Source organism: Staurois parvus, unplaced genomic scaffold (assembly GCF_062004578.1).
Source record: "Staurois parvus isolate SC_StPar_1 unplaced genomic scaffold, SC_StPar_1.0 ptg002686l, whole genome shotgun sequence".
Classification (NCBI taxonomy): Eukaryota; Metazoa; Chordata; class Amphibia; order Anura; family Ranidae; genus Staurois; species Staurois parvus.
In genome coordinates this window covers 201331-772744 of record NW_028320482.1, presented here as the reverse complement: position 1 = coordinate 772744, position 571414 = coordinate 201331, and the positions used below count along the sequence as shown (strand labels likewise).

At 46.4% G+C, this 571414-nt stretch overlaps 22 protein-coding genes, 1 long non-coding RNA gene and 2 pseudogenes across 25 annotated transcripts; 8 read left to right on the top strand and 17 right to left on the bottom strand.

Moving 5' to 3' along the window:
• Positions 1-12091: 12091 nt before the first annotated feature.
• Positions 12092-18307, bottom strand: LOC149429894 (uncharacterized). The gene is made up of 8 exons (XM_089666356.1): positions 17453-18307; positions 17137-17234; positions 16854-17057; positions 16543-16764; positions 16250-16453; positions 15964-16170; positions 15715-15853; positions 12092-13722 (listed from the first exon to the last, which is right to left on the bottom strand). Exons 1-8 carry the CDS (start codon positions 17535-17537, stop codon positions 12392-12394), a joined length of 2490 nt encoding a protein of 829 aa, XP_089522482.1. The 5' UTR covers positions 17538-18307; the 3' UTR covers positions 12092-12391.
• A 12466-nt stretch (positions 18308-30773) lies between these two features.
• On the top strand, positions 30774-31956 carry LOC149429893 (uncharacterized). The gene is made up of 3 exons (XM_089666330.1): positions 30774-30977; positions 31094-31293; positions 31417-31956. The coding sequence occupies exons 1-3, from the start codon at positions 30893-30895 to the stop codon at positions 31567-31569; spliced, it is 438 nt and encodes a 145-aa protein (XP_089522456.1). The 5' UTR covers positions 30774-30892; the 3' UTR covers positions 31570-31956.
• A 3380-nt stretch (positions 31957-35336) lies between these two features.
• LOC149429892 (uncharacterized) lies at positions 35337-36983 on the top strand. Its single transcript, XM_089666327.1, has one exon. The coding sequence runs from the start codon at positions 35559-35561 to the stop codon at positions 36504-36506; it is 948 nt and encodes a 315-aa protein (XP_089522453.1). The 5' UTR covers positions 35337-35558; the 3' UTR covers positions 36507-36983.
• A 25729-nt stretch (positions 36984-62712) lies between these two features.
• Positions 62713-65344, top strand: LOC149429891 (uncharacterized). The gene is made up of 3 exons (XR_016310078.1): positions 62713-62780; positions 64889-65017; positions 65219-65344. It is a non-coding gene; the product is annotated as an uncharacterized LOC149429891 (long non-coding RNA).
• Positions 65345-67517: 2173 nt separating this feature from the next.
• LOC149429890 (uncharacterized) lies at positions 67518-69084 on the top strand. The gene has a single exon (XM_089666329.1). The coding sequence runs from the start codon at positions 67522-67524 to the stop codon at positions 68416-68418; it is 897 nt and encodes a 298-aa protein (XP_089522455.1). The 5' UTR covers positions 67518-67521; the 3' UTR covers positions 68419-69084.
• Positions 69085-99219: 30135 nt separating this feature from the next.
• On the bottom strand, positions 99220-108559 carry LOC149429889 (uncharacterized). The gene is made up of 6 exons (XM_089666355.1): positions 108427-108559; positions 108217-108340; positions 107805-108100; positions 107507-107725; positions 107128-107256; positions 99220-100597 (listed from the first exon to the last, which is right to left on the bottom strand). The coding sequence occupies exons 2-6, from the start codon at positions 108299-108301 to the stop codon at positions 99527-99529; spliced, it is 1800 nt and encodes a 599-aa protein (XP_089522481.1). The 5' UTR covers positions 108302-108340; positions 108427-108559; the 3' UTR covers positions 99220-99526.
• Positions 108560-127818: 19259 nt separating this feature from the next.
• LOC149429888 (uncharacterized) lies at positions 127819-146643 on the bottom strand. 2 transcript variants are annotated; one of them, XM_089666319.1, is made up of 5 exons: positions 146605-146643; positions 139200-139328; positions 138868-139002; positions 138658-138781; positions 127819-132701 (listed from the first exon to the last, which is right to left on the bottom strand). In XM_089666319.1, exons 2-5 carry the CDS (start codon positions 139293-139295, stop codon positions 131707-131709), a joined length of 1350 nt encoding a protein of 449 aa, XP_089522445.1. In that variant the 5' UTR covers positions 139296-139328; positions 146605-146643; the 3' UTR covers positions 127819-131706. The 2 variants fall into 2 exon arrangements, with proteins under 2 accessions (XP_089522445.1, XP_089522444.1); XM_089666318.1 differs by lacking the exon at positions 146605-146643 and having other exon boundaries at positions 139200-139534.
• A 17014-nt stretch (positions 146644-163657) lies between these two features.
• LOC149429887 (uncharacterized) lies at positions 163658-164982 on the top strand. Its single transcript, XM_089666354.1, has 2 exons — positions 163658-163885; positions 164012-164982. Exons 1-2 carry the CDS (start codon positions 163658-163660, stop codon positions 164162-164164), a joined length of 381 nt encoding a protein of 126 aa, XP_089522480.1. The 3' UTR covers positions 164165-164982.
• Positions 164983-165057: 75 nt separating this feature from the next.
• Positions 165058-168768, top strand: LOC149429886 (uncharacterized). The gene has a single exon (XM_089666317.1). The coding sequence runs from the start codon at positions 165061-165063 to the stop codon at positions 166957-166959; it is 1899 nt and encodes a 632-aa protein (XP_089522443.1). The 5' UTR covers positions 165058-165060; the 3' UTR covers positions 166960-168768.
• A 9235-nt stretch (positions 168769-178003) lies between these two features.
• LOC149429885 (uncharacterized) lies at positions 178004-201061 on the top strand (annotated as a pseudogene). The gene is made up of 5 exons (XR_016310072.1): positions 178004-178083; positions 179714-179842; positions 189690-189824; positions 189911-190034; positions 191223-201061. The product of XR_016310072.1 is annotated as an uncharacterized LOC149429885 (transcript).
• Positions 200479-410784, bottom strand: LOC149429876 (uncharacterized). Its single transcript, XM_089666353.1, has 10 exons — positions 410738-410784; positions 397678-397792; positions 397273-397407; positions 397063-397186; positions 268192-268328; positions 267963-268104; positions 265592-266748; positions 260155-260763; positions 236621-237943; positions 200479-205330 (listed from the first exon to the last, which is right to left on the bottom strand). The coding sequence occupies exons 2-10, from the start codon at positions 397771-397773 to the stop codon at positions 203840-203842; spliced, it is 5214 nt and encodes a 1737-aa protein (XP_089522479.1). The 5' UTR covers positions 397774-397792; positions 410738-410784; the 3' UTR covers positions 200479-203839.
• On the bottom strand, positions 268377-270216 carry LOC149429884 (gastrula zinc finger protein XlCGF66.1-like). Its single transcript, XM_089666343.1, has 3 exons — positions 269130-270216; positions 268655-268789; positions 268377-268568 (listed from the first exon to the last, which is right to left on the bottom strand). Exons 1-3 carry the CDS (start codon positions 269223-269225, stop codon positions 268377-268379), a joined length of 423 nt encoding a protein of 140 aa, XP_089522469.1. The 5' UTR covers positions 269226-270216.
• LOC149429883 (uncharacterized) lies at positions 286298-287690 on the bottom strand. The gene has a single exon (XM_089666328.1). It carries the CDS (start codon positions 287678-287680, stop codon positions 286784-286786), a length of 897 nt encoding a protein of 298 aa, XP_089522454.1. The 5' UTR covers positions 287681-287690; the 3' UTR covers positions 286298-286783.
• On the bottom strand, positions 289035-291009 carry LOC149429882 (uncharacterized). The gene is made up of 4 exons (XM_089666342.1): positions 290932-291009; positions 289765-289899; positions 289449-289676; positions 289035-289335 (listed from the first exon to the last, which is right to left on the bottom strand). Exons 1-4 carry the CDS (start codon positions 291007-291009, stop codon positions 289186-289188), a joined length of 591 nt encoding a protein of 196 aa, XP_089522468.1. The 3' UTR covers positions 289035-289185.
• LOC149429881 (gastrula zinc finger protein XlCGF53.1-like) lies at positions 296335-298748 on the bottom strand. The gene is made up of 2 exons (XM_089666340.1): positions 297223-298748; positions 296335-296592 (listed from the first exon to the last, which is right to left on the bottom strand). Exons 1-2 carry the CDS (start codon positions 297283-297285, stop codon positions 296335-296337), a joined length of 321 nt encoding a protein of 106 aa, XP_089522466.1. The 5' UTR covers positions 297286-298748.
• LOC149429880 (uncharacterized) lies at positions 310096-344904 on the bottom strand. Its single transcript, XM_089666337.1, has 2 exons — positions 343958-344904; positions 310096-311820 (listed from the first exon to the last, which is right to left on the bottom strand). Exons 1-2 carry the CDS (start codon positions 344855-344857, stop codon positions 310390-310392), a joined length of 2331 nt encoding a protein of 776 aa, XP_089522463.1. The 5' UTR covers positions 344858-344904; the 3' UTR covers positions 310096-310389.
• LOC149429879 (gastrula zinc finger protein XlCGF53.1-like) lies at positions 362369-363225 on the bottom strand. The gene is made up of 2 exons (XM_089666334.1): positions 363158-363225; positions 362369-362738 (listed from the first exon to the last, which is right to left on the bottom strand). Exons 1-2 carry the CDS (start codon positions 363212-363214, stop codon positions 362508-362510), a joined length of 288 nt encoding a protein of 95 aa, XP_089522460.1. The 5' UTR covers positions 363215-363225; the 3' UTR covers positions 362369-362507.
• LOC149429878 (uncharacterized) lies at positions 382446-383755 on the bottom strand. The gene has a single exon (XM_089666326.1). The coding sequence runs from the start codon at positions 383722-383724 to the stop codon at positions 382831-382833; it is 894 nt and encodes a 297-aa protein (XP_089522452.1). The 5' UTR covers positions 383725-383755; the 3' UTR covers positions 382446-382830.
• Positions 385545-386997, bottom strand: LOC149429877 (uncharacterized). The gene is made up of 3 exons (XM_089666339.1): positions 386803-386997; positions 386098-386304; positions 385545-385974 (listed from the first exon to the last, which is right to left on the bottom strand). The coding sequence occupies exons 1-3, from the start codon at positions 386995-386997 to the stop codon at positions 385822-385824; spliced, it is 555 nt and encodes a 184-aa protein (XP_089522465.1). The 3' UTR covers positions 385545-385821.
• Positions 410785-426025: 15241 nt separating the features above from the next.
• LOC149429875 (U2 spliceosomal RNA) lies at positions 426026-426187 on the top strand (annotated as a pseudogene).
• A 13688-nt stretch (positions 426188-439875) lies between these two features.
• On the bottom strand, positions 439876-442766 carry LOC149429874 (uncharacterized). The gene is made up of 5 exons (XM_089666324.1): positions 442572-442766; positions 442279-442482; positions 441993-442199; positions 441596-441734; positions 439876-440835 (listed from the first exon to the last, which is right to left on the bottom strand). Exons 2-5 carry the CDS (start codon positions 442411-442413, stop codon positions 440177-440179), a joined length of 1140 nt encoding a protein of 379 aa, XP_089522450.1. The 5' UTR covers positions 442414-442482; positions 442572-442766; the 3' UTR covers positions 439876-440176.
• A 19862-nt stretch (positions 442767-462628) lies between these two features.
• On the bottom strand, positions 462629-479815 carry LOC149429873 (gastrula zinc finger protein XlCGF66.1-like). Its single transcript, XM_089666321.1, has 8 exons — positions 479760-479815; positions 478313-478441; positions 477978-478112; positions 477768-477891; positions 477554-477651; positions 477304-477474; positions 471002-471143; positions 462629-469503 (listed from the first exon to the last, which is right to left on the bottom strand). Exons 2-8 carry the CDS (start codon positions 478406-478408, stop codon positions 468845-468847), a joined length of 1425 nt encoding a protein of 474 aa, XP_089522447.1. The 5' UTR covers positions 478409-478441; positions 479760-479815; the 3' UTR covers positions 462629-468844.
• A 10097-nt stretch (positions 479816-489912) lies between these two features.
• Positions 489913-534503, bottom strand: LOC149429871 (uncharacterized). The gene is given in 9 exon segments (XM_089666352.1): positions 489913-491931; positions 525767-526723; positions 530278-530421; positions 530871-531077; positions 531157-531384; positions 531473-531672; positions 531789-531912; positions 531999-532135; positions 533736-534503. Coding segments are annotated over 9 exon segments (3216 nt in total). The 5' UTR covers positions 533776-534503; the 3' UTR covers positions 489913-490752.
• On the bottom strand, positions 505550-510434 carry LOC149429872 (uncharacterized). The gene is made up of 7 exons (XM_089666338.1): positions 510344-510434; positions 508279-508407; positions 508020-508154; positions 507810-507933; positions 507596-507693; positions 507325-507516; positions 505550-507201 (listed from the first exon to the last, which is right to left on the bottom strand). The coding sequence occupies exons 2-7, from the start codon at positions 508372-508374 to the stop codon at positions 507040-507042; spliced, it is 807 nt and encodes a 268-aa protein (XP_089522464.1). The 5' UTR covers positions 508375-508407; positions 510344-510434; the 3' UTR covers positions 505550-507039.
• Positions 534504-553288: 18785 nt separating the features above from the next.
• Positions 553289-565297, bottom strand: LOC149429870 (uncharacterized). The gene is made up of 4 exons (XM_089666322.1): positions 564966-565297; positions 564752-564849; positions 557068-557206; positions 553289-554598 (listed from the first exon to the last, which is right to left on the bottom strand). The coding sequence occupies exons 1-4, from the start codon at positions 565048-565050 to the stop codon at positions 553691-553693; spliced, it is 1230 nt and encodes a 409-aa protein (XP_089522448.1). The 5' UTR covers positions 565051-565297; the 3' UTR covers positions 553289-553690.
• Positions 565298-571414: the final 6117 nt, after the last annotated feature.

The window sequence follows — 571414 nt, the reverse complement described above, 5'->3', positions numbered from 1 at the left end:
AATAAACTGGAGGACCTCACTCCAATATCTACTGTATGTAGCACTGGGCAGCGCCAGAGCATGTGAATGAAACTCGCCTGCCCCACCAGTACAGTTGCACAGGAGTCCTATACGCCCGATGGAGAATAAACAATTGAGATCATTTCTGAGAAGAAAGAGAAATCACCGGAACAGATTCCAGGGCAGCATCCCAGACATCTCCAGCAAACGCTCCAATATCCCTTGCTTCATTGTGGGCTGGAGATGGAGACTTGGCTACTCCACTTTTGATTGTTCATTTGGTGTATCACTAACTTCTGGAGAGATCCCACCTTCAAATGATGGGACACAATTCCTCCCAATGACACCAACGATGGGACACAATTCCTCCCAATGACACCAACGTAGGGACACAATTCCTCCCAATGACACCAACGAAGGGACACAATTCCTCCCAATGACACCAACGATGGGACACAATTCCTCCCAATGACACCAACGATGGGACACAATTCCTCCCAATAACAACAATGGGACACAATTCCTCCCAATGACAGAAAACTATGGGACACAATATCCCCCACAGACAACGATGGGACACAATTTCTCCCAATGACACCAACGATGGGACACAATTCCTCCCAACGACGGGACACAATTCCTCCCAATGACACCAACGATGGGACACAATTCCTCCCAATGACACCAACGTAGGGACACAATTCCTCCCAATGACACCAACGAAGGGACACAATTCCTCCCAATGACACCAACGATGGGACACAATTCCTCCCAATGACACCAACGATGGGACACAATTCCTCCCAATAACAACAATGGGACACAATTCCTCCCAATGACAGAAAACTATGGGACACAATATCCCCCACAGACAACGATGGGACACAATTTCTCCCAATGACACCAACGATGGGACACAATTCCTCCCAACGACGGGACACAATTCCTCCCAATGACACCAATAATGGGACACAATTCCTCTCAGTGATACCAGTGATGGGACACAATTCCTCCCAATAACACCAATAATGGGACACAATTCCTCCCAATGACAGAAAACTATGGGACACAATTCCCCCCAGAGACAATGATGGGACACAATTTCTCCCAATGACACCAACGATGGGACACAATTCCTCCCAACGACGGGACACAATTCCTCCCAATGACACCAATAATGGGACACAATTCCTCTCAGTGATACCAGTGATGGGACACAATTCCTCCCAATGACACCAATGATGGGACACAATTCCTCCCAATGCCAGAAAACTATGGGACACAATTCCCCCCACAGACAACGATGGGACACAATTTCTCCCAATGACACCAACGATGGGACACAATTCCTCCCAACGACGGGACACAATTCCTCCCAACGACACCAATAATGGGACACAATTCCTCTCAGTGATGGGACACAATTCCTCCCAATGACACCAACGATAGGACACAATTCCTCCTAATGACCAAAAACTATGGGGCACAATTCCCCCCATTGGCAACAATGAGAAACAATTCCTCCCAACGACACCAACGATGGGACACAATTTCTCCCAACGACAGGACACAATTTCTCCCAATGGCAAAAGACTATGGGGCACAATTCCCCCCACTGACAACAATGGGACACAATTCCCCCCACTGACAACAATGGGACACAATTTCTCCCAACGACATCAACGATGGGACACATTTCCATCCAATGACAAAAATTATGGGGCGCATTTCCCCCCCACTGACACCCCCTGAATGATACCAAAGATGGTGTCAGTGTTTTTTTTCCCATTGACGTCAGAACCTTTTCTACTCCTACTGACCACAATCCGGCCCTTCTAAATTCTGAAGGACAGTAAACTGTCCCTTAGTTAAGAAAGTTTGGAGAGCCCTGGTTTAGAGGTTGGATGAAAGGTTTAGTGCCATAAAACACTTTTTGTTGGTAAACAGAACATTTCTATTGGTGGGGCACCGAAATGAAAATTCTTGGGACTGAAACCGAAAATTCCGGATGCGTTTGGCCGAAAACCAAAACGGACAGTTGTTAATGTTATATACATTTATACAGTGAAGGAAATGAGTATTTGATCCCCTGCTGATGTTGAATGTTTGCCCCTCACAAAGAAATGATCAGTCTAAAAATCGAATGTTTGGTGTATTGTAACACTGAGAGACAGAATAGCAACAACAAATTCAGCAGAAATGCGTCTAACAAATGATGACTGATTTGCATGTTCATGAGGGAAATAAGTATTTGATCCCCTATCATTCAGCAGGATTTCTGTCTACCAGGTGTCTTTCATACAGGTAACAAGCTGAGATTAGAAGCAGTCTCTTAAAGGGAGTGCTGCTAATCTCATTTTGTGACCTGTACAAAAGACACCTGTCCACAGGAGCAATCAAACAATCAGATTCCAAACTCTCCACCATGGCAAAGACCAAAGAGCTGTCCAAGGATGTCAGGGACAAGATTGTAGACCAACACAAGGCTGGACTGGGCTGCCAAACTATCTCCAAGCAGCTTGGTGAGAAGGTGACAACAGTTGGTGCAATCATTCACAAATGGAAGAAACACAAAACAAGTGTCAGTCTCCCTAGGTCTGGTGCACCATGCAAGATCTCACCTCGTGGAGTGTCAATGATCATGAGAACAGTGAGGAATCATCCCAGAATTACACATGAGGATCTTGTCAATGATCTCCAGGCAGCTGGGACCACAGTCACCAAGAAAACAATTGGTAACACACAACGCCAACAAGGACTGAAATCCTGCAGTGCCCGCAAGGTCCCTCTGCTCAAGAAAGCACATGTCCAGGCCGATAAAAAGTGGCCGATATGAATATGCCCTAGTGGTGGTGAATATGTTCTCTGGTTGGCTGGAAGCCTATGCTGTTACAAACATGACAGGCAATACCACGGCTAAGAAACTACGGAGTGAGGTAGTCTGTAGATTTGGGGTCACAGAGGTGATAGAGAGTGATCAGGGTCCAGCCTTCATAGCAACCCTTACAAAAGAGATTTGGACAGCACTGGGGGTCGAGTTGGCCCTACATACCCCATATCACCCTCAAAGCAGTGGGAAGGATGCTAAAGATGGCCCAAGAGACTAACATGAGTTGGCCAGACAGTTTGCCCATTGTTCAGTTTAGGGTCAGACACACCCCCTGGGGGAAACACTCCCTGTCCCCTTATGAGATTTTGTTTAGCTCAGCCCCCAGACTTGGTTGTTATTTTCCACAACAGTAGCAAATAAAATTTGATGTGTTAACTGATTATGTGACTGTATTATTACGTGAATTAACCCGTATCCATGTCCAAGTGTTTTCTCCATTCCAGATTCTGAGTCAGATACAGGAACTCACAGCCTATTACCCGGAGATTGGGTATTAGTAAAGACATTTATGAGGAAACATTCCCTTGAGCCAAGATATGATGATCCCTTCCAAGTTCTGCTGACCACAGCCCCTTCTGACAAGGTGGCCGGGAAGAACACTTGGATACACGCCTCCCACTGCAAGAAAGTCCCAACCCCTGAGGGAAAGGCGTCATCTACACCATGACAACTATGTTGTATATCCTTTTTCTAATGAGTCTGACAGAGGCTCAACAGGTGGATATCACCGAAATAGGTGACACCACTATATTTTGGTACAACTCATCCAACACTCATGTAGCTATTTACACCTTTGATTTCTGTAGTATAGATCCCATGTGGTGCTATGACCATAATCCATATGATCTTGACACAACTAGCATGTTCCGATAGCAGTGACCAGGTATACATATGTGTCATGGATGATTACTGGGGACCAAAAGATTAGAATCAGATTGGAAGGGATTTGGACTGGTGAGTATGCTCTTGCAAAGGCCATTATGCCTCTCCATATCCTAACAGAAGATACCCCTGACACATACACTGACTCAGCATCTAGGCACAGGAGGCAGCGGACAGCTCCCTCCGGAAGTTTTGACCCACATGTGTATATAGATGCCATTGGAGTCCCAAGGGGGGTGCCTAATGTATTCAAAGCCAGAGACCAAGTAAAAGCAGGTTTCGAATCCCTGATTCCCATGATAACTGTTAATAAAAATGTAGATTGGATAAATTACATATACTACAACCAACAGAGGTTTGTGAATTACACCAGAGATGCCCTCCAAGGAATCGTTGACCAGTTAGCCCCTACATCCTACATGACATTCCAGAATAGGATGGCTCTGGACATGATTTTAGCGGAAAAAGGAGGTGTCTGTAAAATGATAGAAGGAACCGGAACATGTTGTACATATATTCCTGACAATACTGGCCCGAATGGTAAGGTTACTCTGTCTATAAAGAAATTAGATCTGTCAGTGGAGCTGAAGAAGAACTCAGGTATCACAGGCCCGCGGGATCAATATTTTAGCTGGATGAGTGGGTGGCAAAAAGTGCTCGCCCAAATAGGGGTAACGGTATTAATAATTCTAGTTCTTTTAGCTCTGATTGTATGTTGTATTCTATCATTTGTAAAGAAGTTAATAAGCAAGGTTGTAGACAACAGCACACCTATATTTCTCCATCAACAAGAGGAGGACCCTTTTGTGATGGAAGAGGATAAACCTTTCACTCCTCTACGGTCCCTCCCCGTCAACAGCAATTTCACAATTTTGTAGGGATAGCATCTGACTTCCTTATGTACAAAGCCTGTGGCAAGGGGGGTGATGAAATAGTCATCACCTGTCTAACGTACAGCATAAAAGAGTTCCAAGGTACATAAGGACAGATGAGCGAGGTCGTATAGGGACAGAGGAAAATAGTCATTTTAAGGGGGGACTGTGATGGATTTGGTAAAATGTCTATTCTGTTTCCTGTTTAAAATATACATTTTATACATATTTACTTTTATACTTTTTCATATTTCTAAATATATGTGTTGTGCGTATATATATATATTTTTGTCTGCTGGGCATTGCAGTCCTCCTTAACTTGTTTTGCTCAGAGTGATGTTTTCAACCCCTCCCTTCGCACTGAGAGGACCTTATACTTAGGCTTGGAGTATGTGAGGGGGAGTGAAAAAGATAACGGGATGAGAAGCAAGCATCAAGTTTCTACATTTCTCCTATATTTCAGCCAAGCAAAATGTGCCTTTTAGAATGTGACTGTATTTACGTAATAATGACGTATACTCTATTGTTCTCTATGTATAAAAGGTTAAGCACCGCCCTGCAATAAACAGAGATGATGTGAAAATGGTTGTACTGGACAGTTGTCCGTGTAATTATTTTCCGGCGTGCACGCAATCCATATCTCAAAATTAGGAGCAGCAGCAGAAATCCTACCCTGAGCCCGATTGTGGTTCTCACAACCTTTTTAGTGACACCTCTCCACAATGAGGAGAATGTTCCGGCCCCGGAAGTGGGGGAATGTTGTGCCCCTGAAGGGGTTAATCTGGGTTCCCACACTATATATGTGTGTATCATCATCTGCTGGAGATAAAAGACATCACAGTGACTATGGAGGAAGAGGACGGACATGACTATGGAGGAAGAGGATGGACATGACTATGGAGGAAGAAGACGGACATGACTATGGAGGAAGAAGACGGACATGACTATGGAGGAAGAAGACGGACATGACAGGAGGGGGGGTTACTGTGTGTAAATAGAAAATAAATAATCTTATTACCTCCTCTGCTGCCACTTCCACCGTCTCCTCTCTACTTCCTCCCACCTCACCTCTCACCCAGAACTTCCTGTCTGTACCTGACATCACTTCCTGTCTGTCTTCCATAGAGACTTCCTGTCTGGGTAGAAGTGAGATCACCACCTTGTGGAGCTCAGAGGAACTGCAGCCCTGAGAAGCGTCTGGTAGTGTGACCCCGGCCTTGTGCTGTGTGTGTATGGACTGTAGATCCTTATAGAGGGGTCACCTCCACTCCCACCAAGGGGGACAGAGATATATGACTGCCTAGTCCAGCCAGGGTTCTTCCAAAGGTTTCTTGGGGTTCCTTGAGCAATGAACAATTTCTGTTTCTCAGTAACAACTGGCATCAATGATCTGTAAGGGGGGCAGTCTTCTCACTGTCCCAATGTAGGAATGTCCTCTCACTGACCACTAGACATGTACAGTTTGTTTTGTTCCAAATCGAAATCCGGACGAACTGTCCGTTATTCAGAAATTCGGATGTATCTGAATTTCAATAGTAATAAATCTGAAATAATGAAACAAAATTTGGACTGAACCCTATAATATCCTTTCTCTCAGAACCAGGCTGCAATAGCCAAGCTGACAAGACAGTGATGGTAGAGCAGGGCAGATCGGCCTTGGGAGAAAAGATCTGCTCCGAGGAGCACCTGCCAAGGAACAGCCAAAACCAACCATACCAAGCTCTCTGAGGCCACCAGAATGCCCTGCAACCCTCTATCCAGTGTGTAAGGTGAGTAAGCACTTAAGAGGCAGAAATGTATAAATGCACTGGTAATGGCACCACTAGCACAGCAGTCGCATCAGTCAAAGGGTCCCTCATGCTTGCCAGGAACCTAGACAACTCCCTATTGAAATACAAGGCCAACAAGTCTGGGGAGCTCCACTGCAGACAAAACTAAAGGAAACATGGCCGCATAGAGAACTTACCCTCATGGGTCCAGAGTTGATGACTGAAGTAGTCCACCAGCCAGTGAACAACAGAGAGCCAGCGTGTGGAGTTTTGCCTACCATAGAATAAGTGAGGTCTCCTGCACTACAGCTGAACTCCTCTTGCCACCCCAATGAACAACATAGGCTTCATTCATGACTTTGTCTGAATCCTTATGGGGCTCCCTTGGAGCAACTCCATGCAGTAAGGTACATAAAAGCCGATCACCCACCTCCACGATGTAGATAGGCAATCAAAACTGCTCTGGAAACCACTAGCCTGGGATCCAGAACAACTCCTCCCAGCCGGACAGGCTTCTGGCTGACACAACCTTCATCCAACGTAGAGGAAGAAAACAACTTCCCAGCCTGAAGAGCTGGAAATAATCCAACTGAAGGAGGGAGGTCCTGACCATCTGTCCTATATGGATCTTGCAGGAGACTTGTCCAGTTTGGATAGAATCTCCCTCTGCAGTACCCTGGTAGGGGACTGTGCATATGGGACCACTGAACAGTGTTACCATGAGGCCCTGGAACAGCAAAAGTAACACAGACTGGACTGCGGATATACTAAAGCTTGTCCAGAGGAACACCTTGGTCCGTGGTGAGCCAAGAATTAGCCCCCAATATTCCAGGCAGTTTATGGGCACCAGGGAGCCAAACCCCAACAAAGTGTGTGTCATGATCTCCATGTTGTTCGACAGCATCAAAAGAGATGTGGCAAATAGGTGGAGATTGTCCAGATATCTAAATGCAGGACTCCTGGTTCTCTCAGCAATGTCAAGATCAGGCTATCACTTGGTAAACACCTGGAGGGAGGTGGCCACCCCAAAGGAGAGCACCTAAATTACATAATGCACATTTCTGATCATAATGCAGGAGCGACACTGCTTGACAGAAAGTGGAATGCATGATTACGCATCCTAATTGGTATGAAAATCAGGAATCCCCGCACAGCTGGCTTCTTTTATGGGCACAATGAAACACAGCCTTGAGGTCCAGATCTGACCAGTCCCCTGCTGTCTTTAGCCGGTAACCAGGTTAGAGGAACTCCCACATCCCTCTCATTCTGATACTGGGATTATCACCCCTTAAAGAAGCAATTTCTGCACCGCCCTATAGAAAACCTGAAAAAGAGGAGGGGAGCCACAGAAAGGAGGGAAAGGGTTGGGCTGGCAGATAGGACAAAAATGCCATATGAAGCCTGACAGTACCAGTATGTGGACCTGCTGTCAGAAAACAGAGTGGTCCACAGGCTGTGAACCATCACGAGTGCACCCTCACTAGAGATGTCTGGTGAGGGAGCCTTCATGCTAAGGAAAGCTCATCCATGGACCCAGTGGGCTTGTGAGGCCAGGAGCAGCTTGTACCCCCCCAAGAGAACATGAAGGAATCAGAAACCTTGCTCCAACACTAAGGCTAGAGACCTTGCCAAAGAACCACAGTTGAGTCAAAATGCTGTTAGAGAAACAAGGCCACATCCAGAAGTGCATCAAACACACACTTTAGGCCCTAGCCAGTTGTGAGTCTGTGAAATAAAAAGCCAAGGACAATGCAAAACGTAGGACTGAATCTGAATTTTGGGCGGGTGGCTAAAACCTGAATTTTGGGCGGGTGGCTGATTCCATGTCCCATCCATGAGGACCTGGAAGGAGGAAGAAGTATCAGTATGTGGACCTGCTGTCAGAAAACAGAGTGGTCCACAGGCTGCGAACCATCAGGTGTGCACCCTCACTAGAGATGTCTGGTGTGGGAGCCTTCATGCTAAGGAAAGCTCATCCATGGACCCAGTGGGCTTGTGAGGCCAGGAGTAGCTTGTACCCCCCCAAGAGAACATGAAGGAATCAGAAACCTTGCTCCAACACTAAGGCTAGAGACCTTGCCAAAGAACCACAGTTGAGTAAAAATGCTGTTAGAGAAACAAGGCCACATCCAGAAGTGCATCAAACACTGTAGGCCCTTAGCCAGTTGGTTTATCATTTCTAAGTAGACTGGGAAGACCTGCTCCACACTCCGACCCAGCCGTGGAGTATTGCCCACAAAGTGAGTCTGTGAAACAAAAAGCCAAGGACAATACCGGATGAAGGCCTGAACCTGAATTTTGGGCGGGTGGCTGATTCCATGTCCCATCCATGAGGACCTGGAAGGAGGAAGATTCCTCTGCTGGTAATACGAATGCATTATGCAACCTAGAGATAGGAAGATTCATGCCAAGAGGGGAGGTCCACTTTTCCAACCAGACACGGCACTGAAGACCTGTGCGGAAATGAGACCGCATGACAGCTAACGAATGCTTGGGAGAATGGCCACATAAAACCAATCCTCACCTAGAAAGCCCTCAAACGTGATCTGGAGGGCAAAAACACAGGGTCCCGGTGACACGAGGCTCAGGCAAGATGCCTCATACCTATCTCATTCGTCCATGTGCCCCACAACAATCCGCACACACAGTTGAGATACACATTTTTCTTAAATACTATTAGCACAGAGAGGGGCGTATGGCCAACTGAGCAAGCAAGATGGCCGGGGACACTCAGAAGACTGACATCAACTCCCACATCCTTAACCGCATATCAGCAATGAAGCCACCCACTGTAGAGAGCCCCGCAACTGCTGCCAAGGCAGGGCCAGTAGGATGCTGGGTGGGACAGCAATAAATCACAATCAGCCCCCACTACCGTGCTGACCTAGGGGAACACCACAGCACAACACACCTCCATCCCCAGCCAGCAGGCAGAGCTCTAGAGGGAGTTTTTCTATTTTCTTTGTTTTATTAAATGGAAATCTAAAGGGGGCAGTGAGCTTCCACTGTGCACCCCCTTAGAACCAGGCTCCATCAGATGGCAGGAGGAGTCATGCAGAATACGCTAGCACTGAATGCAGTGATGTCAGATCCTGATCTGATAAGGTTCTGGCATCAGTTAACAGTTGTATATTACACCAAAGGCTTCCTGGGGGGGAAAAGAATTGAAAGGGACCACTACCGCTATTCACCAACTTGTGTTACAAACTGTCATGGCTGAATTCTGAACAACATGGTGTCCTTGACCTTTCACACAGCCTTGTGAGGGGCCCAGTATGGGTCTCCATTACAGAAGGTCCTTGAGATCATCCTGGAGACGTCAGGTAAACATACAGTAGAACTGATATTTTCATTTATGGTCCTGACCCCAAGAAATACCTCTGATTGTCTGCTGGTCCTCAGAAAAGCCATCTACCACATTGATCTATGTGTAGGGTTATTCCAAGCCCAGGTAATCAGGGAAGATTTCCTACTGGGGTCTCAGCAGTTCACAATACTAAATTCCTTTACTCTACAGGGGTACAAAGGTTGAGAAAAGTTGTTCTAGAAAATCCTTTCTAAGCCAGGGTTTTGTGGAGTCCTAGGGTTCCTCTAGAGCAGGGGTCTTGAATTTACATTTACGGAGGTCTGGTCAGCAAAATTTCCTTCCAGCAGAGCTCCGATTCTCGTTAGCGATATAACACATCACAGTCCTCCGGTACATTATGATCTTTAGCGTACTTTTCACACTGTAGTCCCCTCTACATCACACTCCCCTCTTTAAAGAAGTCCCACAGTGTCCTCTTTTCCTTTCACATCACTGATCCCTTTACATCACAGCGCCCCTTAACATAACACAGCACCCCTAACACAACACAGTGCCCTTAACAACACACCACATATATAGCAAAGACGGGATGTCTCTTTGCTGGATGGGGATGTCCCTTCTTGGACAAGGCTGTCTCTTTGCTGGATTAGGATGTCTCTTTGCTGAACCCAACTGGGCAAAGAGACAGCGCAGATTAGCAAAGAGACATCACCATCCAACAAAGAGACAACTCATCCAGCAAAGTGACAGCCATCCAGCAAAGAGACAGCTCATCCAGCAAAGAAACATCCCGTTCAGCAAAGAGACAGCCCGTCCAGCAGAGACAGCCCCATCCACCGTCACTGCAGACCTGTCACAGTGTGCCAGCGGGTGAAGAAGAGAGGCCGCCGTTGTCCCTTCAGTGCAGCAGCTGGCCGAGGAGGTGTCCGTGTCAGCGGCGCTTCCTGCCGCTCCTCCTGTCGGCCCTGCTTTAGGCATAGCCCCTCAGCGGGAGGTGAGCGGAGGCTGTGGTCTGTATTAGACCAACCCAGACCGCGGTCGCCGCTTACCTCCCGCTGTGCGGCCCAGTCATCTTAAGCCCGGCAGCCCTGAGGGCGGGCACCCGGTGGTGGCTTGGCTGCGGTCCGAACAGGACTGTCCCTCAGTCTGGTTCTGGACCGCAGTCCACCATTTAGCGACCACTGCTCTAGAGGTTCAGGGAGACTTGAAAATTATTTTGGTGGCACCTCTATTTTTTATTGTTTTTAAAAATTTTGAAGTTTTGTGGGGGGGGGAGGGTTGCAAGTAGCTGGTTTTGCCTAGGGTGCAAAATAGTCTAGCACCAGCCCTGCCACCAGGTATGGAACATTGTTCCCTCTCAGTCACAGCCTCAAAAGCACATGGAAGACACTTCAGTGTACATTTTGGATTGCCTGGCTGGGACTGGGAACCGCCTTGATAGGACCTTATAATTAGTTTCTATTAATTGGACATGAAGGAAGCTGCTTGTAGAGATTCCTGCTCTATGCATGGGGCAGGAATAGGTTCTTCACCAACATGTGATTGCTACTCTGCCTGAAACCACCCTCATGTCGCCCAGTCGGGGATCCAAAGGTATGGACCTGTGCTGGTGAAATGGACTTATGGACTAAAAGACCTTCTCACCTGTTAAAGGTATGACTACCCCATGGGGCAAAAGGGAGCACCAGGGGCACAGCTAAAGGGCACTTAGAGGACTTTGTAAAGGAACATGTATGGGGGACGTCAACATCAGTATCTAAAATGCCTGGGGAAGAAGAGGATTTAAGCTGGGATGGGGGATTTGTACTGGAAGAGGGGGAATCTTTGGGGAGAATTTTGGCTTTTTTTTCAGGGAGAAAATGAGGATTTTTGCTGACATACTTTTTTTTTTTTTTTTGGGGGGGAGGGGGGGGGGGGTGATTGGCATCTGCACCCTGGGCTCTAGCTGACCTGGTCCTGGCACTGCTCCTGAGCGCATGGGTATGGTCTCAGTTATTATTAGAAAACTATACCTGACTATGAAAACCAAAAGGACCTAGTTGTAGAAAATTTCTTCCATGACTGCGACAAGCATTCATCCAACCAGCACAAATTTTGGCCGTGATTTAATTAACATAGTGATTTCCTTTGATCCTCAGCTCCATCTAGTAGCCATAAGGTGGTATTTTTCCTCCATCTGGAAAACTATTGCAATACCGCATTTTGACCACTAGATGAAGCCAAAGATCATAGGAAATGACTGTATGAAATTAAATAAGACCGACATTCGTCACATCTGGGTGAATGCTGGTCACATTCGTTCTATGCATTGTTTATAAAACAGACCTCTAAGTGTTTGTAAAATCTTCCACCACAAAATGTACTCAGCCAATGAAAGGTGATGACTCCATTTTTATTCTTCTCCTGCTATCAATGGCCAACCCGGTCCCACACTTCATCCACATCTTTGGTGACCTCTGATCTCCTTATGGACTCTTTCTTCCATGAAGATCAGCCATGGAGTATATCTGAGGTGTATATCAGGGTGTGCTTCTTCCCCACATGAGAGTTGGGATGTCCAGCAGCATTCATCTAGAAGACATTTCCCGCACTCAAGGCACTAATACACCTCCAGGGTTGTGTGGGATCCCTGATGTACAGGAAGACAGGACATCAGGGAAGAACAATTCCCTCACTCAGGACAGGAAAGTGGCTTCTCTCCCATGTGTGATCTCTGATGTCTGTAAAGACTAGACTTCTGTGAAAAACATTTCCCGCACTCAGGACAGGAATACGGCTTTTCCCCCGTGTGAGATCTCTGATGTATGACAAGTAGTGATCTTTGTATAAAACATTTCCCACACTCAGGACAAGAATACAGCTTTTCCCCTGTGTGAAATCTCTGATGTATGACAAGTTCTGACTTTTGTACAAAAAACTTTCCGCACTCAGGACAGGAATATGGCTTCTCACCTGTGTGCCATCTCTGATGTGCACAAAGATGGGATTTCTGTGAAAAACATTTCCCGCACTCAGGACAGCAATATGGCTTTTCCCCTGTGTGAGATCTTTTATGTTTATAAAGACTTGAATGTCCTATAAAACATTTTCCACACTCAGAACAGGAATATGGCTTTTCCCCTGTGTGCGATCTCTGATGTCTGTAAAGATCAGACTTCTGTGAAAAACATTTCCCGCACTCAGGACAGGAATACGGCTTTTCCCCCGTGTGAGATCGCTGATGTATAACAAGCAGTGATTTTTGTATAAAACATTTCCCACACTCAGTACAGGAATACAGCTTTTCCCCTGTGTGAAACCTCTGATGTGCGACAAGTTCTGATTTTTGTACAAAGCATTTCCCGCACTCAGGACAGGAATATGGCTTCTCCCCTGTGTGCAATCTCTGATGTCTGTAAAGATGGGATTTCTGTACAAAACATTTCCCGCACTCAGGACAGCAATACGGTTTTTCCCCCGTGTGAGCCCTCCTATGTTTGTAAAGGCTGGAATGTCTCAAAAAACATTTTCCACACTCAAGACAGGAATACATCTTCTCCCCCTTATGAGACCTCTGGTGTGTGACAAGTTCTGATTTTTGTTCAAAACATTTCCCACATTCAGAACAGGAATATGACTTCTGCCCCGTGTGCAATTTCTGATGTTTGTAAAGAATTGATTTCTGTGAAAAACATTTCCCGCACTCAGCACAGGAATATGGCTTCTCACCCGTGTGAGATCGTTTATGAACACTAAGATTGAATTTAGAACGGAAACCCTTCCCGCACTCAGTACAGGAGAACTTCTTCTCTGTTGGAAGGCCGGCCCGGTCCCGCACAGTCTGAGGTTCCTCAGGATACGAGGAATCCGATGGTCCATCTACACTGGGTGGTGCCGGATGGACATTGGAGGGAGCCGGGTTTTCTCCTGGACTATACTGTGTGATGTCCTCATCTTCTACTTTCCAGTCTGGAGACAAAGTGAGACAATCCTCGGAGGTTTTCCTCATCTCCCGACCATGGACTAAAATACAAAGACAAAGAGGATTACTAGACAGGAGCTGATTGGTTCCCTCAAACCAGGACTCCGCCCACATCAGGCAGCTTGGGCTCTGAGGAGCTTACAATTCCACCCTCAAGGGAACTAGGAAATGGCTCCTCTGATCTCCTACCAGGTCATTTCTTTATTCATGGACCTTAGTCAGAGAGTGAGGAAACAACCAGAACTGTCTTTTATAGGAGGGACAGTGATGAGGGGATTATAGGACGAGGGTCCCCACCCCCTCTATCACTCATCGCCATCTTCCCAACACAAGAAGTACCACACTTCCTTATTTACTCCATGATTTAGTCATGAAGAACAGCGGGGCTGAGCCCCACCAGAGGTCACAGAGTGAGGATGGGGGGAGAACAACCATAGAAACATAGAAAAATTATGGCAGAAAAGACTGAGTGGTCCATCGAATCTGTCTTTTTGTATTTGTTAACTGTTTTATCTGAGTAGAGATCTATGTTTGTCCCAAGCATGTTTGAAGTCATTAACTAGTGACTAGCTCACTACCTCTTCTGGAAGTCTATTCCTGGCATCTACTACTCTTTCAGTAAAATAATACTTTCTGAGATTAGTTGTGAACTTTCCTCCAGTTAGTTGGAGGTCATGTCCTCGTGTTCTTGATTTTGGTTTCATGTTGAAAATTCTGCCCTCCTGAACCGTATTCACCCCCTTCATATATTTAAAGGTTTCAGTCATGTCTCCCCTTTCCCTTCTTTCCTCCAGACTGGACATGTTACGTTCCTGAAGTCTCTCCTGTTATGTTTTATCCCCCCCAGACCTTTCACTATTTTTGTTCCCCGTCTCTAGACTTGTTCAATCTTATCGATATCTTTTTGTGAGATCTCCAGAGCTGGACACAGTACTCTGAGATCCAACTAAAGATCTACAGTTGTGTTCAAAAGTTTGCCTCCCCTGACAGAAATGGTGACATTTTGGCATTTATATTGAAAATCTGACTGATCAAGCCAAAAGTAATGTCTTTTATTTAGGGGTAGTGATGATATAAAGCCATTTATTATCACATAGTTGTTTGGATCCTTTCTAAATCACGATAGCAGAAATCCCCGAAATGGCCCGCATCAAAAGTTTCCCCCCCTGGAATGTTTGGCCTTGGTACAGACACACAAGATGACACACACAGGGGGTTAAATGGCAATTAAAGGTTAATTTCCCACATCTGTGGCTTTTTTATACTGCAATTAATGTCTTTGTATAAATAGTCAGTGAGTTTGTTAGCTCTTTTACGTGGATGCACTGAGCAGGTTAGATACTGAGCCATGGGGAGCAGAAAAGAACTGTAAAAAAGCAAGGTTTCGCTGCTGGTTTCCCTTACTTAAGATGCTGGTGCTTGCACCTGAAGCCAACTGAAATTGCTGGATCCTTGGACCAGTAAGTGTCCTAATATTAAAAGGCAGCAGCTACAGAATTTGTAGCTGCTGACTTTTAATTCTTTTGGTGACACTGCAGCTCCTCTTTAAATGTTTACTGTAGACAGGTTGCAGAGATCCCACACCGCTGCCTCCCATCTCCTGAGACTGCACTCAGTGACTTGGGTCTGAGACTATACAGACATATCCCTCCACCCGGCACAGCCAGCAGACTACAGAGCAAGTAACCCTGGGAGAATTGTTCTGTCAGAGATCTTACTGGACCTGGGAATGGAGAAGGAGACCCAAGACACATGCTCCAGTTGTCTGGGTCTAGTAACACTTATGGTGTAAATCAACATTTTTCTGCCAGCTGAACCCCAGAACCTCCATAAATCCAGTCTAGATACATAAATTGTGTCTGCAGCACAGAGAAGGAAGATTATCCCAGAGAAATCCAGGAATACAGGACGGGGAACACAGCTCAGGAAAGTGACCAGGGGATTACAGGCTGATATCACCCAGTCCCCGCCCTACTCTGGACCAATCAGTGAGCAGTATGGGTGGAGGAATGGATTTAGTGTTCATGACCCACCTGTGCTGATCTCTGTAGGAGTGTCCTCCTCTATAAATGTCCCCGTTATTCCATCCTCCTCCATAGACTGCTGATCATCCCTCACATACGCCTCCTCTTCTTCTTTAACCTCAACTTTTATATCTATCAGATCTTTACCCTAAACCAAGAAAATGGGAGAAAATATCATCTGCAAAATATAAGTTCAATTAAAAAAAATCCACACATTGCCTCCACTAGTCCATGTTCTAGATTCTCCATCCCACCAACCTTGTGATGGTGAGGGATGGTGTGACCTTCCTGTGTGGAATCCCAGGAATACAGAGGACGGGGACATCTCTCTGGAGGGTTCCTGGTATTAGGTGGCTCCAACATATCCTTGTGTCCTTCTGAGAACTCCTCCATCACTCCATACTCCTCATCCTCCTCTTTATACTCTTCTTTAACATCAATATTATCATCCCCGAGGATTCCACTCTGAAAGATATAATAAAACATTCATTGTAACAAACATGCTGTGTATAAATCACAACTACCAATAATTGTCATCATCTACCTGATGATGGTGAGGGATGGTGTGACCTTCCTGTGTGGAATCCCAGGAATACAGAGGACGGGGACATCTCTCTGGAGGGTTCCTGGTATTAGGTGGCTCCAACATATCCTTGTGTCCTTCTGAGAACTCCTCCATCACTCCATACTCCTCATCCTCCTCTTTATACTCTTCTTTAACATCAATATTATCATCCCCGAGGATTCCACTCTGAAAGATATAATAAAACATTCATTGTAACAAACATGCTGTGTATAAATCACAACTACCAATAATTGTCAATCATCTACCTGATGATGGTGAGGGATGGTGTGACCTTCCTGTGTGGAATCCCGGGAATACAGAGGACGGGGACATCTCTCTGGTGGGTTCCTGTAGCTGGATGACTCCACCATGGTGTCCTGGTACAGATCTTTGTCTCCTTTAGAAAACTCTGACTCCTCCATCCCCCCATCTTCATCCTCCTCCTCTTTTATCTCTTCCTTAACCTCAGCTTTAGGATCTCTCAGGTTTCCATTCTGAATATATAATAAAAATGCCATCAATGGTAACAATGCAGATAATGTACAGATCCTAATGATACTATCAGTGATTGTTCCTCATCTACCTGATGATGGTGAGGGATGGTGTGACCTTCCTGTGTGGAATCCCAGGAATACAGAGGACGGGGACATCTCTCTGGTGGGTTCCTGGTATTAGGTGGCTCCATCATATCCTTGTGTCCTTCTGAAAACTCCTCCATCACTCCATACTCCTCATCCTCCTCTTTATACTCTTCTTTAACAATATTATCATCTCCGAGGATTCCACTCTGAATATATAATAAAACATTCATTGTAACAAACATGCTGTGTATAAATCACAACTACCAATACTTGTCAATCATCTACCTGATGATGGTGAGGGAAGGTGTGACTTTCCTGTGTGGAATCCCGGGAATACAGAGGACGGGGACATCTCTCTGGTGGGTTCCCATGACTGGATCCATCTACCTGATGATGGTGAGGGATGGTGTGACCTTCCTGTGTGGAATCCCGGGAATACAGAGGACGGGGACATCTCTCTGGTGGGTTCCCATGACTGGATCCATCTGTAGGAAACACACACACTGACTGAATCCATTGTTTCTATGTGTTTATCAGATGATGGGGGATCTAGGTGGATCCTCCGTACTGCTCTCTCCTTTACAATAAAGTCTCCTCTTACCCGGTGATGTGAGGGGCGGCTGATTGTCCATCATGACGTCCTTGTAGAGATCCTTGTGTCCTTCTAAATACTCCCACTCCTCCATGGAGAAATAGACAGTGACACCCTGACACCTTATAGGAACCTGACACACACAATGATACAGTCACCATCCAGACACATCCCTTGTCTGTTACTGGAGAATGTCCCAGAATTCCCGGCACCGCTCACCTCTCCTGTCAGCAGCTCAGTGATCTCTCTGGTGACTCTTCTTATTTATCTATAACAGGTGTCAAACTGGGGGCCCTCCAGCTGTTGCAAAACTACAAGTCCCATCATGCCTCTGCCTTTGGGAGTCATGCTTGTAACTGTCAATCTTGCAATGCCTCATGGGACTTGTAGTTTGGCAACAGCAGGAGGGCCGCCAGTTTGACATCTGTGATCTATACCAACAGGGAGGGAGGTGGTGGCAATGTGATGGTCATACATACCCACCATGGGGTGCGCTATCCCTTTTTAAATCTTTCAATACAAAAATAAACCCTAAGTGGTTACATATGTCTATTAATAAATACTAAAAAAGTCCATAATAGTGTGTATAGTCCATTTTCACAAATTCGGTGCTGTGCAAAGAAAAAACGTGCTGTCCCAGGAATAGGGTGGGGAGCATAGCAGAGCACCAAGCACTGATACTCCTTACAATGTGATGTCATATGATCTCCAGACTTCACAGGAGGAAAACTCTACATCTGAACACAAATAGTAACATCAAATTATATTCCCAGAATCCTCCTCACCTCTCCGGTCAGGTCTGTGTTTTATTAATAGAGATAAGAGTGATGTCATGTGACCTCCCAGAATCCTCCTCACCTCTCCGGTCAGGTCTGTGTTTTATTAATAGAGATAAGAGTGATGTCATGTGACCTCCCAGAATCCTCCTCACCTCTCCGGTCAGGTCTGTGTTTTATTAATAGAGATAAGAGTGATGTCATGTGACCTCCCAGAATCCTCCTCACCTCTCCGGTCAGGTCTGTGTTTTATTAATAGAGATAAGAGTGATGTCATGTGACCTCCCAGAATCCTCCTCACCTCTCCGGTCAGGTCTGTGTTTTATTAGTAGAGATAAGAGTGATGTCATGTGACCTCCCAGAATCCTCCTCACTTCACTGTTCAGGTCTGTGTTTTATTAATAGAGATATGAGTGATGTCATGTGACCTCCCAGAATCCTCCTCACCTCTCTGGTCAGGTCTGTTTTATTAATAGAGATAAGAGTGATGTCATGTGACCTCCCAGAATCCTCCTCACCTCTCCGGTCAGGTCTGTGTTTTATTAATAGAGTCAAGAGTGATGTCATGTGACCTCCCAGAATCCTCCTCACCTCTCCGGTCAGGTCTGTGTTTTATTAATAGAGTCAAGAGTGATGTCATGTGACCTCCCAGAATCCTCCTCACCTCTCCGGTCAGGTCTGTGTTTTATTAGTAGAGATAAGAGTGATGTCATGTGACCTCCCAGAATCCTCCTCACTTCACTGTTCAGGTCTGTGTTTTATTAATAGAGATATGAGTGATGTCATGTGACCTCCCAGAATCCTCCTCACCTCTCTGGTCAGGTCTGTTTTATTAATAGAGATAAGAGTGATGTCATGTGACCTCCCAGAATCCTCCTCACTTCACTGTTCAGGTCTCCAATTTATTAAAGCCCTACTTCAGGCTGAGGTAAAATGTACCCATTCAGAACCCCTCCCACAAATCTATGGGTTAAAAGAAGGCATTCTGACATCATTACATACAGTAACAGTCCTGCTTTCCAAATGAAGATGTCAAGGGTCTGCCCTCATCATAACTGCATTGGAAAAAAACATATGAGCCAGATGGAGGAACATTGGTAGGAGGAGCTGTGAGGTCAGTGTGATGTCATAGGATTCTCTGACTCTGGATGGAGGAACATTGGTAGGAGGAGCTGTGAGGTCAGTGTGATGTCATAGGATTCTCTGACTCTGGATGGAGGGACATTTGGAGGAGGAGCTGTGAGGTCAGTGTGATGTCATAGGATTCTCTGACTCTGGTTGGAGTGACATTGGGAGGAGGAGCTGTGAGGTCGGTGTGATGTCATAGGATTCTCTGACTCTGGATGGAGGGACATTGGGAGGAGGAGCTGTGAGGTCGGTGTGATGTCATAGGATTCTCTGACTTTGGATGGAGGGACATTGGGAGGAGGAGCTGTGAGGTCGGTGTGATGTCATAGGATTCTCTGACTTTAGATGGAGGGACATTGGAAGGAGGAGCTGAGAGGTCAGTGTGATGTCATAGGAGTCTGACTCTGAATGGAGGGACATTGGGAGGAGGAGCTGTGAGGTCAGTGTGATGTCATAGGATTATAAGACTGGTTGGAGGGACATTGGGAGGAGGAGCTGTGAGGTCAGTGTGATGTCACAGGATTCTCAGATTCCAGATGGAGGGACATTGGTAGGAGGAGCTGTGAGGTCGGTGTGATGTCAGGATTCTCTGACTCTGGTTGGAGGGACATTGGGAGGAGGAGCTGTACGGTCAGTGTGATGTCAGGATTCTCTGACTCTGGTTGGAGGGACTTTGGGAGGAGGAGCTGTGAGGTCAGTGTGATGTCATAGGATTCTCTGACTCTGGTTGGAGGACATTGGGAGGAGGAGCTGTGGGGGGCGCTCTGTGAGGTTTCTGTACACAGAATCATTTCTCCCGGGTGCGTCCCACCTCTCCTAAACTGAAAGATGAACGTTGTCTTTGGGCTTTGCCAGGACACATCCTATCCCTGTGATCTCCGTGTTCTCCAGAGACTTTACTGATCACATTTCAGGATGAATATCTGAGACTGGGATCATTATGGAGAAATACGTTTTCAGGACATTTCCTACAAATAAAAGTTTTCTCTCTTTCTTCATATTTTATAAAATAAAGACAAACATATTCCAATCCCCACTAAATAGCCCCCCCATCCCCCGCCACTGATAAAAGTGGTATAATCCATTAGTATAGACTGATGAGGTGAGAGGGTGACCCATCTCCACAATGAGGAGAATGTTCCGGCCCCGGAAGTGGGGGAATGTTCTGCCCCTGAAGGGGTTAATCTGGGTTCCCACACTATATATGTGTGTATCATCATCTGCTGGAGACAAAAGACGTCACAGTGACTATGGAGGAAGAGGACGGACATGACTATAGAGGACGGACGTGACTATGGAGGAAGAGGAAGGACGTGACTATGGAGGAAGAGGACAGACACGACTATGGAGGAAGAGGACGGACACAACTATGGAGGAAGAGGACGGACACAACTATGGAGGAAGAGGACGGACACGACTATGGAGGAAGAGGACGGACACGACTATGGAGGAAGAGGACGGACGTGACTATGGAGGAAGAGGACGGACGTGACTATGAAGGAAGAGGACGGACGTGACTTTGGAGGGAGAGGACGGACGTGGCTATGGAGGGAGAGGACGGACGTGGCTATGGAGGAAGAGGACAGACACGGCTATGGAGGAAGAGGACAGACACGGCTATGGAGGAAGAGGACAGACACGACTATGGAGGAAGAGGACAGACACGACTATGGAGGAAGAGGACAGACACGACTATGGAGGAAGAGGACGGACGTGACTATGGAGGAAGAGGACGGACGTGACTATGGAGGAAGAGGACGGACGTGACTATGGGGGAAGAGGACGGACGTGACTATGGAGGAAGAGGACGGACGTGACTATGGAGGAAGAGGACGGACGTGACTATGGGGGAAGAGGACGGACGTGACTATGGGGGAAGAGGATGGACGCGACTATGGGGGAAGAGGACGGACGCGGCTATGGAGGAAGAGGACGGACGCGGCTATGGAGGAAGAGGACGGACGTGACTATGGAGGAAGAGGACGGACGTGACAATGGAGGAAGAGGACGGACGTGACTATGGAGGAAGAGGACGGACGTGACAATGGAGGAAGAGGACGGACGTGACAATGGAGGAAGAGGACGGACAGGACTATGGAGGAAGAGGACGGACGTGACCATGGAGGAAGAGGACGGACGTGACCATGGAGGAAGAGGACGGACGTGACCATGGAGGAAGAGGACGGACGTGACCATGGAGGGAGAGGACGGACGTGACCATGGGGGAAGAGGACAGACAGACATGACGGGGGGGTTACTGGGTGTAAATAGGAAATAACATCTTATTACCTCCTCTGCTGCCACTTCCACCAATGTCTCCTCTCTACTTCCTCCCTCCTCACCTCTCACCCAGAACTTCCTGTCTGTCTTCCATAGAGACTTCCTGTCTGGGTAGAAGTGAGATCCCCACCTTGTGGAGCTCAGAGGAACTGCAGCCCCGAGAAGCATCTGGTAGTGTGACCCCGGCCTTGTGCTGTGTGAGTGCAGAAGTGAGCCTGATTTTGCACCCTTCGGCTTTAGTAAATAAACCCCATTATGTCATGTTTTGTGGACTTCTTCTGTAGGATAATTGACATGTAATTACAGCACACTAGCAATTTTTGGACATCATGCGATTTCTGCTCAGGATGTTTATATGTAAAACAGACAAATGTTTTTGTATATGAATAGTTTGCACAGTACTTAGTATTTTTTATTTATTTATTAAATTAGCGCAGTTGTTTTTTTTTACATTAGTTATATACTGTAAGTGCTGAATTGTTGAGAACATCAAAGCAACTGCTGGGAATATAGAGGTAGAAAGAGTTCACAGAAAAAAGCTCATTTGATTATCTACCAGGTATGTGATAGGATCATTACACTGACCACTGATATAAGGGGCTTCTTCTCCCATCAGTCACCAATGTAAGGGACCACTACACTGACCACTGATATAAGGGGGTCCTTCTCCCATCGGTCACCAATGTAAGGGACCACTACACTGATCACTGATATAAGGAGATCCTTCTCCCATTGGTCACCAATGTAAGGGAACACTACACTGACCACTGATATAAGGGGGTTCTTCTCCCATTGGTCACCAATGTAAGGGAGCACTACACTGACTACTGATATAAGGGTCCTTCTCCCATTGGTCACCAATGTAAGGGACCACTATACTGACCACTGATATAAGGGGGTTCTTCTCCCATTGGTCACCAATGTAAGGGAGCACTACACTGACTACTGATATAAGGGTCCTTCTCCCATTGGTCACCAATGTAAGGGACCACTATACTGACCACTTATATAAGGGGGTCCTTCTCTCATTGGTCACCAATGTAAGGGACCACTATACTGACCACTTATATAAGGGGGTCCTTCTCCCATTGGTCACCAATGTAAGGGACCACTATACTGACCACTGATATAAGGGGGTCCTTCTCCCATTGGTCAACAATGTAAGGAGCCACTACACTGACCACTGATATAAGGGGGTCCTTCTCCCATTGGTCACCAATGTAAGGGACCACTACACTAACCACTGATATAATGAGATCCTTCTCCCATTGGTCACCAATGTAAGGGACCACTATACTGACCACTGATATAAGGGGGTCCTCCCTTTGGTCACCAATGTAAGGAACCACTACACTGACCACTGATATAAGGGGGTCCTTCTCCCATTGGTCACCAATGTAAGGGACCTCTACACTGACCACTGATATAAGGGGGTCCTTCTCCCATTGGTCAACAATGTAAGGAGCCACTACACTGACCACCATGTGCTGCTGCCAGGAAGAGGCTTGGGAACGGAGCTGGGAAAGTGCAGAGTCTGGAGGAGGACCATGGGAGGGCTGAGGGAGTCTGCTGACTACTGTGACCAGGGGAGGTTGAAATGAGGGGGTGCTGTGGCTGCACAAAGAGGCACAAGATCTGTAGGAGAAGTTCTGTCTTCCTCTCCACTACCAATTGCTGAGATGGGGGGAGCAGAGTAAAGTCTCTCTGCAGCTGCCTGGAGAAACGTAGGATCTGGAAGAAGAGTTTTGTCCTCCTCTCTGCTACCAACAGACAAAGTGGGGGCTGAGACGAGGGGGCTGCCGCAGCTACAGGAGAGGTGCGAGGATCACATGAAATGACCTGGCAGATCACATTCGGCCCATGGGCCTTGTGTTTGGCACGTGTGGTTTAATGGCTTTGCAGACAGTGACTCGATCCAAATTGCATCGTGCAGATTGTAGAAAGCTTTAATCCAAAAAAAAAAAAACTTGTGCAGATCATGAGTTAGGTAAAAAATCAGTGTGTCTAACTGCAGCAGAATATAGAACATGTGATGAATGAAGACTAAATTATGAAGAAGTAGGGTGGGACTACCTACATCCCTTAGCTACAGAGTGAAGAAAGGACAAAATGATTCAAAAGTAAACAAACAACAATGCGTGTGTAACCTGATAGGTAGGCATTGTGATTGATGCTGCAATTACAATGAGGAGCATTTTGGGGAGATTTTAATAATTTTATAAAGGACCTATCAAGTCTTTTGATGTTTTTATTTCTAGGTGACTTTTTTTTGTGACAGAATAGTGATACTATGTACTCCATACTCATTCACATAGAAGTGGGGGTCATATCTAGGCACTTCCTTATTATTTAAGGGCTTCCAGGTCCCCATTCCACAGATACCCTCAACATCCAGGGAAGGATTGAAGGCATGTGACCTGGTATGGTTCAGGAGGGGAAGGAGCACACACTAATCCTATCTTTCATAGCCAGGTCTGGTATAGATTTCCTGGGGGACATCACACATTTAAAAGGTTCTGGTGTGAATTTTTTTCTTTCTTGCTGTAGGAGGTGCTACAACAAAAGTGACATTTACAACTAAAAAATGATGACACAGTTTAAACTGCCACCAAATAAAACTTAATTGCGATGTAGTCGCAATTTTGGCAAACCAGATAACTCCGGACACGGACTTGAGAAAAACAAATGATTTATTAAAAACATTTCTGTTTTGACTCAACAGATGGTTTGTGCTCTCATCTTCTAAGTGAGTTAAAGAAAACTTCTTACAAGCATATATACCAATGATTACAACACAAGGCATACCAGGGGAGGACTGACAACTCATGGGGCCCCCAGGCAATAGGGGATCATGGGGCACCTGTGTCCTTGCCCACACTCAAAGCACACCCAAAAAAAGCCTATAAAAAGTTACCAGGGGCATTTCTTGGGGCCCCCTACTGACCCAGGGCCCTTGGGCAGTGCCCGAATGCTCGAATGGTCAGTCCACCCCTGAGGCATACATTTCTTCTTTCACTTTCTATTACATTCAACAGGCTTTCTAAACTCTGAAGAATAACTTTGGACAGCAGCTGCAGATAAGAATCCCAGCTATGAGCTGGTACACATTATTCACAGGAAATAAGGGAGGGTGGAAGATGAGCCAAAAACCTTGCTATTACAAACACACGCTACTAGAAGTGTTAAAGTTTAAAGGGGAATGCTGCAATTTCTGGGTGCAACCACAGTGGCACACAGACCACCATTAGGGGTCTGCTGTTGTTTTTTTTCTGGGACCTTTGGGATCTGCTTGCCATTTTTTCTTTTAAAAAAAAAGAAGCCAGGAGGGAAAAGTCATGCCAGCAATTTAAAACTTTTTTCCAGGTATTTTTTTTTTTAATCTTTTCTGCATGGTCCATGTTCCCCAGGGCAGTGCCCACCCCTTGCCTATAAGCCCAGAAAATGGGCATTTGTAATTTGACAGATTCAGGGCCTATTGATTTCAATGGCTTAGGATTTAGCATCACACCAAACCCAGGGCAGTTCAGCTCATCGCTAGTTACTGTACCATGAATTAGAGTTCCAATATCTCCCCTGTTTTCTGCAGACAGATATACATTTCCAGAAACGTACAGATTCCTCATGTTCCCCGATACGAGCTCATACATTAGACTTTATTAACCACTTGAGCACCTGAGGATTTACCCCCCTTAATGACCACGCCTCTTTTTGCTACTTGGCGCTGCACTAATTCAACTGATAATTGCGCGGTCATGCAATGCTGCACCCAAACGAAATGTATGTCCTTTTTTTCACACAAATAGAGCTTTCTTTCGGTGGTATTTGATCACCTGTGCGCTTTTTATTTTTCACGCTATAAACATAAAAAGGCCAAACATTTTGAAAAAAAAACTATATTTTTTACTTTCAGCTATAAAAAATATATAGTAAACTCAAAGTTGGTTATAAATTTAGGCCAAAATGTATTCTGCTCCATGTTTTTGGTAAAAAAAAATCCCAGTAAGTGTATATTGATTGCTTTGTGTGAAGTTATAGCGTCTACAAACTATGGTATAGATACTGCAATTTACGCCATTCTTCTTCTATACAGCGCTGCGCTAGTTTAACGGACAATTGCGCGGTCATGCAATACGGTACATAAATGAAATTTACATACTTTTTTTCCCCACAAATTGAGCTTTCTTTTGGTGGTATTTGATCGCCTGTGCGGTTTTTATTTTTTGCGCTATAAAAAGAAAGGCTGACAATTTTGAGGAAAAAAAAACAATATTTTGGACTTTTTGCTATAAAACATGTCCAGTAAAAAAAAAATGCAAAAATCAAATTTAGTCATAAATTTCTGCCAAAATGCATTCTGCGACATGTCTTTGCTAAAAAAAAAACCAATACGTGTAAATTAATTGGTTTACGTAAAAGTTATAGCGTTTACAAATGGCGGGAAAGATACTGGGCTTTTTAATTTTTATTTATACTAATAATGGCGCCGATCAGCGACTTTTGGCAGCAATCAGCGACATATGGCGGCGACCAGCGACTTATGGCAGGACTGCGGGACAGCGGCGGACATTTTGACACTGGAGGGGGAACTGACTTGGGGTCACTGACATCCCCAGTGACACCAATACAGTGATCAGTGAAAAAAAAACACTGAAACTGTACTAATGTCACTGGGGAGGAAGGGGTTAACATTTTTAGAATTTGCAGTGTAAGGGGAGTGTTTTACTAGGGGCTGGGGGTGTGTACTGGAGGGGGGGGGGGAGGGCGGGGGGAGCTGATCGCAGGAGAGAAACTCTGCAGCTTCTCACAAGCTGTCAGAGAACTGACACAGAACAGGGCTGTGTGTAAACAATGCAGCCCTGCTCTGTGTCAGAGAACACCGGCAATCGCGGGAAAACGGCTGGTAAAAACCGGCCGTGGCCCGTCGGCTGACACCCGCTGCTGACACCCGCGGGACAGGTAGGGCGGCGGGCGCGCGCCTCGAGCGCGCCCCCTACATGTTTTGAAGGCAGCCGTTTTAAAACGTGCTTTTGCCTACGAGTGCCGCCCTGCCACCGCTTATATGTGGTGGCTGGGCGGCAAGTGGTTAACTTTCCAACCAGGAGTGAAGGAACTTGGCAAGATACTCTCCCCATGTTGAGGGTATGTGATCTGGTATTGTTTAGGAGGTGAGCATGCTCACTCCCCATCCCCCACCTATCCTGGGTGGCCAGGATGCATGCTCAGATGTGGGTCTGGCATGGATTTTGAGGGAGCACTTCAAACTTCCTAGTGTTTTTTTGTATAGAGCTCCCTCTTGACAACCATATCAGACATGAAGGGGCTCCCATCCAAATACTAACCAGGTCTGACGCTGTTTAGCTGCTGTGATCAGACAAGATGGGGCACATTCAGCCTATAGGATCTAGTATGAAAATTTTTGGGGGCCCCATGCACATATTTTTTATTTTGTTTACATACACCTGTCAGCCGGGAATTCCCAGTTGAAAACTGAATGGGCTGGGGGGATACGTCATCAGGTGTTAGGGTGCCTGCGGCAATTGACTCCCTATCAACCAGCTTGAGCGGTAAGCTGCCACATTTAGCAGCAATAGTAATAATGCAACTGAAAGTTTAATGTGGTTGAATACCCATTTAGTTCAGTTGTTCTCTGACCCCCCAAAACAAGCCAAATTCTGTCCAAATATGGGTGCAATCCAAACCCAGAGCTCATTACAAGTGCTCTATTTATTGGTCTCTAATTGGCGACCAATGGGAGAAGGATCCCTTTATATCAGTAGTCAGTGGAAGGACATTCTTACATCACCGTGCAATCATTGTACCTAAGAGACAGAAATTGTTCTTTACTCAAGGAACCCCTAGAAACCTTTGGAGGACCCCTGGCTGAGAAAGGCTGGACTAGGCAGTCATATATTTCTGTCCCCCTTGGTGGGAGTGGAGATGACCCATCTATAAGGGTCCTTTCACATGGGCGTTCTGTTTTTCTTCCTCAGTTAAGTCACGTTTTTTCTGAGAAAAAAGGGATGAGTTTACAACCATTTTTTCATCCATTTACATCCGTTTTTTCATCCTTTTACATCTGTTTTCATCGCTTTGGCCTGTTTACAACCGTTTTTCATCCATTTACATTGGTTTACATCTGTTTTTCATCCGTTTACATCCATTTTCATCTATTTGGGCCATTTACAACCGTTTTTCATCCATATACATCCATTTTCATCCATTTAGATCCATTTATATAAATTTTTCATCCATTTACATTGGTTTACATCTGTTTTTCACCCGTTTTTCATCCATTTTCATCTATTTTCATCCATTTAGATCCATTTACATCAAATTTTCATCCATTTTTGGTCCGTTTCCATTCGTTTACATCCGTTTTTTCGTCCGTTCTGTTGTTGTTACAAAGAATGCTAGCGGATGCGGACATTAACGGATGTAAAAAAGATGTTCATCCGTTTACATCTGCAAGTCCATAGAAATACATGGGGGTTCGGTTTTCATTCGTAAATGGACAGAGGAAAAATGGACAGATGGAACGCCCGTGTGAAAGGGACCTAAGGATATAGTCCATACACACACAGCACAAGGCCGGGGTCACACTACCAGATGGTTCTCTGGGCTGCAGTTCCTCTGAGCTCCACAAGGTGGGGATCTCACTTCTACCCAGAAAGGAAGTCTGTGTGGGAGACAGGAAATGATGTCGGGGACAGACAGGAAGTGCTGTCAGGTACAGACAGGAAGTAGAGAAGAGACGGTGGAAGTGGCAGCAGAGGAGGTAATAAGATGTTATTTCCTATTTACACCCAATAACCCCCCGTCATGTCCATCCTCTTCCTCCATAGTCACGTCCGTCCTCTTCCTCCATAGTCACGTCCGTCCTCTTCCTCCGTAGTCACGTCCGTCCTCTTCCTCCGTAGTCACGTCCGTCCTCTTCCTCCGTAGTCACGTCCGTCCTCTTCCTCCGCAGTCACGTCCGTCCTCTTCCTCCATAGTCATGTCCGCCCTCTTCCGTCATAGTCACTGTGACGTCTTTTATCTCCAGCAGATGATGATACACACATATATAGTGTGGGAACCCAGATTAACCCCTTCAGGGTCACAACATTCCCCCACTTCCGGGGCCGGAACATTCTCCTCATTGTGGAGATAAATTCTAGTAATATGGTCCTCTAAACAAACAGCACTGACAATAAACAAGACAAGGACCATCCTGACCATACATGGCCTACAAAGGGCAATGATTACACTACACAGGCAGCCAATGGGCAATCATTACAATATGCAGCTGACACAGCTAGGCGTACGTATATGTGTATGATTCAACTAAAGACAACACAAATGTAATAAATATCACCAGATAACAAATTATGACAAAGTCCCAAAAAAGTTAAGAATATTAAATGTGCAATAATTCCCCTTTTCAATTGTGGTCAAAGGTTCTCCACCTGAAGAAAGGCCCCACTGACCCCAAAAGGGCAAACACTTACCTCCACCAGTTAACCAGCACTAGTTTAACCATTGGGTTATGAACACCTTTTGGGTCAATCCCTAGAAAGTTGGCCCAAAAGGTGTTAGTGGGGAGAAGATAAATATGTGGGAGGGTCTGATTGGAACTCTCTCTCTATCCTGGGGTCTCCCACTGGCAAGCAGCCTGTGTGTTGCAGAAGAGCTGCTGCTGTTAGGCATCCGCATGTGCTTGGCTTGAGGGCTTGATAGAACTTGGAGTTAAAGACATTTCCTGGAGGACACTACCTTAGGAAGCTGGGTTGGTGAAGAACTCCTTTCACCGAAGAGTGTCGAAGGGAAGCTGGTTGGGGAGCTGTCTGTGGACATTGTGAGGAGGACCTTTTGCCTAAAGCTCCAAGGGTGCCAGTAATTTGAGGGTAAGGTGCCAGAGGTTACTACAAGGACAGTGACTGCTCATACAGAGTCCCAGACTAGGCTGTCCCCTATACCTCATACTTAAGATGGCTACTGCTAGAATTTGCTTGAGAGTTTGTCCTCCTATAACTGTGTGTACTTTAATAAATCAGAAAAAAGACACCCCTAGACTGATCCTGAGTTTTGTTGGTGTGTTCTGGAGCTTGTATCTGCCTCTGAACAGCTTAGAGATTATTTACTGCAGACCCTTCGGGGATAAGCATTTCATGATCAAAATCAGTTCAGAAACAAAACAAACCTAACAGAGGAAAGGGAATTTCTGATCCAGCAAGCCAAGACAGTTCTGGGTTTGTGAAAAACACTAAACAGTCCAGACTAAATGTGTTTCCATAGGTACAGCAGTTCTTCAATGTCCAGCTACCCTCCTATTCCCCCCTCACAGCCACATCCTATTATTGTGTGACCAATACCATCCAAATCATTCTTACTTTCATTTCCCAAAGTTATCCGTCTACAAGGAGACCTGTATAGATCACATGATGGCACCAATGAGGATGGAGGAGGACTGGAGTCACATGACAGAGAGGATACTAAACCTCACCCTGGAGATCATCTACCTGCTGACCGGAAAGGTGAGGAGGATTCTGGGAGGTTACATGACATCACTTTTATCCCTATTAATACAAGAGAGACCTGACCAGAGAGGTGAGGAGGATTCTGGGAGGTCACATGACATCACTCTTATCTCTATTAATAAAACACAGACCTGACCGGAGAGGTGAGGAGGATTCTGGGAGGTCACATGACATCACTCTCATCTCTATTAATAAAACACAGACCTGACCGGAGAGGTGAGGAGGATTCTGGGAGGTCACATGACATCACTCTTATCTCTATTAATAAAATACAGACCAGACCGGAGAGGTGAGGAGGATTCTGGGAGGTCACATGACATCACTCTCATCTCTATTAATAAAACACAGACCTGACCGGAGAGGTGAGGAGGATTCTGGGAGGTCACATGACATCACTCTTATCTCTATTAATAAAATACAGACCTGACCGGAGAGGTGAGGAGGATTCTGGGATTCTAACATGATATTCCTATTGGTTCCTCAATACAGAGATTTCCTCTTCTGAAGTCAGGTGATCATATGACCATCACAGTGCCTCCATGTGACTTCCTAAAACCTGAGAGACACAACATGCAGAAGATTCTAGAAGTCACCAAGAAGATGATGGAGCTGGTGACAGGAGAGGTGAGCGGTGCCGGGAATTCTGGGACATTCTCCAGTAACAGACAAGGGATGTGTCTGGATGGTGACTGTATCATTGTGTGTGTCAGGTTCCTATAAGGTGTCAGGGTGTCACTGTCTATTTCTCCATGGAGGAGTGGGAGTATTTAGAAGGACACAAGGATCTCTACAAGGACGTCATGATGGACAATCAGCCGCCCCTCACATCACCGGGTAAGAGGAGACTTTATTGTAAAGGAGAGAGCAGTACGGAGGATCCACCTAGATCCCCCATCATCTGATAAACACATAGAAACAATGGATTCAGTCAGTGTTTGTGTTTCCTACAGATGGATCCAGTCATGGGAACCCACCAGAGAGATGTCCCCATCCTCTGTATTCCCGGGATTCCACACAGGAAGGTCACACCATCCCTCACCATCATCAGGTAGATGGATCCAGTCATGGGAACCCACCAGAGAGATGTCCCCGTCCTCTGTATTCCCGGGATTCCACACAGGAAGATCACACCATCCCTCACCATTACAAGGTTGGTGGGACAAGGCATCTTGAACATGGACTCATGAACACAATGTGTGGATTCTTAAAGTGATGTCACAATTTTAATGCTTATATTTTATAGATGTTATTGTTGTTTCTTCTCTTGGTTTAGGGTGGAAATCTGATAGATATAAAAGTTGAGGTTAAATCAGAAGAAGAAGAGACGTATGTGAGGGATGATCAGCAGTCTATGGAGGAGGATGGAATAACGGGGACATTTATAGAGGAGGACACTCCTACAGAGATCAGCACAGGTGGGTCATGAACACTAAATCCATTCCTCCACCCATACTGCTCACTGATTGGTCCAGAGTAGGGCGGGGACTGGGTGATATCAGCCTGTAATCCCCTGGTCACTTTCCTGAGCTGTGTTCCCCGTCCTGTATTCCTGGATTTCTCTCGGATAATCTTCCTTCTCTGTGCTGCAGACACAATTTATGTATCTAGACTGGATTTATGGAGGTTCTGGGGTTCAGCTCGTAGTAAAATGTTGATTTTTCACTATAGGTATTACTAGACCTAGGCACCTGGGACATGTGATTTGGGTCTTCTTCCCCATGCCCGGGTCTAGCAAGATCTCTGACAGAACAATTCTCCGAGGGTTACTTGCTCTGTTGTTTGCTGGCTGTGCCAGGCGGAGGGATATGTCTATATAGCAGGATTGACAACTCTCCGTAAATTTACAGACAGTTTGTAAATATTGGCAGATTTACAAACTGTACATAAATGTCCGTTACGGATAGCGGACATCTGAAACAAATACAGTTGCAAGAAAAAGTATGTGAACCCCTTGGGATTATGTGGAGTTTTGCATGAATTGGGCATAAAATGTGCTCTGAACGTCAACTAAGTCACAACAATAGAAGAACACAGTCTGCTGAACATAATACTACACAAACATTAGATGTTGCCATGGTTTAATTGCACATAACATGTAAACATTCACAGTGCAGTGAGGAAAAAGTATGTGAGGCCCTAGCTTAATGACTTCTCCCAGAGCTAATTGGAGCCAGGAGTGAGCCAACCTTGACTCCAATCAGTGTGATGATATTGGATGTGTTGCTGACAGCTGTCCTGCCCTTAAATAACACACACCTGTTTTGGGTTTACTGGTTTCAAGAAGCACTGTCTGATGTGAACCATGCCTCGCAGAAAAGAGCTCTCAGAAGAACTACGATCAAGAATTGTTGACTTGCATGAAGCTGGAAAGGGTTACAAAAGTATCTCCTTGAGCCTTGATGTTCATGTGTCCACGGTAAGACAGACTGTCTACAAATGGAGAAAGTTTAGCACTGTTGCTACTCTCCCTAGGCGTGGTCGTCCTGTAAAAATGACTGCAAGAGCACAGCGCAGAATGCTGCATGAGGTAAAGAAGAATCCCAGAGTGTCAGCTAAAGACCTACAGAAATCTCTGGCACATGCTAACATTTTTGTTGACACATCTACAATAAGGAAAACATTAAACAAGAATGGAGTACATGGGAGGACACCACGGAGGAAGCCATTGCTGTCCAAACAGAATATTGCAGCACGTTTGAAGTTTGCAAAAGAGCGCCTGGATGTTCCACAGCACTACTGGCAAAATATACTGTGGACAGATGAAACCAAGATTGAGTTGTTTGGAAGAACACAACACTATGTGTGGAGAAAAAAAGGCACAGCATCCCAACATCAAAACCTCATCCCCACTGTGAAACATGGTGGAGGGAGCATCATGGTTTGGGGCTGCTTTGCTGCCTCAGGGCCTGGACGGATTGTTGTCATTGATGGGAAAATGAATTCCAGAGTTTATCAAGACATTTTGCAGGAAAACGTACGACCATCTGTCCGCCAACTGAAGCTCCGCAGAGGATGGGGGATGCAACAGGACAATGACCCAAAGCATACAAGTAATTCAACAAAACAATGGCTGCAACAGCACAGAATACGCCTTCTGGAGTGGCCCAGTCAGAGTCCTGACCTCAACCCGATTGAAATGCTGTGGCATGACCTTAAGAGAGCGATTCACACCAGACATCCCAAGAATATTGCTACACTGAAACAGTTTTGTGAAGAGGAGTGGTCCAAAATGACTCCAGATCGTTGTGCAGGTCTGATCTGCAACTACAGGAAACGTTTGGTTGAGGTTATTGCTGCCAAAGGAGGGTCAACCAGGTATTAAGTCCAAAGGTTCACATACTTTTTCCTCCCTGCACTGTGAATGTTTACATGTTATGTGCAATTAAACCATGGCAACATCTAATGTTTGTGTAGTATTATGTTCAGCAGACTGTGTTCTTCTATTGTTGTGACTTAGATGACGTTAAGAGCACATTTTATGCCCAATTCATGCAAAACTCCACGTAATCCCAAGGGGTTCACATACTTTTTCTTGCAACTGTATGACTCCGGGCAGTCACCCGAGCAAGCAAGCATTCTTATGGAGGATGTCAGTGTGACATTACTCCAGCCATGCCAGTCACCACACAGTCTTTGTGAATACACTAAGATAAGGGGAGACACTGACATAAAAGTTCCCTCTTATACCAGTACCCCCCCTTACCTTACTGTATTCACTCTGCAGAAGGTGGTCTGTGGTTACCAGAGTCCCCACCTCATTAGAGTTCCCGGCATTACCCCTAAATCAGTGTCCTCAGTGTTCCCTTTTACATCAGAATCTGCAGGTTTCCCCCTTACAGTGCAAAGGAGAACTCTGCTGAGCTTGATGTAGACAGAATCTCTGATGTAAAGGGGTACTCTGTGGACTCTAATGTAAGGGAGAACTCTGTGGACTGTGATGTACAGGGTTTCTCTGTGGACTCTTGTGTAAGGGGGCTCTGGTAACCAGTGTACAGCATTCCTCCTTACATCAGACCTCACAGATTTTTCCTTTAGTTTGGAGTCCATGGTGTTGCGTTTTACATCAGAGTCCGCAGAGTTCCCCTTTGCACTCTAAAGGGGAACCCTGCAAACTTTGATGTAAGGGGGAACTGTCTGGTGGATTATATTAACCTGACCTTCATGTAAAAAGAGAAATATGTTTTTTGCCTTTTGCTATAATTTAAGCTCATTGATAATCACACTATCTACTTGTCTGTAGCTTAAATATTGATATTTGAAAATAATTTTTTGGCTAACTTTTTACCTGTCAGTAAATTTCACTTTGGTAGGTTCGCCACCCTGCTGTATGGTCTCAGACCCAAGTCACTGAGTGCAGTCTCAGGAGATGGGAGGCAGCGGTGTGGGATCTCTGCAACTTGTCTACAGGAAACATTTAATCTTCCACTGATTACTGAATACCAATATTATGAGTCCTGACCCTTACACTGTATAAATGTATATTGTACATTACATACTCCTGACCCCTGCACTATATACTCTATGTTGTACATTACATACTCCTGACCCCTGCACTATATACTCTATGTTGTACATTACATACTCCTGACCCCTGCACTATATACTCCATGTTGTACATTCCATACTCCTGACCCCTGCACTATATACTGTATGTTGTACATTACATACTCCTGACCCCTGCACTATATACTCCATGTTGTACATTACATACTCCTGACCTCTGCAATATATACTATATTACTATGTTGTTCATTCCATAGTCCTGACTTCTGCTCTCCACCCTCCCCCCACTGCTATATATACACATAATATGGATTCTCTTTTGTTCCCCCCATTTCCTCCCAGCTGGACATTTTATATCGGATGATGTGATTGGAGCACAGACTTTTACATGGTGATAATAATGTGATAACATCCTCCAATTTTGGACCCTTAAACAGAAAGTGATAATGAGGGAGGAGTCAATACCCCAATGATGGTGGTCTTCAGGATCAGTCCAGTCTTCATCTTGGTTGTTCTCCCCCCATCCTCACTCTCTGACCTCTGGTGGGGCTCAGCCCCGCTGTTCTTCATGACTAAATCATGGAGTAAATAAGGAAGTGCAGTACTTCTTGTGTTGGGAAGATGGAGATGAGTGATAGAGGGGGTGGGGACCCTCGTCCTATAATCCCCTCATCACTGGCCCTCCTATAAAAGACACTTCTGGTTGTTTCCTCACTCTCTGACTAAGGTTCATGAATAAAGAATTGACCTGGTAGGAGATCAGAGGAGCCATTTCCTAGTTCCCTTGAGGGTGGAATTGTAGGCTCCTCAGAGACCAAGCTGCTTGATGTGGGCGGAGTCCTGGTTTGAGGGAACCAATCAGATCCTGTCTAGTTATCCTCTTTGTCTTGTATTTTAGTCCATGGCCGGGAGATGAGGAAAACCTCCGAGGATTGTCTCACTTTGTCTCCAGACTGGAAAGTAGAAGATGAGGACATCACACAGTATAGTCCAGGAGAAAACTCGGCTCCCTCCAATGTCCATCCGGCACCACCCAGTGTAGATGGACCATCGGATTCCTCGTATCCTGAGGAACCTCAGACTGTGCGGGACCGGGCCGGCCTTCCAACAGAGAAGAGCTTCTCCTGTACTGAGTGCGGGAAGGGTTTCTATTTTAAATCCCAACTTAATTTGCATATAAGAGCTCACACAGGTGAGAAGCCATATTCTTGTTCTGAGTGCGGGAAAAGTTTTTCAAAGAAGTCCAGTCTTCACATACATCAGAAATTGCACAGGGGGGAGAAGCCGTATTCCTGTCCTGAGTGCGGGAAATGTTTTCTGCAAAAATCACAACTTGAGAAACACCATAGGTCCCACACAGGGGAAAAGCCGTATTCCTGTACTGAGTGCGGGAAATGTTTTTCAGACATGTCCAATCTTTACAGACATAAGAGATTGCACACAGGGGAAAATCCATATTCCTGTCCTGAATGCGGGAATTCCAGTCTTTCTATTCATCAGAGATTGTACACGAGTGAGAAGCCATCGACCTGTTTTGAGTGCAGGAAATACTTTGTACAAAATTCACCTTTCAAACATCAAAGGTCTCACACACGGGGAAAGCCATATAACTGCCCTGAGTGCGGGAGGTGGTTTTCGGACAAGTACTCTCTTTATAGACATCAGAGATTGCACACAGGAGAGAAGCCGTATTCCTGTTCTGAGTGCGGGAAATGTTTTGTTCAAAAATCAGATCTTGTCACACATCAGAGATCTCATACGGGGGAAAAGCCATACTCTTGTCTGGAGTGCAGGAGATGTTTTTCACAGAAGTCACATCTGTACAGACATCAGAGATCTCACTTGAGGGAGAAGCCATAATCCTGTCCAGAGTGTTAGAAAAAGAAGTTCTATCTTTCCATACATCAGAGATCTCACACGGGGGAAAAGACGTATTCCTGTCCTGTGTGTGGGAAATGTTTTTCAGATAAATCAAGCCTTTCCATACATCAGAGATTGCACATGGGGGAGAAGCCACTTTCCTGTCCTGAGTGAGGGAAATGTTCCTCACTGAAGTCCTGTCTTCCTGTACATCAGGGGTCTCACACAACCCTGGAGGTGTATTGGTGCCTTGAGTGCGGAAAATGTCTTCTAGATGAATGTTGCTGGACATCCCAGCTCTCATGTGGGGAAGAAGCACACCCTGATATACACCTCAGATATACTCCATGGCTGATCTTCATCATGGAAGAAACAGTTCATAAGGAGATCAGAGGTCACCAAAGACATGGATGAAGTGTGGGACCGGGTTGGCCATTGATAGCAGGAGAAGAATAAAAATGGAGTCATCACCTTTCATTGGCTGAGTGCATTTTGTGGTGGAAGATTTCACACTTGAGAGGTGAGAAATCAGCTGAGATTATCAGGATATCAGCCTAACATACCCAAGTTTAAAAGATTAGTTGAATGAATACTGGCCATACTTTATTTCATGCAGTGATTTCCTATGATTATTAGCACCATCTAGTGGTAATAATGCAGCACTGCAATATTAAGATTGCAATAGAGCTAATAGATGAAGTCTATGATCATAGTAAATTACTGTTTATTTAAATACGAACAGAATTTGTCACAGCTGGACAAATTCTTGTCACCATTGTCCAACCAATATTTTACAAATAGATATTTTAGTTTCTTCCATCAAGCATGGTTTTGCATAAACAGCCGAAATCATACACATGCATTTAAAGTGTTACTAAACCCCGGACCCAGCATTCACTGTATCCGCTCTCCCCGGACCCTGCATTCACTATATCCGCTCTCCCCGGACCCCGCATTCACTATATCTGGTCTCCCCGGACCCTGCATTCACTATATCCGCTCTCCCCGGACCCTGCATTCACTATATCCGCTCTCCCCGGACCCTGCATTCACTATATCCGCTCTCCCCGGACCCTGCATTCACTATATCTGCTCTCCCCAGACCCCGCATCCACTATATCCACTCTCCCCGGACCCTGCATTCACTATATCCGCTCTCCCCGGACCCCGCATTCACTATATCTGGTCTCCCCGGACCCTGCATTCACTATATCTGGTCTCCCCGGACCCTGCATTCACTATATCCGCTCTCCCCGGACCCTGCATTCACTATATCCGCTCTCCCCGGACCCTGCATTCACTATATCCGCTCTCCCCGGACCCTGCATTCACTATATCTGCTCTCCCCAGACCCCGCATCCACTATATCCACTCTCCCCGGACCCTGCATTCACTATATCCGCTCTCCCCGGACCCCGCATTCACTATATCTGGTCTCCCCGGACCCTGCATTCACTATATCTGGTCTCCCCGGACCCCGCATTCACTATATCTGGTCTCCCCGGACCCTGCATTCACTATATCCGGTCACCCCGGACCCCGCATTCACTATATCCTCTCTCCCTGGATCCCGCATTCACTGTATCTGCTCTCCCTGGACCCCGCATTCACTATATCCGGTCTCCCCGGACCTCGCATTTACTATATCCGCTCTCCCTGGATCCCGCATTCACTGTATCTGCTCTCCCTGGACCCTGCATTCACTATATCCGGTCTCCCCAGACCCCGCATTTACTATATCCGCTCACCTCAGACCCCGCATTCACTATATCTGCTCTCCCCAGACCCCGCATTCACTATATCTGGTCTCCTCGGACCCTGCATGCACTATATCCGCTCTCCCCGGACCCTGCATTCACTATATCCGCTCTCCCCGGACCCTGCATTCACTATATCTGCTCTCCCCAGACCCCGCATTCACTATATCTGCTCTCCCCAGACCCCGCATTCACTATATCTGCTCTCCCCGGACCCCGCATCCACTATATCAGGTCTGCCCTGACCCCGCATTCACTATATCTGCTTTCCCCTGGACCCTGCATTCACTATATCCGCTCTCCCCGGACCCCACATTCACTATATCCGCTCTCCCCGGACCCCGCATTCACTGTATCCGCTCTCCTCGGACCCTGCATTCACTATATCTGGTCTCCCCAGACCCTGCATTCACTATATCCGCTCTCCCCAGACCCCGCATTCACTTAATCCGCTCTCCCTGGACCCCGCATTCACTATATCCGCTCTCCCCAGACCCCGCATTCACTATATCCGGTCTCCCCGGACCCTGCATTCACTGTATCCGCTCTCCCAGGACCCCACATTCACTGTATCCGCTCTCCCTGGACCCTGCATTCACTGTATCCGCTCACCCCGGACCCCACATTCACTATATCCGCTCTCCCCGGACCCCGCATTCACTGTATCCGCTCTCTTCGGACCCTGCATTCACTATATCTGGTCTCCCCGGACCCTGCATTCACTATATCCGCTCTCCCCAGACCCCGCATTCACTATATCCGCTCTCCCCGGACCCCGCACTCACTATATCCGCTCTCCCCAGACCCCGCATTCACTGTATCCGTTCACCCTGGACCCCGCATTCACTATATCTGCTCTCCCCGGACCCTGCATTTACTGTATCTGCTCTCCCAGGACCCCGCATTCACTATATCCGCTCTCCTCGGACCCTGCATTCACTATATCTGGTCTCCCCGGACCCTGCATTCACTATATCCGCTCTCCCCAGACCCCGCATACACTATATCCGCTCTCCCCGGACCCCGCACTCACTATATCCGCTCTCCCCAGACCCCGCATTCACTGTATCCGTTCACCCTGGACCCCGCATTCACTATATCTGCTCTCCCCGGACCCTGCATTTACTGTATCTGCTCTCCCAGGACCCCGCATTCACTATATCCGCTCTCCTCGGACCCCGCATTCACTATATCCGGTCTCCCCAGACCCTGCATTCACTATATCCGCTCTCCCCGGACCCCGCATTCACTATATCCGCTCTCCCCGGACCCCGCATTCACTATATCCGCTCTCCCCGGACCCCGCATTCACTATATCCGCTCTCCCCGGACCATGCATTCACTGTATCCGCTCTCCAAGGACCCCGCATTCACTATATCCGCTCTCCCCGGACCCCGCATTCACTATATCCGCTCTCCCCGGACCCCACACTCACTATATCTGCTCTCCCCGGACCCTGCATTTACTGTATCCGCACTCCCCAGACCCTGCATTCACTATATCCGCTCTCCCCGGACCCTGCATTTACTGTATCCGCTCTCCCCAGACCCCACATTCACTATATCTGCTCTCCCCGGACCCTGCATTTACTGTATCCGCTCTCCTCGGACCCTGCATTCACTATATCTGGTCTCCCCGGACCCCGCATTCACTACATCTGGTCTCCCCGGACCCTGCATTCACTATATCTGGTCTCCCATAGTACAGAGCATGGAAGTGCAATTAGTTTAGTAAACATAAATACCTTTTCTCATCAGCAGTATATAGAGTCTTGTGACTTCTATCAGTGTCCAGCCGAGCACATGTTAAAGCTTGTAGGAGGAGTTCTCTTTCTGCTCTAGGAGGATGCAGAACCCCTGACCACTTCTGAACATTTTTGATTGGCCCTATGCTGATCACATGCACTCTCTGGTTTCTGGTGGATCTTCTACAACAGAGATGTTAAGGCCAAAAAAGCTGCTTGAATCTCCAAGATATTGGAGACTACACCTTTCGTGGGAAAATTCCACTTCCCCTGGACTCCGCTCCTCCTTCTGACATCTCTATAACTCATGGCTAAGGCTTATTGCTGAAACGCGTAAACCATTTTATATGCACATTTTATTTTCTCAATAAAGTTTATTATTCTGGAAGACGATACCAATCTTCATTATTCCGTTGCATCTGCGCTGGGAAGACACACAGAGCCAGAGCACCGACATTGCGCCTCTGTGGGGGTTATCTCTGAGCGTAGCACCTACTTGTTCACATTTGTATAACTGTGGTCCAATTTAACCCCTTCAATACCGGGCACTGTCACCCCCTTCCTGCCCAGGCCAATTTTCAGCTTTCAGCGCTGTCACACTTTGACAATTGCGCGGTCGTGCAACACGGTACCCATATGAAATTTGTATCATTTTTTTCACACAAATAGAGCTTTCTTTTGGTGGTATGTAATCATCACTGAGTTTTTTTTATTTTTTTTACCAAATAAAACCGGGACCTTTTGAAAAAGAACACTCTTTTCTTTGTTTCTGTTATTAAATTTTGCAAATAAATAAAATTTCTTCATAAATTTAGATAAAAAATGTATTCTGCTACATTTCTTCTGTGAAAATAATAAAAATAATAATTTAATCTCCTAGATTGTAAGTAGAGATGAGCGAATTATTCAAAAATTCGATTCGGCCGATTCGCCGAATTTGCGGGAGAAATTCGATTCGATGCAAATTTATTCGCCGCGAATTTAACTTATTTAAAGGGTTTCTAGGCTTCAGAGAGCCTTTATATTAGTGCAGAACACTGTACCTTTAATTTAAATGCCCTTGGAGTCTGCTGGGGAAGAGAAATAATACTGACAGTCAGTATGACATGCAGATGAGTGCCGTCGATCTTAGAATCACCGCACACTTCACTCATGTGGGCAGTCACGGGGCACGACGAAGAAGAAGAAGAATGAAAAGAAGAAGAATGAAAAGAAGAAGAATGAAAAGAAGAAGAATGAAAAGAAGAAGAATGAAAAGAAGAATGAAAAGAAGAATGAAAAGAAGAATGAGAAGAAGAATGAGAAGAAGAATGAGAAGAAGAATGAGAAGAAGAATGAGAAGAAGAAGAAGAATGAAAAGAAGAATGACAAGAAGAATGAAAAGAAGAATGACAAGAAGAATGAAAAGAAGAATGACAAGAAGAATGAAAAGAAGAATGACAAGAAGAAGAAGAATGACAAGAAGAAGAAGAATGAAAAGAAGAAGAATGAAAAGAAGAATGAGAAGAAGAATGAAAAGAAGAATGAGAAGAAGAATGAGAAGAAGAATGAAAAGAAGAATGAAAAGAAGAAGAAGAGGAATGAAAAGAAGAAGAAGAAGAATGAAAAGAAGAGGAAGAAGAATGAAAAGAAGAAGAAGAAGAAGAAGAGGAATGAAAAGAAGAAGAAGAAGAAGAAGAATGAAAAGAAGAATGAAAAGAAGAAAAAGAAGAATGAAAAGAAGAAGAAGAAGAATGAAAAGAAGAATGACAAGAAGAATGAAAAGAAGAATGACAAGAAGAATGAAAAGAAGAATGACAAGAAGAAGAAGAATGACAAGAAGAAGAAGAATGAAAAGAAGAAGAATGAAAAGAAGAATGAGAAGAAGAATGAAAAGAAGAATGAGAAGAAGAATGAAAAGAAGAATGAAAAGAAGAAGAAGAAGAATGAAAAGAAGAAGAATAAGAATGAAAAGAAGAAGAAGAAGAAGAAGAAGAAGAATGAAAAGAAGAAGAAGAAGAAGAAGAGGAATGAAAAGAAGAATGAAAAGAAGAAGAATGAAAAGAAGAATGAAAAGAAGAAAAAGAAGAATGAAAAGAAGAAAAAGAAGAATGAAAAGAAGAAGAAGAAGAATGAAAAGAAGAAGAAGAAGAATGAAAAGAAGAAGAATGAAAAGAAGAATGAAAAGAAGAAGAAGAAGAATGAAAAGAAGAAGAAGAAGAATGAAAAGAAGAATGAAAAGAAGAAGAAGAAGAATGAAAAGAAGAAGAAGAAGAATGAAAAGAAGAAGAAGAAGAATGAAAAGAAGAATGAAAAGAAGAATGAGAAGAATGAAAAGAAGAATGAAAAGAAGAAGAAGAAGAATGAAAAGAAGAATGAAAAGAAGAAGAAGAAGAAGAATGAAAAGAAGAATGAAAAGAAGAAGAAGAAGAAGAATGAAAAGAAGAAGAAGAAGAATGAAAAGAAGAAGAAGAAGAAGAAGAATGAAAAGAAGAATGAAAAGAAGAAGAAGAAGAAGAATGAAAAGAAGAATGAAAAGAAGAAGAAGAAGAAGAATGAAAAGAAGAAGAAGAATGAAAAGAAGAATGAAAAGAAGAATGAAAAGAAGAAGAAGAAGAATGAAAAGAAGAAGAAGAAGAATGAAAAGAAGAAGAAGAAGAAGAAGAATGAAAAGAAGAAGAAGAAGAAGAAGAATGAAAAGAAGAAGAAGAATGAAAAGAAGAATGAAAAGAAGAAGAAGAAGAATGAAAAGAAGAAGAAGAAGAATGAAAAGAAGAAGAAGAAGAAGAAGAATGAAAAGAAGAAGAAGAAGAAGAGGAATGAAAAGAAGAAGAAGAAGAAGAGGAATGAAAAGAAGAAGAAGAAGAAGAATGAAAAGAAGAAGAAGAAGAAGAATGAAAAGAAGAAGAAGAAGAAGAATGAAAAGAAGAATGAAAAGAAGAAGAAGAATGAAAAGAAGAAGAATGAAAAGAAGAATGAAAAGAAGAAGAAGAATGAAAAGAAGAAGAAGAATGAAAAGAAGAATGAGAAGAATGAAAAGAAGAATGAAAAGAAGAAGAAGAATGAAAAGAAGAAGAAGAATGAAAAGAAGAATGAAAAGAAGAAGAATGAAAAGAAGAAGAAGAAGAAGAATGAAAAGAAGAATGAAAAGAAGAAGAAGAATGAAAAGAAGAAGAAGAAGAATGAAAAGAAGAATGAAAAGAAGAAGAAGGAGAATGAAAGGAAGAAGAAGAAGAAGAATGAAAAGAAGAAGAAGAAGAATGAAAAGAAGAATGAAAAGAAGAAGAAGAATGAAAAGAAGAATGAAAAGAAGAAGAAGAAGAAGAATGAAAAGAAGAAGAAGAATGAAAAGAAGAATGAAAAGAAGAATGAGAAGAATGAAAAGAAGAATGAAAAGAAGAAGAAGAAGAATGAAAAGAAGAAGAAGAATGAAAAGAAGAATGAAAAGAAGAAGAATGAAAAGAAGAAGAAGAATGAAAAGAAGAAGAAGAAGAATGAAAAGAAGAAGAAGAAGAATGAAAAGAAGAAGAAGAAGAATGAAAAGAAGAAGAAGAAGAATGAAAAGAAGAATGAAAAGAAGAAGAAGAAGAATGAAAAGAAGAAGAAGAATGAAAAGAAGAAGTATTCCAGTACAGCAAAAAGTGTATCTGCAGAGAGCTCCGCTATTTCTGACAGTTCTCTGACAGTTCCTTCACATTTACAGCGGTTGAAACATTGTATCTATTTATTTCCGAATAAAAACATCTGTATCCTAAATGGAAACAAATAGATACAATGTTTCAACCGCTGTAAATGAACTGTCAGAACTGTCAGAAATAGCGGAGCTCTCTGCAGTGACACTTTTGCCGGCTGATCGGGAAAAATTCGATTCGTGCACCCGAAGTTTGCTAAAATTCGGATTCGATGCGAATCGAATTTTTCCTGAAATTCGAAACGAATTCCACTTCGCCAGGTTCGATTCGCTCATCTCTAATTGTAAGCTCTGAGGAGCCGGGCCCTCTGTTTTCTCTTGTTTCAAATTGTATTGTAACTGTAATGTCTGCCTTCATTTTGTAAAGCGCTGAGCCAACTGTTGGCGCTATATAAATCCTGTATAATAATAATAATAATTTGTATTTTTTTTTTATTTTTTCTATTATTTTTTTATTTTTTATTTTATTTTTCAGTACACTGTGACCAAAGCAATACAATGTTACCGTAGTAACATAGAACTACTCTGGACAAGTGCTCAGGATTTTTCTTTTTTTTTTTTAACACATTATGATTGATAATACCAATGTATTTCATTGATATTTGCAATCATTGTTACTGAATGAAACTGATTCATTCAGTCTCTTGTTGTAATTAGCTGTGAGTGGGCAAAGCTGATCACATGATACAGATGGGCTGTGATTGGCCCTGTCTATTCCATGTGACTGCTTTGACCAATGACAGCTAACAACACAATTGTATACAATAGATATTTTGAGAAGATCCTTTGTTACTGGATGCTTTGAGAAGATCCTTTGTTACTAGACATTCTGAGAAGATCCTTTGTTACTGGACACTCTGAGAAGATCCTTTGACCAATGACAGCTAACAACACAATTGTATACAATGGACATTTTGAGAAGATCCTTTGTTACAAGACATTTTGAGAAGATCCTTTGTTACTGGACACTTTGAGAAGATCCTTTGTTACTGGACACTTTGAGAAGATCCTTTGTTACTGGACACTTTGAGAAGATCCTTTGTTACTGGACACTTTGAGAAGATCCTTTGTTGCTAGACACTGTGAGAAGATCCTTTGTTACTGGACACTTTGAGAAGATCCTTTGTTGCTGGACACTTTGAGAAGATCCTTTGTTGCTGGACACTTTGAGAAGATCCTTTGTTGCTGGACACTCTGAGAAGATCCTTTGTTGCTGGACACTCTGAGAAGATCCTTTGTTACTGGACACTCTGAGAAGATCCTTTGTTACTGGACACTCTGAGAAGATCCTTTGTTACTGGACACTCTGAGAAGATCCTTTGTTACTGGACACTCTGAGAAGATCCTTTGTTACTGGACACTCTGAGAAGATCCTTTGTTACTGGACACTTTGAGAAGATCCTTTGTTACTGGACACTTTGAGAAGATCCTTTGTTACTGGACACTCTGAGAAGATCCTTTGACCAATGACAGCTAACAACACAATTGTATACAATGGACATTTTGAGAAGATCCTTTGTTACAAGACATTTTGAGAAGATCCTTTGTTACAAGATATTTTGAGAAGATCCTTTGTTACTGGACACTCTGAGAAGATCCTTTGTTACTGGACACTCTGAGAAGATCCTTTGTTACTGGACACTTTGAGAAGATCCTTTATCACTGGACACTTTGAGAAGATCCTTTATCACTGGACACTTTGAGAAGATCCTTTATCACTGGACACTTTGAGAAGATCCTTTATTGCTGGACAATTTGAGAAGATCCTTTGTTACTGGACACTTTGAGAAGATCTTTTGTTACTGGACACTTTGGGAAGATCTTTAATGGGGGGGGGGGATTTCCTGCAGCATCTTCATTACTGCTTAAGGGGGCAGATGTCCCTGACACCACAGGGAGTGGTGTTACTGCAGGTGCTGGGTGAGCTAGGCTTCCAATCCTCTGTCTGAGCTCCTGGACTTTGTTTAGCAGAGCCAGGTCCTCAACTTTGGAAAAAAAAAAAGACTTTAGGTTGTTTGTTGAGTCTATTTTTTACTACATGCTTGGGTAGTCAGATTAGTCAGGATGTCTAACCCCCCCCCCCACTGTATTATACTATATATCTTATATATAAGATAGATCTTATCAAATAGTTGTCTTGTTGGATTACCCATTTCAAGGGCATTTCCTCTTCAGCATAAGGCAGCATGACCTCTTCAAGTATTCTGATGTATTCAAACTGATCCATGATCCCTGGTATGCAATAAACAGGCCCAACACCGTAGTATGAGAAACATCCCCATATCATGATGCTTGCACCACCATGCTTCACTGTCTTCACAGTGTACTGTGGCTTGAATTCAGTGTTTGGGGGTCGTCTGACAAACTGTCTCCGGCCACTAGACCCAAAAAGAACAACTTTACTCTCATCAGTCCACAAAATGTTGCGCCATTTCTCTTTAGGCCGGTCAATGTGCTCTTTGGCAAATTGTAACCTCTTCAGCACATGTCTTTTTTCCAACAGTGGGACTTTGCGGGGACTTCTTGCAGATAGCTTGGCTTCACATAGGTGTCTTCTAATTGTAACAGTCCTCACAGGGAACGTCACACCTTCTTTCATCTTCCTGGAGCTGATTGTTGGCTGAGTCCGCGCCATTTTGGCTATTCTTCTATCCATTCCAATGGTAGTTTTTCGCTTTCTTCCACGTCTTTCAGGTTTTTGTTGCCATTTTAAAGCATTTGCCATCATTTTAGCTGAGCAGCCGATCATTTTCTGCACTTCTTTATATGTTTTCCCCTCTCCAATCAACTTTTTAATCAAGGTACGCTGTTCTTCTGAACAATGTCTGGAACGACCCATTTTCCTCAGAATTTCAGAGAGAAATGCACTGTAACCAGCATGTACAACATTTGCTGCCTTCCTTCCTTAAATAAGGGCAATAATTGCCACCTGTTTTACAAAGAATGAATGACCTCACTAATAGAACTCCACACTGCTATTATTTTGAACACGCCCCTTTCAATGAGTGATTCAATTACAGTGATTCAATTTCAGAATCAGCAGCATGCATGTCATGACTGTTGGGTCTGTTGGATTTCTATTACTCTACTACACCTGCTAGGAAATTATTTGCCATGTAGAAATATCATTTCTACCAAAAACAGTGATTGATCCGGTTAGTGATGTCTGACTGCTATTATTTTGAACACAACTGTAGCTGGGCATTGCATCCAAGACTAGGCAACACTAGCTGGATGCAATGCCCTGCTATAATACCTCGGTCCTGTGTCCCAGTGGCGAGGAAGCGGTTCTCTGATGGAATCACCCAATCAGGGTTCCGTCTCATTTGGTGGCAAGCAGTGGGGCTGTTTTTGGCTGGAGTCCAGAGGGAAATCTGTTACTGATCCTGAACCCAGAGTTATACAGTTAGCTGCCTTCAGCTGTATAGAAGGCTTGAACAGTCAAGCTGGAATCAGCAGCCACCTTTCACTAAGTTATGTTTGTGTGAACTGTTACTCACTAATGTACTACTTAACTTCTTCCCTACTGTGCTGTAGCCAAAGGATGGCTACAGTGCGGTTGTCTAGTTCTGGGACAATGTCCATAGACGTCATTCCAGAACACACCCCCTGCACACCCCCAGCGCCGCCTCTGATCCTGGTGTCCTATTGACACAGCTGATCACAGGATACGGTAAATGGCCAATCACAGCAGCCGTTTACCACGTGATCAACTGTGTCCAATGATCTTGGTCTCAAGATCTTCTTTTTCAAGACAAAGGGGGGAGGGGTGTTTGTTACTGGACACTTTGAGAGGATCCTTTGTTACTGGACACTTTGAGAAGATCCTTTGTTACTGGACACTCTGAGAAGATCCTTTGTTACTGGACACTTTGAGAAGATCCTTTGTTACTGGACACTTTGAGAAGATCCTTTATCGCTGGACACTTTGAGAAGATCCTTTGTTACAAGACACTTTGAGAAGATCCTTTATCAATGGACACTTTGAGAAGATCCTTTGTTACAAGACACTTTGAGAAGATCCTTTATCAATGGACACTTTGAGAAGATCCTTTGTTACAAGACACTTTGAGAAGATCCTTTATCAATGGACACTTTGAGAAGATCCTTTGTTACAAGACACTTTGAGAAGATCCTTTATCAATGGACACTTTGAGAAGATCCTTTATCGCTGGACACTTTGAGAAGATCCTTTATCACTGGACACTTTGAGAAGATCCTTTATCACTGGACACTCTGAGAAGATCCTTTGTTACAAGACACTTTGAGAAGATCCTTTGTTACAAGACACTTTGAGAAGATCCTTTATCGCTGGACACTTTGAGAAGATCCTTTATCGCTGGACACTTTGAGAAGATCCTTTATCGCTGGACACTTTGAGAAGATCCTTTATCACTGGACACTTTGAGAAGATCTGTAAGGGACCGCCCGGCGGTACCACTAGCACTCCACTGATCGGATGTTCCCAGCGCACGGAGTCTAAGCCCCAGAGTACTTGTTCACCAGGGCCCCTGATGGTGGGGATGGACTTGGAGTACCCTGGGACCAGGTCGTGACTACTGAGGACACCCGTCAGTGGTAGGGGTATTCGCCAGGGGCTCCCACGGGAGAGAGCCAGGTATGAGGAGGTCTGGAGACCCCGTTGAGAGGGACAGATGGATGGATGGCTGAGCAAGTGCAAGGTCATACAAGCCGGGTCGGTAACTATGGGGACGGTGCGGTACCTAGCAGCGGGCAAAGAATAGTCGGGTCACACGCCAGGTCAGCAACAGCAGGTCAGATCCAATAGGGGGCATTCAGGAGAGAGGTCAGGCAAGCAAGGGTCAAGAACAGGAGAAACAGCAAGGTCAGGGCACAATCCGGGTCAGCAACTTACTTTGACAGGTTAACAGGCTCACAGGATTCAGAAAGACCAAAAGGCACTGAATGACAGCTCAGGGCCGTTTAAATATCCCGCCCTGCGCTGTCATTGGTGCCAGGCGTGCGCCCATGGTCTCTACTGCGCATGCGCGAACCTGGTTGCCGCGGTCGGCCAAGTCCCGGCGCCCGCGTACAGGGCGGTGTACTGCGCCTGCGCCGAGCCCAAAGGTGCGGCGATCTCCGACATTGCCCCCCCCTACGGGCAACCTCTGGATGCCCACCCGATCTCTCCACCACGGGTGATCACGAAGAAACTCCCGGACTAGTCTAGGTGCGTGGACATTATGAGCCGGTTCCCAGGAATTGTCCTCTGGACCATAGCCCTTCCACTTTATTAGGAATTGGGTCTGGCCCCCCCTTCTTCGGCACTTAAGGATTGTTTCCACCTCAAATTCCTCTTGTCCTTCGACCGTTATGGCCTCCGGGGGTCTGGATTCTCGTTCTGGGAAGGCATCTGGGATCAGTGGCTTCAGCAGGGATACATGGAAGACTGGTTGAATTCTGAACGTGTCCGGAAGGATAAGCTCATATGCTACTTCGTTGACCATCCGCTTTACCTGAAAAGGCCCCACAAATTTAGGTCCCAATTTTTTCGAGGGACAAAGCATCTTTAGGTTGGTTGTGGCCAACCACACCTTCTGCCCAGGCCGCAACACCAAATCTCCTCTTCGTTTCTTGTTAAACTCCTTCTTATTGTCCTCTTGGGCCCGAGCGATGGCTTCCTGGAGTATTTTGTTATTAGCGGAGAAGAAGGTCAACGCATCCTGCGTTGCTGGAACTGGGCATTCAGAGACCAAATCAGGGAGAAAGACAGGGTGAAACCCATAATTCCAAAAGAATGGGGACTGCCCCGTTGCAGAATGGCTTGCGTTGTTATAAGCGAACTCCGCCAGGGGTAAGAGTGACAACCAATCACCCTGCAGGAAAGACGTGTAGCAACGCAAGTATTGCTCCAGGGTCTGGTTCGTCCTCTCGGTCTAACCGTTGGTCTGAGGGTGGAACACAGAGGAGAGGGACAACTTGATGTCCAGGGCCTTGCACAGAGCCCTCCAAAACTTAGACGTAAATTGGACCCCTCGATCAGAGACAATGTCCTCAGGTACTCCATGAAGTCTAACGATCTCCCGGATAAATATTCGCGCCGTCTCGGCTGCTGACGGAGTCTTCCTTAGTGGCACGAAGTGAGCCATTTTGGATAGGCGATCAATGACCACCAGAATTGCTGTGTGGTCTTGCGACGGTGGGAGCTCGACTATGAAGTCCATCGCGATCCTCTGCCAAGGCCGTTCGGGAATCGGCAAAGGTCGCAACAGCCCCCAGGCTTTGGTCCTCGATGGTTTGCTCCTCTGGCAGATGGTACAGGATCTCACGTAGCGCTTGCAATCCTTAGCCATGTTTGGCCACCAAAAAGAGCGCCGGAGAAGCTCCAGAGTCTTGACTGGGCCAAAGTGTCCTGCCAGCGGGTGATCGTGGCAATGCCCCAAAACCAGGGTCCGGACTTCCTCAGGTACCATGATTGAATCTCCCTTCCACAGGAGTCCCCCCTTGTTCTGGAGGGATACCCCAACTGGGGTTGATGTGGCCGTAGATGCTTCTATTAGCTTGGAGCGAAGGTCCGTCTGGAGCGCCAAGAAGTTCCCTGAAGACAAGATAGTGTCGGGTACCAGTTCTTCTTCGGAGTCCTCATACATACGAGATAGCGCGTCGGGCTTCGTATTTTTAGATCCGGGCCTGTAAGTGATATGAAAATTAAATCTGGAAAAGAACAGGGCCCATCTTGCCTGCCGTGGGCGTAGACGCTTGGCAGTCCTCAGATACTCCAGATTCTTGTGGTCTGTGAAAATCAATATGGGGTGTGAGGCACCTTCCAGCAGGTACCTCCATTCCTCTAACGCTGCTTTGATAGCCAACAGCTCTCGATCACCGATATCGTAATTCTTCTCCGCTGAGGTGAGTTTCCTCGAGAAGAATGCTACGGGATGGAGTAATTCTTTGGTGCCTTTCCACTGAGACAGGATGGATCCTACCGCATTCTCCGATGCATCTACCTCCAAGATGTAGGGCAGGGCCGCGTCCGGGTGGCCCAGGATGGGTGCCGAGGTAAATAGCTTTTTCAGTGCATCGAAAGCTTCTTGAACCTCCGGTGTCCATTTGAACCGGGTTCCAAGTTTGGTTAGTTGAGTAATGGGGGAGACCAGACCCGAGAAGTTCTTGATGAACTTCCGATAAAAGTTTGCGAACCCTATAAACCGTTGGACGCCTTTTTTGTCCGTGGGTTCAGGCCAATCTAAAATTGCAGAGACCTTCTGGGGGTCCATCGCGACCCCCGCAGTGGAGATAATCAGGCCTAGAAATGTGATGCTAGATTGCTCGAAGCAACATTTCTCCGCCTTAGCATATAACCCATGCTGCCGCAACCGCCCCAATACCTTCGCCACATGCATCCTATGATCCTCCAGAGAGGGTGAAAAAATTAGTATGTCGTCCAAGTAGACGATAACGAAGACATCCAAAAAATCCCTGAAGATGTCGTTCACGAAATGTTGGAAGGTGGCTGGTGCATTGCAGAGCCCAAATGGCATGACCAGGTATTCAAAGTGGCCAAACCGGGTACAGAAAGCTGTTTTCCACTCTTCCCCCTCTCTTATGCGTACCAGGTTATAGGCCCCTCTTAAGTCAAGTTTTGTGAATATAACTGCAGCCTTTAGGCTCTGAAACAGTTCTGGTACCAATGGCAACGGGTAACGATTTTTGATCGTGACCCTGTTCAGCTTCCGGTAGTCGATACAAGGTCTCAGGGTTTTGTCTTTTTTCTCCACGAAGAAGATTCCCGCTCCTGCTGGAGAAGTGGAGGGGCGGATGAATCCCTTCTGGAGGCTGTCCTCAATATATTCCTTTAGGGCCCCCAATTCAAGCTCAGATAGGGGGAAAATTCGCCCAAAAGGGATTTCAGAGCCTGGTAACAGGTCGATTGGACAGTCATACGGGCGGTGGGGGGGCAGGGTATCGGCTCCCCGCTTACTGAACACGTCCAGGAACCCATGATAGGCTGCGGGAATAACCTGTTTCAAATCGGAGTCTCCTTCGGAGCATAAGAGAACTCAGGGCCCTGCGGGGCCCGAAGTGCGACAATGTTCCCGACAGTATGGGGAAGGGAATGAGATTGACCCGGTTTCCCAGTCAATCTGGGGGTTATGGGCCCGTAACCATGGGAGCCCCAGAATGACTGGGAAAAGAGGTGACGCAATAGCGTCCAGGCGGAGGAATTCCTGGTGCTGGTTGGCAATGGTAGTGGCAATGGGGGGAGTTTCCTGATTAACTACCCCCGATTTTATCTGGGAACCATCGGCCAAAAAGATGTTGAAGCCCTTCTGTCTGTGTTGGAGAGGGATACCCTGCTGGTGAGCAAACTCTAAATCCAGGAAACAGCTGCATGCCCCCGAATCAACTATGGCTGTCACCTCCAAGGTCCTTTCTGGAAGCTGAAAGGAGAGGGGCACTACTAAGTATTGAGAAGGACAGGTATTGCTAATAGACAAAGAAGAAAAACGGGTGCACTTACTCATTTCCTGAGGGCAGGATCGCACCATATGACCAGCTTCACCGCAGTAAAGGCAGAGGTTCTGTGCTCGTCTGCGCTGGCGTTCCTCCGGTGGTAATTTAGGCCACGCCAGGCCTAGCTGCATAGGTTCCGGAGCATCTCCTGGTGGTGGGTTCTGGATGCTTTGTCGGGTTGATTGGCTGACCCTGGCCGGACCTCTCGAGCCTGCGTTCCCGCAGTCTTCGGTCAATTTTAATTGTCAGGGCAATAAGGTCTTCTAGAGACTCGGGAACCTCCACCCGGGCCAGCTCATCTTTTAAGGGATCGGAGAGTCCCATACGGAACTGGTGCAATAGAGCAAACTCGTTCCAGCGTGTGTCCCCCATCCACCACCTGAAATCAGAGGCGTATTCCTCTGCCGCCTGCCGGCCCTGCCGGAGCGCATATAAGGTCGCTTCGGCAGAGGCTGCCCGCTGTGGGTCATCATACAAGATGTCTGCTTCATTGCTTCAAAAAAACTATTGACCGATCCCAGATGAGGATCATTGTTTCCCCTTAACCGGTGGGCCCAATCCTGGGGTTCACCCTGTAATAGTGAAATAATGAATCCTACCTTCACATTTTCGGTCAGAAAGGTACGGGGTTGTAGCTCAAAGAACAAGAGACAGGAATCACGGAATGACCGGAAGCGTGTGCGGTCCCCGTGAAAACGCTCTGGTAATGGTACTCGGGGTTCCGCCATAGGGAGCGGGGCGGAAGCCCCTGAGACTGGCTCCTGAGCTACCAGGGTCGGGGGTGCAGACACCGGGGCCTGTGGGGCAGGGTCAGAAATGGAGCAAGTCTGGAAGCGATTCTCCAGCTGCATGCATCTGTCCTGCAGGGCCGTTACGGCCTGCGTCAAATTAGCTAGGTGCCTGCAAATTTCCTCTAGCGGGGAGGGCCCTCCTCTAGGCTCAGTCATGGCCTTTTGGTACTGTAAGGGACCGCCCGGCGGTACCACTAGCACTCCACTGATCGGATGTTCCCAGCGCACAGAGTCTAAGCCCCAGAGTACTTGTTCACCAGGGCCCCTGATGGTGGGGATGGACTTGGAGTACCCTGGGACCAGGTCGTGACTACTGAGGACACCCGTCAGTGGTAGGGGTATTCACCAGGGGCTCCCACGGGAGAGAGCCAGGTATGAGGAGGTCTGGAGACCCCGTTGAGAGGGACGGATGGATGGCTGAGCAAGTGCAAGGTCATACAAGCCGGGTCGGTAACTATGGGGACGGTGCAGTACAGAGCAGCGGGCAAAGAATAGTCGGGTCACACGCCAGGTCAGCAACAGCAGGTCAGATCCAATAGGGGGCATTCAGGAGAGAGGTCAGGCAAGCAAGGGTCAAGAACAGGAGAAACAGCAAGGTCAGGGCACAATCCAGGTCAGCAACTTACTTTGACAGGTTAACAGGTTCACAGGATTCAGAAAGACCAAAAGGCACTGAATGACAGCTCAGGGCCGTTTAAATATCCCGCCCTGCGCTGTCATTGGTGCCAGGCGCGCACCCGTGGTCTCTACTGCGCATGCGCGAACCTGGTTGCCGCGGTCGGCCAAGTCCCGGCGCCCGCGTACAGGGCGGTGTACTGCGCCTGCGCTGAGCCCAGCGGCGCGGCGATCTCCGACAAGATCCTTTATCACTGGACACTTTGAGAAGATCCTTTATCACTGGACACTTTGAGAAGATCCTTTGTTACTGGACACTTTGAGAAGATCCTTTGTTACTGGACACTCTGAGAAGATCCTTTGTTACAAGACACTTTGAGAAGATTCTTTATCACTGAACACTTTGAGAAGATCCTTTATCACTGGACACTTTGAGAAGATCCTTTGTCACTGGACACTTTGAGAAGATCCTTTGTTACTGGACACTCTGAGAAGATCCTTTGTTACAAGACACTTTGAGAAGATTCTTTATCACTGGACACTTTGAGAAGATCCTTTATCACTGGACACTTTGAGAAGATCCTTTGTTACTGGACACTTTGAGAAGATCCTTTGTTACTGGACACTCTGAGAAGATCCTTTGTTACAAGACACTTTGAGAAGATTCTTTATCACTGAACACTTTGAGAAGATCCTTTATCACTGGACACTTTGAGAAGATCCTTTGTCACTGGACACTTTGAGAAGATCCTTTGTTACTGGACACTCTGAGAAGATCCTTTGTTACAAGACACTTTGAGAAGATTCTTTATCACTGGACACTTTGAGAAGATCCTTTATCACTGGACACTTTGAGAAGATCCTTTGTCACTGGACACTTTGAGAAGATCCTTTGTTACTGGACACTCTGAGAAGATCCTTTGTTACTGGACACTCTGAGAAGATCCTTTGTTACAAGACACTTTGAGAAGATTCTTTATCACTGGACACTTTGAGAAGATCCTTTATCACTGGACACTTTGAGAAGATCCTTTATCACTGGACACTTTGAGAAGATCCTTTATCACTGGACACTTTGAGAAGATCCTTTATCACTGGACACTTTGAGAAGATCCTTTGTTACTGGACACTTTGGGAAGATCTTTAATGGGGGGGGGGGGGGGATTTCCTGCAGCATCTTCATTACTGCTTAAGGGGGCAGATGTCCCTGACACCACAGGGAGTGGTGTTACTGCAGATGCTGGGTGAGCTAGGCTTCCAATCCTCTGTCTGAGCCCCTGGACTTTATTTAGCAGAGCCAGGTCCTCAACTTTGGAAAAACAAAAAGACTTTAGGTTGTTTGTTGAGTCTATTTTTTACTACATGCTTGGGTAGTCAGATTAGTCAGGATGTCTACCCCCCCCCCACTGTATTATACTATATATTCCTGCACAATGCTTTAGGTTAGGTTAGGATATAGCTAGGTTTGTGATTGTCTGTTTCACCCCCACCAAATATTTACATTTTTGGCAGGGGTTGCAATTGTTAGGGCTTTATCATATACTGTACTTGTACCTGTGTATATACAGTGGATATAAAAGTCTACACACCCCTGTTAAAATGTCAGGTTTCTGTGCTGTAAAACAATGAGACAAAGATAAATCAATTCAGAACTTTTTCTACCTTTAATGTGACCTAAAAACTGTACAACTTAATTGAAAAACAAACTGAAATCTATTTTTTTTGGGGGGGAGTAAACATAAAATAATGTGGTTGCATAAGTGTGCACACCCTCTTATAACTGGGGATGTAGCTGTGTTCAGAATCACATTCAAAATCATGATAAAAAGGAGTCAGTACACACCTGCTACCATTTAAAGTGCCTCTGATTAACCCCAAATTAAGTTCAGCTGCGCTAGTAGGTCTTTCCTGACTTTTTTTAGTCGCATCCTACAGCAAAAGCTTTGGTCCACAGAGAGCTACCAAAGCATTAGAGGGATCTCATTGTTAAAAGGTATCAGTCAGGAGAAGGGTACAAAAGAATTTCAAAGGCATTAGATGTACCATGGAACACAGTGAAGACAGGCATCATCAAGTGGAGAAAATATGACTCAACAGTGACATCAAGAACTGGACATCCCTCCAAAATTGATGAAAAGACAAGAAGAAAACTGGTCTGGGAGGCTGCCAAGAGGCCTACAGCAACATGAAAGGAGCTGCAGGAATATCTGGCAAGTCCTGGCTGTGTGGTCCATGTGACAACAATCTCACATATTCTTCATATGTCTGGGCTATGGGGTAGAGTGGCAAGACGGAAGCCTTTTCTAACGAAGAAAAACATCCAAGCCCGGCTAAATTTTGCAAAAACACATCTGAAGTCTCCCAAAAGCATGTGAGAAAATGTGTTCTGGTCTGCACATCACCAAAAGAACACCATACACACAGTGAAGCATGGTGGTGGCAGCATCATGCTTTGGGGCTGTTTTTCTTTAGCTGGAACTGGGGCCTTAGTCAAGGTCGAGGGAATTATGAACAGTTCCAAATACTAGTCAATATCGGCACAAAACCTTCAGGCTTCTGCTTGAAAGCTGAACATGAAGAGGAACTTCATCTTTCAGCATGACAACGACCCAAAGCATACATCCAAATCAACAAAGGAATGGCTTCACCAGAAGAAGATTAAAGTTTTGGAATGGCCCAACCAGAGCCCAGACCTGAATCCGATCAGAAATCTGTGGGGTGATCTGAAGAGGGCTGTGCACAGGAAATGCCCTCACAATCTGACAGATTTGGAGTGTTTTTGCAAGGAAGAGCGGGCAAATATTGCAAGTCAGAATGTGTCTTGCTGATTGTGACGGGAGTCACTTTGGGTGGGGGGCCCATGGAACCCAGCTCACTTTGGAGAGGTGGGGAGACCCCTGTCTCAGCTCCCCATATCCCTCTTATGTGTAAGTCACCCTGTGCCTTTTAGGGGTACAGGGTGATCTGTCCTAATATTGTGTGGGGGTTGTAGATTGTTTAATGCCATGTGGTTGCATCCCATTGTTCTATTGTGTGTCTTGCTTGGGAGCAAACTATTATGGGATGTATGTGTTTATGTGTTATGGCTTCTTGGGGGTGTGTCTCCAACAGCCCTCCCTCCTGATGGGACTGTCTGTTGGTGTGTCTCTTGTTACTAAATGCAGATTACCCCACCCTGTGTCATTATGCAGGGAGGGGGGATTGTTCCATTGAGTGTATATATCTTGTATCTGTGTTAAAGTAAACTAGTCTACTTTCTGGATTACTTCAAGATTGGTGTCATATACTCTTGTTGGTCGGCTGTGGTGTCTATGGTCGGTGTTCGGACGGGGAAGCGGTATTCTAATGGAAATACCCAAGTGCAGTATGGGGTCGGTTCACACTGATAGACTCATACCCAAAAAGACTGAGTGCTGGAATCACATCAAAAGGAGCTTCAACAAAGTATTAGTTTAGGGGGGTGCACACTTATGCAACCATATTATTTTAGTTTTTTATTTTTACTTCCCTCCACCTAAAAGATTTCAGTTTGTTGTACAGTTTATAGGTCACATTAAAGGTGGAAAAAGTTCTGAAATTATTTATCTTTGTCTCATTTTTTACATTAGAGAAACTTGACATTTTAACAGGGGTATGTAGACTTTTTATATCCACTGTATCTGTACAGCCAATTTATTGCACCACTAATTTATTTGCATTTACTGGCCACATTGGTCCTGTACATGTATTAGTTCCCTTTTCCCCCTCCAAGTTTGTGGGATACTCTGCTTACGCTTTTTGTAAAAAGTTTTATAGGGGACTATGTCCAGGCCAGTGAGGACATGGCCTATTTTTGGCAGGGGGTGAATGTAGCTGCCTCCTAGATAGGTGCTAGGATATGTAGATTATAGTTGGTTCCTCTGTGCTTAACAGAACTGTTAGGAAAATCTACCTAGTCATTCTGCAATTGTTTATACCCTGCAAGGGGTATAATTGACTCAGATGGTTCAGTGAATACCTTCTCCCTGTCTTCTGCTACTCCTGAGTAATCAAAATTATTTATTTACTCCATAAAGGGGAAAAAAACATCACTTTTGAAGAAAAGTGAAACAACTAGACTTTTTTTGGGAGATCAAATTGCTCCTTACCAATAGATTGTTTAACTGCCTGAAATTACAGGTGCACAAACACAAAACTAAATCCTAACTACTCTGATTCCTCACCATCTAATGAAGAATGGTCATAATCTTCCATTGGCTCTTAAATGGGAGGAAGAATCAAAGCCAGAGAATGTCCAATGGAAGAAAGTGAGGCCCAGCTGATCTGCTTGAGGTACTTCCTGGCAGAGGCCTGAGAGGGATCCTGCCTTGGGAGAGCTACAGCAAACACTGAGATGGAGTCCCTCATCACCTGCTTGATGATACGTGGACTCTCCTGCTCCTTGGAGGAATCAAAGCCAGAGGATGAGCAATGGAAAAAAGTGAGGCCCAGCTGATCTGCTTGAGGTACCTCCTGGCAGAGGCCTGAGGGGGATCCTGCTTTGGGAGAGCTACAGCAAACTCTGAGATGGAGTCCCTCATCACCTGCTTGATGATACGTGGACTCTCCTGCTCCTTGGATAATCAAAGCCAGAGGATGAGCAATGGAAGAAAGTGAGGCCCAGCTGATCTGCTTGAGGTACCTCCTGGCAGAGGCCTGAGAGGGATCCTGCCTTGGGAGAGCTACAGCAAACTCTGAGTTGGAGTCCCTCATCACCTGCTTGATGATACGTGGACTCGCCTGCTCCTTGGAGGAATCAAAGCCAGAGGATGAGCAATGGAAGAAAGTGAGGCCCAGCTGATCTGCTTGAGGTACCTCCTGGCAGAGGCCTGAGAAGGATCCTGCCTTGAGAGAGCTGCAACAAACTCTTAGATGGAGTCTTGCATCACCTGCTTGATGCTACCTGGACTCTCCTGCTCCTTGTCAGCCCAAAATAATCACCCAGGCAGTCTATACAGACTAAATTGTTGGGCATTGCCACTTGGTCGATAGGAATGTTCGGAAGACAAGGAAGAGTGATGCCTCTTCCTGGATCTTTTCCTCGATCAGCAAAGGTGGCTGGATTGATGCCTAGAAGCTTTCAAGGAAGGGCTGTCCTCATTTGGTTGTGTATAAAGCTTTTCAGACCTCTTAGATCAAGGTTGTCAAACTCCATTTCACCGCAGGCCATATCAGTATTATGATTGCCCTCAAATGGCCGGTTGCATCTGTAAGACTAGATGTCCAGAGCACCCCCCATTACATCAGATGTAGATGTCAGGAATTGCCCACCCTCCCTAACATCACCGTGCACGCCATTTGGGGGCAGAGCTGGAAAGCAGAAAGTGCAGGGTCTGGAGGAGGATCAGAGGAGGAGTGGAGTCAGTTACCAGAGTCTGCTGAATGCTGAGACCAGAGAAGGCAGAGATGAGGGGGTGCTGCAGCAGCACTGAGAGGTACAGGATTTGGCGGAGGAGTTCTGTTCTCCTCTCTGCTACTGACTGCTGAGACAAGGTGGGGACTGAGGCAAGGGGGTACCTGCAGGAGAGGTGCAAGGGCCACATGAAATGGCCTGGAGGGCCGGATTCGGCTCGCAGGCCTTGTGTTTGACACCTGTGTCTTAGATGTTTATGGAGTGTGAAGGAGCAGGACTGAAAAAGATCTGAGTGACCAATGTCAAAAGCACGCTTTTAACCACCATTAGGGGTCTGCTACATATTTTCGGGGACCCTTTGGTCTGTTTGCCCTTTTTTCCTTAAAAAATGAAGCTGGGAGGGAAATATCATTTACCCACAATTTAAAACTCTTTTATCCTTTGTAAATGTCAGTGCTAAAAAAATTACTGCTCCTGTCCACATGGAATTTGTAAAGTATTTGCATTGGTACATGTTCCCCAGGGTAGTGCCCACCTCCCCTCCCAAAGTTGTTTTTTTTTACATCCACTTGTCTATTAGCTCAGAAAACGGACATTTGTAATTTGACAGATTTAGCTCCCATTGATTTCAATAGGGTCCGGCATCAAACCAAACCCAGAGCAGTTTGCCTCATAACTAGTCAACATTGACTAGAGGTCCAATCTCACTCCCTTTTTGTGCAGACCGATAAAAAGTTGCTGATGCCATATGTTGTACAGATTCCAGGATACATGTATTGTACTTTTCCAACCAGTAGTGAATGAACTTGGCTGGATACTCTCCCTATGTTGAGGACATGTGGTCTGGCATGGTTCAGGAGGGGGCACCCTCACTCTCCACCCTTTCTTGGGTATCCAGGCTCCATGCACAGATGAGGGTCTGGTATGTATTTTTGGTACCTCACCCTTTTTTCTTTTTGCATAGGGTTCCCTCTTAACACCCGTACCAGTCCTGAAGAGTCTAGTATGAATTTGTTGGGGGCCACATGCAATTTTTTTTTACATTCATCTGTCAGCCCCAGTTGACAACTGAATGGGTTGGGGGGTAAATCACTAGGTGTACCGGTGCCTGCAGCCACTGACGCCCTATCAACCAGCTTGAGCAAGAAGCTGCAGTAGTAATACTGCAACTGGAGGTTCAACTTTGTTGAATACCCATTTAGTTCAATTGTTCACTGACTTCCCCAAACAAGCCAAATTCTGTATAATCAAAGAATAAATGGGGAGCGCAAGACAAAACAGGAAAAAGTCAAGCAGCTAGCACAACGTGGCAAACCCTCTGTCTCCACCAAAACAAAACACTATAATATCAATGTGCAGTGCTAACAAAAATGTGTGTTATAATCAATGATGACCCGTGTAATCGTAAAAGAGAAAGGAAACATCATAAAAAAGAAAATGGGAATTGTGAATACTCCAATGAAGAAACAAAATGGAAGGTATAACAAATGAAAATATGTAAGTCCTCTAAATATCATAATAGTCCCAAAAATAGAGATGTGATCAAATCAACAAAATGTAGTGACTTCTGTGACTTCCGCACTGCACCTTCAGGTGGATCCCTTTGAGAACGCGCGTGCGCACGAAACGCATCAGAAGGAGCCTATGTGCTGACGTCACGCCGCTGTGTCCACGAGATGGTCTGGCGGCCATCTTTCTAAGTGCTTTTTATCCATTGATTTTATGCTCCATGTGGTTGCTATCTTTTTAATAAAGAAACATCATGGACGGTATAACAAATGAAAATATATAAGTCCTCTAAATATCATAATAGTCCCAAAAATAGAGATGTGATAAAATCAACAAAATGTAGTGACTTCTGTGACTTCCTGTTAGGGATCCGGGTATGACCAGAAATGTGTGGACTGACACAGGGAAGTAGCAGGCTTCAGGAACACAGGCGTAGTCAGGGCTGGAGAGGTGGAATGATCAGGCGGGCCGTAAGTTACTGTCAGGCACCGCCCGGCGGGATCTCTAGTGACCCACAGAACAGGATTCCCCAGGGTGCGGAGTCTAAGCCCCAGTCTGCCTTTTCAACAGAGCCCCTGATGGTGGGGATGGACTTGGCGCAGGACTGAGACCAGGTCGTGGCCCCTGAGTGCACCCAACTGTGGTAGAGGGGTCCGCCGAGGGTATGTACCGGGGGAAAGCCTGATGTGAAGGGGCTGGCAGGTTTGGACAGTAGTGACTGGAATTGTGCGGGATGGATGGATCGTCTGGGTAGCGTCAGGCATAGTCAGGCAGGCCAGGTCAGCAACGTGCGGGCAGTGAGGTACCGGAGGAGCAGGCAGAGAATAGTCAGGGTCACAAGCCGGGTTCAGTAACTCACGGGCAGCGCGGTACAGAGGATCAGGCAGAAGGATGGTCAGGCAAGCCAGGGGTTCAACAGGAGACGGTCAGCAGAGGTCAGGATCAAAGCAGGGTCAGCAACTAGGCAGATAGGCAGGAACACAGGATACCAGGTACAGGGGCTCATGGGAAACATACACCAAGGCACTGACTGCAGGTCTGGCCATTCCTTAAATACACCTCCTGCAATCAGCCCCAGGTGTTGACCGATTGCAGGAGTGAGCTTCTGGCTGCTGAGAGCACCCGCTGGTCAGCCCTGGTACTGCAGCCCACACGGCAGGTGAGTCCCACCACCAGTGCTGAGTCCATTCCTGACACTTCCGCACTGCACCTACACCATAATGCACTCACCAGAAGTAAGTAGCAAGCAAGCCCAGAGCGGGATGACACAAAGGGGTGTTCCTGCTTGTTCCTCCTGCCGGTGACACGGTTGAAGGTGGGATCTCTCCAGAAGCCGGTGATACACCAAATCAACAATCAAATATGGAGTAGCCAAGTCTCCATTTCCAGCCCACGGTGAACCACGGAAAGGGATTCCTCCTAGAGGGCAAGCTCATAGACCAAGCCCGGAGACAATATCATATAGTGTAGTATGTTTTATTAAAAAGATAGCAACCACGTGGAGCATAAAATCATCAATGGATAAAAAGCACTTACAAAGATGGCCGCCAGACCATCCTGTGGACGAGGCGGCGTGACGTCAGCAAGTAGGCTCCTGCTGATGCATTTTGTGCGCACGCATGTTCTAAAAGGGATCCACCTAGTCAAGGTAAATTCTGTTCAAACATAGGTTCAGTCCAAACTTGGAGCTCATTCCACGTGGTCTGTTTATTGGTCACCAATGAGAGAAGGATCCCTTATATCAGTAGTCAGTAGGAGAAGGACATTCTTTCATTGCCATGAAATTGTTACTGAGAGACAAAAATAGTTCAGTGCACAAGGAACCCCTAGAAACCTTTGGAGGACCCCTGGCTGAGAAAGGCTGGACTAGGCAGTCATATATTTCTGTCCCCCTTGGTGGGAGTGGAGGTGACCCCTCTATAAGGATCTACAGTTCATACACCCAGCACAAGGCCGGGGTCACACAATGGGGTTGATTTACTAAAACTGGAGAATGCAAAAATCTGGTACAGATGTGCATGGTATCCAATCAGCTTCTATCTTCAACTTGTTCACTTAAGCCTTGGCAAAAAATACTGGAAGCTGACTGGTTTCTATGCAGAGCCGCACCAGATTTTGCACCCTACAGTCTTATTAAATCGACCTCTACGAGACGTATCTTTGGGGTACAGTTCCTCTGAGCTCCACAAGGCGGTGATCTTACTGCTACCCAGGCAGGAAATATCTATGGAATACAGACAGGAAGTGATGTCAGGTACACACAGGAAGTGATGTCAGGTACACTCAGGAAGTTCCATACATAGGTAGAGAGAAGACGTTGTTGGAAGTGGCAGCAGAGGAGGTAATAAGAGTTTATTTCCTATTTACAGCCAGTAACCCCCCGTCATGTCCGTCCTCTTCCTCCATAGTCACGTCCGTCCTCTTCCCCCATAGTCACGTCCGTCCTCTCCCTCCATAGTCACGTCCGTCCTCTTCCCCCATAGTCACGTCCGTCCTCTTCCCCCATAGTCACGTCCGTCCTCTTCCCCCATAGTCACGTCCGTCCTCTTCCCCCATAGTCACGTCCGTCCTCTTCCCCCATAGTCACGTCCGTCCTCTTCCCCCATAGTCACGTCCGTCCTCTTCCTCCATAGTCACGTCCGTCCTCTTCCCCCATAGTCACGTCCGTCCTCTTCCTCCATAGTCACGTCTGTCCTCTTCCCCCATGGTCACGTCCGTCCTCTTCCCCCATAGTCACGTCCGTCCTCTTCCTCCATGGTCACGTCCGTCTTCTTCCTCCATGGTCACGTCCGTCCTCTTCCTCCATAGTCACGTCCATCCTCTTCCTCCATAGTCACTGTGACGTCTTTTATCTCCAGCAGATGATGATACACACATATATAGTGTGGGAACCCAGATTAACCCCTTCAGGGGCACAACATTCCCCCACTTCCGGGGACGGAACATTCTCCTCATTGTGGAGATAAATTCTAGTAATATGGTCTACTAAACCAGGGGTCTCCAAACTATGGCCCTCCAGCTGTTGAAGACTACAAGTCCCATCATGCCTCTGCAAGCCTTGCCTGTGGCTGTCAGAGTCTTGCAAGGCATCATGGGACTTGTAGTTTCTATTTTTTAGGATTTTTTTTTCATATTTCACTATGTCCAAAGTAGTACAATGTTACCATAGTACTACTTTGGGGAAGTGATCAGTATTTTTTTTTTTTACACAATTTGTTTATAGCAAAGAATTACTTTGCTATAAGCAAGCATTTACCTGAATGAAATCGATTCAATCAGGGTTTTTTTTGTTTTTTTTTGTGCTTAGCTGTGATTTGGCCACAGCTAATCACATGACATGTGCATGTGATCGCTGTGACCATTCACAGCTAGACACTAGTATACAATGGATGGCATGAATGAAGCCATCCATTGTATACAACTGTCATGTGACCTGCTGTGATTGGTCACAGCAGGTCACATGGTACCGGCAACGGGGGCCGGTACTCAGATCTGTCATCGGTCGGTGACAGATCGCACTGCTGCGCGGCTCTGCAAGCGTGTGAACTGCGCATGTGCGGGAGGACGCCATATGGTGACCTCCTGGAAAGCTAATACATTTTTACGGACGCCATTCGGCCATAGGCCGGGCGTCAAATGGTTAATTAAAACCATTTAGAATCACTTTAATATACAGTATGTGGCCGGGTGTTAGGAAGTATGGATGTGTTAAATGTGCATTTCGATTCATTCATTTCATTAATGGACACAGAAACGAATGGCAATGAATCCAAAAAGAACAAATGAATTTGTTTAATTCAGATGAAGTCACATGATGCGATAGTAGTTTGGGCCTATGGGGGAAATTAATTCAATTTTCAAATTTGTTCGATAATTTGGATTCAGAAAATGAATGGATCCAAAACTTGTTGCATTCGTTACTTTGGATGCACATTACACCAGTTTATATTGTCCAATTAACTCACGCCTTTTCTATTGGGGTTGGACTGGCATCCAACAATATCGAATCCATCCAACTCAATAATATATAGAATATATAGCAATCTTTTGGAAAAAATGCTAAATATTTTAATCCACTCTGACCAACGTATACACAAAACGAATGCTGAAGTTATGAAATGAATGAGTTATGAATTCCAAAAACAAATCTGTTCAACGTAACAAATATGATGAAACAAAGTTCTTCAATGAACAAATGCATCCCAAATGAAAAAAAAATTGCATCATGCACATGTGTATTATGTGTGATTGTATTGGGAACTGCTTTTTTTTCTATAAATATATATATCCAATAACAATAAAGTATTATCTTATCCATAGACTAAATGTGTTCCCATGGGGGGAGTAGTTCTAAAATGTCCAGCAACCCTCCTATTCCCCCCTCACATCCACATCCTATTATTGTGTGACCAATACCATCCAAATCATTCTTACTTTCATTTCCCAAAGTTATCCGTCTACAAGGAGACCTGTATAGATCACATGATGGCACCAATGAGGATGGAGGAGGACCGGAGTCACATGACTGAGAAGATACTAAACCTCAGCCTGGAGATCATCTACCTGCTGACCGGAGAGGTGAGGAGGATTCTGGGAGGTCACATGACATCACTCTCATCTCTATTAATAAAACACAGACCTGACCCGGAGAGGTGAGGAGGATTCTGGGAGGTCACATGACATCACTCTTATCTCTATTAATAAAACACAGACCTGACCGGAGAGGTGAGGAGGATTCTGGGATTCTAACATGATATTCCTATTGGTTCCTCTATACAGAGATTTCCTCTTCTGAAGTCAGGTGATCATATGACCATCACAGTGCCTCCATGTGACTCCCTAAAACCTGAGAGACACAACATGCAGAAGATTCTAGAAGTCACCAAGAAGATGATGGAGCTGCTGACAGGAGAGGTGAGCGGTGCCGGGAATTCTGGGACATTCTCCAGTAACAGACAAGGGATGTGTCTGGATGGTGACTGTATCATTGTGTGTGTCAGGTTCCTATAAGGTGTCAGGGTGTCACTGTCTATTTCTCCATGGAGGAGTGGGAGTATTTAGAAGGACACAAGGATCTCTACAAGGACGTCATGATGGACAATCAGCCGCCCCTCACATCACCGGGTAAGAGGAGACTTTATTGTAAAGGAGAGAGCAGTACGGAGGATCCACCTAGATCCCCCATCATCTGATAAACACATAGAAACAATGGATTCAGTCAGTGTGTGTGTTTCCTACAGATGGATCCAGTCATGGGAACCCACCAGAGAGATGTCCCCGTCCTCTGTATTCCCGGGATTCCACACAGGAAGGTCACACCATCCCTCACCATCATCAGGTAGATGGATCCAGTCATGGGAACCCACCAGAGAGATGTCCCTGTCCTCTGTATTCCCGGGATTCCACACAGGAAGGTCACACCATCCCTCACCATCATCAGGTAGATGGATCCAGTCATGGGAACCCACCAGAGAGATGTCCCCGTCCTCTGTATTCCCGGGATTCCACACAGGAAGGTCACACCATCCCTCACCATCATCAGGTAGATGAGGAACAATCACTGATAGTATCATTAGGATCTGTACATTATCTGCATTGTTACCATTTATGTCAATTTATTATATATTCAGAGTGGAAACCTGAGAGACCCTAAAGTTGATGTTAAGGAAGAGATATTTTATATATGATATTTCTCTCTCTTTCTTGGTTTAGGGTAAAGATCTGATAGATATAAAAGTTGAGGTTAAAACAGAAGAAGAAGAGACGTATGTGAGGGATGATCAGCAGTCTATGGAGGAGGATGGAATGATGAGGACATTCAAAGAGGAGGACACTCCTACAGAGATCAGCACAGGTGGGTCATGAACACTAAATCCATTCCTCCACCCATACTGCTCACTGATTGGTCCAGAGTAGGGCGGGGACTGGGTGATATCAGCCTGTAATCCCCTGGTCACTTTCCTGAGCTGTGTTCCCCGTCCTGTATTCCTGGATTTCTCTCGGATAATCTTCCTTCTCTGTGCTGCAGACACAATTTATGTATCTAGACTGGATTGATGGAGATTCTGGGGTTCAGCTGGCAGCAAAATGTTGCTCAACCTAGGCACCTGGGGTATGTGTTGGGTCTTTTCCCCATGCCCGGGTCTAGCAGGATCTCTGACAGAACAATTCTCCCAGGGTTCCTTGCTCTGTTATCTGCTGGCTGTGCCGGGTGGAGGGATATGTCTGTATAGTCTCAGACCCAAGTCACTGAGTGCAGTCTCAGGAGATGGGAGGCAGCGGTGTGGGATCTCTGCAACTTGTCTACAGGAAACATTTTGCTACCAAAGATTACCAAATACAAATAGTCCTGACTCCTAACACTATATGATATACATTTCACAATATGTAGTCCTAAGCCTACACATTATGCTAAATATTCCATAGTCCTGACTTCTGCTCTCCCCCCTCCCCCCACTGCTATATATACACATAATATGGATTCTCTTTTGTTACACCCATTTCCTACCAGCTGGACATTTTATATCGGATGATGTGATTGGAGCACAGACTTTTACATGGTGATAATAATGTGATAACATCCTCCTACTTTGGACCCTTAAACAGAAAGTGATAATGAGGGAGGAGTCAATACCGCAATGATGGTGGTCTTCAGGATCAGTCCAGTCTTTATCTTGGTTGTTCTCCCCCCATCCTCACTCTCTGACCTCTGGTGGGGCTCAGCCCCGCTGTTCTTCATGACTAAATCATGGACTAAATAAGGAAGTGCAGTACTTCTTGTGTTGGGAAGATGGCGATGAGTGATAGAGGGGGAGGGGACCCTCGTCCTATAATCCCCTCATCACTGTCCCTCCTATAAAAGACAGTTCTGGTTGTTTCCTCACTCTCTGACTAAGGTCCATGAATAAAGAAATGACCTGGTAGGAGATCAGAGGAGCCATTTCCTAGTTCCCTTGAGGGTGGAATTGTAAGCTCCTCAGAGACCAAGCTGCCTGGTGTGGGCGGAGTCCTGGTTTGGGGGAACCAATCAGCTCCTGTCTAGTAATCCTCTTTGTCTTTGTATTTTAGTCCATGGCCGGGAGATGAGGAAAACCTCCGAGGATTGTCTCACTTTGTCTCCAGACTGGAAAGTAGAAGATGAGGACATCACACAGTATAGTCCAGGAGAAAACCCGGCTCCCTCCAATGTCCATCCGGCACCACCCAGTGTAGATGGACCATCGGATTCTTCGTATCCTGAGGAACCTCAGACTGTGCGGGACCGGGCCGGCCTTCCAACAGAGAAAAGGCTCTCCTGTACTGAGTGTGGGAAAGGTTTCAATTTTAAATCCCGCCTTAATGATCATATAAGATCTCACACAGGTGAGAAGCCATATTCTTGTCCTAAGTGCGGAAAATGTTTTTCAAAGAAGTCCAGTCTTCAAAAACATCAGAGATTGCACACGGGTGAGAAGCCGTATTCCTGTTCTGAGTGCGGGAAATGTTTTGTTCAAAAATCAGATCTTGTCATACATAAGAGGTCTCACACGGGGGAAAAACCATACTCTTGTCAGGAGTGCGGGAAATGTTTTTCAGGGAAGTCGGGTCTTCAAAAACATGAGAGACTGCACACGGGTGAGAAGCCGTATTCCTGTCCTGAGTGCGGGAAATGTTTTCCACAAAAATCACAACTTATGAAACATGAAAGGTCTCACACAGGGGAAAAGCCATATTCCTGTTCTGAGTGCGGGAAATGTTTTGTTCAAAAATCAGATCTTGTCATACATAAGAGGTCTCACACGGGGGAAAAACCATACTCTTGTCCGGTGTGCGGGAAATGTTTTTCAGGGAAGTCCAATCTTTACAGTCATCAAAGATTGCACACGGGGGAGAAACCGTATTCCTGTCCCGAGTGCGGGAAATGTTTTTCAGACAAGTCTACTTTTTACAGACACCAGAATTTGCACATGGGGGAGAAGTCACTTTCCTGTCCTGAGTGAGGGAAATGTTCCTCACTGAAGTCCTGCCTTCCTGTACATGAGGGGTCCCACACCACCCTGGAGGTGTATTAGTGCCTTGAGTGCGGGAAATGTCTTCTAGATGAATGTTGCTGCACATCCCAGCTCTCATGTGGGGAAGAAGCAGACCCTGATATACACCTCAGATATACTCCATGGCTGATCTTCATCATGGAAGAAACAGTTCATAAGGAGATCAGAGGTCACCAAAGACATGGATGAAGTGTGGGACCGGGTTGGCCATTGATGGCAGGAGAAGAATAAAAATGGAGTCATCACCTTTCATTGGCTGAGTACATTTTGTGGTGGGAGATTTCACACTTAGAGGTCTATTTTTAACCAGTTGACCTCCAGAAGGTTTTACCCCCTTCATGACCAGAACATTTTTTTGCTATTCAGCACCGCACCACTTTAACTGGCAATTGCACGGTCATGCAACGCTGCACCCAAATTAAATTTATATAATTTTTTTCGCACAAATAGAGCTTTCTTTTGGTGGTATTTGATCACCATTGTGTTTTTTATCTTTTAATATATATAAACGAAAAAGACCAAAAAATGTTGGGAAAAAAATACAATATTTTCTGCTGTTATAAAACATATCTAATAAAAAAAAAATTATTTCTTCATAAATTTAGGTAAAAAATATACAGTAGTCTGCTACAAGTCTTTGGGAAAAAAAATCCCAATAAGTGTATATTGACTGGTTTGTGTGAAAGTTCTAGTCTCTGCAACCTATGGGATATTGTATATTTGAAAATCGATCAATCCTGATGTACTGGGGGACCATCTCATTTCTTGAGGCCCTTAAAATGCCAGGACAGTACAAATCCCCCCAGTTTAGTTAGTAAGAGGCAGGGTGAGGTTTTTTTTCTTTTTGTAAAATCTTTATTTTGTTTTCCAAACGTACAGGTAATGAAAAACAACAGAAAACAATGCTCTGGATGAAAATTAAAATACAGAAATACAGTACGGTTCAGTACAGGAATGCTGAATAAAGGGAAGTTCGCCACCTTCAGATAGGATAATCTGTATAGATAACTACAGTCCCTTGAAAAAGCCTTCTTCCCCATTGAAATGTTCCACATTTTGTCATGTTGCAACAAAAACATCAATGTCTTTTATTGGGATCGGATGTGATTGACCAACACAAAGTGGCACATAATTGTGAAGTGGAAGGAAAATGAAAAATGGTTTTTAAATTTTTTTTTACAAATCTGTGAAAAGTGTGGCATGCATTTGTATTCAGCCCCCTTTACTCTGATACCCCTAACTAAAATCTAGTGGAGCCAATTACCTTCAGAAGTCACCTAATTAGTAAACAGATTCCCCCTGCGTGTCATGTAATCTCAGTATACAGTTGCAAGAAAAAGTATGTGAACCCCTTGGGATTACGTGGAGTTTTGCATGAATTGGGCATAAAATGTGCTCTGAACGTCATCTTTGTCACAACAATAGAAGAACACAGTCTGCTGAACATAATACTACACAAACATTAGATGTTGCCATGGTTTAATTGCACATAACATGTAAACATTCACAGTGCAGGGAGGAAAAAGTATGTGAACCTTTGGACTTAATAACTGGTTGACCCTCCTTTGGCAGCAATAACCTCAAGCAAACGTTTCCTGTAGTTGCAGATCAGACCTGCACAACGATCTGGAGTCATTTTGGACCGCTCCTCTTCACAAAACTGTTTCAGTGTAGCAATATTCTTGGGATGTCTGGTGTGAATCGCTCTCTTAAGGTCATGCCACAGCATTTCAATCGGGTTGAGGTCAGGACTCTGACTGGGCCACTCCAGAAGGCGTATTCTGTGCTGTTGCAGCCATTGTTTTGTTGAATTACTTGTATGCTTTGGGTCATTGTCCTGTTGCATCACCCATCCTCTGCGGAGCTTCAGTTGGCGGACAGACGGTCATACGTTTTCCTGCAAAATGTCTTGATAAACTCTGGAATTCATTTTCCCATCAATGACAACAATCCGTCCAGGCCCTGAGGCAGCAAAGCAGCCCTAAACCATGATGCTCCCTCCGCCATGTTTCACAGTGGGGATGAGGTTTTGATGTTGGTGTGCTGTGCCTTTTTTCTCCACACATAGTGTTGTGTGTTCTTCCCAAACAACTCAATCTTGGTTTCATCTGTCCACAGTATATTTTGCCAGTAGTGCTGTGGAACATCCAGATGCTCTTCTGCAAACTTCAAACGTGCTGCAATATTCTTTTTGGACAGCAATGGCTTCCTCCGTGGTGTCCTCCCATGTACTCCATTCTTGTTTAATGTTTTCCTTATTGTAGATGTGTCAACAAAAATGTTAGCATGTGCCAGAGATTTCTGTAGGTCTTTAGCTGACACTCTGGGATTCTTCTTTACCTCATGCAGCATTCTGCGCTGTGCTCTTGCAGTCATTTTTACAGGACGACCGCGCCTAGGGAGAGTAGCAACAGTGCTAAACTTTCTCCATTTGTAGACAGTCTGTCTTACCGTGGACACATGAACATCAAGGCTTTTGGAGATACTTTTGTAACCGTTTCCAGCTTCATGCAAGTCAACAATTCTTGATCGTAGGTCTTCTGAGAGCTCTTTTCTGCGAGGCATGGTTCACATCAGATAGTGCTTCTTGAAACCAGTAAACCCAAAACAGGTGTGTGTTTTTTAAGGGCAGGACAGCTGTCAGCAACACATCCAATATCATCACACTGATTGGAGTCAAGGTTGGCTCACTCCTGGCTCCAATTAGCTCTGGGAGAAGTCATTAAGCTAGGGCCTCACATACTTTTTCCTCCCTGCACTGTGAATTTTTACATGTTATGTGCAATTAAACCATGGCTACATTTAATGTTTGTGTAGTATTATGTTCAGCAGACTGTGTTCTTCTATTGTTGTGACTTAGATGACGTTCAGAGCACATTTTATGCCCAATTCATGCAAAACTCCACGTAATCCCAAGGGGTTCACATACTTTTTCCTGCAACTGTAAATATAGCTGTTCTGTGAAGCCCTCAGAGGTTTGTTAGAAAACATTAGTGAACAAACAGCATCATGAAGGCCAAGGAACACACCACACAGGTCAAGGATAAATTTGTGGAGAAGTTTAAAGCAGGGTTAGGTTATAAACAAATATCCCAAGCTTTGACCATCTCACAGAGCACTGCTCAATCCATCATCCGAAAATGGGAAGAGTATGGCACAACTGCAAACCTACCAAGACATGGCCGTCCACCTAAACTGACAGGCTGGGCAAGGAGAGCATTAATCAGAGAAGCAGCCAAGAGGCCCATGGGAACTCTGGAGGAGCTGCAGAGATCCACAGCTCAGGTGGGAGAATCTGTCCACAGGACAACTATTAGTCGTGCACTCCACACATCTGGCCTTTATGGAAGAGTGGCAAGAAGAAAGCCATTGTTGGAAGAAAGCCATAAGAAGTCCTGTTTGAAGTTTGTGAGAAGCCATATGGGGGGCACAGCAAACGTGTGGAAGAAGGGGCTCTGGTCAGATGAGACCAAAATGGAACTTCTTGACTTAATAGCAAAATGACATGTGTGCCAATTCTCTCTCTAAACAGTAAGCCAGATCACAAGATCTTAGCCAATATCTTAATGTCCAAGTTTAGTAGGGAGATTGGGTGGTAGCTCTGGCAAAGTGCCGGGTTTTAACCTTCCTTGGGCAGTACTGTGATATGTGCCCACAGGGTTTTGGGTGGGATGTGGCCATTTTTAGTCAGTAAGTCAAGGCATGATGTCAAACGTGGCAAGAGAAGGTCCAACTTTTAGCAAATAAGTAAGGCCATCCAGCCTTGGGCTCTTTCCGAAGGGCATGCTTTTAGTTGTTTGGAGTACCTCCTGTGTGCTATGCTACTCCCTGTCCAGGGAGGACTGGGGAGACAGGCATGGACAATTAACCTCTTCCACATATGCCTCTATCTGGGCACCTTGTCACCCCCTGGCTTCCTCCTATTCTTCTCACAGATTATAGAGAGTGGTAAAAATCACAGAAACAATTGGCAATCTGAGAAGGAAAATGCAATTTTTCACCTGTCCGTGGGGATGCAGATTTTCGTGTAAGGGCTCTAGCAACAAAACACAGTTTCCTTTGAGTATGAGCATCTAGGAGAGATGCAACTGTTTTCACAGGGCCTACAGTATAATTGGTTGCCTGTTTCTGGGTCTCTGCCCTGCTTATGTCAAAGGGACAGGTCAGCTATTTGTGACAATAAATTTTGGATATCAGAATTATGCTTTTTCTTCCTGGAATTACTGCTGTAAAGTGGTACAAACCATACCTGCCATGGCTACATCATCCAGAAGGTTCTCATTAAGGCGCCACATCCATGGCCTGTGCTCATGGCACAAGGGTGCAATAATCAGTTCCAAAGGAGCGTGGTCCAAGAGCATAATAGGGTTGTGGAGAATATTCTAAGAAGTCTTGGTCCCCCAAGAACAGATCCAGGCGGCAATGCAACTGGTGGACTTGCGAAAAGTAGGAGTAAAATGTGCCATCAGTTCACCAATCATAGTCCCTGAAAGTATTTGAGAGGTTCTTCTTAGCTGCTGTGGTCAGGGTGGCCCTATTGGAAGAAGAGTCCATACTGGGATCCATACAGAGATTGAAATCCCCACCCATAATCAAGAAACCAGTGAACAACTCCTGTACTTTACTAAGGCCACCTGACTGGAGTTAGGAACATAAACATTGACCGGATTAAGTGGGCTGCCATGTAAAGACCCTTTAACCATTATAAATATTTCATCCAGGTCTTCTACATGCTCTTCAGATCTTTTGAATGACAGTAGTTATCTTTTTTGCCTGTTTGATTGGAGAGGGGCTCTGAAACCAGTGGTGGTAAAGATTTATAGGTAATTTGGGCACTGACCCTGCAGTAAAATGGGTCTCCTGAAACTTTAATATGTGAGGTTTCAGGGTGTTCATCTCCCACCAAACCCGGCTACACGTAAAAGGCGAATTTTAAGCACTGCTCTGAGAAGCTGTTATCACCAATAGCTCTTCTGTCCACTTAGTCTTTGTCACTGCAGAAATTGCCGCATAAAAACACCACCACCCTTCAAAACCTTCCCCACCCAAATAAACACGCGACTCTCTTTCTGGTGTAAAAACCGGCCATAGCAGCCATTTATTTACCATAACTCAATATAACATTTCTTACAGTAAACGTAGTTGATACCTGACAGTATGATCCCAAACCGGGTCCAAGATCTTCGAAGGCACCATTACTCCCATCACAAACGCGGCTGTATCTAATACCCAATGAAAGGCCCCCAGCCGCTACTACACCGCCTCGGGGACAATACTACAGTTACATAGTCCCAGATACAGCCAATGAACTCCCACATTACCAACATGACCTTATAATTGGGAAGGGACACCCATACCTACGATGGGCCCAACCCATAATTCACCAACTTGTCACTCCAACACCGCCTTTAAAGACCCATCGACCCCTGTAGCTATAAGACTGATGGAGAGGTAAGGTTGATATGTCTTCCGGTTGAAAAGGAGACAAACTTCTCCCGAATACTTGCATTAATGGTATTAGTAGAGGTTTTTCATGCGTTCAACAAAGTTGAGATCACTTGAGAAGAACAGCCTAGGCTTTCCAATCTCCCCATTTCAATAGCCAAGCTCAAATATCCAGCCTATTTGGGCTCTAATGTATGAGCCTTCCTTGTGACAGAAGATATGGAAAAGCAAGAAGAGGAACTGCTGCATGCTTGCCGAGATCAGCTGCTAGGGGAAACCACGGCCTGTACAGTCAGCGGAGCAGAATGGCTAAGACTGAGATGTGTCTCATCAGGAATCTCGTTATGAGCAGCAGTGGAGAGAAGGCATAAACTAGGCTGCAGTTCCATAGTGAGAACAGGGCATTCAACCCCCTTTGGCCTGTGGTATGGAAATTGGGACAGAAACCTTGGTAGTTTGTGACTGCTTAGATATGCAAAAAGGTCCATTTGGGAAAGGCCCCACGTGCAAACTGAGGGTGTAGGGACCACTTGTGATCTGTTGCAGGATAGTTGGTTCATCTGCATATTCAGCCTGCCTGGTAGGTACACTGCCCTCAGATCTAACAGGTGTAGTTCTGACCAGGTCATGATGGGATTGACCTGTTGCCTGTACTGCCCTGTCATTGAATGTAGCCTACAGCCACTCTGTAACATGACTGGTTTCCCATTGACCTTGTACAACAGAGATGTTAGGGCAAAAAAAGTCTTTTAAAATCACCAAGACATTGGAGACTACACCTTTCATGTGAAACGTTTACGTTCTCCGAACACTGACATCTTCACAATGGATCCCTTTGTGCTCAATAATGACTCCTTCCTTAACCACCACCAGACTCTTCTTCATGTAGGGAGAGACCCCGATTAACTGCCTAAGGTGATGCTTCCTCCCCTGAGTCAGAATACCTGTTTGAAATTGTGCAAGCATCAGTGTGCCCAAGGAATCATCGAGGCACAGGATGACATTTTACCAAACAGGCTGATAGGAGAGGTAGCCACCCTAAGAACTCAGTCCCTGATAGATTTTATCTTCTGGGGGGGGGGGAACCAAATCATTGGCAGTATTGAAAAGGTCCTCCAAGTGTACATTTTGTTGCACTGGAGACATTTGATTTTTGCTGAGGTTGATAATCCAACTGAAACTCTGGAGTGTATTCATTGTTTGTCTTTTGTATTTCAATGGTTTTTATTAATTTTAATTTTAAACAGTATAAAACAGAGGCAACAAAACACGCCCACACAGGGGCTATCAATTGCACTGATTAAAAAAAAAAAGCATAATAGAGAAAACAGTGCTCTAACTCCAACAAGGCAAAAGGTACGCCCACGCAGGGGCTATCAATGGCACATAAGTTACAATAACATTAATGCAACTCTGACTATAACAACTAAAGGCAGCTGTCCACTGTCACACCAAAAACTAACAGAAAAAGAGAAAAAAAACAAAAAAAACAAAGCAGGGGTCCAAGAGCGCCAACAACGAACGCCAATGCCAAACGCCATTATATCCCCATACTAGCCGGGGGGAGTGAGGGAAAGGCATATTGAAACCACGGCTCCCATATTTTCAAAAATTTACGTTGGGAGTCGTTGCATACACTCAACATCTGTTCGTTGAGCATCATAGTGGTCATACGATCCCGCACCCCCTGAAGAAGGACAAACGGGCTCTTCCAGGCCTGAGTAATTGTTCTAGTGGCCGATAAAAACAAATAGGAAGCTAACTTCTGTTGATGAGCCAAGAGGCCTGGTATGGGGCAATGAAGCAAAGCATACCGAGCATCCCGGCATATGGAGAGATGGAAAAAAGTGAAAAGGAGGCCAAACACATGAGACCAAAAACGAACCAGTCTCGGGCATGACCACCAGATATGCAATACATCGCCACGATGGCCACAACCCCGAAAACATTGATCACTACAGGCAGGGTTAGCCCGGGCCAAACGAGCTGGAACTCAATACCAACGAAACAATACCTTATAGGCTGCCTAAAGCGTGGTCGTATTCAATGAGCATTTAGCTATGAGTGATTAGACCTTATTCCAGTCCTCAGGATCCACATCCACTCCCAGGTCGCGCTCCCACTGAACAACATATGAAAGAGAAGTATGTGACAAGCGTCTGTTCAGAGCTGCATAAAGAAGGGAGATAAGGCCCGGGGCGCCCGGACGCTGCTGGCAAAGCTGTTCAAAGGCAGATTTCTGGTATGGGAAAGCAGAAGTGCCCCGCAGCGAGAACAGCTAGTACCACAATCGAAGGTATCAAAAAAATTCCACCGGGGGAACATCCCAGGACTCCCGAAGAAAATTCCAGGTGGGGAAGGACCGAAAAACCAAAAAGTGTCGCACCTGCAGAAAACCATTAGCTACCCACCAAGAAAACACCCTTGGGTGATCTAAACCCAGTGGGAAAAGAGGGTTGTTAACAATTGGGAGCAAAGGCAGAAAGGGTGACATCAGGCCACTGGAGTAACGTACAGAGTCCCAGACTTGTAAGCCATGGAGCAAGATTGGACTCAGCGCCATAGGGCGCAGGGCAGGGGGAAGCCATAGAAGCGTTGATGGTGCGATAGGGGCACAATTAGGTAGTTCCAGCAGGACCCAGAGAGGAACGTCAGAGGAAGCGTGCAACATAGACAGCGGGGCAGTCTGGCTCGCCTGATAATATTTAGTTACATTAGACACCCCAAGACCGCCCTGGAGTCTATGAGCAAAGAGCGTATTTCTGGATACTCTGAGGTGCTTATTGGCCCAGAAAAAACGCATAAACTTCACCTGAAGCAACCGAAGAAAATGAGGGGGAACCCGCACTGAGAGAGTGCAAAAATAATATAACAATTTCGGCAGGATGGTCATTTTCACCGAATGAACCCGTCCTATCCAAGACAGGTGCGGAAATTGCCAGGAATGCATAAGAGAAGATAGAGAGCTAAGCAATGGATAATAATTTGCAGCAAAGAGGGAGTCATAGGTGGGGGTCAAGCGAATGCCCAAGTATTCAAGAGAAAAGGGAGCCCACCTGTAAGGGAAGTGGGATTGTAGGCGCGAAACCAAATCTGAATCCAAAGTAATATTGAGAGCGACAGTCTTATCCAAGTTAATACGGAGACCCAAAATCAAGGAGAAGTGCTCAAGAACCTGTTGCAAATTTGGAAGCGTCATCAGAGGATCAGTAAGAGTCAAGAGGGCATCGTCCGCAAAAAGGTTCAGCTTAAACTCCTGTCCCGTGTATGGAACCCCAATACATTGCAATCAGTCCGGAGCGCTAAAGCCAGCGGCTCAAGCACCAGGACAAAGAGCGCCAGGGACAGGGGGAAACCCTGTCTCGTCCCTCGCCCAATAGGAAAGGGATCTGAAAAATACCCAGCGTATTTAACGGAGGCCGAAGGCGAAGAATACAAGGCTTGAATCCAAGAAAGAATAGAGTCCCCAAAACCCCAACGAGACAGCACAAACCGCAGATATTCCCAGGATAGAGAATCAAAGGCTTTATATATGTCTAAGGACAGTAAGAATCCCGGGATTTTCCACTGTTAAAGAAAATGTATAAGATGGACCACCTTACAAACGTTATCACCCGCCTGCCTCCCAGGAACAAGCCCCACTTGGTTCCTGTGGACCAGACTACGTAAATATTTATTGATGTGAAAACTATGGATCTTGCCCAATATCTTCAGGTCTTCATTAAGAAGAGAAATGGACCGGAAGGCTTGCGGTTCCTGTACATCATCGGTCATCTTAGGAATCATAGAGATATGCGCTCTAAGCGCGTCCGAACAGGGCAAGGAGCCCCGTCGTAACTCATTGAAATAGTCAGCCAAAAAGGGCGCCAACAGGGCTGAGAATGTCTTATAATAGAGACCGGAGAAGCCGTCGGGACCTGGGGCCGTGGTGGACCGTAAAGATTTGATAGCTTGGAGCACTTCCGGTACGGTAACACCAGCGTTGAGGGCCACCTGTGCTGCCTTGGATTATCCAGGAAGATGGAGATCTTGAAAGAATGCCTCTGCTTGAGCCACAGGGAAGGGATCTGGTTTAGCGTAGAGGCGCAAAAGGAAGTCCAAGAATCAGGAAACAATCTGCTGGGGATTAGAAGTACATCTACCTGTGGGAAGTCGCAGTCGGATCGGTTTATGGGGTTTCCCCACAGAATTGAGTTTCCTGGCCAGCATTGGACCTGGCTTATTAGCGCAGGAATAAAATTTGTGTTTGGTCCAACGCAGGGCTCGTTCTGCCTCCGAAGAGGCAAGTAGGTCCAACTCTGTCACCAGAGCGTCCCGAGCGCATTTATGGGCCGCGGATGGAGATGACTTCCAACGCGCATCCACAGAGGCAAGGAGAGAATGAAGCTCCAAAAGTCGGCGCTCCCGCCTCTGGACTGCCGCCAGCTGTATTACATGACCCCGCACCGTGGCCTTATGCGCCTCCCATAGGGGCACTGCCGAAGAGACCGATCCTGAGTTTTTCGTGAAGTATGTTCGTAAAAAAAATTCTATTTGTTGGCAGGTAGTCTGAGTGGTCAATAAAGAGTCGTTGATGTGCCAATGAAAAGGGCGCTGTTCTGACCCAGAGAGGGCAAAGAGGAGTACCAAGGGATCATGGTCCGACCAGGGTGAGGAGGGAATAGTTATCCGCCGGACCAAGGGAAGCTGCTGAACCTGCATGAATATATGGTCAATTCTACAAAAACTGTCATGAGGATTGGAATAGAATGTAAAGTCGCATTCAGTTTGGCGAAATTCCCTCCAGACGTCCGCTAGCCCCGCCGTCCGCAAGAGAGAGCGCATACGTTCCTCCAGCACCAAGTCATGGGAAGGGGCCGCCCCCCGTGCGTAGCGCCTATCCAATGTGGAATCCAAAGTAACATTTGAATCCCCCAAAACAAGAAGAAGACCCTTGGAGTTTCGTGAAACAATGGTGCAAAGATGAGAAAAGAATTTATGCTGAAAACGATTAGGCGCGTAGTAAGAGACAAAAGTAACCTCCTGGTCCCAGAGGGTGCCTTGCAGAAGCAAATACCTGCCCATGGGGTCCGCTATATTCCGAGCACAGACAAAAGGGAGATTGCGTTTAAAAGCTATCAGCACACCCCGATGCTGCTCAGGAGCCGAGGCCGTGTAAAAGGTGGGATAGTGAGGTGAAAGATAACGCGGAGCGGAGGACTGAGAAACCTGGTCTCTTGTAAACATACCACGTCAATTTGTTGCGATTTGAGGTAATGAAAAACTTTAGCCCACTTCCGAGGCGAATTGAAGCCTTGAACATTTTGTGAATGTATTTTCAAAAGGGGCGAGGCCATGGCGGCATCAGCGCAACACGCTCAGCAGAAAAAAGCATAAAGCAGCCAGCAATTTCCACTCCCAATGGCAATCGGACCGTGGCGTCCCAGAACCCTGCATAAAACAAGAACAAAAAAAAACAAAAGAAAAAAAAAACAAAGAAAGGAAAAAGACACAAAAAGTATATACAACAGTGCAATCGTGTCACGCCAATGGTGACGTGCATCCTACACGTGAAGGATACCAGTTAGGGGTGGCTCTACCACCAGACACATGGCTGCAAATGGAAACATCAAAAACATAAGCCCTCTGGGGGCAAAAAGGCAATGAACATAATATAACGGGGTACCAAAATAATAAAACTAAAAGTCCCAGGAGCGAGGACCTCCGTGATGACCTCCCCATAAAAACCCGGAGAACCATGGGGGCCAACCCCATCCCATCCAACCGAGCCTACCAGGTCAACCTCCCACCCCGGAGCCCGAGGGAACCATCACCCCATGCCACCATTGGAGACCCGAATACCATCACCCGGACCCAAAATAGGCTGCGGCAGCAGAAAGTCATAATTCTTAAGTCCAGGAGGAGACCCCCCCCCCCCCCAACCAGGGATGGAACCCAAGGGAGCAAGCCAGATCAGTCCCAACCCGGAATGCTAACAAACTGGGGAAGCCCTAAGGGCCAAACTCACGGTCCCGTCAGAGAAGTCCATCGGTGAGACGATGCATGGGAGGTGCAAGACGCAGCTTCAGCCCGGAGAAGAACAGGAAGGACTTGATCATGGAGGGGTCTGAGGGAGGGCCCTCCTCCTATTGGACGACCGCTCCCAGATGCAGCCCGGAGGAAGCAGCCTCGCCGGGGATCCAGATGAAGGAGCTGGGCTCCGATCAGCAGCTTCCGGCGAAAGAAGGTGTAAAGATTCCAGGAGAGAATAGGCCTCCTCTGGCGTAGCCACAGAGTGACTGCGGCCCTGGTAAGTGAAGGTGAGGCGGAAGGGAAAGCCCCAGGCGTATTTAATACTGTGTTTCACCAGGTCTGAAGAGGAGGGCTTCAACTGGCGGCGCTTCTGAAGAGTGGTCTGGGAGAGGTCCGCGAAGAGCTGGTAGCAATGCCCCTGGAAGCTGAGATCAGGGTTGTTTCTGGCTGCCAAGAGGATAGTTTCCTTAGTGTGGTAATAAGTAAACTTGATGATAATGTCCCTCGGGGGCCCATCCAGTCATGCGGTCAAATTCAAGCCAGTCAATGGGAATAGCGGGTGTCAGCTCCTGAAACAGAGCAGTAGCGGTGGAAGTAAGATCCGCGTCCGTTTCCAGGATACCCCTTAACCGCAAATTGCCACGGCGGGAACGATTTTTGAAATCCTCAAGCCGTAGCAGCGCGTCCACCAATTCTTTCTTGAGGTCGCACAAATCCTGTTCGTGATTTTCAATGACTGTGGCTGCAGCGTCCATTTTATCTTCGAGATCGTTCGTCCGGTTGCCCAACTCCCGAATTTCCCGCGAAAGACGGTTGGCCAGCTTGGAGGACAATTCCGACTGCAGCATGAAGTTGAAGCAGTGCAGGAGCTCAGCATCCCGCAAGGATGGAATGGGAGAGTGCCGGGATGGCTCTGATGCCAGGTCTTCCATACTGCCAGGATCCGTCCCACCCGCAGATAGCAACGCCAGGGGACCCGAAATCGCAGCTGGGGCTTCATCTGCGGTCTCCGGCGGGAGCCGCGAACCTGCGGCCAGGGTCCTGCAAGCTTCCGGAGGCCGGCCCAAAATCGAGGCCGTGGCTTCAGCCGCGACCTCCGGCGGGTAGGCCGCAAATTCCGTCGCGGCCCGCCGGGTGCTGGAGGCGCAAGCGGCCGGGGTTTTTTTGCCCATCGAGGTACTGGAGGAACAAGGGGCCAGAGAGAAAGCAGGGGGACCCCCCCTGAGGATCAGAAATTGGCCGATGTGTCCGGCGGCCGAGGCACAGATTTAAAAGGCAGCCATCCTGGCTGCTGCTCACGAGCGCCCCCCCATTGTTTGTCTTTTGAACCAGAAAGAGCGTTGAGTAAAACCCTATGAACATTTGAAGAGGGAACTGGCACCACCACCCTTTGGACCTGTAGCGTGTGAAAATATTGTGCTAAGACCTCTGCCTTTTGAGTAAACTCTGGGATCCTTGTGGGTGTGAAAGAATTGGAGGGCAGAGGATGTATGAATGTTCAAAAATGACCATGTAGGATAGCTGATATTACCAACAAATCAGTGTAATGTTTTGTCTAGATCCCCATGAAATGGGATCGCCTGATTCCAAAGGCAAGTGTCTGGACTTTTGAGCTGTCAAAAAGACTTAGAGGGATCTTGAGGGACACCTAAAGTCTTCTGCCTTTGTGATTTCAAAATGGTCTCTTGGGTGCCTCTCCAACCCTTTCTAGTATCACAAAACTGGCAGAAATACCTGGAATCTCCTGACCTTGGGGGTTGAAAACGATTTTGAATGCTTCAGTTTTTTGTCCTGGGGAAGAAGACCTAATTTTGCACCCCTCATTCTCAATACGGTTGTTTTCCTGAAGAGAGACTTTCTATTGAAAGGAATTTTGCACCAATTCTGAGGCTATATTCAACACCAAAGGGCCCTTTTGGCAATGACCAAAGGAGCATTGCTTGGCCCCAAACACCTGATGGTATTTATTGTCGCTTTTCCAGGTAAATGTGCCTATATCTTCAATTTATCCAAGGCTTGGACAATGTATTCTCACAGCGCATCTTCATTAATTTTGTTCTCAATGGGTCTAGGTCTAAAATTTTATTGGATTTGTCCCACCTGCCATCTGATTTGTTTTCCCTGTCCATTGCATCAGTCAATTCACCTGTCAATTATATTCTTGAAAGAGGCTTCCATTGGAAGGGTGACATTTATTGCAAGGCGTATGTTACGGATCCGCCAGGTGGTGCCTCTGGCAGCCCACTGGACAGGAATACCCAGAGCATGGAGTCTAATGCAGGCCATAGATGGGTCAAAAATCGGCTGATTTTTCGGCCGAAAATAAAATCGGCCGAATTGCGGATCGTTAGTGGGCTAATTGTTCGGCCGTTTTTTGGTATTTTGGCAGATTTTTTTTATGGGTAAAGTTGGAAAAAATCGGCCGATTTTGCAGATCGGCCGATTTTCGCGGCAATGATGGGCAAATCGGCCGATTTTTTTACCGATAAAAAAAATCTGCGCATGAGCAGTGACCTGCAAGAGGAAGACAAAAAGAAGAAGAGGATGAAGAAGAAGAAGAGGATGAAGAAGAACTGGAAGAAGAAGAAGAAGAAGAGGAGGAAGAGGATGAAGAAGAAGAAGAGGAAGAGGATGAAGAAGAAGAGGATGAAGAAGAAGAAGAGGATGATGAAGAAGAAGAAGAAGAGGATGAAGAAGAAGATGAAGAAGAAGAAGAGGATGAAGAAGAAGAAGAGGATGAAGAAGAAGAAGAGGATGAAGAAGAGGAAGAGGATGAAGAAGAAGAAGAGGATGAAGAAGAAGAGGAAGAAGAAGAGGATGAAGAAGAGGAAGAAGAAGAAGAGGAAGAAGAAGAAGAGGATGAAGAAGAGGAAGAAGAAGAAGAGGAAGAAGAAGAGGAAGAAGAGGAAGAAGAAGAAGAAGAAGAAGAGGATGAAGAAGAAGAGGATGAAGAAAAGAAGAGGATGAAAAAGAAGAGGAATTCCAGTCCGGCAAAAAGTGTCCCTGCAGAGAGCTCCACTATTTCTTTGACAGTTCCTTGACATTTATAGTGGTTGCAACAATGTATCTATTTCCAAATAAAAACATCTGTATCCTAAATGGATACAAATATATACATTGTTGCAACCGCTATTAATGTCAAGGAACTGTCAAAGAAATAGCGGAGCTCTCTGCAGGGACACTTTTTGCTGGCTGTAGATGGGATGAAAATCGGCCGATTTTTTTTACCATTGCTGGTAACGTCGGCCGCTTGAACGACTGATTTTTTTTTTTTTTGTGGCAGAGGGAACCGCCGGGGATGGATACAGGAGGAGAGCCAGATGTGAGGAGGCCGGCAGGCCCAGGCAGGATGGATGGATCATGGTCAAACTAGCCAGTTGTCACCGTGGGGCAGTGAGGTACAGAATCGGATGGCGAAGAGTAGTCAGGTCACACACAGGGTCAGTATAGGAAATGTCTGTCCGCAGAGGGGTTAAACAAGCCGGGGGTCAGGACAGGAGAAGGCAACGTAGTCAGAACAATCCGGGTCAAAAGCAGGAGAAGGCAGCGTAGTCAGGGCAATCCAGGTCAAATAACAATACTCACAGGGATACAGGAACTCAGGTAACAGGATAGACCTTGTGGCGATTTGTGACAGCACAGGGTATCTTTAAATACCGCGCCCTGCGCTGTCATTGGCCGCCCAGTGGCACCTACTGCACATGCGCGAGTCTCCCTCAGCCGGGGCCGGCCGGGACCTAGTGCCCGTATCCCGGAGCGAGCCGCCGAGACTGCGCATGCGCCGGACGAGATGCCGCGGTGGACCCTGACATTGCCCCTCCCTTATGGGCACCCTCCGGGAGCCCCACTGATCTCTCCACCGCGGGTGGTCACGAAAAAACGCTCGGATGAGTCTGCGATCATGAATATTTTGAACAGGTTCCCATGAGTTTTCCTTAGGACCATAACCTTTCCATTTGATCAGAAACTGCGTCTGGCCCCCCCTCTTTCAGCAATTGAGGATTGCTTCTACTTCGAACTCTTCTTGCTCGCCAATGGTGACTGCCTCTGGAGGTCTGGATGCTCGATCCAGAAAGGGATCTGGTCAGGCTGGTTTCAGAAGTGACACATGGAACACCGGGTGAATCTTGAAGGTTTCCGGAAGCTCAAGTTCATAAGTTCAAGTTCAAGTTGATTACTCGCTTAATCCGAAACGGGCCAATAAACTTCAGTCCCAGTTTTCTCGATGGGCACAGCATCTTCAAGTTGGTTGTTGCCAGCCAAACCTGATCCCCGGGTTGTAGCAACAGCTCCCCTCTTCTCTTCTTATCAAAAGCCCTTTTGTTGTCTTCCTGGGCCTTTGCAATGGCCTCCTGAAGTGCCTTGTTATTGACGGAAAAAAAATTCAAAGTACTTTGAGACGCCGGTACCGTACTTTCGGGCATCAGATCGGGAAGAAATGTAGGATGAAATCCGTAATTAGCAAAAAACGGGGATTGCCCCGTAGCTGAGTGGTTCGAGTTGTTATACGCGAATTCCGCTGACGGTAACAGCGTCAGCCAGTCGTCCTGTAGGTAGGATGTGTAACATCTTAGGTACTGCTCCAATGTTTGGTTGGTCCTTTCCGTTTGCCCATTTGTCTGGGGATGGTAAGCGGACGAGAGTGACAATTTGATTCCAAATGCCTCACACAAAGCCTTCCAAAATCTTGACGTGAACTGGGCCCCACGATCAGACACAATATCTTCGGGAACCCCATGTAACCTCACCACTTCTTTGATCTGTGCAGTTTCTGGCGCTGATGGTGTATTCTTTAGAGGTACGAAGTGGGCCATCTTAGAAAAGCGATCCACGATCACGAATATTGCTGTGTAGCCTTAAGATGGTGGGAGTTCGACAATAAAGTCCATGGCAATCATTTGCCAGGCCTGATTGGGTATTGGCAATGGGTGCAATAATCCCCAAGCCTTGTTTCTGGAAGGTTTATTTCTTTGGCAGGTAGCACAAGGCTGGACGTAGAGCTCACAGTCTTTGATCATGTGTGGCCACCAAAACGAGCGCTGCAGTAGCTCCAGAGTTTTCGTTATTCCGAAATGGCCCGCCATCGGATGGTCATGGCAGTGGCCCAGGACCAAAGTTCGGACCCCTTCCGGTACTACGATCCGTCCTTCCTTCCAAAACAAGCCCTCGCGGCTCAGGAGGGACGTCTCAGGCGGAGCTGGCATCCCCACGGATGCGTCATGAAGCTTGGAGCGCAACTCCGTCTGAAGAACGAGAAAATTTCCAGAGGGTAATATTGTGTCTGGTTTTGGCGTGTCTTCGGGGTCTTCAAACATGCGAGACAGGGCGTCTGGTTTCGTGTTCTTAGAGCCAGGTCGGTAAGTAATATGAAAAGAAAAATCGGGAAAAGAAGAGTGCCCATCTCGCCTGGCGTGGTCTCAGTCGTTTTGCTGTTCTCAAGTACTCGAGGTTCTTGTGGTCGGTAAATATTAGGATTGGGTGTGTGGCTCCTTCCAGCAGATACCTCCATTCTTCTAGAGCGGTCTTTATAGCCAGGAGCTCCCGATCTCCAATGTCGTAATTTTGTTCCGCAGGTGTCAGTTTCCTAGAGAAGAACGCTACAGGATGCAGGAGCTCCTTGGTACCTTTCCTTTGGGACAGAACCGCTCCTACCGCGTTTTCGGAGGCATCCACTTCCAAGACATATGGAAGAGATGAATCAGGGTGGCTTAGAATAGGAGTGGAGGTGAAGAGACTTTTGAGGGTCTCAAAAGCAGCTTGTGCGTCAGGAGTCCCCTGTTTAGTCAATTGCGTGATTGGGGAGACCAGACCAGAGAAGTTTCTGATAAATTTTCTGTAGAAGTTCAAAAATCCGATAAAACGCTGTACGCCCTTCTTATCGTCGGGTATCGGCCAATCTAAAATTGCCGTGACCTTCTGAGGGTCCATTACGACCCCCGCAGGAGAGATGACCAGTCCCAGGAATGTGATACTATGCTGTTCAAAACAGCATTTGTCAGCCTTAGCATACAGCCCATGTTGGCGTAAGCGTTCCAACACCCTCATCACATGATCCCGATGAACCTCGAGTGAGGGGGAGAAAATTAAGATGTCGTCCAAATAGACGACCACAAAAACATCAAGGAAATCACGAAAGACATCATTAATAAAATGCTGGAAGGTGGCTGGGGCGTTTCAGAGCCCGTACGGCATAACCAAATATTCGAAGTGACCGAATCGCGTACGAAAAGCCGTTTTCCATTCGTCACCTTGCCTGATACGAACCAGATTGTAGGCCCCCCGCAAATCTAACTTAGTAAAAAGCCCCGCGTATTTTAATCTCTGGAGGAGTTCGGGAACCAGGGGTAACGGATAGCGATTTTTTATTGTGATCCTATTCAGATCACGGTAATCAATGCAGGGCCGCAACGACTTGTCTTTCTTTTCTACAAAGAATAACCCGGCCCCGGCTGGGGACGTGGAAGGGCGAATAAACCCCTTCTGGAGATTTTCGTCAATATATTCCCTCATTACTCCTGACTCAAGTTCAGACAATGGAAAAATACGTCCGAATGAAATTTCGGACCCGGGCAGGAGGTCTATAGGACAGTCATAAGATCGGTGTGGTGGGAGAATTTCTGCCCCTCGTTTGCTAAACACGTCCAGGAAGTCGTGGTAGGCCGGGGGAATAGTCTGAGTCAGGTCTGTATCTCCATCCATGCATAGGAGGAGTTGGGGGGCCACGGGCCCTGGAACATGGCAATGTTTCTGACAGTATGGGGACCGAAACTGAACTATTCCCTTTTCCCAATCAATCCGGGGGTTATGGGCCCTCAACCAAGGGAGCCCCAGGATGATCGGGAAAAGGGGGGATGCAATGGCGTCCAGACGGAGAAATTCTCAGTGATGGTCAGCTACAGTGGTGTAAATAGGGGGTGTCTCTTGATCTACCACCCCTGATTTAATTTTGGATCTGTAGAGGGATCTTTTGCTGATGAGCAAAGGCGAGATCCACAAAGCAACTACATGCTCCCGAATCAATGATTGCTGTCACCGACACGGTTCTTCCGGGGAGCTGTAAAGAGATTGTTATAGCCAGGTAACTAGACTGATTAGCCCTCTCTGCTGATAAAGAAAAAAAACTGGAAGCGGACTTACTCATTTTTGCAGGACAAGAGCGCACCAGATGACCAGCTTCTCCACAATAAAGACATAGGTCCTGTGCCCGTCTCCTCTGGCGTTCTTTGGCCGATAGTGACGGCCGGGCCAGTCCCAGTTGCATGGGTTCCGAGGTGTCCCCAGGTTCCAAGCTGTGAGTACTGCTCCACTGGGCTGGAGCTGCTCCCCTTGGTGGAGTCCATACTGCCCTTTGACCCTGGCTGCTCCTCTCAAACCGGCGTTCTCTCAGCCTAAGGTCAATCTGGATGGCCAACTCAATCAGTTTCTCTAAAGAGTCAGGGAGGCCTACCCGTGCTAACTCGTCCTTTAGGGCCTCAGACAGCCCAATGCGGAATTGGTGGCATAACGCTGCATCGTTCCATCTGGTATCCCCCATCCAACGTCTGAAGTCGGATGCATACTCCTCGGCTGCCCGATGGCCTTGCCGCAGTGAATACAGGGCTGTCTCTGCGGAAGCCACTCGCTGCGGATCGTCATATAAGATGGCCATGGCGTCAAAGAATTCAGTCACAGATTCGAGATGGGGGTCGTGATTCTCCCTCAGATGATGAGCCCAATCCTGGGGCTCATCCTGAAGCAGAGAGACTATAAATCCCACCTTGACGGTCTCGGTGGTGAATGTGCGGGGCTGTAGGTCAAAAAATAGGGTGCACGCGTTCCAGAAGGCCCTGAAGCGGCTCCGGTCCCCACGGAAGCGTTTCCGCAGGGGCACACGGGGTTCGGGAGTAGGTGGTGCGGATACTGCTCCAGAAGCTGGGGTGGCTGGCGACTCCCCAGAAGAGGCCGCGGTAGCTGGGCCCTGGGCAGGGGGTGCAGGTGTGACTAGCGTTTCCATACGATTCTCTAGATAGTTGTAACGGTCGTGCAATGTCTGGACGGCCTGGGTTAGCGCTGCTAGGTGCTGGCAAATATCCTCTAGGGAGGCCGGTCCTCTTCCTGGCTCTGTCATGGCCGCAAGGTACTGTTACGGATCCGCCAGGTGGTGCCTCTGGCAGCCCACTGGACAGGAATACCCAGAGCGTGGAGTCTAAGTTCCGGTCTGCGTGTTCACCAGGGCCCCTGATGGTGGGGATGGACTTGAAGCAGAGCAGGACCAGGTCATGACCTCCGAGCAATCCCACCCGTGGCAGAGGGAACCGCCGGGGATGGATACAGGAGGAGAGCCAGATGTGAGGAGGCCGGCAGGCCCAGGCAGGATGGATGGATGAATGTATCGTGGTCAAACTAGCCAGTTGTCACCGTGGGGCAGTGAGGTACAGAATCGGCAGGCAAAGAGTAGTCAGGTCACACGCAGGGTCAGTATAGGAAATGTCAGTCCGCAGAGGGGTTAAACAAGCCGGGGGTCAGGACAGGAGAAGGCAACGTAGTCAGAACAATCCGGGTCAAAAGCAGGAGAAGGCAGCGTAGTCAGGGCAATCCAGGTCAAATAACAATACTCACAGGGATACAGGAACTCAGGTAACAGGATAGACCTTGCGGCAATTTGTGACAGCGCAGGGTAACTTTAAATACCGCGCCCTGCGCTGTCATTGGCCGCCCAGCGGCGCCTACTGCGCATGCGTGAGTCTCAATAAGCCGCGGCCGGCCGGGACCTAGTGCCCGTATCCCGGTGAGAGCCGCCGAGACTGCGCATGCGCCGGAAGAGACGCCGCGGTGGACCCTGACAGCGTAACACTGCTCCACTGACCACTGGTGGGGTATCTAGGGAAGTCATTGCTTCTTGCAAGGGATATAATTTAATCAGATGGTGAACCTTCTCTCGGTCTTCTGCTTCTCCTGAGTAATCAAGTCATTTATTTCCTTTATAAAGGGGAAAAAATATAGTTGCTTTTGAAGAAAAGGGAAATAGCTTTTGGACTTTTGTGAGAGATCCCACTCCTCCCAACTGACAGATTGTTTAACTATCGAAATATAGAGTCACACAAGCACAAATCTGAATCCTAACTGCTCTGATTTGTCACCATCTAATGAAGAGTGGTCATAGTCTTCCACTGGCTTGTCACTGGGAGGAGGAATCAAAGTCACAGGTTTAGCAATGGAAAAAATCGAGGATGGGTACGGTGATATGATCTGCTTGAAGTACCTCCTGACAAGAGATCTGAGAGGGATCCTGCCTTGGGGGAGCTGCAATGTACTTCGAGATGGAGATTTTCACCACCTGCTTAAGTGATGCTACCTGAAGACTCTCCTGCTCCTTGTTAGACAAAAATTTGTCCAGGCAGGCTTTACAAAAATAATTTATTGAGCAATTCCACTCGGCAATCGGGAATGCTCTGGAGACAAGGGAGAATGGTGCCTCTTCCTGAGGTTTTTTTCCTCGAGTGGCTGGAGTGGTGCCTAGAAGTTCTGAGGAAGGGCTGATCTAATCGGATTGTGTACAGAGCTTAGCAGACCTCTTAGATGTTTTAGAGTGTGAATGGATGGGGCTGAAAAATAATACCGTGACGTGTCAGAAGCAGTCTTTTAACCACCCATATATGTATAATGACCAGGCGGGAGCTTCGCCAATTCAGGAGGATGTACTTCCCAGTTCTCACCACTCGTGCAAGGCCCCGAGACCTCACAGCAGAGCAATCTGTGGTCAGGACACAGCGCATCATAAGTCAGGGTACAGGGACAGGTACAATGTATTTGCTGTGACCAATCATAGCAATCACAGTAGAAAACAAATAAAGCACAAATGCAGCTTTAGAACTGTGTTTCGAAAACTGCTTACACAGCCATCATGACTGCAGTATGCAATCAGTGTAAACAAAAAAAATCTGATCACTCCCCCAGAGCAGTACAGGGTCAGTCAGTGTCCCTGATCACCGAGACACCAATCACAGTGTCCCTGATCACCGCCACACCAGTTACAGTGTCCTCGATCACCCCCACACCAGTTAGTGTCCCGATCACCCCCATACCAGTTACAGAGTCACCGATCACCACACCAGTTACAGTGTCCCCAGTCACCACCAGACCAGTTACAGTGTCCCCGATCACCACCACACCAGTTAGTGTCTCCGATCACCGCCACACCAGTTACAGTGTCCCCGATCACCACCACACCAGTTAGTGTCTCCGATCACCGCCACACCAGTTACAGTGTCCTCGATCACCCCCACACCAGTTAGTGTCCCGATCACCCCCATACCAGTTACAGAGTCACCGATCACCACACCAGTTACAGTGTCCCCAGTCACCACCAGACCACTTACAGTGTCCCCGATCACCACCACACCAGTTACAGTGTCCCCAGTCACCACCAGACCAGTTACAGTGTCCCCGATCACCACCACACCAGTTAGTGTCTCCGATCACCGCCACACCAGTTACAGTGTCCCCGATCACCACCACACCAGTTAGTGTCTCCGATCACCGCCACACCAGTTACAGTGTCCTCGATCACCCCCACACCAGTTAGTGTCCCGATCACCCCCATACCAGTTACAGAGTCACCGATCACCACACCAGTTACAGTGTCCCCAGTCACCACCAGACCACTTACAGTGTCCCCGATCACCACCACACCAGTTACAGTGTCCCCAGTCACCACCAGACCAGTTACAGTGTCCCCGATCACCACCACACCAGTTACAGTGTCCCCGATCACCACCACACCAGTTACAGTGTCCCTGATCACCACCGCGCCAGTTAGTGTCTCCGATCACCGCCACACCAGTTACAGTGTCCCCGATCACCACCACACCAGTCACAGGGTCCCCGATCACCACCACACCAGTCACAGTGTCCCCGATCACCACCACACCAGTCACAGTGTCCCCGATCACCACCACACCAGTTACAGTGTCCCCGATCACCACCACACCAGTTACAGTGTCCCCGATCACCACCACACCAGTTACAGTGTCCCCAATCACCGCCACGCCAGTTAGTGTCTCCGATCACTGCCACACCAGTTACAGTGTCCCCGATCACCACCACACCAGTTACAGTGTGCCCGATCACCTCCACACCAGTTACAGTGTTCCTGATAACCACCACACCAGTTACAGTGTTCCTGATCACCACCACACCAGTTACAGTGTTCCTGATCACCGCCACACCAGTTACAGTGTTCCTGATCACCACCACACCAGTTACAGTGTGCCTGATCACCGCCACACCAGTTACAGTGTGCCTGATCACCGCCACACCAGTTACAGTGTTCCTGATCACCGCCACACCAGTTACAGTGTCCCCGATCACCGCCACACCAGTTACAGTGTGCCTGATCACCACCACACCAGTTACAGTGTCCCTGATCACCGCCACACCAGTTACAGTGTTCCTGATCACCACCACACCAGTTACAGTGTCCCTGATCACCGCCACACCAGTTACAGTGTCCCTGATCACCGCCACACCAGTTACAGTGTCCCTGATCACCACCACACCAGTTACAGTGTCCCTGATCACCACCACACCAGTTACAGTGTCCCTGATCACCAGCACACCAGTTACAGTGTCTCCAATCGCTGCCACACCAGTTAGTGTCTCCGATCACCGCCACACCAGTTACAGTGTCCCTGATCACCAGCACACCAGTTACAGTGTCTCCAATCGCTGCCACACCAGTTAGTGTCTCCGATCACCGCTACACCAGTTACAGTGTCCCCGATCACCACCACACCAGTTACAGTGTCTCCAATCACCGCCACACCAGTTACAGTGTCCCCGATCACCGCTACACCAGTTACAGTGTCCCCGATCACCACCACACCAGGTACAGTGTCCCCGATCGCCCCCACACGTTACAGTGTCCCCGATTACCGCCACACCAGTTACAGTTTCCCCGATCACCGCCACACCAGTTACAGTGTCCCCGATCGCCACCACACCAGTTACAGTGTCTCCGATCACCGCCACACCAGTTACAGTGTCCCCGATCACCGCCACACCAGTTACAGTGTCCCCGATCACCGCCACACCAGTTAGTCTCTTTTTCTCAAGAGAGAATAAATTCAGTTCCTCTAATCTTTCCTCATAGCTGATCTCCTCCATGCCTCATATCAGTTTAGTTGCCCTTCTCTGTACTTTCTCCAGTTCCCCAATGTTCATTTTGTGAATTGGAGCCCAAAACTGAACTGCATATTCCAGATGAGGTATTACTAATGATTTGTACCGGGAGAAATTATATCTCTCGCTGGAGTCTATACCTCTTTTAATACAAGAGAGGATTTTGCTCGCTTTAGAAACTGCAGCTTTGCATTGCTGCCATTATTAAGCTTGTGATCTACCAGAACTCCCAGATCTCGGGTGAACCAGTTGCTGTGGTTGGGTTTTTTTTGATGGTTTATTTTTTGGCTTTGTTCCTTTCCCCCCATATTATTATACATCTGGACAGGGAGGAATAAAAGGTAAAAGGAAAAAGCTATGTATTGTCAAGATGGTCTTGAATCCTTGTGTTCCCAGTTTTGATTGGTCATTGCTTCTGTTATTATGCCTGTTACAGGATCTGCGTATCCACATTGTTCTGTCTATGTGTAATTGTACTGGTGCGGTAATATTGCTGAAGATTCTGTAAACCCTGTTCCATTTTTATTTTTCATTGTCTTGACAATAAAAGTTGTTTGGAGTTTAAAAAAAAAAAAGCGGAACTAAACCCTCCTATAGTATTTAGCCAAGGAAGCTGCCATCTTCTCCCTCTGTTTGATCTTCAACTGCCATGATGGTGCACATGTGGTCAGTAATGACACCAGCCATTTGATTTGATGACAGTTTGGTTGAGAGAAAAATCAAATGCGACAGTTAAATTCCTGGTACATGCAGGGAATGTAACCGATTTTTGAAACTGATAAATTTAGTTTAGTTCCGCTTTAAAGTCTCCTCCCAAGAAAATAGAGCTGTGGGCAAAGGTCTGCAGCTTCTAACATACCGTAGGTGGCAGATGAATGGTACCTGGCCTGAGTTGGGGAAGTAAATACGGCCCTCCTCATGTTGAATTTGATCTATCATTTGAAACAGAGTTTGTTTACTTGGCCAAAGCGTTAGTAGCATGGAAGACCACAGGAAACGTATGGTTCAAAAGTTTATGAATGTGGTCCGTGTGGAAGTGTGCCTCCTGTAGAAAAGCAATATGACATTTCCATTTGAACAGATCATGGAGAAGAAGTGAATGTTTTTCTGGGGTGTCAAGTCCTCCAACATTTACAAATTGAAGTTTCCATTCATGATTAAATGTCCTGGGCCCTCGTTAGCCATGATCCAGAGGAAAAAGTAGAGAAATATTGAAAGCTGCTAAAAAAGCACAACTGGCAAAGATCAATTGAAAGCACTAGATGAAACAAATGCAGCCCTTTATCTGGATCCCCCACGCCCAGACCACCAGCCAGAAAGGAGTATAAGATAACAGAGGGCTGAGGGAGAGATGGAAGGAGAAGAAAAAGCCCTCCCCTTAGCGTACTCTGAGAGGGTTTCAAACGCAACGACAAGGTCCCTCTAAATCAGGTTGGAGGAGGACATCGTGGTCACACCAAAAAATCAGGCACGTTAAATGGGGTAGACAGAAGGTTCACAACCACCAAATAGATCATAATGGACATGGGGAGGTATACACCACCAGGAACAGGCTATGTTCAATGATGTCATCAAGTATACCACGGAGCACAAATATATACAGAAACATAACACCTTCTCTGAAAGGCGTAGTTTTAAAAATTAAAAAGGTTGCTCTCTGGGGAGGCAACTTCCCCCCAGAGGGAGAGAATCAAGCCCCTACTTAGCCACCCCACCGTAAGGTGTGAACATTGCATAATCTATTACTCTCTCTGTAGCAGCAATTGGTCACTCTGCAACAGCGCCATCCCCCAACTCACCCCACAAAGGCCAAGCCATCCAGATACAAGAAGGGTGCCAGGAGACCTCGGGATGGAATGCAGGAACATAAGTATAGGGGGGGTCAAACCCCGCCCATATGGTTGTTTATCATTATATCTGGGCAATAGCTTTCTGTATTCAAATATGTATTGGTACCAGGGTCTTATAAAACTAGAGTGTCTACTATTAAGTTACCAGATTATTGGTGCCATTCTCTGCCCAGGAACATCTGAGGTCTAGGTTATTGCCATACCCGGCTTCACCGATCTATAGATAATTGACCTGCATCACCAAAGTTATGCAAGTATGACAAAAATAAGTTATGTAAGAGAGCTTGAAGAATAAATGGTTCAAGGGATTATAAGGTGCCAATGCAATTAGACTATTAAGGCTTCGTCAAAACCAAAATCACAGAAACTTGAGCAGTGGTCTCCAAACTGTAGCCCGAGGGCTCCTTTGCCACCTTTTATCTGGCCCTTGGGGCACCATTTCATCCACTGATACCAACAAGGGGGCATAATTCCCCCAACTGAAACCAGTGAAATTCCTCTAATGACACCAATGATAGGGCACGATTTCTCCCAATGACACCAACAATGGAGACCACTCACACCTATGATGAGTTACAATTCTGTCCAACGACACCAACAATGGGACACAATTCCTCCCAATGGTGCCAACAGTGGGGCCCAATGACACCAATGATGGGACACAACTCCTCTCAATGACACCACCAACAATGGAGTCTGATGAAACCAATGATGGCACACAATTCCTCCCTATGACGCCAGCAATGGGCCCAATGACACCAATCATAGGTCACAATTTCTCCCAATTACACCAATCATAGGGCACAATTCCTTCTACTGGAACAAAAGATGGAGCTTTTTTTTCCCCACTGACCTCAGGACCTTTTATATGCCAAATGGAAACAGTCCAGCCCCCTAAAGCCTGAAGGACAGTAAACTGGCCCTTTGTTTAGAAAGTTTGGAGACCCCTGGCCTAGAGCAACCTTGTTATTGAGCATCCCTGTAAAGTGATTGGATAGGCCAATAAGGGTCCCAAGATATTTAACCCTCTGACAACCCTTCAGCTGTACATGAAGTGTGAAGCCTGGGCTCCCTCCTCCAGAAGAACCATCTCTGCAGCACTCCACCAATCAGACCTGTTTGGTAGAGTGGCCAGACGGAAGCCACTCATCAGTAAAAGGCAAATGGCAGCCTTTTTTTGTTTGAGATTGGACAGGGTTGGTGGTATCCAATGAGCAACCTGATGGAGACTGAGAGGTACTGCAAAGAATGGGAAAAATTGCCCAAAAATAGGTGTGCCAAGCTTGTACCATCATACTCAAAATGACTTGAGGCTGTAATTGGTGCTAAAGGTGCCACCGCATGGAGCTGGGCAGCTATACATAAAAAACTGCCATTGCCCACACTGTATAAATTTGGACAGGGTCGGTGGTACCCAATGAGCCAACAAAAAAAGAATGAGAAGACCAAAAAAGTACCCGGTAAAGAGCCTTTTACGTACTGCATGAACCACCAGGAAGTGCAATATAGCAAAAATGCCTGGTCTGATGAGTTATGTTGACTAGATCATGTATAATGACATTAAGTAAAGGTCCATATACTGTAGGAAAGTCTGGCAGACTAGCAGTGGTCAAGCACTTGCCTCCGGCTATCCATAGCATAGATGAAAGTCAGGGCTAACTGTACAAAACGCTAACCAACATTTTGCAATTATATGTGACTCATTAGCTATATTTTGGGCAATGAGACTCTCCCCAACTGAACAAAGGGGAGCCGCCTCAGCCAATCAGCCTACAGTGCATCCAGAAAGTATTCCAAGCTTAACTTTTGCCACATTTTGTTATGTTACAGCCTTATTCCAAAATGGATTCAGTTCATTTTTTTCCCTCAACATTCTACAAACAATACTCCATAATGACAATGTGAAAGAAGTTAATTTTGAAATATTTGAAATTTATTAAAAATAACAAATGAAAAAAAACCCCATGTACATACAGTAAGTATTTTCAGTCTTTGCTCAATCCTTTGTTGAAGCCCCTTTAGCACCAATTCCAGCCTCAAGTCATTTTGAGTATGATGCTACAAGCTTGGCACACCTATTTTTTGGGTAATTTCTCCCATTCTTCTTTGCAGGACCTTTCAAGCTCCATCAGGTTGGATGGGGAGCGTCAGTGCACAGCCATTTTCAGATCTCTCCAGAGATGTTCAGTCGGGTTCAAGTCTGGGCTCTGGCTGGGCCACTCCGGGACATTCACAGAGTTGGCCCATAGCCACTCCTTTGTTATGTGGGCTGTGTGCTTAGGGTCGTTGTGCTGGTGAAAGATGAACCGTCGCTCCAGTCTAAGGTCCAGTGCGCTCTGGAACAGGTTTTCATCAAAGATGTCTCTGTACATTGCTGCATTCATCTTTCCTTCGATCCTGACTAGTCTCCCAGTTCCTGCCACTGAAAAACATCCCCACATCATGATGTTGCCACCACCATGCTTGACTGTAGGGATGGTATTGGCCAGGTGGTGAGCGGTGCCTGGTTTCCTCCACACATGACTCTTGGCATTCAGGTCAAAGAGTTCAATTTTTGTTTCATCGGACCAGAGAGTTTTGTTTCTCATGGTCTGAAAGTCCCTCAAGTGCCTTTTGGCAAACTCTAGGCGGGCTGCCATTTGTCTTTTACTGAGGAGTGGATTCCATCTGGCCACTCTACCATACAGGCCTGATTGGTGGAGTGCTGCAGAGATGGTTGTTCTTCTGGAAGGTTCTCCTCTCTCCACAGAGAAATGCTGGAGCTCTTTCAGAGTGACCATTGCGTGCTTGGTTACCTCCCTGGCTAAGGCCCTTCTCCCTCGATTGCTCATTTTGGCCGGGTGGCCCGCTCTAGGAAGATTCCTGGTGGTTCCAAACTTCTTCCATTTACAGATGATGGAGGCCACTGTGCTCATTGGGACCTTCAATGCTGCAGAAATGTTTCTGTACCCTTCCCCAGATCTGTGTCTTCATACAATCCTGTCTCTGAGGTCTACGGACAATTCTTTGGACTTCATGGCTTGGTTTGTGGTCTGACATGCACTGTTACCTGTGGGACCTTCTATAGACAGGTTTATGCCTTTCCTAATCATGTCCAATCTACTGAATCTCCCCCAGATGGACTCCAATCAAGTTGTGGAAACATCTCAAGGGTGATCAGTCGGAACATTATGCACCAGACCTCAATTTTGAGTGTCATGGCAAAGGCTGAGAATACTTATGTACATGAGTTTTTTTTTTTTCCATTTTTTATTTTTAATAAATTGCAAATATTTCAAAATGAACTTCTTTCACGTTGTCACTATGGGGCATTGTTTGTAGAATGTGGAGGGAAAAAATGAATGGAATCCATTTTGGAAAAAGGCTGTAACATAAAAAAATGTGGCAAAAGTGAAGAGCTGGGAATACTTTCTGGATGCACTGTATACTATTATTATACAGTATTTCTATAGCGCCAACAGTTTGCTCAGCGCTGTACATTACAATGGGAGACAATACATGAGACAGTACAGTAACAATACAATACACGAGGGGTTCGAGGGCCCTGCTCCTTAGAGCTTACAATCTAGGAGGGAGGGGAGAGTGGTACAGGAGGAAATAGCTGTGGGGGATGGAGTGGTGGGAAGAGCGGAGGAGATCAGCAGTTAGGTGAGGGTGGGGTAGGCTTCTCTGAAGAGATTGGTTTTCAGGGTGCGCCTAAAGGTGAGGAGGGTAGGTGACAGGCTGATGTATTGGGGTAGTGAGTTCCAGAGGATGGGGGAAGCCCTGGGGAAGTCCTGGAGATGGGTATGGGAGGAAACCAGGGAACTGGAGGGTAGGAGGTCTTGTGAGGAGCGGAGAGTGCGTTTTGGGTGGAAGATGGAGATCAGGTCGGTGAGGTAGTTTGGGGCAGTGTTATGAACAGCTTTGTACGTCAGTGTTAGTATTTTGAATTGTATGCGTTGAGCAATCGGAAGCCAGTGGAGGGATTGGCAGAGGGGGGTGGTGGATACGGAGCGGTTGGTAAGGTGGATGAGTCTGGCCGCAGAATTCAGGATAGACTGAAGCGGGGATAGCCTGTGTTGGGGTAGGCCGGTGAGGAGGGAGTTACAGTAGTATATGAGACATCATAAATTGGGAAGGGAGGCCAACTCCCCCTTCATCTCTGCGTCCAAGGTTCTTCAAAAGGCTACAGTGGAGCATTAACATGACGGTGCAGTGTGAAGATCCATGGTACACCCATCACAGAGCTGCTGTCAAGAGTAACAGTTATTGAAAACAAGCACATCCCCAAAATATGGAGTCCATGCTGATGCCTCTCCAACCCCCCAATATCCACAAAGTTTGATTGAACCACGGGTGAGCTCCACAGATCCAAACCCGTAGCTCAACCTGTACATAGTGGTGGATAGAATTGTTCTCCATAGGACCTCAAGGCACAAAGCGGGTCCCCAGGCAGGCTACAAGCTCGGTCCATAACAAATAACAAACTTACCAGGCAAAATGAATATGGGGAACCAGGGGCGGACTGACAACTCATGGGGCCCCCAGGCAATAGGGGATCATGGGGCCCCTGTGTCCTTGCCCAAATTTAAAAAAGCCTATGAAAAAGGTACCAGGGGCATCTCATGGGGCCCTCTACTGACCCCGGGCCCTCGGGCAGTGCCCGAGTTTCCAAATGGTCAGTCCGCCCCTGTGGGGAACAGAGTCAGAGTCAGCTTTCTCTCCCGTATGGGTGCAAACAGGGATTGGCGGCAGCCTTGCCCCACCTTCTTCAAGCATCTCTAATAGAATTGAAGGAAAAAACAATTGTAGGAATACTTCGCTGAGACAAAATTAAAACCAGAGAAGTGTCCCATGCACCCATGTGATCCTACGAAGGAGGGGTAAAAGGCTGATCATTAAGTTTCATCTGTCGGGAACTCCACTGAGTTGACCAGAATCTTGCGCGGCCTCTTGAGGTCTGTGTATGGTCCCATGTGTCCTGGCCCAGTCACACATCAGGGAGCCAGAATTTATGGTACCATCATTCTATAAAAACGCAGATTTCCTATAATCGTTAGCTACGTCCAGGGGCCATAATGATGTATTTTTCCTGAAATACTTCCATCAGAAAAAATAGAGCAATACTGCATTATGGCCAATAGATGGAGCCAATGAATATAGGAAATCACTTCATGAAACTAAACCCTGTCTCTTTTTATCATGACTGGACGAATATTTGTCAGATTCGCTCAACTTTTTTTTTTTCAAATAGACCTCCAAGTATCTGCGAACGCTCACAACACAAAATGTACTCAGCCAATGAAAGGTGATGACTCCATTTTTATTCTTCTCCTGATATCAATGGCCAACCCGGTCCCACACTTCATCCATGTCTTTGATGACCTCTGATCTCCTTATGAACTGTTTCTTCCATAGTGAAGATCAGCCATGGAGTATATCTGAGGTGTATATCAGGGTGTGCTTCTTCCCCACATGAGAGCTGGGATGTTCAGCAACAATCATCTAGAAGACATTTCCCACACTCAAGGCACTAATACACCTCCAGGGTTGTGTGGGACCCCTGATGTACAGGAAGACAGGAATTCAATGAGGAACATTTCCCTCACTCAGGACAGGAAGGTGGCTTTTTCACCTGTGTGCAGTCTCTGATGCCTGGAAAGATTGGACTTTTGTGAAAAACATTTCCCGCACTCAGGGCAGGAATACGGTTTCTCCCCCGTGTGAGATCTCTGATGTGCGACAAGCTCTGATTTTTGTAGAAAACATTTCCCACATTCAGAACAGGAATAAGGTTTCTCACCTGTGTGCAATCTCTGATGTCTGTATAAATGTGACTTTTCTGGAAAACTTTTCCCGCACTCAGGACAGGAATATGGCTTTTCTCCCGTGTGATACCTTTGATGTTTGACAAGTTCAGATTTTTGTAGAAAACATTTCCCGCACTCAGAACAGGAATATGTTTTCTCACCAGTTTGCAAACTCTGATGTCTGTATAGATGTGATTTCTCTGAAAAACATTTCCCGCACTCAAGACAAGAATAAGGTTTTTCCCCCGTGTGCAGTCTCTCATGTCTTCTAACATGTGACTTGTATGCAAAACATTTCCCACACTCAGGACAGGAATACGGCTTTTCTCCCATGTGTAGTCTCTCATGTCTGTTAAGATGTGACTTGTCTGAAAAACATTTCCCGCACATAGGACAGGAAAATGGCTTCTCCCCTGTGTGAGACCTCTGATGTGTGACAAGTTGTGATTTTTGAACAAAACATTTCCCGCACTCAGAACAGGAATACGGCTTCTCACCTGTGTGCAATCTCAGATGTTTATAAAAACTGGACCTATCTGAAAAACATTTCCCGCATTCAGGGCAGGAATACGGCTTCTCACCTGTGTGAGATCTTTTATGCACATAAAGAGCAGATTTAAAATTGAAACCCTTCCCACACTCAGTACAGGAGAAGCTCTTCTCTGTTGGAAGGCCGGCCCGGTCCTGCACAGTCTGAGGTTCCTCAGGATACGAGGAATCTGATGGTCCATCTACACTGGGTGGTGCCGGATGGACATTGAAGGGAGCCGGGTTTTCTCCTGGACTATACTGTGTCATGTCCTCATCTTCTACTTTCCAGTCTGGAGACAAAGTGAGACAATCCTCGGAGGTTTTCCTCATCTCCCGGCCATGGACTAAAATACAAAGACAAAGAGGATTAATAGACAGGAGCTGATTGGTTCCCTCAAACCAGGACTCCACCCACATCAGGCAGCTTGGTCTCTGAGGAGCTTACAATTCCACCCTCAAGGGAACTAGGAAATGGCTCCTCTGATCTCCTACCAGGTCATTTCTTTATTCATGGACCTTAGTCAGAGAGTGAGGAAACAACCAGAACTGTCTTTTATAGGAGGGACAGTGATGAGGGGATTATAGGACGAGGGTCCCCACCCCCTCTATCACTCATCGCCATCTTCCCAACACAAGAAGTACTGCACTTCCTTATTTAGTCCATGATTTAGTCATGAAGAACAGCGGGGCTGAGCCCCACCAGAGGTCAGAGAGTGAGGATGGGGGGAGAACAACCAAGATGAAGACTGGACTGATCCTTACATAGTTACATAGTTAGTCCAGCTGAAAAAAGACAAAAGTCCATCCAGTTCAACCACAGAAAAAAAAAAAAAGTTATAATCCTACACCCACAGTTGATCCAGAGGAAGGAAAAAAAACCCAGCAAAGCACGATCAAATTTGCTCCTGCTGGGAAAAAAATTCCTTCCTGATCCCCCGAGAGGCAATCGGATATTCCCTGGATCAACTTTTCCTAAAAATGTTATATCCAGTTATATTCTGTGTATCCAAGAAATAATCCAGGACTTTTTTGAAGCAATCCACTGAGCTGGCCACAACCAACTCTTGAGGGAGTCTATTCCACATTCTCACAGCTCTTACTGTGAAGAAACCTTTCCATCTTTGGAGATTACATTTCTTTTTCAGCAGACGTAAAGAGCGCCCCCTTATCCTCTGTGATGACCTCAGGGTGAATAACTCTATACCGAGTTCACTATATGAACCACTGATGTATTTATACATGGAGATCATATCCCCCCTTATGTATTATACATGGAGATCATATCCCCCCTTATGTATTATACATGGAGATCATATCCCCCCTTATGTATTATACATGGAGATCATATCCCCCCTTATGTATTATACATGGAGATCATATCCTCCCTTATGTATTATACATGGAGATCATATCCCCCCTTATGTATTATACATGGAGATCATATCCCCCTTATGTATTATACATGGAGATCATATCCCCCCCTTATGTATTATACATGGAGATCATATCCCCCCTTATGTATTATACATGGAGATCATATCCTCCCTTATGTATTATACATGGAGATCATATCCCCCTTTATGTATTATACATGGAGATCATATCCCCCCTTATGTATTATACATGGAGATCATATCCCCCCTTATGTATTATACATGGAGATCATATCCCCCCTTATGTATTATACATGGAGATCATATCCCCCCTTATGTATTATACATGGAGATCATATCCCCCCTTATGTATTATACATGGAGATCATATCCCCCCTTATGTATTATACATGGAGATCATATCCTCCCTTATGTATTATACATGGAGATCATATCCCCCCTTATGAATTATACATGGAGATCATATCCCCCTTATGTATTATACATGGAGATCATATCCCCCCTTATGTATTATACATCGAGATCATATCCCCCCTTATGTATTATACATGGAGATCATATCCCCCCTTATGTATTATACATGGAGATCATATCCCCCTTATGTATTATACATGGAGATCATATCCCCCCTTATGTATTATACATGGTGATCATATCCCCCCTTATGTATTATACATGGAGATTATATCCCCCTTATGTATTATACATGGAGATCATATCCCCCCTTATGTACTATACATGGAGATCATATCCCCCCTTATGTATTATACATGGAGATCATATCCCCCCCTTATGTATTATACATGGAGATCATATCCCCCCTTATGTATTATACATGGAGATCATATCCCCCTTATGTATTATACATGGAGATCATATCCCCCCTTATGTATTATACATGGTGATCATATCCCCCCTTATGTATTATACATGGTGATCATATCCCCCCTTATGTATTATACATGGAGATCATATCCTCCCTTATGTATTATACATGGAGATCATATCCCCTCTTATGTATTATACATGGAGATCATATCCCCCTTTATGTATTATACATGGAGATCATATCCCCCCTTATGTATTATACATGGAGATCATATCCCCCCTTATGTATTATACATGGAGATCATATCCCCCCTTATGTATTATACATGGAGATCATATCCCCCCTTATGTATTATACATGGAGATCATATCCCCCCTTATGTATTATACATGGAGATCATATCCCCCCTTATGTATTATACATGGAGATCATATCCTCCCTTATGTATTATACATGGAGATCATATCCCCCCTTATGAATTATACATGGAGATCATATCCCCCTTATGTATTATACATGGAGATCATATCCCCCCTTATGTATTATACATCGAGATCATATCCCCCCTTATGTATTATACATGGAGATCATATCCCCCCTTATGTATTATACATGGAGATCATATCCCCCTTATGTATTATACATGGAGATCATATCCCCCCTTATGTATTATACATGGTGATCATATCCCCCCTTATGTATTATACATGGAGATTATATCCCCCTTATGTATTATACATGGAGATCATATCCCCCCTTATGTACTATACATGGAGATCATATCCCCCCTTATGTATTATACATGGAGATCATATCCCCCCCTTATGTATTATACATGGAGATCATATCCCCCCTTATGTATTATACATGGAGATCATATCCCCCTTATGTATTATACATGGAGATCATATCCCCCCTTATGTATTATACATGGTGATCATATCCCCCCTTATGTATTATACATGGTGATCATATCCCCCCTTATGTATTATACATGGAGATCATATCCCCCCTTATGTATTATACATGGAGATCATATCCCCCCTTATGTATTATACATGGAGATCATATCCCCCCCTTATGTATTATACATGGAGATCATATCCCCCCTTATGTATTATACATGGTGATCATATCCCCCCTTATGTATTATACATGGAGATCATACCCCCCTTATGTATTATACATGGTGATCATATCCCCCCTTATGTATTATACATGGAGATCATATCCCCCCTTATGTATTATACATGGTGATCATATCCCCCCTTATGTATTATACATGGAGATCATATCCCCCCTTATGTATTATACATGGAGATCATATCCCCCCTTATGTATTATACATGGAGATCATATCCCCCTTATGTATTATACATGGAGATCATATCCCCCCTTATGTATTATACATGGAGATCATATCCCCCTTATGTATTATACATGGTGATCAAATCCCCCCTTATGTATTATACATGGAGATCATATCCCCCCTTATGTATTATACATGGAGATCATATCCCCCCTTATGTATTATACATGGAGATCATATCCCCCCTTATGTATTATACATGGAGATCATATCCCCCTTATGTATTATACATGGAGATCATATCCCCCCTTATGTATTATACATGGAGATCATATCCCCCCTTATGTATTATACATGGTGATCATATCCCCCCTTATGTATTATACATGGTGATCATATCCCCCCTTATGTATTATACATGGTGATCATATCCCCCCTTATGTATTATACATGGTGATCATATCCCCCCTTATGTATTATACATGGTGATCATATCCTCCCTTAATCTCCTCTTCTCAGTAGAGAATAAATTCAGTCCCTCTAATCTTTCCTCATAGCTGATCTCCTCCATGCCTCGTATCAGTTTGGTTCCCCTTCTCTGTACTTTCTCCAGTTCCCCAATGTTCTTTATGTGAATTGGAGCCCAAAACTGAACTGAATATTCCAGATGAGGTCTTACTAATGATTTGTACCAGGGGAGGGTGATATCTCTCTCTCTGGAGTCTATTCCTCTCCTAATACAAGAGAGGATTTTGCTCTCTTTAGAACCCGCAGCTTGGCATTGCTGCCATTATTAAGCTTGTGATCTACCAGAACCCTCAGATCCTTCTCCACCATAGACCCCCCAGATCCTTCTCCACCATTGACCCCCCAGATCCTTCTCCACGATTGATTCCTCCAGTTGTACCCCCCTAGTATGTATGATGCATGCATATTCTTAGCCCCCAAGTGCAGAAACTTACATTTATCAACATTAAATCTCATTGGCCCCATAGTCCCCCAATTACACAGAGCATTGAGTTTGACTTGTAAGTTGGAGACATCCTGTAAGGACGTTATTCCACGGCACAGCTTGGTGTCATCTGCAAAGACTGAAATTATATTTTTAATCCCAGACCCTATATCATTTATAAATATATTAAAAAGTCCAATGATCCTGAAGACCACCATCATTGGGGTATTGACTCCGCCCTCATTATCACTTTCTGTTTAAGGGTCCAAAGTTGGAGGATGTTACCACATTATTATCACCATGTAAAAGTCTGTGCTCCAATCACATCATCCGATATAAAATGTCCAGCTGGTAGGAAATGGGTGTAACAAAAGAGAATCCATATTATGTGTATATATAGCAGTGGGGGGAGGGGGAGAGCAGAAGTCAGGAGTATGTAAAGTACAACATAGCGTATATAGTGCAGGGGTCAGAAGTATGTAATGTACAACATAGAGCATATTGTGCAGGGGTCAGGAGTATGTAATATACAACATAGAGTATATAGTGCAGGGGTCAGGAGTGTATAATGTACAACATAGAGTATATAGTGCAGGGGTCAGGAGTGTGTAATGTGCAACATAGAGTATATAGTGCACCATCCATGGGACTAGCATTGGGCGGGTTTTAAGGAGATAACATTATCTCACCTTATTTTAATGGGGAATGGAGGACTGTTGGCCATTTCGCCTTATTACCTGTATTGATCTCAATAAAGCTGCTTACTTTGCTACACCGCAGTTGATTCTCTCTTTAAACCTCTTCTCTAGGGTATCCATTTGGTCTCCAAATAATTTTTGGTCTGTGTTTGGTTTTTGAAGACCCCACCCTATCAACTATTGGTGTGTCGGTGACCTAGCTTTGAGGTCTTTTTCCCCCTTCGGGATGAAGTGATTTCCTGTATCAGTTTTAATCTACTTAATTAATCTATGTAATATATAACATAGAGTATATAGTGCAAGGGTCAGGAATATGTAATGTACAACATGGAGTATATAGTAGTTTTACCCCTTCTACCTGCAAGGTGCAATTCAGGCTGAAGAAGGCAGTTTGTTTCCTGTGTCACAGTGCTGAGCAAAAATAGACATTTACAAAAATGTAGCAAGAGATTATCAGATTATTAAGCCGCTTCATAAAGATAAACATGTAGTGCTACCCTCTTGGGAGATGCTGGTTTTGAGTCCCCCCATTTTCCTGCATGGCCAGGCATTTTCCAACTTGTATCTAGACACACAAAAAAAAACAGTCCATGGGCTTGTTTTTTTGTTTTTGTACTTATTAGGGGTTTCAACTTGGATAGGGAAAAAGGTTCATGGGATGCCCAGCTTGAGTCACAGAACAACAAAAATGAGGACAACGTCCCTCCCTGGCAGACTGCCACAACAGATACTTGACTGTATTCCCTCTGAAACAACAACAGTCTTTAGCAAAGTAATCCCCTCCTAGGAGTCCGATGCCCCCCCCCCCCCCCCAAGTAGAGTTTTAGCAAAGTCGCAACTTGTAGGGGCTCTCAGTCCCCTTAGTAGAAAACAATACTAGCCCACCTGGCCATGGTATTTTTACCCAAGGCCAGAGATTGGGTAAGCAATAAACTGTGCCCTGAAGACTTCCCATGAACTTGCATTTGGCAGAATTCCCCCTTATAGGCCCTGGGGGTGCAGAGCGACTCATACTGTCCTCTACAGCTATGGATAGGATTGTTTTCAGACCATCTGCTGGGCTGGTTCTTTTCCAGTCTGTCGGTGGACTGTAGGGCAGTGAAGCTTCCTCTTTCAGCTTTTCTACTTCTTCCAACCTCCAGCCTGGAGGCAGAACCCCTTTGTCCGGGGCCCCCTCCCAGGCTACACAGCAGCACCTCAACCTTCCACCTGACTTCCCTCTTGCTGGCCAGGCTCTCTCATATAAATGGGCCAGTCTGCCACACTGCCAGGCCTCCTGCCTGGATTGGTCAGACTCCCATGAATTTGCAGACCAGCCCCTCCTTGCCTCCACCTACTGAGTTCTAGAAGCTTCTCCAAGCTTTTAGAGCAGGGTGAAGTACCAGACAGCTGTCCTATAGAGCCCTCCAGCCTTGACCTGAAATAAACTCTCTAACTATATCCTGGCTCCCAGCAAGCCTATAACTATACTAAACCAACTATGTACACTAGAGGCTACTACATACATAAAGGGGGTGAAGTTCAATGTACAAGAAATCCATATCTTGTCCAACTAAAAGCACATTCCAGCTCAGAAAATTGACCAGGGTATTACAGGATGATAATGCCCTGTCCTTCCCTCCTTTAGACCAATCAGTGAGCAGTATGGGTGGAGGAATGGATTTAGTGTTCATGACCCACCTGTGCTGATCTCTGTAGGAGTGTCCTCCTCTATAAATGTCCCCGTTATTCCATCCTCCTCCATAGACTGCTGATCATCCCTCACATACGCCTCTTCTTCTTCTGCTTTCACCTCAGTTTTCATCAGATCTTCACCCTAAACCAAGATAAAAACCATAATTAAAATATCATCTGTAAAATATACGCTTTAATATTGTGACATGTCAAAAAAAATCCAGTCATGTTCTAGATGCTTCATTACTCCGCACTCTTCATCCTCCTCCTTAAAATCTGCTTTGATAACAATATTATAATCCCTGAGGTTTCTACTCTGAATATTTCATAAAACATTAATTGAAACAAAAATGCTTTTGTACAGATCTAAACAGTGATTGTTCCTCATCTACCTGATGATGGTGAGGGATGGTGTGACCTTCCTGTGTGGAATCCCGGGAATACAGAGGACGGGGACATCTCTCTGGTGGGTTCCTGTTACTTGATGGCTCCATCATGATGTCCTTGTAGAGAACATTGTGTCCTTCAGTAAGATGCTTCATTATTCCAAACTCTTCATCCTCTCCTTTATACTCTTCTTTAACAATATTATCATCCCCGAGGATTCCACTCTGAATATATAATAAAACATTCATTGTAACAAACATGCTGTGTATAAATCACAACTACCAATAATTGTCACTCATCTACCTGATGATGGGGAGGGATGGTGTGATCTTCTTGTGTGGAACCCCGGGAATACAGAGGACGGGGACATCTCTCTGGTGGGTTCCTGGTATTAGGTGGCTCCATCATATCCTTGTGTCCTTCTGAAAACTCCTCCATCACTCCATACTCCTTATCCTCCTCTTTAAAAATCACAGCTACCAATAATTGTTCCTGATAAACCTGATGATGGTGAGGGATGGTGTGACCTTCCTGTGTGGAATCCCGGGAATACAGAGGACGGGGACATCTCTCTGGTGGGTTCCCATGACTGGATCCATCTGTAGGAAACACACACACTGACTGAATCCATTGTTTCTATGTGTTTATCAGATGATGGGGGATCTAGGTGGATCCTCCGTACTGCTCTCTCCTTTACAATAAAGTCTCCTCTTACCCGGTGATGTGAGGGGCGGCTGATTGTCCATCATGACGTCCTTGTAGAGATCCTTGTGTCCTTCTAAATACTCCCACTCCTCCATGGAGAAATAGACAGTGACACCCTGACACCTTATAGGAACCTGACACACACAATGATACAGTCACCATCCAGACACATCCCTTGTCTGTTACTGGAGAATGTCCCAGAATTCCCGGCACCGCTCACCTCTCCTGTCAGCAGCTCAGTGATCTCTCTGGTGACTTCTAGAATCTTCTTCTTCTTTCTCTCTTCTATCAGGGAGGGAGGTGGAGGCAATGTGATGTCATATGATCTCCAGACTTCACAGGAGGAAAACTCTACATCTGAACACAAAGAGCAACATCAAATGATATTCCCAGAATCCTCCTCACCTCTCTGGTCAGGTCTGTGTTTTATTAATAGAGATAAGAGTGATGTCATGTGACCTCCCAGAATCCTCCTCACCTCTCTGGTCAGGTCTGTGTTTTATTAATAGAGATTAGTGATGTCATGTGACCTCCCAGAATCCTCCTCACCTCTCCGGTCAGGTCTGTGTTTTTTTAACAGAGATAAGAGTGATGTCATGTGACCTCCCAGAATCCTCCTCGCCTCTCCAGTCAGATCTGTGTTTTTTTAACAGAGATAAGAGTGATGTCATGTGACCTCCCAGAATCCTCCTCACCTCTCCGGTCAGGTCTGTGTTTTATTAATAGAGCTGAGTGATGTCATGTGACCTCCCAGAATCCTCCTCACCTCCCCGGTCAGATCTGTGTTTTATTAATAGAGATAGGAGTGATGTCATGTGACCTCCCAGAATCCTCCTCACCTCTCCGGTCAGGTCTGTGTTTTATTAATAGAGATAGGAGTGATGTCATGTGACCTCCCAGAATCCTCCTCACCTCCCCGGTCAGGTCTGTGTTTTATTAATAGAGCTGAGTGATGTCATGTGACCTCCCAGAATCCTCCTCACCTCCCCGGTCAGATCTGTGTTTTATTAATAGAGATAGGAGTGATGTCATGTGACCTCCCAGAATCCTCCTCACGTCTCCGGTCAGGTCTGTGTTTTATTAATAGAGATAGGAGTGATGTCATGTGACCTCCCAGAATCCTCCTCACCTCTCCGGTCAGGTCTGTGTTTTATTACTAGAGATAAGAGTGATGTCATGTTACCTCCCAGAATCCGGCTCACCTCTCCGGTCAGGTCTGTGATTTATTACTAGAGATAAGAGTGATGTCATGTGACCTCCCAGAATTCTCCTCACCGATCAGGTCTCCATTTTGTTAAAGCCACATTTCAGGCTGAGATATAATATGCTTATCCCTGTGTAAATGTGCTCTATTGAGTGGCATGTTATACTTGTTCTGGTTTTATCTTCTTACTAGGGATGCACTGAAATTTCAGTGGCCGAAATGTTTCAGCCGAAAACTGAAATGAAAAAAAAAAAAGCACCGATACAGGTGCCAAAAAAAAACAGCCCTTCCGCACCGCCCACCCATCCCTCGCTGCCACCGTCACTACCGGCCGCCACTCAGTAGTTCTCAGCCTTACCTGAGAAACCATCGAGGGATCCTGGCGCTGGGCATAGAGAAGAGTGAAGGAAAGATGGCCTCCACTCATCTCTATGCCCTTGGAGGACTGGAACGATGTCACTTGCCATTTTTTTTAAAGCACTAGATCAATGCTTTTTTTGGATCCAATGCTTTACATTACCGAGGAGAGATGTGAGGTCTTATTGGTCTCATATCTCTCCATAAAGAGTATAAATGGGCCAAGTGCCCATAGTAACTACTGCCTTTTGCTTCTATGCTGGAATACTGGCGACAATTGAGACACGCGTTTCATACGCAGGCGTTAATGACCTTACACTTTGGAGGTCACACCTTCTGGTAAGGAGTTGGTGTGTTATCGTGGATTCGGAACATTGAAGTCTGTAGAATCTGCGCCCCACTTGTGTCTCGCGTAATGCCTGGCCTGTTCATGTTTTCTTGGACGTTGAGTGTGCATGCTTTTTTTTACATTTGAAGTTTTTTCATATATCATCACATGTATTTAACCAGTTCCATACCGGGCACTTTCACCCCCTTCCTGCCCAGGCCAATTTTTGAGCTTTCCGTGCTGTCACACTTTGAATGACAATTGTGCGGTTATGAAACATGTATCAACTTTTTCACACAAATAGAGCTTTCTTTTGGTGGTATTTAATCACCACTGAGTATATATATATATATAAAAAAACGAAACTTTTGGGGAAAAAAAACTGATTTTTCTTTGTTTCTGTTATAAAATTTTGCAAATAAATAACATTTCTTCATAAATTTAGGTCAAAATGTATTCTGCTACATTTCGTCGGTGAAAATACCCCAAATTAGTGGATATTATTTAGTCAAAATACCCTCATATTACCCATTTTTGGAAAATAGAAAGTCCAAGGTATTTAGTAAGAAGCGTGGTGAGCTTTTGGAGGTTGTAAGTTTTTGTTACAATTTTTTGGAAGTGTAGAAATAAAAAAAAAAAAAAAGCAAATCACATTTTTTTTCACCAGTCCAGTAAATCGTTATTATATAACTGGCGTTGCGGTGATCAGAGACACTGACTGGTGACAGCATGTAAAAAAAAATTAACCACTTGACCTCCAGAGGATTTACCCCCCTTAACCCCTTCACGCCTAAGGGTAAAACAAATCTAAATGCCTAAGCACAATTCTGCAACGTTGACAACTTGACATGTTAGTAAAACCGTACATATCGTCACAACTACTTTGTACATCCAGGTGGATTATACCTTGTTTTTTTCAGGACAAATTGGGCTTTCATTTGGTGGTAAATGGTCATGGATAGCTCCTAATTTTTTTTTATTATTAAAGGAAAACTGGGCCAAAATAGTAAAAAAAATCATTTTTTTATATTTAACTGTGTGTTTCTTCTTACGACCATAACCTACCACCAAAGAACAACCCAAAATACATTCTCCAGTTCTTGACGATCGCAGCGATACCATATATGTGTATGTTATTTGTTGTTTGTACCCGTAGTACAGCCCAGAAACAACAGTGCGCATTTTGTTTTTGTCTTTTTTTTTTATTTTTTTTTTTACATAAAACACACTGTCACTGACATTGACATTAACACTAACTGACACTGATACCAATTTTTTTTTTAAATCCTGACCTTTGACCCTGACCTTTGCCCTTGACCCTGACCTTTGACCCTGACCTTGACCCAAACACTAACCCTGGTACTGAACTAGATCAAACCTTGATCTAGGTATTTTTCTTTATTTTTTAATATTTATTTATCTTTTCTTTTTTTTTTTTTACAAACTTTTTTTTTCTCTCTCTATGTCAGGAGTTCGAGAGATACAATGTATCTCTCTTCTCCATTCATAGAGAGAGAGAAAACAAGGGGGCTGGGCTGCACAGTGATTGATCACTGTGATAGCCAATCAGAGGCTATCACAGCGATCACGTGACCCGGAATCGGGAGTCCCGGGTCCCGATCGTTAGAACGGGACCCGGGGCTCTCAGTGACACCGCGGTCTTGGTGCTGGGAGCGCGCCGAGCGGCGCGCTCCCAGCACAAAGACAGGTACGCAAATATGTGGCGCCACGGAAAAAAGCCCAGGTCCCTGAGGCCGCATATTTGTGTTACGTCGGCGTCAAGGGGTTAATGACCTCGCCTCTTTTTGCTACTCGGCGCTGCACTAATTCAACTAATAATTGCGCGGTCATGCAATGCTGCACCCAAACGAAATTTACGTCCTTTTTTTCACACAAATAGAGCTTTCTTTCGGTGGTATTTGATCACCTGTGCGCTTTTTATTTTTCACGCTATAAGCAAAAAAAGGCCAAAAATTTTGAAGAAAAACAATATTTTTTACTTTCAGCTATAAAAAATATATAGTAAACTCAAAGTTGGTTATAAATTTAGGCCAAAATGTATTCTGCTCCATGTTTGTGGTAAAAAAAATCCCAATAAGTGTATATTGATTGCTTTGTGTGGAAGTTATAGCGTCTACAAACTATGGTATAGATACTGCAATTTACACCATTTTTCTGCTATACAGCGCTGCGCTAGTTTAACGGACAATTGCGCGGTCATGCAATACGGTACATAAATGAAATTTACATCCTTTTTTTCCCCACAAATTGAGCTTTCTTTCGGTGGTATTTGATCGCCTGTGCCATTTTTATTTTTTGCGCTATAAAAAAAAGGCTGACAATTTTGAGGAAAAAAAACAATATTTTGGACTTTTTGCTATAAAACATGTCCAGTAAAAAAAAATGCAAAAAACAAATTTAGTCATAAATTTCTGCCAAAATGCATTCTGCGACATGTCTTTGCTAAAAAAAAAAAAACAATACGTGTAAATTAATTGGTTTACGTGAAAGTTATAGTGTTTACAAATGGCGGGAAAGATACTGGGATTTTTAGGTTTTTTTTATACTAATAATGGCGGCAATCAGTGACTTATGGCGGCGATCAGGGACTTATGGCAGCGACCAGCGACTTATGGCGGGACAGCGGTGGACATTATGACATTGGGGGGTACTGACTTGGGGTCACTGACATCCCCAAAAACACTAATACAGTGATCAGCGCAAAAAAAAAAACACTGACACTGTACTAATGGCACTGGGGAGGAAGGGGTTAACTTTATTTTGCAGGGAAGGGTTATCTGAGTGAGGGGAGTGTTTTACTAGGGGGCGGGGGTGTGTACTGGGCGGGACAAGGCTGATCGAGAGAGATAAACTCTTCTTTCTTGATCAGCTCATCCTCGAGCTGTCAGGGAAGTGGCTGAAGTAGCTGTGCTGTCTGTCACTGTTTGACACCGATCACTGGGAAACAGCCGGTAAGGACCGGCTGTGACCCGGCGACTGACATCCGCGGCGGTGATCGGCGGGACAGATAGGGTGGCGGCGCGCCTCGTGCGCGTCCTCTATCTGTTTACAAAAAACGTGGTTTTGCCTGCCCGTGCCGCCCTGGCGCCGTATTTCTACAGTGGCAGGGCCGCAAGTGGTTAAAATAATTTTTTTGTTACATTTTTCAAATTTTTTATTACACTATTTTTCCTTTTTTACTATTTTTTTTTCAGCACACTGTGACCAAAGCAATACAATGTTATCATAGAAACATTGAACTACCCCAGGCAAGTGATAAGGGTTTTTTTTTTTTAATTACACATTATGATTGCTAATACCAATGTATTTCATTGATATTTGCTATCATTGTTACTGAAGGAAACTGATTAATTCAGTCTTTTGTTGTGATTAGCTGTGATTGGGCATGATACAGATGAGCTGTGATTGGCGCAGTCTGTACCACGTGGCTGCTTTGACCAATCACAGCTAACAACACAATTGTATACAATGGATGGCTTGACAGGAAGCCATCCATTGTATACGATTGTCATGTGATCTGCTGTGATTGGATGCAGCGGTCATATGATACTGGCAACGGGCCGGTGTAGTGATCTGTCATTGGCTGTGTCCTGTGGCAACAACTGGTGACAGATCACGCCGCTGCGTGGCTCCTTTTGACAGGACATCATAGGATGCCCAGTCACAAGGAGGAGTGTCCCGCTCGGCATCAATCTGCTATAGTCCGGACGGGAAGGTGTTAACATCATTTGAAGAAATAGCACAACTAATTTTGCATCACTATTATATTTGGTGTTTAAATTCTGAAAATGTTTAGCGTGCTGCTTCTTTTATGAAATTTGTGTTGTTTTATATTATTTACACACTAAGTGCAAGTTTTTTGGGGTTTTTTGTACATTTATAATTCACCCATACAGGACTCCTCACTTTGTAGGTTACAAGCTTATCCCAGGCATTCTGCTGCTATTACATACATGGTGCAACAAACAGTCGTGTGTGACAATGCCAAGGGTCCAATGGCATCCTAAGAACATCAGAAGAAAGACAGAGCCAGATGGAGGGACATTGGGAGGAGGAGCTGTGAGGTCGGTGTGATGTCAAAGGATTCTCTGACTCTGGTTGGAGGGACATTGGAGGAGGAGCTGTGAGGTCAGTGTGATGTCATAGAATTCTCTGATTCTGGATGGAGGGACATTGGGAGGAGGAGCTGTGAGGTCGGTGTGATGTCATAGGATTCTCTGACTCTGGATGGAGGGACATTGGGAGGAGGAGCTGTGAGGTCGGTGTGATGTCATAGGATTCTCTGACTCTGGATGGAAGGACATTGGGAGGAGCAGCTGTGAGGTCGGTGTGATATCATAGGATTCTCTGACTCTGGTTGGAGGACATTGGGAGGAGGAGCTGTGGGGTCAGTGTGATGTCATAGGATTCTCTGACTGTGAATGGAGGGACATTGGAAGGAGGAGCTGTGAGGTCAGTGTGATGTCATAGGATTCTCTGACTGTGAATGGATTGACATTGGAAGGAGCTGTGAGGTCAATGTGATGTCATAGGATTCTCTGACTCTGGATGGAGGGACATTGGGAGGAGGAGCTGTGAGGTTGGTGTGATGTCATAGGATTCTATGACTATGGATGGAGGGACATTGGGAGGAGCTGTGAGGTCGGTGTGATGTCACAGGATTCTCTGACTCTGGATGGAGGGACATTGGGAGGAGGAGCTGTGGGGTCAGTGTGATGTCATAGGATTTTTTGACTCCGGATGGAGGGACATTGGGAGGAGGACATACTAAAAGGAATGACAAAAGATAATGCCCATAGACAATAATGGAACAGAACGGAATGCACATAGACAATAATGGAACAGAACGGAATACCCATAGACAATAATGGAACAGAACGGAATACCCATAGACAATAATGGAACAGAACGGAATACCCATAGACAATAATGGAACAGAAGGGAATGCCAATAGACAATAATGGAACAGAAGGGAATGCCAATAGAGAATAATGGAACAGAATGGAATGCCCATAGAGAATAATGGAACAGAAGGGAATGCCCATAGACAATAATGGAACAGAAGGGAATGCCAATAGAGAATAATGGAACAGAATGGAATGCCCATAGACAATAATGGAACAGAAGGGAATGCCAATAGAGAATAATGGAACAGAATGGAATGCCCATAGAGAATAATGGAACAGAAGGGAATGCCCATAGACAATAATGGAACAGAAGGGAATGCCAATAGACAATAATGGAACAGAACGGAATGCCCATAGACAATAATGGAACAGGACGGAATGCCCATAGACAATAATGGAAGAGAAAGGAATGCCCATAGACAATAATGGAACAGGACGGAATGCCCATAGAGAATAATGGAAGAGAAAGGAATGCCAATAGAGAATAATGGAACAGAACGGAATGCCCATAGACAATAATGGAACAGAACGGAATGCCCATAGACAATAATGGAACAGGACGGAATGCCCATAGACAATAATGGAACAGAAGGGAATGCCCATAGACAATAATGGAACAGGACGGAATGCCCATAGACAATAATGGAACAGAAGGGAATGCCCATAGACAATAATGGAACAGAAGGGAATGCCCATAGACAATAATGGAACAGAACGGAATGCCCATAGAGAATAGTGGAAAAGAAAGGAATGCCTATAGACTATAATGGAACAGAAGGGAATGCCCATAGACAATAATGGAGTCAGAAGCATCAGACAGATCACATAAATCCTCGGCAGACAGACTCTCCACGCTCAGTGGTAATGTTAACAATTGAGATTAGGCGGGATTATCTTTGCATTCTATGGCATAACAAAAGTGAATGACAGAATGGAATGCCCATAGAATATAAGAAACTAATTTGCAGACAAATCTGGGAAACAGCGATGTCACCTTTCCCACAGGTGGTCCCCAAGTAGAGGATCAGATTGTAAAAACACAATTTTTTGGAATGATAGCTGTTTTCTAAGGAATGACAGATGAATGACACCAAGGAATGCCCATAGAGTATAATGGGAAGTAAGATGTAACTTGAGGTCAGAAGCTTTAACAGGGGTGTGAAAATTTTTGAAAAAAAATACTTGTCCAAGGACTAAATCGGTGTCCCAATCTACTTGTCCCACATGACAATCTACTTGTCCTGATAATTTTTTTTTTTTTTTTAACCAAAACTGTGTTTAAATCTGCTTTAAGGAATGTCGGGGCTTTTAAAAACAAAAGGGACTTTATGGCAACTTAAATGTTTAATATTTTTAACATTGTGCTGTTTATCTCCTTCTCCCCCCCCCCCCCCTGCCTGTCTCCAGCACCGCTCCCGGGGACTAGCAGGGAGAAGAGAGACCTTGCAGTGTAATGACCGCTAATTGGCTGGTCCTTAGGGGTGTCCAGCTTATCCTTTATCCCTTTCACTCCCAAAGCAGTTTTTGCATTTTTTGCACGTTTAAAAAATAATTTTAGGCCTGAATATGACACAAACCCCAAACATGATATGTTTTCTGAAATCAGAGACCCTAGAGAATATAATAGTGGTAGTACCAATTTTTTATGCCGTGTGATATTATCACAAAGGTCTTGGAAATGCAAAATTTTAGTAAAAAAATACACTTAATTTTAGGGTACAAAAAGCAATAGATTATACAATTTGTTTGTAAAATATAAAAGATGAGGTTTCAGAGAGTAAATAGATATCCAACATGTCAAACCTTAAATTTGCGCGCGCTCGTGAAACGGCGACAAACTTCAGTACCCTATATTTTCTATAGGTGGCGCTTTTAAAGCCATCATTAGTATAGTGTGCAGAGGAGGTCTGGTGTTAGAATTATCGCTCTCATTCTGGCATGCGCAGCGATATGTAATGTTTATCACAATTGTCATTTTCATGCATAGGCGCCCCAGCATTTGTGCGTAAGTGTGGGGGTGGGGTGCCTTGAAACATTTTTGGGGGGTTGTATGCTTGGGTGTAATTATAAACTTTAAAAAAAACAAGAAAAAATTTTTTTTTTACTTAACTTTTATTTTTTTGTTTAATCAAAAAGTCCGCTATGTGATGATTTTGCGTGACAGGTTCTCTTCATTGAGACATCCAGGGTCTAAAAGACCCCCAATGTCTCCCCTGTGCTCCACTGGATGTAATGCAGTGCACATCGCACCGCATTACATTCTTTCCCAGCCTCGATGGTTGGGAATCTGTCAACAGGGACCCGAAAGTGACATCACATCACTTCCTGGTCAGGACAAGAAGGCACCCATTGATTGATCCCGGGCACGCAGATGGGCAAGCAGAGCCTGGGAGACATAACGGGCAGGAGGGTGGAGGTTGGCACCATAGTGGGCTGTGTGGAAGCAATCGGGCCGCAGTGCTGCCACCCAACAAGTGAGCTCTGCTGGTTGCCTGCAGCAAGGCTAAAGGTAAAAAAAAAAAAAAAAAACTACCTGCCTGGCACTCGGAACTACATGTCCCGGGAATCTGGTGATATGAATTGAACATCCCTCATTTGACATATCAAATAAATCCTTAGAAGCCAGACTCTCCATGTTCAGTGGTGATGTTTAAAATTGGGATTAAGCGGGATTATCATTGCTTTCTATGGAATGACAAGGGGGAATGACAGGAGGGAATGCCCATAGCGCAAACATAGCAATGTCACCCTCCCCACAGGGGTTCCCCAAGCAGAGGAGCAGATTGTAAACTTGGAATCATTGGGATTATAGCGGTTTTCTAGGGAATGACAAAGGTGTAATGCCCATAGGGTATAATGGGAACCAAGATGTGACCCGGAGTCAGAACCATTCAGCATTCCAAATAAATCCTCAGCAGCCAGACTCTGCATGTTCAGTGGTGGTGTTTACAGTTGAGATGAAGAAGGATTATCATTGTTTTCTATAAAATGACAAAGGAATAGAGTATAATAAGAAGCAAGATGTGATCTGGAGTCAAAACCATTAGGTATATAAGAAACAAACTGTCAGAAATAACTGTCATTTTCCAGCTGTCAAAAATAACTCATTTTCCAGGTGTAAAATATAACTGTCAAGTTTCCAACTGTCAAAAACAACTGTCATTTTCCAGCTGTCAAAAATAACTGTCATTTTCCAGCTGTCAAAAACTATCATTTTCAACTGTCATTTTCAAAATGTCAAAAATAACTGTCATTTTCAAACTGTTAAAAACTATCATTTTCAACTGTAATTTTCTGTCAAAAATAACTGTCATTTTCTAGCTGTCAAAAATAGCTGTCATTTTCCAGCTGTAAAAAAAAAACCTGTCATTTACCAACTGTCAAAAATAACTGTCATTTTCCAACTGCCAAAAACTATAATTTTCAACTGTCATTTTCCAACTGTCAAAAATAACTGTCATTTTCCAGCTGTCAAAAATAACTGGTTTTCCAGGTGTCAAAAATAACTGTCATTTTCCAGCTGTCAAAAATAACTGTCATTTTCCGAATGTCAAAAAATATATTTTTCAACTGTCATTTTCCAACTGTCAAAAATAATTGTCATTTTCCAAATGTCATTTTCCAACTGTCAAAAATAACTCATTTTCCAGGTGTAAAAAATAACTGTCAAGTTTCCAACTGTCAAAAACAACTGTCATTTTCCAACTGGCAAAAACTACTGTCATTTTCCAACTGTCAAAAGCTAACTATCACTTTCAACTGTCATTTTCCAACTGTCAAAAATAACTGTCATTGTCTAGCTGTCAAAAATAACTGTCATTTTCCAGGTGTAAAAAATAACTGTCAAGTTTCCAACTGTTAAAAACAACTGTCATTTTCCAACTTTCAAAAACAACTGTCATTTTCCAGCTGTCAAAAACTACTGTGATTTTCCAACTGTCAAAAACTATCATTTTCAACTGTCATTTTCCATCTGTCAAAAATAACTGTCATTTTCCAACTGTCAAAAGCTATAATTTCCAACTGTTATTTTCCACCCATTGATTGATCTCGGGCCCGCAGATGGGCAAGCAAAGCTGGCAGGAGGGTGGAGGTTGGCACCATAGTGGGCTGTGTGAAAGCAATCGGACTGCAGCGCTGCCACCCAAATGCTTCCACCTGACAGGTGAGCTCTGTTGCCTGCCCGCAGCAGGGCTAAAGGTAGAAAAAAAAAAGAAACTACCTGCCCGGCACTACATGTCCCAGGTGTCGGGGGATATGAATTGAACATCCCTGATTTGACATATCAAATAAATCCTTAGAAGCCAGACTCTCCATATTCAGTGGTGATGTTTAACATTGGGATTAAGCGGGATTATCATTGCTTTCTATGGAATGACAAGGGTGAATGACAGGAGGGAATGACAAGGGTGAATGACAGGAGGGAATGACAAGGGGGAATGACAGGAGGGAATGAAAAGGGTGAATGACAGGAGGGAATGACAAGGGGTAATGACAGGAGGGAATGAAAAGGGGGAATGACAGGAGGGAATGACAAGGGGGAATGACAGGAGGGAATGACAAGGGGGAATGACAGGAGGGAATGACAAGGGGGAATGACAGGAGGGAATGCCCATAGAGTAAACAGAAAACAAAATATCAACTCATTTGCAGGCAAATCTGAAAAACAGAAACGCCTGTGTGAAAAGGGCTTAATTTATGGCAAAATTAGATTTTTTAAATGATTTTACTGGCTATGCTTAAGGGCTCATGTACATGTAGCTGATAAACTGACGTTTAGGAGCTTTTCTGCGTTTTTTTCAGCAGCCCCTGAACTCTTCCTAACGTGTTCTTATGTGTCCATGTACACTATATTGTTTACAGTCCTTCAGAGGCAGTCGAGTTTACAGTCTGTTTTTGAACGCACCAAACTTGCGTTCAGGAGTAGAGTAGAAATGCCAAATGCTTGTAAACGCGGCTAACTGCGTTTATAAACGTTTGCGTTTAAAAGCGTTTTTTAACTGTTCCATATCAAGATACTGTCCGGAGCCTTTTTTCATCACCAGAAATGCATGCAAAGCGTTTTCCATGTATACAAATGGACCCGGTACACCAGCGCAGTCAGTTCCAGGTTTGGCGTGAAGGAAAAAATGGTAGAACGTGCCGCATTATGCTCATGATGGGATCCATAGTGAATACAACCAGAAAAGACAGGTCATCTCAACACATACTGCTCTCTCTGCTTCTACTCACTCTAATTCTCTCAAAATGTCTGAAATAGTTCATTATTTACTATTTTTCAGTGCATTCTGGGCATTTGGGAAGGTCTCCTGGGGTTATCTTTAAAAAACGCTTCTAAACGCAAACGCGTATAAACGTGGTATGTAAACGCGGCTAAACAGACATTTTTTTAACCTACGTTTTCCAGCAGTTTCCATCGTTCAGAAGAGTTTTCCAAACGCCCCGTGTACATGGAACCGAATAGCAAAAAGTCAAAAATATTGTTTCTCAAAATTGTCTGCCTTTTTTTTTTTTTTTTTACAGCTCAAAAAAGAAAAACTGCACAGGGGATCAAATACCACCAAAAGAAAGCTCAATTTGTGGGAAAAAAAGGATGTAAATTTTGTTTGGGTGCAGCGTTGCATGACCGCGCAATTGTCAGTTAAAATAACACAAAAAATGGTCTGGTCAGGAAGGAGGGAGGGAGGGAAATCCTCAGGAGGGGGAAGGGTTAAACACCACCACTGAACATGGAGAGTCTGTCTGCTGAGGATTTATTAGGAATGCTGAATGGTTCTGGTCAGATTTTGGTTCCCATTACACCCTAGGGCAGTGGTTCTCAACCTTTCTAATGCCGCGACCCCTTAATACAGTTCCTCATGTTGTGGTGACCCCCAACCATAAAATTATTTTCGTTGCTACTTCATAACTGTAATTTTGCAGTGGGAGGAATAGTGCCTCATCATTGGTATCAGTGGGAGGAATAGTGCCCCATCATTGGTATCAGTGGGAGGAATAGTGCCCCATCATTGGTATCAGTGGGAGGAATAGTGCCCCATCATTGGTATCAGTGGGAGGAATAGTGCCCCATCATTGGTATCAGTGGGAGGAATAGTGCCCCATCATTGGTATCAGTGGTAGGAATAGTGCCCCCATCATTGGTGTCAGTGGTAGGAATAGTGCCCCATCATTGGTGTCAGTGGTAGGAATAGTGCCCCATCATTGGTGTCAGTGGGAGGAATAGTGCCCCATCATTGGTGTCAGTGGGAGGAATAGTGCCCCATCGTTGGTGTCAGTGGGGGGAGGAATAGTGCCCCATCGTTGGTGTCAATGGGAGGAATAGTGCCCCATCATAGGTGTCAGTGGGGGGAATAGTGCCCCATCATTGGTGTCAGTGGGGGGAATAGTGCCCCATCATTGGTGTCAGTGGGGGGAATAGTGCCCCATCATTGGTGTCAGTGGGGGGAATAGTGCCCCATCATTGGTGTCAGTGGGGGGAATAGTGCCCCATCATTGGTGTCAGTGGGGGGAATAGTGCCCCATCATTGGTGTCAGTGGGAGGAATAGTGCCCCATCACTGGTGTCAGTGGGAGGAATAGTGTCCCATCACTGGTGTCAGTGGGAGGAATAGTGTCCCATCACTGGTGTCAGTGGGAGGAATAGTGCCCCATCACTGGTGTCAGTGGGAGGAATAGTGCCCCATCACTGGTGTCAGTGGGAGGAATAGTGCCCCATCACTGGTGTCAGTGGGAGGAATAGTGCCCCATCATTGGTGTCAGTGGGGGGAATACGGCCCCATTATTGGTGTCAGTGGGAGGAATAGTGCCCCATCATTGGTGTCAGTGGGAGGAATAGTGCCCCATCATTGGTATCAGTGGGAGGAATAGTGCCCCCATCATTGGTGTCAGTGGGAGGAATAGTGCCCCATCGCTAGCATCAGGGGGAGCAATAGTGCCCCAACATTGGTGTCAGTGGGAGGAATAGTGCCCCATCGTTGGTATCAGAGGGAAGTATAGTGCCCCATTGTTGGTGTCAGTGGGAGGAATAGTGCCCCATCGTTGGTGTCAGTGGGAGAAATAGTGCCCCATCGTTGGTGTCAGTGGGAGGAATAGTGCCCCATCGTTGGTGTCAGTGGGAGGAATAGTGCCCCATCGTTGGTGTCAGTGGGGGGAGGAATAGTGCCCCATCGTTGGTGTCAATGGGAGGAATAGTGCCCCATCATAGGTGTCAGTGGGGGGAATAGTGCCCCATCATTGGTGTCAGTGGGGGGAATAGTGCCCCATCATTGGTGTCAGTGGGGGGAATAGTGCCCCATCATTGGTGTCAGTGGGGGGAATAGTGCCCCATCATTGGTGTCAGTGGGGGGAATAGTGCCCCATCACTGGTGTCAGTGGGAGGAATAGTGTCCCATCACTGGTGTCAGTGGGAGGAAAAGTGCCCCATCATTGGTGTCAGTGGGAGGAATAGTGCCCCATCACTGGTGTCAGTGGGAGGAATAGTGCCCCATCATTGGTGTCAGTGGGGGGAATACGGCCCCATTATTGGTGTCAGTGGGAGGAATAGTGCCCCATCATTGGTGTCAGTGGGAGGAATAGTGCCCCATCATTGGTATCAGTGGGAGGAATAGTGCCCCATCGTTGGCATCAGGGGGAGCAATAGTGCCCCAACATTGGTGTCAGTGGGAGGAATAGTGCCCCGTCATTGGTGTCAGTGGGGGGAATAGTGCCCCATCATTGGTATCAGAGGGAAGTATAGTGCCCCATCGTTGGTGTCAGTGGGAGGAATAGTGCCCCATCGTTGGTGTCAGTGGGAGGAATAGTGCCCCATCGTTGGTGTCAGTGGGAGGAATAGTGCCCCATCGTTGGTGTCAGTGGGAGGAATAGTGCCCCATCGTTGGTGTCAGTGGGAGGAATAGTGCCCCATCGTTGGTGTCAGTGGGAGGAATAGTGCCCCATCGTTGGTGTCAGTGGGAGGAATAGTGCCCCATCGTTGGTGTCAGTGGGGGGAGGAATAGTGCCCCATCATTGGTAATAGTGACACCAATGATTGGGCACTATTCCTCCCACTGACACCAATGATACTTACCTTGCTGACCCCTGCTCCAGCCTGGGCTCGCTCCCTCCCTCTCCCATGGTACAAACACTTACCAGTCAGATGGCTTCCTTCTCCGGCCGCTTTCCTCCTCTTCACTCGCTCGTGCTTCGCGGTGCCGCTCGGCTCCTCCTTTCCAAGCTCCACCTCCTCGCCGGTGATTGGCCGCCTGTGTGCCTCTCTTGAGCTACAGTTCCGGCGGCCAATCACCGACGAGGAAGGATTGATCCCGGGGGTGTGTCCAGATGACAGAGACGGCATGTCATCCCGCCCACACCTGCAGACGGATCAAAGAGCGGTGTCTCGGTTCCTAAGGCCATCGGAAATATGTGTTTTCCGATGGTCTTAGGCGACCCCTGGGAAAGTGTCGTTCGACCCCCAAAGGGGTCGCGACCCCCAGGTTGAGAACCGCTGCCCTAGGGGCATTCTCTTTTGTCACTCCATAGAAAACAGATATCATTTCAATCTTACAATCTGCTCCTCTGTTTGGGGAACCCCGGTGGGGAAGGTGACATCGCCATGTTTTTCAGATTTGTCTGCAAATGATTTTATTTCTCTTCCATTATTGTCTATGGGCATTCCACTGCCCTGTTAAAGTCTATGGGCATTCCATTCTGTCACTCCTTTTATGATGTCCCCTCCCCTGCCACTAATAAAAGTGGTATAATCCATTAGTACAGACTGATGGGGTGAGAAGGTGACCCATCTCCACAATGAGGAGAATGTTCCGGCCCCGGAAGTGGGGGAATGTTGTGCCCCTGAAGGGGTTAATTTGGGTTCCCACACTATATATGTGTGTATCATCATCTGCTGGAGATAAAAGACGTCACAGTGACCATGGAGGAAGAGGACGGACATGACTATGGAGGAAGAGGACGGACGTGACCATGGAGGAAGAGGACGGACGTGACCATGGAGGAAGAGGACGGACGTGACCATGGAGGAAGAGAACGGACGTGACCATGGAGGAAGAGGGCGGACGTGACTATGGGGGAAGAGGACGGACGTGACTATGGGGGAAGAGGACGGACATGATCATGGAGGAAGAGGACGGACATGACCATGGAGGAAGAGGACGGACGTGACCATGGAGGAAGAGGACGGACGTGGCTATGGAGGAAGAGGACGGACGTGACCATGGAGGAAGAGGACGGACGTGACCATGGAGGAAGAGGACGGACGTGGCTATGGAGGAAGAGGACGTACGTGGCTATGGGGGAAGAGGACGGACATGATCATGGAGGAAGAGGACGGACGTGACCATGGAGGAAGAGGACGTACGTGACCATGGAGGAAGAGGACGGACGTGACCATGGAGGAAGAGGACGGACGTGGCCATGGAGGAAGAGGACGGACGTGACCATGGAGGAAGAGGACGGACGTGGCTATGGGGGAAGAGGACGGACGTGGCCATGGGGGAAGAGGACGGACGTGGCTATGGGGGAAGAGGACGGACGTGACTATGGAGGAAGAGGACGGACGTGACTATGGAGGAAGAGGACGGACGTGACTATGGAGGAAGAGGACGGACGTGGCTATGGGGGAAGAGGACGGACGTGACTATGGAGGAAGAGGACGGACGTGACTATGGAGGAAGAGGACGGACGTGGCTATGGAGGAAGAGGACGGACGTGACTATGGGGGAAGAGGACGGACGTGACTATGGAGGAAGAGGACAGACGTGACTATGGAGGAAGAGGACGGACGTGGCTATGGAGGAAGAGGACGGACGTGGCTATGGGGGAAGAGGACGGACGTGGCTATGGAGGAAGAGGACGGACGTGACTATGGGGGAAGAGGACGGACGTGACCATGGAGGAAGAGGACGGACGAGACTATGGGGGAAGAGGACGGACGTGACCATGGAGGAAGAGGACGGACGAGACTATGGGGGAAGAGGACGGACGAGACTATGGGGGAAGAGGACGGACGAGACTATGGGGGAAGAGGACGGACGTGACTATGGGGGAAGAGGACGGACGTGACTATGGAGGAAGGGGACGGACGTGACTATGGAGGAAGAGGACGGACGTGACTATGGAGGAAGAGGACGGACGTGACAAGGCTTACTGGGTGTAAATAAGAAATAACATCTTATTACCTCCTCTGCTGCCACTTCCACCAATGTCTCCTCTCCCCACTCACCTCTCACCCGGAACTTCCTGTTTATAACTGACATCACTTCCTGTCTATCTGAAATCACTTCCTGTCTGTACTTAACCACTTGCCCTCCTGAGGATTTACCCCCCTTAATGACCACGCCTCTTTTTGCTACTCGGCGCTGCACTAATTCAACTGATAATTGTGCGGTCATGCAATGCTGCACCCAAACGAAATTTATGTCCTTTTTTTCACACAAATAGAGCTTTCTTTCGGTGTAATTTGATCACCTGTGCGCTTTTTATTCTTCACGCTATAAACAAAAAAAATCCCAATAAATGTATATTGATTGCTTTGTGTGGAAGTTATAGCGTCTACAAACTATGGTATAGATACTGCAATTTACACCATTTTTCTGCTATACAGCGCTGCGCTAGTTTAACGGACAATTGCGCGGTCATGCAATACGGTACATAAATGAAATTTACATCCTTTTTTTTCCCACAAATTGAGCTTTCTTTCGGTAGTATTTGATCGCCTGTGCGGTTTTTATTTTTTGCGCTATAAAAAAAAAAGTCTCACAATTTTGAGGGAAAAAAACAATATTTTGGACTTTTTGCTATAAAACATGTCCAGTAAAAAAAAATTAAAAATCAAATTTAGTCATAAATTTCAGCCAAAATGCATTCTGCGACATGTCTTTGCTAAAAAAAAACCCCAATACGTGTAAATTAATTGGTTTACGTGAAAGTTATAGCATTCACAAATGGCGGGAAAGATACTGGGATTTTTTATTTATTTTTATACTAATAATGGCGGCAATCAGCGACTTATGGCGGGACTGTGGCAGACATTCTGACACTGGGGGGTACTGACTTGGGGTCACTGACATCCCCAGTGACACCAATACAGTGATCAGTGCAAAAAAAAAACACTGACACTGTACTAATGGCACTGGGGAGGGAGGGGTTAACTTTATTATTCAGGGAAAGGGTTAACTGTGTGAGGGGGAGTGTTTTACTAGGGGGCGGGGGTGTGTGCTGCATGGAGACACACTGATCCGGACAGATAAACGATTCTGTCCTGATCAGCGTGTCAGGGAACTGACAGAAAGCACAGCTACTGCAGCTGTGCACTCTGTCACTGATTGCCGCTAATCGCCGAGACATAGCCGGTAACGACCGGCTGTGACCCGGCGACTGACATCCGCGGCCGTGATTGGCGGGATAGGTAGGGCGGCAGGGCGCCTCACGCGTGCCCCCTACCTGTTTTAAAAACACACATTTTAAAATGTGGTTTTGCCCAGCCGTGCCGCCCTGCCGCCGTATTTCTACAGTGGCAGGGCGGCATGTGGTTAACCTCACTTCCTGTCTTCCATAGAGACTTCCTGTCTGGGTAGAAGTGAGATCCCCACCTTGTGGAGATCAGAGGAACTGCAGCCCCGAGAAGCATCTGGTAGTGTGACCCCGGCCTTGTGCTGGGTGTGTATGGACTGTAGATCCTTATAGAGGGGTCACCTCCACTCCCACCAAGGGGGACAGAAATATATGACTGCTTAGTCCAGCCTTTCTCAGCCAGGGGTCCTCCAAAGGTTTCTAGGGGTTCCTTCAGCAATTAACTATTTCTGTCTCTCAGTAACAACTGACATCAGTGATCTGTAAGGGGGGCAGTCTTCTCACTGATGGTGATGTAAGAAGGTTCTTCTCCTATGGACCACTGATATAAGAGGGTCATTCTCCCATTGGTCACCAATGTAAGAGACCACTACACTGACCACTGATATAAGGGGATCCTTCTCCCATTGGTCACCAGTGTAAGGGACCACTACACTGACCACTGATATAATGGGATACTTCTCCCATTGGTCACCAATGTAAGGGACCACTACACTGACCACTAATATAAGGGGGTCCTTCTCACATCGGTCACCAATGTAAGGGACCACTACACTGACCACTGATATAAGGCCTGTTCCGGTCCCATGTTTTGCAGGAGCCGATCATCACATATAGAAGAGACATTTCTACCACTTCTATATATAACAGCTTCCCGCTGTCACTGGTGCCTGAGGAAGACATGGATGGGTACAGTGGCCACACCCCCAGGAATCAGTGATGTCATTGGGAATCCCTGCCATGTAAGGAAGGGGGCGGGGATAGCAGTGACATCACTGGCCAAATATGGTCACTGGTCACATTTGGGTAATAAGGTCCCCACCATCCCTGTCGATGATGACAGTTTAGGGAGCTGTCATTGGGCTGGTGCCATTGTCGGGTACTATATACCCCATACTCATTCATTCATGGGGCCCCCATATTATTAAAGGGGGTTCCCAGAATCCAGTATGACCCACACCCACAGATCTCTGCAGCCACCAACCAAGGGGACAAGGTTCTCTGCCTGAGGGAATCCCCCCTAGTAAAGTGACCCCCCCATGATGTGGGCATGTGGCCTGGTATAGTTGGAGAGGGTGCAAACTACAGCCCCCCTCTGCATGGTGGGCTGTATAGGATACACTCCTGATGGCCACACCCTGGGACATTATTCAATATTGTGAAGGCTTTAGGTGTTGCCTATGAGCAATGTTTGTGTATTGAAGTTTATCATCATTGCACCAACACTATATTTTTTGTTGTTCAATACATTTTTTATTATAATTTTACTTTTAACAAGATTGCAGTCAAAATTAAGGAAATTGTAAAGATGGAAATCCGATTGGTCAGGAAAATGCCTTGTCTGGAATGTGGAGGCGGAGTCATTATTCATTTGCGTACAATACAATACACAACATGTTTCATTATTATAACAAAGTATTGCAGAAAAGATCCCAATGGTAAGAAAAAAAAAAGAAAAACATGGAATCACTTTCCTATGGTCACACTCTAAAAACATTAGAGCTCCCCCTAGCTGCAGCCTGGATATAAAATTGCTGGGAGGTCTATTCATTTATCTGCTCCATACTTCCTGTCTTTAACCCCTTCCAGTTCGGACACTTTCACCCCCTTTCTTCCCATGCCACTTTTCAGCTTTCAGCGCTATCACACTTTGAATGACAGTTGAGCGGTCATACAACACTGTACCCATATGAATATTTTAGCATTTTTTTGAGACAGATAAAACTTTATTTTGGTGGTATTTATTTGCCGCTGGGATTTTTATTTTTTTTTTGCTATATAAATGAAAAGGTCCAAAAATGTTTTAAAAGAAGTGTTTTTCTTAAAAAAATTTTGCAAATAAATAATCTTTCTTCATAAATCTTGGCCAAAATTTATTCCGTTATCTTTTTAGTAAAAAAAACAAAATAACCCAAATTAGTTTAAAACCCAAATTTTTTTTACATTTTTATATTATGTGTTTTTTTTTTTACATAGCGTCACCATGGTGATACTGTACTACTTCTGGGGGGTGATGAAGATTTTTTTTTTTTTACACGGATTGCTTTTACACCCATAAAGGCTGTAAAAGCAATAATTTCTCCTTCTTTCTGGCTGCATTCTTGCAGCCATTGAGAAATACCATGAGAGCTTTGATTGGTCGCAGCTTGTCACATGGTACAAGGCTGTTGTGAATACCCTTGCACCATGTGACCTCTGTGATCATTCACAGATTTCACTAGTAGTAAGCAATGATGTCAGAAGTGAAATCTTGCTTACTACTATTCATGTGATCACTGATTGGCCAATCAGTGATCACAGGATCGTACAGTGATCGGTGTTCGCGATCGATCCCGTACAGCGATCAGTGCCACACACTGGCTGTACATGCGGACGCCATTTATGAACGGCAACCCCCTCCTGCACTGCTCCTTCCAATGATATACAGCAATGGATCCCAATGACACCAATGATGGGGCACTATTCCTTCCACTGACACCAATGATAGGACACAATTCCTCCCACTGACACCAATGATGGGGCACAATTCCTTCCAATGATATACAACAATGGATCTCAATGACACCAATGATGGGGCACTATTTCTTCCACTGATGCCAATGATAGGACACAATTCCTCCCACTAACACCATCGATTAGGCACAATTCCTTCCAATGATATACAACAATGGATCCCAATGACACCATCGATGGGGCACAATTCCTTCCAATGATATACAATGGATCCCAATGACACCAATAATGGGGCACTATTCCTCCCAATGATGCCAATGATAGGACACAATTCCTCCCACTGACCCCAATGATGGGGCACAATTCCTTCCAATGATATACAACAATGGATCCCAATGACAACAATGATGGGGCACTATTCCTCCGAATGATGCCAATGTTAAGGCAAAATTCCTCCCAATGATAGGGCACAGTTCCTCCCAATGATAGGGCACAAATCCTCCCAATGACACCAATGATGGGGCACAATTCCTCCCAATAATGGGGCACAATTCCTCCCATTGATAGGGCACAATTCCTCCCACTGACACCAATGATGGGGCACAATTCCTTCCTATGATATACAATAGATCCCAATGACACCAATGATGGAGCACTATTCCTTTCTATGATATACAACAATGGATCCCAATGACACCATCGATGGGGCACAATTCCTTCCAATGATATACAATGGATCCCAATGACACCAAATAATGGGGCACTATTCCTCCCACTGACACCAATGATAGGACACAATTCCTCCTACTGACACCATTGATGGGGTACTATTCCTCCCACTGACACCATTGATGGGGCACAATTCCTTCCAATGATATACAACAATGGATCCCAATAACACCAATGATGGGGCACTATTCCTCCGAATGATGCCAATGTTAGGGCACAATTCCTCCCAATGATAGGGCACAATTCCCCCCAATGATAGGGCACAATTCCTCCCACTGACACCAATGATGGGGCACAATTCCCCCCAATGATGGGGAACAATTCCTTCCAATGATATACAACAATGGATCTCAATGACACCAATGATGGGGCACTATTTCTTCCACTGATGCCAATGATAGGACACAATTCCTCCCACTGACACCAATGATGGGGCACAATTCCCCCCAATGATGGGGAACAATTCCTTCCAATGATATACAACAATGGATCTCAATGACACCAATGATGGGGCACTATTTCTTCCACTGATGCCAATGATAGGACACAATTCCTCCCACTAACACCATCGATTAGGCACAATTCTTTCCAATGATATACAACAATGGATCCCAATGACACCATCGATGGGGCACAATTCCTTCCAATGATATACAATGGATCCCAATGACACCAATAATGGGGCACTATTCCTCCCAATGATGCCAATGATAGGACACAATTCCTCCCACCGACCCCAATGATGGGGCACAATTCCTTCCAATGATATACAACAATGGATCCCAATGACAACAATGATGGGGCACTATTCCTCCGAATGATGCCAATGTTAAGGCAAAATTCCTCCCAATGATAGGGCACAGTTCCTCCCAATGATAGGGCACAAATCCTCCCAATGACACCAATGATGGGGCACAATTCCTCCCAATAATGGGGCACAATTCCTCCCATTGATAGGGCACAATTCCTCCCACTGACACCAATGATGGGGCACAATTCCTTCCTATGATATACAATAGATCCCAATGACACCAATGATGGAGCACTATTCCTTTCTATGATATACAACAATGGATCCCAATGACACCATCGATGGGGCACAATTCCTTCCAATGATATACAATGGATCCCAATGACACCAAATAATGGGGCACTATTCCTCCCACTGACACCAATGATAGGACACAATTCCTCCCACTGACAACATTGATGGGGTACTATTCCTCCCACTGACACCATTGATGGGGCACAATTCCTTTCAATGATATACAACAATGGATCCCAATAACACCAATGATGGGGCACTATTCCTCCGAATGATGCCAATGTTAGGGCACAATTCCTCCCAATGATAGGGCACAATTCCCCCCAATGATAGGGCACAATTCCTCCCACTGACACCAATGATGGGGCACAATTCCCCCCAATGATGGGGAACAATTCCTCCCACTGACACCAATGATGGGGCACAATTCCTCCCCAAGATGGGGAACAATTCCTCCCAATGACACCAATGATGGGGCACAATTCCTTCCTATGATATACAATAGATCCCAATGACACCAATGATGGAGCACTATTCCTCCGAATGATGCTAATGATAGGGCACAATTTTTGAAAGCTTACACTACAAAATTGACTCCATTGTTTTTTTTTATTCTTCTCCTGCCATCAATGGCCAACGCGGTCCCACACTTCATCCATGTCTTTGGTGACCTCTGATCTCCTTATGAACTGTTTCTTCCATGATGAAGATCAGCCATGGAGTATATCTGAGGTGTATATCAGGGTGTGCTTCTTCCCCACATGAGAGCTGGGATGTCCAGCAACATTCATCTAGAAGACATTTCCCGCACTCAAGGCACTAATACACCTCCAGGGTTGTGTGGGACCCCTGATGTACAGGAAGACAGGACTTCAGTGAGGAACATTTCCCTCACTCAGGACAGGAAAGTGGCTTCTCCCCCATGTGTGATCGCTGATGTCTGTGAAGACTGGACTTAACTGAAAAACATTTCCCGCACTCAGGACAGGAAAATTGCTTTTCACCTGTGTGATATCTCTGATGTTTATAAAGATTGGACTTATCTGAAAAACATTTCCCGCACTCAAGACAGGAAAATGGCTTCTCCCCTGTGTGAGATCTCTGATGTAAGACAAGTTTTGATTTTTGCACAAAGCACTTCCCACACTCCGAACAGGAATACGGTTTTTCCCCCGTGTGAGACCTCTGATGTCTGACAAGTACTGACTTTTTTACAAAACGTTTTTCACAGTCAGAACAAGAAAATGGCTTCTCCAATGTATGAGTCTTCAGATGTGCAACAAGATGTGAATTTTTTACAAAGCATTTTCCGCACTTAGGACAGGAATACGGCTTCCCGTCTGTGTGCAATCTCTGATGTGTGGAAAGAGAGCATTTCACTGAAAAACTTTTCCCGCACTCAAAACAGAAAAATGGCTTCTCCCCGGTGTGAGACCTCTGATGTCTGACAAGTTTTGATTTCTCTGCAAAACATTTCTCGCACTCAGGACAGGAATATGGCTTCTGCAATGTGTGAGATCTCTGATGTCTGTAGAGACTGGACGTCTTTGAAAAACATTTACCGCACTCAGGACAGGAATACGGCTTCTCCCCCGTGTGAGATCTTCTATGCACAATAAGTCCGGATTTAAAATAGAAACTCTTCCCGCACTCAGTACAGGGAAACCTCTTCCCTGTTGGAAGGCCGGCCCGGTCCCACACAGTCTGAGGTTCCTCCGGATACGAGGAATCCGATGGTCCATCTACACTGGGTGGTGCCGGATGGACATTGGAGGGAGCCGGGTTTTCTCCTGGACTATACTGTGTGATGTCCTCATCTTCTACCTTCCAGTCTGGAGACAAAGTGAGACAATCCTCGGAGGTTTTCCTCATCTCCCGGCCATGGACTAAAATACAAAGACAAAGAGGATTACTAGACAGGAGCTCATTGGTTCCCCCAAACCAGGACTCCGCCCACATCAGGCAGCTTTGTCTCTGAGGAGCTTACAATTCCACCCTCAAGGGAACTAGGAAATGGCTCCTCTGATCTCCTACCAGGTCATTTCTTTATTCATGGACCTTAGTCAGAGAGTGAGGAAACAACCAGAACTGTCTTTTATAGGAGGGACAGTGATGAGGGGATTATAGGACGAGGGTCCCCACCCCCTCTATCACTCATCACCATCTTCCCAACACAAGAAGTACTGCACGTCCATGATTTAGTCATGAAGAACAGCGGGGCTGAGCCCCACCAGAGGTCAGAGAGTGAGGATGGGGGGAGAACAACCAAGATGAAGACTGGACTGATCCTGAAGACCACCATCATTGGGGTATTGACTCCTCCCTCATTATCACTTTCTGTTTAAGGGTCCAAAGTTGGAGGATGTTATCACATTATTATGACCATGTAAAAGTCTGTGCTCCAATCACATCATCCGATATAAAATGTCCGGCTGGTAGGAAATGGGTGGAACAAAAGAGAATCCATATAATGTGTATATATAGCAGTGGGGGGAGGGGGGAGAGCAGAAGCCAGGACTATGTAATGTACAACATATTGTATAAGATACAGCAGATGGAACTATATAGTATCAGAATGATGTAATGTACAACATACAGGTGAAACTCAAAAAATTAGAATATGGTGCAAAAGTTCATTTATTTCAGTGCAGCAACTTAAAAGGTGAAACTAATATATGAGACTCATTACATGCAAAGCAAGATAGTTCAAGCCGTGATTTGGTATAGGTGAATCAGAGTGACTTGCGAGCCACAGCTGTGATAATTACTAGAGAGTCGCAAACATGAAACACATAACTACAACCGTGTTGGAAATATCTACAAATATATGTTGCGCTCCTAAATACTTCTCAATAAATAATAATTAAATTATTAACATTAAATTAATTCAAATTATGATACAAATAACTAATAAAAGTATATACATACCAAAGAATATTTAAATAGATAATTTCAGCTAATCAATCTCCTCCAAATAAATATCAAAATAATTCCACATGAAATACTCCTCTAAAAAAATATTTTGCCAAGTGCTCATAAATCATCTATTAGTGACATGATGTACTTACTAATACCCTCAATTTCATTTATATTCATAATACCCTCATTTAATATAATAAAAATAGTGAACCAACTAATAACCCTCAACTAAAACGCATATAAATGATCCCCCATAAATGAAGATAACCAAATGCTCATAAATAATTAGTAGTGATTAGTATGAATCCAAATATCATCAAAATAATAGTCCCATTGAATAAACAATTGTTTGTATATAGTGACTTGGTGCTTGTTGTTCTTCAATTTGTGACTTTTGTGAATTCTTCAAATAGTGAAGATGTGCGCTCACCTCCTTTGATGCCTGCAATTAGGCTATACATGCTTTCCGTTCACTTTCCCTGGAACCTGCTGGACATATACTTTTGCTGGTAAAACAGGGAGATCCTTCCTTTAGGAGTAATGGATGTATCCTCTGGTGGCTGATTATCCCCTCAGGGATTACACACTCCTTTTGTTATCCGAGACCTCCTAATTATCCTCTCCTTGTGTTACTCCGCATGCAGGAAGAAGTAGAGGACATAATGCTTTACCTTTTAAAACTTTTTATTCCCACCATCCAAGTATTAAACTCACATTAGACAGGTTTAAGTAACACAATATCCCATTGGAAATCCTCTGCTGGCCTCTGAGTCATACACCTGTCGTCTATCGTGTTGTGCGGCTCCTCTCCGAGTGATGACGTAGCCCCTCCCTTACGCGTTACGCCTCCAATCACGTGGCTTCATCAGGGGGTTGTGATATCACATCCTATCACAACCCCCTGATGAAGCCACGTGATTGGAGGCGTAACGCGTAAGGGAGGGGCTACGGAGGGTATTATGAATATAAGTGAAATTGAGGGTATTAGTAAGTACATCATGTCACTAATAGATGATTTATGAGCACTTGGCAAAATATTTTTTTAGAGGAGTATTTCATGTGGAATTATTTTGATATTTATTAGGAGGAGATTGATTAGCTGAAATTATCTATTTAAATATTCTTTGGTATGTATACACTTTTATTAGTTATTTGTATCATAATTTGAATTAATTTAATGTTAATAATTTAATTATTATTTATCAAGCCGTGATTTGTCATCATTGTGATGATTATGGCTTACAGCTCATGAAAACCCCAAATCCACAATCTCAGAAAATGAGAATATTGTGAAAAGGTGGAATATTCTCGGCTCAAAGTGTCCCACTCTAATCAGCTAATTAAGCCATAACACCTGCAAAGGGTTCCTGAGCCTTTAAATGGTCTCTCAGTCTGGTTCAGTAGGAATCACAATCATGGGAAAGACTGCTGACCTGACAGTTGTGCAGAAAACCATCATTGACACCCTCCATAAGGAGGGAAAGCCTCAAAAGGTAATTGCAAAAGAAGTTGGATGTTCCCAAAGTGCTGTATCAAAGCACATTAATAGAAAGTTATGTGGAAGGGAAAAGTGTGGAAGAAAAAGGTGCACAAGCAGCAGGGATGACCGCAGCCTGGAGAGAATTGTCAGGAAAAGGCCATTCAAAAGTGTTGGGGACTTTCACAAGGAGTGGACTGAGGCTGGAGTCAGTGCATCAAGAGCCACCACACACAGACGGTTCCTGGACATGGGCTTCAAATGTCGTATTCCTTTTGTCAAGCCGCTCCTGAACAACAAACAACGTCAGAAGCGTCTTACCTGGACTAAAGAAAAACAGACCTGCATCTCATTTGTAAACCAAGGACCCAGAGTATGGAGGAAGAATGGAGAGGCCCAAGGACCCCAAGTATGGAGGAAGAATGGAGAGGCCCAAGGACCCCAAGTATGGAGGAAGAATGGAGAGGCCCAAGGACCCCGAGTATGGAGGAAGAATGGAGAGGCCCAAGGACCCCGAGTATGGAGGAAGAATGGAGAGGCACAAGGACCCCGAGTATGGAGGAAGAATGGAGAGGCCCAAGGACCCCGAGTATGGAGGAAGAATGGAGAGGCCCAAGGACCCCGAGTATGGAGGAAGAATGGAGAGGCCCAAGGACCCCGAGTATGGAGGAAGAATGGAGAGGCCCAAGGACCCCGAGTATGGAGGAAGAATGGAGAGGCCCAAGGACCCAGAGTATGGAGGAAGAATGGAGAGGCCCAAGGACCCCGAGTATGGAGGAAGAATGGAGAGGCACAAGGACCCAGAGTATGGAGGAAGAATGGAGAGGCCCAAGGACCCCGAGTATGGAGGAAGAATGGAGAGGCACAAGGACCCCGAGTATGGAGGAAGAATGGAAAGGCACAAGGACCCCGAGTATGGAGGAAGAATGGAGAGGCCCAAGGACCCCGAGTATGGAGGAAGATTGGAGAGGCACACACTGCAAGATGCTTGAAGTCCAGTGTGAAGTTTCCACAGTCTGTGTTGATTTGGGGAGCCATGTCATCTGCTAGTTTTGGTCCACTGTGCTTCATTAAGTCCAGGGTCAACGCAGCTGTCTACCAGGAGATTTTGGAGCACTTCATGCTTCCTCCCGCAGACGAGCTTTATGGGGATGCTGACTTCATTTTCCAGCAGGACTTGGCACCGCCCACACTGCCAAAAGCACCAAAACCTGGTTCAATGACCGTGGGATTACTGTGCTTGACTGGCCAGCAAACTCGCCTGACCTGAACCCCATAGAGAATCTATGGGGCATTGCCAAGAGAAAGATGAGAGACATGAGACCGAACAATGCAGAAGAGCTGAAGGCCGCTATTGAAGCATCCTGGTCTTCCATAACACCTCAGCAGTGCCACAGGCTGATATCTTCCATGCCACGCCGCATTGAGGCAGTAATTGCTGCAAAAGGGGCCCAAACCAAGTACTGAGTACATATGCATGCTTCTACTTTTCAGAGGTCTGATATTGTTCTATGTACAATCCTTGTTTTATTGATTGCATGGAATATTCTCATTTTCTGAGATTGTGGATTTGGGGTTTTCATGAGCTGTAAGCCATAATCATCACAATGATGACAAATCACGGCTTGAACTATCTTGCTTTGCATGTAATGAGTCTCATATATTAGTTTCACCTTTTAAGTTGCTGCACTAAAATAAATGAACTTTTGCACAATATTCAAATTTTTCGAGTTTCACCTGTAGAGTATGTAGTGCAGGGGTCAGGAGTATGGAATGTACAACATAGAGTATATACAGTGAAGGAAATGCGTATTTGCTCCCCTGCTGATTTTGAATGTTTGCCCACTCACAAAGAAATGATCAGTCTAAAAATCGAATGTTCGGTGTACATAGCTACAAAAAAATTCAGCAGAAATGCATGTCTAACAAATGATGACTGATTTGCATGTTCATGAGGGAAATAAGTATTTGATCCCCCATCATTCAGCAGGATTTCTGGCTACCAGGTGTCTTTCATACAGATAACAAGCTGAGATTAGAAGCAGTCTCTTAAAGGGAGTGCTGCTAATCTCATATCCACAGGAGCAATCAAACAATCAGATTCCAAACTCTCCACCATGGCAAAGACCAAAGAGATGTCCAAGGATGTCAGGGACAAGATTGTAGACCTACACAAGGCTGGACTGGGCTACCAAACTATCGCCAAGCAGCTTGGTGAGAAGGTGACAACAGCTGGTGCAATCATTCACAAATGAAAGAAACACAAAACAGCTGTCAGTCTCCCTAGGTCTGGTGCACCATGCAAGATCTCACCTCATGGAGTGTCAATGATCATGAGAACAGTGAGGAATCATCCCAGAACTACACGTGAGGATCTTGTCAATGATCTCCAGGCAGCTGGGACCACATTCACCAAGAAAACAATTGGTAACACACTACGCCGACAAGGATTGAAATCCTGCAGTGCCCGCAAGGTCCCTCTGCTCAAGAAAGCACATGTCCAGGCCCGTCTGAAGTTTGCCACTGAACATCTGAATGATGCAGAGGAGGACTGGTGGAAAGTGTTGTGGTCAGATGAGACCAAAATCGAGCTCTTTGGCATCAACTCAACTCGCCGTGTTTGGAGGAGGAGGAATGCTGCCTATGACCCCAAGAACGTCATCCCAACTGTCAAACATGGTGGTGGAAACATTCTGCTTTGGGGGTGTTTTTCTGCTAAGGGGACAGGACAACTGCACTGCATCAAAGGAACAATAGACGGGGCAATGTACCATCAAATCTTGGGTGAGAACCTTCTTCCCTCAGCCAGGGCATTGAAAATGGGTCGTGGATGGGTGTTCCAGCATGACAATGACCCAAAACACACGGCCAAGGCAACAAAGGAGTGGCTCAAGAAGAAGCACATTAAGGTCCTGGAGGGGCCTAGCCAGTCTTCAGACCTTAATCCGATTGAAAATCTGTGGAGGGAGCTGAAAGTTTGAGTTGCCAAACGTCAGCCACCAAACCTTAATGACTTGGAGAGGATCTGCCAAGAGGAGTGGGCCAAAATCCCTCCTGAGATGTGTGCAAACCTGGAGGCCAACTACAGGAAACGTCTGACCTCTGTGATTGCCAACAAGGGATTTACCACCAAGTACTAAGTCATGTTTTGTGAAGGGGATCAAATACTTATTTCCCTCATGAACATGCAAATCAGTGCGTCATTTGTTAGTCATGTATTTCTTTTGAATTTTTTGTTGCTATTCTGTCTCTCAGTGTTACAATACACCTACCAATCAATTTTTAGACCAATCATTTCTTTGTGAGTGGGCAAACATTCAAAATCAGCAGGGGATCAAATACACATTTCCTTCACTGTAGTGCAGGGGTCAGGAGTATGTAATGTACAACATAGAGTATATAGTGCAGGGGTCAGGAGTATGTAATGTAATAAAGTCTCCTTTTACCTGGTGATGTGAGGGGCGGCTGATTGGCCATCATGACGTCCTTGTAGAGGTCCTTGTGTCCTTCTAAATACTCCCACTCCTCCATGGAGAAATAGACAGTGACATCCTGACACCTTATAGGAACCTGACACACACAATGATACAGTCACCATCCAGACACATCCCTTGTCTGTTACTGGAGAATGTCCCAGAATTCCCGGCACCGCTCACCTCTCCTGTCAGCAGCTCCATCATCTTCTTGGTGACTTCTAGAATCTTCTGCATGTTGTGTCTCTCAGGGTTTAGGGAGTCACATGGAGGCACTGTGATGGTCATATGATCACCTGACTTAAGAAGAGGAAATCTCTGTATTGAGGAACCAATAGAAATATATTAGAATCCCAGAATCCTCCTCACCTCTCCGGTCAGGTCTGTGTTTTATTAATAGAGATAAGAGTGATGTCATGTGACCTCCCAGAATCCTCCTCACCTCTCCGGTCAGGTCTGTGTTTTATTAATAGAGATAAGAGTGATGTAATGTGACCTCCCAGAATCCTCCTCACCTCTCCGGTCAGCAGGTAGATGATCTCCAGGGTGAGGTTTAGTATCTTCTCAGTCATGTGACTCAAGTCATCCTCCATCCTCATTGGTGCCATCATGTGATCTATACAGGTCTCCTTGTAGACGGATAACTTTGGGAAATGAAAGTAAGAATGATTTGGATGGTATTGGTCACACAATAATAGGATGTGGATGTGAGGGGGGAATAGGAGGGTTGCTGGACATTTAGTTACTACTACCCCCATGGGAACACATTTAGTCTGGACTGTTTAGTTTTTACTACTTTTTCCTGAACCCAGGACCCTCTTTGCCTGCCAGATCAGAAATCCTCTTTTCTCTGTTGGGTTTGTTTGGTCCCTGAACTGGTTTTGATGAGTTTTAGATCTGCAGACAAGGAATGATAAATACGATCCTTCCTATGACTTGTTTGCTCTGAGGCAGTGCTGTGAGGTCAATGTCGGGCCATCATGATGTCAAGGAAGGGGAACTTGTTATTTTTTTGCCCGAGTTGCCATTTAATCAGGATAATTGCCAGAACTACGCTCCAATCTTCAGCAGCCTGCTGACTGACAGGAGTGATGTCACTGTCACTCTCTGCAGTAAGAGAAGGGATTGGATAGCAGTAGGATGCTTCTGGTGGAGTAGATAGCTGTGGGGGGAGGAGTCTGTTCTCTTCCCTCCAACAACAGCACAGTGTAGGTAGGAGGAAGACAGTGGGGGGGATGGGTTTCTTCTCTTGGTTACAAGTATACTGTAGTATCGGTGGCCGAAACGTTTCAGCCGAAAATACCCCTATCTGCCGTTGACCGATATGAAAATAAGCACCGATACAGGTGCCAAAAAAGACCCTGCCCCCTCACTGCTGCCACCCCTCACCACCATCCTTCACCCACCACTGCCCCCACCGTCCGCTGCTCGGTACTTCTCAGTCTTACCTGAGATACCATCAAACAATCCCAGCGCTGGGCATAGAGATGAGTGAAGGAAAGATGGCTTCCACTCATCTCTATGCCCTTGGAAGACCGGAGCAATGTCACTTCCCATTCCAGCACCTTGTAAACAAGGCGTTTTGTTTTTTGTAAAGCACTAGATCAATGCTTTATTTGATCTAATGCCTTACATTGTAGAGGAGAGAGTATTATTATTATACAGCATTTATATAGCACCAAAGGGTTTGCTCAGCGCTGTACAATAGCAAGGGGGACAGAACATGAGACAAGACAGTAACAATACAATACACGAGGGGTTCGAGGGCCCTGCTCTTTCGAACTTACAATCTAGGAGGGAGGGGATAGTGGTACAGGAGGAAGTGGCTGTGGGGGATGGAGAGGTGGGAGGAGATCGGTTGTTAGGTGAGGGTGGGGTAGGCTTCCCTGAAGAGATGGGTTTTCAGGGTGCGCCTGAAGGTGAGGAGGGTAGGTGACAGTCTGATGGATTGGGGTAGGGAGTTCCAGAGGAACTTTCAGGGACGTCCTGGAGAAGTTCTGCAGTCGGGCGTGGGAGGAGGAGACCAGGGAGCTAGAGAGTAGGAGGTCCTGTGAGGAGCGGAGGGCACGGGTAGGGTGGTATTTGGGTATCAGGTCAGTTAGGTAGTTTGGGGCAGCGTTGTGAATGGCTTTGTAGGTCAGAGTCAGTAATTTGAATTTAATGCGTTGGGCAATCGGGAGCCAGTGGAGGGAGGCAGATGTGGAGCGGTTGGTGAGGTGGATGAGTCTGGCCGCTGAGTTCAGGATAGACTGGAGTGGGGATAGTGTTCGTTTGGGTAGGCTGGTGAGAAGGGAGTTGCAGTAGTCCAGGCGTGAGATGATGAGGGAGTGTACGAGTTGTTTAGTAGTGTCTGGGGTGAGGAATGTGCGCATCTTGGAGATGTTGCGGAGGTGGAGCCTGCATGAGTTTGATAGTAATTGGACATGAGGTTGGAAGGAAAGGTTTGAGTCCAGGGTGACACCCAGGACTTTGGCGTGTGGGGTGGGATTGATGGTGGCGTTGCTAATCGTGATGGAGAGGATGGGGGGGGGGGGCGGCGGGCTGGGGGGAAAACCAGCAACTCGGTTTTGGACAGGTTTAACTTAAGGAAATGGAGCGACATCCAGTCTGATATGTCATTCAGGAGGTGGGCGATGCGGGCGGAGAGTGAGAGGGTGAGGTGGGGGGTGGAGAGGTAAATTTGAGTGTCATTGGCATAGAGGTGATAGTTGAAGTCGTGGGAGGGTATCAGTTTGCCAAGGGAGGAGGCGTCTGCACAGAAGAGAAAAACACAGCAGCGTGTTAGAATGCCTGCCGCAGTCCCGCTATAAGTTGCTGATCTCCACCATTACTAGTATAAATAATATATATATATATATATATATATATATATACACACACACACATACATACATACATACATACATACACACACACACATATACACACATATACACACACACTTGTATAAATATATAATATATATATAAAAACTTTCACGTAAACCAATTAATTTACACGTATTGGGATTTTTTTTTCAGCAATGACATGGAGCAGAATACATTTTGGTCGAAATTTACAAAGAAATTTTATTTTTTACTGGATATACTGGATTTACTCAAAAAGTCAAAAATATTTTTTTTTTTCAAAATTGTCGTTTTTTTTGTTTATAGCGCAAAAAATTAAAAACGCACAGGTGATCAAATGCCACCGAAAGAAAGCTCTATTTTTGGGGAAACAAAATGACCGCACAATTGTCAGTTAAAGCAACACAGCACCATATCATAAAAAATTACCTGGTCAGAAAGGTGGGGGGGGGGTGTAAATCCTCTGGAGGGCAAGTGCTTAATTTCACCTCATGTTGCTACAGAAGAGAATTTTCGTGGCCAAGAATTTTCTTTTCTTTCCATGTCACTGCTCATGCTCGTTTCTTTTTTGATTACATTTGTTGCGCGATTCTCCCATCATTGACTAGAAATGTGTTAGTTTTTCAAAACATTTCCAACATGCCCAATCACTCAAATTCAATGGTCACTCGAAAAATCGAACGCTGCTGTGGCGAAAATTTTGAACGAAAATTCTTTCAGAATTCGACCTGTGTATGGCCGGCTTTAGTACTGCAGATAATACTGGGGTGCTGTGAAGTGGCCTCTGCAGAAACTGTTAGACAGGACAATTCGGTTTATTGCAGGCTGGCCAGTATAACAGGCAGGAAGATCAACCAACACCAATGTCGAAGTACCATTTTATCTTTAACCACTTGCCGCCCAGCCACCGCATATAAAAGGTGGCAGGGCGGCGCTCGTAGGCAAAAGCACGTTTTAAAACGGCTGCCTTCAAAACAGGTAGGGGGCGCGCGCGAGGCGCGTGCCCGCTCTACCTGTCCCGCGGGTGTCAGCAGCGGGTCTCCGCCGCCGGGTCACGGCCGGTTTTTACCGGCTGTTTTCCCGCGATGAGCGGTGATCACTGACACAGAGCAGGGCTGCATTGTTTACACGCAGCCCTGCTCTGTGACAGTTTGCCGACAAGCTGAAGAGGGAGAGAAGAGTTTCTCTCCCTGGATCAGCTCCCCCCTCCCCCCGTCCAGTACACACCCCCACACCCTAGTAAAACACTCCCCTTACACAGTAAATTCTAAAAATGTTAACCCTTTCCTCCCCAGTGACATTAGTACAGTTTCAGCGTTTTTTTTTCACTGATCACTGTATTGGTGTCACTGGGGATGTCAGTGACCCCAAGTCAGTTCCCCCCCAGTGTCAAAATGTCCGCCACAGTCCCACCATAAGTCGCTGGTCGCCGCCATATGTCGCTGTTTGCCGCCAAAAGTCGCATAAATAAAAATTAAAAATCCCAGTATCTTTCCCGCCATTTGTAAACGCTATAACTTTCACGTAAACCAATTAATTTACATGTATTGGGTTTTTTTTAGCAAAGACATGTCGCAGAATGCATTTTGGCAGAAATTTATGACTAAATTTGATTTTTGCATTTTTTTTTTTACTGGACATGTTTTATAGCAAAAAGTCCAAAATATTGTTTTTTTTTTTCCTCAAAATTGTCACTCTTTTTTTTTATAGCGTAAAAAAATAAAAACCGCACAGGCGATCAAATACCACCGAAAGAAAGCTCAATTTGTGGGGAAAAAAAAAAAAGGATGTAAATGTCATTTATGTACCGTATTGCATGACCCGCAATTGTCCGTTAAACTAGCGCAGCGCTGTATAGCAGAAAAATGGCGTAAATTGCAGTATCTATCCCATAGTTTGTAGACGCTATAACTTCACACAAAGCAATCAATATACACTTATTAGGATTTTTTTTACCAAAAACATGGAGCAAAATACATTTTGGCCTAAATTTATAACCAACTTTGAGTTTACTATATATTTTTTATAGCTGAAAGTAAAAAAATATTGTTTTTCTTCAAAATTTTTGGCCTTTTTTTGTTTATAGCGTGAAAAATAAAAAGCGCACAGGTGATCAAATTACACCGAAAGAAAGCTCTATTTGTGTGAAAAAAAGGACGTAAATTTAGTTTGGGTGCAGCATTGCATGACTGCGCAATAATCAGTTGAATTAGTGCAGCGCCGAGTAGCAAAAAGAGGCGTGGTCATTAAGGGGGGTAAATCCTCTGGAGCTCAAGTGGTTATGCAGTACCAGATACAGTTGCTGACAAGCATGAGCAGCAGGCTCGGATACTTATACTCTGAAGTGATTGCCAACAAGAAGGCTTCCTTTTGAAAAAAAGTTAGGAGAGGAATATCCCAAACGTTCTCAAAGAGAGGCTTCTGCAAGGCCACCAAAACAAAATTCCAAGTCCCAAGGCAAGGGATGTCTGGTACAACATGAGTGATCTCGTGGATAAAAGCACAGACTAAGGAAAGAGAAGCAAAGGGATGAAGGAAAAGAATAGCCAAGGCATAAACTTGACCCTTGATGGTACCAAGGGCCATATGGTGACCAATTTCATTTTGAAGGAATTCCAAAATGCAATTTACCGAGAACTGGAAAGGATGGAGCTTGAATAATTCACAATAGGCAGGTGCAATAATAAATGGAGAGGTGGACTTTTGGGCAAAGAGCATAGTGGAGGCAACAGCTGGAGAAAGACCCCTGTTCTTCAGCACCTGACCCTCAGAAGACATGCCATTAAATCCTGTGACTGCAAAGCAGGAAGGAAGATTGGACAATGTGGGCCAGGATTACGGCTATGCACTACTGCTCTCCTCTCCATAGCAAATGGGGAAGAAGTTTCTGAGGAGGGAAGACAGAAATCAAGTAGTATCTGTCCCATGGCACCACTACGGCTATGGATGAGATAGTCCACTTGCAAGTTGTCAAGCCCTGGAATGTAGACTCTGTGTCAGGGATCCGGGTGTGACCAGAAATGTGTGGACTGACACAGGGAAGTAGCAGGCTTCAGGAACACAGGCGTAGTCAGGGCTGGAGAGGTGGAATGGTCAGGCGGGCCGTAAGGTACTGTCAGGCGCCGCCCGGCAGAATCTCTAGTGACCCACAGAACAGGATTCCCCAGGGCGCGGAGTCTAAGCCCCAGTCTGCCTTTTCAACAGAGCCCCTGATGGTGGGGATGGACTTGGCGCAGGACTTAGACCAGGTCACGGCCCCTGAGTGCACCAAACTGTGGTAGAGGGGTCCGCCGAGGGTATGTACCGGGGGAAAGCCTGATGTGAAGGGGCTAGCAGGTTTGGACAGTAGTGACTGGATCCATGCAGGATGGATGGATCGTCTGGGTAGCGTCAGGCGTAGTCAGGCAGGCCAGGTCAGCAACATGTGGGCAGTGAGGTACCAGAGGAGAGAATAGTCAGGGTCACAAGCCAGGTTCAGTAACTCACGGGCAGCACGGTACAGAGGATCAGGCAGAAGGGTGGTCAAGCAAGCCAGGGGTTCAACAGGAGATGGCCAGCAGAGGTCAGGATCAAAGCAGGGTCAGCAACTAGGCAGGAACACAGGATACCAGGTACAGGGGCTCATGGGAAACATACACCAAGGCACTGACTGCAGGTCTGGCCATTCCTTAAGTACACCTCCTGCAATCAGCCCCAGGTGTTGGCTGATTGCAGGAGTGAGCTTCTGGCTGCTGAGAGCTCCCACTGGTCAGCCCTGGTACTGCAGCCCACACGGCAGGTGAGTCCCACCACCAGTGCTGAGTCCATTCCTGACACTCTGCTCACAGAAATAGGTAGTTTACCATTTTCCCACAATCAAGATTCCTCGGAATCTCAGGAGGGCTAGCACCAAAACTAATACTTTGCTGAAGACCTGCAATGATGATGCCAGATCAAAGAGGGGGCTATGAATTGGTAATGAAGCCACCCACCATGAACTGGAGGAACTGTTGGTGATTCCAGCAAAGGAGAACATGGAGATAAGCATTCTTGATGTCAATGGAAGCCAAAACATCTCCTTGGTGTAGGGAAGCTACCACTGAGAGCACCAACTCCATCTGAAACTTGCATACATTTAGAATGGTGTTCAAAGACTTTAGGTCTAGAATTGGACACACTCTTTCCTTTTTTGGGGCTGTGAGCAAATTGGAATAGAAGCCCATGCACTTTTTGGAGGGTGGAAACAGGGCAATCACTTCCTGATCCAAGAGTCCTTGAACTGCTGAATGAAGGTCAGATGTTGTGGGGAAAGAAACAAGCTGGAAGGAAAGAAATTGTCCGGAGTGAAGATCTCGAGACAACCTCCAGAAATTCTTAGGACCTCAGTTCTGAGTACTAGGTAAAAAAAATAAAAGCATGTGTTGCAGATGGAGAGTGTGGCCACCAGACGGGGATCTCCCCTAGGGTGTGTTATTAGTTTTAATTGCATCTAGGGTCCTGCTCCTGAAGGTGGCGACAAAAAACCCATCCGTCATGAAGATATGGCTGTGTCCTTCAATGGATGGAGCATAGTGGCTAAATGGTTAGCCCTTCCGCCTGGCAGTAATAGGGTTGTCAGTTCAAATCCCAACCATGGCAGCACCGGCCTGGAGTTTGCATGTTCTCCCTGTGCCTGCATGGGTTTCATCCGGGTACTCCGGTTTCCTCCCACACTCCAAATACATGCTGGTAGGTTAATTGGCTCCTGTCTCAACTGTCCCTAGTATGTGTATGTATGAATGTGAGTTAGGGACCTTAGATTGTACACCCCTTGAGGGTTATGGACCTTAGATTGTACGCCCCTTGAGGGTTAGGGACCTTAGATTGTACGCCCCATGAGGGTTAGGGACCTTAGATTGTACGCCCCTTGAGGGTTATGGACCTTAGATTGTACGCCCCTTGAGGGTTATGGACCTTAGATTGTACGCCCCTTGAGGGTTAGGGACCTTAGATTGTACGCCCCTTGAGGGTTAGGGACTGATGTAAATGTACAATATATATGTAAAGTGCTGCGTAAATTGATGGCGCTATATAAGTACCTGAAATAAATAATTACCTCCTCTGCTGCCACTTTCAACAACGTTTCCTCTATACTTCCTCACTACTCACCCAGAACTTCCTGTCCGTACCTGACATCACTTCCTGTCTCCCATAGAGACTTCCTGTCTGGGTAGAAGTGAGATCTCCACCTTGTGGAGCTCAGAAGAACTGCAGCCCCGAGAAGCGTCTGGTAGTGTGACCCCGGCCTTGTGCTGGGTGTGTATGGACTGTAGATCCTTATAGAGGGGTCACCTCCACTCCCACCAAGGGGGACAGAAATATATGACTGCCTAGTCCAGCCTCTCTCAGCCAGGGTTCCTCCAAAGGTTTCTAGGGGCTCTTTCAGCAATGAACAATTCCTGTCTCTTAGTAACAAATGGCATCAATGATCTGTAAGGGGGGCAGTCTTCCCAATGATGACAATGTAAGAATATCCTTCTCCCACTGAACATAGTGCGGGTCCTTCTTATTTGATCACCAATGTAAGGGAACACTACACTGACCACTGATATAAGGGGGTCCTTCTCCCATTGGTCACCAATGTAAGGGACCACTACACTGACCACTGATATAAGGGGGTCCTTCTCCCATTGGTCACCAATGTAAGGGACCACTACACTGACCACTGATATAAGGGGGTCCTTCTCCCATTGGTCACCAATGTAAGGGACCACTACACTGACCACTGATATAAGGGGGTCCTTCTCCAATCGGTCACCAATGTAAGGGACCACTACACTGACCACTGATATAAGGGGGTCTTTCTCCCATTGGTCACCAATGTAAGGGACCACTACACTGACCACTGATATAAGGGGATCCTTCTCCCATTGGTCACCAATGTAAGGAACCACCACACTGACCACTGATATAAGGGGGTCCTTCTCCTATTGGTCACCAATGTAAGGGACCACCACACTGACCACTGATATAAGGGGGTCGTTCTCCCATTGGTCACCAATGTAAGGGACCACCACACTGACCACTGATATAAGGGGGTCCTTCTCCCATTGGTCACCAATGTAAGGGTCCACCCATCTGACCACTGATATAAGGGGGTCCTTCTCCCATTGGTCACCAATGTAAGGGACCACTACACTGACCACTGATATAAGGGGGTCCTTCTCCCATCAGTCACCAATATAAGGAACCACTACACTGACCACTGATATAAGGGGATCCTTTTCCCATTAATCACCAATGTAAGGGACTCCTACACTGACAACTGATATAAGGGGGTCCTTCTCTAATCGGTCACCAATGTAAGGGACCACTACACTGACCACTGATATAAGGGGGTCCTTCTCCCATCAGTCACCAATATAAGGAACCACTACACTGACCACTGATATAAGGGGATCCTTCTCCCATTGGTCACCAATGTAAGGAACCACTACACTGACCACTGATATAAGGGGGTCCTTCTCTAATCGGTCACCAATGTAAGGAACCACTACACTGACCACTGATATAAGGGGATCCTTTTCCCATTAATCACCAATGTAAGGGACTCCTACACTGACAACTGATATAAGGGGGTCCTTCTCTAATCGGTCACCAATGTAAGGGACCACTACACTGACCACTGATATAAGGGGGTCTTTCTCCCATTGGCCACAAATGTAAAGGACCATTACACTTATCACTGATATAAGGGGGCCCTTCTCCCATTGGTCACCAGTATAAGGGACCACTACACTGAGCACTGATATACGGGGGTCCTTCTCCCATTAGTCACCAATGTAAGGGACTCCTACACTGACCACTGATATAAGGGGATTCTTCTCCCATTGATAACCAATATAAGGGACCACTACACTGACCACTGATATAAGGGGGTCCTTCTCCCATTGGTCACCAATATACACTGACGATATAATATCTCTTGACATTTAGGGGTATGTTCATTAATGGGGGGATGGAGGGAGGGAAGCAAAAACGAATGTTATGGTGCTACTTGCAGAGCTGGTTGAATGTTTTCCATTGATTTAAAATGTAAAATATCATATTTAGCCACTAGATGGCCCAATTTCCATGATCTTAGCACCATCTAAAGTCAGAGTGCTCTATTTCTCATGATAATAAATGAATGGTTAGTTCATTAGTATTGGTTTTGGTGGAGTTCTGTTCTTCAATGTCCACTGTACTCATAAGTGCTGAGTATTATTATTATTATTATTATTATTATACAGTATTTATATAGCACCAAACGGTTTGCTCAGCGCTGTACAATAGCAAGGGGGACAGAACATGAGACAAGACAGTAACAATACAATACACGAGGGGTTCGAGGGCCCTACTCTTTCCAGCTTACAATCTAGGAGGGAGGGGATAGTGGTACAGGAGGAAGTGGCTGTTGGGGATGGAGTGGTGGGAGAAGTGGAGGAGATCGGTTGTTAGGTGAGGGTGGGGTAGGCTTCCCTGAAGAGATGGGTTTTCAGGGTGTGCCTGAAGGTGAGGAGGGTAGGTGACAGTCTGATGGATTGGGGTAGTGAGTTCCAGAGGATGGGGGAAGTCCTGGAGAAGTCCTGCAGTCGGGCGTGGGAGGAGGAGACCAGGGAGCTAGAGCGTAGGAGGTCCTGTGAGGAGTGAAGGGCACGGGTAGGGTGGTATTTGGGTATCAGGTCAGTTAGGTAGTTTGGGGCAGCGTTGTGAATGGTTTTGTAAATAAGAGTTAGTAATTTGAATTTGATGCGTTGGGCAATCGGGAGCCAGTGAAGGGATTGGCAGAGGGGGGTGGCAGATGTGGAGCGGTTGGTGAGGTGGATGAGTCTCGCCGCTGAGTTCAGGATAGACTGGAGTGGGGATAGCGTTTGTTTGGGTAGGCCAGTGAGAAGGGAGTTGCAGTAGTCCAGGCGTGAGATGATGAGGGAGTGTACGAGTTGTTTGGTGGTGTCTGGGGTGAGGAATGTGCGTATCTTGGAGATGCTGTGGAGGTGGAGCCTGACCTTGATAGTGATTGGACATGAGGTTGGAAGGAAAGGTTTGAGTCCAGGATGACACCCAGGACTTTGGCGTGTGGGGTGGGATTGATGGTGGCGTTGCTAGTAGTGATGGAGAAGATGGGGGGGTGCGGGCTGGGGGGAAAACCAGGATCTCGGTTTTGGACAGGTTTAACTTGAGGAAATGGAGCGACATTCAGTCTGATATGTCGTTCAGGAGGTGGGCAATCCAGGCGGAGAGTGAGGGGGTGAGGTGAGGGGTGGAGAGGTAAATTTGTGTGTCGTCGGCATAGAGGAGATAGTTGAAGCCGTGGGAGTGTATCAGTTTGCCGAGAGAGGAGGTGTAGATGGAGAAGAGAAGGGATCCAAGGACAGAGCTTTGGGGGACTCCAACAGAGAGGGGGAGAAAGGGGGAGGTGGCAGTGTTATAGGTGATGCTGAAGGAGCGTTGGGATAGGTAGGAGGAGAACCAGGAGAGAGCAGCATCCCTGATGCCAAGGGAGTGCAGTTTTGTAAGGAGGAGGGGGTGGTCGACTGTGTAGAAGGCCGCGGAGAGGTCTAGGAGCAGGAGGACTGAGTAGTGGCCATTAGCTTTGGCGGTTAGCAGGTCGTTAGTGACTTTAAGTAGGGCGGTTTCGGTGGAGTGTAGGGGACGGAAGCCAGACTGTAGTGGATCAAGGAGGTTGTTATCAGTGAGGTGGGCGCTTAGGCGATTGTAGGCCAAGCACTCAAGGAGCTTGCAAGTGAATGGTAGCAGGGAGATGGGTCTAAGGTTGTTTAGGTCAGTGGGGTCAAGGGGAATGTGCGAGTGGAGAGGGAGAGATTGAAGATGTGGGTGAGGGAGCGAATGATGGAGGAGGGGGGTGAATGGAGGAGCTGTGAGGGGATAGGGTCCAGTGGGGCAAGTGGTGAGGAGGGCTTCAGTGAAGACCTTAGTGAACTCCTCAGTGGTAGCTGGGCTGAAGGAGCGTTGGGGAGGTGATGGTGTGTGGGGTGTGGTGCGGGTATGAGGTCGGAGGAGGGGAGAGTTGAGGGGGTGATGGGGGGGCAAGGTGGAGAGGTAGATTGTGAGTTGACAATGTCCTTACGGATTGCGTCAATCTTGTTTTGGAAATGATTGGCAATCTCATGGGCGGTGAGTGAGGTACTGAGTGGAGGTGGGGGGGAAAGAGCAGGGATTTGAAAGTGGAGAAGAGCCAGCGAGGACAGGTGGAGAGGGTGTTGATGAGGTTAACGAAATAGGCTTGCTTAGCGGAGTGGAGGGAGGTGGTGTAGGTGCAGAGAGAAGAAACAGAGAGATTGTTGTCTCTGCACAGAGCCCTATGTTCATTGCTTACACAGGGCTCTGGGCTGTGATTGGACACAGCCAATCAGCAGGACCCGGCTATGAATCATTGGCTGGACTAGGGTTGCCACCTCATCCCTTTAAACCCAGAAAACATATGAATGGCAGTTTCTGTGGCTGATTATGGTGGTCATTAAACTCATTAGTGCCTCATCTGCATTCAATTAGCCCCAGAACCTGTGTCATTCATATGTGTCTGGGTTTAAAGGGATGAGGTGGCTACCCTAGGCTGGGACCTGCTGGCCAACTCCTGCTGCATACAATCACAGTGGGGGTCAGCAGGTAGCGGTGCATGCGCACGCCCTGTATCCAGAAAAAACTAGTGACATACAGGTACGACCCTGTGCCTCTACAGGCCACCCGTTCGCAGTACCTTGTGGGCGTACGGTCCTTAAGTGGTTAAGGTGAGCATCCATGCTATCTATAAATTGGGAAAGGACCATGAAGAGGTGGTGTGTCCAATATGGATCCACAGACCAAGAGTGAGCACTGAAGAGCACATTGCTGGAGGGTCACATTTTAAAAAGGGAAAATATTGTGTAATTCTGAGGAGGTGGGCTTTCATGATTTCCATTTATTTTTGTGGTGGGATGGCACTGATGTCTGTATTGGGTTACTGAGTATGCACACTATATTGCCAGAAGTATTGGGCCCACCCTCCAAATCATTGGATTCCAATCCCCTCCATGGCCACATGTGTATAAAATCAAGCCCCTACACATGCAGACTGCTTCTACAAACATTGGTGAAAGAATGGGTCGCTCTCAGGAGCTCAGTGACTCCAAGCGTGGTTCCGTGATAGGGTGCCACCTGTGCAATAAGTCCATCTGTGACATTTCCTGGCTACTAAATATTCCACGCTCAACTGTTAGTGGGATTATAACAAAGTGGAAGCAACTGGGAACAACAGCAACTCAGCCACCAAGTGGTAGGCCACGTCACATGACAGAGCGGAGTCAGCGCATGCTGAAGCGCACAGTGCACAGAAGTCACCAACTGTCTGCAGAGTCAATAGCTAAAGACCTCCAACCTTGGTGTGGCCTTCAGATGAGCACAACAACAGTCCGTAGAGAGCTTCATGGAATGGGTTTCCATGGCTGAGCAGCTGCATCCAAGCCTTACATCACCAGGTGCAATGCAAAGTGGCAGATGCAGTGGTGTAAAGCACGCCGCCACTGGACTCTAGAGCAGGGGAGACGTGTTCTCTGGAGTGACCAATCACGCTTCTCTGTCTGGAAATCTGATGGACGTGTCTGGGTTTGGCAGTTGCCAGAAGAACGGTACTTGCCTGACTGCATTGTGCCAAGTGTAAAGTTTGGTGACGGGGGATTATGGTGTGGGGTTGTTTTTCAGGGGTTGGGCTTGGCCCTCTAGTTCCAGCGAAGGGAACTCTTAAGGCGACATTTTGGACAATTTCATGCTCCCAACTTTGTGGGAAGAGTTTGGGGATGGCCCCTTCCTGTTTCAACATGACTGCACACCAGTGTACAAAGCAAGGTCCATAAAGACATGGAGGAGCCAGTTTGGGGGGGAGGAACTTGACTGGCCTGCACAGAGTCCTGACCTCAACCCCATAGAACACCTTTGGGATGAATTAGAGTGGAGACTGTGAGCCAGGCCTCCTCCCCCGACATCAGTGCCTGACCTGACAAATGTGCTTCTGGAAGAATGGTCCAACCTTCCCATAGACACCCTCCTAAACCTTGTGGACGGCCTTCCCAGAAGAACTGAAGCTCTTATAGCTGCAAAGGGCGGGGCCAACTTAACCCCTTCACGCCGACATCACACAAATATGCGACCTCACAGAACTGGGCTTTTTTCCATGGGGCCGTATATTTGCCTATCTGTCTTTGTACTGGGAGTGCGCCGCTCGGCGCGCTCCCAGCACAGAGATCGTGGTGTCATTGAGAGCCCCAGGTCCCGTTCTAACGATCGGGACCTGGGACTCCCGATTCCGGGTCACATGATCGCTGTGATAGCCTCTGATTGGCGATCACAGGGATCAGTCACTGTACAGCCCTGCCCCCTTGTTTTTTTCTCTCTCTATGAATGGAGAAGAGAGATACATTGTATCTCTAGAACTCCTGGCATAGAGAGAAAAAAAAGTTTGTAAAAAAAAAGAAAAAAAAAAGAAAGAAGATAAATAAATAAATATTGAAAAATAAAATAAAAAATAAAAAAAAATACCTAGATCTAGGTTTGATCTAATTCAGTGCCAGGGTTAGTGTTTGGGTCAGGGTCAAAGGTCAAGGTCAAGATGAAAAAAAAAAGACAAGAGCAAAATGCGTACTAATAATTCTGGGCTGTACTACGGGTACAAAACAACAACTAACACACACATATATGGTATCGCTGCGATCGTCAAGAGCTGGAGAATTTATTTTGGGTTGTTCTTTGGTGGTAGGTTATGGTCCTAACAAGAAACACACAGCTAAAAAATAAAACATTTTTTTTACTATTTTGGGCCAGCTTTCCTTTGATAATAAAAAAAAAATCAGCAGTTATCCATTACCATTTACCACCAAATGAAAGCCCAATTTGTCCTTAAAAAATCAAGGTATAATTCACCCGGATGTACAAAGTAGTTGTGATGATATGTGCGGTTTTACTAACACAGGTCAACGTTGCAAAATTGTGCTTAGGCATTTAGATTTGTTTTACCCTTAGACATGAAGGGGTTAATATTGGACCCTACAGACTAAGACTGGGATGCCATTAAAGCTCATGTGCGTGGAAAGGCAGACGGAGCAATACTTATGGCAATATAGTGTGTGTTACCTTTTCAACACTAGTGAGCTCTACACTTAATATACAGTCCATACACACCCAGCACAAGGCCGGGGTCACACTACCAGACGCTTCTCGGGGCTGCAGTTCCTCTGAGCTCCACAAGGTGGGGATCTCACTTCTACCCAGACAGGAAGTCTCTATGGAAGACAGGAAGTGATGTCAGGAACAGACAGGAAGTAATGTCAGGTACAGACAGGAAGTTCCGGGTGAGAGGGGAGGTCAGAAAAAGCAGAGAGGAGACGTGGCAGCAGAGGAGGTAATAAGAAGTTATTTATTTCAGGTCCTTATATAGCGCCATCAATTTACACAGCACTTTACATATATATTGTACATTCCCATCAGTCCCTAACCCTCAAGGGGTGTACAATCTAAGGTCCCTAACTCACATTCATACATACACATACTAGGGACAATTTAGACAGGAGCCAAATAACCTACCAGCATGTCTTTGGCGTGTGGGAGGAGGAAACAGGAGTACCCAGAGGAAACCCACGCAGGCACAGGGAGAACATGCAAACTCCAGGCAGGTGGTGTCGTGGTCGGGATTTGAACCAGCAACCCTATTACTGCCAGGCGGAAGTGCTAACCATTTAGCCACTGTGTTGCCTATTTCCTATTTACACCCAGTAACCCCCCCGTCATGTCCGTCCTCTTCCTCCATAGCCACGTCCGTCCTCTTCCTCCATAGCCACGTCCGTCCTCTTCCTCCATAGCCACGTCCGTCCTCTTCCTCCATAGCCACGTCCGTCCTCTTCCTCCATAGCCACGTCCGTCCTCTTCCTCCATAGCCACGTCCGTCCTCTTCCTCCATAGCCACGTCCGTCCTCTTCCTCCATAGCCATGTCCGTCCTCTTCCTCCATAGTCACGTCCGTCCTCTTCCTCTAGTCATGTCCGTCCTCTTCCTCTAGTCATGTCCGTCCTCTTCCTCCATAGTCATGTCCGTCCTCTTCCTCCATAGTCATGTCCATCCTCTTCCTCCATAGTCACTGTGACGTCTTTTATCTCCAGCAGATGATGATACACACATATATAGTGTGGGAACCCAGATTAACCCCTTCAGGGGCACAACATTCCCCCACTTCCGGGGCCGGAACATTATTATTATTATACAGTATTTATATAGCGCCAAAAGGTTTGCTCAGCGCTGTATATTATAGTGGGGGACAGAACATGAGACAATACAGTAACAATACAATACACGAGGGGTTCGAGGGCTCTGCTCTTTCGAGCTTACAATCTAGGAGGGAGGGGAAAGTGGCACAGGAGGAAGTGGCTGTGGGGGATGGAGTGGTGGGAGAAGTGGAGGAGATCGGCTGTTAGGTGAGGGCGAGGTAGGTTTCTCTGAAGAGATGGGTTTTCAGGGTGCGCCTAAAGGTGAGGAGGGTAGGTGACAGTCTGATGGATTGGGGTAGTGAGTTCCTGAGAATGGGGGAAGTCCTAGAGAAGTCCTGCAGTTGGGCGTGGGAGGAGGAAACCAGGGAGCTAGAAAGTAGGTCTTGTGAGGAGCGAAGATTATGGGTAGGGTGGTATTTGGGTATCAGGTCGGTGAGGTAGTTTGGGGCAGTGTTATGAATGGCTTTGTATGTCAGTGTTAGTAGTTTGAATTTAATGCGTTGGGCAATCGGGAGCCAGTGGAGGGAATGACAGAGGGGGGTGACAGAAGAGGAGCTGTTGGTAAAGTGGATGAATCTTGCCACTGAGTTCAGGATTGACTGAAGCGGGGATAGTCTGTGATGAGGTAGGCCGGTGAGAAGGGAGTTGCAGTAGTCCAGACGTGAGATAATCAGGGAGTGAACGAGTAGTTTAGTAGTGTCTGGGGTTAGGAACGAACGTATTTTGGAGATGTTGCGGAGGTGGAGCCTGCATGAGTTTGCCAACGATTGGACATGGGGTTGGAAGGACAGGTTTGAGTCTAGAGTGACACCTAGGACTTTGGCTTGCGGGGTGGGACTGATGGTGGCGTTGTTGGTCGTGATGGAGAGGATGGGGGGGCGCGGGCTGGGGGGAAGATTAGGAGCTCGGTTTTGGAAAAGTTCAATTTGAGGAAATGAAGCGACATCCAGTCTGATATGTCGTTCAGTAGGTGAGCGATACAGGCGGAGACTGAAGGGGTGAGGTGAGGGGTAGAGAGGTAAATTTGCGTGTCATCGGCGTAGAGGTGATATTTGAAGCCGTGGGAGTGTATCAGTTTGCCGAGGGAGGAGGTGTAGATGGAGAAAAGAAGGGCCCCTAGGACAGAACCTTGGGGGACCCCAACAGAGAGGGGGAGGTGGTAGCGTTATAGGTAACACTGAAGGAGCGTTGGGATAGATAGGAGGAGAGCCAGGAGAGAGCGGAGTCACTGATACCAAGAGAGTGTAGTTTATTAAGGAGGAGGGGGTGGTCAACCGTGTCGAAGGCCGCGGAGAGGTCGAGGAGTAAGAGGACTGAGTAGTGGCCATTAGCAGGTCATTAGTGATTTTGAGTAGGGCAGTTTCGGTGGAGTGTAGGGGATGGAAGCCAGACTGTAGGGGATCGAGGAGGTAGTTGTCAGTGAGGTGGGAGCTTAGGTGATTGTAGACTAAGCGCTCAAGGAGCTTGGATGTAAATAGCAGCAGGGAGAAGGGAGATGGGTCTAAGGTTTTAGGTCGGTGGGGTCCAGGGAGGGTTATTTGAGTATGGGGGTGATGTGCGCATGCTTTAGGGGGGAGGGGAATGCGCCAGTAGAGAGGGAGAGATTGAAGATGTGGGTGAGGGAGCATAAGATGGAGGAGGAGGGTGACCGGAGGAGTTGTGTGGGGACAGGGTCAAGGGGCAAGTGGTGAGGCGGGCTTCTGAAAAGACCTTAGTGACCTCCTCAGTGGTAGCAAGGCTGAATGAGTGGAGTGTTGGGGAGGTTATAGTGTGCGGGATGTTAGGTGTGGTGGGGGTCAGGGCAGTTGCTAGGTGAGAGGAGGGGAGAGTTGATGGGGTTATAGTGGGAGAGAGGCTAGGTGGGGAGGTAGGTTGAGCATTGGTGATGTCCTTACGGAATGCGTTGATCCTATTTTGAGTGAGGTACTGGGTGGAGGTGGGGGGGAGAGAGTAGGGCGTTGAGAGTGGAGAAGAGCCGGCGAGGACAGGAGAGGGTGTTTAAGAGGGTTACAAAATAGGCTTGTTTGGCGGCGTGGAGGGAGGAGGTGTAGGTGAGGAAGGCGGATTTGTAGAGGGAGAACGCTCGAGGGGTTCTGGTTTTGCGCCATAATCGCTCCAGCGTGTGACTGCGTCTTTTAAGATTTTTAGGGTCGTTCTGCCAGGGTTGAAGCGGTCGGGGTCTAATGCTGCATGTGGTTAGGGGTGCTAAGGAGTCTAAGGCAGCTGACAGCGAGTCGTTATACGCAGTAGTGGCCAGGTCAGGGCATGACAGTGGAAGGATACTGTCGTACAGACGGTCAGCTGCCGAGTGGAGAGGGGCCGGGTTCAGGTTGCGGAGGTTACGGCTGGTGATGGTTTGACGTTTGGGGGGGAGGTGTTAGAGGATGGGGAGACAGAGAACGTAATGAGGTTGTGGTCAGAGAGAGGGAAGGGGGTGTTTGTGAGGTTGTGGAGGGTGCAGAGATGGGAGAAAACGAGGTCCAGGGTGTTCCCATCGGAGTGGGTGGAGGACTGTATGCACTGTGTGAGTGCAAAAGAAGAGGTTAAGAGTTGGGATGTAGCCGGGTTGTTGACATTGATAGGGATATAGAAGTCTCCAAGGATGATGGTGGGTAACTCAGAGGAGAGGAAGAAGGGTTGCCAGGCGGAAAATTCATCAAGGAAGCGGGATACGGGTCCAGGAGGTCGATAGATTACTGCAATCCTCAGAGGGGTGGGAGAGAAGAGCCGGATGCAGTGGGCCTCGAAGGAGGAGGATAGAGGGGGGGGTTTGGGAGGACCTGGAAGGTGCTCAGCAGTGACAAGAGCATGCCAACCCCATCATCTGCAGGAGGAGAGACAGAGTAGTGGGCAGCTGGGTCTACTGCTGGCTAGTCGCGGCAGTCTTTAGGTGCTGTGGCCCAGCATCTGGAGGTGCTGTGGGGCACGGCGTCTGGAGGTGCTGTGGGCCACGGCATCTAGAGGTGCTGTAGGGCGCGGCGTCTGAAGGTGCTGTAGGGCCCAGCGTCTGGAGGTGCTGTAGGGCGCGGCGTCTGGAGGTGCTGTAGGGCCCGGTGTCTGCAGGTGCTGTAGGGCACGGCGTCTGGAGGTCCGGTAGGGCACGGCATCTGGAGGTGCTGTAGGGCACGGCATCTGTAGGCCGACGTCTGTAGGTGCTGTAGGCTAGGCGTCGGTATGTGCAGTAGGGCCAGGCATCTGTGGGTGTTGTGCGCCGGCGCTTGTAGGTGCTGTTGGCCGGCGCTTGTGGGTGCAGTGGGTCAGCGCTTGTGGATGCTATAGGGCCCGGTGTCTGTGGGAGCGGTAGCATCCGGTGTCTGTAGGTGTTGTAGGGCCTGGCATCTATGGGTGCTGTAGGCCGCGTGGCAGGCTCACCTCTGTCAGATTGGACGGGGCTCGGGGCTGTGCGGTGGCAGGGGCGGGGGGGCCGGCTGTGTAGCAAACGGTGGGGAGCAGGGGAGCCGTTCTGGTGGTGGTGGCGGCTTACCCTCTCAGTGCCGATGGAGCTGGCTTCCTACACTCTGTAGGTACTGGTGGGGGTGGTTGTTGCTTCCCTCTCTCTGCGGCGGCTATAGATACCGGTATGGGTGGTGGTAGCTTCCCCTCTCTCTGGCATGGGACGGTGGCTGTAGGTACGGAAGGGGGTGGGGGTGGCGGTTGCGTCCCCTCATGCTGGAGTGGAGGCGTCTCGGTTCATCGCGGCCGGGAGGAAAGTCCAAGGCTTTAGGTTCCTCGGTAGGCCGCGGGCTGTCGGAGCTCCGCCGGAGGGACAGAGCGCCCAGTTCGCCATGGCGGCTGTAGGAGTGGGGGTGGTGGTTGCGTCCCCTCGTGCTGGAGTGGAGGCGTCTCTGTTCGACGCAGCTGCGGCCAGCAGGAAAGACCGTGGCTTTAGGTGCCACGGTAGGCCGCAAGCCATTGGAGCTCCGCCGGAGGGACAGAGCACCTAGCACCCCTTCTGGGTGTTGGCAGGACCTTTGGTGGTTGCTCCGGAGCCTGCTACCGCCCGGATAGTAGCGGATTCAGCGGGAGGCGCCAGGGTTGGTGATCATGCGGCCGCTCCATTCGCCATCTTGAAAGTGCACATTTCTCCTCATTGTGGAGATGGGTCACCTTTCCCACCAGTCACCTTCTCCCCTTAATCAGTCTACACCAGGTTTTCTCAACCTTTCTACCTTAGAGGAACCCCTGGCAAAAAGTCTGTGATCTCGGGGAACCCCTGAAATAAATCTCGTATGCACAGCTCAGGGAACGTTGATGTGATCAGCCGGCTGTAGATATAACAATTATTCTTAAAAAAAAAATTAAAGAATAGAATAAATATTACAACTTATCTACTTATTGTGCACCTTGTGTTTGCTGTTTTTTGTGCAGATGCTCAATTTTGGGTCAAACTTGAGATAGGCTGTGTACAGGGGGACAGCAGGGAAGAGCACACGGGATCCAGGATGGAACAGTACAGAGGGGCCAGGAGGGAACAGTACAGGAGGACTAGGAGGGAGTGGTATACGGGGCCAGGAGGGAACAGTATAGCATGGGGGGAACAATGTGGGGGGGGGAATGGAGAACAGTATAGCACAGGGAGGCCAGGAGGGAACAGTATATGGGGATCAGGAGGGAACAGTATATGGGGATCAGGAGGGAACAGTATATGGGGATCAGGGGGGAGCAGTATAACAGTATATGGGGATCAGGGGGAACAGTATAACAGTATATGGGGATCAGGGGGGAGCAGTATATGGGGATCGGGGGGAACAGTATATGGGGATCAGGGGGGAGCAGTATATGGGGATCAGGGGGGAGCAGTATATGGGTATCAGGGGGGAACAATATATGGGGATCAGGAGGGAACAGTATATTGGGAACAGGGGAGAGCAGTATATGGGGATCGGGGGGGGGGGGACAGTATATGGGGATCAGGGGGGAACAGTATAACAGTATATGGGGATCAGGAGGGAACAGTATATTGGGAACAGGGGAGAGCAGTATATGGGGATCAGGGGGGAACAGTATATGGGGATCGGGGGGAACAGTATATGGGGATCAGGGGGGAACAGTATATGGGGATCAGGAGGGAACAGTATATGGGGATCAGGAGGGAACAGTATATGGGGATCAGGAGGGAACAGTATATGGGGATCAGTTGGGAACTGTATATGGGGATCGGGGGAACAGTATATGGGGATCAGGAGGGAACAGTATATGGGGATCAGGGGGGAACAGTATATGGGGATCAGGGGGGAACAATATATGGGGATCAGGAGGGAACAGTATATGGGAATCAGTTGGGAACTGTATATGGGGATCGGGGGAACAGTATATGGGGATCAGGAGGGAACAGTATATGGGGATCAGGAGGGAACAGTATATGGGGATCAGGAGGGAACAGTATATGGGGATCAGGAGGGAACAGTATATGGGGATCAGGAGGGAACAGTATATGGGGATCGGGGGAACAGTATATGGGGATCAGGAGGGAACAGTATATGGGGATCAGGGGGGAACAGTATATGGGGATCAGGGGGGAACAATATATGGGGATCAGGAGGGAACAGTATATTGGGAACAGGGGAGAGCAGTATATGGGGATCGGGGGGGGGGACAGTATATGGGGATCAGGGGGGAACAGTATATTGGGAACAGGGGAGAGCAGTATATGGGGATCGGGGAGAACAGTATAACAGTATATGGGGATCAGGGGGGAACAGTATAACAGTATATGGGGATCGGGGGGAACAGTATAACAGTATATGGGGATCAGGGGGGAGCAGTATATTGGGAACAGGGGAGAGCAGTATATGGGGATCAGGGGGGAACAGTATATGGGGATCAGGGGGGAACAGTATATGGGGATCAGGAGGGAACAGTATATGGGGATCGGGGGGAACAGTGTATGGGGATCAGGGGGGAACTGTATATGGGGATCAGTTGGGAACTGTATATGGGGATCGGGGGAACAGTATATGGGGATCAGGGGGGAACAGTATATGGGGATCAGGGGGGAACAGTATATGGGGATTAGGGGGGAACAGTATAACAGTATATGGGGATCAGGGGGGAGCAGTATATGGGGATCAGGAGGGAACAGTATATTGGGAACAGGGGAGAGCAGTATATGGGGATCGGGGGGGGGGACAGTATATGGGGATCAGGGGGGAACAGTATAACAGTATATGGGGATCAGGAGGGAACAGTATATTGGGAACAGGGGAGAGCAGTATATGGGGATCAGGGGGGAACAGTATATGGGGATCAGGGGGGAACAGTATATGGGGATCAGGAGGGAACAGTATATGGGGATCAGGGGGGAATAGTATATGGGGATCAGGAGGGAACAGTATATGGGGATCGGGGGGAACAGTATATGGGGATCAGTTGGGAACTGTATATGGGGATCGGGGGAACAGTATATGGGGATCAGGAGGGAACAGTATATGGGGATCAGGGGGGAACAGTATATGGGGATCAGGGGGGAACAGTATAACAGTATATGGGGATCAGGGGGGAGCAGTATATGGGTATCAGGGGGGAACAATATATGGGGATCAGGAGGGAACAGTATATTGGGAACAGGGGAGAGCAGTATATGGGGATCGGGGGGGGACAGTATATGGGGATCAGTGGGGAACAGTATAACAGTATATGGGGATCAGGAGGGAACAGTATATTGGGAACAGGGGAGAGCAGTATATGGGGATCGGGGGGAACAGTATATGGGGATCAGGGGGAACAGTATAACAGTATATGGGGATCAGGGGGGAACAGTATAACAGTATATGGGGATCAGGGGGAACAGTATAACAGTATATGGGGATCAGGAGGGAGCAGTATATGGGTATCAGGGGGGAACAGTATATGGGGATCGGGGGGAACAGTATATGGGGATCAGGAGGGAACAGTATATGGGGATCGGGGGGAACAGTATATGGGGATCGGGGGGAACAGTATATGGGGATCAGGGGGGAACAGTATATGGGGATCAGTTGGGAACTGTATATGGGGATCAGGGGGGAACAGTATATGGGGATCAGGGGGGAACAGTATATGGGGATCAGGGGGGAACAGTATATGGGGATCAGGGGGGAACAGTATATGGGGATCAGGGGGGAACAGTATATGGGTATCAGGGGGGAACAATATATGGGGATCAGGAGGGAACAGTATATGGGGATCAGGGGGGAACAGTATATGGGGATCAGGGGGGAACAGTATATGGGGATCAGGAGGGAACAGTATATGGGGATCGGGGGAACAGTATATGGGGATCAGGGGGGAACAGTATATAGGGATCAGGAGGGAACAGTATATGGGGATCAGGAGGGAACAGTATATGGGGATCGGGGGAACAGTATATGGGGATCAGGAGGGAACAGTATATGGGGATCAGGAGGGAACAGTATATGGGGATCAGGAGGGAACAGTATATGGGGATCAGGGGGGTTGGGGCAGCGTAGGGAAATAATACCTGAGCTTGCAGTAGGGCTTATTTAAAATGAGACTTGACCCTGACCAGAGAGGTGAGGAGGATTCTGGGAATATCATTTGATTTTACTATTTGTGTTCAGATGTAGAGTTTTCCTCCTGTGAAGTCTGGAGATCATATGACATCACATTGCCTCCACCTCCCTCCCTGATAGAAGAGAGAAAGAAGAAGAAGATTCTAGAAGTCACCAGAGAGATCACTGAGCTGCTGACAGGAGAGGTGATCACATGATGGCACCAATGAGGATGGAGGAGGACCGGAGTCACATGACTGAGAAGATACTAAACCTCACCCTGGAGATCATCTACCTGCTGACCGGAGAGGTGAGGAGGATTCTGGGAGGTCACATGACATCACTCTTATCTCTATTAATAACACAGACCTGACCAGAGAGGTGAGGAGGATTCTGGGAGGTCACATGACATCACTCATCTCTATTAATAAAACACAGACCTGACCGGAGAGGTGAGGAGGATTCTGGGAGGTCACATGACATCACTCTTATCTCTATTAATAACACAGACCTGACCAGAGAGGTGAGGAGGATTCTGGGAGGTCACATGACATCACTCATCTCTATTAATAAAACACAGACCTGACCGGAGAGGTGAGGAGGATTCTGGGAGGTCACATGACATCACTCTTATCTCTATTAATAAAACAGACCTGACCAGAGAGGTGAGGAGGATTCTGGGAGGTCACATGACATCACACAGACCTGACCGGAGAGGTGAGGAGGATTCTGGGAGTCTAACATGATATTTCTATTGGTTCCTCAATACAGAGATTTCCTCTTCTGAAGTCAGGTGATCATATGACCATCACAGTGCCTCCATGTGACTCCCTAAACCCTGAGAGACACAACATGCAGAAGATTCTAGAAGTCATCAAGAAGATGATGGAGCTGCTGACAGGAGAGGTGAGCGGTGCCGGGAATTCTGGGACATTCTCCAGTAACAGACAAGGGATGTGTCTGGATGGTGACTGTATCATTGTGTGTGTCAGGTTCCTATAAGGTGTCAGGGTGTCACTGTCTATTTCTCCATGGAGGAGTGGGAGTATTTAGAAGGACACAAGGATCTCTACAAGGACGTCATGATGGACAATCAGCCGCCCCTCACATCACCGGGTAAGAGGAGACTTTATTGTAAAGGAGAGAGCAGTACGGAGGATCCACCTAGATCCCCCATCATCTGATAAACACATAGAAACAATGGATTCAGTCAGTGTGTGTGTTTCCTACAGATGGATCCAGTCATGGGAACCCACCAGAGAGATGTCCCCGTCCTCTGTATTCCCGGGATTCCACACAGGAAGGTCACACCATCCCTCACCATCATCAGGTAGATGATGACAATTATTGGTAGTTGTGATTTATACACAGCATGTTTGTTACAATGAATGTTTTATTATATCTTTCAGAGTGGAATCCTCGGGGATGATAATATTCTTTTTAAAGAAGAGTATAAAGAGGAGGATGAGGAGTATGGAGTGATGGTGGAGTTTTCAGAAGGACACAAGGATATGATGGAGCCTCCTAATACCAGGAACCCACCAGAGAGATGTCCCCGTCCTCTGTATTCCCTGGATTTCACACAGGAAGGTCACACCATCCCTCACCATTACAAGGTTGGTGGGATGCAGAATCTACAACATGGACTTGTGGAGACAATGTGTGGATTTTTCTTTATGTGATGTCACAATATTAAATCTTACAATTTGTTTATGATATTTTCTCTCCTTCTCTTTGTTTAGGGTGAAGATCTGATAGATGTAAAAGTTGAGGTTAAATCAGAAGAAGAAGAGGCGTATGTGAGGGATGATCAGCAGTCTATGGAGGAGGATGGAATAACGGGGACATTTATAGAGGAGGACACTCCTACAGAGATCAGCACAGGTGGGTCATGAACACTAAATCCATTCCTCCACCCATACTGCTCACTGATTGGTCCAGAGTAGGGCGGGGACTGGGTGATATCAGCCTGTAATCCCCTGGTCACTTTCCTGAGCTGTGTTCCCCGTCCTGTATTCCTGGATTTCTCTCGGATAATCTTCCTTCTCTGTGCTGCAGACACAATTTATGTATCTAGACTGGATTTATGGAGGTTCTGGGGTTCAGATGCAAAATATTAATTTTTTGTATAGGCAATGCTTGACCTGGAGCATGTGTCCTAGGTCTTCTGCTCCATGTCCAGGTCTACCAAGATCTCTGACAAAGCAATTTTAGGATATGGCAGGCAGTGGTGTGGGACCCCTGCAGCTAGTCTCAAAAAACATTTAAGTTTTCACTGATTACTGAATATAAGCATCCCCTGCACTATACACTCCTATGTTGTACATTCCATAATTCTAATAGTATATAGTCCTAACTGTTGTATCATATACTATATATTTCAAGCACTCTACCCCAATCCACTGCTATATATAATGTATTTTCTTTTTTTCAAACCCATTTTCTACCATTTGGACTTTTTATATCTGTTGATTTGATTGGGGCACAGACCTCACTCTCTGACCTCTGGTGGGGCTCAGCCCCGCTGTTCTTCATGACTAAATCATGGACTAAATAAGGAAGTGCAGTACTTCTTGTGTTGGGAAGATGGTGATGAGTGATAGAGGGGGTGGGGACCCTCGTCCTATAATCCCCTCATCACTGTCCCTCCTATAAAAGACAGTTCTGGTTGTTTCCTCACTCTCTGACTAAGGTCCATGAATAAAGAAATGACCTGGTAGGAGATCAGAGGAGCCATTTCCTAGTTCCCTTAAGGGTGGAATTGTAAGCTTCTCAGAGACCAAGCTGCCTGATGTATGTGGAGTCCTGGTTTGGGGGAACCAATCAGCTCCTGTCTAGTAATCCTCTTTGTCTTTGTATTTTAGTCCATGGCCGGGAGATGAGGAAAACCTCCGAGGATTGTCTCACTTTGTCTCCAGACTGGAAAGTAGAAGATGAGGACATCACACAGTATAGTCCAGGAGAAAACCCGGCTCCCTCCAATGTCCATCCGGCACCACCCAGTGTAGATGGACCATCGTATTCCTCGTATCCTGAGGAACCTCAGACTGTGCGGGACCGGGCCGGCCTTCCAACAGGGAAGAGCTTCTCCTGTACTGAGTGCGGGAAGAGTTTCCGTTTTAAATCCAGATTTATAATGCATAAAAAATCTCATACTGGTGAGAAGGAGTATTCATGTTCTGAGTGCGGGAAATGTTTTTTGTTGAAATCCAGTCTTTACAGACATAAGAGATTGCATACGTGTGAAAAAATGCATTCCTGTTCTGAGTGCGGGAAATGTTTTTCACAGAAGTCCAGTCTGTATACACATCAGAGATTGCATACAGGTGAGAAGCCACATTCCTGTCCTGTGTGTGGGAAATGTTTTTCACAGACATCTGGTCTTTATAGACATCAGAGGTCACACTCTGGGGAGAAGCCATATTCCTGTCCCGAGTGTGGGAAATGTTTCTCAGCTAAGTCCAAGCTTCATGAGCATCAGCGATTGCACACGGGTGAGAAGCCTTATTCTTGTTCTGAGTGTGAAAAATGTTTTGTACAAAAATCATTACTTGTCAGACATCAAACATCTCACACGGGGGAAAAACCTTATTCCTGTTCTGAGTGTGAGAAATGCTTTGTGTATAAATCAGAGTTTGTCGTACATCAGAGGTCTCACACGGGGGAGAAGCCATTTTCGTGTTGTGAGTGCGGGAAATGTTTTTCACACATATCCAATCTTTATGAACATCAGCGATTGCACACAGGTGTGAAGCCATATTCCTGTCCTGAGTGCGGGAAATGTTTTGTACAAAAATCAGAGCTTGTCATACATAAAAGGTCTCATACAGGAGAAAAGCCGTATTCCTGTTCTGAGTGCGGGAAATGCTTTTCACAGAAGTCCAATCTTTGCAAACACCAGAGATTGCACACAGGAGATAAGCCGTTTTCATGTCCTGAGTGCAGGAAATGTTTTGTACAAAAATCACAACTTGTTAAACATCAAAAGTCTCACACGGGGGAAAAGCCGTATTCCTGTACTGAGTGTGGGAAAACATTTTTATTGAAATCCAGTCTTTGCAGACATCATAGATTACACACAGGTGAGAAGCCGTATTCCTGTTCTGAGTGCGGGAAATGTTTTTCACAGAAGTCCAGTCTTTATACACATCAAAGATTGCATGTGGGTGAAAAGCCTTATTTCTGCTCTGAGTGTGGGAAATGTTTTGCAAGAAAGTCAAATCTCTATAGACACCAAAGGTCTCACACTGGGGAGAAGCCATTTTCCTGTACTGAGTGCGGAAAATGTTTCTCAGACAAGTCCAAGCTTTATGACCATCAGATATTGCACACGGGTGAGAAGCCGTATTCCTGTTCTGAGTGTGGAAAATGTTTTGTAAAAAAATCACAACTTGTCAGACATCAAACATCTCACACAGACGAGAAGCCATATTCCTGTTCTGAGTGTGGGAAATGTTTTTCACGAAAGTCCTGTCTTTACAGACATCAGAGATTGCATGCAAGTGAGAAGCCGTATTCCTGTTCCGAGTGCGGGAAATGCTTTGTACAAATATCATACCTTGTCTCACATCAGAGGTCCCATAAAGGAGAGAAGCCGTATTCCTGTACTGAGTGCGGGAAATGTTTTTCAGTCAAGTCCAATCTTTACAGACATCAGAGATCTCACACGGGGGCGAAGCCACTTTCCTGACCTAAGTGCGGGAAATGTTTTTCAGACAAATCCAATCTTTACAGAGATCTCACACGGGGGAGAAGCCACTTTCCTGTCCTGAGTGAGGGAAATGTTCCTCACTGAAGTCCTGTCTTCCTGTACATCAGGGGTCCCACACAACCCTGGAGGTGTATTAGTGTCGGAAATGTTTTCAAGATGAATGTTGCTGGACATCCCAGACATCCCAGCTCTCATGTGGGGAAGAAGCACAACCTGATATACACCTCAGATATACTCCATGGCTGATCATCATCATGGAAGAAACAGTTCATAAGGAGATCAGAGGTCACCAAAGACATGAAGTGTGGGACCGGGTTGGTCATTGATAGCAGGAGAAGAATAAAAATGGAGTCATCACCTTTCATTGGTACATTTTGTTTGTCAAATGTGACTGACATTTGCCCAACCATGGCAAATGATTTCTTACAATCGTAAGTTCCAGCTGGGCAAATGCTTGACGCAACTAATTTTTTTAGGTAGACCCTTTAAATTTCTTTGTCAGGTTTCATAGGAAGAGCTGAGATCTTGATCATGCATGTATGAGTACAGTAGACATTGAAGAACAATAACACAAGTTAATTATACCAATAGTATTGAAAACAACCATTGACTTAAATCTGAAAAGACCTTATTTGGCCAGTAGATTGCACTGTAATAGGAAATTTCACCCCTGATGACGAAACGTGTTGGGTGGAGCTAGAACGTGACTTCCATCCTGTTGGTTTGAAACTATCTTTGATGATTATGGAGACATGCTGATTTTCTGAGTTGATGATGTATGTGCATGACTATTTATCCATTAAATGACCACTATTGACTACACTATGAGGAATATTTTTTTTGTTTTGGAATATCCCGTATGAGGTCACAAGGAATTTAGGTGCTGTTCGGTAGAAGTATCATTTTTAAGGACGGAAAGTCAAGACATATAATTAATCCAATGATTGTTTCTGTGAAACATACAGCGCTTACTGACCTTTTTTCAGGGGTCAAAAGTAAGGGGCAGTGTGTTTGGTGTTGGTGGAGGACCCTTTCTTATTTCCCCTTTGAGGTTTCCTTTGGACACACATTGGATTTATGTTGTCATTTCAACACTGGACTTTTTTTATTGTATGTGCTGAACGTTTTGTATTTTGGTTATTCTTGTTATACGCTTATTGCTGCATTTTTTTCAATTTTTAATAGGAAATTACAGGTCTTCAGTTTAGAATGAACCTCCTCAAGTCCAGACACATTCAAGCCCTTCCAAGTCCAGGCCAATTTTCAGCATTCAGCCATGAATGACAATTACTCAGCCATGCAACGCTGTACCCAAATGAAATTCTTATTGTTTTTGTTTTTTTTAGACAGCTTATTTTTGGTGGTATTTAATCACAACTTGTTTTTTTTTTTTAGTTATTTGACAAATAAATAATCTTCTACTGTAAATGTAGGGCAAACTATTCTGCTACTTTTTTGGTAAACCTAACCAAAAAATAGTGTATATCGATCCGTATGTGTGAAAGTTATACAGCCTATGATTGATATATATATATATATGTGTGTGTGTGTGTGTGTATATATATATATATATTTGAAAATCAATCAATCTTGATCAGTACTGATGGCCTAGAGGCCCAAAAATGTCAGGACAGTAAAAATACCCCCCCCCCCCAGATGACCTCTTTTTGTAAAGTAGACAGTTTGAGGTATTTAATAACAGGAAAAGTGAGTTTTTTGAAGTTGTAATGTGTTGTCACAGTTTTTTTGGAAAATGTAGAAATTAAATGTGGTTTTTTTTTTCACAAAGTTGTCATTTTAACAAGTTATTTCTCACACACAGCATGGGCATACTCACAATTACACCCCAAAACAAATCTTGCTATGCATCCTTAGCACGGGGATAACACGTGTGAGACTTTCACAGTCTAGATGCATAGAAGGGCTGAAAATCCAAGGATCACCTTCAGGCCTTCCAGGAGCATAAATTGTGAATCTAATTTCAAATTATGGAGGCCCTGGAGCACCAGGACAGTGGAAGCAATTGGAGAAACTGATAATGGTACGGTGATGACAACACTGTACATGGCTGTGAAAAGGACTTTGGTGTGGGGTATAGCAGTGATCAGAATGCTGGTATGGGGTATGGTGGTGATCAGAATGCTGGTATGAGGTATGTTTGTGATCAGAATGCTGGTATGGGGTATGTTTGTGATCAGGATGCTGGTATTGGGTGTGACAGTGATCAGGATGCTGGTATGGAGGAGATCAGGATGCTGGTATGGGGTATGTTGGTGATCAGGGCAATGGTGTGGGTTATGATGATGATCAGGAAGCTGGTATGGTGGTGATCGGGATGCTGGTATTGGGTGTGGCAGTGATCAGGAAGCAGGTAATGGGGTATGGTGGTGATCAAGATGCTGATATGGGGTATGTTGGTGATCAGGACACTGGTATGGGTTATGATGGCGATCAGGACACTGTTATGGATTATGGCGGTGATCAGGATGCTGGTATGGTGGTGATCAGGACACTGGTATGGGTTATGATGGCGATCAGGACACTGTTATGGATTATGGCGGTGATCAGGATGCTGGTATGGTGGTGATCAGGATGCTGGTATGGAGATGATCAGGACACTGGTATGTTGTATGGAGGTGATCAGGACACTGGTATGGGGTATGGCGGTGATCAGGACACTGTTATGGATTATGGTGGTGATCAGGACACTGGTATGGGTTATGATGGTGATCAGGACACTGGTATGGGGTATGGAAGAGATCAGGATGCTGGTATGGTGTTGATCAGGACACTGGTATGGTGTATGGAGGTGATCAGGACACTGTTATGGATTATGGTGGTGATCAGGACACTGGTATGGGTTATGATGGTGATCAGGACACTGGTATGGGGTATGGAAGAGATCAGGATGCTGGTATGGTGTATGGTGGTGATCAGGACACTGGTATGGTGTATGGAGGTGATCAGGACACTGTTATGGATTATGGTGGTGATCAGGACACTGGTATGGGTTATGATGGTGATCAGGACACTGATATGGGGTATGGAAGAGATCAGGATGCTGGTATGGGGCATGTTGGTGATCAGGACAATGGTGTGGGTTATGATGGTGATTAGGAAGTTGGAATGGTGGTGATCGGGATGCTGGCATTGGGTGTGGCAGTGATCAGGATGCTGATATGGGGTATGGCGGTGATCAAGATGCTGATATGGGGTATGGCGGTGATCAGGACAATGAAATGGGTTATGATGGTGATCAGGACAATGAAATGGGTTATGATGGTGATCAGGACACTGGTATGATGTATGGAGATGATCAGGACACTGGTATGTTGTATGGAGGTGATCAGGACACTGGTATGGTGTATGGAGGTGATCAGGACACTGGTATGGGGTATGGAGATGATCAGGACACTGGTATGGGGTATGGCGGTGATCAGGACACTGTTATGGATTATGATGGTGATCAGGACACTGGTATGAGTTATGATGGTGATCAGGACACTAGTATGGGGTATGGAAGAGATCTGGATGCTGGTATGGTGTATGGTGGTGATCAGGACACTGGTATGGTGTATTGAGGTGATCAGGACACTGGTATGGGGTATGGAAGAGATCAGGACACTGGTATGGGTTATGATGGTGATCAGGACACTGGTATGGGGTATGGAAGAGATCAGGATGCTGGTATGGTGTATGGTGGTGATCAGGACGCTGGTATGGTGTATGGTGGTGATCAGGACACTGGTATGGTGTATGGTGGTGATCAGGACACTGGTATGGTGGTGATCAGGACACTGGTATGGTGTATGGAGGTGATCAGGACACTGTTATGGATTATGGTGGTGATCAGGACACTGGTATGGGTTATGATGGTGATCAGGACACTGGTATGGGGTATGGAAGAGATCAGGATGCTGGTATGGGGCATGTTGGTGATCAGGACAATGGTGTGGGTTATGATGGTGATTAGGAAGTTGGAATGGTGGTGATCGGGATGCTGGCATTGGGTGTGGCAGTGATCAGGATGCTGATATGGGGTATGGCGGTGATCAAGATGCTGATATGGGGTATGGCGGTGATCAGGACAATGAAATGGGTTATGATGGTGATCAGGACAATGAAATGGGTTATGATGGTGATCAGGACACTGGTATTGGATGTGGCAGTGATCAGGATGCTGGTATGGCGGTGATCAAGATACTGATATGGGGTATGTTGGTGATCAGGACACTGGTATGGGTTATGATGGTGATCAGGACACTGGTATGGGGTATGGAGGTGATCAGGACACTGGTATGGGGTATGGTGGTGATCAGGACACTGGTATGGGTTATGATGGTGATCAGGACACTGGTATGGGGTATGATGGTGATCAGGACACTGGTATGGGGTATGGTGGTGATCAGGACACTGGTATGGGTTATGATGGTGATCAGGACACTGGTATGGGGTATGATGGTGATCAGGACACTGATATGGGTTATGGTGGTGATCAGGACACTGGTATGGATTATGGTGGTGATCAGGACACTGGTATGGGTTATGATGGTGATCAGGACACTGATATGGGGTATGGTGGTGATCAGGACACTGGTATGGATTATGGTGGTGATCAGGACACTGGTATGAACAATCAGTTTCAAAACAATAGAGTGCAGCGCTTAAAAAGATGAAAAGTCAATAAGGTGATAGTACAATATCCACAGTGGTAAACTGTAGATATACGAATTCCCACAACCTCCACTCTGTCAGAATAACAGAAATGCGCACTCACCGGAAACGCATGGGTTATGCGCATGTGTGATCATGCATCACAAGCAATAGGTACATCAGAAGCCAGGCATCTCCCTCACGGTGGGTCATCACAGACTCCTAAGATAGGTCCAGGGGGTCCCCTTAAGGTCAGCCAGGTACTTCAGGAAAAAACCTCGTCTCAGGATGGCAAAGTGCTTTTTCTATGGGAGTGAAAGCTCCAGGCAGGAGCCCCAAGAAACAGATGCCCAAAATAGTGTAGTATGTCCAAAAAACGAGTTTTTATTATAAGAACAATAGGGCAGTATGCAAGTAGTACATCATGTATAAAATAAAATACAGCAGTACTGACCCCAGTGATGGTGACCGCCGGGCCTCCTCGTGGCTCCGGCGGTGGAATGACGTCACGCTCTGCACAGTTCCTCCTTAGGCCTTTCGTGCTAAAGGCACATCATCAGAGGGGAGACACATGCTAGTGTTTGAAGGTGATGGACCTCTTTTCCATCACAGAAATCAGCTTCACTAATTTCTTATTTTTAATTTTACTTGAATTCTTCAAGCAACACCTTAATGTCTTCTAATGCCTATACAGAAGCTATCTCGGTCGGAGAAACCTCTGTAAAACCTTGGGAGCCAAACCCAAACCTACGCGTTGAAGACGGTCTGTAATGTTGCTTCTAGCACTGGATCCTGCATGAGGTGCTCACACCAGCTCTTGGTGCAAATTGTTGAGTTCGCCATATGTAGGCAGGTTGCCTACTGTAAGTTAATTAGTTATGGCTGCCCTAGCCAGGGGGGAGGATTTAATGTTTTTGCCGCCCTCCCTGAGCTAAGTTCACAGGTTTTCTGGGTCTGACCCACCGGTCCTGTGTTATTATATAAGGGACAGGAGTTTGGATTTTGGGAAGAGGAGTAGGGTGAAGGAGAGAAGAGAAAGTGAGAGTCACTGAGAGTTACCTGTTGAACTCTGCTTGGGGAACCACAATGCCACCATGTAGATAGTCTGCTGAGACCTGAAGTCTGTTCTGAAGACAACTCATTTGGACACCGTCATTATGGACTATTGCCACCTTGAACTTGTCAGTGTTGGACTCTGCCTATGCAGGTATGCTGGGGCAACCACAAATAGTCAGTTAGGGAAAGACTTTTTGTTCTGTTTGAACTGTTATGCTGGAGATTTGCAGTAAAGCCTTTAAAATCTGGTCCTGCCTGGTCTGAAGTTATTTTAAAGGGGTGTATGAAAGTAACCGGCACACTTTACGTAGATATCTGAAGTTTGGGTTAGTTAAATTACATTGGGGTAAAATGTCCGCCTCTGCCAATGTTAACATGGTTCGCAGTAGCAGCAAGATGTTGCCAAGAGTAACAAGAGAACAGTATCCAGTACAAGCAGCCTATTGTGAAGCATGGTACCTGTGCTAGGTGAGGTGTTATGCTGTAGCGATCAGGTTGCTTCTTGGGCTCCCTCTCCAGTGGTCCATCTCTCATACCAATGGGAGCAGATCAGCTTCCTGAAGGCCTTTTCTGGGTCTGACCCACCAGTCCTGTGTCATTATATAAGGGACAGGAGTTTGGATCTTGGGAAGAGGAGTAGGGTAAAGGAGAGGAGAAGAGAGAGTGAGAGTCACTGAGACTTACCTGTTGAACTCTGCTTGGGGAACCACAATGGCACCATGTAGATAGTCTGCTGAGACCTAAGGTCTGCTCTGAAGACAACTCATTTGGACACCGTCATTATGGACTATTGCCACCTTGCGCTTGTAAGTGTTGGACTCTGCCTATTCAGGTATGCTGGGGCAACCACAATGTTGCCAAGAGTAACAAGAGAACAGTATCCAGTACAAGCAGCCTATTGTGAAGCATGGTACCTGTGCTAGGTGAGGTGTTATGCTGTAGTGATCAGGTTGCTTCTTGGACTCCCTCTCCAGTGGTCCATCTCCCATACCAATGGGAGCAGATCAGCTTCATGAAGGCCTTCGACTTAGCCACTAGGTACAGAAGAGTAAGAGGAACTAAGTGCATGCAGCAGCTATGTGCACAGGGGGACCCCATTCTGTTGCTGGGGATGAGGTGACAGAGGTACGCTGGATGGGTGGAGTGGGCATAGGCTCAGCGTGTCCCTCTGAAATGCAATAGTTACAGTCAAGGTATGCATTGACACGGGACCAAAAGGCTAAATGGAGTCCGACTTATTCACACAATGTACACAGTGTTCGGCCCATCTCTAAGTTGGAGGACCACCTTAAGGTTGACTTTTCCCTAAAAGTGGTCCCTGCCTTGTACCAGGGTATTCATGACTGCAACACAGCGAAGGTACCCTATGTGCAAGGCGAGTGACCCCACCCACAGTGCCTAGCATAGCCCAGAAGAACCCAACAACCCTCTCCTTGCTCACACATAGGTAGCTTTACAGGTCCAGGGCCATGATCCATTCCTAGGGAACCCAGTCCCTGAAGACCCTTTCGGGGGTATGCCCAGCATGGCAGATGAAGTTTGGTCTTTATATACATTCCTAAGTCATTTGCAGGTAAGTCCCTGAACCTTTCACCGTTACTGTATAAATGGGGCTATGTTTGGAATGTACTCACCTTACGGTGCATAACTTCAATATTTGGCACTAAAATTCAACCACTCAGAGCTCAGTCTAAGGCGGATGACCCGGCGTTGCATCATATCACTGGTCACACCCACTTTAATGTCACACAAGCCTAGAGCAGGGGTAGGCAACTTTTTGAGCGTAGTGTGCCGAAAATGTTTTCAAAGAAATTTAGAGTGCCGATTATATAAAACGAAAAGTCACCATCAATCGTGAAAAATACTTGTATAATAGTAAGAAATGAATATTGAGCTTTAAAGAGCAATGGAAAGTGGTCAAATAATTGGTAACTTACCCTTGTGCAGATCACCCCAATTCCTGATCCTTCACCCCTCATATCACCCCAATTCCTGCTCCTTCACTCCTCAAATCACCCCCAATTCCTGCACCTTCACACCTCAAATCACCCCAATTCCTGCATGTTTACCCCTCAGATCACTCCAATTCCTGCACCTTCACCCCTCAGATCACCCCAATTCCTGTACCTTCACCCCTCATATCACCCCAATTCCTGCACCATCACCCCTCATATCACCCCAATTCCTGCTCCTTCACTCCTCAAATCACCCCAATTCCTGCACCTTCACACCTCAGATCACCCCCAATTCCTGCACCTTCACACCTCAAATCACCCCAATTCCTGCACCTTCACCCCTCAGATCACCCCAATTCCTGCACCTTCACCCCTCATATCACCCCAATTCCTGCACCATCACCCCTCATATCACCCCAATTCCTGCTCCTTCACTCCTCAAATCACCCCAATTCCTGCACCTTCACACCTTAAATCACCCCAATTCCTGCTCCTTCACTCCTCAAATCACCCCCAATTCCTGCTCCTTCACTCCTCAAATCACCCCCAATTCCTGCTCCTTCACTCCTCAAATCACCCCAATTCCTGCACCTTCACACCTTAAATCACCCCAATTCCTGCTCCTTCACTCCTCAAATCACCCCCAATTCCTGCACCTTCACTCAAATCACCCCAATTCCTGCTCCTTCACACCTCAAATCACCCCAATTCCTGCATGTTCACCCCTCAGATCACTCCAATTCCTGCACCTTCACCCCTCAGATCACCCCAATTCCCGTACCTTCACCCCTCATATCACCCCAATTCCTGCACCTTCACACCTCAAATCACCCCAATTCCTGCACCTTCACCCCTCAGATCACCCCAATTCCTGTACCTTCACCCCTCCTATCACCCCAATTCCTGCACCATCACCCCAATTCCTGCACCTTCACACCTAAGATCAGCCCCAATTCCTGCACCTTCACCACTCAGATTACCCCAATTCCTGTACATTCACCCCTCAGATCACCTTAATTCCTGTACCTTCACCAGATCAGATCAGTGCTTGAATGCATGTGCTATAGATCACGGATCAGTCCCAGTGCCATACAATTATGTATTTAGGGCACATGGCCTTTTTAAAATAACCCCTTGCCTACTTTTATTCCCGTCATGCCCAGGCCAACTTTCAGCTTTCACCGCTGTCACACTCTAGCTTTTGTCAGCTCACACTCTAGTTTTGAACATTCTTCCATTCATTCCTATAGGACCAATTTCACAACAAAAACACTGATATTTCGTGAACCATTCAGCGAAATGTTCCACAAAGTGATAGCACACCAATCGGGAACAATCCGCACGTTTCCGTATATTACTGTCTATGGAGTGTAAAAACTGTGGGAGGAGTTAGGGGGGTAAATTTGTCTATAATAATAAGAATATATATGTGAGATAACAATAAGTGGTCGCCCTGCAAGAACACTTAATTACCATCCCAGAGGGAGAGCTGCCTGGGGAGCCCCACATCGGTTGTGTGCTCATTGAGAACCACAGAACCCATGCCGACAGGAGGAGAGGTGAGCGTGTGCCAGCCACATGGATTCCCTGTCAGCAGCTGCTGGCCAGACGGATTTCCTGTGTGGGGGATGGGTCTCCCAGGATCACTTGCTGTGCCATCCAAGGTGACACTGCATGCCATGTGTGTGACACGTGTGCCGGGGTTGCTGCCTTTATTACCTACTCAGTTTCTTGCTGCCACTTCAATGGTCTGCTTTGTATTTTCACTGATCTGTGTGCTTGCTTTCTTCCTTTCCTTTCCTTTTCTTCCTTTCTTTCCTTTCTTACTTTCCTTTTATTTCTTTCTTTCCTTTCCTTTTCTTCCTTTCCTTTCTTTCTTTCCTTTCCTTTTCTTCCTTTCTTTCGTTTTCTTCCTTTCTTTCCTTTCTTACTTTCCTTTTATTTCTCTCTTTCCTTTTCTTCCTTTCCTTTCTTTCTTTCCTTTCCTTTTCTTCCTTTCCTTTCTTTCTTTCCTTTCCTTCCTTTCCTTTTCTTTCTTTCCTTCCCCACTTCTCTCTCTCTCTCTTTTTCTTCTCCCCCCCCCCTTTTTTTCCTCTCTCTTTTCTCCTCTCTCCCCCTCTCTTTTTTTTCTCTCTCTCTCTCCCCCCCCCCTTTTTCTTTTTTCTCTCTCTTTTCTACTCTCTCTCTCCCCCCTCTCTTTTTTCTCTCTCCCGCTCTCTCTTTTTCTTTCTTTCTTTCTCTTCCCACCTTTCTCTCTCTCCCCCCCTTTTCTCTCTCTCTTTTCTCCTATCTCTCCCCCCCTCTTTTTCTTTTTTTTTCTTTCTTTCTCTTTCTTTCCCTCTCTCTCTTTCTCTTTTTTCCTCTCTCCTTCTCTCTCTTTTTTCCTCTCTATCTTCTTCTTCTCTCTTTCTTTCTCCTTTTTCCTCTCTCCTTCTCTCTCTATCTTTCTTTCTCTCTCTATTTCTTTCTTTCTTTCTTTCTTGGGGCCAGCAATGAAATGCCATTTGCAGGCAATTTAAACTATACTTTTTTTATATATATAAATCTCCATATTGCTACAGCCCATCCTCACACAGAAAAACAAACAAACAAAAAGTGTGGAGATCCCAGATGAAATACATACCAGACCCTTAATCCATGCATTCAGTCTGGCTGGCCAGGAGAGGGAGGTGAGCGTGTGATAGTACATAGCAGTGATAATAATAGATTCAACTCTGAGGAATACCTAATTGGTTCAACCATTTCCTGAATCTTCAAAAAAGCAAAATTCAGTCTGAATCTCAGTTCAGACAAAACTTGGAACCCATTCCTAGTGACCTCCTTATATCAGTGGTTAGTGTAGTAGTCCTTTATGTTGGTAACCAATGGGAGGATTCCCTTATATCAGTGGTCAGTGTAGTAGTCCCTTATGTTGGTGACCAATGGGAGAAGGACCCCCTTATCTCAGTGGTCAGTGTAGCGGTCCCTTATGTTGGTGACCAATGGGAGGACTCCCTTATATCAGTGGTCAGTGTAGTGGTCCCTTACATTGGTGACCAATGGGAGAAGGACCCCCTTATATCAGTGGTCAGAGGGAGAAGGTCATTCTTACATTGCCATCAGTAGAAACTTTTGTAGGACCCCTGGCTGAGAAAGGCTGGACTAGGCAGTCATATATTTCTGTCCCCCTTGGGGGGAGTGGAGGTGACCCCTCTATAAGGATCTACAGTCCATACACACCCAGCACAAGGCCGGGGTCACACTACCAGACGCTTCTCGGGGCTGCAGTTCCACTGAGCTCCAGAAGGTGGTGATCTCACTTCTACCCAGACAGGAAGCCTCCATGGAAGACAGGCAGGAAGTGATGTCAGGTGCAGACAGGAAGTGATGTCAGGTACAGACAGGAAGGTGAGTTGGAGGAAGTAGAGAGGAGACGTTGGTGGAAGTGGCAGTAGAGGAGGTAATAAGATATTATTTCCTATTTACACCCAGTAACCCCCCATCATGTCCGTCCTCTTCCTCCATAGTCATGTCCGTCCTCTTCCTCCATAGTCACTGTGATGTCTTTTATCTCCAGCAGATGATGATACACACATATATAGTGTGGGAACCCAGATGAACCCCTTCAGGGGCAGAACATTCCCCCACTTCCAGGGCCGGAACATTCTCCTCATTGTGGAGATAAATTCTAGTAATATGGTCCTCTAAACAAACAGCACTGACAATAAATAGACAAGACAAGGACCATCCTGACCATACATGGCCTACAAAGGGCAATGATGACACTACACAGGCAGCCAATGGGCAATCATTACACTATGCAGCCAACACAATGATGGAGTGCCGGGGTCAGGAGTATGGAGCATAGAGCCCCTTACATTGCTGGTCAGGAGGAAGAAAACATTCCCCAGCCGGCCATGAAGAACATGTTCCATCATTGGTGTCAGAGGAAGGAGGAGCTGAGGGAGGTACTGAAGCTGAAGGACGTTGGGGCCCATGAGGAGGTAATGGGGTTGAAGGGCTCTGAGAGGGTAGTATAGCTGAAGGACTCTGGGTCCCTAATAGGGTTGGTGGGCAGCAGGGTTCTGAGAGATGAGGAGGGTGTAGGACTCAGGGGGACTCTAAGGTAGGGCGGGGGGCTCTTGGTCTATGATGGTCCCCCCACCTGAACTTGCAGTTCAGTCCTCTTTACGGAACTTCTGCCAGGAAAGGATGGTAACCTTCACCTTTTTACCATCTCACTGGTCAAATAAACTTCCAAAGAAACCATGTGAGATAAAGGACAGATCTTCACCCCTTGATGGGCACTCTTTCTTAGAGGGGGTCTATTTATGCATTGAATAATGGGTGGTCATGGGTCAGTGCTGTGCATCTGTGGAAGGAAGTCAAATACAGTCCCATGACATAGTCTTTGGCAGTGCCCAGTACTGAAATTCAAACCACCAGGAACCCACTGCCACTCTGTCCTGAATACTACAGTATACTTCGCAATGCATAGAGCGACCCCCCCCCCTTACTCCTCCTACCCACACTGGGCTGCCATTGGAGGGAAGAGAACAGACTCCTCCCCCACAGCTCTACTCCATCAGAAGCGTCCTCCTGCTATCCATTCCCTTCTCTTACTGCAGAGAGTGACAGTGACATCACTCCTGTCAGTCAGCAGTCTGCCAGAGATTGGAGCCTTGCTTCCAGAGTTCTGGCAATTATCCTGATTAGCTGGCAATTCCAGCCAAAAGCCAACAAGTTCCCCTAAAATCATGATGACCCAAAATTGACCTCACAGCACTGCCTCAGAGCAAACAAGAATACAGAAGTAGGATCATATTTAACACTTGAGATCTAAAACTAAGTAAACCCTGTTCAGAAATAAAACAAACCCAATGGATAAAAGGGAATTTCTGATCCGGAAAGCCAACAGGATCCCAGGACCTCAAAAATGTAGCAAACACTAAACAGTCCAGACTAAATGTGTTCCCATGGGGTCAGTAGTTCTTAAATGTCCAGCAACCCTCCTATTCCCCCCTCACATCCACATCCTATTATTGTGTGACCAATACCATCCAAATCATTCTTACTTTCATTTCCCAAAGTTATCCGTCTACAAGGAGACCTGTATAGATCACATGATGTCACCAATGAGGATGGAGGAGGACCGGAGTCACATGACTGAGAAGATACTAAACCTCACCCTGGAGATCATCTACCTGCTCACTGGAGAGGTGAGGAGGATTCTGGGAGGTCACATGACATACCTCTTGTCTCTAATAACAAAACACAGACCTGACCGGAGAGGTAAGGAGGATTCTGGGAGGTCACATGACATCACTCATCTCTATTAATAAAACACAGACCTGACCGGAGAGGTGAGGAGGATTCTGGGAGGTCACATGACATCACTCTCATCTCTATTAATAAAACACAGACCTGACCGGAGAGGTGAGGAGGATTCTGGGAGGTCACATGAATCACTCTTATCCCTATTAATAAAACACAGACCTGACTGGAGAGGTGAGGAGGATTCTGGGAGGTCACATGACATCACTCTCATCTCTATTAATAAAACCCAGACCTGACCGGAGAGGTGAGGAGGATTCTGGGAGGTCACATGAATCACTCTTATCTCTATTAATAAAACAGACCTGACCGGAGAGGTGAGGAGGATTCTGGGAGGTCACATGAATCACTCTTATCTCTATTAATAAAACACAGACCTGACCGGAGAGGTGAGGAGGATTCTGGGAGGTCACATGACATCACTTATCTTTATTAATAAAACACAGACCTCAGAGGAAGGGGCCTGGACATGGAGCTGTGAGCAGGAGAAAAGTAAGAACTCCAGATGTCGGTGATATGCTGCTGCCAGCCTGAGACCGTCCGACACCCCACAGTGAACCAAATCCTCCGCATCTGAAGGTCGGTGCAGAGGGAGTGCCCATAGAGCCCGGTTCCACTGCACACGCTGAGTTCAGGGGAGTGAAACGCTCCCCTCTGAGTGTGCTGCATCTCGAGTGGTGAGCACGTGGCATGGTTGCCGTAGCTCTAGAGCGGACTGCACAGGAGGTGGGGAGATCCCTGCAGTGGGAGTAGGCAGAGATGCGAGGCTGAGAGAGGGACGGAGAGCAGATGTCGGTACTAAGAGCCGGAGGAGAGACAAGGAGTTTCCATTATAGTCGGTCATTATCTAACATTGCATGCACATGGAGATCAGTGGAGTCTGAGGAGAGGAAGAAAGAAACTCCCTGGGGAGGATCAATCACAGATAGATCCCAGGAGGGATTGCTAAATTTGGACTGGAGGGATTGGGTGACCCGAAGACAACCTGTGATAGAGGAAGCAGGTAACCCTGAGACACCAGCAAACCAACCACACAGGACTGAGTAAGCTGCCGCCTGGGTCCCCCCACAAGGTGAACCCGCTTTCAAGGAAAATGAGACAGAAGAGCGTAAGATCAGTAAACGGACGCAGCGGTTCTGAAGGTGTGGGTGAGTTGCCGCTGGCAACGGCAAGATGTTTTTGCAGTGACATTCTTTCACGCAGTTAATAGGATTACTAGGTTTGAGGAGAGAAGACCAGGTGAGCAATATATTAATGTGTAAGGGGTGCTCAGAGGTTAGGAGGAGGGATAACTATCTTACTCCCTCATGAAGTTAACTGGAATTGTACAGAGGTTGTCCACAGTCCAGATAATTTTGTCTGTGATCAGAATAAGTAAAAAAAAAAAGACAAATTCAAGTAAAATGAAAAGTAAACCTGCTAAAGGAGGCGGAGAAAAAAAACCCACAGTCTAGTGCAAACAGGAGTACTATTAAGAAGTATATGGCCACAAGGGAGAAAAGCCCAGAGAAACATGGTCCTGAGAAACAAAATGAAGGAAGAAGGAAGTCTGATGAGGAGCAAACTAGATTGTCATATGGAAAACGAGATGGAAATTCAATTAACTAGTTGCCGACCGCAGATAGCCGAATGACGGCTTCACTGCGGCCGGGCAGTTCTGGGTGGACGTCATATGATGTCCCCCCAGAACGCGCTCTCCTGCGCGCTACAGGGGGCGCGCACCTGGCGATCTCCATGATCGCTGTGTCCTACGGACACAGCTGATCACGAGATGTGGTAAAAGGCCGATCATACCGGCCTTTTACCACGTGATCAGCGGTGTCCAATGACACGCTGATCACAGGGAAATGCAAGTGCCGGTTCTCGGCTGCACTTTCCTCACGCTGTCAGATCGTGAGGAAAGTACTGCCGAGAACCGGCAGTTGTCAGAGCGAGGATCGGCACCGATCATCAGGGCCACTGATGATCAGTGCCCTGATGATCAGTGCCCAGCAGTGCCACCAACAAGTTCCGCCCACCTGTGCCCAGCAGTGCACCCACTAGCTCCGCCCACCTGTGCCCAGCAGTGCACCCACCTGTGCCACTCTGCAGTGTCACACACCTCTGCCCAGAAGTGCCACCTACCTGTGCCCAGCAGTGCCACCCACCTGTGCCCACCCACCAGTGCTGCCCACCAGTGCCACCCACCAGTGCAGCCCAGCAGTGCTGCCAGTCAGTGCCACCAGTCAGTGCCCAGCGGTTGTGCCAGTCAGTGCCACCAGTTAGTGCCCAGCAGTGATGCCAGTCAGTGCCATCTATCAGTACCCATCATCAGTGTCACCTATCAGTGCCGCCTATCAGTGCTGCATATTAGTGCCGCCTATCCGTGACACCTCATTAGTGCTGCCTATCAGTGCCGCCTATCCGTGCCACCTCATTAGTACTGCCTATCAGTGCCCTTTAGTGCTGCCTATCAGTGCCGCCTATCAGTGCCCATCAGTGCTGCCTCATCAACGCACATCAGTGAAGGAGAAAAAATACCTGTTTGAAAAATTTTATAATAGAAACAAAGAAACTTTTTTTTTTTTCAAATTTTTTGCACTTTTTAAATTTATAGCGCAAAAAGTAAAGCGCCCAGTGGCGATTAAATTCCACCAAAAGAAAGCTCTATTTGTGAGAAAAAAATGATCAAAATTTCATATGGGAACAATGTTGCATGACCGCGCAATTGTCAATCAAAGTTCGGCAGCGCTGAAAGCTGAAAATTGGCCTGGTAAGGAAGGGGGTATAAGTGCCTGGTAGGCAAGTGGTTAATGAATCCATAAATACTGACAGTGTAAAAGAACAAAGTTTGGCAGATCAGCAGGGGGCTTTCTCTCAAATTCCTACAAGAACTGAGATGGTGGAACTCTGTATGAAATAGCGGGGATTCATAATGATCTGGGGCGAATATTAACAAGAGTGGAGAAGCAGAAGAGAAGATAGATGCTCAGGTCCAGCATATTGCAAATTTGCAGTCGCAGGTAGACAAAATGAAAAAAGAACATCGGAAACTAGCATACATATTAGAAGACCAAGAGAATAGAAATAGAAGAAATAATTTGAGGATTCAAGATCTACCTGAAGTCTCTAAAGAAGAGGACTTGAGAGAGAAAGTGGGGAGCGTGCTGAGTCCTTTAATAGAGAGACCAGATTCTTTGAAATTAGAAAGAGTACACAGAATAAGGAGATCAACAGGAATGGTATCCGAGTATCCAAGAGATGTGATTATGCGGATAGAGAGAAGATATGTAAAAAATTGAGAGATAGACCCAAAATTAAATATGGAGATACTAGTCTGCAAATATATGCTGATGTAGCTTCAGAGACCTTACTGAGGAGAAGAATGTTGAAACCTCTTTTGGATCAGATGAGAGAGATAAGAATTCAATACAATTGGGGATTCCCAGCATGTTTGATCGGATGGAAGGATGGAAAATCAGCTAGGTTAAGATATCCGGAAGATCCAAGAGACTTTTGTGAAAAACTAGATTTGCAGAAGGTAGAAATTGTGGGGTGTGTGGAAAGGTCTAATGAAAACTTAGAGTGGAGAAATGATAATTGGCAGCAAGCATGGGAACAAAAGGAGGAGGTGAGAGTTGGTGGTGGGTGGGTGGGTGGGAGGGGATTGGAAGAGGTGAGGTATTTTTGCTATGCTGAGCCTGTCTCTTACCTTTGCCCGCCATACCGCTAACTCTTTCTTTGTTCCGATATCTGGAGTCCTAATAAGATAAGTAGTTAAGTATTCTAATGTGGGGTAGGGGGGATCAGGAAAGTTTTCTATGTCCGGAGTCATACCCCAAAATAGGAATCGGTAGTGGGGAGATCCCACATCAAATTCCAGGGTTTTAGGGGGGGAATGGGGGGATATGGGAGGAAGGGAGAAAGAGAAGAAGGGATAGTTGTCTATTACTTGAAGACTGGGAGCAAGTTATGTGGAGCTATGAGAGTAGGAAGGAGGATTAACAAAGATAAATTAATTCAATTAGTATTACGACATACAATGTGAAAGGGCTGAATTCTCCAAATAAAAGACACAAGGTATTGAGGGAAATACAAAGCCATTCTATAGACGTTGCTTTACTACAGGAAACACATTTAACGCATGACTCTAAGGTTAAGCTGTACTCAAGGAACCATCCACACTGGCATTATGCCAATTCACCGATGAAGAGGGCCAAGGGAGTCGCAATTGGATTTGCAAGAGACATAGGCTTTAAGGTGGAAGAGAGATTGGTCGATCCAGAAGGAAGATATCTAGGACTTAGAGAAATCCTAAAGGGGCAAGAATATATGTCGGTTAATGTCTACTGCCCAAACAGGAAGCCAGAAAAATTTCTGCAGGATATTCTTGGTAAGATAATGAACTTCAAAAAAGGCTTTCTTGTGATGGCAGGGGACTTTAACCATTTGACGCCCGGCCTATGGCCAAATGGCATCTGCAAAAATGTATTAGCTTTCTGGGAGGCCGCCATATGGCATCCTCCCACACATGCACAGGTCGCGCACTTGCAGAGCTGTGCAGCGGCACGATCTGTCACCGGCCATGTACCTCGGACACGGCCGATGACAGATCTGAGTACCGGCCCCCGTTGCCGGTACCATGTGACCTGCTGTGACCAATCACAGCAGGTCACATGACAGTTGTATACAATGGATGGCTTCATTCATGCCATCCATTGTATACTACTGCCTAGCTGTGAATGGTCACAGCTAATCACATGCACATATCATGTGATTAGCTGTGGCCAAATCACAGCTAAGCACAAAAAAAAAAAAACCCCTGAATGAATCGGTCATTCAGGTAAATGCTTGCTTATAGCAAAGTAATTCTTTGCTATAAGCAAATTGTGTAAAAAAAATACTGATCACTTCCCCAAAGTAGTACTATGTTAGTATGGTAACATTGCACTACTTTGGACATAGTGAAATATGAAGAGAAAATCTTAAAAAAAAGAAAACAATTTAATAAAAAATATATATATTTTTTTTTCACACTGTCACCAGTCAGTGTCCCTGATCACCGCCATGCCAGTTATATGATGACGCTGTACTGCACTGGTGACAATATGTAAAAAAAAATAGTGAAAATAATTTTTTTTATTTTTTCATTTTCCGAAAAATTATGACAAAAAAAATACAACTTCAAAAAACTCGCCATTCCTCTTATGAAGTACGTCGGACTGTCTGCTTTGCAAAAAGTGGTCATTTGGGGGATATCTGTACTATTCTGACATTCTTGTACCTCAAGAAATTTGATTGGCTGTCAGTACTTCAGGATTGATCAATATTCAGATCTATACCATAGTTTGTGAACTCTATAACTTTCCTACAAACTAAAAAATACATCCTAATTTGGGTTATTTTCACCAAAGACATATAGCAGAATACATCTCGGCCTAAATTTATGAAGAACAATTATTTATTTGCAAACTTTTATAACAGAAACAAAGAAAAACGTGTTTTTTTTCAAAATTTTCGATCATTTTTGTTAATTTAGCAAAAAATAAAAACCCCAGCGATGATTAAATACCACCAAAAGAAAGCTCTAGTTGTGTGAAGAAAATGATAAAAAGTTAGTTTGGGTACAATGTTGTATGACCGCGCAATTGTCATTCAAAGTGTGAGAGCGCTGAAACCTGAAAAATGGCCTGGGCAGGAAGGTGTAAAATTGCACGGTATTGAATTGGTTAAACCCCTGGATGGATGTATCCTTAGGAGTGCAGAGAGATGAGAGTAGAGTTTTAAGAATAGTAAAAAAAAGATTATATCAAAATCAATTAATAGATATTTGAAAAGTGAATCATCCTAGGGAAAGAGATTACACTTTCTTTTCAGCAGCGCACAGATTGTACTCGCGTTTGGACTTTTTAATTGAGCATAGACACCTAGAATCACTGATTGCAACTGATATTAAGGGTATGTCCATTTCAGATCATGCACCAGTAACAGCAAGTTTGAGAGTAAAAGGATTCAGAATAAGAGGGCTATGTGGAGGTTGAATGAGTCACTTATACAAGATATAGATATAGAGAGAAGGATAAAGGAAGAAATTGAACAATATTTTATCTTGAATGAAACGGAGGAAATATCAATAGCCACTATCTGGGAGGCTCATAAAGATTGTATTAGAGGAGTACTGATAGCCCAAGGGATTAAAAAAAAAGAAAGAACGGGAGCAAAAAATGAAGGAGGTGCTGGAAGGACTATATAATTTAGAACAGACCCATAAAAAGAAACAGGAATCAGACACATATCAGAAGATTATGCATAAGCAAGAAGAATTAAAAGATCTAATGGAACATGAGACTAAGAAAGTGTTTAACAGTCGGCAAAAGAAAGATACAGGTGGGGAAATAGACCAGGGAAATATTTGATGAAGAGGTTAAAAGTTAAGAAATCTAAAAATTGTATAGAAAAAATAAAAAATGAGAAAGGAGAGCTGGTTTACTCCACCACGGATATAGCCAGTATGTTCCAAAAGTTCTATAGTAAGCTCTATGACGTGAACTCAAAAAAACAGAAAGGGGTGGAAGAAGAGAGGATAAGAAGAAGTGTTGAATTTCTCAAAGAGGCACATTTACCAACATTAACGGAAGAGGAACTGGCAGCCCTAGACCGAGTAATATCTCAGGATGAAATTAGCATTGCACTAAAGAACACGGTGGGGGGAAAGAGTTCAGAACCTGACGGGTTTACGGTGGGATACTATAAAAAAATTTAAAGAAATACTAGTATCTAAATTATGTAAATATATGAATGCATTAGGGGAAGGAGTAGAAATGAGAGAGGAATCATTGCATGCATATATTACAGTTATTCTTAAAGAAGGAAAGGATAGTGCACAATGTGCAAGTTATCTTTATTAAATATTGATACAAAGTTATTTGCGAAGGTCTTGGCTACAAGGATGAAGGAATTAATGCCAGAGTGGATACATTATTATCAAGTAGGTTTTGTTCCAAGAAGAGAGGGTAGAGATAACAGACTGATAACTCTGTTACTCTTACAAAAAGCAAGAAGAAGGGAACAGTCGACGATTTTATTATCAATAGATGCTGAAAAAGCCTTTGATAGAGTGGATTGGAGTTTTATGTTTAGTATGCTAGAGGCCTTAGGAATAGGAAATGAAATGATGAGGTGGATAAGAGAGCTTTATAATGGACCCTCTGCATCGATTAAAGTCAATTTTTGAGCCCCCTTTAAAATGTACAATGGTACAAGGCAGGGGTGTCCATTGTCTCCCTTATTGCTTGCAATATCTTTGGAACCATTATTAGCTACAGTTAGAAAGAATATAGATATTAAAGGAATTTGTATAGGTGAAATAGAACATAAGGTGGCAGCTTATGTGGATGATATGTTGTTTTACATTGTTAATCTGAGAGTAACGTTGCTAAATCTAATGGGATTGCTGAAAAATTACGGAAAGTTAACAAACTTGAATTTTTTTTTATCTAAATCAGAGATCTTAAATATTAATGTAGCATAAGCTGAGATGTTGGCCCTGCAAAAGGAATTTCCTTTTGTGTGGAGGGAGAGAGAATTAAGTTATTTAGGAATAAAACTAACTCCTTCATTAAAAGGTTTATATCAAGCCAATTATATACCATTAATAAATTAAATCAAAGATGAGTTGAGAAGGCTTTCAATAGGAGGGGTCTCATGGCTTGGGTGCATTAATTTGGTAAAGATGGTAGTGGTCCCAAAAATACTGTACAAGTTTCAAATGATCCCAAAATACTTGCCAGGACCCTTTTTTAGGATAATAAGAAAAATGATATCAAGTTTTATTTGGGCTAACAAGAAAGTAAGAATTGGTTATAAGATACTTTGTAAAAATAAGGAGAGGGGAGGATTGAACCTGCCGGATATGAGGAAGTACTATATGTTGGTGCTCCTGTCGAGGGTGGTGGACTGGACATATAATGTGGAAGAAAAAAGTTGGGTAAAAATGGAGGAAACACTAAGTATGGCACAGCTGGGAAAGATAATATGGATTCCAAGTAAATTTCATATGAGAAGGGAAAACGGGAGTGTTCTGACAAGGGAGGTATTGAGAGTTTGGGATAGGTTACACAAATCTATGGGTTGGGAGTTTAATTCACTGAGGATTCCCTTTGTGGGGACTGTTTTTCTTTCCACCAGGGAATGATGAAATAGCAGGAAGATGGTTTAGGGATAGAGATGCACGATTGGGGGATATTTTAGTTAAGGGGAAGGTGTGTAATTTTCAGGAACTGAGGAAAAGGAAGGATTTATTTGATGAATTACATGAATTTAGGTATTACTAATTGGGACATTTTGTTTCAACACTTTCCCGTCCTCTGCGGGAGATGGAGGATATGCTTCCATTCGAAAAAATGTTGAGCCAGGATACAGCCTGTAAACATGTATTGTCTAAAATATATAAGATGCTCAACGTGTTAATGGAGACAGAGCCTCCAAGATTCTTAGAGAGTTGGGAAAAAGAATTGGGCACAAAGATGGATGAGCAACAGAAGGAAAAAGTGTTTAAATTAGTACACGGGGCTGTAAATTTGAATACGGTAGAAATGAATTATAGATGTTTGACAAGATGGTATTGTACACCGAATATTGCACATAAATTAAGGGAAGAAGTTTCACCACTTTGTTGGAGGGGTTGTGGAGAAAGAGGGACTATGTCACACATTTGGTGGAAAAAATTCAGAAATATTGGCAGGATGTAATTGTTTGCATATAGGAGATTTTGGGAGTGAGTATCCAAAAAGACCCATGGGTGTGTTTATTTTACAGTACAGAGGTTTCAGAGAAAAAGTTTAAAGGTAGTGTATTATATCATCTAATTAGTGTGGCTAAAGGTTTGATTCCTGAATTCTGGAAGACAAAGGACCCCCCCCAAGGATGAGAGAATGGATTAACAGGATAGAATATATATACAGGATGGAGGAGTTATTCCATATGGATAAAGATAGAATGGAAAAATTTAGAAAGGACTGTAGTAAGTGGGATGCCTTAAAGGCCTCGGAAAAATGGGAGCCCTGGAAGTTGAGGTGGAGAAAGGAAAAGATTAGGTGAGAAAGTAGTAGAGAAGGAATGGAATCTATAGCTCTGAAAAAGGGAGGTAGACAACCTTAAGAGAAGAAATGAAGATCTTATTGGAAAAGGATAAGGAATGAGAGGGGAGGAATGGGAATGAGGTATCATGTATAGTTTGGAATTTGTTAACATTAATGTGATTTACTTTGTATCGAAATTAAAATTAATAAAAGATATATAATAAAAAAATAAAAATAAAACACGGACCTGACCGGAGAGGTAAAGAGGATTCTGGGAGGTCACATGACATCACTCTTATCTCTATTAATAAAACACAGACCTGACCGGAGAGGTGAGGAGGATTCTGGGAGGTCACATGACATCACTCTCATCTCTATTAATAAAACGCAGACCTGACTGGAGAGGTGAGGAGGATTCTGGGAGGTCACATGACATCACTCTTATCTCTATTAATAAAACACGGACCTGACCGGAGAGGAGGATTCTGGGAGGTCACATGACATCACTCATATCTCTATTAATAAAACACAGACCTGACCAGAGAGGTGAGGAGGATTCTGGGAGGTTACATGACATCACTCTTATCTCTATTAATAAAACATGAACCTGACCGGAGAGGTGAGGAGGATTCTGGGATTCTAACATGATATTCCTATTGGTTCCTCAATACAGAGATTTCCTCTTCTGAAGTCAGGTGATCATATGACCATCACAGTGCCTCCATGTGACTCCCTAAACCCTGAGAGACACAACATGCAGAAGATTCTAGCAGTCACCAAGAAGATGATGGAGCTGCTGACAGGAGAGGTGAGCGGTGCCGGGAATTCTGGGACATTCTCCAGTAACAGACAAGGGATGTGTCTGGATGGTGACTGTATCATTGTGTGTGTCAGGTTCCTATAAGGTGTCAGGATGTCACTGTCTATTTCTCCATGGAGGAGTGGGAGTATTTAGAAGGACACAAGGATCTCTACAAGGACGTCATGATGGACAATCAGCCGCCCCTCACATCACCGGGTAAGAGCAGACTTTATTGTAAAGGAAAGCAGTACGGAGGATCCACCTAGATCCCCATCATCAACCTTCTCTATGCTGCATACGCAATGTATGTATCTAGACTGAATTTACAGTATGTCGATGTTGGGGTTCAGCTGGCAACAAAATGTAGAATTTCACCTAGGCTTGAACCAAGCATCTGAATCATGTGCCTAGGGTCTTCTACCTCATACCCCATGTCCAACTGACAGAGCAATTCTCCCAGAGTTACTTGTTTCCTGGCTGAGTGCAGTCTCAGGTGATGGGAGGCAGCGGTGTGGAACCTCTGAAACTTTCTCAAGTAAACATTTAGGTTTTCACTGATTACCAATATTATGAGTCCTGATCCTTACACTATATTATATTGTAGATTACATACTCCTGACCCCTGCACTATATACTCTATGTTGTACATTACATACTCCTGACCCCTGCACTATATACTCTATGTTGTACATTACATACTCCTGACCCCTGCACTATATACTCTGTGTTGTACATTACATACTCCTGACCCCTGCACTATATACTCTTTGTTGTACATTACATACTCCTGACCCCTGCACTATATACTCTGTGTTGTACATTCCATAGTCCTGACCTCTGCTCTCCACCCACTGCTATATATACACATAATATGGATTCTCTTTTGTTACACCCATTTCCTACCAGCTGGACATTTTATATCGGATGATGTGATTGGAGCACAGACTTTTACATGGTGATAATAATGTGATAACATCCTCCAACTTTGGACCCTTAAACAGAAAGTGATAATGAGGGAGGAGTCAATACCCCAATGATGGTGGTCTTCAGGATCAGTCCAGTCTTCATCTTGGTTGTTCTCCCCCCATCCTCACTCTCTGACCTCTGGTGGGGCTCAGCCCCGCTGTTTTTCATGACTAAATCATGGACTAAATAAGGAAGTGCAGTACTTCTTGTGAAGACAAAATGACAATAAATTGATAGAGGGGGTGGGAACACTCATCCTATAAACCCCTCATCATTGTCACCCGTGTGACAGTTCTGGTTGTTTTCTCACTCTCTGGTCCATGAATATAAAAATGTATGTGGGCTGATGTCCTGTATGTGGAATGATGTGGGCAGAGTCCTGGTTTGGGGGAACCAATCAGATCCTGTCTAGTAATCCTCTTTGTCTTTGTATTTTAGTCCATGGCCGGGAGATGAGGAAAACCTCCGAGGATTGTCTCACTTTGTCTCCAGACTGGAAAGTGGAAGATGAGGACATCACACAGTATAGTCCAGGAGAAAACCCGGCTCCCTCCAATGTCCATCCGGCACCAACCATTGCAGATGGACCATCAGATTCCTCGTATCCTGAGGAACCTCAGCCTGTGCGGGACCAGGCCAGGCTGCCAACAGATAGGACTGAGTGTAAAAAGCGCTTCCATTTTAAATCCCATCTTAATCTGCAAAAAACATCTCACACGGGTGAGAAATTACATTCCTGCCCTGTGTGCGGGAAATGCTTTTCATGGAAGTCCAATCTTCGTAGACATCAGAAATTGCACGCAGGGGAAAAGCCTTATTCTTGTTCCGAGTGCGAGAAAAGTTTTGTAAAAAATGCAGATCTTGTCAAGCATCAGAGGTCTCACATTGGGGAAAAGCCTTATTCCTGTCCTGAGTGTGGGAAATGTTTTTCAGAAAAGTCAGATTTACACAGACATCAGAGATCACACACAGGGGAGAGGCCTTATATCTGCTCTGAGTGTGGGAAATGCTTTGTACAAAAATCAGTACTTGTCACACATCAAATGTCTCACACGGGGGAAAAGCCACATTTCTGTCCTGAGTGCGGAAAATGTTTTTCACGGAAGTCCAGTCTTTACAGACATCAGAGATCGCACACAGGGGAGAAGCCGTATTCCTGTTCTGAGTGCGGGAAATGTTTTGTACAAAAAATATCACTTGTCACCCATCAAAGATCTCACATGGGCGAAAAGCCGTATTCCTGTCCTGAGTGCAGGAAATGCTTTACAAGAAAGTCCAATCTTTCCATTCATCAGAGACTGCACAAGGGGAAGAAGCCACTTTCCTGTCCTGAGTGAGGGAAATGTTCCTCACTGAAGTCCTGTCTTCCTGTACATCAGGGATCCCACACAACCCTGGAGGTGTATTAGTGCCTTGAGTGCGGGAAATGTCTTCTGGATGAATGTTGCTGGACATCCCAGCTCTCATGTGGGGAAGAAGCACACCCTGATATACACCTCAGATATACTCCATGGCTGATCTTCGTCATGGAAAAACAATTCATGAGAACACGTAGAGGTCATAATTTTTTAGAAAATAATAATTGAATAAAAGTGACCAGCATTTTCCCAGTCATAAAAAGTATCGATTGTATTTTTTTAATAGATCGATTTCCGATAATCTCTAGCTCCATGTAAAGGTCATAATGTGGTATTTCAGATGGGGCGTGGCTTGATGCTCAGCGGGATGGGCGGCTGCATAGAGGAGCTCTGCACAACCCGTGAACATTACATCCTCCTCCAGCCTCTACAGCAATTGTGGGCAAACCAACTAGACACACACCGGGTCCCCGTCACTGCCAACCATCCTCAACACCAGGAGCCCACAGCATTCCAGATTTATTTCAGTCCCAGGCACATCAGACCCACGGCAGTGCTGGAGACAAGATGGCATCAATGAGACATGAGGCAGAATACAGTGATGAATATCTATCAGCTTCAGAGGATCTGGTAAAGGAGCCGGAGCTCACTGATCATCCTTTACAACTGTCAGGGATGACCAAAACAGCAGCATACATAAAAAATACCTTCTCTTTGGCAATCACTGAATTGAAGGCATATACACTCACCGGCCTCTTTATTAAGTCCACCTGTGTGGTGGAACCGTTCCACCTAGGCCCCCTCCTGCGGAGCAATGCATCTCAGCCAATGGTCCTCTTGTCCTGCAAGTCTTCCTGCAGTCTGCCAAGGCAGGTATTAGAGCTCAAAACCAATCCTTCCCTGCTATCCCAAACCACGAGTCTGAACTTTGTGTAGGGTGAAATGAATCAATCTTTATTGAACACAGTTCAGCATATACAGCTTCACCCCCACCAGACAGCCTGGCACCAGGTTTTCCCCACCAGACAGCTTGGCATCGGGTTTTCCCCACCCACAACAAAACCCTACAACCCAACAATACAGTATGAACTCTATAGAAATGAAAGACTACAAGGTCACATTTCCCTAAACAAAGTGTAGAATGTCTGTCTACATAACAGCTGCTAAACATATACAGCTTTACAAAGGGGAGAAAACAAACAGAAAGGGAAAAATGTTATCACAAAGGGACGGTTCGTCACAAGGCTCCCCCGTTGCGTAACACCTGCCAGACCCGGCGAGACCTTCAAACGGGTCCGCTTGGGGCTGGTCGGTTCAGAGGGTTACTTCTCCAACTCGTCTTGCCAGGACAACATATCTGCGTTGGCATTTTGCTTCCCCGGTTGGTACTTGATGGTAAAGTTATAGGGTTGGAGGGCCAAGCTCCACCGCAGCAGACGACCATTGTCCCCGGAGACCCGGTTTAGCCATACCAGGGGGCTGTGATTGGTGAGTACTGTAAAGGAATGCCCAAACAGGTAGGGCTGCAATTTCTTGAAGGCCCATACCAAGGCAAGACACTCTTTCTCCACAGCAGCGTAGGCCACCTCCCGGGGAAAAAACTTTCTACTTAGGTAGGCCACTGGATGATTGTTCCCGTCATCCCCGATTTGGCTCAGAACAGTGCCCAATCCAAAGGTGGAGGCATCAGTGTGAACACAAAACCATTTGGAAGGGTCAGGAGCAGCCAAAACAGGAGGATGGATCAGATCATATTTGAGCTTTTGGAAAGCCGTTTCACACTCTGGGGACAACACAACCTGTCGGCAGATTCTTCCGGGTCAGATCCGTTAGGGGTTTAGAAATGGCGCTGTAGTTGTGGATGAAATTACGTTAGTTCCCCGCAGTGCCTAGGAAAGCAAGGACCTGGGTCTTGGTTCGGGGGGTGGGCCAATTTGCTACCGCTTCCACCTTTGCCGGTGCCGGTTGTTGCTTCCCACTTCCTACCCGATGTCCTAGATATTGGACCTCGGACACCCCAACATGGCATTTGTCAGGTTGGATGGTCAGCCCTGCTTGCCCAATGTGATCAAGCACTTTCCTGAGGTGTTGGAGGTTATCCTCCAAACTATCACTGTAGATAGCTATATTGTCTAGATAGGCACAGGAGAAGTCCTGCAGCCCATCCAGCAGCTTATCTACCATTCTCTGAAAGGTAACTGGGGCGTTCTTCATCCCAAACGGCATGACCCTGGACTGGTACAAACCGAAACGGGTGATGAATGCCGACTTTGGTACCGCGTCCGCATCCAGCGGAATCAGCCAGTACCCCTTGCAGAGTGCGATAGTGGTAAGAAAACTACCTCTGGCCATCTGGTCCAGCAGCTCTTCTATCCGGGGCATGGGGTATGCATCAGTCACGTTCCGGTCATTGAGCCTGTGGTAGTCCACACAGAACCAGACAGTTCTGTCCTTCTTGGGTACCAGGACTACTGGGGAGGCCCAGGGACTGTCAGAGGGTTCTATCACACCTAAATCCAACATTTCCTTAATCTCTCTTCTCATCCCTTCTCTGATGGACTCAGGCACTCGGTAGGCTTCCTGCTTCAGAGGGGCCTGACCCTGCATGTCTACCCAGTGGGCAGTTGTGGTGGTGTAACCAGGCAGAGACGAGACCAGCCCTCGGCGCTCTTGGAGCAGTTGGCAGGCCTGTTCCTGGGCCTTGGGAGGCAGCCGTGTGCTGATATCTACATCCACTACACTCAGCTGGGACTGTCCGTCGATGAACAGTTTCAGCATATTCACATGGAAGGTTCGCCGGATCCTTCCATCCAACCAGCGAGCTACAATGTATGTGGTATCACAGAGTTGCTCCACCACTTGGTATGGGCCCTGCCAGGCAGCCTGTAATTTGTCATGCCTGACTGGTTTCAAGGCCAGCACTTTCTGTTCTAAGTGAAACGTTTGGTCTTGGGCAGACCAGTTGTACCACAGTTTCTGTCGGCTCTGGGCGGCCTCAAAGTTGTCCCGTACTAGGGTCATCAACCGTTGTAGCATCTCCCTGAGCTCCAGCACATAGGCCACCACCGAGGTTCCCTCCTCGGCCACTAGTCCCTCCCAGTGTTCGCGTAGGAGATCCAGGGGTCCCCGAACCCTCCGGCTGTACAGCAGCTCGAAGGGAGAGAACCCAGTGGACTCCTCTCGGTAGGCGAACAGGAGGTGGGGAAGATGCCACTCCCAGTCCTTATGGGACATGGTGAACATTCGGAGGAGCTGTTTCAGCATACCGTTAAACTGTTCGCAGAGCCCATTGGTCTGGGGGTGGTAGGGAGAGCTGTACAGCAGTCTGATCCCACACAACTTCCAAAGTTGTTGGGTAAGCTTGGCCATGAACTGCGTGCCTTGGTCGGTCAGGATCTCCCGAGGAAATCCTACCCGAGTAAAGATCTGCAGCAGGGCTTGAGCAACTGTTTCTGCCTGCACATCTCTCAGCGCTATGGCCTCCAGATACCGGGTGGCGTAGTCGACAATGGTCAAGATATACTTCTTGCCTGTGGGACTAGGCCATTTCAGGGGCCCCACTAGGTCCGCGGCGATACGACTGAAAGGTTCCCCGACTATGGGTAGGGGCCTCAGAGTGGCCCTGGGCCTGTCTCCCTGCTTCCCTACCTTCTGGCAGACCTCACAAGACTGACAGTAGTCCCAAACGTCCCCCGATACTCCTGGCCAGAAGAAACTCTGGGTTAAGCGATGCAGGGTCCATCACTTGCCCAAATGCCCAGCAAGGGGAATATCATGCGCAATCTGGAGGAGGTCACGCCGATACTTCCTCAGTACTGCCATCTGCCGGTGAGGTATTTGGGCAGCGCCCACCCCTGCTCCCCCATGGACCCTGTGCAACTTGTCCTTGTCCCACTCATACCTCACACCCAATCCCCCAGGATCACTTCCAGCCCTCCGTCTATAGGGGTCTACTGTCCGGTCACTGGCTGTTTCTTTAGCGAAATCAGCAGGGGAATCCCAGATCAGGGCAGGGACAAGCTTAGCAGGGCGTGGGTATTTGACTCTTACCGTAACCTCAGCAGGTAGAGTGGAAGCATGCTCTCTAGCTTGGTGTCGAGTGGTGACTGGATGAGCTTCAGCAGGGGTCTCAGTGACAAAAGTGGAGACCAGGACTCCCAGATCATTTCCAATGAGAACCTCAGCTGGCAAGTTCTGCATTACTCCAATTTCAACGTCCCTGGCCCCGGCCCCCCAGTCCAGATGAACCCTTGCGGTAGGAATCCGGTAGACATGGCCTCCCGCTACCCGTACAGCCACAGACCACCCAGTCTTGGCCCAGTCTGGTTGGACTAGGGTGAGTGTGGCCCCAGTGTCCCGTAATCCTTGGGCCTGATGGCCATTAACATGGACAACCTGTTGGTGATGTCGGCGATTGTCCAGGATTGCAGCCTGGAGAGGGTTAGCCTCATGAAAGAACCCGATGTCCTCATCCTCGGTGGTAAAATTCCTCCATAAAGAGGCGGTGTCACTTGGGTGGTCCTGTAGGGAGTAGGCAGAGGCTCGGCCATTGGGAGTGGTAGGTTGGTTGGAAGTGCCCCCAGGGGGTTGGCTGCTCTGGGGCCTTGGTGGATTCCAGGGGCAATGAATGCGGATGTGTCCTGTTTGGTTGCAGCCATAACAGCGTGGGCCAGACCGCTTTGGGTCAGAAGGTGTGGGTGGTCTGAGGCATTCTCGGGTGACTGGAGTGGGCACCGCTGGTTGTGGACGAGGTGCAGGGGGAATGGCGGGCTCATTTATCCTCCTGTTGTCCAGGTACTCATCTGCCCAGCAACTATCGTCGGCTAAAGTTAGGGGGTGTTTGTCCCGGACCCAATGTCTAACATCCCCTGGAAGTCCATTGTAAAACTGCTCCAGTCACAGCAGTTGCAACAGTTCCTCCAGCTTGGTGATCTGGCACCCTCGAACCCAGCTGCGGGCAGCGTGTTGTAACTGATGTCCCCATTCAGTGAAGGTGTCCTGGGGTTTCTTCTTGAGTGCCCGGAACTTTAAGCGGTACACCTCTGGGGTGAGAACGTAGCGGGCCAGCAAGTGTCCCTTAACAAAATCATAATCCAAGCAGTAGCTGTCGGGTATAGTCCTGAATGCATCTGCAGCCCGACCGGTTAGCTTGCTGCTCAAAATGGGGACCCGGTCTTGAGCTGCTACACTATGGATGGTGCACAACCATTCAAAGTCCTGAAGAAAGTTGTCAATGTCCCCATCCGCCTCTGAGAAAGTTTTAAAAGCAGCATAGGGAATTTTCTTTGGTCTGGTTGCAGTCTGGAGAAGGCGGGAGGTAAAACCCTCCCAGACCGAGCCCTCGGTTGATGACCAGGAGCGACTAAGCCGCAGTTGGGTGGCATCATCCAGGGCCTTGGAAATCTGTTTGAAGGTGGGAGCACTGCCGAACAGAGCCAAACACCACTCCACCTCTTGTCATAAATCCGAATGGTATAGGGGTCTCCATACGGTGCTAAGTGGGCATGGCATTTCAGGGGCCGATGAGCTGCTATGTTCCTCCAACTCCTCCTGTGAAGCGGAGTTCGCTTCTGGCGGAGCAGTGTTCGCTTCAAGTGTAGTGGAGTGTGAATCAGGTGAAGTGGGGTGCACATCCGCTTGGTCCAGGGCCATAATCTCATCCAACAGTTCCTCTCTGGTCTTGGAGCCAATGATACCTCCCCGAGCAACAAGCAGGCTTTGGAAAGCTGGCTTCTGGAGGTCCCGTATATCCATCTGGCCGAGCAGGGACGTCTCCGTGAAAAAGATGGGGTCCCAGTTGGTGGTTTGGACTTTTTCCGCAATGAGGAAAGATCCCACCGTTGCCAACCAGTTGTGGCGGAACCGTTCCGCCTGGGCCTCCTTGTGCGGAGCGATGTGTCTCAGTCAATGGTTCCCTTGTCCTGCAAGTCTTCCAGAGCTCTCCCAAGGCAGATATTGGAACTCAAAACCAATCCTTCCCCGCTATCCCAAACCACGATTCAGAACTTCGTGTAGGGTGAAATGAATCAATCTTTATTGAACACAGTTCAGTATACAGCTTCACCCCCACCAGACAGTCTGGCACCGGGTTTTCCCCACCAGACAGCTTGGCATCGGGTTTTCCCCACCCACAACAAAACCCTACAACCCAACAATACAGTATGAACTCTATAGAAGTGAAAGACTACAAGGTCACATTTCCCTAAACAAACAGTGTAGAATGTCTGTCTACATAACAGCTGCTAAACATATACAGCTTTACCAAGGGGAGAAAACTGAAACAGAAAGGGCAAAATGTTATCACAAAGGGACGTTTCGTCACAACCTGTTCAATTGCTTGGTAACACAAATTGCTAATCAGCCAATCACATGGCAGCAACTTAATGCATTTCGATGTCTAGATGTGGTGAAGACAACTTGCTGAGGTTTAAACCGAAGATCAGAATGGGGAAGAAAGGGGATTTAAGTGACTTTGAACGTGGCATGGTTGTTGGTGCCAGACAGGCTGGTCTGAGTATTTAAAAAACTGCATTTACAGAGAATGGTCAGAAAAAGAGAAAATATCCAGTGAGCGGCAGTTGTGTGACAGAAAATACCTTGTTGATGTCAGAGGAGAATGGGCGGATTGTTTCCTGATGATAGAAAGGCAAGAGTAACTCAAATAACCCATCATTACAACCAAGGTATGCAGAATACCATCTCTGAATGCACAACACGTCCAACCTTGAAGCAGATGGGCTACAGCAGCAGAAGACCACACCGGGTGCCACTCCTGTCAGCTAAGAACAGGAAACAGAGGTTACAATTTGCACCGGGTCACCAAAACGGGACAATAGAAGATTGGGAAAACCGTTGCCTGGTCTGATGAGTTTCGATTTCAGCTGAGACCAGCAGTTTAGACATTAATGGCTGTGTGTTGAGTTATTTTGAGGGGACAGCAAATTTACATGTTATACAAGCTGTACACTGACTACGTCACATTGTAGCAAAGTGTCATTTCTTCAGTGTTGTCACATGAAAAGGTAGAATCAAAGATTTACAAAAATGTGAGGGGTGGACTCACTTCTGGGAGATACTGTATGTACTGTATGTGTGTATATATATATAAAATATATTGTCAAAAGTATTGGGATGCCTGCCTTCACACACATGAACTTCAATGGCATCCCAGTCTTAGTCCGTAGGGTTCAATATTGAGTTGGCCCCGCCCTTTGCAGCTATAACAGCTTCAACTCTTCTGGGAAGGGTGTTCACAAGGTTTAGGAGGGTGTCTATGGGAAGGTTTGACTATTCTTCTAGAACGCATTTGTGAGGTCAGGCACTGGTGTTGGGGGAGAAGGCCTGGCTCGCAGTCTCCGCTCGAATTCATCCCAAAGGTGTTCTATCAGGTTGAGGTCAGGACTCGGTGCAGGCCAGTCAAGTTCCTACACCCCAAACTCACTCATCCAGGTCTTTATGGACCTTGCTTTGTGCACTGGTGTTGGAACAGGAAGGGGCCATCCCCAAACTCTTCCCGCAAAGTTGGGAGCATGAAATTGTCCAACATGTCTTGGTATGCCGACGCCTTAGGAGTTCCCTGCACTGGGACTAGGGGGCCAAGCCAAACCCCTGAAAAACAACCACACACCATAATCCCCCCTCCACCAAACTTTACACTTGGCACAAAGCAGTGAGCCAAGTACTATTCTCTTTGCAGCCAACAAACCCAGACATGTCCATTGGATTGCCAGAAAGAGAAGCATGATTGGTCACTCCAGAGAACACGTCTGCGCTTTGCATTGCACTTGGTGATGTAAGGCTTGGATGCAGCTGCTCGGCCATGGAAACCCATTCCAGGAAGCTCTCTACACACTGTTGTTGGGCTCATCTGAAGGCCACACCAAGTTTGGAGGTCTTTAGCTATTGACTCTGCAGACAGTTGGTTGCGCACTGTGCGCTTCAGCATGCACTGACCCCGCTCTGTCATGTGACGTGGCCTACCACTTGGTGGCTGAGTTGCTGTTGTTCCCAGTTGCTTCCACTTTGTTATAATCCCACTAACAGTTGAGCGTGGAATATTTAGTAGCCAGGAAATTTCACGGATGGACTTATTGCACAGGTGACAACCTATCACGGGACCACGCTTGGAGTCACTGAGCTCCTGAGAGCGACCCATTCTTTCACAAATGTTTGAAGAAGCAAACCTCTACGCAAGATACCGGAGAAAGCCTTTCTGGCTTTACAGATGGGTCCTGGCACAGGATGCAAAATTGTTTAAAAATGATAATTTTTGGTTATAAACTAATTTGGGTTATTTATTTTTACTAAAAAGATAACAGAATAAATTTTGGCCAAGATTTATGATGAAATACTATTTATTTGCAAAATTTTATAAGAAAAACACTTTTCAAAATTTTTTAATTTACATAGCAAAAAATAAAAATCCCAGCGGTGAATAAATACCACCAAAATAAAACTTTATCGGTCTCAAAAAAATGCTGAAAAACTCATATGGGTGAAAAGATTAAATGGAATATAACTGAATCCATTTTGTATACACTAATACAAGATGCTAGTTTAATATACATATATGAGATATGTGCACACTAACAAAACTGTCTATGTCAGCTTCATGTAGAAATGAGTGTTTTTGCAAACCCTTACAAAAAAGCAGATAAGGTTTACTCTCACTTCTGAAAAGTTTTAACCACAACTTGGGTGTTAGGTCAGATTAAAGCCATGGTCTGGGCTTTAGAGCAGATATGGTATGATAGATAAAGCAGAAGAGTGAAAATGCAAACCTCATAGAAATAATTGTTGAGTTAAGGTAAAACAATGTCCATGTATTTGATTGGAAGGTCTGAGGGTGTGTTTGCCTAAAGACTACAGTATAATAACCCCGATGTTATGCCAATAAAACTGAAGTGTTTGCAATCGCAACTGAGGTGATTTGAGTGCATTCACTTTCCGAGATCTCGTAGCTGTGTCCAGGTGTGACCGTTGGTATCTTGAGGGGGCCCCCAAGGAAAAGGAAAAAGACCACCTACCTACTTTCAATGGGTACAGTGTTGCATGACCGCGCAATTGTCATTCAAATTGTGATAGCGCTGAAAGCTGAAAATTGGGGGTAAAAGTGTCCGGACAGGAAGTGGTTAAAAAGCAGAAATATACAGAATCAATGGATCCCAAGTGCTCTCAACTTTAGAAGTATTGTTAAGTATACTAGTAAGTTCATCACTAATCACAATCCAACTAAGTTTCTGCTTCACTAATTCCAGCAAAATTGTTGACTGTTTCCAACGTCTGGCTATCATAATTCTCGCCGCCAACAGGATATAAATAATCAGTTTAACTGATTTCTTAGGAATATCAGTGGGCAATAAATAAAACTGAGTTATTTCAAGGGATCGATGAATAATAACCCTCATTACCGAATAAAAGAAGTTAAATAAACGGATCTAACACCTAGTCACCACAGGGCATTCCCACCCCATGTGGGGCATAGTACCCTCCTGTCCACAATGTCGAAAACAGCTGGGTGACACAGATGGGTACATTGTAGCAAGACGTGTAGGGACCGGATACCTCCGAAGAAGCGTTTTGTAATTAGATTCAATGAGTGTAGTGTTAATCGAGATTCTAGAGCCGTATTCCGCCAAGTGTCCAGCCACAGGGAAATATTTAAATCCCTTTCCCAATGTACCATATAAGAGAGCTTACCCCCCTGGCGGTATTCCCGAGTGTAGCTCGGGGTAAGGTTTCAGCACCAAAAGCGGTAACCTCGAGCTACACTCGGGAATACCCTGCGGAGCTGCTCCGGGATCCCTCGATCACTTACCTTGTCCTGCGCTCCCGCGATGTCCCCCCTGCAGAGTCCCCAGCCATGTCCTCCGGCCGATGCCGGCATCCGTCTTCTGGGTTCCGGTCCCTGCGACGTCGGGACGTACGGGGGACAGAAATTAAAAAATTTTAAAAAGTGACATTCACTAAATACACTAAAATCACATAATATAACATTCCTGTATCAAACCATTTCACATACATTTTGTCCGGCGCCCTGCCTGCATTTTTACTGTTCTTTCTGCCTGGAAACTGAGAAAAGTCCATGGCGTCCAAAAAGCGTCCCTTTAGGTCAAAAGCGGTTTTAGACCAGCTAGAGAACAGCGATAGTAAATCAGAACCACTTGCAGAATTGAGTGATAATGATTCGTGGGGGAAATTCGTCATCAGACACTGAAAACGATTCTGCGACTTTGCTCAGCGATGTGCGAATTTGGCGCTCTGTTTCAAATTTCAGTGTTTTTGGTTTGATTATATTATTGAATTACATTTATTATTATTTTTTATGATTATTTATTAAATTATAATTTAGGATTTCATGTTTCAAGTTTTATCATCCCCGGGATGTTTACTAGACTCTTGTTCGGACAGATTTCAGTGAGTTATTCCTAAAAATTACAGGCCTACAATAAAAAAAATACATATTTCCATGCAAAAAAATGTACCACTTTGAGCACAGAAATACTGACATAATCAGACCGCTAGGGAGGAAATAGGATGATAATTAGAGACAACAGTAGTATCTTTATTGGGCTTAGGAATGACACTAATGAACCCTTTATGATTATTATTTATTATTATTTTTATTATTAATTTATTATTATTATTTATTATTATTTTTATTATTATTTTATTATTACTTTATTATTATTTTCATCAGAAGGCACCACTCCCCCGTCTCGTAAATAATTAAAATAATGGCAAGTTAATTGGTTGAAGTGAAATTTATAGCATTTACAAATGCTTGTATATATACTTTTTTTTCTACTAGTAATGGCGGCGATCAGTGACTTATAGCGGGACTACGGTGGGCATTCTGACACTGGGGGGGGGACTGACTTGGTGTCACTGACATCCCCAGTGACACCAATACTGTGATCAGTGCTAATAAAAAGCACTGACACTGTACTAATGTCACTGGGCAGGAAGGGGTTAACATCTGGGGTGATCAAAGGGTTAACTGTGTGCTGAGAGTGTTTTATTAGGGGCAGTGTCTGTGTGCATCACTGTAATCACACTGATCAGGATGCATCCCAAGCAGTGTGCAGGAGCTGACAATGAGGAAGATTGTTTGTAAACAAAACAGTCCTCCTCCCCATCGGTGATTGCCGATAATCACAGAGCCATGCAAAGCAGTGTGCAGGAGCTGACAGGGGAAAGATCTGTGCTGTTTATACACAGGTCTCTCCCCCATCTGTAATACTCAGTGATCACCGGGTGCCGGCGAGTAATCACCAGCTGGGACCCAGTGACTGACACCCGAGGCCGCAAATGGCGGCGTGGGTATGGCGCCCCCTAGCTAGAACTGCAAAATCAGGTGATTTTGCGCACCCGTGCCGCCCCATAGCAGTATTTCTGCTATAGGGTGGTGCAGAAGCGGTTAAATAAACATCTCCTGACATTTAGGGGTCTATTCATTAGCATAGCCATTCACCTGGTGACAAGCCATGTACATTCCTTCGGTGTTAATGGGGGTATAAAACAAAAAAAAAATGTTATTTACAGTTTTCTGAGCTAGTTGAAGATTTTCCATTGATTTAAAAGAAAATAATATCATAGAGATCTCTGAGGTTTGACAAGATTCGATTTTTGTACAAAACATTTCCCGCACTCGGAACAGCAATACAATTGTTTTCCGTGTGTGCGACTTTTTATGCGTTACAACTTGTGCTTTTTCTGCGGCTTCTCACCGGTGTGCAATCTCTGATGATTGTAAAAAATGTACTTGTCTGAAAAACATTTCCCGCACTCAGGACAGGAATATGGCCTCTCACCTGTGTGAGATATCTGATGTCGGTCAAGATTTGATTTCTCGGTGTAACATTTCCCGCACACAGAACAAATATATGGCTTTTCCCCTGTGTGAGTCCTTTCATGGATGACAAGGCTTGATTTTTGTATAAAGCATTTCCCGCACTCAGGACAACAATAAGGCTTCTCTCCTGTGTGCAATTTCTGATGCCTGCTAAGAGAGTATGTGCCTGAAAAACCTTTCCCGCACTCAGGACAGGAATACGGCTTTTCCCCCGTGTGAGATCTCTGATGTTTGACAAGTTCTGACTTATTTACAAAGCATTTCTTGCATTCAGGGCAGGAATAGGGCTTCTCACCTGTGTGGAACCTTTTATGCATTGCAAGTTCTGATTTTTGTGCAAAACATTTACTGCATTCAGGACAGGAATACGGCTTCTGCCCTGAGTGCAATCTCTGATGTGCAGAAAGAAAGAACTTCTTTGAAAAACATTTCCCGCACTCAGGACAGGAATATGGCTTCTCACCCGTGTGAGATCTCTGATGGCAGACAAGGTTAGCCTTGCCTGGATAACATTTCCCGCACTCAGAACAAGAATACGGTTTTTCTCCCGTGTGAAACCTTTGATGTTGGACAAGGTGTGATTTTTGTACAAAACATTTTCCGCACTCAGTACAAAAATATGGCTTCTCCCCTGTGTGCAATCTCTGATGTTTTTTAAGAGAGTACTTGTCTGAAAAACATTTCCCGCACTCAGAACAGGAATATGGATTTTCCCCTGTATGATACCTCTGATGTGTGACAAGTTGTGACTTCGTTGAAAAGCATTTCCTGCACTCAGCACAGGAATACGGCTTCTCACCTGTGTGAGATCTCTGATGTCTGTAAAAATTGGACAAGTGTGAAAAAAATTTCCCACACTCAGAACAAGAATACAACTTTTTCTTTGTGTGAGATCTCTGATGTATGACAAGTTCTGATTTTTGTACAAAACATTTCCCGCACTCAGGACAGGAATAAGGCGTTTCACCTGTGTGAGATCTCTGATGAGTGCTAAGCCTGGACTTCTGTGAAAAACTCTTCCCGCACTCAGTACAGGAGAACCTCTTCCCTGTTGGCAGGCCGGCCCGGTCCCACACAGTCTGAGGTTCCTCAGGATACGAGGAATCCGATGGTCCATCTACACTGGGTGGTGCCGGATGGCCACTGGAGGGAGCCGGGTTTTCTCCTGGACTATACTGTGTGATGTCCTCATCTTCTACTTTCCAGTCTGGAGACAAAGTGAGACAATCCTCGGAGGTTTTCCTCATCTCCCAGCCATGGACTAAAATACAAAGACAAAGAGGATTACTAGACAGGAGCGGATTGGTTCCCCCAAACCAGGACTCCGCCCACATCAGGCAGCTTGGTCTCTGAGGAGCTTACAATTCCACCCTCAAGGGAACTAGGAAATGGCTCCTCTGATCTCCTACCAGGTCATTTCTTTATTCATGGACCTTAGTCAGAGAGTGAGGAAACAACCAGAACTGTCTTTTATAGGAGGGACAGTGATGAGGGGATTATAGGATGAGGGTCCCCACCCCCTCTATCACTCATCGCCATCTTCCCAACACAAGAAGTACTGCACTTCCTTATTTAGTCCATGATTTAGTCATGAAGAACAGCGGGGCTGAGCCCCACCAGAGGTCAGAGAGTGAGGATGGGGGGAGACCAACCAAGATGAAGACTGGACTGATCCTGAAGACCACCATCATCGGGGTATTGACTCCTCCCTCATTATCACTTTCTGTTTAAGGGTCCAAAGTTGGAGGATGTTATCACATTATTATCACCATGTAAAAGTCTGTGCTCCAATCACATCATCCGATATAAAATGTCCAGCTGGGAGGAAACAAAAGGGAATCCATATTATGTGTATATATAGCAGTGGGGGGAGGGGGGAGAGCAGAAGTCAGGACTATGGAATGTACAACATAGAGTATATAGTGCAGGGGTCAGGAGTATGTAATGTACAACAGAGTATATAGTGCAGGGGTCAGGAGTATGTAATGTACAACAGAGTATATAGTGCAGGGGTCAGGAGTATGTAATGTACAATATAAATTATACAGTATAAGGATCAGGACTCATAATATTGGTATTTAGTAATCAGTGGAAGATTAAATGTTTACTGTAGACAAGTTGCAGAGATCCCACACCGCTGCCTCCCATCTCCTGAGACTGCACTCAGTGACTTGGGTCTGAGACTATACAGACATATCCCTCCACCCGGCACAGCCAGCAGATAACAGAGCAAGTAATCCTGTCCGAGATCTTACTAGACCCAGACATGGGGCAGAAGACCCAAATCACACCCCAGGTGCCTAGGTAGAGCAATGCTTATGGTGAAAACCAACATTTTTCTGCCAGCCAAACCCCAGAATCTCCATAAACCCAGTTTAGATACATAAATTGTGTCTGCAGCATCGAGAACAAAGACAAATGTACAATGAATGTGGTAACAATAGGAAAAGGTGAAATCATACTTTCTTTATTAAATAATAACAATAATGATGATAAAACCATGCATCATGGACAATTTAGCATCAAAACTCCATACAGTATTCAACTATTGTCTGAAAGGACAGAGCAAGCTTCTAGGCCAGAGGTGACATCTAGATGCCAATACAACTTTCACATCGAGGTGGACATGGATTTTTCACCTTCTTAAATTCTAAAGGAGCTCTAGCCATAGCCAACCAGCAGACCGGGAAAAGGCTCCAAAACATCTGCCACTTTTGGTTTATATCCACAGATCAGAGGAATATAGTTCATCTCTCATAAAAGCTAAAATATTAGTTGCAGATAGATGAAAATACTTCCTTCTGATTGGACACACTGTAGGCTACATCTGCATGTAAAACTGTATTTGTAGCCTCTGTAGAATCCCAGAGAAACACAAAATTGTTTTGATTGTGACATCTGAACAGTGATTGGTACTGTCACAATCGGATTGAATGCATTGGTGTCTGGAACCCTATCCTTGACTCAGCCACCACAACCATTTCTGGCCCATTCAGCTCTGGGCACATCAGAACCCAGAATGTCCTGTGGGCTGGGAGGAGAACATCCTCCAGGGTTGATTGGCCAAGGGCTAAAGTCCCACCCACATCCATATCCCAATAAATTGAGGACCCTGAGATATGGACGGGGTGATTTGTACGGAGCCAGTTCCATATGACTGGAGAATCGTGGACTTTCTCTGATTTGCTCCAGTTGCGGGATAAATCTTGGTAAAAGTTTTATTTCTGTTTTTATTCCCTTTTTATTTTCACAGCAAATAGCCTTTTTTGTATTTTCTCTAACTCCATTTTTCTTTGTACATATTTTATGCACCGCCCACTTTCAGGATATTAAATCATAAAATGAATAAGTGACTTCTGTGTACTAAGCTCGGGCTCATATCTCCGGAGAGATTGTTGTATTGTAGTGTCTATAGTTCCCAGTCTAAGTTCATTGCCAATCTGTATGCAATTGCACTGCGTGATGGCAAATTGCATGCAGATTGTTAAGTAGCAGATCTGCCAGACGGAGATCTGTGTGTGTGTGGTGGCCCAGCACACCAGTCTAACTGTTGGGTGGTGGCAAGCTACCGTTTGTTGTGTGTCTGGTGCGGGGGTGTGTGGACAGTGGAAGAGTGATTAACATTGGGGGTTCTAGTTTGTATGATAGCTGGAGGAATCCTAGAAAGGTGTGTCATTTGCTAGGCTTCTCCTCAACCCTTAGAGTGCACCAGATTGTATATAAGATTTGTATCTGCCTGTGTGTGGTCAGCCAGCTGGATTGGAGTGGAGTCTCCCTCTAGTGGTGGCCAGAGGTAGTGCGGGTAGTGAAAGTGTATCACTGCCAGTCTTATATGCTCAAAGTAAGTCCCCCTCATTCCCTTTTCACCCCAAGTCACGGACCATGCCCTGGTTAGCTAGTCGCCGTGATTTGTATGTGACATGCAGCCTTAAGAACCATAGAACTCACTAAGTCTTTGATCCCCAGGGTACAGTCACAAGGGTTGCTACATAAACCAACATGTCAGGGCTCCAGGTATGACCAGAGGTGTGTGGACTGACACAGGGAAACGCAGGCTTCAGGTATAGTGTAAATAAGACAATTTATTAAAGACTAAACAACATGAACGCAGTGCAAGGTAAACATAACACAGTGCAAACAACCCAACCTCCAACAGATAACCATATATACACCCAAACGTAGTCGGGCAGGCCGGGTCGGTAGCAAATGGGCAAACAGGGTACCAGGAGCGAGCGGAAGAGTGGTCAGGAATAGTCGAGGTCAGGACAGGTGGAGTTCGTTCAGAGTCAGGATCAAAGCAGAGTCAGGATCAGGCAGGAAGCAGACAGGATGCAGGTACAGGGGCTCATGAGAAACATACACCAAGGCACTGACTGCAGGTCTGGCCATTCCTTAAATACACCTCCTGCAATCAGCCTCAGGTGATGGCTGATTGCAGGAGTGAGCTTCTGGTTGCTGAGAGCACCCGCTGGCCAGCCCTGATACTGCAGCCCACGCGGCAGATGAGTCCCACCACTAATGGTGAGTCCATTCCTGACACAACAGCTTGTGTACTGTTCCCAAGATATTCATCCAATTAATCCACATCAGAAAGGGATCCAAGATCATATACATGTAGTTTGTAAGTTAAAGTTTGTATGTATGTCCACCTGAGAGTAATTTATTGTATTTATTTATTTCAGGTACTTATATACCGCTGTCAATTTATGCAGCGTTTTACATATATATTGTACATTCACATCAGTCCCTAACCCTCAAGGGGTGTACAATCTAAGGTCCCTAACTCACATTCATACATACACATACTAGGGGCAATTTAGACCGGAGCCAATTAACCTCCTAGCATGTCTTTTGGAGTCTGGGAGGAAACCAGAGTACCCGGAGGAAACCCACGCAGGCACAGGGAGAACATGCAAACTCCAGGCAGGTGGTGCCGTGGCTGGGATTTGAACCAACGACCCGAGTACTGCCAGGCGGAAGTGCTAACCATTTAGCCACTGTGCTGCCCATGTGATTGAAATCTACATCTATGTTATTATCAAAGTACTTGCCCAATCTGTCCGCATCACAAGGGTCATATAGAGGATACATAATCCTGGATACTCTTGCGTTGCGGACAAATTGGACAAGTACTTTGATAATACCATGTAACTAGATGTAGATTTCAATCACATGGGCTTCTAACTACTCTCAGGTGGACATACATACAAATGGTAACGTATGAATTACATCTGTATGATCTTGGATCCCTTTGTGATGTTGGATGAATATCTTGGGAAGCATACGCAATTCAGACACAGAGTCCAACTGTGTGCATTAATAGCAACCCTTGTGACGCCCCCCCCCCCTAAAAATTGAGGACTTGGTGGGTTCCATGATGGGTCATTAACCTCCCTGGTGGTCTGATTATTTCCGATTTTTGGTGCTGAAAGCGGTACATTTTTTTTTTTTGCATGGAAATATGTAGTTTTTTATTGTAGGCTGTAATTTTTAGGAATAACTCACTGAAATCTGTCAGACAAGAGTCTAGTAAACATCCCGGGTAGGATAAAAATTTGAAACACGAAATCATAAATTATAATTTAATAAATAATCATAAAAAATAATAATATAATAATAATACATTTAATTCAATAATAAAATCAAACCAAAAACACTGAAATGTGAAATACAGAGGCAAATTCGCACATCACTGAGCAAAGTCGCAAAATCGTTTTCAGTGTCTGATGACGAATTTCCCCCACGAATCATTATCACTCAATTCTGCAAGTGGTTCTGATTTACTATCGCTGTTCTCTAGCCGGTCTAAAACCACTTTTAACCTAAAGGGACGCTTTTTGGACGCCATGGACTTTTCTACGTTTCCAGGCAGAAAGAACAGTCAAAATGCAGGCAGGGCACAGGACAAAGCACTCGGGACAAAATGTATGTGAAATGCATTGAAACAGCAATGTTTTACTATGTAATAATCATTTTAAAAAAAATGAAATTTTTTAAAAATGTCAAATTTGCCGCCGGTTCCGGTGCCCGTACGTCCCGACGTCACATAGACCGGAACACGGAAGGCGGATGCTGGCATCGGACGGAGGAGATGGCCGGGGACGCTGCAGGGGACACATCGCGGGAGCGAAGGACAAGGTAAGTGCTGCAGGGACACCATGAGCAATGCCGCATGGTAAGCCTGAGTGTAGCTCGGGGTTACCGCTTTTGGTACTCAAATTTTACCCCGAGCTACACTCGGGAATACCGCTAAGGAGGTTAAGGCAGCAGTTCATAAAAAAAATCTACAGGGCTAATATTTGCTTTGGTCTTCGTATCATATAGCATATTGCATGTAACCCTGGAGAAGACAAGTGTTTGAAAAGCGTTGGACAATTCCATGTGAATACTGTCATTTCTAAAGGAAAGCTATTTACAATCTATGTGATACAGAAAGACAGTAGTAGTATATTGTATGACGATTTGGTGCCAACATGGTCATGATGTATGGTTTTTAATATTATTTAATAAAGAGAGTGTGATTTTAACTCTACCTTTTCCTATTGTTACCACATTCATTGAACACGTGCCTTTTAAAGTCCCAGTTACATACAGTATATGGTTGTTGATTCATTTGGGATGTTGGCATAGAGCAATTCTCTGATATGACCTCTGAACAAAGATTATCCGAGAGAAATCCAGGAATACAGGACGGGGAACACAGCTCAGGAAAGTGACCAGGGGATTACAGGCTGATATCACCCAGTCCCCGCCCTACTCTGGACCAATCAGTGAGCAGTATGGGTGGAGGAATGGATTTAGTGTTCATGACCCACCTGTGCTGATCTCTGTAGGAGTGTCCTCCTCTATAAATGTCCCCGTTATTCCATCCTCCTCCATAGACTGCTGATCATCCCTCACATACGCCTCTTCTTCTTCTGATTTCACCTCAAATTCTATATCGATTGGATCTCCACTCTAAATCAAGGAAATGAGAGAAAATATCACCTGTAAAGAATAAACTTCAACATTGCAACATCACATAAAAAAATCCATGTTCTAGAAGCTCTGTCCTACCAACCTTGCCATGGTGAGGGATGGTGTGATCTTCCTGTGTGGAATCCTGGGAATACAGAGGACGGGGACATCTCTCTGGTGGGTTCCTGGTATTAGGTGGCTCCATCACATCCTTGTGTCCTTCTGAAAACTCCTCCATCACTCCATACTCCTCATCCTCCTCTTTAACAACAATATTATCATCCCCAAGGTTTCCACCCTGAAAATTTAATAAAACATTTATTGTAACAAGCATACGGTGTACAAATAATGACTAAGAATAATTGTTCCTTATCTACCTGATGATGGTGAGGGATGGTGTGATCTTCCTGTGTGGAATCCCGGGAATACAGAGGACGGGGACATCTCTCTGGTGGGTTTCCATGACTGGATCCATCTGTAGGAAACACACACACTGACTGAATCCATTGTTTCTATGTGTTTATCAGATGATGGGGGATCTAGGTGGATCCTCCGTACTGCTCTCTCCTTTACAATAAAGTCTCCTCTTACCCGGTGATGTGAGGGGCGGCTGATTGTCCATCATGACGTCCTTGTAGAGATCCTTGTGTCCTTCTAAATACTCCCACTCCTCCATGGAGAAATAGACAGTGACACCCTGACACCTTATAGGAACCTGACACACACAATGATACAGTCACCATCCAGACACATCCCTTGTCTGTTACTGGAGAATGTCCCAGAATTCCCGGCACCGCTCACCTCTCCTGTCAGCAGCTCCATCATCTTCTTGGTGACTTCTAGAATCTTCTGCATGTTGTGTCTCTCAGGGTTTAGGGAGTCACATGGAGGCACTGTGATGGTCATATGAGCACCTGACTTCAGAAGAGGAAATCTCTGTATTGAGGAACCAATAGGAATATCATGTTAGACTCCCAGAATCCTCCTCACCTCTCAGGTCAGGTCTGTGTTTTATTAATAGAGATAAGAGTGATGTCATGTGACCTCCCAGAATGCTCCTCACCTCTCCGGTCAGCAGGTAGATGATCTCCAGAGTGAGGTTTAGTATCTTCTCAGTCATGTGACTCTGGTCTTCCTCCATCCTCCTTGGTGTGGTCATGTGATTTATGTGGGTTGCTCTGTAGACGAATAACAGAGAATTATCTGGACTGTATTGGTTGTACAATATTAGGATGGGGATGTGAGGGGTGAATAGGTGGGCTGCACCCATTGAGAATTGGCATATGTAGATTGCGATACTTACGGGTCTATTTATAAACAACATCTGCATGGCCATTCAACCAGCAAGTCTGCATGTACATTGTTTTTGCGCAAATTGTGGAAATAGAAAACATTTTTAGACTTTTGTTTCTTCTTCTGAATGTTCTTTTATTATGGGTTGTAGTAAAATTCCACATTGGGGTCTACTAGATGAAGTTGAGAAGCACAGGAAATACATACACCTTTGTGACAAGAGATACAATGTAACAATTCTAGAGAACACTAGAGGGAATTAGCAAATAAAAGTAACCAATGGGTGTGCAGCATACACGTATTGTTGGGACACCATTTCTATGCAGCTTGCTGCCTTGCTGTGCGGTAAACAGTGAGCACTAAAAGCACCGCACATCCCCCATCACCATAGTATAAATAAATGCCAGGGTGTCCATTCACCTCCATCAGAATACTACAAAGACAACTCATATGAGAGGCAGAGTTGCTGCACAGGGACATAGTGGGGGGAGAGCAGTTGCTGCACGGGGACATAGTGGGGGGAGAGCAGTTGCTGCATGGGGACATAGTAGGGGGAGAGCAGTTGCTGCACAGGGACACATAGTGGGGGGATAGCAGTTGCTGCATGGGGGGACATAGTGGGGGGAGAGCAGTTGCTGCACGGGGACATAGTGGGGGGAGAGCAGTTGCTGCATGGTGAGACATTAGGGGGAGAGAAGCTGCTGCACGGGGAGATAGTGGGGAGAGCAGTTGCTGGACAGGGAGATAGTGGGGGAGAGCAGTTGCTGCACGGGGACATAGTGGGGGGAGAGCAGTTGCTGCACGGTGAGACGTTATGGGGAGAGCAGCTGCTGCATGGGGAGATAGTGGGGAGAGCAGTTGCTGGACAGGGAGACAGTGGGGGAGAGCAGTTGCTGCACGGGGACATAGTGGGGGGAGAGCAGTTGCTGCACGGTGAGACGTTAGGGGGAGAGCAGCTGCTGCATGGGGAGATAGTGGGGAGAGCAGTTGCTGGACAGGGAGACAGTGGGGGAGAGCAGTTGCTGCACGGGGAGATAGTGGGGAGAGCAGTTGCTGGACAGGGAGACAGTGGGGGAGAGCAGTTGCTGCACGGGGAGACAGTGGGGGAGAGCTGCAGGACATAATGGTGGTAGGGCTGCACAAACTATAGGAAGGCACAGGGGTTGGACAGCTGTCAGCGGGAGCAGAGCGTTTTTTTTTCTTTTTTCGGGTTGGCGGGCATTGTGACTGACGTTGGATCTACTTCAGGGGGCATTTTTGTATTTCAATGGTTTTTATTAATTTATAACAATTAACACAGAAGCAACAATTCACACCCACACAGCAGCTATCAATTGCACATAGAGAAACTAGAAATTAGAGAAATCAGTGCTCTAACACCAACAGGGCAAAAGAAACGCCCATGCGGGGGCCATCAATGGCACTTAAATAACAAAACATAAATATAACTCTGATAATAACTCAGACTAAAGGCAGCTATCCACTGCCACACCAAAGCAAACAGAAAAAAAAAGGGGGGAAAGGAAGGAGAAGTACAAAAGAAAAAAGGATAGCCAAACCAAGAGCAGGGATTCAAGAACGCCAAAGTCGAACAACATCACATCCCCAGGCTAGCCGGGGGGAGCGTGGGAAAGGTATATTGCAACCACGGCTCCCATATTTTCAAGAATTTACATTGGGAGTCATTGAAGATACTCGACATCTGTTCATTGAGCATCATAGTGGTCATACGATCCCTGAAGAGGGACAAACGGGCTCTTCCAGGCCTGAGCAATTGTTCTAGAGGCCGACAAAAACAAATAGGAAGCCAACTTTTGCTGATGAGCCAAGAGGCCCGGTATGGGGCAATGAAGCAAAGCATACCGAGCATCCCGTTGTATGGAGAGATGGAACAAGGTGAAAAGGAGGCCAAACACATGAGACCAAAAACGAAGCAGCCTCGGGCATGACCACCAGATATGCAATACATCGCCACGATGGCCACAACCCTGAAAGCATCGATCACTGCAGGCAGGGTTCGCCTGTGCCAAACGAGCCGGAACCCAATACCAACGAAACAATACCTTGTAGGCCGCCTCCAGCGTGGTTGTATTAAAAGAGCATTTAGCTACAAGCAACCAGGCCCTATTCCAGTCCCCCGGATCCACAACCACTCCCAGGTCACACTCCCACTGAATAACATATGAAAGAGAAGTGTGCGACGAGCGTCTATTCAAGGCTGCATAAAGAAGGGAGATAAGGCCCGGGGCGCCCGGACGCTGTTGGCAAAGCAGTTCAAAAACAGAAGTGCCCCGCAATGAGAGCAGCCAATGCCGTAATTGAAGGTAACGAAAAAATTCCTTCGAAGGGACATCCCGTGACTCCCGAAGAGAATTCCAGGTGGGGAAGGACCGAGAGGTCAAAAAGTGTCGTACTTGTGAAAAACCGTTGGCCACCCACCAAGAAAACGCCCTTGGTTGATCTAAACCCGGTGGAAAGAGGGGGTTGTTAATAATCGGGAGCAAAGGCAGGAAAGGTGCCATTAGGCCACTGGAGTAACGTACCGAGTCCCACACTAGTAAGTCATGGAGCAAGATCGGACTCAGTGCCGTGGGGCGCAGGGCAGGGGGAAGCCATAGAAGCGTCGAAATCGCAATAGGGGCACAATTAGGTAATTCCAGCAGGACCCAGAGAGGTATGTCTGAGGAAACGTGCAACATAGCGGGGCGATCTGGCTCGCCTGATAATATTTAGTTACATTGGGAACCCCAAGGCCACCCTGGAGTTTATGGACAAAAAGCGTAGTTCTGGAGACTCTGGGGTGCTTGTCGGCCCAGATAAAATGCATAATCTTCTCCTGAAGCAACCAAAGGAAATGAGGAGGAACCCGCACTGGGAGGGTGCAAAAATAGTATAACAATTTTGGCAAGATGGTCATTTTCACTGAATTGATCCGTCCTATCCATGACAGGTGCGGAAATTGCCAAGAATGCATAAAAGAGGACACAGAGCGAAGCAATATGGATAGTAATTTGCAGCAAACAGTGAGTCATAGGTGGGGGTTAAGCGGATGCCTAGGTATTCAAGAGAAGAAGAGGCCCATTTATGAGGGAAGTGGGACTGTAGGCGCGAAACCAGATCTAAGGCAAAGTAATATTAAGTGCGACAGTCTTATTCAAATTGATAGAGCGACCCGAAATCAAGGAGAAGCGCTCAAGAACCTGTTGCAAATTTGGAAGCGTCGTCAAGGGGTTAGTGAGAGTCAAGAGGGCATCATCTGCAAAAAGGTTCAACTTGAACTCCTGTCCCGCGTATGGAACCCCCGATACATTGCAATCGGTCCGGAGCGCCATAGCCAACTGCTCAAGCGCCAGGACAAAGAGAGCCGGGGAAAGGGGGCATCCCTGTCTCGTACCTCACCAAACAGGAAAGGGATCTGAGAAATACCCAGAGTATTTAACGGAAGCCGAAGGGGAAGAATACAAGGCTTGAATCCAAGAAAGAATAGAGTCCCCAAAAGCCCAGCGAGACAGCACAAACCGCAGATATTCCCAGGCAGGGGGCATTTTTATACTTTTATGTTTAATAAAGGACTTGTCAAAGACTGTCTTTTTTACACTACACTTTTTTTTGTGAAGCGGTACCATGTACCTCATACTAATTTACATGGGGGGGGTCGGGATCTGGGGGCCCCCTTGTTAATGGGGGTTTCCAGATTCCAGTAAGCCCCCTGCCCACAGACCCCCCCTGCCCACCGGCTAGGGATGTGGGGAAGAGGCCCTTGTCCCCATCAACATGGGGACAAGGTGCTTTTCGGGGGGAGCTCCCCTGCCCCAAAGCACCCCCCCATGCTGACAGCATGTGGCCTGGTATGGTTCAGGAGGGGGACGCTTGCTCATGTACCCCATTTCCTGGCCTGCATACTCAGATGAGGGTCTGGTATGGACTTTGGGGGGACACCCTTGCAATTTAAAAAAAAAAAATGTGGCATGAGGGTTCACCTTAAAATCCATACCAGACACAAAGGGCTTGGTATAGATGGGAGGGGGGGACCGCACACCATTTTTTAAAAATGTTTTTAATTGTTGGGCAATGCTGGTAATCATTTTTTCATTCAGCTGTCAGCAGGGAACCCCACTGACAGCTGAAACATGAATGAATGTCTCACTACCAAAATAACGCATGACTTCATAACAGAACTCATGATGGATTTTAGTAACTGGGCTCTTAATACATACTAAGATGCAGGAAGATACCGCTCAGTATATTGTTCAGTTCGTGTCCGAAGTCCGCGGTCGAACTGTAGGTTCAGATGTTCGACCGTAAACCGGACGGGGGGGTGTTTGGCCCATCACTACTTGTAACTTTATCTTACCACATACTCAAGTACAGTAAGATACCACTCAGTAAATTGTTCCTGTTGTAAGTTTGCAATCGAACATTTGGTAGGTTGGAATGTTCGACCAGGAACCAAATAGAGGGGTATTTGGCCCATCATTACTCCAGCTATCCTACAAGCTAGAACCCTAGCTAATCTCTCTTCCCAATGTCCACGCACCCCTCCCCCCCAGACACACAACACGTGGTAGCTTGCCACCACCTAACATTTTGTCCGCAGACTGGTCTGCTAGGCGACCACACACACAGATCTCTGCCTGGCAGATCTGCTAGTTTACAATCTGCATGCAATTTGCCAACACACAGTGAAATCGCATACATTATTGGCAATGAACTTAGACCGAGCACAAAGACACTATAATACAACAATCTCTCCAGGGATATGAGCCCGAGCTTAGTATACAGAAGTCACTTATTAATTTTATGATTTAAAATCCCAAAAGTGGGCAGAGCAAAAAATATATACAAAGAAAAGGAATTACAAAAAGTATAAAAAAAGACAAAAGGGACATACACAATTGGCTATTCACTATGAAAATAAAAGGGAAACATAATAGAAATAAACTTTACCGAGCTCAATTTATTGGGATATGGATGTGGGCTGGACTTTAGCCCTTGGCCAATGAACCCTGGAGGGGGGGTGTTCCCATTCCAGCCCACAGGACGTTCTGTGTTCTGAAGTGACCAGAGTTGAATGGGCCAGGATGGTTCGGATGGCTGGGTCAATGATAGGATTTCGGACACCAGCGCATCAGTCTGATCACGACACTACCAATCACTGCCTGGCTGCCGCTATCAGGCACCCTATAACCGTTCTGTGTGTTTCTGTGGGACTCTACATAGGCTACAAATAGTTTTACATCTACATGTAGCCTAAAATGTGTCCAATCATCTTCATCTCCCTATTACTAATATTTTAGCTTTTATGAGAGCTTTTATAAAATGTATTCCTCTGATCTGTGGATATAAATCAAAGCTGGCAGACAATAAGGGGTTTTCTTACTGCCCCCTGCTGATTCGTGTAGCTGAAATGGCTAGGACTCTTCTTTGAGGTTCAGGAAGGTGAGAAATCCATGTCTACAAGGATTGAATAGGTGTCAGCTCTGGTCTAGAAGCTTGCTCTGTCCTTTTCAAATGCTAATTGAAGAACATAGGTCTATGATTAATGATTAGGGCAATACTGTCTCTTTGATACCACAGTTATAAACTATACAGGCGTACCTCGGTTTATGAACGCCTCAGTTAACGTAATTTTCGGTTTTACGAATGAAAATCCATTGAAAATAATGGCTCGGTTTACAAATTTCTTTCGCAATACGAATGGATTAATTGGTTTTCAATGGATTTACATCATGTCCCTATACAGTATTTATGCCTTTAAAGTGCACTTTATAAAGATTTTTGAACAGATAAAAGACTTTTTCCTTTTTATGACCTCCGGAACGGATTAATTGGTTTTCAATGCATTCCTATGGGAAACTGCATTTCAGTTTACAAATTTTTCACAATACGAAAAGTCCTGCAGAACGCATTAAATTCCGTAAACCGAGGTACACCTGGACCTACAATCACAGACTTCTATAGATCACATCACATCTATTGGCAAAACTACCCAATTTGACATTTATGTTCCAGTAAACACGGCCCTGCATTGTTGTATGTTGTAGCCTGCCCCATGTGAATGAGGCCTTAGTAGGAATTTAACAGGAGTTTTGTAAGTTATGTTGTGTTTATGCGTGCTAATAATGATTTTAGTGTATTTTCAGTGAAAAATGAGATTTGATAAACATTTGCGCAACTATTACATGGCCTAAAAAAAAATCAGCTTTTGCGGGGACTAACCTGGGGAGGATTGTACTCGGCACAGACTAACCTGGGGGGTTATATGGGGAAACAGACTGACCTAGGGGGATTGTACTAGGAAACAAATTGGCCTTGGGGGGGTGGGGGTTTTATACTGGGGAGAGACTGACCTTGGCGGGGTAAGGATTGTACTGGGGGACAGACTGACTTGAGGGATTTTACTAAGGGATAGATTAACCTAGGGGGGAGGAGGAAGGGTTATACTGGGGGACAGACTGACTTGGGGGAAATTGTACTTGAGGACACACTGACATGGGGGATTGTACTGGGGGGACAGACTGACCTGGGGGGATTATACTTGAGGATAGACTGACATGGGGGATTGTACTGAGGGACAGACTGACCTGGGGGGATTATACTTGAGGACAGACTGACATGGAGAATTATACTGGATGACAGAATGACCTGGAGGAAGGATTATACTGGAAAAAAGACTAACATTTTATTTTTACTTTATTTTTTATTTCAAGTACTTATATAGCACCATCAATTAATGCAGCACTTTACATATATATTGTACATTCACACATCAGTCCCTAACCCTCAAGGGGTGTACAATCTAAGGTCCCTAACTCACATTCATACATACACATACTAGGGACAATTTAGAAAGGAGCCAATTAACCTACTAGCATGTCTTTGGAGTGTGGGAGGAAACCGGAGTACCCGGAGGAAACCCACACAGGCACAGGGAGAACATGCAAACTCCAGGCAGGTGGTGCCGTGGTTGGGATTTGAACCAGCGACCCTAGTACTGCCAGGCAGAAGTGCTAACCACTTAGCCACTGTGCTGCCCATGATTACACTGGGTATAGATTGTACTGGGGACAGACTGACTTAGGGGATTGTATTGGGGGACAGACTGACCTGGAGGGGATTATACTGGGGGGCAGATTGACCTGAGGTGGGGGGAATATACTGGGGGAACAGACTGACCTGGGGGATAATACTTGAGGACAGATTGACCTGGAAGAGATTACACTGGAGGACAGACTGACCTGGAGGGGGGAAGGATTACACTGGGGGACAGACTCACTTGAGGGAAGGATTATACTGGGGGACAGACTGACTTGGGGGGTGGATTTGGAATCCTCCATCCACCTAATTTGTGTGAATGGAGGAACCTGCTAGTTGAACAAGAAAAAACAACCTTCTATGGACAGCTTAACAGACTCCTGCACTATACACGCACTGTATTGTACATTACATACTCCTCCTGCACTGTATACACTATATTGTACATTACATACTCCTCCTGCACGTTATACACTACATTGTACATTACATACTCCTCCTGCACTGTATACACTATATTGTACATTACATACTCCTCCTGCACTGTGTACACTATATTGTACATTACATACTCCTCCTGCACGTTATACACTACATTGTACATTACATACTCCTCCTGCACTGTATACACTATATTATACATTACATACTCCTCCTGCACGTTATACACTACATTGTACATTACATACTCCTCCTGCACGTTATACACTACATTGTACATTACATACTCCTCCTGCACTGTATACACTATATTATACATTACATACTCCTCCTGCACTGTATACACTACATTGTACATTACATATTCCTCCTGCACTGTATACACTATATTGTACATTACATACACTATATTGTACATTACATACTCCTCCTGCACTGTATACACTACATTGTACATTACATACTCCTCCTGCACTGTATACACTATATTATACATTACATACTCCTCCTGCACGTTATACACTACATTGTACATTACATACTCCTCCTGCACGTTATACACTACATTGTACATTACATACTCCTCCTGCACTGTATACACTATATTATACATTACATACTCCTCCTGCACTGTATACACTATATTGTACATTGCATACTCCTCCTGCACGTTATACACTACATTGTACATTACATACTCCTCCTGCACGTTATACACTACATTGTACATTACATACTCCTCCTGCACTGTATACACTATATTATACATTACATACTCCTCCTGCACTGTATACACTATATTATACATTACATACTCCTCCTGCACTGTATACACTATATTGTACATTACATACACTATATTGTACATTACATACTCCTGCACTGTATACACTATATTGTACATTACATACACTATATTGTACATTACATACTCCTCCTGCACTATACACACTGTATTGTACATTACATACTTCTCCACTGTATACACTATATTGTTACATAGTTAGTCTGGCTGAAAAAAAGACAAAAGTCCATCCAGTTCAACCATAACTCCTCCTGCACTATATACACTACATTGTACATTACATACTTCTCCTGCACTATATACACTATGATGTCTACTTGCCATTACCAAAACCTGGCCATTACCAAAACCTTCATGATTCTGACCCTGCTTCCCTTTCCCATGGTGGCCTTCTTTGGACTCACTCTCCCAGACCCAGTGGACGGAAAGGAGGTGGAGTAGGAATCCTCCTTGCCCCACAGATTACCTATCAGATATTTCACCTACCTCCCTCTCGGACACTCTCCTCTTTTGAGGCACATTGTATACGTCTAATCTGTCCAGTTTCTCTAAGAATTGTTGTGATCTATTGGCCCTGGAACGGTATCAACTTTCCTTGATGACTTCTCTGCTTGGCTACCCTTCTTTCTCTCTTCTGAAATCCCCACAATCATTCTCGGTGACTTCAACATCTCTTTTAATGCCAAATCTCCTGCTACTTCTAAACTTCTTAATCTAGCCTCTTCTTTTGCCCTGAAGCAATGGGTACAGGCTTCTACTTACTCCAATAGCAACACCCTTGACCTTGTATTCTCCTATCTATGCACTCCGTGCAACCTCTCCAATAACCCTCCCCCACTCTCTGATCACCACCCTATTAGCTTCCCACCTCCTCTCCCTCCAACCACCTAACAGTTACCCGTAGAAACCTTCACCACCTCCACCCTTCTCTTCTCTACTCTGCTACTGACCACCTCTATGACAAAATATCATCCCTGTCCTGCCCAGATCTAGCCACTTCTGTCTACAACACTTCACTGTCATCCTCCCTAGACAAGCTCGCTCTCCTTTCACTACATACACAGTCAGGCCCTGACCCCTATGACCTAGGCAAACAGATGACACCAGAGGTCTCAAAAAACATAGCCGCGCCCTATACAGTCTGTGGCGTAAGACCAAATCTCAGAAAGACTTCCACCAATATATATCTGCCCTCCAGAAATGCTATTCCTGCCTCCACACTGCCAAGCAGACCTCTTTCATTACTCTCAATAACACCTTCTCATCCAATCCCAGTCAACTCTTCTCTACCTTCAACTCTCTTCTTCATCCTCCACTGCCTCCATCCACTAACTCACTCACTGCCCCGGAGATCGCCAATCACTTCAAAAAGAAAAATTGATACAATTCGTGAGGAGATCTCTGACAGAGGAGGCAAGCCATCCATGGGCAGCAGATGTCGATTTAAAAGGGGCTCTAGACCTGACCAGACCTTTAACGGGGACACCCTGGTCCGTTGAGATTGATATCTCTAAATGCGCCGTTTGATTGCACATCTGGTGAGTGCGCAGTCTTTACACTTTTCCTTATCAGCAATCATTTGGACCAGTCATTTGGATCCGGAAGACCTTTAGGCACCTTAATATTTGGACCTATACCTGACACCGTGCACATGGCGAGTCACTGATTAGTGACTTAACACACTTATTTATATGCATTTGCACTTTATATGTCACTTTGTCACTTGTGTTTTAGAACCGTCATCATTTAATACATTGATTTATTTATTTATTTATTTATTTATCGAGTTTATATAGCGCCAAAGGGTTTGCTCAGCGCTGTACAATAGAGGGGGGACAATACATGAAACAGTGCAGTAACATCAAACAGCACACAAGGGGTAAGAGGGCCCTACTCTTTCGAGCTTACAATCTAGGAGGGAGGGGGTAGAGGTACAGGAGGAAATGGCTGTGGGGGATGGAGTGGTAGGAGGAGGGAAGGGCAGCGGCTGTTAGGTGAGGGTGGGGTAGGCTTCCCTGAAGAGGTGGGTTTTCAGGGAGCGCCTGAAGGTGAGGAGGGAAGGTGACAGTCTGATGGATTGGGGTAGTGAGTTCCAGAGGATGGGGGAGGACCTGGAGAAGTCTTGCAGTCGTGCGTGGGAGGAGGAGACCAGGGAGCAAGATAGAAGGAGGTCCTGTGAAGAGCGAAGGGTACGGGTAGGGTGGTACTTGGGAATCAGGTCGGTGAGGTAGTTAGGGGCAGTGTTGTGAATGGCTTTATAGGTCAGAGTGAGCAGTTTGAATTTAATGCGTTGGGCAATGGGGAGCCAGTGGAGGGAGAGACAGAGGGGGGTGGCAGAGGTGGAGCGGCTGGTGAGGTGGATGAGTCTGGCAGCTGAGTTCAGGGTGGTCTGAAGCGGGGAGAGCCTGCACTGGGGTAGGCCGATGAGGAGGGAGTTGCAGTAGTCAAGGCGTGAGATAATCAGGGAGTGAACGAGTAGTTTAGTGGTGTCTGGGGTAAGGAAGGAGCGTATTTTGGCGATGTTGCGAAGGTGGAGCCTGCATGTGTTTGTGAGAGATTTGACATGAGGTTGGAAGGAAAGGTTTGAGTCCAGAATGACGCCAAGGACTTTGGCTTGCTGGGCGGGATTGATGGTGGTGTTGTTGGTAGTGATGGAAAGGATGGGGGGGGGGGGCACGGGAAGGGGGAAAGACGAGAAGCTCGGTTTTGGAGAGGTTGAGTTTGAGGAAATGGAGCGACATCCAGTCAGAGATGTCGTTTAGGAGGTGAGTGATGCGGGCGGAGAATGTGGGGGTGAGGTGAGGGGTGGATAGGTAGATTTGAGTATCATCAGCATAGAGGTGGTAGTTGAAGCCGTGGGAGTGTATGAGTTTGCCAAGGGAGGAGGTGTAGATGGAGAAGAGAAGGGGTCCAAGGACAGAGCCCTGGGGGACCCCAACAGAGAGGGGGAGGGAAGAGGAGGTGGCGCCGTTGTAGGAAACGCTGAAGGAGCGTTGGGATAGATAGGACGAGAACCAAGAGAGAGCGGTGTCTCTGATGCCAAGGGAGAGTAGTTTATTAAGGAGGAGGGGGTGGTCGACTGTGTCAAAAGCCGCAGAGAGGTCTAGGAGGAGGAGGACAGAGTAGTCGCCTTTGGCTTTGGCGGTTAGTAGATCGTTGGTGATTTTGAGGAGGGCAGTTTCGGTGGAGTGTAGGGGACGGAAGCCGGACTGTAGTGGGTCAAGGAGGTTGTTGTCAGTTAGGTGGGCGCTTAGGCGATCGTAGACCAAGCGCTCAAGGAGCTTGGACATGAGTGGCAGCAGGGAAATTGGTCTGAGGTTGTTGAGGTCAGTGGGGTCCAGGGAGGGCTTTTTGAGTATGGGGGTGATGTGCGCATGTTTTAGGGGGGAGGGGAAGACGCCAGTAGCGAGGGAGAGATTGAAGATGTGGGTAAGGGAGCGGATGAGGGAAGAGGGGGGTGACCGGAGGAGTTGAGAGGGGATAGGGTCCAGGGGGCAGGTAGTGAGGCGGGCTTCTGAGAAGACTCTGGTGACTTCCTCAGTGGTAGTAGGGCTGAAGGAGTGCAGTGATGGGGGGGTTACGGTAGGCAGGGCCTTGGGTGTGGTGGGGGGCAGTGCCGTTGCAAGGTCAGAGGAGGGGAGAGATGAGAGGGTGATGGAAGGGGGGAGGCTAGATGGGGAGGTAGACTGCAAGTTGACTATGTCCTTGCGGATTGCGTCAATCTTGCTATGGAGATGAGTGGCAATCTCGTGGGCGGTAAGTGAGGTACTGAGTGGAGGAGGGGGGGGAGAGAGCAGGGAGTTGAAGGTGGAGAAGAGTCGGCGAGGGCAGTTTGAGAGGGTGTTGATCAGGTCAACGAAGTAGGCCTGCTTGGCGGCGTGGAGGGAGGAGGTGTAGGTGAGGAAGGCAGATTTGTAGAGGGAGAATGCATGAGGGGACCTGGTTTTGCGCCATAGTCTCTCCAGCGCACGACTGCGACGTTTGAGGCATTTAGTGTGGTCATTCTGCCATGGTTGGAGCGGTCTGGGTTTGATGTTGCGTGTGGTTAGGGGTGCCAGAGAGTCTAGGGTGGCTGATAGTGAGTCGTTGTACGCGGTGGTGGCTAGGTCAGGACATGACAGTGGAAGGATGCTGTCGTGCAAGCGGTCGGCAGCCGAGTGGAGGGGGGCCGGGTGCAGGTTGCGGAGGTTGCGGCTGGTGATGGTTTGGCGCACTGGGGGGGGGGAGTTAGGGGAAGGGGAGATGGAGAACGTGAGGAGGTGGTGGTCGGAGAGAGGGAAGGGGGTGTTAGTGAAGTGGTTAAGGGTACAGAGGTGGGAGAAGACGAGGTCCAGGGTGTTCCCATTGATGTGGGTGGAGGATTGAGTGTGTTGTGTGAGCGCGAAGGAGGTGGTTAGGTGGAGGAGTTGAGAGGTAGCTGGGGTGTGGTCGTTGATGGGGATGTTGAAGTCCCCGAGGATGATGGTCGGTAGCTCAGAGGAGAGGAAGAAGGGAAGCCAGGCGGCGAAGTCATCCAGGAAGCGGGCTATGGATCCGGGGGGCCTGTAGATCACTGCGATCCTTAAGGGGGTGGGTGAGAAGAGCCGGATGCAGTGGGCCTCGAAGGAGGAGAAGGTTAGGGAGGGGGGGTTAGGGAGGACCTGGAAGGTGCTCAGCGGTGATAGGAGCAGGCCGACACCACCACCTTTGTGACCACCCAGTCTTGGTGAATGGGACCAGATGAGACCTCCATGAGAGAGTGCCGCAGGGGAGGTAGAGTCGGTGGCCTGTACCCAGGTTTCGGTGATGGCTAGGAGGTTGAGGGAGCGGGAGATAAAGAGGTCATGGATGGCAGTTAGTTTGTTGCAAACCGAGCGGGCGTTCAGAAGTGCAACCGAGAGAGGGGGGATGGATGTGGGGAGGAGGTGCACAGGTATGAGGTTGAGGGGGTTGCGGCGGCTGGCGGGAGCAGGGGGGTCCCTGGAGGGGGGGAGAGGTGGTGAGGGGCCAGGGTTCGGGGAGATGTCCCCAGCGGATAGGAGAAGGAGAAGGGTGAGGAGGGTGGCATGGGAATGGGAGGTGCAGGAGCGTGTGGGTCTGGTAGTGGTGGCACGTGGGTCGACCGGGGAGTGGAGTACCAGGAGGAGGTGGTGAGTGCCGTAGTGGGGAGAGGGCAGAAGTGAAGGGGCAATGTAGAGCTGTTTTGGGGGGGTGGGCGGGTAGAGGGAGGTGATTTTTGGGATGGAGGAGAGGAAAACGAGGAGGAGAAGTGCAGGTGGCATGCTGGGGTGAGTGCAGTGCTGTTCGGGACAGGGGAGGTGAAGGGATACGGGTCAGGGCGAGGTGATGTGGAGAGTCTATATCACCGTGGAGGAGTCCACTAGAGTCCTTCTGTAGGGGGAGAGTGGGAGTAGAGTCCAGCAGCTGGCTGGCTGCAATCTGCGGGTGCAGTATGCTGGCGTCCGAGGGGGCATCAGTGGGTCTGGTGGATCGGCGAGTGGAGGGGACGTAGGGTGCGATGTTGGGGGGCGTTGGCAGGCAAGGTGTCTGGTGATGCTGGCGGCTCGGTGACTGGAGATTCGCTGGGTGGTCCGGGTCTGGGAGATTCGCTGGGCGACGTCTCGATTCGCTGGGTGGTCCGGGTGTTGGGTGACCAGAGGTGGTAGCTGGGTGCCCGGTAGCTGGGTGCTGGGTGTCCAGGGGTGGTAGCTGGGTACCCGGTAGCTGGGTGCTGGGTGTCCAGGGGTGTTAGCTGGGAGCTTAGACTTCGAGTTGCCAAGCAAAGGCCAAGAGATGGGAAGGACGGGAGAATCCTCATCAACAATGCATTGCAATATCTGGAACGGCATTAAAGACCCATGGTTTTACGGAATCCCCTCGATGCAAGTAGCGGAGGTGCGGCGTTGTCCTGGAAAGGTTCCTGGTCTGGGGCTGGCTGGTGCAGGGTGGCCCGCAGGGTGCTGGGAGGCCTGAAGCAGTTCCCAGGCAGGGTCGCCGGGTGCGAGCAGCTGGGTGCCCCGAGGTGGCGGCTGGGTGCCGGGTGGTCTGGAGTGGTCCCAGAGCTAGGGAGGGCTCCAGGGAGACCGTGAGGCCGTGCCGGTTCCTGGTGGTCCAGGGTGATCAGCGAGGACCCAGGGCTGATGGGGAGGGCCCTGGGCAGGCAGGCAGGTCGGCGGGACCCGGTGGGCAGAGCGGTGACGGTCCGGGTAGATGTCCGGCGATCCGGTCCGATCGCGGCTCGGCCGCGGCCAAAATCGAGGCCGCGGCTTCGGGTGCGCGGGTAGGCCGCGATTTCCGGGGCTCCGGGAAAAGGTCCAGAAGTGGTCCCTGGTGGTCAGGCTGGGCCGGGAGTGTCTTAGGGGCCCCGCTGGGTTCCGCTGCGGCCCGGATGGCAGCGGATTGGGGCTAGGAGCGCAGGAGCTCCTAAAGCGTGTCTGCTCCCGCCGCCATCTTGGTCAGTAGACATTGATGTTTTTTATCATGTTCATAAGCTGCTGAATAGACTTGACATGTTACATGATGTATGGTTTCTTTTATGTTATCATGATTATTAACTTTTAAGCGCTACACCCTGCTATTTCATTGTTCATTTTGGAGGTTTTTGGTACCTTTTGGTGTTTAGCTGCTCACTGACTTTTAGCGCTCACTCATTCTTTTTCATTGTTGTATTGTTGCTGTATTGTCTCCCATTATATTGTAAAGTGCTGAGCAAACTGTTGGTGCTATATACCGTATTTGCTGGCGTATAAGACGACTGGGCATATAAGACGACCCCCTACTTTTCCTGTTAAAATATAGGGTTTGAGCTATACTCGCCGTATAAGACTACCCCTCTACCAATGCACCATCATTAGTGTCAGTGTGTGAGGAATAGTGCCCCATCATTGGTCAGTGGGAGGAATAGTGCCCCATCATTGGTGTCAGTGGGAGGAATAGTGCCCCATCATTGGTGTCAGTGGGAGGAATAGTGTCCCATCATTAGTGTCAGTGGGAGGAATAGTGCCCCATCATTGGTGTCAGTGGGAGGAATAGTGCCCCATCATTGGTGTCAGTGGGAGGAATAGTGCCCCATCATTGGTGTCAGTGGGAGGAATAGTGTCCCATCATTAGTGTCAGTGGGAGGAATAGTGCCCCATCATTGGTGTCAGTGGGAGGAATAGTGTCCCATCATTAGTGTCAGTGGGAGGAATAGTGCCCCATCATTGGTGTCAGTGGGAAGAATCGTGCCCCATCATTGGTATCAGTGGGAGGAATAGTGCCCCATCATTGGTATCAGTGGGAGGAATAGCACCCCATCATTGGTATCAGTGGCAGGAATTGCGCCCCATCATTGGTATCAGTGGAAGGAATAGTGCCCCATCATTGGTATCAGTGGCAGGAATTGCGCCCCATCATTGGTATCAGTGGAAGGAATAGTGCCCCATCATTGGTATCAGTGGCAGGAATTGCGCCCCATCATTGGTATCAGTGGAAGGAATAGTGCCCCATCATTGGTATCAGTGGAAGGAATAGTGCCCCATCATTGGTGTCAGTGGGGGGGAGGAATAGTGCCCCATCATTGGTGTCAGTGGGGGAGGAATAGTGCCCCATCATTGGTATCAGTGGGGAGAAAAGTGCCCCATCATTGGTGTCAGTGGGAGGAATAGTGTCCCATCATTAGTGTCAGTGGGAGGAATAGTGCCCCATCATTGGTGTCAGTGGGAGGAATAGTGCCCCATCATTGGTGTCAGTGGGAGGAATAGTGCCCCATCATTGGTGTCAGTGGGAGGAATAGTGTCCCATCATTAGTGTCAGTGGGAGGAATAGTGCCCCATCATTGGTGTCAGTGGGAGGAATAGTGTCCCATCATTAGTGTCAGTGGGAGGAATAGTGCCCCATCATTGGTGTCAGTGGGAAGAATCGTGCCCCATCATTGGTATCAGTGGGAGGAATAGTGCCCCATCATTGGTATCAGTGGGAGGAATAGCACCCCATCATTGGTATCAGTGGCAGGAATTGCGCCCCATCATTGGTATCAGTGGAAGGAATAGTGCCCCATCATTGGTATCAGTGGCAGGAATTGCGCCCCATCATTGGTATCAGTGGAAGGAATAGTGCCCCATCATTGGTATCAGTGGCAGGAATTGCGCCCCATCATTGGTATCAGTGGAAGGAATAGTGCCCCATCATTGGTATCAGTGGAAGGAATAGTGCCCCATCATTGGTGTCAGTGGGGGGGAGGAATAGTGCCCCATCATTGGTGTCAGTGGGGGAGGAATAGTGCCCCATCATTGGTATCAGTGGGGAGAAAAGTGCCCCATCATTGGTGTCAGTGGGGAGGAGGAATAGTGCCCCATCGTTGGTGTCAGTGGGGAGGAGGAATAGTGCCCCATCGTTGGTGTCAGTGGGGGAGGAACAGTGCCTCATCGTTGGTGTCAGTGGGGGAGAGGAGCGGCTGCTCCTTCTTTCAGTTCGGCTGCTTGATTTTCGCGGGGCCGTTCGGCTCCGCCTCCTCGCCGGTGATTGGTCGCCTGTGTGCCTTTCCAGTGCTGGCGACCAATCACCGGTGAGGAGGCGGAGCCGAGCGGGCGGCAGGACCATCGAGCGGCCGAACTGAAAGAAGGAGCAGCCGCGCTTCCTGGACCGGATCGTCGTGGGACCGGTACCGGAGCCAGGTAAGGTACAGCAGCCCCTCTGCCCACCCCTGTACTTGGTGTCCGTTGGAGGAGGAGGGGGGGCGGCGCTGCCCCTCGAAAAAGTGCCGCCCTGACACCGGCTCGCCGTATACCGGCGTATAAGACGACCCCCGACTTTTCAAAAGATTTTCACGGGTTGAAAAGTCGTCTTATACGCCGGCAAATACGGTAAATCCTGTATAATAATAATGTTACAGTATGACCATTTGCTGGAGATAAAAGATGTCACAGTGACTATAGAGGAAGAGGACAGACGTGATTATGGAGGAAGAGGACGGACATGACGATGGAGGAAGAGGACGGACGTGACTATGGAGGAAGAGGACGGACGTGACTATGGAGGAAGAGGACGGACGTGACTATGGAGGAAGACGACGGACGTGACTATGGAGGAAGACGACGGACGTGACTATGGAGGAAGAGGACGGACGTGACTATGGAGGAAGAGGACGGACATGACAGGGGGTTACTGGGTGTAAATAGGAAATAACATCTTATTACCTCCTCTGCTGCCACTTCCACCAACGTCTCTACTTTGTACTACATGGAACTTTGTTTGTACCAGACATCACTTCCTGTCTTTACCTGACATCACTTCCTGTCTGTAACTCACATCACTTCCTGCCTGTATTTCATAGACTTCCTGTCTGGGTAGAAGTGAGATCACCATCTTGTGGAATTCAGAGGAACTACCGTCTCAAGAAACTTGTGGTAGTGTGACCCCGGCCTTGTGCTGTGTGTGTATGGACTGTAGATCCTTATAGAGGGGTCACCTCCACTCCCACCAAGGGGGACAGAAATATATGACTGCCTAGTCCAGCCTCTCTCAGCCAGGGGTCCTCCAAAGGTTTCCAGGGGTTCTTTGAGCAATCAACAACTTGTCTGTCAGTAATAACTGACAATGATCTGTAAGGGGGGCAGTCTTCCCACTGATGATGATGTAAGAATATCATTCTCCCACTGACCACTGATATAAGGGGGTCCTTCTCCCATTGGTCACCAATGTAAGGGACCACTACACTGACCACTGATATAAAGGGGTCCTTCTCCCATTGGTCACCAATGTAAGGGACCACTACACTAACCACTGATATAAGGGGGTCCTCCTATTGGTCATCAATGTAAGGGACCACTACACTGACCACTGATATAGGGGGATCCTTCTCCCATTGGTCACCAATGTATGGGACCATTACACTGACCACTGATATAAGGGGGTCCTCCCATTGGTCATCAATGTAAGGGACCACTACACTGACCACTGATATAAGGGGTCCTTCTCCCATTGGTCACCAATGTAAGGGTCCACTACACTGACCACTGATATAAGGGGATCCTTCTCCCATTGGTCACCAATGTAAGGGACCACTACACTGACCACTGATATAAGGGGGTCCTTCTCCCATTGGTCACCAATGTAAGGGTCCACTACACTGACCACTGATATAAGGGGATCCTTCTCCCATTGGTCACCAATGTATGGGACCATTACACTGACTACTAGGGATGAACTGCTGGTTTAGTTGTTATTTCATTGTAGAGAGTAGGGATGAGCTGATGGTTCACAATGAACATTGGCTTTTCTGGACCCGTTTGGTGGGTGACAAGCATCATATATAGAAGCAATATTTCTACCATTCCTAAATATGACAGCTTCATGTTGTCACAGGTTCCTGAGAAAGCAGTGGGCACCTGCACCTGCCATGTCCCTAGGAACTGCTGTTCTCACCACAAATCCCAACTGTATAACCACTTGACCCCCTTCATGACCAGGCCATTTTTTTGCTATTCAGCACTGCGCTACTTTAAATGGCAATTACTCTATCATACAACACTGTATATAAATTACATTTATATAATTATTTTCACGCAAATAGAGCTTTCTTTTGGTGGTATTTAATCACCACTGGGTGTTTTATATTTTGCTAAACAAACTAAAAAAGCCCAAATAATTTTGAAAAAAAGGTATTTCTTTGTTTCTACTATAAAATTTAGCAAACAGGTAATTTTTCTCCTCCACTGATGTGCGTTGATGAGGCTGCACTGATAGGCAGCACCGAGGGGCACTGATAGGCAGCACTGAGGGGCACTGATAGGCAGCACTGATAGGCAGGACCGAGGGGCACTGATAGGCAGCACTTTGGGGCACTGATGGGCAGCACTGACAGGCAGCATTGTGGGGCACTGATAGGCAGCACCAAGGGGCACTGATAGGCAGCACTGAGGGGCACTGATAGGCAGCACTGAGGGGCACTGATAGGTAGCACCGAGGGGCACTGATAGGCAGCACTTTGGGGCACTGATGGGCAGCACTGTGGGGCACTGATAGGTAGCACCGAGGGGCACTGATAGGCAGCACCGAGGGGCACTGATAGGCAGCACCAAGGGGCACTGATAGGCAGCACATTTCTTCATAAAGTTTGGCCAAAATGTATTTTTCTTTGGTTAAGAAAAAAAAAATCCCAATATGTGTATATTAACCACTTGCCCTCCAGAGGACTCCCCCCTCCTGACCAGACCATTTTTTGCAATACGGCGCTGCATTACTATATAACTGACAATTGCGCGGTCATACAACGCTGCACCCAAATGAAATTTCCGTCTCTTTTCCCCACAAATAGAGCTTTCTTTCAGTGGTATTTGATCACCTGTGCGGTTTTTTATTTTTTTGCGCTATAAACAAAAAAAGGTCGACAATTTTGAGGAAAAAACAATATTTTTGACTTTTTGCTATTAAACATGTCCAGTAAAAAAAATTTACAAAATCAAATATCGTCATAAATGTAGGCCAAAATGTATTCTGCTTCGTGCCTTTGCTAAAAAAAAAAAAAATTCCAATACATGTAAAATAATTGGTTTACGTGAAAGCTATAGCATCTACAAATGGCGGTGTATGTATATATATATATATATATACTGGAATTTTCTTTTTTACTAGTAATGGCAGCAATCGGCGACTTATAGAGGAACTGCGGCAGGCATTCTGACACTGGTGGGAACTAACTTGGTGTCACTGACATCCCCAGTGACACCAATGCAGTGATCAGTACTAATAAAAAGCACTGACACTGTACTAATGACACTGGGCAGGAAGGGCTTAACATCTGGGGCATTCAAAGGGTTAACTGTGTGCTGAGAGTGTTTTATTAGGGGGCAGTGTCTGTGTGCTTCACTGTAATCACACTGATCAGGATGGCTGTGCTATGCACAACCATCCCGGACAGTGTGCTTGGACTGCGGTGGGCATTCTGACACTGGGGGGGCACTGACTTGGGGTCACTGATATCCCCAATGACTCCAATAATAAAAAGCACTGACACTGTACTAATAGCACTGGGCAGGAAGGGGTTAACATGAGGGCAATCAAAGGGTTAACTGTGTGCTTTACAGTGTAAGCATGCTATGCAGAACCATACAAAGCAGTGTGCTGGAGCTGACAGTGCTAATAAAGAGCACTGACACTGTACTAATGGCTAATAGCACTGAGCAGGAAGGAGTTACCATCTGGAGCAATCAAAGGGTTAACTGTGCACTGGGAGTATTTTACTAGGGGTCGGTGTCTGTGTGCATCACTGTAATCACACTGATCGGGATGGCTGTGCTATGCACAGCCATCTCGAGCAGTGTGCCCGAGCTGACAGGGAGGAAGATGGTTTGTAGACAAAACAGTCCTCCTCCCCATCGGTGATTGTCGGTAATTACAGTGCCATACAAAGCAGTGTGCAGGAGCTGACAGGGGAGAGATCTGTATTGTTTATAGACAGGTCTCTCCCCCGTCAATAATACTCGGCGATCACCGGGTGCCCGTGGGGAATCATGATTGACAGCTGAGGCCGCGAATGGCGGCACGGGTAGGGTGCACACCCCCTACCCAGAAATACAAAATCATGTATATATACATGTGATTTTGTGCACCCCTGCTGCCCTGTAGCAGTATTTTTTGCTATAGGGCGGCACAAAAGTGGTTAATTGGTTTGTGTGAAAATTATAGTCTACAAACTATGGTGTATGTATATATATATATATATATATATATATATATATATATTTTATTTTTTTTGAAAATTGACCAATCCTGATGTACCAACGGCTGATCTAATTTCTCGAGGACCTAAACGGCCAGGACAGTACAAGACCCCCCCAAATGACCCCAGGTAGACAGTCCGAGTAAGAGGCACGGTGAGTTGTAACTTTTTGTCACAATTACTTGAAAGAATGAAGAAATTAAATACATTTTTCTTTTTCACAATTTATTTTCTGACATACAGTGCAGTACAGCATCATCATATAACTAATGTGGTGGTGATCAGGGACACTGCTACACAGCAGCCGAGCACTGTGATCTGCTGCGTTCATCACTGCGGTGTACGTCGCGGTTCTAAGGGAAGCTGCCCAGCAGCGGTAAATGTCTGTGGGTGGGCGGCAAGTGGTTAAATAATTGTCTCCTAACATTTAGCCATAAAAAACCTACATAGCCCAGAGAAAATGTGTGACCATTTCTTCTCTGTGACTTGGGGTAAAAAAACAAAACAAATGTTATTAGGTGCTTTGCTGTTTGAATGTTCTCCATCGATTTAAAATGTATATGTTGCATTTGGCCACTAGATGGAGCTAACTACTGTTACGCTGAAGGCCATCTAGTGGCCAAATGTGATATTTTCTGTAATAAATCAATGGCTAGTTTACTATTTCAACTGCGTCTTCTCATGAGTGCCTAAGTACGATCTCTCAGGTATTTTTTGCATGAAATCATGCCTGGCAGAGGAAAATAAGGGGTATATTTATAAAAAAAAATGTGTTGGATGAATGTGACAAGCATTAGCAGTTAGAAAGAGGGGGAGATTGACTAAAATCGGAGCACTCAGAATCTGGTGCAGCTGTACCTGGTAGCCAATCAGCATCTACAGGTGAAACTCAAAAATTAGAATATGGTGCAAAAGTTCATTTATTTCAGTGCAGCAACTTAAAAGGTGAAAGTAATATATGAGATAGACTCATTACATGCAAAGCAAGATAGTTCAAGCCGTGATTTGTCATCATTGTGATGATTATGGCTTACAGCTCATGACAACCCCAAATCCACAATCTCAGAAAATGAGAATATTGTGAAAAGGTGCAATATTCTCGGCTCAAAGTGTCCCACTCTAATCAGATAATTAAGCCATAACACCTGCAAAGGGTTCCTGAGCCTTTAAATGGTCTCTCAGTCTGGTTCAGTAGGAATCACAATCATAGGAAAGACTGCTGATCTGACACCATCACTGACACCCTCCATAAGGAGGGAAAGCCTCAAAAGGGAATTGCAAAAGAAGTTGGATGTTCCCAAAGTGCTGTATCAAAGCACATTAATAGAAAGTTATGTGGAAGAAAAAGGTGGGATGACCGCAGCCTGGAGAGGATTGTCAGGAAAAGGCCATTCAAAGTGTTGGGGACTTTCACAAGGAGTGGACTGAGGCTGGAGTCAGTGCATCAAGAGCCACCACACACAGACGGATCCTGGACATGGGATTCAAATGTCGTATTCATCTTGTCAACCCGCTCCTGAACAACAAACAACGTCAGAAGCGTCTTACCTGGGCTAAAGAAAAACAGACCTGGTCTGTTGCTCAGTGGTCCAAAGTCCTCTTTTCTGATGAGAGCAACTTTTGCATCTCATTTGGAAACCAAGGACCCAGAGTATGGAGAAAGAATGGAGAGGCCCAAGGACCCAGAGTATGGAGGAAGAATGGAGAGGCCCAAGGACCCCGAGTATGGAGGAAGAATGGAGAGGCACAAGGACCACGAGTATGGAGGAAGAATGGAGAGGCCCAAGGAGCCCGAGTATGGAGGAAGAATGGAGAGGCCCAAGGAGCCCGAGTATGGAGGAAGAATGGAGAGGCCCAAGGACCCCGAGTATGGAGGAAGAATGGAGAGGCACAAGGACCCCGAGTATGGAGGAAGAATAGAGAGGCCCAAGGACCCCGAGTATGGAGGAAGAATGGAGAGGCCCAAGGACCCCGAGTATGGAGGAAGAATGGAGAGGCACACACTGCAAGATGCTTGAAGTCCAGTGTGAAGTTTCCACAGTCTGTGTTGATTTGGGGAGCCATGTCATCTGCTGGTGTTGGTCCACTGTGCTTCATTAAGTCCAGGGTCAACGCAGCCGTCTACCAGGAGATTTTGGAGCACTTCATGCTTCCTTCCACAGACGAGCTTTATGGGGATGCTGACTTCATTTTTCAGCAGGACTTGGCACCGCCCACACTGCCAAAAGCACCAAAACCTGGTTCAATGACCGTGGAATTACTGTGCTTGATTGGCCAGCAAACTCCCCTGACCTGAACCCCATAGAGAATCTATGGGGCATTGCCAAGAGAAAGATGAGAGACATGAGACCGAACAATGCAGAAGAGCTGAAGGCCGCTATTGAAGCATCCTGGTCTTCCATAACACCTCAGCAGTGCCACAGGCTGATAGCTTCCATGCCACGCCACATTGAGGCAGTAATTGCTGCAAAAGGGGCCCAAACCAAGTACTGAGTACATATGCATGCTTCTACTTTTCAGAGGTCCGATATTGTTCTATGTACAATCCGTGTTTTATTGATTGCATGGAATATTCTCATTTTCTGAGATTGTGGATTTGGGGTTTTCATGAGCTGTAAGCCATAATCATCACAATGATGACAAATCACGGCTTGAACTATCTTGCTTTGCATGGAATGAGTCTATCTCATATATTAGTTTCACCTTTTAAGTTGCTGCACTGAAATAAATGAACTTTTGCACCATATTCTCATTTTTCGAGTTTCACCTGTAACTTCAGCTCTTTCAATTAAGCTTTGGCAATAAAACCTGGAAACTGACTGGTTACTATGCAGAGCTGCACCAGATTTTGCACCATGCAGATTTAGTAAATAACCCCCAGTGATTTCCTTTGATTGTCAGCTCCATCTAGTGGCAATAATACAGTAAGTAATACTGCATTATAGCCACTAGATGGAGCTGACAAATATAAGAGATCAGTGTATGAAATGAAATATGGACAATATTCGTCATGGGTGGAGAATGCCGCTCACATTCAATGAACAACATTTTCAAAAATAGACCTCTAAGTGTTTATAAAATCTCCCACCGCAAAATGTACTCAGCCAATGACAGGTGAAGACTCCATTTTTATTCTTCTCCTGCTATCAATGGCCAACCCGGTCCCACACTTCATCCATGTCTTTGGTGACCTCTGATCTCCTAATGTAATGTTTCTTCCATGATGAAGATCAGCCATGGAGTATATCTGAGGTGTATATCAGGGTGTGCTTCTTCCCCACATGAGAGCTAGGATGTCCAGCAACATTCATCTAGAAGACATTTCCCGCACTCAAGGCACTAATACACCTCCAGGGTTGTGTGGGACCCCTGATGTACAGGAAGACAGGAATTCAGTGAGGAACATTTCCTTCACTCAAGACAGGAAAGTGGCTTCTCCCCTGTGTGAGATCTCTGATGTCTGTTAAGATTGGACCTCAATGAAAAACATTTCCCGCACTCGGGACAGGAATACGGCTTTTCCTCCGTGTGAGACCTCTGATGTCTGGAAAGATGCGATTTCCTTGAAAAGCATTTCTCGCACTCAGGACAGGAATACGGCCTCTCCCCTGTGTGAGATCTCAAATGCATGTTAAGATTGGATATAACTGAAAAACATTTCCCGCACTCAGGACAAGAATATGGCTTTTCCCCTGTGTGAGACCTCTGATGTATGACAAGTTGTGATTTTTGTACAAAACATTTCCCGCACTCAGAGCAGGAAAGTTGCTTTTCCCCCGTGTGAGATCTCTGATGTGTGTATAGATGAGACTTCACTGCAAAGCATTTTCCACACTCAGTACAGGAATACGGCTTCTCCCCTGTGTGCAATCTCTGATGGCTGTAAAAATGGGATTTCTGTGAAAAACATTTCCCGCACTCAGGACAGGCATGTGGCTTTTCCCCCGTGTGAGATCTCTGATGTGTGACCAGCTCTGATTTTTGTGCAAAACATTTTCCACATTCTGGACAAGAATACGGCTTCTCTCCCGTGTGCAATCTCTGATGTTGGTAAAGATTTGACTTCTGTGAAAAACATTTCCCACAATTAGGACAGGAGTACGGCTTTTCCCCCGTGTGGGACCTTTGATGTGTGACAAGTAATGATTTATGTACAAAACATTTCCCACACACTGGACAGGAATGTAACTTCTCCCCTGTGTGAAATTTCTGATGTGTGTAAAGATTCGATTTATCCAAAAAACATTTCCCGCACTCAAGGCAGGAATACGGTTTCTCACCTGTGTGCAATCGCAGATGTGTATAAAGCTTATATTTCTCTGAAAAACATTTCCCGCACTCAGAACAGGAATATGGCTTTTCACCCATGTGCAATCTCTGATGTCTTTTAAGACTGGATTTCAATAAAAAACATTTCCCGCAGTCAAGGCATGAATACGGTGACTCCCCTATGTGAGATCTCTGATGTGTGACAAGTTCTGATCTTTGCACAAAACATTTCCTGCACTCAATACAGGAGAAGCTCTTCTCTGTTGGAAGGCCGGCCCGGTCCTGCACAGTCTGAGGGTCCTCAGGATACGAGGAATCTGATGGTCCATCTACACTGGGTGGTGCCGGATGGACATTGGAGGGAGCCGCGTTTTCTCCTGGACTATACTGTGTGATGTCCTCATCTTCTACTTTCCAGTCTGGAGACAAAGTGAGACAATCCTCGGAGGTTTTCCTCATCTCCCGGCCATGGACTAAAATACAAAGACAAAGAGGATTACTAGACAGGAGCTGATTGGTTCCCCCAAACCAGGACTCCGCCCACATCAGGCAGCTTGGTCTCTGAGGAGCTTACAATTCCACCCTCAAGGGAACTAGGAAATGGCTCCTCTGATCTCCTACCAGGTCGTTTCTTTATTCATGGACCTTAGTCAGAGAGTGAGGAAACAACCAGAACTGTCTTTTATAGGAGCGACAGTGATGAGGGGATTATAGGACGAGGTTCCCCACCCCCTCTATCACTCATCACCATCTTCCCAACACAAGAAGTACTGCACTTCCTTATTTACTCCATGATTTAGTCATGAAGAACAGCGGGGCTGAGCCCCACCAGAGGTGAGAGAGTGAGGATGGGGGGAGAACAACCAAGATGAAGACTGGACTGATCCTGAAGACCACCATCATTGGGGTATTGACTCCTCCCTTTCTGGTTCAAAATGTATGAACTTGTTATTGCATTATTATCAAAATGTAAACATGTATGCAGACATATCCCTCCACCCAGCACAGCCAGCAAACACCAGAGTATGTAACCCTGGGAGAATTACTGTTAGAGATTTTGCTAGATCCAGGCATGGGGCAGACGACCCAAGACACATGTCCCAGTAGAGCAACACCTATGCTGAAAATCCACATTTTGCTTCCAGCTGAACCCCAGAACCTCCATAAATCCAGTCTAGATACATAAATTGTGTCTGCAGCACAGAGAAGGAAGATTATCCGAGAGAAATCCAGGAATACAGGACGGGGAACACAGCTCAGGAAAGTGACCAGGGGATTACAGGCTGATATCACCCAGTCCCCGCCCTACTCTGGACCAATCAGTGAGCAGTATGGGTGGAGGAATGGATTTAGTGTTCATGACCCACCTGTGCTGATCTCTGTAGGAGTGTCCTCCTCTATAAATGTCCCCGTTATTCCATCCTCCTCCATAGACTGCTGATCATCCCTCACATACGCCTCTTCTTCTTCTGATTTCACCTCAACTTTTATATCTATCAGATCTTCACCCTAAACCAAGAGAATGGTAGAAAGATAATCTGTAAAATATGAGCTTTAATATTGAAACATCAAATAAAAGAAAAAAACTCTCATTGTCTCCACAATTCCATATACCAGATGTTCTGTCCCACCAACCTTGTAACAGTGAGGGATGGTGGGATCTTCCTGTGTGGAATCCCAGGAATACAGAGGACGGGGACATCTCTCTGGTGGGTTCCTGGTATTAGGTGGCTCCATCATATCCTTGTGTCCTTCTGAAAACTCCTCCATCACTCCATACTCCTCATCCTCCTCTTTATACTCTTCTACGACAACAATATTATCATCCCCGAGGATTCCACTCTGAATTTATAATAAACATTCATTGTAACAAACAAACTTGTGTATAAATCATAAATTCCAGTAATTGTTCTCTATCTACCTGATGATGGTGAGGGATGGTGTGACCTTCCTGTGTGGAATCCCGGGAATACAGAGGACGGGGACATCTCTCTGGTGGGTTCCTGTAGCTGGATGACTCCACCATGGTGTCCTGGTACAGATCTTTGTGTTCTTTTAGAAGCTCTGACTCCTTCATCCCCCCATCCTCGTCATCCTCCTCTTTTATCTCTTCTTTAATATCAACTTTAGGATCTCTCAGGTTTCCACTCTGAATATATAATAAAAATAACATCAATTGTAACAATTCAGATAATGTACAGATCCTAATGATACTATCAGTGATTGTTCCTCATCTACCTGATGATGGTGAGGGATGGTGTGACCTTCCTGTGTGGAATCCCGGGAATACAGAGGACGGGGACATCTCTCTGGTGGGTTCCCATGACTGGATCCATCTGTAGGAAACACACACACTGACTGAATCCATTGTTTCTATGTGTTTATCAGATGATGGGGGATCTAGGTGGATCCTCCGTACTGCTCTCTCCTTTACAATAAAGTCTCCTCTTACCCGGTGATGTGAGGCGCGGCTGATTGTCCATCATGACGTCCTTGTAGAGATCCTTGTGTCCTTCTAAATACTCCCACTCCTCCATGGAGAAATAGACAGTGACACCCTGACACCTTATAGGAACCTGACACACACAATGATACAGTCACCATTCAACCTGACACTATACCTCCCTAGCCTGCCACTATACTTTCCCAACCTGACATTATATTGGCCTAACCTGACATTACACTGACCGACCACTTTATTAGGTCTACCTGTTCAATTGCTCGGTAACACAAATTGCTAATCATCTAAACACGTGGCAGCAACTCAATGCATTTAGGCATCTAGACATAGGGAAGACGACTTGCTGAAGTTCAAACTGAGCATCAAAATGGGGAAGAAAGGGGATCGAAGTAACTTTGAACGTGTTGGTGCCAGATGGGCTGGTGTGAGCATTTAAAAAACTGCTGATCCACTGGGATTTTCACACACAACCATCTCTAGGGTTTATAGAGAATGGTCCGAAAAAGAGAAAATATCCTGTGAGCGGAAGTTGTGTGGAGGAAAATGCCTTGTTGATGTCAGAGGAGAATGGGCAGACTGTTTGCTGCGACATTCAGATGGTAGGGTCAGAATTTGGTGCAAACAACGTGAAAGCATGGATCTATCCTGCCTTGTATCAATGGTTCAGGCTGCTGGTGGTGGTGTAATGGTGTGGGGGAGACAGCCCTGCCTGTCATGCTGCTCATTGATCACCCTGCTCACTGACAGCTCTTCCACTACATACTGCTCACTGGCAGCCCTGCCACTACATACTGCTAACTGGCAGCCCTGCCACTACATACTGCTCACTTACAGCCCTTTTACTACATACTGCTCACTGGCAGCCCTTCTACTACATACGGCTCACTTAAAGCCCTTTTACTACATACTGCTCACTGGCAGCCCTTCTACTACATACGGCTCACTTACAGCCCTTTTACTACATACGGCTCACAGACAGCCCTTTTACTACATACTGCTCACTGACCGCCCTGCCACTACATACTGCTCACTGACCACCCTGCCACTACATACTGCTCACTGACCGCCCTTCTACTACATACTGCTCACTGACAGCCCTTCTACTACATACTGCTCACTGATCGCCCTGCCACTATGTACTGCTCACTGACCGCCCTGCCACTACGTACTGCTCACTGACCACCCTGCCACTACGTACTGCTCACTGACCGCCCTGCCACTACATACTGCTCACTGACCGCCCTGCCACTACATACTGCTCACTGACAGCCCTTCTACTACATACTGCTCACTGACCACCCTGCCACTACGTACTGCTCACTGACCACCCTGCCACTACGTACTGCTCACTGACCACCCTGCCACTACATACTGCTCACTGACCGCCCTGCCACTACGTATTGCTCACTGACTGCTCTATTACTACGTGCTGCTCATTGATCGCCCTGCCACTACATCCTGCTCACTGACCACCCTGCCACTACATACTGCTCACTGACCACCCTGCCACTACATACTGCTCACTGACCACCCTGCCAATACATACTGCTCACTGACCACCCTGCCACTACATACTGCACTCTGACAGAACTGCCACTACGTACTGCTCACTTACTGTCTTGCACTTTCCTACTGTTAAATACCATACACTCCATAGCTCTTCCCTGCCATTTTGTCACTGTCCTGCACTGCATTCTGCTCACTGCACATTTCTATGTACTGCTCTGCACTGACACTACAGTTACATCAAACAAATTAATTCAGATGGCCCTCTCAGGTTAGGCTGTACAGGATCCCCTAATTTATAAAGGCAGCTCTGCCAATACGCCCTCCACTTCCAGCGCTCTCCCGAGGCCAGAATAAAGGATTCAAGTGAGGAGGAAATTAAGCTGTTCTGCCTCCAATGTGAGTCCCAACCTTATCCACTTCTTAAGTGAGTCCCAAACTGCTCCACCTCCTGAGTCCCAACCTGCTCCACCTCCTAAGTGAGTCCCAACCTGCTCCACCTCCTAAGTGAGTCCCAACCTGCTCCACCTCCTAAGTGAGTCCCAACCTGCTCCACCTCCTAAGTGAGTCCCAACCTGCTCCACCTCCTAAGTGAGTCCCAACCTGCTCCAGCTCCTAAGTGAGTCCCAAACTGCTCCACATCCTAAGTGAGTCCCAACCTGCTCCACCTCCTAAGTGAGTCCCAACCTGCTCCAGCTCCTAAGTGAGTCCCAACCTGCTCCACATCCTAAGTGAGTCCCAACCTGCTCCAGCTCCTAAGTGAGTCCCAAACTGCTCCACATCCTAAGTGAGTCCCAACCTGCTCCACCTCCTAAGTGAGTCCCAACCTGCTCCAGCTCCTAAGTGAGTCCCAACCTGCTCCACATCCTAAGTGAGTCCCAACCTGCTCCACCTCCTAAGTGAGTCCCAACCTGCTCCACCTCCTAAGTGAGTCCCAAACTGCTCCACCTCCTGAGTCTGGATTTGCTCCCACCTCCGGAGTCCCAACCTGCTCCACCTCCTAAGTGAGTCCGGACATGCTCCACCTCCTGAGTTTGCAAAACTTGCGTTCCTCCTAGGCCTACTAAAGCAGCATCCAGATCTGCTGTAGGCAGCCTGTCAAAGTCTATGGGAAGCTGCCCTTGGATTGGCCTGAACACTGTGCCGAATGGTATAGTGGTACTTGGGACCCTGTCTGGCCAGATATCAGATTTCAGAACACAGGGCCAAAAGCTGACAAATATAACCTACTTCACACTTACCACAACCCAGGGAGTCACTCTCCAACCACTTCCCACCTCAACCCCAAGCTGGCACTCATCACCATCTGATCACTTCTTAGTCCCCAACTACCCCCCAACTTACATGACAGGCCTCTTCAGACCTCCAGCTAACAGTCATTACTAGCTACTTCCTAAACCCGAGCTGACAGATATCATTCCATGGACACCTTCAAGATTCCCAGCATATCTTCATGGTCACCCCAAGGAATGAAAGCTATTACCCCCAATTTATTTATCCCCACCAACAGACATCCCTTTAAAGATACCTTTCACCCCATCCCCTCCTACAGGCATCAACCAACATACAATCCACACTCCTCTCCGGTATATACTGCCCACTGTCATACCCTCCACACTCCTCTCTTGTACAAACTGCCCACTGTCATACCCTCCACACTCCTCTCCTGTACATACTGATCCAGACCTGGACTGGCCATAGGGCACACCGTGCATTTGCCCGTTGGGCCGAGGTCCGCATGTTGTAAGAAGAGAGGCCTGTCGATGACCAGGCCGCACAGCGGGAGGTAAGCAGTGACTGCAGTATCGACAGAGCTAACACAGACCGTTCACCTCCCGCTATGCGGCCTTTCCTATAGCAGGGCCAGCGCCAACAAGTTACGGGGGTGTGGAAGAGAAGGCTCCAGTCAGTGACACACAGGAAGCGCCTGCAGCTCCAACAGCGGGCTTCCTCCTAACACCGACCAGCACACAGTGACAGCTGCACAGTAGAGGAAGGTGAGTGCAATGATCCAGTGTGTGTTACAGCCCAACAGTCCTGCTCTACTGCTGCGGGGAGGGGGTTTGAACTGTCTCTTTGCAATATGGAGATATCGCTTTGCTGAATGGGGCTGTCTCTGCTGAATGGGACCGTCTCCTTGCTATATGGAGCCATCTCTTTGCTGGATTGGACCATCTCTTTGCTGGATTGGACCAGTCTCTTTGCTATATGGGGCTGTCTCTTTGCTATATGGGGCTGTCTCTGTTGGGCTGGGCCATCTTTGCTACATGAGGCTGTCTCTTTGCTGGACTGGGCTCTCTGCTATATGGAAATGTCTCTTTGCTGTATTGGGATGTCTTCTTGCTGCATTGGGATGTCCATTTGTTGGATGGGGCTTTCTCTTTGCTAAATGGAGATGTCTCTTTGCTAACTGAAGATGTCTCTTTGCTGGTTTGGGTGTCTCATTGTTATATGGGGATGTCTCTGGTGGATGGGGATTTCTCTTTGCTGGATTGGTATGTCTCTTTGCTGAATTGGGCTGTCTCTTTGAATATATGGGGATGTCTCTTTGCTGCTCTTTGGTCAAAATATACTGTAAATATGATCCAGATCTGCAGCTCCTCACACCCCTTTGCTGATAGGATGACATCGTTGTCAGGGAGGGAGACCCTGGAGAGGACAAACAGGCTCAATCCTGCCTGTGGCATGCCAAAGGTAGGACTGTGTAGGGGAAGGCAGAGAGTAAAAGGGGGCACTCTGATTAGAGAGAAAAGGAGGGCAAGACTGCAAGGGGGGCTGTGATTGCTAGGGGCACTGTAATGTAAAGGGACACTGTGACAGAAAGGGGGACTGCACTGTAAATGGGCACTGTAATCAATACAGTGCCCCTTTGTTGTGTAGTCCCCTTTATATCACAGTGCCCCTTTACACTGCAGCATGGAGGACTGACTCCGTGAATATCCCATCAACAACTACATGCCCCCACAGTCCCTGGAAAAATTGGCTGCTCAGTCTAAAATTCCCGGGCCTATTTTTGTCCCAGTCCTGATCACTGTCATGCCCTCCACACTCTCCTGTACATACTAACCACTGTCATACCCTCCACACTCCTCTCCAGTTACATACTTCCCACTGTCACCACTATAGACTTCTCTCCTGTACATGCTGCCCTCTGTTATACCCTCCACACTCCTCTCCTGTACATACTGTATACAGGTGAAACTTGAAAAATTAGAATATGGTGCAAAAGTTCATTTATTTCAGTGCAGCAACTTAAAAGGTGAAACTAATATATGAGATAGACTCATTACATGCAAAGCAAGATAGTTCAAGCCGTGATTTGTCATCATTGTGATGATTATGGCTTACAGCTCATGAAAACCCCAAATCCACAATCTCAGAAAATGAGAATATTCCATGCAATCAATAAAACAAGGATTGTACATAGAACAATATCGGACCTCTGAAAAGTAGAAGCATGCATATGTACTCAGTACTTGGTTTGGGCCCCTTTTGCAGCAATTACTGCCTCAATGTGGCGTGGCATGGAAGCTATCAGCCTGTGGCACTGCTGAGGTGTTATGGAAGACCAGGATGCTTCAATAGCGGCCTTCAGCTCTTCTGAATTGTTCGGTCTTATGTCTCTCATCTTTCTCTTGGCAATGCCCCATAGATTCTCTATGGGGTTCAGATCAGGCGAGTTTGCTGGCCAATCAAGCACAGTAATCCCACGGTCATTGAACCAGGTTTTGGTGCTTTTGGCAGTGTGGACGATGCCAAGTCCTGCTGGAAAATGAAGTCAGCATCCCCATAAAGCTCGTCTGCGGAAGGAAGCATGAAGTGCTCCAAAATCTCCTGATAGATGGCTGCATTGTCCTTGGACTTAATGAAGCACAGTGGACCAACACCAGCAGATGACATGGCTCCCCAAATCAACACAGACTGTGGAAACTTCACACTGGACTTCAAGCATCTTGCAGTGTGTGCCTCTCCATTCTTCCTCCATACTCGGGGCCCTTGTGCCTCTCCATTCTTCCTCCATACTCGGGGCCCTTGGGCCTCTCCATTCTTCCTCCATACTCGGGGTCCTTGGGCCTCTCCATTCTTCCTCCATACTCGGGCTCCTTGGGCCTCTCCATTCTTCCTCCATACTCGGGCTCCTTGGGCCTCTCCATTCTTCCTCCATACTCGGGCTCCTTGGGCCTCTCCATTCTTCCTCCATACTCGGGGTCCTTGTGCCTCTCCATTCTTCCTCCATACTCTGGGTCCTTGTGCCTCTCCATTCTTCCTCCATACTCGGGGTCCTTGGGCCTCTCCATTCTTCCTCCATACTCGAGGTCCTTGGGCCTCTCCATTCTTCCTCCATACTCGGGGTCCTTGGGCCTCTCCATTCTTCCTCCATACTCGGGGTCCTTGGGCCTCTCCATTCTTCCTCCATACTCGGGGTCCTTGGGACTCTCCATTCTTCCTCCATACTCTGGGTCCTTGGTTTCCAAATGAGATGCAAAAGTTGCTCTCATCAGAAAAGAGGACTTTGGACCACTGAGCAACAGACCAGGTCTGTTTTCTTTAGCCCAGGTAAGATGTTTCTGACATTGTTTGTTGTTCAGCAGCGGCTTGACAAGAGGAATACGACATTTGAAGCCCATGTCCAGGATCCGTCTGTGTGTGGTGGCTCTTGATGCACTGACTCCAGCCTCAGTCCACTCCTTGTGAAAGTCTCCAACACTTTTGAAGGCCTTTTCCTGAAAATCCTCTCCAGGCTGCGGTCATCCCAGCTGCTTGTGCACCTTTTTCTTCCACACTTTTCCCTTCCACATAACTTTCTATTAATGTGCTTTGATACAGCACTTTGGGAACATCCAACTTCTTTTGCAATTATCTTTTGAGGCTTTTCCCTCCTTATGGAGGGTGTCAATGATGGTGTCAGGTCAGCAATCTTTCCCATGATTGTGATTCCTACTGAACCAGACTGAGAGACCATTTAAAGGCTCAGGAACCCTTTGCAGGTGTTATGGCTGAATGAGCTGATTAGAGTGGGACACTTTGAGCCGAGAATATTGGACCTTTTCACTATATTCTCATTTTCTGAGATTGTGGATTTGGGGTTTTCATGAGCTGTAAACCATAATCATCACAATGATGACAAATCACGGCTTGAACTATCTTGCTTTGCATGTAATGAGTCTATCTCATATATTAGTTTCACCTTTTAAGTTGCTGCACTGAAATAAATGAACTTTTGCACCATATTCTAATTTTTCGAGTTTCACCTGTACTGATAACTGTCATACCCTCCCCACTCCTCTCCTGTACATACTGTGCCCACTGTAATTTTTTTGTTTATAGCACGAAAAATAAAAAGCACACAGGTGATCAAATACCAGCAAAAGAAAGCTATTTGTGTGAAAAAAAGGATGTAAATTTTGTTTGGGTGCAGCATTGCATGACCGCGCAATTATCAGTTGAAATAGAGCAGCGCCGAGTAGCAAAAAGAGGCGTGGTCAGGAAGGGGAGTAAATCCTCTGGAGGCATGCGGTTAATTAAAGTGTGGCAATAGGTTAACAAGAGCCCGCATGTAAAAGCACGTCTATTTTAAATGAATGCCCCACCCCTAATTAAAGTACATTTCCAGCCTGCGATAGCTTTCTGGACGCATGGAAAAAAAAAGGAAAAAAAAGGTGTCCCTGGAAATTTTTTTAAAATGTCGGCAACTATGTCCGTGTTCTCCGGAGACTTTACTGATCACATTTCAGGATGAATATCTGAGACTGGAGAAATACGTTTTTAGGACATTTCCTACAAATGACATTTTCCCTCTTTCTTCCTGTTTGAATCTTATAAAATAAAGACATTCATATTCCAATCCCCCCCGAAATAAACCCCCATCCCCCGCCACTGATAAAAATCATATAATCTGTTAGTATAGACTGATGAGGTGAGAAGGTGACCCGTCTCCACAAATGAGGAGAATGTTCCGGCCCCGGAAGTGGGGGAATGTTGTGCCCCTGAAGGGGTTAATCTGGGTTCCCACACTATATATGTGTGTATCATCATCTGCTGGAGATAAAAGATGTCACAGTGACTATGGAGGAAGAGGACGGATGTGACTACGGGGGAAGAGGACAGACGTGACTACGGGGGAAGAGGACGGACGTGACTACGGAGGAAGAGGACGGACGTGACCATGGAGGAAGAGGACGGACGTGACCATGGAGGAAGAGGGCGGACGTGACCATGGAGGAAGAGGACGGACGTGACCATGGGGGAAGAGGACGGACGTGACCATGGAGGAAGAGGACGGACGTGACCATGGAGGAAGAGGACGGACGTGACCATGGGGGAAGAGGACGGACGTGAACATGGGGGAAGAGGACGGACGTGACCATGGGGGAAGAGGACGGACGTGACCATGGGGGAAGAGGACGGACGTGACCATGGAGGGAGAGGACGGACGTGACCATGGAGGGAGAGGACGGACGTGACTATGGAGGGAGAGGACGGACATGATTGGGGGTTACTTGTTGTAAATAGGAAATAACATCGTATTACCTCCACTGCTGCCACTTCCACCGTCTCTCTAGTTCCTACTATGTGGAACTTCCTGTCTGCTCTGTTTATGACATCACTTCCTGTCTGTATTCCATAGAGACTTCCTGTCTGGGTAGACGTGAGATCAGAACCTTGTGGAGTTCAGAGGAACTGCAGCCCCGAACACGGCCTTGCGCTGTGTGTGTATATACTGTACTGTATATCATTAACCACTTCAGCTCTGGAAGATTTTACCCTCTTCATGACCAGGTCATTTTTTGCAGTTTGGCACTGTGCTACTTTAACTGGTATTTGCACAGCTGTGCATTGCTGTATGCCAGTGGTCTCCAAACTATGGCCCGGGGGCCAGATGCAACCCTTTGATTGACTCTATTGGACTCTTGGGACACTATTCCTCAAACGTACACCAACCATGGGGAACCATTCCTCCCATTGACGCCATCAATAGGGCACTATTCCTCCTGCTAAAACCAATGATGGGGCACTACTCCTCATACTGACAGTCCATGAGGCACTATTCCTCCCATTGACACCAACCATGGGGCACCATTCCTCCCACTGATGCCATCAATAGGGCACTATTCCTCCTGCTAAAACCAATGATGGGCCACTACTCCTCATACTGACAGTCCATGAGGCACTATTCCTCCTGCTAAAACCAATTATGGGGCACTACTCCTCATACTGACACGGTCCATGAGGCACTATTCCTGCCATTGACACCAACCATGGGGAACCATTCCTCCCACTGATGCCATCAATAGGGCACTATTTCTCCAGCTAAAACCAATGATGGGGCACTACTCCTCATACTGACAGTCCATGAGGCACTATTCCTCCCATTGACACCAACCATGGGGCACCATTCCTTCCACTGATGCCATCAATAGGACACTATTTCTCCAGCTAAAACTAATGATGGAGCACTACTCCTCATACTGACACAGTCCATGAGGCACTATTCCTCCCATTGATACCAACTATGGGGCACCATTCCTCCCACTGACACCATCAATGGGGCACTATTCCTCCTGCTAAAACTAATGATGGGGCACTGCTCCTCATACTGACAAAGTCCATGAGGCACTATTCCTGCCATTGACACCAACCATGGGGAACCATTCCTCCCACTGACACCATCAATAGAGCACTATTCCTCCTGCTAAAACCAATGATGGGGCACTACTCCTCATATTGACAGTCCATGAGGCACTATTCCTCCCATTGACACCAACCATGGGGCACCATTCCTCCCACTGATGCCATCAATAGGGCACTATTCCTCCTGCTAAAACCAATGATGGGGCACTACTCCTCATACTGACAGTCCATGAGGCACTATTCCTCCCATTGACACCAACCATGGGGCACCATTCCTCCCACTGATGCCATCAATAGGACACTATTTCTCCAGCTAAAACTAATGATGGAGCACTACTCCTCATACTGACACAGTCCATGAGGCACTATTCCTCCCATTGATACCAACTATGGGGCACCATTCCTCCCACTGACACCATCAATGGGGCACTATTCCTCCTGCTAAAACTAATGATGGGGCACTGCTCCTCATACTGACAAAGTCCATGAGGCACTATTCCTGCCATTGACACCAACCATGGGGAACCATTCCTCCCACTGACACCATCAATAGAGCACTATTCCTCCTGCTAAAACCAATGATGGGGCACTACTCCTCATATTGACAGTCCATGAGGCACTATTCCTCCCATTGACACCAACCATGGGGCACCATTCCTCCTACTGATGCCATCAATGGGGCACTATTCCTCCAACTAAGACCAATGATGGGGCACTACTGCTCATACTGACACAGTCCATGAGGCACTATTCCTCCCATTGATACCAACGATGGGGCACCATTCCTCTCACTGACACCATCAATGGGGCACTATTCCTCCCTTTGATACCAACCATGGTTCACTATTCCTCCTGCTAAAGCCAACAACAGGGCACTATCCCTCTTGTTAGAACCAATGATGGGGGAATGTTTACTGCTACTGATGCTGAGACATTTTCTACTCACACTGGCCATAGTCCAGTCCCTCTAAATCCTAAAGGATGGTAAACTGGCCCTTTTTTTAAATAGTTTGGAGACCTCTGCTGTACGCATTTGACATTTTTATAATTTATTTCACACTAATCTTTCTTTTGGTGGTATTTGATCACCACTGAGGTTTTTATTATTTGCAATATAAAAAAAAAAACCTCAAACTGTTGAAAAAAAACAACAACAATATTTTCTACTTTCTGCAATATCCAAAAAAATTTAAAAAACTCTAATTTCCTTATAAAGTTTGGCCAAAATGTATTCTGCCACATGTCTTTGGTAAAAAAAATAATCCAAAACAATAAGCATACATTGATTGGTTTGTATGAACGTCATAGCGTCTACAGTCTATGGTATAGATAGATATTTTTATACTAGTAATGGCGGTGATCAGTGACTTATACTGGGACTGTGGTAGGATGGCGGGCAATCTGACACTAACTGACTAACTGACATCAATAGAGACACTAATACAGTTATCAGAGATAATGCTGTACACTTTCACTGTACTAACAACACTGTCTGGGAAGAGGTTCTATTATTAGGACATGCGGTATTTTACTAGTAAGACATTAATTCATATTTCCACTGTCAGTGGGGTTCCCCGCTTGCAGCTGAATAGAAAAAGAATTGTTGGCATTGCCTGACAATTACAAAAATATGTTAAAAATGGAGTGGGGTCCCCCCTCCTATCCAGACCAAGCTGTTCTGGTCTGGTATGGATTTTGAGGGGAACCCCCACGCCAAAATTGAAAAAAAAAATGGTGTGGGGCCCCCCAAAATCCATACCATACCCTTATCCAAGTATGCAGCCCGGCAGGTCAGGAAAGGGGGGGACAAGCGAGCCCCCCCCTTGAACCATAAAAAGCCACATGCCCTCAACATGTGGGGGTGCTTTTAGGCAGAGGGGTATGTTGATGGGGACAAGGGCCTCTTCCCCACAAACTTGGGCTGTGGTTGTGGGGGTCTGCAGGCAGAGAGCTTATCGGAATCTGGAAGTCCCCGTTAACAAGGCGGCTCCCCATGTGAATGAGTATGAGGTACATGGTACCGCTACTCATTCACAAAAAAAAGTGTAGTGTAAAAAAAGACAGGAGACAGTCTTTGACAAGCCCTTTATTAAAAATTAAAAATGATCCCCCGAAGTAGATCCAACATCAATTACAATGCCTGCCGCTACCCAAAAAAAGTAAAAAGAAAAAAAGCTCGGTTCTGACAGCTGCATCATGATGACTACTATTACGACATCACAAGGGTGAAGAGTTCACCCTACACCCCTGTGCTGTCATCTGGTGCTGTGATTGGCCAAAGCATTGCACCTGACCTGCGGTCAGCTGCATTGCTTTGACCAATCACAATGCACTGTCAGGGCGGGGGCGCGACAGGCAAACACACGAACGGTCAATGTTCAAGTCAAACTTAGGTTCGACAAACATTCAGCCCAACACTACTCCGGACCACATTTCCCTCATTACAATACTACCTTCCTCCCATCAGCGATGTAGTACAAGGACCACCCTCATTACAATACTACCTTCCTCCCATCAGCCATGTAGTACAAGGACCACCCTCATTACAATACTACCTTCCTCCCATCAGCCATGTAGTACAAGGACCTCCCTCATTACAATACTACCTTCCTCCCATCAGCCATGTAGTACAAGGACCACCCTCATTACAATACTACCTTCCTCCCATCAGCCATGTAGTACAAGGACCTCCCTCATTACAAAACTACCTTCCTCCCATCAGCCATGTAGTACAAGGACCTCCCTCATTACAATACTACCTTCCTCCCATCAGCGATGTAGTACAAGGACCTCCCTCATTACAATACTACCTTCCTCCCATCAGCGATGTAGTACAAGGACCTCCCTCATTACAATACTACCTTCCTCCCATCAGCGATGTAGTACAAGAACCTCCCTCATTACAATACTACCTTCCTCCCATCAGCCATGTAGTACAAGGACCTCCTTCTTTACAATACTACCTTCCTCCAATCAGCGATGTAGTACAAGGACCTCCCTCATTACAATACTACCTTCCTCCCATCAGCGATGTAGTACAAAGACCTCCCTCTTTACAATACTACCTTCCTCCCATCAGCGATGTAGTACAAGGACCGCCTTCTTTACAATACTACCTTCCTCCCATCAGAGATGTAGTACAAAGACCTCCCTCATTAAAATACCACCTTCCTCCCATCAGAGATGTAGTACAAGGACCTCCCTCATTAAAATACCACCTTCCTCCCATCAGAGATGTAGTACAAGGACCTCCCTCATTACAATACCACCTTCCTCCCATCAGAGATGTAGTACAAGGACCTCCCTCATTACAATACTACCTTCCTCCCATCAGCGATGTAGTACAAGGACCTCCCTCATTACAATACTACCTTCCTCCCATCAGCGATGTAGTACAAGGACCTCCCTCATTACAATACTACCTTCCTCCCATCAGCTATATAGTACAAGGACCTCCCTCATTGCAATACTACCTTCCTCCCATCAGAGATGTAGTACAAGTACCTCCCTCTTTACAATACTACCTTCCTCCAATCAGCGATGTAGTACAAGGACCTCCCTCATTACAATACTACCTTCCTCCCATCAGCATTGTAGAACAAGGACCTCCCTCATTACAATACTACCTTCCTCCCATCAGAGATGTAGTACAAGGACCTCCATCATTACAATACTACCTTCCTCCCATCAGCCATGTAGTACAAGGACCTCCCTCTTTACAATACTACCTTCCTCCAATCAGAGATGTAGTACAAGGTCCTCCCTCATTACAATACTACCTTCCTCCAATCAACGATGTAGTACAAGGACCTCCCTCATTACAATACTATCTTCCTCCCATCAGCGATGTAGAACAAGGACCTCCCTCATTACAATACTACCTTCCTCCCATCAGAGATGTAGTACAAGGACCTCCCTCTTTACAATACTACCTTCCTCCCATCAGAGATGTAGTACAAGGACCTCCCTCATTACAATACTACCTTCCTCCCATCAGAGATGTAGTACAAGGACCACCCTCATTGCAATACTACCTTCCTCCCATCAGCGATGTAGTACAAGGACCTCCCTCATTACAATACTACCTTCCTCCCATCAGCGATGTAGTACAAGGACCTCCCTCATTACAATACTACCTTCCTCCCATCAGCGATGTAGTACAAGGACCTCCCTCATTATAATACTACCTTCCTCCCATCAGCTATATAGTACAAGGACCTCCCTCATTGCAATACTACCTTCCTCCCATCAGAGATGTAGTACAAGGACCTCCCTCATTACAATACTACCTTCCTCCCATCAGAGATTTAGTACAAGGACCTCCATCATTACAATACTACCTTCCTCCCATCAGCCATGTAGTACAAGGACCTCCCTCTTTACAATACTACCTTCCTCCAATCAGAGATGTAGTACAAGGACCTCCCTCATTACAATACTACCTTCCTCCCATCAGCGATGTAGAACAAGGACCTCCCTCATTACAATACTACCTTCCTCCCATCAGAGATGTAGTACAAGGACCTCCCTCATTACAATACTACCTTCCTCCCATCAGCCATGTAGTACAAGGACCTCCCTCATTACAAAACTACCTTCCTCCCATCAGCCATGTAGTACAAGGACCTCCCTCATTACAATACTACCTTCCTCCCATCAGCGATGTAGTACAAGGACCTCCCTCATTACAATACTACCTTCCTCCCATCAGCGATGTAGTACAAGAACCTCCCTCATTACAATACTACCTTCCTCCCATCAGCCATGTAGTACAAGGACCTCCTTCTTTACAATACTACCTTCCTCCAATCAGCGATGTAGTACAAGGACCTCCCTCATTACAATACTACCTTCCTCCCATCAGCGATGTAGTACAAAGACCTCCCTCTTTACAATACTACCTTCCTCCCATCAGCGATGTAGTACAAGGACCGCCTTCTTTACAATACTACCTTCCTCCCATCAGAGATGTAGTACAAAGACCTCCCTCATTACAATACCACCTTCCTCCCATCAGAGATGTAGTACAAGGACCACCCTCATTACAATACCGCCTTCCTCCCATCAGCGATGTAGTACAAGGACCTCTCTCATTACAATACCACCTTCCTCCCATCAGCTATGTAGTACAAGGACCTCCATCATTACAATAACACCTTCCTCCCATCAGCGATGTAGTACAAGGACCACCCTCTTTACAATACTACCTTCCTCCAATCAGCGATGTAGTACAAGGACCTCCCTCTTTACAATACTACCTTCCTCCAATCAGCGATGTAGTACAAGGACCTCCCTCTTTACAATACTACCTTCCTCCCATCAGCGATGTAGTACAAGGACCTCCCTCATTACAATACTACCTTCCTCCCATCAGCGATGTAGTACAAAGACCTCCCTCTTTACAATACTACCTTCCTCCCATCAGCGATGTAGTACAAGGACCGCCTTCTTTACAATACTACCTTCCTCCCATCAGAGATGTAGTACAAAGACCTCCCTCATTACAATACCACCTTCCTCCCATCAGAGATGTAGTACAAGGACCACCCTCATTACAATACCGCCTTCCTCCCATCAGCGATGTAGTACAAGGACCTCTCTCATTACAATACCACCTTCCTCCCATCAGCTATGTAGTACAAGGACCTCCATCATTACAATAACACCTTCCTCCCATCAGCGATGTAGTACAAGGACCACCCTCTTTACAATACTACCTTCCTCCAATCAGCGATGTAGTACAAGGACCTCCCTCTTTACAATACTACCTTCCTCCAATCAGCGATGTAGTACAAGGACCTCCCTCTTTACAATACTACCTTCCTCCCATCAGCGATGTAGTACAAGGACCTCCCTCATTACAATACTACCTTCCTCCCATCAGCGATGTAGAACAAGGACCTCCCTCATTACAATACTACCTTCCTCCCATCAGAGATGTAGTACAAGGACCTCCCTCTTTACAATACTACCTTCCTCCCATCAGAGATGTAGTACAAGGACCACCCTCATTGCAATACTACCTTCCTCCCATCAGCGATGTAGTACAAGGACCTCCCTCATTACAATACTACCTTCCTCCCATCAGCGATGTAGTACAAGGACCTCCCTCATTACAATACTACCTTCCTCCCATCAGCGATGTAGTACAAGGACCTCCCTCATTACAATACTACCTTCCTCCCATCAGCGATGTAGTACAAGGATCTCCCTCATTACAATACTACCTTCCTCCCATCAGCTATGTAGTACAAGGACCTCCATCATTACAATACTACCTTCCTCCCATCAGCGATGTAGTACAAGGACCTCCCTCTTTACAATACTACCTTCCTCCAATCAGTGATGTAGTACAAGGACCTCCCTCATTACAATACTACCTTCCTCCCATCAGCGATGTAGAACAAGGACCTCTCTCAGTACAATACTACCTTACTCCCATCAGCTATGTAGTACAAGGACCTCCATCATTACAATACTACCTTCCTCCCATCAGCCATGTAGTACAAGGACCTCCATCATTACAATACTACCTTCCTCCCATCAGCCATGTAGTACAAGGACCTCCCTCATTACAATACTACCTTCCTCCCATCAGCGATGTAGTACAAGGACCTCCCTCTTTACAATACTACCTTCCTCCAATCAGCGATGTAGTACAAGGACCTCCCTCATTACAATACTACCTTCCTCCCATCAGCGATGTAGTACAAAGACCTCCCTCTTTACAATACTACCTTCCTCCCATCAGCGATGTAGTACAAGGACCTCCCTCATTACAATACCACCTTGCTCCCATCAGCCATGTAGTACAAAGACCTCCCTCTTTACAATACTACCTTCCTCCCATCAGCCATGTAGTACAAGGACCTCCCTCATTACAATACCACCTTTCTCCCATCAGCCATGTAGTACAAGGACCTCCCTCATTACAATACTACCTTGCTCCCATCAGCTATGTAGTACAAGGACCTCCCTCATTACAATACCACCTTCCTCACATCAGCTATGTAGTACAAGGACCTCCCTCATTACAATACCACCTTCCTCCCATCAGCTATGTAGTACAAGGACCTCCCTCATTACAATACTACCTTCCTCCCATCAGCGATGTAGTACAAGGACCTCCCTCATTACAATTCCACCTTCCTCCCATCAGCAATGTAGTACAAGGACCTCCCTCATTACAATACCACCTTCCTCCCATCAGCGATGTAGTAGAAGGTCATGGTGTCCCCATGTCATTTATTGATTGGGATCATGGTGTCCCCATGTCATTTATTGATTGGGGTCATGGTGTCCCCATGTAATTTATTGATTGGGATTGTGGTGTCCCCATTTCATTTATTTATTGGGATCATGGTGTCCACATGTCATTTATTGATTGGGGTCATGCTGACATCATGTCATTTATTGATTGGGGTCATGGTGTCCCCATGTCATTTATTGATTGGGGTCATGGTGTCCTCATGTCATTTATTGATTGGGGTCATGGTGTCCCCATGGCATTTATTGATTGGGGTCATGGTGTCCCCATGTCATTTATTGATTGGGGTCATGGTGTTCCCATGTCCTTTATTGATTGGGATCATGGTGTCCCTGTCATTTATTGATTGGGGTCATGGTGTTCCCATGTCATTTATTGATTGGGATCATGGTGTCCCCATATCATTGATTGATTAGGATCATGGTGTCCTCATGTCATTTATTGATTGGGATCATGGTGTCCCCATGTCATTTATTGATTGGGATCATGGTGTCCCCATGTCATTTATTGATTGGGATCATGGTGTCCCCATGTCATTTATTGATTGGGATCATGTTGTCCCCATGTCATTGATTGATTAGGATCATGGTGTCCGCGTTATTATTATAATACAGGATTTATATAGCGCCAACAGTTTGCGCAGTACTTTACAATATAAGGGAGACAGTACAATTACAATACATTTCAGTACAGAAGGAATAGGAGGGCCCGGCTCACGGAGCTTACAATCTAAAGGAAGGGGGAGGTGATACAAAAGGTGATAGCTGCGGGGGATGATCTGGCGGAGGTGATTCAAGTACAGTTATTAGGTGGAGGTGGGGTAGGCTTCCCTGAAGAAGTGAGTTTCAAAGATCACCTAAAGGCAGACAGGGTGAGGGCTGACCAGACATGCTGTGGTAGGGAGTTCCAGAGGATGGGAGAGGCTCTGGAGAATTCCTGGAGGTGAGCGTGAGAGGAGGTTATGAGGGAGCTAGAGATGAGGATATCATGGGAGGAGCGGAGTGGGCGATTTGGGCGGTATCTGTGGATGAGGTTGGCGATGTAGCTAGGGGCAGTGTTGTGGATGGCTTTGTAAGCTGTGGTTACATTTCATTTCATTGGGGTCTTGGTGTCTCCATGTCATTTAATGATTGGGATTGTGGTGTCCCCATGTCAGTGGCAGAACTACTAGGGTCACAAAGGTCATACTTGTGACCGGGCCCTGGCATTCTGCCACCGTGGGGGCCCAAGACAGCAGTAAGGGCGTCTGCTGCAGAACATGTGAAAGGGTCCTGCTGGGGGACAGTAATATAGGGCCCTGCTATGAGAATAAAGGGCCCCAGGCCTGGAGGAAAGGGCCCCAGGATTAAAGAAAGGACCCAGGTACCAATGGAAAGGTCACCAGGACCAGTGGCAAGGGCCTGGAATTGATGGAAAGGGCCCTGGGACGGGGTCAGGGGGGCCCTGAAGGTTCTAGTTAGGCCACTGTATGTGTCTACACTCCATGGTGTATGAATATGTTGCCCGTGTCCTGTACTGTATGATTAAGATATTACACTTTCGCAAAAGCAATTAACCCTAAAAATGTTTGTCCACATCTACATGTACATAGGAATGTAAATACACACATGGTGGGCGCCCACATCCAAAAATGTCACTTGTGCTACATACGTTACATATTGCTGCATCTAGGCAGGTGCCTACAGAGTAATGTAGCATATTATTATTATTATACAGGATTTATATAGCACCAACAGTTTGCTCAGCGCTGTACATTATAATGGGAGACAGTACACGAGACAGTACAGTAACAATACAATACAATACACGAGGGGTTTTAGGGCCCTGCTCCTTGGAGCTTACAATCTAGGAGGGAGGGGAGAGTGGTACAGGAGGAAATAGCTGTGGGGGATGGAGTAGTGGGAAGAGCGGAGGAGATCAGCAAATTAGGTGAGGGCGAGGTAGGCTTCACTGAAGAGATGGGTTTTCAGGGTGTGCCTAAAGGTGAGGAGGGAAGGTGACAGTCTGATGGATTGGGGTAGTGAGTTCCAGAGGATGGGGGAAGCCCAGGAGAAGTCCTGGAGACAGGCATGGGAGGAGGAGACCAGGGAACTAGAGAGTAGGAGGTCTTGTGAGGAGCAAAGAGTGCGTTTTGGGTGGTAGATGGATATCAGGTCGGTGATGTAGTTTGGGACAGTGTTATGGACAGCTTTGTACGTCAATGTTAATAATTTGAATTTTATGCGTTGGGCAATCGGAAGCCAGTGGAGGGATTGGCAGAGGGGGGTGGTGGACACGGAGCAGTTAGTAAGGTGGATGAGTTTGGCCGCAGAATTCAGGATAGACTGAAGCGGGGATAGCCTGTGTTGGGGAAGGCCGGCGAGGAGGGAGTTACAGCAGTCAAGTCGTGATATAAGGGAGTGAATAAGTTGCTTTGCAGTTTCTGGAGTTAGGAACGAGCGTATTTTGGAGATGTTGCGGAGGTGGAGTCTGCATGAACTTGTCAGCGATTGGACCTGAGGCTGGAAGGACAGATTGGAGTCTAGAATGACACCTAGGACTCTGGCTTGCGGGGTAGGGCTGATGGTGGTGTTGCTGGTCGTGATGGAGAGGTCGGGGGGGCGCGGGCTGGGGGGAAAACTAGGAGCTCGGTTTTGGAAAGGTTTAATTTGAGGAAGTGGAGTGACATCCAGTCTGATATGTCGTTCAGAAGGCTAGTGATTCGGGCAGAGACTGAAGGGGTGAGGCGAGGGGTAGAGAGGTAGATTTGAGTGTCGTCGTCATAGAGGTGGTAGTTGAAGCCGTGGGAGTGTATCATTTGACCAAGGGAGGAGGTGTAGATGGAGAAGAGAAGGGGCCCAAGGACAGAACCTTGGGGGACTCCAACAGAGAGGGGGAGTGAGGGGGAGGTGGCAGCGTTATAGGTAACACTGAAGGAGCATTGTGATAGATAGGAAGAGAGCCAGGAGTGAGCGAAGTCTCTGAGGCCAAGAGAGTAGAGTTTTTTGAGGAGGAGGGGGTGGTCGACCGCTTCGAAAGCCGTAGAGAGGTCGAGGAGTAGGAGCACTGAGTAGTGGCCATTAGCTTTGGCGGTGTTAGGATCCACCCGGCGGTGTCTCTAGCAGCCCACAGCGTGGAGTTCCTCAGGGCACGGGGTCTAAGTCCCAATCTGCTATTCACCAGGGCCCCTGATGGTGGGGATGGAAGTTGGCGCAGACTGAGACCAGGTCGCAACCCCTGAGTATGTCCGGCAATGGTAGAGATCACCGTCAGGGGTGTGTGAGAAACGGAGTCTGATGTGAAGAGGCTGGCAGACTTACTGACAGGGAGCGATCTGTGCGGGATGGATGGATGGTCTGGGTAGCGTGAGGCGTAGTCAGGCAGGCCAGGTCAGCAATGTGTGGGCAGTGAGGTACCAGAGGAGTAAGCAGAGAATGGTCGGAGTCACAAGCCAGGTTCAGCAATTAGCGGGCAGCGCGGTACAAAGGATCAGGCAGAAGGATGGTCAGTCAAGCCAGGGGTTAATCAGGAGAAGTCAGCAGGGTCAGGTATAATGCAGAGGTCGGCAACAGAATAATCACAGGATCAGGAATCAGGAACAGAGCAGATAAGACCAACTGGCAATTTTGACATACCTCTGTTCTGTTTAAATAGCCCACCCTGCGCTGTCATTGGTGCCAGACGCGTGTCCGCAATCGTGAGTGCGCGGCCATCGTCGCAGCCATGCTCGTCCAGGTCCCGTCGCCCGCCGGCTGGAGCGTGTCGGTGTTCTGCGCATGCGCCGCCCGGCACGATGCTGCAGAACACCCGCGCCCTGACATTGCCCCCCCCCACGGGCAGCTGCCGGATGCCCAATTGCTCTCTCTTATGTGGGTGGTTATCGAAAAATTCCCGAATCAGTCTAGGGGCATGGACATTCTGGGCTGGTTCCCATGAGTTTTCTTCCGGCCCGTACCCTTTCCATTTAATGAGGAATTGAGTCTGGCCTCTCCTTTTTCTGCAGTCTAGAATTGTTTCGATCTCAAATTCCTCTTCCCCATCAATGTTCATGGCCTCTGGAGGCCTAGATCTCCGGCTCGGGAATGAATCCGGTGCCGCAGGTTTCAACAAGGATACATGAAACACTGGATGTATTTTAAAGGATTCAGGAAGTATGAGCTCATATGCCACCTCATTAATCTTCCGTCTCACCTTGAATGGACCCATGAATTTTGCTCCCAATTTTCTTGACGGGCATGACATCTTTAGATTTGTTGTGGCTAGCCAGACCTGGTCCCCCGGATGCAGAACAAGCTCGCCTCTCCTTTTATCGAAGGCCTTCTTACTATCTTCTTGGGCTTTTGTGATAGCCTCCTGTAGCACCCTGTTATTCGTTGAAAAGAACTGTAACATGTCTTGTGTAGCAGGTACTAGACTCTCTGGAATCGTGTCAGGTAGAAATATCTGATGGAATCCGTAGATGGCAAAAAACGGAGATTGTTGGGGTTGTTTTGGGGTTCGACTCATTGTTGCCCATTTAGTGCACCTGTTGTTAATGTCATTAACACCAAAGCAGCTGAAACTGATGAACAACCCCCTCTGCTACTTACCTGACCAGATCAATATCCCAGGAGTTTCATTGACTTGATGCTAGACTCTGATTAAGAAGTCTTCCTTTAATTTTTCTTGAGCAGTGTGTATAAGTAAAGCGCTATAGAAGTACCTGTAATAAATACAATAAAATAAAATGGAAGATAGCTAGATGGAAGCACTCTCCTGTGGACAGACTCTAAATAGAGCTCCCCCTAGCTGCATTCTGGTAATAAAACATTGCTAGGAGGTCGATTTCATTTAGCTGCTACATACTTCCCATCGTTATATAAATGTCTTCTGACATTTAGGGGGTCTATATATGAAGGTAAAAAAGACCTGTGTGTAGCAGCCCCCCCCCCTAATACTTACCTGAGCTCCATCCCGATCCAGTGATGTCCATCAGAGCCTTGATTCTCTGGGGACTCTCACTCATGATTGGCTGAGGCAGCATTGAGAACCACTGGAGCCAATAAAGAGAGGGAGGGAATGGACACTCAGAGCTGCAGCTCCGGAGCGTGCCTGCTTGGGGGAACCCTAAAAGAGGGAGAGGCCAGGAGCGCCAAAAGGGGACCCAAGAAGAGGATTCAGGCTGCTCTGTGCAAAACCATTACACAGAGCAGGTAAGTATGACGTGTTTGTTATTAAAAAAAAATAAAAAATTTACTATCACTTTAACAAGTAATTGATAACGATCATCCAATAGATGGTGCGAATTTGTAAAATACATAGAGCCTTCAAATGGCCAAATACAATATTTTCCATTTTTAATCAACAGTTGGTTTATTAGCGATGGTTTAAACCCCTTGCCTACCGGGCACTTCCCCCCTTCCTGCCCAGGCTAATTTTCAGCTTTCAGCACTATCGCACTTTGAATGACAATTGTGCGGTCATGCAACACTGTACCCATATGACATTTTTATCATTTTTTCTCACAAAAATAGAGCTTTCTTTTGGTGGTATTTAATTGCTGCTGGGTGTTTTATTTTTTGCTCTACAAACAAAAAAAAAGCAAAAAAATTTGAAAAAAAATGTTTTTTCTGTTTTTATTATAAAAGTTTGCAAACAGGTAATTTTTCTCCTTCACATGTGCGTTGATGAGGCTGCACTGATAGGCAGCAGTGATGGGCACTGATGAGGTGGCATGGATAGGCAGCACTGATAGGAGGCACTGATGGGCAGCACTGATGGATGGCATTGACTGGTGGCACTGCAGGGCGGCACTGATGGGTACAGGTAGGTGGCAATGATGGGCACAGGTGGGTGGCAGAGGTGGGCAGCACTGCTCATCAGTGCCCTGATCAGTACCAATCCCTTTGCTGACAATTGCCGATTCTCAGCAGTACTTTCCTCATGCTGTGACAGTGTGAGGAAAGTGCAGCCGATAACCAGCAACTGTATTTACCTGGTGATCTGCTCTGTCATTGGACACAGCTGGTCACATGGTAAAAGGCCTCTGTGGTTGTCCTTTTACCATATCAGCGATTACTGGTGGTGCCGGGTGCGCACCGCTGGGAGCACGCAGGGGGCGTGTTCTGGGAGGACATGCATGGACGCCCTCTCAGAACTAGACAACTGCGCTGTATCTGTCTTTCGGCTATAGCACGGTTGGAAAGTGGTTAACCTCCTGCTGACAGTTCTCTTTAGGAGTACAGTGGCACACCGGCTTTCTGGTGCCAGGTCACGTATTTGGTGCGTGATCCGACAATCCTGGGTAGAGCGTGCGTGCAAGCGCCCCCCGGCTGTGCTGTAATTAGTCACAGTACAAGCAGATCAGTGGGTGCCGGTCCACGATTGACCGCCGCCACCTGCTGATCAGCGAGGAGGAAGACAATACAAAGCTCTGGCCTGTCAGTGGGGATGTGCTTGTTTTTATTTCCCTGCAACGCAGGGAATAAAAACTGGCACATACCTTAGTGAAAACAGACACATAAACACTGGTTAGGCACACATTTAACCCTTTGATTGCCCGATATGTTTAACCCCTTCCCAGCCAGTGTGATTAGTACAGTGACAGTGTATATTTTTAGCATTGATCACTGTATTACTATTACTGGTCCCCACAAAGTGTCAGTTAGTATTAGATTGCCCACCACACTATCGCAGTCTTGATATAAGTCGCTGATCATCGCCATTACTAGTATTAACAAAAAATATATCAACATTCCAGTATATAAACCATAGTTTGTAGACGCTACAACTTTTGTGCAAACCAATCAATATATGCTTATTGGGATATTTTTTTAACCATAAATATGTAGCAGAATACATATTGGCCTAAATCTATGTAACGCCCGCCCAGACTCTCTAGATAGGCTGTTTTTTGCTTTTTTTTAAGCAGAGTAGCAGCCTGGGATGAGTCAGCCTGTGAGTGAGGGAACAGTTCATCTCAGGTCAGGCTAGAAGGCTCTAACAAGCCAGGGCTTCTGAAGCCATCCCTCCTCTCCAGAAACCTGAGAGCTTTCTTCAGGAGGGATGGAGGCCCAGATCTGCATGTTTAACCACCTGCTGACCGCAGATAGCCGAATGATGGCTACACTACGGCTGGCCAGTTCTGGGAGGGCGTCATATGACATCCTCCCAGAACGCGCTCTCCTGCGCGCACCCGGCGATCTCCATGATCGCTGTGTCCTAGGGACACAGCTGATCACGTGATGTGGTAAAAGGCCAATCACAGTGGCCTTTTACCATGTGATTAGCCGTGTCCAATGACATGCTGATCACCGGGAAATGCAATTGCCGGTTCTCGGCTGCACTTTCTTCACGCTGTCAGAGCGCGAGGAAAGTACTGCTGAGAACCGGCAGTTGTCAGAGCAGGGATTGGCACCGATCATCAGGGCACTGATGATCAGTGCCCTGATGATCGGTGCCCAGCAGTGCCACCCACCAGTTCTGCCCACCTGTGCCCAGCAGTCCGCCCACCTGTGCTCAGCAGTGCACCCACCTGTGCCCAGCAGTGCACCCTCCTGTGCTCAGAAGTGCCACCTACCTGTGCCCAGCAGTGCCACCCACCTGTGCCCACTAGTGCCACCCACATGTGCCCACCAGTGCCACCCACCTGTTCCCATCAGTGCATCCCAGCCAGTCAGTGCCCAGTGGTTGTGCCAGTCAGTGCCCAGCAGTTGTGCCAGTGAATGCCTAGCAGTGCCACCAGTCAGTGCCCAGCAGTGATGCCAGTCAGTGCCACCTATCAGTGCTGTCTATCAGTTCCCATCAGTGCTGCCTATCAGTTCCCATCAGTGCTGCCTATCAGTGCCGCCTATTAGTGCCCATCAGTGCTACCTCATCAACGCACATCAGTGAAGGAGAAAAATTACCTGTTTGAAAAATTTTATAATAGAAACAAAGAAACTTTTTTTTTTTTCAAAATGTTTGCACTTTTTTTGTTTATAGCGCAAAAAGTAAAGTGCCCAGTGGCGATTAAATACCACCAAAAGAAAGCTCCATTTGTGACAAAAAAAATTATAAAAATTTCATATGGGTACAATGTTGCATGACCGCGCAATTGTCAAAGTGCGACAGCGCTGAAAGCTGAAAATTGGCCTGGTAAAGAAGGGGGTATAAGTGCCCGGTAGGAAAGGAGGTTAAGGGACCCTGGACAATCCCCTGGCAGAAAGCTTGGCATGGTGACCAGGGCAACCCACAAATGTGGCAGAGCCTGGGAAAGCAGGGGCAGAGTGTTGGGTGGAAGATGGAGTGAGGAAGGCTGGAGTGTGGAGCCTGCCTACTGGAAAAGAGGATCTCCACTGCACCACCATCTCCTGGGGAGGACATCCTGAGCAGCAGGGAAGGAGCCAGCCCAATGAAAGGCCTGAAGGCAGCCACCAACCTGACAGGACAGTGAGTACTCCTACACCTGCTGGGCTGGGTAAGGGGAGAGGGCAGTCAGGTGAAAGACCCAACTAGCTTCTCACCCGAGACTGCTTGTGCTAAATTGGCAGCTACTGGGCCCCCTTGCCCAGGGAATACCCTCAGTGCAGTTGGGTGAAGAGGAGGAATCATCCGGGGTCTGAGGAGGTACATGAGGAAGAGTCTTTGGAGCTCTTCAATGAAAGAAACTGTTGCTATCCACATTTTTGTACATAGTTGCTGAGGAGGTTATCCTCACATTCTGCAGTACCTCAGGCATTCCATATACCTCTAGACCCCATCCAAGTTCTTGACCCCTTAATAAAATCACAAAACAAAGCTCAAGGACTGTTCTTTGACTCCAGTGTGCAAAGTATGGAAAGTGCTTGTTGCCTGGCCGTGCATAGCTTAGGAAGATCCAAAACTCAGTGAGGGCAATGCTACATTTATGAAGAAATTAGATTTTTGTTTTTAATTTTTATTGAATATGTTTTATAGTAGAAAGTAAAAAATATTGTGTTTTTTTTTTTTTAAAAATGTTCGGTCTTTTTTTAATTATGTCAAAAAAAAAGGCAGTGATGATCAATGGCCAACCCGGTCCCACACTTCATCCATGTTTTTGGTGACCTCTGATCTCCTTATGAACTGTTTCTTCCATCATGAAGATCAGCCATGGAGTATATCTGAGGTGTATATCAGGGTGTGCTTCTTCCCCACATGAGAGCTGGGATGTCCAGCAACATTCATCTAGAAGACATTTCCCGCACTCAAGGCACTAATACACCTCCAGGGTTGTGTGGGACCCCTGATGTACAGGAAGACAGGACTTCAGTGAGGAACATTTCCCTCACTCAGGACAGGGAAGTGGCTTCTCCCCTGTGTGAGATCTCTGATGTTTATAAAGATTGGACTTCACTGAAAAACATTTCCCACACTCAGTACAGGAATACGGCTTCTCCCCTGTATGAGACCTTTGATGTCTGACAAGATCTGATGTTTGTACAAAACCTTTCCCGCACTCAGGACAGGAATATGATTTTTCCCCCGTGTGAGACCTCCGATGTCTGACAAGTTTTGATTTTTTAACAAAGCATTTACCGCACTCAGGACAGGAATACAGTGTCTCCCCTCTGTGAAAACTCTGGTGAATATAAAGATTGGACTTGCATGAAAAACATTTTCCACACTCAGGACAGGAATACGCCTTCTCACCTGTGTGGAATTTCTGATGTGTCAAAAGGGAGGACTTCACCGAAAAACATTTCCCACACTCAAAACAAGAATAAGGCTTCTCCCCTGTGTGCCGTCTTTGATGTCTGTAAAGATCAGACCTCCTTGAAAAACATTTCCCGCACTCAGAACAGGAATGAGGCTTCTCACCCGAATGAGACCTTTGATGTCTGTTAAGATGTGACTTCTGTGAAAAACATTTCCCGCACTCAGAACAGAAATATGGTTTTTCCCCCGTGTGAGATCTCTGGTGTGTGGCAAGTTCTGTTTTTCTTAAAAAACGTTTTCCACACTCCGAACAGGAATGCAGCTTTTCACCTGTATGAACTCTCTGATGATTATAAAAAGAGGACTTCTCTGAGAAACATTTCCCACACTCAAAACAGGAGTACGGCTTCTCCCCTGTGTGAGATCTCTGATGTGTGCTAAGACTGGACTTCTGTGAAAAACATTTCCCGCACTCAGGACAGGCATATGGTTTTTCCCCTGTGTGAGATCTTTTATGTGCATCGAGCCCGGATTTAAAATGGAAACGCTTCCCACACTCATTACAGGAAAACCTCTTATCTGTTAGGAGGAAAACAATATCCCGCACAGTCTGAGGTTCCTCCGGATACGAGGAATCCGATGGTCCATCTACACTGGGTGGTGCCGGATGGACATTGGAGGGAGCCGGGTTTTCTCCTGGACTATACTGTGTGATGTCCTCATCTTCTACTTTCCAGTCTGGAGACAAAGTGAGACAATCCTCGGAGGTTTTCCTCATCTCCCGGCCATGGACTAAAATACAAAGACAAAGAGGATTACTAGACAGGAGCTGATTGGTTCCCCCAAACCAGGACTCCACCCACATCAGGCAGCTTGGTCTCTGAGGAGCTTACAATTCCACCCTCAAGGGAACTAGGAAATGGCTCCTCTGATCTCCTACCAGGTCATTTCTTTATTCATGGACCTTAGTCAGAGAGTGAGGAAAACCAGAACTGTCTTTTATAGGAGGGACAGTGATGAGGGGATTATAGGACGAGGGTCCCCACCCCCTCTATCACTCATCGCCATCTTCCCAACACAAGTACTGCACTTCCTTATTTAGTCCATGATTTAGTCATGAAGAACAGCGGGGCTGAGCCCCACCAGAGGTCAGAGAGTGAGGATGGGGGGAGAACCAAGATGAAGACTGGACTGATCCTGAAGACCACCATCATTGGGGTATTGACTCCTCCCTCATTATCACTTTCTATTTAAGGGTCCGAAGTTGGAGGATGTTATCACATTATCAACATGTAAAAGTCTGTGCTCCAATCACATCATCCGATATAAAATGTCCAGATGGTAGGAAATGGGTGTAACAAAAGAGTACACATTGTAGAAATAGAAAGATATACCCACTGCACACCTCACCCGGCCTGAGTGGTTAGCAGGTACAAGCACCCTTAGCTGTATTCATCCAAGCCATGCCCCCAACATGTTCTGCCCTGCCCACAAAGAGTAGGCCTAAACCCTTTGTAGGTCATCCTCGCCTCCGAGGGCATTTCTTTTGTTACATGTTTTAGTAATGTGTATGTTGAAGCTGATTGAACTCACATGCTTTTAATCACACTCAGAACTAATGTGTACTATTTAAGTAGTGTTTTTAGAGTATGTGTCAGTCATGATTAAGGCCAGTTTGGCTGAAACGCATTGACATTTGTGGCTGTCTTTTGTTACCCACCAACAAAAAGATTTCAGAGCATACACCGGAGTGCTGGCTTTTCTTTATTTATACAGACCGTATGGATGAGGAGTCAGCCGCCTTTGCCAGAGCGCCAGTGATTGGGCCGCATTACTATATTGGGAGGTAGAAGCACCTATGAGGAGGGATGGAGGCCCAGGACAGGGAACACAGCTCAGGAAAGTGACCAGGGGATTACAGGCTGATATCACCCAGTCCCCGCCCTACTCTGGACCAATCAGTGAGCAGTATGGGTGGAGGAATGGATTTAGTGTTCATGACCCACCTGTGCTGATCTCTGTAGGAGTGTCCTCCTCTATAAATGTCCCCGTTATTCCATCCTCCTCCATAGACTGCTGATCATCCCTCACATACGCCTCTTCTTCTTCTGATTTAACCTCAACTTTTATATCTATCAAATCTTCACCCTAAACCAAGAGAATAATAGAAGAGGTCATCTGTAAAATATAAGCTTCAATACAGTGACATCACATTAAAAAAAATCTACATATCACCTCAATGAGTCCATGTTCTAGATGATCTGTCCCAACAACCTTGTAATGGTGAGGGATGGTGTGATCTTCCTGTGTGGAATCCCGGGAATACAGAGGACGGGGACATCTCTCTGGTGGGTTCCCATGACTGGATCCATCTGTAGGAAACACACACACTGACTGAATCCATTGTTTCTATGTGTTTATCAGATGATGGGGGATCTAGGTGGATCCTCCGTACTGCTCTCTCCTTTACAATAAAGTCTCCTCTTACCCGGTGATGTGAGGGGCGGCTGATTGTCCATCATGACGTCCTTGTAGAGATCCTTGTGTCCTTCTAAATACTCCCACTCCTCCATGGAGAAATAGACAGTGACACCCTGACACCTTATAGGAACCTGACACACACAATGATACAGTCACCATCCAGACACATCCCTTGTCTGTTACTGGAGAATGTCCCAGAATTCCCGGCACCGCTCACCTCTTCTGTCAGCAGCTCCATCATCTTCTTGGTGACTTCTAGGATCTTCTCCATATTGTGTCTCTCAGGGTTTAGGGAGTCACATGGAGGCACTGTGATGGTCAAATGATCACCTGACTTCAGAAGAGGAAATCTCTGTATTGGAAAATGAATCAGAAAAATGTTAGAATCCCAGAATCCTCCTTACCTCTCCGGTCAGGTCTGTGTTTTATTAATAGAGATGAGTGATGTCATGTGACCTCCCAGAATCCTCCTCACCTCTCCGGTCAGGTCTGTGTTTTATTAATAGAGATGAGTGATGTCATGTGACCTCCCAGAATCCTCCTCACCTCTCCGGTCAGGTCTGTGTTTTATTAATAGAGATAAGAGTGATGTCATGTGACCTCCCACAATCCTCCTCACCTCTCCGGTCAGGTCTGTGTTTTATTAATAGAGATAAGAGTGATGTCATGTGACCTCCCACAATCCTCCTCACCTCTCTGGTCAGCAGGTAGATTATCTCCAGGGTGAGGTTTAGTATCCTCTCAGTCATGTGACTCTGGTCTTCCTCCATCCTCCTTGGTGTGGTCATGTGATTTATGTGGGTTGCTCTGTAGACGAATAACAGAGAATTACCTGGACGGTACTGGTTGTACAATATTAGGATGGGGGTATAAAGGGCAATAGTTGGGTTGCCCCCAGTGAGAATTGGTACATGTAGATTTGGTTATTTAGAGGTCTATTTATAAAGATATTTGCATTGCCATTCATCCAGAAAATCTGCATATACATTTGTTCTATGCAAATTAGGCAACAAGGAATGTCCTGTTCTCTTCTAAACTAATGTTCTTTTATTATGGGCCACAGTAAAATATCAAATTGGGGCCATTGAATGAAACTGAGGGCAAAATAGGTTTTTTTTCTGCAAAAATATGAGTATTTATAATTTTTTCCCAATATGTGAACTTAGCTTTTAACCACTTCCCATCCGGCCCATGTAGATAAATGGCTGGACAGGAGCACTGCCGATGTTTCTTAATGTCCCCCCGCAACCATTGCTTGTGCGTGCTCCCTGGGAGCACGCAGCACCATGATCAATGTCCGCTGTGTCCGGAACACCAATCGCTGTACGGGACCTCTGTTTGAGGTCCCGATCATGAGATCACTGATTGGCCAATCAGTGATCACATGAAGAGTAGTAAACAAGATGTAACTTCTGACATCATTGCTTACTACGTGTGAAATCTGTGAATGATCACTGAGGTCACATGGTACAGGGCTATTCACAGCAGCCTTGTACCATGTGACAAGCTGTGACCAATCACAGCTCTCACAGTATTTCTCAATGGCTGCAAGAATGCAGCCAGAGAGGAGAAATTATTGCTTTTACAGCCTTTATGGGTGTAAAAGCAATCAGTGTAAAAAAAAGAAAAAAAAACCTCATCACCCCCCACAAGTAGTACAGTGTCACTGCACTGCTTGGGTGAGAGTATGTATAAAAAAACATAACTAATAATATAAAAAAAAATAAATAAAAATGTAAAAACATTTTCTGAAGAATTATAAATTTTAGTTATAAATTAATTTGGGTTATTTATTTTTTTTTGCAAAAAAGATAACTGAATACATTTTGGCTAAATTTATGAAGAAATATTATTTATTTACAAAATTTTATAAGAAAAACTTTTTTTAAAATTTTTTTAAATTTTCATTTATATAGCAAAACAATAAAAATCCCAGTGGTGAATAAATACCACCAAAATAAAGATTTATCTGTTTCAAAAAAATGCTAAATAATTCATATGGGTACAGTGTTGCATGACCGCGCAATTGTCATTCAAAGTGTGATAGCACTGAAAGCTGAAAATTGGCCTGGACAGGAAGGGGGTGAAAGTGTCCGGATTGGAAGTGGTTTAACACCCACCACAATAGATTTTCTTTGAAAGCAGAGTCTCTGTAGAAAAAAAATGGCGGAAGTTGCAAATTTTTATGTTGTATGAATTTTTGCTCATATGTTTATTAACCCCCCTGGCGGTATTCCCGAGTGTAGCTCGGGGTAAACTTTTATTACCAGAAGCGGTAACCCTGAGCTACACTCAGGAATACACTGCAGCGTTGCCCTGGGATCCCTCCAGCACTTACCTTGTCCTGCGGTCCTGCGATGTCCCCCCTGCAGCGTCCCCGGCCATCTCCTCCGGCCGATGCCGGCATCCATCTTCCGGTTTCAGGTCCCTGTGACGTCGGGACATATGGTGACCTTCTGACTTTAGAACCACTTTACCCCATTGGGGCCCTATGTGACATCATAGTGGAAATGACAGGTCCTCTTTAAGGAGACATCAGGGGGTATATTAGACCTCCAACATCACCTATGGACCCCAGTGAAGCTGATGAAGTACAGATCAGAATGAATCAGCTGCTTCCCTGACCACAGTGACCGGGGAAGGACAGCTCTGAGTCTGGAAGTGATGAAATGTTCCTCTCTTCTGGGTTCATTCACCGGAGGGGAGATCCGAGAACTCATCCCCCTCCACTCCATCCGCCACGCCGGTCCCAGGCCTGCAGGAGGGGCAGAGAAGCCCAAGGAACATGGAGGAGGAGCCTGGGGTACATGGAGGAGGAGCCCAGGGTACATGGAGGAGGAGTCAAGGGTACATGGTGGAGGTAGTCAGGCAAGAAGTTTGGTGTCTTTGAAGGAAGGGTGTGGAAGAATTAACTTCAGTACAACCCAAATCTGATTGGATCTCATCCCTCGTTACAAGAGACGGCTAAGGTGACCCATTTCCACAATGAGGAGAATGTTCCGGCCCCGGAAGTGGGGGAATGTTGTGCCCCTGAAGGGGTTAATCTGGGTTCCCACACTATATATGTGTGTATCATCATCTGCTGGAGATAAAAGATGTCACAGTGACTATGGAGGAAGAGGACGGACGTGAGTATGGAGGAAGAGGACGGACGTGACCATGGAGGAAGAGGACGGACGTGACCATGGAGGAAGAGGACGGACGTGACCATGGAGGAAGAGGACGGACGTGACCATGGAGGAAGAGGACGGACGTGACCATGGAGGAAGAGGACGGACGTGACCATGGAGGAAGAGGACGGACGTGACCATGGAGGAAGAGGACGGACGTGATTATGGAGGAAGAGGACGGACGTGATTATGGAGGAAGAGGACGGACGTGACCATGGAGGAAGAGGACGGACGTGACCATGGAGGAAGAGGACGGACGTGACCATGGAGGAAGAGGACGGACGTGACCATGGAGGAAGAGGACGGACGTGACCATGGAGGAAGAGGACGGACGTGACCATGGAGGAAGAGGACAGAACATGACCATGGAGGAAGAGGACAGACGTGACCATGGAGGAAGAGGACGGACGTGACCATGGAGGAAGAGGACGGACGTGACCATGGAGGAAGAGGACGGACGTGACCATGGAGGAAGAGGACGGACGTGACCATGGAGGAAGAGGACGGACGTGACCATGGAGGAAGAGGACGGACGTGACCATGGAGGAAGAGGACGGACGTGACCATGGAGAAAGAGGACGGACGTGACCATGGAGGAAGAGGACGGACGTGATTATGGAGGAAGAGGACGGACGTGACCATGGAGGAAGAGGACGGACGTGACCATGGAGGAAGAGGACGGACGTGACCATGGAGGAAGAGGACGGACGTGACCATGGAGGAAGAGGACGGACGTGACCATGGAGGAAGAGGACGGACGTGACTATGGAGGAAGAGGACAGAACATGACCATGGAGGAAGAGGACGGACGTGACCATGGAGGAAGAGGACGGAACATGACCATGGAGGAAGAGGACGGAGGTGACCATGGAGGAAGAGGACGGACGTGACCATGGAGGAAGAGGACGGACGTGACCATGGAGGAAGAGGACGGACGGGACTATGGAGGAAGAGGACGGACGGGACCATGGAGGAAGAGGACGGACGTGACCATGGAGGAAGAGGACGGACGTGACCATGGGGGACGAGGACGGACGTGACCATGGAGGAAGAGGACGGACGTGACCATGGAGGAAGAGGACGGACGTGACCATGGAGGAAGAGGACGGACGTGACCATGGAGGAAGAGGACGGACGTGACGGGGGGTTACTGGGTGTAAATAGGAAATAACATCTTATTACCTCCTCTGCTGCCACTTCCACCAACGTCTCCTCTCTACTTCCTCCCCACCTCACCTCTCACCTGGATCTTCCTGTGCGTATGTTACATCACTTCCTGTCTGTCTTCCATAGAGACTTCCTGTCTGGGTAGAAGTGAGATCTCCACCTTGTGGAGCTCAGAGGAACTGCAGCCCCGAGAAGCGTCTGGCAGTGTGACCCCGGCCTTGTGATGTGTGTGTATGGACTGTATATTATTATTATACAGGATTTACGGCGCCAACAGTTTTCTCAGCGCTTTACAATATAAAATGGAGACAATACAGTTCAATACAAGAGGGTTAGGAGGGCCCTGATCCTTGGAGCTTACAATCTAAGAATCCTTATACATGGGTCATCTCTACTCCCACCGAGGGGGAGGGAAATATATGACTGCCTAGTCCAGTCTTGGGCATGATTCATTAGACCAGGCCACCTTCCTCCATTGCTCCGTGCTCCAGGTCTGATGCTCATGAGCCCATTGTAGACACTTTTGGCTGTAGACACGGGTCAGCATGGGCACCCTGGCTGGTCTGCGGCTACTCAGCCACATACACTACAAACTGTGAAGCCCATTTTTTTTTATCTCATCACATCAACTTCAGTGAAAACATGTTTGCTTTCTGGCTAATATATCCCACCTACTCTGAGATGTCATTGTAATGAGATAATCCGTGTTATTCACTTTACCTGTCAATCATGGTTGATCTGTGTATATCGGACCCTCTTCTACAATGAGGTTCTGGTGAAGATGAAGGCAATCTCTGGCTGCTTTGTTTGCAAACGGAACAAAACAACAGGGAACTGTCATTTACTGTCAATTTAACCATTAGCTGCCCGGCCAATGGCCGTTTTGCAGCCGTCAAAAATTTTCAGCGTTCCGGGTGGACGCCGTATGGCGTCCTCCCGGGCATGCAAAGTTTGCAGGCCTGCAGAGCCACGCAGCAACGCGATCTGTCACCGGCGGTGTACCTCGGACACCGCCGGTGACAGATGTGAGTACCGGCCCCATTGCCAGTACCATTTGACCTGCTGTGACCAATCACAGCAGGTCACATGACAGTTGTATAGAGTGGATGGCTTCATTCATGCCATCCATTGTATACTAGTGTCCAGCTGTGAATGGTCACAACGATCACATGCACAAGCTGGGCCAATCACAGCCCAGCTGTGTCATGTGATTAGCCGTGGCCACATCACAGTTAAGCACAAAAAAAAAAACCCTGAATGAATCGATGTCATTCAGGTAAATGCTTGCTTATAGCAAAGTAATTCTTTGCTATAAGCAAATTGTGTAAAAAAAAAAAAATACTGATCACTTCCCCAAAGTAGTACAATGTTACTATGGTAATATTATACTACTTTGGTCATAGTGAAATATAAAAAAAAATCTTAAAAAAAGATAAAAAATTTAATTAACAATTAAAAATAATAAAAAAAAATGTAAAAAAATAAATATTTTTTTTCATACTGTCAACAGTCAGTGTCCCTGATCACCGCCATGCCAGTTATATGATGACACTGTACTGCACTGGTGACAGTATGTAAAAAAAAATAGTGAAAATAATTTTTTTCATTTTCCGAAAAATTATGACAAAAAAAATACAACTTCCAAAAACTTGCCATGCCTCTTATGAAATACGTTGGACTGTCTACTTTGCAAAAAGGGGTCATTTGGGGGATATCTGTACTGTGCTGACATTTGGGGGATATCTGTACTGTTCTGACATTTGGGGGATATCTGTACTGTCCTGACATTTGGGGGATATCTGTACTGTCCTAACATTTGGGGGATATCTGTACTGTCCTGACATTTGGGGGATATCTGTACTGTTCTGACATTTGGGGGATATCTGAACTGTCCAAACATTTGGGGGATATCTGTACTGTTCTGACATTTGGGGGATATCTGTACTGTCCTAACATTTGGGGGATATCTGTACTGTCCTGACATTTGGGGGATATCTGTACTGTTCTGACATTTGGGGGATATCTGTACCGTTCTGACATTTGGAGTATATCTGTACTGTTCTGACATTTGGGGGATATCTGTACTGTCCTGACATTTGGGAGATATCTGTACTGTTCTGACATTTGAGGGATATCTGTACTGTCCTGACATTTGGGAGATATCTGTACTGTTCTGACATTTGAGGGATATCTGTACTGTCCTGACATTTGGGGGATATCTGTACTGTTCTGACATTTGGGGGATATCTGTCCTGTCCTGACATTTGGGGAATATCTGTACTGTTCTGATATTTGAGGGATATCTGTACTGTCCTGACATTTGGGGGATATCTGTACTGTTCTGACATTTGGGGAATATCTGTACTGTTCTGACATTTGGGGGATATCTGTACTGTCCTGACATTCGGAGGGATATCTGTACTGTCCTGACATTTGGGGGATATCTGTACTGTTCTGACATTTGGAGTATATCTGTACTGTCCTGACATTTGGGGGTATCTGTACTGTTCTGACATTTGGGGGATATCTGTACCGTTCTGACATTTGGGGGATATCTGTACCGTCCTGACATTTGGGGGATATCTGTACTGTTCTGACATTCTTGGACCTCAAGAAATTAGATTGGCTGTCAGTACTTCAGGATTGATCAATATTCAGATAGTTTGTGAACTCTATAACTTTCCTACAAACTAAATAATACATCCTAATTTGGGTTATTTTCACCAAAGACATGTAGCAAAATACATTTTGGCCTAAATTTATGAAGAACAATTATTTATTTGCAAACTTTTATAACAGAAACATAAAAAAACGTGTTTTTTTCAAACTTTTTGGTCTTTTTTTGTTAATTTAGCAAAAAATAAAAACCCCAGCGGTGATTAAATACCACCAAAAGAAAGCTCTAGTTGTGTGAAGAAAATGATAAAATTTTAGTTTGGGTACAATGTTGTATGACCGCGCAATTGTCATTCAAAGTGTGAGAGCGCTGAAACATGAAAAATGGCCTGGGCAGGAAGGGGGAAAAGTGCCCGGTATGGAATTGGTTAAACACACTTGTAGATGTCAGTGTTGTTGTAGTAGGTTGTATACATTGTACAAATGTGACACTTCACAGGCAGGGTCAGGGAATCCCCCAGACAAGTAGTATTGCATTTGTAATGATAAAGAATTCCTAAAATTGCTGTTACTAGGCAAACTAATTTTTTTAAATTCTTTGTTTTGCTTTGGTACTTGTTCCAGATGTCATTACCAACCCTCCATGCCATTTTTTTGACAAAACCTTGCCTATTAGCCTACAAAATATTCAAAAACTCTGCCTAGCATCGACATCAAGGAGCACAGCATCGATTTCAACAGCATACAACAGCACCTAGCTAACATTGATTTCAATAAGTGTGTATGACATCTGTCAACGTCAATGTCAGGATACGTCTGGATGGAGCTGAAAGCTGTGATGAGTGGTAATATCATTCAGGGATAAACGGCCAGAATGCAGACCTGATTATGTGTGTTCAGCGCTGAACAGAGAGGGTCCTAAATGTTAGTATTCCTCTGGACAACATTCCCCCCGCTTAGCCACTGCCTGCTATAGACTTTTGTGGCAGCAGCCAAATATTGCAGAGTTTCCCTTTAAACTTTAACATTTCTAGCAGCCTCTATTTGCAAAAGCAAGGTCATCAGCTCAGTTCCCCCCTCTCTTATTTCCTGTGAAGTAATGTGTTCCAGCCTGTAGCTGGTATCCTTATCTGTAGCTGGTATTCAAGGCTATATTTTGCACAGTTTAGAAAGCCTTTTGAATGTAGAGAAAGTGAAAGAGGAAAAATATGCATTGTGACATAATTGTTAACATATGTACCCTGGAGATGGAAGAACCCCTCTACCCTTTTCCTCTTCCTTCAGGATTGATATGGCCTTTGCCAATATTATTATATTATTATTATACAGTATTTATAAAGCGCCAATAGTTCACTCAGCGCTGTACATTACAAAGGGGGACAGAACATGTGACAGAACAATACCAATACAATGCAAAACATGAGGGGATCGAGGGCCCTGCTCTTTCGAGCTTACAATCTAGAAGGGATGGGATAGTGGTACAGGAGGAGATAGCTGTGGGGGATGGAGTGGTAGGAAGAGTGGAGGAGGTCAGCAAGTTAGCAGGGGGTGAGGTAGGCTTCCCTGAAGAGATGGGTTTTCAGGGTGCGCCTAAAGGAGAGGAGAGTAGGTGATAATCTGATGGGTTGGGGCAGGGAGTTCCAGAGGATGGGTGACACCCTGGAGAAGTCCTGGAGGCGGGCATGGGAGGAGGAGACCAGGGAGCTAGAGAGAAGGAGGTCTTGTGAGGAGCGGAGTGTGCGTGCTGGGTGGTACTTGGATATTAGGTCAGTGATGTAGTTCGGGGCAGTATGGTGGACAGCTTTGTACGTCAGTGTTAGGATTTTAAATTTGATCCGTTGCGCAATCGGAAGCCAGTGGAGGGATTGGCAGAGGGGGGTGGCGGAAACGGAGCGTTTGGAAAGGTGAATGAGTCTGGCAGCCATATTCAGGATCGACTGAAGCGGGGATAGCCAGCGGCGAGGCAGGCCAGTGAGGAGGGAGTTGCAGTAGTCGAGTCGTGATATGATGAGGGAGTGGATGAGCTGTTTAGTGGTTTCTGGGGTTAGGAACGTGCGGATTTTGGCGATGTTGCGGAGGTGGAGTCTGCACGAGTTTGTTAAAGATTGGACTTGGGGCTGGAAGGATAGGTTGGAGTCCAGAATGACACCAAGTACTCTGGCCTGCAGAGCGGGTTTGATATTGGCGTTGTTGGATGTGATGTAGAAGTCAATGGGGGGTGGGGTTCGGGCTGGGGGGAAGACAAGGAGCTCGGTTTTGGAGAGATTCAGTTTAAGGAAGTGGAGCGACATCCATTCTGATATGTCGCTCAGTAGGTGTGTGATTTGGGCAGAGACCGAGGGGGTGAGGTGGGGGGTTGAGAGATAGATTTGTGTGTCGTCGGCATAGAGGTGGTAGTTGAAGCCGTGAGAGTGTATGAGTTGGCCAAGGGAGGAGGTGTAGATGGAGAAGAGAAGGGGCCCAAGGACAGAGCCTTGAGGGACCCCAACAGAGAGGGGGAGTGAGGGGGAGGTGGTAGCATTATAGGTAACGCTGAAAGAGCGTTGTGACAGGTAGGATGAGAGCCAGGAGAGAGCAGAATCTCTGAGGCCGAGGGAGTGTAGTATTTTGAGGAGGAGGGGGTGGTCAACTGTGTCGAAGGCCGCAGAGAGGTCAAGGAGTAGGAGCACTGAATAGTGGCCATTAGCTTTGGCGGTTAGAAGGTCGTTGGAGAGTTTGAGTAAGGCGGTTTCGGTGGAGTGTAGGGGGCGGAAGCCAGACTGTAGGGGATCGAGGAGGTTGTTGTCGTTGAGGTGAGAGCATAGGCGGGTGTAGACGAGGCGCTCGAGGAGTTTAGATGTAAGTGGGAGCAGGGAGATGGGTCTGAGGTTGTTCGGGTCATTGGGGTCCAGGGAGGGCTTTTTAAGTATGGGGGTGATGTGTGCATGCTTCAGTGGGGAGGGGAAAGTGCCGGAGGAGAGGGAGAGATTAAAGATGTGGGTGAGGGAGCGTAGGATGGAGGGGGAGGGAGGTCGTAGGAATTGTGAGGGGATAGGGTCGAGGGGGCAGGTGGTGAGGCGGGCATCAGAGAGGATCTTGGAGACTTCCTCGATGGTAGTAAGGTCAAAGGTGCGGAGTGTTGGGGGAGCTTCAGTATGAGGAATGTAGGGTGGGGTGGGAGAGGAGGTCAGAGCAGTGGTGAGGCCGTGGGAGAGGGGTGAAGAGGGGGTAGCTAAGTGAGGGGGAAGGGGGTTGGAGGGAGTTTGAGCAGCGACGAAGTCCCTGCGGGTAATGTCGAGGGGGGATGATGAGGTAGCTGTGTGAGAGGGGACGGGTTGAGAGGGCGTGTGAGTTGCGGTAATGTCCTTGCGAATTGTGTCAATCTTGTTTTTGAAGTGATTGGCAATATCAAGGGCGGTGAGTGAGGTGCTGGGTGGAGGTGGGGGTGGAGAGAGTAGAGAGTTGAAGGTGGAGAAGAGTCGGCGAGGATTGGAGGAGAGGGCCTTGATGAGGGTCAGGAAGTAGGCTTGTTTGGCTGCGTGGAGGGAGGAGGTGTAGGTGCGGAAGGCAGATTTGTAGCAGGTGAAAGCTTGTTGGGATTTTGTTTTGCGCCATAGTCGCTCCAGGGCACGACTGCGTCGTTTGAGGGTTTTGGTGTGATCAGTCTGCCAGGGCTGGAGCGGTCGGAGTCTGATGTTGCGTGTGGTTAAAGGCGCTAGTGAGTCAAGGGCTGCTGACAGCGCGTTGTTGTAGGCAATCATAGCCAAGTCGGGGCAGGACAGGGGGAGGATGCGGTCGTGGAGTTGATCAGCTGCAGAGTGGAGGGGGGCAGGGTTAAGGTTGCGGAGGTTATGGCTGGTAGTAGTGTGACATTTGGAGGGGTAGGCGTTGGAGGACGAGGAGATAGAGAAGGTGATCAGGTTGTGGTCAGAGAGAGGGAAGGGGGTGTTAGTGAGGTTGTGGGGAGCGCAGCGGTTGGAGAAGACAAGATCAAGGATATTACCGTCGGAGTGGGTGGTGGATTGTATGCACTGTGCAAGTGCAAAGGAGGAGGTTAAGTGGAGGAGACGGGCTGTGTCCGGGTTGTCAAGGTTGACAGGGATGTTGAAATCCCCAAGAATGATGGCCCTTTTGCTTTGGGTAGTAGACGCCACATACACTATATTGCCAACAGTATTGTGACAACCCTCCAAATCATTGGATTCAGGTGTTCCAATCACTCCATGGCCACAGGTGTATAAAATCAAGCCCCTAGGCATGCAGACTGCTTCTACAAACATTTGTTAAAGAATGGGTTGCTCTCAGGAGCTCAGTGACTCCAAGCGTGGTCCCGTGATAGGTTGTCACCTGTGCAATAAGTCCATCTGTGACATTTCCTGGCTACTAAATATTCCACGCTCAACTGTTAGTGGGATTATAACAAAGTGGAAGCAACTGGGAACAACAGCAACTCAGCCACCAAGTGGTAGGCCACATAAAATGACAGAGTGGGGTCAGCGCATGCTGAAGCGCACAGTGCGCAGAGGTTGCCAACTGTCTGCAGAGTCAATAGCTAAAGACCTCCAAACTTGGTGTGGCCTTCAGATTAGCACAACAGTGCACAGAGAGCTTCATGGAATGGGTTTCCATGGCCGAGCAGCTGCATGCAAGCCTTACATCACCAAGTGCAATGCAAAGCGTTGGATGCCGTGGTGTAAAGCATGCCACCACTAGACTGTAGAGCAGTGGAGACGTGTTCTCTGGAGTGACCAATCACGTTTGTCTGTCTGGCAATCCAATAGATGTGTCTCGGTTGCCAGAACGGTATTTCCCTGACTGCATTGTGCCAAGTGTAAAGTTTGGTGGGGGGGGGATTATGGTGTGGGGTTGTTTTTCAGGGGATGGGCTTGCCCCCCTAGTTCCAGTGAAGGGAAATCTCAAGGCGTCAGCATACCAAGACATTTTGGACAATTTCATGCTCCCAGCTTTGTGGGAAGAGTTTGAGGATGGCCTCTTCCTGTTCCAACATGACTGCTCACCAGTGCACAAAGCAAGGTCCATAAAGACATAATGGAGCGAGTTTGGCATGGAGGAACTTGACTGGCCTGCACAGAGTTCCGACCTCAACCCCATAGAACACCTTTGGGATGAATTAGAGCGGAGATTGCGAGCCAGGCCTCCTCCCCCGACATGCGTGCCTGACCTCACCAATGTGCTTCTGGAAGAATGGTCCAACCTTCCCATAGACACCCTCCTAAACCTTGTGGATGGCCTTCCCAGAAGAGTTGAAGCTGTTATAGCTGCAAAGGGCGGGGCCAACTCAATATTGAACCCTACGGACTAAGACAGGGAGGCCATTGCAGTTCATGTGTGTGAAAAGGCCGGCGGCCCAATACTTTTGGCAATATAGTGTATGCCCTGTTCACTGAGGAAAATCACCTGATCCTGACGAGCTACCATTAGAGTGGTACAAATATTATGTTGAGGAATTATCCCCACTAGATGTGCAGAACAGAAAAATGTATTTAGTTACATTTCAGATAAATTCACATTGTTACTAATTCTATTTTGTGGATTTGTTTTGGAATTTGTTTCATTTAGATTTGTTTGTATCATTTATTCATTTTCTACAGAATTCTAGATTTTCAGAAAAATTCGAACATTTAGAATTTAAAAATCGGTTGAAAATTTATCGACTGATCCAAATTCTGTGTAAAGAATAGCTGGTTGTTAAGGAGCAGCCTATGAAGCCAGCCACCACGTCCATAACAACTGATGAGTAAAAACAAAATAAATGGCCACCTGAAGTAGATCCAATGTCCATCACGATGAACGATAACTAAGGGGCAGGGCCAACCGATGACATCATTGGGTGGCCCTGCCCCTTACTTAATTAACATGGAGTTCCAGCTGAAATAAAATAAAAAAATAAAAGTCAGCAGCTACAAAAATGCCACTTCACTTCTGTTCCAGTGCCTGCCGCTTCAGTCCAATCTGTTCCAGTGCCTGCCGCTTCAGTCCAATCTGTTCCAGTGCCTGCCACTTCAGTCCAATCTGTTCCGGTGCCTGCCGCTTCAGTCCAATCTGTTCCAGTGCCTGCCACTTCAGTCCAATCTGTTCCGGTGCCTGCCGCTTCAGTCCAATCTGTTCCGGTGCCTGCCGCTTCAGTCCAATCTGTTCCGGTGCCTGCCGCTTCAGTCCAATCTGTTCCAGTGCCTGCCACTTCAGTCCAGCCTGTTCCAGTGCCTGCCACTTCAGTCCAGTCTGTTCTCATGTCAGTTGGTTCAGTCTAGCCTGTTTCAATGCTTACCACTGTAGCCCAGCTTGTTCAAGTCTCTGCTGCTCCAGTCTAGCCTATTCCGGTGATTGCTGCTCCAGTCCAGCCTACTTCCGTGCCTGCTGCTCCATTCCAGCCTACTTCCGTGCCTGCTGCTCCATTCCAGCCTACTTCCGTGCCTGCTGCTCCAGTCCAGCCTACTTCTGTGCCTGCTGCTCCAGTCCAGCCTACTTCTGTGCCTACTGCTCCAGTCCAGCCTACTTCTGTGCCTACTGCTCCAGTCCAGCCTATTTCCGCTGCACTCTTTATGTTGAGAAGTATATGACATACTCCTGACCACTACCTTCTATACCCTGGGCTGTATGATATACTCCTGACCACAGCACTCTGGGCCATTATTCATGCTCCCCCCATTTAAAACCAACTTTTATTGTTCTTGATAAAATAAATACATATAAATATTTTCTAAATGTGTAAATGGGAATGCTGTGGACTTTGATGTAAAGGGGAACACTGCGGACTGTGATGTAAAGGGGAGCTCTGATATAAGGGGGGACACTGAGCACTGTGATGTAAAGGGGAACTCTGATGGAAGGGGGACACTATGGACTGTGATGTAAGAGGGACACTGTTGACTGTGATGTAAAGGTGAAATCTAATGTAAGGGGGACACTGCGGACTGTGATGTAAAGGGGAACTCTGATGGAAGGGGGACACTGTGGACTGTGATTTAAGAGGGACACTGTTGACTGTGATGTAAAGGTGAAATCTGATGTAAGGGGGACACTGCTGACTGTGATGTAAAAGGGAACTCTGATGGAAGGGGGACACTGTGGACTGTGATCTAAAGGGGAACTCTGATGTAAGGGGGGCACTGTGGACTGTGATGTAAAGGTGAAATCTGATGTAAGGGGGGCACTGTTGACTGTGATGTAAAGGGGAACTCTGATGTAAGGAGGACACTGCAGACCATAATGTAAAGGGGAATGCTGATGTTAGGGTGACCTCTGTGGACCCTGATGTAAAGGGGAACTCTGATGTAAGTGGGACACTGCAGACTGTAATGTAAAGGTGAAATCTGATGTAAGGGGGACACTGCTGACTGTGATGTAAAGGGGAACACTGATGTAAGAGGGACACTGTGGACTGTGATGTAAAGGTGAAATCTGATGTAAGGGGGCACTGTTGACTGTGATGTAAAGTTGAACTCTGATGTAATGGGGAAACTGCAGACTGTAATGTAAAGGGGAACGCTGATGTAAGGGTGACCTCTGCGGACCCTGATGTAATGGGGAACTCTGATGTAAATGGGACACTGTGGACTGTAATGTAAAGGGGAACTCTGATGTAAAGGGGACACTGCTAACTGTGATGTATAGGTGAACTCTGATGTAAGGGGGATACTGCAAGCCCTGATGTAAAAGGGAACTCTGATGTAAGGGGGACACTGCAGACCCTGATGTAAAGGGGAACTCTGATGTATGTGGGACACTGCGGACTGTGATGTAAAGGGGAACTCTGATGTAAGGGGGACACTGTGAACCATGATGTAAAGGTGAACTCTGATGTAAGGGGGACACTGTGGACTGTGATGTAAAGGAGAACCCTGATGTAAGGTGTTCTCTGGCCACCAAAGTCCCCCTTACATCACAGGCAGAAGTGTTCCCCTTTACATCAGGGTCCGCAGTGTTCCCTCTTGCATAGATCCCATTCATTTCTTCTCATAAACAAGCTATCTTCTTCATGATCACTTCCATGGGCGTTTGATCTCACACTAAAGAGGCTGCAGCATCCACATACAGGAATCCTCATCAGGGCTGATCTAGTGCAATCCAATAAAAATTAAACATGACACTATATATTTAATTTAAAGATCCCTGAAGAGGGGATCAGAAAACAGGAAATGCGTACCTGCTCCCCTGTTGATTTTGAATGTTCGCCCCTCACAAAAAAAGATCAGTCTAAAAATCGAATGTTTGGTGTATTGTAACACAGAGAGACAGAATACAACAACAAATTCAGCAGAAATGCGTCTAACAAATGATGACTGATCTGCATGTTCATAAGGGAAATAAGTATTTGATCCCCTATCATTCAGCAGGATTTCTGGCTACCAGGTGTCTTTCATACAGGTAACAAGCTGAGATTAGAAGCAGTCTCTTAAAGGGAGTGCTGCTAATCTCATGTTGTTACTGTATAAAAGACACCTGTCCACAGGAGCAATCAAACCATCAGATTCCAAACTCTCCACCATGGCAAAGACCAAAGAGCTGTCCAAGGATGTCAGGGACAAGATTGTAGACCTACACAAGGCTGGACTGGGCTACCAAACTATGGCCAAGCAGCTTGGTGAGAAGGTGACAACAGTTGGTGCAATCATTCACAAATGGAAGAAACACAAAACAAATGTCGGTCTTCCTGGGTCTGGTGCACCATGGAAGATCTCACCTTGTGGAGTGTCAATGATCATGAGAACAGTGAGGAATCATCCCAGAGCTACACGTGAGGATCTTGTCAATGATCTCCAGGCAGCTGGGACCACAGTCACCAAGAAAACAATTGGTAACACACTACGCCGACAAGGACTGAAATCCTGCAGTGCCCACAAGGTCCCTCTGCTCAAGAAAGCACATGTCCAGGCCCGTCTGAAGTTTGCCACTGAACATCTGAATGATGCAGAGGAGGACTGGTGGAAAGTGTTGTGGTCAGATGAGACCAAAATCCAGCTCTTTGGCATCAACTCAACTCGCTATGCTTGGAGGAGGAGGAATGCTGCCTATGACCCCAAGAACACCATCCCAACTGTGAAACATGGTGGTGGAAACATTCTGCTTTGGGGGTGTCTTTCTGCTTAGGGGACAGGACAACTGCACTGCATCAAAGGGATGATGGACGGGGCAATGTACCATCAAATCTTGGGTGAGAACCTTCTTCCCTCAGCCAGGGCATTGAAAATGGGTCATGGATGGGTGCTCCAGCATGACAGTGACCCAAAACACATGGCCAAGGCAACAAAGGAGTGGCTCAAGAAGGTAATGGAGTGGCCTAGACAGTCTCCAGCCCTTAATCTGATTGAAAATCTGTGGAGGGAGCTGCAAGTTCTAGTTGCCAAATGTCAGCCACCAAACCTTAATGACTTGGAGAGGATTTGCCAAGGGGAGTGGGCCAAAATCTCTCCTGAGATGTGTGCAAACCTGGGGGCCAACTACAGGAAACGTCTGACCTCTGTGATTGCCAACAAGGGATTTGCCACCAAGTACTAAGTCATGTTTTGTGAAGGGGATCAAATACTTATTTCCCTCATGAACATGCAAATCAGTCATGATTTGTTAGACACATTTCTGCTGAATTTTTTGTTGCTATTCTGTCTCTCAGTGTTACAATACACCGAACATTCGATTTGTAGACCGATCATTTCTTTGTGAGTGGGCAAACATTCAGCATCAGCCGGGGAGCAAATACGCATTTCCTTCACTGTATGTTACCAAAAGTATTGGTCTCCTGCCTTTCCACGCACATGAACTTTAATGGCCTCCCAGTCTTAGTCCGTAGGGTTCAATATTGAGTTGGCCCCGCCCTTCGCAGCTATAACAGCTTCAACTCTTCTGGGAAGGCCGTCCACAAGGTTTAGGAGGGTGTCTATGGGAAGGTTGGACCATTCTTCCAGAAGCACATTTGTGAGGTCAGGCACTGATGTCGGGGGAGGAGGCCTGGCTCGCAGTCTCCACTCTAATTCATCCCAAAGGTGTTCTATGGGGTTGAGGTCAGGACTCTGTGCAGGCCAGTCAAGTTCCTCCACCCCAAACTGGCTCCTCCATGTCTTTATGGACCTTGCTTTGTGCACTGGTGTGCAGTCATGTTGGAACAGGAAGGGACCATCCCCAAACTCTTCCCACAAAGTTGGGAGCATGAAATTGTCCAAAATGTTTTCTGAAAAACAACCCCACACCATAATCCCCCTCCACCAAACTTTACACTTGGCACAATGCAGTCAGGCAAGTACTGTTCTTCTGGCAACTGCCAAACCCAGACACGTCCATCGGATTGCCAGACAGAGAAGCGTGATTGATCAGTCCAGAGAACACATCTCTACTGCCCTAGAGTCCAGTGGCAGCGTGCTTTACACCACAGCATCCAATGCTTTGCATTGCACTTGGTGACGTAAGGCTTGGATGCAGCTGCTCGGCCATGGAAACCCATTCCATGAAGCTCTCTACACACTGTTGTTGTGCTCATCTGAAGGCCACACCAAGTTTAGAGGTCTTTAGCTATTGACTCTGCAGACAGTTGGTGACTTCCGCGCACTGTGCGCTTCAGCATGCGCTGACCCTGCTCTGTCATGTGACGTGGCCTACCACTTGGTGGCTGAGTGGCTGTTGTTCCCAGTTGCTTCCACTTTGTTATAATCCCACTAACAGTTGAGCGTGGAATATTTAGTAGCCAGGAAATGTCACGGATGGACTTATTGCACAGGTGACCACCTATCACGGGACCACGCTTGGAGTCACTGAGCTCCTGAGAGCGACCCATTCTTTCACCAATGTTTATAGAAGCAGTCTGCATGCACCTGTGTCCATGGAGGGGATTGGAACACCTGAATCACATGATTTGGAGGGCAGGCCCAATACTTTTGGCAATACAATGTATGTTGAGTGAGTGTAACCAGCATATGTCCAGCTGTGACAAATTCTGAACAATATTTTATTTTATTAAACACAATCATTTCCAATGGTCGTCATCTTCATCTAGTGCCATTATGAGGTATTAAACCCAAAATATTTCAATAAAAAAAAAATAGTTTAATGCTACATTATAGACATCATGTTGAAATCTCTACACCACAAAATGTACTCAGCCAATAAAAGGTAATAACTTTTTATTCTTCTCCTGCTATCAATGGCCAACCCGGTCCCACACTTCATCCATGTCTTTGGTGACCTCTGATCTCCTTATGAACTGTTTCTTCCATGATGAAGATCAGCCATGGAGTATATCTGAGGTGTATATCAGGGTGTGCTTCTTCCCCACATGAGAGCTGGGATGTCCAGCAACATTCATCTAGAAGAAATTTCCCGCACTCAAGGCACTAATACACCTCCAGGGTTGTGTGGGACCCCTGATGTACAAGAAGACAGGACTTCAGTGAGGAACAATTCCCTCACTTAGGACAGGAAAGTGGTTTCACCCCCATGTGCAATCTCTGATGTCTATACAGAATGGACTTCTGTGAAAAACATTTCCCGCACTCAGAACAGGAATATGGCTTGTCTCCTGTGTGCAATCTCCGATGTGTGGAAAGATTGGACTTCCGTGAAAAACATTTTCCACACTCAGGACAGGAATATAACTTCTCCCCTGTGTGCAGTCTCTGATGTCTGTAAAGATCAGACTTCCCTGAAAAACATTTCCCGCACTCAGGACAGGAATACGGCTTCTCCCCTGTGTGAGATCTTTGATGTCTGACAAGATCTGATTTTTGTACATAACATTTCCCACACTCAGAACAGGAATACAGCTTCTCCCCTGTGTGCCATCTCTGATGTATGGAAAGATAGGACTTCTTTGAAAAACATTTCCCGCACTCAGGGCAGGAATGTGGCTTCTCACCTGTGTGCATACTCTCATGTCTGTAAAGATTGGACTTCTGTGAAAAACATTTCCCGCACTCAGTACAGGCATATGGCTTCTCCCCTGTGTGCAATTTCTCATGTACGGAAAGATAGGACTTCTTTGAAAAGCATTTCCCGCACTCGGGGCAGGAATGTGGCTTCTCACCTGAGTGAGACCTCTGATGTCTGTAGAGATTGGACTTTTGTGAAAAACCCTTCCCGCACTCGGTGCAGGAGAAGCTCTTCCCTGTTGGAAGGTTGTCCCGGTCCCGCACAGTCTGAGGTTGCTCAGGATACAAGGAATCCGATGGTCCATCTACACTGGGTGGTGCTGGATGGACATTGGAGGGAGCCGGGTTTTCTCCTGGACTATACTGTGTGATGTCCTCATCTTCTACTTTCCAGTCTGGAGACAAAGTGAGACAATCCTCGGAGGTTTTCCTCATCTCCCGACCATGGACTAAAATACAAAGACAAAGAGGATTACTAGACAGGAGCTGATTGGTTCCCCCAAACCAGGACTCCACCCACATCAGGCAGCTTGGTCTCTGAGGAGCTTACAATTCCACCCTCAAGTGAACTAGGAAATGGCTCCTCTGATCTCCTACCAGGTCATTTCTTTATTCATGGACCTTAGTCAGAGAGTGAGGAAACAACCAGAACTGTCTTTTATAGGAGGGACAGTGATGAGGGGATTATAGGACGAGGGTCCCCACCCCCTCTATTACTCATCGCCATCTTCCCAACACAAGAAGTACTGCACTTCCTTATTTAGTCCATGATTTAGTCATGAAGAACAGCGGGGCTGAGCCCCACCAGAGGTCAGAGAGTGAGGATGGGGGGAGAACAACCAAGATGAAGACTGGACTGATCCTGAAGACCACCATCATTGGGGTATTGACTCCTCCCTCATTATCACTTTCTGTTTAAGGGTCCAAAGTTGGAGGATGTTATCACATTATTATCACCATGTAAAAGTCTGTGCTCCAATCACATCATCCGATATAAAATGTCCAGCTGGTAGGAAATGGGTGTAACAAAAGAGAATCCATATTATGTGTATATATAGCAGTGGGGGGAGGGGGGAGAGCAGAAGTCAGGACTATGGAATGTGCAACACAGAGTATATAGTGCAGGGGTCAGGAGTATGTAATGTACAACATAGAGTATATAGTGCAGGGGTCAGGAATATGTAATATACAACATACAGTATGCAGTGCAGGGGTCAGGAGTATGTAATGTACAACATAGAGCATACAGTGCAGGGGTCAGGAGTATGTAATGTACAACATAGAGTATACAGTGCAGGGGTCAGGAGTATGTAATGTACAACATAGAGTATATAGTGCAGGGGTCAGGACTATGGAATGTACAACATATTATATAATATACAGCAAATAGGACTATATAGTATCAGAATTATGTAGTTAGGGGTCAGGACTCATAATATAGGAGTCCAGAAATCAGTGGAAGCTTAAATGTTGTTTAACTGTAGACTAGTTGCAGAGATCCCACACCGCTGCCTCCCATCTCCTGAGACTGCACTCAGTGACTTGGGTCTGAGACTATACAGACATATCCCTCCACCCGGCACAGCCAGCAGATATCAGAGTAACCCTGGGAGGATTGTTCTATCAGAGATCTTACTAGACCCCGACATGGAGCAGAAGACCCAAGACACATGCCCCAGGTGCCTAGGTCTAGTAACACTTATGGTGAAAATCAACATTTTGCTTCCATCTGAACCCCAGAACCTCCATAAATCCAGTCTAGATACATAAATAGTGTCTGCAGCACAGAGAAGGAAGATTATCCGAGAGAAATCCAGGAATACAGGACGGGGAACACAGCTCAGGAAAGTGACCAGGGGATTACAGGCTGATATCACCCAGTCCCCGCCCTACTCTGGACCAATCAGTGAGCAGTATGGGTGGAGGAATGGATTTAGTGTTCATGACCCACCTGTGCTGATCTCTGTAGGAGTGTCCTCCTCTATAAATGTCCCCGTTATTCCATCCTCCTCCATAGACTGCTGATCATCCCTCACATACGCCTCTTCTTCTGATTTAACCTCAACTTTTATATCTATCAGATCTTCACCCTAAACCAAAAAATTATAAAAAAAAAAAAAAGAAGTAATCTTGTGACATCACATAAACAAAATCCACATATCATCTCTATGAGTCCATGCTCTAGATACTCTGTCCCACCAACCTTGTAATGGTGAGGGATGGTGTGGCCTTCCTGTGTGGAATCCTGGGAATACAGAGGACGGGGACATCTCTCTGGTGGGTTCCTGTAGCTAGATGACTCCACCATGGTGTCCTGGTACAGATCTTTGTGTACTTTTAGAGACTCTGACTCCTCCATCACCCCATCCTCATCATCCTCCTCTTTTATCTCTTCTTTAACCTCAACTTTAGGATCCCTCAGGTTTCCACTCTGAATATATAATAAAATGCCATCAATGGTAACAATGCAGATAATGTACAGATCCTAATGATACTATCAGTGATTGTTCCTCATCTACCTGATGATGGTGAGGGATGGTGTGACCTTCCTGTGTGGAATCCCGGGAATACAGAGGACGGGGACATCTCTCTGGTGGGTTCCCATGACTGGATCCATCTGTAGGAAACACACACACTGACTGAATCCATTGTTTCTATGTGTTTATCAGATGATGGGGGATCTAGGTGGATCCTCCGTACTGCTCTCTCCTTTACAATAAAGTCTCCTCTTACCCGGTGATGTGAGGGGCGGCTGATTGTCCATCATGACGTCCTTGTAGAGATCCTTGTGTCCTTCTAAATACTCCCACTCCTCCATGGAGAAATAGACAGTGACACCCTGACACCTTATAGGAACCTGACACACACAATGATACAGTCACCATCCAGACACATCTATAATAACCACATAGATGGAGGTATCAAAAGTATTGGGTATTGCTAGAAATATAAAGTATTGCCCAATAACCAAAAAAGCCTGCAAAAAAAAAAAACCAATGTGAACAGAGAATTCACAAGAGAAAGGCGGTTACATGCAGGATAATGCGACACTCAAAAAAAATACGCTTTTATTACATAGTTAGTCTGGCTGAAAAAAGACAAAAGTCCATCCAGTTCAACCACAGAAAAAAAATTGCAATAGAGACAATTGAGTTAAGACTGCAAGGCAGCCATCACCTCAATATTAGACAGTACAAAAACGAACCTAAAACCAAAAAATAAAAATAGAGAGACATCATGGCTGAGCCATAAATAGTAATATGCTGCAGAAGCAATGACTCAAAAGGTCTTTTTCTTATGCAGCAAAACACATCGGGGTGCACCACCATGGTGGGGATACAACTATCATCAGACAAACACAATAACCATCATAAAAATGAGCTGGTGTAGCATCTACTGTCATGGAAACACAGACCAAATCAGGGGAAGGTCACAAACAGGAGATAGACTGGATACCCATGTGGGTGGAGACAATCCACATGCGGATATGTATGTCAAAGAAGCACTGAATGCAATCCAGATAGTATGTGGTCCATAATGCCGATTCCTGGGGTTGATAGACACAGCCTCAGAGTGTATCATGCAGTGGTCAACTTGTAGGCCCATAGTAGGACAGTGGACATAGGCATATAAAGTCCTTGGAAATGAGTGCCGTATCCTCAAAGAAAGAAAAGATGGCAGCTCACTGCCTGCTGGATATAAAGTGTAAAGTCATTATCCTCAGTGATAAACAACTTGTAGGAAGTCCGTAAAGCAGCCGCCATGTAGAGACTTCTGTTGGCAAAGCCCTGCCTTTGTGTATATCCAGCGTGTGACTCTGATAAATATTAATTATATCAAATTCATAATTGGGCACTTATATTATATTGATGGCAAGCTTGCAAAATATTTGGTTTTTATGATTAATCATAATTAATATTAAAATGTGTGAATGGTCGCCTTGAGCCAGTGATAGTGTTAGCTTCTTCAGTTAAGCTGAGCTAACTAACCAGTTGAAAGCTGAGTATTCTATAATAGGGTATAGCTGGTTCCAAGACTCTAGTGTAGAATGTCAAGGGTGTTAGAAGTGTATCAAAATAGAATAAGTATGATATTATATATACTAATAGTATCTGTGTGTATTTAGTTTGTTACATACGTAGATTTCTGGTTAGACAACATTATTGAGATGTTGTAAAGATACATTCTTAATTTATATTATTTAATCAGAAACTGGTCCTAGGAGCAGGCTGATGTAATATGGTCAATTTATTTTCACTACATATGTGCCTGTCAATCAAAAGACCATATACAGTGGGGCAAAAAAAGTATTTAGTCAGCCACCAATTGTGCACGTTCTCCAAAGATGAGAGAGACCTATAATTGGCATCATAGGTAGACCTCAACTATGAGAGACAAAATGAGAAAACAAATCCAGACAATCACATTGGCTGATTTGGAAAGAATTTATTTGCAAATTATGGTGGAAAATAAGTATTTGGTCAATATGAAAAGTTCATCTCAATACTTTGTTATATATCCTTTGTTGGCAATGACAGAGGTCAAACGTTTCCTGTAAGTCTTCACAAGGTTGGCACACACTGTTGCTGGTATGTTGGCCCATCCTCCATGCAGATCTCCTCTAGAGCAGTGATGTTTTGGGGCTGTCGCTGGGCAACGTGGACTTTCAACTCCCTCCAAAGGTTTTCTATGGGGTTGAGATCTGGAGACTGGCTAGGCCACTCCAGGACCTTGAAATGCTTCTTACGAAGCCACTCCTTCGTTGCCCGGGTGGTATGTTTGGGATCATTGTCATGTTGGAAGACCCAGCCATGTTTCATCTTCAATGCCCTTGCTGATGGAAGGAGGTTTGCACTCAAAATCTCACGATACATGGCCCCATTCATTCTGTCCTGTACATGGATCAGTCGTCCTGGTCCCTTTGTGGAGAAACAGCCCCAAAGCATGATGTTGCCACCCCCATGCTTCACAGTAGGTATGGTGTTCTTTGGATGCAACTCAGCATTCTGTCTCCTCCAAACACGACGAGTTGCGTTTCTACCAAACAGTTCTATTTTGGTTTCATCTGACCATATGACATTCTCCCAATCCTCTTCTGGATCATCCAAATGCTCTCTAGCAAACTTCAGACGGGCCCGGACATGTACTGGCTTAACCTCCCTGGCGGTATGATTATGTCACGAATTTTGTGCTGAAAGCGGTACCATTTTTTTGCATGGAAATATGTAGTTTTTTATTGTAGGCTGTAATTTTTAGGAATAACTCACTGAAATCTATCCGAAAAAGAGTCTATTAAACATTCCGGATATGATAAAACTTGAAACACGAAATCATAAATTATAATTTAATAAATAATCATAAAAAATAATATAATAATAATAAATTTAATTCAATAATATAATCAAACCAAAAACACTGAAATTTGAAATACAGAGGCAAATTCGCACATCGCTGAGCAAAGTCGCAAAATCGTTTTCAGTGTCTGATGAGGAATTTCCCCCACAAATCATTATCACTCAATTCTGCAAGTGGTTCTGATTTACTATCGCTGTTCTAAAACCGCTTTTGACGTAAAGGGACACTTTTTGGATGCCATGGACTTTTCTAAGTTTCCAGGCAGAAAGAACAGTCAAAATGCAGGCAGGACACAGGACAAAGCAGTGGGGACAAAATGTATGTGAAATGCAGTGAAAAAGCAATGACAGCAAAAATGTCATTTTTTAAAAATTTCAAATTTCCCGCCGGTTCCGCTGCCCGAACGTTCCGACGTCACAGGGACCGGAACACGGAAGCCAGATGCCGGCATCCGCCGGAGGAGATGGCCGGGGACGCTGCAGGGGACCCATTGTGGGAGCGAAGGACAAGGTAAGTGCTGCAGGGACCCCCAGAGAACGCTGCATGGTAAGCCCGAGTGTAGCTCGGGGTTACCGTTCTTGGTATAGAAATTCTACCCCGAGCTACACTTGGGAACACCGCCAAGGAGGTTAAGCAGAGGGACACGTCTGGCACTACAGGATCTGAGTCCCTGGCGGCGTAGTGTGTTACTGATGGTAGCCTTTGTTACGTTGGTCCCAGCTCTCTGCAGGTCATTCACTAGGTCCCCCCGTGTGGTCCTGGGATTTTTGTTCACCATTCTTGTGATCATTTTGACCCCACGGGGTGAGATCTTGCGTGGAGCCCCAGATCGAGGGAGATTATCAGTGGTCTTGTATGTCTTCCATTTTCTAATTATTGCTCCCACAGTTGATTTGTTCACACCAAGCTGCTTGCCTATTGCAGATTCAGTCTTCCCAGCCTTGTGCAGGTCTACAATTTTGTTTCTGGTGTCCTTTGACAGCTTTTTGGTCTTCACCATAGTGGAGTTTGGAGTGTGACTGTTTGAGGTTGTGGACAGGTGTCTTTTATACTGATAACAAGTTCAAACAGGTGCCATTGATACAGGTAATGAGTGCAGGACAGAGGAGCCTCTTAAAGAAGAAGGTACAGGTCTGTGAGAGCCAGAAATCTTGCTTGTTTGTAGGTGACCAAATACTTATTTTCCACCATAATTTGCAAATAAATTCTTTCCAAATCAGCCAATGTGATTGTCTGGATTTGTTTTCTCATTTTGTCTCTCATAGTTGAGGTCTACCTATGATGCCAATTACAGGCCTCTCTCATCTTTTCAAGTGGGAGAACTTGCACAATTGGTGGCTGACTAAATACTTTTTTGCCCCACTGTAAGTAACGTCCCCGCTGTTCAATGAAATTGCTCTGCTAAGCAGTATTGTTTGCCAAACAAGGTTGTAAGATCACGAATTGTGACGCTTTCAAGTATCATAAAAAGACACACACACGTACACACACACACGTACACGTTAATCACAGAAGACTGGAACAGATGCATTCTCTAGAACAAGAATTAGTCACTTCCCTCTACTTCCAGATTCTTCCCAAAGACCCTGAAGGACAAACTGAACATGGAAGAAGCATGAGACAATGTACATAATGGTGACACATCTTTAACCACTTGCCTACCAGGCACTTATACCCCCTTCCTTACCAGGCCAATTTTCAGCTTTCAGCGCTGCCGCACTTTGATTGACAATTGCGCGGTCATGCAACATTGTACCCATATGAAATTTTGATCATTTTTTTCTCACAAATAGAGCTTTCTTTTGGTGGTATTTAATCGCCACTGGGCGCTTTACTTTTTGCGCTATAAATTAAAAAAAGTGCAAAAAATTTGAAAAAAAAAAGTTTATTTGTTTCTTTTATAAAATTTTTCAAACAGGTATTTTTTCTCCTTCACTGATTTGCGTTGATGAGGCGGCACTGATGGGCACTGATAGGCGGCACTGATGGGCACTGATAGGCAGCACTAAAGGGCACTGATAGGCAGTACTAATGAGGTGGCACGGATAGGCGGCACTGATATGCAGCACTGATAGGCGGCACTGATGATGGGTACTGATAGACGGCACTGACTGGCATCACTTCTGGGCACTGACTGGCGGCACTGACTGGCACAACCCCTGGGCACTGACTGGGGGCACTGACTGGTGGCACTGACTGGCAGCACTGCTGGGCTGCACTGGTGGGTGGCACTGGTGGGCAGCACTGGTGGGTGGGCACAGGTGGGTGGCACTGGTGGGCACAGGTGGGTGGCACTGGTGGGTGGGCACAGGTGGGTGGCACTGGTGGGCACATGTAGGTGGCACTTCTGGGCACAGGTAGGTGGCACTGCAGAGTGGCACAGGTGGGGGCACTGCTGGGCACAGGTGGGGGCACTGCTGGGCACAGGTGGGGGCACTGCTGGGCGGAACTTGCGGGTGTCACTGCTGGGCACCGATCATCAGGGCACTGATCATCAGTGCCCTGATGATCGGTGCCGATCCCCGCTCTGACAACTGCCGGTTCTCGGCAGTACTTTCCTCACGATCTGACAGCGTGAGGAAAGTGCAGCCGAGAACCGGCACTTGCAGTTCCCTGTGATCAGCGTGTCATTGGACACCGCTGATCACGTGGTAAAAGGCCGGTGGGATCGGCCTTTCACCACATCACGTGATCAGCTGTGTCCGTAGGACACAGCGATCACGGAGATCGCCGGGTGCGCGCCCACTGGGGCGCGCAGGAGAGCGCGTTCTGGGAGGACGTCATATGACGTCCACTCAGAACTGGCCGGCCGCGGTGAAGCCATCATTCGGCTATGCGCGGTCGGCAAGAAGTTAAACTTCCGCTATGATATTTCGGGTTTTATCTACATGGAACTGTTCATGATACGCTTTACATTGTTATTTTAAGCCATTGTGTGATAAAATAAAATTACACTTTATTTTTTACTTTGCCGGCTCTTTGATCAAGCATAATCGCCTATAGACACTAAATAAGTATTATATGTGTCTCAGAAAATCCAACAGACTCGCCATCTACTCCATCAGTTGGAGATAGCATGACCTTCCTTTAATTGCATGGAGTCCTAAAGGCTGCTGCCGTATGACCTCCGGTAACAAGGCTCCACTTCCTCGAGAGTACACCGTGGTGCTTGGTCTGCATTGGAGAGTGGTGTGGTGCTCTGTGTTCTCACAGGGACTAGGAGCGCAAGGCCGATGTGAGCGGCCAGCCGTGACGTCACTGGCGTGTGACGTCAACGAGTTTCACTGTTGGGCGTATCTTACTCAGCTTCTTCAGGACCTGACCAAGCTGAGTAAGAAAGCATAGTTATTGTGTTTGTCTGATGATAGTTGTATCCCCACCATGGTGGTGCACCCCGATGTGTTTTGCTGCATAAGCAAAAGACCTTTGAGTCGTTACTTCTGCAGCATATTACTATCTTAGATTGTAAGCTCCCAGGATCAGGCCCTCCTAACCCTCTTGTATTGAACTGTATTGTTGCTGTATTGTCTCCCGTTATATTGTGAAGTGCTGAGCAAACTGTTGGCACTATATAAATCCTGTATAATAATAATAATTTATGGCCCAGCCATGATGCCTTTTTTATTTTTTGGTTTTTTGGGTGTTTTTGTACTAATATTGAGGTGATGGCTATCCTGCAGTCTTAACTCAATTGTCTCTATTGCAATTTTGCTAATAACATTTTTTTGAGTATCTCATTGTCCTTCATGTAACCGCTTTTCTCTTGTGAATTCTCTGTTCACATTGTTTTTTTTACCATCCAGACACATCCCTTGTCTGTTACTGGAGAATGTCCCAGAATTCCCGGCATCGCTCACCTCTCCTGTCAGCAGCTCCATCATCTTCTTGGTGACTTCTAGAATCTTCTGCATGTTGTGTCTCTCAGGTTTTAGGGAGTCACATGGAGGCACTGTGATGGTCATATGGTCACCTGACTTCAGAAGAGGAAATCTCTGTATTGGGGAACCAATAAGAATATCATGTTAGACTCCCAGAATCCTCCTCACCTCTCCGGTCAGGTCTGTGTTTTATTAATAGAGATAAGAGTGATGTCATGTGACCTCCCAGAATCCTCCTCACCTCTCTGGTCAGGTCTGTTTTATGAATAGAGATGAGTGATGTCATGTGACCTCCCAGAATCCTCCTCACCTCTCCGGTCAGGTCTGTGTTTTATTAACAGAGATGAGTGATGCCATGTGACCTCCCAGAATCCTCCTCACCTCTGCGGTCAGGTCTGTGTTTTATTAATAGAGATGAGAGTGATGTCATGTGACCTCCCAGAATCCTCCTCACCTCTCCGGTCAGGTCTGTGTTTTATTAATAGAGATGAGTGATGCCATGTGACCTCCCAGAATCCTCCTCACCTCTCCGGTCAGGTCTGTGTTTTATTAATAGAGATGAGAGTGATGTCATGTGACCTCCCAGAATCCTCCTCACCTCTCCGGTCAGGTCTGTGTTTTATTAATAGAGATGAGAGTGATGTCATGTGACCTCCCAGAATCCTCCTCACCTCTCCAGTCAGGTCTGTGTTTTATTAATAGAGATAAGAGTGATGTCATGTGACCTCCCAGAATCCTCCTCACCTCTCCAGTCAGCAGGTAGATGATCTCCAGGGTGAAGTTTAGTATCTTCTCCTCCATCCTCATTGATCATGTGATGTAAGCAAGTTTCTCTGTAGATGGATAGCAGAGAATTATCATGATGGTATTAGTTGTAAATATTTAGGATGGGGATATAAGGGGTAATAGGCGGGCTCCGCCCAGTGGGAAATATAATTCAGGTTATTAGGGGCCTATCTATAAAAAAAACAAACAAAAAACATTTATATTGCCATTCATTCAGAAAATCTTCATTTTCTTTTGTTTGGTGCACATTGGGTAACATAGAACCTTTATTAAGCTTTTCTCTTCTAAATAAAGGCTTTTTTTTTTTTTTTTTTTAATTATGGGAAGTAGTAAAATACCATATTGGGGCCACCAAATGGAGATGAGGCACACAGGAAAACCAGTTGTGCTCAAAAGTTTGCCTCCCCTTGGAGAATTGGTAATATACAGGATGTACCATTTGTAAGGAAAACATGAGTGAGCAGGGAAAACCCATTTCTTATGGGATTCATATTCTGTAACTGCAGGACATAACAAAATGTCCCAATCATAAAACAAAACATGGTGCCAAGAAAACCAATGAAATGCCCCCCCCCCCCCGTTCAATAGTTTGCCTCCCCTTAGTACCTAATCCTGCCCATTTTAGCATCAATGACAGTGTGCCGTCTTCTGTAATAGTTGTCTATGAAGCCCCTGAATTCTTGTAGGTGGTAGAGCTGCTCATTTGTCTTGGCAAAATGCCTCCAGGTCATGCAAAGTCATTGGTCATCTTGCATGAACCTCACGTTTGAAATCTCCCCAGAGCAGCTCGATGATATTAAGGTCAGGAGATTGTGATGGCCACTCCAGAAGCTTCACCTTTTTTTTCTCTATCCACTGGAGGGTCAACTTGACCTTGTGCTTAGGGTCATTTTTGTGCTGGAATGTCCACGAGCGTCCCATGTGCATTTTTCATGCAAATTGTATTCTCTGATAACATGCTGCATTCATGTTGCTATCAATTTTCACAAGAGCTCCCGTGCCTTTTGAGCTCACACACACCCCAAACCATCAGTGAGCCACCACCATGCTTCACAGTGAGGATGGTAATCTTATCCCTGTTCACTCCTCTCCAACCATAGCGCTCATGGTTGTGACCCTAAAGCTCCATTTTGGTCTCTGAAGTAAATGTATTAACAGCAAAGCAAAAAGACATGCACATACCTGCAAATAGTGAACATAAACAAGTGATAACGACAACAATAACACAAACACAGCTCCGGGAGTGAAAGGGATAAAGGATAAGTCAGATGCTCCCCTTTCCTGAGGAGCAGCCAATCAGTGCTCATAACACTGCACTGTCTCTCCCCTCCCTGCTAGTCCCTGGGTGCAGTGCTGGAGACAGGCGGGGAGGCTAGGAGGTAAACAGCGCAATGCTAAAAATATTACACGTTTAAGTTGCCATAAAGCCCCTTTTGTTTCAAAAAGCTCCAGACATTCCTTAAAGCAGATTTAAATACCGGTTTGTTTAAAAAAAATTTTTTTTTATTAGGACAAGTAGATTGGGGCACCGATTTAGTCCCTGGACAAGTAGTTTTTTATAAAAATGTCTACACCCCTGATAGTAGACATGACAGGTCCTCTTTAAGGAGACACCAGGGGCCTTTTAGATCTCTAGCATCACCTATGGACCCCAGTAAAACTGATGAAGTACAGATCGGGATTACTCAGCTGCTTCACTGAGCACAGTGACCGGGGAAGGACAGCTCTGAGCCTGGAAGTCATGAAATGTTCCTCTCTTCTGGGTTCATTCACCGGAGGGGAGATCCGAGAACTCATCCCCCTCCACTCCATCCATCATACCGGTCCCAGGCCTGCAGGGGGGCAGAGGAGCCAGGATACATGGAAGAGGAGCCCAAGGTACATGGAGGAGGATCTCAGGGTACATGGAGGAGGAGCCCAGGGTACATGGAGGAGGAGCCTGGGGTACATGGAGTAAGTAGTTGGATGGGGGGTTGTTATCTTTGGAGGAAGGGTGTGGAAGGGCTAATTTCAGCCCAACCCAAATCTGAATCTCATTCCTTCTTACAAAACTGCAAAGGTGAGAGGGTGACCCATCTCCACAATGAGGAGAATGTTCCGGCCCCGGAAGTGGGGGAATGTTGTGCCCCTGAAGGGGTTAATCTGGGTTCCCACACTATATATGTGTGTATCATCATCTGCTGGAGATAAAAGACGTCACAGTGACTATGGAGAAAGAGGACAGACGTGACCATGGAGGAAGAGGACGGACGTGACCATGGAGGAAGAGGACGGACGTGACCATGGAGGAAGAGGACGGACGTGACCATGGAGGAAGAGGACGGCGTGACCATGGGGGAAGAGGACGGCGTGACCATGGGGGAAGAGGACGGACGTGACCATGGAGGAAGAGGACGGACGTGACCATGGAGGGAAGAGGACGGGCGTGACCATGTGGGAAGAGGACGGGCGTGACCATGGGGGAAGAGGACGGACGTGACTATGGGGGAAGAGGACGGACGTGACTGTGGAGGAAGAGGACGGAAGTGACTGTGGGGGAAGAGGACGGACGTGACTGTGGGGGAAGAGGACGGACGTGACTGTGGGGGAAGAGGACGGACGTGACTGTGGGGGAAGAGGACGGACGTGACTGTGGGGGAAGAGGACGGACGTGACTGTGGGGGAAGAGGACGGACGTGACTGTGGGGGAAGAGGACGGACGTGACTGTGGGGGAAGAGGACGGACGTGACTGTGGGGGAAGAGGACGGACGTGACTGTGGGGGAAGAGGACGGACGTGACTGTGGGGGAAGAGGACGGACGTGACTGTGGGGGAAGAGGACGGACGTGACTGTGGGGGAAGAGGACGGACGTGACTGTGGGGGAAGAGGACGGACGTGACTGTGGGGGAAGAGGACGGACGTGACTGTGGGGGAAGAGGACGGACATAACCGGGGGGGGGGGGGTTACTGGGTATAAATAGGAAATAACATCTTATTACCTCCTCTGCTGCCACTTCCACCAACGTCTCCTCTCTACTTTCTCCCCACTCACCTCTCACCCAGAACTTCCTATTTATACCTGACATCACTTCCTGTCTGTACCTGACATCACTTCCTGTCTTCCACAGAGACTTCCTGTCTGGGTATTAGTGGGGTCACCACCATGTGGAGCTCAGAGGAACTGCAGCCTTGAGAAACGTCTCGTAGTGTGAATACAGATTTGCTAGTACAGTCATTCTTTTTGGCTTTTTGTCCAGATATCTGTATACCAAACTGTATCCTGAGAATCACGGTGTAAAGGTGTTTAGGACCAGACTAGGGTTACCACCTCATCCGTTTAAACCCAAACACATATTAATGACACGGATTCCGTGGCTGATGAAGGTGGTAATTAAACTCACTTAGAGCCTTATCTGCATTAAATCAGCCTCAGAACCCGTGTCATTAATATGTGTTCGGTTTTAAAGGGATGAGGTGGCAATCCTAGTTGGAGAAGCCAGGCGGCACTCATCACCAAACAGTGCAAAGGTAGCATTGCCCATTGTCTGGTCTAGGGTTGCCACCTTATCCCTTTAAAACCGAACATATATTAATGACACGGGTTCTGAGGCTGGTTAAGGTGGTCATTAACCTCACTTAGTGCTTTATCTGCATTAAATTAGCCTCAGGACCCGTGTCACTAATATGTGTTCGGGTTTAAAGGGATAAGGTGGCAATCCTAGACCAGACAATGGGCAATGCTACCTTTGCACTGTTTGGTGATGAGTGTCGCCTGGCTTCTCCAACTAGGGTTGCCACCTCATCCCTGTAAACTCGAACACATATTAATGACACGGGTTCTGAGGCTGGTTAAGGTGGTCATTAACCTCACTTAGTGCTTTATCTGCATTAAATTAGCCTCAGGACCCGTGTCACTAATATGTGTTCGGGTTTAAAGGGATAAGGTGGCAACCCTAGACCAGACAATGGGCAATGCTACCTTAACACTGTTCAGTGATGAGTGCCTGGCTTCTCCAACTAGGGTTGCCACCTCATCTCTTTAAACTCAAACACATATTAATGACACGGGTTCTGAGGCTGATTAAGGTGGTCATTAATCTCACTTAGTGCCTTCTCTGCATTAAATTAGCCCCTGGGTATTAGTGGGGTCAGAACCCGTTTCATTAATATGTGTTCGAGTTTAAGGGGATGAGTTGGAGAAGCCAGGCACTCATCACTGAACAGTGTAAAGGTAGCATTGCCCATTGTCTGGTCTAGGGTTGCCACCTTATCCCTTTAAAACCGAACACATAATTATGGCACGGGTCCTGAGGCTAATTTAATGCAGATAAGGCACCAAGTGAGGTTAATGACCACCTTAATCAACCTTAGAACCCGTGTCATTAATATGTGGTCGGTTTTAAAGGGATAAGGTGGCAACCCTAGACCAGACAATGGGCAATGCTACCTTTGCACTGTTTGGTGATGAGTGCCTCCTGGCTTCTCCAACTAGCGTTGCCACCTCATCCCTGTAAACTCGAACACATATTATATACACGGGTTCTGAGGCTGATTTGATGCAGATAAGGCACTACATGAGTTTAATGACCACCTTAATCAGCCACAGAACCCGTGTCATTAATATGTGTTTGAGCTTAAAGGGATGAGGTGACAACCCTGTCTCCAACCATCCCAGATATAGAGGTCATAGCTTCTCACTATTTATCCGGGCCCTCTGAGAGGAATTAGTGCCCAGAAGAGGGAAGTGGAGGGCTCTGTGAAGGTTTTTTTTTTATGAGGAACATCAGGGGCCCTGCGTGTGGTGGAAGAAGGAGGATTGAGGGTGCTGTGTGGGGTCCTGGTGGAAGGGGGAGGGGCCATCTTCTCTATGTCCCAACACCTAGCTGGGGAACCATTCTCAACTTTTTGTCTGTACTGAACATGTGATATCAGTTCCAGCTGTCCGCTTCTCGGAGCCAATACCCCCAAGTCCCTAGGAGCAGTTCCCCGTGACCCTAAATACACCCTATGTCCTCCTTGTCCCAATCTTCACCACCTTCTGCAGCTCTCTACCCCCTCCACTGCCCTGTCCTCTTGTTTCAAGCCTCATTCTCCTCTTCACTACCCCATCCCTCTCTTCACTGCCCTGTCCTGCTCTTTGTTCTTCTTTTTCCTTCTTCATTGCACTGTCCCCATCTTCATCCTGTTATCCTCCTTCCTTCCCTCTCGTCACCTTCTTACCCCCCTCTTTAATAACCTGTTTCTCTCTTCACATCGTCTTCCCCCTCTTCAACCCTTTTCCTCATCATCACCTCTTTACCCTCCTTCCCCCTGTCCCCCATTTCACCATCTTTTCTTCCTCTTCACCTCCTCACCACCTCCCCATTCTCTTGTTTACTCTCCATCTCCCTTTTCAAATCACCGTCCCCCTCATAACTCCTTCTTCCCCACCTACACCCTTCTTACCCCATCTTCATTGCTCTGTACCTCTCTTTACATCCCCCTTCCCAATCTCCTCTTTCCTCTCTTCACCACCCCCCTTCCCCCTTGTTATCTCCCCATCCTCCTCTTTATCCTTATCTCCTTTTTGAGCTCCCTGTCCCCCACTTCACCACCTCTTCTTTCTCACCACCTCCCCATCTCCCTCTTCACTCCCCATTCTCTTTTTCGAATCCCTGTCCCCCTCATAACGCTCTCTCTGACCTCTCTACACCCTCCTCACCATCTTCACTGCTCACCTCCCCTTCACATACCCCTTCCCTCTCTTCACCCCCTTTTTCCCCTCTTTCTCCTCATCACCTTCCTACCCCTCTCCTCTCCCTAGTGTCCCTTTTTATGTCCTTGTCCCCAAGTTCACTTCTTCAACTCTTCGTTTCCCTCCTCACTATCCTGCACTCCTCTTTACCTCCCTCTTCACTCCCCTGTCCCCCTTTTCACCCCTTTTTGCATTTTTTTAAATCTTTTTTTGCATTTTACTGATGAACAAGACCTTCTTGTCTGTGTTTTCTGCCTTTACTATGATAAATCTTCCTGTATGTACTGCATTATAAAATGTTATTGTGGAATAGGTTAACAATATGCTTCTTGTAAAATATACAGTAGATGGGTCTTCTCCACTCCCACCAAGGGGGACAGAAATATATGACTGCCTACTCCAACCTTTCTCAGCCAGGGGTCCTACAAAGGTTTCTAGGGGTTCCTTGAGCAAAGAACAATTTCTGTCTCTCAGTAACAAGAGGCATCAATGATCTGTAAGGGGGCAGTCTTCCCACTGATGACAATACAAGAATGTCCTTCTCCCTCTGACCACTGATGACCACGTAAAAGGGTCCTCCTCCTACTGACTGATATCAGGTGGTCCTTCTCCCACTGACCCCCAATAGTGATGGGCCGAACACTTCCCTGTTCAGTTCACAGTCGGACATCCAAACCTACAGAATGTTCAAACTTCGAACACGAACCAAACAATTTACTGAGCGGTATCTTAGTGCATCTGAGTATGTGGAAAGTTCCCGCTCAGTTACTAAAATCTGGCATGAGTTCTATTAGTCATTGCTGCCCAGAGGGAGTTCTCCTTTGCCCACAAACACTTCTGCCAGCTTTTACTGCTTCAAGTCTGCCATTGCCCAGTTCTTTAAAGGGGCATCACACCAGTGAACTGCCACAAGAAGGAGAGGTACTTATCCCTCCCTTTCCTTTGTGTTATCCCCTTGAGGAACTTTCATCTACAGTGGGGCAAAAAAGTATTTAGTCAGCCATCAATTGTGCAAGTGAGATCTTGCGTGGACCCCAGATCGAGGGAGATTATCAGTGGTCTTGTATGTCTTCCATTTTCTAATTATTGCTCCCACAGTTGATTTGTTCACACCAAGCTGCTTGCCTATTGCAGATTCAGTCTTCCCAGCCTGGTGCAGGTCTACAATTTTGTTTCTGGTGTCCTTCGACAGCTCTTTGGTCTTCACCATAGTGGAGTTTGGAGTGTGACTGTTTGAGGTTGTGGACAGGTGTCTTTTATACTGATAACAAGTTCAAACAGGTGCCATTGATACAGGTAATGAGTGCAGGACAGAGGAGCCTCTTAAAGAAGAAGGTACAGGTCTGTGAGAGCCAGAAATCTTGCTTGTTTGTAGGTGACCAAATACTTATTTTCCACCATAATTTGCAAATCAATTCTTTCCAAATCAGCCAATGTGATTGTCTGGATTTGTTTTCTCATTTTGTCTCTCATAGTTGAGGTCTACCTATGATGCCAATTACAGGCCTCTCTCATCTTTTTAAGTGGGAGAACTTGCACAATTGGTGGCTGACTAAATACTTTTTTGCTCCACTGTACACTTCTTCTCATTTACACCAGTTGGGCTCCAACAAGTGCGTAGAAGACTCCATATCGCTCTTAAAGGGACGCTGGCTATTTTGGGTAAAGAGCTCTTTCTACTTCAGGTTTAATCCTTGCCATTGGCTCTTCAGGGCCTGCAGTGAGCTAGTTTACCTGTTGATAGGTTTTTTTGTTGCTCACTGGAGACTGAAAAGCCACCTCAGGTTGGAGGTATTGGATTACTTCTGAAAGCAGGCCTGCTAACACTGACTGAGATTCTACTGTGAATGCAGTTTCTTTACTTATAGTTGACACGAGTGACAGCTGTTTTTGCATATGCCAATATATTCTGTGTTGTTGGACCATGACGTTTGATATAAATTTCATATCTGTTTAATCTATGTGTGTCTACTTCCTGGTATTACAGTGTCTGCCACGAATTAGGTGTACCAGAGGGGCTGAGGGTGTTCTTAGAGTTGAGGCACAGAACAGTGAAGCAACAATCACCAAGCGGGTCCCTCGGGGGTAGCGCTACATATGTATGTTAAACTACTATACAGGATGCTAGGTATGGGATTACACAAGATATATGTTTCCCCATTATTTGGGATATGGTCTTAATAAATGGGGGTCACTTGAATGCAGTTTTTGAGTATTCAAGGGTTCTCACCCATACAGGCTGATGGTTACCTGGGCAGTTTGGTTGGAGAAGAGAGGACTGACTTACTGTGCTCTCAGGATGGGTAAGTCCTCATTTGAGACCCAGAATTTGGAGGCCTTTTGGGTGGGAATAAGTCACAAACCCTGATTACAGGGACTTTGGTCCTGAAGGAGTTCCACCTGCAGAAGAGGCCTAAAGAACAGGAAGCCATCATCAAGAGTCTGTGAAGTGCGTAGCAGGACACACTAGAGAGTGGGCTGCATATGACTGACTCTTTATAGCAACTAGAAACCTCCTGTCAGGGATCCCACCGCCGTGCAACGGCGATGGATCCCCTCGGACCGTGGCGGTGTGAGTGCGCATGCGTGGGACCGTGCGGGCGCACATGCACAGTAGCATACACATCACCGCAAGGCGGGCTATTTAAACCTGCAATACAGTGTAATCAATGCCTTCTGGTCTATAATGTCCTGCACTCCAAAACATGATTCTGTTGCCTGTATCTGATCTGACCCTGACTAAGAGGGTCATCACCTGCACCGACCCCGGCTATCCCTGACTATCCACTTGCCTGCTCCCTTGTACTTGATTTGCTCATTTGATCTTGGCCCAGCTTGTCTGACTCTGCTGCACCCATGGTCCTGCACCTAGCCTGCATACTTACCTGCTGCTGCACCCACGGTCCTGCACTGTCGCTCCAGGAGCCATGGCGAGCCCTGCAGTGATGATGTTGCCCCCTGAACCTAGAGTACCTACACCTGAAAGATTTTCTGGCAAGCGCCAAAAATTCAGGGCCTTCTGCAACGCTTGTGAACTCTATTTTGCGTTGCAACCCTGCACCTTTTCCTTAGAGGCAACCAAGGTGGGGTTTGTGATCTCACTCCTCCAGGGTGAACCACAAGCATAGGCCAATCATTTGCTGGAGAAGGAAGATGCCAAACTGTCTTACTTAAATCGGTTCTTTGAGGCTATGGTGCAGCTCTATGATGATCCCCAGCGATCTGCGACAGCAGAAGCTGCACTACACTCTCTTCAGCAGGGTCGCAGGGCAGCTGAAGACTATGTAACAGAAATCTGGCGTTGGAGCACCAATACCAATTGGAAAAATGCTGCCCTACGATACCAGTTCCGCGTAGGCCTAGCCGAACCCCTGAAAGATGAGCTAGCTCGAGTCGGAGTACCCAACACATTGGAAGAGCTTATTAATCTGGCTATCCAAATTGACCGCCGTCTTAGGGAACGAAAGTTGGAAAGATCCGCAGACCAAGTTTGTCCCATGTGGATGCTATCCAGGGCACCACCTCCAATGAGTATGGCACCAACCAGCCCTGCTACACCCAATTCTGATGAATCTGAACCCATGCAAATAGGGTTACTACAAACCTCTCACCCCAGAGGAACATCAACGCCGCCAACAGGGCAACCTATGCCTCTATTGTGGAGAACCGGGCCATTATGTACGGAACTGCCCTGCAAAATTACATAAGTCCCTGACCACCCTGCCTTCTAAACTACCAACCATCAACCCTGCTCATCTTACCATTTCCATCTCATTCCAGCTTTCAGGAAGAACTCTGCCAGTACCCGCTATCATCGATTCTGGGGCCTGCAGTTGCTTTACCGATGCAACTTTCGCTCAGCAACACCAGATGCCCTTAAAAGCCAAAACTCAGAGACTGACAGTATATCTGGCCAACAGATCAAACATTAAGTCTGGGGCAGTCACACAGGAAACGATCCCACTTCCTGTGATAATATCTCCATCTGGTCACAAGGAACTACTATGCCTGGATGTTATTGCATCACCACTGTTTCCAGTCATCTTGGGAATCCCATGGTTGCAGGCCCACAACCCCAGTGTAAATTGGGTATCTGGTGAAGTGGACTTTCAATTGGCCTACTGCCATGAGCACTGCTTGCCCCAAGGTCCTGCTCCATCCGGGCCCGTTATGCATGGAAAATGATACAGAAGTAGGCCAAATGGATCCGGCAGCATACCATGACTTTCTGGACATCTTCAGTAAACATGGTGCAGACCGCCTTCCACCTCACAGGCCCTACGACTGCCCCATCGAACTCCTACCTGGAGCTGAGATTCCCTTTGGTTGGATCTTCCCACTGTCAGAGCGTGAGTTGGAGGCATTAACCATTAGCCGCCCGGCCAATGGCCGTTTGGCGGCTTCAAAAGTGTTGCTGCATTCCGGGTGCACGCCATCTGGCGTGCTCCCGCACAAGCGCAGTTTGCGCTAATGCAGAGCGGCGCAGCAGCGCGATCTGTCACCGGCCGTGTACCTCGGACACGGCCAATGAAAGATCCGAGTACCGGCTCCCGTTGCTGGTACCATGTGACCTGCTGTGACCAATCACAGCAGGTCACAGTTGTATACAATGGATGGCTTCATTCATGCCATCCATTGTATACTAGTGCCTAGCTGTGAATGGTCACAGCTAATCACATGCACATGTCATGTGATTAGCTGTGACCAAATCACAGCTAAGCACAAAAAAAAAAAAAGCTGAATGAATCGATTTCATTCTGGTAAATGCTTGCTTATAGCAAAGTAATTCTTTGCTATAAGCAAATTGTGTAAAAAAAAAAAAAAAAATACTGATCACTTCCCCAAAGTAGTACAATGTTACTATGGTAACATTGTACTACTTTGGTCATAGTAAAATATGAAAAAAAATCTTTAAAAAAATTAAAAAAAATGTAATAAAAAATTAAAAATAAAAAAATTTAAAAAAAATATATATATTTTTTTTTTCATACTGTCACCAGTCAGTGTCCCTGATCACCGCCATGCCAGTTATATGGTGACGCTGTACTGCACTGGTGACAGTATGTAAAAAAAAAATAGTGAAAATAATTTTTTAAATTTTTTCATTTTCCGAAAAATTATGACAAAAAAAATACAACTTCAAAAAACTCGCCATTCCTCTTATGAAGTACGTCGGACTGTCTACTCTGCAAAAAGGGGTCATTTGGGGATATCTGTACTGTTCTGACATTTGGGGGATATCTGTACTGTCCTGACATTTGGGGGATATCTGTACTGTCCTGACATTCTTGGACCTCAAGAAATTAGATTGGCTGTCAGTACTTCAGGATTGATCAATTTTCAGATCTATACCATAGTTTGTGAACTCTGTAACTTTCCTACAAACTAAATAATACATCCTAATTTGGGTTATTTAAACCAAAGACATGTAGCAGAATACATCTCGGCCTAAATTTATGAAGAACAATTATTTATTTGTAAACTTTTATAACAGAAACAAAGAAAAACTTGTTTTTTTTCAAAATTTTTGGTCCTTTTTTGTTAATTTAGCAAAAAATAAAAACCTCAGCGGTGATTAAATACCGCCAAAAGAAATCTCTAGTTGAGTGAAGAAAATGATAAAATTTTAGTTTGGGTACAATGTTGTATGACCGCGCAATTGTCATTCAAAGTGTGAGAGCGCTGAAACCTGAAAAATGGCCTGGGCAGGAAGGGGGAAAATTGCCCAGTATTGAAATGGTTAAAGGACTACATTGAAGATAATTTCAAAAAGGGGTTCATCCACCCCTCCATCTTACCAGCAGGGGCAGGGATCTTCTTTGTTGAAAAAAAAGATCACTCCCTCCGTCCATGTGTGGACTACCGCAAATTAAATAACATCACTGTGAAGAATAGATATACTCTGCCACTAGTCCCAGAGGCTCAGATCCGCAACCATATTTACTAAACTAGATCTAAGAGGGGCCTACAATCTTGTAGGGATCAGAGAAGGAGATGAGTGGAAGACAGCCTTCCGTACCAGGTTTGGGCACTACGAATATTTAGTTATGCCCTTTGGACTGTGCAATGCCCCTGCAACCTTCCAGCACCTAGTGAATGACATCTTCAGGGACTTTTTAGACATCTTTGTGATTGTTTATCTTGATGACCAGAACTTTTCTGCATCCATCGAGCTTCACCAGGGTCATATGCAGAAAGTCCTTGGTCGCCTCCGACTACATGGACTTTATGTAAAACCAGAGAAATGTGAGTTGCAGTGCCATTATTCCAGTTTCCGGGTAGTTACCATCCCCCATTATTATCACTGTCCCAGCCCTTTCCATCTGTGCGAGGAGCTGAGTCTCCACCTCCTCATTAACACTGGGAGGCCTATAACAAACTCCAATGATGACCTTTGTAGTACCGCCCCCCATGTGCAGTTCCACCCATAATCCTTCAGCCTCATCACACTCTCCATCAACTAGGTCCTCTTTCACACTCGCTCTGAGATCACTTCTCACATAGAGACAGACACCACCACCTTTCCTATTTCCCCCGTCTCTCTGAAAGAGAACCTAGCCAGGAATATGAATGGCCCAGTCATGTGAGGAATGAAGCCAAGATTCAGCAATACCAATTCAATCCTAGTTCTCTTCATGCACCAAACCTTCCAACTCACCTATTGTGCTGGGCACACTTCTGGCATTGGGGAACAAACACTTAAATTCACTGACACCTTGTTCATTCACCGACACCTTGTTCATTCACTGACATCTTGTTCATTCACTGACACCTTGTTCATTCACCGACACCTTGTTCACACAGATTTTGTGTATTTTTTATTTTCATACAAATGGTACCAATTCTACTGGTTGTTTGTAACATGGGAACATTCTTATCATCTGCCATAGCCCTCCCCCCATCTTTCCCCATTGCACCCCCCAATAAGGACTGACCCCTGTCTGATCTGTCTACCCCGTTATAATTGAATTCACCCTTCCCCCTCCATCCTAGTTTATATACTCCTCCAGCCTTCCCATAAACCCCTCCCCCAGCACAGCAGACCCCCTTCCATTTAGGAGCAAACCATCTCTAGTATATAGGCTGCACCCCAATGAGAAGTCAGCCCAGTGCTCTAGGTCAGGACTCCATTTTTATTCTCCTGCTATCAATGGCCAACCCGGTCCCACACTTCATCCATGTCTTTGGTGACCTCTGATCTCCTTAAGAACTCTCTTCCATGATGAAGATCAGCCATGGAGTATATCTGAGGTGTATATCAGTATTGTGCTTCTTCCCCACATTAGAGCTGGGATGTCCAGCAACATTCATCTAGAAGACATTTCCCGCACTCAAGGCACTAATACACCTCCAGGGTTGTGTGGGACCCCTGATGTACAGGAAGACAGGACTTCAGTGAAGAATATTTCCCTCACTCAGGACAGGAAAGTGGCTTCTCCCCCGTGTGAGATCTCTGATGTCTGTGAAGATTGGACTTCTGTGAAAAACATTTCCCGCACTCAGGACAGGAATACGGCTTTTCCCCTGTGTGATATCTCTGATGTGTGTGAAGACTGGACTTGTCTGAAAAACATTTCTCGCACTCAGGACACGAATACGGCTTCTCCCCTGTGTGAGATCTCTGATGTGTGTAAAGATTGGACTTCTGTGAAAAACATTTCCCGCACTCAGGACAGGAATACGGCTTCTCCCCTGTGTGAGATCTCTGATGTGTGTGAAGACTAGACTTGTCTGAAAAACATTTCCCGCACTCAGAACAGGGATACGGCTTCTCCCCTGTGTGAGATCTCTGATGTGAGTAAAGATTGGATGTCACTGAAAAACATTTCCTGCACTCAGGACAGGAATACGGCTTCTCCCCTGTGTGAGATCTCTGATGTGTGTGAAGACTAGACTTGTCTGAAAAACATTTCCCGCACTCAGGACAGGAATACGGCTTCTCCCCTGTGTGAGATCTCTGATGTGAGTAAAGATTGGACTTCTTTGAAAAACATTTCCCGCACTCAGGACAGGAATACGGCTTCTCCCCTGTGTGAGATCTTTGATGTGTGTAAAGACTGGACTTCTGTGAAAAACATTTTCCACACTCAGGACAGGAATACGGCTTCTCCCCCGTGTGAGATCTTTGATGTGTGTAAAGACTGGACTTCTGTGAAAAACATTTCCCACACTCAGGACAGGAATACAGTTTCTCCCCTGTGTGAGATCTCTGATGTGTGTAAAGGTTAGACTTGTCTGAAAAACATTTCCCACACTCGGAACAGTGATACGGCTGCACCATTGTGTGCAATCTCTGATGTATGGAAAGATGGGACTCCATTGAAAAACACTTCCCGCACTCAAGACAAGAATATGGCTGCTCCCCCGTATGATGAGAGCTCTGATGTGTGTGAAGACTGGTCTTGTCTGAAAAACATTTCCCACACTCGGAACAGGGATATGGCTGCTCCCCCGTGTGAGATCTCTTATGTGTGTAAAGATAGCACTTTGTTGAAAAACATTTCCCGCACTCAGGACAGGAATACGGCTTCTCCCCCTTGTGAGATCTCTGATGTTTGTGCAGACTGGACTTCTTTGAAAAACATTTCCCGCACTCAGGACAGGAATACTTCTCCCCAGTGTGAGATCTGTGATGTGTGTACAGATGCGACTTCTGTGAAAAACATTTCCCACACTCAGGACAGGAATACAGCTTCTCCCCCGTGTGAGTTCTCTGATGTCTGTCAAGCCTCTCCTTCAGTGAAAAACATTTCCCGCACTCAGGACAGGAATACGGTTTTTCCCCTGTGTGAGATCTCTGATGTTTGTAAAGACTGGACTTATATAAAAAACATTTCCCGCACTCAGAACAGGAATGTGGCTTCTCTCCTGTGTGAGATCTTTTATGCACATTAAGCTCTGATTTACGCAGGAAACCCTTCTCACACTCCGTACAGTAGAACCTCTTCCCTGTTGGAAGGCCGGCCCGGTCCTGCACAGTCTGAGGTTCCTCAGGATACGAGGAATACGATGGTCCATCTACACTGGGGGGTACCGGATGGACATTGGAGGGAGCCGGGTTTTCTCCTGGACTATACTGTGTGATGTCCTCATCTTCTACTTTCCAGTCTGGAGACAAAGTGAGACAATCCTCGGAGGTTTTCCTCATCTCCCGGCCATGGACTAAAATACAAACACAAAGAGGATTACTAAACAGGAGCTGATTGGTTCCCCCAAAACAGGACTGGCTGAGCCCCACCAGAGGTCAGAGAGTGAGGATGGTGGGAGAACAACCACGTCCAGCTGGGAGGAAATGGGTGTAACAAAAGAGAATCCATATTATGTGTATATATAGCAGTGGGGGGAGGGGGAGAGCAGAAGTCAGGACTATGTAATGTACAACATAGAGTATATAGTGCAGGGGTCAGGAGTATGTAATGTACAATATAGAGTATATAGTGCAGGGGTCAGGAGTATGTAATGTACAACATAGAGTATATAGTGCAAGGGTCAGGAGTATGTAATGTACAACATAGAGTATATAGTGCAGGGGTCAGGAGTATGTAATGTACAACATAGAGTATATAGTGCAGGGGTCAGTACTCATAATATTGGTATTCAGTAATCAGTGGAAGCTTAAATGTTTCCTGTAGACAAGTTGCAGAGATCCCACACCGCTGCCTCCCATCTCCTGAGACTGCACTCAGTGACTTGGGTCTGAGACTATACAGACATATCCCTCCACCCGGCACAGCCAGCAGACATCAGAACAAGGAACCCTGGGAGAAATGTTCTGTCAGAGATCTTACTGACCCGGGCATGGGGCAGAATACCCAAATCACATGTCCCAGGTGCCTAGGTCAAGTAATGCTGCCAGCTGAACCCCATAATCTCCATAAATCCAGTCTAGATACATAAATTGTGTCTGCAGCACAGAGAAGGAAGATTATCCGAGAGAAATCCAGGAATACAGGACGGGGAACACAGCTCAGGAAAGTGACCAGGGGATTACAGGCTGATATCACCCAGTCCCCGCCCTACTCTGGACCAATCAGTGAGCAGTATGGGTGGAGGAATGGATTTAGTGTTCATGACCCACCTGTGCTGATCTCTGTAGGAGTGTCCTCCTCTATAAATGTCCCCGTTATTCCATCCTCCTCCATAGACTGCTGATCATCCCTCACATACGCCTCTTCTTCTTCTGATTTCACCTCAAATTCTATATCGATTGGATCTCCACTCTAAATCAAGGAAATGAGAGAAAATATCATCTGTATGATGTAAGATTTATGATTGTGACATCACACACAAAATCCACACATTGTCTCCCTTCACAGAAGCAGATCACATGTGATATGTCGGTACATTTCCCCTAAATACCGCATGCCATCCTGAAACTGTCCATTTCCTATCCCGTGTTGCGGTATTGACCACAAACACTGAACACGCTCAGTAAATACCGCATGAACAGGCATTACATTCACAGAAGGGAATAAAGAATGAAATGCATGCGGTCATTAATTAGTGGTGGAGACATGCGGCATTCAGGAAATGTGTACTGCTTGGTACAGAGTGGGCGGCCGCTGGCATCCTTAACAACCAGTAAACAACATGGTTGTTAGGGAGCGAGCGGCCGCTGCGTCCTAACCAACCTATAAATCTAAAAAAAAGAATTACCGGCAACAAAATATTAAGAAAATGGGGTAGGGTCCCCCCTCGGGTCTGGTATGGATTTTGAGCATGCTGCCGGCAGGTCAGGAAAGGGGGGCCAAGCAAGAGACCCCCCCTCCTGAAACATACCAGGCCACGTGCCCTTAACATGGAGTGGATGCTCTGGGGAAGGGGGGGCTTTGCTCCCTCAGAGCACATTTTCCATGTTGATGGGGACAAGGAACTCTTCCCCACAACCCAGGCTAGTGGCTGTGGGGGTTTGCAGGCAGAGGACTTACAAAATGTAACAAGGGGGCCCTCAGATCCCTCACCCCATGTGAATGAGTATGGGGTACATGGTAGCCCTAATTATTCACCCCAAAAAAAGTATTCTGTTAAATAGACAGCAGGCACTTTTTGACAAATCCTTTATTAAAAAAGCAAAACTAAAGCAAAATGTCCCCCCGGTGTAGATCCATCATCAATCACGATGCTCGCTGTCACCGCTGACTCGGAAAGAAAAGCTCCGCTCCCAATGAAGACTCCCCTTTGTCTGACAGCTCTGCTTCCTCCTGCCACTAAATATACTAAGGGACGGTGCCACTTGGTGACGTCACTGACCAGGGCATGATGTATTGGTGACGTCACAAGAGGGGAAGGCCACCCAGTGATGTCACAGGGTAGTAGCGCTCCTTAGTCTACTTAGAAGTGGGAGGCGGCGGAACTGTCAGACAGCAGGAGGGGAGCTTTGTTTTTTCTTTGAGTCAGCGATGACAGCGAGTATCGTGATTGGATCATCGATGGATCTACATCAGGGGGATATTTTTCTTTTTTTGTCAAAAATAACTTCCAGTGTTTTTTTAAACTACATTTTTTTTGGTGAATGAATAGGGGTACTATGTACACTATACTCATTCACATTGTGGGGGGGCCGGGATCTGGGGGCCTCCTTGTTAAAGGTGGCTTCCAGATTCCAATAAGCCCCCCACCCACAGCCCCCCACAACCACTGGCCAGGGTTGTGGGGAAGGGACCCTTGTCCCCATTGACATGGAGACAAGGTGTTTTTGGGGGGGCAGGGTGCCCCTGACCTGAAGCACCCACCCCATGTTGAGGATATGTGGCCTGGTATTGTTCAGGAGGAAGGTGGGCACTCTCTAAGGGTCTGGTGTTGATTTTGGAGGGGAACCCATGCCTTTATTTTTATTATTTTGGCTTCGGGGTTCCCCTCAAAATCCATACCAGACCTGTCACAGCTGTCAGCAGGGAACTTGGCGGCCGTCTTGTTTACTGGTTGTTGGGGACACTGGCGGCTGCCCTCTCCTTAACAACAAGCTATTTATAAGTGTTGCTAAGGACACCAGTGGAAAATTACTAGCAGGCTTCACTACTAAACAACAGCATGCAGCATCTTACTACATACTCGGATACGGGAAGATACCGCTTTGTGATTGGAGCCCATAGTCTCTACAAGTCCATGTTCTAGATTCTCCATTCCACCAACCTTGCAATGGTGGGGGACGGTGTGACCTTCCTGTGTGGAATCCCGGGAATACAAAGGACGGGGACATCTCTCTGGTGGGTTCCTGGTATTAGGTGGCTCCATCATATCCTTGTGTCCTTCTGAAAACTCCTCCATCACTCCATACTCCTCATCCTCCTCTTTATACTCTTCTTTAACATCAATATTATCATCCCCGAGGATTCCACTCTGAATATATAATAAAACATTCATTGTAACAAACATGCTGTGTATAAATCACAACTACCAATAATTGTCATCATCTACCTGATGATGGTGAGGGATGGTGTGACCTTCCTGTGTGGAATCCCGGGAATACAGAGGACGGGGACATCTCTCTGGTGGGTTCCTGTAGCTGGATGACTCCACCATGGTGTCCTGGTACAGATCTTTGTGTTCTTTTAGAGACTCTGAGTCCTCCATCACCCCATCCTCATCATCCTCCTTTTTTATCTCTTCTTTAACCTCAACTTTAGGATCTCTCAGGTTTCCACTCTGAATATATAATAAAAATGACATCAATGGTAACAATGCAGATAATGTACAGATCCTAATGATACTATCAGTGATTGTTCCTCATCTACCTGATGATGGTGAGGGATGGTGTGACCTTCCTGTGTGGAATCCCGGGAATACAGAGGACGGGGACATCTCTCTGGTGGGTTCCCATGACTGGATCCATCTGTAGGAAACACACACACTGACTGAATCCATTGTTTCTATGTGTTTATCAGATGATGGGGGATCTAGGTGGATCCTCCGTACTGCTCTCTCCTTTACAATAAAGTCTCCTCTTACCCGGTGATGTGAGGGGCGGCTGATTGTCCATCATGACGTCCTTGTAGAGATCCTTGTGTCCTTCTAAATACTCCCACTCCTCCATGGAGAAATAGACAGTGACACCCTGACACCTTATAGGAACCTGACACACACAATGATACAGTCACCATCCAGACACATCCCTTGTCTGTTACTGGAGAATGTCCCAGAATTCCCGGCACCGCTCACCTCTCCTGTCAGCAGCTCAGTGATCTCTCTGGTGACTTCTAGAATCTTCTTCTTCTTTCTCTCTTCTATCAGGGAGGGAGGTGGAGGCAATGTGATGTCATATGATCTCCAGACTTCACAGGAGGAAAACTCTACATCTGAACACAGATAGTAACATCAAATGATATTCCCAGAATCCTCCTCACCTCTCCATTCAGGTCTGTGTTCTGGTGAAGCTCCACTCCAGTCTGAGGTATAATGAATTCTGACATCATTACATAAAATGAAGGATCAACAGTTCTGCTTTGGCTGTGAGGATGTAAAGTGTCTGCCCACATCCTAAGAGCACCGGAAAAAAAAGAAAAAAGAGCTGGATGGAGGGACATTGGGAGGGGGAACTGTGAGGTCAGTGTGATGTCATAGGATTCTCTGACTGGATGGAGGACATTGGGAGGAGCTGTGAGGTCACTGTGATGTCATAGGATTCTCTGACTCTGGATGGAGGGACATTGGGAGGAGGAGCTGTGAGGTCAGTGCGATGTCATAGGATTCTCTGACTCTGGATGGAGGGATATTGGGAGGAGGAGCTGTGAGGTCAGTGCGATGTCACAGGATTCTCTGACTCTGGATGGAGGACATTGGGAGGAGCTGTGAGGTCAGTGTGATGTCATAGGACTCTCTGACTCTGGATGGACATTGGGAGGAGGAGCTGTGAGGTCAGTTTGATGTTATAGGACTCTGACTCTGGTTGGAAGGACATTGGGAGGAGGAGCTTTGGGGGGGCGCTCTGTGAGGGTTCTGTACATTGCTCCCAGGTGCATCCCACCTCTTTAAACATGAAAGATGACCTTTCTCTTTGGGCTTTGCCAGGACACATCATATTTCTCAGATCTCCATGTACTCCGGAGACTTTACTGATCATTATTATTATACAGGATTTATGGCACCAACAGTTTGCTCAGCGCTTTACAATATAACAGGAGACAATACAGCAACAATACAGTTCAATACAAGAGGGTTAGGAGGGCCCTGCTCCCAGGAGCTTACAATCTAAGAGGGAGGGGCTAGTGGTACAAAAGGTAGCAACTATGGGGGATGGACTGGTAGGAGTAGATTACATTATTAGCTGAAGGCAGGATAGGCTTCACTGAAGAGAGAGGATTTCAGAGATTGCCTAAAAGTGAGCAAAGTAGGCGATAGTCTGATAAAATGGGGTAGAGAGTTCCAGAGGATGGGGGAAGCTCTGGAGAAGTCCTGGAGATGAGCATGGGAGGAGAAGACAAGGAATCTAGAGATCAGGAGGTCTTGCGAGGAGCGGAGAGGACGGTTTGGGTGATATTTAGAGACAAGATCGGTGATGTAATTTGGGGCGGAGTTATAAATGGTTTTATATGTTATTGTTAGTGTTTTGAATTTAATTCGTTGGGCAACGGGAAGCCAGTGGAGGGATTGGCAGAGAGGGGTGGAGAACACTGAGTGGAGGCCAGTGGAGGGATTGGCAGAGAGGGGTGGAGGACACTGAATGGAGGCCAGTGGAGGGATTGGCAGAGAGGGGTGGAGGACATTGAATGGAGGCCAGTGGAGGGATTGGCAGAGAGGGATGGAGGACACTGAATGGAGGCCAGTGGAGGGATTGGCAGAGAGGGGTGGAGGACACTGAGTGGAGGCCAGTGGAGGGATTGGCAGAGAGGGGTGGAGGACACTGAATGGAGGCCAGTGGAGGGATTGGCAGAGAGGGTTGGAGGACATTGAATGGAGGCCAGTGGAGGGATTGGCAGAGAGGGGTGGAGGATACTGAGTGGAGGCCAGTGGAGAGATTGGCAGAGAGGGGTGGGAGGACACTGAGTGGATGCCAGTGGAGGGATTGGCAGAGAGGGGTGGTTGATATGGAATGGTTAGTAAGGTGAATGAGTCTGGCAGCAGCATTCATGATAGACTGAAGAGGGGATAGCCTGCGATGAGGTCAGCCAAGGGAGTGAATAGGTTGCTTAGTGGTTTCCGAGGTTACAAATTGCCGTATCTTGGAGATGTTGCGGAGGTGAAGTCTACAAGATTTGGACAGTGATTGGATTTGGGACTGAAAGGACAGATCGGAGTCTAGGATTACACCTAGTACCCTGGCATGAGGGGAGGAACTGATGGTTGTATTATTGATCTTGATGGAGAAGTCGGGGGAGGGGACACGGGCTGGAGGGAATACTAAGAGCTGAGTTTTGGAAAGATTGAGTTTGAGGAAGTGGAGTGACATCCATGCCGATATGTCACTTAGTAGGTTAGTAATGCGAGAGGAGACTGAAGGGGTGAGGTGAGGGGTAGAAAGATAGATTTGTGCATCATCAGCATAGAGATGGTACTTATAGCCTTAGTTTATCAAGTGACCAAGGGAGGAGGTGTAGATGGAGAAGAGAAGGGGTCCAAGGACAGAACCTTGAGAGACCCCTATAGAAAGAGGGAGTAGAGAGGAGGAGACAGGATTATAGGTAACACTGAAGGAGTGCTGCGATAGGTAGGAGGAGAACCAGGAGAGGGCAGAGTCTCGGAGGCCAAGAGAGTGCAGTTTTTTGAGGAGGAGGGGATGGTCAATGATATCAAAAGCCACAGAAAGGTCAGGTAGTAAGAGTATGGAGTAGTGGCCATTAGTTGGGATTAGTATGGAGTAGTGGTCATTGGATGTAATGAGTATGGAGTAGTGGTCATTAGATGGGATGAGTATGGAGTAGTGGCCATTGGTTAGGGTGAAAATGGAGAAGTGGCCATTGGTTGGGATGAGTACGGAGTAGTGGCCATTGTTTGGGATGAGTATGGAGTAGCGGCCATTGGTTGGGATGAGTACGGAGTAGTGGCCATTGGTTGGGATGAGTACGGAGTAGTGGCCATTGGTTGGGATTAGTATGGAGTAGTGGCCATTGGTTGGGATGAGTATGGAGTAGTGACCATTGGTTGGGATGAGTATGGAGTAGTGGCCATTGGTTGGGATTAGTATGGAGTAGTGGCCATTGGTTTTAGCAGTTAGTAGATCATTCGTGAGTTTTAGTAGGGCAGTTTCAGTGGAGTGTAGTGAGTGAAAGCCAGACTGTAAAGGGTCAAGAAGGTTGTTGTCGGTGAGGTGGGAGCTCAGGCCATTGTAGACTAAGCATTCTAGGAGTTTAGAGGTAAATGGCAGCAGGGGGATGGGTCTTAGGTTGTTCAGGTTGGTGGGGGCCAGGGAGGGCTTTTTAAGTATGGGAGTGATGTGCGCATGCTTTAGAGGGGAGGGGAAGGCACCAGTAGAGAGGGAAAGATTGAAGACGTGAGTGAGGGAGCATAGGATGGAAGAAGAGGGTGACCGTAGTAATTGTGAGGGGACAGGATCCAGGGGGCAGGTAGTGAGATGGGCTTCTGAGAAAACCTTAGTGACCTCTTCGGTAGTAGCGAGGTCATAAGAGGAAAGTGTTGAGGGAGGTTTAGTATAAGGAATGCTAAGTGGGATGGATGTCTGTGCAGTGGTGATGTCCCTACGAATTGCATCAATCCTGTTTTCGAGATGATTTGTAATCTCATAAGCAGCGAGTGAGGTACTGGGTGGAGGTGAAGAAAGTAGAGAGTTAAAAGTAGAGAAGAGACGACAAGGACTGGATGACAAGCTATTGATGAGAAAGATAAAATCGGCTTGTTTGTCAGCATGGAGGAATTGTATGTGAAGAAAGCAGATTTATATCGGGTGAATGCTTGTTGAGATTTGGTTTTACACCACAATCGCTCCAGCGCACGACTATGTCTCTTAGATTTCTGGTGTGGTCAGTCTGCCACGGATGTAATGGTCGGGGCCTGATACTTTGTGTTGTTAGAGGAGCAAGTGAGTCTAATGTGGATGAAAGCAAACTGTTGTAGACAGCAGTGGCCAGGTCAGGACAGGACAGGGGAGAGATTCTGTCATAGAGTTGGTCAGTTGCAGAGTTGAAAGGAGCCGGGTTCAAGTTGTGAAGGTTTCTGCTGGTAATTGTTTGCTGCTTGGAGGGATAGGTGTTTGAAGATGAGGAGATTGTGAAGGTGATGAGATTGTGATCAGAGAGAGGAAAGGGGGTGTTTGTGAGGTTGTAGGGAGTGCAAAGATGGGGGAAAACAAGGTCTAATGTATTCCCATCAGAGTGAGTGGAGGACTATACATTGTGTTCAGGACATTTACTACAAATGACATTTTTCTCTCTTTCTTCCTATTTGAATCTTATAAAACAAAGACACAGATATTCCAATCCCCCCTAAATATCCCCCCATCCCCCGCCACTAATTAAAGTCATAAAATCCATTAGTATAGACTGATGAGGTGGGAAGGTGACCCATCTCCACAATGAGGAGAATGTTCCGGCCCCGGAAGTGGGGGAATGTTCTGCCCCTGAAGGGGTTCATCTGGGTTCCCACACTATATATGTGTGTATCATCATCTGCTGGAGATAAAAGACGTCACAGTGACTATGGAGGAAGAGGATGGACAAGACTATGGAGGAAGAGGACGGACGTGACTATGGAGGAAGAGGACGGACATGACTATGGAGGAAGAGGACGAACATGACTACGGAGGAAGAGGACGAACATGACTATGAAGGAAGAGGACAGGCATGACTATGGAGGAAGAGGACGGACATGACTATGGAGGAAGAGGATGGACATGACGGGGGGGTTACTGGGTGTAAATAGAACATAACATCTTATTACCTCCTCTGCTGTCACTTCCAGCAATGTTTCCTCTCTACTTCCTGTCTGTGCCTGACATCACTTCCTGTCTGTGCCTGACATCACTTCCTGTCTGTCTTCCATAGAGACTTCCTATCTGGGTAAAAGTGAGATCCCCACCTTGTGGAGCTCAGAGGAACTGCAGCCCCGAGAATCGTCTGGTAGTGTGACCCCGGCGGTAGTGTGACATCAATGATGGGGTACTATTCCTCCCACTGACACCAATGATGGGGCACTATTCCTGCCATTGACACCAATGACGGGGCACTATTCTTCCCACTGACACCAATGATGGGACACTATTCTTCCCACTGACACCAATGATGGGCCGCTATTCTTCCTATTGACACCAATGATGGGGCACTATTCCTCCCACTGATATCAAGATGGGCCGCTATTCTTCCTTCTGACACCAAAGATGGGGCACTATTCCTCCCATTGACACCAATGATGGGGCACTATTTTTCCCACTGACACCAATGATGGGACACTGTTCCTCCTACTGACACCAATGATGGGACACTATCCCCTTCCCCCACTGACACCAATGATGGGGCACTATTTCCCCCCCCACACTGACACCAACGATGGGCACTATTCCTCCCCCCCGACACCAACAATGGGGCACTATTCCTCCCCCCACTGACACTAATGATGTGGCACTATTCCTCCCACTGACACCAATGATGGGGCACTATTCCTCCCTCCTCCCACTGACACCAATGATGGGGCACGATTATTCCCACCGACACCAATGATGGGGCACTATTCCTCTCACTGACACCAATGATGGGGCACTATTCCTCCCACTGACACCAATGATGGGGCACATTTCTTCCCACTGACACCAATTATAGGGCACTTTTCCTCCCACTGACACCAATGATGGGGCATTATTCCTCTCCCCAGACTCAAAACACCTGCCCTGATCACAGTGTAGCGCTGGTGCCAGAAGGAAAGAGCCTTTCACCATCTCAAAGTGAATCGATGCTTCCAACAACAACCGGTGCCCTTCTAGGAGTTTATGGAGTCCAGCCACTTACCCCAAGATACCCCAAGATAAGGCAGCAGCTGTTACAGGAGATCTGCATGGATGTACAAAACGTCATTGGTTTTTGTGATACAGGTCTTTCCTGACCATCCCTGTGTGGTGAATTCGATTAGGAATTTCTTCTGTTGAGGTAATGGCAGGACTTTCTGTTGACATTCTCCAAGGGAATGACCTGTGAGAATTTAATTGTCTGTTTCTAAGGAGTGTGACCCAGAGCTCTAGGAGTAGAGCACAAATCTGGGACAGGCTTGATGCAAGAAGCAAATTCATCAAGGATCTACCCTGTTAACTATGTAAAGGCTCAGGTCAATCCCACCAACACCCCAAGGTTTAGGGGAGGATCTCTTGGTTTGGAAAACAGGTGGAGACATAAAGGAAGAGCACCCCAGACTTGATTCTGTAGATGAAGACAGCGGGGTCACATGCAGGCTAATTGTCCCAAGAGTTGTAGGGAGATGTCCAACTTCACAGCTGCAGTTTGGTGTAGAGATAATGTTAGTGATCAAATTATCCTCCCAGCACTTCAAGTGTGTCCGTCAGTCAACCACTTCCATACCCCAAAGTGATGTCCTGCTGGAAAGAGCTTTAATAACCATGTGGCCCTCAAATGAAAAGCCATCCCATGGATACTTTTGTAGTTTTGCTGCTGAACTGGGACATGTACCTTGCAGAGGCATGTTGAGGCCTCTTGCTGGTACATGTTTGGAAGGGGCAGGGGTTGTAATGAAGGGCAGAAAAACTTTTTGTGTGTTGTTTGTTGAAGCACAGACCACATTGTGTCCTGTAGCTGGATAAAGCCAGATGGGCCAGTAGCAGGTTTGGATGCTTAAGGCTTGGCTGAACTCAAAGGACAATATAATAACCCTATGCTGGCAGAAAGGGTCAGACGTTTTTGAGTTTACTTCTGATGGACACACAGTACTGAGGGCTGCATGTCTTCCTAGAAAGAGGTTACCTGGTGCACAGAGTTGCTGAAACAGATAGCTTCCTGGATACTGGGACTCTGCTGTACTCTCTGATCTTCCGGCAACTTCTATCTGTGTGGTCCAAATGCTGCAGCCAGGACACACAGCCTTCTGAGGACCCATGATGCGCATATGAAGAACCTCTGCCCACCAGACCTCCTGTTCCCTGCCATGCTGCTTGGACTTCCTAAGTTGGAGCCACTGTTGACTGGTGAGTCCCTGAACCTATGCTGTGTCTATTGCTGCTCAGCCCTCATAGTGCCTAAACTCTGGATTGAGTGGCTGCTGGATCCAATTCCTGCACAGTGTGCCAGTCTGTACCCTTGATGTGCCATACCATGCTGCCCTGGCCTCTGCCCTGGGCTTGAATCACCCCACTTGTCTGTCCAGTTCCCTATAGTGTGCTGACTTAGCCCCTTGTCTGCCCAGATCCCTGCCCTGTGCTGGACTCAAGCACTTGTCTGCCCAGATCCCTGCCCTGTGCTGGACCCAACCACTTGTCTGCCCAGATCCCTGCCCTGTGCTGGACTCAAGCACTTTTCTGCCCGGATCCCTGCCCTGTGCTGGACTCAACCACTTGTCTGCCCAGATCCCTACCATGTCTGCTGGATTTGACCCTTGCTACATCCTACCCTGGTCCACCTAGATCCGTGTCTAGTGTGCTGAACTTAACCACTGCTACCCTGTATTCGGGTCTGTCCAGATCCCTGCCCTGTGGACTGGGTACATTCCCCTTGCCGTACTGTCCGGTGGCCTGGTGTACTGGTTCTCCATTTTGCTTGCCCATCCTACATGGACTATCTATGTGGTATTACATTGCTACCCGGTGGACTATTTTGTTGTGCTGTGTCTTGTTATCTGTACTCTGCCCTCACATTCCCCAATAAACCCCCGTATGTCGGGTTTTGTGTGATCTGCCCTGTGTGCTCTCTCTCTGCACTTCTAGTTTATCACTAGTGATGGGCCGAACACGCTCCAGTTCAGTTCATGGTAGAACATTCAAACAGACCAAAAGTTCACCGCCAACATCAAACCTATGGGATTCAAACTTGCAAATTCAAAAGTGCCCATTTAGAAGGATTATATGCTAGATGTTAGAAATAAAAGTGGTATGGGGACTCGGGTACTGCCCTGATGGACATGAATCAGTGGAAAAAACATTTCTAATAGTACAGTTTTTAAAGGGGCAGTCATTTTTCATTGCTTAAAGTAAAAAAAAAATGAAATATTCATTTAAATATCATGCCTTAGGGTCCCCTTAAACTACCTGGAAAGTTGCACATCTGTACAATGTATAGAACCTGCTGCAGCAGGACTGACACCGTAACCCTTCAGAGTTATTCTTGACGAGTGCAGGATTGAACCCGGCTCTAAAAATTCTAATGCACCTATCATACAGGTGTAGAAAAATTTGGCCTTGGGTGTTGATGGTACCTGAACACTGTATCCCCTCACAGTTACTCATGCTGGGTGCAGGCATGGGCCCTGCAGTTAAAAACTGTTAACAATTATAGAAAAATTATCCAGGATTGATTCATTAATGTCAGCTGGTCAGCGGAGTCTGTGGACAGACGCACTCTTTTATCCATCACAAAACCACTAGCAGCACTGAATGTCTGTTCGGAAAGCACGCTGGATGCAGGACAGGCCAGTAGCTTGATGGCATATTGAGCAAGTTCTGGCCAGTGATCCATCCTCAAGACCCAGTAACCCAGTGGATGCTCAGTTAGAAAGGTCTCCTTGTCTGTTCTTGCCCCTAGATAATCCTGCACCATATGATGCAGATGCTGCCAATGGGTGCTTAAACCTAACATCCCTGGGAGCTGAGGACTAAAAAACTGTTTAAAGGCATTGGTCAGCTGGCCACCTTCTCTACCGCTCTTCCTTTGACAGGGCGAAGCCTCAGAAACACATTGTCCAGGAAATGGTAACCTCCCAGTGTCTGGAAAGGTGTGACACAATTTTTTTTTCAGGCGTCCTCAAGATGTTTCATCCTCTGCTCCCTCTGGGAAGACTGGATGAGCTCTGCACCTTTACCCTTGTAACGTGGATCAAGAAGGATTGCCAACCAGTATTGATCCCTCTTCTTGATAACACACATCCTCAGGTTCTTACGCAGGCTTTGAAGAATCAGGGAGCTCATGCAGCGTAAGTTTGAGGAGGCAGGAGATTCTGAGTCTTCTGGGTCACTGAGGATGACATTGTCAGGAACTACCTCCTCCCAGCCACGTACTACTCCTGACTGGGTTTCTGGGGACTGAAAAGTGTCCCTTGAAGACTGCTCTATGTGATCCTCTACTTCCATGCTGCGGAAATCCTCCTCCACTTCCTCTTCCTTCTGTGTGTTCTGCAGCCCCACAGGAATGGTTTCTACATAAAGAGGGCCTTGAGTGGACAGGAAATCCTCCTCTTCCTCCCACTGCCTAAAGTGCCCTGTCCTTGATTCCATGCAGTGTGTGCTCCAGCAGGAAGACTACAGGGATAGTGTCATTGATGCATGCAGTGTCACAGCTCACCATCCTTGTGGCCTCCTCAAATGGTGACAGAACAGTGCATGCAACCATTGTCAGCAGCCACTGGTGTGGTGAAAAGAAGCCAAGCTCCCCTGAGCCTGTCCTTGTGCCATTCTCACACAGGTACTCATTGATGGCCCTCTGCTGTGTATGCAGCCACTGCAGTGTTACCGAAGTGGAGTTCCACCGAGTGGACATGTCACAAATGAGTCAGTTGGTGGGCAGGTGTCAGGGAGCGAGTAGCCAGAAACACAAGGAGGTGCAATTAAAGGTAGGTTTATTGTACAAAAACAAGACAGAGTCTATGCAAGTCCAACAGCAACAGCGGATGACTGGGTAGGACAGTAGCCAGGAAGAATGGTCACCAGAGCCGGGGTCAGAAGCCAGGAAGGATGATCGCCAGAGCCGGTGTTCAGAAGCCAGGAAGGATGATCGCCAGAGCCGGGGTTCAGAAGCCAGGAAGGATGATCACCAGAGCCGGGGTTCAGAAGCCAGGAAGGATGATCGCCAGAGTCGGGGTTCAGAAGCCAGGAAGGATGATCACCAGAGCCGGGTCAGAATCCAGGAGAGCAATGAGAAACCAACAGGAGCTTGTTGCAATGCAACAGACAGGACACGAATGCAATGAGCAGCTGCAGACAGCAGGCTTAAATATGATAAGCCACCACGTCCTGGAGGAGCCGCAGAGGCCTGAAAGCATAAAGGATCCCACAATGCTTTGCAGACACCTAAGATGGATGCCAGCACATGGAGCAGCACAAACCCTGAGGAAAGGTAGGACCTTGACAGCAGGTTGAATTTCAGCCAGCTGAACACTGGTAATGGCCAGACTTTTCTGGCCTGCCTCAGAAGATCTTGAAAGCCTGGCTACCTGTTCAATAAGCACTGCACCACCAAATTCAGCTTGTGTGCCAAGCATGGAACATGTTCAAGTGTCCCTGTTGGAGGGTGGAGAGCCCCTGCAGAGCTGACAGAATCTCTGTCCCAGGGTGGCTCCTGTACCTTAGACAGACGAGCTGAAGCACCACATGGCATCTTTTAGCCTGACTGCTCACATAGCCCCTTGAATGCTTACGGAGCACTGCTAGTTCAGATGATAATTCAGCAGAAGAGGCCATAGAGGAAGAGGAAGGGGAGGGGTTGGAGCAGACAGATGTGGCAGAATCACCACTAGGTTTTTGGAGGTGTGGTGGTGGAACTCCAGAACTGAACCCTGTCCTTCATCCTTCCCAGCTGCTAGCAGAGTTACCCAGTGTGCTGTGACGGATATGTAACATCACTGACTGTGCCTGCTGGATCATGTGTCAGCAGTAATGTGGACCTTGCCGCTGACCGCTTTATCCAACAAGGCCAAAACATTACATTCCACATGATGATACAGAGATGGAATGGCCTTGCATGAAACAATTGTCTTTTCCGAACCTGTCACTGTGATACAGCACATTCTGCAATTCACGGAAGGGGGAATGTCTTTCCAGTATTGAATATCCTCTTTAGTGCCTGTGTAATGTAATTCTTTGAGTAACTGTTGTTCCGGGAGCATAGTTCTAACATAGTCAAACAAGGCTGGCAGACTCCTGTGAAGACTGTAAAGCAGCTTCCTTGGCCGTACGTGGAAGGGAAATTTTTTTTAATGACCACTGGCAGGTTTCGGCCCCCGTTGGATCCAAGAGACTGCTCTCTGCAAGGAAGAAATTCACACGCATGCCAAGCCTTCCAAAAAGCAAATCTAATCTTTATTCATAATACTCCTCCTTATATTATAACATAGAATGGAATTTCACTGGGTACTTGTCAAGGCTGTGTACGTGAATAATTTAGATTTCCCAGACCTTGAAACATTTATAAGAAACCAACAGTTATTTTCCCATGGAGAAGTGGTTAACTTTTAACTATATCATAGCAGAAGCAGGTGCTGTTAGTACAAAGAAATAACTGGATACTTTTCATGCCTTGAGCAAAGCTAAATCAAGAGAATAAGTGGGTTCAGTTCTATAGCACGTAACTGACACACACACAACTATACATTTAATTATCTAGACAAAATATAAAATAGAGAAACAAAATGGAGTATATAAAAAAAAATGGAGGGCGAGGAACATACATTTCCCTTCAGTACGGTCAGCCAATGCATTACCCAGAGCTATGGGGTCATGTGAAGACTTGTGGACTTTACATGTGATACCAGCAATAGTACAGGGTTTGTGTATGGCTTCCAAAAGATCATTCCCTAAAGATGCATGAGATCCCCTGCCAAATTCCTGCACTACACCAAATGTGTACTTGAAATCTGTGTAAATGTTAACGTCTTTTCCTACAAATAATTCACAGGCACGGGTCAGGGCTGTGCTGAGGGATAAGGCAGGGGTTTTTGCTTCCCATACCTTATCTGGGAGTTGAACGACTGCATAACCTGATAAATAAATATTGTCATTAGGTCTTGTGCATGAACCACCTGCAAAGATATCAACATTCCCTTCTACTGGCTCTTCCAACATGTCAGGTCTGGGAGTAGTGTCTTCATTTATGAGTGACCTCATACCCACTGGCTCTTTGGACTGTCATGTGTTGTGTGGTAAGATTCTTCAGAATTTATAATACATGATGTGTGGTATGTAACACGGTGTTATGTCCCAATGTCATAGCCATAGATGCCTCCACTCCCATTTTCTATCCCTGCATAACTGCCTGTATATATATAATTCCTAACTCTGATGTCAGATTTCATCCTGCCTCTTCTTTCTAGACCTTTTTAAATCTTTTTAGGAACTCTGTAGTTGATTCCTTGCTGCTCTGCTTGCAAGCAACTGCTGTAGCTAGTGAGTGTTTATCTTTCCACAACCTCTACATTTCTGCAGCCAACTCCTTCCACATTTGTTCCTGACCCACGGTAGTTCTCCACTCATCCACAGCTGGCTTAAATGGCTCATGAAGCTCATAGATAGCAGCACGTTAGTCCAATCCCAACCTGATTCCATATCATATCCAAAAATTCCATCGATAACACTGTTCAACAGGTAAAAAGTTTTGGGCATAAAATTAGCTAATCTTACATAATTTTGGGGTGCTGAAAACGAAAATGACCCTAACAAATGTTGATTGGCTCTAGTTTCCATGATATATTCACCCATCTAATGACGTAAGCCATTCAAAATTATGATGCAACTTCAGCTGCATATTGCGCAATTGATACTGGTGACCAATAGAAAATTGCATGTATACTGAGATGATGCAATATTAGCCTTTAATTGCATCACTTCACTGCATAAAAGCTGCAGTATCTGTAGCTGATTGTAGTTCGACAGCGTCTTTACATTTCGTTTTATGCTTATATAGGCTACTCAGTAATGCCTCGAACTTGTGTGAATAAAGCAGATCATTTCTGCTATATCTGCAGTGACATAACTTTTATCTCACAAAAAAGGAGGATAACAGGAATGATTAAGAAAGCCTACAACTTGTATTTTGGCTGCAAGATAGGAGACCAGGACAAGAGCTGGGCACCACATATATGCTGCAATTCTTGTGGGACGGCACTGGAGCAATGGTTGAATGGAAAAAAGGCATCTATGCCTTTCGCTGTGCCAATGATTTGGAGAGAGCCAACAGATCATGTTAGTAATTGTTACTTTTGTATGGTGCCTCCAATTGTAAAAGGGCTAAATAAGAAGAAAAAGTTATCTGTGCACTATCCAAATATTCCATCGGCAATACGTCCAGTTCCTCATGGAGAGGGGCTACCAATTCCTAAAGCACCAGAATCCTTTGTGGTTGAGTCAAGTGAGGAAGAACCTGAAGCGTGTAGTCACGTGCAGTTGTAAGAGATAGCCCTTTCCTCGAATACAAGAGAAAAGCCAAGAGAAGCAAAACCAACACAAACTGAAGACAAAACTAGTGAGAATCCTAAGTATTAAAATGATTCAACTTAGCTTATGGCTATAATTTTTCTTGGTAATCCTATGCAATATATTATGCCATTTAGGCTTTGTTATGTAGTCAATATCACTTGCTTTATATTTGTGGAAAGACATCTATCTATATAATTATTGTGCATTATGTAGTCATTACGCCTATAGTAGAAAACCTTCCGTTTACAGAAAAACTAGAGCCAATTGACAAATTTCATTGTTATATTTGAACTCAGAATGTGAAATTCATTAAGAAATGGATCCTTTTGTTTCCAAAACTGGCAAAAAATAAAAATTTGTTGAACAGTGTAATTATCCTCATGTCCTGTTGTGAACATTGTCGTCCCTGAGTTGCTCTTTTCAAGTAGTTAATGGCAGCAGTGGGGTTTTTCCGAGGATCAGGACAACCCTTTATAATTCCATTAACGTCATTCATTTCCATTGGCTTATCACCACATCACATCCCACAATGATGTAAGGGTAAGCTTGGGTGGCTCCCTCGTCGTCTACTGCATCTTTTCTGGACCTCAAATAATACTTACCGAATTCTTCTGAATTATCCTGCTTCTGCTGATTCACCTTTCCTGTTGAATCTTCTGACATCTCACTTGCTGCGTCCCTCTCCTGTACTGTCTGCTGTTTTACCATGGATGTCTGTCCACCTGATTTCATTGCCTTGCTTACTACCTTGCCTTTTTTTTCTTGGTCCTGGGCATCAGAGCAGCCAGTTTGCTGCATCTGGTCTAATGTCCTTCCCAATGTAACTTTAGTTTCTTTCCACTCTTTATTCATTTCACACATTGATAAACTTCAATCTGACCTGAAGAATCTTCCACATCACCACCAAATGGCCTCTTTCATCGGTGTGAGACGGTGGGGGCTCTTGGGCTGGGCAAGAATGTAATGCATGTCTCCTTCGATTATGTGACAACAAATAATCCTCATCCTTAGGGAGCTGAGGATACAGCTGAATATAATCAGGCAGCGCAGTGGCAGGCGTCAAAGAAGTGGCAAAAAAAGGACTATTACTCTGTTTAGCTACTGTGGCAGAAGGGATTAGTGTCGGGCACTTATATCCTGGGGTATACTTCAACCAATTCAACCCTTCCCCTCTCGTATATTTCATATCCCACTCAGGATCTGGACCAAAATAGGGAAAGGCAGTTTTGTTCCCTAAACATATCCCCTTTATCATATCCATGTGAAAATCATCATTGTCCCCATCTCTGGGAAATGAACTGGCACTACCCATGGTTGAACTCCACCCCACCAGGCTGTCCACTCATGGGACAACATAATCCCAAAGTGACACTCAGGTACATACTCGTTACATGTCTCATTAGCTGGTAGTTGGGATTTTTCTAGAGCTGATCCGTCTTCCTTAGTAAATTTCTTTAACAGTTTTCTTCCTCCTAATACTTTACACGGTGGCTCAGGAGGGTCTGGGTACTTCCCCTTACCTTGGGAGTTTCCCATCGTCACTGTAAAGCAAAGAAGCAATGTTATGTGAGCTGGCCTATGTGTTTCTCTCCCGGTGATGACTCTTTGTGCCGGGTGAAGCTGGACTGAACTCACATAGAGCTCCGGCAAAATTCTTCTCAACTGCACGTGCTTCAAGGCTATAAATCACCTGGACAGATACACCCCTATTGTGACTCCTTACTGTCACCATGCTTTCCCCTATCCCAGGTCAATGGAGAAATCTCGCTGAGCAGATTGGGCGTCTCACAGTCCTACAGAGACTTAGAATACATCTACTGAACAGTTTCTCTAGTTACAAGCGTACATAAACACTGAACACACTACTCTGTATGATTGTATGGAGGAGATGTACACATTTCTTATACATCAACCTAGGATCTGTTTAATCCCGCGAGCTCCCAAAGCTCCAGTGGACAATTGCTCGTTCTACCGCAGCACAGAGGCTTGGTGGAGATAGGGGGCAATCAGGGCAAAGAAAGACAAAAAATGCTCACTTACCTCCGATGGCCGATCATATCCCACTTCTGACACCACTTCTGTCAGGAACATCAATTTATGCCGGCCTCCTCCTCCATACAAACATCCAGTTCAAAATACTTTGGGAATAATACAAGTCAGACATCTAGATGTGTGATGCAAAATGTGACTTCTTTATTATTCATCAAGCTTTAAGTAATAAATGAGAATGCGGCATATTTCAGGTGGTTTCCATAAAGCACCAATCAGAATAGAGATTTCAGTAAACTACTCCATGGCACAACATAACAAAAATACAACAGGATAGTGACTTCTGTGATTTCTATAAACAAGAAATGTGTGCACAGATACCAGCATTCACATCCCACGGGAACATCTTGTATGTACAACAAACCAGTTAGTAGGCATAAAGCAAAAGTGAATGAACTATTAACCCTTTCATATAGTAGGTGGAGCTAATTACTATGATACTTAGCACCATCTAAAGGATGAATAGGGTTTTTTTTGTTTTAAATCAATGGTTGGTTTAATCCTGAGGTTTTATTTATGTCTTTAATGTCTACTGTACTCATAAATGTATGAGTGTGATCTATGGTATTTGTGTGACACCATCCCTGACATAGTAAACTAATATGTTGGGGGAGAGAGACAAGCGTGTGTCAAAACGTGACAAATTCTAGCCATATTTTAATAAACACTGATTTCCTATAATCATCACCTCCCTCTAGTGGCCATAATGAGGTATTAATTCAAAAGCACCTCAATCAGGAAAAACAGTTCCATACCACATTATGGCCACTAGATGGAGCCAATGATCATAGGAAAACCCTGTATGAAAAGACCAACATGTGACATGGCTGAATGAATGCTGGTCATATTAGTTCATCTATTCTTTAAGTGGGGTGGTATCTATTGGGCCAATCCCTTTTACAAACCACACATAATATCGCCCTTCAAAGTGAAAACAGAAACGATTTGCACAAAATCAAAGAGTAGAAATATTTTCCGGTGGATCCCCTCTACCCAGACCCCATATATAGACATAGAACAAGCTGTGTTCCCTCTCGTGCCGCACTCCTCCAACCACCCAAACCCACACAGAAGCAAAGGGAAATAATGAGAGGAAAGATCCCCCCTAGTTTGGGGCGGAGTTCTTCTTCCCTCCTGTTGGGGGATGGGAGAAGAATGGACTGAAGACAGAGAGACGCTTCGGGGTCACCACTGTTCTGTAGAGCCTTGAAATGAAGGACATCAACTTCAGAAGTTCTTGTTGTCTGTGTAAAGTTCCCCGATAACGAGATCTGGGCTCTCCCGGCTTGTAGCTGGCCAGCTAAGACCAGTCCTAGGTTGTTAATATGGTTCACATATATGTGTATACCAAACCTGCCAATAACCTCAGTACAGTGTATATGTGTATATGCTAAAGCCAAAAGCAGAATCATTGCTGTAATTTATGTCTTTGATTGTTATATGACATTTCTATATTCATTGTGTTAGCAGAAGCAGAAAAGGAAAATATGCCTTTAAGAGTTAGTATAAGGTGAGCCAATCACAGACAGCCTCACACTGTACAGAGCCTTAACCAATCCTAGCCAGTTTCACATTTGTGCCTGTGTAAAACTCCGTGCTAGAATATTTTAGAGACACATGCTCACCAGACAGAAGAGGAAACAGACAAAATTCCAATCAGAGAAGCTCCATGGAGGCAGAGAAGGCCAAATAGGTATTTAATGCACTTGTGTGTTCCTCTATTGTTTAACAGTGCAGGTAGATCTGTGTGTAAAAACTGTTGTGTGTGTTTACTTGTAGTTCCACCGAATCAAGTCACTGTAGAGTAATCATAATCGAACCTATCGAATTTAACTAATTAATCTAACAACATAAGCTAACGAATCTAACGAACCTATCGAGATAAGCTATCGAATCAACCCAATGTAATACAAATTAAACCATTGTAATATGAAAGAATTAAGCCATTGTAAGCAGTGTTATATGAAGAAGATTGAAGTTATTAAAGAAGTTAACTAAAGTATTCGGTGTGCTCTTTAAACCTACTGCATCCATAGAGCGGCATTGGAGGAATTACAGAGTAAAGTCAGTCTAATCAAACAAAGAAACAGCAATTGCATCATTTTTCTAATGCCACAGTGCACTAGGCACCAAAGGGTGCTGCGCCTGCCACAGTGGAACTATTACCCTCAGAGATCAAGCAACAGCGCTCCTCAACTTGCACAGTAAAGAGTACACTAGAGAAACAGAGCGCCAGCATATACCGCCACGCGGAGACACCTCAGCAGAACAACAGTACAGTCCATAGCACGTGCGCATTAGTCAGACTGCAGATGACTCTTAAAGTGGCATACCGGCAAGGGCAAGACAGTCAGAGAAAGAGCGCCAAACCTCCTGCACCCCTAGAGAGAGAAAGAGATGCATGGGGGGAGGGTCAGAGTCCAGAGTTAGAGTGCCCGCACCGCTATCCATCAAGAGACCACGTGTTGCATCCAGAGAGGTCACCGCAGAGCATCGCAAAGTCACCGCAGAGCATCGCAAGTCACCGCAGAGCATCACAAGTCACTGCATCAAGAAAAGTCTCCTTTAAGACTGACATTTGTTTCTGCAACCTTCAGATCACGGTATCCTGCTTTCCAATTAAGGTCAGAGCTTTCCTTTATTACTCACTTATGCACATAGGTTTCTGCAAGAGACATTTTTGTGCTCAAGAGAATACAGACTTTTAATAAAAGAGAGACAGTTATAGTATATGATTCTGATGTATTTAAAGTGAAAGTCATTATTGCCTATGTTTTGGTGCTATTACATGTGAAGTGAAAGTCATTTATTCTTGCATTTGGTAGTATTGCATTTAAAGTGACAGGTCCTTATTATTCATATTAATTGTTATAGCATTCAGAAATGGCTGAGCCTAGCATTGCCACCCCACTGTTAGCGGATGCAATGATAGATATGGTAGAAGGTGAAGAGCAAGAGAACCTGTCTGAATCTGAAAGGTGTAATGTAACGGTAGTCTCGCCCCAAATATAGCTGAAACAGGTGAATTAAGACGTTCATCATCGGACAGAAAACCGACCCAAAAGGTGCTAGAAAATTTGGAGCAAGAGGCAGCACTGAAAGAAAAAAGGTTCGCCCGAAGGTATGAGAGGTGGAAAGTTTACATTATAGACATTCGCAGAAAGCTAAAACAAGAGAGCATAAAGGAGAATTTGAGTGAAATGATAGAGACAGTAGAAGATTCTGAGTCAGAGCTTATGACAGCATATGTCAACTTGCGGTCGTCCTTGACACCCTCCCAGGATATTCTAAGGAACATGGATACATGTACCGCAGTCACTAGGGATTTAGTGAAGCTTATGAGAGAACTATCATCTGCAGCAAATTATGATGAAGTCATGGTACGAAAGGGAATGAATGAGCTCTTCATGAAAGACTATGCTAGGTCCTTAGGAGGAACCACAATCTCAAGTGTGACTTCCATCACTAGCAGAAGTGCCAGCCACATAACAGAGTTCTCAAGTACATCAGCTAAAAGAAAGGAATTGGCTGAACAACTTGCTGCCAAAAGAGCAGAAGTTGAGATGGAATCTGCCATTGAGGCTCAGCATCTACGGATGGCCGAAATGGAGGCTCAGCATCATAAAATGGAAGCCGAAATGGAGGCTCAGCGCCATAAAATGGAAGCTTAGCGTCATAAAATGGAAGCCGAAATGGAAGCTCAGCGCCATAAAATGGAAGCCGAAATGAAAAGTCTGGAAAGGCAGAAGGAAGTTAAGATTATAGAAGCCAGACTCAGAGTGCACGAAGAGGATACGAATCAGGGTAGTCATAGATCCAAATCAGTACTAAGTGGAGAAGCTGACTCCTACGTTCTTCCTTACGCCCAGGAAAATGGAAGGAAATCTCCAGCATGTAGTAAAGAAATAAGTCATAGTCCTTCCATCCCTGCTCAGAGAGAAAATAAGAGAGACTCACCTGATTCAGAACAAAGTGGAAAAAGAGAACCAGATAATTCAACTCCCATATGTCATGGCAGTGGTCACAAGGATGTTACAACTGTTGACCCGGCGAAACCTCAGAGATTTCTCACTAGACTTCCTGTTCCGGAACCTACTGTATTCTCCGGAGACGTACTGAAGTTTATAGAGTGGAAGGCAAGTTTTGAAATGATCATTGAACATAATTGCTCCCGTCCAGTGGACAAGTTATTCTACCTCCAGCGGTATACTGGTGGAGAAGCAAAAAGGGTTCTTGAAGGTAACTTCTATAGGAAAGATGAAGAAGCCTACAAGCAAGCTTGGGAAAAATTAAATGCAAGATGTGGTCATCCCTTCTTAGTACAAAGAGCTTTCAGAGAGAAGTTGATAAACTGGCCTAAAATAGGTCCTAAAGAACACTTCAAGCTCCAAGAGTATGGCGACTTCCTGCAAGCATGCAGCAATGCTATCCCACATGTTCAAGGACTAGAAGTATTGAACGACTATCTAGAAAACCACAGGATGCTAGCCAAGCTACCAGAACAAGTGGCTTCTGGATGGAATTGCTATGTGACTGAACAGTTAGATCACGGCAAAAACTTCCCAAGTTTCAAAGAGTTCTCTGAATTTGTCAGTAAGGAAGCGCGAATAGCGTGTAATCCAGTAACAGCATCTCATGTCTTAAAACCCTTAGAAGAAAGGCCTAGAAGAGAGATAAGACGCTCAAGAGCAACTAGCTTTGCAACCAACACAGCTACTAAAGGTCCAGATGCCCAGGAGAGCAAGTTCAACATCATTACTGGGATCAGTAAAGAGTCAGAACTGACAAGTCTTCAGACTACCTTCAAGTGTATGTTCTGTGAAGAGAATCACTCCATACATAAGTGCCAAGGATTGAAGGAAAGGTCTCCAGACGAAAAGAAGAAGTTTGTGTTTGATAATCAGCTGTGTTTTGGATGTTTAAGAAAAGGCCATATTACTAAAGAATGCAAGAAAAAGGCCATTTGCAGCGTTTGTAAAGGACGTCATCCTACACCACTACATGAAGAACGTCCAAAGAAAGAGAAATCCTTAATGCCCAAGGACACTGAGGAAGAAAATAAAGCGACAGTATTCTCTTGCAGAGTGAGAGAAAGAGAAATCAATGGCACGTCAATGGTTGTACCAGTGTGTATTCCAAATCCTAAAAGGAAGAATAAGAAGGTATACGCCTATGCGCTACTGGATGCCCAGAGTGACGTCACCTTCATTGATCAAGAAATCTGCAAGAAATTACAAGTGGCCACAGAACCAGTGAAACTCAAACTCACCACAATGACAGGAAGAGACACATTGGTGAACAGTCAAAGAGTCAAAGGACTGAGAGTTAGAGGACTCCACTCAAACTGCATATTAGATCTACCTCCAGCTTATACAAAAGACGACATACCTCTGGATCGAGATCGCATACCTACCTGTGAAACAGCCAACAAATGGGAACACCTATCTGTCATATCTCATGAAATGTCCCCGCTGAAGGAATTTGGTGTTGGACTCTTGATAGGCTATGACTGTCCCGAGGCCTTGGTGCCACAAAAGATAATCGCAGGAGGAAAGGGTGAACCCTACGCAGTCCAGACTGATCTAAGATGGGGTGTTGTTGGAGGAAAACGACAGATTGCAGATTCAGGACAGGTGACAGGATTGTGTCATAGAATATCTGTCCAAGAGTTACCAACTGTAAGTCCAGCGAAAGTACTCAAAATCCTAGAATCCGACTTTGCAGACGTAAGTTGTAATGAAAAGAGTGTCTCCCAAGAGGACATAAAGTTTGTACAAGTTCTAGAAGATAATATTCAGCAAAATCAACAAGGTTATCTTGAAATGCCCCTACCTTTTAGAGAACAACCTCATCTGCCAAATAACAGAGATCTTGCCCTGGCAAGATTGAAAAGCTTAAAGAAAAGGATGGGAAGAGATCCCAAACTCAAAGACAATTATTTGAAATTCATGAAAGAAATCCTCAAAGAAGGGCATGCAGAGAAAGTTGATGGTCAGCCTAAAAATGGAGAAGTGTGGTACATCCCACATCAAGGTGTCTATCACCCAAAGAAACCGGATAAGATCAGAGTAGTTTTTGATTGCTCAGCAAGGTACAATGATGTTGCATTGAACGATCATCTACTAAAGGGACCAGATCTTACAAACACTGTACCTGGAGTACTCTGTAGATTCAGAAAGTATCCCATAGCAGTCATGTGCGACATTGAAAAGATGTTCCACCAATTTCATGTGAAGGAAGAAGATAGAGACTTCCTGAGGTTCCTATGGTGGGAAGATGGAGATACAGATACAGAGCCAGCGGAATACAGGATGAAAGTACACTTGTTTGGAGCAGCATCATCCCCAGGTTGTGCCACTTATGGTATGAAGTATCTGGCCAATCAGAATGAAAAGGATTGTCCATCAGCAGCAAATTTTTTGAAGAAAAACTTTTATGTAGATGATGGTCTTATAAGCCTAGAATCCTCAAAATCGGCAATTCAATTGGTGAGAGAGAGCCAAGAGTTATGCGCAAAAGGAAACCTGCATCTTCACAAATTCATCTCAAACGACAGAGAGGTACTAGAATCCATCAGTGACTCCGAACGTGCATCAACAATGAAGAATGTGAATCTTAACTATGATCCTCTTCCAGTTCAGAATGTACTCGGATTGGGATGAAATGTAGAAAACGACAATTTTTTCTTTGAAATATCCATGGAAGAGAAAGTTCCAACTAGACGTACCATTCTTTCCGCAGTAGCCTCAATATATGATCCGTTGGGATTCTTGGCACCAATAATCTGCAGAGCAAAAGAAATCCTGCAAGAATTATGCAGACAGAAGTTGGGATGGGACAAACCCATACCTTCAGGCTTGAGGCCAAGGTGGGAGAGTTGGATAAGAGACTTGCAAAATTTGAAAGAAATTCGGATACCCAGATGTTTTGTACCTCCTGATTTCGGAAAGTACAAGAAAATAGAACTTCATCACTTTTCAGATGCCAGTAGTCATGGTTATGGTCAGTGCTCCTACATCAGAGTAATAGCAGAAGAAAAGATACACTGTGCCCTAGTTATGGGAAAGGCCAGAGTCACACCCAACAATATTCAGACAATACCAAGACTCGAACTAACGGCAGCCGTCGTTTCAGCATCAGTAAGTCAGTTTCTGAGAGAAGAATTGGAACTGAAAATAGATGAAGAGCATTTTTGGACAGACTCACAAGTTGTCCTAGGTTACATAAACAATGAAGCTGGAAGATTCCACACCTTTGTCGCTAACAGAGTTCAAAAAATTCGAAAAAGCAACGAATCCAGAACATTGGCACTATGTTGACACAAAGCAAAACCCGGCAGATCATGCTTCAAGAGGCCTAAATGTAACAGAACTGAAGAATTCAAACTGGTTCACCGGTCCAGAGTTCCTTTGGGAAAGGGAAATCATACCCAGTGAAGGTTATACAGAACTGTCTATGGGTGATCCAGAAGTAAAGGTAGTTCAAACATTGAGCACTGCTGCCAAGTGTCAAGATGACATACTTGAACGACTAGCCAGATGTTCAAAGTGGAATACAGTCATAAACATTGTAGCTCGAATTCAACGCTTAGCAAAAGGAATCAGAAAGAAAGAATCGTTGAATGTAGAGGAAAGAGTGAAAGCTGAAGAAACGGTTATAAGACTCATTCATCAAAGATTCTACAGTGAAGAATTGAAGAGACTTAGTCAAGAACCTAAGAGACTTCCAAACAACCACCCATTGTACAAGCTTAATCTTATTCTGCAGGATGGTATACTGAAGGTGGGAGGGAGGCTGGAAAATGCGTCGCTACCTAACAGAGTTAAGCATCCAGCAATTCTACCCAAAAATTCTACCTTCACAAGATTGATTACACTGTCCAACAGGTAAAAAGTTTTGGGCATAAAATTAGCTAATCTTACATAATTTTGGGGTACTGAAAACGAAAATGACCCTAAAAAATGTTGATTGGCTCTAGTTTCCATGATATATTCACCCATCTAATGACGTAAGCCATTCAAAATTATGATGCAACTTCAGCTGCATATTGCGCAATTGATACTGGTGACCAATAGAAAATTGCATGTATACTGAGATGATGCAATATTAGCCTTTAATTGCATCACTTCACTGCATAAAAGCTGCAGTATCTGTAGCTGATTGTAGTTCGTCTTTACATTTCGTTTTCTGCTTATATAGGCTACTCAGTAATGCCTCGAACTTGTGTGAATAAAGCAGATAATTTCTGCTATATCTGCGGTGAAATAACTTTTATCTCACAAAAAAGGAGGATAACAGGAATGATTAAGAAAGCCTACAACTTGTATTTTGGCTGCAAGATAGGAGACCAGGACAAGAGCTGGGCACCACATATATGCTGCAATTCTTGTGGGACGGCACTGGAGCAATGGTTGAATGGAAAAAAGGCATCTATGCCTTTCGCTGTGCCAATGATTTGGAGAGAGCCAACAGATCATGTTAGTAATTGTTACTTTTGTATGGTGCCTCCAATTGTAAAAGGGCTAAATAAGAAGAAAAAGTTATCTGTGCACTATCCAAATATTCCATCGGCAATACGTCCAGTTCCTCATGGAGAGGGGCTACCAATTCCTAAAGCACCAGAATCCTTCATGGTTGAGTCAAGTGAGGAAGAACCTGAAGCGTGTAGTCATCAACCGTCAACCTCACATGACCCAGACTTTCTTCCATCCACACCCACTGACCCACACCTCATTACACAAGTGGAATTGAGCGATCTTATCAGAGACCTGGATCTTCCGAAGAACAAGGCAGAGCTTTTGGGGTCAAGACTACAACAGTGGAATCTCCTAGCAAGTGATGTTCGTACGTCTTGCTACCGTCATCGTCAGAAAGATCTGATCCCATTCTTCGTCCAGGAAGGTGATATTGCTGTATGTAACAATGTTCATGGTTTAATCTCAGCCATCGGCGTATGCTATGATCCCGATGAGTGGAGGCTGTTCATTGATGCTTCAAAGGCAAGTCTTAAAGCTGTTTTGCTCCATAATGGCAATCAGCTGCCGTCAGTTCCAGTTGCTTACGCAGTTTCAATGAAAGAAACGTATGAAAACTTGAAAGAGCTTTTAAGGTGCATCAACTATGATGAACATCAATGGTCGATTTGTGGTGACCTGAAGGTGATTGCTATCCTACTTGGACTTCAAGGTGGATATACTAAGTACTGCTGCTTCCTCTGTGAGTGGGACAGTCGTGCGAGAGAAATGCACTATGCCAAAAGAGACTGGCCATTACGCCAGTCATTGCAGTCTGGAGAAAAAAATGTTAACTATCCAGCACATGTAGACAGCAATAAGATCTTATTACCTCCATTACACATCAAGTTGGGATTATTGAAAAACTTTGTTAAGGCAATGGACAAGAATAAAGCAGGTTTCAAGTACCTGATTAGCAAATTTCCAGCACTTAGTGCTGCAAAAATAAATGAAGGAGTCTTTGTTGGGCCACAGATTCGTAAACTTATTCATGATGATGAGTTTCTTTCTCTGTTGCGTGGAAAGGAAAAGGCTGCCTGGACAGCATTTGTATCAGTGACATCAAATTTTCTTGGAAACAATAAAACACCAGACTACAAGAAAGTGGTAGAAAAACTCATCCAGACTTACAGAAATCTGGGTTGCAACATGTCTCTAAAAATTCATTTTCTACATTCGCATATGGATTTTTTCCCACCAAACTGTGGAGCAGTGAGTGATGAACACGGAGAGCGCTTCCATCAAGACATTGCAGCTATGGAAAGAAGATATCAAGGTAAATGGAGCCCATCAATGCTTGCTGACTATTGCTGGACAGTTGTAAGAGATAGCCCTTTCCTCGAATACAAGAGAAAAGCCAAGAGAAGCAAAACCGACACAAACTGAAGACAAAACTAGTGAGAATCCTAAGTATTAAAATGATTCAACTTAGCTTATGGCTATAATTTTTCTTGGTAATCCTATGCAATATATTATGCCATTTAGGCTTTGTTATGTAGTCAATATCACTTGCTTTATATTTGTGGAAAGACATCTATCTATATAATTATTGTGCATTATGTAGTCATTACGCCTATAGTAGAAAACTTTCTGTTTACAGAAAAACTAGAGCCAATTGACAAATTTCATTGTTATATTTGAACTCAGAATGTGAAATTCATTAAGAAATGGATCCTTTTGTTTCCAAAACTGGCAAAAAATAAAAATTTGTTGAACAGTGTTATCAATCACTACCACAACAAATCCTTGCATCAAGGAAGAAGCTTTACTCAAAGCTGTTTGAGAGAAGGTGGTTACTGGATAGTGAAAGGAAGCAAAGTTATAGCAAAGTACATAAGTAAATGTGTAATCTGTAGAAAGACACGTAGACCTACAGAAGAACAAAGAATGGCTGATCTACCAGCTGATCGTGTAAACCCATCACCACCATTTCTTTAGCGGAATGGATTGCTTCGGCCCACTTATCACCAAACAAAACCGCAAGGAGTACAAGAGATACGGACTGATATTTACGTGTCTAAGCTCCAGAGCAATTCACCTGGAAATGTTGGAAGATATGCCAACCGACGCCTTTATCAACGCCTTAAGATGTTTCATAGCCATTAGCGGTACTGTCAGAGAACTTAGATCTGACCAAGGATCTAATTTTGTTGGAGCAAAGAATGAATTGAACAAGGCTGTAAAAGAGATTGATAAAGAGAAAGTAACTGAGTACTTGTTAGAGAAACAGTGTGATTTTCACATGAATGCTCCACATGCAAGCCATACAGGCGGAGTCTGGGAGAGGCAAATCAGAACTGTAAGAAACGTACTAAGTTCAGTGTTGAAGAAGAACCCCGGAAGATTAGATGATGCTTCACTTAGGACACTATTCTATGAAGTAATGTCTATTGTTAACAGTCGTCCACTTACAGTCAACAACATCAACGACCCAACAAGTTTGGAACCTTTAACTCCCAACCATCTACTTCACCTTAAGTCTGATTACATAGAGCCACCGCCTGGCAACTTCACCAAAGAGGATTTATACGCAAGGAAAAGATGGCGAAGAGTTCAATATCTATCAGAGCAGTTTTGGAATAGATGGAGCAAGGAGTACTTAGCTCATCTCATACTAAGAAGTAAATGGCAAACGCCTAGAAGAAATGTTCATGTTGATGACATAGTGTTAGTAAAGGAAGACGACTTACCTAGAAGTCAATGGAAATTGGTCAAAGTCCTAGAAGCTCGAAAGGACGAAGAAGGACTAGTAAGAAGAGTATTGTTACAGATGGGAGACTCAAAACTGGACAAAAAGGGAAAACGTCTCACAACTCCACTCAAGATGGAACGTCCAATACAAAAGTTAGTTGTTCTGCTTGAGAGTAACAAAGACACTTGAGAGTTGAGAAACTGATGGAAAATTCCTCAAATTCATGTTCGAATCCTATTACTGAGAACATAGAATTATAGGTAATTTTGGTGGGAGTGTAGCTGGCCAGCTAAGACCAGTCCTAGGTTGTTAATATGGTTCACATATATGTGTATACCAAACCTGCCAATAACCTCAGTACAGTATATATGTGTATATGCTAAAGCCAAAAGCAGAATCATTGCTGTGATTTATGTCTTTGATTCTTATATGACATTTCTATATTCATTGTGTTAGCAGAAGCAGAAAAGGAAAATATGCCTTTAAGAGTTAGTATAAGGTGAGCCAATCACAGCCATCCTCACACTGTACAGAGCCTTAACCAATCCCAGCCAGTTTCACATTTGTGCCTGTGTAAAACTCCCTGCTAGAATATTTTAGAGACACATGCTCACCAGACAGAGGAGGAAACAAAGTTCCAATAAGAGAAGCTCCATGGAGGCAGAGAAGGCCAAATAGGTATTTAATGCACTTGTGTGTTCCTCTATTGTTTAACAGTGCAGGTAGATCTGTGTGTAAAAACTGTTGTATGTGTTTACTTGTAGTTCCACTGAATCAAGTCACTGTAGAGTAATCATAATCGAACCTATCGAATTTACAAATTTAACTAATTAAACTAACAACATAATCATACGAATCCTATCGAATTTATCGAGATAAGCTATCGAATCAACCCAATGTAATACGAATGAAACCATTGTAATATGAAACAAAACAAGCCATTGTAAGCCGTGTTATATGAAGAAGATTGAAGTTATTAAAGAAGTTAACTAAAGTATTCGGTGTGCTCTTTAAACCTACTGCATCCATAGAGCGGCATTGGAGGAATTACAGAGTAAAGTCAGTCTAATCAAACAAAGAAACAATTGCATAATTTTTCTACTGCCACAGCGCACAAGGCACCAAAGGGTGCTGCGCCTGCCACACGGCTTCTAGCTCTGTAACCCGCTATATCATTATCAGGAAACGCAACTCCAGCACCCAAGGGCTGAAGTTGTGTCCTTCATTTCCAGGATCTACTGACCACTCTGCACCCCGACATTTACTGCACTTCATCCATGTCTTTGGGGGCCTCTCATCTCCTTATCAACTGTTTCTTCCATGATGAAGATCCGCCATCGAGTATATCTGAGGTGTATATCAGGGTGTGCTTCTTCCCCACATGAGAGCTGGGATGTCCAGCAACATTCATCTAGAAGACATTTCCCACACTCAAGGCACTAATACACCTCCAGGGTTGTGTGGGACCCCTGATGTACAGGAAGACAGGACTTCAGAGGACTTCCGCACACAGGACAGGAAGTGGCTTCTCCCTTGTGTGAGATCTCTGATGTCTGTAAAGATCAGACTTCTGTGAAAAACTTTTCCCGCACTCAGAACAGGCATACGGCTTCTCCCCTGTGTGACATCTCTGATGTGTGTAAAGATTGAACTTCCGTGAAAAACATTTCCCGCACACAGAACAGGAATACGGTTTCTCCCCCGTGTGACATCTCTGATGTCTGTAAAGATCAGACTTTTGTGAAAAACATTTTCCACAGTCAGGACAGGAAAATGGCTTCTCCCCCGTGTGACATCTTTGATGTGTGTAAAGATATGACTTATTAGAAAAAGATTTCCCGCACTCAAGACAGGAATACGGCCTCTCCCCTGTGTGACATCTCTGATGTGTGTAAAGATTGGACTTCTCTGAAAAACATTTCCCACACTCAGGACAGGAATATGGCTTTTCCCCCGTGTGAGACCTCTGATGTATGGAAAGATGGGACTTGCATGAAAAACATTTCCCGCACTCAGGACAGGAAATCAGCTTCTCCCCTGTGTGAGATCTTTTATGCACATTAAGATGGAATTTATAACGGAAACATTTCCCGCACTCAGCACAGGAATACGGCTTCTCCCCCGTGTGAGACATTTTATGCCTATTAACAAGGAATTTTGAATGGAAACATTTCCCACATTCAGCACAGGAGAAGCTCTTCCCTGTTAAAAGGCCGGCCCGGTCCCGCACAGTTTGAGGTCCCTCAGGATACGAGGAATCTGATGGTCCATCTATACTGTGTGGTGCCAGATGGACATTGGAGGGAGCCGGGTTTTCTCCTGGACTATACTGTGTGATGTCCTCATCTTCTACTTTCCAGTCTGGAGACAAAGTGAGACAATCCTCGGAGGTTTTCCTCATCTCCCGGCCATGGACTAAAATACAAAGATAAAGAGGATTACTAGACAGGAGCTGATTGGTTCCCTAAACCAGGACTCCTCCCACATCAGGCAGCTTGGTCTCTGAGGAACTTACAATTCCACCCTCAAGGGAACTAGGAAATGGCTCCTCTGATCTCCTACCAGGTCATTTCTTTATTCATGGACCTTAGTCAGAGAGTGAGGAAACAACCAGAACTGTCTTTTATAGGAGGGACAGTGATGAGGGGATTATAGGACGAGGGTCCCCACCCCCTCTATCACTCATCGCCATCTCCCCAACACAAGAAGTACTGCACTTCCTTATTTAGTCCATGATTTAGTCATGAAGAACAGCGGGGCTGAGCCCCACCAGAGGTCAGAGAGTGAGGATGGGGGGAGAACAACCAAGATGAAGACTGGACTGATCCTGAAGACCACCATCATTGGGGTATTGACTCCTCCCTCATTATCACTTTCTGTTTAAGGGTCCAAAGTTGGAGGATGTTATCACATTATTATCACCATGTAAAAGTCTGTGCTCCAATCACATCATCCGATATAAAATGTCCAGCTGGTAGGAAATGGGTGGAAAAGAAGACCTATGTCTTGTACAAATTAGGATATAGAATAGAAACATTAGGACTATAAAATATCAGAATAATGTAATGTATAGCAGAGTATACAGTGCAGGGGTCAGGAGTATGTAATGTAAAACTCAGATTACATAGTGCAGGGGTCAGGAGTATAGAATGTACAACATAGAGTATATAGTGCAGGGGTCAGACGTATAGAATGTACAACATAAAGTATATAGTGCAGGGGTCAGAAGTATGTAATGTACAACATAGAGTATATAGTGCAGGGGTCAGAAGTATAAAATGTACAACACAGAGTATATAGTGCAGGGGTCAGGAGTATAGAATGTACAACATAGAGTATATAGTGCAGGGGTCAGGAGAATGTAATGTACAACATAGAGTATATAGTGCAGGGGTCAAGAATATGGAATGTACAACATAGAGTATATAGTGGCGGGCTCAGGACTCTAACATACAACAAATGCAATATGAATGTAGAACCCCTTTGACACCCCAAAGGCAGGATGGCACCTCCAGAGGTCAGAGGTGGTCTAGCATTTCATCCCAGGGCTGAGTCCATGGCTAAAATACGGGAACTGAGAAAGGATATTGGGAAGTCCCTTTTGTCTTTTTAAAGCTTTATTTAGAATGGTTGGGGAGGTGAGGGTTAGGGGATCCAGATACCATGGCAGATCACTGACAGACTCTGCAGATCAATGTCCAGCTTCACAGTGTCAGAACCTTTAAGCCGACCGAATAACTCTGTAAGCACGTTCCCAAATGTCAGTGCATCCTCCAAGTGAGTCACCGGGTCCTTCTGAGAGGCCAGCCTTCTTCGTGGCTGTTTCCAGCAAGGGGCCCTCCCTGGGTCTCCTTCTTGGCACAGCTTCCTCTAGACCAGACAGGACAGCTTCAGGACCATTTCAGCACACATTAGGCCCCAAAACAGGATATTGGGCCTAACAGCAGAGCTCCATCCAGCAGCTCCTCCCTAGATCTAGCCAGTAAATCTGTTTTATAAAAATTCTGCAGCAGAATGTATCAGTGACAGGGATGAGGCAGACCATTTACCACTGACTGGGGGCTTACAACGATCAGCTTTTATTTATTCATGTAAATCCCAAAAGGAAAAAAAACTGATGTAACTGATTATGAAGTGTGAGCTGGAGTTTGGCTTCAATTAGTTACTGTTTTTATATCTGCTAATACATCTAACACTCCCCTCCCCCCAGACTGACCATGCTGCTGTCTCCACAGTGGGGGCGCTCTAATACAGAAGGTGTGTTACTGGCCAGATCAGCTGGTGAAAACAGGGAAAAAAGCCAAAGAAAAGGAATGCAGCCACCACATCCAATGATTGGTAAGCTGCAATATGGGACATTTGTGGTTTAATATCCTTTTAGTTTGGTTGGTGAAATCTCATACTATGTCCAGTCAAGGGGGAGAGGATGGGGTGACAGTAATAAATCGTGTAAGGATCACATTGGTATTTAGTAAATAGAGATCGCTTACAGTGGTTGTAAACCTCAGACATGGAATATGAACAAAGCATATCCCTGTATAGTGTGTACTTGTCTCACTCCAGAGCAATAAGAGTCATTTCTGTCTGCTGTCTCCTTCCTCCGCAATCAGCATGAATCACTTCTGACAAGTGTTCCTGACACCAAGAGAAGAAAGGTGACAGGGGAGGAGCTCCAGCACACAGCTTGTGATTGACAGCCTCAGCTCTGTTCCTGTGTGAAAAGGGTTTGTCCCATCCCTCCAATCATCTCTCAGAGCTCACCTCACTGAGCTCTGTAGAATGTGACTTCAGCTCTCTGCCCCTTTTTTATGACTTCTCAGACAAGCTGTATAAATTCTGGACTTTTGCAGATAAAAAGGTACAACATATGTAGGAGGATTTGTTTTATCTCTGTGTATCACTGCACTGGGTATATGCAGGGCTTACAACCACTTTAAATGTTTACTGTAGACAAGTTGCAGAGATCCCACACCGCTGCCTCCCATCTCCTGAGACTGCACTCAGTGACTTGGGTCTGAGACTATACAGACATATCCCTCCACCCGGCACAGCCAGCAGACTACAGAGCAAGGAACCCTGGGAGAAATGTTCTGTCAGAGATCTTACTAGACCCGGGCATGGGGAAGAAGATCCAAATCACATGTCCCAGAAGCCTAGGTAACATAACACTGCCAGTTGATCCCCAGAACCTCCATAAATCCAGTCTAGATACATAAATTGTGTCTGCAGCACAGAGAAGGAAGATTATCCGAGAGAAATCCAGGAATACAGGACGGGGAACACAGCTCAGGAAAGTGACCAGGGGATTACAGGCTGATATCACCCAGTCCCCGCCCTACTCTGGACCAATCAGTGAGCAGTATGGGTGGAGGAATGGATTTAGTGTTCATGACCCACCTGTGCTGATCTCTGTAGGAGTGTCCTCCTCTATAAATGTCCCCGTTATTCCATCCTCCTCCATAGACTGCTGATCATCCCTCACATACGCCTCTTCTTCTTCTGATTTAACCTCAACTTTTATATACATCAGATCTTCACCCTAAATCATGAGAAGGATAGAAGAGGTCACCTGGAAAATATGAGTTTCATTATTGTAACATCACATAACAAATCCACACATTGTGTTCACAAGTCCAAGTTCTAGATGCTCCGTCCCAATAAAGTGTCTTCTTATCGGTGATGTAAGGGGTGGCTGATTGTCCATCATGACGTCCTTGTAGAGATCCTTGTGTCCTTCTAAATACTCCCACTCCTCCATGGAGAAATAGACAGTGACACCCTGACACCTTATAGGAACCTGACACACACAATGATACAGTCACCATCCAGACACATCCCTTGTCTGTTACTGGAGAATGTCCCAGAATTCCCGGCACCGCTCACCTCTCCTGTCAACAGCTCCATCATCTTCTTGGTGACTTCTAGAATCTTCTGCATGTTGTGTCTCTCAGGGTTTAGGGAGTCACATGGAGGCACTGTGATGGTCATATGATCACCTGACTTCAGAAGAGGAAATCTCTGTATTGAGGAACCAATAGGAATATCATGTTAGACTCCCAGAATCCTCCTCACCTCTCCGGTCAGGTCTGTGTTTTATTAATAGAAATAAAAGTGATGTCATGTGACCTCCCAGAATCCTCCTCACCTCTCCGGTCAGGTCTGTGTTTTATTAATAGAAATAAAAGTGATGTCATGTGACCTCCCAGAATCCTCCTCACCTCTCCGGTCAGGCCTGTGTTTTATTAATAGAGATAAGAGTGATGTCATGTGACCTCCCAGAATCCTCCTCACCTCTCCGGTCAGCAGGTAGATGATCTCCAGGGTGAGGTTTAGTATCTTCTCAGTCATGTGACTCTGGTCCTCCTCCATCCTCATTGGTGCCATCATGTGATCTATACAGGTCTCCTTGTAGACGGATAACTTTGGGAAATGAAAGTAAGAATGATTTGGATGGTATTGGTCACACAATAATAGGATGTGGATGTGAGGGGGGAATAGGAGGGTTGCTGGACATTGAAGAACTACTCTTCCCCAAGGGAAGATGTTTAGTCAGGATTGTTTAGTATTTGCTACATTGTGGAGGTCCCGAGACCCTCTTGTCCTGCCAGATCTGAAATCCCCTTTTCTATGTTGGGTTTGTTTGGTCTCTGAACTGGTTTTGATGAGTTTTAGATCTGCAGACAAGGAATGATAAATATGATCCTTCCTATGACTTGTTTGCTATGAGGCAGTGCTGTGAGGTCAATGTCGGGTCATCATGAGGTCCAGGAAGGGGAACTTGCTGACTATTGGCTGGAGTTGCTGACTAATCAGGACAATTGCCAAAACTCCGGCTGCAAGACTCCAATCTCTGGCAGCCTGCTGACTGACAGGAGTGATGTCACTGTCACTCTCTGCAGTAAGAGAAGAGATTGGATGGGATAGCAGGAACATGCTGCTTGTAAAGTAGAGCACTGTGAGGGAGGAGTCTGTGCTCATCCCTCCAATGACAGCCCAGTGTGGGTAGGAGGAGGATGGCAGAGGGTAGGATCCTGTTTTTTTCACTGCCAAGTATACTGTAGTATCCAGGACATTGTACAGAGTGGCAGTGGGTTCCTGGGGCTCTGAATTCCAGCACCGGGCACTGCAAGAGCCTCTATGCATGAACAGTCCCCCTCTAAGAATGAGTTCCCACCAAGGGGCAAAAGACTTCCCTTCTTCATTCCACTTGGTATCTTGGAAAATGTTATTTGACCGGTCAGATGGTAAGAAGGTGAAGGTTTCTTTCCTTTCCTGGCTGGAGTTTTGTAAGGAGGTCTGGAAAGTAAGTGCAGGTGGGAGGACAACCAGAGACCATGAGCCCCCCTCCCTACCGCATAGTCCCTATGAGCTCTACAACCTTCTCTTCCCTCAGAGACATGCTACCTGCCAACCTTATCCACCCAGATTCCATCATCTCTAGTTCCCTGGTCTCCGTCTCCTCCTCCCATGCCTGCCTCCAGGACTTCTCCAGGGTGTCACCCATCCTCTGGAACTCCCTGCCCTAACCCATCAGATTATCACCTACTCTCCTCTCCTTTAGGCGCACCCTGAAAACCCATCTCTTCAGGGAAGCCTACCCCACCCCCTGCTAACTTGCCAACCTCCTCCACTCTTCCTACCACCCCATCCCCCACAGCTATCTCCTCCTGTGCCACCATCCCCTCCCTCCTAGATTGTAAGCTCCAAAGAGCAGGGCCCTCGATCCCCTCATGTTTTGCATTGTATTGGTATTGTTCTGTCACATGTTCTGTCCCCCTTTGTAATGTACAGCGCTGAGCCAACTATTGGCGCTTTATAAATACTGTATAATAATAATAATAATCTACTCTACCCCCTCAGGGGTCCCAAAGTCTCTCATCCTTAGTAACCCCTGAGAGGCCCCTCAACTGCCCTTCATCCCTCAGACTCCTCAGTATTTTCCTCCCTCTGACACCAATGATGGAACATATTCTTCATGGCCGGCTGGGGAATGTTTTCTTCCTCCTGAGCAGCAATGTAAGGGGCTCTATGCTCCATACTCCTGACCCCGGCACTCCATCATTGTGTTGGCTGCATAGTGTAATGATTGCCCATTGGCTGCCTGTGTAGTGTAATCATTGCCCTTTGTAGGCCATGTATGGTCAGGATGGTCCTTGTCTTGTCTATTTATTGTCAGTGCTGTTTGTTTAGAGGACCATATTACTAGAATTTATCTCCACAATGAGGAGAATGTTCCGGCCCCGGAAGTGGGGGAATGTTCTGCCCCTGAAGGGGTTAATCTGGGTTCCCACACTATATATGTGTGTATCATCATCTGCTGGAGATAAAAGATGTCACAGTGACTATGGAGAAAGAGGACGGACATGACTATGGAGGAAGAGGACGGACGTGACTATGGAGGAACAGGACGGATGTGACTATGGAAGAAGAGGACGGACATGACGGGGGGGTTACTGGGTGTAAATAGAAAATAACATCTTATTACCTCCTCTGCTGCCACTTCCACCAATGTCTCCTCTTCTTTGTGCCACATGCAACTTCCTGTCTTTCTTCAGATCACTTCCTGTCTGTATCTGACATCACTTCCTGTCGGTACCTGACATCACTTCCTGCCCAGATTCCATAGAGACTTCCAGTCTAGGTTTAAGTGAGATCACCATCTTGTGGAGTTCAGTGGAACTGCAGCTCCCAAAAATGTCTCATAATGACAATTCCTACATAATATCTACCTTACAGGGCTACCAAAGAAGATCACAAATTATTTTAAAAAGTAAGAAAAAATAAATCTAGATCTTTTGCAACCAACTGTTTAACAAAAATATTTTATTACATAAATAAAAGTCTTAAAGACACAGAATACAAGTTAGAAACAAAGGTAAACCCAATGAAACAGATAGCTCCAAAATGTATCTTTTTGTTGAAGAAAAGGCAAAAATACACCCTAAAGCATAAAATATATATCAATCCACTCATAATGAAGATGTTAGACATAAATGACAAGGATGTAATGGTCACAGAGGAATGGTGGTGGAGATCTCTCAAAGTAAGAACACTTCCTTGAATGGTTCTATAAATAAAGAATGAATCCTGGAGGGAATAAAGCTGTAAAGCAATAAATAATATATAAACTGGGCCATCCACTTCATCCATAAAGACATTGTGATTGAAGATCTTCTAGATCACATAGAAGGAGGACTCATCGATGATTTCATACATTTGTTTGGAAGGATAGAACAATCCTCAGAAGGGAACATGTAGGATGACAGGAAAGGCTCCTGACTGGTGAGATCCTCCAAACATAATGATGACATCCATGAACTGGAGCGAGCTCGTTGGGGTGATAAAGCCAATCTGGAAACACTGTGTAGACGTTCTCCAAGAACTCAGCACACTCCAGGTGTGGAGAAAGTCTCCAGGCGGGTTTAGCCTGTCATTTATCACAGGTAGAAATGTCCACACATGGACTTCCACAAGGACCCCCAGACTACATACAGAACCTGTACAGTGTCCCCAGGTCTCCAAGTGGATTTAGTCTGTAATTAATAATGCACAAATGTCCATATATATGGATTTCTACAGGGACCACTGATACCATCAATGCATGACTTGGATGTCACCCAGATTACTAGGAGCCCAGAAAGCAGATGGCCATAAAAATATATAAACATACATTCACTGTCATGGCACTTCAGATCAAAGGACCTTTGATCCAGGTAAGAACCAAAGTGTATCCATCATGGAGAGATATAGAGAGCACCATCATAAGATCAGATAGGAAAAGACTGACATGTGACTGGTTTGGTTGGTATCCCAACTTCCTCAGAGACTGCCCAGCCCACAGTAGTGTACACGGCCCTTAAATACCAGACCAGGTAGCAATGATGGCACACAAAGAGGGAAAGAATGCCAAACAGCATTCCTGCCCCTTTTCTGTGACTAACAGGGTATTCCATTGTTTAACCCAGTCCCTCCCATCAGGAAAAGCCAGCCAAAGGCACATCAGTGGTATGACATCTTGCATTCACTTGACGCCTCGATGGGCAGAGTATGAAGCCACCTCCCACACTACCCCAAGTGGCTAAAAGGGACAGTTACTGGTCCATAAGGCAGGCTAAACCTGAGGGGCACCCAAAGGGACAAAAAACTGGAACATGGGAGCCAATGAACACTAGACACTAGCTCCCACAGAGTGTACTTTACATTAAACATACAAAACACCCCAAAGCCCTCTAATATCAACATATTATTAATATACAGTATTTATATAGCGCTAAAAGGTTTGCTCAGCGCTGTACATTATAGTGGGGGACAGTACATGAGACAAGACAGTAACAAAACAGAACATGAAGGATTCAAGGGCCCTGCTCTTTCGAGCTCACAATCTAGGAGGGAGGGGATAGTGGTACAGGAGGAGGTGGCTGTGGGGGATGGAGTGGTGGGAGGAGTGGAGGAGATCGGCTGTTTGGTGAGGGCGGGGTAGGCTTCCCTGAAGAGATAGGGTGCGCCTAAATGTGAGGAGGGTAGGTGACAGTCTGATGAATTGGGGTAGTGAGTTCCAGAGGATGGGGGAAGTCCTGAAGAAGTCCTGCAGTCGGGCGTGGGAGACCAGGGAGCTAGAAAGTAGGAGGTCTTGTGAGGAGCAAAGATTATGCGTTGGGTGGTATTTGGGTATCAGGTCGGTGAGGTAGTTTGGGGCAGCGTTATGAATGGCTTTGTATGTCTGTGTTAGTAGTTTGAATTTGATGTGTTGGGCAATCGGGAGCCAGTGGAGGGAATGACAGAGGGGGGGGGGGGTGGCAGAAGCGGAGCGGTTGGTAAGGTGGATGAGTCTGGCCGCTGAGTTCAGGATAGACTGAAGCGGGGATAGTCTGTGATGAGGTAGGCCAATGAGAAAGGAGTTGCAGTAGTCCAGACTTGAGATAATAAGGGAGTGAACGAGTTGTTTAGTAGTGTCTGGGGTTAGGAACGAATGTATTTTGGAGATGTTGCGGAGGTGGAGCCTGCATGAGTTTGCCAACAATTGGACATGGGGTTGGAAGGACAGGTTTGAGTCTAGAGTGACACCTAGGACTTTGGCTTGCGGGGTGGGACTGATGGTGGCGTTGTTGGTCGTGATGGAGAGGGTGGGGGGTGGGGCACGGGCTGGGGGGAAAATTAGGAGCTCGGTTTTGGAAAGGTTCAATTTGAGGAAATGGAGCGACATCCAGTCTGATATGTTGTTCAGTAGGTGGGTGATACAGGCAGAGACTGAAGGGGTGAGTTGAGGGGTGGAGAGGTAAATTTGCATGTAATCGGCATAGAGGTGATAGTTGAAGCAGTGGGAGTGTATCAGTTTGCCGAGGGAGGAGGTGTAGATGGAGAAGAGAAGGGGCCTGAGGACAGAGCCTTGGGGGACCCCAACAGAGAGGAGGAGAGAGGGGGAGGTGGAAGCGTTATAAGTAACGCTGAAGGAGCATTGGGATAAATAGGATGAGAGCCAGGAGAGAGCAGAGTCTCTGATGCCAAGGGAGTGTAGTTTATTAAGGAGGAGGTGGTGGTCAACTGTGTCAAAGGCCGTGGAGAGGTCGAGGAGTAGGAGGACTGAGTAGCGGCTATTAGCTTTGGCGGTTAGCAGGTCATTAGTGATTTTGAGTAGGGCGGTTTCAGTGGAGTGTAGGGGACGGAAGCCAGACTGTAGTGGATCGAGGAGGTTGTTGTCAGTGAAGTGGGCGCTTAGGCGATTGTAGATTGTACAGAGGTACCATTCTCCATATTCTGGAGAGTCAAATTCAAAATTGTAAAGGTCCGTAGGTATACGTGAATTTCAAATTGAACTCATTTTATCCCATTAAATCTACAAACCTCCCATCGTCCTGAGGTTCACCATGCCAGAGGATGAGGATGTCATCGATATACCTGAACCAACCAGCGATGTTGGTCAGGTACCCTGACAAGGCCTCATCCCCAAGCACTGACTTCTCCAATTCTTGAACATAAAGGTTAGTGTAGGCCGGTGCAAATTTTATTACCCATTGCAGTACCTTGTGCTTGGCAATAACATTTATATCCAAAGAAGAATTTATTATTTTCCAACAAAAATTAAGTAAATCAGGAACAAAATTTGTATGAGGAAACAGGTGTCTAGGTCTGCAGTTGAGAGATTTTCTATAACCTTTAAATCCTTCTTATGAGGGATAGAGGAATATAATGCCTCTACATCTAATGTAACCAACATGACATCATCAGGTACTGACACATCATTTAAAACTTTTAGGAGGTGCAAAGTGCCTCTCACATAGGAGGGTAAAGCCACCACAAAATTGTAGCAATTTATCAATATACGGTACTATCAATATACTCATTGATTTTCTTATGGGGGCCCCACTCCCTGAGATAATAGTTCTTCCAGGAAGGGGCTACCACTGATTTATGGACTTTTGGAAGTCTATTTAAAAATGGTATCTGGATTTAATATCTTAAAGGTCATGATCTTTTTATCAATGTTACCCTTCTCAGAAGCTTCCTCAATCACACCAGAGAGGACCTTCTGATCATTCTCCAGGTTGATGGTTGTTATCTTAGTGTACCTTTCCTTATTTTTTACCATCTGTTGATACATCAACACATATCTTTGTTGATCCATGATGATAAGGTTTCCCCCCTTGTCAGTAGGCATGATCACAATGTCACCGCAGTTCTTAAGCTGTTCCCAAGCAACACGTTCTTCACCCATAAGATTATCATGTGCCATCTTTCCAAAATTCACCGTTTTTAATTCTCTGATAACTGCAGCCAGAAAACACTGAAGTCCAGCTACTGCTGACAAGAAGGGAAAGAGAAGATTTAACACGTAACCCCCATCATCTACTCTGGACAGGACCATGTGTTCCTCACCATTCTCACATCTCTGAATGTCCTCCACCAGTTCTAAAGCTGTCAACAAAATCATCTTCAATATCCCCTACAGGACCTTCCTTGTATCAGGCAACAAAATCTCTTAAATGGCTTCTAAGATCTGAAGGTTTTTATCTTAATGCATTCTATGTATTAGGGTAAAAATACCTGATGTGTCCCAGAATCCCTCCACCCCCTTATACTTACCTGAGCCCATTCTTGATCCAGTGCTATGCATGAGAGCAGCGGCTCTCTCCCTCCTCACAGGGCAGGTTTATATCATTGCCTTTGGCTCCCGCTGCTGTCAATAAAATTCTGTAACAAGGGAGCGGGGGAGGGGCTATTATCTATTGTTTCTAGAATGTAATGCTTGCAAAGCCAACTTACTGGGAAATAAATATAAATCTTTAGCTGCTTCAAAGCTTGAACCTTTCATAACAGAGCAAAACCTCCAACCCTTAGAAAGAAGAAGAATCTGAGAAGGTTAACGATTGTAAAATCACTTTCCTCTGTTTCCTCTGTTGTGCACATCTTGTTCTATCCTCCCTGTGCGCATCTTGTTCTATCCTCCCTGTGCACATCTTGTTCTATCCTCCCTGTGCACATCTTGTTCTATCCCCCTGTGCACATCTTGTTCTAATCTCCTGTGCGCATCTTGTTCTATCCTCCCTGTGCACATCTTGTTCTATCCCCCCTGTACACATCTTGTTCTATCCCCCTGTGCACATCTTGTTCTATCCTCCCTGTGCGCATCTTGTTCTATCCTCCTTGTGCACATCTTGTTCTATCCTCCCTGTGCACATCTTGTTCTATCCCCCCTGTGCACATCTTGTTCTATCCTCCCTGTGCACATCTTGTTCTATCCCCCCTGTACACATCTTGTTCTATCCCCCTGTGCACATCTTGTTCTATCCTCCCTGTGCACATCTTGTTCTATCCTCCCTGTGCACATCTTGTTCTATCCCCCTGTGCACATCTTGTTCTATCCCCCTGTGCGCATCTTGTTCTATCCTCCCTGTGCACATCTTGTTCTATCCCCCCTGTACACATCTTGTTCTATCCCCCTGTGCACATCTTGTTCTATCCCCCTGTGCACATCTTGTTCTATCCCCCTGTGCGCATCTTGTTCTATCCTCCCTGTGCACATCTTGTTCTATCCCCCCTGTACACATCTTGTTCTATCCCCCTGTGCACATCTTGTTCTATCCCCCCTGTGCACATCTTGTTCTATCCCCCCTGTACACATCTTGTTCTATCCCCCTGTGCACATCTTGTTCTATCCCCCCTGTGCACATCTTGTTCTATCCCCCCTGTACACATCTTGTTCTATCCCCCTGTGCACATCTTGTTCTATCCTCCCTGTGCACATCTTGTTCTATCCTCCCTGTGCACATCTTGTTCTATCCTCCCTGTGCACATCTTGTTCTATCCCCCCTGTGCACATCTTGTTCTATCCCCCTGTGCGCATCTTGTTCTATCCTCCCTGTGCGCATCTTGTTCTATCCTCCCTGTGCGCATCTTGTTCTATCCCCCTGTGCGCATCTTGTTCTATCCCCCCTGTGCACATCTTGTTCTATCCCCCCTGTGCACATCTTGTTCTATCCTCCCTGTGCACATCTTGTTCTATCCCCCCTGTGCGCATCTTGTTCTATCCCCCCTGTGCACATCTTGTTCTATCCTCCCTGTGCGCATCTTGTTCTATCCCCCCTGTGCACATCTTGTTCTATCCCCCCTGTGCACATCTTGTTCTATCCTCCCTGTGCACATCTTGTTCTATCCCCCCTGTGCACATCTTGTTCTATCCCCCCTGTGCACATCTTGTTCTATCCTCCCTGTGCACATCTTGTTCTATCCTCCCTGTGCACATCTTGTTCTATCCCCCCTGTGCGCATCTTGTTCTATCCTCCCTGTGCACATCTTGTTCTATCCTCCCTGTGCACATCTTGTTCTATCCCCCCTGTGCACATCTTGTTCTATCCCCCTGTGCGCATCTTGTTCTATCCCCCCTGTGCGCATCTTGTTCTATCCCCCCTGTGCGCATCTTGTTCTATCCCCCCTGTGCGCATCTTGTTCTATCCCCCCTGTGCACATCTTGTTCTATCCCCCCTGTGCACATCTTGTTCTATCCTCCCTGTGCGCATCTTGTTCTATCCTCCCTGTGCACATCTTGTTCTATCCCCCCTGTGCGCATCTTGTTCTATCCTCCCTGTGCACATCTTGTTCTATCCTCCCTGTGCACATCTTGTTCTATCCCCCTGTGCACATCTTGTTCTATCCCCCCTGTGCACATCTTGTTCTATCCCCCTGTGCACATCTTAATCTATCCCCCCTGTGCACATCTTGTTCTATCCCCCCTGTGCACATCTTGTTCTATCCCCCCTGTGCGCATCTTGTTCTATCCCCCTGTGCGCATCTTGTTCTATCCCCCCTGTGCACATCTTGTTCTATCCTCCCTGTGCACATCTTGTTCTATCCCCCCTGTGCACATCTTGTTCTATCCCCGCTGTGCACATCTTGTTTTATCCCCCTGTGCACATCTTGTTCTATCCCCCCTGTGCACATCTTGTTCTATCCCCCTGTGCGCATCTTGTTCTATTCCCCCTGTGCACATCTTGTTCTATCCTCCCTGTGCACATCTTGTTCTATCCCCCTGTGCGCATCTTGTTCTATCCCCCCTGTGCACATCTTGTTCTATCCCCCCTGTGCGCATCTTGTTCTATTCCCCCTGTGCATATCTTGTTCTATCCTCCCTGTGCATATCTTGTTCTATCCCCCCTGTGCACATCTTGTTCTATCCATCCTGTGCACATCTTGTTCTATCCCCCCTGTGCACATCTTGTTCTATCCTCCCTGTGCACATCTTGTTCTATCCCCCTGTGCACATCTTGTTCTATCCCCCCTGTGCACATCTTGTTCTATCCTCCCTGTGCACATCTTGTTCTATCCCCCTGTGCACATCTTGTTCTATCCCCCTGTGCGCATCTTGTTCTATTCCCCCTGTGCACATCTTGTTCTATCCATCCTGTGCACATCTTGTTCTATCCCCCTGTGCGCATCTTGTTCTATTCCCCCTGTGCATATCTTGTTCTATCCCCCCTGTGCACATCTTGTTCTATCCCCCCTGTGCACATCTTGTTCTATCCATCCTGTGCACATCTTGTTCTATCCTCCCTGTGCACATCTTGTTCTATCCCCCTGTGCACATCTTGTTCTATCCCCCCTGTGCACATCTTGTTTTATCCCTGGTCTCTTGAGGCCTCCCTGTCCACTCCATGCTTGTGTGGTTACACCTCCAGTGTATATGTAAATGATGTTCCTGGAATGAAGTTCCTTCAATCTGTGGTTCCATGACAGTGAGTGGACTTTTATATCTTTCTATGGTCCTCTGCTTTATGGGCTCCTAGTAATCTGGGTGACATCCAAGCCATGCATAGAAGGTATCAGTGGTCCCTGGAGAAATCCATATATATGGACATTTGTGCATTAACTATTTCAATACCGGGCACTTTTACCCTTCCTGCCCATTCAATTTTCAGCGCTGTCATACTGTGAGTGACAATTGCGCTGTCATGCAACACTGTACCCAAATGAAACTTTTATAATTGTTCTGAGACAGATAGAGCTTTATTTTGGTGGTATTTAATCAGCACTGGGTTTTTATTTCACACTATATACGTGAAAAAATGCAAAAAACCTGGAAAAAACATGTTTTTCTTAGTATCTGTTATAAAATTTTGCAAATAAATAATCTTTCTTCATAAATTTAGGCCAAAATGTAATCTGCAACATTTCTTTGATGAAAATAATTTATTATTTAATAATATATTATTAAATGTATTATTTAGTCTGGGTGAAAGTTATAGAGTCTACAAACTATGGGATATATTTCTGAAAATCAATCAATCCTGATGTACTGATGGCCGATCTCATTTATTAAGGTCCTAAAATGCCCGGACAGTACAAATCCCCCCCAAATGTCAGATCACAAAATATCCCCCCAAATGCCAGGACAGTACAAACATCCCACATATGTTCAGACAGTACAAATACCTCCAAATGTCAGGACAGTACGAATCCCCCCAAATGTCAGAACAGAACATATCCCCCCAAAGGTCAGGACAGTACAAATCCCCCCCAAATGTCAGAACAGAACATATCCCCCCAAATGTCAGGACAGTACAAATCCCCCCCAAATGTCAGAACAGAACATATCTCCCCAAATGTCAGGACAGTACAAATCCCCCCCAAATGTCAGAACAGAACATATCCCCCCAAATGTCAGGACAGTACAAACATCCCACATATGTTCAGACAGTACAAATCCCCCCCAAATGTCAGGAAAGTACAAATCCCCCCAAATGTCAGGACAGTTCAAATATCCCACATATGTTCAGACAGTACAAATACCTCCAAATGTACAAATCTCCCCTGTCCCGGATCCCCCACATGCCACGTCCACAGTGACTAGCTAACCGAGGCATGCACGTGCGGCCGTGACTTGGGGTATGAGGGAATAAAGGGGACTTAACTTTGAATATATATAAAACCGTATATTAGATCAGCCGTGACACACTTTCACAGCCCGCACTACCTTTGGTCACCACCAGATGGAGACTCCACTCCAATCCAGCTGGTCGACCGCACACTGGCAGATACAAATCTTACATACAATCTGGTGCACTGATTAGAGTTGAGGACCAGCTTAGTAATTACACACCCTTCTAAGGTCCCTCCAGCTACCTACAGCTTGAACCCCGGTGTTAATCACCCTTCCAATGTCCACACACTCCCCTGCACCAGACACACCACAAAAGGTAGCCTGCCATCACCCAACTGTTTATCCGCAGAATGGTCTGCTGGGACACCCCACACACACAGATCTCTGTCTGGCCAATCTGTTACCTTTTACAATCTGCACGCAATCTGCTCACACACAGTGCAATTGCACACAGATTGGCAATGAGCTTGACCGAACGTTTAAAGGCACTAAAATACGATGCAATCTAATCCAATCTAATCTCTCCAATCTAATCTCTCTGAAGATATGAGCACGTGCTTAAATACACAGAAGTCACTAATTATTTTTAAGATTTAATTTCCCGAAAGTGGGCAGGGCATAAAATATGTACAAAATATAAAAAGTTACAGAAATACAAAAAATACAAGAAGACACACAAATGACTATTCACTATAAAATAAAAGGGAATAAAAGACAGAAGTAAAACTTTACCAGGATTTACCCTGCGACTGGAGCAAGTCAGACAATCAGCAATCTGTTGGTCAATCGAACCAGCTCCGTACGAATAGAAAATGTCCCAGTGTCCGGGTACCCCATTTATGGGGATATGGATGTAGGCGGGACATTAGTCCTCGGCCAATTGACCATGGGGGGTGTTCCTGTACCTGCCCACAGGATGTTCTGGGTGTTGACCTGCCCAAGTTCAATCGGGCCAAGACCGGCTTGAAACACCAAGTCGGGGATTGGATTTCCGACACCAGCGCATCAGTCAGACAGTACAAATACCCCCAAATTTCAGAATGGAAAAATCCTCACAAATATCAGGATGGTACAAATTCCCCCCAAATGTCAGGACAGTACAAATACCCCCAAATGTCAGGACAGTACATATACCCCCAAATGTAAGGACAGTACAAGTCCCCCCCAAATGTCAGAACAGTACCAATATCCCCCAAATGTCAGGACAATACAAATACCCCCAAATGTCAGGACAGTACAACCCCCCAAATGTCAGGACAGTACAAATATCCCCCAAAATGCCAGGACAGTACAAATACCGCCAAATGTCAGGACAGTTCAAATCCCCCCAATGCTAAAACAGTACAAATACCCCCAAACCCCAAATTCTAGGACAGTACACATACCCCCCAAATGTCAGGTCAGTACAGACCCTGGGACACTGTACAAGTTCTATATGTAGTCTCGGGGGTCCCTGTGGAAGTCCATGTGTGGACATTTCTACCTATGATAAATGACAGGCTAAACCCACCTGGAGACTTTCTCCACACCTGGAGTGTGCTGAGTTCTTGGAGAACGTCTACACAGTGTTTCCAGATTGGCTTTATCACCCCAACGAGCTCGCTCCAGTTCATGGATGTCATCATTATGTTTGGAGGATCTCACCAGTCAGGAGCCTTTCCTGTCATCCTACATGTTCCCTTCTGAGGATTGTTCTATCCTTCCAAACAAATGTATGAAATCATCAGAGATCCCCTTAAGGGTTGAGTGGGTGCTGCTTCCTGGATATGCAGGAGATTCCCTCTCTGGGTACTGGGATGGATCTGTGTCTTTAACTGGGCATCTGAAAATTAATACTCCACCAGGGAGTTAAAACAAGGACATGCCCATAGTGTAGTATGGTAAGTATAAAATAATTTATTTATTAAGGGATGAAAGTAAAAACCGATGCATCAGAAATATCATAAAGTGAGATGAGATGTCAGGACTAGCCGTCTACAATCAAAGATTGCCGCTGGAGCTCCACGAGGCTCCGGCGGCATGACATCACAGCATAACTGGCTCCTTTTTAGGCGTTTCGTGCGCACGCACAACTTCAAAGGGGATGCCCTCTGAAGACGTGCGTGCGTCCAAAACGTGTAAGGAGGAGCCAGTTACGCCATGACGTCACACCACACTCAACCCTTAAGGGGATCTCTGGCTGTCTTGGATCATCACTAAAGCCCCAGGATCTTTTGACGTACTACCTACCCTTCAGAGGGAAGTTACCCCATCGCCTGGCCTATCCTGAGGACATCTGGATATATGTTTACATGAGCATTTAAATTGTGCATCTGGTAACTGCGCAATTTTTCCACAACTATTTGCACAAGCACCGGCTTACCAGGGAAGCAGGCACTCTAAGAGCACTACAGTCACCTTTGAACTTTTTATCATTTATTTATTGTTCATTTATGAACTTTACCTAGTACCCTCTTGACTAGTTGTTTTTTTATGAGTATATTTTTTGTGTGTGTTTATCAGATGATGGGGGATCTAGGTGGATCCTCCGTACTGTTCTCTCCTTTACAATAAAGTCTCCTCTTACCCGGTGATGTGAGGGGCGGCTGATTGTCCATCATGACGTCCTTGTAGAGATCCTTGTGTCCTTCTAAATACTCCCACTCCTCCATGGAGAAATAGACAGTGACACCCTGACACCTTATAGGAACCTGACACACACAATGATACAGTCACCATCCAGACACATCCCTTGTCTGTTACTGGAGAATGTCCCAGAATTCCCGGCACCGCTCACCTCTCCTGTCAGCAGCTCCATCATCTTCTTGGTGACTTCTAGAATCTTCTGCATGTTGTGTCTCTCAGGGTTTAGGGAGTCACATGGAGGCACTGTGATGGTCATATGATCACCTGACTTCAGAAGAGGAAATCTCTGTATTGAGGAACCAATAGGAATATCATGTTAGAATCCCAGAATCCTCCTCACCTCTCCGGTCAGGTCTGTGTTTAATTAATAGAGATCAGAGTGATGTCATGTGACCTCCCAGAATCCTCCTCACCTCTCCGGTGAGGTCTGTGTGTTATTAATAGAGATAAGAGTGATGTCATGTGACCTCCCAGAATACTCTTCACCTCTCCGGTCAGGTCTGTGTGTTATTAATAGAGATAAGAGTGATGTCAGGTGACCTCCCAGAATCCTCCTCACCTCTCCGGTCAGGTCTGTGTTTTATTAATAGAGATAAGAGTGATGTCATGTGACCTCCCAGAATCCTCCTCACCTCTCCGGTCAGGTCTGTGCTTTATTAATAGAGATAAGAGTGATGTCATGTGACTTCCCAGAATCCTCCTCACCTCTCCGGTCAGCAGGTAGATGATCTCCAGGGTGAGGTTTAGTATCTTCTCAGTCATGTGACTCCGGTCCTCCTCCATCCTCATTGATGGGGTCATGGGGTTTTCTCTGTAGATGGACAGCAGAGAATTAAATTTTGTAAATGAGTAATTTTTCTCCTTCACTGATGTGCGCTAATGAGGCTGCAATGATGGGCACTGATAGGCTGAACTGATGGGCACTGATAGGTGGCACTGTTGGGCATTGACAGGCATCACTGGTACGCACTGAAAGGCAGTACTTATATATGTCACTGATAGGCGGCAATGACTTGAACTGTTAGGTGGCACTGATGGGCACTGATAGGCGGCACTGATTGTTGGCACTGAAAGGCAGCTCAGATGGGCACTGATATGTGGCCTTAATGTGCACTGGTAGGCACTGATATGTGGCATTGATGGGCACTGACAGGTGGCATTGGTGGGGCTACACTGCCGATTACCGGCTCTCCTCTCCTCATGAGCTGTCAGCGTGATCGGCATTTCCTTATTTACATGCGATCAGCTGTGATTGGACACAGCTGATCACATGACAGAGCCGAAGTCATCTGCTCTTTCCACTGATCGGTGATCCGCTGTGTCCCAGCGCTGCGATTAGAGTGGAAGGACGTCATATGACATCCTCCCAGAACGAGAGAACCTCCACCTGTCCATCATTTCCTGATATGGCGGGCGGGAGGTGGTTAATAAGAAAAAAGGCTCATCTCTTGTCCTTTGACTGGAGACAGATATGTTTGTATGAAACACCAACAGGATAAATACAGAGTCAGAAGCTGCAGATATCACAGGGGGTCCCTAGACCCAGTGGGGGGTCTGAGAGCAGCCATGATGTCAGTACATTGGAGCTGGTGACAGTGAAAGGTATTGAGGAGACAAATGTACCCGGTTCAGTCTAGTTTGTAAATAGAGCGATAGACCTGGGATTCTTTTATCCATACCGGACCCTTGTCCAAGATGAGGATCTGGTATACATGGTAATAGGGAACTAAAACAAAAAAAACAAGACTGTGTGGGGTTGTCCCTAAAATACATAGGAGACCCTTATCCTTGATGGGAGTCTGGTATAGATATAAATGTGGGAAGCGCACACACAAAAAAAAAAAAAAAGGCCTGGGGTCCTCCCCAGAGCACGCACCCCATCCCCTAAACCATGCCAGCCATGTGCCCTCAACATGGGGAGCAAATCTTGCAAAGGACCTCTTCCCCTGACCCCGGGGGGTCTCTTGGTGGGGGACTTATTGGAATCTGGAATCTCCCTTCAAATAAGAGGGATGTCAGCTACCTCCCCCACATGAATGTGTAAGAGTATGTATACCCCGGGTTGCTCATTCAGAAAGAAATAATGTAAATAGTAAAAATAGTAAAAAAAGACGTTATCCACTCCACATGACTAGTCCTTTATTAATAAAAAAGATTTCCCCAATGTAAATGTCATGGATAAGACACGCCCACGGTGACTAGCTAACCAAAGCGTGGTCCGTGACTGGGGTAAAGAGGGAGTGAGGGGGACTTACTTTGAGCATATAAGAGTGGCCATGATACACTTTCACAGCCCGCACTACCTCTGGCCACCACTAGAGGGAGACTCCACTCCAATGTAGCTGGCTGATCACACACAGACAGATATGTATCTTACATACAATCTGGTGCACTCTAAGGGTGGGGGAGCAGTCTAGCAATTAGCACACTCTTCTAGGATTCCTCCAGCTATCCTACAAGCTAGAACCCCAGTGTTAATCACTGTTCCTACTGTTTATACACCCCCACACCAGACACACAACACATGGTAGCTTGCCACGACCCAACAGTTTGTCCACAGACTGGTCTGCTGGGCCACCACACACACACAGACTGAAGGCTTCAAGATGGATCCCCAGAAAGTCTCTGCCATCCTGGAATGGCCTGCACCATCTGATAAAAAGGAAGTACAGCGTTTCATAGGTTCATCAGGGGATTCTCAGCCATCATCACTCCTATCAATCAATTAACCAAACAGGGAGTCAGGGATTCCATTGGACACCGGAAGCCCAAAACGCTTTCAATGCATTAAAGGGACTTTTTACCTCAGCGCCCATATTAAGCCTTCCGGATCCAGCACTACCCTTTGTGGTAGAAGTAGATGCCTCAGTGCTGTTGGGGCCATCCTATCACAGCAGCAAGGTCTAAAACTCCTGTTTCATCCTGTTGCTTTCTTTTCCAGAAAACTATCCCAGGCGGAGAGAAACTATGATGTAGGGGACCAAGAATTACTGGCCATCAAATCAGCCTTGGAGGAATGGAGGTACTTTTTAGAGTACCGTGAGGACATCGATGACGAAACGCGTAGGGCGGAGTTTGATTGATGTGATGTCATTACGTTTTTGACTGCCAGCTATTGCACATGTGCTGAGTAGTCAGGCTCGTTTATGTGATTGCTGTTGATGCTGTTGATGCTGGTGTCGGCTGGGACACCTCTTGAGTAAGTGCAATGAGTATCTAATAAAGGAATTGGTTTTTATAATATTGCACCATGAAGTCTTTCTGTTTCTCTCGAGTGCTTGGCATTTCCCCCCATGGATACGTTTGAAGGTGGTCCTTTTTCTATTGGAGAAGTGGATTTTCGATTAACTACAAAGTTTTTCGTCCTGTTATTTCGATCGATGAGGATCGGTGTGTTGGAGAGCTTCCGTTTCTGAAGATATTTTTATGGATGATCTGCCATTATATTATCAAGGTTTTTTGGTGAAATTTTTTTATATTGAGACACTTTTTTTATATTGAGACACTCCTTTTGCACAAAAGTTTTTTTGCACCTAAAAAGTTTTTTATATTTTTCTGTGGTATTGGTATATATATATTTTTCTGGACTTATGATTTGATGATTTCTTTACATATATTTATATATATTTACTAGCGCAAATTATTTATTAATTGGTACCTTTTAGAGGGAGCAGCACACCCCATTCTGATCTATACTGATCACAAAAATCTGGAGTACCTGAAGACTGCAAAACGTCTAAAACCTCGACAAGCTAGGTGGACACTCTTCTTTTCCAGATTCAGCTTCCACATCACATATAGACCAGGCTCTAAGAATATCAAACCTGATGCCCTGTATAGGATGTTTGATGACCCGAAGGATCCTCCTACCCCTGATACAGTGCTCTCAACAGGTAACTTCTGTCTCTTACAACCAGACCTTTTTCGCAGATCCAGCAGGCATCTTTTGGGGCTCCATCCCCTCCAGGAATAACTCTGTCCTTCAGAGAAGGGTTACTATGGTCAGGGAACAGAATCTTTGCACCAGAAACTACCCGACTGGCAATTTTAGGACTTTATCATAACCATCCGCTTTCAGGACATTTTGGGGTTCACAAGACCTTAGACCTAGTGCAGCCATTGTTCTGGTGGCCTGAGTGGGAGAAGGACTGCAAGGCTTATGTAAATTCCTGTCCCACATGTATACGGAACAAGGGTGATAGAAGCAAGACCTGGGGATTATTAAGGCCTCTATCAGTTCCTGACCGTCCTTGGAGAATGATATCAATGGACTTTGTTGTAGAACTGCCACCATCAGAGGGATGTTCAGCTATCTTTGTTATAGTGGATCGGTTCTCTAAGATGGCCCACTTTATTGGTATGAAGGGAGTACCATCTGCAGCAGAAATGGCCCAAATCTTTATAAGAGAGGTGGAGAGGTTCCATGGTGTCCCAGGGAACATCGTCTTGGATTGAGGGGTGCAATTCACCTTGAAATTCTGGAAAGCTCTTTGCGAGAAGTTGAGAAAGTGGGACTCTCACTCCCTTCCGCTCTTATCACCCTCAGACCAACGGCCAAACGGAAAGAACCAACCAGACCTTGGAGCAGTACATTCGTTGTTTTACGTCCTTTTCCCAAGATGACTGGGTATCACTCCTACCCTTGGTTGAATTTGCATATAATTATTCAAAACACTCGGCCACAAAACAATCTCCCTTCTTCTCTAACTATGGATTTCACCCTGCATTAATTTCCAATATAGTGCCTGAATCAGCAATTCCAGCAGTCCAAGATACCTTTGAATTCCTTCAACAGAACAACAAGATGCTACAGGAGACAATCTCAAAGACTCAGCTAGATAATAAGAAATTCTTTGACAGAAAAAGGAAAGGGCACCTAGTCGTGGAACCTGGCGAAGAGGTATGGTTGTCAACAGCCAATCTAAGGTTAACCTGTCCCTCAAAGAAGTTAGGCCCCAAATTCGTGGGACCTTTTCCAGTAAAAAGGAGGATTAATGATGTAGCATACAAGCTCACACTACCAGAATCACTGAAAATCCATCCCGTATTCCAAGTATAAAGGAGGAAAGGGGACCTGGTCCTGGAACCTGGCGAAGAGGTATGGTTGTCAACAGCCAATCTAAGGTTAACCTGTCCCTCAAGGAAGTTAGGCCCCAAATTTGTGGGACCTTTTCCAGTAAAAAGGAGGATTAATGATGTAGCATACGGGCTCACACTACCGGAATCACCAAAAATCCATCCCGTATTCCACGAATCGTTGCTCAAGACTGCAGTCTCTAACCCCTTTCCAGGTCGGGAATTGGGGCCGCCTGAACCAGTGATCGTCGACGGCGAAGAAGAATATGAGGTAGAAACAATTGTTGACTAGGAAAAGGAGGAACCAACTCCAATATTTAATTAAATGGAAAGGTTATGGACCTGAAGACAATTCATGGGAACCGGAGTCTAACATCCATGCTAAATATTTAATCCTGGCATTTAAGCGCAGGCATCCAGAGAAGATGGCCCAGTTGGACATCCGGAAGCTGCCCTTAGGGAGGTGGCACTGTCAGGGATCCCGCCGCCGTGCAGCCGGGCGACAGCGACGGATCCCCTTGGACCGCGGTGGTGCGAGTGCGGGCACGCATGCGCAGGAGCGTGCGAGTGTGCGCATGCGCAGTAGTGTACACGTCACCGCAAGGCGGGCTATTTAAACCTGCAATACAGTGTAATCAATGCCTTCTGGTCTATAACGTACTGCACTCCAAAACCTGATTCTGTTGCCTGTATCTGATCTGACCCTAAGAGAGAACCCCGTCTGCACCGACCCCGGCTATCCCTGACTATCCGCTTGCCTGTTCCCTTGTACTTGATTTGCTCATTTGATCCTGACCCGGCTTGTCTGACTCTGCTGCACCCATGGTCCTGCACCTGGCCTGCATACTTACCTGCTGCTGCACCCACGGTACTGCACCTGGCCTGCATACTTACCTGCTACCGCAGCGAAAGTCCTGCACCTGGCCTGCATACTTACCTGCCTGCTGCCGCATCCACCCTCCTGTGTCCAGTCCCAGTCTGCATCCTGATTGCCGCCATACCTGCCTGCTGCTGCACCTACGTTCCTGCATCTGCACCTGGCCTGCATGTGGATTTCCTGGGTCTTCACCTGCCTGCTACCAGCTCCAAACCTACCGGCACTCGTGCCGCTCTTGGCTCTGCGCCTTCTGTTCCCACCATCAGGGGCTCCGAGCGGGAGTCGTAAGAGGACGCCTTCTCTCCACGTCAGGCTCCCCAACAAAGTACGTGACACCTCCTCTTTGGAAACCCTGAGGCAAGAAGGGACATAACCCTATTAAATGACAAGCTTTGTGGGTGGTGAGCCAAACTATTGATTTTTGTACCAGAAGTGTGTCCTACTGTGCTATCTGTCACTGTTTGCCGCCGATCGCCAGGAAACAGCCGGTAAGGACCAGCTGTGATCCGGCGACTGACATCCGCGGCGGTGATTGGCGGGACAGATAGGGCGGTGGCGCGCCTCGCGCGGGCCCCCTATCTGTCTACAAAACACACGTTTTAAAACGTGGTTTTGCCTGCCCGTGCCGCCCTGCTGCCTTATTTCTACAGTGGCAGGGCGGCAAGTGGTTAAACTGCACAAGATATACTCCTGACCCATGTACTCTGTAATCTCGGCTGTATTTAACATACTCCTGACCACTGCATGCTTTACCCTGGGCTGTATATGATATATTTCTGACCACTGCACTCTGCACACTGAGCTGCATATGATAAGCTCCTGACCATTGCATTTTTTAAACTGGGCTTTATATGACCACTGCACTCTGTACCCCAGGCTTTATCTTGAATTGTTCCTGTTGACTGCACATTGTGCACAGAGCTGTATACAGTAATATATACTTCTGACCACTGCACTCTGTTCGCCAGGCTGTATATAACATGCTCCTTATCACTGCACTCTTTACACTGGGCTGTATATAATATATATGGGGAAAGGAAATCCCATTCCAAATAAATGGGTATCCACATTTAAATAAAATGTGTCCTGAGGCCTTTGGTGTGCTGGAAGTCATTGCCTTGTACTTGGTCTTTGTGCGGTCTTGGGTTAGGAATGTTGTGACACCATTTTACAGAGGGGGACTGAGATGCTCTGCATTCTGCCTGGAGATGCCAACGTTTCCAGAGAACTGCCAAGTATGGACTATCACCTTGTGGAGGTAAGCCTGGGCAGCCACCTAGGACTGGTGTAAACAGCAGCCTGTTGTGAAATATGGTACCCGGGCAAGGTGGGGTGTCCTACGGTAGTGAAGGGTCGGTGTTTTCCATAGCAATCGGGACTGATCCTGTGTTATGGAAACCCCCAGCCTAGCCGTATGGTATGAGAGAAAGAGGAATTAACTGAGCGCACGCATGAGATATATGTAGGTGCTCAGGGGGACCCCATTCTGTCAATGGGAGTGAGGTGGCAGAGGTACACTAGATGGGTGGAGGGGGCATAGGCTCACCGGGGTCTCTCCTAAACGCAACAGTCAAGGTGTGTAGTGACTGACCATTTGGAAACTCGGGCGCTGCCCGAGGGCCCGGGTTCAGTAGGGGGCCCCATGAGATGCCCCTGGTACCTTTTTCATAGGTTTTTTTGAGTTTGGGCAAGGACACAGGGGCCCCATGATCCCCTATTGCCCAGGGGCCCCATGAGTTGTCAGTCCGCCCCTGGTAGTGACTGCACTTTCTACTGGGACTTAACACAGACATTCACTGCATACAGTGCACGGCTCATTTCTAAGTAGGGGGCCCGCCTTAAGGTTGATTTCACCCGAATGGGACCTCCACCTCATCCCAGGACATTGATCAACATATGCATGGGAAAGGTACGCATGACTCCACCCACACTGCCTGGCATAGTCCACAGAACCTCAGTAGGATTGGTATATGGCTCAGTTAACAGCACATAGCCAGCCATATCCTCTCCCCTCTCTACAATATCTTATCATGATTGGGTCTTTTTGTACATTATTATGCCTTCCTTCATGACAGCCACTATGTTGTGGGTACCCCTAAGCCAGGGGTGTCCAAACTTTTTTCAAAGAGGGCCAGATTGGATGAAGTGAACATGGTGGAGGGCCGAACATTTTTCCGAACATTCTTTGAACCATTACAATTAAATGCAAATAAATTATTTTATGCCAAGTTAATTGCAAACGTTTCATTTCATAACATTAAGATCAACTGACAGCTGAGTTTTCACAATGTATTGAAAATAAATTTAAAAAAAAACTTACCTGCACTAATGTGAAGGGTGAAAAAGGTAGCTGGAGCTGAAGTCTCTGCTCGGCAGCCAGGAGGGGAAGAGAAACACACTTCGCGCTGGAAGCCCGGCCCTGACATCACCGCCCTCTGTCGCTCCCAGCGCGGCGCAGTCACGCATGCGCACTGCTCTCAAGCAGAAGACTGTCTGCCACAGAAGGGAGGGCCGTGCGACAGCCGCATTTACACAGACCAGGGAGAACGCGCCGCAGTCAGGCATGCGCACTGCCCTCTGCTCTCAAGCAGAAGACTGTCTGCCATAGAAGGGAGGGCCACATTACACAGAGCAGGGAGGGCTGTTGGAGGGCCGTATTAAACCGACCCCCGGGCCGTAAATGGCCCGCGGGCCGGACTTTGGACATGCCTGCCCTAAGCTACATGCTTTTTTTCTTCCACACTTTGCACTCAGTCAGTGAACAGTCCACTGGCTTGGTTTTGTTATTTTATTAGAGGAAATAACTTGGATAGGGTAATAGGGATTATGGGAAGCTCAGTTTGGCTTGATGATCAATGAAGAGGCAGCACAGTGGCTAAATGGTTAGCACTTCCGCCTGGCAGTACTTGGGTCATTGATTCGAATCCCAGCCACGGCACCTCCTGCCTGGAGTTTGCATGTTCTCCCTGTGCCTGTGTGGGTTTCCTCCCACACTCCAAAGACATGCTGGTAGGTGAATTGGCTCCTCTCTAAATTGTCGCTAGAATGTGTATGTATGAATGTAAGTTAGGGACCTTAGATTGTACACCCCTTGAGGGTCAGGGACTGATGTGAATGTACAATATATATGTAAAGTGCTGCGTAAATTGACAGCGCTATATAAGTACCTGAAATAAATAAATAATAAGAGGGGACAACTTCCTTTCTATGTACAGGAATGGATTCTGGACTGTTCTTTTTCCTTAAAAGCCATCAAGCTTTATGAATCAGTAGCAACAACCCTTTACGGGTGAGCAACTCACAGCCCATCAAAAATTAGCCTTCTTGTAACTACATGTAGAGGTGCCTCCTCCCAGCTTCACGGTTTGCAGACACTACCAGCCGTCCTGGCTGTTTGGAAGATCTGCCAGGACAAGGATAAAGGATTGAGCCCAGCGCTGTCCTTTGAAAGCTTGCTATATGTGAATCCCAGGGAGGGCTGATGTACTCACTGTGTCCTCTTTGCTCCCAATGCTCCTAGGTCTCGATCCCATTCATGCTACACTGCTGAATGTATCCTCCTGAGCCCATTCCCCTCAAGACCTAGGAGACCCCCCCTGGCACTCACAGTCTGCTCAGCACTCCATCTTCCACCTAACACCTCTGTTTGCCTGACTCTCCTATATTTATGGGTCGGTCCACCACTCTACCAGGGTCTGCAAACCTGGGATTGGCCAGACTCCCATAAACATGAAGATTAGGTCTGCATCCCTTCCTGTCTATTGATTTCTGGAAGGTTCTATAGTCCTCCAGGGTCAAGAGGAGGCACGAGAGACACATATTTATGGTTGGTCCACCACTCTACCAAGGCCTCCAAACCTGGGATTGGCCGATCTCCAATAAACATGCAGATTAGGTCTCTACCCCTTCTTGCCTACTGACTTCTGGAAGGTTCTATAGTCCTCCAGGGTCAAGAGGAGGCAATAGAGACACATATTTATGGGTTGGTCCACCACTCTACCAGGGCCTCCAAACCTGGGATTGGCCGGTCTCCAATAAGCATGCAGATTAGGTCTCTACCCCTTCCTGCCTACTAGAAGGTTCTATAGTCCTCCAGGGTCAAGAGGAGGCAATAGAGACACATATTTATGGGTCGGTCCACCACTCTACCAGGGTCTGCAAACCTGGGATTGGCCAGACTCCCATAAACATGAAGATTAGGTCTGCATCCCTTCCTGTCTATTGATTTCTGGAAGGTTCTATAGTCCTCCAGGGTCAAGAGGAGGCACGAGAGACACATATTTATGGTTGGTCCACCACTCTACCAAGGCCTCCAAACCTGGGATTGGCCGGTCTCCAATAAACATGCAGATTAGGTCTCTACCCCTTCTTGCCTACTGACTTCTGGAAGGTTCTATAGTCCTCCCGGGTCAAGAGAAGGCAATAGAGACACATATTTATGGGTTGGTCCACCAATCTACCAGGGCCTTCAAACCTGGGATTGGCCAGACTCCAATAAGCATGCAGATTAGGTCTCTACCCCTTCCTGCCTACTTACTTCTGGAAGGTTCTATAGTCCTCCAGGGTCAAGAAGAGGCAATAGAGACACATATTTATGGGTTTGTCCACCACTCTACCAGGGCCTCCAAACCTGGGATTGGTCAGACTCCCATACACATGCAGATTAGGTCTCCACCCCTTTCTGCTTACTGATTTCTGGAAGGTTCTATAGTCCTCCAGGGTCAAGAGGAGGCAATAGAGACACATATTTATGGGTTGATCCACCACTCTACCAGGGCCTCCAAACCTGGGATTGGTCAGACTCCCATAAACATGCAGATTAGGTCTCCACCCCTTCCTGCCTACTGGAAGGTTCTATAGTCCTCCAGGGTCAAGAGGAGGCAATAGAGACACATATTTATGGGTCGGTCCACCACTCTACCAGGGCCTCCAAACCTGGGATTGGCCGGTCTCCAATAAACATGCAGATTAGGTCTCCACCCCTTCCTGCCTACTGACTTCTGGAAGGTTCTATAGTCCTCCAGGGTCAAGAGGAGGCAATAGCCACAACCTGTTAAGTCATCCAGCTGACCTGCACTGACCTGACCTCAATCACAGACTCACACAGTTACCACGAGTCCTACACAAGGATTTTACCTGCAATACACTACATTATTCTAGTAGCAGACTGGAGGGTGCTACATATATATATTGAAACCGGGTCATATTATCTTGATCTTATGACTGACAAAGTCTATGAGATTGAATTATTATGTATTAATAATATTGAAATATAGAACAGTTCCATTCTCATCGGTAGAGATATTTCAGACATTTAATTTTGTTAGTTGTCTCTTGTGTATCTTCTCGGCTTGGTAATAGTTGTGTCCACAAGTAACACAATGCATAGAATTTTCACAATACAAGAAGTCCTGTTTCATTCAGCCAGTCAAATGACACTTGTTGGTTTCTCACTGCCAGAATAATACAAGGCCAGCCGTACTACAGCATTTGTGTACGACCCACCCGTAATAAACTAGTGGATTACCAACTGGTGGGTTCTATGAATGACAATCAACTCCATTGTTAATAGATGGAAGGTGACCTTGCTTACAATTTGCTCCGTATGCAAACTTGTTTGGCCTACAGACTATTCCCAGTTCCTGTCCCTTTGGGATAGTTGAACGTTAATGTACTGTGTTAAGAACTACATGAAATCTTTGTATGTCCAAATAAAATGGTGCAGCGCTAAGTGATGATACACGTTAATACACACAATAATATGCTATTTCAAACTTATGCGAATACGTGATATCACTCTGAAGATGATCATTAAATATTTAAATTAGTTCAATGTGATTATGTGGATCATATAGAGATCACAATTCCAGGTGAGTGGACGTCCTGATCCGGGAGTGACAATTGGTGCAAACCACACAAGTGGGTGAAAAACGCACTCACCAGATGTGCGTTTAAGATACGCAATAAATAATCCTGCGTCACCAGGCCATAGATAGGTCGTCAGATCTTGGGTCGGGTTACCCCACGGATCACCATCCAAGTTCCACAGAAAAAAGGTCACCAGGATCCGCTACCAGGTATCACCACCAGGGTCATATTTTCCTCCAAAAGGTACCTTAAGCAGTATCACGCTATGTGGTCTCTTATTGGGCACTCTGTGTGAGTGCTATCATTAGCAGTGCCCTTTTGGAGGAAAATATGACCCTGGTGGTGATACCTGGTAGCGGATCCTGGTGACCTTTTTTCTGTGGAACTTGGATGGTGATCCGTGGGGTAACCCGACCCGAGATCTGACGACCTATCTATGGCCTGGTGACGCAGGATTATTTATTGCGCATCTTAAACGCACATCTGGTGAGTGCGTTTTTCACCCACTTGTGTGGTTTGCACCAATTGTCACTCCCGGATCAGGACGTCCACTCACCTGGAATTGTGATCTCTATATGATCCACATAATCACATTGAACTAATTTAAATATTTAAGGATCATCTTCAGAGTGATATCACGTATAAGTTTGAAATAGCATATTATTGTGTGTATTAACGTGTATCATCACTTAGCGCTGCACCATTTTATTTGGACATACATGTATTATTGGAGGTTTTTCTTAGTTACCTTTTTCGGTGTATCAGCAGCTTAATAACATTGTTGTGTGTGTATATATATATATACTTCCATTTTTGTTTTAAGGTAGCGCTCACTAAATAACCTTTACTACATGAAATCTTTCATCTTCTCAGAAACCTTGTTTCAGAGTTCGAATGCAGATTCACCGTAAAATCTAAATTTTATTTCACAGTGGCTCTGACAATATGAACATGTTACAGGCGCCTACATATGAAAACGTTGACTGTGCTACACAGGCTACATATCATTGTGCACACCCATGTGAGAGCAATATTAATTCTAGGCCCAGTGTTCCTGGTTAATGCAAAACAGAGGACCTGTGAAGGCTTTTAAAGCGCCACCTGTGGGAAAATTTTGGGTAACAAAGTTGAAGTCAGTTTTAAGGCTGAACATGTTTGGTATCATTACCCGTGACGAAACTTGGCTGTACGGGTTTCACACAGAAATTCATGTTTGTTCTTTGTTCTAACTTGCTTCCATGATGAAAAAGCAGACGTGGTCAAAAAAGCACCAGTTGCACAGCTCGCGATGTACACAGGGCAATGTCTTTCGGCACACTGACTTATGAAAGTTGGTGCTCCCTGTGACTGTGCCTTATGCTACCACCTGTTGGCATGTTACACAACTAGTCTCAAAACTTTTTGACACCGCCTGACATTGAAAATTGGAACTGCCACTATTTTAATTTCCAGGGCCTCTGCTTTTAGAAAATATCAGTTTGGGGGCTTAAACTATTCTTTGCAAAAAAATGCAAAAATAGCTCTGACAGCAAAAGGGATAAATGTGAGCTAGATGGGATCGCTCTCCTGTAATCACACTCTACACATTAGAGCTCCCCCTAGCTGCAACCTGATAACATTGTTAGGAGGTCTATGTATTTAGCAACTACATACATCTCATCATTAACCCCTTGCCCTCCAGAGAATCCCCCCCCCCTTCCTGACCAGGCCATTTTTTGCGATAAAGCGCTGCGATACTTTAACTGACAATTGCGCGGTCATGCAACGCTGCACCCAAATGATATTTACATCTTTTTTCCCACTAATTGAGCTTCCTTTCGGTGGTAATTGATCACCTGTGTGGTTTTTATTTCTGTGCTATAAGCAAAAAAAGACTGACAATTTTGAGAAAAAAAACCCTATATTTTGGACATTTTGCCACTAAACATGTCCAGTAAAAAAAAATTTTAAAAATCAAATTTCATCGCCAAAATGTATTCTGCTCCGGGTCTTTGCTAAATAAAAATCCTAATACGTGTAAATGAAGTGGTTTACGTGAAAGTTATAGCGTCTACAAATGGCGGTATAGATACTGGGATTTTTTTTTTATTATTACTACTAGTAATGGTGGTGATCAGCGACTTTTAATGGGACTGCGGCAGACATTCTGACACTGGGGGGAACTGACTTGGTGTCACTGACCTCATTGCTAATAAAATGCACTGACACTGTACTAATGACACTGGGCAGGAAGGGGTTAATGTGAGGGGCGATCAAATGGTTAACTATGTGCTGGGAGTGTTTTACTAGGGGTGGCGTGGTGTGTGCTTCTCTGTAATCACACTGATCAGGATGGCATTTTTTTACTACTAATGGCGTCGATCAGCGACTTATATCGGGACTGCAGTGGGCATTCTGGCACTGGGGGGGACTGACTAACTGCCACTGACATCCCCAGTGACACCAATACAGTGATCTGTGCTAATAAAAAACTTTGACACTGTACTAATGGCACTGGGCAGGAAGGGGTTAATATGAGGGGTGATCAAAGGGTTAACTGTGTGCTGGGAGTGTTTTACTAGGGGGCAGCATGGTGTGTGCTTTTCTGTTATCACACTGATTGGGATGGCATTTTTTTACTACTAATGGCGGCAATCAGCGACTTATAGTGGGCTTGCAGCAGGCATTCTGGCACTGGGGGGGACTAGCTGCCACTGACATCCCCAGTGACACCAATATAGTGATCAGTGCTAATAAAAAACACTGACACTGTACTAATGGCACTGGGCAGGAAGGGGTTAACATCTGGGGCAATCAAAGGGTTAACTGTGTGCTGTTTCACTATGAAGCAGTGTGCAGGAGCTGACAGGGGAGAGATCTGTATTGTTTACATGCAGGTCTCTCCCCCGTCGGATATACTCAGCGATCATCACCAGGTGCTGGAGGGGAACCACCTGCCAGGATCCAGTGATTGACAGCCGAGGCTGCGAATGGCAGCACACGCATGCCCCCTACCTGGCAATGCAAAATCACGTATATATACACACACCTGTGCCCCCTGTAGCAGTATTTCTGCTATAGGGTGCCGCAGAAGAGGTTAAATAAATGTCACCTGACATTTAAGGGTCTATTCATAAATATTTTTCACAGCATTTCGCCCGGTGACACTGCATGTACATTCCTTCTGTGTGAATGGGGGGGGGGGGGGAAACAAATGTTATTAGGCGATTTCCATTGAGTTTCAATGGAAAATGTATTTATGTTTCACAGCGCTGCATAAACTGTTGGCACTAAATAAATCCTGTAGAATAATAATAATAATTTTGATAGCTAGATGCCCAGGAGATTGCTAATCACAAAAATAATATTGATACAATTCGTGACGAGATCTCCACTGTACAGACATCTCCCTCACCCTACACTCCTTGTCCGCCAGACATCTCCCTCACCCTACACTCCTTGCCCGCCAGACATCTCCCTCACCCTACACTCCTTGCCCGCCAGACATCTCCCTCACCCTACACTCCTTGCCCGCCAGACATCTCCCTCGCCCTACACTCCTTGCCCGCCAGACATCTCCCTCGCCCTACACTCCTTGCCCGCCAGACATCTCCCTCGCCCTACACTCCTTGCCCGCCAGACATCTCCCTCGCCCTACACTCCTTGCCCGTCAGACATCTCCCTCGCCCTACACTCCTTGCCCGCCAGACATCTCCCTCACCCTACACTCCTTGCCCGTCAGACATCTCCCTCACCCTACACTCCTTGCCCGTCAGACATCTCCCTCACCCTACACTCCTTGCCCGCCAGACATCTCCCTCACCCTACACTCCTTGCCCGCCAGACATCTCCCTCACCCTACACTCCTTGCCTGCCAGACATCTCCCTCACCCTACACTCCTTGCCCGCCAGACATCTCCCTCACCCTACACTCCTTGCCCGCCAGACATCTCCCTCACCCTACACTGCTTGCCCGCCAGATATCTCCTCCACCCTACACTCCTTGCCCGCCAAACATCTCCCTCACCCTACACTCCTTATCCGCCAGACATTTCCCTCACCCTACACTCCTTGTTTGCCAGACATCTCCCTCACCCTACACTCCTTGTTTGCCAGACACCTCCCTCACCCTACACTCCTTGCCCGCCAGACACCTCCCTCACCCTACACTCCTTGTCCGCCAGACATTTCCCTCACCCTACACTCCTTGTCCGCCAGACATTTCCCTCACCCTACACTCCTTGCCCGACAGACATTTCCCTCACCCTACACTCCTTGCCCGACAGACATTTCCCTCACCCTACACTCCTTGCCCGACAGACATTTCCCTCACCCTACACTCCTTGCCCGCCAGACATTTCCCTCACCCTACACTCCTTGCCCGCCAGACATCTCCCTCACCCTACACTCCTTGCCCGACAGACATTTCCCTCACCCTACACTCCTTGCCCGCCAGACATCTCCCTCACCCTACACTCCTTGCCTGCCAGACATTTCCCTCACCCTACACTCTTTGCCCGCCAGACATCTCCCTCGCCCTACACTCCTTGCCTGCCAGACATCTCCCTCACCCTACACTCCTTGTCCACTTGCACAATCTATACTTCCCTTGTTTAACCCAGCTACTATAGAGGAGGTTGGTAAAGTGTTTTTTAAAGCCCACCTAACCACCTGTCCCCTGCACCCTGTTCCCTCACAAATACTATGGTCACCCTCTGGCTCTATCCTTCACTCTTTAACTCATATCTTCAATCTCTCCCTTTCTACTGGCATCTTCCCCAACTCTCTAAAACACTCATACTTAAAAAAGCCTCACTGGACCCCACCAATCTTGGCAACCTAAGACCCTCCATCTCCTTACTCCCTTTTGCCTCCAAACTCCTTGAACGTCTAGTCTACAGCTGGCTGGAGCTGCCACCTCATTGAGGATAACCATCTCGATCCCCTTCAGTCTGGATTTTGCCCACAATATTCCACAGGAACTGCTCTCCTAAAACTCACAAACAACTTACTAACCCAACTCCTTATTCCCTTTTGCCTCCAAACTCCTTGAATGTCTAGTCTACAACTGACTGAGCTGCCACCTCATTGAGGATAACCTTCTCGATCCCCTTCAGTCTGGATTTCTCCACAGGAGCTACTCTCCTAAAACTCAAAAACAACTTACTAACCGCTAAAACCAGTGGTCACTATTCCATACTCTTACTCTTGGACCTCTCAACTGCTTTTGACACAGTTGACCACCCCCTCCTCCTCAAAAAAACTATTTATGTGGCCTCCATGACTGTAGTCTCCATTGGTTCGAATCTTACCTATCTCACCGTACATTCAATGTCACGTACAACTCTATTTCCTCTTCTCCTACTCCTCTTTCCATCGGGGTCCCCCAAGGTTCTGTGCTTGGACCTCTCCTATTCTCAATCTACACTCTTCCTTGGGTCAGCTGATAGCTTCCCATGGTTTCCAATACCATTTCTATGCTGATGACACACAAATCTATCTCTCTACTCCTTAGCTCACCCCATCAGTTTCCTCACGTATCACCGATTTACTAACAGACATATCAGATTGGATGGCAAATACTGCTACAGGGTGATACGGCTGCGCAAAATCAAGTATATATGTGATTTTGCATTTCGGGGTAGGGGACCCTACCCTGCCGCCATTCTCAGCTGTCAATTACTGGTTCCCGGCCGGTAATTACTCGCCGGCGTCCAGTGATTTCCGAAGATCTCCAATGGGGAGAACTGTTGTTTACTAACAGTTCTCCTCCCTGTCGGCTCCGGCACACTGCTCTGCATCCAGAGCAGTGTGATTACAGTGAAGCACAACAAACACCGCCCCATAGTAAAACACACCCAGCACACAGTTACCCCTTTGATCATTCATGTTAACCCCTTCCTGCCCAGTGACATTAGTACAGTGTCAGTGTTTTTTTTTTTATTGGTGTCACTGGGGATGTCAGTGACACCAAGTCATTTCCTCCCCTGTGTCAGTATGCCTGCTATAAGTCGCTGATTGCCGCCATTACTAGTAAAAATAATTAAAAAAAAAAAAAACAGTATCTATACCACCATTTGTAAACGCTATAACTTTCACGTAAACCAAGTAATTTACACGTATTAGGATTTTTTCTAGCAAAGACACGGATCAGAATACATTTTGGCCGAAATTTATGACAAAATTTGATTTTTTTAATTTTTTTACTGGACATGTTTAATAGCAAAAAGTCCAAAATATATATTTTTTTTCTCAAAATTGTCAGTTTTTTTTTATAGCGCAAAAAATAAAAAATGCACAGGTGATCAAATACCACTGAAAGAAAGCTCAATCAGTGGGAAAAAAGGACGTAAATATAATTTGGGTGCAGTGTTGCATGACCGCGCAATTGTCAGTTAAAGTAACGCAGCAATGTAAAGCAAAAAATGACCTGGTCAGGAAGGGGGATCCTCTGGAAGGCAATTACTTGATGGAGGGTCTATCTAGTGGCCATAATTTTTACTGAAATACCTCAACCAGAAATAGAGAAAAAACAAATAACACACTGTGACCGCTAGATGGAGCTGATGACTGTAGGAAATCACTGTGTTAAAGTATTACTAAACCTAGGACCCTGCATTCACTATATCCGCTCTCCCCGGATCCTCTATTCACTATATCTGCTCTCCCGGGATCCTCTATTTACTATATCCGCTCTCCCCGGACCCCACATTCACTATATCCGCTCTCCCCGGACCCCGCATTCACTATATCCGCTCTCCCCGGATCCTCTATTTACTAAATCTGCTCTCCCCGGACCCTGCATTCACTATATCCGCTCTCCCCGGACCCTGAATTCATTATATCCGCTCTCCCCGGACCCTGCATTCACTATATCCTCTCTCCCCGGACCCGGCATTCACTATATCCGCTCTTCCCGGACCCGGCATTCACTATATCCGCTCTCCCCGGACCCTGCATTCACTTTATCCGCTCTCCCCGGACCCCGCATTCACTTTATCCGCTCTCCCCGGATCCTCTATTCACTATATCCGCTCTCCCCGGACCCCGCATTCCCTATATCCGCTCTCCCCGGACCCCGCATTCCCTATATCCGCTCTCCCCGGACCCCGCATTCCCTATATCCGCTCTCCCCGGACCCCGCATTCCCTATATCCGGTCTCCCCGGACCCCGCATTCACTATATCCGCTCTCCCCGGACCCCGCATTCACTATATCCGCTCTCCCCGGACCCCGCATTCACTTTATCCGCTCTCCCCGGACCCCGCATTTCCTATATCCGCTCTCCCCGGACCCCGCATTCCCTATATCCGGTCTCCCCGGACCCCGCATTCCCTATATCCGCTCTCCCCGGACCCCGCATTCCCTATATCCGCTCTCCCCGGACCCCGCATTCACTATTTCCGCTCTCCCCGGACCCCGCATTCACTATATCCGCTCTCCCCGGACCCCGCATTCACTATATCCGCTCTCCCCAGACCCCGCATTCACTATATCCGCTCTCCACAGACCCCGCATTCACTATATCCGCTCTCCACAGACCCCGCATTCACAATATCTGGTCTCACCGCACCCTGCATTCACTATAACCGCTCTCCCTAGACCCTGCATTCACTATATCTGCTCTCCCCGGACCCCGCATTCACTATATCTACTCTCCCTGGACCCCGCATTCACTATACCCGCTCTCCTCGGACCCCGCATTCACTATATCCGCTCTCCCCAGACCCTGCATTCACTAAAAATGCAATTATTTTAGTAAATATAAACTGGTAAATACCTTTCCTCATCAGCAGTATATAGCAGTCTTGTGGCTTCAGCAGAGCACTGGTTAAAGCTTGTAGGAGGAGTTTTCTCTTGGAGGATGCAGAACCCCTGACCTCTGTCTGGACAGTGCCGATTGGCCCTGTGCTGACCACATGCACTCTCCCAAGAAAATTTAAAAAAAAACCCTCTTTAGCAATACACACCAAACTGAGCATGTACATGGGTCTATGAATTCAGTCTGTATCAGGTGGTCATTTGAACAAGAAGGAGCAGAGACGACAGGATCAAACAGCCTTTTTACACAATGCAGAGAATTAACCCCTTAGGTCCCACAGTAAGTATAACAAGCATGCTTTACTGCATCTACAGACTGATTGTACTGTTGTGGGTTTAATAACACTTTAAATAAAACATGTTCAATATTCATTATGGCTAAATGAAAGCTTGTTTAATTTATCCGATACATTTTTAAAATTAGGCCTCTAATGGTTCCACCACAAAATGTACTCAGCCAATGAAAGGTCAGGACTCCATTTTTATTCTTCTCCTGCTATCAATGACCAACCCGGTCCCACACTTCATCCATGTCTTTGGTGACCTCTGATCTCCTTATGGACTGTTTCTTCCAAGATCAGCCATGGAGTATATCTGAGGTGTATATCAGGGTGTGCCTCTTCCCCACATGAGAGCTGGGATGTCCAGCAACATTCATCTAGAAGACATTTCCCACACTCAAGGCACTAATACACCTCCAGGTTGTGTGGGACCCCTGATGTACAGGAAGACAGGACTTCAGTGAGGAACATTTCCCTCACTCAGGACAGGTGAGTGGCTTCTTCCTTGTGTGAGTTTTCTGATGTCGGTAAAGATCGGACTTCTGTATAAAACATTTCCCGCACTCCAGGCAGGGATACGGCTTCTCACCTGTGTGAGTTCTCTGATGTATGGTAAGATTATACATCCTTAAAAAACATTTCCCGCAATAATGACAAGAGAATGGCTTTTCCACCGCGTGAGACGTCAGATGTATGACAAGTTCTGATTTTTTAGCAACACATTTCCCACACTCAGGACAGATATGCGGCTTCTTCTCCACTATGTGCAATCTCTGATGTTTGTAGAGAATGGCTTTTTGTGAAAAACATTTCCCGCACTCAGAACAGGAATACGGCTTCAAACCTTTGTGCAATCTTAGATGTCTGTAAAGATGTGGCTTAAGTAAAAAACTTTTCCCGCACTCAGAACAGGAATACGGTTTCTCCCTCATGTGAGAGCTCTGGTTTGTGACAAGTTCTGATTTCTCGACAAAGCATTTTCTGGCCTCAGGACATGACTTCTCACCTGTGTGATATCTGTGATGTCTGAAAAGATAGGACTTCTTTAAAAAACATTTCCCGCACTCAGGGCAGGAATATAGATTCTCATCTGTGTGAGATCTTTTATGCTCATCAAGATTGAATTTAAAATGGAAACCTTTCCCACACTGAGTACAGGAAAACTTCTTCCCTGTTGGAAGACCGGCCCGGTCCCGCACAGTCTGAGGTTCCTCAGGATACGAGGAATCCGATGGTCCATCTACACTGGGTGGTGCCGGATGGACATTGGAGGGAGCCGGGTTTTCTCCTGGACTATACTGTGTCATGTCCTCATCTTCTACTTTCCAGTCTGGAGACAAAGTGAGACAATCCTCGGAGGTTTTCCTCATCTCCCGGCCATGGACTAAAATACAAAGACAAAGAGGATTACTAGACAGGAGCTGATTGGTTCCCCCAAACCAGGACTCCGCCCACATCAGGCAGCTTGGGCTCTGAGGAGCTTACAATGGTGTGAAAATACAGCCCCCCAACACTCATTGCCACCTTCCCAATACATGGAGTCAAGTTTATATATAGCAGAGGGTGGAGAGCAGAAGACAGGACTATGGAATGTACAGTTGTGTTCAAAATACTAGCAGTCAGACATCACTAACCGGATCAATCACTGTTTTTGGTGGAAATGATATTTCTACATGGCAAATAATTTCCTAGCAGGTGTAGTAGAGTAATAGAAATCCAACAGACCCAACAGTCATGACATGCATGCTGCTGATTCTGTGTCATTGAATCACTCATTGAAAGGGGCATGTTCACAATAATAGCAGTGTGGAGTTCTATTAGTGAGGTCATTCATTCTTTGAAAAACAGGTGGCAATTATTGCCCTTATTTAAGGAAGGAAGGCAGCAAATGTTGTACATGCCGGTTACAGTGCATTTCTCTCTGAAATGCTGAGGAAAATGGGTCGTTCCAGACATTGTTCAGAAGAACAGCGTACCTTGATTAAAAAGTTGATTGGAGAGGGGAAAACATATAAAGAAGTGCAGAAAATGATCGGCTGCTCCGCTAAAATGATCGCAAATGCTATAAAATGGCAACCAAAACCTGAAAGACGTGGAAGAAAGCGAAAAACTACCATTGGAATGGATAGAAGAATAGCCAAAATGGCGCGGACTCAGCCAACAATCACCTCCAGGAAGATGAAAGAAGGTGTGACGTTCCCTGTGAGGACTGTTACAATTAGAAGACGCCTATGTGAAGCCAAGCTATCTGCAAGAAGCCCCCGCAAAGTCCCACTGTTGGAAAAAAGACGTGTGCTGAAGAGGTTACAATTTGCCAAAGAGCACATTGACTGGCCTAAAGAGAAATGGCGCAACATTTTGTGGACTGATGAAAGTAAGATTGTTCTGTTTGGGTCTAGTGGGCGGAGACAGTTTGTCAGACGACCCCCAAACACTGAATTCAAGCCACAGTACACTGTGAAGACAGTGAAGCATGGTGGTGCAAGCATCATGATATGGGGATGTTTCTCATACTACGGTGTTGGGCCTATTTATCACATACCAGGGATCATGGATCAGTTTGAATACATCAGAATACTTGAAGAGGTCATGCTGCCTTATGCTGAAGAGGAAATGCCCTTGAAATGGGTGTTCCAACAAGACAACGACCCCAAACACACCAGTAAATGGGCAACATCTTGGATCCAGACCAACAAGATGGACGTTATGGAGTGGCCAGCCCAATCCCCGGATTTTAATCCAATAGAAAACTTGTGGGGTGACATCAAAAATGCCGTTTTTGAGGCAAAACCAAGAAATAGAGAAGAACTGTGGAATGTGGTCCAATCATCCTGGGCTGGAATACCTGATCACAGGGGCCAGAAGTTGGGGGACTCCATGCAACACAGATGTACAGCAGTTCTCAGAAACAGTGCGACTACAACCAAATATTCATGAAGTCATTCAAAGGAAAGCAAAATCTTCAAACATTTCTCAGTTTATATAGTGAATGTTTGAGTTTGTAAAGAAGAATACAAACACTGCGATTTTTTTGAACAGTCTAATATTCACTTTTCTTCAATTTTTTTAGAGGAACAACACAAATTTGATGTATTTTTCTTCATGTTTTGATTTGGAATAGAATGTGTCGTGTTCCCAATGCATTTGTGTGGATGGAAATAAAAGCTATTAGAAGGATTTTCAGCTTTATTCACTTTTTTCAACACACTGCTATTATTTTGAACACAACTGTACAACATATTGTATAAGATACAACAGACTGTATAGTATCAGGACATTTTAATGCACAGAGAGTATATGGTGCAGGAGTCAGGAGTATTCCATGTAATCTGAGAGAAATCCAGGAATACAGGACGGAGAACACAGCTCAGGACAGTGACCAGGGGATTACAGGCTGATATCACCCAGTCCCCGCCCTACTCTGGACCAATCAGTGAGCAGTATGGGTGGAGGAATGCATTTAGTGTTCATGACCCACCTGTGCTGATCTCTGTAGGAGTGTCCTCCTCTATAAATGTCCCCGTTATTCCATCCTCCTCCATAGACTGCTGATCATCCCTCACATACGCCTCTTCTTCTTCTGATTTAACCTCAAATTCTATATCGATTGGATCTCCACTCTAAATCAAGAAAATGACAGAAAATATCATCTGTAAAATGTAATATTTATGATTGTGACATCACATATAAAATCCACACTTTGTCTCTACAAGTCCAAGTTCTAGATTCTCCATCCCACCAACCTTGTAATGGTGAGGGATGGTGTGACCTTCCTGTGTGGAATCCCGGGAATACAGAGGACGGGGACATCTCTCTGGGGGGTTCCTGGTATTAGGTGGCTCCATCATATCCTTCTGTCCTTCTGAAAACTCCTCCATCACTCCATACTCCTCATCCTCCTCTTTATACTCTTCTTTAACATCAATATTATCATCCCCGAGGATTCCACTCTGAAAGAAATAATAAAACATTCATTGTAACAAACATGCTGTGTATAAATCACAACTACCAATAATTGTCATCATCTACCTGATGATGGTGAGGGATGGTGTGACCTTCCTGTGTGGAATCCCGGGAATACAGAGGACGGGGACATCTCTCTGGTGGGTTCCCATGACTGGATCCATCTACCTGATGATGGTGAGGGATGGTGTGACCTTCCTGTGTGGAGTCCGGGGAGTACAGAGGATGGGGACATCTCTCTGGTGGGTTCCTGTAGCTGGATGATTCCACCATGGTGTCCTGGTACAGATCTGTGTGTCCTTTCAGAAGCTCTGATTTCTTCATCACCCCATCCTCATCATCCTCCTCTTTTATCTCTTCTTTAACATCAACTTTAGGATCTCTCAGGTTTCCACTCTGAATATATAATAAAAATGACATCAATGGTAACAATGCAGATAATGTACAGATCCTAATGATACTATCAGTGATTGTTCCTCATCTACCTGATGATGGTGAGGGATGGTGTGACCTTCCTGTGTTGAATCCCGGGAATACAGAGGACGGGGACATCTCTCTGGTGGGTTCCTGGTATTAGGTGGCTCCATCATATCCTTGTGTTCTACTAAAAACTCCTCCATCACTCCATACTCCTCATCCTCCTCTTTATACTCTTCTTTAACAACAATATTATTATCCATGATGTCTTTATTCTACATTCTAACACTCCTCCATCACTCCATACTCCTCTTTAACATCAATATTATCATCCCTGAGGATTCCACTCTGAATATATAATACAGTTGCAAGAAAAAGTATGTGAACCCCTTGGGATTACGTGGAGTTTTGCATGAATTGGGCATAAAATGTGCTTTGAACGTCATCTAAGTCACAACAATAGAAAAACACAGTCTGCTGAACATAATACTACACAAACATTAGATGTTGCCATGGTTTAATTTCACATAACATGTAAACATTCACAGTGCAGGGAGGAAAAAGTATGTGAGGCCCTAGCTTAATGACTTCTCCCAGAGCTAATTGGAGCCAGGAGTGAGCCAACCTTGACTCCAATCAGTGTGATGATATTGGATGTGTTGCTGACAGCTGTCCTGCCCTTAAAAAACACACACCTGTTTTGGGTTTACTCGTTTCAAGAAGCACTGTCTGATGTGAACCATGCCTCGCAGAAAAGAGCTCTCAGAAGACCTACGATCAAGAATTGTTGACCTGCATGAAGCTGGAAAGGGTTACAAAAGTATCTCCAAAAGCCTTGATGTTCATGTGTCCACGGTAAGACAGACTGTCTACAAATGGAGAAAGTTTAGCACTGTTGCTACTCTCCCTAAGCGTGGTCGTCCTGTAAAAATGACTGCAAGAGCACAGCGCAGAATGCTGCATGAGGTAAAGAAGAATCCCAGAGTGTCCGCTAAAGACCTACAGAAATCTCTGGCACATGCTAACATTTTTGTTGACACATCTACAATAAGGAAAACATTAAACAAGAATGGAGTACATGGGAGGACACCACGGAGGAAGCCATTGCTGTCCAAAAAGAAGATTGCAGCACATTTGAAGTTTGCAAAAGAGCACCTGGATGTCCCACAGCACTACTGGCAAAATATACTGTGGACAGATGAAACCAAGATTGAGTTGTTTGGGAAGAACACACAACACTATGTGTGGAGAAAAAAAGGCACAGCACACCAACATTAAAACCTCATCCCCACTGTAAAACATGGCGGAGGGAGCATCATGGTTTGGGGCTGCTTTGCTGCCTCAGGGCCTGGAAGGATTGTTGTCATTGATGGGAAAATGAATTCCAGAGTTTATCAAGACATTTTGCAGGAAAACGTACGACCATCTGTCCGCCAAGTGAAGCTCCACAGAGGATGGGTGATGCAACAGGACAATGACCCAAAGCATACAAGTAATTCAACAAAACAATGGCTGCAACAGCACAGAATACGCCTTCTGGAGTGGCCCAGTCAGAGACCTGACCTCAACCCGATTGAAATGCTGTGGCATGACCTTAAGAGAGCGATTCACACCAGACATCCCAAGAATATTGCTACACTGAAACAGTTTTGTGAAGAGGAGTGGTCCAAAATGACTCCAGATCATTGTGCAGGTCTGATCTGCAACTACAGGAAACGTTTGGTTGAGGTTATTGCTGCCAAAGGAGGGTCAACCAGGTATTAAGTCCAAAGGTTCACATACTTTTTCCTCCGTGCACTGTGAATGTTTACATGTTATGTGCAATGAAACCATGGCAACATCTAATGTTTGTGTAGTATTATGTTCAGCAGACTGTGTTCTTCTATTGTTGTGACTTAGATGACGTTCAGAGCACATTTTATGCCCAATTCATGCAAAACTCCACATAATCCCAAGGGGTTCACATACTTTTTCTAGCAACTGTAAACATTCATTGTAACAAACATGCTGTGTATAAATCAGAACTATCAATAATTGTCCAACATCTACCTGATGATGGTGAGGGATGGTGTAACCTTCCTGTGTGGAATCCCGGGAATACAGAGGATGGGGACATCTCTGGTGGGTTCCTGGAATTAGTTGGCTCCATCATGTCCTTGTGTCCTTCTGAAACTTCTCCTAGCACACAATACTCCTCCTTTTTATACTCTTCTTTAAAAACAATATTATAATCCCTGAGGTGTCCGCTCTGTAATATACATTGTCAAGGACCGCCGGGGCGCCTTCCCCGGCACACGCGCACTAGCGGCGGCTCACGCCGGGACACAAGCACTAGGTCCCGGTGGGCCGCGGCTGACAGGATTCCGCGCATGCGCAGTAGGAGCCGCGGGCGTGCCTTGGGCGGCCAATGACAGCCCGGGGGCGCGTCCTGGGTGGCCAATGAAAGTGCAGGGCGCGATATTTAAAGATGCCCTGCACTGTCACAAGTTGCCGCAAGGTCTGACCTGTTACTTGAGTTTCCTGTGCCCTGTGATTATTGACCTGGATTGTTTGACCTCTCTGCCTGCTCCAGCTCTGACCCGGATTGTCTGACTACGCTGCCTTCTCCTATCCCGACCCTGGCTTGTTTGACCATTCTGCAGACTGACTACGATACTGACCCTGCGTGACCTGACCTCTCTCTCCCTGCCGTCTCGGTACCTCGCCATCCCCCACGGTGACAGCCGCCTGTTTATCCTGCCTGGTCCTGCCGGCCTCCTCACATCTGGCTCTCTTCTGGTTTACACTCATCCCCGGAGCTTCCCTCTGCCACTGGTGGTATTGCTCGGAGGTCGTGACCTGGTCCTGGTTCTGCTCCAAGTCCATCCCCACCATCAGGGGCCCTGGTGAAAACGCAGACCAGGACTTAGACTCCACGCTCCGGGTGATTCCGTCTAGTGGGCTGCCAGAGGCACCACCTGGCGGATCCGTAACAGTATCTTGCGGCCATGACAGAGTCAGGAAGAGGTCCGGCCTCCTTGGAGGATATCTGCCAGCATCTGGCAACGCTAACCCAAGCAGTCCAGACGTTTCATACTCGTTGCACCCATCTTGAGGACCGCATGGAGACGTTAGTCACCCTTACATCCCCAGCACAGAGCCCGAGTCCTGCGGCATCTTCTGGGGAATCACCTGCTACCCCAGCTCCCGGAGCAGGGGCCGCACCCCCTACTCCCGAACCCCGCGTTCCCCTACCAGAACGCTTCCGTGGAGACCGAAGCTGCTTCAGGGCCTTCCGGAATGTGTGCATTTTGTTTTTCGACTTACAGCCCCGCACGTTCACCACCGAGACCGTCAAGGTGGGATTTATAGTCTCTCTCCTTCAGGATGAGCCCCAGGATTGGGCTCATCGTCTGATGGAAAATCGCGACCCCCATCTTGATTCCGTGACTGAATTTTTTAGAGCCATGGCTATTCTATATGACGACCCTCAGCGAACCGCTTCCGCAGAAACTACCCTGTACTGTCTGCGGCAGGGTCGCCAGGCAGCCGAGGAGTACGCGTCTGAATTCAGGCGCTGGATGGGGGACACCCGATGGAACGATGCGGCATTATGTCACCAATTTCGCATCGGGCTATCTGAGTCACTCAAAGACGAGTTAGCACGGGTAGGCCTACCTGACTCCCTAGAGAAGCTAATCGAGCTAGCCATACAAATTGACCGCAGACTGAGAGAACGCAGGCTTGAACGGAGCAGCCAGGGTCAAAGGGCGGCTTGGATTCCATCGAGGGGATTACTCCCGCTCCCAGGAAGCACTACCCGGAGCTCGGAACCTGGAGACACCTCGGAACCCATGCAACTGGGACTGGCCCGGTCCACGTTATCGGCCGAAGAATGCCAGAGAAGACGATCACAGAACCTCTGTCTGTACTGCGGAGAAGATGGCCACCGGGTGCGCTCCTGTCCTGCAAAAAAGTGTAAGTCCACTTCCAGTTTTTTTCCTTTATCTGCAGAAAGGGGTGATCAGTCAAGTTATCTGGCAATACCTGTGTCTTTACAGCTCCCCGGAGGAACTTTGACGGTGACAGCTATCATTGATTCGGGGGCATGTAGCTGCTTTGTCGATCTCACGTTTGCTCACCAGCAAGGGATCCCTCTCCAGACCAAGGAAAGAGGGCTGAACATCTTCCTGGCAGATGGGTCTAGCTTAAAATCGGGAGTGGTGGATCAGGAGACACCCCCTATTTTCACCTCGATGGCTGACCATCACCAAGAGTTCCTCCGTCTGGACGCCATCGCGTCCCCCCTTTTCCCGGTCATTCTGGGGCTTCCTTGGCTGCGGGCCCATAATCCCCAGATTGATTGGGAGAAGGGAACTGTTCAGTTTCGGTCCTCATATTGTCTGAAACGTTGCCACGTCTCAGGGTCCGTGGCTCCCCAATTACTCCTATGCATGGATGGTGATACAGACCTGTCCCAGGTTATTCCCCCGGCCTATCACGACTTTCTAGACGTGTTTAGTAAGCGAGGGGCAGACACACTTCCCCCACACCGATCATATGACTGTCCCATAGACCTCCTACCCGGATCTGAAATTTCGTTCGGCCGTATTTTCCCTTTGTCGGAGCTTGAGTCAGGAGTTCTCAGCCACCCCGATTCTTCTCTCCCATACATTTTGGAAGTGGACGCCTCAGAAAACGCGGTGGGAGCGGTCCTGTCCCAAAGGAATGGCACCAAGGAGCTACTACATCCTGTAGCGTTCTTCTCCAGGAAATTGACACCTGCAGAGCGGAACTACGATATCGGAGATCGGGAGCTCCTGGCCATAAAGACCGCCCTGGAAGAATGGCGGTACCTGCTGGAAGGAGCTACACACCCCATCCTGATATATACCGATCACAAAAACTTGGAATACTTGAGGACGGCCAGACGACTGAAGCCACGCCAGGCGAGATGGGCTCTTTTCTTTTCCCGGTTTACCTTCCACATCACGTATCGACCTGGCTCTAAGAACACAAAACCGGACGCGCTGTCCCGCATGTTTGAGGCCCCCGACGATACACCGAAACCTGACACGATCTTACCATCCGGAAACTTCCTCGTCCTACAGACGGAACTACGCTCCAAACTTCTTGACGCTTCCGTGGGACTACCAGCTCCGCCTGGGACGTCTCTCCAGAACCACGGTGTCAAGGTCCTACCTTTTTACCAGAGGTTATGTTACTCCATGTGATGGCATCCATCTTGGATTTCTGCAGAGCATGGTGGGAATCTTTTATGCCTTCAGGTCTCTGAGGTCCATCCCCCAGAGGGGTGTGGCTGATGACATATAAGCCTGTGTTCCGCACATGCTCTTTGCACTTGTGTCTTGTGTCTTTGTATTGCTGTTACTCTGTTCTGACTCTTGTGACTCTCCTGGAATCTGACTCGGCTTGTGACCTGACCATTCTTTGTGTTCTCCTTTGATCTGACCCTCTGTTGCTGAACCCGGCTCGTGACCTGTGATTCTCGTCTGCTGTCCTGTACCGTTTTGTCTCGTTGTTGTTGACCCGGCCTGCCTGACTACTCTATTGTCTTTACCACTAGCTACACGCCATTGGCGGCGGCCATTACCGCAGCTGGGGTGCCTCGGGGGCCGCGACCTGGTTCCTGGCTGCGTCAAGTCCATCCCCATCAGGGGCCCTGGGGAAGGGCAGCCTGGGACTTAGACTCCGCGCCCTGAGGGACTTCGGTCTGTGGGTGGTGGTTGTCGTCAGCCTGTGCGTTACATTGTTATTAGGACTGCCTGTCCATTTTCCAGCTCCTGCCCTGACACACGGAGGGTTATTGTGGAAGGAGGGTCGGATCGTAGTACCCGAAGGAGTCCAAACCTTGGTCCTAGGCCACTGCCACGACCATCCAATGGCGGGCCATTTCGGAATTACGAAGACCCTGGAACTTCTGCAGCGCTCGTTCTGGTGGCCAAACATGGTCAAGGACTGCGAGCGCTACGTTCAGACTTGTGCTACCTGTCAGAGGAATAAACCCTCCAGAAGCAAGGCCTGGGGATTGTTGCGCCCGTTGCCAATTCCCAAGAGGGCCTGGCAAATGATAGCCATGGACTTCATTGTCGAACTCCCACCATCTCAAGGCCACACTGCCATATTTGTGATTATAGATCACTTCTCTAAGATGGCCCATTTCGTACCCCTGGAAAAGACGCCATCAGCGCCGGAAACTGCACGAACCTTTATCAAAGAAATAGTAAGACTACATGGAGTTCCCGAGGATATAGTGTCAGCTCGGGGAGTTCAGTTCACATCAAGGTTTTGGAAAGCCTTGTGTGAAGCATTGGGAATCAAGTTGTCACTCTCGTCCGCTTACCATCCCCAGACCAATGGGCAAACGGAGAGGACCAACCAAGTGTTGGAGCAATACCTTAGATGCTACACGTCCTACCTACAGGACGACTGGCTGACGCTGTTACCGTCAGCGGAGTTTGCCTACAACAACTCGAACCACTCCGCTACGGGGCAATCCCCGTTCTTCACCAATTATGGTTATCATCCTACATTTCTTCCTGATCTCATGCCAGAAAGTTCAGTACCTGCATCTCAAGATATCCTAAATTTCTTTTTGACCAATAACAAGACAGTTCAGGAGGCCATCACATAGCCCAGGAGGACAGCAAGAAGGCATTTGACAGGAAGAGAAGAGGGGAACTGACGCTTCAACCTGGAGATCGGGTTTGGCTGGCTACTGCCAGCTTGAAGATGCAGTGTCCATCAAGGAAACTGGGACCGAAATTTGTTGGCCCGTTCCGAATCAAGCGAGTCATCAACGAGGTGGCTTACGAACTCGAGCTGCCGGAGACCTTCAGGATGCACCCGGTGTTTCATGTGTCTCTTCTGAAACCAGCCAAACCGGACCCCTTCCCGGATCGAGAATCCAGACCCCCTGAGGCAGTCACCATAGGTGAGCAAAAAGAGTACGAAGTAGAAACGATTCTCAGTTGCCGAAGGAGGGGAGGCCAGACGCAGTTTTTGATAAAATGGAAGGGTTATGGCCCTGAGGAGAACTCATGGGAACCCATCCAGAATGTTCACGCCCCCAGGCTCATGCAGGAATTTTTTCGTAGCCACCCGCGGTGGAGAGATCAGAGGGGCTCCCGGAGGGTGCCCATGGGGGGGGGGGCAATGTCAGGGACCGCCGCGGCGCCTTCCCCGATGCATGCGCACTAGCGGCAGCTCACACCGGGACACAAGCACCAGGTCCCGGCGGGCCGCGGCTGACAGGATTCCGCGCATGCGCAGTAGGAGCCGCGGGCACGCCTTGGGCGGCCAATGACAGAACCGGGGGCGCGTCCTGGGCGGCCAATGACAGTGCAGGCTGCGATATTTAAAGATGCCCTGCACTGTCACAAGTTGCCGCAAGGTCTGACCTGTTACCTGAGTTTCCTGTGCCCTGTGATTATTGACCCGGATTGTTTGACCTCTCTGCCTGCTCCAGCTCTGACCCGGATTGTCTGACTACGCTGCCTTCTCCTATCCCGACCCCGGCTTGTTTGACCATTCTTCGGACTGACTACGATACTGACCCTGCGTGTGACCTGACCACTCTCTGCCTGCCGTCTTGGTACCTCGCCATCCCCCACGGTGACAGCCGCCTGTTTATCCTGCCTGGTCCTGCCGGCCTCCTCACATCTGGCTCTCTTCTGGTTTACACTCATCCCCGGAGCTTCCCTCTGCCACTGGTGGTACTGCTCGGAGGTCGTGACCTGGTCCTGGTTCTGCTCCAAGTCCATCCCCACCATCAGGGGCCCTGGTAAAAACGCAGACCGGGACTTAGACTCCACACTCCGGGTGATTCCGTCTAGTGGGCTGCCAGAGGCACCACCTGGCGGATCCGTAACATACATTAAAACATTCATTGGAATGTAGCGCTCTCCTAGATAGGTTGTGTGACAGACCCAACCAGGACAGGGGCTTTTGGAAGGAACTATAGGCTAGCCTCTTGCCTGCTGACCATGGCCCTGGGATCTGAGGGCGCTCTATTCTTTGGTGTGTGCCTGGAGGGGACCTTTGAAGTAGTTTACTTTGGATTCAAGTCCATGTCTCCCCAAAACACAGACTCTGAGAACTGTAGGACCAAGATACAGATTTAGTGTCCCCGTGCCCAAACCAGCATTGACTGCTTCAACCCCCCCTCCTGCCTAGACTCAAAGACTCTAAAAAGATGTTGATATAATCAGTAAAACAACCTGAAGTTGGGGACTCTTGCTGGAATGATTTTATTAAGGTGTTATGTGTTTACTATCTTCTCCCATTGTGTGCCTCCTAGGTGAACATTCCTATTGTTGATGGAGTCAACTATTGTTTGTCTGTTGGCAAGTCCTTCTGGAGGTGCTTACATGGTGGGATTAGACTGATGTCAGGTTCACCTCGTTATCTAATCAGTGTGGGATGTTTATGCCAAAGTGTAATATATGTGCTATCGTTCATGAGGGGACTGCCCCTATTTCTGGAGTGTATAAACACCTGAGTTTTCTATTCAATAAAGAGTTCCAGTTTGGCATCTAAGCTGGTGTCATCTAGTCTTGAGTGCAAGGCCTGGCTATAATACCTCGGTTCTGTGTCCCAGTGGCGAGGAAGCAGTTCTCAGATGGAATTACCCGATTGGTGACATGCATCCCGTCACAGGATGCCAAGAGAAAATATAGTGTTTGGCTGGGTGGTAGTCAGCCCAGTTTTGATTTACATAGTTGTGCACTTGGTTTCTCCCTAGGCTCAGTGGAGTTGTGATCTCTTACTGTTGCCAGTAGGTGTCACTGCACCACTGGCTATAGTATGAGGCTTTTCTGCCAGGTTGGGTTATAAACATTCATATTTCCCCAGCCATCCCAGTAGGACAGGAGTGGGTAACAGTGGCCTTCCAGCTGTTGGTGAACTACAAGTCCCATCATGCCTCTGCCTTTGGGAGTCATGCTTGAAACTGTCAGTTTTGCAATGTCTCATGGGACTTGTAGTTCTACAACAGCTGGAGGGCCACAGTTGCCCACCCCTGCAGTAGGAGGTTTAGGCCATTGGAGCATGATGGGGGAGGGTATAATTATTTGGAAGGGCCATGTGTTGCTCTCTTGCCCCAGGCTGAGGCCTGAGATGTTGCTGCTGGGCCCAGACAGCTGATTTAGACCCATCATGTGCTGTGTGTGAACAGCCCTTCACATCTGGCCTAGGAGACTCACCTGCTGGGAAAGCTGCCATCTCTGAAGGTCTTGCAGCTGATCTATACTGATGCTCTTCAGGGTTCCGGCTGTGGCAGAGCCCTGTAACTACAGAGACATCCCTGAGACTTCACCCTTGAAGATCCAGGTCTACAAACACTTCACTAGGGGTCAACAGGAAGCCAAGTCTGGGCAGCTATTCAGTGGCCTCATGAGTAAAAAAAAATGTTGGCTGATCCAGGTCTCTGGCCATTCCTTCCAGTCTCAGAGGTCAAGAAGTGCTATTTACAGGACAGTGAAGTTAGTGTCCTCTCCTTTGGAACTCGCATTTACCAAAGTATCTCATGCCCCATACCCCTCCCTCGTTACAAGTTTTATCAGCATTAAATCAAAAAATGATATCCCCTAGACTGGTTATTGGGTCGGTGTGCATGAAGTCGCTACTGTGTTTTTGCTGCCAGCCTCTGCACAATTAGGAACAGAACCCCAATCAACATCATCATCAGTGTGGCTGTTATCAGGAGATGTTCAGTGACTGTACTTTTATTACATTCAATCAACATCAATTAGTGGCCCTGGGGGTTCCCACTACAGTAACTAACATGACTGTGTAAATCAGAAGTACCAATATGTGTTCATTATCTACCTGATCATGTTTTGTGTAGTTGTGATCTTCCAGTGTGGAATCCTGGGACAACAGAGGACGGGGACATCTCTCTGGTGGGTTCCTGGTATTAGGTGGCTCCATCATATCCTTGTGTCCTTCTGAAAGCTTCTTCATCACTCCATACTCCTCATCCTCCTCCTTATACTCTTCTTTGATAACAATAATATATTCTCCACGGTTTCCACTCTGAATATATAATAAAACATTCATTGTAACAAACATGCTGTGTATAAATCACAACTACCAATAATTGTCAATCATCTACCTTATGATGGTGAGGGATGGTGTGACCTTCCTGTGTGGAATCCCGGGAATACAGAGGACGGGGACATCTCTCTGGTGGGTTCCCATGACTGGATCCATCTGTAGGAAACACACACACTGACTGAATCCATTGTTTCTATGTGTTTATCAGATGATGGGGGATCTAGGTGGATCCTCCGTACTGCTCTCTCCTTTACAATAAAGTCTCCTCTTACCCGGTGATGTGAGGGGCGGCTGATTGTCCATCATGACGTCCTTGTAGAGGTCCTTGTGTCCTTCTAAATACTCCCACTCCTCCATGGAGAAATAGACAGTGACATCCTGACACCTTATAGGAACCTGACACACACAATGATACAGTCACCATCCAGACACATCCCTTGTCTGTTACTGGAGAATGTCCCAGAATTCCCGGCACCGCTCACCTCTCCTGTCAGCAGCTCCATCATCTTCTTGGTGACTTCTAGAATCTTCTGCATGTTGTGTCTCTCAGGGTTTAGGGAGTCACATGGAGGCACTGTGATGGTCATATGAGCACCTGGCTTCAGAAAAGGAAATCTCTGTATTGGGGAACCAATAGGAATATCATGTTAGAATCCCAGAATCCTCCTCACCACTTCAGTCAGGTGTTTATTTATTAATATAGATCAGAGTGATGTCATGTGACCTCCCAGAATTCTCCTCACCTCACCAGTCAGGTCTGTGTTTTATTAATAGAGATAAGAGTGATGTCATGTGACCTCCCAGAATCCTCCTCACCTCTCCGGTCAGGTCTGTGTTTTATTAATAGAGATGAGTGATGTCATGTGTCCTCCCAGAATCCTCCTTACCTCTCTGGTCAGCAGGTAGATGATCTCAAGGGTGAACTTTAGTATCCTCTCATTCATGTGACTCCGGCCCTCCTCCATCCTCATTGATGTGGTCATGTGATCTCCGTGGGTTGCTCTGTAGATGGTTAGCAGAGAATTAGCTGGATGGTATTGGCTGTAAAATATTAGTATGTGGACATAAGGGGTTAATAGGTGGGAATTAGCCCATTTCGAATGGGTTACTTAGGGGTCTGTTTACATAAAAAAATGCATAGCCATTCTTCCAGGAATTCTGTATGTACATTTGCACTGTGCAAATTGAGCAACACAGATTGTTCTTTTGGGTCTTTTCTCTTCTGAACGAATGTTCTTTTATTATGGACAGTAAAAATATACCACATTAGGGGCCACTGGATGGAGTTGAGGAGCGCAGGAAACACATACACCTGTAAGCAGGTTGAAATGCTAATTAGCAGCTGCTACCTGGCAGGGAGGGAAAGGGTTAACTTCTTTCCAGATCTTTGTCTCTGTTTTTGGAAGGCTGCTGCTGGGCTTTTCTCCTCCCCATGCATATAAATTCAAGAGAGAGCTTTGCCAGGACAAGTCCTGCCACATGGGAGAAGAGAGAAGGCTGTCCGCTGCAATGTAATCTGATCCTCCAGCAACCGCTCTCCCGAAGAATGGGGACTCTGCTCCTCTCTGCCTTCAGCAATCTCTATCTTGATTATCATCATGGAAGATTGCCTACTTGAGGAGTCTGCCAATGAGCCTGGAGCTGCTGAGCCTTGTGGTCCCACAGCACACAGCCTGCTGCTTGGGAAGGAAAGACACAAACAGCCAGCAAGGTGTGGGAGAGAGCTTCTGTTTCTGATTCCAGACAGCGGGAGAAATGTACTAGCAAGGGTGAAAGGTCTAAAGCAACCTGGTTCGGACCCACATGACAGAGACCCTATGGACAGAAGAGTTATTAAGAATGAAGTGTGCACTGGTTCCCGGCAGAACCTGCTCTGTCACTGGGAGATGGGTGGCAGAGGCTAGCTGGATTGGTGGGATGGAACACAAGCTCAGCAGTGTTCCCTTCAAATTGTCACATCTCGAGTAGGTGTATGTATCAAGGGACTGGGAGGCACCTGTATGACAGCTTCAGGTTACGATACAGAGACTCTAGGGTGTATGGCTCACTTCTAAGTTGGAGTGCCACCATAATGTTGGTGTCCCATGAACGCAGCCCCGCCTGGTCCCAGGCATTAGCGAGGGCATACAATGGAGAGTCAAGAGGACAAAGAAGAGTGAGAGAGTAAGAGGCCCTGTGTGCACAGGGCAAGTTGGCCCTACCCACACACCATTGTAGTGAGAGATACATTGTAAGAATTATGGAGAACACTAGAGGGAATTAGCAAATAAATGTAACCAATGGGTGTGCAACATACATGTGGTAAGGGCAGCATTTGTATGCAGCCTGCCATCACCTTACTGTGCAGTAAACTGTGCACTAAAAGTACTGTAACAGCAACTTTGGGAATTCCAGGAAAACTCCGGACATGAACTTGAGGAAAACAAGCTTTTTATTTACCAGCTGGTTGACTTAACCAGACTCGTGTCTGCAAACTAAATGCCTTGAAAAGCATGTTACATGGTGTACATATCAACAATTACATCACAATGCATATATTTCCTCTTTACTTTTTGTACTTTTAAAATACATTCTGAGCAGTTCAAGATATAGCCTTTGCGATTTCACATTTAGATAACATATCACCAGCTGAAAGTTAGGGTGTCAGCTGCTAGACTGGAACACATTGTTCCACAGGAAATGAGGGGGGGGGGGGGGAGTGAGCTGATGACCTGGTTCTGCAAAGAGATGCTTTTAGAAATGTTAAAGCTTAAAGGAGAACTCTGCAATATTTGGGTGCTGCCACAGTACCACATATCCCCACCATCATAGTATATATAAAAGCTAGGCTGTCCATTTGCCTCCATCAGAATACTACAAAGACAGAGGGACCTCACATCTGAGGTAGAGTTTCTGCAAAGGGAGATACTATTATTATTATTATACAGTATTTATATAGCGCCAAAGGGTTTGCTCAGCTCTGTACAATAGCACGGGGGACAGAACATGAGACAAGACAGAAACAATACAATACACGAGGGGTTCGAGGGCCCTGCTCTTTCGAGCTTACAATCTAGGAGGGAGGGGAAAGTGGTACAGGAGGAAATGGCTGTGGGGTATGGAGTGGTGGGGGGAGTGGAGGAGATCAGCTGTTAGGTGAGGGTGGGGTAGGCTTCCCTGAAGAGATGGGTTTTCAGGGTGCGCCTGAAGGTGATGAGGGTAGGTGACAGTCTGATGGATTGGGGTAGGGAGTTCCAGAGGATGGGGGAAGTCCTGGAGAAATCCTGTAATCGGGCGTGGGAGGAGGAGACCAGGGAGCTAGAGAGTAGGAGGTCCTGTGAAGAGCGAAGGGCACAGGTAGGGTAGTATTTGGGTATCAGGTCAGTTATATAGTTCGGGGCGGCATTGGGAAGGGCTTTGTAGGTCAGAGTTAGTAATTTGAATTTGATGCGCTGGGCAATTGGGAGCCAGTGAAGGGATTGGCAGAGGGGGGAGGCAGAAGTGGAGCGGTTGGTGAGGTGGATGAGTCTAGCCGCTGAGTTTAGGATCGACTGGAGTGGGGATAGCGTTCGTTTGGGTAGGCCAGTGAGAAGGGAGTTGCAGTAGTCCAGGTGTGAGATGATGAGGGAGTGTACAAGTTGTTTAGTAGCGTCTGGGGTGAGGAATGTACGTATCTTGGAGATGTTGCAGAGGTGGAGCCTGCATGATCTAGATAGTAATTGGACATGAGGTAGGAAGGAAAGGTTTGAGTCCAGGGTGACACCCAGGACTTTGGCATGTGGGGTGGGAGTGATGGTGGCGTTGTTAGTAGTGATGGAGAGGATGGGGGGGCGCGGGGTGGGGGGAAGACCAGGAGCTCAGTTTTGGACAAGTTTAATTTGAGGAAATGGAGCGACATCCAGTCTGATATGTCGTTTAGGAGGTGGGCGATGCGGATGGAGAGTGAGGGGGGAGGTGGGGGGTAGAGAGGTAAATTTGTATGTCGTCGGCCTAGAGGTGGTAATTGAAGCCGTGGGAGGGTATTAGTTTGCCAAGAGAGGAGGTGTAGATGGAGAAGAGGAGGGGTCCGAGGACAGAGCCTTGGGGAACTCCGACAGAGAGGGGGAGAGAGGGGGAGGTGGCACCATTATAGCTGACTCTGAAGAAGCGTTGGGATAGGTAGGAGGAGAACCAGGAGAGAGCAGCATCCCTGATGCCAAGGGAGTGCAGTTTAGTAAGGAGGAGGGGGTGGTCGACTGTGTTGAAGGCCATGGAGAGGTCGAGGAGTAGGAGGACAGAGTAATGGCCATTAGCTTTGGCGGTTAGCAGGTAATTAGTGATTTTAGGTAGGGCGGTTTCGGTGGAGTGTAGGGGACGGAAGCCAGACTCTAGAGGATCAAGGAGGTTGTTATCAGTGAGGTGGGCGCTTAGGCGATTGTAGGCCAGGCACTCAAGGAGCTTGGAAGTGAATGGTAGCAGGGAGATGGGTCTAAGGTTGTTCAGGTCAGTGGGGTCAAGGGAGGGTTTTTTGAGTATGGGGGTGATGTGCGCGTGCTTTAGAGGGGAGGGGAAAGTGCCAGTGGAGAGGGAGAGATTGAAGATGTGGGTGAGGGAGCGAATGATGGAGGGGGGGGGGGGTGACTGGAGGAGCTGTGAGGGGATAGGGTCCAGGACGCAGGTGGTGAGGCAGGCTTCAGTGAAGACCTTAGAGACCTCCTCAGGGGTAGCTGGGCTGAAGGAGCGGAGTGCTAGGGAGGTGATAGTGTGCGGGACGTTAGGCATAGTGGGCGGTAGTGCGGCTAGGAGGTTGGAGGAGGGGAAAGTTGAGGGGTTGATGGAGGGCGGGGGGCTGGGTGGAGAGGTAGATTGTGAGCTGACAATGTCCTTACGGATTGCGTCAATCTTGTTTTGGAAATGATTGGCAATCTCGTGGGCGGTGAGTGAGGTGCTGACAGGAGGTGGGGGGGAGAGAGCAGGGATTTGAAAGTGGAGAAGAGCCGGTGAGGACAGGTGGAGAGGGAGTTGATAAGGGTTATGAAATAGGCTTGCTTGGCAGCGTGGTAGGGGGAGAACAGTTGTTACATGGGGAGATGGTAGGAGAGAGCAGTTGATGCATGGGGAGATAGTAGGGGGAAAACAGTTGCTGCACAGGGAGACTATGAGGAGAGTGGTTGCTACAAGGGAAGATTGTAGGGGGAGAGCAGTTGCTACATGGGGAGATAGTAAGAGGGAGAGCAGTTGCTGCATGGGGAGATAGTAGGGTGAAAGCATTTTCTGCACATGGATTAATAGTAGGGGGAAAGCAGTTGCTGCATGGGGAGACTATGAGGAGAGCAGTTGCTGCATGGGGAGATGGTAGGGAAAATCAGTTGCTGCATGGGGAGATAGTAGGGGCAGAGCATTTACTACACATGGAGATAGTAGGGGGAAAGCAGTTGCTGCACTGGGAAATAGGGGGAAGAGCCGTTGCTGCACGTGGAGATAGTAGGGAAGAGCAGTTGCTGCATGGGGAGATAATAGGGGGAAAGCAGTTGCCACATGAGGAGATAGTAGGGGAGAGCAGTTGCTTCACATGGAGATAGTAGGGGGAGAGCAGTTGCTACATGGAGAGATACTAGAGGAGAGCAGTTGCTTCACATGGAGAAAGCAGGGGAAAGCAGTTGCACAGGGAGATAGTAGGGGGAGAGCAGTTGCTTCATGTGGAAATAGTAGGGGGAGAGCAGTTACTGCATGGGGAGATAGTGGGGGGAGAGCAGTTTCTGCACGGGGAGATAGTAGGGGGAGAGCAGTTGCTGCACGGGGAGATAGTAGGGGGAGAGCAGTTGCTGCACGGGGAGATAGTAGGGGGAGAGCAGTTGCTGCACGGGGAGATAGTAGGGGGAGAGCAGTTGCTGCACGGGGAGATAGTAGGGGAGAGCATTTGCTGCAGGGCATAATGGTAATAGGGCTGTACAAACTAGATGCAGAGTACATCCACTGAGCAATGCAGCCACAGCACACATAGGAGACCAATGACTAGCTGAATAAGTCAACAATCATCTCCAACTCCTTCAAAATCGTCTTGGGTCTAACGGTTTAAAAATTATAGTGGGGATCAAATCCCATCCTGTCTGGATAGACAACTATGGACAAAAACCATACGGTGATGTCTCATGATATTATAATAAATGGTCACACAACAACCATATCCTTCTCATCATTTATTAATGCAAATAGTAAAACACCATCATCACACCCTAATACAATTCACAAATTCAGCCAAAAGACATACAGACTCCCTATTCACCTCCCCCATAAATATATTTTTCTAAACTTTCCTGACAATATCCCGCTATGTCTCAACATCACCGGAATATTGGATTCTCCATTCTGTCAGGCTTCTCCGGGTTGTAAGATGAGTCCAGGCAGCCCCTTCTAACCTAAGCTCCATTGGTCCTCTGATATCATCAAAACCAATGCAGAATCCAAAGTCCCTGAATGGAGAGAAGGAACAGTCTATGGCCAGAGCATAGGGAAGTAGAGGAGAGTGCTGCCAGCCAGGAGAGCAGAGGATCGAGTAAGTAAAAGTGGTTTTCCTGGTTCCCTGCATCTAAACGACCATCAAACCCTTGGAGTGGGGCTGGCCCTAATATTTAAGGGTTACATGCTCTGTCACTTTTATCCTTCCCCAGAAAGGGACTTACAGAAATTAATAAAAAAAAAAAATTTCACACACATGGCAAAATCAGCATTTTTTGATCATATAAAATAGTGATAGTAATGCAGGCCATAGATGGGATGAGAATAAAATCGGCCGATTTTTGGATCGTTAGTGGGTTAATAGGTCGGCCGTTTTTTTGTATTTTCGCAGATATTTTTTATCGGTAAAGTTGGAAAAAGTTCGGCCGATCGGCAATTATGGGCAAATCGGCTGATCTTTTTACCAATAAAAAATCTGCACATAAGCAGTGACCTGCAAGAGGAAGACAAAAAGAAGAAAAGAAGAGGAAGAGGATGAAGAATATGAAGAAGAAGAAGAGGATGAAGAAGAAGAAGTAGAAGAGGAGGAAGAAGAGGATGAAGAAGAAGAAGAGGATGAGGAAGAAGAGGATGAAGAAGAAGGGGATGAAGAAGAAGAGGATGAAGAGGAAGAAGAGGATGAAGAAGAAGAGGATGAAGAAGAAGAGGAAGAAGGAAGAGGAAGAAGAAAAAGAAGAGGATGAAGAAAAAGAAGAGGATGAAGAAAAAGAAGAGGATGAAGAAAAAGAAGAGGATGAAGAAGAGGATGAAGAAGAGGAAGAGGATGAAGAAGAAGAGGATGAAGAAGAAGAGGAAGAGGATGAAGAAGAGGATGAAGAAGAAGAGGATGGAGAAGGGGAAGAAGAGGACGAGGAAGAAGAAGAGGATGAAGAAGAAGAAGAAGGAGGATAAAGAAGAAGAGGAAGAAGAGGAAGAAGAAGATGAAGAGGATGAGGAAGAAGAAGAAGAGGATGAAGAAGAGGATGAAGAAGGGGAAGAAGAGGATGAGGAAGAAGGAGGATAAAGAAGAAGAAGAGGATGAAGAAGAGGATGAAGACGATGAAGAACAGGATGAGGAAGAAGAAGAGGAAGAAGAAGAAGAGGATGAAGAATAAGAAGAGGATGAAGAATAACAAGAGGATGAAGAAGAAGAATTCCAGTCTGGCAGAGAGCTCCGCTATTTCTTTGACAGTTCTTTGACATTTATAGCAGCTGCAACAATGTATCTATTTGTTTCTGAATAAAAACATCTGTATCCGAAATGGATACAAATAGAATGTTACAACCGCTATAAATGTCAAAGAACTGTCAAAGAAATAGCGGAGGTTTCTGCAGAGACACTTTTTGCCGGCTGTAGACGGGATGAAAATCGGGCGATTTTTTTTACCGTTCCTGGTAACGTCGGCCGCTTGAACGACCGATTTTTCTTTTTTTAAAAATAAATCGGCCGGTTTTCTCCCCATCTATGGCCTGCATAAGAGTTCAGTTTTTTTTTTGTTATAACTAACATGTCTATACTTACCTGCTCTGAGAATTGGTTTTGCACAGAGCAGCTCCGATCCTTCTCTTTTTGGGTCCCACGCCGGAGCTCCTGGCTCTTCCTCTCTGCTGAGTGCCCCCAGAGCAAGCTGCTTGCTGTAGAGGCACTTGTGCATGCTTACTCCTGAGCCGCCTCTTTGTATCTATGAAACACACAGAGTGCAGCTCGGCCCCACCCCCCCTTCTTACTGGCTGTGATTAACAGCAGCAGGAGTCATTGGCTCCTGCTGCTGTGCCTCAGCCAATGAGGAGGCAAAGAGCCGGGAGAGCCTCTGCTCTTGTGCAAAGCACTGGATCGAGATTGAGCTCAGGTGAGTATAAAGGGGGTGGGGGGGGGGAAGCTGCACACTGAAGGTTTTTTTACCTTCATGCATGGAATGCATGAAAGAAAAAAACCTTCAGCTTTTAGAACCACTTTAACCCTCCAACACACGATTATGTGAACGCTTAAAACTGCACACCCCCCAAAAATGGCGACTAAGATCACTACCAAACAAGGTGCAAAGACTTTGGCTGCCAGGTCCATACATGTATGACATCACTTCTGGGTCCCCCTGTCAGTTTCCCCAGCCTACATTCAGTGGAGCACAGGGGACACAGGCAGGGTCTTTTAGACCTCAAATATCTCATTAACCACTTGCGCTCCAGAGGATTTACCTCCCTGCCTGATCAGGCCATTTTTTGTGTTACGGCGCTACGTTACTTTGACTGACGATTGCGTGGTCATGCAACGCTGCACCCAAATGAAATTTACGTACTTTTTTACCACAAATGTAACTTTCTTTTGGTGGTATTTAATCGCTTGTGTGTTTTTATTTTTTGCGCTATAGGAAAAAAAGTGACAATTTTGAGAAAAAAAACTAAATTTTTGACTTTTTGCTATTAACCATTTGCCGCCTGGCCAATGGCCGTTTGGCGGCGGCAAAAGTGCTTCTGCATTCCGGGTGCACGCCATTTGGCGTGCTCTCGCACATGCTCAGTTCGTGCAACTGCAGAGCGGCGCAGCAGTGCGATCTGTCACCGGCCGTGTACCTCGGACATGGCCGATGACAGATCCGAGTACCGGCTCCCGTTGCTGGTACCATGTGACCTGCTGTAACCAATCACAGCAGGTCACATGACAGTTGTATACAATGGATGGCTTCATTCATGCTATCCATTGTATACTAGTGCCTAGCTGTGAATGGTCACAGCAGGTCACATGCACATGTCATGTGATTAGCTGTGACCAAATCACAGCTAAGCACAAAAAAAAAAAAAACTGAATGAATCGATTTCATTCTGGTAAATGCTTGCTTATAGCAAAGTAATTCTTTGCTATAAGCAAATTGTGTAAAAAAAAAAAAATAAAAAAAATACTGATCACTTCCCCAAAGTAGTACAATGTTACTATGGTAACATTGTACTACTTTGGTCATAGTAAAATATAAAAAAAAAATCTTAAAAAAAATGTAATAAAAAATTAAAAAAAAATATATATATATTTTTTTTTTTCATACTGTCACCAGTCAGTGTCCCTGTTCACCGCCATGCCAGTTATATGATGACGCTGTACTGCACTGGTGACAGTATGTAAAAAAAAAATTGTGAAAATAATTTTTTTAATTTTTTAATTTTCCAAAAAATTATGACAAAAAAAATACAACTTCAAAAAACTCGCCATTCCTCTTATGAAGTACGTCGGACTGTCTACTCTGCAAAAAGGGGTCATTTGGGGATATCTGTACTATTCTGACATTCTTGGACCTGAAGAAATTAGATTGGCCGTCAGTACTTCAGGATTGATCAATATTCAGATCTATACCATAGTTTGTGAACTCTATAACTTTCCTACAAACTAAAAAATACATCCTAATTTGGGTTATTTTCACGAAAGACATGTAGCAGAATACATCTCGGCCTAAATTTATGAAGAACAATTATTTATTTGCAAACTTTTATAACAGAAACAAAGAAAAATGTGTTTTTTTTCAAACTTTTTGGTCTTTTTTTGTTAATTTAGCAAAAAATAAAAACCCCAGCGGTGATTAAATACCACCAAAAGAAAGCTCTAGTTGTGTGAATAAAATGATAAAATTTTAGTTTGGGTACAATGTTGGATGACCGCGCAATTGTCATTCAAAGTGTGAGAGCACTGAAACGTGAAAACTGGCCTGGGCAGGAAGGGGGAAAATTGCCCCGTATGGAAATGGTTAAACATGTCCAGTAAAAAAATTTTAAAAATCAAATTTCGTCATAAGTTTAGGCTAAGTTAATTGGTTTTGTGAAAGTTATAGCATTTACAAATGGTGGTATATATAATGGGATTTTTTTTGTTTGCTTTTTTTACTAGTAATGGCGGCGATCAGCGACTTATCGCGGGACTGCAGTGGGCATTCTGACACTGGAGAGAACTGACTTGGTGTCACTGACATCTTCATGCACTAATGGCAGTGGACAGAAAAGGGTTAACATGAGGGGCGATTAAAGAGTTAACTGTGTGCCGTTTTACATGTGCTGTGTCCGTATGCTTCACTGTAAGCGCACTGCTTTGGATGGCTGTGCTGTGCACTGACATCCAAAGCATTGTGCACGAGCTGACAGGGAGGAGAACTGTTTTGTTTACAAACAGTTCTCCTCCCCATCGGAGATGCTCAGCAATCATCGGGCGCTCGTGAGTAATCACTGGCCGGGACCCGGTGATTGACAGCCGCGGCCACTACCCAGAAATGCAAAATCATGTATACAGCATTTCCCAGAAGTGAGTCCCCCCCTCACATTTTTATAAATCTTTGATTCTATCTTTTCATGTGACAACACTGAAGAAATGACACTTTGCTACAATGTGACGTAGTCAGTGTACAGTTTGTATAACATGTAAATTTGTTGTCCCCTCAAAATAACTCAACACACCGCCATTAATGTCTAAACTGCTGGCAACAAAAGTGAGTCCACCCCTAAGTGACAAGGTCCAAATTGGGCCCAAAGTGTTAATATTTTGTGTGGCCGCCATTATTTTCCAGCACTGCCTTAACCCTCTTGGGCATGGAGTTCACCAGAGCTTCACAGGTTGCCACTGGAGTCCTCTACCACTCCTCCATGACGACATCACGGAGCTGGTGGATGTTAGAGACCTTGCGCTCCTCCACCTTCCATTTGAGGATGCCCCACAGATGCTCAATAGGGTTTAGGTCTAGAGACATGCTTGGCCAGTCCATCACCTTTACCCTCAGCTTCTTTAGCAAGGCAGTGGTGGTCTTGGAGGTGTGTTTGGGGTCGTTATGTTGGAATACAGCCCCGAGGCCCAGTCTCCGAAGGGAGGGGATCATGCTCTGCTTCAGTATGTCACAGTACATGTTGGCATTCATGTTTCCCTCAATGAACTGTAGCCCCCCAGTGCCGGCAGCACTCATGCAGCCCCAGACCATGACACTTCCACCACCATGCTTGACTGTAGGCAAGACACACTTGTCTTTGTACTCCTCACCTGGTTGCCACCACACACGCTTGAGGCCATCTGAACCAAATCAGTTGATGTTGGTGTCATCAGACCACAGGACATGGTTCCAGTAATCCATGTCCTTAGTCTGCTTGTCTTCAGCAAACTGTTTGCGGTCTTTCTTGTGCATCATCTTTAGAAGAGGCTTCCTTCTGGGACGACAGCCATGCAGACCAATTTTATGCAGTGTGCGGCGTATGGTCTGGGCACTGACAGGCTGACACCCCACCCCTTCAACCTCTGCAGCAATGCTGGCAGCACTCATACATCTATTTCCCAAAGACAATCTCTGGATATGACGCTGAACACGTGCACTCAACTTCTTTGGTGGACCATGGCAAAGACAAGTTATAAGTGGAACCTGTCCTGTTAAAGTGATGTATGGTCTTGGCCACCGTGCTGCAGCTCAGTTTCAGGGTCTTGGCAATCTTCTTTTAGCCTAGGCCATCTTTATGTAGAGCAACAATCCTTTTTTTCAGATCCTCAGAGTTCTTTGCCATGAGGTGCCATGTTGAACTTCCAGTGACCAGTATGAGAGAGTGAGAGCGATCACACCAAATTTAACACACCTGCTCCCCATTTACACCTGAGACCTTGTAACACTAACGAGTCACATGACACCGGGGAGGGAAAATGGCTAATTGGGCCCAATTTGGACCTTGTCACTTAGGGGTGGACTCACTTTTGTTGCCAGCGGTTTAGACATTAATGGTGGTGTGTTGAGTTATTTTGAGAGGACAGCAAATTTACATGTTATACAAGCTGTACACTGACTACGTCACATTGTAGCAAAGTGTCATTTCTTCAGTGTTGTCACATGAAAAGATAGAATCAAATATTTACAATAATGTGAGGGGTGGACTCACTTCTGGGAGATTCTCTATATACATGATTTTGTGCACCCGTGATGCCTTGTAGCAGTGTTTCTGCTACAGAGCGGTAGGGAAGTGGTTAAAGAGAACCTGTCACCAAAAAAAAAAAATAGGGGACTTTTTGTCCCCTATTTGATGAAAATATGTAAAATAAAAAAAATAAATAATGGTAAAAAATTTAATTTATACCCAAGCACATAAAATATCCCCAAAAAATTTTTTAAGGCCCCCCCCACATAGTTACAAATGTAAACGCACATATTGGAAGTATCTGTGTATGAGATTGCCCAATGTAATACACATGCTACATATCGCCGCACACACCAGAGCAATAATTCTACCACCAGACCTCTTTCATAATGCTAACCCGATGACCTGTAGGGGCTTTTAATGCATCACCTATGGGAAATATAGGACACTGATGTTTGCTGCCATTTAATGGGCGCACACAAATTTAAGGTTTGACATGTTTGTATGCCCTAAAATTACCTTTGCGGTAATATCGTATGACATAAAAACATTTTGGAAGGACCACTATTTTAGTCTCTAGGGTGTCTGCTGTCAGAAAATGTATAATGTTTTACATTACATTACATCGAGTTTATATAGCGCCAAAGGGTTTGCTCAGCGCTGTACAATAGATGGGGGGACAATACATGAAACAGTACAGCAACTACAAACAGCACACGAGGGGTTAGAGGGCCCTACTCTTTCGAGCTTACAGTCTAGGAGGGGGTAGTGGTACAGGAGGAAGTGGCTGTGGGGGATGGAGTGGTAGGAGGAATGAAGGAGGTTTTGTTTTAGGGGTTTTATGCAAGCTTCAGGCCTAAAATAATTTTTTTAAACGTGTGCAAAACAAAACAAAAAAAAGTCTCAGGCAGTGAAAGAGTTAAAAGCGCATACAGGTCATTAGTTTGGAGTCAACTGTTAATAACGGCCCCAGAGTTATTGCTCTCACTCTGGGTTGCGTGACAATGCATCTTCCAATAGCCTCCTATGTGACAACATATTGGAAAAGACAGGTCCTCTTTAAGGAGACACCAGGGCTCTATTAGACCTCCATCATCACCTATGGACCCCAGTGAAGGTGATCAGTACAGATGGGGATTCCTTCTCTCCTTCCCTGACCACAGTGACCGGGGAAGGACAGCTCAGAGTCTGGAAGTCATGAAATGTTCCTCACTTCTGGGTTCATTCACCGGAGGGGAGATCCAAGAACTCATCCCCCTCCACTCCATCCGCCACGCCGGTCCCAGGCCTGCAGGGGGGCAGAGGAGCCGGGGTACATGGCATAGGGTGTCAGACATAGGGTGGGGGTGAAAATTTCAGTACAATCTGAATCTCAACCCTTGAGACAGCCAAGGTGAGAAGGTGACCCATCTCCACAATGAGGAGACTGTTCCGGCCCCGGAAATGGGGGAATGTTGTGCCCCTGAAGGGGTTAATCTGGGTTCCCACACTATATATGTGTGTATCATCATCTGCTGGAGATAAAAGACATCACAGTGACTATGGAGGAAGAGGACGGACATGACTATGAAGGAAGAGGACGGATATGACAGGGGGGTTATTGGGTGTAAATAGAAAATAACATCTTATTACCTCCTCTGCTGCCACTTCCACCAACGTCGCCTCTCTACTTCCTCCCCACTCACCTCTCACCCTGAACCTCCTATCACTTCCTGTCTGTACCTGACATCACTTCCTCTCTGTACCTGACATCACTTCCTGTCTTCTATAGAGACTTCCTGTCTTCCTGCATAGAAGTGAGATTTTGATCTTGTGGAGCTCAGAGAAATTGCAGCCTCAAGAATCATCTCGTAGTGTGAACACGGCTTTGTGTTGTTTGGGGAGATTTACCAAAATTGGTGCACACAGAAACTGCTGCAGCTGTAATTGGTAGCCAATCAGCTTCCAGGTTTTGTATTCCAATGTTTTTATTAATTTATAAACAGTTTAAGACAGGAGCAACAAAACACTCCCATACAGGGGCTATCAATTCCACATAAAAAAAGAAAAGAAAAACAGTGCTCTAACACCAATAGAGCAAAAGGTGCACCCACGCAGGGGCTATCAATGGCACATAAATGACAAAAACATCAGTATAACACCGACAGTAACTCAAACTAAAGGCAGCTATCCACTGCCTCACCAAAAACAAACAGAAAAAGAAAAGGAAAGAGGAGTACAAAAAGAAAAAGATAACAAAACCAAGAGCAGGGGTCTGAGAACGCCAATACCGAGGAACATCACAACCCCAGACTAGCCGGGGGGAGCGTGGGAATCGCATATTGCAACCACGGCTCCAATATTTTCAAGAATTTCCATTGGGAGTCATTACAGATGCTCAACATCTGTTCATTGAGCATCATAGTGGTCATACAGTCCTGCACCCCCTGAAGAGGGAGAAACGGGCTCTTCGAGGCCTGAGTAATTGTTCTAGTGGCCAACAAAAACAAATAGGAAGCCAACTTTGCTGGTGAGCCAAGAGGCCCGGAATGGGACAGTGAAGCAAAGCATACCGAGCATCCCATTGTATGGAAAGACGGAACAAGGTGAAAAGGAGGCCAAACACACGAGACCAAAAATTAAACAGTCTCGGGCATGTCCACCAGATATGCAATACATCGCCACAATAACCACAACCCCGAAAGCATCGATCACTGCAGGCAGGGTTCACCTGGGCCAAATGAGCCAGGACCCAATACCAACGAAACAATACTTTGTATGCCGCCTCCAGTGTGGCCATATTAAATGAACATTTAGCTGTAACTGACCAGGCCCTATTCCAGTCCTCCAGATCCACAACTGCCCCCAGGTCACGCTCCCACTGAGTGACATAATGAGAGAGAAGTATGCGTTGAGCGTCTGTTCAAAGCTGCATAAAGAAGGGATATAAGGCCCGGGGTGCCTGGACGCTGTTGGCAAAGCAGTTCAAAGGCAGATTTCTGGTACAGGAAAGCGGAAGAGCCCCGAAGTGAGGTCAGCCAGTGCTGCAATTGAAGATAATGAAAAAATTCCACCGGAGGGACATCCTGTGACTCCCGAAGAGAATTCCAAGTGGGGAAGGACTGAGAAGATAAAAAGTGTTGCACCCGCAAAAAACCATTGGCCACCCACCAAAAAAATGCCCTTGGTTGATCTAAACCTGGTGGGAAGAGAGAGTTGTTAATAATTGGCAACAAAGGTAGGAAAGGTAACATCAGGCCACTGGAGGTACACATCAGGCCACGTACCGAGTCCCACACTTGTAAGCCATGGAGCAAAATCGGACTCAGTGCCATAGGGCGTAGGGCAGGGGGAAGCCATAGAAGCATTGATGTTGCAATAGGGGCACAATTAGGTAGTTCCAGCAGGAACCAGAGAGGAACGTCCAAGGAAGCAGGGCAATCTGGCTCGTCTGATAATATTTAGTTACATTAGGCACCACAAGACTACCCTGGAGTCTATGAACAAAGCGTATTTCTGGAGACTCTGGGGCACTTGTCGGCCCAGATAAAATACATAATCTGAATCATCTGAAAGAAATGAGGAACCCACACTGGGAGGGTGCGATAATAGTATAACAATTTCGGCAAGAGGGTCATTTTCTCTGAATTAACCCGTTCTATCCAAGACAGATGCAGAAATTGCCAGGAGTGCATAAGAGAGGACACAGAGCGAAGCAATGGATAATTTGCAGAAAATAACGAGCCATAGGTAGGGGTCAAGTGAATGCCTAAATATTCAAGAGAAGAGGAAGCCCAATTGTAAGGGAAGTGGGACTGTAGGTGCAAAACCAAATCTGAGGCCAAAGTAATATTGAGAGAGACAGTCTTATCCAGATTAATACGGAGACCCGAAATCAAGCAGAAGTGCACAAGAACCTGTTGCAAATTTGGAAGCGTCATCAGGGGATTAGTGAGAGTCAAGAGGGCATCGCCCGCAAAAAGGTTCAACTTGAACTCCTGTCCCGTGTATGGAACACCCAATATATTACAATCGGCCCAGAGCGCTAAAGCCAGCAGCTCAAGCGCCAGGATAAAGAGCGCCGGGGACAGGAGGCAGCCCTGTCTCGTCCCTCTCCAAATAGGAAAGGGATCTAAGAAATTCCCAGCATATTTAATGGAAGGCGAAGGGGAAGAATGCAAGGCTTGAATCCAAGAAAGAATAGAATTTCTAAAAACCAGAGACAGCACAAACTGCAGATATTCCCAGGATAAAGAATCAAAGTTTTTATATATGTCTAAGGACAGTAAGTATCCTGGGATTTTTCGCTGTTGTAGAAAGTGTATAAGATGGACCACCTTACGAACGTTATCACCCGCCTGCCTCCCAGGGACAAAACCTACTTGGTCCCTGTGGACTAGACTACACAAATATTTATTGATACGAAGACTAAGGATCTTGCCCAATATCTTCAGGTCTTCATTAACCCCTTCACGCCTAAGGGTAAAACAAATCTAAATGCCTAAGCACAATTCTGCAACGTTGACGTGTTAGTAAAACCGTACATATCGTCACAACTACTTTGTACATCCAGGTGGATTATACTTTGTTTTTTTCAGGACAAATTGGGCTTTCATTTGGTGGTAAATGGTCATGGATAGCTCCTAATTTTTTTTTATTATTAAAGGAAAACTGGGCCAAAATAGTAAAAAAAATCATTTTTTTAAATTTAACTGTGTGTTTCTTGTTACGACCATAACCTACCACCAAAGTACAACTCAAAATACATTCTCCAGTTCTTGACGATCGCAGCGATACCATATATGTGTATGTTATTTGTTGTTTGTACCCGTAGTACAGTCCAGAAACAACAGTGCGCATTTTGTTTTTGTCTTTTTTTTTTTATATAAAGCACACTGTCACTGACATTGACATTAACACTAACTGACACTGATACCAATTTTTTTTTTAAATCCTGACCTTTGACCCTGACCTTTGACCCTGACCTTGACCCAAACACTAACCCTGGTACTGAACTAGATCAAACCTTGATCTAGGTATTTTTCTTTATTTTTTCTTTTATTTTTTAATATTTATTTATCTTTTTTTTTTTTTTTACAAACTTTTTTTTCTCCCTCTGTGTCAGGAGTTCGAGAGATACAATGTATCTCTCTTCTCCATTCATAGAGAGAGAGAAAACAAGGGGGCCGGGCTGCACAGTGATTGATCACTGTGATAGCCAATCAGAGGCTATCACAGCGATCACGTGACCCGGAATCGGGAGTCCCGGGTCTCGATCGTTAGAACGGGACCCGGGGCTCTCAGTGACACCGCGGTCTTGGTGCTGGGAGCGCGCCGAGCGGCCCCACGGAAAAAAGCCCAGGTCCGTGAGGCCGCATATTTGTGTTACGTCGGCGTCAAGGGGTTAAGAAGAGAAATGGGCTGGAAGGCTTGCGGTTCCTGCACATCATTGGTTGTTTTAGGAATCATGGAGATATGAGCTCTAAGCGCGTCCGGAGAGGGCAAAGAGCCCCGTCGTAACTCATTGAAATAGTCAGCCAAGAAGGGCGCCAACAGGGTTGCAAATTTCTTATACTAGAGACTGGAGAAGTCATTGTGACCTGGGGCTGTGGTGGACCGTAGAGATTTGATAGCTTGAAGCACTTCCAATACGGTGACACTGGCATTGAGGGCCATCTGCGCTGCCTCGGATAATCCGGGAAGTCAGAGATCTTGGAAGAATGCCTCTGCCTGACCTACAGGGAAGGGATCTGATTTAGCGTAAAGGCACGAAAGGAAGATTAGAAGTACAGCCACCCACGGGAAGTCGCAATCAGATTGGTTTATGGGGTTTCCCCACAGAATTGAGTTTCCTGGCCAGAATCGGACCCGGCTCATTAGCCCAGGAATAAAATTTGTGTTTTGTCCAATGCAAGGCCCGTTCTGCCTCTGAAGAAGCAAGTAGGTCCATCTATGCAGCCAGAGCATCCCGTGCGCGTTTATGGGCCACGGATGGAAATGACTTCCAAGCATCTGCAGAGGCCAGTAGAGAATGAAGCTCCAAAGGTCGGTGCTCCCGCTCCCACTTCTGAGCCACCACCAGCTGTATAACATAACCCTGCACCATGGCTTTATGCACCTCCCACAGGGGCACTGCCAAAGAGACAGATCCCAAGTATACGCGTAAGAAAGATTCTATTTGTTGGCAGGTAACCTGAGTGGTCAATAGAGAATCATGCGCCAGTCAAAGGGGTGCCGTACCGACCCAGAGAGTGAAAGGAGGAGTATCAGGAGATCATGGTCCGACCGGGGCGAGGAGGGAATAGCTATCCACCTGACCATGGGAAGCTGCTGGACATGCATGAATATATGGTCAATTCTACAAAAACTGTCGTGAGGATTGGAATAGAACGTAAAGCCGTGCTCAGTTGGGTGAAGTTCCCTCCAGATGTCCGCCACCCCCGCCGTCTGCATGAGAGAGCACATACGTTCCTTTAGCACTAAGTCATGAGAAGGGGCCGCCCCCCGGGCATAGTGCCTATCCGATGTGGAATCCAAGGTACATTTGAATCTCCCAAAAGAAGAAGACCTTTGGAGTGTCGGGAAACAATGGTGCAAAGTTGAGAAAAGAATTTATGCTGAAAGCGATTGGGCGCGTAGTAAGAGACAAAAGTAACTTCCTGATCCCAGAGGGTGCCCTGCAGGAGCAAATACCTGCCCGTGGGGTCCACTATATTCCGAGCACAGACAAATGGGAGACTGCGTTTGAAAGCTATCAGTATACCCTGGCGTTTTTCAGGAGCTGAGGCCATGTAAAGTGGAATAATGAGGCGAAAGATACCATGGGGCAGAGGACTGAGAAAACCTGGTCTCCTGTAAACATACCACGTCGATTTGACGCAATTTGAAGTGATTAAAAACTTTAGCCCACTTCTGAGGCGAATGTACTTTCAAAAGGGGTAAGGCCATGGCGGCATTAGCACAGCACGCTCAGCAGAAGAAGCATAAGTCAGCCAACAATTTCCACTCCCAATGGCAGTCAGACCATGGTGTCCAAAAACCCTACATAAAACAAAAACAGAAAAACCAGAGAAGAAGAGAAAACAAGAAAAGAAGAAAATGACACAAGGAGTATGTACAACAGTACAATCGTGTCATGCCAATGGTGATGTGCATCCTAGACTTGAAGGATACCAGTTGGGGGTGGCTCTACCACCGGACACATGGCTGCAAATGAAAATATCAAAAACATAAGCCCTCAGGGGGCAAAAAGGTAATAAACACAATATAATGGGGTACCAAAGTAAGAAAAATATGAGTCCCATAACTGAGGACATGTGCGGAGACCTCCCCATTGGAGACCCAGCTAAAACCCTCCAGGAAGACAACTACAGGCCGCTGTGGTACCCCACAACACAGCCCAAGTGGTCCCCCAGCAACCTCCCAGTAGTACCGACACCCAACCCGGGCCTACCTGGCCCAACCTCCCACCTCAGATCCCGAGGGAACCATCAGCCCATTCCACCAACGGGAACGTGAACAATGCCACCCGGACCCGTGGTAGGCCACAATGGCAAAAAGTCATAATACTCAAGTCCAGGAGGTGACCCCCCCCCCAACTCAAGGATGAAACCCAAGGGAACAGGCTGGATCAGGCCCAACCTGGAAACTAACAAACTGGGAATGCCCTAAGGGCCATACTTACAGTCCCATCAGGAAAGTCCATCGGCAAAACACAACGTGGGAGATCCAAGATACAGCTTCAGCCTGAAGAAGAGCAGGACAGACTTGATCGTAGAGGGGTCTGGGGGAGGGCCCTCTTCCTGTTGGATGACCTCTCGCAGAGGCGGCCCAGAGGAAGCGGCCTCACCGGGGATCCGGGTGAATGAGCTGGGCTCTGAGTAGCAATTCTAGGAGAGAGTGGGCCTCCTCCAGGGTGGCAACAGAGTGGCTGCGGCCCTGGTAGTTGAAGGTGAGGCGGAACGGAAAGCCCCAGGCGTATTTAGTTCTGCGGTTCACCAGGACTGAAGTGAAGGGCTTCAACTGGCGGCTCTTCTGAAGAGTGGTCTGGGAGAGGTCTGTGAAGAGCTGGTAGCGATGCCCCTGGAATCTGAGGTCTGGATTGTTTCTGGCCGCCAAGAGGATAGTTTCCTTAGTGTGATAGTAAGTGAACTTGATGATAATGTAAATCAAAGACGAATTCTCCTGCGCTCTAGGACCCAGACGGGTGGCGAATAGATGGAACCAGACCTGGAAAAATCGTCCACCAATGCATATAGGGTTGTGCGGCTCCAAACAAGGCTGGGGAAGCCCGACCAATACTGCAGAATGAAATGAAAATCAGAAGCGCACCAACCTTGCGCATTTACCTCAGTAACCAAAATTTATTAATTATAAAATTATACTCACAAACAGCGAATAAAATCATGCATGTAAGTCCTCAAAGGGACTTGAAGATAGCGCGAATCCCATCGAGGGGATGGATATTCAGTACAGCTGACGCGTTTCGAAGGGTATCCCTTCTTCCTCAGAGCTAGCTGAACTGAGAGTGCTCACTCCTACTGTATATGTACCCAAGGACTGAAATCAGGCCCTCCCCTCTGGGTTAGGCAGTCTCAGGCTAGCAGGAGGGGCCAAGGTGTCGTCAACATACAATAACTATTTGTAATGCCATCAGAAAGAAATAGTACATAAAACCGCATAATGCATAAAACCACTCAATATGGATACAATACATCAACTAGAGGATAACAGCAATGATAATGATGATGATAGATATTGAATATTGAATATTAGAAATCATTATAAGACCCTGATTATTGATTCATTAATGAATGATATATAAAATTGGCAATTCATCCAAAGTGCTTATCATGATGCTGGATAATATATAGTGTAAAATGTATTAGTAGATTATTAATCAATAGATTTTTTAATGGATAGGTGACCATATAATGACATATATAATCATGTGAACATAAAATATAGATAGTAAATAGTGCAATGTATATTACCAGGCAACTGTATATACTTCTTAATCGGATGATGGAGAATCCATGTCTCAGGTGGATAGTATTGGATCAGTAATATTTAGTGATCAGCAGCAGAGGGAGATCTTGTGCCTCCCTCTATGGCTGCAGGCTGATCCTGTGTGTAGAACGCACGCCAGTATAGCGTGGTCGTGACTGCGCATGCGTAGTCCAGCATGCGCAGTATGCAAAGGACAGGTCCGTCGGCACGATCACGTGAGCGCACTTCGCACACGTCTGGCGGCCATTGCGCACGCGCGAAGCAGCGCCTCTCAATTGGGCAAGATTCTGGACCTACCGCCAGCCCCCACCCACTAACGAGGCTCTGGTTGGGGGAACTATCTGTGGATTCCCCTCTGACAAACCTGCTATTGAGCCTCCGATCACAGAGGAAGCATATGTATACTTGTAATATAGTAGGATGAGAGACTATTATTGTCAAAGCTAGCAGTAGATGGCCATAATTCTCATAATCAACACACTACTAATAATGACAATAATATTATTAATACATATAGAGAGAAAGAGAAAAAAAAAAAAAAGGAGACGGGATTAATAAAATGAATAAATGAATGAAAGAAATTGGGATCAACTAATTCTATCTGCACTGCCTGGTGGCTAAATGAGAGTGTAAATTTCAAGGTCATCATTTAAACCTCTAGGAGACAGGGTGCCCAATGTAAAAATCCAAAAACTTTCTCTTCTGCAAAGCTCTTGGTATCTCCTCCCACTATCCAAATCCTTTGTAATGGCCTCAATTCCAAAAACTTTCATTCCATAGTGATTACTCTGATGTTTATCTTTAAAATGGCGGGGGACTGAGTATTTATCTTTTTGCAATTTTATGTTGCTTTTATGCTCTCTGATGCGTGTCCTTAGGCAACGCGAAGTACGGCCTACATATAATAGGCCGCATGGACAAATTAGGCCGTCAGTTGTGTGCGATGTGCGCTCTGTGATCGGAGGCTCAATAGCAGGTTTGTCAGAGGGGAATCCACAGATAGTTCCCCCAACCACAGCCTCGTTAGTGGGTGGGGGCTGGCGGTAGGTCCAGAATCTTGCCCAATTGAGAGGCGCTGCTTCGCGCGTGCGCAATGGCCGCCAGACGTGTGCGAAGTGCGCTCACGTGATCGTGCCGACGGACCTGTCCTTTGCATACTGCGCATGCTGGACTACGCATGCGCAGTCACGACCACGCTATACTGGCGTGCGTTCTACACACAGGATCAGCCTGCAGCCATAGAGGGAGGCACAAGATCTCCCTCTGCTGCTGATCACTAAATATTACTGATCCAATACTATCCACCTGAGACATGGATTCTCCATCATCCAATTAAGAAGTATATACAGTTGCCTGGTAATATACATTGCACTATTTACTATCTATATTTTATGTTCACATGATTATATATGTCATTATATGGTCACCTATCCATTAAAAAATCTATTGATTAATAATCTACTAATACATTTTACACTATATATTATCCAGCATCATGATAAGCACTTTGGATGAATTGCCAATTTTATATATCATTCATTAATGAATCAATAATCAGGGTCTTATAATGATTTCTAATATTCAATATCTATCATCATCATTATCATTGCTGTTATCCTCTAGTTGATGTATTGTATCCATATTGAGTGGTTTTATGCATTATGCGGTTTTATGTACTATTTCTTTCTGATGGCATTACAAATAGTTATTGTATGTTGACGACACCTTGGCCCCTCCTACTATCCTGAGACTGCCTAACCCAGAGGGGAGGGCCTAATTTCAGTCCTTGGGTACATATAGGAGTGAGCACTCTCAGTTCAGCTAGCTCTGAGGAAGAAGGGATACCCTTCGAAACATGTCAGCTGTACAGAATATCCATCCCCTCGATGGGATTCGCGCTATCTTCAAGTCCCTTTGAGGACTTACATGCATGATTTTATTCGCTGTTTGTGAGTATATTTTTATAATTAATAAATTTTGGTTACTGAGGTAATGCGCAAGCTTGATGATAATGTCCCTCGGCAGTCCATCTGGTTGTCTGGTGCCCAATGAATGGTGTTTGTGGTCAAATTCAAGCCGTTCAATGGGAATGACATCAGCTCCTGAAACAGAACAGTAGCAGTTGAGGTGAGATCTGTGACGGTTTCTGGGATACCCCTTAAGCGCAAATTGCAGCGGCGGGAACGGTTTTCGAAATCAAGCCGGAGCAGCACGTCCGCCAATTCTTCCTTCAGGTCACACAGATCCTGTTTGTGACTTTCAATGACCGTGGCCACAGTGTCCATTTTATCTTCAAGATTGTTCGTCCGATTGCCCAACTCCCGAATTTCTTTCGAAAGACGGTAGGCCAGCTTGGAAGTAGCGGAGGATAATTCCAACTGCAACATGGACTTGAAGTATTGCAGGAGCTCAGCATCCCTCAGAGCTGGAGTGCGAGACTGCAGGGATGCCTCTGATGCCTGGTCTTCATCACTGCTGTGATCCGGCCCACCCATGGGTAGCGGCGGCGGGGGACCCAAAATTGGGGCCGGGGCTTCAGTTGCAGCCTTCGGCGGAAGGCCCGTACTCAAGGCCGGGACTTCAGATGCGGCCTTCGGTGGGTAGGCCACAAATTCTGGCATGGCCCACCGAGTGCTGGAGGTACGGGCGGCCGCTGATTTCTTGCTCATTAGGGCAGGGGGCTAGGAGGGGCTGGGGGGGAAGGCAAGCAACCCCCCTGAAGGCTGAAAGATCAGCCGATGTGTCTGGTGGCCGAGGAGCAGGCCTACAATTAGACCATCCTGGTTGCTGCTCATGAGCGCCCCCCAGTTTCCAGGTTTTATTGTCAAAGCTTAACTGAACAAGCTGAAGTTAGAAGTTGATTAGTTACCATGCATAGCTGCACAAGATTTTGTGTGCACCAGTTTAAGTAAATCTCCTCTGTGTGTGTATATCCTTATAGATGGATCTCCACTCCTACCAAGGGTGATAGAAATACACTATATTGCCAAAAGTATTGCGCAGCCCTCCAAATCATTGGATTAAAGTGTTCCAATCACCTCCATGGCCACAGGTGTATAAAATCAAGCCCCTAGGCATGCAGACTGCTTCTACAAACATTTGTGAAAGAATACATCGCACTCTGGAGCTCAGTGACTCCAAGCGTGGTACCGTGATAGGTTGCCAACTGTGCAATAAGTCCATCCGTGATATTTCCTGGCTACAAAATATTCCACGCTCAACTGTTAGTGGGATTATAACAAAGTGGAAGCAACTGGGAACAACAGCAACTCAGCCACCAAGTGGTAGGCCACGTAAAATGACAGACTGGGGTCAGCACATGCTGAAGCTCACAGTGCACAGAAGTCACCAACCGTCTGCAGAGCCAATAACTAAAGACCTTCAAACTTGGTGTGGTCTTCAGATTAGCACAACAACAGTGCGAAGAGAGCTTCATGGAATGGGTTCCATGACCGAACAGCTGCATCCAAGTCTTACATCACCAAGTGCAATGCAAAGCGTCGGATGCCGTGGAGTAAAGCACGCCGCCACTGGACTCTAAAGGCGTCAGCATACCAAGACATTTAGGACAATTTCATGTTCCCAACTTTGTGGGAAGAGTTTGGGGATGGCCCCTTCTTGTTCCAACATGACTGCGCACCAGTGCACAAAGCAAGGTCCGTAAAGACATGGATGAGCAAGTTTGGGGTGGAGGAACTTGACTGGCCTGACCTCAACCCCATAGAACACCTTTGGGATGAATTAGAGCAAAGACTGCAAGCCAGGCCTTTTCGTCCAACATCACAAATGTGCTTCTGGAAGAATGGTCAAACCTTCCCATAGACACCCTCCTAAACCTTGTGGACAGCCTTCCCAGAAGAGTTGAAGCTGTTATAGCTGCAAAGGGCGGGGCCAACTCAATATTGAACCCTACGGACTAAGAATGGGAGGCCATTATAGTTCATGTGCATGAAAGGCAAGCATCCCAATGCTTTTGGCAATATACTGTATATTACTGCCTAGTCCATCCTTTCTCAGCCAGGGTTCCTCCAAAGGTTTCGAGGGGTTCCTTGAGCAATGAACAATTTCTGTCTCTCAGTAACAACTGACATCTGTTAGGGGGGCAGTCTTCCCACTGATGACAATGTAAGAATGTCCTTCTCCCATAGACTACAGATATAAGGGGTTCCTTCTCCCATTAGCCGCCAATGTAAGGGACGACCTCTGCATTGACCACTGACATAAGGAGATCCTGCTCTTATTGATCAGAAATGTAAGGGACCACTACACTGACCACTGATATAAGGCGGTCCCTCCCCCATTGGTCACCAGTGTAGGGGACCACTACACTGACCACTGATATAAGGCGGTCCCTCCCCCATTGGTCACCAGTGTAAGGGACCACTACACTGACCACTGATATAAGGGGGTCCAGCCCCCATTGGTCACCAATGTAAGAGACCACTACACTGACCACCGATATAAGGGGGATCTTTCTCCCATTGGTCACTAACATAGGGGATTACTGCAATGACTGCTAGGAGCTCCTGGATTAGTTGTCAGAGAGTAGGAATAAGCCAATAGTTTAAAATGAATGTTGACAATTCCATCACCCTATTTAGTGGGAGCAGAGCATCATATATAGACATAACATTTCTACTGCTCCTATATTTGATAGCTTCCTGTTCTCACTGGTACCTAAGGAAGTTGTGGGTGCTTGCACTTGCTGCATACCTACCAACTACTAATGTCACCAAGCATCCACACCATGTAAGCAAAGGAGAGGAGATAGCAGTGATATCATTGACCAAATATGGCCAATTTCCATATTTGGGTAATGAAGTCACCATGATCCAGGGGTGGACTGACAACTCATGGGGCCCCCGGGCAATAGGGGATCATGGGGCCCCTGTGTCCTTGCCCAAACTCAAAAAAGCCTATGAAAAAGGTACCAGGGGCATCTCATGGGGCCCCCTACTGACCCCGGGCCCTCGGGCAGTGCCCGAGTTTCCAAATGGTCAGTCTGCCCCTGCCATGATCCCCATCCCCTTCATTTATATATCTGATGACAGCTCAAGTTGCTGTCATTGGCTAGTGGCACCATTGAGTAGTAAGTAACCCATAGAAGTAGGTTTTATTTTGATGGATTTTGGTTACTTTGGTTGCATGTTTTTGTGAACATTGCATATTTTAATGTTAGTTCATTGTATTGTTATTTGTGGTTGCCCTGCTGAGCTGGAGAAGCAAGGGTTAACTCTGCTGGTGGAGTTTTCTCCTGCTTTTTAGGGAAGTACTGCCCTCACAAAGCATATAAGAAGGGGAACTGAATCTAGGTGAGAGGTCTCCTGTGTTACTAAGGATGTAGCTGCCACTCTGCTACTTTACCACCCCTTAAGGGAGCCCAGTCGGGATTCCAAGGGTAAGGACTTATGCTGTAAATTATGGACTCTTGCCTTTCAAAAAACTCTAATGAACTTAAGGGACCTTTATATCTAATTAAGGTATGACTATCTCAGGGGGTAAAAGGGAGCACTAGGGGCATAACTAAAGGACACTAGCTTTGGACGGGAATAGACACTCACCGGCTTCTTTATCAGGTTCACCTGTTCAATTGCTTGGTAACACAAATTGCTAATAAGCCAATCACATGGCAGCAACTCAGTGCATTTAGGCATCTAGACGTGGGGAAGGCGACTTGCTGAATTTTAAACCGAGCATCAGAATGGGAAAGAAAGAGGATCTTAAGTAACTGAACGTGGCATGGTTGTTGGTGTCAGTCGGCTGATCTGAGCATTTCACAAACTGCTGAACTACTTGGATTTTCACTCAAAACCATCTCTAGGGTTTACAGAGAATGGTCCAAGAAAGAGAAAATATCCAGTGAGTGGCGGCTATGTAGACAAAAATGCCTTGTTGATGTCAGAGGTCAGAGGAGAATGGGCAGACTGGTTCAAGATGATAGAAAGGCAATAGTAACTCAAATAACCACTCGTTACTACCAAGGTGTGCAGAATACCATCTCTGAACGCACAACATGTTGAACCTTGAAGTAGATGTTCTAGAGCAGCAGAAGGCCGTACCGGGTGCTACTCCTGTCTGCTAAGAACAGAAAACGGAGGCTACAATACGCACAGGGTCACCAAAATTGGACAATAGAAGAGTGTAAAATTGTTGTCTGGTCCTATGAGTCTCAATTTCAGCTGCATCATTCAGATGGTAGGGTCAGAATTTGGTGTAAACAACACGAAAGCATGGATCCATCCTGCCTTGTATCAACAGTTCAGGCTGGTGGTTGAGGTGTCATGGGGTGGGAGAGAATTTCTTGGCACTAGCAAGGTGGACCTAATAAAGAGGCCAGTGAGTGTATAGTGCACAATCACTCAAAATCAGTCTTTAACTATTATGAATTCAATCCTTAATAACTGTGAAATACACTAAAACACCACTTGTGTGTAACACCCTTCTAGATAAACCAGGGGGCCTTAGAATCCCTAATGGTTAGTCAGGAGCTGCTAGCAGCTCAGGCGTAATAGCCAGAGGGGCCAAAGTTGGGTCAGGGCTGAGAGACTCTGCAGGCAACCCCCTCTGGAATTTCCCCCTGCTCTGAGGTTCTCAGGGAGGTCCTTGGAGGCAGTGGGTGGATCTGAAGAGTAGCTGGCTGCACCTCTTTAGGGACTTCAGGAGGGTGGTGTAGAGTAGAGTGGAGTGGAGTGAGGGTGGTGAAGGAGGGCCGCAAGGAGGTCTGCTGGGAAGGGGCCTGCCTGTGAGCCTGCTTGAGAAAAGTAGGAAAACTCAGGACACATTGGTCCCCTGGGAGAAGATCCCCTGTGTGGCAGGAGGGAGCCATCCAGCTATCAAGCCCGGTAACTGCAGCCATCCACAAGCTGTGCAGGAGAGAAACCTAAGTGAGTACACCTACCACCCCTGGGCGGATAGGGGAAGGAGCACTCTGGTGGCAAACCAGATTAGCCCCATTCTAGTGACTGTGTACCTATTGAGGGGACAGGATCCAGATCTCCTTGCTCAGGATAAGAAAGGACTAGCTACAGACTGCTGGGTGGAAGAGGAGTTAATCTGGGGTCTGGGATACTGCTAATGGAGCTGCTGGCTAACACTCCAACAGTGATTGTGTGAGGTCTTAAAGGAGAAGTTGTACATAGTTCAGGAAGTTGTCCTCGAGAATCAGTTCCATTGGGCATCCTATACACCTCTATACCCCATCCAAGTTTAATCCCGCAAATAAAACCAACAAGACCAAGGCTCAATGACTGATTTCCTGTCTATGGATGCATGCCTGTGAGAGAATGTTAAAGGACTGGCAGAGCAGGACGAAAGGGGGACCCAAATGCTAAAAGTGCAATAAGTGGCTCATGACTCTTCAATCTTCATCCTGTGCAATTTGTGCCTCCACCCAATAGGTTAAAAACCTGCTCACCTCCTTGTTAGTCCTCATAAATAGTTAATAACGAGCCTGTTACACTTCACAGATAAATGCGATAATTCCTTCACCAGTCCTCCAGCTTCAAAGCAATCTTCCCTTTCCAGGATTACAGATTATGGGTAACATAGAATCACTGTGTGGCCACCCTCCAGGATCCTTCCTCCTTTTCTGTCAAGGTGAGCAAGTTTTTCACCTATTGGGTGGAGGCACACATAGCATGGGATGAAGGTTGAAGAATCTTGAGTCACTTATTGCACACGGGGTGTTTTAGTACATTTCTCAGTTGTTAAGGACTGAATTCACAATAATTAATACAAATAATGTATTAGGTCACTTCCAGGGTCAGCGCTATCATTCCTGACCGCTGTGGCCGGAGAAGCTGTAGAATGTAGCTCAATCTGCTCTCCATTATCTTCAATGGAGATCATGAGAGACATGAGGGGTCTAATAGACTCCTTATGGTGTAAAATATCCTCCTGCGCTTATATGGGTGAACCTAACTAATAGCTGCTATCACTTCTCGGCCTTTTGGCTAAGATCAAGTGTAGTATCTGTTCTTATCAGTGTCCAGCAGGGGTGCTCCACGGTCATTCTAGCTTTGCGGGGATGACTGGTTGTATAGTACCCCTGCTGGTATGATGGGGGTCCTACTGGTTAATACGGGGGGAACAGAAACCGTGGTGCCCATAGATAGTTGAGGCCCGGGAGTAATTCCCCTTTGGAACGCACAGTACCTCCTGATTTGAGCGAATCTACCTTGGTCTGGCCAGGGGTCGGGAGGGCAGAAAGTCCGCAAACCAGTGCCCCCTGAGTGGTTGCCTCAGGGGTGCTCTTAGTAGCACTTGGGTGTGGGACCCCAATGTGTGAAAAGGCACATGGTCACTGTGTTTAAACACTTTTTCTGCACAGCGCCCTCAGGACCAGGCCTTTTGGCTAAGTTCGGGGCAATTTTTGCTACAGGCCTCAGGGCCTGGTCTGTGCACATTTGGCACGACCACTTTTTTATTTTTTATTTATTATTTCTCCCACGTTTTGTCACTTTCACTCTTATGTGTGTGTTTTATTTCCTCACAGGATGGAGGGTGTGGGTCCTCGGGCCTGCGCTGAAGTCTAGGGGGAGGATGTGTGGCCTTTTGGTTCCTTCCTCCCCTGTCCCTAGGGGGTTTTCTCTTTGGGAGAACCCCCTGGCCAAGTACTGAGTGGCTGGCTTTGGCTGGCCACAAGGAACGGTGGTGGTCCACCAGGCCTTTTGGCTAGGTGGACCAAATGAGAACCTTGTCCGTCAGGAGCTTCGTGCCTCGGGGGATCAGGGTAGAGGTCCATCCCCTTCGGGGGAAGGACAAAACACACCCCTAAGTGCACTTTTTCGTGTGGTGTTCTGCACTTGCACTTTTTTTGTGATTCACTTACGGGTTTTTTCGTTATTTGCACATTTGCGGACTTAAAAAAAAAAATAGCTGCTATCACTCAACTTGTACCAATAAGTGAGAACCAATATATATAAACTTAGTGAAGTGCTAAAATGAAACAACTAATAATAAATGAACAGTGCTCTATAATAAATGTTATTATAATTAAATGACAAACAATATGTGTTTGGATCCTTATCTTATGGATCCAATAAAGTGCAATCTTGCGATGTCCACAATGAACACTTGTGGTAATACTCCGTGATAAAATAAAATAAATTCCCCCTTTATACACCCCTAAAGGGTTAAATATAGTGATTATGCAATCGCGGTCCCTTATTATAAAGGGAAAATATATATCAGTGTCTTTAGTGCTTAATAAAACAATTGAATATAGTGCCTTTATGATAACAATAAATCAAAGTAAATACTAAGCAATGCCTAATCAACAAATATCCCCAAAAAAACACATATGCGTGATCTTCAAACAGCAAAACAATCATGCAGGTGAAGTGCACTGGTGATCTTCACTCTGGTGTCAAATCCTCAAACCAGCAGAAATGCCCACCTCCAGACATTGACCATAAGGGCCAACACGCTTTTAGGATCACCTCAAAACGATCCTTAACCAGTTGCCGACCTGCCACAGTGTTTTTACTGCGGCAGGGCAGAACCTCTGCGCACAGCACTGTCTTTAAACGTCACTCTGCATAACAGGTAGGGGGTACGCGCGAGGCGTGTGCCCGCCCTACCGATCGCGGCAGCGGGTGTCCATCACCGGGTCCCAGCGGGTCATTACCCGCCAAGTCCCGGTGATTACCGGTAATCACTGACAGATAGCAAGGCTGCAGTGTTTACACTGCAAGTCTGCTATCTGTCAGTTCAGAGCACACTGAACCTGAGAGAAGACTTTATCTCTGAGGATCAGTGTGTTCCGGTGAAGTACACACCCCCGACCCCTAGTAAAACACTCCCCTCACACAGTTAACCCTTTCATTACATAAAAAATGTTAACCCCTTCCTCCCCAGTGCCATTAGTACAGTGTCAGTGTTTTTTTTTTTTTGCACTGATCACTGTATTGGTGTCACTGGGGATGTCAGTGACCCCAAGTCAGTTCCCCCCCAGTGTCAAAATGTCCGCCGCAGTCCCGCCATAAGTCGCTGATCACTGTCATAAATCGCTGATCACCACCATATGTTGCTGATCGCCGCCATTATTAGTATAATAAAAAAATCCCAGTATCTTTCCCGCCATTTGTAGACGCTATAACTTTCACGTAAACCAATTAATTTACATGTATTGTTTTTTTTTAGCAAAGACATGTCGCAGAATGCATTTTGGCAGAAATTTATGACTAAATTTGATTTTTTAATTTTTTTACTGGACATGTTTTATAGCAAAAAGTCCAAAATATTGTTTTTTTTTCTCAAAATTGTCAGCCTTTTTTTTTTATAGCGCAAAAAATAAAATACGCACAGGCGATCAAATACCACCGAAAGAAAGCTCAATTTGTCGGAAAAAAAGGATGTAAATTTAATTTAGGTGCAGTGTTGCATGATCGCGCAATTTTCAGTTAAAGTAACGCAGCGCCGTAACACAAACCTCTTCTGTAATGCTTCCTGACCGCTCTATAGCAGAAATACTGCTACAGAGAGGCATGGGTGTACAAAATCACACACATATATATATATATATATATATACACATATATATATATACACATGATTCGTGCTCCTGTGGTTTTCACGCCCCTCCCAGATAGTGTCAGATTGCCCGTCAGTACACCAGTCATCACATTTAACCCCTTGATTGCCAGGAGCACGCTCATGCACAATAAATCTCCATTGCTGGTATAGTGTCTGAACGGGTCAATATCTTTGATCAGATCAGCACTATACCAGCGTTCACATTAGTATAGCGTCCCCAAAAATGCAGCGTTAGCGGGATCAGCCCCGGCACCTGCCAGCATTCATCCCCCCCACTGATACCAACGATGGGGCACTATTCCACCCCCCACTGACACCAACGATGGAACACTATTCCTTCCCCCACTGACACCAATGATGGGGTACTATTCCTCCTACTAACACCAATGTTGGGACACTACCCCCCCCACTGACACCAATGACAGGGCACTATTCCCCCCCACTGACCCCAATGACGTACTATTCCTCCCACTGACACCAAAGATGGGGCACTATTCTTCCCACTGACACCAATGATGGGACACTATTCCTCCCACTGACACCAATGATGGGACACTATTCCTCCCACTGACACCAATGTTGGGACACTATCCCCTTCCCCCACTGACACCAATGACGGGGCACTATTCCCCCCCCACACTGACACCAACGATGGGGCACTATTCCTCCCCCCACTGACACTAATGATGGGGCACTATTCTTCCCCCCACTGACACTAATGATGGGGCACTATTCCTCCCACTGACCCCAATGATGGAGCACTATTCCTCCCACTGACACCAATGATGGGGCACGATTCATCCCAATGACACCAATGATGGGGCACTATTCCTCCCACTGATACCAATGATGGGCACTATTCCTCCCACTGATACCAATGATGGGGCACTATTCCTCCCACTGATACCAATGATGGGCACTATTCCTCCCACTGATACCAATGATGGGGCACTATTCCTCCCACTGATACCAATGATGGGGCACTATTCCTCCCACTGATACCAATGATGGTGCACTATTCCTCCCACTGATACCAATGATGGTGCACTATTCCTCCCACTGATACCAATGATGGAGCACTATTCCTCCCACTGACACCAATGATGGGGCACGATTCTTCCCACTGACACCAATGATGGGGCACGTTTCTTCCCACTGACACCAATGATGGGGCACGTTTCTTCCCACTGACACCAATGATGGGGCACGTTTGTTCCCACTGACACCAATGATGGGGCACTATTCCTCCCACTGACACCAATGATGGGGCACTATTTTGCTCCATAAGACACACTTGGGGGGAAATGTCTGTGCATCTTATGGAGCAGCCGGCCCAGTATCCCTGCCGCCGTTGTAAGTCTCTGGTCATCTCCTGTACTGTGTCTGCATTTGTTCATAGTTTTTTTTTCTAAACTATAGTCCGGCCCTCTAACGGTCTGAGGGACAGTGAACTGGCCCCGTTTAAAAAGTTTGAGGACCCCTGATCTATACCATAGTTTGTAGACACTATAACTTTCACACAAAGCAATCAATATACACTTACTGGGATTTTTTTAAACCAAAAACATGGAGCAGAATACATTTTGGCCTAAATTTATGACAAAATTTTAGTTTTTTTGTCTCCAGAAGAGACTGATTGCTGTAACCACTCTACATAGTTCAGGAAGTGGTCCTCGGTTTCTCAGTTCTATTGGGCATTCCGTACACCCCTTACCCCAACCAAGTTGAAATCCCATAATAAACATCCTTCTCTCATTGGTCACCAATATAAGGGACCACTATACTGACCACTGATATAAGGGGATCCTTCTCCCATTGGTCACCAGTGTAAGGGACCACTACACTGACCACTGATATAAGCGGGTCCTTCTCCCATTGGTCACCAATGTAAGGGACCACTACACTGATCACTGATATAAAGGGATGCTTCTCCCATTGGTCACCAATGTGAGGGAACACTACACTGACCACTGATATAAGGGAGTCCTTCTCCCATTGGTCACCAATGTAAGGGACCACTACACTGACCACTGATATAAGGGAGTCCTTCTCCCATTGGTCACTAATGTAAGGGACCACTACACTGACCACTGATATAAGGGGGTCCTTCTCCCATTGGTCACCAATGTAAGGGACCACTACACTGATCACTGATATAAAGGGATGCTTCTCCCATTGGTCACCAATGTGAGGGAACACTACACTGACCACTGATATAAGGGAGTCCTTCTCCCATTGGTCACCAATGTAAGGGACCACTACACTGACCACTAATATAAGGGGGTCCTTCTCCCATTGGTCACCAATGTAAGGGACCCCTACACTGACCACTGATATAAGGGGATCCTTCTCCCATTGGTCACCAATGTAAGGGACCACTATACTGACCACTGATATAAGGGAGTCCTTCTTCCATTGGTCACCAATGTAAGGGACCACTACACTGACCACTGATATAAGGGAGTCCTTCTCCCATTGGTCACTAATGTAAGGGACCACTACACTGACCACTGATATAAGGGGGTCCTTTTCCCATTGGTCACCAGAATAAGGGACCACTACACTGATCACTGATATAAAGGGATGCTTCTCCCATTGGTCACCAATGTGAGGGACCACTACACTGACCACTGATATAAGGGGATCCTTCTCCCATTGGTCACCAATGTAAGAGACCACTACACTGACCACTGATATAAGGGGATCCTTCTCCCATTGGTCACCAATGTAAGGGAACACTACACTGACCACTGATATAAGGGGGTCGTTCCCCCATTGGTCACCAATGTAAGTGACCACTACACTGACCACTGATATAAGGGGATCCTTCCCCCATTGGTCACCAATGTAAGGGACCACTACACTGACCACTGATATAAGGGGATCCTTCTCCCATTGGTCACCAATGTAAGGGACCACTACACTTATCACTGATATAAGGGGGCCCTTCTCTTATTGCTCTCCAATGTAAGGGACCACTACACTGACCACTGATATAAGGGTGATCCTTCTCCCATTGGTCACCAATGTAAGGGACCACTACACTGACCACTGATATAAGGGGGTCCTTCTCCCACTGATATAAGGGGGTCCTTCTCCCATTGATCACCAATGTAAGGTACCTCTACACTGACCACTGATATAAGGAGATCCTTCTCCCATTGGTCACCGATGTAAGGGACCACTACACTGACCACTGATATAAGGGAGTCCTTCTCCCATTGGTCACCAATGTAAGGGACCACTACACTGACCACTGATATAAGGGGATCCTTCTCCCATTGGTCACCAATGTAAGGTACCACTACACTGACCACTGATATAAGGGGGTCCTTCTCCCATTAGTCACCAATGTAAGGGACTACTACACTGACAACTAGGAATGAGCTCTGGTTTGGACTTAACCCAGGTTCAGATGGAATTTGGCATGTTTGGGGGTTCAGCAAATGGATGAACTAAATGGTTGTTCAGCTGCTGAGTCAAAACTCTGGCTGCAGTATTGCTATGAAAAGTGACAACTTCACTATGTATGTTAAGCTACGGCACAGGAAACCAGGGATTGGTCCTGGACAGGATATACATTTCCCCATTACTTATGGTCTCTTTAAGGGGGTTGAGTTAAATGCTACTTTTGAGTATTTAGGGGTTCTAACTCATGTTTGGTATTCTGGATGGAGAAGAGAGGACTCACAATGCTCTCAGGATTGGTAAGTCCTCATTTGAGGCCCAGAATTCTGAGGCTCAGAAAGACTTTTGGATGGGAAAGAGCCTCTAAATCCTTGAGTATTGAAGGAGCTACCCCACTTGCAGGTTGGGTTGCCACCCTTTCTTCAAGCCAAATATTTTTTTGTAGTATACATTATACATATATACTCACCGGCCACTTTTTTAGGCACACCTTGCTAGTACCAGGTTGGACCCTTTTTGCTTTCAGAACTGTCTTCATTCTTCGTGGCATAGACTCAACAAGGTGTTGGAAGCATTTGGTCCATATTGACATGATACGCAGTTGCTACAGATTTGTCAGCTGCACATCCATGATGTGAATCTCCCATTCTACCAGATCCCAAAGGTGCTCTATTGGATTGAGATATGGTGAATGTGGAGGCCATTGGAGCACAGTGATCTCATGGTCATGTTCAAGAAACTAGTCAGAGATGATTTGAGCTTTGTTACATGGTGCATTAGCCTGCTGGAAGGAGCCATCAGATGGTGACACTGGAACCCGGTGTGGTCTTTTGCTGCTGTAGCCCATCTGTTTTAAGGTTGGATGTGTTGTGCGTTCAGAGATGGTATTCTGCATTCCTTGGTTGTAATGCAGAGTCATTTGAGTTACTGTTGCCTTTCTATCATCTGGAACCTGTCTGCCCATTCTCCTCTGACCTCTGACGTCAACAAGGCATTTAACTCCACACAACTACCACCCACTGGATATTTTCTCTTTTTCGCATCATTCTATGAAAACCCTAGAGATGGTTGTGCGTGAAAACCCCAGTAGATCAGCAGGCTTTGAAATATTCAGACCAGCCCGTCTGGCACCAACAAACATTCCATGTTCAAAGCCACTTAAATCCTCTTTCTTCCCCATTCTGATGCTCAGTTTGAACTTCAAGTCTTCTTCACCACGTCTAGATGCCTAAATGCATTGAGTTACTGCCATGTGATTGGCTGATTAGTAATTTGCGTTACCGAGCAACTGAACAGGTGGATGTAATAAAGTGGCCGGTGAGTGTATTTTGTGATTTTAAGGCAGAATTTTTTTTGGAATCTATTGACTCAGCACAACCTCGCCTTTTATATTTTACCAAATAATTGGGTCTTATATTGTGTTTGTGTGCAATAAAATTCCATTTAGTGTTTTTACTAAATGTTACATTTGATAAACTGTTCTGTTAATATCCTGTGAAATTAAAAATATTAACTTCTACCGTTTTATTTTCCAGGGCCTCTCTTTCAGAAAATACACTACTCAAAAAAAGGAACACTTTGAAGCCACATCAGATCTCAATGGGGACAAATCTCCTGCTGGATCTCTATACTGACATGGACGGGGTAACGTGTGAATGTAAGGACGCCCCATCGTTTGATGATAATGATCGACCTACAGAGGACTGAATTCAAAGACACCCCGAAAATCAAAGTGAAGAAATGATGGAGCAGGTGAGTCCATTTTGCTGAAATTGCATTGCAGCAACTCAGAATGGTCCTCAGTAGTTTGTATGGCCCCCACGTGCTTATATGCATGCCTGACAACATCAGGGGAGGGTCCTAATGAGACGATGGATGGTGTCCTGGGGGATTTCCTCCCAGATCTGGACCAGGACATCACTGAGCTCCTGGACTGTCTGAGGTGAAACCTGGCGGCATCGGATGGACCGAAACATGACATCCCAGAGGTGTTCTATTGGATTTAGGTCAGACGAGTGTGGGGGCCATTCAATGGTAGCAATTCCTTCATCATCCAGGAACTGCCTGCATACTCTCGCCACATGAGGCTGGGCATTGTCATGTACCAGGAGGAACCCAGGACCCACTGCACCAGTGTAGGGTCTGACAATGGGTCCATGGATTTCATCCCAATACCTAATGGCAGTCAGGGTGCCATTTTCTAGCCTGTGCATCCCTCCATGGATATGCCTCTCCAGACCATCTCTGACCCACCACCAAAATGGTCATGCTGGATGATGTTAAAGGCAGCATAATGTTCTCCACGGCTTCTCCAGACCTTTTCGTGTCTGTCACATGTGCTCAGGGTGAACCTGCTCTCATCTGTGAAAAGCACAGGGCGCCAGTGGTGGACCTGCCAATTCTGGTGTTCAATGGCAAATGCCAATCAAGCTCTATGGTGCTGGGCAGTGAGCACAGGGCCCACTAGAGGATGTCGGGCCCTCAGGCCACCCTCATGAAGTCTGTTTCTGATTGTTTGGTCAGAGACATTCACACCAGTGGCCTTTTGTAGGGCTCTGGCAGTGTTAATCCTGTTCCTCCTTTCACAAAGGAGCAGATACCGGTCCTGCTGATGGGTTAAGGACCTTCTACAGCCCTGTCCAGCTCTCATAGAGTAACTACCTGTCTACTGGAATCTCCTCCATGCTCTCGTCTCCTGGAATCTCCTCCATGCTCTCGTCTCCTGGAATCTCCTCCATGCTCTCGTCTCCTGGAATCTCCTCCATGCTCGTCTTCTGGAATCTCCTCCATGCTCTTGAGACTGTGCTGGGAGACACAGCAAACCTTCTTGCAATGGCATGTATTGATGTGCCATCCTGGAGAAGTTGGACTGCCTGTACAAGCTCTGTAGGGTCCAGGTATGGCCTCATGCTACCAGTAGTAACACTGACCCTAGCTTAATGCAAAACTAGTGCAAAACAGTCAGAAAAGATGAGTAGGGAAAGAAATGTCAGTGTCCTCCAACTGTAAAACCATTCCTGTTTTGGGGGTCGTCTCATTGTTGCCCATCTAGTGCAGCTGTTATTAATTTCATTAACACCAAAGCAGCTGAAACTGATGAACAACCCGCTCTGCTACTTACCTGACCAGATCAATATCCCTGGAGTTTAATAGACTTGATGTAAAACTCTGATTTCATTTTTTGAGCAGTGTATATCTTTGGGGGTTTTAACTAATCTTCAGGCTCAAAATGTGCATTTTAACATGTGTGTAATAAATATACAAAAACTTCTCTGGAAGTGAAATGGTTAATGTGAGCTAGATGGCTCACTCTGTAGTGGTCACACTCTAAACATTAGAGCTCCCCCTAGCTGTAGTCTGGTAATAACATTGCTAGGATGTCTTTTCATTTAGCTGCTACATACTTCCCATGATTAACCACTTCAATACCAAACACTTTCACCCCCTTCCTGTCCTGGCCAATTTTCAGCTTTGAAAAAAGGAACAGAAGGAGGTGCCAGCAACTGTGGTAAGTATATGGGCATTATCGGGTCCCGGGAGGATGTAATAGAGGAGCTGGTGTGAGTCCACTAGAGCTCAAGCACACAGGATTAGAGGAAATCGTGGGCCATCAGCCGAGGACGCACTAAGCACTGTGGAACGCACGTAAGACTGGACCATAAGCAGCTTCCATATATATGGCAGCACAGTGGCTAAATGGTTAGCACTTCTGTCTGGTAGTACCTGGGTCATTGGTTCAAATCCCAACCATGGCACCATCTCCCTAAAGTTTGCATGTTCTCCCTGTGCCTGTGTGGGTTTCCTCCCACACCCTATAGACATGCTGGTAGGTTAATTGGATCCTGTCTAAATTGTCCCTAGTATGTGTATGTATGAATGTGAGTTAGGGACCTTAGATTGTACACTCCTTGAGGATCAGGGACTGATGTGAATGTACAATATATATGTAAAGCGCTGTGTAAATTGATGGCACTATATAGAAATATACAATATGGCACTGAAAGATAGAAATATACAGTATATACAGTTGCAAGAAAAAGTATGTGAACCCCTTGGGATTACGTGGAGTTTTGCATGAATTGGGCATAAAATGTGCTCTGAACGTCATCCAAGTCACAACAATAGAAGAACACAGTCTGCTGAACATAATACTACACAAACATTAGATGTTGCCATGGTTTAATTGCACATAACATGTAAACATTCACAGTGCAGGGAGGAAAAAGTATGTGAGGCCCTAGCTTAATGACTTCTCCCAGAGCTAATTGGAGCCAGGAGTGAGCCAACCTTGACTCCAATCAGTGTGATGATATTGGATGTGTTGCTGACAGCTGTCCTGCCTTTAAAAAACACACACCTGTTTTGGCTTTACTGGTTTCAAGAAGCACTGTCTGATGTGAACCATGCCTCACAGAAAAGAGCTCTCAGAAGACCTACGATCAAGAATTGTTGACTTGCATGAAGCTGGAAAGGGTTACAAAAGTATCTCCAAAAGCCTTGATGTTCATGTGTCCACGGTAAGACAGACTGTCTACAAATGGAGAAAGTTTAGCACTGTTGCTACTCTCCCTAGGCGTGGTCGTCCTGTAAAAATGACTGCAAGAGCACAGCGCAGAATGCTGCATGAGGTAAAGAGGAATCCCAGAGTGTCAGCTAAAGACCTACAGAAATCTCTGGCACATGCTAAAATTTTTGTTGACACATCTACAATAAGGAAAACATTAAACAAGAATGGAGTACATGGGAGGACACCACGGAGGAAGCCATTGCTGTCCAAAAAGAATATTGCAGCACGTTTGAAGTTTGCAAAAGAGCACCTGGATGTTCCACAGCACTACTGGCAAAATATACTGTGGACAGATGAAACCAAGATTGAGTTGTTTGGGAAGAACACACAACACTATGTGTGGAGAAAAAAAGGCACAGCACACCAACATCAAAACCTCATCCCCACTGTGAAACATGGCGGAGGGAGCATCATGGTTTGGGGCTGCTTTGCTGCCTCAGGGCCTGGACGAATTGTTGTCATTGATGGGAAAATGAATTCCAGAGTTTGTCAAGACATTTTGCAGGAAAACATACGACCATCTGTCCGCCAACTGAAGCTCCGCAGAGGATGGGCGATGCAACAGGACAATGACCCAAAGCATGCAAGTCATTCAACAAAACAATGGCTGCAACAGCACAGAATACGCCTTCTGGAGTGGCCCAGTCAGAGTCCTGACCTCAACCCGATTGAAATGCTGTGGCATGACCTTAAGAGAGCGATTCACACCAGACATCCCAAGAATATTGCTACACTGAAACAGTTTTGTGAATAGGAGTGGTCCAAAATGACTCCAGATCGTTGTGCAGGTCTGATCTGCAACTACAGGAAACGTTTGGTTGAGGTTATTGCTGCCAAAGGAGGGTCAACCAGTTATTAAGTCCAAAGGTTCGCATACTTTTTCCTCCCTGCACTGTGAATGTTTACATGTTATGTGCAATGAAACCATGGCAACATCTGTTTGTGTAGTATTATGTTCAGCAGACTGTGTTCTTCTATTGTTGTGACTTAGATGATGTTCAGAGCACATTTATGCCCAATTCATGCAAAACTCCACGTAATCCCAAGGGGTTCACGTACTTTTTCTTGCAACTGTATATCTCAAAATATCTCTATGGGTATAATAAATCAAACAGTGTTCTTATATATACAAATTCTAATATAGATGAATTCGTAAATTGCATATAAAAATTCCTGGAATGCATATAAAAATTAATAATATGTAAGAAATAATCCATAATAATAAAAACTGTTTTACAAGTTAGTGTGGGACCTCCATTTAGCAAAAAGCTACACTCATGGACAGGTAATTTCTCTTTTTATATATACTCTATGCTATTTTTCCGATTGTGATATTTCAAGAATATTTGTGACTACTAGATAGACGCCTTAGTTTCCTCCAACAGGCATGGTTCATGGTAATAACTGAGATCATACTCAGGCTTATGAGTACAACAGACATTGGGGCAGCACAGTGGCTAAGTGGTTAGCACTTCTGCCTGGCAGTACTTGGGTCCTTGGTTCAAATCCCAACCACGGCACCACCTGCCTGGAGTTTGCATTTTCTCCCTGTGCGGGCTTCCTCCAGGTACTCCAGCTTCCTCCCACACTCCATAGAGGTTAATTGTCCCTAGTATGTGTATGTATGAATGTGAGTTAGGGACCTTAGATTGTACACCCCTTGAGGGTTAGGGACTGATGTGAATGTATATGTAATATAATATATTAGAATTTGTATGTATAAGAACACTGTTTGTTTTATTATACCCATAGATATATATATATCTTTTTTTCAGGTACTTATATAGCGCCATCAATTTACGCAGTGCTTTACATATATATTGTACATTCACATCAGTCCCTAACCCTCAAGGGGCGTACAATCTAAGGTCCCTAACTCACATTCATACATACACATACTAGGGACAATTTAGACAGGAGCCAATTCACCTACCAGCATGTCTTTGGCAAATGGGAGGAAACCAGAGTACCTGGAGGAAACCCACGCAGGCACAGGGAGAACATGCAAACTCCAGCCAGGTGGTGCTGTGGTTGGGATTCGAACCCTAGTATTGTACTATACAGTGAAGGAAATGCGTATTTGCTCCCCTGATGATGTTGAATGTTTGCCCCCTCACATAGAAATGATCAGTCTAAAATTGAATATTCAGTGTATTGTAAAACTTAGTGACAGAATAGCAACAAAAAAATCAGCAGAAATGCATGTCTAACAAATGATGACTGATTTGCACGTTCATAAGGGAAAACATGACTTAGAACTTGGTGGCAAATCCTTTGTTGGCAATCACAGAGGTCAGACATTTCCTGGAGTTGGCCCCCAGGTTTGCACACATCTCAGGAGGGATTTTGGCCCACTCCTCTTGGCAGATCCTCTCCAAGTCATTAAGGTTTGGTGGCTGATGTTTGGCAACTCGAACTTTCAGCTCCCTCCACAGATTTTCAATCGGATTAAGGTCTAGAGACTGGCTAGGCCACTCCAGGACCTTAATGTGCTGCTTCTTGAGCCACTCCTTTGTTGCCTTGGCCGTGTGTTTTGGGTCATTGTCATGCTGGAACACCCATCCACGACCCAAACATGGTGGTGGAAACATTCTGCTTTGGGGGTGTTTTCCTGCTAAGGGGACAGGACAACTGCACAGCATCAAAGGGACGATGGACGGGGCAATGTACCATCAAATGTTGGGTGAGAACCTTCTTCCATCAGCCAAGGCATTGAAAATGGGTCATGGATGGGTGTTCCAGCATGACAATGACCCAAAACACACAGCCAAGGCAACAAAGGAGTGGCTCAAGAAGAAGCACATTAAGGTCCTGGAGGGGCCTAGCCAGTCTGCAGACCTTAATCCGATTGAAAATCTGTGGAGGGAGCTGAAAGTTCAAGTTGCCAAACATCAGTCACCAAACCTTAATGACTCGGAGAGGATCTGCCAAGAGGAGTGGGCCAAAATCCCTCCTGAGATGTGTGCAAACCTGGGGGCCAACTACAGGAAACATCTGATCTCTGTGATTGCCAACAAGGGATTTGCCACCAAGTACTAAGTCATGTTTTGTGAAGGGGATCAAATACTTATTTCCCTCATGAACATACAAACCAGTCATCATTTGTTAGACGCATTTCTGCTGAATTTGTTGTTGCTATTCTGTCTCTCAGTGTTACAATACACCGAACATTCGATTTTTAGACTGATCATTTCTTTGTTTTTTTTAATTTTTAAAAATAGATCTCTAAATGGCTACAAAATCTTCTACCACAAAAAGTATTCAAATAATGAAAGGTGATGACTCCATTTTTATTCTTCTCCTGCTACCAATGGCCAACCCGGTCCCACACTTCATCCATGTCTTTGGGGACCTCTGATCTCCTTATGAACTGTTTCTTCCATGATGAAGATCAGCCATGGAGTATATCTGAGGTGTATATCAGGGTGTGCTTCTTCCCCACATGAGAGCTGGGATGTCCAGCAACATTCATCTAGAAGACATTTCCCACACTCAAGGCACTAATACACCTCCAGGGTTGCGTGGAATCCCTGATGTACAGGAAGACAGGACTTCAGTGAGGAACATTTCCCTCACTCAGGACAGGAAAGTGACTTCTCCCCCGTGTGCAATCTCTGATGTGTGTAAAGGTTGGATTTGTCTGAAAAACATTTCCCGCACTCAGGACAAGAATACGGCTTCTCCCCCGTGTGAGATCTCTGATGTTTGTAAAGATTCGACTTCTGTGAAAAACATTTTCCACACTCAGTACAAAAATATGGCTTCTCCCCCGTGTGAGATCTCTGATGTGCAACAAGTGCCGATTTATCTGCAAAGCATTTCCTGCACTCAGTACAGGAATGTGGCTTCTCACCTGCGTGCAATCTCTGATGTTTGTAAAGATTGGACTTCTTTGAAAAACATTTCCCGCACTCAGGACAGGAAATTGGCTTCTCCCCTGTGTGAGATCTTTTATGCACAGTAAGATGGGATTTAAAACGGAAACCCTTCCCGCACTCAGTACAGGAGAACCTCTTCTCTGTTGGAAGGCCGGCCCGGTCCCGCACAGTCTGAGGTTCCTCAGGATACGAGGAATCCGATGGTCCATCTACACTGGGTGGTGCCGGATGGACATTGGAGGAAGCCGGGTTTTCTCCTGGAATATACTGTGTGATGTCCTCATCTTCTACTTTCCAGTCTAGAGACAAAGTGAGACAATCCTCGGAGGTTTTCCTCATCTCCCGGCCATGGACTAAAATACAAAGACAAAGAGGATTACTAGACAGGAGCTGATTGGTTCCTCCAAACCAGGACTCCGCCCACATCAGGCAGCTTGGTCTCTGAGGAGCTTACAACTCCACCCTCAAGGGAACTAGGAAATGGCTCCTCTGATCTCCTACCAGGTCATTTCTTTATTCATGGACCTTAGTCAGAGAGTGAGGAAACAACCAGAACTGTCTTTTATAGGAGGGACAGTGATGAGGGAATTATAGGACGAGGGTCCCCACCCCCTCTATCACTCATCACCATCTTCCCAACACAAGAAGTACTGCACTTCCTTATTTAATCCATGATTTAGTCATGAAGAACAGCGGGGCTGAGCCCCACCAGAGGTCAGAGAGTGAGGATGGGGGGAGAACAACCAAGATGAAGACTGGACTGATCCTGAAGACCACCATCATTGGGGTATTGACTCCTCCTTCATTATCATGCTGCAGAAGATCCAAGACTCATGACCCAGGTGCTTAGGTCCAGCAAGGCCCATTGCTAAAGTCAAATTTTGCTGCCAGCTGAACCCCAGAACCTCCATAAATCCAGTCTAGATACATAAATTGTGTCTGCAGCACAGAGAAGGAAGATTATCCGAGAGAAATCCAGGAATACAGGACGGGGAACACAGCTCAGGAAAGTGACCAGGGGATTACAGGCTGATATCACCCAGTCCCCGCCCTACTCTGGACCAATCAGTGAGCAGTATGGGTGGAGGAATGGATTTAGTGTTCATGACCCACCTGTGCTGATCTCTGTAGGAGTGTCCTCCTCTATAAATGTCCCCGTTATTCCATCCTCCTCCATAGACTGCTGATCATCCCTCACATACGCCTCTTCTTCTTTCTTAAACTCAACTTTTATACCTATCAGATCTTCACCCTAAACCAAGAGAAGCAGCAATAACATCTGCAAAATGTAAACTTTAATATAGTGGCATCAGATCATAAAAAACACACATTGTCTCCACAAGTCCATGCATTCGATCAACGGTCACTAGTCCTCCCACTGTCACCAAAGATAGGGCATTTTCTACTCCCACTAGTCCTAGTCTGGTCCTGCTAAAGTCTGAAGGATAGTAAACTGAGCCTTTTTTATAAAATTTGGAGACTCCTGTTCTAGATGACCTGCCCAACAAACCTTGTAACAGTGGGGGATGGTGTGATCTTCCTGTGTGGAATCCCGGGAATACAGAGGACAGGGACATCTCTCTGGTGGGTTCCTGGTATTAGGTGGCTCCATCATATCCTTGTGTCCTTCTGAAAACTCCTCCATCACTCCATACTCCTCATCCTCCTCTTTATACTCTTCTTTAACATCAATATTCTCATCCCCGAGGATTCCACTCTGAAAGATATAATAAAACATTCATTGTAACAAACATGCTGTGTATAAATCACAACTACCAATAATTGTCATCATCTACCTGATGATGGTGAGGGATGGTGTGACCTTCCTGTGTGGAATCCCAGGAATACAGAGGACGGGGACATCTCTCTGGTGGGTTCCTGGTATTAGGTGGCTCCATCATATCCTTGTGTCCTACTGCAAACTCCTCCATCACCCCATCCTCCTCCTCCTTTTTTATCTCTTCTTTAACCTCAACTTTAGAATCTCTCAGGTTTCCACTCTGAATATATAATAAAAATGACATCAATGGTAACAATGCAGATAATGTACAGATCCTAATGATACTATCAGTGATTGTTCCTCATCTACCTGATGATGGTGAGGGATGGTGTGACCTTCCTGTGTGGAATCCCGGGAATACAGAGGACGGGGACATCTCTCTGGTGGGTTCCCATGACTGGATCCATCTACCTGATGATGGTGAGGGATGGTGTGACCTTCCTGTGTGGAATCCTGGGAATACAGAGGACGGGGACATCTCTCTGGTGGGTTCCCATGACTGGATCCATCTGTAGGAAACACACACACTGACTGAATCCATTGTTTCTATGTGTTTATCAGATGATGGGGGATCTAGGTGGATCCTCCGTACTGCTCTCTCCTTTACAATAAAGTCTCCTCTTACCCGGTGATGTGAGGGGCGGCTGATTGTCCATCATGACGTCCTTGTAGAGATCCTTGTGTCCTTCTAAATACTCCCACTCCTCCATGGAGAAATAGACAGTGACACCCTGACACCTTATAGGAACCTGACACACACAATGATACAGTCACCATCCAGACACATCCCTTGTCTGTTACTGGAGAATGTCCCAGAATTCCCGGCACCGCTCACCTCTCCTGTCAGCAGCTCAGTGATCTCTCTGGTGACTTCTAGAATCTTCTTCTTCTTTCTCTCTTCTATCAGGGAGGGAGGTGGAGGCAATGTGATGTCATATGATCTCCAGACTTCACAGGAGGAAAACTCTACATCTGAACACAAATAGTGAAATCAAATGATTTTCCCAGAATCCTCCTCACCTCTCTGGTCAGGTCTGTGTAGATTAAAACCTTGTTGCAGCTATTTTGGCATTGTTAGATGCATTGCAGAACCAACAGTCCTGCTTTGCACATGAGAATGCCAAGGGTCATCCTAGGAGCATGACAAAAAAGAAAATAGAGTTGAATGGAGGGAGGCCCAAAATGCAAGATCAACATTTCTGCTCTGGTTGTGAGGATGCAAAGGGTCCGTCCACATCCTAGAAGCAGCAGAAAAAAGAGCTGGATGGAGGGACATTGGGAGGAGGAGCTGTGAGATCGGTGTGATGTCATAGGATTCTCAGACTGGATGGAGGGACATTGGGAGGAGGAGCTGTGAGGTCAGTGTGATGTTATAGGATTCTCAGACTGGATAGAGGGACATTGGGAGGAGGAGCTGTGAGGTCGGTGTGATGTCATAGGAATCTCTGACTCTGGATGGTGGAACATTGGGGGGAGGAGCTGTGAGGTCAGTGTGATGTCATAGGATTCTCAGACTGGATGAAGGGACATTGGGAGGAGGAGCTGTGAGGTCGGTGTGATGTCATAGGATTCTCTGACTCTGGATGGAGGGACATTGGGAGGAGGAGCTGTGAGGTCAGTGTGATGTCATAGGATTCTCAGACTGGATGGAGGGACATTGGGAGGAGGAGCTGGGAGGTCAGTGTGATGTCATAGGATTCTCTGACTCTGGATGGAGGGACATTGGGAGGAGGAGCTGTGAGGTCAGTGTGATGTCATAGGATTCTCTGACTCTGGATGGAGGGACATTGGGAGGAGGAGCTGTGAGGTCGGTGTGATGTCATAGGATTCTCTGACTCTGGATGGAGGGACATTGGGAGGAGGAGCTGTGAGGTCGGTGTGATGTCATAGGATTCTCTGACTCTGGATGGAGGGACATTGGGGGGAGGAGATGTGAGGTCGGTGTGATGTCATAGGAATCTCTGAATCTGGATGGAGGAACATTGGGAGGAGGAGCTGTGAGGTCAGTGTGATGTCATAGGATCTCTGACTCCAGATGGAGGGACATTGGGAGGAGGAGCAGTGGGAGGTGGGACATTGGGAGGAGGAGCTCTGTAAGGTTTCTGTACACAGAATAATTTCTCCAAGGTGCGTCCCACCTCTTCTAAACTGAAAGTTGAAATTTGTCTTTGGGCTTTGTCAGGGCACATCATATTCTTGTGATCTCCGTGTTCTCCGGAGACTTTACTGATCATATGGAATCACTGAGATCATTATGGAGAAATTATTTTACTGCAAATTACATTTTTCCCTCTTTCTTCCTATTTGGAATCTTTAAAATAAAGACATACAGTTGCAAGAAAAGGTATGTGAACCCCTTGGGATTACGTGGAGTTTTGCATGAATTGGGCATAAAATGTGCTCTGAACGTCATCTAAGTCACAACAATAGAAGAACACAGTCTGCTGAACATAATACTACACAAACATTAGATGTTGCCATGGTTTAATTGCACATAACATGTAAACATTCACAGCGCAGGGAGGAAAAAGTATGTGAACCTTTGGACTTAATAACTGGTTGACCCTCCTTTGGCAGCAATAACCTCAACCAAACGTTTCCTGTAGTTTCAGATCAGACCTGCACAACGATCTGGAGTCATTTTGGACCACTCCTCTTCACAAAACTGTTACAGTGTAGCAATATTCTTATGATGTCTGGTGTGAATCGCTCTCTTAAGGTCATGCCACAGCATTTCAATCGGGTTGAGGTCAGGACTCTGACTGGGCCACTCCAGAAGGCGTATTCTGTGCTGTTGCAGCCATTGTTTTGTTGAATTACTTGTATGCTTTGGGTCATTGTCCTGTTGCATCACCCATCCTCTGCGGAGCTTCAGTTGGCGGACAGATGGTCGTACGTTTTCCTGCAAAATGTCTTGATAAACTCTGGAATTCATTTTCCCATCAATGACAACAATCCGTCCAGGCCCTGAGGCAGCAAAGCAGCCCCAAACCATGATGCTCCCTCCGCCATGTTTCACAGTGGGGATGAGGTTTTGATGTTGGGATGCTGTGCCTTTTTTTCTCCACACATCGTGTTGTGTGTTCTTCCCAAACAACTCAATCTTGGTTTCATCTGTCCACAGTATATTTTGCCAGTAGTGCTGTGGAACATCCAGGTGCTCTTTTGCAAACTTCAAACGTGCTGCAATATTCTTTTTGGACAGCAATGGCTTCCTCCGTGGTGTCCTCCCATGTACTCCATTCTTGTTTAATGTTTTCCTTATTGTAGATGTGTCAACAAAAATGTTAGCATGTGCCAGAGATTTCTGTAGATCTTTAGCTGACACTCTGGGATTCTTCTTTACCTCATGCAGCATTCTGCGCTGTGCTCTTGCAGTCATTTTCACAGGACGACCACGCCTAGGGAGAGTAGCAACAGTGCTAAACTTTCTCCATTTGTAGACAGTCTGTCTTACCGTGGACACATGAACATCAAGGCTTTTGGAGATACTTTTGTAACCCTTTCCAGCTTCATGCAAGTCAACAATTCTTGATCGTAGGTCTTCTGAGAGCTCTTTTCTGCGAGGCATGGTTCACATCAGACAGTGCTTCTTGAAACCAGTAAACCCAAAACAGGTGTGTGTTTTTTAAGGGCAGGACAGCTGTCAGCAACACATCTAATATCATCACACTGATTGGAGTCAAGGTTGGCTCACTCCTGGCTCCAATTAGCTCTGGGAGAAGTCATTAAGCTAGGGCCTCACATACTTTTTCCTCCCTGCACTGTGAATGTTTACATGTTATGTGCAATTAGACCATGGCAACATCTAATGTTTGTGTAGTATTATGTTCAGCAGACTGTATTCTTCTATTGCTGTGACTTAGATGACGTTCAGAGCACATTTTATGCCCAATTCATGCAAAACTCCACGTAATCCCAAGGGGTTCACATACTTTTTCTTGCAACTGTACATATTCCAATCCCCCGCCACTAATAAAAGTAATATAATCCGTTAATATAGATCAGGGGTCTGCAAACTTTTTAAACAAAAGGCCAGTTTACTGTCCTTCAGACATTAGAGGGGCCACAATTTGGCCATCGGGAGTAGAAAATGTCCCAGCATCAGTTGGAGTAAACAATGCCCCATCCTTGGTGTCATTGGGAGGAATTATGCCCCATCATTGGTGTCATTGGGCCCCACTGTTGGTGTCTTTGGTAGGAATAGTGCCCCATCATTGGTAGGAATAGCGCCCCATCATTGGTAGGAATAGTGCCCCATCATTGGTAGGAATAGCACCTCATCATTGGTCTCATTGGTAGGAATAGTGTCCCATTACTGGTGTGATTGGGAGGAATTGTGCCCCATCATTGATGCTATTGGAAGGAATTGTGACCTATTATTGGTAGGAATTGTGCCCCATCATAACAGTCATTGGGCCCCATTGTTGGTGTCACGGGGAGGAACTGTGCTCCATCATTGAAATCATTGGGAGGAACTGTGCCCCATCATTAGTGTCATTGGCAGGAACTGTGCTCCATCATTAGTGTCATTGGCAGGAACTGAGCCCCATTATTTGTGTCATTGGCAGGAACTGTGCCCCATTGTTGGTGTCATTTGCAGGAACTGAGCCCCATTGTTGGTTCATTGGCAGGAACTGTGCCCCATTGTTGGTTCATTGGCAGGAACTGTGCCCCATTTTTGGTGTCATTGGCAGGAATTGAGCCCCATTGTTGGTGTCATTGGCAGGAACTGAGCCCCATTTTTGGTGTCATTGGCAGGAACTGTGCACAATTGTTGGTGAATGACATAGTGCCCTAAGGGCCGGATAAAGGCAAGCAAAGGGCCACAACCGGCCCCCTAGGCTGCAGTTTGGAGACAATTTGGTATAGAGTGATAAGGTGAGAAGGTGATTGGTGGGAAAGGTGACCCATCTCCACAATGAGGAGAATGTTCCGGCCCCGGAAGTGGGGGAATGTTCTGCCCCTGAAGGGGTTAATCTGAGTTCCCACACTATATATGTGTGTATCATCATCTGCTGGAGATAAAAGACGTCACAGTGACTATGGAGGAAGAGGACGGACATGACTATGGGGGAAGAGGACGGACGTGACTATGGAGGAAGAGGAGGACATGACTATGGAGGAAGAGGACGGATGTGACTATGGAGGAAGAGGACGGATGTGACTATGGAGGAAGAGGACGGACGTGACTATGGAGGAAGAGGACAGACTGGACGTGACTATGGAGGAAGAGGATGGACGTGACTATGGGGGAAGAGGATGGACATGATTGTGGAGGAAGAGGACGGACATGACTGTTAGGAATGGACTGGCCAGCAATGGTGGGACTCACCTGCCTTTTGATCTGCAGTACCAGGGCTGGCCAGCGGGTGCTCCCAGCAATCAGAGACTCAACCTTTCAGCCAGCTAACACCTGGAACAGATGATACTGGTGTATTTAAGGGATGGCCAGACTTGCAGACTCTGCCTTGGTGTTGTGTTTGTCCTGGGCCCTGTATCTGTCCTGCATCCTGTTTCTGTTCCTTTGCTGACTTCTCCTGCTCTGATCCTGGCTTGTGACCCTGACCATCCCTCTGTCTGACCCTCTGTACTACGCTGCTTGCTACCTGTTCTGATCCCTGGCTTGTGACCCGGACCATCCCTCTGCCTGACCCTCTGTACTATGCTGCTTGCTACCTGCTGAACCTGGCCTGTGACCCCGACCATTCTCCGCTTGCTCCCCCTGTACCTACCTGCCCAATTGATATTGACCCGGCCTGCCTGACGACGCTTGCTTGTATATACTGTTATCTGTGGGTGGTTTGGTTTGGTTTGTTTGCACCGTATTATGTTTTAGTATTGCACTGCGTTTATGTTTGTACTGTTAGTGTTAATAAATTATATTGTTTATAACATATCTGAGGTCTGCGTTTCCCTGCTTCAGTCACACACCTCTGGTCATACCTGGGAGCCCTGACATGACTATGGAGGAAGAGGACGGACATGATGGGGGGGGTTACTGGGTGTAAATAGGAAATAACATCTTATTACCTCCTCTGCTGCCACTTCCACCAATGTCTCCTCTCTACTTCCTCCCCACTCACCCGGAACTTCCTGTCTGTACCTGACATCACTTCCTGTCTGTCTTCCATAGAGACTTCCTGTCTGGGTAGAAGTGAGATCACCACCTTGTGGAGCTCAGAGGAACTACAGCCCTGAGAACCGTCTGGTCATGTGACCCCGGCCTTGTGCTGGGTGTGTATGGATTGTAGATCCAATTTGCCAAGACGGTCCTTCTTTTGAGCTATTTATTCTGCATTGCCTGTGTCCTGGGCGTTGTTTTGAGAGTCACAACATAAAGTGTAAATGTGTTTTGTGGCCAGGCAATGGAAGACCAATCTGTGTCTAGATGGTCAATGAGCATGCAGTGATCAGCATTGGGAGAGTATCAGAGAATGATCAGGCAGAGACTTTCCTGCTCTCAGGATCCATTAGGACGCTGGACACAGTGTGTGGAATGGACTCCTCTCTGGATGCTCCTCCTGCGGTGTGTCCAGTGATTAGTGTCTGGCTTCTCCAACCCTGCTGGGTATACAGAAGTCATGGCTTCTCCCTGTGTATCCTGTCCTCTGAGAGGTGGTAGTGCCTGGAGGAAGGAAGTGGAGGGCCTATGTGTATGGGGGGGTTGAATGAGAGTCATCAGGAGCCCTGTGTGTGGTGGAAGAAGGGGGATGAAGGTGCTGTGTGGTGTCCTAGTGGAAGGGGGAGGGGTGGCCTTTTCCATGTCCCACCAACTGCTCTCACCTTCCTATCTGCACTGAGCATGTGATATCGCTGCCAGCTGTCCACTTCTAGGAGCCAATACCCCCATGTACCATACTCAACCCTCCATGCCCTGAATTACACCGCATGTTCTTCTTCTCCCCCCTCCTCTACCCCCTTTCATTGTGCTGTACCCCTCTTCATTCCCCACCGCATCCCCCTCCTCACCACTCCATCACCTGCTTCACTTCTCTGTCCTTCTCTTTGTTCCCCCTGTCAAGGATGCAAGCTCACAGCAACAAACTGAGATGAGGACTGAGAGTTCGGACTGCAGCGCATCAGAATGCCGTGAAGTGGCCACTGTAGCGTATGGATATATTTGCAAATGTGTGCAAACTAAACCTCTTGATTTTAACGTGAACTGTTAGACAGGGTCAATTTGGTGTGTTGCAGGCTAGCTGGTGAACTGGGAATTTTTGTTATTTGTCATACAACAACCTTCCATGTGTTCCTTGTTGCAAAGGTTAGTCATAGGTTGGGGTAGTTACCATTTGTTTGTATGTGTTGAATTAGTGCAGGGACACGTTGGTAACTTCACTGTCATTGTGCTCTATGCTGGGTGTTCAGTGCGTCCCTGTACCTTTAAGGAGGATTGGGCTCCCTCCAGACATACCTGCCCTCAATCTATCCATTATTATTAGAGATGAGCGAAGTATTCAAAAATTCGATTCGACTGATTCGGCGAATTCGTAGAAAAATTTCGATTCGAGTCGAATATATTCGCTGTGAATTTAACTTAAAAAAGGGTGTTTCTAGGCTTCAGAGAGACTTAATATTAGTGCTGAACACTGTACCTTTAATTTAAATGCCCTTGGAGTCTGCTGGGGAAGAGAAATAATACTGTCAGGCAGTATGACATGCAGATGAGTGCCGTCGATCTTAGAATCACCGCACACTTCACTCATTTGGCCAGTCACGGGGCCAAAACCAGAGTGTGGAGCCACAGTGTGGCGGTGGAGGCAGCAGCAATGGGAGGCCATGCAGCACCCTATGAGAAAAATGGAAACCACCAGCAGTGTGAGGAGACCTGAAAGTGGCACATGGCAGAGTGTGGCGATAGAGACAGCAGCAATGGGAGGCCGTACAGGGACCCATGACACACTCTGGACCTGGCAGCAGCATGAGGAGGCGGTACAGGGGCCCATGGCAGATTACGGGCCTGGCAGCAGCATGAGGAGTCGGTAGGGGGGCCCATGGCAGATTACAGGCCTGGCAGCAGCAATGGGAGGCCGTACAGGGACCCATGACACAATCTGGACCTGGCAGCAGCATGGGGAGGCGGTACAGGGGCCCATGACAGATTACGGGCCTGGCAGCAGCATTTGGAGTCGGTACGGGGGCCCATGACACACTCTGGACCTGGCAGCAGCATGAGGAGGCGGTACAGGGGCGCATGACAGATTACGAGCCTGGCAGCAGCAACTTGGACAGGAGGACGTTCAGTTTCTGCACCGTCTGGTGCGTGCTCGCAAACTGTTGTCTCTTGGAAACGGATTCCAAGAAAGACTGCTGACGGAATCCGTGAAGAGGAGTAGCAGGAGAAGGAGCATCTGAACGAGCGGAATATGCCAACAAGCGACAACAGGGGCCCATGACAGATTACGGGCCTGGCAGCAGCATGAGGAGTCGGTACGGGGGCCCATGGCAGATTAGGGTCCTGGCAGCAGCTATGGGAGGCCCGTAATCTGCCAGCACCCTATGACAAAAAATGGAACCCACCAGCAGTGTGAGGAGACCTGAAAGTGGCACATGGCAGAGTGTGGCGATGGAGACAGCAGCAATGGGAGGCCGTACAGGGACCCATGACACACTCTGGACCTGGCAGCAGCATGAGGAGGCGGTATAGGGGCCCATGGCAGATTAGGGGCCTGGCAGCAGCTATGGGAGGCCCGTAATCTGCCAGCACCCTATGACAAAAAATGGAATACACCAGCAGTGTGAGGAGACCTGAAAGTGGCACATGGCAGAGTGTGGCGATGGAGACAGCAGCAATGGGAGGCCGTACAGGGACCCATGAGAGACTCTGGACTTGGCAGCAGCATGAGGAGGCGGTATAGGGGCCCATGGCAGATTAGGGGCCTGGCAGCAGCTATGGGAGGCCCGTAATCTGCCAGCACCCTATGACAAAAAATGGAACACACCAGCAGTGTGAGGAGACCTGAAAGTGGCACATGTTTGGGGCATGATTCATGGCGGATTTAGTCAGTTGTGTCAGGAACTGGTGGTTTGAAATCCAGACTAATCCACGCCTGATTCATTTTCACAAACGTCAGTCTCTCCACACTTTGGGTGGACAGTCGTGTCCTCCGCGGAGTTGCAATACCTCCTGCCGCACTAAACACGTGCTCCGATGCCACGCTACTGGCCGGGCATGACAGCCTTTCAAGGGCAAATTCAGCTAGTTGGGGCCAAAGGTCAAGTTTCGTTGCCCAGTAGTCAAGGGGATTGTCTACCTCGGTTGGCAGGGTGCTGTCCAAGTAGGCCTAAGCCTGTTGTTTGAGGTCCTGCTCCAGGTCCACCTGATGCTGCTGCTGCTGCTGCTGCTGCGGCTGGTTAGTAGTTTCCTCACTGCGCTGGTGAAGAAAGCTACTCATCATCGACTGCAGACTGAGGCAGCCGCTGCTGGTGGAGCTGCCACTGCTCCTACCACCCCACCCCTCCCCTGCTGCCATGGCAGCGGAACGCGAGCGCACAGGGCCCACAGTGTCTGAGGATGGACGTTGGCGCAGACAGGCAGAGACCAGCTGACTACATAGGTGGTTTTTATAGTACGTTATTTTGGCCTCCCTCTCAGCAGGTGTGAAAAAGGCCACCATTTTGGAACGGTAGCGAGGGTCCAACAAGGTGGACAGCCAAAAGTCATCCCTCTGTCTGATGGTTATTATTCGGCTGTCGCTACGCAAGCAACCGAGCATGCTATGGGCCATTTGTGCCAAGGAATGCGAGGGACTCCCTGCCTCCATCTCCACAGCATACTGCCACGGTGCGTCTGGGTCCTCTGTCTCCTCCTCCTCCTCTACCAGATGCTCCTGCTCCTCCACTCCTGTCCGCTGAGTGGAAAAACCACCCATTTCACTCAATAATTCCTGAGCACCAATGTCCTCCTCTACCTCCTCCTCTTCTTCCTGTCCTGCCCCCACAGGGGTCATGTGGCGTTGAGATCTGTGCGCCACGTCTACCGCACCCTGACCAGCCATTGTTAACAGCATTTGTTCCAGGACGTGCAACAGAGGAATGACGTCGTTCATCCCATAGTCCTGCCGACTCACGAATAGCGTGGCCTCCTCAAAGGGCCTGAGCAAGCGCAGGTGTCACGCATGAGCTGCCAATGGCTGACATCTAAGTTACACAGGGAATACCTTTATCCGCTTTTAACATCAGGAAATCTGTGATGGCCTTTTGCTGTTCGTAAAGGCGGTCTAACATATGTAGGGTTGAATTCCACCTTGTTGCAACGTCACAGCATGAGGAGTCGGTATAGGGGCCCATGGCAGATTAGGGGCCTGGCAGCAGCTATGGGAGGCCCGTAATCTGCCAGCACCCTATGTCAAAAAATTCTACACACCAGCAGTGTGTGAGGAGACCTGAAAGTGGCACATGGCAGAGTGTGGCGATGGAGACAGCAGCAATGGGAGGCCGTACAGGGACCCATGACAGACTCTGGACCTGGCAGCAGCATGAGGAGGCGGTATATAGGGGCCCATGGCAGATTAGGGGCCTGGCAGCAGCTATGGGAGGCCCTTAATCTGCCAGCACCCTATGTCAAAAAAATTCTACACACCAGCAGTGTGAGGAGACCTGAAAGTGGCACATGGCATGAGAGACTCTGGACCTGGCAGCAGCATGAGGAAGCGGTATATAGGGGCCTATGGCAGATTAGGGGCCTGGCAGCAGCAATGGGAGGCCCATAATCTGCCAGCACCCTATGTCAAAAAATTCTACACACCAGCAGTGTGTGAGGAGACCTGAAAGTGGCACATGGCAGAGTGTGGCGATGGAGACAGCAGCAATGGGAGGCCGTACAGGGACCCATGACAGACTCTGGACCTGGCAGCAGCATGAGGAAGCGGTATATAGGGGCCTATGGCAGATTAGGGGCCTGGCAGCAGCTATAGGAGGCCCATAATCTGCCAGCACCCTATGTAAAAAAATTCAACACACCAGCAGTGTGAGGAGACCTGAAAGTGGCACATGGCATGAGACACTGTGGACCTGGCAGCAGCATGAGGAGGCGGTATATAGGGGCCCATGGCAGATTAGGGGCCTGGCAGCAGCTATGGGAGGCCCATAATCTGCCAGCACCCTATGTCAAAAAATTCAACACACCAGCAGTGTGAGGAGACCTGAAAGTGGCACATGGCATGAGAGACTCTGGACCTGGCAGCAGCATGAGGAAGCGGTATATAGGGGCCTATGGCAGATTAGGGGCCTGGCAGCAGCTATAGGAGGCCCATAATCTGCCAGCACCCTATGTCAAAAAATTCTACACACCAGCAGTGTGTGAGGAGACCTCAAAGTGGCACATGTTTGAGGCATGATTCATGGCGGATTTAGTCAGTTGTGTCAGGAACTGGTGGTTTGAAATCCAGACTAATCCACGCCTGATTCATTTTCACAAACGTGAGTCTCTCCACACTTTGGGTGGACAGTCGTGTCCTCCGCGGAGTTACAATACCTCCTGCCGCACTAAACACGCGCTCCGATGCCACGCTACTGGCTGGGCATGACAGCCTTTCAAGGGCAATTTCAGCTAGTTGGGGCCAAAGGTCAAGTTTCGTTGCCCAGTAGTCAAGGGGATTGTCTACCTCGGTTGGCAGGGTGCTGTCCAAGTAGGCCCAAGCCTGTTGTTTGAGGTCCTGCTCCAGGTCCACCTGATGCTGCTGCTGCTGCTGCGGCTGGTTAGTAGTTTCCTCACTGCGCTGGTGAAGAAAGCTACTCATCATCGACTGCAGACTGAGGCAGCTGCTGCTGGTGGAGCTGCCACTGCTCCTACCACCCCACCCCTCCCCTGCTGCCATGGCAGCGGAACGCGAGCGCACAGGGCCCACAGTGTCTGAGGATGGACGTTGGCGCACAAAGGCAGAGACCAACTGACTACATAGGTGGTTTTTATAGTACGTTATTTTGGCCTCCCTCTCAGCAGGTGTGAAAAAGGCCACCATTTTGGAACGGTAGCGAGGGTCCAACAAGGTGGACAGCCAAAAGTCATCCCTCTGTCTGATGGTTATTATTCGGCTGTCGCTACGCAAGCAACCGAGCATGCTATGGGCCATTTGTGCCAAGGAATGCGAGGGACTCCCTGCCTCCATCTCCACAGCATACTGCCACGGTGCGTCTGGGTCCTCTGTCTCCTCCTCCTCCTCCTCTACCAGATGCTCCTGCTCCTCCACTCCTGTCCGCTGAGTGGAAAAACCACCCATTTCACTCAATAATTCCTGAGCACAAATGTCCTCCTCTACCTCCTCCTCTTCTTCCTGTCCTGCCCCCACAGGGGTCATGTGGCGTTGAGATCTGTGCGCCACGTCTACCGCACCCTGACCAGCCATTGTTAACAGCATTTGTTCAAGGACGTGCAACAGAGGAATGACGTCGTTCATCCCATAGTCCTGCCGACTCACGAATAGCGTGGCCTCCTCAAAGGGCCTGAGCAAGCGGCAGGTGTCACGCATGAGCTGCCAATGGCTGACATCGAAGTTACACAGGGGAGTACCTTTATCCGCTTGTAACATCAGGAAATCGGTGATGGCCTTTCGCTGTTCGTAAAGGCGGTCTAACATGTGTAGGGTTGAATTCCACCTTGTTGCAACGTCGCAGATCAGGCGATGCTGTGGAATTCCGTTCTGCCGCTGCAGCTCAAGGAGGGTGTGCTTTGCGGTGTAGGAATGGCTGAAATGCATGCAAAGTTTACGTGACATTTTAAGGATGTCTTGCAGTGGGATGGTGGATTTTAAGAACCGCTTGACAACCAGATTGAACACGTGAGCCATGCATGGCGCATGGCACAACCTTCCTTGACGCAGAGCAGACACCATGTTCTTTCCGTTGTCGGTCAACATGGTTCCGATTTTCAGTTTGCGCGGAGACAGCCATCTGTCGATTTCTCTGTTCATTACACTCAGAAGTTCCTCCCCTGTGTGACTACGTTCGCCAAGGCATACCAGGTGCAGAACAGCGTGACACCGTTGCGCCCTGCACATGTGATATGCCGGTCGGGTAATGGGACTTGGCACGGGGGTGGCGGCTGAGGACACGGCGGAAGAAGAGGTGGTAGAGGCGGACATCTTTGTCGGACCAAGGACGTGCAAACGTGGAGGCAAAAGCGGCGTGACCTGTCCAAGTTGCTGGTGCGGCTGTGACGGCACCACGTTCACCCAGTGGGCCGTAAATGACATGTACTGTCCCTGACCGTAGTTACAGCTCCACACGTCGGCGCTGCCGTGCACTTTGGCAGAGACCGACATGCTCAAAGACTGGCCCACCATGTCTTCTACATGTGAATGCAGGGCTGGCACTGCCTTTTTGGCGAAGAAATGACGGCTTGGCACTCTCCACCGCGGCGCGGCACAAGCCATCATTTCTCTGAAAGGTGCTGAGTCCACCACTTGGAAAGGGAGGGACTGCAGCACCAGCAACTTGGACAGGAGGACGTTCAGCTTTTGCACCGTCGGGTGCGTGCTCGCAAACTGTTGTCTCTTGGAAACGGATTCCAAGAAAGACTGCTGACGGAATCCGTGAAGAGGAGTAGCAGGAGAAGGAGCATCTGAACGAGCGGAAGATGCCAACGAGCGACAACTCCCCTCAGCAGAGGTGTTGGAGCCTTGACTGGCTGATGGAGGGCGATTGACGTCGGGTGACGGAGCAAGTAACGGAGCGGGTGATGGAGCGGGGGCTGGGGCGGGCAGAACCGCCGTATCTTTATCACGGTTTTCCCAGGCCACCAAATGGCGACGCTGCATATGCTGCCGCAACGCTGTAGTCCCAACATGGGCCCCCTGGCCACGCTTGACTTTCTGGCCACATAGTCGACATACGGCTACGTTTACTTCCTCGGGCGGCTTGACGAAAAATTGCCACACCGCCGAGTAGGAAACTTTGCCCCCGATACTCCTCACTGGCTGACTGCTGCTTCCTCCGTGCACACCGGCACCACTACTGGCCGTGGTGGTAGGCTGCAGTGGAGCTGGTGCTCTACTCCGTGGACGTTTGGCTCCACTGACACTGCTGCGACCCTGCTGCTGTCTCCTGGGCAACCCACCGACTGTTTTGCTCGCTGCCAAGCTGCCACCCTCTTCTCCTGATGATGCGGAAGAAATTGCCTGATGACGACGAGGCTGCCAAGTGCGATCAACCTCCTCATCATCAAGTAGGGTCTCCGCCTCACTACTAGCCCCCTCGGCTGCGTGTGGGTCAGGAGACAGACCTGTCTCTAGACCGGCTACCGAGCCACTCTCCTCGCCACTACTTCTTCGCCTGGCTGCTGAAAAGGCGGATGTCTCCCCCCGTTCCTGACCGCCCTCTGTTAGCTCTTCCTCACTGTACAGTGGGGCTGAGCCCACAGCATGCGATACTTCGCTTGGTGAGGGAACACCAAAGGACAGGGGCAGGTAGAGGACACGTGATTTCAGTGGGCTTGGTCCCGGGCCATGCCAACTAACGGTTGTGTCTGACGTACCCACCGACCGTTGGCTGTAGGTGTCAGAGGTGACCTGGGAAGAGGAAGACGACCGAGCCAACCAATCGACGACGGCAGGGTTGTCGGTGGAGACACGACCGCTGGATGACACCGGGAGCACTGGCCTCTGGCTGCGAATAGTGCTGCCTCGACCCCTTCCTCTGCTGCCACGTCTGCTCGCTCCTAAAACATTGCCTCCTCTGCCACTCCTCTGCATGTTGTCTGACATACTCTTTAATTAAACGATTATGTGTCCCTGAGTAACAATTCTGTGTCCCTGAGTAACAATTCTGTGTCTGTGCGAGTAACAATTCTGTGGCCCTAAGTAACAGTTCTGTGGCCCTCAGTAACAATTCTGTGTCCCTGATTAACGTTTCTGTGGCCCCAAGTAACAGTTCTGTGGCCCTCAGTAACAATTCTGTGTCTGTGCGAGTAACAATTCTGTGTCTGTGCGAGTAACAATTCTGTGGCCCTAAGTAAAGTTTCTGTGGCCCTAAGTAACAATTCTCTGGCACTCAGTAACAATTCTGTCTGTCCCTGAGTAACAATTCTCTGGCACTCAGTAACAATTCTGTCTGTCCCTGAGTAAAAATTCTGTGGCCCTAAGTAAAGTTTCTGGGGCCCTGAGTAACAATTATCTGGCACTCCGTAACAATTCTGTCTGTCCCTGAGTAACAATTCACTGGCACTCAGTAACAATTCTGTCTGTCCCTGAGTAAAAATTCTCTGGCCCTAATTAAAGTTTCTGTGGCCCTAAGTAACAATTCTCTGGCACTCAGTAACAATTCTGTCTGTCCCTGAGTAACAATTCTCTGGCACTCGGTAACAATTCTGTCTGTCCCTGAGTAACAATTCACTGGCACTCAGTAACAATTCTGTCTGTCCCTGAGTAAAAATTCTCTGGCCCTAATTAAAGTTTCTGTGGCCCTAAGTAACAATTCTCTGGCACTCAGTAACAATTCTGTCTGTCCCTGAGTAACAATTCTCTGGCACTCGGTAACAATTCTGTCTGTCCCTGAGTAACAATTCTCTGGCACTCAGTAACAATTCTGTCTGTCCCTGAGTAAAAATTCTGTGGCCCTAATTAAAGTTTCTGTGGCCCTAAGTAACAATTCTCTGGCACTCAGTAACAATTCTGTCTGTCCCTGAGTAACAATTCTCTGGCACTCAGTAACAATTCTGTCTGTCCCTGAGTAAAAATTCTGTGGCCCTAATTAAAGTTTCTGTGGCCCTAAGTAACAATTCTCTGGCACTCAGTAACAATTCTGTCTGTCCCTGAGTAACAATTCTCTGGCACTCGGTAACAATTCTGTCTGTCCCTGAGTAACAATTCTCTGGCACTCAGTAACAATTCTGTCTGTCCCTGAGTAAAAATTCTGTGGCCCTAATTAAAGTTTCTGTGGCCCTAAGTAACAATTCTCTGGCACTCAGTAACAATTCTGTCTGTCCCTGAGTAACAATTCTCTGGCACTCGGTAACAATTCTGTCTGTCCCTGAGTAACAATTCTCTGGCACTCAGTAACAATTCTGTCTGTCCCTGAGTAAAAATTCTGTGGCCCTAATTAAAGTTTCTGTGGCCCTAAGTAACAATTCTCTGGCACTCAGTAACAATTCTGTCTGTCCCTGAGTAACAATTCTCTGGCACTCCGTAACAATTCTGTCTGTCCCTGAGTAACAATTCTCTGGCACTCCGTAACAATTCTGTCTGTCCCTGAGTATGAATTCTGTGGCCCTAACTAGCGTTTCTTTGTCCCTAAGTAACAGTTCTGTGGCCCTCAGTAACAGTTCTGTGTCTGTGCGAGTAACAATTCTGTGTCTGTGCGAGTAACAATTCTGTGGCCCTAAGTAACAGTTCTGTGGCCTTCAGTAACAATTCTGTGTCTGTGCGAGTAACAATTCTGTGTCTGTGCGAGTAACAATTCTGTGGCCCTAAGTAAAGTTTCTGTGGCCCTAAGTAACAATTCTCTGGCACTCAGTAACAATTCTGTCTGTCCCTGAGTAACAATTCTCTGGCACTCAGTAACAATTCTGTCTGTCCCTGAGTAAAAATTCTGTGGCCCTAAGTAAAGTTTCTGTGGCCCTGAGTAACAATTCTCTGGCACTCAGTAACAATTCTGTCTGTCCCTGAGTAACAATTCTCTGGCACTCAGTAACAATTCTGTCTGTCCCTGAGTAAAAATTCTGTGGCCCTAATTAAAGTTTCTGTGGCCCTAAGTAACAATTCTCTGGCACTCAGTAACAATTCTGTCTGTCCCTGAGTAACAATTCTCTGGCACTCAGTAACAATTCTGTCTGTCCCTGAGTAACAATTCTGTGGCCCTAATAACGTTTCTGTGGCCCTAAGTAACAATTCTCTGGCACTGAGTAACAATTCTGTCTGTCCCTGATTATGAATTCTGTGGCCCTAACTAGCGTTTCTTTGTCCCTAAATAACGATTCTGTGGCCCTCATTAACAAGTCTGTGTCCCTGAGTAATGGTTCTCTGTCCCTAAGTAACTTTTCTCTGTCCCCAATTATCGTTTCTGTGGCCCTAACTCTGTCCCTGTCCCTAGTACAGAGCGGTCTGCCTCTGTTCAATAACTGCAGGCAAATGAAGAATTCCAAAATGGCCGCTATTTATAGCTCGACCATTACACAGTGCTGGCTGGCTGGCTGCTGATAGGCTGATGCGATCACATGTAGTTGAGGAATGCATTATGGGTCAGCGCGCCTTGTCTGCGCGCCTTCCCAGACATCCCCGCTCCGTCGCCGCACATGTCAGCCGCCATTTTCTGAAAAATTTCGATTCGCGCGTCCGAATTAGGCTATTTTTCGGATTCGGCACGAATCGAAATTTTTCCGATATTCGACTCGAATTCCACTTCGGATACTTCGATTCGCTCATCTCTAATTATTATATATGGTCCAGCTTGGGAGACTCTCAAAATTATAGTTAGAACTGCAGTACATTGGGGTGCAATGATGTGGCCACTGCAGTTTAGGCATATACACTATATTGCCAAAATTATTGGGCCAGCCCTCCAATTGGATTCAGGTGTTCCAATCCCCTCCATGGACACAGGTGTATACAATCATCACCTAGGCATGCAGACTGCTTCTACAAACATTTGTGAAAGAATGGGTCGCTCTCAGGAGCTAAGTGACTCCAAGCGTGGTCCCGTGATAGGTTGTCACCTGTGCAATATGTCAATCCGTGACATTTCCTGGCTACTAAATATTCCACGCTCAACTGTTAGTGGGATTATAACAAAGTGGAAGCAACTGGGAACAACAGCCACTCAGCCACCAAGTGGTAGGCCACGTCACATGACAGAGCGGGGTCAGCGCATGCTGAAGCGCACAGTGCGCAGAAGTCACCAACTGTCTGCAGAGTCAATAGCTAAACACCTCCAAACTTGATGTGGCCTTCAGATTAGCACAACAACAGTGTGTAGAGAGCTTCATGGAATGGGTTTCCATGGCCGAGCAGCTGCATCCAAGCCTTACATCACCAAGTGCAATGCAAAGCATTGGATGCAGTGGTGTAAAGCACGCCACTACTGGACTGCAGAGCAGTGGAGAAGTGTTCTCTGAAGTGACAAATCACACTCCTCTGGCAATCCGATGGACGTATCTGGGTTTGGCAGTTGCCAGGAAAACGGTACTTGTCTGACTGCATTGCCAAGTGTAAAGTTTGGTGGAGGCGGGATTATGGTGTGGGGTTGTTTTTCAGGGGTTGGGCTAGGCCCCCTAGTTCCAGTGAAGGGAACTCTTAAGGTATCAGTATACCAAGACATTTTGGACAATTTCATGCTCCCAACTTTGTGGGAAGAGTTTGGGGATGGTCCCTTCCTGTTCCAACATGACTGCGCACCAATGCACATGAATAAAGACATGGATGAGTGAGTTTGGGGTGGAGGAACTTGACAGATCTGCACAGAATCCTGACCTCAACCCCATAAAACTCCTTTGGGATGAACTAGAGCTGAGACTGTGAGCCAGGCCTTCTTGTCTGACATCAGTGCCTGACCTCACAAATGCTTTTTTGGAAGAATGGTCCAACCTTCCCATAGACACCCTCCTAAACCTTGTGGACGGCCTTCCCAGAAGAGGTGAAGCTGTTATAGCTGCAAAGGGCGGGGCCAACTCAATAATGAACCCTACGGACTAAGACTGGGAGGCCATTAAAGTTAATGTGCATGGAAAGGCAGGTGTCCCAATACGTTTGTCAATATAGTGTATCTGCAAATGGGTGCAAACTAAATCCCTTGATTTTAATGTTGACTGTTAGACAGGACAATTCGGTTTGTTGCAGGCTGGCTGGTAAGTGAGCTGGGGATTTTTGTTTTTTTTTAACTGAGGTGAGGGTCCAGCTAGCTGACTGCAGATACACATCTTTCATGGAAACTGTTGCACTCTAACGGTTGGAGTGTAGTTTAGTAATTAGCTCACATTTCTAAGTTTCCTCCAGCTATCCTACAAGCTGCAACCCTTGTGGTAATCCATCTTCCCACTGTCCATACACACCCAAACACCAGACACACAACTCACAGTAGCTTGTCACCACCTATCTGCTTGTCTGTTGACTGGTCAGCTAGGCCAGTGGTGGGCAACCTTTTTTTTCAACTGAGCCAAATCTCGCCAAAACCACGATTGAAATTTATTTTGAGAGCCACATTTTTAAAACTGAAAATACATCCCCCATATAGTAATTCATTCCCCATAGTAATTCATCCCCCATATAGTAATTCATTCCCCCATATAGTAATTCATCCCCCATATAGTAATTCATCCCCCATATAGTAATTCATTCCCCATATAGTAATTCATCCCCCATATAGTAATTCATCCCCCATATAGTAATTCATCCCCCATATAGTAATTCATCCCCCATAGTAATTCATCCCCCATAGTAATTCATCCCCCATATAGTAATTCATCCCCCATATTAATTCATCCCCCATATAGTAATTCATCCCCCATAGTAATTCATCCCCCATAGTAATTCATCCCCCATAGTAATTCATCCCCCATATAGTAATTCATCCCCCATAGTAATTCATCCCCCATAGTAATTCATCCCCCATATAGTAATTCATCCGCCATAGTAATTCATCCGCCATAGTAATTCATTCCCCATATAGTAATTCATCCGCCATATAGTAATTCATCCCCCATATAGTAATTCATCCGCCATAGTAATTCATTCCCCATATAGTAATTCATCCGCCATATAGTAATTCATCCCCCATATAGTAATTCATCCGCCATAGTAATTCATCCCCCATATAGTAATTCATCCCCCATATAGTAATTCATCCCCCCTATAGTAATTCATCCCCCCTATAGTAATTCATCCCCCATATAGTAATTCATCCCCCCTATAGTGTCAATTCACTTACCTTTGCTCCGCGCGTTCCTCTCGCCGTGTTCCCGCGCCGTTCCGGTCTTCAAGGCGGACTGTGAGAGGAGAGGAGTTCGTCACGCTGCCCCGCCTACATCCTGGCTGCCCCGCCTACATCCTGACAGCCAATGTTTGCCACGCTCCGCGGGCCGGATTAAAAGGTCCACCGGGCCGTAGTTTGCCCATTGCCGGGCTAGCTGCAGAGTCCTGACTTTTGGGGCGGCCGCCCGAGAGGAGGGAGGGGAGCGGGCGCCCGGCACACAGAAGAGCCGCATTAAAGTTTGTAAAGAGCCGCATGTGGCTCGCGAGCCGCGGCTTGCCGACCACTGAGCTAGGCAAACAAACACACACCCAAACCAACCTCTTTTTGTCAGATCTCCTAGTTTACAATCTGCACATAATCTGCCAACCAACACACAGTACAATTACATACAGACTAACAAGGAGTTTAGACAGAGCACATAGACACAACAATATAACAATCTCTCTAGGGAAATGAGCCTGAGCTTAGTACACAGAAGCCACTTATTAATTCTATAATGTAATATCCAGAATTTAGGAAGTACATAAAATATTTACAAGGAAGGGAATTACCAGAAAAAACATACACAGTTTGTCTATTATCTTTTAAATTAAAAAGGTATTAAAAAAACAGAAAAAACAACTTTTACCAAGGTTTATCCTGTGACAGGAGCAGTTTTGAACTCCTTCCATGAGGATCACTGCGTCCATATCTTATGATCTTCTCAATTTATTGAGATATGGATGCTGGCTTAACTCTAATGGCTTTCAGATCAACCCAGGGGGTGTTCCATCCTCAGCCCCGAAGGATAGTTCTGTGTTCTGATTGATATGACAAGAGTTAAATGGGCCAAGAATGGTTCTGATGGCTGAGTCCGGAATAGGATTTCTGACACCAGTGTCAGTCTGATTGCAACAAGACCAATTACCGCTTGGCTGTTGTCAGCTGGATCCACACAACTGTTTTGTGGATCTCTTATAAATTCTATACACACTACACATGCCATTATATATGTATACGTAGCTCAAAATGTGTGCGATCAGAAGGAAATATTTTCGTCTCTCTGCAACTAATATTTTAGTTTCTATGAGAGATTAAATATATTCTTCTAACCTTTGACATATATCAATGGTTGGTAGACACTTTGGGGCCTTCTGGGTGTATAGGCCTTGTCCCCTGCTGGACTTATTTATTTCAGGTACTTATATAGCGCTGTCAATTTACACAGCGCTTTACATATACAGTATCTCCCAAAACTGAGTACATTCCTCACATTTTTGTAAATATTTGATTCTATCTTTTCATGTGGCAACACTGAATAAATAACACTTTGCTACAATGTGATGTAGTCAGTGTACAGCTTGTATAACATGTAAATTTGCTGTCCCCTCAAAATAACTCAACACACAGCCATTAATGTCTAAACCGCTGGCAACAAAAGTGAGTCCACCCCTAAGTGACGAGGTCCAAATTGGGCCCAAGTAGCCATTTTCCCTCCCCGGTGTCATGTGACTCATTAGTGGTACAAGGTCTCAGGTGTGAATGGGGAGCAGGTGTGTTAAATTTGGTGTTATCACTCTCACTCTTTCATACTGGTCACTGGAAGTTCAACATGGCACCTCATGGCATCGAACTCTCTGAGGATCTGAAAAAAAGAATTGTTGCTCTACATAAAGATGGCCTAGGCTATAAGAAGATTGCCAAGACCCTGAAACTGATCTGCAGCACGGTGGCCAAGACCATACAGTGGTTTAACAGGACAGGTTCCACTCAGAACAGGTCTCACCATGGTGGACCAAAGAAGTTGAGTGCACGTGCTCAGCGTCATATCCAGAGGTTGTCTTTAGGAAATAGACGTATGAGTGCTGCCAGCATTGCTGCAGAGGTTGAAGGGGTGGGGGCTCAGCCTGTCAGTGCCCAGACCATACGCCGCACACTACATCACATTGGTCTGCATGGCTGTTGTCCCAGAAGGAAGCCTCTTCTAAAGATGATGCACAAGAAAGCCCACAAACAGTTTGCTGAAGACAAGCAGACTAAGGACATGGATTACTGGAACCGTGTCCTGTGGTCTGATGACACCAAGGTCAACTGATTTGATTCAGATGGTGTCAAGCATGTGTGGCGGCAGCCAGGTGAGGAGTACAAAGACAAGTGTGTCTTGCCTACAGTCAAGCATGGTGGTGGGAGTGTCATGGTCTGGGGCTGCATGAGTGCTGCCGGCACTGGGGGGCTACAGTTCATTGAGGGAACCATGAATGCCAACATGTACTGTGACATACTGAAGCAGAGCATGATCCCCTCCCTTCAGAGACTGGGCCACAGGGCAGTATTCCAACATGACCCCAATCACACCTCCAAGATGACCACTGCCTTGCTAAAGAAGCTGAGGGTAAAGGTGATGGACTGACCAAGCATGTCTCCAGACCTAAACCCTATTGAGCATCTGTGGGACATCCTCAAATGAAAGGTGGAGGAGCGCAAGGTCTCTAACATCCACCAGTTCCGTGATGTTGTCATGGAGGAGTGGAAGAGGACTCCAGTGGCAACCTGTGAAGCTCTGGTGACCTCCATGCCCAAGAGGGTTAAGGCAGTGCTAGAAAATAATGGCGGCCACACAAAATATTGACACTTTGGGCCCAACTGGACATTTTTACTTAGGGGTGGACTCACTTTTGTTGCCAGCAGTTTAGACATTAATGGCTGTGTGTTGAGTTATTTTGAGGGACAGCAAATTTACATGTTATACAAACTGTACACTGACTACGTCACATTGTAGCAACGTGTCATTTCTTCAGTGTTGTCACATGAAATAGAATCAAATATTTACAAAAATGTGAGGGGGGGACTCACTTTTGGGAGATACTGTATATTGTACATTCACATCAGTCCCTAACCCTCAAGGAGCTTACAATCTAAGGTCCCTAACTTACATACAGTTGTGTTCAAAATAATAGCAGTCAGACATCACTAACCGGATCAATCACTGTTTTTGGTAGAAATTATATTTTTACATGGCAAATAATTTCCTAGCAGGTGTAGTAGAGTAATAGAAATCCAACAGACCCAACAGTCATGACATGCATGCTGCTGATTCTGTGTACTTGAATCACTCATTGAAAGGGACGTGTTCAAAATAATAGCAGTGTGGAGTTCTATTAGTGAGGTCATTCATTCTTTGATAAACAGGTGGCAATTATTGCCCTTATTTAAGGAAGGAAGGCAGCAAATGTTGTACATGCTGGTTACAGTGCATTTCTCTCTGAAATTCTGAGGAAAATGGGTCGTTCCAGACATTGTTCAGAAGAACAGCGTACCTTGATTAAAAAGTTGATTGGAGAGGAGAAAACATATAAAGAAGTGCAGAAAATGATCGGCTGCTCAGCTAAAATGATCGCAAATGCTTTAAAATGGCAACCAAAACCTGAAAGACGTGGAAGAAAGCGAAAAACTACCATTGGAATGGATAGAAGAATAGCCAACATGGCGCGGACTCAGCCAACAATCAGCTCCAGGAAGATGAAAGAAGGTGTGACGTTCCCTGTGAGGACTGTTACAATTAGAAGACGCCTATGTGAAGCCAAGCTATCTGCAAGAAGTCCCCGCAAAGTCCCACTGTTGGAAAAAAGACATGGCTGAAGAGGTTACAATTTGCCAAAGAGCACATTGACTGGCCTAAAGAGAAATGGCGCAACATTTTGTGGACTGATGAAAGTAAGATTGTTCTTTTTGGGTCTGGTGGCCGGAGACAGTTTGTCAGACGACCCCCAAACACTGAATTCAAGCCACAGTACACTGTGAAGACAGTGAAGCACGGTGGTGCAAGCATCATGATATGGGGATGTTTCTCATACTACGGTGTTGGGCCTATTTATCGCATACCAGGGATCATGGATCAGTTTGAAGACATCAGAATACTTGAAGAGGTCATGCTGCCTTATGCTGAAGAGGAAATGCCCTTGAAATGGGTGTTCCAACAAGACAACGACCCCAAACACACCAGTAAACGTGCAACATCTTGGTTCCAGACCAACAAGATGGACGTTATGGAGTGGCCAGCCCAATCCCCGGATCTTAATCCAATAGAAAACTTGTGGGGTGACATCAAAAATGCAGTTTCTGAGGCAAAACCAAGAAATAGAGAAGAACTGTGGAATGTAGTCCAATCATCCTGGGCTGGAATACCTGATCACAGGGGCCAGAAGTTGGGTGACTCCATGCAACACAGATGTACAGCAGTTCTCAGAAACAGTGCGACTACAACCAAATATTCATGAAGTCATTCAAAGGAAAGCAAAATCTTCCAACATTTTTCAGTTTATATAGTGAATGTTTGAGTTTGTAAAGAAGAATACAAACACTGCAATTTTTTTGAACCGTCTAATATTCACTTTTCTTCAGGAACCAGACCTCCTTCTCAGGGATTCCTCCAGACAGCTGGCTAACTAACAGGATTTAGCTGGGGTCTGGGGTGGTACTACAGGAGAGGCTGGCTAGATCTCCTGAAGAGACTGATTGCTGTAACCACTGTACATAGTTCAGGATGTTCTCCTTCGTTTCTCAGTTCCATTGGGAATTCCGTACACCCCTTACCCCAACCACTACACTGACCACTGACATAAGGGGATCCTTCTCCCATTGGTCACCAATGTAAGGGACCACTACACTGACCACTGACATAAGGGAATCCTTCTCCCATTGGTCACCAATGTAAGGGACCACTACACTGACCACTGATATAAGGGGGTCCTTCTCCCATTGGTCACCAATGTAAGGGACCACTACACTGACCACTGATATAAGGGGGTCCTTCTCCCATTGGTCAACTATATAAGGGACCACTACACTGAAATAAGGGAATTCTTCTCCCATTGTCACCAATGTAAGGGACCACTACACTGACCACTGATATAAGGGGGTCCTTCTCCCATTGGTCACCAATGTAAGGGACCACTACACTGACCACTAGGAATGAGATCTGGTTTGGACTTAACCCAGGTTCAGACAGAATTTACAATTTTTTTTCCATACTGTAACCAGAGCAGTGCAGTGTTACCATAGTGACAAGTGGAAGTGAACAGGGCTTTTCTTTTACACTATGATTGCTTATAACAGTGATGGTTACTGCTATAAGCAATCAGTTCCCCCCCCCTCCTAGATTGTAAGCTCCAAGGATCAGGGCCCTCCTATCCCTCTTGCAATGAACTGTATTGTTGCTGTATTGTCTCCCGTTATATTGTAAAGCGCTGAGCAAACTGTTGGCGCTATATAAATCCTGTAAAATAATAATAATAATGAATGACATCCATTCAGAGCCGGTATGTATTTTGCCATAACTATCACATGCTACAGTTGGGCTGTGATGTTCCTTGTCTGTACCACGTGATCACTGTGATCAATCACAGAGATCATCACAATACTTCACAATGAACGGCTATGAATGAACTGTATACAAATGTCATGTGATCGCTGTGATTGGTCACAGACATCACATGATACCAGGATCGGCCTAGTACAGAGATCTGTCATTGGGACACAGTGGGTGACAGGTTGTGCCACAGCACAGCCGCTAGGGTGGACGTCATGTCCACCCATATTGAAAAAGCCATCTTTTGACAATAGGCCGAGTGGGAAGGGGTCAAATAAATACCTCCTGACTTTTAGAGGTCTATTCATGAATGTTTTGCGTAGCATTCACCCAATGACAATTCATGTACATTTCTTCTGTATGAATGGAGGGGGGACAAATGTTATTAGGCTATTCGCTGAGCTGGTCGAATGGTTTCCATTGATTTAAAATGAAAAATGTTATATTTTAGGAAAAATATGGCACTAGTTCTTAAGATGCTTAGTGAAATCTAGTGACCAGATGCGTTGGTTGGTTCAATACCATATGTTATTTACGAAAATTGGAGAGTGCCAAATGTGGTGCAGCTCTGCATAGAAACCAATCAGCTTCCAGGTTTTATTGGCAAGTCTTAATTGAACGAACTGAAGTTGGAAGCTGATTGGCTCCCATGCACAGCTGCACCAGATTCTGAGTGCTCCGGTTTTAGTAAATCTCCCCCTATGGGTATAATTAACTTATGTTCATCAATGTCTACTGTACTCTAAGTGCATGAGTATGATGTCAGGTGTTAGCATGAATCCATGCCTAATGGAGGAAAGGGGTCTATCTAGTGGCCATAGCTTTTCCTAATAAATATCGCAAATCCGAAAAATAGCGAAATAATACATTATGGCCACTAGATGGGGCTGATGATGATAGGAAATCACTGCTTTAAATAAAACATGGCCAATATTTATTGTGGCCGGATGGAAGCTTGAATAATTTATCCACTGAATTTTGAAAAATAGATCTCTAAATGTCTACAAAAGCTTCCACCACAAAATGTACTCAGCCAATGGAAGGTCAGGACTCCATTCTTCTCCTGCTATCAATGGCCAACCCAGTCCCACACTTCATCCACGTCTTTGGTGACCTCTGATCTCCTTATCAACTGTTTCTTCCATGATGAAGATCAGCCATGGAGTATATCTGAGGTGTATATCAGGGTGTGCTTCTTCCTCACATGAGAGCTGGGATGTCCAGCAACATTCATCTAGAAGACATTTCCCGCACTCAAGGCACTAATACACCTCCAGGGTTGTGTGGGACCCTGATGTACAGGAAGACAGGACTTCAATGAGGATCAATTCCTTCAATCAGGACAGGAATACGGCTTTTCCCCCGTGTGACATCTCTGATGGGTGTAAAGATTGGATTTGTCTGAAAAACATTTCCCGCACTCAGGACAGGAATACGGCTTCTCACCTGTGTGCAATCTCTGATGTCTGTAAAGATTGGACTTCTGTGAAAAACATTTCCCGCACTCAGGACAGAAATATGGCTTCTCCCCTGTGTGAGATCTCTGATGTGCAACAAGTGCCGATTTATCTGCAAAGCATTTCCCGCACTCAGTACACGAATATGGCTTCTCACCTGTGTGTAATCTCTGATGTTTGTAAAGATTGGACTTCTTTGAAAAACATTTCCCGCACTCAGGACAGGAAATGGGCTTCTCCCCCGTGTGAGATCTTTTATGCACAGTAAGATGGGATTTAAATTGGAAAAATTTCCCACACTCAGTACAGGAGAAGCTCTTCCCTGTTGGAAGGCCGGCCCGGTCCCATACAGTCTGAGGTTCCTCAAGATACGAGGAATCCGATGGTCCATCTACACTGGGTGGTGCCGGATGGACATTGGAGAGAGCCGGGTTTTCTCCTGGACTATACTGTGTGATGTCCTCATCTTCTACTTTCCAGTCTGGAGACAAAGTGAGACAATCCTCGGAGGTTTTCCTCATCTCCCGGCCATGATCTAAAATACAAAGACAAAGAGGATTACTAGACAGGAGCTGATTGGTTCCCCCAAACCAGGACTCCGCCCACATCAGGCAGCTTGGTCTCTGAGGAGCTTGCAATTCCACCCTCAAGGGAACTAGGAAATGGCTCCTCTGATCTCCTACCAGGTCATTTCTTTATTCATGGCCCTTAGTCAGAGAGTGAGGAAACAACCAGAACTGTCTTTTATAGGAGGGACAGTGATGAGGGGATTATAGGACGAGGGTCCCCACCCCCTCTATCACTCATCGCCATCTTCCCAACACAAGAAGTACTGCACTTCCTTATTTAGTCCATGATTTAGTCATGAAGAACAGCGGGGCTGAGCTCCACCAGAGGTCAGAGAGTGAGGATGGGGGGAGAACAACCAAGATGAAGACTGGACTGATCCTGAAGACCACCATCATTGGGGTATTGACTCCTCCCTCATTATCACTTTCTGTTTAAGGGTCCAAAGTTGGAGGATGTTATCACATTATTATCACCATGTAAAAGTCTGTGCTCCAATCACATCATCCGATATAAAATGTCCAGCTGGTAGGAAATAGGTTTTACCCAAAGAGAATCCATATTATGTTTATATACATACATAATAATAATCATAAACCCCATGTTTAATGCATATTAGATGCCCCCATTTTATTTACCCTCCAGCTGCTGGTAAAAATTATACACCTCCCAGCATCCTTCAATCTCACTGTGTACAGCATGTACCAGAGATGGCTGCATAAATGCATCAGTCACACACACAAGCAAACATACAACACCCAGAAATATAGATACACGGGACAAAATCAAATGATGAAATGAAAAAAGTGCACAGAATTCATATAAATAATGGTGATTATAGTCCATGATATATGAAGTAATAATGTATTGTTTTTGAAATACAATATTTCTTCAACTTCATATAATTTCCCAAAATGTTCCACCACCATGCTCTGTGTTCTTTGCAGAATATGTAAAGGCTCAACAGAATGTGATGATCCCCCTCACTTATTTATAATGGGCCGTGACATTCTGGAGACAAGTTGCAGAGGTCCCACACCGCTGCCTCCCATCTCCTGAGACTGCACTCAGTGACTTGGGTCTGAGACTATACAGACATATCCCTCCACCCGGCACAGCCAGCAGACCACAGAGCAAGGAACCCTGGGAGAATTACTCTGTCAGGGATCTTACTAGACCCGGGCATGGGGAAGGAGACTTATAGCACATGCCCCAGGTGGAAAAAATGAACATTTTGCTACCAGCAGTGCCCCATAATCTCCATAAATCCAGTCTAGATTCATAAACTGTGTCTGCAGCACAGAGAAGGAAGATTATCCGAGAGAAATCCAGGAATACAGGACGGGGAACACAGCTCAGGAAAGTGACCAGGGGATTACAGGCTGATATCACCCAGTCCCCGCCCTACTCTGGACCAATCAGTGAGCAGTATGGGTGGAGGAATGGATTTAGTGTTCATGACCCACCTGTGCTGATCTCTGTAGGAGTGTCCTCCTCTATAAATGTCCCCGTTATTCCATCCTCCTCCATAGACTGCTGATCATCCCTCACATACGCCTCTTCTTCTTCTGATTTAACCTCAACTTTTATATCTATCAGATCTTCACCCTAAACCAAGAGAATGAGAGAAAATAACATCTATAAAATATAAGTGTATGATTTTGATTTGGTATAAAATTCCCCATTCAAATATATACCTAATATTAATGTGTCCTGTTGAATTCTATGAATTGTATGTGGAATTGTTACATTGTGGAATAAACATTTTATGGCATGCTCTGCATTCCCAGAGCCTTAATGGCCTTACATGTCATGTGTGACTGCTTGACTGAGTTATTATTGTTTAACAATATGTCAGAGGAAAGTGTTTTTCATGGTTCCTGGAAACAGACATCCTGCCAAGACAAATTAGCTGTTTACAGCTCTGGCCAGGTCTGGACACTGTCTATTTGTGTTTTAATTAAGATATGATGTTATTTTCAGTTTGGTAAAAGTTACAGCTTCAAGTTCCATAGTTTGCAAAGGGTGGGGGGGTTAGGAACACTGCTCATGAAAAACAAAAAAGGCCGTTGCATACAGGTTCCATGTCTCTATTAAACACAATCATTACACCTCCCCCCTCAGGTGGTTGCATGAGAGGGAACTGCAATTTTCCTCCTGACGCAACAGACGTCTGCTGCCGGTTTGACTTGTCAGGACACAGGTCCGTTTTGCCCAGAAATTCACCTTGGTGTGATCTGGTACAACTGCACTGCTGGAGAACCAGCTTCCTTCTGAGAAGTGTGCTTTTCTCCCTAGCAACACTGTTGTGCCAACAAAGTGGGTTGTGAGGGGTGAGTACCAGTCTGCTGTGACCACCCGGATATTGTGGCAGCTTCCGTGGTGCCCACATGGTCACAAGACACTTCTGTTCAGGGGTGTCATATGCTACCTGAGATGTAGCTTCCTGTCTAAGGATGAGATGTCCCTCTCCATTCTCATTCCTCGGGCCTAGGACTACACCTGACCCAAAAGGTAGGGGCGCCTGTGTGCACCGGAATTGGACAGGTGAATTCCGGGGCTTGCCTCACAGGTGTGCTGACTGTTACCTTCGGGTTGAACAATCCTCTTTACATGCTAGCATCAAGGACGCCATTTTCATCGGTTTCCTATTTGGTAGGTCAGTCACAGGTTCAGCTGAGCCATTATAGTTGCACCCAGGCGTCCTACTGTAGCCAGGTGTACCCAAGAATGATGAAACCTGCTTTTTGGCCTGGGGAGTAGGCCAGGCCATGATCTCCTCAGCCTTCCCAGTGCCAGACCTCTGGGGGTCTCTTTCTACCTGTGGTTCCCAGTGCTGAACCTCTAACATGCCCCTCTGACAGTTAGTGTTTGACTGTTAGATTAGGCACTATCAATTTGTTCATGACTGGTCACAGGAGTCCAAGTTGTTCCCCCCAGACAGGGCCGAACACTGCAAGGCTCATAAAGTAGGCAACTGCACACGGTTCCACTCCATACCGTAGGTCACTCATGACACCTGGAGAGGTGGCTGGTGCGTTCTCAACCCCAACTAGCCATACCATAAATTCTGGCAAGCCACATGGGGTGGTGAAGGCTGACTTGTCCTGAGCCTCCTGGGTTAGAGACATTGGCGCATATCCTCTGCTCAGGTCCATGACAGTTAGACAGCGGGCACCTGCCAGCTTCTTCATTACCTCATGGTTCCTGGGCATGGAATCAGCCACAACCGCAGGGCTGGTGTTCAGTTTTCCAAGGTCCTCACAAAGCCTGGCCGTCGGATCCCCTTTGGGGAACGGAACAACTGGTGATGCCCAGACCCCGTGGGACTTCTAAAACCCTGACTGCGGCATTCCCTATGTCTCTTTGGCCCATTCTGTCTGCACCCCGTGAGATGAGGCGGACCGAAGGCATGACGGAAGGATACACCCTGTTGTCTGCCTTATGAACAGCATGGTTGGCCCTCATAAGCTTTCCCTGAACCCAGACACCATTTACCATAAGCATTGCCAGCAGCTGCTGTACCTGAATGGAGAGGAAGGGTGATTGGAGCTGAAGGCCTAAGCTCCTTCCCTGAGGGCCAGCTGTCAACTCCAGTAGAGCCCCTCGCACTTCTAATCCAAGTGTACTGCCACTGCCCATGACATGCATTGTGCTGGGGGTTGTGAGGGGATGAATCTAAGCCAGAATTAATTCTGTGTGACTTCCTCCCTGGCTTTAGGTTTTCCCCATGGACCTTGACAGACCATATCAGGTGACACTCTCAATACATGTCCCCTAGGCTGACTGGAAGCAGTGAGCAGCTGGTTAACTCTTCAAGTCCCCAAGCCCCCTGCCTATAGACTATTCATTCCTAGCTTCTCACTGACCCAAGCTGTTGTTTATCTTTCTCAGCAGGGAAGCTCACAGCTAGCCTGCTGATGGCTTCAACAACTTGGTCACTCCCCAATGCTAGCTTAGCCGTGGGACTACAAGTACCACCCAGCTGTCCAGTACCATACAAAAGACAACTGCTGGGGGGTTGTCGAGACAGAATCCTCTGGGCTGGAGCAAGGAAAGGGCCTATCTGGACCATCCCGTTGCTCAGCACCCAGAGACTGTACCTCTGCCCACTTCACAGCACTGTGGGTGACCCCAAACAATGGAAAAACATCATCAGTACATTAAGTAATTACATTGTTAGTATCAACTGCACATGCGTTTGATACCTCCACATGCAAAGGGGTCTCCTCTCTTTCCCTAAGAGATGGAGAACTTTATACCTGTACACTCACCTCACCCTCCCTCTGTCCATCCACAGGTTGCCCAGATATTGACTCAACATCTGCACACCATACCTTGGTATGTCCAGAGAGTTCCGTGGGGGCATCCGGGATATTCTTAGCAGGGGCATAATAGGAAACAAGAGTACCTAAAGCAGCACCCAACAGAAGAGGTGTGGGGATTTCATCCGAGACTCCCACCTCTCTCATCCCACTTCCTGCACCCCAATCGATGAAAACGTTAGCATGGAGTACGCGTGAACGGATCCCCCCAACTCCAGGGAGGGTAAAGAATCTCTCTGGGATGATATCCTTTCTTTCTATCACCTCTGATCTGATCAATGTGACTTCTGCTCCTGTTTCAAGGAAACCAGTTATGGTCTAGTTGCCCACAGTGACTGGCTGCAAGTTTGCGGTGGTTACCCGAGTTTTCCTGCGGAGAAAGCATGGAAAAAGGGTTGCTGGCCAGCTGATGTCATCTTCTTCTGCTCAGGGCACTGAGTCCTGATATGTTCACCTTTTACAGAGCTGTAGCATCTGTGGGTGTCAATGGAGATTAGTGGGACACCTGGGACTGCAGGTGCTGACTCACCGCTGTAGGAGGGGTTGCCATGGATGATTTCCCTCCTTTCCAGCCATTTGTAGGAGAACTGCAGTGGTCAGATACCCGAGTGTTGATATAGATCTCTGCCAGTTCTGCTGCTGCTTTGGCAGACGCTGGTCCTCAATCCAGCACAAACTGTCTGATGTCTGCTGGACAGAGGTGCAGCAGCTGATCTTGGATCATGAGATCCTCCAGGGACTCGAAGGAGTCAGCTTTTAGGCCTCTGGTCCACTGCCAGAATGTGGTGTGTAAGTGACTTAACATATCCGTATAGGAGTCCTCAGGTCCATTTTGCAAGGACCTAAATCACTTTTGGGGCTAGCTGATACTTCCGAACAATTGCAACCTTTAGAGCTTCATAATCATTGTCCTGCTCCACTGGCAATTCGACAGGCATCCAGGGCCTTGCTGCGCAGCCCTGGTGTTACCTAACCCATTGTATTTGGGGCAGATGCTACTGACGGCAAGTTTTTTTCAAATGACAGTAAATACTCATCAATGTCACTGTCCTTTTCCATTACCAGAAACTTTGCAAGGGCAGAGAGGCGTCCCTGTGCTCTAGGGACCCGAGGTTCTGAGCCAGCCACTGTTGCTGGAGCCTAGCCATCTCCATTTCGTGCCGGTGATCAGCCTCCCTCTTCACAGCCTCTCTCTCAACCTGGCATTTCTCCCTCTCAGCCGCTGCTTGGTGTTCCTCTCCCTCAGCCTGGCATTCCTCTCTCAGCCTTGCGTTCCTCCCTCTCAGCCGCTGCTTGGCGTTCCTCTCTCTCAGCCGCTGCTTGGCGTTCCTCTCTCTCAGCCGCTGCTTGGCGTTCCTCTCTCTCAGCCGCTGCTCGGCGTTCCTCTCTCTCAGCCACTGCTCGGCGTTCCCCTCTCTCAGCCGCTGCTTGGCGTTCCTCTCTCTCAGCCGCTGCTTGGCATTCCTCTCTCTCAGCCACTGCTCGGCGTTCCCCTCTCTCAGCCGCTGCTTGGCGTTCCTCTCTCTCAGCCGCTGCTTGGCATTCCTCTCTCTCTCAGCCTGGCATTCCAGAATCTGCAGGTACATCAGAGGATCCATCTCCATGATGCGTTTCAGGGCTTCCTGCATTTGATGAGAGTCTGTGCCGGTTACAGGCACTCTGGTGCTGGCCTGCTCACGCTGCGGAGTGGAGGTGACATTCTGTGGTACTCCAGTGTCAGTCTCTGTTTGTCCATCCTGCGAGGCCGTATCTGAACCACTGGGATTGGAGATGGCGGGAACCCCTTCAGTTTCAGGTTCCCCAGGGTTCTGGTCTGCCCGGATATCAAACTCCTGTAGGGCATGAATCAAACTTTCACGATTCTTGCCACCAACATCAATTCCTCTTACTTCACACTCAGCACATAAATCATATTTGCTCATCCTCTTGTATTCAGCTAAACCAGGCAAAATTGAAAGAAGAAAAGATAGAGCAGAAAGCAGAAATAGGAAGGAGCTGTTGCTGTATGTCTCTTTTATAAAAAAACAAAAATATGCACCACTTGTCTCTAAGGACTGTTTCCACAAAGGTTACAATCCTTCAGTGCAGAACTAATTCCTAACGCTGCACTGAATGCTCTAATGCAGAACTATCCCAGATACGCTGCCAGCCAATATGTGACAGAACGCAGCGTCCGACCCCTGTCCTTCTCACCAACTCGTGACAAAGGACCAGCCAATCTCACACCGTGTTGTCACTCACATAACAATGCCACCCTCAGCCCTGCACAAAGATTTTCCAGCTCGCAGGATTACAATTTATGTGCCAGCAGCCTGATAGCACTTATTACTGGGTTAGGTTAAATATGCAATTAACCCTTCAAACTCCAACCTGCCTCCAGATAGCTTTGGGACTATCAACCCTTCACAATGTTAGCAAGAACAAATGTGAACAATAAGCGTCTGTAACACACACTGTCACCACAGACAGGGATATTCAGAGGATTAATACATACAGTAGCACTCTTCCAGAGGCAGGGAGTCTTTAGTTTGCATTAACAGCCTTAGAGATAATTTTAACACTTTTCAAAATAGGGTTAATTAATGAAAAGGTCAAATGGTGCAATTATTAAATATTTACAGAAAGCGATGTTACAAAGAGATAAAGAGAACAATAAAGCAACAAAAAAATAAAAAAGGCGTTAAGAAGGCAGAATACTTGCAAAGTCCTTGGTTTTAGCAGAGTTCAATTGTCTGAGCAAAAACGTTGCCGTGGCTGTCTTGGGTGTTCCTTGGTTGATGGCAAAACGAGAGCTCAATCTTAACAAGTATTCTCAGTCCCTTTTCTGTGATTTCAAAGGGGTGCGGACAGAGAACCGATTAATCAATCATCCAGTTTAGGGGATGGGTGCTGGAGGTCACCAAATTTATGATTAAGTCGCAACTACAGTTTCATACCAATATTAATAACTTCCAGTATGTGCAGGTGGTGTTCTAGCAAGTGGCAGATTAATATTCAGAATTGTATTTCAAACCCAGGGATACTAACACAGCGTACCCTTGTCACCCAGGAGGGAGGAGACTGATTTCTCTCCTTTCCGGAATTGTTACGTTGTGGAATAGATAGTTTATGGCATGCTCTACATTCCTAGAGCCTTAATGGCTTACACGTCATGTCGTGACAGCTTGACTGAGTTATTATTGTTTTACGATAGGGCAGAGGGAAGTGTTTTTCATGGTTCGTGGAAACAGACATCCTGCCAAGACTAATTAGCTTAGGTTTATAGCTCTAGAAAAACAAAAATGGCTGTCACGTACAGGTTCCATGTCTCTATTGTACACAATCTTTACAGATGACTCCACCATGGTGTCCCAGAAAAGAATTCGGTGTCCTTTTGGAAACTCTGACTCCTCCATCACACCATCCTCATCACTCTACTCTGTTATCTCCTTTTTAATATTAACCTGTGTGAAATCCCAGGAATACAGAGGACGGGGACATCTCTCTGGGTTTCTGGTATTAGGTGGCTCCATCATATCTTTGAGTCCTTCTGAAAACTCCTCCATCACTCCATACTCCTCATCCTCCTCTTTATTCTCTTCTTTAACAACATTATCATCCCTGAGGATTCCACTCTGAAAGATATAATAAAACATTCATTGCAACAAACATGCTGTGTATAAATCACAACTACCAATAATTGTCATCATCTACCTGATGATGGTGAGGGATGGTGTGACCTTCCTGTGTGGAGTCCCGGGAATACAGAGGACGGGGACATCTCTCTGGTGGGTTCCCATGACTGGATCCATCTGTATGAAACACACACACTGACTGAATCCATTGTTTCTATGTGTTTATCAGATGATGGGGGATCTAGGTGGATCCTCCGTACTGCTCTCTCCTTTACAATAAAGTCTCCTCTTACCCGGTGATGTGAGGGGCGGCTGATTGTCCATCATGATGTCCTTGTAGAGATCCTTGTGTCCTTCTAAATACTCCCACTCCTCCATGGAGAAATAGACAGTGACACCCTGACACCTTATAGGAACCTGACACACACAATGATACAGTCACCATCCAGACACATCCCTTGTCTGTTACTGGAGAATGTCCCAGAATTCCCGGCACCGCTCACCTCTCCTGTCAGCAGCTCCATCATCTTCTTGGTAACTTCTAGAATCTTCTGCATGTTGTGTCTCTCAGGTTTTAGGGAGTCACATGGAGGCACTGTGATGGTCATATGATCACCTGACTTTAGAAGAGGAAAAATCTGTATTGGAAAATCAATAGGAATATCATGTTAGAATCCCAGAATCCTCCTCACCTCTCTGGTCAGGTTTGTGTTTTATTAATAGAGGTAAGAGTGATGTCATGTGACCTCCCAGAATCCTCCTCACCTCTCCGGTCAGGTCTGTGTTTTATTAATAGAGATAAGAGTGATGTCATGTGACCTCCCAGAATCCTCCTCACCTCTCCGGTCAGCAGGTAGATGATCTCCAGGGTGAGGTTTAGTATCTTCTCAGTCATGTGACTCCGGTCCTCCTCCATCCTCATTGGTGCCATCATGTGATCTATACAGGTCTCCTTGTAGACGGATATCTTTGGGAAATGAAAGTAAGAATGATTTGGATGGTATTGGTCACACAATAATAGGATGTGGATGTGAGGGGGGAATAGTACATTTAAGGACTCCTGCCCCCATAGGAAGACATTTAGTTTGGACTGTTTAGAGTTTGATACATTTTCATGAACACAGTACTGACTTGGCCTGCCATTCCTGTTTCTTTTTTTGGGTTTGTTTCTGAACTGATTTTGATAAGTTTTAGATCTGCAGACAATAAGATAAATACGATTCTTCCTATGACTTGTTTGCTCTGAGGCAGTGCTGTGAGGTCATCATGATGTCCAGGAAGGGGAACTTGCTGACTTTTGGCCGGAGTTGCTGGCTAATTAGAATAATTGCCAGAACTCTGACTGCAGAGCTCCAATCTCCGGCAGCTTGCTGACTGACAGGAGTGATGTCACTGTCACTCTCCGCAGTAAGAGAAGGGTTTGGATTGGATAGCAGGAGGATGGTGCTAGTGGAGTAGAGAGCTGTGGGGGAAGAATCTGTTCTCTTCCCTCCAATGACAGCCCAATATAGAGTAGGACAGCAAGGGAGGGGGTTGTTCTCTTGGTTGCCAAGTATACTGTAGTGTAGTATCCTTGCACTCCATCATTGTGTTGGCTGCATAGTGTAATGATTGCCCATTGGCTGCCTGTGTAGTGTCATCATTGCCCTTTGTAGGCCATGTATGGTCAGGATGGTCCTTGTCTTGTCTATTTATTGTCAGTGCTGTTTGTTTAGAGGACCATATTACTAGAATTTATCTCCACAATGAGGAGAATGTTCCGGCCCCGGAAGTGGGGGAATGTTGTGCCCCTGAAGGGGTTAATCTGGGTTCCCACACTATATATGTGTGTATCATCATCTGCTGGAGATAAAAGACGTCACAGTGACTATGGAGGAAGAGGACGGACGTGACTACGGAGGAAGAGGACGGACGTGACTACGGGGGAAGAGGACGGACGTGACTACGGGGGAAGAGGACGGACGTGACTACGGGGGAAGAGGACGGACGTGACTACGGGGGAAGAGGACGGACGTGACTACGGGGGAAGAGGACGGACGTGACTACGGGGGAAGAGGACGGACGTGACTACGGAGGAAGAGGACGGACGTGACTACGGAGGAAGAGGACGGACGTGACTACGTTGGCAGAGGACGGACGTGACTACGGAGGCAGAGGACAGACGTGACTACGGAGGCAGAGGACGGACGTGACTACGGAGGCAGAGGACGGACGTGACTACGGAGGAAGAGGACGGACATGACAGGGGGGTTACTGGGTGTAAATAGGAAATAACATCTTATTACCTCCTCTTCTGCCACTTCTAACAAGGCCTCATCTCTACTTCCTCCTCACTCCCCACTCACCTGGAACTGCTTATTTATACCTGACATCACTTCCTGTCTGTACCTGACATCACTTCCTGCCTGTCTTCCATGGAGACTTCCTGTCTGGGTAGAAGTGAGATCCCCACCTTGTGGAGCTCAGAGGAACTGCAGCCCCGAGAAGCATCTGGTAGTGTGACCCCGGCCTTGTGCTGTGTGTGTATGGACTGTAGATCCTTATAGAGGGGTCACCTCCACTCCCACCAAGGGGGACAGAAATATGTGACTGCCTAGTCCAGCCTTTCTCAGCCAGGGGTCCTACAAAGGTTTTTATAGGGGTTCCTTGTGCACTGAACTATTTCTGGCTCTCAATAACAACAATCTGTTGATGATGGAAGAATGTTCTTCCACTGACTACTGATATATCCTTCTCCCATTGGTCACTAATATGGGACCAATACTCAGGCCACTTACAATACGTCCCTGGTTTGGACTAAAGCGATGTTTGGAGTTTGGAATATGTGTTTGGAATTTATATTGTTTGGGGGTTCAGTGAACAGCTGATCTAAATGGGTATTCAACCAAATTCAAACCTACTACTAAATGTGTCAGCTTCCTGCTCAGGCTTGTTGACTGCCAGAAATGTCCTAACACCTGGTGAAGTAAACCTTCTTGGCTCATTCAGCTATCAACTGGGAATTCTCAGCAGACAAACAAAATGTATAAAAAAAGGATCTGTGGGCCTCTCTCCAAAAAAAAAAAAATTGTGGAGTGGGAGTTAGTGTGCTCCCTCCTGAACCCTACCAGGCCACATGCCCTCAACATAGGGATGGTATCTTACCAAGTCCATTCACTACTGGTTAAAAAGCTGAAGTCCAATGTATGAGTTTGTATTGGGGAACATGAGGAATCTGTACAACATAAGTCATCAGGAAATGTATATCTGTCTGCAGAACACAGGGGAGATATTGGAACGCGTGTTCACCTGGAAATAATCAAAAGGAAAAAGTCCATCCAAACCGTGAGATTGGTCAGAGACTCATTGGTGTCATTGTGTGTATTGCCAGACTAGGTCTTGGTTACAGAGTGAAGGGTGATGCTGCTCATACTATGTGGAACCTCATCTACATCATGGACAGCTTCTTCAGCTTCCTTCTCTTCTTAATAAATATGATGGATACCTTCATAATCATATAGAAGAGGTTGGGGCCCGGAGTAGTCATAGAAAGGTCCAGCACCCCAATAGTAGAGGAAAAGGTGGTCTGGTGACATCAAGAAGAAAACTCTGATCAATCTCTTAATCTCCATCATTAGAAAAATGGCGAGAAAAAAAATACTCCGGGATGGTGGAGGAGCTGTTGGTGTCAGTGTGGGAATGGACAGAACATGGGATGATGACACTGAAAGAACAATACGGCTTCATTCTACGATATGTCCAGGAGAGAACGGTACAAGAGAGAATTTTCTCTCTAATTAATGTCAGAAGAGCACTCGGAGAAAGCCTGTTCTGTGTTCTGAAAGAGCAGATGGAAGAGTTCTTTTTATGTGTTGCTAACATTATTACTCTATACCTAGTGACTCTATTACTGGCATGGTCCTAATACTCTACTTTAACTGACCACTGCACTCTATACACAGGGCTGTATATGACATGTGCCTGACATCTGCACTCTATTTATATTTATAAATACATAAGGGGGGATATGATCTCCATGTATAATACATAAGGGGGGGATATGATCTCCATGTATAATACATAAGGGGGGATATGATCTCCATGTATAATACATAAGGGGGATATGATCTCCATGTATAATACATAAGGGGGGATATGATCTCCATGTATAATACATAAGGAGGGATATGATCTCCATGTATAATACATAAGGGGGGATATGATCTCCATGTATAATACATAATAGGGGTGTCACGGTGTGCCAGGCTACCCTTCTCCCTCACTGCAGCTTCCCCCACCTCTCCCCCCTCTCGTCCTGTCGCAGCTCTTTGAGGCTGAGCCACCCGCACACAGCCTCGAAGCAGGCTGCGCGGGATGAGGGGAGGGGACCACTGTGACCCCCCCTCACCAGGAAATCCCAGCGGGGGGGCCGCTGGGAGGTCTCTGCGTGCCCCCGGTGAGCGCAGGGCTTCCCACGCTCGGTGCCTCGCCACAGACAAAGGCCGCACTCCCGGCGCGTGGCTGGAGTGAGGGGGGCGTGTCTCGTTGCCCCCGCAACGTGGCGCTGGGCCGGCCGTTGCCGGGGCAACCCAGAAGTGTCCCACGCGGCCTTTAAAACGGCCAGCGTTAGACCAGGCTCTCTCTCTCCCTACCTCCTACGCTGTCCGGCCGCTCTCCCTCGGCCCGCCGCTACTGCTGTCGTGGGAGGTCTGGGTGGGGACTGGGCCTCTGCAGGCATCCCCGCTGAGCGCTCTGCTTGAGCCCCCTCTTCCAAGGTCAGACCCTGTGGCCATGCTACCCCCGCTGCTGTTCCTGGCCGCTGTGAGGGCTCCTGCTGCTGATCGCGGGGCCCCTGGAGAAGCTGGCTGCTGTGAGGGCCCCTGCCTGCTGATTGCTGGCCCCTGGAGGAGATGGCCACTGTGAGGGCCCCTGCTGCTGATCACTGGGCCCCTGGAGAAGCTGGCTGCTGTGAGGGCCCCTGCCTGCTGATCGCTGGGCCACTAAAGGAGTTGGCCGCTGTGAGGGCCCCTGCCTGCTGATCGCTGTCAATTGAAACGCTGGCCGCTGTGAAGGCCGCCGTCCATTGCTGATGGTCCCTGGAAGCTGCCTGCTGCTAAGCGTCTGCAAGTCACCTACCTCCCCTCCCTGGAAGCCACCTGCTGCTGAGCGTCTGCAATCTGCCTACCGTGAGTGTCCCTAGAAGCCATGAACTGCCCCTAGTGTGCGCACAGGCTACTTGTGTCCTGAACTGTCCCTGTTGTGCGCACAGACCACTCGGATCCTGAACTGTCCCTGTTGTGTGTACCGACCCCCCCCCCCCAGTGTCCTGAACTGTCCTGTTGGGTGCACCGACCACCCGTGTCCTGAACTTTCCCCGTTGTGCTATGCCAGACTACACAGCTGGAGTCCCGTTGAATCCCCGTGAGCCCACTTACTGTGGGTGTCCCTACGAGCTGCATGTCACGGAGTGCCATGAACTGTTCTGATTGAGTGTCTTTCAGAGTTCAATAAAGCTTTGTGTGCTCCCCATCTTCTTTGTGTGTTCTGTCCTGCCTACGCTTCCGTTACAGGGGGATATGATCTCCATGTATAATACATAAGGGGGGATATGATCACCATGTATAATACATAAGGGGGGATATGATCACCATGTATAATACATAAGGGGGGATATGATCTCCATGTATAATACATAAGGGGGGATATGATCTCCATGTATAATACATAAGGGGGGATATGATCTCCATGTATAATACATAAGGGGGGATATGATCTCCATGTATAATACATAAGGAGGGGATATGATCTCCATGTATAATACATAAGGGGGGATATGATCTCCATGTATAATACATAAGGGGGGATATGATCTCCATGTATAATACATAAGGGGGGATATGATCTCCATGTATAATACATAAGGGGGATATGATCTCCATGTATAATACATAAGGGGGGATATGATCTCCATGTATAATACATAAGGGGGGGATATGATCTCCATGTATAATACATAAGGGGGGGATATGATCTCCATGTATAATACATAAGGGGGATATGATCTCCATGTATAATACATAAGGGGGGATATGATCTCCATGTATAATACATAAGGGGGGATATGATCTCCATGTATAATACATAAGGGGGGATATGATCTCCATGTATAATACATAAGGGGGATATGATCTCCATGTATAATACATAAGGGGGGATATGATCTCCATGTATAATACATAAGGGGGGATATGATCACCATGTATAATACATAAGGGGGGATATGATCTCCATGTATAATACATAAGGGGGGATATGATCTCCATGTATAATACATAAGGGGGGATATGATCACCATGTATAATACATAAGGGGGGATATGATCACCATGTATAATACATAAGGGGGGATATGATCTCCATGTATAATACATAAGGGGGGATATGATCTCCATATATAATACATAAGGGGGGATATGATCTCCATGTATAATACATAAGGGGGGATATGATCTCCATGTATAATACATAAGGGGGGATATGATCTCCATGTATAATACATAAGGGGGGATATGATCACCATGTATAATACATAAGGGGGGATATGATCTCCATGGATAATACATAAGGGGGGGATATGATCTCCATGTATAATACATAAGGGGGGATATGATCACCATGTATAATACATAAGGGGGGATATGATCACCATGTATAATACATAAGGGGGGATATGATCTCCATGTATAATACATAAGGGGGGTATGATCTTCATGTATAATACATAAGGGGGGATATGATCTCCATGTATAATACATAAGGGGGGATATGATCTCCATGTATAATACATAAGGAGGATATGATCTCCATGTATAATACATAAGGGGGGGGATATGATCTCCATGTATAATACATAAGGGGGGATATGATCTCCATGTATAATACATAAGGGGGGGGGATATGATCTCCATGTATAATACATAAGGGGGGGGGATATGATCTCCATGTATAATACATAAGGGGGATATGATCCCCATGTATAATACATAAGGGGGGATATGATCTCCATGTATAATACATAAGGGGGGATATGATCTCCATGTATAATACATAAGGGGGATATGATCTCCATGTATAATACATAAGGGGGGATATGATCTCCATGTATAATACATAAGGGGGGATATGATCTCCATGTATAATACATAAGGGGGATATGATCTCCATGTATAATACATAAGGGGGGGATATGATCACCATGTATAATACATAAGGGGGGGATATGATCTCCATGTATAATACATAAGGGGGGATATGATCACCATGTATAATACATAAGGGGGGATATGATCTCCATGTATAATACATAAGGGGGGATATGATCTCCATGTATAATACATAAGGGGGGATATGATCTCCATGTATAATACATAAGGGGGGATATGATCTCCATGTATAATACATAAGGGGGGATATGATCTTCATGTATAATACATAAGGGGGGATATGATCTCCATGTATAATACATAAGGGGGGATATGATCTCCATGTATAAAAACATCAGTGGTTCATATAGTGAACTCGGTGTAGAGCTATTCACCTGAGGCCATCACAGAGGACAAGGGGGCAAAGAAATGTAAATCTCCAAACACAGAAAGGTTTCTTCACAGTAAGAGCTGTGAAAATGTGGAATAGATTCCCTCAAGAGTTAGTTGTGGCCAGCTCAGTGGATTGCTGTAGGAAAGTCCTGGATTCTTTCTTGGATACACAGAATATAACTGGATATAACATTTATAGGTAAAGTTGATCCAGGGAATATCTGAGTACCTCTCGGGGGATCAGGAAGGAATTTTTTCCCTGCAGGAGCAAATTGGATCATGCTTTGCTGGGTTTTTTGCCTTCCTCTGGATCAACTGTGGGTGTAGGATTATAACCTTTTTTTTTTGGTTGAACTGGATGGACTTTTCTCTTTTTTCAGCCAGACTATGTAACTATACAACTGCTCCGCTGCACTCCACACCAATGTCTTTACACCCCAGTGTGTTTAAGACCAACTCGGTAGACTATGTGTTCTGGTTACTTGCATTACACCCCCTTCCAGTACCTTCAGACCAGCCAGGGATAACATTTCAAATGCTTTAATTAAAAAAGTGCAAAAGAGGAATTACAGAATCCAACATTCAAAGGCATAATTTTTCCCTAATTTCTTAACTCTAACTACAGGTTTTGTGCTGCCCTGGCATACCTGCAAAGGTAGTGTTCGTGTAATACAGAGTCCATCAGAGGCATTCTTCCAGGGCTGGTGACTTCACATTCAGGTAATAAAGAACGACATCCTTCTGCTCCTCTGGGGTGTTGTTCTCCATCGCTTTCCCTTACGGGCACATTCTCAGCTTTCTGGCAGGCCTAATATGTACTCTGGGACCCCTTTGCATCTCTTAGCTTTCTAGTTCCGGTCTTTGGGCTCTCTTGGGTACAGACCCATCTCTTTTATATTACACAGAACCAGTGAGTTGGACCAAGAAAAACCCACCAAGAAAACAAAAATACAGAGAAAGACATTAACTACTACCCTCCTGGCTTAGACAGCACCTAACTGGCTATTTCATACAGACTCCTGCACTCTGTATGGTGGGGTGTATATGACATAGCCCTGACCACTGAACTGTGTACAATGGACTGTAAATGACTTATTCCTGACCACTGCACTCTGTATTCAGGGTTGTATATGATATACTCCTGACCACTGCACTATGTATTCTGGGTTGTATATGATATACTCCTGACCACTGCACTATGTATTCTGGGTTGTATATAATAAACTCCTTACCACTGCATTCTGGGCTGTATATGATATACTCCTGACCACTGCCCTCTGTACACTGGGCTGTATATGATATACTCTTGACCACTGCACTCTGTATCCTGGGTTGTATATGATATACTCCTGACCACTGCCCTCTGTACACTGGGCTGTATATGATATACTCTTGACCACTGCACTCTGTATCCTGGGTTTTATATGATATACTCCTGACCACTGCCCTCTGTATTCTGGGTTGTATATGATATACTCCTGACCACTGCCTTCTGTACACTGGGCTGTATATGATATACTCCTGACCACTGCACTCTGTATCCTGGGCTGTATATGATATACTCTTGACCACTGCACTCTGTATCTTGGGCTGTATATGATATACTCCTGACCACTGCACTATGTATTCTGGGTTGTATATAATAAACTCCTTACCACTGCATTCTGGGCTGTATATGATATACTCTTGACCACTGCACTCTGTATTCTGGGTTGTATATGATATACTCCTGACCACTGCCTTCTGTACACTGGGCTGTATATTATATACTCCTGACCACTGCACTCTGTACCCTGAGCTGTATATGATATACTCCTGACCACTGCACTCTGTACTCTGGGTTGTATATGATATACTCCTGACCACTGCACTCTGTACTCTGGGTTGTATATGATATACTCCTGACCACTGCACTCTGTACTCTGGGCTGTATATGATATACTCCTGACCACTGCACTCTGTACTCTGGGCTGTATATGATATACTCCTGACCACTGCACTCTGTATCCTGGGCTGTATATGATATACTCCTGACCACTGCACTCTGTATCCTGGGCTGTATACGATATACTCTTGACCACTGCACTCTGTATCTTGGGCTGTATATGATATACTCCTGACCACTGCACTATGTATTCTGGGTTGTATATAATAAACTCCTTACCACTGCATTCTGGGCTGTATATGATATACTCTTGACCACTGCACTCTATCCTGGGTTGTATATGATATACTCCTGACCACTGCCCTCTGTACACTGGGCTGTATATGATATACTCTTGACCACTGCACTCTATTCTGGGCTGTATATGATATACTCCTGACCACTGCACTCTGTATTCTGGGTTGTATATGATATACTGTGGGTCATTATTCACTGTGAACTCTAAACTGATGACCTGTAAAAGGCTTTTAGCCATTTCCCAACCAACCTATAGCAGAAGTACTGATGCAGGGATGCACAAAATCACATACAAACACACACATATATATATATATATATATACACATATATACATATACACACACACACACACACACACACACACACACACACACACACACAGACACGTGATTGGCATTTTCGGGTAGGGGGAGGACGCATGCGCACGCTCCCTAGCTGCACCACTATTGGCTCCTTGGCAAGTAAATTACTCGGGACTCGGTGATCATCGGTGTAGCCCACAGGGGAGAGGCCTGTGTGTAAACAACTTAGATCTCTCCCCTGTCAGAATGAACATGCTGCTGTGTATTGCTCTGTACAGCACAGCAATACACAGCAGCATATTTACATAGTAAAACACACCCAGCACACTGGTAACCCCTTCCTGCCCAGTGCCATTAGTACAGTGTCAGTGCTTTTTATTAGCACTGATCACTGTATTGGTCTCACTGGGGATGTCAGTGACACCAAGTTAGTTCCCCTCCAGTGTCAGAATGTCCGCCGCAGTCCCGCTATAAGTCGCTGATCGCCGCCATTACTAGTAGAAAAAAAAAAATCCCAGTATCTATACCGTCATTGTTAAACGCTATAACTTTCATGTAAACCGATTCATTTACACGTATTGGGATTTATTTTTTAGCAAAGACACGGAGCAGAATATATTTTGGCCTAAATTTGTGAAGAAATTTTAATTTTTCAAATTTCTTTACTGGTCATGTTTAACCACATGCCACCCAGCCACTGTATAAATACGGCAGCAGGGCGGCATGGCTGGGCAAAAGCATGTTTTAAAACATGTGTTTTGAAAACAGGTAGCGGGCGCGCGCGAGGCGTGCCGCCGCCCTACCTGTCCCGCCGATCACAGCTGCGGATGTCAGTCGCCGGGTCACAGCCATTCGTTACCGGCTATGTCCCGGCGATCGGCGGCAAGCGCTGACAGAGAGCACAGCTGCAGTAGCTGTGCTTTCTGTCAGTTCCCTGACAGCTCCAGGACACGCTGATCAGAACAGAAGAGTTTCTCTCTCCCGATCAGCGGTGTTCCCTGCAGTACACCCCCCGCCCCCTAGTAAAACACTCCCCTCACACAGTTAACCCTTTCACTGAATAAACTTAACCCCTTCCTCCCCAGTGCCATTAGTGTCAGTGTTTTTTTTGCACTGATCACTGTATTGGTGTCACTGGGGATGTCAGTGACCCCAAGTCAGTACCCCCCAATGTCAGAATGTCCGCTGCAGTCCCCCCATAAGTCGCTGGTCGCTGCCATAAGTCACTGATCGCCGCCATTATTAGTATAAAAAAACCCTAAAAATCCCAGTATCTTTCCCGCCATTTGTAAACGCTATAACTTTCACGTAAACCAATTAATTTACACGTATTGGGGTTTTTTTTTAGCAAAGACATGTCGCAGAATGCATTTTGGCAGAAATTTATGACTAAATTTGATTTTTAAATTTTTTTTTACTGGACATGTTTTATAGCAAAAAGTCCAAAATATTGTTTTTTTTCCTCAAAATTGTCAGCTTTTTTTTTATAGCGGAAAAAATAAAAACCGCACAGGCAATCAAATACCACCAAAAGAAAGCTCAATTTGTGGGGAAAAAAAGGATGTAAATTTCATTTATGTACCGTATTGCATGACCGCGCAATTGTCCATTAAACTAGCACAGCGCTGTATAGCAGAAAAATGGTGTAAATTGCAGTATCTACACCATAGTTTGTAGACGCTATAACTTCCACACAAAGCAATCAATATACACTTATTGGGATTTTTTTTACCAAAAACATGGAGCAGAATACATTTTGGCCTAAATTTATAACCAACTTTGAGTTTACTATATATTTTTTATAGCTGAAAGTAACAAATATTGTTTTTCTTCAAAATTTTTGGTCTTTTTTTGTTTACAGCGTGAAAAATAAAAAGCGCACAGGTAATCAAATTACACCGAAAGAAAGCTATATTTGTGTGAAAAAAAGGACGTAAATTTAGTTTGGGTGCAGCATTGCATGACCGCGCAATTATCAGTTGAATTAGTGCAGCGCCGAGTAGCAAAAAGAGGCGTGGTCATTAAGGGGGGTAAATCCTCAGGAGGGCAAGTGGTTAATAGCAAAAAGTCAAAAATATCGTTTTTTTTCACAAAATTGTAGGTCTGTTTTTGTTTATAGCGCAAAAAGTAAAAAACGCACAGGCGATCAAATACCACTAAAATAACGCTCAATTTGTGGGGAAAAAAGGACGTAAATTTATTTTGGGTGCAGGGTTGCATGACCGCGCAATTGTCAGTTAAATTGACGCAGCGCCATATCACAAAAAATGGCCTGGTCAGGAAGGGGGGGAAATCCTCTGGAGGGCGAGGGGTTAAAGCGTCACCTATGAGCAATATTTGAATACCGAAGTCTGTTGTCATTGCACCGCCACACACAATTTTTTTTCATTCAATAAACTTTATTTTTAACAAGACTGAAGCATAAAAATCAGTAAACAGTAAAGGAAGAAATCCGATTGGTCAGGAAGATCCCTTGTCGGGAATGTGGGGGTGGAGTCATTATAATTGGTGTACAATACAATACACAACGTGTAACATTATTATAACAAAGTATTGTAGAAAAGATCCCAACATAGAAAATGGGGGAAAGGAGGAAATAAAGGCGGATATGAAGGGGGATCTGTGTACGGGGAACACCTTAACAATCACCACCTTTTTCTTTGGCAACTAGATGGCAAGATTTCCTATGATACTTAGCGCCATCTAGTGACCACATGCAGTATTTTCGGTTTTAAGTCAATGGTTGGTTTGATACCATAGGTTTGATTAACTTCTGTCCTTTAAAGTCCATTGTACTCATAAGTGGCGGAGTATGATCTCAGTTATTAGCATGAAATCATGCCTGACTAAGGAAACTAAGGGGTCTATTGAGTGGCCATATATGTTCCTGAAATACCTCAATTGAAAAAATTTGAAAGTGAAATCACATTATGGCCACCAGATGGAGCTGACAATTATAGGAAATAAAACATGGCCAATATTTATTATGGCTGGACGAAAGCTTGTCTAATTTATCCGATGAATTTGTAATTTGTCTAAATGGTTAGGAAATCCTGTACCACACCAATGACAGGTCAGGACTCCATTTTTATTCTTCTCCTGCTATCAATGGGCAACCCGGTCCCACACTTCATCCATGTCTTTGGGGACCTCTGATCTCCTTATGGACTGTTTCTTCCATGATGAAGATCAGCCATGGAGTATATCTGAGGTGTATATCAGGGTGTGCTTCTTCCCCACGGGAGCTGGGATGTCCAGCAACATTCATCTAGAAGACATTTCCCGCACTCAAGGCACGAATACACCTCCAGGGTTGTGTGGGACCCCTGATGCACAGGAAGACAGGATTTCACTGAGGAACATTTCCCTCACTCAGGACAGGAAAGTGGCTTCTCCTTCGTGTGAGATCTCTGATGTCTGTAAAGATTGGACTTCACTGAAAAACATCTCCCGCACTCAGGACAGGAATACGGTTTCTCCCCCGTGTGCAATCTCTGATGTGTGGAAAGATAGGACTTCTTTGAAAAACATTTCCCGCACTCAGGACAGGAATACTGCTTCTCACTTGGGTGAGATCTCTGATGTCTAGGATAAAAGGACTTGTCTGAAAAACATTTCCCGCATTCAGAACAGGAGTACGTTTTTTGCCCTGTCTGAACACTCTGATGTGATTTTAATACAGAAGATTTCCCGCACTCAGGACAGGAAAAGGTCTTCTCCCCCATGTGCAATTTCTGATGTGTGTAAAGATTGGACCTATCTGAAAAACATTTTCCGCACTCAAGGCAGGAATACGGCTTTTCTCCCGTGTGCAATCTCTGATGTGTGTAAAGATGGGACTTATCCGAAAAACATTTCCCACACTCAGGACAAGAATACGGTTTCTCCCCTGTGTGAGATCTCTGATGTTTGTAAAGATTGGACTTTACTGAAAAACATTTCCCGCACTCAAGACAGGAATACGGCTTCTCCCCAGTGTGTAGTCTCTGATGTGTGTAAAGATTGGACTTATCTGAAAAACATTTCCCACACTCAAGACAGGAATATGGCTTCTCCCCCGTGTGGGACCTATGATGTGTGTCAAGTTGTGATTTCTCTACATAGCATTTCCCGCACTCAGGACAGGAATACGGCTTCTCACTTGCGTGCAATCTCTGATGTCTGTTAAAATGTGACTTAAGTAAAAAACATTTCCCGCACTCAGGACAGGAATAAGGCTTTACCCCCGTGTGAGACTTCTGATGTGTGACAAGTACTGATTTCTCTACAAAGCATTTTCCGCACTCAGGACAGGAATATGGCTTCTCACCTGTGTGATATCTGTGATGTCTGGAAAGATGGGACTTCTTTAAAAAACATTTCCCGCACTCAGGGCAGGAATACGGTTTCTCCCCCGTGTGAGATCTTTTATGCTCATCAAGATTGAATTTAAAATGGAAACCTTTCCCGCACTCAGTGCAGGAGAACCTCTTTTCTATTGGAAGTCCAGCCTGGTCCCGCACAGTCTGAGGTTCCTCAGGATACGAGGAATACGATGGTCCATCTACACTGGGTGGTGCCGGATGGACATTGGAGGGAGCCGGGTTTTCTCCTGGACTATACTGTGCGATGTCCTCATCTTCTACTTTCCAGTCTGGAGACAAAGTGAGACAATCCTCGGAGGTTTTCCTCATCTCCCAGCCATGGACTAAAATACAAAGACAAAGAGGATTACTAGACAGGAGCTGATTGGTTCCCCCAAACAAGGACTCCGCCCACATCAGGCAGCTTGGTCTCTGAGGAGCTTACAATTCCACCCTCAAGGGAACTAGGAAATGGCTCCTCTGATCTCCTACCAGGTCATTTCTTTATTCATGGACCTTAGTCAGAGAGTGAGGAAACAACTAGAACTGTCTTTTATAGGAGGGACAGTGATGAGGGGATTATAGGACGAGGGTCCCCACCCCCTCTATCACTCATCGCCATCTTCCCAACACAAGAAGTACTGCACTTCCTTATTTACTCCATGATTTAGTCATGAAGAACAGCGGGGCTGAGCCCCACCAGAGGTCAGAGAGTGAGGATGGGGGGAGAACAACCAAGATGAAGACTGGACTGATCCTGAAGACCATCGTTGGGTTATTGCCATCTTCCCAACACAAGAAGGCAGGTTGGAAATGTGTAGTTAGTTTTCCAGCAGCCGACCAAGGCTGGGGAAAGGGATAAACATGTTAAGCTCAGTTCCTAGGCTTTCAGTTTTGGGGGGCCCTCATGTTATATAAATAAGAGGGACAGCTGAGATCGGGGGCATCGGCCTCACCGGAGAACGGGTCGTAGGTGTAGTGCTTATGAGCAATAGAGACATGGAAGCTGTAGGTGACAGCCATCTTGTTAGGGTCTCAGCTATTTAGTTTTCATGAGCAGTGACCTTCCTCCCTCCCGCCTCCTGCAAACTATGGAATTTGTAGCTGTAAGTTTTAAGGAACTTCAAAAGAGCCTCTTAGCTAAAAACAAAATAGACGCCAGAATCCAGACCTGGTCAAAGCTGTAAAACATTTATTGAGGTGTGCAGGATGTCCGTTTTCATGAACCATGAAAAACTCTTCCCCCTGACCTATCATAAAACCATAATAACTCAATCAAGCAGTCACACATGACCTGTAAGGCCATTAACGCTCTAGAAATGCAGAGCATGCCATAAAACGTCTATTCCACATATTAACAATGCCACATACAATTCATAGCATTTAACAGGAACAGTACACATTAATATTAGGTATATATTTGAATAGGGAATATCATAACAAACAAATCAAGGTCCTACATGACTACCCTAGCGCATATGAAAGGCAGTCTCCTCCCTCCTCGGTGACAAAGGTACGCTGTGTTTGGTTTCCCTGGATATGAAATGTAATTCTGAGTAATAACCTGTCAGTTTCTAGAATACCACCTGCACATATTATTATTATACAGGATTTATATAGCGCCAACAGTTTGCGCAGCGCTTTACAATATAAGGGAGACAGTACAATTACAATACATTTCAGTACAGAAGGAATAGGAGGGCCTGTCTCATGGAGCTTACAATCTGAAGGAAGGGGGAGGTGATACAAAAGGTGATAGCTGCGGGGGGCGATCTGGTGGAGGTGATTCAAGTGCAGTTCTTAGGTGGAGGTGGGGTAGGCGTCCCCGAATAAGTGCATTTTTAAAGATCGCCTAACGGCAGACATGGTGGGGGCTGACCAGACATGCTGTGGTAGGGAGTTCCAGAGGATGGGAGAGGCTCTGGAGAAGTCCTGGAGGCAAGAGTGGGAGGAGGTGATGAGGGAGCTAGAGAGGAAGATATCTTGGGAGGAGCGGAGTGGGTGGTATCTGTGGATGAGGTTGGTGATGTAGCTAGGGGCAGTGTTGTGGATGGCTTTGTATGCTGTGGTTAATATTTAGAATTTTATACGTTGATTTATTAACCACTTGCCGCCCAGCCACTGTAGATATACGGCGGCAGGGTGGCACTCGCAGGCAAAACCAAGTTTTAAAACGTGTGTTTTGTAAACAAATAGGGGGCTCGCGCGAGGCGCGCCGCCGCCCTATCTGTCCCGCCGATCACCGCCGCAGATGTGACTCGCCGGGTCACAGCCAGTCCTTAGCGGCTGTTTCCCGGCGATCGGCGGCAAACAGCGAGACAGCACAGCTGCAGTAGCTGTGCTGTCTGTCACTTCCCTGTCAGCTCGAGGACGAGCTGATCGAGAAAGAACAGTTTCTCTTTCTCGATCAGCCTTGTCCCGTCCAGTACACCCCCCCCGCCCCCTAGTAAAACACTCCCCTCACTCCTATAACCTTTCCCTGCTAAATAAAGTTAACCCCTTCCTCCCCAGTGCCATTAGTACAGTGTCAGTGTTTTTTTTTTTGCACTGATCACTGTATTAGTGTTTTTGGGGATGTCAGTGACCCCAAGTCAGTACCCCCCAATGTCAGAATGTCCGCCGCAGTCCCGCCATAAGTCGCTGATCGCCGCCATAATTCGCTGAGCGCCGCCATTATTAGTATAAAAAAACCCCTAAAAATCCCAGTATCTTTCCCGCCATTTGTAAACGCTATAACTTTCACGTAAACCAATTAATTTACACGTATTGGTTTTTTTTTAGCAAAGACATGTCACAGAATGCATTTTGGCAGAAATTTATCACTAAATTTGATTTTTGCATTTTTTTTTTACTGGACATGTTTTATAGCAAAAAGTCCAAAATATTGTTTTTTTTTTCCTCAAAATTGTCAGACTTTTTTTTATAGCGCAAAAAATAAAAACCGCACAGGCGATCAATACCACCAAAAGAAAGCTCAATTTGTGGGGAAAAAAGGATGTAAATTTCATTTATGTACCGTATTGCATGACCGCGCAATTGTCCGTTAAACTAGTGCAGCTCTGTATAGCAGAAAAATGGTGTAAATTGCAGTATCTATACCATAGTTTGTAGACGCTATAACTTCCACACAAAGCAATCAATATACACTTATTGGGATTTTTTTTACCAAAAACATGGAGCAAAATACATTTTGGCCTAAATTTATAACTAACTTTGAGTTTACTATATATTTTTTATAGCTGAAAATAAAAAATATTGTTTTTCTTCAAAATTTTTGGCCTTTTTTTGTTTATAGGGTGAAAAATAAAAAGCGCACAGGTGATCAAATACCACCGAAAGAAAGCTCTATTTGTGTGAGAAAAAGGACGTAAATTTCGTTTGGGTGCAGCATTGCATGACCGCGCAATTATCAGTTCAATTAGTGCAGCGCCGAGTAGCAAAAAGAGGCGTGGTCATTAAGGGGGGTAAATCCTCAGGAGGGCAAGTGGTTAATGAATATTTGGTTGTAGTCGCACTGTTTCTGAGAACTGCTGTACATCTGTGTTGCATGGAGTCACCCAACTTCTGGCCCCTGTGATCAGGTATTCCAGCCCAGGATGATTGGACCACATTCCACAGTTCTTCTCTATTTCTTGGTCATTAAGGGGGGTAAATCCTCAGGAGGGCAAGTGGTTAATATTAGTATAAAACTTTATTTGGGGATCGGTCATAAACGTAGAGGCCTCCCAGCACACGTCCCTTAAACCGGATTATTGGTCAGATGGTCTCACGTATCATCCCAGTCATCCCCCTGCAGAGCAGGAACCACAGAAATCCATTGCGTTCGGCATTTCTCTAAAGACTTGGGTCTGGTGACAAAGAGCTCCTTATATACCTCAGATAGAGATTTCTAATGAGTATCAGAACTAAGCAATTGCTCCAGCTCTGAAGACCTGGCAACTAGGGTAGTACCACCAAACTGTGCCACAAAAGCATGATGGAACTGAAGGTAGCGAACAAAACACCAGTTAGGAAGGTTAAACTTGAGTACGAGTTCCTCAAAAAGGCGAGAAGACTATCTGCCCTCAGTATGTCTTTCAGTTGGTTAATCCCTTTGGTAGCCCCGATTGAGGGGTCAAGGATGGCATTCAGATGCTGCAAATGGGGACTGAACCATAACGGGGAGGCAGGCGAGTGTCCCGCTCCTTCTGATTGGGTTAACTTTATCCCAGGCACACAGAGTGACTTTCATAGAACCCGTTATAGGGGTTAAAACCTCGGGACCTCTACAGAGTAAATTGTATAGCCCCTCATAAGAGCCCACTATCGCAGCTTCAAGTACAGTGGCTGCATCCTCCTTATCTCTCAGAAGCCAACGGTGGGCGAAGACCGTCTGACTCGCTAAAAAGTACTTGTATAAATAGGGGCGCATAAGACCACCCTGCTCCTTCCCATCTTTTCTTCTTGCAGTTATGCCTGGTTCAGCAGAATACAAGAGGATGAGCAAAAATGAAGTACTTGCCGAGTGCGAAGTAAGAGGAATTGATGTCGGTGGCAAGAATCGTGAAAGTTTGATTCATGCCCTACAGGAGTATGATATCCGGGCAGACCAAGACCTGGGGGAACCTGAAACTGAAGGGGTTCCCACCACCTCCGATCCCATTGGTTCAGATACGGCCTCGCAGGATGGGCAGAGACTGACACTGGAGTACCACAGAATGTCACCTCCACTCCGCAGCATGAGCAGGCCAGCACCAGAGTGCCTGTAAGCGGCATAGACTCTCCTCACATGCAGGAAGCCCTGAAATACATCATGGAGATGGATCCTCTGGTATACCTGCAGTTCCTTGAATGCCAAGCAGCGGCTGAGAGAGAGGAACGCCCGGCAGCGGCTGAGAGAGAGGAACGCCAGGCAGCGGCTGAGAGAGAGGAACGCCAGGCAGCGGCTGAGAGAGAGAGAAACGCCAGGCAGCGGCTGAGAGAGAGGAACACCAGGCAGCGGCTGAGAGAGAGGAACACCAGGCAGCGGCTGAGAGAGAGGAACACCAGGCAGCGGCTGAGAGAGAGGAACACCAGGCAGCGGCTGAGAGAGAGGAACACCAGGCAGCGGCTGAGAGAGAGGAACACCAGGCAGCGGCTGAGAGAGAGGAACACCAGGCAGCGGCTGAGAGAGAGGAACACCAGGCAGCGGCTGAGAGAGAGGAACACCAGGCAGCGGCTGAGAGAGAGGAACACCAGGCAGCGGCTGAGAGAGAGGAACACCAGGCAGCGGCTGAGAGAGAGGAACACCAGGCAGCGGCTGAGAGAGAGGAACACCAGGCAGCGGCTGAGAGAGAGGAACACCAGGCAGCGGCTGAGAGAGAGGAACACCAGGCAGCGGCTGAGAGAGAGGAACACCAGGCAGCGGCTGAGAGAGAGGAACACCAAGCAGCGGCTGAGAGAGAGGAACACCAGGCAGCGGCTGAGAGAGAGGAACGCCAGGCAGCGGCTGAGAGAGAGGAACGCCAGGCAGCGGCTGAGAGAGAGGAACGCCAGGCAGCGGCTGAGAGAGAGGAACGCCAGGCAGCGGCTGAGAGAGAGGAACACCAGGCAGCGGCTGAGAGAGAGGAACACCAGGCAGCGGCTGAGAGAGAGGAACACCAGGCAGCGGCTGAGAGAGAGGAACACCAGGCAGCGGCTGAGAGAGAGGAACACCAGGCAGCGGCTGAGAGAGAGGAACACCAGGCAGCGGCTGACAGAGAGGAACGCCAGGCAGCGGCTGACAGAGAGGAACGCCAGGCAGCGGCTGACAGAGAGGAACGCCAGGCAGCGGCTGACAGAGAGGAACGCCAGGCAGCGGCTGACAGAGAGGAACGCCAGGCAGCGGCTGACAGAGAGGAACGCCAAGCAGCGGCTGACAGAGAGGAACGCCAAGCAGCGGCTGAGAGAGAGGAACGCCAGGCAGCGGCTGAGAGAGAGGAACGCCAGGCAGCGGCTGAGAGAGAGGAACGCCAGGCAGCGGCTGAGAGAGAGGAACGCCAGGCAGCGGCTGAGAGAGAGGAACGCCAGGCAGCGGCTGAGAGAAAGACTGCCCAAAGGAAAGCTGATCATTGGCACAAAGTGGAAATGGCAAGGCTCCAGCATCAGTGACAGGTTCAGAACCTCGGGTCCTTCGAGCACAGGGACGCCTCTCTGCCTGTGGGCCTGGCAGCCAAATTTCCGGTAATGGAAAAGGACAGTGACATTGACGTGTACTTACTGTCGTTTGAAAAAAACTTGCCATCAGTACCATCTGCCCCAAGCTCAATGGGCTCGGTACCTGACACCAGGGATACAAGGCAAGGCCCTGGATGTCTGTCGAATTGCCAACGGAACAGGACAATGATTATGAAGCTCTAAAAAGACCCAATTGTGCGGAAGTATCAGCTGACCCCGGAAGTGTTCCGGAAGCGGTTTAGGTCCTTGCAAAACGGACCTGGGGACTCATACCCAGATGTGGTAAGTCGCTTATGCACCACATTTCAGCAGTGGACCAGCGGACTGAAAGCTGACTCCAAGTCCCTGGTGGATCACATGATCCGAGATCACTTCCTACACGCCTGTCCTGTAGATGTCAGACAGTTTGTATTGGAGAGAGGACCGGCATCTGCCAAGGAAGCAGAACTGGCAGGTACCTATGTCCACACACGGGTATCTGACCATTGCAAGGCTCCTCCGAATGGCTGGAAAGGAGGGAAATTGTCCATGGCAACCCCTCCTACATCGGTGAGTCTAGTTTCCCACCAACCAGCACCTGAAGTCCCAGGTGTCCCAGCAATCTCCATTTACACCCGCAGATGCTACAGCTGTGGGAAACCCGGACATCTCAGGACGCAGTGTCCTAAAACACTATAGACCAGTGTCCAGACCTGGTCAGAGCTGTAAAAGGATGTGTGTAGGATGTCTGATTCCACAAACCATGAAAACGTTTCCTTCTCACCTACCGTAAACCCATAATAACTCAGACAAGCAGTCACACATGATGTGTAAGGCCATGAAAGCTCTAGGAATGCATAGCATGCCATAAAATTCCACATGCAATGCCAGAACCCCACATTCACTATATCCGCTCTCCCCGGACCCTGCATTCACTATATCCGCTCTCCCCGGACCCTGCATTCACTATATCCGCTCTCCCCGGACCCCGCATTCACTATATCCAGTCTCCCCGGACCCCGCATTCACTATATCCAGTCTCCCCAGACCCCGCATTCACTATATCCGCTCTCCCCAGACCCCGCATTCACTATATCCCCTCTCCCCGGACCCCGCATTCACTATATCCCCTCTCCCCGGACCCCGCATTCACTATATCCCCTCTCCCCGGACCCCGCATTCACTATATCCCCTCTCCCCGGACCCCGCATTCACTATATCCACTCTCCCCGGACCCCGCATTCACTATATCCACTCTCCCCGGACCCCGCATTTACTATATCCAGTCTCCCCGGACCCCGCATTCACTATATCCAGTCTCCCCGGACCCCGCATTCACTATATCCCCTCTCCCCGGACCCCGCATTCACTATATCCGCTCTCCCCGGACCCCGCATTCACTATATCCGCTCTCCCCGGACCCCGCATTCACTATATCCGCTCTCCCCGGACCCCGCATTCACTATATCCGCTCTCCCCGGACCCCGCATTCACTATATCCACTCTCCCCGGACCCCGCATTCACTATATCCGCTCTCCCCGGACCCTGCATTCACTATATCCGCTCTCCCCGGACCCCGCATTCACTATATCCGCTCTCCCCGGACCCCACATTCACTATATCCAGTCTCCCCGAACCCCGCATTCACTATATCCGCTCTCCCCGGACCCCGCATTCACTATATCCGCTCTCCCCGGACCCCGCATTCACTATATCTGCTCTCCCCGGACCATGCATTCACTATATCTAGTCTCCCTGGACCCTGCATTCACTATATCCACTCTCCCTGGACCCTACATTCACTATATCCACTCTCCCTGGACCCTGCATTCACTATATCTGGTCTCCCCAGACCCCACATTCACTATATCCGTCTCCCACAGTACACAGAACATGGAATGCAATTATATTAGTAAATCTAAACTGCTAAATCCCTTTTCTCATCAGAGGTATAGAGCAATCTTGTGACTTCTCCAGCAGAACACTGGTTAAAGCTTGTAGGAGGAGTTTTCATTCTGTTCTAGGAGGATGCAGAACCCATGACCCTCTGTCTGGACAGTACTGATTGGCCCTGTGCTGATCACATGCACTCTCCCAAGAAATAAAAACAAAAAAAACCCTCTCTAGCAATACACACCAAATTGAACATGTGCAGAGTGTCTCCACACAGTGTCTTATCGGGTGATAAGAGGGGGACACTGTAAGAAAGGGAGGATCAGAGAGGACAGGATCAAACAGCATTTTTACACAATGCAGAGGATTAACCCCTTAGGTTCCATAGTGAGTGTAACAAGCATGCTTTACTGTATATACAGACTGATTGTACTGTAAGTTTAACATTAGGTATATATTTGAATACGGAATATAAATCGCATACATCAAGGTCATATGTGACTACCCTAGCGTATACGAAAAGGTGAGAAAACAGTCTCCTCCCTCCTGGGTGACAAAAGTAAGCGGTGTTTGGTATCCCTGAGTTCAAAATATAATTCTGAATAATATTCTGCCAGTTTATAGAATACCTCCTGCACATATTGGAAGTTATTAAAGTGGAGCTCCACCCAAAAGGGGAAGTTCCACTTTAATGCTTTGTCCCCCGCTCCCCATTAAGGATTGGCACCTTTGGGGAGCACGTAACCGAATTTAACAGGTACCCTCTCCCACTTCTGCTGAGATTTGCTAGGCCAGTGGTCTCCAAACTATGGCCTTCCAGGTGTTGAGGAAGTGCAAGTCCCATGAGGCCTTGCAAGACTTTAACAGCCACAGGCAAGACTCCCAGAGGCAGAGGCATGATGGGACTTGTAGTACTTCAACAGCTGGCGGGCCATAGCTTGGAGACCCCTGGCCTAGGCGATCGGAAACAGAAGTTGTCCTCCCCCCTCCCTCCCCGTAGTCTTCTGGGACACGTGACAGGTCCCAGAAGACTACAGGACCATTCACAAAGAACAGCACTACTTAAGCATGCGCAGTGGGCACCTGTCTGTGAAGCTGCAAGCTGTCCCAGCCAGGTGCCTGCACTAAAGATGCTGGCGCTGAGGAGAGAAGGCGGCCGGTGAAACCAGCCGTGGGGAGGACACCGCTGGACCGAGGGACAGGTAAGTGTATGTTAAAAGTCAGTTTTTGTAGCTATTGACATTTTTTTTTTTATTCAACTGGAACTCCGCTTTATTATTGGTGTAAAACTGTATTTGGGAATTTGTTGTAAACGCGGAGGCCTCCCAGCAGCCATCCCTTAACCCCTTCACGCCGGCGCCTCCCGGCCCTTTAAGAGGTGGGGAGGTGGGGCAGGGTTTAGGGTCACATGATCGGGAAAGGTCTCACTCGTAAGAGGAGATCGGGACCTTTCCGTGAGTACTGGATGTGTGTGCTGGGAACGCACAGGGCACGCGCTCTCGGCACATATGTCCTTTTTAAATAGAGTGCAAATGTGCGGCCGCTTGGCATCTAGGCCCAGACGCCGGGAGGCCGCACATTTCTGTGTGGCCGGCGTGAAGAGGTTAAACCAGATTATTGGTCAGATGGTCTCTGATGACACCCCTTTGATATCACAGAAAGGGGGTGGCAGGACCTGGTAAGGAAGCTCTCGTTTTAACATCAACCAAGGAACACCCAAGACAGCCACGGCAATGTTTTTGCTCAGACAATTGGACTCTGCTAAAACCAAGGACTTTGCAAGCATTCTGCCTTTTTATCACCTTCCTTTTATTTCTCTGCCGCTTTATTGTTCTCTTTATCTCGTTGTAACATCCCTTTCTGTAAATATTTTAATTGCACTATTTGACCTTTTCATTAACCACTTCCAGACCGGACACTTTTACCCCCTTCCTGACCAGGGCAATTTTCAGCTTTCAGCGCTATCATGCTTTGAATGACAATTGCGCGGTCATGCAACACTGTACCCAAATGAATTTTTTACCATTTTTTTGAGACAGATAAAGCTTTATTTTGGTGGTATTTATTCACCGCTGGGATTTTTATTTTTTTTTGCTATGTAAATGAAAAAGTCCAAAAATTTTGAAAAAAAGTGTTTTTTTAAATAAAATTTTGCAAATAAATAATATTTCATCATAAATCTTGGCCAAAATTTATTCCATTATCTTTTTAGTAAAAAAATCCAAATTAGTTTATAACCAAAAATTATAATTTTTAAACATTTTTTTTTACATTTTTATTTTATTTTTTTTATATTATTATTTTTTATTTATTTTTTTTTTACATACTGTCACCCTAGCAGTACAGTGTCACCATGGTGACACTGTACTATTTGTGGGGGGTGATGAATTTTTTTTTTTTTTTCTTACACTGATTGCTTTTACACCCATATAGGATGTAAAAGCAATCATTTCTCTTTCTCTCTGGCTGCATTCTTGCACTCATTGAGAAGTACTTTGAGAGCTGTGATTGGTCACAGCTTGTCACATGGTACAAGGCTGTTGTGAATAGCCTTGTACCATGTGACCTCTGTGATCATTCACAGATTTCACACGTAGTAAGCAATGATGTCACAAGTGACATCTTGCTTACTACTTTGCATGTGATCACCGATTGGCCAATCAGTGATCACATGATCGGGACCTCGTACAGAGGTCCCGTCCGACGATCGGTGTTTCACTGTGTCCGGAGGACACAGCGGGCACCGGATCGCGGTGCTGCGCGCTCCCAGGGAGCGCGCACAAGCAGGGTGTGGGGAGGCCATTTATAAACGGCTACCCGACCCTGCACTGCCACCGTCCGGCCGTTTATATGCAATGGCCAGTCGGGAAGTGGTTAAAACTCTCTCAAAAGGCCTTTAATGCAAACTAAAGAATCTGTGTCTCTTGAATAGTGTTCCTGCATGTAATAATTCTCTGAATATCCCTGTCTGTGGTGACAGTGTGTGTTACAGACGTTCATTGTTCTCCTTTTGCTCTTGCCAACATTGTGAAGGGTTGATAGGCCCGAAGCTATCTGGTGGCAGTTTGGAGTTTAAAGGGTTAATTTCCTAATGCACTAACCCAGTGACAATCGCTCTCAGGCCGCTGGCATATAGATTGTGGTCCGGCGAGCTTACGCAAGTGACAGCGTGCCGTGTGTGATTGGCTGGTCCTTTGTCACTAGTTGGTGAGAAGGGCAGGGGTCGGGCACTGCGTTGAGTCACGGTGGGTATAAGTGGACGACAGACTCACCTGTTGGTGCAAATGCAGCGCTGAAGAAACCTGGGATCACGGAGATTGTACAAGCCGTGCACATTGCCATTATGGACTAACGTCATGGAGAGATACCTGGACCACTATACTGTCTTTGTCATGTACTGTCATGCTGCATTAGCCACCTAAACCTGGTCTGAAGTTAATCAGAGGGGTACATGTCAGTTCTGGTGTATTCCAAAGAACCTGGGTCTGTATTTTCACTATGCAGTATGAAGCAACACTACTACAAGAGGGTTAACTCGGCACGACACAACTGGAGGAGTGTATTTGCTATGGGTAACCAAGTGGAGAAACCAGCTACAAGCAACCAATGGTTAGGCATGGTACCTGGTGAGGTGACATATCCTCCGGTAGTGAGGGGGTCATTGTCTGACTTCCTCCTTAGCAGTCCATCCTCCGGTAGTGAGGGGGTCATTGTCTGACTTCCTCCCTAGCAGTCTGTCCTCCGGTAGTGAAGGGGACATTGTCTGGCCGTAGTGAGGGGGTCATTGTCTGGCTTCCTCCCTAGCAGTCTGTCTTCCGATAGTGGGGGGCATTGTCTGGCCATAGTGAGGGGGGCATTGTCTGACTTCCTCCCTAGCACTCTGTCCTCCGGTAGTGAGGGGGACATTGTCTGACCATAGAGAGGGGGTCATGGACTTCCTCCCTAGCAGTATGTCCTCTGGTAGGGAGGGGGACATTGTCTGGCCATAGTAAGGGGGACATTGTCTGGCAGTAGTGAGGGGGTCATTGCCTGATTTCCTCCCTAGCAGTCCGCCCCCCGGTAGTGAGGGGGACATTGTCTGACTTCCTCCCTAGCAGTCCATCCTCCGGTAGGGAGGGGGACATTGTCTGGCCATAGTGAGGGGGTAATTTTCTGGCTTCCTCCCTAGCAGTCCATCTCCCATGGCAACCGACAGCAGACTAGCATTAGAGATCTATGGCCTGGTCACGTGGTACAGGAAGGAAAGAGTTAAGTGAGAGCACTCATGAGGTCTGCACTAGGTTCCTTGCAGGATCCCATTCTGTTACTGGGAGTGAGGTAACAAAAGTACGCTGGACTGGTGGAGTGGGCGCAGACTCAGTACGTCCCTCCTAATGCAACATGGGACAAGTCACTGTTCAGAGAAACTCTACACTTTATTACAGCACACAGTGGAAGCTCATCTCTCAGTCGGGGAACTGCCTTAAAGTGTTACTAAACCCACAACAGTACAATCAGTCAGTATATGCAGTAAAGCATGCTTGTTATGCTCACTGTGGGACCTAAGGGGTTAATCCTCCGCACTGTGTAAAAAGGCTGTTTGATCCTCTCTGCTGTGATCCTCCCCTTCTTCTGCTGTCCCCAATCCATCTACTGAGAGTACAGAGCCCCAGGAGGCACTCTGCACATGCTCAGTTTAGTGAGTATTGCTGTAGAGTTTTTTAGTTTGGGATGGTGCGCATGTGATCAACACAAGGCCAATCAGCACTGTCCAGACCCTCTGTCAGGAGTTATGCAGCCTCATAGAACAGTCAAAAGAGAATGAAAGTTCCTCCTACAAGCTTTAACCAGTGCTCAGCCAGACACTGATAGAAGTTACAAGACTGCTCTATACTGCTGATAAGAAAAAGGTATTTAGCAGTTTATATTTACTAAAATAATTGCATTTTCATGTTGTGTGTACTGTGGGAGACCAGATATAGTGAATGCAGGGTCCAGGGAGAGTGAATATAGTGCATGCAGGGTCCGTGGAGAGCGGATATAGTGAATGCGGGGTCCGTGGAAAGCGGATATAGTGAATGCGGGGTCCGTGGAGAGCGGATATAGTGAATGCGGGGTCCGTGGAGAGCGGATATAGTGAATGCGGGGTCCAGGGAGACGAAGCCAGTGAATGCGGGGTCCAGGGAGACGAAGCCAGTGAATGCGGGGTCCAGGGAGACGAAGCCAGTGAATGCGGGGTCCAGGGAGAGCAGATATAGTGAATGCGGGGTCCAGGGAGAGCGGATATAGTAAATGCGGGGTCCAGGGAGAGCGGATATAGTGAATGCCGGGTCCGGAGAGAGCGGATATAGTGAATGTGGGGTCCAGGGAGAGCGGATATAGTGAATGCGGGGTCCGGGGAGAGCGGATATAGTGAATGCGGGTTCCAGGGAGAGCGGATATAGTGAATGCGGGTTCCAGGGAGAGCGGATATAGTGAATGCGGGTTCCAGGGAGAGCGGATACAATGAATGCGGGGTCCGGGGAGAGCGGATATAGTGAATGCAGGATCCGGGGAGAGCGGATATAGTGAATGCAGGGTCCGGGAAGAATGGATATAGTGAATGCAGGGTCCGGGGAGAGTGGATATAGTGAATGTGGGGTCCTGGGTTTAGTAACACTTTAATGTTAGATGTTTTACATGACTGCAGTCACTGCCTGGTCCCGGACAGCGATGAGCATGCTTGGTGCAGAGTGTACCACCATGTGAACAGGCGCAGATGACCCCGTTCCCACACTTCTTTATTTAGTCAATGATTTAGTCATGAAGAACAGCGGGGCTGAGCCCCACCAGAGGTCAGAGAGTGAGGATGGGAGGAGAACAACCAAGATGAAGACTAGACTGATCCTGAAGACCACCATCATTGGGGTATTGACTCCTCCCTCATTATCACTTTCTGTTTAAGGGTCCAAAGTTGGAGGATGTTACCACATTTCTTATCAACACGTAAAAGTCTGTGCTCCAATCACATCATCCAATATAAAATGTTCAGCTGGTAGGAAACAAAAGAGAAAATATATCTATATATCTATCTTACTATATAGCTGGCACTCGTCTTTCCGAATAATAAACTTTATTGAGCGAGTAAGATGTGCATATAAAATGGCTTACGCATTGCAGCAAGAAGCCTTAGCCATAGCTTATTGCTCAAACGCGTAAGCCATTTTATTTGCTTAATAAAGTTTATTATTTGGGAAGACGAGTGCCGGCTATACCAATCCTCAGCATTCCATTGAATCTGCACTGGGAAGACACACAGAACCAGAGCACCAACATTGCACCTCCGTGGGGATTATCTCTGGGTATAGCACCTACTTCTTCATAGAGTAGCAAATCCATGCATAAATCCATCAGTCACACACTCAAGTGAACATACAACACACATAAATATAGATACATGTAACAAAATCAAATGACGAAATGAATAAAGTGCACAAAATTCATACAAATAATGGCAAATATGGTCCATGATATATAAAGTAATAATGTATTGGTCTTGAAATACAACATTTCTTAAACTTCCTATCATTCCCCAAAAATTATTCTACCACCATGCTCTGTGTTCTTTGTTGAATATTTAAAGGCTCAAAAGAATGTTTTGATCCCCCTCACTTATTTGTAAGGGGCCATGACATTCTGGAGACCATTTGCAGGGGTCCCACAGCACAGCCTCCCATCTCCTGAGACTGCACTCAGTGACTTGGGTCTGAGACTATACAGACATATCCCTCCACCCGGCACAGCCAGCAGACTAAAGAGCAAGGAACCCTGGGAGAATGGTTCTGTCAGAGATCTTGCTAGACCCGGGCATGAGGCAGAAGACCCAAATCACATTCCCCAGGTGCTTAGGTCAAGCCTATGGCAAAAATCAACATTTTGCTGCCAGCTGAACCCCAGAATCTCCATAAATCCAGTCTAGATACATAAATTGTGTCTGCAGCACAGAGAAGGAAGATTATCTGAGAGAAATCCAGGAATACAGGACGGGGAACACAGCTCAGGAAAGTGACCAGGGGATTACAGGCTGATATCACCCAGTCCCCGCCCTACTCTGGACCAATCAGTGAGCAGTATGGGTGGAGGAATGGATTTAGTGTTCATGGCCCACCTGTGCTGATCTCTGTAGGAGTGTCCTCCTCTATAAATGTCCCCGTTATTCCATCCTCCTCCATAGACTGCTGATCATCCCTCACATACGCCTCTTCTTCTTCTTCTTCTTCTGATTTAACCTCAACTTTAATATCTATCAGATCTTCAACCTAAACCAAGAGAAGGAGAGAAAAGATCATCTGTAAAATATAAGCTTTAGTATTATGAAATCACACAAGAAATCCACACATCTTCTCCACAAGTCCATGTTCTAGATACTCCATCCCACCAACCTTGTAATAGTGAGGGATGGTGGAATCCAGGGAATACAGAGGACGGGGACATCTCTCTGGTGGGTTCCTGGTATTAGGTGGCTCCATCATATCTTTGCGTCCTTCTGAAAACATCTCCATCACTCCATACTCCTCATCCTCCTCTTTATACTCTTCTTTAACAACAATACTAGCATTCCAGAGGTTTCCACTCTGAATATATAATAAAACATTCATTGTAACAAACATGCTGTGTATAAATCAGTACTACCAATAATTGTTTTCCATTTACCTGATGATGGTGAGGGATGGTGTGACCTTCCTGTGTGGAATCCCGGGAATACAGAGGACGGGGACATCTCTCTGGTGGGTTCCCATGACTGGATCCATCTGTAGGAAACACACACACTGACTGAATCCATTGTTTCTATGTGTTTATCAGATGATGGGGGATCTAGGTGGATCCTCCGTACTGCTCTCTCCTTTACAATAAAGTCTCCTCTTACCCGGTGATGTGAGGGGCGGCTGATTGTCCATCATGACGTCCTTGTAGAGATCCTTGTGTCCTTCTAAATACTCCCACTCCTCCATGGTGAAATAGACAGTGACATCCTGACATCTTATAGGAACCTGACACACACAATGATACAGTCACCATCCAGACACATCCCTTGTCTGTTACTGGAGAATGTCCCAGAATTCCCGGCACCGCTCACCTCTCCTGTCAGCAGCTCCATCATCTTCTTGGTGACTTCTAGAATCTTCTGCGTGTTGTGTCTCTTGGGTTTTAGGAAGTCACATGGAGGCACTGTGATGGTCATATGATCACCTGACTTCAGAAAAGGAAATCTCTGTATTGGAGAACCAATATAAATATGTTAGAATCCCAGAATCCTCCTCACCTCTCCGGTCAGGTCTGTGTTTTATTGATAGAGATTACAGTGATGTAATGTGATCTCCCAGAATCCTCCTCACCTTTCCGGTCAGCAGGTAGATGATCTCCAGGGTGAAATTTAGTATCCTCTCAGTCATGTGACTCCGGTCCTCCTCCATCCTCATTGGTGCCATCATGTGATCTATACAGGTCTCCTTGTAGACGGAAAACTTTGGGAAATGAAAGTAAGAATAATTTGGATGGTGTTGGTCACACAATAATAGGATGTGGATGTGAGGGGGAATAGGAGGGTTGCTGGACATTTAAGGTGTACTGCACCAATGGGAACACATTTAGTTTGGACTGTTTAGTATTTTCTATACTTGTCTAAGAAGAGGAATATGCTTGCTTATGGCTGGAGTTGTGGGCTAATAATGATAATTTCCAGAACTCTGGAAGCAAGGTTCCAATCTCCGGCAGCCTGCTGACTGACAGGGGTGATGTCACTGTCACTCTCTGCAGTAAGTGAAGAGATTGGATTGGACTGGACAGCAGGAGGATGCTGCTGGTGGAGTAGAGCTGTGGGCGAGGAATCTGTTCTCTTCCCTCCAATGGCAGCCCAGTTTGGGTAGGAGAAGGAAAGGGAGGGAGGGGTTATCTTGGTTGCCAAGTATACTGTAATATCCAGAACATTGTACAGAGTGGCAGTGGGTTTCTGGGGCTCTGAATTCCAGCACCGGGCACTGCCAAAAATTGTGTCATGGGAAGGTATTGGACTTCCTCCCCAAGATGCACAGTACTGACCCCTGGCTACCCAAATAGTTGTGCAAATAGATCTCCTCTAAAAACAAATGCCCACCAAGGGGTGAAGGACTGCCCTTTTTCATTTTACTTGGCATTCTGGAACATCTTATTTGACCAATGTGATGGTAAGAAGGTGAAAGATGCCTTCCTTTCTTGGTTGGAGTTCTGTAAGGAGGTCTGACAAGTAAGGGCAGGTGGGAGGATCCCCTCCCTACTTTAGTGTTCCCCTAAATCATACAGCCTCCTCCAGAGCCCTTCTGCCATGTATTGTCCCCCCTCTATTGTACAGCGCTGAGCAAACCCTTTGGCGCTATATAAACTCGTAGTAATAATAATAATCAACCCCGATCAAGGACCAAGGATCCTTCAAATACCCTACCCCCTAAGAACTGTTCAAACCCAATACCCCCTCGGGGCCAAAAAGTCCTTCAGCCTTGGTACTCCCCCCTAGTGGCCCCTCAGGTCCTCTTCTTCCCTCAGAACCCCTCAGTATATTTCTCTCTCCGACACCAATGATGGAACATATTCTTCATGGCCGGCTGGGGAATGTTTTCTTCCTCCTGAGCAGCAATGTAAGGGGCTCTATACTCCATACTCCTGACCCCGGCACTCCATCATTGTGTTGGCTGCATAGTGTAATGATTGCCCATTGGCTGCCTGTGTAGTGTCATCATTGCCCTTTGTAGGCCATGTATGGTCAGGATGGTCCTTGTCTTGTCTATTTATTGTCAGTGCTGTTTGTTTAGAGGACCATATTACTAGAATTTATCTCCACAATGAGGAGAATGTTCCGGCCCCGGAAGTGGGGGAATGTTGTGCCCCTGAAGGGGTTAATCTGGGTTCCCACACTATATATGTGTGTATCATCATCTGCTGGAGATAAAAGACGTCATAGTGACTATGGAGGAAGAGGGCGGACGCGACTATGGAGGAAGAGGGCGGGCGCGACTATGGAGGAAGAGGGCGGGCGCGACTATGGGGGAAGAGGGCGGGCGCGACTATGGGGGAAGAGGGCGGGCGCGACTATGGGGGAAGAGGACGGGCGCGACTATGGGGGAAGAGGACGGGCGCGACTATGGGGGAAGAGGACGGGCGCGACTATGGGGGAAGAGGACGGGCGCGACTATGGGGGAAGAGGACGGGCGCGACTATGGGGGAAGAGGACGGGCGCGACTATGGGGGAAGAGGACGGGCGCGACTATGGGGGAAGAGGACGGGCGCGACTATGGAGGAAGAGGACGGGCGCGACTATGGAGGAAGAGGACGGGCGTGACTATGAAAGAAGAGGACGGACGTGACTATGGAGGAAGAGGACGGACGTGAGGGGTTACTGGGTGTAAATAGGAAATAACATCTTATTACCTCCTCCGCTGCCACTTCCACCAACGTCTCCGACCTGCTTTGTAACTCATGGAACTTCCTGTCTTTATTCTAGATCACTTCCTGTCTGTACCTGGCATCACTTCCTGTCTATACTTGACATCACTTCCTGTCTTCCATAGAGACTTCCTGTCTGGGTAGAAGTGAGATCCCCACCTAGTGGAGCTCAGAGGAACTGCAGCCCCGAGAACAGTCTGGTAGTGTGACCCCGGCCTTGTGCTGTGTGTGTATGGACTGTGTAGCCCTCTTTTGCGGGGGGGGGGGGGGGTAATTTGGAGCAGAAGAACTACTACAACCAGCATAGAGCATGAGCCATAAGTATATAGATGTAGACCAGTATAGGAATAATACAAGCTTTATATAGGAAGAGATCAGTAACAGGACATACATCCAACATGCAAACAGGTTTTATCAGCAAAAATCGGAGTCCTGGGGGTATTGCACACATATAGCCAGGTATACGTAGTTAACACCTTCCAGACTGATGGCTGGGCGGGACACTCGCCGTTGTGACTGGGTGTCCTATGACGTCCTGTCAAAACGAACCTTGCAGCGGTGCGATCTGTCACCGGCTCTGTCCACGGGACGCAGCCAATGACATATCACTACACCGGCCTGTTGCCAGTGTCATGAGATCACTGTGACCAGTCACAGCAGATCACATGACAATAGTACACAATGGATGGCTTCCAGATCCCCTCGCGCGTTCTCCCTCTATAAAGCCACCTACACCACCTCCCTCCACGCCGCCAAGCAAGCCTATTTCTTAACTCTTATCCGCACCCTCTCCACCTGTCCTCGTCGGCTCTTCTCCACTTTCAAATCCCTGCTCTCTCCCCCCCACCCCCACCCAGCACTTCACTCACCGCCCACGAGATTGCCACTCACTTCCAAAACAAGATTGACGCAATCCGTAATGACATTGTCAACTCACAATACACCTCTCCACCCAGCCTCCCGCCCTCCTTCAACCCCTCAACCCTCCCCTCCCCTGACCTCATAGTCGCACTACCCCCCACTATACCTAACGCCCCGCACATCATCACCCCCCCACCACACCGCTCCTTCAGCCCAACTACCCCGAGGAGGTCTCTAAGGTCTTCACTGAAGCCCGCCTCACCACCTGCCCCCTGGACCCTATCTTCTCACAGCTCCTCCAGTCAACCCCCCCCTCCATCATTCGCTCCCTCACCCACATCTTCAATCTCTCCCTCTCCACCGGCACCTTCCCCTCCCTTCTAAAGCACGCACACATCACCCCCATACTCAAAAAACCCTCCCTTGACCCCACTAACCTTAACAACCTTAGACCCATCTCCTTGTTGCCCTTCACTTCCAAGCTCCTTGACCGCCTGGTCTAAAATCGCCTAAGCGCCCACCTCACTGATAACAACCTCCTTGACCCCCTACAGTCTGGCTTCCACCCCCTGCGCTCCACCAAAACCGCCCTACTTAAAATCACCAATGACCTGCTAACTGCCAAAGCCAATGGCCACTATTCTATCCTCCTGCTCCTCGACCTCTCCGTGGCCTTCGACACTGTTGACCACCATCTCCTCCTTGCCAAACTGCACTCCCTTGGCATCAAGGACGCTGCTCTCTCCTGGTTCTCCTCCTATCTTTCCCAACGCTCCTTCAGCATCACCTACAACACTGCCACCTCCCCCTCTCTGTCGGGGTCCCCCAAGGCTCTGTCCTTGGACCCCTTCTCTTCTCCATCTACACCTCCTCCCTGGGCACACTCATACACTCCCATGGCTTCAATTATCACCTCTATGCTGATGACACCCAAATTTACCACCCCTCACTCTCTGCCCGCATCGCCCACCTCCTAAATGACATATCAGACTGGATGTTGCTCCATTTCCTCAAACTTAACCTGTCCAAAACCGAGCTCCTGGTCTTTCCCCCCAGCCCGCGCCCCCCCCATCCTCTCCATCACTACTAACAACGCCACCATCTCTCCCACCCCACACGCCAAAGTCCTGGGTGTCACCTTGGACTCCCACCTCTCCTTCCTACCCCACATCCAACTACTATCCAGATCATGCAGGCTCCACCTCCGCAACATCTCCAAGATACGCACATTCCTCACCCCAGACACCACCAAACAACTCGTACACTCCCTCATCATCTCACGCCTGGACTACTGCAACTCCCTTCTCACTGGCCTACCCAAACGAACACTATCCCCACTCCAGTCTATCCTGAACTCAGCGGCTAGACTCATTCACCTCACCAACCGCTCCACATCTGCCACCCCCCTCTGCCAATCCCTTCATTGGCTCCCGATTGCCCAACGCATCAAGTTCAAGCTGCTAACCCTGACCTACAAGGCCATTCACAATGCAGCCCCGAACTACATAACTGACCTGATACCCAAATACTACCCTACCTGTGTCCTCCGCTCCTCACAGGACCTCCTGCTCTCTAGCTCCCTGGTCTCCTCCTCCCACGCCCGATTGCAGGACTTCTCCAGGACTTCCCCCATCCTCTGGAACTCCCTACCCCACTCCATCAGACTGTCACCTACCCTCCTCACCTTCAGGTGCACCCTGAAAACCCTCCTCTTCAGGGAAGCCTACCCCACCCTCACCTAACAACTAACCTCCTCCACTCCTCCCACCACTCCATCCCCCACAGCCATCTCCTCCTGTACCACCTTCCCCTCCCTCCTAGATTGTAAGCTCGAAAGAGCAGGGCCCTCGAACCCCTCGTGTATTGTATTGTTACTGTCTTGTCTCATGTTCTGTCCCCCTTGCTACTGTACAGAGCTGAGCATACCCTTTGGCACTATATAAATACTGTATAATAATAATAATAATACAATTATGTTGTTAGCTGTGACTGGTCAAGGCAGTCACATGATACAGACAGGGCCCAATCGCAGCCCATCTGTATCATGTGATCAGCTTTGCCCAATCACAGCTAATCACAACAAAAGACTGATTAACCACTAGCCTACCGGGCACTTATACCCCCTTCCTGCCCAGGCCAATTTCCAGCTTTCAGCGCTGTCGCACTTTGAATGACAATTGCGCGGTCATGCAACACTGTACTCATATGAAATTTTTATAAGTTTTTTGTGACAGATAGAGCTTTCTTTTGGTGGTATTTAATCACCTCTGGGATTTTTATTTTTTCTTAAACAAACCAAAAACCACTGACAATTTTGAAAAATGTTTTTTCTTAGTTTTTGTTATAAAATTTTGTAAATAAGTGATTTTTCTCCTTCACTGATGTGCGCTAATGAGGCTGCAGTGATGGGCACTGATAGGCTGCACTGATGGGCAATGATTGGCTGCACTGATGGACACTGATAGGTGGCATTGATGAGGAGACACTGGTAGGTGGCACTGATGGGCATTGACAGGCATCACTGATGGGCCTTGAAAGGCAGCACTGATACATGGCACTGATAGGTGGCACTGGCTGGCACTAATAGGCGGCACTGACTGGCACTGATAGGCGGCACTGACTGGCACTGTTAGGTGGCACTGACAGGCACTCATAGGCGGCACTGATGTGCACTGATAGGCAGCACTGACTGGCACTGTTAGGTGGCACTGACGGGCACTGATAGGCGGCACTGATGCGCACTGATTGGCACAGATAGGCGGCACTGACTGGCACTGATAGGTGGCACTGATTGGCAGCACTGATAGGTGGCACTGATTGGCATTGATAGGTGGCATTGACTGGCACTGATGGGTGACACTGAAAGGCAGCTCAGATGGGCACTGATATGTGGCACTGATGGGCATTGACACGAGGCATTGATGAGCACTGACATAATGCACTGATGGACACTGACAGGTGGCACTGCTGGGGCTACACTGATCTTCAGGACACACTGTTCATCAGTGTCCTGATGATCAGTGTACATGTCCCCTCCACGGAAAGCCAATTACCGGCTCTCCTCTCCTCTGTCAGCGTGACAGCTCAAGAGGAGAGAAATGCTGATAATCAGCATTACCCTGTTTACATGTGATCAGCTGCGATTGGACACAGCTGATCACATGACCAAGCCGACATCTTCGTCTCTTTCTGTGATCCGCTGTGTCCGAGGGACACAGCGCACCGCCGATCGCCATGCTGCTCGCTCCCTGAGCCGCGCATGCATGGTGAGAATGGAAGGACATCATATGACGTCCTCCCAGAATGAGAGAACCACCTTGCGCCCGTCATATTACTATATGGCGGGGCGGAGGATGGTTAAATCAGTTTCATTCAGTAACAATGATTGCAAATATCAATGAAATACATCGGTATTAGCAATCATAATGTGTTAAAAAAATCCTGATCACTTGCCTAGAGTAGCTCCATGTTACTATGGTAACACTGTATTGCTTTGGTCACAGTGTGCTGAAAAATAAAATAGTAAAAAAAGCAAAAAATGTATAACAAAAACAAAAGAAACATTTGAAAAAAAAATACAAATTCAGTCATTATTATTATTTTCACCAAAGAAATGTAGCAGAATACATTTTGACCTAAATTTATGAAGACATTTTATTTATTTGCAAAAAAAAAACCTACTTAGAACCCCCAAGCATTATATATTTTTTAAACCAGTGGCCCTAGAGAATAAAATGCCGGGTGTCGTATATATTTTTTATATCACACGGTCGTTGCGCAGCTTTTTTTTTCCAAACGCAAATTTTGGGGAAAAAAATACACCTTAATGAATTTTAATTAAAAAAACCCACAATATACATGTGGGACCTGTGTATGCATTCACATTTGTGCACGAGTGAAGGGTGATGCTGCTCATACTATATGGAACCCTCATCTCCATCATGGACATTTTCTTCAGCTTCCTTCTCTTCTTAGTAAATATAGAAATCTTCTCAATGCTATAGAAGAGGTTGGGGTCCGGAGTAGTCATAGAAAGGCCCAGCACCCCAATAGTGGAGGAAGAGGTGGTCTGGTGACATTGAGAAGAAGACTCCGGTCAGTCTCTGGATCTCCATCATTGGAAACATGGCGAGACAACAAATACTCTGGGATGGTGGAGGAGCTGTTGGTGTCAGTGTGGAAATGGACAGAACACGGGATGATGGAGTCCTCCTTTCAAACCAGGAGACCCCTATGAATCAGAGGTCTCCCTTTACGTCAGGAACTCCCTACTTAGCATCTGGAGTCCTCCTTTCAAACCAGAAGACCCCTATGAATCAGAGGTCTCCCTTTACGTCAGGAACTCCCTACTTAGCATCTGGAGTCCTCCTTTCAAACCAGGAGACCCCTATGAATCAGAGGTCTCCCTTTACGTCAGGAACTCCCTACTAACATCTGGAGTCCTTCTTTCAAACCAGGAGACCCCTATGAATCAGAGGTCTCCCTTTACGTCAGGAACTCCTTACATAGCATCTGGAGTCCTCCTTTCAAACCAGGAGACCCCTATGAATCAGAGGTCTCCCTTTACGTCAGGAACTCCTTACGTAGCATCTGAAGTCCTCCTTTCAAACCAGGAGACCCCTATGAATCAGAGGTCTCCCTTTACATCAGGAACTCCCTACTTAGCATCTGGAGTCCTCCTTTCAAACCAGGAGACCCCTATGAATCAGAGGTCTCCCTTTACGTCAGGAACTCCTTACGTAGCATCTGAAGTCCTCCTTTCAAACCAGGAGACCCCTATGAATCAGAGGTCTCCCTTTACGTCAGGAACTCCTTACGTAGCATCTGGAGTCCTTCTTTCAAACCAGGAGACCCCTATGAATCAGAGGTCTCCCTTTACATCAGGAACTCCCTACTTAGCATCTGGAATCCTCCTTTCAAACCAGGAGACCCCCATGATTCAGGGGTCTCCCTTTACGTCAGGAACTCCCTATGTAGCATCTGAAGTCCTCTTTTCAAACCAGGAGACCCCTATGAATCAGAGGTCTCCCTTTACGTCAGGAACTCCCTATGTAGCATCTGAAATCCTCCTTTCAAACCAGGAGACCCCTATGAATCGGAGGTCTCCCTTTACATCAGGAACTCCTTACATAACATCTGGAATCCTCCTTTCAAACCAGGAGACCCCCATGATTCAGGGGTCTCCCTTTACGTCAGGAACTCCCTATGTAGCATCTGAAGTCCTCCTTTCAAACCAGGAGACCCCTATGAATCAGAGGTCTCCCTTTACGTCAGGAACTCCTTACGTAGCATCTGGAGTCCTCCTTTCAAACCAGGAGACCCCTATGAATCGGAGGTCTCCCTTTACATCAGGAACTCCTTACTTAGCATCCGGAGTCCTCCTTTCAAACCAGGAGACCCCTATGAATCAGAGGTCTCCCTTTACATCAGGAACTCCTTACGTAGCATTCGGAGTCCTCCTTTCAAAACTAGGATAAAAGCCCCCCTTTATATCAGAGTTCCTCTTCACATCAGAAGGGACCCTTAAATCATGAGGACCCCTTTTATACCTCTTTATATCAGTAGTTCCCCATAAAGCAAGAGTTCTACCTTCACAGCACCTTCACATATCTGGAGTCCTCCCTTCACATCAGCAGTCCCCCTTTACATCAGAAGTCCCACTGTGCATCAATAGTCCCCCCTTACATTAAATATCCCCTTAAACTGAGTCCCCCCTTTAAATCAGAAGTCTCCCTTTACTTCAAGAGCCACCCTTACATCAAGAACTCCCTACTTAGTATCAAAAGCCCTCTTTTAACATCAGAATCCCCCTTTACATCAGGAGTCTCCAGTTACATCAGAAGTTCCCCTTTTACACCAGATTTACCCTTTACATCAGTAGTCCCCCTTCACATCAGGAGTCCCCTACTTGGCATAAGTCATCATCCTTTAACATCACAATCCCCCTTTACAACAGAGTTTCTCTTTACATCAGTAGTCCCCCCTTACATCAGGTGTCCCCTTAAATTGAGTTCATCTTATAAATCAGAAGTCTCCATTTAGTTCAAGAGCCCCCCTTACATCAGGTGCCCCCTACTTAGTATCAAAAGCCCTCCTTTAACATCAGGATCCCCTTTACATCAGGAGTCTCCAATTGCATCAATGTTCCCCTTCACTTAGTACAAAAGTCCTCTTTTAACATCAGAATCCCCTTTACATCAGGAGTCTCCCATTGCATTAGAGTTCCCCTTCACATCAGCAGTGGCTCTTTAAATCTGGAGCCCCCCTTACATCAAGGGCCACCTTTACATCAGGAGTCTCCCCCTTACTTTAAGTATCCCCTTAAACTGAGTCCCCCCTTTAAATCAGAAGTCTCCCTTTACTTCAAGAGCCCCCCTTACATCAGGAGCCCCCTACTTAGTATCAAAATCCCTCCTTTAACACCAGGATCCCCCTTTACATCAGGAGTCTCCCATTGCATCAGAGTTCCCCTTCACATCAGCAGTGGCTCTTTAAATCTGGAGCTCCCCTTACATCAAGGACCACCTTTACATCAGTAGCCACCCTATTCCCCCTTTCACACCAGATTTTCCCTTTACATCACTAGTCCCCCCTTCACATCAAGAACCCCCTACTTAACATCAGGAGTCCTCCTATACAGCAGGAATCCTCTTTTACATCAGAGTCCCTCTTTACATCAGGAGCCCCCCTTTATATTAGTAGTTCACCTTTATGTACAGAGTCCCTGGTAAAATCTGTAGCTTCCCACTTAGTATTAGGAGTCCCCCTTTTCATGTCAGATTACCTCTTTACATCAAGATCCCCTTTTACATCAAATGTCCCCCTTTACATCAGGAGCCCCTCTTTACATCAAATGTCCCCCTTTACATTAGTAGTTCTCCTTTATATCTGGAGTCCCTGCTTATATCAGGAGCTCCCTACTTACCATCAGGAGCCCATGCTAAATCAGGATCCCCCTTACATCAATAGCCCCCTACTTAACATCAGGAGTCTCCCTTTATGTCAGAGTCCCTCTTTACATCAGGAGCCCCCTTACATCAGGAGCTCCCTACTTAGTATCAAAAGTCCCCCTTTATATCAGAAGTCCCCATTTAAATCAGAAGCCCACTTTATATTAGTAGTTCTCCTTCATATCTGGAGTCCCTGTTTACATCAGGAGCTCTCTATTACCTTCAAGAGTCCCCCTTATATTGGGATCCCCTTACATCAATAGCCCCGTACTCAACACCAGGAGTTTCCCTTTAAGTCAGTGTCCTTCCTTACATCAGAAGCCACCTTTACATCAGTAGCCCCCTTTATATTAGTAGTTCTCCTTTAAATCCAGAGTCCCTGGTAAAATCCAAAGCTTCCTACTTATCATCAGGAGGTCCCCTTTTAATATCAGAATACCTCTTTACATCAGGATCCCCCTTATATCAGGATCACCCTTACATCAGGATCCCCCCATACATCATGGTTCCCCTTTATATCAGGATCCCCCCATACATCATGGTTCCCCCTTACATCAGGATCCCACTTACATCAGGATCCCCTTTACATCAGGATCCCCCTTATATCAGGATACCCTTTACATCAGGATCCCCCTTATATCAGGATCCCCCTTACATACACCTTACAGTACTCTGTACTCTGAACTGTAGATGAGATACCTCTGACCACTTCACTCTTTATACTGAATGTACATGACATAGTTCTGACCACTGCACCCTGTACACTGAGTTGCATATGGCATACCTCTGACCACTGCACCCTGCACACTGAGTTGTATATGACATAGTTATGACCGACCTCTGCACTATGTACACTGAACTGTATATGATGTACCTCTGATCACTGCACCCTGAACATTGAGTTGCATATGGCATACCTCTGACCACTGCAACCTGTACACTGAGTTGTATATGACATAGTTCTGACCTCTGCACCCTGTACACTGAACTATAGATGATGTACCTCTGACCACTGCACCCTGTACACTGAGTTGCTTATGACATACCTCTGACCACTGCACCCTGTACATTGAGTTGCTTATGACATACCTCTGACCACTGCACCCTCTACACTGAGCTGTATATGACATAGTTCTGACCACTGCATCCTGTACACTGAGTTGCATATGGCATACCTCTGACCACTGCACCCTGTACACTGAGTTGCATATGGCATACCTCTGACCACTGCACCCTGTACACTGAGTTGCTTATTACATACTTCTGACCACTGCACCCTGTACACTGAGCTGTATATGATATACTTCTGACCACTGCACCCTGTACACTGAGCTGTATATGATATACTTCTGACCACTGCACCCTGTACACTGAGCTGTATATGATATACTTCTGACCACTGCACCCTGTACACTGAGCTGCATGTGATATACTTTTACCACTACTCTGGTACTACTCTTACCACTGCACTCTGTGCACCAAACTGTATATATTTGTTTACTTAGTATAAGGCACTACCTCCGGAATCATTTTTTTATATTTATTTGTGTTGCATTGATTGTCTTCTTACTTACTGAACAGATTGTGGTTCTGATTCCCAATGGCGGATGGCTTATAGACGCAATGTGGAATAATTAAAGAGAGTTCATACTATATGCAGGAGATTCGTTACAGTGGGGATCGAAAGTTTGGGCACCCCAGCTAAAAATTTGTATTAATGTGCATGAAGAAGCCAAGGAAAGATGGAAAAATCTCCAAAAGGCATCAAATTACAGATTAGACATTCTTATAATATGTCAACAAAAGTCAGATTTTTTTTCCATCATTTACACTTTTAAAATAACAGAAAACAAAAAAATGGCGTCTGCAAAAGTTTGGGCACCCTGCAGAATTTATAGCATGCACTGCCCCCTTTACAAAGCTGAGACCTGCCAGTGTCATGGATTGTTCTCAATCATCGTCTGGGAAGACCAGGTGATGTCAATCTCAAAGGTTTTAAATGCCCAGACTCCTCTGACCTTGCCCCAACAATCAGCACCATGGGTTCTTCTAAGCAGTTGTCTAGAAAACTGAAACTGAAAATAGTTGACGCTCACAAAGCTGGAGAAGGCTATAAGAAGATAGCACAGCGTTTTCAGATGTCAATATCCTCTGTTCGGAATGTAATTAAGAAATGTCAGTCATCAGGAACAGTGGAAGTTAAAGCAAGATCTGGTAGACCAAGAAAAATATCAGACAGAACAGCTCGCAGGATTGTGAGAAAAACAATTCAAAACCCACGTTTGACTGCACGATCCCTCCAGAAAGATCTGGCAGACACTGGAGTTGTGGTACACTATTCCACTATAAAGAGATACTTGTACAAATATGGTCTTCATGGAAGAGTCATCAGAAGAAAACCTCTTCTACGTCCTCACCACAAAAATCATTGTTTGAACTTTGCAAATGAACATATAGACAAGCCTGATGCATTTTGGAAACAAGTTCTGTGGACCGATGAGGTTAAAATTGAACTTTTTGGCCGGAATGAGCAAAGGTACGTTTGGAGAAGAAGGGGCACAGAATTTAATGAAAAGAACCTCTGTCCAACTGTTAAGCATGGGGTTGGATCAATCATGCTTTGGGGTTGTGTTGCAGCCAGTGGCACAGGGAACATCTCACGAGTAGAAGGAAAAATGGATTCAATAAAATTTCAGCAAATTTTGGATGGTAACTTGATGCCATCTGTGAAAAAGCTGAAGTTAAAGAGAGGATGGCTTCTACAAATGGATAATGATCCTAAACACACCTCGAAATCCACGGGGGATTACATCAAGAGGCGTAACCTGAAGGTTTTGCCATGGCCTTCACAATCTCCTGACCTCAACATAATTGAAAATCTATGGATAGACCTTAAAAGAGCAGTGCGTGACAGACAGCCCAGAAATCTCAAAGAACTGGAAGACTTTTGTAAGGAAGAATCGGCAAAGATACCTCAAACAAGAATTGAAAGACTCTTGGCTGGCTACAAAAAGCGTTTACAAGTTGTGATACTTGCCAAAGGGGGCAGTACAAGATATTAACTCTGCAGGGTGCCCAAACTTTTGCAGACGCCATTTTTTTGTTTTCTGTTATTTTGAAAGTGTAAATGATGGAAATAAAATCTAACTTTTGTTGACATATTAAAAGAATGTCTAATCTGTAATTTGATGCCTATTGGATATTTTTCCATCTTTCCTTGGCTTCTTTATGCACATTAATATAAATTTTTAGCTGGGGTGCCCAAACTTTCGATCCCCACTGTATATAAAAACGCCCGGGGCCTTTGTTTCTTTTTTCTTTGCTTAGTATACAGTATATGACACATGTCAGGTACTCACAGAAAGGTCCTGATCTCTTCTTTCGATTGGGACCTTTCCCGATCATGTGACCGCCGTGACAGCAAATCACGGCGGTCACATGACCCTAAAACCTGGCCCGCCTCCTGGCTTCTGAAACCCTTAAAGGGCTGGGAGGCGCCGGCTCCAAGGGGTTAAACGCAACAGTTGCAATCAAGGTGTGCATACACATCAACCAGTGCCGCGCTTCACTTTAACATGTACCACTATCAAACTAAACCAATGTATATATTAACCTCTTGGCACCAGCTGAACACAAATGTGAGGCCTCCTGGCCTCTGGGCCTGGACGCCAAGCGGCCGCACATTTGCGTTCTATTAAAAAATAACATATGTGCTGAGAGCGCGCGCCCTGCGCGCTCCCAGTACACGTTCGGTACTCACGGAAAGGTCCTGATCTCTTCTTTCGATTGGGACCTTTCCTGATCATGTGACCGCCGTGACAGAGGCGGTCACATGACTCTAAAACCCTGCCCCACCTCCCAGCTTCTGGAACCCTTAAAGGGCTGGGAGGCGCCGGCGCCAAGGGGTTAATATCACCCATATTATATCAATGTGCCAGTATATCGTATTACAGGCGTACCTCGGTTTACGAACGCCTCAGTTAACCTAATTTTTGGTTTACAAATGAAAAGCCATTGAAAATAAATGCCTTGATTTAAGAATTTTTTTTGCAATATGAAGCATTTATAACGCCGGCCCAGTGCCTTTAAAGTGCATGTTATAAAGAGTTTTGAACAGATAAGACTTTTTTTTTAACTTTTTTCTGATTTTATGACCTCCGGAACGGATTAATTGGTTTTTAGTGCATTTACAAATTTTTTTTAATGATGTCCCTGTACAGTATTTATGTCTTTAAAGTGCACTTTATAGAGTTCTGAACAGATCAGACTTTTTTGTACTTTCTTCTGATTTTCTGACCTTCGGAACAGATTAGTTGGTTTTCAATGCATTTACAAATTTTTTTTTTTAATCATGTCCCTGTACAGTATTTATGTCTTTAAAGTGCACTTTATAAAGAGTTTGGAACATGTAAGACTTTTTTTTACTTTTTTCTGACCTCCGGAATGGATTAATTGGTTTTCAATGCATTAACTAATTTTTTTTTTAATCATGTCCCTGTACAGTATTTATGCCTTTAAAGTGCACTTTACAAACAGTTTTGAACAGATAAAGACTTTTTTTGACTTTTCTGATCTCTGGAACAGATTAATTGGTTTTCAATGCATTTACTAATTGTTTTTTTTAATCATGTCCCTGTACAGTATTTATGCCTTTAAAGTGCACTTTATAAAGAGTTTTCAACAGATAAAAGACTTTTTTTACTTTTTTCCGGACCTCCGGAACAGATTAATTGATTTTCAATAATTTATTAATTCATTTTTAACACCTTCCCGCCCGGCCTATAGCAGATTGATGGTCGGGCATTACACTCCATTCATTGTATACAATTATGTTGTTAGCTGTGACTGGTCAAGGCAGTCACATGATACAGACAGGGCCAATCACAGCCCATCTGTATCATGCGATCACAGCTAATCACAACAAAAGACTGAATGAATCAGTTTCATTCAGTAACAATGATTGCAGATATCAATGAAATACATCGGTATTATCAATCATAATGTGTTAAAAAAAAAAAAAATCACTTGCCCAGAGTAGTTCAATGTTACTATGGTAACACTATATTGTTTTGGTCACAGTGTGCTGAAAAATAAAATAGTAAAAAAAAGAAATAATATAATAAAAAATAAAAAAATTATAGAAACATTTGACAAAAAAAATACAAACTCAATTACTATGATTATTTTCACCAAAGAAATGTAGCAGAATACAATTTGAACTAAATTTATGAAGAAATGTTATTTATTTGCAAAATTTTCTAACAGAAACGGAGAAAAGTGCGTTTTTGTTCAAAAGTTTCAGTTGTTCTTTGTTTTATTTAACAAAAACTATAAAACTCAGTGGTGATTAAATACCACCAAAAGAAAGCTCTATTTGTGTGAAAAAAATGATAAAAACTTCAAATGGGTACAGTGTTGCATGACCGCGCAATTGTCATTCAAAGTGCAACAGCGCTGAAAGCTGAAAATTCATCTGGACAGGAAGTGGGTATAAATGACCGGTATTGAAGTGGTTAATCATGTCCCTGTACAGTATTTATGCCTTTAAAGTGCACTTTATAAAGAGTTTTGAACACATAAAAGACTTTTTTTTTTTTTTTTTTACTTTTTTCTGACCTCTAGTACGGATTAATTGGTTTTCAGTACATTCCTATGGGAAACCGTGTTTCGGTTTACAAATTTTTCGCAATACGAAACGTCCCGCAGAACGCATTAAATTTGGAAACCGAGGTACGCCTGTATATTGAAAAACATAATCTGCAAGAAACCGTTTGTACGATATTTTCCTCTTCAAAATGATTCCTGAACAATTCCACAGAATTGTGCCAATCATGCAAAATCCGTGACTTGCACTCCTTCCTCCAGATGTACCCCCACCTGGGATATATGACCGTACAATTAAGTATGGTCTATAGGAGCTTGCATCCCTCTTAATGGAGTATAAATATTCCCGCCTTGCTGGATATCACAGATGCTTCCTATGCTAGTACAGGAGTGCTCATCCTTTTCAAGAGCCAGGGCCACTTAAGTGGTTTGGTAACCGGTCGCGGGCCACAGTGAAATGAAATGGTTCAGAATTTCCACATTTTTATTTTGAATAGCATTTTCCTCCTGAAGCTGCTAAATGCCAGCAGGAAGGAGAAGCTGGATTTCAGCAGGAGGAAAAAAAAGAGAGGTTCCTGTATATGCTGCCCCTCCTGTCCAAGTTTAGTACAGAACAGGCTGCACGGGCCCCCTGGAGCATGGGACGGGGTCACCACTGCGACCCCTGATGCTACGTGTAGCATCTGGAGTTGCAGTGGTGACGCTGGTTCTGGTTACGGGAGGTGTGGTAAAAACAAATTCCCAACTAAGGGGTTTCACCACCCCCAAACCACAAATGTAAATGAGCCCTTACTGTCCTGAGCCCCTATAAGGCTGCTGTTGCACTGATGCATTGCGGTTTACCAGCACCGTGGGTGCAGCGCAGTGCAGCTTTCCTGTGGGTTAGCCGCGCTTTGCCATAGACCTCCATTATGTCTTGTGGGTGTGGTGCACTTTCTGAAAGGGCACCAAAACTCTTGAGTTTGAGGTCGAGGGCCACATCACGGGGCTCCGAGGGCCACAGGTTGAGCACCCCTGTGCTAGTGCATGTTTCTTAGTATCTCCACGCAGCCGCACATAAGGAAAAAGAACCCGCCAAACATCGTGCTTTATCCTTTTTTAAAAACAAATTTATTACCACAAGAACTTCCAGATACACAGTCACTTGGTATGGGTGCTAACAGCGCACCACACCAATACAGCGCACACAGCATATACAATATGTCCAATATCCAGAGTATTCTTCTTCTCTTGTGTAGATACCACACTGTCTCGCCTGTAGAGTGTTGCGATGTCGTCAAGACCCTCCCCTACGCGTTACGCCACAGGGTCACTTCATTCAGTCATGGTATGCATTGACACAAGAGCAGAGAGTTAACTGGAGTCCAGTTTATTCACTCAGTGTTTGGCCATCTCTAAGTTGGAGGACCGCCTTGAGGTGGACTTTCCCTGAATGCGGCCCACTCTATCCTGGGGAATTGATGATCATGACACAACAAAGATACCCTGTTTGAAGGGCAAGTAAACCACCCACAGTGCCTAGTATAGCCCAGAAGAACCCACCCCAGGGTAGGTCTCTGATATCTCCCTACTACATCTTGGCACTCAACGAGGGAACAAAGAGGAATGTCCACCTATCCCCGCCTTCAGGTCGACTTTTCCTGAAAGCAGCCCCCACCCTGTCCTGGGGCATTGATGATCATGACACAACAAAGATACCCCGTTTGAAGGGCAAGTAAACCGCCCACAGTGCCTAGTATAGCCCAGAAGAACCCACCCCAGGGTAGGTCTCTGATATCTCCCTACTACATCTTGGCACTCAATAAGGGAACAAAGAGGAAGGTCCACCTATCCCGCTTCATGTAATGTCCAGCCACATTCATCTAGAAGACATTTCCTGCACTCAAGGCACTAATACACCTCCAGGGTTGTGAGGGACCCCTGGTGTACAGGAAGACAGGACTTCAGTGAGGACCATTTCCCTCACTCATGACAGGAAAGTGGCTTCCCTCATGTGCAATCTCTGATGTTTGTAAAGAGTGGATGTGTGTGAAAAACATTTCCCGCACTCAGAACAAGAATACGGCTTCTCCCCCGTGTGCAACCTCTGATGTCTGTTAAGATTGGACTTATCCGAAAAACATTTTCCGCACTCAGCACAGGAATACGGCTTCTCCCCCGTGTGTAATCTTTGATGTGTGACAAGTTGTGATTTCTCTACAAAGCATTTTCCACACTCAGGACAGGAATATGGCTTCTCACTGGTGTGCAATCTCAGATGTCTGCTAAGATGTGACTTAAGTAAAAAACATTTCCCACACTCGGAACAGGAATACAGCTTCTCACCTGTGTGCAGTCTTTCATGTGTGGAAAGTTTTGACTTCACTGAAAAAAATTTCCCACACTCAGTACAGGAATACGGCTTCTGCCCCGTGTGCAATCTATGATGTGTGACAAGTTTTGATTTCTCTGTAAAGCATTTCCCGCACTCAGAACAGGAATATGGCTTGTCACGTGTGTGCAGTCTCTGATGTCTGCTACAATGTGATTTAAGTAAAAAACATTTCCCGCACTCAGGACAGGAATACGGCTTCTCACCTGTGTGAGATCTCTGATGTATGTAAAGTTGTGATTTCACTGAAAAACATTTTCCACACTCAGGACAGGGATATGGCTTTTCACCTGTGTGAGTCCTTTTATGAACATTAAGTTTGGATTTAAAATGGAAACATTTCCCGCACTCAGTACAGGAGAACCTCTTCCCTATTGGAAGGCCGGCCTGGTCCCGCACAGTCTGAGGGTCCTCAGGATACGAGGAATCCCATGGTCCATCTACACTGAGTGGTGCCGGATGGACATTGGAGGGAGCCGGGTTTTCTCCTGGACTATACTGTGTGATGTCCTCATCTTCTACTTTCCAGTCTGGAGACAAAGTGAGACAATCCTCTGAGGTTTTCCTCATCTCCCGGCCATGGACTAAAATACAAAGACAAAGAGGATTACTAGACAGGAGCTGATTGGTTCCCCCAAACCAGGACTCCGCCTACATCAGGCAGCTTGGTCTCTGAGGAGCTTACAATTCCACCCTCAAGGGAACTAGGAAATGTCTCCTCTGATCTCCTATCAGGTCGTTTCTTTATTCATGGCCCTTAGTCAGAGAGTGAGGAAACAACCAGAACTGTCTTTTATAGGAGGGACAGTGATGAGGGGATTATAGGACGAGGGTCCCCACCCCCTCTATCACTCATCACCATCTTCCCAACACAAGAAGTACTGCACTTCCTTATTTAGTCCATGATTTAGTCATGAAGAATAGCGGGGCTGAGCCCCACCAGAGGTCAGAGAGTGAGGATGGGGGGAGAACAACCAAGATGAAGACTGGACTGATCCTGAAGACCACCATCATTGGGGTACTGACTCCTCCCTCATTATCACTTTCTGTTTAAGAATCCAAAGTTGGATGATGTTATCACATTATTATCACCATGTAAAAGTCTGTGCTCCAATCACATCATCCGATATAAAATGTCCAACTGGTAGGAAATGGGTGTAACAAAAGAGGATACATATTATGTTTACATATACAGTATATTATACACACACTATATTGACAAAAGTGTTGTCCCCGCCCTTCAAATCATGTGATTCAGGTGTTCCAATCACCTCCATGGACACAGGTGTATACAATCAAGCCCCTAGGCATGCAGACTGCTTCTACAAACATTTGTGAAAGAATGGGTCGCTCTCAGGAGCTCAGTGACTCCAAGCGTGGTCCCGTGATAGGTTGTCACCTGTGTAATAAGTCCATCCGTGACATTTCCTGGCTACTAAATATTCCACGCTCAACTGTTAGTGGGATTATAACAATGTGGAAGCAACTGGGAACAACAGCAACTCAGCCACCAAGTGGTAGGCCACGTCACATGACAGAGCAGGGTCAGCGCATGCTGAAGTGCACAGTGCGCAGACGTCACCAACTGTCTGCAGAGTCAATAGCTAAAGACCTCCAAACTTGGTGTGGCCTTCAGATGAGCCCAACAACAGTGTGTAGAGAGCTTCATGGAATGGGTTTCCATGGCCGAGCAGCTGCATCCAAGCATTATATCACCAAGTGCAATGCAAAGCGTTGGATGTCGTGGTGTAAAGCACGCCACCACTGGACTCTAGAGCAGTGGAGACGTGTTCTCTATAGTGACCACCAATCACACTTCTCTGTCTGGCAATCTGATGGACATGTCTGGGTTTGGCAGTTGCCAGAAGAATGGTACTTACCTGACTGCATTGTGCCAAGTGTAAAGTTTGGTGGAGGGGGGATTCTGGTGTGGGGTTGTCTTTCAGGGGTTTGGCTTGGCCCCCTAGTTCCAGTGAAGGGAACTCTTAAGGCGTCAGCATACCAAGACATTCAACATAATTATTATTATTATACAGGACTTATATAGTGCCAACAGTTTGCTCAGCGCTTTACGTTAAGGAGGGAGACAGTACAGTAACAATACAGTTCAATACAAGAGGGATAGGAGGGCCTGATCCTGGGAGCTTACAATCTAGGAGGGAGGGGTTAGTGGTACAAGAGGTAGTTAGCTGTGGGGGATGGAGTGGTAGGAGGAGTAGTGGATTCCAGTATTAGCTGGGGGCGGGGTAGGCTTCCCTGAAGAGATGGGTTTTCAGAGTGCACCTAAAGGCGAGCAAAGTAGGCGATAGCCTGATAGCTTGGGGTAGGGAGTTCCAGAGGATGGGTGAAGCCCTTGAGAAATCTTGGAGATGAGCATGGGAGGAGGAGACAAGGGAGCTATAGAGTAGGAGGTCTTGCGAGGAACGGAGAGTATGGTTTGGGTGGTATTTAGAGACAAGGTCGGTGATGTAATTAGGGGCAGAGTTATGAACAGCTTTATACGTCAGTGTTTTTAATTTTATCCATTGAGCAATGGGAAGCCAGTGGAGGGATTGGCAGAGAGGGGTGGCAGATACAGAATGGTTAGTAAGGTGAATGAGTCTGGCAGCAGCATTCATGATAGACTGAAGAGGGGATAGCCTGCGATGAGGTCGGCCAATGAGGAGGGAGTTACAATAGTCAAGGAGAGATATAACAAGAGAGTGAATAAGTTGCTTAGTGGTTTCCGAGGTTAGGAACGGGCGTATCTTGGAGATGTTGCGGAGGTGAAGTCTACATGAGTTTGTCATTGATTGGACCTGGGGCTGAAAGGACAGATGGGAGTCTAGGATTACACCTAGTACCCTGGCATGGGGGGAGGGGCTGATGGTAGTGTTGTTGATCTTGATGGAGAAGTCGGGGGGGGCACGGGCTGGGGGGAATACTAAGAGCTCAGTTTTGGAAAGGTTGAGTTTGAGGAAGTGGAGTGACATCCAGTCCAATATGTAACTTAGTAGGTTAGTAATGCGAGAGGAGACTGAAGTGGTGAGGTGAGGGGTAGAGAGATAGATTTGTGTGTCGTCAGCATAGAGATGGTAGTTGAAGCCGTGGGAGTTTATCAAGTGACCAAGGGAGGTGTAGATGGAGAAGAGAAGGGGTCCAAGCAGGGGTGGACTGACAACTCATGGGGCCCCCGGGCAATAGGGGATCATGGAGCCCCTGTGTCCTTGCCCAAACTCAAAAAAGCCTATGAAAAAGGTACCAGGAGCATCTCATGGGGCCCCCTTCTGACCCCGGGCCCTCGGGCAGTGCCCGAGTTTCCAAATGGTCAGTCCGCCCCTGGATCCAAGGACAGAGCCTTGAGGGACCCAGACAGAGAGATGGAGTGAGGGGGAGGTGGCAGCGTTATAGGTAACACTGAAGGAGCGCTGCGATAGATAGGAGAATAACCAGGAGAGAGCAGAGTCTCTGAGGCCGAGGGAGTGCAGTTTTTTAAGAGGAGGGGATGGTCAACCGTGTCAAAATCCGCAGAGAGGTCAAGTAGTAGGAGTATAGTATAGTGGCCATTGGTTTTGGTGGTTAATAGGTCATTGGTGAGTTTGAGTAGGGTAGTTTTGCGGTGGAGTGTAGGGGGCGGAAGCCGGACTGTAAAGGGTCGAGAAGGTTGTTGTCGGTGAGGTGGGAGCTCAGGTGATTGTAGACTAAGCGGGATAGGAGTTTAGAGGTAAATGGCAGCAGGGAGATGGGTCTTAAGTTGTTCAGGTCGGAGGGGTCCAGAGAGGGTTTCTTAATTGGCACAGCCAGCGAACAACAGAGCAAGTAACCCTGGGAGAATTGTTCTGTGAAAGAACTTGATAGACCTGGGCATGGGGAAGAAGATCCAAGACACATGCACTAGGTGCCTAGGTCAAAATCCACATTTTGCTGCCAGCTGAACCCCAGAACCTCCATAAATTCAGTCTAGATACATAAATTGTGTCTGCAGCACAGAGAAGGAAGATTATCCGAGAGAAATCCAGGAATACGGGACGGGGAACACAGCTCAGGAAAGTGACCAGGGGATTACAGGCTGATATCACCCAGTCCCCGCCCTACTCTGGACCAATCAGTGAGCAGTATGGGTGGAGGAATGGATTTAGTGTTCATGACCCACCTGTGCTGATCTCTGTAGGAGTGTCCTCCTCTATAAATGTCCCCGTTATTCCATCCTCCTCCATAGACTGCTGATCATCCCTCACATACGCCTCTTCTTCTTCTTCTGCTTTAACCTCAACTTTTATATCTATCAGATCTTCACCCTAAACCAAGAGAATGGGAGAAAATATCATCTGTAAAATATAAGCTTTTATATTGTGACATCACATAAAAGAATTGCTTTTACAAGTCCATGTTCTAGATCAGCGAGACCAAAACTGTCCAGATGCAGCCCTTTGCTTGCTTTTATCTAGCCTTGGGGCACTATTCCATCCAATGACAATTCTTTCCACTGATACCAACAAAAAGATCAAATTCCTTCCATTGACACCAACAAAGCACTATTCCTCCAACTGACACAAACGATAGGGCACTACTTTTTCAATTGACATCAACAATGGGGCACTAGTCCTCCCACTTTCACCAAAGATAGGGCATTTTCTACTCCCACTGGCCCTAGTCTGACCCCCCTAAAGTCTAAAAAGACAGTAAACTGTCCCTTTTTTTAAGAAACGTTAGGAGACTCCTGTTCTAGATGTTCTGTTCAACCAACCTTGTAATGGTGAGGGATGGTGGGATCTTCCTGTCTGGAATCCCGGGAATACAGAGGACGGGGACATCTCTCTGGTGGGTTCCTGGTATTAGGTGGCTCCATCATATCCTTGTGTCCTTCTGAAAACTCCTCCATCACTCCATACTCCTCATCCTCCTCTTTATACTCTTCTTTAACATCAATATTATCATCCCCGAGGATTCCACTCTGAAAGATATAATAAAACATTCATTGTAACAAACATGCTGTGTATAAATCACAACTACCAATAATTGTCATCATCTACCTGATGATGGTGAGGGATGGTGTGACCTTCCTGTGTGGAATCCCGGGAATACAGAGGACGGGGACATCTCTCTGGTGGGTTTCTGTATCTGGATGACTCCACCATGATGTCCTGGTACAGATCTTTGTGTACTTTTGGAGACTCTGACTCCTCCATCACCCCATCCTCATCATCCTCCTCTTTTATCTCTTCTTTAACCTCAACTTTAGAATCTCTCAGGTTTCCACTCTGAATATATAATAAAATGACATCAATGGTAACAATGCAGATAATGTACAGATCCTAATGATACTATCAGTGATTGTTCCTCATCTACCTGATGATGGTGACGGATGGTGTGACCTTCCTGTGTGGAATCCCGGGAATACAGAGGACGGGGACATCTCTCTGGTGGGTTCCCATGACTGGATCCATCTACCTGATGATGGTGAGGGATGGTGTGACCTTCCTGTGTGGAATCCCGGGAATACAGAGGACGGGGACATCTCTCTGGGGGGTTCCCATGACTGGATCCATCTGTAGGAAACACACACACTGACTGAATCCATTGTTTCTATGTGTTTATCAGATGATGGGGGATCTAGGTGGATCCTCCGTACTGCTCTCTCCTTTACAATAAAGTCTCCTCTTACCCGGTGATGTGAGGGGCAGCTGATTGTCCATCATGACGTCCTTGTAGAGATCCTTGTGTCCTTCTAAATACTCCCACTCCTCAATGGAGAAATAGACAGTGACACCCTGACACCTTATAGGAACCTGACACACACAATGATACAGTCACCATCCAGACACATCCCTTGTCTGTTACTGGAGAATGTCCCAGAATTCCCGGCACCGCTCACCTCTCCTGTCAGCAGCTCAGTGATCTCTCTGGTGACTTCTAGAATCTTCTTCTTCTTTCTCTCTTCTATCAGGGAGGGAGGTGGAGGCAATGTGATGTCATATGATCTCCAGACTTCACAGGAGGAAAACTCTACATCTGAACACAAATAGTCACATCAAATGATATTCCCAGAATCCTCCTCACCTCTCCGGTTAGGTCTGTTTTATTAAAGCCCCAGTTCAGGCTGCGGTATATTTACGCACACAGCCCCCCCCCCCTCATTCTGAAGGTTAAAATATTTTTGAAGCCATTCTGGCATTATAGCATACATTGCAGAATCAATGACCCTGCTTTGCACATAACAATGCCAAGGGCCTACATTCTAAGAGCATAGAAAAAAAAGATAAAAGAGACAGATGGAGGGACATTGGGAAGAAGAGCTGTGATGTCATAGGATTCTCTGACTCTGGATGGAGGGACATTGGGAGGAGGAGCTGTGAGGTCAGTGTGATGTCATAGGATTCTCTCTGGATGAAGAGACATTGGGAGGAAGAGCTGTGAGGTCAGTGTCATGTCATACGATTCTCTGATTCTGGATGGAGGGACATCGGGAGGAGGAGCTGTGATGTCAGTGTGATGTCATAGGATTCTCTCTGGATGGAGAGACATTGGGAGGAGGTGCTGTGAGGTCAGTGTGATGTCATAGGATTCTCTGACTCTGGTTGGAGGGACATTAGGAGGAGGAGCTGTGAGGACAGTGTGATCTCATAGGACTCTCTGACTCTGGATGGAAGGGCATTGGGGGAGGGGCTGTGAGGTCAGCATGATGTCATAGGATTCTCTGACTCTGGATGGAGGGACATTGGGAGGAGGAGCTGTGAGGTTAGCGTGATGTCTTAGGATTCTCTCTGCATGGAGGAACATTGGGAGTAGGAGCTGAGTGTGATGTCATATGATTCTCTCTGGATGGAGGGACATTGGGAGGAGGAGCTGTGAGGTCGGTGTGATGTCATAGGATTCTCTGACTCTGGATGGAGGGACATTGGGGGGAGGAGCTGTGAGGTCGGTGTGATGTCATAGGATTCTCTGACTCTGGATGGAGGGACATTGGAAGGAGGAGCTGTGAGGTCAGTGTGATGTCATAGGATTCTCTGACTCTGGTTGGAGGGACATTGGGAGGAGGAGCTGTGAGGTCAGTGTGATGTCATAGGATTCTCTGACTCTGGATGGAGGGACATTGGGAGGAGGAGCTGTGGGGGGGCACTCTGTGAGGTTTCTGTACACAGAATCATTTCTCCCGGGTGCGTCCTAAACTGAAAGATGAACGTTGTCTTTGGGCTTTGCCAGGACACATCCTATCCCTGTGATCTCCGTGTTCTCCGGAGACTTTACTGATCACATTTCAGGATGAATATCTGAGACTGGGATCATTATGGAGAAATACGTTTTCAGGACATTTCCTACAAATGACATTTTCCCTCTTTCTTCCTGTTTGAATCTTATAAAGTAAGATTATAAGTGGGGGAATGTTGGGCCCCTGAAGGGGTTAATCTGGGTTCCCACACTATATATGTGTGTATCATCATCTGCTGGAGATAAAAGACGTCACAGTGACTATGGAGGAAGAGGACGGACATGACTATGGAGGAAGAGGACGGACGTGACCATGGAGGAAGAGGACGGACGTGACTATGGAGGAAGAGGACGGACGTGACGGGGGGTTACTGGGTGTAAATAGACAATAACATCTTATTACCTCCTCTGCTGCCACTTCTGCCTCCTATTTGGTACCACATGGAACTTCCTGTCTGTACCTGACATCACTTCCTGCCTGTACCTGACATCACTTCCTGCCTGTACCTGACATCACTTTCTGTCTTCCATAGAGACTTCCTGTCTGGGTAGAAGTGAGATCCCCACCATGTGGAGCGCAGAGGAACTGCAGCCCCGAGAAGCATCTGGTCGTGTGACCCCGGCCTTGTGCTGGGTATGTATGGACTGTAGATCCAATTTGCCAAGACAGTCCTTCTTTTCAGCTATCTATTCCACCATGTCCTTGTCCTGGGCTTTGTCTCGAGAGTCATAGTGTAAAGTGTAAATTTGTTTTGGGGCCAGGTAATAGAAGACCAATCTGTTTGTAGACAAGGGGCTGTAGGTAGCCAATATTGATCAGCATTGGGTGGGTATCAGAGAACGGTCAGGCAGAGACTTTCCTTATCTCCACATCCATCAGGACGCTGGGCACAATGTGTGGAATGGGCTCCTCTCTGGATGCTCCTCCTGCGGTGTGTCCGGTGATGAGTACCTGGCTTCTCAAAACCCGGCCAGGTACAGTATCTCCCAGAAGTGAGTCCGCCCCTGATGTTTTTGTAAATCTTTGATTCTATCTTTCCATGTGACAACACTGAAGAAATGACACTTTGCTGCAGCACTGATTCAGAGCTGAACACAGGGGAACTGCCATTTTCCCCAGAGAAAGATTGTGGGACTACTGCTGCTAGACTGTGCAAATCAGTTCAGCAGAGCAGTGATGCCGATCTCCACACTGGGATCGCATCAGCTTCTCTGCATCAGGACCAGGGGCGGACTGACCATTTGGAAACTCAGGCACTGCCCGAGGGCCTGGGGTCAGTAGGGGGCCCCATGAGATGCCCCTGGTACCTTTTTCATAGGCTTTTTTGAGTTTGGGCAAGGACACAGGGGCCCCATGATCCCCTATTGCCCGGGGGCCTCATGAGTTGTCAGTCTGCCCCTGATCAGGACTGTCACTGTTCCGGTCTTCCCACAGAAATCTCTGCTCACTGCACTGACTGAGCAAGACTTCTTGTGCCTAGGAGGTCTTGCTATCCATAAGATTGGTGAGCGGGCAGATGCACAAATCTCTTTCTGTCATCACTCTAGAGCAGGGGCGGACTGACAACTCATGGGGCTCCCGGGCAATAGGGGATCATGGGGCCCCTGTGTCCTTGCCCAAACTCAAAAAAGCCTATGAAAAAGGTACCAGGGGCATCTCATGGGGCCCCCTACTGACCCCTGGCCCTCAGACAGTGCCTGAGTTTCCAAATGGTCAGTCCACCCCTGCTCTAGAGACACTACATGCAGACACCTAAACACCTCAGTCACAAGGAGACCTTTGCTTTGAGCAGTACCATGGCTCATCTGTTTCACTTTTACTTGAATTACTAGTATTCACTAATGCTTATGGGCCCCACCATTGCTAGCAGAAGACCACCATAATCAGAATCCTTAGACATCGCAAGATTCAAGTTGCAATCTCTAGTTAAAGGGACCTTTTCTCTTCTAAGACCATTGTTATTCAATTTAGGGTACTTATATCTATTTATGCTAGACTACATCATTTACATATTTCTCTGCATGCCTTGTTGCGGCGCTGGTGTCAGGAATGGTCTCGCCAAGGGTGGTGGGACTCACCTGCCTTGTGGGCTGCAGTACCAGGGCTGGCCAGTGGGTGCTCTCAGCAGCCAGAAGCTCACTCCTGCAATCAAGCCATCACCTGAGGCTGATTGCAGGAGGTGTATTTATAAGGAATGGCCAGGCCTGCAGTCAGGGCCTTGGTGTATTGTTCCCATGAGCCCCTGTACCTGCATCCTGCCTCTGCTTGAACTCTGCCTGCACTGACCTCGGCTACTCCTGACCAATCTTCTGCCTACTCCTTGTACCTTGTCTGCCCGTTTGCTACCGACCCGGCCCGCCTGACTACGTTGTGCTCCATATTTATATATATATCAATTAAGGTTTGGGTTTGTTGCACCTTGTTGTACGTATTTGTGTTAGCTTTGGGTTTGGTTTGTTGCACTGCGTTTATGTTTGTGTTGCCCTTAATAAATTATATTGTTTTACACACTACACCTGAAGTCTGTTTCCCTGTGTCAGTCCACACACCACTGGTCATACCCGGAGCCCTGACAGCTAGTGGCATGGAGGGAGCTGATATGTCAACAAGCCTTTTCATCACCCTCTTGCTGTTGATGTTGCAATTAAATAGTTGAAGCTTACTACTCATGACTGTATACCATGTTAAACGTTGCTGATTGTTTACCTATTTTTTACCTGTGTTCTGCTTTTAGGAGTTAATTGGGGTTGTATATCCTAAACCCATTATTCTTGTTGTATACTTGTGGTCTGAACCCAAAGGATCAGAGGTGTCAGGAGGCTTGCAAGGTCAGGGCAACCACTGGGGACAAGCACTATCAAGTGAGCCCTGCGGAGGCAGCACTACAACAAAATGCTTTTTGTAGAACTACTAGTTTTAAATGAATGTCCCACCCCTAATTAAAGTGCATTCTCCATCTACAATAGCTTGATAGACACACAGCAAAAAAAGGTGTTCTTAGAAATGTTTTTGATATGTTGGTAGCTATGTAGATCAGGTCATCTCCACCAAGGTGGATAGAACTATATTACTGTAATGTAGAAATATATGACTGCCTAGTCCAGCCTTTCTCAGCCAGGGGTCCTCCAAAGGTTTCTAGGAGTTCCTTGAGCAATGAACAATTTCTGTCTCATTAACATCTGACATCAATGATCTGTATGGGGGGGCAGTCTTCCCACTGATGACAATGCAAGAATGTCCTTCTCTAAGATCTAAGGGGATCCTTCTCCTATTGGTTACCAATGTAAAGGTACCACAGCACTGGCCACTCATATAAGGGGGTCCTTCTCCCATTGGTCACCAATGTAAGGGACCACTACACTGACCACTGATATAAGGGGGTCCTTCTCCCATTGGTCACCAATGTAAAGGGACCCCTACACTGACCACTGACATAAGGAGATCCTTCTCCCATTGATCACCAATGTAAAGGGACCAGTACACTTACCACTGATATAAGGGGGTCCTTCTCCCATTGGTCACCAATCTAAAGGGACCCCTACACTGACCATTGACATAAGGAGATCCTTCTCCCATTGATCACCAATGTAAGGGACCACTACAACGACCACTGGTATAAAGGGATGCTTCTCCCATTGATCACCAATGTAAAGGGACCACTACACTTACCACTGATATAAGGGGGTCCTTCTCCCATTGGTCACCAATGTAAAGGGACCCTACACTGACCACTGATATAAGGGGGTCCTTCTCCCATTGGTCACCAATGTAAAGGGACCACTACACTTACCACTGATATAAGGGGGTCCTTTTCCCATTGGTCACCTATGTAAGGGACCACCACATTGACCACTAGGAATGAGCTCTGGTTTGGACTCAAACCATGTTCACACATAATTTGGCATGTTTGGGGATTCAGTGAATGGGTGAACAAAATGGGTGTTCAGCTGTGTGAAAACTCCATCTGCAGTATTGCTATTGCTGTGAAATGTGACAACTTATCTATATATGTTAAGCTACAGTACAGGTCTCCAGGGATGGTTCCTGGACAGGCGATACATTTCCCTGTTACTTATGGTCCCTTTAATGGCGATGAATTGAATGCAATTTCTGAGTATGGGTTCTTATCCATACTTCATAGTCCACGTGAAGAAGAGAGAACTGGCATATAGTGCTCTCAGGATTGGTAAGTCTTCATTTGAAGACTTACCAATCCTTGGTATTGGTAAGTCATCCTTGGATTGGTAAATCTTCATTTGAAACCTAGAATTATGAGGCTCAGAGAGACTTTGGGGTGGGAAAGAGCCTCTAAACCCTGATGACAGGGACTTTAGTCCTGAAGGAGTTAACCCATCTGCTTAGGCCTATTAACTTGTTGCCGACCGCAGATAGCCGAATGACGGCTGCACTGCGGCCGGCCAGTTCTGAGTGGACGTCATATGACGTCCCCCCAGAACGCGCTCTCCTGCGGCCTTTTACCACGTGATCAGCGGTGTCCAATGACACGCTGATCAGAGGGAAATGCAAGTGCCGGTTCTCGGCTGCACTTTCCTCACGCTGTCAGATCGTGAGGAAAGTACTGCCGAGAACCGGCAGTTGTCAGAGCGGGGATCGGCACCGATCATCAGGGCACTGATGATCAGTGCCCTGATGATTGGTGCCCAGCAGTGCCACCCGCAAGTTCCGCCCACCTGTGCCCAGCAGTGTGCCCACTAGCTCCGCCCACCTGTGCCCAGCAGATCACCCACCTGTGCCCAGCAGTGCACCCACCTGTGCCCAGCAGATCACCCACCTGTGCCCAGCAGTGCACCCACCTGTGCCACTCTGCAATGTCACACACCTGTGCCCAGAAGTACCACCTACCTGTGCCCAGCAGTGCCACCCACCTGTGCCCACCCACCTGTGCCCACCAGTGCCACCCACCTGTGCCCACCCACCAGTGCTGCCCACCAGTGCCACCCACCAGTGCAGCCCAGCAGTGCTGCCAGTCAGTGCCACCAGTCAGTGCCCAGCGGTTTTGCCAGTCAGTGCCGCCAGTCAGTGCCCAGCAGTGATGCCAGTCAGTGCCGTCTATCAGTACCCATCATCAGTGTCACCTATCAGTGCCGCCTATCAGTGCTGCATATTAGTGCCGCCTATCCGTGACACCTCATTAGTGCTGTCTCTCAGTGCCGCCTATCCGTGCCACCTCATTAGTACTGCCTATCAGTGCCCTTTAGTGCTGCCTATCAGTGCCCATCAGTGCCGCCTATCAGTGCCCATCAGTGCTGCCTCATCAACGCACATCAGTGAAGGAGAAAAATTACCTGTTTAAAAAATTTTATAATAGAAACAAAGAAACTTTTTTTTTTTTTTTAAATTTTTGGCAATTTTTTATTTATAGCGCAAAAAGTAAAGCGCCCAGTGGTGATTAAATACCACCAAAAGAAAGCTCTATTTGTGAGAAAAAAATGATCAAAATTTCATATGGGTACAATGTTGCATGACCGCGCAATTGTCAATCAAAGTGCGGCAGCGCTGAAAGCTGAAAATTGGCCTGGTAAATAAGGGGGTATAAGTGCCTGGTAGGCAAGTGGTTAAACAGGAAGCCATCGTCAGGAGTCTATAAAGGGCAAAGTGTAGCAGGACATACTGAGGAGTCAGAGAGGTGGCCTGCTTATGACAGAGACTGCTTAGTGGCTAGAAACCTCCTCTTTGGAACCCCTCAGGCAGTCAGGGATGTAACCCTGTTAAGTGACTAGCTTTGTGGCTGGTGAACCAAAATTTTGATTTTCGGACCAGGAGTCGGTACTGTATTGTATTGTACTGCAATCAGCCTGTTTTGTTTTCATTTTGAGTAATAGCTTTACTTATATTACTTTTATTAATGTTCTTGGGCTCTATAATATTTTACTACATATGGCATACTCTTAACCCCTACACTCTGTATGCTGGGCTGTATATAACATACTCCTGACCACTGCACACTTTACTCTAGGCTGTATAGGATATATTTCTGACCACTGCATTCTGCTCAGTGGCCTGCATATGATAAGCTCCTGACCATTGCACTCTGTACCCCAGGCTTTATATTGACATGACCCTGACCACTGTACTCTGTGTGCAGAGCTGTATAATATATATTTCTTACCACTATGCTAGCTGGTCTCGCTGTTTGTCCCAGGTACCATTCCCTAAAGGATACACGGTAGAAAGGCATACAGCAGTTTTAGTCTCTTCACTCAACAACCAGGCAGAAGTCTTTTCTTTTTTTGTTGGGTTTAATGTTGGAAGAACTTGATTGGCAAATAGGGTGAGCCTTAGGATACCCCAGAACCAGTGCAATGTATCTGAGGACACTCTCTAGTAGGAACTTGCCTCTCCTAGGCAGGCCTTTAGTGAAAAGGGATGTGGACGTACAGCTCAGGGGGATCCCACCCTGGAAACAGCCCTGAGCCAGCAAATCTGGGACAGCCTCTCACAAAATGGGACAAAAACAGCAACAGTCTCTCAGGATGTCTCAGACCTTTACTCACTGTGTCCCTGTATACATGGATGCCTCCTTCCAGTATCAGCCAAGACCCTGTACCGTGAGCCCCCAAGCCGGATGTTCAGCAGGCTTTCCTCCATCCAGTATCAGCCAAGACCCTGTACTGTGAGCCTCCAAGCCGGATCTTCAGCAGGCTTTCCTACATCCAGTATCAGCCAAGACCCTGTACCGTGAGCCTCCAAGCCGGATCTTCAGCAGGCTTTCCTCCATCCAGTATCAGCCAAGACCCTGTACCGAGAGCCTTCAAGCTGGATTTTCAGCAGGCTTTCCTCCATCCAGTATCAGCCAAGACCCTGTACCGTGAGCCTCCAAGCCGGATGTTCAACAGGCTTTCCTCCATCCAGTATCAGCCAAGACCCTGTACCGTGAGCCTCCAAGCCGGATCTTCAGCAGGCTTTCCTCCATCCAGTATCAGCCAAGACCCTGTACCGTGAGCCTCCAAGCCGGATCTTCAGCAGGCTTTCCTCCATCCAGTATCAGCCAAGACCCTGTACCGAGAGCCTTCAAGCCGGATTTTCAGCAGGCTTTCCTCCATCCAGTATCAGCCAAGACCCTGTACCGTGAGCCTCCAAGCCGGATGTTCAACAGGCTTTCCTCCATCCAGTATCAGCCAAGACCATGTTCCGTGAGCCTTCAAGCTGGATCTTCAGCAGGCTTTTCTCCATACTATTCTCTCAGCTTCAGCAGTCAGCCCCCCAGCTCTCCCTACAAGAAACCTCCTGTAAACTCCAGCTAGATGGCCCAGGAAGGTAGACAGCCCCTGCAGGCTAGGTCTTTCTCCACTAGGGCAAAGGACCCTACTGTTCTAGGCCCCGTGATTACGATTACCTCAGCTTCCTGCTCGCCACCCTCAGAGTTCACATGAATATTCAGCTTAATGTCCACCTCTCCCAACCCACTATATTCCAGAACCTAGTGGAATGCTGGGTGCAATATTTGAACCTTTAGCCAGCAGAACCTAGAACAGCCAAGAACAATCAAACCTTCTCCAATCGCTACAGAGGACCCAAAACTAAATTTACCTAAATCTATTAGAAATCTAACTAGGAGGGGACTACATACACCCCCCGCCAAAAACAGGCCCTGTCCTCATGGGCTGAACTAACAAACGTTTCTATTCCCAACAGCAAAGTATCCCAAGGCAACAAAGGGAGCGGTTAAGAAAAAAAAAACCATGGAACAAACATTTATGCGGCTTAACCTTACTAGGAGGGTGCTACATATGACATACTCCTGACAAATGCACTTTGTACACTAGGCTGTGTATACATTTTCCTTATCAATGCACTCTATACCCTAAGCTGTATATGATATATTCCTTTCCTCTGTACACTGGGCTGTATATTATATGTTCCTTACCACTGCACTCTGTACCTTGGGGTTGTATATTATATACTCCTGACCATTGCACTCCATACACTGGGCTCTATACATTATATTACTTATCACTGCACTTTTTACCCTGGGCTGTATATGACATACTTCTGACCTTTGCACTCTGTATACTGGGCTATATAGGACATACTCCTAACCCCGAGACTCTTTATGCTTTATTTCACAAGAGTTGCTCAGTAAGAAGTGTAGAAAAGGTCAGCTGTGTGTAGAAAAGCAGATGCAATGGAAGAGCTTCATTTTTAACAATGACTGTACTGAGGTTTGTGTGTGCCTGTTAGACTCTTCCTCGTGGCTCAGTCACTAAATTGCATTTTGTCGATACAAGGATTGTGGAATATGTTATAAATTGTATATATATATATATATATATCATACACACACACACATGGCTTTTTTTCTCATAGAACAGGTGCAGGAACTCCCCCTTTCCGAGTCACCCCCTACCCACCTCCTGTTCCTTGGTTCCACCCCCTACTCACCTCCCAGTGCCACCCCTTTTAGAGAATAGAGAACCAAGTATCATTTTGTGGTGCTAAGTTTTGTTTATGGAATTTGTTAATGATAACAAGAAAAGTAGTAAAATAGATCTCCTGTAACTAGCAATAGTAGACCCCCTACCAGCAACAATAGATCACCCCCCCCCCAATCAACACAGATTCTCTCCAGCAATAATAGATCCCCCAGCAGCCAGCAACAATAGACCTACCCAGCAACAAAAGGCCCCCAGCAACAACAAAATCCCAACAGCCAACGTCAATAGACCCTCCAATATCCAGCAGCAATAAACCTCTCCTTCATGAGAAGATCCGTCCCACCAATGATTGACCCCCAGCAACACACACTCACATATATATACACACAGTATCTCACAGAAGTGAGTCCACCCCTCACATTTGTGTAAATATTTGATTCTATCTTTTCATGTGACAACACTGAAGAAATGACACGTTGCTACAATGTGACGTAGTCAGTGTACAGCTTGTATAACATGTAAATTTGCTGTCCCCTCAAAATAACTCAACACACAGCCATTAATGTCTAAACCGCTGGCAGCAAAAGTAAGTACACCCCTAAGTGACAAGGTCCAAATTGGGCCCAAAGTGTCAATATTTTGTGTGGCCACCATTATTTTCCAGCACTGCCTTAACCCTCTTGGGCATGGAGGTCACCAGTGCTTCACAGGTTGCCACTGGAGTCCTCTTCCACTCCTGTGACATCAGTCCTCTTCCACTCCTGTGACATCAGACCTCTTCCACTCCTGTGACATCAGACCTCTTCCACTCCTGTGACATCAGTCCTCTTCCACTCCTGTGACATAGCGGCTCTGCATGCTCTGGAAACACACAGATGCGGACTGGACTGGAGCCTCTTGTACAGGGGAACACTGTAAGCGACAGGTGGCTCTCAGAAATTCAGATTGCTACCCACTCTGCCCTCATTCTTGGTTGCAGCAGAGGACCAATTAGAGAAACAGAGAGGAGCATCATGGGACATGTCCCGCCTCCTTGTTTGCCTGTCTATATAAGATGTGCTCAGACTAGGCCACTTTGCCTGAGCAACTTCTTAGTTGTTGGAGCTCCCGTGTGTTTCTGTTGTTTGATTCCTATGTTGTCTACTTGTGTACCGACCCCGGCTTTGTTCCCTGATCTTGCTTGTTTTCCGCTTGTCTTGACCTCAGCTTGCCTATTGGATTCTGTCTGTCTTCTCCCGTTATACTCTGCTCCCATGAGTGGTCTCCTCCACCTCAGTTGGGTGTACCTGGGGACCGCGACCTGTTCCAGCTTGCTGCAAGTCCATCCCCACCATCAGGGGCTCTGGTGAACAAGCAGGCTGGGGCTTAGACTCCGTTCCCTGGGGAACCCCAAGTTGAGGATCAATAGACCTCACTACCACAGGTGCTGACAGTTTGCTCAGGCCATGAGCTCCTCGGAGACACAGCAGCCTCTCCTGGAACAACTTCAGGGTTTGGCGCAGAGTTGATGTCCAGCAGGAATATCAAGAACAAATCATGCACTGTCTGCAGGAACTCTCCTCCCGGTTGGATCAGCTACAGGTTGTGTCCTCTTCCTCACCCTCTGTTTCTGCCCCTGCTCTGGTTCCTGCGGCTCCACCTTCCGCTGTTCCCCCAGTGGAACACTGTCCTTCGAGACTCCAGCTGCCTCCACTGCCTCACTTCTCTGATGATCCCAAAACTTGTCGAGGCTTTATCAATCAATGCTCAATTCACTTCGAGCTAGCAGTCCACCATTTTTCTATTGACCGTTCCAAGGTGGCGTACATGATTTCCCTTCTCTCTGGTGAAGCACTGGCTTGGGCCTCACCACTATGGGAGCATCAAGATCCAACTATTTGCAGCCTCCCAGCCTTCTTGCAAGCTTTCCGTAAAACCTTCGATGTGCCCGGCAGGACTTCATCTGCCGCAGGAGCTCTTCTTCGGCTTTGTCAAGGTAGCAGGACTGTTGAACAATATGCAGTTCAGTTTTGTACCTTAGCTTCGGAACTGGCATGGAATAATGAGGCCCTGTCTGCAACCTTTTGGCAGGGTCTAGCAGACTGTATTAAGGATGAACTAGCTGGAAGAACCATACCCACCACCCTGGATGACTTGATTGCTCTTAGGATCCAAATCGATATCTGCTTCCAGGAGCAAGATCTGGAAAGGGCTCGTCCATGTCACCCCCCGGTGGGTTCTTTTGCTCCTGTTTTCCAGATAGTCCCTGATCAACTTACCTCTGCAACCGTACCAACATCTGAAGAGCCTATGCAGTTAGGCCGAACACACCTTACTCCACAAGAGCGATCGCGTCGCCTAAGATTTGGTCTATGCCTTTACTGTGGGGCTGAAGGTCATCTAATTAAGTCATGTTCTGTCCACCCGGGAAACTCAGGTCACTCTGAGGGAGGTGATCTAGATCAGAACCTGAATTCTGCCACCTTCCCTCGATTTATTATACTTGTCTCCATTCATTGGGCCCTGAACTCGTACCAGGTTTCTACTTATGTGAACTCTGGGGCAGCCAGGAACTTCATTGAGCAATCTTTGGCCACTGAATTAGGCATTCCTCTTGTCCCCTTGATGACACCCCAATCAGTATCTACAGTTGATGGCTCTAACTTGGCCTTAGGACCTCTACACTTCCGAACCACCTCCATAACTATGCATGTTGGCGCTCTTCATTGTGAGGAAATCTCCTTCCTGATCCTCCCTAAGTCTTCTAGCCCCATTATTGTTGGACTTCCATGGTTGCAGAAACACTCACCCGATCTTGACTCAAACTCTGGCCAAGTATTGTCTTGGGGGTCAAAATGCAATCAGACTTGTCTCCCTAAGGTGCTACCATCTTGCACTGTACCAGTGGCTGAGGCCACCAGCTCTCCAATGCTCCCTCAACATTGACAGGCCTTACAAGATGTTTCTTGTAGTAAAACTGCTCCCCTGCCTAATCCTATTGCGGGCCCCCTTCCAGTGCTGTCCACCTCTAGTTCTTTACCCTTTTTGCTTGCCATATCATCAGTCCCTTTATATACTGTGCAGCTCAGAGCTCCTATGTCGCTACCTTCTGGATGGGTGGAGGTCCCAACATATGTGACCTCTGTACCATCTGAGTTCCCAGATTCATGTGCACTGCCTGTTGAGACCCCAAAACTCCCTTCAGCTGTTTTGGACCCAGCTGTGGTTTCCACATTAGTAGCTACTGTACCCTCTGTCCCCTGTCCTGCCCCCCTACACCGGCTTCTGTTCCCTGTCCTGCCCCCATACACCCTACTGTGTCCTCTGTCCCCTGTAATGCCCCCATACACCCTACAGTGCCCTCCGTCCCTTGTATTACCCCAGGTTCCTGTTTTGCACAGCCTGTCTTGCCCACTGTACAAATCAAAGCCTTCACGTCTACTCCTGTGCCCTCCCTGGCAGCCTCCTCACCAGACCCTTCATCCTGGTTATTGGTGTCTGCTCCAGCCCAGTTTCCTGTCATGTGTTCTCCCATTCTTACTCCTTCTGAGGCAAATGTTTCTAATAACTTACATCTGTCAGCTTCCAAGTACAAAGTAGCTGCAGATCGGCATCACTGGGTGAATCCCAAATTTTTCCCTGGTAACAAGGTCTGGCTCTCTACAAAGAGAGTATCCGTCTATGGGTACCCTCTATGAAATTTGCTCCTCGATTCATTGGTCCCCTTACCATCCTTCGCCAGGTCAATCCTGTTGCTTTTAAACTTCGCCTCCCTTCACATCTGAGAATCCCTAATGTTTTCCATGTTTCTCTTCTGAGGCTGTATATCAACAACAGATTTTCCCGTCTTCATTGTCATCCTTTCCCAATAGCGAGTACTTCGGATCAGTATGAAGTCAAGCAAATCTTGGATTCGAAATTCATCAGAGGGAAGCTCTTGTATCTAATGGACTGGAAGGGATATGGTCCTGAGGAGAGTTGTTGGATTCCTTCTACTGATGTTTTGCACCCCGTCTGGTGGAATTTTTTCATCTGAAGTTTCCCCTTAAACCTAAAAGAGTGGGGAGACCTCGTAAGAGGGGGGCACTGTCACATGTTAGACTGCAGTTTTGTTTGTGTTCTTACCTCCTTGCTGCAGTCCTGTTCCTGATCCCTTCTCATGTTTGTCTGTGCTCATCTATGGGCATCGTCTGCTGTCCTCTGGATTTTATTTCCTTCCCTTCCATCACTTCCTGTCCCGCCTCCTTGTTTGCCTGTCTATATAAGATGTGCTCAGACTAGGCCACTTTGCCTGAGCAACTTCTTAGTTGTTGGAGCTCCCTTGTGTTTCTGCTGTTTGATTCCTATGTTGTCTACTTGTGTACCGACCCCGGCTTTGTTCCCTGGCCTTGCTTGTTTTCCGCCTGTCCTGACCTCGGCTTGCCTATTGGATTCCGTCTGTCTTCTCCTGTTATACTCTGCTCCCAGGAGCTGTCTCCTCCACCTCAGCTGGGTGTACCTGGGGACCGCGACCTGGTCCCAGCTTGCTGCAAGTCCATCCCCAACATCAGGGGCTCTGGTGAACAAGCAGGCTGGGGCGTCCTGGGGAACCCCAAGTTGAGGAACAATACAGCTCACTACCACAGGTGCTTACACCTCGGACCCCGCATTCACTATATCCGCTCTCCCAGGACCCTGCATTTACTATATCCCCTCTCCCCGGACCCCGCATTCACTATATCCGCTCTCCCCAGACCAGGCATTCACTATATCCGGTCTCCCCGGACCCTGCATTCACTATATCCGGTCTCCCCGGACCCCGCATTCACTATATCCGCTCTCCCCGGACCCCGCTTTCACTATATCCGCTCTCCCCAGACCAGGCATTCACTATATCCGGTCTCCCCGGACCCTGCATTCACTATATCCGCTCTCCCCAGACCCCGCATTCACTATATCCGCTCTCCCCGGACCCCGCATTCACTATATCCGCTCTCCCCGGACCCCGCATTCACTATATCCGCTCTCCCCGGACCCAGCATTCACTATATCCGGTCTCCCCGGACCTCGCATTCACTATATCCGGTCTCCCCGGACCCCGCATTCACTATATCCGCTCTCCACAGACCCCGCATTCACTATATCTGGTCTCCCCGGACCCCGCATTTACTATATCCGCTCTCCCCAGACCCCGCATTCACTATATCTGGTCTCCCCAGACCCCGCATTCACTATATCCGCTCTCCACAGACCCTACATTCACTATATCCGCTCTCCCCAGACCCCGCATTCACTATATCCGGTCTCCCCGTACCCCACATTCACTATATCCGCTCTCCCCAGACCCCGCATTCACTATATCCGGTCTCCCCGGACCCCACATTCACTACATCTGCTCTCCCCGGACCCTGCATTCACTATATCCGCTCTCCCCAGACCCTGCATTCACTATATCTGGTCTCCCACAGTACACAGAACATGGAAATGTAATTATTTTAGTAAATATAAACTGCTAAATACCTTTTCTCATCAGCAGTATATAGCAGTCTTGTGCCTTCAGCAGAGCACTGGTTAAAGTTTGTAGGACGAGTTTTCTTTCTGCTCTAGGAGGATGTGAAACTTCTGACCTTTTGTCTGGACAGTGCTGATTGATCCTGTGCTGATCACATGCAACCTCCCAATAAAAAAAAACTTTCTAGCAATACACACCAAACTGAGCATGTGCATGTGACTACAGATTCAGTCTGTATTAGGTGGACATTTCAACAAGAGGAGCAGCAGAGAAGACAGGATCAAACAGCTTTTTTACACAATGCGGAGGATTAACCCCTTAGGTCCCACAGTGAGTATAACAAGCATGCTTTAGTGCATATACAGACTGATTTCACTGTTGTGGGTTTAGTAACAAGTTCAATCATACCATAGTGACATTGCTACTCTGGGGAGGTGATCAGTTTTTTTGTTTTTTAAACCATGATTGCTTATAACAGTGATCACTGTGATTGGCCACAGCTATCACATGGTGCAGATGGGCTGTGATAGGCCCTTTTCACAGTGGACAATCACAGAGATCGCCACAATACCATACAATGATGAATGGCTATGAACAAAAGTGACCCTACTACTCTGGGGAGGTGATCAGTTTGTTTGTTTTAAACGATGATTGCTTATAACAATGATCACTGTTATAAGCAGTCATTTTTATGAATGGCATACATTCATGCCTCTTATATAATATTGAGAGAGCTGTGATTGGCCACAGCTATCACATGATGCAGATGGGCTGTGATGGGCCTTTTGTACCACATGATCACAGTGGACAATCACAGAGATCGCCACAATACCATACAATGAATGGCTATGAACAAAAGTAACACTACTACTCTGGGGAGGTGATCAGTTTGTTTGTTTTAAACGATGATTGCTTATAACAATGATCACTATTATAAGAACTGATTTTTATGAACAGCATACATTCATGGCCCTTATGTACTATTGAGAGAGCTGTGGTTGGCCACAGCTATCACATGGTGCAGATGGGCTGTGATGGGCCCTTTTTGTACCACGTGATCACGGTGGACAATCACAGAGATCGCCACAATACCAATACAATGATGAATGGCTATGAACAAAAGTGACACTACTACTCTGGGGAGGTGATGTTTGTTTTTTTTAAACGATGATTGCTTATAACAATGATCACTGTTATAAGCAGTCATTTTTATGAATGGCATACATTCATGGCTCTTATATACTATTGAGAGAGCTGTGATTGGCCACAGCTATCACATGGTGCAGATGGGCCCTTTTTGTACCACATGATCACGGTGGACAATCACAGAGATCGCCACAATAACATACAATGATAAATGGCTATGAATAAAAGTCATTCATTGTGTGCAAATGTCATGTGATTGCTTTGAATGATCATAGTCATTACATGGCACTGGGACAGGCCCAGTACAGAGATCTGTCATCTGCTGTGTCCATTGGACTGCTAGGGTGCATGACTGGGAGGATGTCATAAGATATCCATCAGGAATGAGAGATCTCCCACTTGGCCATGCTTTGACTGGAAGCTAAGCGGGTTGCAGTTAATAAATGTCCTTTGACATTTAGGAGGTCTTTTCATAAATATTTTGCATAGCATTTCCCCCGGTGACAGTGCATGTACAGTCCTTCTGTGTGAATGGGGGGGGGGGGGGCAAACAAATGTTGTTAGGCGATTTGCTGTGCTTACATTTAAATGGATTCCATTGATTTAAAATGGAAAATGTGATTTGTCATCATTGTGATGATTATGGCTTACAGCTCATGAAAACCCCAAATCCACAATCTCAGAAAATGAGAATATTGTGAAAAGGTGGAATATTCTCGGCTCAAAGTGTCCCACTCTAATCAGATAATTAAGCCATAACTCCTGCAAAGGGTTCCTGAGCCTTTAAATGGTCTCTCAGTCTGGTTCAGTAGGAATCACAATCATGGGAAAGACTGCTGACCTGACACCATCATTGACACCCTCCATAAGGAGGGAAAGCCTCAAAAGGGAATTGCAAAAGAAGTTGGATGTTCCCAAAGTGCTGTATCAAAGCACATTAATAGAAAGTTATGTGGAAGGGAAAAGTGTGGAAGAAAAAGGTGCACAAGCAGCAGGGATGACCGCAGCCTGGAGAGGATTGTCAGGAAAAGGCCATTCAAAAGTCTTGGGGACTTGGGGAGTGGACTGAGGCTGGAGTCAGTGCATCAAGAGCCACCACACACAGACGGATCCTGGACATGGGCTTCAAATGTCGTATTCCTCTTGTCAAGCTGAACAACAAAGTCAGAAGCGTCTTACCTGGGCTAAAGAAAAACAGACCTGGTCTGTTGCTCAGTGGTCCAAAGTCCTCTTTTCTGATGAGAGCAACTTTTGCATCTCATTTGGAAACCAAGGACCCCGAGTATGGAGGAAGAATGGAGAGGCCCAAGGACCCCGAGTATGGAGGAAGAATGGAGAGGCCCAAGGATCCAGAGTATGGAGGAAGAATGGAGAGGCCCAAGGACCCCAAGTATGCATGAAGAATGGAGAGGCCCAAGGACCCGAGTATGGAGGAAGAATGGAGAGGCCCAAGGACCCGAGTATGGAGGAAGAATGGAGAGGCACAAGGACCCCGAGTATGGAGAAAGAATGGAGAGGCCCAAGGACCCCGAGTATGGAGGAAGAATGGAGAGGCACAAGGACCCCGAGTATGGAGGAAGAATGGAGAGGCACAAGGACCCCGAGTATGGAGGAAGAATGGAGAGGCCCAAGGACCCCGAGTATGGAGGAAGAATGGAGAGGCACACACTGCAAGATGCTTGAAGTCCAGTGTGAAGTTTCCACAGTCTGTGTTGATTTGGGGAGCCATGTCATCTGCTGGTGTTGGTCCACTGTGCTTCATTAAGTCCAGGGTCAACGCAGCCGTCTACCAGGAGATTTTGGAGCACTTCATGCTTCCTTCCGCAGACGAGCTTTATGGGGATGCTGACTTCATTTTCCAGCAGGACTTGGCACCGCCCACACTGCCAAAAGCACCAAAACCTGGTTCAATGACCGTGGGATTACTGTGCTTGATTGGCCAGCAAACTCGCCTGACCTGAACCCCATAGAGAATGTATGGGGCATTGCCAAGAGAAAGATGAGAGACATGAGACTGAACAATGCAGAAGAGCTGAAGGCCGCTATTGAAGCATCCTGGTCTTCCATAACACCTCAGCAGTGCCACAGGCTGATAGCTTCCATGCCACGCCGCATTGAGGCAGTAATTGCTGCAAAAGGGGCCCAAACCAAGTACTGAGTACATATGCAGCTTCTACTTTTCAGAGGTCCGATATTGTTCTATGTACAATCCTTGTTTTATTGATTGCATGGAATATTCTCATTTTCTGAGATTGTGGATTTGGGGTTTTCATGAGCTGTAAGCCATAATCATCACAATGATGACAAATCACGGCTGGAACTATCTTGCTTTGCATGTAATGAGTCTCATATATTAGTGTCACCTTTTAAGTTGCTGCACTGAAATAAATCAACTTTTGCACAATATTCTCATTTTTCAAGTTTCACCTGTATCTGTGAAGTCCCTGGTTTTAGCAGAGTTCAGGCAAGGGTGAGCAAGGTGTTGTCGGCTCTCATGACTTGACAGATGTTCCTTGGTTGATTGTACACCAGAGATGACAACTTTTGGAGCACTCTCTTTTTTTCTGGTATGAAGGGGTGTTGTCAGAAACCATCTGACCAATTAAGGGGTTGAGGAATGGCCATGGGGGTGTCACTATGACTGTATCATGGCCCTCCCTTACACAGTTTTATACTATTATTAATATTAATATCTTCCGCTATGTACAGGTTGCATTCTGGAAACTGCTAGATTTTTGTTCAGCAGGGCCTTTTTTCTCAGAGAATAGGTGCAGGCACTACCCCCTTCTGAGTCACCTCTTGTCTCCACCTCCTACCCACCTCTGAGAACCGTCCCTGGTCCCTTGCAGCCAGCAGCAATAGATCCCTCCATCAACAATAGACCATATACAACAAAATACCCCCACAGTAACTACAGATCCATTACAGCAACAATAGACCCCCACCAGTAACAATACATTTCCTGGCAGCCAGCATTAATAGGCCCTCCAGCAGACAGCAACAATAGACCCCTCCCTCAGCAGTATATCCCTCCCAGAAACCATAGACCCCTCCCTCAGCAGTATATCCCTCCCAGAAACAATAGACCCCTCCCTCAGCAGTACATCCCTCCCAGAAACCATAGACCCCTCCCTCAGCAATACATCCCTCCCAGAAACCATAGACCCCTCCCTCAGCAGTACATCCCTCCCAGAAACCATAGACCCCTCCCTCAGCAGTATATCCCTCCCAAAAATAATAGACCCCTCCTTCAGCAGTATATCCCTCCCAGAAATAATAGACTCTCCCTCAGCAGTATATCCCTCCCAGACACAATAGACCCCTCCATCAGCAGTATATCCCTCCCAGAAACCATAGACCCCTCCCTCAGGAGTATATCCCTCCCAGAAACCATAGACCCCTCCCTCAGCAGTATATCCCTCCCAGAAACAATAGACTCCTCTCTCAGCAGTATATCCCTCCCAGAAACAATAGACTCCTCTCTCAGCAGTATATCCCTCCCAGAAACAATAGACCCTCCCTCCCAGCGACAATAGAGCCTCCAATAGCCAGGAACAATAGACCCCTCCCTCAGCAGTATATCCTTTCCAGAAACAATAGACTCTCCCTCCCAGTGACAATAGATCCTCCAGTAGCCAGCAACAATACACCCTCCCTCAGCAGTGTATCCCTCCCAGAAACAATAGACTCTCCCTTAGCAGTATATCCCTCCCAGAAACAATAGACTCTCCCTCCCAGTGACAATAGATCCTCCAGTAGCCAGGAACAATAGACCCCTCCCTCAGCAGTATATCTCTCCCAGAAACAATAGACTCTTCCTCCCAGTGACAATACATCCTCCAGTAGCCAGCAACAATATACCCTCCCTCAGCAGTGTATCCCTCCCAGAAACAATAGACTCTTCCTCCCAGTGACAATAGATCCTCCAGTAGCCAGCAACAATATACCCTCCCTCAGCAGTGTATCCCTCCCAGAAACAATAGACTCTCCCTCAGCAGTATATCCCTCCCAGAAACAATAGACTCTCCCTCCCAGTGACAATGCATCCTCCAGTATCCAGAAACAATAGACCATCCAGAACACTCCACCTCCCCTTGCCTTTACATATATTCAGTGCTGAAGATGCCGGATTCCCCCGCATTCCCATTGAAGAAAAGCCCAGTTGTTCAGCATTATAATTCGTATCCAGGGATACCAAACACAGAGTATTTCGGATAGGCCTGTCACCCAGGAGAAAGGATACTTCCATCTCACCCTCTGTATGTGATAGCTTAGTCATGTATGACCTTGATTTGTTCAGTATAATATTCCCCATTCAAATATATACTTAATATTAATGTGTCTTGGTCCTGTTGGATTTTATGAATTTTGTGTGGATTTTGTTCAGTTGTGAATTGGGGAGAGGTCTTAGAGAGGTCACCACATGCCTGCCTGCTTTCTTGGTAGACAATTTAGGGCATGCTATGTGTTCCAGTACTTTCATTATCCTACAAAACACGGGTGACAGAACTGAAAGATTTTGTCATCATTTTAGGATAGGAAGAGGGAAGTGTTAATCTGTTTTTTATGGTCAGCAGAAATGAATAGACATCCTGCTAGAAGTCAATTAGCTGTTTATGGCCCTGGCAAAGACCTGTGTGCTGGTACCTACTGTCACTAAGTTGAGATAACAGGCTGTTTGAAATGTGACCAAACTAAGGCTATGAATTCCATGACTTCAAGGAGGAGGGAGGAGGTAAGATCACTGGGCTTTGCCTCTTCTCATGATAAAAATGACTGAGACCTGAACAAAATGAATGTCAGCTACAGCTTCCATGTGCCTAATGCATACAACCATTACAATACCTCAATCAGAAAAATAGTGAAATAACACATTATGGCAGCTAGATGGAGCTGACAATTATAGGAAATCACTGTGTTAAATAAAAAAATGCCAATATCCGTTATGGCTTGACAAAAGCTTGTTTAATTTATCCAATGAATATAAAAAAAGACCTCTAAATGGTTACGAAAGCTTAAACCACACAATTTACTCAGCCAATGAAAGGTGATGGCTCTATATTTATTCTTCTCCTGCTATCAATGGCCAACCCGGTCCCACACTTCATCCATGTCTTGTGACCTCTGATCTCCTTATGAACTGTTTCTTCCATGATGAAGATCAGCCATGGAGTATATCTAAGGTGTATATCAGGGTGTGCTTCTTCTCCACATGAGAGCTGGGATGTCCAGCAACATTCATCTAGAAGACATTTCCCGCACTCAAGGCACCAATACACCTCCAGGGTTGTGTGGGACCCCTGATGTACAGGAAGGCAGGACTTCAGTGAGGAATAATTCCCTCACTAAGGACAAGAACGTGCCTTCTCCCTCATGTGAGATCTCTGATGTTTGTGGAAATTGGAATTATCTGAAAAACGTTTCCCGCACTCAGCACAGGAAAGTGGCTTCTCCTTCATGTGCAATCTGTAATGTGTATAAAGATTGCACTTCACTGAAAAACATTTCCCACACTCAGGACAGGAATATGGCTTCTCTCCTGTGTGCGATCTCTGATGTGTGTAAAGATGGGACTTCTGTGAAAAGGATCTCCCACACTCAGAACAGGAATACGGTTTCTCCCCTGTGTGAGACTTCTGATGTTTGGTAAGATTGCATTTCACTGAAAAACATTTCCCACATTCAGGGCAGGAATACGGCTTCTCCCCCGTGTGCGATCTCTGATGTCTGTAAAGATTGGACTTATGTGAAAAACATTTCCCGCACTCAGGACAGGAATACAACTTCTCCCCTGTGTGAGACTTCTGATGTGAAACAAGATTGCTTTTCTCTACAAAACATTTCCCGCACTCAGGACAGGAATAAGGCTTCTCCCCTGTGTGCAATTTCTCATGTTTGTAAAGCCTGGATTTCTTTGAAAAACATTTCCCACACTCAAGACAGGAAAACAGTTTCTCACCTGTGTGAGAACTTTGATGCACACTATGACTGAATTTAAAATGGAAACATTTCCCACACTCAGTACAGGAGAACCTCTTATCTGTTGGAAGGACAATAACATCCTGCAAAGTCTGAGGTTCCTCAGGATACGAGGAATCCGATGGTCCATCTACACTGGGTGGTGCCGGATGGACATTGGAGGGAGCCGGGTTTTCTCCTGGACTATACTGTGTGATGTCCTCATCTTCTACTTTCCAGTCTGGAGATAAAGTGAGACAATCCTCGGAGGTTTTCCTCATCTCCCGGCCATGGACTAAAATACAAAGACAAAGAGGATTACTAGACAGGAGCTGATTGGTTCCCCCAAACCAGGACTCCGCCCACATCAGACAGCTTGGTCTCTGAGGAGCTTACAACTCCACCCTCAAGGGAACTAGGAAATGGCTCCTCTGATCTCCTACCAGGTCATTTCTTTATTCATGGACCTTAGTCAGAGAGTGAGGAAACAACCGGAACTGTCTTAATAGGAGGGACAGTGATGAGGGGATTATAGGATGAGGGTCCCCACCCCCTCTATCACTCATCGCCATCTTCCCAACACAAGAAGTACTGCACTTCCTTATTTAGTCCATGATTTAGTCATGAAGAACAGCGGGGCTGAACCCCACCAGAGGTCAGAGAGTAAGGATGGGGGGAGAACAACCAAGATGAAGACTGGACTGATCCTGAAGACCACCATCATTGGGTTATTGACTCTTCTCTCATTATCACTTTCTGTTTAAGGGTCCAAAGTTGGAGGATGTTATCACATTATTATCACCATGTAAAAGTCTGTGCTCCAATCACATCACAGGTCTCAGAGAGGTCACCACATGCCTGACTGCTTTCTTGGTAGACAATTTAGGGCATGCTATGTGTTCCAGTACTTTCATTATCCTACAAACCACGGGTGACAGAACTGAAAGATTTTGTCATCATTTTAGGATAGGAAGAGGGAAGTGTTAATCTGTTGAATAGACATCCTGCCAGAACTCAATTAGCTGTTTACGGCCCTGGCAAAGACCTGTGTGCTGGTACCTGCTGTCACTAAGTTGAGATAACAAGCTGTTTGAAATGTGACCAAACTAAGGCTATGAATTCCATGACTTCAAGGAGGAGGGAGGAGGTAAGATCACTGGGCTTTGCCTCTTCTCATGATAAAAATGACTGAGACCTGAACAAAATGAATGTCAGCTACAGCTTCCATGTGCCTAATGCATACAACCATTACAATACCTCAATCAGAAAAATAGTGAAAAAATACATTATGGCAGCTAGATGGAGCTGACAATTATAGGAAATCACTGTGTTAAATAAAAAATTGCCAATATCCATTATGGCTTGACAAAAGCTTGTTTAATTTATCCAATGAATATAAAAAAAGACCTCTAAATGGTTACAAAAGCTTAAACCACACAATTTACTCAGCCAATGAAAGGTGATGGCTCTATATTTATTCTTCTCCTGCTATCAATGGCCAACCCGGTCCCACACTTCATCCATGTCTTGTGACCTCTGATCTCCTTATGAACTGTTTCTTCCATGATGAAGATCAGCCATGGAGTATATCTGAGGTGTATATCAGGGTGTGCTTCTTCCCCACATGAGACCTGGGATGTCCAGCAACATTCATCTAGAAGACATTTCCCGCACTCAAGGCACCAATACACCTCCAGGGTTGTGTGGGACCCCTGATGTACAGGAAGGCAGGACTTCAGTGAGGAACAATTCCCTCACTAAGGACAAGAACGTGCCTTCTCCCTCATGTGAGATCTCTGATGTTTGTAGAAATTGGAATTATCTGAAAAACATTTCCCGCACTCAGCACAGGAAAGTGGCTTCTCCTTCATGTGCAATCTGTGTTATTGACTCCGCCCTCATCACTTTCTGTTTAAGGGTCCAAAGTTGGAGGATGTTATCACATTATTATCACCATGTAAAAGTCTGTGCTCCAATCACATCATCCGATATAAAATGTCCAGCTGGTAGGAAATGGATTTTACCCAAAGAGAATACATATGTTTATATATATAAAATATAGAAACGTGATACAATCAAATGATAAAATGAAAAAGTGCATAAAATCCATACAAATAATGGAGATTATGGTGATTTCCATTAAATATAAAGTAATAATTTATTCTTGAAATACAATATTTCTTCAATTTCCTGTAATTTCCCGAAATATTCCACCACAGTGCTCTCTGTTCTTTGGGGAATATTTAAAGGCTTAAAATGTTATGATCCCCCCACTTATTTTAAGGGTTTGTGACATTCTGTAGACCAGTTGCAGAGATCCCACACCGCTGCCTCCCATCTCCTGAGACTGCACTCAGTGACTTGGGTCTGAGACTATACAGACATATCCCTCCACCCGGCACAGCCAGCAGACCACAGAGCAAGGAACCCTGGGAGAATTGTACTGTCAGAGATCTTACTAGACCCGGGCATGGGGAAGGAGACCCAATGTACATGCCTTAGGTGCTTAGGTCAAGCCTAAAAATCCACATTTTTCTGCCAGCTGAACCCCAGAATCTCCATAAATCCAGTCTAGATACATAAATTGTGTCTGCAGCACAGAGAAGGAAGATTATCCGAGAGAAATCCAGGAATACAGGACGGGGAACACAGCTCAGGAAAGTGACCAGGGGATTACAGGCTGATATCACCCAGTCCCCGCCCTACTCTGGACCAATCAGTGAGCAGTATGGGTGGAGGAATGGATTTAGTGTTCATGACCCACCTGTGCTGATCTCTGTAGGAGTGTCCTCCTCTATAAATGTCCCCGTTATTCCATCCTCCTCCATAGACTGCTGATCATCCCTCACATACGCCTCTTCTTCTGCTTTAACCTCAACTTTTATATCTATCAGATCTTCACCCTAAACCAAGAGATGGATTGAATATAACATCTGTAAAATAAAAGCTTTAAAATTGTGCCATTACATTAATAAAACCAACACCTCACCTTCACAAGTCCATGTTCTAGATTCTTCATCCCACCAACCTTGTAATGGTGAAGAAAGATGTGACCTTCCTGTGTGGAATCCCGGGAATACAGAGGACGGGGACATCTCTCTGGTGGGTTCCTGGTATTAGGTGGCTCCATCATATCCTTGTGTCCTTCTGAAAACTCCTCCATCACTCCATACTCCTCATCCTCCTCTTTATACTCTTCTTTAACATCAATATTATCATCCCCGAGGATATATAATGTAGTGCTACTCCCGTAGGAGCCAAAGGAATATTGTCCAGGTCTTCCCAAAAGCTTTTTTTGCTTTTTTTGTTTTTGGAGAACTTGGATAGGGATGAAGGACTACTCCAAAAACAAGACAGTGAGGACTTTAGGTAGTCTTACGCATAAGCTATGACACTCTCTGTGCTTGTGACAAACAGTAGAGTTGAGCTTTAAGGCTGCAGTAGTATTAGTAGTAAACTAGATTAGAGTCATTTGAAGTAAGAGGTTAAATGGACAAAGCTCTTCAAAGAACCAGCTGGTGTCCTCATTAGCTAGACCCGTAATTGACTCCCTAGCAGCAGAGGGGGTTAAATAGCACACAGTCTCTAAGATCCTTTTGATGTGTGTGTACTCACAAGGCCCAAGAGCAGCTGGTTGCCTTTGTCTGTGATACCACACCAGATCTTCAGTGGACAGCCCCTGTCGGCTTTTGCTGAACCTGGGTCTCAGCATTCAAACCCTCAGGTCGTCCACCTAAGGAAGGGGTGTCCAAACTATGGCCCTCCAGCTGCTGAAGTACTACAAGTCCCATCATGCCTCTGCCTCTGGGTGTCTTGCTGTGGATGTCAGAGGTTTTGCAAGGCCTCATGGGACTTGCAGTTCCTCAACACCTGGAGGGCCATAGTTTGGACACCCCTGAATTCTACGGCCTACAGCAATAGATCCAGCAACATTGCCTGGGAGGGAAGCCTGCCCTCTTCAGGCAGGATCAATCCTATACAGGAAAGACCCAGATCCCAGTGTGCTCACAGAATATACGTAGTTACACAGCATGCCTTCAGAACAGGACTATATTCATGCTGCCATCTGCATGGCACCACACCCATCATCCAGAAACTTCTCAAGCTTCCTGGATGCAGTGGGAGCTACTAGGCTGGCAGCAGCTGAACAACTGAGCAGACCTGACTAGCAGAACACAGCAACACTGATTACAGTGCAAGTTATGCTTTTACATAGCTATAATTACAACCACACTGTTTACAGTGTGACAACCAAATCTACCCATCAAAATACAAATCATCCATTCATCTAAACCTAGCACCTATCTAAGAGGGTTCTACAATAATAAACATTCATTGTAACAAACATGCTCCGGCATAAATCATAACTACCAATATTGTTCATCAGCTACCTGATCACGTTTTGGGTAATTGTGACCTTCCTGTGTGGAATCCCGGGAATACAGAGGACGGGGACATCTCTCTGGTGGGTTCCCATGACTGGATCCATCTGTAGGAAACCCACACACTGACTGAATCCATTGTTTCTATGTGTTTATCAGGGACATGTCTCTGGTGGGTTCCCATGACTGGATCCATCTGTAGGAAACACACACACTGACTGAATCCATTGTTTCTATGTGTTTATCAGGGACATCTCTCTGGTGGGTTCCCATGACTGGATCCATCTGTAGGAAACACACACACTGACTGAATCCATTGTTTCTATGTGTTTATCAGGGACATCTCTCTGGTGGGTTCCCATGACTGGATCCATCTGTAGGAAACACACACACTGACTGAATCCATTGTTTCTATGTGTTTATCAGGGACATCTCTCTGGTGGGTTCCCATGACTGGATCCATCTGTAGGAAACACACACACTGACTGAATCCATTGTTTCTATGTGTTTATCAGGGACATCTCTCTGGTGGGTTCCCATGACTGGATCCATCTGTAGGAAACACACACACTGACTGAATCCATTGTTTCTATGTGTTTATCAGATGATGGGGGTCCCTGTGACCAGCCTTTACAACCAGAACCTTGTCCATGTATATGGACCTCTCCAAACTCCTGTTCCTCTTAATAGCCTAGAACTGCTTCCACAGATGGGTGTATGTTCTTTCCGGAACTGCTTGGGCACAAACATAAAGTTCCAAACTTAATATTCACACCAGGAGACCCTTTTTTTCCTCAATTTCTTCCATGGCTTCCCGAGGGACATAGGAGACGTCATACCCTTACTCCAGAGCCACCCGCCACTGGACTATCCACTGGAAGCATGAAAATCTTGCCAGCTCATCCCAGTCTCCTTTGAACACAGTAGAAAACAGATGAACAGCTCCAGGTGAGTAAGTGAAAGATAAGTCCCTCTGACCATCAACAGGAGCTGGTCGGTTCTGTGACTGTGTGAACATATGAAGGCAAAAAGAGCTGACCGCACTCCATTGATGTGACAGATAAATCTTCCATTTATCGATGCTTCATGTAAAAGTCATAAAAAACCCAACTTCAAACACAAGTCAGGGAAAAGTAAACGCATTTCACACAAAAAACATGTCCCAGTCTTCTTTCCCTGGTGGAACAAAGAGGTTTTTTGATCTTTTAATAAGGTGGCTTGGGCTTCATTTTGCACCCATACCCAGGCCATAGTGTGTGGTGGGGATAGATCAGGCCTCTTCTTCACATAGGCCTTGTTTAACCTGAGATTCCTGGCACACTGCCTTAACTGAGCAGCATGCTTCCTCTCATCACTATCCGGTCCAGAACCCTGGGAACCCCTTGGCTTCATAGTCCCAGTCAGTCTCTGTCACTGACCTCCAGTCCTCTATACCCTCCGATGGACCCATAGAAGTGTTCAAATTTCAGTGACCCCACATTAATTGACCCTACTGCCACTCCTTACCTGAAGAACTCCGGCCTTTGGGTCTCCGAGATTCGCATGACAGCCATCTGGTTGCTCACTGTGACTGCTGCTCTGGTGCTAGGCTCCTGTCCATCCCTGTCTGACTGGTGAAGATGCATGTCTCTGTGGTCTGGCAGAATGTGGTCTGACTACACGACTGGTCCTGACCCCAGTGATAGATCCATCACGCTGCTGTCTCTCTCAAGTGCTTTAAAGGTAGTAGTATTCGGCATCTCCGTTCAGTAACCTGTCTCCCATTTAACAAGCAGACTGGTGGTCAATGGGGATTAACTTCAGCAACATCTCCTCGCAGTGTCCACACTGACCCCAGGCACACAGCTTCACTGTGACACACTGGCATCTGCCACATACCATCCCGATGTACTCTGTATCTCCTCTGCTGCACAGTGCCAAGCTCCAATGGCAGTCAGAGTCCTGCTCTGCAGCTCCGTCAGCTTGTCTGGACAGCCACCACCTCTTGCAGTAACTCCATTACTCAGACTTACACCTGTGTACGCCATCTTGTTACTTAATTCTCATGGCACCCCTTTGGCTACACCCAGAAATGGCACTGTAGCTCCGCTCCACTTTCTGGATTGGCCGGGCCCTGAGCAATGACCCCACTCAATCCCTAGATAGGCTTACTCACTAGCAATCACCTCTCCTGTTGGGGAAGACTCTTCCAGCGCACACTTTCCCACACTCTGAGTTAACCTTTTCCCCACCATCACATACTCCAGCATTAGCAGTTCGTACTGTAAAGCAGACAGTAATACACAGACTGGCGGCACTGTCCCTTGTCTCCCAACAGGCTTTACCAGTGTTCACACTCCAGCGCCCTAAGTTAACTTCCTCATCACCACCACCCGAAGATGTCTTTGTACTGGCAACTGTGTACCCAGTCATTTTCTACCCCGGCACACACTCTGGCAATGATACTGCCCACACCCAGGCAGTCTTCTCTGGTGTTCTTGGTCCTACGCCCCGAGTTAACTTTTTCCATGCCACCTCCCAAAAAGTCTTCTGCGCTGGCATCTGTTCCCACTGTACAGTAGACATTTCCCACCCTAACATAACATTTATTCACACCAATTGCTGTCTCACAATCCTAATTTCCTTCCCACAATCCACACAGCAATACCAACAGTCCCTTTACTCTTTTTTCCATTTATTGCCAATAGCAACTTGTCAGGGCAGGGCTGTGGAACGGACAGGTAGGCCTAGTGGCAGGGTAACGCACTGACTGACGACAACCACCACCAACAGACCAAAGTCCCTCAGGGCACGGAGTCTAAGTCCCAGGCTGCCCTTCACCAGGGCCCCTGATGGTGGGGATGGACTTGACGCAGCCAGGAACCAGGTCGCGGCCCCCGAGACACCCCGGCTGCGGTAATGGCCACCGCCAATGGCGTGTAGCTGGTAGGAATGACAATAGCGTAGTCAGGCAGGCCGGGTCGACAACAAAGGGGACAAAACGGTACAGAACAGTAGACAAGAATCACAGGTCACGGGCCGGGTTCAGCAACGGAAGGTCAGATCAAAGGAAAACACAGAGAATGGTCTAGTCACAAGCCGAGTCAGATACCAGAAGAGTCACGAGAGTATACACAGAGCTGTAGCAACACAAAGACACAAGGGCATGTGCGGATCACAGGCTTATATGTACTCAGCCACACCCCTCTGGGGGATGGACCTCAGAGACCTGAAGGCATAAAAGACTCCCACCATGATCTGCAGAAACCCAAGATGGACGCCAGTACATGAAGCCGCACAATCTCTGGGAAAAGGTAGGACCTTGACCCAACTGCAGTGGTATTTCAAGGGAATATCCCGGACAAGCCCCCAAATGTAGCACTAATCCCGCAGGAGCAGCAGAAATACTGTCCAGATCTTCCCCAAAAACCTTTTCCCTGGAGCCAGGCACATAGGCGCATTCACACGTTTCTTCAATGACCAGTCTGGGGGTGTAGTTTTTATTATTGGAGAACTTGGATAGGGTTGAGGGAATTAGGTGGGATACTCCAAAAACAAGAATTATGTACAGTTGAGGACTTAAGTATTCTTTCAGATAAGCCATGATGAAGTTCATCCTTGGAACAAACAGTAGACATCAGCTTTAAGGAAGCAGTAGTAGTAGTAGTAGTAGTAGTAGCAAACTGGAGCAGAGTGCCTTGAAGTAGGAAATGGACAAAGCTCTTCAGAACACCAGTCATGTCCCCTTTAGCTAGACCCACAGTTGACTCCCTAGCAGCAGAGGGGGTTAAGTTGCACACAGTCTCTAAGATCCTTTAAAGGTGTCTATACTCACAAGGCCCAAGAGCAGCTGGTTGCCTTCCTCCATGATACCAAATCTGATCTTCAGTAGACAGCCCCTCAGTCAGCTTTTGCAGAACCCAGGTCTCAGCATTCAGGCCCTCAGTTCATCCACCTGAGGCCTACGGCAGAAGATCAAGCAGCATTGCCTGGGAGGGCAGCATGCCTCCTCCAGGCTGGAACAATCCTATACAGGAAAGACCCTGAGCTCACAGAATATATACAGTTAGAAAGCATGCCTTCAGAGTCTCTCTCTGGGATAGGCTAGGGCTATATTCATTCTTCCATCTGCATATCTCCACACCTATCATCCAGACATTTCTCAAGCTTTTTGGAGACAGAGGGAGCTATCAGGTTAGCAACAGCTGAAAAACTGAGCAGATATAACTAGAAGAACACAGCAACATGGATCACGGTGCAAGTTATGCTTACCTAGCTATAATTACAACCACACTGTTTACACTGTGACAACCAAATCTACCCATCAATATAGAGTTGTGTTCAAAATAATAGCAGTCAGACATCACTAACCGGATCAATCACTGTTTTTGGTAGAAATGATATTTCTACATGGCAAATAATTTCCTAGCAGGTGTAGTAGAGTCATAGAAATTCAACAGACCCAACAGTCATGACATGCATGCTGCTGATTCTGTGTAATTGAATCACTCATTGAAAGGGGCGTGTTCAAAATAATAGCAGTGTGGAGTTCTATTAGTGAGGTCATTCATTCTTTGATAAACAGGTGGCAATTATTGCCCTTATTTAAGGAAGGAAGGCAGCAAATGTTGTACATGCTGGTTACAGTGCATTTCTCTCTGAAATTCTGAGGAAAATGGGTCGTTCCAGACATTGTTCATAAGAACAGCGTACCTTGATTAAAAAGTTGATTGGAGAGGGGAAAACATATAAAGAAGTGCAGAAAATGATCGGCTGCTCAGCTAAAATGATTGCAAATGCTTTAAAATGGCAATCAAAACCTGAAAGACGTGGAAGAAAGTGAAAAACTACCATTGGAATGGATAGAAGAAAAGCCAAAATGGGGCGGACTCAGCCAACAATCAGCTCCAGGAAGATGAAAGAAGGTGTGACGTTCCCTGTGAGGACTGTTACAATTAGAAGACGCCTATGTGAAGCCAAGCTATCTGCAAGAAGTCCCCGCAAAGTCCCACTGTTGGAGAAAAGACATGTGCTGAAGAGGTTACAATTTGCCAAAGAGCACATTGACTGGCCTAAAGAGAAATGGCGCAACATTTTGTGGACTGATGAAAGTAAGATTGTTCTTTTTGGGTCTAGTGGCCGGAGACAGTTTGTCAGACGACCCGCAAACACTGAATTCAAGCCACAGTACACTGTGAAGACAGTGAAGCATGGTGGTGCAAGCATCATGATATGGGGATGTTTCTCATACTACGGTGTTGGGCCTATTTATCGCATACCAGAGATCATGGATCAGTTTGAAGACATCAGAATACTTGAAGAGGTCATGCTGCCTTATGCTGAAGAGGAAATGCCCTTGAAATGGGTGTTCCAACAAGACAACGACCCCAAACACACCAGTAAACGTGCAACATCTTGGTTCCAGACCAACAAGATGGACGTTATGGAGTGGCCAGCCCAATCCCCGGATCTTAATCCAATAGAAAACTTGTGGGGTGACATCAAAAATGCAGTTTTTGAGGCAAAACCAAGAAATAGAGAAGAACTGTGGAATGTGGTCCAATCATCCTGGGCTGGAATACCTGATCACAGGGGCCAGAAGTTGGGTGACTCCATGCAACACAGATGTACAGCAGTTCTCAGAAACAGTGCGACTACAACCAAATATTCATGAAGTCATTCAAAGGAAAGCAAAATCTTCAAACATTTCTCAGTTTATATAGTGAATGTTTGAGTTTGTAAAGAAGAATACAAACACTGCTAGTTTTTTTGAACCGTCTAATATTCATTTTTCTTCAATTTTTTTAGAGGAACAACACAAATTTGATATATTTTTCTTCATGTTTTGATTTGGAATAGAATGTGTCGTGTTCCCAATGCATTTGTGTGGATGGAAATAAAAGCTATTAGAAGGATTTTCAGCTTTATTCACTTTTTTCAACACACTGCTATTATTTTGAACACAACTGTACAAATCATCCATCTAAACCTAGAACCTATCTAGGAGGGTGCTACAATAATAGACATTCATTATAACAAACATGTTTGTGCATAAATCATAACTACCAACAATTGTTCAACATCTACCTGATCACGTTTTGCATAATTGTGATCTTCCTGTGTGGAATCCCGGGAATACAGAGGACGGGGACATCTCTCTGGTGGGTTTCCATGACTGGATCCATCTGTAGGAAACACACACACTGACTGAATCCATTGTTTCTATGTGTTTATCAGATGATGGGGGATCTAGGTGGATCCTCCGTACTGCTCTCTCCTTTACAATAAAGTCTCCTCTTACCCGGTGATGTGAGGGGCGGCTGATTGTCCATCATGACGTCCTTGTAGAGATCCTTGTGTCCTTCTAAATACTCCCACTCCTCCATGGAGAAATAGACAGTGACACCCTGACACCTTATAGGAACCTGACACACACAATGATACAGTCACCATCCAGACACATCCCTTGTCTGTTACTGGAGAATGTCCCAGAATTCCCGGCACCGCTCACCTCTCCTGTCAGCAGCTCCATCATCTTCTTGGTGACTTCTAGAATCTTCTGCATGTTGTGTCTCTCAGGGTTTAGGGAGTCACATGGAGGCACTGTGATGGTCATATGGTCACCTGACTTCAGAAGAGGAAATCTCTGTATTGAGGAACCAATAGGAATATCATGTTAGACTCCCAGAATCCTCCTCACCTCTCCGGTCAGGTCTGTGTTTTATTAATAGAGATAAGAGTGATGTCATGTGACCTCCCAGAATCCTCCTCACCTCTCCGGTCAGGTCTGTATTTTATTAACAGAGATAAGAGTGATGTCATGTGACCTCCCAGAATCCTCCTCACCTCTCCGGTCAGGTCTGTGTATTATTAACAGAGATAAGAGTGATGTCATGTGACCTCCCAGAATCCTCCTCACCTCTCCGGTCAGGTCTGTGTTTTATTAATAGAGAGAAGAGTGATGTCATGTGACCTCCCAGAATCCTCCTCACCTCTCCGGTCAGGTCTTTGTTTTATTAATAGAGAGAAGAGTGATGTCATGTGACCTCCCAGAATCCTCCTCACCTCTCCGGTCAGGTCTTTGTTTTATTAATAGAGAGAAGAGTGATGTCATGTGACCTCCCAGAATCCTCCTCACCTCTCCGGTCAGGTCTGTGTATTATTAATAGAGATAAGAGTGATGTCATGTGACCTCCCAGAATCCTCCTCACCTCTCCGGTCAGCAGGTAGATGATCTCCAGGGTGAGGTTTAGTATCCTCTCAGTCATGTGACTCCGGTCCTCCTCCATCCTCATTGGTGCCATCATGTGATCTATACAGGTCTCCTTGTAGACGGATAACTTTGGGAAATGAAAGTAAGAATGATTTGGATGGTATTGGTCACACAATAATAGGATGTGGATGTGAGGGGGGATAGGAGGGTTGCTGGATATTTAAGGACTACTGCCCCCATGGGAACACTTTTAGTCTGGACTGTTTAGTATTTGCTTCATTTTTGCGAATCCAGAAACCTCTTGGCCTGCCAGATCAGAAATTCCCTTTTCTCTGTTGAGTTTGTTTTGTTTCTTAACTGTTCTTGATTAGTTTTAGATCTGCAGACAATAAATACAATCCTTCTTTTGCTGTAGGGCAGTGCTGTGAGGTCAATGAAGGGAAGTCAAAATGTTTAAGCAGGAGAATGTGCTTGCTTAAGGCCAGAGTGGCCAGCCAAACAGGATAATTGTCAGAACTCCGGCTACAAGGCTCCAATCTCCGGCAGCCTGCTGACTGACAGGAGTGATGTCACTGTCACTCTCTGCAATAAGAAAACTGATTGGATTGGATCGCTGATGGATGCTGCTGGTGGAGTAGAGAGCTGTGGGGAAGGCATCTTTTCTCTTCCCTCCAATACCAGCTCAGTGTGGGTAGGAAGAGAACAGTGCTGGGGGAGGGATATGTTCACATGGTTGCCAAGGATACTGTAGTATCCAGGACATTGTACAGAGTGGCAGTGGGATCCTGGGGTTCTGAATTTCAGCACCGGGCATTGCCAGAGCCTGTGTCATGGAAGGTATTTGACTTCCTTCCCCAGATACAGAACCCTGACCACCCATTAGGCTATGCTACTCAAACAGACCTCTTCTAAGAACGAGTGCCCAACAAGGGGGGAAGGATTGCCCTTCTTCATTCCACTTGTTATTCTGAAACATTTGACCAGTGAGATGGTAAGAAGGTGAAGGTTGACTTCTTTTCCTGGCAGAAGTTCTGTAAGGAGCTCTGAAAAGTAAGTGCAGGTGGGAGACTCATCATAGACCAACAGCCCCCCTGTCTACCCTTGAGTCCCCCTGATCCCTATAGCTTCATCTTCCTTCAGAACCCTGCTGCCTGCCAACCCTATCAAAGACCCAAAGTCCTTCAGCTACACTACACCATCAGAACCCTTCAACCCTACTATCCCCTCAGGGACCCCTGTGTAATGTAATCATTGCCCTTTGTAAGCCATGTATGGTCATTGTCTTGTCTATTTATTGTCAGTGCTGATTGTTTAGAGCAGGGGTCTCCAAACTGCGGCCCTTTGCTTGCCCTTATCCAGGCCTTGGGGCACTTTTTCTCCCACTGGTGCAAGACACTATTCCTCTCACTGACTCCAACAAGGGTGCATAATTCCTGCTACTGACATCAACAACAGGCATTATTCCTCCCACTGACACCTACGATGGGGCACTATTCCTCCCTTTTACACCAACAATTGGGCACTATTCCTCCCATTTACACCTATGATGGGGCACTATTCCGCACATTTACTCCAACAATTGGGCACTATTACTCTCACTGACACCAACAATGGGACACTATTTCCCCAACTTACACCAAAAATAGAGCCCTATTCCTCCCCCTAATGCAAAAGATGCATTGTTGAGCCCGGGTTCACACTGATGTGGTGCAGAATTTGCAGTGTTTTCAGTGCGAATTCTGCACCGCATCAGATTAGCACCCTGTTCATACAAGCCGCTGTGGGTGTGTATGTCAAGTTAACATTCATGTGATCCTTATCAGTTCCTAATTGGGGTGGAGATGAGTGCTCATTTGACCATCTCCCTATAAATTTAGATCTGCTCATGGGGGGGAAATCACAGATGGGGGGCACAGCCACTGATGGGGTGCTGCTTTTGTGTGAGTGCTAAGATGCAGTTAAACACAGCAGTTGAACTAAAGCAGGAGAACTCAAGCAGCAGGAAGATACAACAACAAGAAACTCTACTGCATGCTGGACAGACTGCAAGCAAACACCCCGGGAAACATCTCTTACATGCCTGAGTCCCACTCCGTGTACCTTTAATATGTCCCCTCTACTCCTCCTTTTCATATTACTATCCTGCGTTCCCAAAATCTCACTTCTTTACCCCTCTGCTCCACCCCAAAACGTGTACATCTCACCCTCACTGCTACCATCTCCCTACTACTGCTCTCATCACCTCCTGCTGATACTTCACTCCCCTGCTGACCCAAACACCAGGACTGGAAGGCATGTGCGCTCGTGTACATCCCACTCCCAACTTACTTTCCTCACTCTTCTTCTTCTCCTAACCTCTGGGGATATCTCCCCAAACCCTGGACCTCCACTATCTCACCCCCACACCAGGCATCCTCTTTCTTCCGGGAATAGCCGCAATACTCTCAATTTAATATCAGTCCCCCGTGCTCCCAAAAACCACCCTCCCTTTTTCATGTACACTCTGGAATGCCCGCTCTGTCTGTAATAAGCTCACCTCTGTCCATGACCTTTTTGTCTCCTGCTCCCTTAACCTACTAGCAATTACAGAAACCTGACTCCAAGCAGCAGATTCTGCTTCTCCTGCAGCACTTCCCTATGGAGGCCTTCTCTGGACCCACTCACCCAGACCCAGTGGTCAGAAAGGTGGTGGAGTTGGTTTGCTTCTATCCCCACTGAGCACCTTCCATGTCCTCCCTAACCCTCCCTCGCTATCCTTCTCTTCTTCCCAGACTCACTGCATCCGGCTGTTTTCTCCCATTTCTCTGAGGATTGCAGTGATCTATCGGCCTCCTGGACAGGTGTCCCACTTTCTTGATGATTTCTCCACCTGGCTACCCTACTTTCTCTCCTCTGAACTACCAACTATCATTCTCGGAGATTTTAACATCCCCATTAATGTCAACAACCCGGCTACATCCCAACTCTTCAACCTAACCTCATCTTTTGCATTAGCACAATGTATACCGTCCTCCACTCACTCTGATGGGAATACATTAGACCTTGTTTTCTCCCATCTTTGCACTCCCTACAACCTCACAAACACCCCCTTTCCTCTCTCTGATCACAATCTCATCACCTTCACAGTCTCCTCGTCTTCAAACACCTATCCCTCCAAGCAGCAAACAATTACCCGCAGAAACCTTCACAACTTGAACCCGGCTCCTTTCCACTCTGCAACTGACCAACTCTATGACAGACTCTCTCCCCTGTCCTGCCCTGACCTGGCCACTACTGTCTACAACAGTTCGCTTTCATCCACACTGGACTCACTTGCTCCTCTAACAACACGAAGCATCAGGCCCCGACCATTACATCCGTGGCAGACTGACCACACCAGAAATCTTAAATGACATAGTCGTGCGCTGGAGCGATTGTGGCGTAAAACCAAATCTGTACAAGCATTCACCCAATATAAATCTGCTTTCTTCACATACAATTCCTCCCTTCATGCTGCCAAACAAGCCTACTTTGTCACTCTTATTAATACCTTGTCATACAGTCCTCGTCGTCTCTTCTCTACTTTTAACTCTCTACTTTCTCCACCCCCACCCAGTACCTCACTCACCGCTCACGAGATAGCAAATCATTTCAAAAACAAGATTGATGCAATTCGTAGGGGCATCGCCACTGCACAGACATCCATCCCACTTAGCATACCTTATACTAAACCTCCCTCAACACTTTCCTCTTCTGACCTTGCTACTACTGAAGAGGTCACTAAGGTTTTCTCAGAAGCCCATCTCACTACCTGCCCCCTGGATCCTGTCCCCTCACAACTACTACGGTCACCCTCTTCTTCCATCCTATGCTCCCTCACTCACATCTTCAATCTTTCCCTCTCTAACGGTGCCTTCCCCTCCCCTCTAAAGCATGCGCACATTACTCCCAAACTTAACAAGCCCTCCCTGGACCCCACCAACCTGAACAACCTAAGACCCATCTCCCTGCTGCCATTTACCTCTAAACTCTTAGAACGCTTAGTCTACAATGGCCTGAGCTCCCACCTCACCGACAACAACCTTCTTCACCCTTTACAGTCTGGATTTTGCTCACTACGCTCCACTGAAACCGCCCTACTAAAACTTACTAATGATCTACTAACTGCTAAAACCAATGACCACTATTCTGTACTCATCCCAACCAATGGCCACTACTCCGTACTCATCCCAACCAATGGCCACTACTCCGTACTCATCCCAACCAATGGCCACTACTCCGTACTAATCCCAACCAATGGCCACTACTCCGTACTCATCCCAGCCAATGGTCACTACTCCGTACTCATCCCAACCAATGGCCACTACTCCGTACTAATCCCAACCAATGGCCACTACTCCGTACTCATCCCAACCAATGGCCACTACTCCGTATTCTTACTACTTGACCTCTCTGCGGCTTTTGATACTGTTGACCATCCCCTCCTCCTAAAAAAATCCCACTCTCTTGGTCTCAGAGACTCTGCTCTCTCCTGGTTCTCCTCCTACCTATTGCAGAGCTCCTTCAGTGTTACCTATAACTCTGGCTTCTCTTCACTCCTTTCTGTAGGGGTCCCTCAAGGTTTTGTCCTTGGACCCCTTCTCTTCTCCATCTACACCTCCTCCCTTGGTCACTTGATAAACTCCCATGGCTTTAAGTACCATGTCTATGCTGATGACACACAAATCTATCTCTCTACCCCTCACCTCACCCCTTCAGTCTCCTCTCGCATTACTATCCTACTAAGTTACATATCGGCATGGATGTCACTCCACTTCCTCAAACTCAATCTTTCCAAAACTGAGCTCTTAGTATTCCCTGCAGCCCGTGACCCCCCAACTTCTCCATCAAGATCAATAATACCACCATCAGTCCCTCCCCTCATGCCAGGGTACTATGTGTAATCCTAGACTCCCATCTGTCCTTTCAGCCCAAAATCCAATCACTGTCCAAATCTTGTAGACTTCACCTCCGCAACATCTCCAAGATACGCCCGTTCCTAACCTCGGAAACCACTAAGCAACTTATTTACTCCCTTGTTATATTTCGCCTCGACTATTGTAACTCCCTCCTCATTGGCTGACCTCATCACAGGCTATCCCCTCTTCAGTCTATCATGAATGCTGCTGCCAGACTCATCCACCTTACTAACCGTTCTGTATCTACCACCCCTCTCTGCCAATCCCTCCACTGGCTTCCATTCAGTGTCCTCTACCCCTCTCTGCCAATCCCTCCACTGGCCTCCATTCAGTGTCCTCCACCCCTCTCTGCCAATCCCTCCACTGGCCTCCATTCAGTGTCCTCCACCCCTCTCTGTCAATCCCTCCACTGGCCTCCATTCAGTGTCCTCCACCCCCCTCTGCCAATCCCTCCACTGGCCTCCATTCAGTGTCCTCCACCCCTCCTTGCCAATCCCTCCACTGGCCTCCATTCAGTGTCCTTCACCCCTCTCCGCCAATCTCTCCACTGGCCTCCATTCAGTGTCCTCAACCCCTCTCTGCCAATCCCTCCACTGGCTT

Bases quoted from the DNA above. Each gene is read 5' to 3' on its own strand.
- LOC149429894 (XM_089666356.1), bottom strand. From the start codon at position 17,537: ATGGAGGAGTGGGAGTATTTAGAAGGACACAAGGATCTCTACAAGGAC. The intron at 17,058-17,136 runs GTAGATGATTGA...TTATATATTCAG, and splicing joins CCTTCCCTCACCATCATCAG to AGTGGAATCCTCGGAGATGA. The intron at 16,454-16,542 runs CATCAGGTAGAT...ATCTTTCAGAGT, and splicing joins GTCACACCATCCCTCACCAT to GGAATCCTCGGGGATGATAA.
- LOC149429893 (XM_089666330.1), top strand. From the start codon at position 30,893: ATGGAGGAGTGGGAGTATTTAGAAGGACACAAGGATCTCTACAAGGAC. The intron at 30,978-31,093 runs GTAAGAGGAGAC...TGTTTCCTACAG, and splicing joins GCCGCCCCTCACATCACCGG to ATGGATCCAGTCATGGGAAC. The intron at 31,294-31,416 runs GTTGGTGGGACA...CTCTTGGTTTAG, and splicing joins CCATCCCTCACCATTACAAG to GGTGGAAATCTGATAGATAT.
- LOC149429892 (XM_089666327.1), top strand. From the start codon at position 35,559: ATGAGGAAAACCTCCGAGGATTGTCTCACTTTGTCTCCAGACTGGAAA.
- LOC149429890 (XM_089666329.1), top strand. From the start codon at position 67,522: ATGAGGAAAACCTCCGAGGATTGTCTCACTTTGTCTCCAGACTGGAAA.
- LOC149429889 (XM_089666355.1), bottom strand. From the start codon at position 108,301: ATGGAGGAGTGGGAGTATTTAGAAGGACACAAGGATCTCTACAAGGAC. The intron at 108,101-108,216 runs GTAAGAGGAGAC...TGTTTCCTACAG, and splicing joins GCCGCCCCTCACATCACCGG to ATGGATCCAGTCATGGGAAC. The intron at 107,257-107,506 runs GTAGATGAGGAA...ATCTTGGTTTAG, and splicing joins CCATCCCTCACCATCATCAG to GGTGAAGATCTGATGAAAAC.
- LOC149429888 (XM_089666318.1), bottom strand. From the start codon at position 139,442: ATGGGGGTAGTAGTAACTAAATGTCCAGCAACCCTCCTATTCCCCCCT. The intron at 139,003-139,199 runs GTGAGGAGGATT...TCCTCAATACAG, and splicing joins TCTACCTGCTGACCGGAGAG to AGATTTCCTCTTCTTAAGTC. The intron at 132,702-138,657 runs GTAAAAGGAGAC...TTTGTATTTTAG, and splicing joins GCCGCCCCTCACATCACCAG to TCCATGGCCGGGAGATGAGG.
- LOC149429887 (XM_089666354.1), top strand. From the start codon at position 163,658: ATGTTTTATTATATCTTTCAGAGTGGAATCCTCGGGGATGATAATATT. The intron at 163,886-164,011 runs GTTGGTGGGATG...CTCTTTGTTTAG, and splicing joins CCATCCCTCACCATTACAAG to GGTGAAGATCTGATAGATGT.
- LOC149429886 (XM_089666317.1), top strand. From the start codon at position 165,061: ATGTATGTGGAGTCCTGGTTTGGGGGAACCAATCAGCTCCTGTCTAGT.
- LOC149429884 (XM_089666343.1), bottom strand. From the start codon at position 269,225: ATGACCACACCAAGGAGGATGGAGGAAGACCAGAGTCACATGACTGAG. The intron at 268,790-269,129 runs GTGAGGAGGATT...TTTCCAATACAG, and splicing joins TCTACCTGCTGACCAGAGAG to AGATTTCCTCTTCTGAAGTC. The intron at 268,569-268,654 runs GTGAGCGGTGCC...TGTGTGTGTCAG, and splicing joins TGGAGCTGCTGACAGAAGAG to GTTCCTATAAGGTGTCAGGG.
- LOC149429883 (XM_089666328.1), bottom strand. From the start codon at position 287,680: ATGAGGAAAACCTCCGAGGATTGTCTCACTTTGTCTCCAGACTGGAAA.
- LOC149429882 (XM_089666342.1), bottom strand. From the start codon at position 291,009: ATGGCGGCTGCTTTACGGACTTCCTACAAGTTGTTTATCACTGAGGAT. The intron at 289,677-289,764 runs GTAGATGAGGAA...TTATATATTCAG, and splicing joins CCATCCCTCACCATCATCAG to AGTGGAAACCTGAGGGATCC. The intron at 289,336-289,448 runs GTTGGTGGGACA...TTTTTGGTTTAG, and splicing joins CCATCCCTCACCATTACAAG to GGTGAAGATCTGATAGATAT.
- LOC149429881 (XM_089666340.1), bottom strand. From the start codon at position 297,285: ATGAGGATGGAGGAGAAGATACTAAACTTCACCCTGGAGATCATCTAC. The intron at 296,593-297,222 runs GTGAGGAGGATT...TCCCCAATACAG, and splicing joins TCTACCTGCTGACTGGAGAG to AGATTTCCTCTTCTGAAGTC.
- LOC149429880 (XM_089666337.1), bottom strand. From the start codon at position 344,857: ATGAGGAAAACCTCCGAGGATTGTCTCACTTTGTCTCCAGACTGGAAA. The intron at 311,821-343,957 runs GTCCTCTGAAGT...TCCTGTTCTGAG, and splicing joins TTCCTGTCCTGTGTGCGGAA to TGCGGGAAATGTTTTTTATA.
- LOC149429879 (XM_089666334.1), bottom strand. From the start codon at position 363,214: ATGACTGAGAAGATACTAAACCTCACCCTGGAGATCATCTACCTGCTG. The intron at 362,739-363,157 runs GTGAGGAGGATT...TCCTCAATACAG, and splicing joins TCTACCTGCTGACCGGAGAG to AGATTTCCTCTTCTGAAGTC.
- LOC149429878 (XM_089666326.1), bottom strand. From the start codon at position 383,724: ATGAGGAAAACCTCCGAGGATTGTCTCACTTTGTCTCCAGACTGGAAA.
- LOC149429877 (XM_089666339.1), bottom strand. From the start codon at position 386,997: ATGGATAATAATATTGTTGTTAAAGAAGAGTATAAAGAGGAGGATGAG. The intron at 386,305-386,802 runs GTAGATGAGGAA...TATTTCTTTCAG, and splicing joins CCATCCCTCACCATCATCAG to AGTGGAATCCTCGGGGATGA. The intron at 385,975-386,097 runs GTTGGTGGGATG...TTCTTGATTTAG, and splicing joins CCATCCCTCACCATTACAAG to AGTGGAGATCCAATCGATAT.
- LOC149429876 (XM_089666353.1), bottom strand. From the start codon at position 397,773: ATGACCACATCAATGAGGATGGAGGAGGGCCGGAGTCACATGAATGAG. The intron at 397,187-397,272 runs GTGAGCGGTGCC...TGTGTGTGTCAG, and splicing joins TGGAGCTGCTGACAGGAGAG to GTTCCTATAAGGTGTCAGGA. The intron at 268,105-268,191 runs GTGATATGTAGA...CTCTTGGTTTAG, and splicing joins TAGAACATGGACTCATTGAG to GGTGAAGATTTGATAGATAT.
- LOC149429874 (XM_089666324.1), bottom strand. From the start codon at position 442,413: ATGGAGGAGTTTGCAGTAGGACACAAGGATATGATGGAGCCACCTAAT. The intron at 442,200-442,278 runs GTAGATGATGAC...TATATCTTTCAG, and splicing joins CCATCCCTCACCATCATCAG to AGTGGAATCCTCGGGGATGA. The intron at 441,735-441,992 runs GTTTGTTGGGCA...CTCTTGGTTTAG, and splicing joins CCATCCCCCACTGTTACAAG to GGTGAAGATCTGATAGGTAT.
- LOC149429873 (XM_089666321.1), bottom strand. From the start codon at position 478,408: ATGATGGCACCAATGAGGATGGAGGAGGACCGGAGTCACATGACTGAG. The intron at 477,652-477,767 runs GTAAGAGGAGAC...TGTTTCATACAG, and splicing joins GCCGCCCCTCACATCACCGG to ATGGATCCAGTCATGGGAAC. The intron at 477,475-477,553 runs GTAGATGATGAC...TATATCTTTCAG, and splicing joins CCATCCCTCACCATCATCAG to AGTGGAATCCTCAGGGATGA.
- LOC149429872 (XM_089666338.1), bottom strand. From the start codon at position 508,374: ATGATGGCACCAATGAGGATGGAGGAGGACCGGAGTCACATGACTGAG. The intron at 507,694-507,809 runs GTAAGAGGAGAC...TGTTTCCTACAG, and splicing joins GCCGCCCCTCACATCACCGG to ATGGATCCAGTCATGGGAAC. The intron at 507,517-507,595 runs GTAAATGGAAAA...TTATATATTCAG, and splicing joins CCATCCCTCACCATCATCAG to AGTGGAAACCTCTGGAATGC.
- LOC149429870 (XM_089666322.1), bottom strand. From the start codon at position 565,050: ATGGAGGAGTGGGAGTATTTAGAAGGACACAAGGATCTCTACAAGGAC. The intron at 564,850-564,965 runs GTAAGAGGAGAC...TGTTTCCTACAG, and splicing joins GCCGCCCCTCACATCACCGG to ATGGATCCAGTCATGGAAAC. The intron at 557,207-564,751 runs GTAGATGTTGAA...CTCTTGGTTTAG, and splicing joins ATTATGCAAAACGTGATCAG to GGTGAAGATCTGATAGATAT.